The sequence below is a fragment of the Bemisia tabaci genome, chromosome 10, assembly GCF_918797505.1.
Source record: "Bemisia tabaci chromosome 10, PGI_BMITA_v3".
Taxonomy (NCBI): domain Eukaryota; kingdom Metazoa; phylum Arthropoda; class Insecta; order Hemiptera; family Aleyrodidae; genus Bemisia; species Bemisia tabaci.
Window position 1 is genome coordinate 19,087,928 of NC_092802.1, and position 576,716 is coordinate 19,664,643.

The 576,716-nt window shown below is 40.3% G+C and overlaps 15 protein-coding genes across 22 annotated transcripts; 7 read left to right on the forward strand and 8 right to left on the reverse strand.

Annotated features, from left to right (window-relative positions):
• Positions 1 to 37,270: 37,270 nt before the first annotated feature.
• LOC109033369 (uncharacterized) lies at positions 37,271 to 395,924 on the forward strand. Of its 2 annotated transcripts, none has more exons than XM_072305106.1 (52): positions 37,271 to 37,358; positions 51,781 to 51,852; positions 56,739 to 56,810; positions 96,226 to 96,383; positions 115,247 to 115,353; positions 127,693 to 127,810; positions 142,031 to 142,128; positions 161,293 to 161,681; positions 161,929 to 162,312; positions 162,678 to 163,125; positions 164,195 to 164,561; positions 203,418 to 203,640; positions 216,148 to 216,302; positions 217,148 to 217,253; positions 222,492 to 222,688; positions 226,887 to 227,215; positions 232,376 to 232,563; positions 242,560 to 242,668; positions 243,701 to 243,848; positions 245,195 to 245,444; positions 264,069 to 264,226; positions 265,109 to 265,205; positions 268,599 to 268,864; positions 271,647 to 271,983; positions 276,379 to 276,512; positions 277,975 to 278,211; positions 281,587 to 281,877; positions 285,626 to 285,769; positions 296,646 to 296,708; positions 333,653 to 333,820; positions 350,611 to 350,925; positions 362,242 to 362,391; positions 362,881 to 362,979; positions 366,810 to 366,996; positions 368,568 to 368,776; positions 369,918 to 370,063; positions 373,002 to 373,245; positions 374,201 to 374,352; positions 375,563 to 375,710; positions 377,459 to 377,697; positions 378,751 to 378,948; positions 379,734 to 379,884; positions 380,401 to 380,535; positions 381,283 to 381,452; positions 381,983 to 382,096; positions 383,219 to 383,349; positions 384,005 to 384,231; positions 384,860 to 385,087; positions 385,668 to 385,892; positions 386,316 to 386,652; positions 388,023 to 388,195; positions 388,875 to 395,924. In XM_072305106.1, the coding sequence occupies exons 4-52, from the start codon at positions 96,255 to 96,257 to the stop codon at positions 390,663 to 390,665; spliced, it is 11,409 nt and encodes a 3,802-aa protein (XP_072161207.1). In that variant the 5' UTR covers positions 37,271 to 37,358; positions 51,781 to 51,852; positions 56,739 to 56,810; positions 96,226 to 96,254; the 3' UTR covers positions 390,666 to 395,924. The 2 variants fall into 2 exon arrangements, with proteins under 2 accessions (XP_072161207.1, XP_072161208.1); XM_072305107.1 differs by having other exon boundaries at positions 271,647 to 271,869.
• LOC109033402 (uncharacterized) lies at positions 37,395 to 51,773 on the reverse strand. Of its 2 annotated transcripts, none has more exons than XM_072305109.1 (6): positions 50,932 to 51,773; positions 48,032 to 48,354; positions 43,480 to 44,069; positions 41,066 to 41,257; positions 39,552 to 39,572; positions 37,395 to 38,339 (listed from the first exon to the last, which is right to left on the reverse strand). In XM_072305109.1, exons 1-6 carry the CDS (start codon positions 51,058 to 51,060, stop codon positions 38,170 to 38,172), a joined length of 1,425 nt encoding a protein of 474 aa, XP_072161210.1. In that variant the 5' UTR covers positions 51,061 to 51,773; the 3' UTR covers positions 37,395 to 38,169. The 2 variants fall into 2 exon arrangements, with proteins under 2 accessions (XP_072161210.1, XP_018901544.2); XM_019045999.2 differs by having other exon boundaries at positions 37,396 to 38,339; positions 51,241 to 51,773.
• Positions 63,051 to 73,317, reverse strand: LOC140225621 (uncharacterized). The gene has a single exon (XM_072305151.1). The coding sequence runs from the start codon at positions 72,835 to 72,837 to the stop codon at positions 63,184 to 63,186; it is 9,654 nt and encodes a 3,217-aa protein (XP_072161252.1). The 5' UTR covers positions 72,838 to 73,317; the 3' UTR covers positions 63,051 to 63,183.
• LOC109033405 (uncharacterized) lies at positions 132,404 to 134,467 on the reverse strand. Of its 2 annotated transcripts, none has more exons than XM_072305110.1 (3): positions 133,903 to 134,467; positions 133,200 to 133,451; positions 132,404 to 132,755 (listed from the first exon to the last, which is right to left on the reverse strand). In XM_072305110.1, exons 2-3 carry the CDS (start codon positions 133,434 to 133,436, stop codon positions 132,543 to 132,545), a joined length of 450 nt encoding a protein of 149 aa, XP_072161211.1. In that variant the 5' UTR covers positions 133,437 to 133,451; positions 133,903 to 134,467; the 3' UTR covers positions 132,404 to 132,542. The 2 variants fall into 2 exon arrangements, with proteins under 2 accessions (XP_072161211.1, XP_018901547.2); XM_019046002.2 differs by having other exon boundaries at positions 133,898 to 134,465.
• Positions 178,676 to 200,376, reverse strand: LOC109033370 (uncharacterized). The gene is made up of 7 exons (XM_072305108.1): positions 199,797 to 200,376; positions 197,243 to 197,658; positions 195,479 to 195,990; positions 193,076 to 194,529; positions 191,905 to 192,131; positions 181,343 to 181,939; positions 178,676 to 180,230 (listed from the first exon to the last, which is right to left on the reverse strand). The coding sequence occupies exons 1-7, from the start codon at positions 199,981 to 199,983 to the stop codon at positions 180,000 to 180,002; spliced, it is 3,624 nt and encodes a 1,207-aa protein (XP_072161209.1). The 5' UTR covers positions 199,984 to 200,376; the 3' UTR covers positions 178,676 to 179,999.
• LOC109033372 (venom serine carboxypeptidase) lies at positions 305,118 to 308,435 on the forward strand. Its single transcript, XM_019045955.2, has 2 exons — positions 305,118 to 305,870; positions 307,646 to 308,435. Exons 1-2 carry the CDS (start codon positions 305,202 to 305,204, stop codon positions 308,375 to 308,377), a joined length of 1,401 nt encoding a protein of 466 aa, XP_018901500.2. The 5' UTR covers positions 305,118 to 305,201; the 3' UTR covers positions 308,378 to 308,435.
• Positions 395,925 to 397,097: 1,173 nt separating the features above from the next.
• LOC109033368 (ribosomal RNA processing protein 36 homolog) lies at positions 397,098 to 402,794 on the reverse strand. The gene is made up of 6 exons (XM_019045951.2): positions 402,536 to 402,794; positions 401,778 to 401,938; positions 400,983 to 401,100; positions 400,324 to 400,452; positions 399,291 to 399,408; positions 397,098 to 398,160 (listed from the first exon to the last, which is right to left on the reverse strand). The coding sequence occupies exons 2-6, from the start codon at positions 401,936 to 401,938 to the stop codon at positions 398,021 to 398,023; spliced, it is 666 nt and encodes a 221-aa protein (XP_018901496.1). The 5' UTR covers positions 402,536 to 402,794; the 3' UTR covers positions 397,098 to 398,020.
• A 2,208-nt stretch (positions 402,795 to 405,002) lies between these two features.
• On the forward strand, positions 405,003 to 437,003 carry LOC109033388 (uncharacterized). Of its 5 annotated transcripts, XM_019045983.2 has the most exons (5): positions 405,009 to 405,319; positions 406,990 to 407,122; positions 418,186 to 418,298; positions 418,963 to 421,669; positions 423,403 to 424,012. In XM_019045983.2, the coding sequence occupies exons 4-5, from the start codon at positions 419,039 to 419,041 to the stop codon at positions 423,406 to 423,408; spliced, it is 2,637 nt and encodes an 878-aa protein (XP_018901528.2). In that variant the 5' UTR covers positions 405,009 to 405,319; positions 406,990 to 407,122; positions 418,186 to 418,298; positions 418,963 to 419,038; the 3' UTR covers positions 423,409 to 424,012. The 5 variants fall into 5 exon arrangements, 3 of the variants coding, with proteins under 3 accessions (XP_072161213.1, XP_072161212.1, XP_018901528.2); XM_072305112.1 differs by lacking the exon at positions 423,403 to 424,012 and having other exon boundaries at positions 405,003 to 405,319; positions 418,960 to 423,396; XM_072305111.1 differs by lacking the exon at positions 423,403 to 424,012 and having other exon boundaries at positions 405,003 to 405,319; positions 418,963 to 423,396.
• Positions 411,617 to 416,265, forward strand: LOC140225613 (uncharacterized). The gene is made up of 2 exons (XM_072305116.1): positions 411,617 to 412,087; positions 414,583 to 416,265. Exons 1-2 carry the CDS (start codon positions 412,033 to 412,035, stop codon positions 414,990 to 414,992), a joined length of 465 nt encoding a protein of 154 aa, XP_072161217.1. The 5' UTR covers positions 411,617 to 412,032; the 3' UTR covers positions 414,993 to 416,265.
• Positions 427,570 to 438,266, reverse strand: BBS4 (Bardet-Biedl syndrome 4). Its single transcript, XM_072305114.1, has 6 exons — positions 438,179 to 438,266; positions 436,931 to 437,167; positions 433,978 to 434,195; positions 431,166 to 431,578; positions 429,261 to 429,432; positions 427,570 to 428,165 (listed from the first exon to the last, which is right to left on the reverse strand). Exons 2-6 carry the CDS (start codon positions 437,086 to 437,088, stop codon positions 427,780 to 427,782), a joined length of 1,347 nt encoding a protein of 448 aa, XP_072161215.1. The 5' UTR covers positions 437,089 to 437,167; positions 438,179 to 438,266; the 3' UTR covers positions 427,570 to 427,779.
• Positions 438,267 to 441,948: 3,682 nt separating this feature from the next.
• On the reverse strand, positions 441,949 to 484,158 carry LOC109033390 (phospholipase A1). The gene is made up of 8 exons (XM_072305115.1): positions 483,915 to 484,158; positions 479,000 to 479,107; positions 474,091 to 474,232; positions 470,603 to 470,754; positions 468,755 to 469,000; positions 463,629 to 463,808; positions 450,721 to 450,910; positions 441,949 to 444,652 (listed from the first exon to the last, which is right to left on the reverse strand). Exons 2-8 carry the CDS (start codon positions 479,040 to 479,042, stop codon positions 444,502 to 444,504), a joined length of 1,104 nt encoding a protein of 367 aa, XP_072161216.1. The 5' UTR covers positions 479,043 to 479,107; positions 483,915 to 484,158; the 3' UTR covers positions 441,949 to 444,501.
• On the forward strand, positions 450,911 to 461,180 carry LOC109033387 (uncharacterized). The gene is made up of 2 exons (XM_072305113.1): positions 450,911 to 450,929; positions 456,602 to 461,180. The coding sequence occupies exon 2, from the start codon at positions 456,624 to 456,626 to the stop codon at positions 459,576 to 459,578; it is 2,955 nt and encodes a 984-aa protein (XP_072161214.1). The 5' UTR covers positions 450,911 to 450,929; positions 456,602 to 456,623; the 3' UTR covers positions 459,579 to 461,180.
• Positions 484,159 to 485,949: 1,791 nt separating the features above from the next.
• LOC140225685 (E3 ubiquitin-protein ligase NEURL3-like) lies at positions 485,950 to 494,035 on the reverse strand. The gene is made up of 3 exons (XM_072305331.1): positions 493,999 to 494,035; positions 490,670 to 490,747; positions 485,950 to 487,604 (listed from the first exon to the last, which is right to left on the reverse strand). Exons 1-3 carry the CDS (start codon positions 494,033 to 494,035, stop codon positions 487,405 to 487,407), a joined length of 315 nt encoding a protein of 104 aa, XP_072161432.1. The 3' UTR covers positions 485,950 to 487,404.
• A 39,906-nt stretch (positions 494,036 to 533,941) lies between these two features.
• On the forward strand, positions 533,942 to 537,970 carry LOC109035998 (uncharacterized protein K02A2.6). Its single transcript, XM_072305333.1, has 3 exons — positions 533,942 to 534,207; positions 534,883 to 536,898; positions 537,242 to 537,970. The coding sequence occupies exons 1-3, from the start codon at positions 534,175 to 534,177 to the stop codon at positions 537,968 to 537,970; spliced, it is 2,778 nt and encodes a 925-aa protein (XP_072161434.1). The 5' UTR covers positions 533,942 to 534,174.
• Positions 537,971 to 558,813: 20,843 nt separating this feature from the next.
• Positions 558,814 to 571,188, forward strand: LOC109036917 (uncharacterized). Its single transcript, XM_019051337.2, has 3 exons — positions 558,814 to 559,090; positions 564,613 to 565,116; positions 569,497 to 571,188. Exons 1-3 carry the CDS (start codon positions 558,839 to 558,841, stop codon positions 570,181 to 570,183), a joined length of 1,443 nt encoding a protein of 480 aa, XP_018906882.2. The 5' UTR covers positions 558,814 to 558,838; the 3' UTR covers positions 570,184 to 571,188.
• Positions 571,189 to 576,716: the final 5,528 nt, after the last annotated feature.

A 576,716-nucleotide genomic window follows, 5' to 3' on the forward strand; every position in this document is an offset into this window, starting at 1 on the left:
TCATTCACTAGTTTTCTGAAAATGCCATATTTCCACACTGCAAAGACCAATACGGTTAGGTTTAGAGTGCGATTTGAGTCGAGTAGATTATGTTAGTTTTTTTTAGGAGTGGGAAATATGCATTTATGCACCTAAAATGTTGATATTTTTGTCATGAGATGTTATCAGTAGGTTTAGCTGAATAAATCGTGTTTTACGTGAAATTCTGATAATAATACATTTTTCGTAACATGTAAATCCGCACCTTTCGTAGTGGTGCATTGTATTCGTAATTGGACTTCATTTTGCAATTAGGAACTACAATTTTTGTTTCATTCGTAATGAGCGCCCATGTGCGCAGAGGAACTAATGGTACGTGCGTTGTTTTTAAACCGAGCCGGAAATTGTAGTTCCTTATTTCAAATTGTAGTTCAATTGTCAATCTTCAAGCCTCGCAACCGGCCCATTCGAATGGAGTCAAGCTAAACAGTCATATTCTCGTTGCGGTGTTTCAAAATCTCATTTCCTTTTCAATTTTTTTGGAAGGAAACCAACCAACTTCCTCGCTGGAAAATTGATGAACTTTTTCTTGCTCATAGGAAAGTGATACCCGCAAAATTTAAAAAAAAAAATGTCGGCTGGTCTCCTTCCTAAAAATTCAAATAGGAGATGAGATTTTTAAACTTCACATTGTAGATATATAATTGTTTTGTTTAATTTTATCGATTTAGCTGCGGCATCAGAGTATCTATTGATCAACTTCAACTTCTTCTTGATGTATCTTCTTCCATCAACTTGGTGTTGCGAATGAATTTATCGTTTACTCCTCCATTGCATCCATCCGCTTCCACTAATCCACGGAAAAAAAGTGAGAGAGGTTATCCCCTAAAATTGTGATACTACCCCAATTTGTTGGGTGATATGGACATTTCTAATTAATTTTGGTAGTATCGCAACTCAAATTGCGGTAGTACCGCAACATTCGGGTTAGTAACCTAATTTATCGGGATGCTACCACAATCAATCGGGGTATTACTACAATCAATTGGGGTATTACCACAATTAATTGGAAATTTACATATCATCCAACAGTTGGGACTTATTCCCTACCTCTTTTTTTCCGTGTAGGATCCCTTCGTATCCCTCTAGTCTCCTTCGTTTATAGCTCTGTCTATCAATTTCAATAATCAGCCTATGGGTTGGTTACAGCGGGCTGTTTGTTGTGTGTCCAAAACGCAACCACGAAAGCATGCAGAAGATAGCACTTACGGCTGTCTTGCCTCACAATAGCCTAGCATGCAAATGAAAAATTACCTTTTTATGTAATTGAGATAAAATCAGTTGATCTCTAATCGTCCAAACGATTTGTAGGAGTCTTTCGGACGATTAGTGGCAATTTGACAAGGAACCGAGGCTTCTCTCGGTCAAATCTTCTGGTCAGAAGCTTTTGAGCCCAGTTTCTCAAAACTTCATTTTTGCACTTAACGGCCCTCTTCTTTATCACGGCAGTATAGGTGCTCTAGAGTACCTGTATAGCGAGAGTATGGACAGATGTGAAACTCCGAAAATCCATCAGGCCTTCACCGATGCCTCCGCGACTGAGGTTAGGGCCCAGAAATGCAGCCAACCTATGAATTTCAACTATCCAGAGCGATTTATTAATACAATTGTTACGAACCATTGTTTATAAAGCACGTATTTGACTTATTTTTTGCATATATTTACTCATTTTTGCGGAAGAACGCTTATTTATATACAACCTTAGCCATCTTGGTTAGAATTGGAATCTGCAGACCGGCAGTGAAATTTTGTGCGTTAGAAGTTGGTTAGAAGGGTGGCTGCACTTTTGGGCCCTAAGCCCTCCATGAAGCGCTCTGTCCATACTCTCGCTGCACAGTTACTCTAAGGTGCTCTACCTTGGACGTGATGCTACCGTCTAAAGTTTTTCTCCGTTGAAACGGCAACACCCGCGGCCACCGGTCGAAGGATGTCTCTGCGTAGGAATACGTAATTCGCTTCGTATCTAATGCTCCGACTAATAAACAGAGCCGTATCCGGCAAAATTGGAACCGGTGCCGTGCCCTGGGGAGAAGAGAATAGCGGCCCGCGGATAAGACGGGGAAAAAACCGGCGCAGCGGAATCGCCAGCCCCGCCAATCTGAGTAAGGGGGTCGAATGAGGGGACGGGGGGGGGGGGGGGCTTGGAAAAGTCACGGCAGCGCTTGACCCCAGGCCCCGTGTTGCCGACAGTCACCGCGAAAAATTCCGCGAGACGTCAGACGTCCGCGGATAATCAGCGAGTTGATTATTGAAATTGATAGACAAAGCAATAGACAAAGCAACAGACAGAGAAGACAAAGAAAAAACGGAGCGATCCTATTTGCGGAAGCGGGTGGTTAGACAAGGGCCAGTGTTCGAAACTCACCTTTGAGTTTTAGGAGCTAAATGGCGCATCGGGCCCAATTTTTAGGCGCCATCGAAGATTTTTAGGGGTCAAAATGACGTTTTGCCTATATATTACGGTGCATTTGGTGAAAAGTTAGATGCAAGATGTTTTCGCAACATAACTAGTAAGTAGCTGTAACTGGGGGAAGACAAGAGCGCAAAGGATGAAATCGTGAAGAACAGAAAAAGCTTTCACTTGTAGTGTTGAAAATTTCGAATAATCACCTGATATGAAAATTCAGATTTTTAGGGGCCACGTTGGCGCAGAGCCTTCATTTTTTAAACGCCATGGCCGATTTTTTAGGCGCATTTGGCGCGTTGGTGCCTGTGAGTTTCGAACACTGACAAAAGCGGTAAGTAATAGACTAACTAACAGCAACTCACAAGAGATCCTATAGTTAGTCCATCATTTCCCCCTTGTCTGTAAAAACTACCGGTTTCAACCAATGGATCGCTCCATACTCCCCATGTCTTTTTTGTCTATCGCTTTGTCTATCAATTTCAATAATCGGCCCGCTGAGCTTCATGCGGAAATGGAGATACGCCCTTACAACGAAGGAGCGAGGATTTATTCGTCCGTCTCGCGACGGAATATCGGCAACCTGGAGCGCATAAATGTGAATTGACCGAAATTGCGTGGCTGTCGGCGCTATTGGAGCGAGCGATCCCCCGTGGGGACCCCGGAGGGTGGGGCGGAGTGGATAGGACGAATAAGTCGAAAGGGGTTGAGGGAGGCTGCGGAGCCGGGCTCGGATGGCGGCCAGGTCGGCATAAATCATGATCCCCACCGAGGCACAACGCTAATACAGCAGTTTCCCGAGCGTAGGCAAATGACTCGGTAGACTCGCAGAAGAAAGCCCTGCGGGCTGATTTTTAAGATCGGTAGACAAAGCTATAGACAAAGAAGACAAAGAGAAAACTGAACTATCCTATTTGCGGAAGCGGGTGGTTAGACAAGGGCGGTAACTAATAGACTAACTAACAGCAACTCACAAGAGATCCTATAGTTGGACGTATTTCTACCAAACAGACCTATGTGCAGGTGAAAATTATAGGGTGTGCTCTAGAAAGCTGCATAAGAAGCAATGTAAAAGTGGGCGTGATTCCTTTTGAAGAATTGGAAAAGCGGGATTTTACATTCTATCAAATAGACATATGTGCCAACTGAATGCGAGATTCATGAGCCGCGGGCATGGCAAGATAGCATTGTGGACAGGGCTCACGAGTTAAAGCGCCCCGACGACGATTACCCCCTCGCGCGTGTGCTCGATCATTTCCGCTGACGTCACTGGCGCTTTATTATTCCCATTCACTCGTACGGCCAGAGAACTAACGAGCACACCCCATATTTCTCCCCCCACATAGGTCTGTTTGGTAGAAATACGTCCAGTTAGTCCATCGTTTCCCGCTTGTCTGTAAAAACTACCCGTTTCAACCAAAAGTATCGCTCTATTTCCCCTTTGCATACTTTTTCTATTGATTTATCTATCGATTTCAATAATCAGCCACTACTGGGTTGATAGTTGAAATTGATGGTGAAAACGATAGAAAAAAGACATAGGGAGTATGGAATGATCGCATTGGTTGAAATGGGTGGTACCTATTAGATTGAGGGAGAAAATGACAGACTAACCGTCAGGTCTACTTTGCCGTGATAGCGAAGACAGCAGTAGGTGGCAAATTTTCGTAATCGGGGTTCTGTCTTATCTATTATGAACGAAATCCCTGAACTAGGTAAAACCGCAAAATTCATCTTAACTGTCGAAAGATTCGAGTGTCGACACAATTCAAGGGAAACACCATTACTGCCGTGATAGCGATGAGAGCAGTAAGTGTCAAAGAGCTTGATGCAAAAACGGCTTTTTTCGCCCCCCTCTGGAATTTCTTCAGACTTTGTCTATTGATTACTCATACTTGAGCGCATCTTTTCCCAAATTTTCAGACCCCCAAAAAATTTTGGGGGGGAGCTAGGGGGGTTGGAAGTCAAAACCTGTGAACCTCGATATCTCTCAAACGAAGAAAGATATCGAGGTCCGGTTTGGACGAAAAATCGTCTAAAATTGCATACTTTAAGATTCTAAAGGTCGAAATCCCGATATCGCATTTTTAAGTCAACATATGTGCTTTTTTCCAGTTTTTAGGTCTAGATAATTTCTTTTAAACGAAAAATTTACAAAGATCTCAATTTTTTATTTGAACCAAAACCAGTTTCTTAAATTGTTCGTCTTTTTCCGCATCCAACGAGTGGTCCATTAAGCTGGGGAACCAAACGGTTCCGGAGTTATGATCGATTGAAGTTTCCGCTCAACGCGCGCCGACCGATTTTCGCGCGCAAAAAAGTCGGATTTGACTGTTATTAAATCAGATTGACTGTTCAAACTGAGCGAAATGCATTATTAGGGACTCTTGAGGGTCGCTGAGTTCAGAAATTACAGATACTTCCAAAAAATTCACGTTTTTAAAATTACAGCTCTGTAGCGCTATTTTAGAGGCCCACTGAGCGCCGACCGGCCGCTCAGTGGTCCTGTACGGAGCTGTAATTTTAAAAACGTGAATTTTTTGGAAGTATCTGTAATTTCTGAACTCAGCGACCCTCAAGAGTCCCTAATAATGCATTTCGCTCAGTTTGAACAGTCAATCTGATTTAATAACAGTCAAATCCGACTTTTTTGCGCGCGAAAATCGGTCGGCGCGCGTTGAGCGGAAACTTCAATCGATCATAACTCCGGAACCGTTTGGTTCCCCAGCTTAATGGACCACTCGTTGGATGCGGAAAAAGACGAACAATTTAAGAAACTGGTTTTGGTTCAAATAAAAAATTGAGATCTTTGTAAATTTTTCGTTTAAAAGAAATTATCTAGACCTAAAAACTGGAAAAAAGCACATATGTTGACTTAAAAATGCGATATCGGGATTTCGACCTTTAGAATCTTAAAGTATGCAATTTTAGACGATTTTTCGTCCAAACCGGACCTCGATATCTTTCTTTGTTTGAGAGATATCGAGGTTCACAGGTTTTGACTTCCAACCCCCCTAGCTCCCCCCCAAAATTTTTTGGGGGTCTGAAAATTTGGGAAAAGAAGCGCTCAAGTATGAGTAATCAATAGACAAAGTCTGAAGAAATTCCAGAGGGGGGCGAAAAAAGCCGTTTTTGCATCAAGCTCTTTTCGAAATCGAGTTTCCTTCAAAATCTGTTTGAACTCTTCTAGGTGAAATCACTGAAATTGCTAAAACAGCGAAATTTGTCTTAATTGTATCAAAACGTAACATATGAGAAAGCCGTAAGTGCGCTAGGATTTACGTAGTTTCAGGCAAAACAGCAGTGAATGACAATATACCTCCAGAGAACTAATGAAAACAGTGCCTTCAAGTAAAGTGCCACCCTCTTCTGCCAATTTCTAACCTGAAAATTTGTTTGTGTGTCCAAAACTCAACCACGAAAGCATGCAGGGGATATCACTTACAGCTGTCTTGCCTAACAATAGCCTAGCATGACAATGAAAAATAACCTTTTTATGCACTTAAAATAAAATCAGAAATTTCCGTGAAATATTTCATGAAATTTTACGGACTGTGAAAAATTTCATATTTTTCAGGGATTAGAGTACGCAACCCGCACTCAAATACACAAAAATAAACGACAGACACAATATTTACATTTTGCGAAACATGAGAATGAACTCGTATTTTCCAATATTTTTTATACATTTCTGAAATTTCATGAAATATTTCACGCGAAATTTCAAAATTTTATTTTCCATGAAAAATTGCAACAAGGGAAACATACGTATTGGGGTCTTTGCACGTAAATTTGTTATTGCTTTAGCTGAGTGATTAAAGAGCTGGTTTTGCAGTTCGTTTTTTCCTTACGGAGATTGTGAAGCTAGGAGCGTATTTTAGACTTTCCCAATGCGCTCATTGTGATTTTCGTATCATTCCTTTTCCCGTTCTAGCTAAACTTCGCAACAGGCTCATTATTCAAGTTCTGCCGCGTTTTTGTCACGATGTCTCTGCTCTACGACTTGGCACCTACGGCCACTCGGCAATATCCAATATCCCACTAAATCATGATTAGTTTGTTGAGGCTTTGCAAAGTTTGCGCAGCGTTGTTGCAGTGATTCACCACGGCTTGTATCGGGCAATGACCACTTAAGATAAACTACTCGTAAAACAATGCAGTTCGTTCGATACGGGTTCACAAGATAATACACCAACCCCTTGATAGTCGGAGCAATGCAGAATATATTCGATCGATAAATCCTTATCTTAGAAATGATATGTATTGATCGAGATACAATTTTACGTCATAAGCGGATCCAAACACTTCGATTGTGGATGGTGAAAGGGGGGCCTTCTCCGAGAAAATATTCGAAATTTTAAAGCATTTAAAATGCAGTTTCAGCCAATTTTGCCATAAATAATCACTGAATTTTAGCGACTTTCGTTCTTCTTTCATCCGTCCTTCATCCTTTCTTTCTTCCCTCTTTCGTTCTCCTTTAATGCGGCGAACAGGGGGGAGGGGCCAGTGTACGTCCCCTACGCCTTTTCTTCGATTCGCCTATCTGCGTTTTATATTTTGATGAAGAGAGGTTTACTGCGACCTTTAACGTAAGGTCACGCAGAGGGCAATTTTTATGCAATTCTAGCACTGCCGTGCTGGGTAAAAATTGCGTATGGAAATTCATTCATTGCCAGATATCTCTATATTTTTGAAAAATTCGAGATTTTTTCATTTGATCTGTGAGATTTTTTTGGCGAGTTTTTCCGTGTATCTAAAAATCACAAGATTATTTTGGCAATGTTTTACAGTCTATCTACAAATTACAAGCAAAAATATGTATAACAAAACTATTTTTCCATACATAGTGTAAATAATGTCAATCTGGAAAAAAAGTGACCCGAACAAAACAGAATTTTTTTGAATTTGCCGATATGAGGATCTCCTCTTAAAGTGGGAAGATACACGCTTAAGTCAAGAAGGTCGCGATATGCGGCTGGACTCGATATGCGCCAACATCTTCTTGATATAAGCATCTCTTCTCTTTATACAAGAATTTTTTCGTCTTGATTTGAGCATTTTTCTATTTGATTAATGAGATAATATTTGCAGATAATTCAAGAATATTTTTGGCGAAGCAGTTATTTTTCTCCGTTTGATGGTTTTTGAAAAATCAGTGTCGTCGCACAAGAGAGGAGATGAAATCTAGAAAAAGCAATCTTTAGTTTTAAAACATTTGTACGTTGATCTTTTAGCGTCAAATACGTCCAATTTTGAGCATTCAGTTGCGCGTACACTACTTTGCAGCACAGTAAAAGCACAAAATATAAAATTAAAAATTAAAAAGTTTTGAAAATCATTAAATTTGACACAGAACCACCTTAATATTTACAAAACACTCATTATATTTTCCTTTACTTAATACATATTTTTTTTTCGTCAATTTAAATAAGAATAATCCATGCAGAGTGGTCAAACATTTCAAAATCATGAGTTGAAAAACGAATACTCCGCGAGTTTAGAGCCAAACACAGAGCGGAGCGGCGAGCGGGCGTGCTGCCAGCGCGGCATGTGCACTGGCGCCTACAAACCTAACAGGGATACTTCACGCATTGCGTAATGCGTGAAGTATCCCAGTTAGGTTTGTAGGCGCCAATGAGCGTGTCGCGCTGATTGTTCTCGTCCTCCGCGCGTCGCGGAGTGCCACGGCGCTTCGAGCAATTATTTCGCAACAAAGTTGTTGCACAGTATAATACGAAATTGAAGGCACTCCAACGTTCAAGGATGACAGGTAGCCTTCAAGTGTACGGAGCTATCCTCGCAAAAGAAATCAAGATGCTTCAGTACAAAAAAAGAGCGGTAGTTCAAAATCTCACCAAGTCCTAGCATTCGTAATTAATAATATTTAGTATGTTTTTTATATTTTATTATTGAAAAAAGTGACTCCATTTAGGCAGAGACATTCTTGAGTATCGCGTCAAGGAGATTTTATTTTGAATTTTGAATCAAGAATAAAACAACTGAATGAAAGCGGGTTTCTGCTTAATATAAGTTACTTTTCTTTTTATATAAGCACCCTTTCTTCTTCAAACAAGCATTATTTTCGTGATTGTTTCATAAGGAAATCTTCGCAGCGGTAAATTTGAGCCTATTTCTGCTTGAATCAAGTCACTTTTTTCTGTAATGAAGTTGTAAACTCATGCTAAACGTTATTGAATACAGATACTAGGACTTAGTAAGTTTTTCGACTACCGCTCTCTTTTTGTCGTCGTCACTTGAATTAATTTGCGAAGGAACTTCGTGCTTTTGAAAGATGCCATCGATCATGGTCATTGATTACGTTGGGGTACTTTCAACCTCGTATCATACTGTAAAACACCTCCGGAGCGAAATAGTAGCTCGAAGCGCCGCGCCACGCCGACGCCGTCGCGAAGTTATAGTAGACATGAAAAATCTAAGAGTCTTTAGCTGCGGCAAATCAAGAGGTTGATCCGGCGTAACAAGATGGGATTTTTCTTTAAAGACAATTAAGTCCTCTTGCACCAAAGAGGTTTAGAGAGTTTAAGTGAATTTTCCCCCATGGAACTAACGCCCCTCCCCATTTTTAACCAAAAATCTCAATTATATATTTTTCTCCGTCTGCCCAAACGAACAACCAAACAAAAAAACAAGGAAACCCTCATTCTTCCATGACATTTTATATTTTTATCCAAAAACGTCGTGAGCAATTGTCCTTTGTATTTACATGTGGACTAATTAACTTTGCTTGGGTCTCAATTGGTAGGTGAACCAAAACTCCCCTGCCGAAAAACCACGTGGACGTAAACTACTAGAAAAGAAAAGGTGCGCGGACAAAAAGTCGATGACGAAATGTCCTAAAACCAGCTTGGGAGATGATTTCAGAGAAAACCAATGGCACCATCTTGTTTCTCGCAAACTTTTACATAAGAATCATTGGTCAAATCGCAAATCCCTCACACATGCAACATCTCCATTCACGGACGCTCTCAATAACTCACTATGAGCAGTTTTCCATTTTAAAAAAAATAAAATACGAGAGGAAGTCTGCAACGTCGCAAACCGAGATACGCGGTCTGGTGGTCTCACCATCGATATAAGGGTTAATCCTAGTTAAATCCGTCCACATGCACGGATTGCAAAGTCACAGGTTCCTTTGTTTCCGACGCCGTTTCGACTGTTGTGTGACGACGGGAAGGGTAATTCTCTAATGAAGGGGCTAAACGACTCCAGTCGCACCTAATGAGAGCTCGAGACAACTCCCCCCCCCCCCCCCGGCCATCCTCCGCGCTTCACGCCGCAACCCCGGCCGCGTTTCCGCTTACACCGACCGGAAGCCCCCCCCCCCCTCCCCGCCTGTCCGGACGGATCACTGACTTCGGTTGACTCCGTTTTCTCCCGCAGGAAAGAGCTTTCCCGGTTTGACGGTTTACGACCCGGATGAACGGCGGAGCGTCGCGCGTCGTGAGTTGCTGCAACTCTTTCTCTGTTGATTCTTTGCTTACCGTGTTCATCATGGAATCGAGTCGTCGATCTCCGAATTGAGATGCTAAGACAAAGAAGGACAAGAAAAAGTAGAATTCTTTGCTTACCGTGTTCATCCTGGAATCGAGTCGTTGATCTCTGAACTGAGATGCAAAGACAAAGGGGGACAAGAAAAAGTAGAAGGAGAAGAAGAAAAAACCATGTGAAGGAAATTATTCTGTTCCTTTTCCCACCGACTCTCCTTTTGCTCCAAGGGTGAGGCTTGCATGATCTATTATCGATTGATCTGCCGTTTAAACCTATATGAAGAAGAATCGATTATTAAGGTGTTCGTTGCGAACACCCTCTTCATCGATCCTTTTCCATTGGTTTAAATGACAGATCAATCCGATTTATCGGATATCACGCCAGGCCACTGTTTTTCTGCTTCTCTTTCTACTTCTTCTCCTCCTTTTTCTGTCTTCTTATTGTACTATTATTTTTATCGTCTCCGTATCACCTCTTTTGCCTCTTTTACTTTTTTCTCTTTCTTCCTCTTCTTCCTTTTATCCTTCCTATTTTATACAACCAGCCTGCGTAATGTATTGAGAAGAAATGAAGGCATTTTAAAGATCGATTCAAAGTCTTGATCTGGTTAGGAACTTAGTTCTTTTTAAGATAACATAACCCTCTATATTTTACACTGTTCGAAAAACTATATCATCGTGTTAATTGTATTGCTAATTTGACCTCAACAACAGACTGTCATCATATTTTGTATCAGTAACTGAAATTGTATCTTCTAACGCGAGGTTTTTTGTCTTTTCTGTTACAGGTAAGCCGACACATCAAGGAGATTTCAGTGAGTTTCCTATTATCTAACTGCGTCAAATGAAACACGCTTATTTGGACCGCGTTCAGTAACAAGGAACCAAGCCACATTAGAGCTCTCGCCATTCAAATAGGCAATTTAATTTTTCACTAAGACAACGATTGTACAGAACGTCACAGAATGTTTGTTTGGATTCCTTTGAGAATGTTAAGGAATTTGCTTCGATCATACATTCAAGTCGTTTTTACAGCGCGCCCGGGCGCTCTGCGAATAGAAACCTAATCGCCATTCTTGTCTGTCGATCCAGAGGTCAGCTGGTAAATCACATCCTTTACTTTCACCTTGAATGCCACCTATCAACGATTTTCCTAGACGACCCCTACGTCTCCTCTCTGGAAGAACCCAATCTAATAACAATTTCCTGTTAAAGAATAAAATCGCAACGGAAATGTTTAAACGTCACATGGTGCTCGTGATACTTTGGCCAAAAGGTGACAAAATGAGTCTACGTCTAAAAATTTCCCGAAGTTCTCTTCCTTGCACGCTTCCACATGCAAGCTTGATCCAAGTCGACCTTTGTCTCCGGGATGACTCGAGGATGAAGTTTCGACTATCATAGGCAATCTCCTAAGCTCATCTCGACGCGAAGACGAGTAGGGGAGTCTTCACCGGCTCGCGTGACTCGGAGACGACAATGTTGAAAGGGGGACCGTCACATTGCGTCACACATGCTCAACGGCCACGAGACGGGTGACGGCTGACGGGACGCCTGAAGCCTCGGTTCCACAGGCGGCGCGCGACGGTAAGATACCCGCGCGCATGGGCGAAACTAGGAATTTTTTGTGGGGGGGCACAGAAGGATGAGTGACTTGGGCTAAGGGGGGCTGGGGGGACTCTCCCAGCTGCAGAGGGAGTTCGGGGGGCCTCCGCCGGAAAATTTTTGAAAATTGGAACGTCTTGGGAGCAATTTAAAGCCATTCTCAATGACAAATTAAATGGAATTAAATATTACAGATGACAGAAATTTTGCCGACTTGTTTTTTAAAAATATCATATCTGACCGTGGGTTTCAATTGAATATATCTTCGTTTAACTCTCGTGAAAACAAGTATTGCGCTGAAATGCGGGAAAAACCATAACCGGATACAGTCAAACTGCATTCCATGCTCCTTACTCGGAGGAAGCTGCTCTCTTTGCAAGTAATTTTCAATTTTCTGACATCTTTGATCGATTACATTAGGATTAAGCTCATATTTATTACATTCCATACGCCATTTACCTCAAAATTAATTAGTAGCTTGGGTCCGTGACATTTTTGGAAGGGGCCGAGTAGCATTGTGGGGGGGCCGGGCCCCCCGGTTCCCCCTATTTCCGTCCATGCCCGCGCGACTGGGTGTTATGATTTTCAAGCTACTGCTTGTGACTAGAGTCTCTTTATACTGAGAGTAAAGACAATGCGAATCCATTTATGATTGGCAAGCTACTGCTTGTCACTAGAGCCCCTCTCTACTGAAAGTAAAGACAATGCGAATCCATGTATGATCCATTCTGTTCTGATAAGCATCATATCATGTTGTGGTATGTCCAAAAATTTGACCCCAAAATTGTTTTGGTATGGCCTTAAAAATGCGTCCCGGGTGAAAATCGCAAACCGGGAGTTAAGACTGCCGTGCTAAGGGAAAACGCCGTATGAACATTCGAGAATTGCCAAATTTCCCTCGATAAAATTTTTATTATTGAGGAAATCTACATATATGAATATTTTTCCTTGATATTTCCGGGATATTTTCGGTTGAAATTGCGAAGGAAATTATCTTCAATATTAGAAGAAAAATATTCATAAATCTAGCAGGAAATTTGTGTTTTATCAAAGGAAGTTGGGCGACGCATGAAGGCTCTTACGGCGTTTTTTCTTAACACGGCAGCTGAGTACGTGGTCACCAGTGGCATGGCGTGAATTGCGATATATCGATTGATATGTAATTTAAACCTATGGTAAAGAATCGATTATTAAGGTGTTCGCAGCGAACACCCTGTTTATCGATCCTTTTCCATAGGTTTAAATGGCAGATCATTCGATACATCGCAAAGCACGCCACGCCACTGGTGGTCACCGGGGGCGATTAGACATGATCAAGGTTGATAGTCAGAGGTGCAGTCACATCCGAATCAAATGAGCATAAACGCGCCGATTTAACTTCGTGAAATCTGTTCTCAGCGTCGAAGCCAATCAGCGTTTAGTTTGATCGAATCAAATCAAGTCTGTTCAGCATAAACGGAGCCTGGTAAGGCAACTGCAACACCTGTAGTAACGGATCAGTTGAGATTCGTTGCGACCGAGAGCGCGGCTCTGCCTGTGGAACCGTGGCTTGATGTGATGCATCGTGACTTAGCCGCCATGATAGACGTCACGTCCAAAGACGACGATCTTGAGAGGCGCCCCTGTTGCCACGTTGAACTCGTGGCAGGCTGCTCCGTCGTTGCAAAAATGGGTTCGTCGGAAACTCTTTTCAAGAGGGGATAGAAGGCCCTTTCTTGTGTAAAAGAATCACAATAAACGAATCGAGCAGAAGCGGATCCAGCAATTTGGCAACACCGGATTTCCTCCATTTAAATCTATGCTAAATGATCGATTTTTTTCGGAGCACCTGGCCCCTCCAAGAATCGATACATTTTCATAGGTTTAAATGGGGAGAAGGCAATGTTGCCAATCTGCTGGATCCGCCAATGGCATCGCGAAGATCCGACATGATGCTCTTGCATGTGTGGGGGATTTGCGATTTAAGGTGATTCGATGGATGATATTTCTTGTGTTAGAACGACATATAGACGTATTAATGCTAAATGGAACTATAAGTAAGTGGAAAGATGGGGTGTGCTGGTTAGTGCTCGGGCCATAAGAATGAATGGGGATTTTAAAGCGCCAGTGACGTCAGCGGCAACGAAGCCGCGACCGCTCGCAGGGGCGCTTTAACTCATGAGCCCTGTCCACAAGGCTCTTGTCACATGTCCACGGCTCACGAGTTAGCACTCGGTTCCTTTTGATTCAATGTCAAATCCCGCTTGATCATTTTCTCAAGAGGAACTATATCCACTTTTACACTGTTCCTTATGCAGTTCCCACGAGCACACCCCATCTTTCCACTTGCTTATAGTTCCTCTTAGTATAAATACGTCCATATGATGTATTCCATCGATTAGTTCCATTTTTCCAGCTACTTGTTATTTTTCTCGAATTTTGAGATCGCGATTCGGTTGTCAGGAGACAAATGAATTAACTTACCAATCTTGACAAAAAAAATTCAACGCAATAAAGGCGTGGTTTTTCCAGAGGGAAAATATCGCATTCGATACCGATATCGAAATTGCACTTGAATGCGATATTTTTCCTCTTAAAAAACCACGCCTTTATTACGTTGAATTTGTGTGTCAAAATTGGTAAGTGAATTCTTCAGTCTCCTGACAACAGAAGTGCGATCTCAAAATTCGAGAAAAATGACGAATAGCTGAAAAGATGTAACCAATTGACGCGATCGATCGCATGCCGTTTTAACACAAAATATGACGTCCACCAAATCACCTTAAGTATTATTCCTTGCGTAAAATTTTGCGGGAAACACGATGATGCCACTAGTTATCTTTAAAACGAACTCTAAAGCTCAAAAAAAGCTCTCAAAGTCGAGGTCTTGATTCAGGGTCTGTACGTTCCACGCTATCCTTAACTTCTATATCAAGTCAAACGTTATAACAAAGAAAATTAGCAAATACATTATAACAGGGTTGATACATTGTTTGGGGACTTCAAAACTGAAAACACGCAACCCTGCTAATGCATTCTCTCTCTATCGATGCGATGCACAGAGAGTATGACTAGATATCGAGGTGGATTCTGACGTACTATGAGATATTCCCTCCATTACGGCTACAACTTTGAGAGATTTTTTTTTGAGTTTTGGAATTTTTCCAGAGGAGATCGATAGTGCTTTCTAGAAAATTTAACAAAGGAATTATCACTTAAATCGCAAATTCCTGACGCATGCAAGAGATCTTTTCACTTCACATACATGACCTTTTGCTTTTAATTGGAAAAGTGCGACATAGGAGGGCGGTCATTGTGAGTTTTGCGTGCAGTCGTAAAAAGCTAAGGCAACTCATCAGTAACAGATGTCTCGTCGAGAGTTTTGAGCTATCTTGAGTTAAGACTAACTGTTAATTTTGCCCCAGCACAAGTTGGTGTGTGTAAGAACAAATTGGTGGTCGGCTCTCGGAAACGAAAAGGCCGCTGCAAACAAATATATTTAAATTTTTCAGACAACAACGTCTGATGACTCGTCAAACAGGAGTATGCTGATGTAAAATTTGTTAAAACACACTTAAATAACCGGAGCTCTGCCTAAAATTATTCTCTAGTTCAAAAAAGAGTCTCTAGAATACGTCCAAAGTGTATTCTCTGAACAAGGTGGGCATTATCTTTTCCAACACCTTCATATTTTAAGACACTTCCGGCATATCCGTAACGTAAAGAGTTAAATAAGCGTCAATAAACCTCGTTTTTTCTATTCAATATTCTGGATATACTAGGTAAGTAAATACGTGTTGATTTATTGCGTATTTTTGGAGCCAAAATCCAGAACAATCCCTTCTTAAACAAGTCAAATGATTCTTGGAAATCTCAAACGCGCCGGAACGGCGGGAAAATGATGACAGTTAAGTACTGCGGTACTCAAATCACCATATCTCCTCTCATTCTCGACTGATGCTCGTCAAAATAAAACTTATTTTAATAGGGAACTGTTGCTCATTTACTCCAGAAACATGAATGAGATTCCATCATTTGATTCTAAAGATTAAGTTTCGTTCTTCCTATTGCTTTTATACATATGTATACCAGAAGTATGTACAGAGTCATTTGATGTAAATCGTAGAGACTCTTGCTCGCTCCTGATTGGTGCTGAATGACATGATTTGGTTCGGCGCGAAACTGAAGCGTTTTAAATTTCCAGAAAATTTGCGCTTTGGAACTGCGCATTTCTCGGGTTCAGAGCTATTTTTCCGCTATTTTAATGTGTTTATCGTGTTCTTAGTCAATGCGCCATTAAACGAAAAACGGTTAAAAAATGTAATGGCAAGTCAAAATGGGCCAGTTGCGCTGGTCACGGGATCGTGTTTTGATGATTAACTCTTGTAGATTAGTTACAAATACTTCTGATTCATCAAAACAGCAACTTTCTACGTGCAATATCAACCGAGATATCGCTTTTCGAAAAATTCGGTTTACGGCGTCATCCACCGCGGTAGTGACACCCTTGGTTTCTTCCACTTTGATTTCATCAGTCGGTGTGAGTGTGTGACGCACATTTGCACTGGTTACTCAACGTGAAACGCGGATGAAAGCAAAGTGAATGAAACCAAGGGTGTCATTACCGCGGTTGATGACGTCGTAAACCGAATTTATCAAAGCGCGGTATCTCGGTTAATACTGAGCGTAGAAAGTTGTTGCTTGGACAGAATGCGCTGATATACGTTCCACCCCGACTGACTGACTGACTGACTGACTGCACTGCTTTTGGCGCAATGCGAGAAGTATCCATGCAGTCTTGTAGGCGCTAAGATGTGGCTCACGCCAATCTCTCTGTTAGACACAATGCGTGTAGTATTTCCACAGTCTTGCACAGAATGCGCTAATGTACGTTCCACGCCGACTGACTGCACTGCTTTTGGCGCAATGCGAGAAGTATCCATGCAGTCTTGTAGGCGCTAAGATGCGGCTCATACCGATCGCACTGTTTGGCGCAAAGCGTGAAGTATTCTCACAGTCTTGCAGGCGCTGATATCATTCATTCGAGAATCAAGATTCACGTTGAGTAGCCAGTGCAAATCACAAGATGGATTAGACCAAGGGTGTCACCACCGCGGTGGTTGACGTTATAGACAGAATTTTTCAAAGTACAAGATCTCGGTTGATACTGAGCGTAGAAAGTTGCTGCTCGGACAGATCTGACTTTTTTTAGCCAATCAACATGAATTACGCGTCATAATACGATTCTATGACCAGCGCAACCGACCGATTGACCCATTACCCCATGGTTCAGTGACCCATTCTCCGAAGATCGATGTGGCAATTCTCCTCTCCTGCCCTACCTGGAGACACTACAGCGGAGACCCCGAGGTGCAGAGGAGAGGATCGAGAGTCGGCTTTCGAGAGGAGGAAGTCAATAAATCGGGCTCTCGGAGGAATAGCCGAAGCGGGCGCGGGGTACGGGGCCAGGGAACGGGCGCACAGTAGATCGAGTCAATCAGAGAGGTCGGACATAAAATTTTCGACTAGAACTGATAATTCTGATGTTTATTTCGTCATATTATAAATTTTAAGGGGTATTTCAAGAAGAAATTTTCACGAGAGAACCAATGGAACCACTTTCAGAATCTCAAAGTTTGGTATAAAATGAGTTACACTGAAAAAAAATTCTCGGCATTTTTACCACGGTCCGTTGGTACCTTTACCATCTCACTTTTTTTACCAATTATTGGTAATTTTACCAAGACAGACTGGTAAGCTTACCTAAAAACCGGTATTGTTACTGTTTTTTTCAGGTACGAATACCACTTTTATTGGTTATCAATTCCCGGTAACTTTGCCATTTTATCTCGGTAATTCTACCACAGTCGATAAAAAAATATTGGCGTTTTTACCAAGGTCCAGTCAAATTACCGAGAAAGTTCAATAATTTTACCGATATTTCTCGGTAAAATTACCAATTCCATAAATGGTAATTTTACCAAGAAAAAACTGGGATCAAATATAACCCTGAATTCTTGGTGATTTTACCCTTTTCTTAGTAAATACACCGAGATTTTTTTTTCAGTGTATGAGCTATGGAAGTTTCCGGATTTTGTCCGAATTGTCCTATTGACTCGATCCGTTGTGCGACGCAGGGCCGGGACCGGGAGGGATTGGCCGGGGAGATGGATGTGACCGGTGCATGCAACACATTAATCAAAGGATCCTACCGAGCCTCAAAACCACCCGCTCCGCTAAATACCTTCTCTGCTCCCATTATTCCCTGTCCGCGTTGCCGGGCCGCAGTCGGGTCTTTTGCCAACTTTTCCTCTCGCCAAAGGAAATGTTGCTTCTCGTCGGGGATGGTTGAAAAACATCGAGAACCAGCGAAATCAACAGGCGCGTGGCAGATTTTTGCTAGAGTCCCTTTATACTGAGAGTCAAGACAATGTGAATCCATTTCTGATTGGTTACCGTATTTTAGGCCTTCACAGTGTCACAAACGGGAATGAAGATTACAATTTCGTCGATTGCAAAGATTATAATCTGGAATGGACCAGGGAATCATGGGTTCGGCAAGGAACAAACGGAATGAGAGAAGAAACGGAGAAAGGAATTTGAGAATGGGCCGATCAAATATTACGAAAAACGTTCAATTTCTGTAATCTTTATTCCCGTTTGTGACTCCATGAGGAGGGCTTGTCTTGACTCTCAGTATAAAGGGACTCTAATTTTTGCCAGGGCGATAATAAATCGGAGGGGTCAACAACATCCTAGAATCCACGATCGAACAAATAGGCGCCTACAAACCTAGGGGGATACTTCAAGCATTGCTCAATGCGTGAAGTACCCCTTTAGGTTTGCAGGTGCAAATGCGCGTTTTGCACAAGCCGGCCGCCCACAGAGCCACAAGCAACTATTTCACAACAGAGGTGTTGCATAGTATCATAGGAAACTGAAGGCGCTCCAACTTATTAAGAATGACTGGCATCCTTTCAGAGTACAGAGCTTTCCTCGCAAAATAAATCAAGATACGACGGCAAAGACAAAAGTACATGGGCAGCCCAAAAGAAATGGAAAAAGCAATATGTTATCACTGCAGTCTTTCATCGCCATGTATCGCCGTGCTGGTCTCATTTGATTTTAATTTCGTTTTTATTTTTGTACTTTTAACGGTCTTTAATGGTACTTTGTACGGTCGTTAATGATGTAGTGAGACACCGAAACGTTCCGTGTATTTTTATATATCTTAGCCTTGATTCCACGATCTGAAGATCGCCGTTTCTGCGGAAAGCCGTCGAAATCGTTTTCCCTTAGGAGTACATCGAAATGGGTCAGCTGCACCGGCCACAGAATCGTGTTTTGATGCTTGATACTTGTAGATCAATAAGATGATTCGCACGCAAAAATCTTGACAGCCGTTTTCATGAAAGAAAATGAATTACTCAATTTTTTACTAGTTGATGTGGCTTAAGTTCTTCTCTGCCTAGCGCGGTCCGAATGTGTTTCACGAAACGTAGAGCACGCTTCGCGCAAAGGAAATAACTGATATCAACTCTGAACGAAGATAATAGCGCTTTTATTTAGGATCGGACACGAAAAATTGGAATTTCCTGCACATGAGAAAAGCAAGAGTCAACTAGAGTACCTATATTGAGAGAGTATGGCCACTGGGCCCCATGGAGAGGCTTAGGACCCAAAAATGGCGGTGCTTTGTTTTGGTTTTTGTGGATGGGAGGGGGGTCATTGCCAACTTTTGACGGTTATCACCAACCGCACTTGCTGCCAACCTTACTACATATAAGATAATTTTTTCTAAACATTGCACACGATTAGCCTTAAAAATATGTAAAGATGTCGCAATAGTGCATTTGAGTAAATTTCTCGTTACGATGAGCAAAGAAAACTACATTTTGAGTCATTTTGCATTACATTAATTTATGGCGTCCGCCATTTTTGGGTCCTAAGGGCTCCATTCAGCCTAAGATGGCTAAGCCAATCAGAGGTGGTAACCCCAGTGGCCATACTCTCTCAATATAGGTATGTACTCTAGAGTCTACTCGACTCAAATCGCGCACTACGCGTGTGGTTCCGGGAGCGCAGCAGCGCAGTCGGCCAGGGTGTGCAAGTATCCGAAGTACGGAGGCTGGATTCCGGGGTCCCTGGAGGAAGTCCTCATGAAGAAAGAGCACTTCTTCGTTTCGCCCCACGGATGACACCAAGCCGCGAAAGCCCCACCACCATTGCTGACGCCGCAACGCCCACGCCAGTTCTTGGGGATCGACCTGAATTTTCCGAGCGCTTTGACGCACTTCTCGTTCCCTTTCCTTAAGTTCGTGTCACAGCAGTCGTCACGTACCGTCTCCATCAGCGAGTTTTTTACATCATTGTATTGGCGAATCTAAAATCGAAACGAAAAAACCGGTAAGGAAAAACCACATTCAAATACATCTGTAAACACTTTACGTCAAACGACGCCGTCATAAAATTTTTTTAAGTGTTTACAGCGATGCGTAGTGTGAATAAATACTAACTGCTCAGCCGATAGGAGCGTTTTTATTTCAACCTGCAGTCCGATTGTTGAAATTTTGTTTTTGTCGGGTCGTCATAGATGACAAAAGTTAAAAGGCGGAGCGTCATTGGTCGACCATACTGACGTGCTAAGGAAAAACGCCGTATATGAACCGCCGCCGCCGCCGCCATTAATTTAATCATTTTACTATATTTGGTTTAATTTGGCTTTAATTAAATGTTGAAATCATTTTACTTAAAATCTAAATTTAAATTTCTACATCTTTATATATTATTCGAGAGTTGCCAAATCTCCTTGGATAAAACGTGTAGTTTTGACGACATTCAAGCACATTTTTCTTTGAAATTCTCAGATGTTTTGTTATTTGGACGTATTTCTATCAAACGGACCTAAGCGCCATAGGGTGAGGAATGTAGGGGGGGGGGGGGGCTTGGATTGTCGGGGGAATCGGGCGTCCGGCTTATTCCGTCCTATACTCGCAATGCTTTTCCATGGCGCTCAGGTCCGTTTGACAGAACGCGCTATCCGGGATTCTAAATTCCTCAAAAGGAACTCAAATTGGCGCTTAGTTCCGTTTGATAGAAATACGTCCGTTTGTTTGATGATTGTTAGCTTAAATTGCGGACAAAATTATCTAAAATTTTCAGAAAATAATATTCTCACTTTCCTCAAATAATTTCGGTTTTTATCGGAGGAAAGGCACAGAGGTACTCTAGATTGAGTGCCATACCGTCATTTTAGGATTTCCATCTCCCGCCTTCGTTATCATCTTCTGAAATTTTTCGATCGCACGCAAAGCACGAGCCCGCTTATTCTTGTCTTGGAGTTCCTGTGGGGGAATGATGAACAGAATGGAAGGGGGCTCCCGTGGGAGCGACGGCGAGGCATGACCAAGGGTACGGGAAGAAGTCGAAGGTCCCGCTGCCCACGAGCTGCTAGCTTCCCCGAAGTTTCGCGAGCTGCTAGCTTCCCCGAAGTTCCGTGAGCTGCTAGCTTCCCCGAAGTTCCGTGAGCTGCTAGCTTCCCCGAGGGTTTGCGATCCGCTCCGCCGTATGGGGTTCCAGGAGTTTGCTAAACTTGCCGCCTCTGACCTCGTGTGGCTGAGTACTGGGTTCAACCAGGAGTTGGAAAGCCCGAAAGGCATGCTGGACCACCTCGGAGGGGACCTGCTACGGCGGCGACCCGGCGATTGCGGACCCTCGATCTCGATTAGAATCGTCAGGCAAACCACTGAAAAATAACCGTCGGACACACAGTAAGAAAAAGCTACACATTATTCTGCCGTGATAGCGAAGAGAGCAGTAAGGGTCACACCGAAAAAGAAGTGTAGTTGATTTAACAATCTGGATGTAAAAAAAGTGTGCGAGAACTCACAAAATGCTGAATTACCCTCTACAGCAGTTAGTATTACATCTTGACATTGCTAAAGTAACTGCTGTTGCTGTTAATCCAGCATTTTGAAAGTTCTCGGACACTTTTTTCACATCCAGATTGTTAAATCAACTTTGCTTTTTTTTCGGTGCAAATTTTCGGAATCGAGTTTCCTTCAAAATTTGTCTAATCTCTTTTAGCTGAAATCACTGAAAGAGCTAAAACGGCAAAATTCATCATAGTTTCATAAAACGAGACAAATGAGAGAGTCATGATTGCGCAAAAAATGACGAAGTTTCAGGCAAGACAGCAGTAAGTGACAATATTCCTCCAGAGAACTAATGAAAACAGTGCTTTCAAGTAAAGTGCCGCCCTCTTCTGCCGATTTCTAACCTGAAAATGTGTTCGTTGTGTGTCCAAAACGCAACCACAAAAGCATGCAGTTGATAGCACTTACGGCACTTACGGCAATAGCCTATCATGAAAATGAAAAATGCCCTTCTTATGTAATTGAAATAAAATCGGTCGATTTTTAATCAGCCAAACGATTCAACTCCGTAATGATGTGTTTTCAATATTTCTGTAGACTTTACCTATTTGTCCAGCAGATTTTTGGCTGAAACTGTGTAACCCGAATATGCAAAAATTTGTAAGTAAAGTGTTTCATCTGCTCAAAACCCACCGAAGAGGCTACCTCAATGTAATCTTCCAAAAGATAAAGGGTGTCATAGAAAACCACCCTAAACGACTAAATACACTCCGAACACTTTTAATGAGCAAAAAAGCTCTTCAAAACAGTTACCAATTTAAAATTGATTGGTCACCTTAACGTTATTCATTTTCCCACTTTCAAACTGGGCGCAAAATCAACCTGAATTTTAATTTGAAATTAACAAATTTTACCCCTAAAATGAACGCGACTGCAGTGTTTTTCGACCGAAGCTTTTATGCGCGTTTCATTTTATGTTGAATTCGACGATGGGCTACAATTTGACAACACTTTTTTTGGTGACTCTTCAAAAGAAGCTAAGGGAGTTACTGAAGCTACCGACACATAACTGAAGTTATAAATGGATATATAAACATATTTGTACAGATTTTTATCTAAGACCGATAAGATTCCAGAGAACTATCCACAACTTTGAAAAAACAGTACCTAAAAACAATAACTTCACCGCGTTTTGATGCATCATTACCTCGAACGAATCCGTTGGAGCCTGTCAGATGGACTGATGGAGCTCGAAACCCGAAAAGGTTTATGTACGAAGTATAGAAGAATCACATGTAGAGGTGCAAAAAGTTGAGGTCGCTGTCCTTGAACGGGTTTGAACAAATAATGATGATAAAAAAAAAAAAAATGAACAATAGGAGGGTTCGACAACTGGGAAGAGTGCCATACGTTGCCCCTAAAGTAAGTCGACTGGCGCAGTAATGTAGTTCTAATGTGAGTGCACTAATGTGAGTTCTTGGTAATCTCTATAATCATAGTTCCTTTGACGTAAGTGCGTATCTCAATTTCTACGTCAGCTCTATCCTCCGTATGACAAAGGCGTGGCGTGAATTGCGATGTATCGATTGTAATGCCATTTAAACCTATGGTGAAGAATCAATTATTAAGGTGGTCACTGCGAGCACCCTGTTTATCGATCCTTTTCCATAGGTTTAAATGGCATAACAATCGATATATCGCAATTCACGCCGCGCCATTGCCGTATGACCTCATGCTTTCCGGGACTCATGTGGAGATTTGGATTCGCCCTAACGTTCGAAGACTGGCGAATTATGTGAAAAAAACAATCGAAAAAGGAATCCTTCTGGCGTAAAAATATTCTCGAAACGTACTTTTATCGCTTTAAATTGACGAAAAAACTCTGAAAGATTTGTTTTGAAGACATAAATCACCCTTTCTGGTCATTTCATGCTAAAAGCTATTATTTCCAAAAATTAAATTTGCTCATCAACTCTATAAACTTCAACCAAGATTATTGAGATAGCCGTGGTAGCTTCGGCTCACATTCTAAATAACTTAAACTGGCCTTTCTTCAAAACAGTGTTCATCATTACGTTGTTTCGGGCAAAAACTTAAAAAATGTCCAGAAATTAAATTTGCTCGTAGATACGATGAACAATCAAGAGAATATCACTAAAAGAATCTTGGACTCATGCTACACACTCTCAGTAACATTGATTGGCATTTCTTCAAAACTGAGCTATCCTTTTTAGGTCATTCCTTGTACTACCTACTTATTTTGAGTAAGTTGGGCATGATTTTCAAAACCGATTATAACTCACTACTCACACTCTCAGGAACAATAAACAACTTCAATGACGTTCATCTGAATTCTTTTTCTGCCGGGGCATGCATGCCCCCCTAGCCGTCCATAGGCAAAAGCCGCTATTATACTTTGCCGTACCACGCAGATAATCACACAACCGTCACGTAGCCCTTGCATTTTCCCATTTTACGAGTACGTGACGTAACTTAAATTCGGTCCTCAAGAGCTTGTCCTCTACTTTGCTTGGTTTTGAAATGGTAGCATTGTTCTAAGTTCTCTTTTGGAAACTCCGCATTTCAACAACAAGTCTCCAGTGTTGACGAATCTCTTAAAAAATGCGACTAGCCCAGTAAATATAACATGTATTTAGCCGCTCTTGATGTTAACCCGCGCGGTTTGCGTTCATTCTCCGGATCTCACTTAAACCTCGTCACTAAGCTGCTTATCCAGACTTTCCTATCGGGAGGGGGGGGGGGGGGGGGCTCACCCAAGAAATTTTCAAAATCTTAAAACACTGAGTTGCAGAGTGAGTCATCGTCGTTCATGAATACTCGCGAAATCTAAGCGTCCTTCCTTCCTTCCTTCTTCCTTTTCCCCCTTTTTCTTTCTCTTTTTCCAGGAAAAAGTGGGGGGGGGGCGCACCACCTACGCCCCTCATAGATCCAGCAAATTCAAAGTAGCAAATTCGAACCGTGAGCTGTTTTGAAATGACTGAAAATTTTGAACAAATGTCTGTAATTCTTTGAACATTTGCACCAAGTACCAGCAATATCCTAAAAGATCTTTTGGATATAGACTTTAAATTGGAGGAATACAGAATAGGGAAGAGGGCACACATCTCTGCGAGATCATACCGTGAGCTCACTATGTAGGACTGTAGATTTTGATAAAATGCCTCAAATTCTCTGAACATTGGCATCAAGCACCACCAGTATCATTCCTTTTTTCAACACGTCATCAACGAATATTTTCTGTCGGGAACGTTCCAGGAAAGCAGTGCCTTGCACAATAGAACGGGTTTTTCCGCACTTTAAATCCATTTTGTTTTTGTCCGGAGAATGAGGTAGGTAAGTGCCAGTGCAATTTTGAAACAAGATTACCAACGCAAGTGTGTTGAAGAGCGCGTAATCGCAAGGTTTACATTTCAATCATGTAAGTCTGCAATCATGTAACTCGATTTTTGATCTAATCTTTGACTTCTTCGTTGACGTAGGTCGGTGCGCCGATTTTTATCATCAATTTTCTCGTGAATGGTGTAGTTTATGGAAAAAAGTCATTCTTTATTAAGTGTTTGAAATTACGTCATGTGTTGATTTAAGCAAAACAATCGGACGTTATGGTCCATTTTTCATCCTCCAAATTCCGGATTTTGCTAAAGTAACTATGCCAACCTACGTCACGGGGTAAACAATCCTAAAGATGCAAACACCTTCTTTTTTTCGCTATGCTGCAAGTGAATTATTTCCTTTCCCCTATCTCTTTATCTCGACACGTCACCAAGACATTGACGGCCATCTTGATGGCACAATGACCCAACCAATGGGCAATCAGAAAGAGGTTTGTGGCATCTTCAAGACACTTATGTTGGATAATAATTTGAAAACTGGTTAGTTCTGAAGTTTAAAAATTGTAGATGAAAGTTAACAAGATGAGAAAAAATTAGGCAATAAAAATGCAATTTGGCAGATTCTGATTTGAGTCGTCCAGTTGTGTCTATAAAGCTTGATGGCACTGTGAAAATTGTCCTCTATAATACTGCACTGCTAAGGAAAAACGCCGTATGAGCCTTCTGGCGTTTCCACATTTCGTCCAATACAATACGAGTTTTCAAGTAAAATGTTGAATATTTAATCTCATATTTTTCAGACAATTTTGTACACAATTTAGCCTAAAATATCTATAAATTTCAAGGAAACATATGCATTACATACCTCAAAAATGCATGTTTCATCTGAGGAAATTTGGCAATTCTTGAATGTTCATACGGCGATTTCCAGAATATCAGGAAATTAGAGTAACTCGTAACGCACAACGATCGAGGCGCGAAGCGCCTCTCGGGGTTGGACCTCGAGGCGGTCAGCGAGCGCAGCCACCTTTGATAGTTTAAATACACCAGTATAACTGAGTAGCTTTCTCTAAGGAGCAAGGAGACCCTCATCGCGGGGGACCTGGGACAAGATACCAATCAGAACGTCTCTCATCGAACTTTCTGTAACCCTCCGTGATCGAAAGAACATAACGACACTGTAAGATGTGCTTTGTCACCCAATATGCTCCTCGCTTTTCAGGGCTCACGAGAAAATGCACCGACGTTACTTTCGTCCTAAAGCTCAAAGGCTCTGGGTTTGCCCGGAGCTTTTGAACTTTCGCGCCCGCATTTTCAACTTCGCCCCAGGGTCAACAAACGCCGGAGGACGGTCCAATCACTCCCAACTTCGGAGCCCCCCACCCCGCGCGCTCCTATAAAAAACCTGGAAAAAGGATTATCGCAAGTTATTATCAGAAAGCACCGGATGAACTCATTTTGCACGCATTTATGCTCAAAGGAACTATGTGCATAGGGATTGTGTGTGACATAGTTCTTTTCAGCATTAATACGCGTCCTTTTGAGCCACGTTGCGTGGCGCTAACGACGTATTTACGCGCGCAAGGAAGCGTTAGAGTAAACAGTCACATCGTAGTAACTTCCTTTTCTCGTCAAAGCAGTGGGGGGGGGGGGGGTCCTCACTCAAAGTTGACGTATTTACACTGAAAAAAAGTATGGTTGCGCAAATTGTGTTCTACGTAATTTGGTTAAGAAACATGTATACCAGAATGCTTAACTTCGTACCTTGTCTAGTAGTCCATTCTAGACATCATGCGGCCATAACTCATCTTTGAGACGACAAATTAGGGGCACGAGGAAAGCTCGTCAACGAACAAGGACCCGGAGACGAGAGTAGACGAACTTTACTGCCGTGCTTAGTAAAACCGCCGTATGAGCCTCCAAGCGTAGCCAAATTTCTTCTGATATAATAGGAGTTTTCGAGAAAACCTGACGGTATTTTTCCTTCGATTTTTCAGAGAATTTAATTCGCAATTTTATTTTCAGTATCCGTAAAATTTCAGAGAGAGATATTTATAAATTTCCTAAAATATAATTTTTTTTAAGGGAAAGTTGGCAACATCCGGATGCTCATACGGTGTTTTTCATTTCAATAGAAACAACTCGAGAAGTCGCGGGAATCAAAGTTGCTATCAAAACAGTTTCATCCAGTCGCAGTTTTACTATTCAAGTGTCCGCGGTCCTACGCTTGAGAACCCCCCGTTTCCTTTGAAGGGCCAATCAACGCTCACGAGAACTCGAATCGCTGCAGAATAGTTTTGCCGCGATAACGAAGAGCCGCATAAGTGCAATGCTGGCCTAATGCGCACTTACGCGATTTTTACCCGATGGGAGTATGGGGCGGAAGTTGAACCTGCTGGCGTAGTCATTTTATTACTTTTGACGAAGTGAATTGCGAGCCGACTGACGAGACCCTGTTGCCAGGCTGCCAAGTTTCAGTCGCGTAAAAGTCCGTGCGACTGAAAAATTCCCTAGAACGCCTATAGGAATATACTGTTAAAATGTCCTCTTTTAATTTCTATAGTAAGAATGCCATTACGGGAATTCCTTAATCTGTATTAGAAATTCGATAAGGAAATTAGGAACAGGAACATTTTACTCCGTGTGAATGAAGTGGAGATCTCAAATTGTGGTACTACCCCAATTTGTTGGATGATACTTTCAAATAATTGTGGAAGTACCGCAACATTTGGCTTAGTAACCTAATTCATTGGGGTAGCATAATTAATTGGGGTACGACCACAATTTATTAGAATGTCTATATCATCCAACAGCACCGTGCTCTTTTTTTCTGTGTTAGTTGTCCATTCTGACAGGTTTATATAGTATTTACAATTGTGTTATCATTTTGTGAATAATATCTCAGATTTATCATCATATTATGAATAAAATTTAAAATTCATTATCATGTTTTTGCTAATATTTCCATTAAGAAAGAAGAAAAAAACTAATCATAAATACTGTGAACAAATTATCCAAATGAAATATGGAATAGTGTTCCCTGTTTCTTCCTTACCTACTAAAATCTAGAAATTGCAAATTCTCTAGGAGCCAGCATACACTGGAAAAAAACACATTGGGTCTAGAGTCCAGACTCTTGAAAACATCGACAAGAAAAAGGACTCTTGATTCAATCAGATTTAAGCTTAAATCAAAAGGAAATCCGCTCAAATTAAGAAGCTTGGTTCTTGATTTAAGCTTAAATCTGATTGAATCAAGAGTATCTTTTCTTGTCGATGTTTTTAAGAGTCTGGACTCTAGATCCAATGTGATTTTTTTTTCCAGTGCACTCAAACGCGTAATGTAATAAACACGTAAGCTCCCTAAAATTGGATTGATGGGAGTCACTAAAACTCAGCTCTTGAAAGAAGGCGAAACCCAGTTCCCTACGACTCAGAGTTGATCGAGTCAGATGGAGAGGTCGGACATTAAATTGTTGACTAATGCTGGGAAGTTGAATGTTTATTCCGTCGCATTTTAAATTTCAAGGGGTGCTTCAAGAAGAAAATTTCCGGGAAAACCAATGGAATGACTTTTAGAATCTCAAAGTTTTGTATAAACGGAGTACAAAGCGTTTAAAGTTTCCAAATTTCGTCCGACCTTCCTTATTGACCCGATCCTCTGTGCGGCTTCTCTCTTCAATCACCGAAAAATCCAAGAAGTTCACTCTCCAACGCAAGACCCTAACCTAACCGCGGTTTGCTAGAGTACCTATATTGAGAGAGTATGGCCACTGGGGTTACCACCTCTGATTGGCTCAGCCATCTTAGGCTAAATGGAGCCCTTAGGACCCAAAAATGGCGGACGCCATAAATTAATGTAATGCAGAATGACTCAAAATGTAGTTTTCTTTGCTTATCGTAACGAGAAATTTACTCAAGTGCACTATTGCGACATCCTTACATAATTTTAAGGCTAATCGTGTGCAATTTTTGAGAAAAATTATCTTAGATGTAGTAAGGTTGGCAGCCTGTCACGGTTCGTTTCAGAGGAAGGTAAATGAAATTGTGTTGCCCACTCAAAATTCCTTCGGGATCTTAAAGTAGGATGCTACACAGTCATTTAAGCCTAAAATGAAAATATTCTGTCGAGCTCTTCGAAAATAAAATCGATTTTTGTGTTTTTGGCGCTAAAATGGCCTTCAAAGACGATCGATGATTCAATTCCGATGGGTTGTGCATATGTAAAATGGTACATGTGTGATGGGCTCTACGTATTTTTGGACCAGGAATCGATTGAGCAGGGTCCTGAATCGGTCCGAAGCCTCATTGACTGAAAAATGGGCCTTTTTTGGATTTTAGGGGTGTTTTGGGCCCATTTCCCCCCAATTTTGGCGTGAAAAAACCTGTGCCATCATGGGTAATGATCATCAGGTCATGTTGGGCGGACCATCGAATGCACTTGGTCCCGAGACACTCCGGGGCTTCCGGAGTGATACAGGGTTTTCGAGATACAGGGGATCAAAGTCCCCGATTTTCACTCAATTCTGCAGGTATTTTAATGTTCAATTCCGACTAAATTGATCTCTGATTTAGATATCGAAGCGCATTTTGCGGTGGTTGATTCAGCTAGTGAGGGTTTGTGAAATATGTAGAAAAATCCACCACACGTAGCTGAATCAACCACCGCAAAATGCGCTTCGATATCTAAATCAGAGATCAATTTATAGTCGGAATTGAACATTAAAATACCTGCAGAATTGAGTGAAAATCGGGGACTTTGATCCCCTGTATCTCGAAAACCCTGTATCACTCCGGGCTCGGAAGCACCCGGAGTGTCTCGAGACCAAGTGCATTCGATGGTCCGCCCAACATGACCTGATGATCATTACCCATGACGCCACAGGTTTTCTCACGCCAAAATTGGGGGGAAATGGGCCCAAAACACCCCTAAAATCCAAAAAAGGCCCATTTTTCAGTCAATGAAGCTTCGGACCGATTCAGGACCCTGCTCAATCGATTCCTGGTCCAAAAATACGTAGAGTCCATCACACATGTACCATTTTACATATGCACAACCCATCGGAATTGAATCATCGATCGTCTTTGAAGGCCATTTTAGCGCCAAAAACACAAAAATTGATTTTATTTTCGAAGAGCTCGACAGAATATTTTCATTTTAGGCTTAAATGACTGTGTATGCATCCTACTTCAAGATCCCGAAGGAATTTTGAGTGGGCAACACAATTTCATTTACCTCCCTCTGAAACGAACCGTGCTGTGCGGTTGGTGATAACCGTCAAAAGTTGGCAATGACCACCCTCCCATCCACAAAAACCAAAACAAAGCACCGCCATTTTTGGGTCCTAAGCCTCTCCATGGGGCCCAGTGGCCATACTCTCTCAATATAGCTACTCTACGGTTTGCCAGCTCCATAGAGGTCTTTCAGAGATAGCTCGTAGGATATGCAAGTGACTTTTGCGATTGTCGGTAAAAAATATGAACACGCGGTTTCAAACACGAAGGCGTAACCGCTCTTAGAGATGAACCCTCCTGCAAGTCGATCGTTGAACCCGTATCGCACGTAATTGATCGATTAAGAACATTGCTAAGATAGGGATGTATCGATTAATGCCATTCGATAACGATTCAGCAACGGACATGCTGCTTGTATAACTCCGTGGTTCCGCGGGAACGGAGTTAGGCGGTTTAGGCGGTGAAATTCGAGCAACCCTTAAAGGGAACTCCGAAGCAGGACCCGTCGCACCCACGAACCCACGTGCTGACAAGTCTTTGAAGTCGCGACTGAAACGCAGGGGCGCAGCATCAAAAGCCGCTTTTTCCGTTTGCTACCGTGTTTAGAATCAAAATAGTAAGTGCAACCTGTGTTGAGCTCCCCAGCGCATTAGAGAGCATGTTAAATGTGGCTCAAGTTCTAAATGGAGTTACTATAGGAAGAGTATAGACTAAGCCGCCATTTCCGTTCATTGCTGTGTCGAGGGAGAGAACAGTAACTCCATCCCGGATTGAGCCGCAAAACGCATACGAGCATGTTCTAAACTTGTTTCAAGTTATAAATGGAGTTATTGTTCTTTTCTGCAGTACGAATATACATCAACGGGCCAGATGTGTGTATGTGTGTGGGGGAGGGGGGATTCCACAAACACGGTTCTGGATTTTCGTGCGGGAAAGAAGCAGAGGAGCACAAACATCCGAACCATAAATCCTGCGTCGGAAGGCTGAACCGCAGCGGCTTAGCGTGCTTTGCGATACATCGATTGACCTGCCATTTAAAGGCATGGGAGAGGATCGATTAACGGGGTGTTCGCAACGAACAGCTTAATAATCGATTTTTTACCATAGCTTCAAATGGAGGAAACATCGATAATCGATCATTCATCCCTCGCCACTGCTGAAACCGACTCGATTGTCTGCTCAGCAGAAGAAAGCCGACTTTCACCCAACTCTTTTTTTTCCCAGATTAGGGAGATTGACTCCCTTCCGAGGTCCCAAAGTTCACGCTAGCAGTTCAATTTTCTACACGAATACGTCTTTACGATCCACGGGTGTGTTACTTGCGTAGCCCTTGAACCATAGCTATGAAACTAAGACAACCAGAACTAACCCAATATTGAAATAGAGCGAGGGTAAGGACGGGCGTCGGGCGTTGATGACGGTGCAGAGAAACAACTATTCGTGCTTGACGGATGTCCGTGTTGCGTCTGCAAAATTGAAGGCGCTATGGCGTGAGGCGTGAAGTCCCAATATTACGTTCTATGCTGCTAATGATATTTCCCTCGGATTGTGTTGACTCTTGATGTTTTCGCCCAACTCATTTTATTCCTAGATTAAAGAGACGTAGACGTTATGGCACCTGTCCAAATAAAAAAAAAAGTGTGCTTAAATTGCCTTCGAAAAATACAATGAATTATAAGCAGTTCAATTTTCTACACGAATACGTCTTTACGATCCTCGGGTGTGTTACCTCCTCACGTAGCCCTTCAGGCATCGCTATTAAAGTAAGATGAACAGAACCAGCACAGAATAGAAAGAGAGGGAGGGAAAGGACTTGCATTGATGACGGCGCAGAGATACAACTATTCGTGCTTGACGGATGTCCGTTTTGCGTCTGTGAAATTGAAGGCGCGATGGCGTGAGGCGTGAACTTGAAATGTTCTACTATCCCTACTGCCAATCAGGTATCGCTTAGCTTCGTCAGAAAATTTAAAAAAAACAAGGTCAGGATATGTCTGTCCTATATTTTCCTGTCTGTGCATTCGATTTTTCTCTTTTTAGTTCAATTTTATGTCTGGTTCTTTTTTTTGGATGTATTTGTAGACCAATGACCGATATTTATTCCCTCCTCATACATATCGCGGGCCTCGTGTTTTTAGCAAGCCTCGGGTCAGAAACTACGTGTGTGCCATTCCGTTCCAAATACGTGCTTTCGCATGGATGAGCCAAATATTTGAGTTATGCACACTGCAAAAAGTAGTCAACTGGATGATTGATTAAAGATTGACGTCTTTGACTGGTCGTGATTGAAGTTTTACCAAACACCAATGAAAAAACGTGAAGTAGATTTACCTTTCTGCATGTTAAAGAGTGTGCGAGAACTTATTGAATGCTGAACAACCCGCTACAGCTGTTACTCCAGCAAAGCCAATATGTAAAACTGAGTGCTGTGGCGGGTATAATCAGCATACAGTTTTTTCACATCCGGAATGTTAAATCAACTTTATTTTTTTTTCGTTTACCGGCCGTTTAATTCTGAAGCAAATTGAATAGCTAATCCCTCGCTCAAGAGTAAATTTCCAAGATTTTAAACATACTCTGCGAGAATTCTTAATAAGGAACATGTTTCGCAATATTTAAATGTGTATCTTGTCTGGTGGCCCATTGACTCGGTTTCAAGTAGCAGCTTTTCTGCATTCAGCGACGACGGTAATTCGAACCCCCCTCCCCCTCTCAGCCATCGCACTCGGCGTTTAAAAAGTTAACCCGCCCTCTCACCTTCATCCCCTCGCCATCGCGATTGCATTTAAACGAGATGCGAAAAACCCGTCTCCGAAAAAAATAAACGGAACTCGAATAAACACCCGCTTCGAGACGCGGAGCATTGCGGTGTTGCCGGAAGATTCCCAAAAAGAGTTTGTCCGGTTAGTTCTGTTAACCGGGCGAGTTTTTTCGATGAATTGCAACGCTGTTTGCTCTTTAGCGCGGGCTCTCTCGATCGGATAAAATTGAGGAGTTACTCTGGCGTGAATGCACCGTGTAATTACTGTAGTCTGTCGAGTGGCTGAGATTCTCAGAAGTGATTCTTGCACGTTGGCAACTCTGTTTTTCCACCATTAAAATGCACGTAAAACAATCGACTCTTGCCGAGGCAGACTGTCATGCTCAAAGTCGAGTGTTCAACATAAAAAATGGGTGAAACCCAAGGTAAGAAGCACCATTGGCCCGGTAGCCGAAAGATTCAATGGCCGCTAGAATCAAACTCGAAGGGTTGGTTGTCAGTGTCCCTGCAAGTTGGCAACATTTTCCTCCCTCCATTCAAATCTCTTTAAACGAATTGACTTTTACCGAGGCAAGCTACCCCTCTAAGACTCGGTTATTATTTATAATAAGTAGTGAAACAGAGAAAAGCAGTTTAGCCGAATTTTACCAACTTTCAAGAATTGCCACGGGTATACAGCCATGAGGCAATTTTACTCGCGTCTTGCTGATGAGTGCAATACACGTGATATCCGTCAAAAGTTGGTAGCAACCTTCTCCTCATTCGGCGTTATTACCACGCTCTATAGTGCCCTTATGAAGAAAATGTGGAAACCGTATGAGGCAATGGAGTCATTTCAGAATCCAAAAATAGCGGCGACTTCGTTCTGTAGGAACCTCGTTCAAAACAGACTGCCTCTCCTATTGAACCGATTTTTAATGGACTTACCGATGCAAGCGATTCTACGGATTTCGTATAAAAAATTTGATAATTTTAGAGCTTCGCACGATTTTTCGCATTTAGCAGTTTGCAGTTGTCACGCGGACTGGATCAGCTTGATAGCAAATCATTTTTGAGGACACGCATCATGGCGCTGAAAAAAACCTTACATGGATACATTTTTACGCCGCACAGTAGACCAAGTCAATTAGAGAGGTCGGACATGAAATGTTTGACTAAAACTGCAAATTTTGCAGTCGGTTTCACCACAATTTAAACTTAGAGGGGTGTTGCTGGAAGAAAATTTCACGAGGAAACCTACTAAACCACTTTTAGAGCCTCAAAAATTTGTATAAACGAAGTTATAAGCGTTTAAATTTTCCAAATTTGGTCCGATCTCTCCTATTGACTCAATCCAAATCGCGCTGGACCGAGTCAATGCAACATCTGCAGTCCGGTTCAATGAAAGCAACATTATTTAGAGTGGGCTTGAATAGAGTTGTTGAAAGATCAAGGGATTGACTCAGAAATAAGTTTTCAGCTTTAAGAGCTCAAAACCACTTTTTTGACCAAAAAGAGCTGCTTATATGTAAATAAAATTTTCTCTATCGGCTTGAAGCCAATGACGTCAAATGCGATATTTTTTCATTCGAAACCGGGTCTTTTTTTAACGACTTTGAAAGTCTTATCCTGAGCTGATAGATTGCACAAAATATAGACAAATTCGGGCATTCTCATTTTATTTTTTCCACAAATGAATTTAAGAAACAAAATGTTCATTATTCTTATTTTAATAGAGCAAAACAAAAGTTCAGTTCATTTTATCTGACAACGCAATGTGAAGTGATTTTAATGTCATATCGACACATTTTTTAAAGTACGATGATGGCTCAGTAATTAAAATCATCCTTTTCCCCATTGAACTTTCCTTGCAAAAAGCATCACTTTTTTGCTATGACAAGCAGATCTGCCACGAGAGACACCAAAAGCACAATAAATTACTCGATATGAGGGGCCAGTTATAGGGGCACCAATCTCCTGTTACTTTTACTCATGTGATTTTAGAGAGATTTCAATTTTTTTTTCAACATCATTTTAACCCTTAGATGTCCAAGACTTAATTTATACGCATAGTCAAAGTCGGGTCAAATGTTTCCGTATTTAAAGACATGAATTTTGATAGTTTTTAAAGTATTATATTTGTTAAAACTATGCTGTTGAAGTTAAGGAATAATTTATTTTTTAAATTTTCACCTTTTTACTAACACTCTGGCACTTCCTCACAACCCCACGGGTTACCAACACAAACAATACAAATGGAACCAACGCAGCATGAAAAAAGAGATAGGGAAAGGAAGCGCGATTATAACGGCGCAGAGATACAACTATTCGTGCTTGACGGATGTCCATGATGCATCTGAAAAATTGAAGGCGTTATGGCGCGAGGCGTGAACTTGTATTGCTCCGCTTTATACTGTCAATGAGGTATCGTTCATATTCGGGAGAAAAGTTTAAAAGCAAGGCCCGACTTCGTGTCTCCACTCGATTTTAAGCGCTCAGCCGATAGGCAGCGCTTTTTGATCTCGACTTGCCCCTGAGTACTAGTATACTAGTGCTAATGCGTTTAAATGGCGCACCAGCTCATCGATGTGTAGGCTTGGGGGGGGGGGGGTCCATTTTTAAAATAAATAAAGCTGTGAAAACTGTATTTTATGCTTTTAACGTAATGCGCAGGTAGTTTCGATCGTCTGTCCATAAGAAAATTTCTTAGCGGTAGAGTAATTCTTATCGAAATTGATCGTTGAACTCAAATGAAGCCTTAAAAAAACGCGCCTGATGAGCTCAACGGTGAGTTCATTTTCGGGAAACAAAAATACGCATTTACGGTTTCCTTGGTAACCTTTGTTTGCTATCAGCTGATGTTTTATTTCCATTTCCCAGCCAAGTCGACGGAGTTTATACGTCCTTCCTTCATTAAATACATTTAATAACACCTGAGCGCTCCTAATACGACAGTATTAGAACTTTCCCGCTTGTTTTCTTCTTTTTCGATTTCATGTTCGATTCTTTTTTATAGGATGTACTTGTATAAAACTCGTATATGTACTGGCCCATTCATACAGACCGCGGCCACTTGTTTTATTCAACTATCGGATCAACTTGCCCGGGTCGGGCATCTAAGGGCTCTCGTAAAAATTACACGCCTTGGAAAATTTGTCCAATGACCATAGACGTAGCGACCAATTTCATATCTCCATCGATATCGACACACATATTTAGACGTAAAAATTTATCTACCTTTTGCCGGGAACTTGTCTGAAATTGTTCGTCTGTTTTACGAACATATTTTTTAACTTCCCTCGTTCTTTTCATTTTTTCTTACTCCTTGTTTGTTTCTTTCTCTCTCCTCTTTTGAAAATATTCTTTATGTCTGTGTTCTAAATTTTGCTCTTCCGTCTTGAACTTTCAAAATTCCAAATTAAATTATATAGGGAAAATTTGATTTTACTCATTGGTATTTGAAAGATTATCCTTACAACCAGCTTAGTCTTCCTTACGGACTTGCTGAGGAAAAGTGCCGTATGAACATTCGAGAGTTGCCAAATATCCTCCGATATAATGTTATTTTTTGAGGCGAGTTTTGAATATACGTTCAAATAATTTTTAGATACTGTAGATTTAATTGAAATTGTGTGAAAAATTGGGAGAAAATTATTCACAAGTTTTGGAACACATTCGCATTGTATCGAAGGAAATTTGGCAATGCCTGGAGATTCATTCGACGTTTATTCTCAGTAAGGCAGCACACCTCCGTCACTCTTTGACGGAGGGCGGGGAGGAACTCTAAATTTGATGTCTGCGTGAATGGCAATTTACCTTCAAGGCGCTTGAAAAAACAAGCATCCAAACGCTTCAACAACAAAAAGAAAGAACACTCAGAATATCTTGAAAGTATATTCGTAAATATTTTCCAACGTCTGACAGATGCCTCAATCAGTTCTTCCGACCGGTTTTTCGCTTCCGAGTTGACGGTGTCAATTTTGTTACCGATTTTTCCGAGGGCGAGTGTTTTCTTAAAACATTTTCGTCGTTATTTCAACTAGCGACTCGTCCATCGGAGCGTGTAATCATCGGTGGAGAAGTGTGAATAATCGATTATTGATTTTTTCCGATTTGAAACTATAGAAAATAATCGATTAGGAGGGTGTCAGTTGCGAACACCCTGATAATCGATTCTTTTCCATGGTTTAAATGGGCTGAGTTTAACAGGAAGAAAACCAAGCCACATCGGCTATTGCCAAATTTAACTAGGCAATTAAATTTTTTACGAGAGAATTTTTGTGCGGATTCCTTAAACATTTTTAGGGAATTTGCTTCAAATTTTGAAGAATTTTCACTGAAATTTGCACAAAAATCCGCACAACCGTTTTCATGCAAAAAATTAAATTGCTCAATTAAATTTGGCAATAGCTGATGTGGTTTGGTTCCTTTCTGTTCAACGCGGTCCAAATGGTAGATGAATCAATTCATTGCTATGCACGCAACGCCGTATTTTTTAATACGTTTTTCTATACTAAATACTTACTTGCACCTTTTTGTTTGATTTCAGGCGTTGCTCTCTAAATGTCGAATGTCACGATGGTTGTATTGAGTGTGATTTTCCGCATGAATCTAGTTCTAAGTAAGTTGTTTTGTTTTGCATATTTGTCGGAAATAGAAATATATTTGAGGTGTTGCAAGATCCAGGAATTACCTTGAAAGGAGGTTTTGCCACAGTAAATTTTAAGGAGCAACGTGTTTTCGAGCTTAATTGATTAGCACGAAACTATTTTATAAGAAGCGTAAAATTGGAGTTATGAAAAGAGCGTATCTCATTGGCCTGAAGGTTACAACGTGATGTGAGATAAAGACCCCTGGTTTCCTTAAATCCAGTGCAACCATGGCAGCCGGAGGGTCAATTTTTTTGACGTCACGAAATCTGTTGGCCTGATATTTTTCCGTTTGAAACAGAATTTGATTTCTAGCGGTTTTGAAAGTCGTTTTTTTCATGAAGAACGGATAAATGCAAGCATTTCATTTTTATCTCCTTTCCAAAAATTAATCTATAAAAAGTGCAACAGCTCCATTGGATAATGAAAATTCTTCGGGTTTATCCACCTGCTTGAGAAACTAATCGTCGGTTTTTCCTGGTCCGTTGAAACGGGGTTTGAGTTTTAGCGCTTTTAAAAGTCGTTTCCTTGGCTAAAATTTCATCCAATGAAGAACGGATAAATGCAAGCATTCTCATTTTTATTTAATTTCCAAAAATTAATCTAAAAAGGTGCAACAGCTCCATTGGACTATACATTTTGCAAAAATGAAAATTCCTTTGGCTTATCCATCTGCTTGAGAAACTAATCGGCGATTTTTTTCTGGTCCGTTCGTTTATTGAATCATTCTTTGGTTTTGCTCAGTTTAACCACACAACCGTAATAATAAATTCATAATTTTGGTTATAGGTCAACCTCCGGATGTTTATCCCTTATATGCTTATTCCTCGCACTTATGGTTTTGTAGGGTTTCCTGCAAACAAAGCAGTTTGTTTCTCCAGTGTGAGTTGGTTTGTGTGCAGAGAGCTTCTTCGTATTCTTAAAATCCACTCCGCACACATCACATACGTAACCTTCGAAAAAACAAAAAAAAATTCATGGTTAAAAAATAAAAATTACCATATACAAACATTGAAGATAATACGGGGAACATGACTTTTAAATGTAAATATGCGTTGAATAATTTTTTGTTTATTTTTTCATTATTTTTTTTTCTTTTAAACTGTTTTTCAAATAATTTGTGGTCCCCATAAACCTAAATATTTTTCCGTCTGATTGCTGTTGATTTAAAGTTTCTGGCTCTGCACTGCTGTGCTAAGGAAGAACGCCGTATGAGCCTTCAGGCGTTGCCAAGATTCCTTCGATAAAAACCGAATTTACTGGAAAAATTGTGAATATTTTTATCCAACATTTTCAGACAATTTTGTACGCAATTCACTCTAAAATATCTGAACATTTCAAAGAAAAATGTGCATACATTTCTTCAAAAATACATGTTTTATCGAAGGAAATTTGGCAACTCTCGAATGTTCATACGGCGTTCTTCCTTAGCACGGCAGTGTAGTACAAAGAATGTAAGGAGGAAACAAACGATTGAAAAAAATTAAATCGTAAGCGAGAAGAAGTATGCGAGATTGTTTATTTATACGCTTGGTTTGCTTATACGTCATTTCCCGGGCAAACCTGGTCGCCAGCAACAAGGAAAACTGTCCGCGAACGCAGGAAAGAAAGAACATGTTACGGAATAAGCGAATTGCGCGCTATGGAGACTGGGTTCCAGACTTTTTTATGGGCCTTATTGTGATTTTCGTGTGCTTTTACCCTATGAAAGCCTATAAAAAGAGACGTACTTAACCTAAAACAGAGTTTTAACATGAATAAACAAATTATCTCGCAAAATTTCCCGAATGACTTCAATCGTTCTGAAGCTTTTGCTTCCTCCTTATTTTTTTGTGTTGCAAAAACAATATAAATCAACAAAAATGAGACGTAAGGAAAATTTGTTACAATTCGCGCGATTTTTGAGTAGTAAGTCATCCTCCACTTATTCTCTTGGCTTCCAAATTCTCAAAGATTAATGCAGAGTGAAATCTGTTTCGGTTGGCCGCTAGGCCAAACTGGCCCTCTGGTTCATAATTCAATAAATTTATTAATGATATCTTTAAGATGAAAAACTAAATTAAATTACACCAATTACACTGATAGAATGACTCTGATAAGATCCTTATCTTAAAATACTTAAGATTGTAAACTACTCTATTTTTACTTTGTTTATTTACACTTACTTTTGGGTCCCGTCTCAAACTCTGCAAAACAAAAGAAAAATTAAACATTAGCAAATAACACGTCTGCTAGCCGAAAAGAAAAGAGAAACCATAAGCAGAAAAGTTGTGGTTTTGCAATCAATTCTTGTGCTGACCCTCACCAGTTAAGAAATGCACCGAGTTTAGCAGGAACGCAAGGCACATTTCAGGAATAGATGTGGAACATTAAAAACATCAAAATGCGGAGAAAAAATATTTTGATCGAGAAAATAGCCATTACACGCTTTTTTCCTCGGATCAAGTTTGAAGGGACTCGATTTGTCTCTATTAAACTCGTTCCAAATGGTCTAAAGGCTTTATAGATACATCTAATACTAAAAATTTGAAAAGGAGCTTTTATTTTTATGTTACAAGCCCTCTTAATCAAAGGCATTCGTAACATTTCTCAATTTCCAGAAAAAGAGTCGATGACATACACGGAAAATTTCCCCTAAAACACGGAGATTTTTCGTTCCCTACGCCGAAAAATAATTCTAATGGGATCGCTAGACAAAAAGCGCATTAAATCATCATGACGTATATTTTCCCGGTAGGAGTATAGTTATAAGAACACCATTTGTGCTTACTATCATTTAAAATGTGGGGAAATTCTTTTGAACTAACAATAAAAGCACTTAACGTTTTCAAATATGCCCGACTTGAAAATTACTGAACAACCTCATCAGACGCTAATGCAACTCATCCTTGAAATCAGTACGTATCGCCGCACCAGACGAAAGTTCGTGGAATTATGATGATCTACGTCAATTTCAACCTCATTGACGGGTTGAAGGTTATAGTTCACGAATGATCATTATCATATGACCTTCTACAGAAAAGAGGCTTTTATGCAGAGACAAAAACAATTGTTACATTGGCACCAGTGCTCGCCGCAGTCATTCACGAGCACTTTAACACAAAAAACTTTCATGAAAAACCAAAAAATTGGCGTTAGTTGGTTTGAAGTTGCAGTCAAAAAATCCTAATTCTAGAGAAAGCGATCGAAGTTTTTTGGTAATTTCGGCGAGTAAATCTTTTGGCTCAAGGATTGCTGAAAGGTTAGTTCCTTCTGGTGTTTTAAATGAGACTTATTCATTGAGTTTCATGCTCTTGATTATTCTCATTTTTTCTATACTTTTTCAACAAGATTGGCAAGGTTGCAAACCTAACCCGAGGTTTGGACAAACTTGGGAAACTTTAAAAGCTCATAACTCCGTTTAAACACAATTTTGAGATTCTGAAAGTGGTTCCGTTGGTTCCCTTGTACAATTTTCTGCCAGGAGCACCCTTTAAAATTTCAAATGTGATGAAATAAACATCATAATTTTCAGTTTTAGTAAAAAATTTTATGTCCGACCTCCCTGATTGACTCGATCCACCGTGCGGCGTTCGAATTTACTAAGGGGCGTTAATCGTGTATTTCTGTGGCACCGCAGGAAACAAGTGCGAAAAAAAGTTGGATACTTCAAAACCAATTGAAAATGAAATGAACTCACGGACTTTATGCACGGATTTCAAATGAACTTTGAGAGCCTGCGTCGTGCTGCAGACAACACCGCACGGGCATGTTGTCCTTCCTTGGCGCATCGCTTCATGCATTGACACGTGTTGCCTTAAAGAGTTCGCATGTTTAAAATATCCTCCGCACTCGGGACACTGAAGCTTCGTTTGGCCTTGTGCTTCAACTCCTATAATTACGGATAATATTTACCGATTACTAAACTCAACAAGATTAATCGCTTCAAAATAATGGATAATTACACGAGATAAGAATGGACCACTAGACAAAGTACGAATTTCAGCATTCTGATACATGTTTCTCAACCAAAATTTCACTTAAAATACGACGCGCACAACGAAAATCACCGAAATCAACTCCTTATGAAGATATTCAATGATTCTTGATGTGTGAATTCAAACCACCCGCTCATGAAAACTCAATGCTCTACGTGATTCACATCGCGCGCTAGACGTTATCATGACAGTCCCTACGATATAAAAATCTGGCAACCTCAATCTTGACACTTTGGCTCAGCTATAGCAAATTGCTTATAGTTTGAACACCACATGGTGGGAAATGAACATTGCTCGATCGAGAAGCTTGCTGAAAGCGTTGTATTGCGCGATTTGACTCACGTAAAGCTTTGAGTTTCTCGTGAGCGGGCAGTTCGAATTCCTCGTAACCAATGTGGAATTAAAACGATAATAACTTCATAAGGAGTTGGTTTCAGTAAATTTTGTTGCGCGAATCGTGTTTTACGTAAAATTCTGGTTAAGAAACATGTATAAGATTGTTTAAATTCGTACTTTGTCAAGTGGTCCATTGGACCACGTTTAACAGAAAGGATCCAAGTCACTTCAGCTATTGCCAAATATAACTAGGCAATTTCATTTTTCACAAGAGAACGTTTGTGCGAATTCCCTTGCGGATTTCAAGGGAATTGTCTCGTACTGTCAGTAAATTCACTGAAATTTGCACAAAAAACCACACAACCGTTTTCATGTAAAAAAATGAAATTGCCAAATTGAATTTGAAAATGCCTGGTGTGGCTTGGTTCCTTTTTGCCTATTCCGGCCTAATTACAGAATTATGCAACGTGCTACCTTGCCTAAGTCTCATTCAAAACATGTCGAAAACATGTCGAAGGAATCGAGGATTTCGGAAACAATCCAATGAATTTACTCGAGAGTTAGTATCTGGAAGTATTTTAGCACGAAAGAAACGACTGTGATGTTATATTTTGTTTCGAAAAAGAAAAAAGTTTTTCCAAGATGGCGACCGGTTGAAGCACAAAATTACCGAAAGATATTTATTTATTTTTTTAAAAAAAATCTAATGCCAAATTGGGTTTTCCCGTGGCATAAAACCCTGAGATTTCAGGCAAATCTTTTGACAAAGAACTGATGCCAATTTTTGGCAATTTTGAAACGGTGTGAGATAAAGACTCAATAGATTTGTGCGAAAATTTTTCTTTTTAACATTCTTTCGACCGAGGTATTATAAAAGGGGTATTTCCATTCGGAAACAAAAAAACTGGAGCCCACCCCCAAAGGAGGCTCTCAGACAATTTAAGGGGGTCCGAAAAGTAGCTGCTTTTGACCTTTGAGAACATACCCCGAGTTTCAAATCTCTATCTCAAATAGGACAACTTTTAGGCGGGGAGGAAGGCAGTGGCAAGGCGTTAATGGTAGATTATCGATATTTTCCCACTAGAAACTGTGGTAAAGAATCGATTATCAAAGCGTTTGTCTCGAAAACCATGTTTCTCAGTCATTTTTCAAGATTTTAAATGACAGATCAATCGATTCATCACAAAGTAAGCCACACTGAAAAAAAATTCTCGGCGTTTTTACCAAGGTCCGTTGGTACCTTTACCATCTCACTTTTTTACCAATTATTGGTAATTTTACCAAGACAGACTGGTAAGCTTACTTAAGAACCGGTATTTTAACTGTTTTTCTCCAGGTAAGAATACCACTTTTATTGGTAATCAATTCCAGGTAACTATGCCATTTTATCTCGGTAATTTTACCACAGTCGTCAAAAAATATTGGCGGTTTTACCGGGGATCAGTAAAATTACCGAGAAAGTCAATAATTTTACCGAGATTTCTCAGTAAAATTACCAATTCCATAAATGGTAATTTTACCAAGAAAAGACTGGGATCAAATAGAACCCTGAATTCTTGGTAATTTTACCCTTTTCTTAGTAAATACAACGAGATTTTTTTTCAGTGCACGCCTTTGCTGAAGCAATAGCGAAGAGAGCAGTAAGTGCATGCTTAGAAGAATCCCGAGACACATAAAAACACGTGCTAACCATGGCTCATACAGAAAGGCACTTAGTACTCTTTTTGCCATCACGGCAGTTTGGTGGAAGGTTCTTTTGAATCACCCTATGTATACGCACCCGCCACATCAGCTACACCTGCGGCGGCGCCAGTTCCATCTCCACCAGCGGGACCCGGATTTAAGGCTCCGCCTGGGGGGCTCGAGCAGTAGAACGATAGATCCGCTTCCTCCAAATCCTCCACACGGAAAGAAGGATCTACAACGAGTCCAGACTGCGGAGTGGATTGAGGGTACGGAGCATATCGTGGACTTCCAGGAAGCGAATCCGCAACACCGTAGGCAGACACATCAAACGTGGGATCCATAGCGAGTCCAGGCATGGAGCCCGGAGGATCCGTCGGATAAAATGGACTTCCAGGAAGAGAAAAGCCCATTGGAAATGGAGAAACCGTAGGGAATGGAGAGTCTGTATGAAATGGAGAGCCGTGTGGAGAGCCCCTAAAAGGTGGAGAGCCCCTAGTAGGTGGGGAGCCTCTAGTAGGTGGAGAGCCTCTAGTAGGTGGAGAACCTCCGGCATATGAAGATCCTCCGGTGCGGGGTGGACCTCTACCTCCAGTATTACGCCTCTTTGTTGGTTCTGAGGCGGGCTCTTTACCCTTCCCGCGCGATCTCCTCCCAGAGCTGGGCGAGGAAGGTGCGGAGGGTGGTCTGTTGGTCAAAAAATTACGTTTTTCTGGTCACGTTGCGATGTGTTCATAGAGTACATAGAGTCGTAATGTAAATGGGAGAGCTGGTGCCATGATGTGGTCGACGAGTTCCGAGTCCGGTGTGCGCCGAGCTTCGGCCACTTTTTCGATAGATTTTCGATCCGAAATGGCGATGCGGAATACGTAGTAATTCTTATGGATTACATTTTGCAATGAGGAACCACTATCTCTGGTTCTCCCATAAAAGCACATATCTACATAGGGAACCAATGGCATGTATGTTATTCCTAAAATGGGCCAGAAATAGTGGTTCCTTATTGCAAAATGTATTCCTTATATTCTTTGTTTACATCGGATGGCCGAGTCCCCGTGTATCGAAAACAGTCGATTAGGTATCGAAAAAGTGACCCGGCGTGATACATAGGAGTCTCGGAATTCGACCTGGATAGTGCCTAAAAGTGACGCCAACTCTCCCACTTGCATTTCGACTCTGTGCACTTTGTAGATGTGTCGAAGGCTATAGTTTGTTTCACGTAAGCTGATACTTTTTATTCGGCATTAAAATCCGTAAATGGCAACGCATCAGTCCCGAACGCGGTGACCTGACCGCTCGCCGGCCACCCTCTTTTGTTCAGCGACGAGAGGCCGGCAACCCGTCCATTGTGAGGGTAGGAACAATGGGCACCCTTCATCCCTCCTTAATGAGCCCTAGTACCCGGACCCAATTTTCTTTCTCGTTGAAAAATTAAACTTTTAGCGTGAAAATTCAGGTCCAGCGGGAAATTTTGATGAAAATGAACTAAAATTTCATCCGATTATCTTAATTTTTACCCGATATACGGCATTTGTGGTTGACCGCGATTTGGGAACCCTTCATCCCTCCTTAATGAGCCCAAGTGCCGTATATCGGGTAAAAATTAAGATAATCGGATGAAATTTTAGTTCATTTTCATCAAAATTTCCCGCTGGACCTGAATTTTCACGCTAAAAGTTTAATTTTTCAACGAGAAAGAAAATTGGGTCCGGGTACTAGGGCTCATTAAGGAGGGATGAAGGGTGCCCATTGTTCCTACCCTCACAATGGACGGGTTGCCGGCCTCTCGTCGCTGAACAAAAGAGGGTGGCCGGCGAGCGGTCAGGTCACCGCGTTCGGGACTGATGCGTTGCCATTTACGGATTTTAATGCCGAATAAAAAGTATCAGCTTACGTGAAACAGACTATAGTATCAGGTACATACAATGCTAAAAGCACCAGCAAATATTCAAACTTATAGAATCGTTGCCAAGTTTTGCATTTTCTCATTTTATTTTTTTAAAGAGAGATATCTAGATTTTGCAGCATTTTTAAAGAAAAATTTAGCAAAAACTTATTTTTCTTTAGTCTTTGAACTACTGACTATTCTCGATTTGATTTTCTCTTGTCAAGTTTTTGAATAATTTGCATTTTATGAAGGAAGAAGAAATCATGTGATGGATGTTCACTCTGAGTTAAAAAGTATGGTACATATCATGGAATGATCGAACATTCCACAGAATTGTTATTTGCTCGCTTGATTAATTTTCTGTTCTAATAGGAGTATAGAAAATATCAGACTCGCGATTTACGATAAAATGATTGACAAGGTTTCTTCGTAATCATTCAGCAGACTGCTTCATTTGACCATGAATCATGCGGCAGATGCATGATGCGGTAAAATTTTGGGCGCTTCTGGGTACCAGATGCGCCCTTTCCAACCGTTCGACTCCCCCGATGTAACATGTACTATACTACATGCCCTTTTGCCTTATGGGTAATGACGCCATTCTGGTACACCCGGGAAAATTTGATTTTTTTCTGCATCTGGTATTCGTAAAAGTTTTCGTGAAATGTTTTGCTTTAAAGCATAACAATCTCGCACGGACGTATTACCTGGTTAAAGTATTTTAGGGCCTCCTTATGCTTTAAATACTTATATCCGAGGCAGTACTTTCAGATCGATTTGAAAATATTACGAACAGTCACGTGATCTCTTCATTTTAGTGACGTATTACTGTGCTACTTTGTGATTGGTTCATTTTCTTGGCGCAGCATCGACACGTCAGCTGTTTGCGGCATTGAGCGGAAGGTTTAAGGTTATGTCATGGACCAAGAGAATGAATAAGGACCCCCAACTCCAATTAGCGGAGACATTAGCGCTGCCTGCGTTCACGCCGTGAATATGGGTCCAGCCAGCGCCGATGTCACCGCCGGCCGGCCGGTCCCTCTCTTCCCCGCGACCCGCGCTTCCCCGCCCCACTGCTGAACTCCTCTTCACGCGGCCCCGCTCCCCCGCGACCTGCGCGCCCTACCTCGCGGCGTCGCGACGCCGCGCCGCTGTCCGCTAGATCGCGTTGACGCACCAGCTTTAGAGGTTCCGCCGCTCTTTCCCGTCGTCTGATTTACAGTGCATCCTTTATGTTTCCATACACCACCAACTTAAATTCATCACAAAGTGCTTGTGGAATGCTTCAGATCTGCGCGGTCGATCTGATGTTTTGAAGGGTATTGCGGTTAAAGAATCCCTCAATTAAACACCAGATTCGTCAGTCTTCGGGTACATAATTTGGTGGTAATATGCTTTGTCCAAGAAGCGCCCTTCAACGCTTGGGCGTTGGAACTGCTTGTTTTCAGTTTTGCTCAGATTTCTAGATATTTTCAATTTAAATTGGGGAGGTTCTCTGTTGCCATACTACGAGACTATATGTAAGTGTAGCAATAAGCATACCACAGTCCAAAACCTTGCCTCTGTGCGATGTTGCATGATGGGACCATTGAGACAATTTGTTGCGTGACGCTTTGAGCCGGACAGTGGATCAAGTCAATAGGAGATTTTGGACACAAGTTGGAAACTTTAAACGCTCATAACGCCGTTTAAACAAAATTTTGAGGTTCTAAAAGTGGTTTCATTGGTTTTTTCGTGAAATTCTCTTCTATAAGCACTCCTTAAAATTTAAAATGTGACGAAATACACATTAAAATTTGCAGTTTTAGCCATAAATTTCATGTTTGACCTCTCTGATTGACTCGATCCTCTATTGAGCCGTACCCAAGTAGCAATTCTGAATGGAAAAATCGCTCTATATTGCGATTTTATCGGCGATAAAATCGCTAGGATCGTCAACATCTGAGCGATTATCCTCGATCTTGTTGCAGTGAAATCGCGATTTTATCGCCCGACAATTTATCGTGATATCTTCGAAATAAAAATTGCGATAAATGGCGATTTAATTAAGATTTTATCGACGCAAATTGATCGCGATTTTATCAAACCAAAAATTGCGATGTGTAGCGGTTTAATCGCCTTATATCGCAATTTTTAATGCGATAATATCTCGATATATTGCCGAGTGGCGCGGCGTGGCGTGCTTTGCGATCGATCGATGTTTCCCCATTTGAAGCTGTGGTACACGGAGAAAAAAACTTCGTGCATGAGACGTGAAGTTTAGGTCATAATGTATATCTGAAGTTTTCGGATTGAGCATCCGAACACTTACGGTCCAGTTGCTGAGGTTTGGATCACACATCTGAAACTCCAATTCTTACATCTGAAGTACTTCGGTTTTCACATCCGAAAAACTTCGGTTCTCACATCTGAAGTACTTCAGATGTAAGAAATGAAGTCTCAGATGTGTGATCCGAACCTCGACAGCTAGACCTAAAGTGTTCAGATGTTCAATCTGAAAAATTCAGAGATCCATTTGACCTAAACTTCGGGTCCCACGCACGAGGTTTTTTCCGTGTACAAAATCAATTTTTAAGGTGCTCGCTGCGAACACCTCGTTTATTGATACTTTTTCAAAGGTTTAATTGGCCGATCAATCGATATATCGCAAAGCACGCCACGCCACTGATATTGCCACCGATATAATCGCGATAACCAACCGATAAAATCGTTATTTATCGCGATCACTAGTACTTGGGTAGTCGAAGTAACAGACACCTACCTGTCTGCCTGACCCAAGGTTTGGAGGCCTGGTGCACAATCGAGCACTGTCTTGGGTGTTTGTATTGGATCCAAAAACGCACATGAAGCAGGCGTCTTGACGGTGCATTGGTATAGGGGGTAGCCGGGAACATAGCGGCACTTGGCTTCGAACCATCCGTGGCAGATGTTTAGGCCGAACTGGTCCAGAGCCTTGAAGACCTCATCGCAAGTCTGCGCTGCAGCTGCCTTCAGCGCCCAATCCGTTTCAGCCGTTATGTAATTGCATTGTTGAGTCGCGGCTTGAAGTGCAGTGATCATTTGGTTCCAGCCTCTTGATTCCATCTAAATATCAGTGATAAAAGGGAAATGAGACGTCATCACCCTCCGGTCAAAGTATCACAAGCGCCATACGACGTTTAAAAATTTCCGCCGCCATTTTATTTTTTAGAGAGAAATGGTTGGTTGAGTCTAGGGTATCTACATAGGGAGAGTATGGACAAGTCAAAAATTTTGAGGTTAGGTGATGAAGCATCTAGACCCCAAAAAGGTGGGCAGTCTATGAATTAAAATTCACCAGAGTGATTTATAATCACAATTGATAGGAACTGTCGTTGGTAAAGCACGTATGCATAAACTTACTCATTTTAGCGGGAGAATGCTTACTTATGAATTTTCTTGTCCATTTTCGTTTGATAGATTGACAGTGATATTTTTCGTTTTTAAAGGTTACCTAACCTTTTGGGCCCTAAGAGCTACATGTTTCGAGTTGTCCATACTCTCCCTATGTAGGTACTCTAGGTGAGTCTGTTTGAAACTTTCACTGAATTTTATCTGCAGCACAAAGAAAATTCGGTGATAATTTCGGACAGCTTCGTTGAACAATTTCTCTTTAAAAAATAAAATGGGGAAATTTTTAAACGTCGCTTGGCGCCTGTGATACTTTGGCCGGAAGGCGACGACGTATCGATGGTGAACCTGCAGGAATGCATACTCCTGTTTTCGACATTGCAGGCTACTTGACATTATCTATTTTTGACAAAGAAAAATTTTGAAATTTTAAGCGCTCAACCGATAGGAAACGCTTTTGATCTCAACCTGAGAATTCTAGAATACTGTAAAAATGCGCTCTAATGGCGTGGTAGCTCAACAACAAGATGGCGGAGAAAGATCCCAACATATTTTGAAAAGATCAATCTGCGATACCTTTATTTAATGCTTGTAATGGCAAAGTGCGGATAAAGATAATCGATTTTCTACGGTTTATTTTTTTAGCGGTAGGTTAGTTCTCTCAAAACTGATAGTTGAAATCTTGGTGAGCGAGTTCTTTTATCTGAACGGTGCTCATTTTTTTGGGGGAACTTAAAAACTCGACTACCGAGTAAACAGCCGATCCCTTCTCTGATACGAACGCACGAACGGTTTATAGAGATTTCTCGCTTGTTCTTCTCCCTATTGGAAGGATTCTTTAAAACGTACACGGAAAAAAAATTGCTGATATAACAATTCAATTGCTAAAAACAGTGAGTGCAATGTTTCAACTTAGATTTTACGACAAAAATATGCTACTTTAACCACCCACGTGGTTAAATTAGTTTACAATGTGGTTAAAGTAGCATTTTTGTGTTGTAAAATCTAAGTTGAAACATTGCACTCACTGTTTTTAGCAATTGAATTGTTGAATCAGCAATTTCTTCTCCTTGTATAAGATATGATGTTGATTTGGTCTCCTTTAAAGAAATAAAGAGAAGTGGGGATTTTGAAACGCCCCACCTCAGGTACACTCTACACATCCTTGCAGTTTCACAGTTGTCGATATGTTGCATCTTGCAAAGTATCAGGATGCGCACATCAGCACATCAAATACTGAAGGGAGCAAAGTATCTAAATGTGCAGTTATCTCAAGATGCTCGATGGATTTTGGGAGGGCATGGTCAAGGAAATAAGGATAGAAACACTGTAGGAAGGAAGGTTGTTACGCCCCAAAAAAAAGGAAAAAAGAAAAAAAAAAGAAGGATATATCGAAAGGGAACAAGAGGAGAATTTACAACGCCACACTGGAAAAAAAACACATTGGATATAGAGTTCAGACTCTGGAAATCATTGACAAGAAACAATACTCTTGATTCAATCAGATTTAAGCTTAAATCAAAAGGAAATCCGATGAAATTAAGAGGTTGGGTTTTTGATTTAAGCTTAAATCTGATCGAATCAAGAGTATTTTTCTTGTCGATGTTTTTAAGTGTCTGGACTCTAAATTCAATGTGTTTTTTTTCCAGTGCAAAGTGAGAAGTATTTCACCTGTAGATGCGAAGTTTAGGATGACCGAAGGAACAGACACAAGATATGCTAAGAGCAACAGAGATAGATGTTTGGAGGAGGTCAGTGGGAATTTCTAAAGCACTGGGAAAAAAATATGGCAAATACCATAAGTATAATCATTGCAAGGGATACACTTTCAGCAGAAAGATAATATTTTAGTTCTTTGTACGGCTTGAGATTGCATTATAATCTGGAACCGGGCAGAGTGACGCTATATTCTGAAAGTGTTGAGTCCCGAATAATATTGAAAGTCAAATTCTTAGATATCTCCGTAAATTTTTATCATTCAATAGTATGTTGCTCGATCTGCAAAATATAAACCCCCCTTTCTTTAATTTTGGTAATTATCATCTATACATTTAATTTTATACGGCGCCAACATTTTCTTTTGATACTGCTCAAATAAATCAAATCAGTTCTTCAATTTTAAATCTCTTTACACTATGGTCCCCTGTTTGTTTCACGGTCTGTTCTTTAGGATTGCACAGCAAACAAGAGAGGATCGTTATTTTTTGGGAATCGTCTTGTATTTTAGACAAGGAGGATTTACTTATGTCTTTCTGTTTTACTATCATATCAATTTCAAAACTTTGAACTTACCGCTTCCCCATGATGAGAGAGGATCAACGAAGCCAAAACAAATAAACTGTAGCGCGAGAAATCACATTTTTGGGGCTTTATTCCTAAGACAAATTCCTTTCTAGCATACCGATTATGAGTTCTTGTCATCTTAGGGAGAGAACCTTAGTAAACGCGCACTGGGAGGCCAGCAAATATCGCCTCGGTATGAGAATAGTCACAATGTTTGACGCATTGGACTACGGAGATCTCGCTCAAAAATGTATTTTTGGGTGATGGCGTTTTTTGAGCGACTAAAAAACAGTTGTTTTTCACCACCTCTATGCTCACCTTTCCCTCCTCTGTCTGGCTCGAATTTAGCTTGACTGATGCATTTCTACCATTTTCCTTCTTCCCCTCTCTGCATTGATGTAACGTTTTCAATAATGTAGAGGAAAATGAAAAAAAACCGATGTCATCCAAAGCATGAGGGTCTCACTCTGTAAAAAAAAAAAAAAAAAAAAAAAAAAAAAAAAAAAAAAAAATTGAGTGCCTCCTCTACGCTATGAATTTATAAAGTCGAGACAGTCTACAGGATAATGGATTTAACCAGAATCACCCTAACTTGTTGCCTAATTTATCTGACATTTCATTTTTTAAAAAAAAATACTGAGCAATCCTGAAATATGATTGTTTGTGAGTATATTTTTGAATTTAAACATTTTGATAACTTTACGAAGTATATAATGTTGGGCTGTCGGATGTTCTTACTGCGAAAAACAGACAGATTGCTAAATAAGAGGGAAAACGACAAACAGGAAAATGAGGGGGGGGAGGAATTTAGCTGGAGAGGAGCTGAAATCTTACTTATAAATTTTTATTTGATTTCAGGTGTTGCATTCTGAAAGCTGAGTTGCATGATGGTTAGAATGAGCGCAGCTGTCCTTGTGAATCCAGTTATACGTAAGTCATTTTGAATTTACGAATGTCATAACAGGGTGTGTACAAGTCCGGAATTTCCGGAAAGTCTGGAAATAGTACCGAATTTTTAAGGGAGGTCCGGAAACACTGAAAAAGTGCGGAAATTCCGCGAAAGGTCCGGAGTTTTTTTTTCATTTTTTGGTTATTTTTGTCCCAATTTGAGCGAGCAATTCAAATTTTTCTAATTTCGTCAAATGGAGGTACTGACAAAGCGCGGAATTTTTCTGTTTAGAAGTTACTGAATTTCTTGGGAATATACTGAAAAAGTACTGATTTCTGGCCAGCCTATTTTAGTAGACATCCGGCATAATCTAGGCAACCGAGGCTCACTATGAAAAACAAAAAATTGACAAATAGAGCTGCAGAGAACGTCGGCGTTTTTTAATGGAGATGTTGCATAAGTGAGGAATTTGCGATTTGACCGTTGATTTTTACGTAAAAGTTCGCGAGAAATACGATGGTGCCGCTGGTTTTCTCTGAAATCAACTCCCAAGCTCAAAAAAAGCTCTCAAGTTGAGGCCAAAGTGGAGGGGATATCCCACGCTACCCTGAGCACTTCTACATCAAAATAAACTCTCCATGCAAAGAAAGGGAGCAAAATCCATTCGCAGTGATGCCGTGTTTTCAGTTTTAGAGTCCCCAAATAAAGTGCCTGTCAATGTATTTGCTCCCTATCTTCGCATGAAGAGTTTGCCTTGATGTAGAGGTGGACTCTCAGGATAACGTGGGATATCCCCTCCATTTTGGCCTCTACTCGAGAGCTTTTTTTGAGCTTCGGAATTGATTTCAGAGAAAACCAGTGGCACCATCGTCTTTTTCGCAAACTTTTACAAAAGAATCAATAGTCAAATCGCAAATTCCTCACACATGCAACATCTCCATTCCGTGTCCAACTTTTCCACGCTCTATTGTGCGGCGGAAAGCACCACATCGCGCGATATAATCGCCAGGCCACGACGCGTGCAAAACGTCACTCCTTCGACATAAGAGAGCAACTATATATTTAAGGACGACCCTTTGTTCCCTGTAAACTTAATGCGTTTTGTGGCTCATGAGGGGACGGGGGTTCGCCTTTGCGCCGGGAAAGCGATGAAAAGCGGCGACGGAGGATGGAATTGTGAAGAAGGGATAGCGTGGGATATCCCCTCCATTTTGGCCTCAACTTGAGAGCTTTTTTTGAGCATGGAAGTTGATTTCAAAGAAAACCAGTGGCACCATCGTGTTTTTCGCGAACTTTTACGTAAGAATCAACAGTCAAATCGCAAATACCTCACACATGCAACATCTCCATTACTAAAACTTAAAAATTTAATTGATTTTTCACCCCTCAATCATTACATCTCTCTTGTTTCGGACTCAGATTTAGCTTGAAAGTTAAAACGGAGATTCGTGATACATAGCGCAGCACGTCACGCCACTGAAAGCCTCGCCGTTACGTGCTCTTTGTTAACTTTCGAGGTATTTTTGCGGCATGTTCAAATTAGAATCCCTCTCATTTTTCGGCGCTTCGAGAAATCACCACGCGTTGCACTGTCATCCAAAGCAGAGCCGCAGCAGCACAATATTAGATGCTCTTCATTTTTGCCCAACAAAATTTTCAATTTCGAATAAAAAAACAACGACTTTATTCTTTATTTGTACAGTGAAACTCCCAAACCGCGTATCTCGTTTACGGTGTTTAAAAATCTCTGCTCTAATATTTTTTTTTGAATATTTATTAGCACGTCTTTGGAAAAACGTTTTGCACTTTTAGCTTAAGAACATGAAACTTATATATCTTAGAGATAGCTAACTACTAATGATAAATGAGTGAAGGGTGAAGAAGATGAGAACATATGTAAGAAGAACTTAATGTAATCTTAAAAATATAGCTAACTATCTACAAAGACAACAGTCTCATTACTTAAGATTAGACAAATACTTAAGATTAGACATGATTAGTACTATGTACATACAAAAGAAAAGTTAAATTAAACTGTGTGCATACAGAAAATGTCTTTCAATTCGCTCGTGAAAGTTACTATTCCTTATTGTGATGGATGACTAAATTAGACATCGATAAAATCAGAGATCAGGTCAAAAGGATTGCGCCTTTTGAGCTTGCGAAGTGTGTTCGAGTTATCGAATTATCGAGGAGGGAAATGGCCACGACATTAGGATGAAAACCCAAGCGGTGTTCGTAATTTTCCGTCAGTTCCCGAATGTGATTCTTCACTGACACGATGCTTAAGTCCTTGTGGATATCAGAGTTTCTGATATACCACTCGGCATTAACCATCTGTCTCAGAGTCACATTCTGGAACGTCTGGATCCGTTTGATGTTACTGTCTGCAGTACATCCCCAGAAAATGCAATCTCTGCTCTAATTTTTTTGTCATGGGAACGGAGTTCCCCATGATATTAGAATCGTTCCGTTGCTTTCGCTATGGGATTCCCTATACCTCTGCGACCTTGAGCGTTTCGCCCAGTCTCCGATTTTTGGTTGATTTTCCGATGTATCAAAAACCGTTGTATTTTTTAGCCAATCATGTCTCTACGTCAAGTTGTGTTGATTGCTAAAATTCGCTTTCAGCGAGTTTTTTTCCACCTTGAGATGTCGTGTCTGACTGGTAAATCTGCGCAGAACCACGAAGTTCCGATTTTGGGCAAATTCTTTTTTTTGGGAGGTTCTGATTGGTTATTTTTCGCCATCAGTTTTCTGTTCGTTGGTGCAAAAGATCGCCTACCTCGTTGCTCTTGAGAAGCCGCCATTATCCCACCTCAAATTTTACAAATAGAAATAAAGAAATTATAACTATTGTGCAAGGTGGAAAATTGTTCTGGAGGACCCGTTACGGATATATAAGCCAAAATCAGAACTCGATTGATGGATTTAATCCATGAATACAGAAATATTGCCTCAGTTTACTGCCGCGATAGCAAATGCATGGTGAGATGAACCTTGTGACACATGAAAGCATAGGCAAACAATGTCTCACAGAGAAATGCGCTTAATGATTCTCTCATATCCCAAAAGCGTCAACTGCGTCAAGGTCTCTTGTGATAAGTCCCGCACATTGCCCGAGTCTTTTGTATGCTATTTTTACTCCGCAACACGCAGACTGGTTATAGCCTAGTTGACTAATCCGCCTTAGATTTTTGAGTACGTGCGAGCAAGAGGCGATCGGGAGTTCGATACCCGATGATGGGTGTTACTTTTTAATGGTTGTATTGAATGTTTTAGACTAATCATCAAAAAATAATTAATACTAGATGATAAATGTACGAACATTTTCTCGTGAGTTAATATGTTAAACAAAAATACTGGAATATACCTCCTTCATATAATCAGCCACATGTTCCCCCAAATTAATGACGTTATTTTCTTTTTTCAATAAAGTTAATTTGCATTCAACGTTCGTAAGTTAAGCAAAAAGTACCTATTGATACAAATAGAAAGACATGAAAATAGTATGTCTAACATATCAGTTGTTTTTTTTTTATTTATTTTTTGTTTTTTTTGTTTTTTCAATAAAACAAATTGACTGGGACTAGAATCATTGTATTTCTGAAGACAAAAGCTAAGTTTTTTGATGCAGAAATTTTATATAATCAGGGAGATGTTGACCCAAATATTGATGTATATTTTCTCTGTTCGCCCAAATTAATGATGGTATTTTCTTTTTTCAATAAAACTAATTTACATTCCACGTTCTTAAAGCAATATTTTCTCCAAAATTCAGCAAAAAATAACAATTTATACCTACGCAAAAAGTAAATAGATAAATAAATAAATAAATAAAGCAATGACATGAAAGTAGTATAGGTAGTACACATCTAACATTTCAGTTACCTACATCTATTTGAATGAAAAAAATGGCAACTTAGGAAGCACATAGGTCACTTATGATGCGTATTCGGGCATATGCGTAGAGTAAAAATATCATACTTTACGCCAAAAAAACGAAACTGAAAGTTAAATGCGTTAACTTCCGAAAACCATACATAATCCAACGAAAATAAATAATTGGTAAATAACAGTTTTCTTGTATGCAAAGAAAAAAAATTAAAAATGTTAAAAAAGAGATGTCGACACAAAATTACATAGCCCCTTCAATTCTGAAGATACTAAAAACGAACTGTACCTTAACATTTTCATATCCCAGAAGCAAAAGTTCCCATGACGAATATTGCTATCGCTAGCGATTGCAAAAACCAACTTGTTTTTTTTTTGACGGGTGAACGAATGTGCATCTCTAGTTGAAATTTTCATAGAATTTTCCTCACGCAAATAAGAAAAGTCAAGGCAGTTTTTTAAAATAGCCGTTGAGTAGTTTTCCACGTAATACATAAAATCCGACTGGAAGACTGCAATGTTGCAAACCGAGATTCGTGGTTTGGGAACATCACCGTCGATTTGTAACTATTTTTCATGCAAACCTCACGCACATAGTTCCTCCAGCGTAAATTCATCCATTATTTCAGAATACTTGTGGCATGCCTTTGAGGAGTTTGTTCACTTCGCTTTTTTAGTAGGTTTAATTTTCGAGGTGGCTTTTGGAAAAACTACCGAAGCCCCAGGGAAAAAAAAATTAAAAAATAAAATGGACAGTTAGTACTTCTAGATATTCATAAGTATTCATTTGCCTAAAATCTGGAGGAAACTGTCAGCTTGTTGATCGCAAAGTATTCAAAAGATGTTAACGAATTTTCTTTTGAAATTATGAAGGAATTATTCAATATGTGGCCCGTCGAATGTTTGTAATGAGGATAAAAAGCGTAGAATAATCCAGATCATTGTTAGATTAGAAGGAAAACGATAAAACGAAAAAAAAGGATTAACGTTCTTTAAAAAGAGACTAAAGTCTTAAAATTTTATTTGATTTCAGATGTTACATTCTGAAAGCCGGATTACATGATGGTTGGATTGAACGTTGCTGTCCGTGTGAATCCAGTCATAGGTAAGTTGTTTTAAATGCACAAAAGTTGTTGATCCCAAAAACATGGTAAAAAAAAAAAAAAAAAAAAAAAAAAAAAAAAAAAAAAAAAAAAAAAAACCCTTTAATGTGGTTCTTGAGATTCAAATTTTCCTCCTTTTTTCGTTGCATATTTTTCGGGTATTTTTGCACGACGAATTCAGAAAATATTCTCGAGGGGGTTATGGAAAAGCAAAATATCCTAGAAGAATTTGATTGTTTAGTTTGAGCATTAAAAAACGAGAGAAAAATTTGTTTTAATGTATGATCCAGGAACCTTTTTTCTTTTTTTATAGATAAATTGATTAGACATTTTAATAAAACAAAAATATTGTAGAAAACCAGGCATACAAATTTTGTTTAAGTTTGAACTGAATCCGTACCGGTGCTGAACACCAAAAAAACGGCAAAACACGCAAGATTAAAAAAGTAAAAATATACGTATTTGTGTTAAAGTTTACTGAAATGCATTGTTAAAATCGTGCAAAAGAAAAATACGACATTTATACGAAAGAAAAAAAAAGAGAGATTTCCTAACTCGGATATGCTAGCGGTATCTTAAGAACTTTTTCTTTGATATTTAAGAATTGTTAAAAAAAAAATTTACCAGCCAATGAACGTGTCCGAGAGATAATGGGCGTTGAGGGGACGATTTTGCACGATATCATGACCAAGCAATTGGTATGGTATGGGCATGTGCAGAGAATGGCTGATACCAGGTTGCCGAAGAAGGTGTTGGAGTGGGTCCCCCCAGGTAGGCGACGGAGAGGGCGTCCAGCCAAACGGTGGGTAGAGGGCACCCATGAAGAGATGGAGAGATGCCAGCTTCCGGAGGATCTCTACCATGACAGATTCCTGTGGAGAATAGGCGTCGCAGAGCGCCCAAGCGCGCCGTAAAAGCGGCTCATACATACATACATACATACACCCAAGCCAATGCTACTAAGTATCTGCTTCTAATTTGAACCTATGTGTATGACATGAGTCAAGAAGGAACAGCCGGCCTCTCTTTTACTCCATCGGATTTCTGAGTTTTGATGAAAGCAGGTTGGGCTTAAGAGTGAGTGGTAAAGTTTTGTGTCGCGCTACCGGGACTTGTCACGAAGTTTTCTCTTTGAAATTAAGGTTTTTTTTTAGCTTTTTTTAGCTTTTTTAAAAGCTATTATTGACAGCCACTGCCAAATTAAGGCGAGACAAATCCTAAACGATGGTAAGCTGCGGTTTTAAAAACTGAAACGTTACAAAAAATCAGCGTCGCGAATTGGAGTACACTGAAAAAAAAAAAAACATATTGGATGTAGAGTCCAGACTCTTAAAAACATCGACAAGAAAAAATACGCTTGATTCAATCAGATTTAAGCTTAAATCAATAACCAAGCCTCTTAATTTGAGCGGATTTCCTTTTGATTTAAGCTTAAATCCGATTGAATCAAGAGTCCTTTTTCTTGTCAATGTTTTCAAGAGTCTGTACTCCAGATCCAATGTGTTTTTTTTTCAGTGAGGTATGAGAAATTTGGTAGTTTCATCAACGATTCACGAACTGTTGCAACAACAGAAATTGCACTGCGTGCCTGTTAAGAATCCCGCTATGCGCTGCGCGTGCCCACTCTCGTTATCCCGCTATGCGCCGCGCGTGCCCACTGCGCCCCGGGGATTCCCGGATCCGCGCTTACTATTTTCGCCGCTAGAGCGCGCTCCCCGTAGACCTGCCGTTGCGGTCCATTCAAAGGCCGCTTAAAGGGCACTAACCGAAACCTTTGCCCCTTTGACGTGGTAAACACATAATTCATGGACGTCTAACCCGTCTTACCGGGATTTCCAGCTGAAAGGCTCAAATTGAGCCTTTTGGCAGCGCTCCGTGCGCGGCCGCCCCGTCAATGGGGCCCGCACCCGTTTCACCTGGGCTCTGCCCACTTCTTTCATTCATCACTCTCGATTTCATTGTATCAAGTCACTTCTTCGAACCTCCTGAGTTCATTGTCTCAGGTTCTTCCTACGTCTACAAGTAAGTACGATTAAGTATACGGAGCTGCTAAGCATTTCGGCGCTCCTTTCCTTCTTCGGCGCTACGTTCTTACGGCGCTAAGACCTCTTCAACAGGGTTGCCACGTCTTTCGGTACTCTGCGTCTCTTCTTCGGCGCTACGTTCTTACGGCGCTAAGACTTCTTCAACAGGGTTGCCACGTCTTTCGGTACTCTGCTTCTCTTCTTCGGTGCTACGTTCTTACGGCGCTAAGACTTCTGCAACAGGGTTGCCACGTCTTTCGGTACTCTGCTTCTCTTCTTATGCGCTACGTCCTATACGGCGCTAAGACTTCTTCAACAGGGTTGCCACGTTTTTCGGCACTCTGCTTCGGTGCTAAGCTTTACGGTGCCACGAACTCTTCTTCAAGGGCGATCCTCAATCTCCCGCCCCTTCGTTCTCTCTCTTCTTCACACTCCTTTAACTTCTCTCAACAAATCTTTCTCACTCTACATTTCTTCTTCTTTCTCTTCCTAAGTTATTCTTGTTGCCCTGCCTTTAAGGTGGCTGCCTGCGAGACTATCCTCGGGATGACTTCTTTTCTTCTTCTCTTTCCTATCCTACTTCTCTAGGTTCTCTAACACTAAATGGTCCCTCGGGCCGGATTCACTGTGCATCCGGTGAGATTGTGACACTGGCACTAAGGTGTTACTTTCCATTTTTTCTTTCATTCTTTTACAAATCTTTCAAACAAAATAAATAAAGTGTTTTTCTCAATCAATAAAATAGTTGACTTTTGCTAAGTTTGGTCATCGTTATTCCATCGGCAATATGGTGAAAACACGAAAAAATCGCCAACAATGCTTCAGCGACGATAATACAAGGGAAACCCCCGTTATTCCAAATGCCCCTTCAAACAAGGGGAAGGCAACTGCTCTTGCAGCAAAGCGAGACGCTGTTGTCAATTACGTGAAATCAGTTCTTAAAACCTTCGAAACTAAACTCTCCAGTGAAAACTTTCATCGGTACGAGAGTTTTTACGAGGATCTGGGCACACAGTGGAGTAAATTTGAAGAAGTTCAGGAACAAATTTTCATCTTGAATTCTACTCTGCCGGAAGTCTCACAGATAGAAACAAACGTCAGTCAAATGGAGTTCATCGAGCTGTTTCACCACACCAAAGAGACGTATCTGTCTCACAAACCCAGTCCAGTTGAAGGTCTGAACAGCTCCGGTTTATCCGAAATCTCAATGCAAACTTCAAAACGCGTTCAGCTACCCAAGCTGGTTCTGCCAAAATTCTCAGGCAAACTTGAGGACTGGCGGTCATTCCACAGTCTTTTCACTGTCTCCATTCATGAAGCCGCGGATCTTGCAGCCGTTCAAAAATTCCAATATCTCTTGACCGCTCTTAGCGGGGAGGCTCTAGATCTAGTGAAAGGACTCGCAATCACAGAAGCCAATTACACTGTAGCTTGGAATTTGTTAAGCCAAAGGTACCAATGCGAAAGAAGGCACATCTATCATCACTTTTGGGGATTGCTTGAGCTCCCAGAACTGACAAAAGTGGAGCAAATCCCACAACTCCTAACAAAATTTCGAGAGCATACGCAGGCCCTCGAAGGCCTCGAGCAGCATCTAAAGGATTATTCATCCCTTTTGACCGCCGTCATCGTCCAAAAAATGAATAAATATTTCAAAAGGCGTTTCGACGACTTCAGAGGCGCTGATACAAAATACCCAGAGCTTGAGGAGCTAGTTCAATTCCTGGAAAAGGAATGCCTTCAAGTTGACGAATCACACTCGTCCGGGTCAACTCAACCAAAACGAACTCATGCGCTCATTGCTACCAATGAGCCTTCAAGGCCGCAAAAGGCCCTACATTCAAGAAACCCATCACCGTCACAAACAAGTGACAAGAGGAATGAAGCCCTCCAACCAAAACGGGCATGCATCCTGTGCAAGCAGTTCCATTTTCTGCCCTATTGCGAGCTATACTTACAAAAAACTCCACAAGAGCGTAGAGAACTCATAAACAAAAACAATCTCTGCCAAAATTGCTTAAGACCTCATCCTACAGAAAAGTGTATTTCACAACACTCTTGCCGGGTTTGCTCCAAGAGGCACCATACAACGACTTGCACGCAATCCAAAACTTCGGAACAACCTCAGCCTACACCAAAGGTAATGATGTCTTCAGATCATGGCAAAGACCAAACTCACAAATCTGAAGTCCTCCTAGCCACTTTTTTGGCGCAAATAGAAGCTCCTTCGGGGCGAACCAAAATCATTCGTGGTATCATAGAAAACTACAAAAACCCTCAAAAACATTTTCGGGCAAAAAATCCGGTCGAGGAAATTGACGTGTCACTTCCTTTTAATTAAGTATAAGATAGGCAAAAACCTTTGATGAATTTCCAAAGTCCACTTAGAATAATCTATCAAAAATGTCCCAAAACTTACTCGAAAGGAAAAAAATAAAATGAAAAATACAAAAACAAACACAAAAAACCTTGCCAAAAACAAACAAAAAACCGATTTTGAGATAAATCCCTCGAATGAACTTGAAATCACAAAATCGGTCGAGGATGTCAACTGAAATTTTTTCCCCTTCAATTATGAGCTCCGCAACAAGCGTGACTCGCTTGAACCTTTTCATACACGAGCCGCACGAATTCAGCTCTTCTTCTCTCCTCTCCTTCCGTCCATGGACAGAGGTCCAAAATGTTTCGGATTTACTGACGCGACCGGCTGCGGCTCGATGCTCTCAGTGAATCGGTGCCTTCTTATCCCTGAAGTCGGCTTCAAGTCGGTTGCATGCAGTCGACCCATTTTTCCATAACCACATGTTAGACTTTTTCGAAACATGATTCACCTGAAACATGGATTTTTTTTAAGGGAGCTTACCATTTGCTTTGGACGGTACGTAGGTTGAAAGTAATGATTGTTCTTATACTCTATCAGTTAAGTATAGGATACATCTGTACCACTGGATGGCATTTCAACGGTCACGTTGGGTCCGGAGAAGTGAGGGGATTTCTGAATCGCCAAATTATTAGTGGAATAGTTATAGTGGAGAGGAGTTGAGTCCCCTTACGGAATGAATCCCACTTAAGTCGACAGGTTGTACGTGTTTCCCTCTGACTTTTGTGTCATCTTAGTAATCCACCCATGTTTACGCATCAAGCCGCAGCCGGTCGCGTCAGTAAATCCGAAACATTTTGGACCTCTGTCCATGGACGGAAGGAGAGGAGAGAAGAAGAGCTGAATTCGTGCGGCTCGTGTATGAAAAGGTTCAAGCGAGTCACGCTTGTTGCGGAGCTCATAATTGAAGGGGAAAAAATTTCAGTTGACATCCTCGACCGATTTTGTGATTTCAAGTTCATTCGAGGGATTTATCTCAAAATCGGTTTTTTGTTTGTTTTTGGCAAGGTTTTTTGTGTTTGTTTTTGTATTTTTCATTTTATTTTTTTCCTTTCGAGTAAGTTTTGGGACATTTTTGATAGATTATTCTAAGTGGACTTTGGAAATTCATCAAAGGTTTTTGCCTATCTTATACTTAATTAAAAGGAAGTGACACGTCAATTTCCTCGACCGGATTTTTTGCCCGAAAATGTTTTTGAGGGTTTTTGTAGTTTATATCAGGTAGTTTTTGGGTGGATAAAGGTTTGGCTATACGAAGAGCTAGCAAAACCTAAGTATTCGGTGAAATAGACCATTTTTTACCCGGAGTTTTATTGAATTTCTTAAAGCGACCTCCTCATCTCCCCTTATAGTCGCTCCTATCCTCGCCAATCAATTTTAGACACAACATTTATACAGATGATTTCCTTTGTCCGTTTTTTATTAGTGGTACAATTTTTTTTCTTGTAACCTTTGCTATGAGACCTTGTAAAAAAGGAGCTTCATTGAAAGATGTCGGGCGAAAGTAACAATTCTCGTCTTGCAGCTACTTTCCACACTTTCTTCTTTAGTCACTACTTTGATGTGTATGTAAGTTTCAGTGTCATAAAAAAATATAAAGCAACCTCCTCATCTCCCCTTATAGTTGCTCCTATCCTCACCGACTACCATTGGACGAAGCAGTTTATGGATACTTCTTTTTGTCCATTTTAAGAACTAACAGTGAAAGTTTTCTTGAACTTTCTTAGAAAAAAGGCAAATGAAAGCAGCTTTCGGTCTGTTTGCGGCTGCTTTCCAGAATTGGTTTCTATTTTCTTTTGCCAGTCCTCTCTCCGTAACTGCGACTTTATACTATGGTAATAGAGAGGAAGTCTGTGTTAAACGGATTAGTATGTAATTGGGTTGATAAGACTATAGGGATGCAATCTTTCGGTTTTTTCCCAACATTCAATTACTCCGATGCTACAAACTTTTCTTTCTCATACTTCTCCCTCACGGTTGGAGCTTGGTGTAAATCAAGAGATACGCTGAAGAGCAGCCTTGATTGCTACACCAATCGTAGGGTCTTATGCTCTCATCGTCCGCTTCAACGTACTGTCCAGCGGTCTGAATTACAGTTGTGTAGTGTCCAGACACGATACTCGAACCATGGTGACGGACATTTGCGTGTAATTCGTACCGATCTGCCCCGAGGGTAAGATTTTTTGTCGCAAGCTCTGTCACTTGGAATCTATCATTTTTCACGAAAATACCTTCCTGAATTTCAGTTGTGCGGAGAATTTGAATGGCCAACACATTGCCGGGGTTTCGTACGACTGTGCGGCTAAAACATTTGCCCGAGCATCTTTGGCCATCCGCTGATATTTTCTCACAGCGGATGTCATCGTTCGGAGACCAAGCGCTTAGGGCGGAGTAGAGTCCCTGAATATTACTTTGCAATCCTCGTATTGGCATGGAAAGGATGTATTGGGTGGACTCGATAGGTCTGACAGTGCTGCAATCTGCACATTTCAGCTCTAATACCTCTGTGAACTTAGTACTATCCATCAACGCAGCGTTATGGAGAATCAAGTAATCCATGAATTCCCTCGCACATTGCTGCTGAGCGAGCATGAACTTTTCATCCGTTTCGATACGAACGGTATAAGCAGAAAGCAATCCTCTTCGATAGGTATGATAAAGATTTGCAAGGTCTCTCAACGCACTGCGGCTGGGATAGTTTATCAGAGCAGACCTCAGAGGTTCTAAACTTAACAGAGCTTGTAATGTTGCATTAGCGTAACAGGACACTTTACTCCCATTTTCTGGCATGTTTTGAAATCTTGGGAAAGTAGACAAGTCCGATTTCTGGGCGAGGGGAGGAGGAGCATGGGACCTCTTCGGTGCATCCGAAAGGGGACCGGCAGTGGTTGCGTTCGGAGCGACATTTTTACTCCTGGACTCTGTTGAGGCGATTGTAGCGTCCAACTTCAGTCGCTTTCGAGCTGTTTTGTCAGATCTTGTCTGCGGTGGAATTTCCCCACCTCGTTTGGCGACAGCAGAGGGCGCTGGGGGAACAGTCTTGTCCGTAGCATCCTTCACCGGAGCAGGTTTTTTCTGCCTCGGACCTATATTGGATGGGTCCACTCTGCGGTAAAAGAGGAGCTGAGCATCGACAGACCCTTTCGGCCATCTTCCTACAGCGACGTTACAATCGTCGGCTGATATGAATTTTCTGCCAGACACGACAAGAGCATCGCAGTGGCCTGTTTCGAAATTCGGGCCGTGATGGAATAATGCTCCATGCAACCTGTAGCGATGACCACCGACTGTGATAGTGGTCGTCTGAAGCGCCGGTGATCGAAATTTGGTGTTTTTCACAAGCCTTCCGTCAGGTTTCTTTTCCCACAGTGGCATCTCTACGAAGAGTACATCTTGCAGTTTCTGCAACTCCGAGCACTGAACCTCGCTGTTTCTCTTGCAAGTAGAGCATGTTGAGTTTGGAATGGGGGACCAAGAGAGAATATTTTCTAATAAGTCCGTGACCTTGTTCTTGTTCTGTCCCGTAGGTGGTAATCGCAGAATGTACTCGTCCAAAATGTCGACGCTCTTGGTGTCGCAGGTCTTGCATTTTTTCTGGATTATCAAAGCGAATTTGCACATCCCTTGCAAGGTTTCACTCCTCTCGATCAAGGCGTGCAAGAAGAGGGAAGGATTTTGCTCCTGTTTCTCGACAAACCGATGCCCCAATTCTTGGCGGATACCTTCGGAGGAAAGTGAAACTTTTTGTTTAAATTGAAATTGCTTGGCGACAGCTCGCAAAGAGGTCATTCCACTTGAGCTCCGCAATGAATTTCGTACAGGCTCGTAGCTGAGTAAGCATTGTAGATTAGCGTTTGCAAAGCTCGAAACACCATCGCTGTTTACGAAGGCTGGCCAATGAGTGGCGGACGCTCCCTTTTTGGGAGTGGGAGAGTTACCGTAAATGTTTGGGGCCTTCGCATTTTTGGGTGCCCATTGATTATCCGGAAGGTGTTTATTTCTGTGCGTAGAGTACTGCATGACCAGATGTTTTAAGTGAGGAGTCATCTGTCGGAGTCTATTGTACTCAGCGATAGCCGCCTTGTGGGCTTTGATTTTCTCTGGATCGAAGTTGATCAAATGTAAGCCTTCCAGGGTTCTGACCCTGGACAAGGCAACGTAAGATTGTCCGGCGCAGAAGATACGATTTCCAATGTCTGCGATGACCGTATCCATGGACATAGCCTGGCTTTTATGGATCGTTCCTGCGTAAGAGAGTCTTAGAGGAAATTGTTTTCTATGAACGAATATGCCTGGCTGTAGTTCAAACTTCCCCACTTCGGGCTCCCGCATTTCCAGGGAATCTTGTTCCGTCCGCAAGGTTACAGCTCTGGGGCGCTTGTTCGAATCGACAACTATATTCTGTGCGGCTCCCGTTGTACCATTCACGAAGCCTGTGGGAACATCCATGTTTTTTGTCAGCATGACTTTGGCGTTCTCTTTGATGACGATCAGTTTTTCTAAACCAGCTGTTCGGGTGGCATCTTCCTCCAACTTTTGAAGCTTGGCGAGCGCTCTGTTCTTGTCCGTCAGTTTGCACTCGATCGAGTCTTCAGCGACGAAATGTATCTCTTCTCCCGGTAACTTCGAGAGTGCCTTTCGGTTTAAAACGTTGCACATTGCCTTTTCGGGCATGAGACATAGTCCCTCTTTTTCTTTACTAAGAACAAAAGATGCCAGTTCATCCGCTCTCTCATCGGGATCGGAACTCTTGAAGGAAAACAAGCGACTGCGAAGAGTCTCTTGATTTTCAGCGGTACAAATACCGAGACGTGCGTTGTCCAACAGTTGGCAGAATTCTGGGTTACTTTGTTGCCGCATGTTGATCAGGAGCTCGTCGTAGTCTTTGAAATATTCCGTCCACAAGTTGATGTTGACGCCACCGGAGAAGTGCTTCTTAAACTCTCGATCGGTCATTTTCTGGAAAATGAACCGCCCCTTCACCGGGCTCAGCTGAAGCAAGTCTCCTACGGCTAGTATATTTATGCCGCCGAAGGGAGCTTTTTCGTGACAGTCGTAAATCTCGGACAGTCTCAGGTGTATCATCATGAAATTCATACTCGAGACCATGGAAATTTCATCGATGACTATGAGAACTACGCCCTCCAGTTCTGCTCTCAATATCTCCAGAACATGATCGGAGAGGCGAGTGTATTTCAAGCTGTCGCCGTGCTCTACAGGCAGTTGAAGCAGCCTGTGGACTGTGACTCCTTTGATTTCGGATGCAGCTGCACCAGTAGGTGCCGTCAACGCAATTTTTCTCTTCAATTCCTGCTTGACCCACTGGGTGAGAGCTTTTATCAAATAGGACTTTCCAGTCCCTCCAACACCGGAGACGAATTTCCTCATCGGGTCCTTCGCCTCGTAGTCGTCAGGATTTTTCTCGTGACTCGTGACGTATCGAGACAATCTTCCTTTTATATTCTCGTAGACTCTACGCTGATCAGGGTTCAGCTGCGATTCCAGCCATGACAAATCGTGTTCGGGCTGTAAATTTGCAGCATCATGGAAGTCTTGCATTGCCCGTTGCGCTTCCACGCGTCTGAATTCCTGTGCCTCAGGACCTAGCAAGTTGTCGTCCGGCAGTTCTGGATTCTCTTCTCCGAACTCTCTACATTTGGCCTCTATGAGTTCGGTTACTGCATCATGGGCAGCGATGATTTCGGAGACCTTTTCATGGTATTTCATTGCCTCCTGAAGGGTGTGTTTTTCAGCGTCGAACGCCTCCGTATAGGTGTCGCACTGACCTTTCAACGCACCGATTCTTAGCCACGGTTTGAATAGCAACAGTAAACTGTAAAAATACTGTTCTGGCTTTTGTTTCGGGTCGCATCTGTAGTGCTGGATGATGTGCGGTCGCTTCCTTTTGCGCACATATTTCTGCCCGTAAGGATAGAAGGTAGGGAGTGGTTCTCTGATCGGTCGACTCTTAACGATGTCCCAATATTTCGCATAATCGTACAAACAGACGTCGTTCATTTCGCACGGTCTGTTCGGATAGTGGGTGTCGATTATACTAGGACAGAACACGTCAACATCGTTAGGATCCATCTTTTCTATCTCTTTTTTCGGCTTCACCCTCCTGCTGCGAAGGATACTGGTATCGACCCATTTGAAAGTCGTATCGGGGTCTGTTCCGTAAAGCGGTATACTCATTAAAGTATCAGCAGCCTCGAAGGCCCCGCACTCGCGGTTCGCCAGAGATCTGAGCCCGTAATTCCACAGACTTCTGTTCACATCTTCGACGCTGGCAATGGAGTCGAAAACGTCCGTCATGTGACTAGTCTCGGCTTTGGTCTGGTACTTGGAGATGTACTTGCCAATTATGGCGGCTTTGTCACCGACGTACTGTAAGTCCATATTGCCCGCCCAAACGAGCATAGTGGCAGGGTTATAATCATTGATACGTTCTGTTCCCTCCGCACGAGGCAAATCGTACAGTCTTGAATTCTTGACTAAATTTCTCCTACCAGCTATAGCGGTAGGTGCATCGCGCAGTTCGAAAGTAGACCGAGCGGCGCGAGGGAAATCAAAGCGGCACACTCTTTTAACACCGTTTTTATAAGTCTTTTTCCGCTTGCAGTAATCGTTACAACGGTGTTGCTGGTATTTAGTGACCTTGGCATGTAACGTTGGGAAAGTCTTTTTGTCCGGAATTTCACAAGTAATGTGATCCTGGATGAACTTGGCTACCTCTTCGCTGGAGGACTTGCCCAGCACCGGTGCATCTTTCACCCAAAGGAGGGTATGCCAATGTGGAGCTCCTCTGGTTTGATATTCTCTGCGCCAAACAAAGTGTTCGATGACGCCCAGAGGTCCTCCACCGGGCTGTGCCAAAAAAGCTAGCATAGCCGATAACTTCTGATGATAATACCTACAGACAGAAATTGCATCACCTGCGATGAGAGCTGCTGTCTGTTTGGTGTTTTTTTCATCTCCGTCCAGTTCTTTCAAGTACGCCTCGAGATCTTTGTCATCGTAGTCTGCCGGTGCCAAAGTGAGGAAGAAAGTGGGCGGCCCATACGTCTCGATCATTGATAAAATTTCACTGTAGGGCTTTTTCCAGTATTCTTCCGTGTTCCGTACTCTACTGAAAACACTCGTCAGGTCCTTACTGAATTCTCCTGCCTCCATTTTCTTCAGAAACTCCGAGGCGGTCATATTACCGTGAACCACATTCAGAACCTGATAAATGCCAGCCGCCAACTCTCGCATGGTGGCTTGATTCAACAGGTAGAAGAGGTATTGCACGTTTTTCCTGAACTGAGGTTGCCGATGGAACATTTTCGCATGAACGAAATTCGTAAAGTCGACTTGGACCTCTCTGTCCGCTTGGAAATAGTTTTTCCCATCGGGGAACAAATCAGGAAAACACATCGCATCCAGCTTGGCACTTCTCGAATCAACGCTGGGCTCCTGAATTTTTAACATTTGGTACAAATCTTTGGCGCGATGATTTTCTCTCTTACCGTAAATGGGAAAAATAGTATAAGGAGCATAAAACTCATCCTCTTTGTCCCGCTGGGTAAGCATGGCAGCTATGTTCTGTAACGGTGGCAGCGAATCATTCGGGCGGTGACCAGGTCGGAGAGGTCTTTCTGGACCTGTTTCCTCGGCTTCGGCTCCGACAGGCTCATCACCATCGATTTGGCCTTGCCCAGCGTCAAGGGAGACGTTCGATTCTTCAAGAAAACGAGCAGGCTCATTGTTGACTTCTTGATCGGCATCCGCGTCCGGACAAGAAGTGTCTGCCTGCAAGAGAGGTTCTTCTCTGGCACGTTCGTGATTCAGAGAGTCACTACTCTGCGGAGAATCATGATGTTGCGGTGCATCGGTGGAATTATTTATTAAGTCCTCATCAACATTCAAATCCGCATCAAGGACATCTTCCGCGTTGATTCCTGTTAAGTCGTGAACAGCTCTTTGATTGACAGACTCATCTGATAGATTCCTTGCTCCATGCTGAATGCTTTGCGGCTCGTCATCAGAGATCTCTGTGTCGAGACTAGCTTCCGACGGTGCAGGTTGTGCCTCATCGGATTCCGAATCGGGCTCGTCCGGATCAGAATCCGCATCAGGTTCGTCCGAAGCAGAGTCTGGATCAGGCTCGTCCGGATCACATTCGGCATCAGGCTCGTCCGGATCAGATTCTGCGGTTGAGCGATCTCTTCCCGTAGTACTTTTCGGAGCCGTTTCTGTGTCTGGGACGTAACGCAATAGCTCCTCAGCCGATTTAGGAATTTCGACTTTCTGGTACAGCGGATTATTCTTCTTCAGCCACTGTAAAGCCTTCAAGACGTTAGTGACGTTCACCACGGACTCCCAGACTTTTCTGTTTTTGGTGGGAAGACCTCTCACTAGAATGAACAACTCCTGGTTAGGCAAAGTTGTTTGCCCTGACTCTAAAACTCTTTTAAGAGTAAGTTCTAAGGGCAGCGGCAAATGGAAAGTCCTCCCCACAACCTTGGAGGTCAAGTGGGCCGACGGTATTTTTCGGTTCATTACCGTCCCCGCTTTGACCACAACTTGGAAGGCTTTAACCAGTTGAATGAACATTTTCTCGAAGCTGTTCAAACATCCGATTTCTAGTGGAATCGGAGGAACTTCCATTTGATTGATGGATGCGATCGGAGGTATGGTGTTGTTTTTTATTTTCTTGTGACAGTAGTCACAGATCCAATCGCAACACGCATCTGTTAGTTGCGCGTATGCGAAAATCTCCAGCCACGTCTGATTCTCGATCGGCTTTATCTTCTCGACGGACTTTAAACTTCGCAGATGCATGAGCCTCTCGCAGCACAAGCAGTAGTTTCGCGGGAGGTCTTCCATTAATTTCTTATGGGCTTTAAAGCTTTTTTGGAACTTAGCTTGGATTTCATCTTCGGAAACGAATTTTTGTCCGCCCACTTCGAACTCTCCGCCTTTTAACTTCGCTGCTTCTGCCACAGCGGCCAACTCGGATACGTTTCCGTTATATAATGCAAAATCAAGGTCGTCAATCTTATGCAAGAGTCGTTTTAGGGTTTGCAACTGACGAAGTAATGATCTTACACGAGGGTAATGAGGCCCCAGGTTCTGCAACACGACGAACGGAGCTCCTTTACCGTCATCGAGTCTGCAGGATAGCGTATGGCCTGATTTAATAGGGCTCTCAACGCACACTCTATTGGAGCAATCATTCATACTCACGATAAAAAGGACTATTGCCTTTAAAACTACAGACTGAGATAGTTCGGAAAGAATTTTCTTCACTTTATTTGTCGCATCTGCCTCGTTCACTTTACAGACATCACTTTCGCAAGGCCACTTATGAGATTTCCGAGCACTTTCCCAGTATCGAAAGACATTTTGAACAACGCCTTCGTTATCGAGGATGAGGGGACCACGAGCTGAAGGGATGGTCTTGTAAGAGAGCTCATTAAAATAACTCTCAGTGAACGAGGTATGTTGTTTGGGGCCCAAAATGGCGGCACAACAATCGTCTTCTTTCGAGAGATTTCTGGCGATGGTGAGTCGAGTATCGCATTCAGACACCAACTCTTTATGAACACTTTTGAACTGAGCGAGCAACCTTTTACGATGGATCATACACCATTTAACCAAGGTCTCGGCTTCCATCGCTGCGCTTACTTGAGAGCCTTTTAAACGAGAAGAGATATTTTTTTCTATCATACCCTCGGGAGATTGGAGTATGAAGACATTCCTTCTTAATTTACCTCTGGAGTAAACTTTGAAACTTTTGAAAGTTTTATTGAAGATCGGTTGGTCAATGCTGGCTTTCGGTACATTTCTCCGGAACGTAGAGGGCCTCGAAAGTCGGGCTGCTAGCCTTGAAGGATGATTCCTCTTTGAAACCGAAAGTGGCTGCCCACCGCCCCTGTCCATCGAACAAGTCTGGACGGGCCCTGGTCGAGGTGCAGAGGAGTCAGGATTCTCAATATTCTTTTCCACCTCCTCTTGAGCGGTGGTATTTCCTACTCTTATCGGTGGAAAGTTATTTTGATTCGGAAGATCATCTTCAGGCGCTGGAGCTGCATTTTTACGCATGGATGCACCGTTACCTTTAGATGAAACTTTTCCTTTTTTCTTTCTACCAAGAGAGGATGATTTCTGCTTGGAACCACGCTTTTTTTTATTCTTATCGTCGTTGTAGCGTCTGAGAAGCTCTGCACTGGAAAATGCTTCAGATACATTCTTTTCAACTTCCTTGAGAATCGACGAGTACTGCTTATCGTACAATCGTTTATTTGTAACTTTCCAGAAATGCAATTTTTTTCGCTTTCTTTTTGTTGGCACTGGAGAAGCAACTCCAAAAGTGTGAGATTCATTTTGAGCTACAGTTTCAGATTCACTTTCTGAAGTGGAAAGTGAATGTTCTGCAGCATATGACTCGATGAACTCTTGTGCGCTGAGGTCTTGGCTGAGAGCGACAGCCTCAACCCCAGAATCCATAGATAAGTCCGTACCGGAAAGTTGGACTACTAAATCATTTTCATGCTGATTTAGTAGGTCACAGCTTTCGGAATTGGACAACCTAGGTTTTTTCTTCTGGGGAGATGCTACGGTGACGCAATCAAAGAGTTCATGGCTGGAAGTAACAGCCTCATCTTCAGAATGCATTGATATTTCTGGGCTGGAAAGTTCGACAAGAAAATCATTTTCTTGGTGACTTAGTTCATCGTACCTATCGGTATTTGTTAACCTAGGTCTCTTTTCCGGAGGAGATGATACAACCGAGTCTTCTTCGTTACCATCGGCAGGCACAGAAAGAGAGTCTGCTGAGGGAACGGCTCGGACTCGAATACCCCGATATTCTCCTCCTATCCGCGTTCTTATTTTCTTCATGAATTGACAGATAGGAGTAAGAGGCTCTAAACTAAGGTGCTCTTGACCACTCTCCGTATGAGGAGATGCATGGGGTACATTGACAATGTCACACATGGTGGAAGCACGAGGAGCCTGGGGTTGAACATAAGACCCAGAAATTGGATGACTGCTCAACTGATCCTGGTGGCGAACAGACGCAAAATCAGGAGAACAGTTGTAGTTGAGGTTTTGACTGACCTGAGTTTCTGAATAGATCAATGGAGGGGAATCTCTCGGCTCCCCAGCAAGAGAGTGACTATGAGTCAACTCAAAGAGATGAGGCGTGGCCTTCTCACTCAAAATTGAATCATGACAAGTACGGTCATTATTAACGTTAGTTTCATGTCCAAAATGGAGTGGTATTTCGTGAGGACGCAAACCATTATCTGATATGTTGTCATCTGCGATTTCTGGCGGAAGGCTGACATATCCAAATTTAGCACCAGAGGCTCCTTCCAAATCGCAGGATGGTGAATCATCTTCCCGTTCAGGCTGATTTTCGCCTTCGGAAGGATCACATTTTGAAAGGGCCTTTCGTAGTTTATCATAGGCTTTTTTTCTCAATGACTTCTTCGTCTTTTTATCAACTAAAAATAAAGTCGATAGAGGTTTGTTTCGATAGTTGCGATCGTCAGAAACTGTAGGAAGGACAACATCTGATTGCTTAGTAGCATGCTGCGCTTTCCGTTTAGCTTTCGCCTGTTGAGCTTTGCTCGGCATTGCAGTTTTACCTTGCTCCTGGATTTTCTAGAAATTGACTGATGACCAGGGAGTCAACGGAACTTAGTGAACAACTCAACAATCTATGCGATTGAAGGCAATTTGCATAAAGAGTGAAACTCAACTTATGCGATGAGAGATAATGCGTATAAAGAGCGAACTCAACTTATACGATTGGAAATTATTTGCACAAAGAGTGAAACTCAACTTATGCGATGAGAGATAATGCGTATAAAGAGCGAACTCAACTTATACGATTGGAAATTATTTGCATAAAGAGTGAAACTCAACTTATGCGATGAGAGATAATGCGTATAAAGAGCGAACTCTACTTATACGATTTGAAATGATTTGCATAAAGAGTGAAACTCAACTTATGCAATGAGAGATAATGCGTATAAAGAGCGAACTCAACTTATACGATTTCAAAATATTTGCATAAAGAGCGAACTCAACTTATGCAATAAGAACTGGTGAGTGTAAGGAGCAAGAAACTCAAATTACACAAGTGCAGATAATTTGCATAAAGAGTGAAACTCTTCTTATGCGAAAAGAAATTCTACGTATAAAGAGTGCAATACTCAACTTATACGATTTCAAAATATTTGCATAAAGAGCGAACTCAACTTATGCGATAAGAACTGGTGAGTGTAAGGAGCAAGAAACTCAAATTACACAAGTGCAGATATTTTGCATAAAGAGTGAAACTCTTCTTATGCGAAAAGAAATTCTACGTATAAAGAGTGCAAGACTCAACTTATACGATTTCAAAATATTTGCATAAAGAGCGAACTCAACTTATGCGATAAGAACTGGTGAGTGTAAGGAGCAAGAAACTCAAATTACACAAGTGCAGATATTTTGCATAAAGAGTGAAACTCTTCTTATGCGAAAAGAAATTCTACGTATAAAGAGTGCAGTACTCAACTTATACGATTTCAAAATATTTGCATAGAGAGTGAAACTCAGCTTATGCGATGAGAGATAATGTGTATAAAGAGCGAACTCAACTTATACGATTAGAAATTATTTGCATACAGAGTGTGAAACTCCACTTACGCAACAAGAGATATTGGGTATAAAGAGCAAGAGACTCAGCTTACACGATCAGAAATTGTTGGCGTGTAGAGTGTACTCTTCCTTTCATGCAAAAATATGTAATGTAATGAATAAAGCAAAATATTTTACCTAAAAAACACAAACAATGAATGAATAAAGTAAGAAATGGCACAGTGACACAGAGTGCACTTAGTTTTCACTTGAATGAGACCGATGTCTCAATTTAAAAGAGAACAGTATCGCAGCAAAAACTAAGAAAATCGTAGAAAATGCACCAAAACAAAGCTTTCAAGAAGAATTTATTTAAACATAGAAGTAGAAATTCGTCAAAATTTGCCTTCTTATTTTTGATCAACAACGTGGTAAGAAAGGCGTTGGATCTGAGATTAAGTTCTGGGTTCTGGATTCTGGAGGTTAGGTTGTGTTTATTTTGCTCTTGTTGGTTTGTTACTATACATTCCCTCTCTCGTTCCGTTTGTTTCTTGTCGTACCCCTCGTTCCACGGTTCATTTTCAGTATCCCGCTTTAACCAAAATGCAAGAGCCAATCAAAAATTGATTCTACAAGGCGAAACTCTAGGTATGAAACGACTCTGGTGTTCATTGGTTGAAATAGTTTGAGAAGGAAAGGAACTGCGTCACAAAGAATGTGGTCACCACCACCACAATCGAGTCCTAATTTTTACTGAACTTCAGACAGTGGGAAACGCACACAGAACTGTTGTAAAATTAAATGATGGATTTAATTTATAATAGTGGAAATATCTTGATTTTTTTATGCAAAGGATTGACGCCGAATCACGGATCGGTTGGGAACAATTGAACCTATGAGTCGCTGCGTTGCGGCTAGTGTCTTTTGCTAGTGACAAAAATTATGTTGGTAAACCCTGAAATGTGCCAACAACTGCTGACTTGACCTACTTGATATCTAATCTTTTGTGTTCTTAATTCAGTAAATAAGTCTGGAGATCCAAGTATCGGCATGAGTTCATGAGAAAAAAAGGATCATCTGAATGAGAGAGGCCAAAGCGGTACTTACGGACACCATACCAGGGTTCGTAGGCCCACCTTCGCACTGAAACGGCAATCTCCATCTCTTGATCGGAGGATATACCGAACTTAGTTGGTACTACTGGAGAGGCATTTATGATTACATTGATACCATGGGGTCCGATTGTATTCAGCCTTGATTGACACAATTGCACTTATTCCAATGGAACTAGGTAGGAACTGGCACCTACGTATCTTACTACTGTAGTCCTCTTAACAGATAAGCAATTTATTCAGTTACGCTTTTGAACAGAGGAAGAATGGACGCACCCATTTCACACAGTAATCGATGCAAGAAAATGAAGCCTTCATTGTATTTTCATCATCAACTTATGAAATTATGAGAATAGAACAAGTACGTACCTTTCATTAAAGACCTTGCTACTATTGTTGGTTGGGCAAAATGATGTTTCTAACAACTCCTGACGCAAAATCAAAGAGACTCAGAAGAAACCAATTTGAGCAAATGCTCACAGTCAAAGATCTTTGATTGTGTGACATTAAGTTGATCTATTATTGAATCGTTCCGAAAAGAGATGGAATTGTGCCTCACATACTAAGGTACGCAAGCCCTGCGTAACAAGAACGGTAGAAGAGATAGGAGGATTCCAAGATAAATAAGAAAACATATTCTTAATTTCAAAAACATACACTTCAGAAACGCATAATCACTCCATAGCACATAGGTTGATAGTAAGATATAGAGAAAATACATTTTGGTCGAAGTTCAGTGACAGTCGCATGTGAAGGCCGAGGCTCATATTTCAGTAATTTTTAGACTTTAATCATGAGCATGCATTCTGTGATGTAAATGCTGCTTCCTTTTTAAAGTTTGGCACAATTTCGGTATAATTTCGTTAACGTAATTTACCTGAATTACATCTATCGCTTAGGTCAGGTACTGACATAAACATGACGACATAACCTCACTTAAAAATTTGTCACATATCGTTCAATAAAATAAAGTTATCACTTGAACATTGAAACTAGGGTAATAGTATATCGGGCTCCAGTAGAACACGTGAGGCATAATAATATGAGTATGTAAATATAGTAGTTAGCATCTACAAAGAATTAAACTCTTATCTAACTTAGGTAAATCTATTCACAACTAGTTAGAGGCTGGTAGGGGAATTTCGTTCCCGAAACTCGGACGGACCTGAACAGAATGAACCAATGGCATTGAACCACTACCGGTTTTTCTCTAAATTCAAAAGGTTACAGCTAAAATTGTGAAAGATATTAGCCGATGCTGAATTATCCGTGCGATGAAGCCCTATTAAATGTGGTAGAAATGAAATCCTCATATCCTCAACCTTGATCCTTTGTAGGTTTCACTGGAATCGGCCAACGTATAAGCGAGAAATCTGCTGTGAAAGGTGGTCTTGACGGGGAGGTCGGCAGTCAGTTTAGTCGTTTTTACGTAATTTCTCTTCTAAAACATTTGGAATGTTAAAATAAAGTCAAAAGCGGCACACACGGTAACATGGCGATTCTTTAGGTACCCACTTTTATGGGTCTAAGGTTTACCGTTATCGCGGAGTTTGAGTGACTTTCTCAGGACCTTGGATTCTTGAAATTCAAATTTCCCGGCAAAGTGAAAAGTAAAATTTTCGTCGTTTTGGGTCCTTAAGTGCTTATAACTTTTTGAAAACTCAATGGATCTTAATGAAACTCTTACACTTTGTAGTCCTCATTGAGATGCGTCCGTAGACACCAAGATCGTAGGAATCCGTGCCGTCGTTTGGGCTGCAGTCGAATGGGAACCGAATCAATTTTCAGATTAAGGGAGTTGCCTGTGACTAAGAGTGTCGGCCACCCGTTTGTTATCGGGACTTTAGTAGGACGTCATTTTCCTCGACCGGGGGTGGCTACCGCCACTCTTGATATGGGCGCTCAACGCTCCATGATCACCACAAGAACCGCAAAATATCTGAAGCTCAAGTGCACAACTTCTTCAGCAGTCATCAACGCCGTCTCAGAAACTCCTGTCAAACTCAAAGGCACTACTGAGATTGCCCTAAAAACGGCTGAGAAGGAGTTGGTCATTCAAAACTGTTCAGTCGAAGTGTTGAACAGCATCACAGCCCCGTTGCCCACACAACGGGTATCACAAGAGGTGCATACAAAGGTTCGAGATTTCAAACTAGCGGATCCACAATTTGATTTGCCTGGAGAAATCGACATGCTGTGTGGAGCCGACCTCCTACCATATCTACGCCTCGGAGCACCCGTGGTCTTAGGTGCAAACATGCCAATGGCCATACCGACCATTTTTGGCACGGCCTTGATGGGCCCCACGGCGGTGCAAGCACAGCATTTGCACTGTGCACACTGCAATACACTGTTAAACACGGAAGCACCTGTGATACACAAAGTATTTCACATTCAAGCTGATCGACCGAAAATTTTCGTCGCAAACCGTGAAAACAAATTCAAGTTGTCGCACTCCAACGTTATTAAGAGTGTCTTCAAATCAAAGGGAAACCTCGCTCTACCTCAATTTCGGACCCAAAATGCGTCCCCTCGAATCAAATCAGCGGCAAGCTCCTCCGTTACCCCCAAACAAAGCGAACGTTCTTCGCCTAACAAAAACCTTACCCCTCAACGACATTGGCCCAAACGGATCTCTCCGTCATCGGATGGCTCCTGGTCGTCATCCACCCGCGTTAACGTGCAAAAATCAAAATTCAAATTCAAGCGATTACCATCTCGTAATCCACCACGTTCTTACGATGATCCAATCAACTCATTCTCCTCCCGCAAGACGAGAAAAATCATCAGAGCTTTGGGATGGCGATCTCCTACCGGTGTCCGCTCTTGCGACCACACCCTGGGGTCAAATATAGTTGAACACGGGGGTTCAAAGCGGGGAGTGTGTTAAGAATCCCGCTATGCGCTGCGCGTGCCCACTCTCGTTATCCCGCTATGCGCCGCGCGTGCCCACTGCGCCCCGGGGATTCCCGGATCCGCGCTTACTATTTTCGCCGCTAGAGCGCGCTCCCCGTAGACCTGCCGTTGCGGTCCATTCAAAGGCCGCTTAAAGGGCACTAACCGAAACCTTTGCCCCTTTGACGTGGTAAACACATAATTCATGGACGTCTAACCCGTCTTACCGGGATTTCCAGCTGAAAGGCTCAAATTGAGCCTTTTGGCAGCGCTCCGTGCGCGGCCGCCCCGTCAATGGGGCCCGCACCCGTTTCACCTGGGCTCTGCCCACTTCTTTCATTCATCACTCTCGATTTCATTGTATCAAGTCACTTCTTCGAACCTCCTGAGTTCATTGTCTCAGGTTCTTCCTACGTCTACAAGTAAGTACGAGTAAGTATACGGAGCTGCTAAGCATTTCGGCGCTCCTTTCCTTCTTCGGCGCTACGTTCTTACGGCGCTAAGACCTCTTCAACAGGGTTGCCACGTCTTTCGGTACTCTGCGTCTCTTCTTCGGCGCTACGTTCTTACGGCGCTAAGACTTCTTCAACAGGGTTGCCACGTCTTTCGGTACTCTGCTTCTCTTCTTCGGTGCTACGTTCTTACGGCGCTAAGACTTCTGCAACAGGGTTGCCACGTCTTTCGGTACTCTGCTTCTCTTCTTATGCGCTACGTCCTATACGGCGCTAAGACTTCTTCAACAGGGTTGCCACGTTTTTCGGCACTCTGCTTCGGTGCTAAGCTTTACGGTGCCACGAACTCTTCTTCAAGGGCGATCCTCAATCTCACGCCCCTTCGTTCTCTCTCTCTCTTCTTCACATTCCTTTAACTTCTCTCAACAAATCTTTCTCACTCTACATTTCTTCTTCTTTCTCTTCCTAAGTTATTCTTGTTGCCCTGCCTTTAAGGTGGCTGCCTGCGAGACTATCCTCGGGATGACTTCTTTTCTTCTTCTCTTTCCTATCCTACTTCTCTAGGTTCTCTAACAGTGCCGTTGCAGTGTAGCCATCGATGTGCAACGAACTCCTTTGAACACCCCAGAGCATCACGAAATCGTTGCCAGATCCACATGAAAATCACTTGAAAAATGGCTTACCAACCCGCGGAAGCGTTAGATCAGGCAACGGCGCTCGAAGGGTACGTAATTAGCCGCTGAGTTTCTGGGTCACGTTAACATCATGTTTGCCGTATTAATTGGAGTAACCACTTTCCACGGCCGGGAGAAGGATATGCCCTTATCCGGGAAGGAAAGAGGCTCTCCATCTACCCGTCATTGTTGTCAAGGTGGCTCCGAACAAAATTTTTCCCCAGTTTTGCAATTTTTGTCATTAAAACTCCCCTGCAAGAAAGGATGTTCCATTTACCTAAATCATTTTCCTTTTCGAAATTCGAAAAACAATGGGTCAGTTGCGTTGATCTCAGAAACGTGTTTTTAAAGCTCGTCCCTTGTAGATCAGCTAAAAATAATAAGATCTGTCCAAAAAGCAACTTTCTACATTCATTAATAACCGAGATACTGCACTTTCACTGAAAAAATAAGTATGGTAACGGCTACTATAGGTCTACTTGATTTTCTATGCAATGACACTAATCAGTGAAAACGACCAGAATTATGGTAGTATTCACCAGAATTCAGGTGATTCTTACCACAATATATGGTAAATGCTACCACACAATCTGGTGTTAATTACCATACTCGGAACGCTGTGTCAGAGTATGGTAAAATCTACTATATTTTTTTTTCAGTAATTTAAAAAATTCGGTTCTTGGCGTCATCTACCGTGGTGACACCCCTGGATTCGTCAGAATTTCGTTTCACGTTAAGTGACCACTTCAATTTTTTTTTTTTTTTTGGAAGGAATTTTATTTAAATATAACGTAACTACTACAGGTATTTCCTTGTATCTATCTACATGGTTTAAAACTAAAACTAAACGAATCGCATTAAATTTGCATGGTACGTTAGGTAATACGCTGATTATCTAAAAAAATGGAAACTGTCAAATGCTCCGCCTTCTTTTCTAGAGATATTAAAACATAAAGGTTTTTAGTTTAACCGTCCAGTTCAGATGTGATACATGAAATATTGATTAAATACCGCCGCACTGAAGCAATGTTACTTTCCAAGCGCTGAATTGGTATACTGGCACAATCATACTCAAATGGCGACCCTATATATCGGAATATGTCTGCCTTGATTAAGAAAAAATATTGCTTTTTCCATCTCTCTGATAGCTGGAAAACAGTACCGCATAGCTGACAATTTTTCCGAAAATGAGTTAGCAAGTTTGCCGCATTTCACAGTATAAAATACGCATACTGACTTTTTAATGTTTTCAATGGACCACTAGACAAGGTACGAATTTCAGCATTCTGATATATGTTTCTTTACTAAAATTTCACGTAGAATACGAAACGCACAACGAAAATTACCGAAATCAACTCCTTCCAAAGATATTTAATGATTCTTGATGCGTGGATTCAAACCACCCACTCATTAAAACTCAATGCTCTACGTGATTCACATCGCGCGCTAAACGTTTATCATGACAGTCTCTGCGATATAAAAATCTGGCAACCTCAATCTTGACGCTTTGGCTCAGCTGTAGCAAATTGCTTATAGTTTGAACAACAAATGGTGGAAAATGAACATTACTCGATTGAGAAGCTTGTTGAAACCGTTGTAGTGCGCGATTTGACTCACGTAGAGCTTTGAGTTTCTTGTGAGCGGGCAGTTCAAATTCCTTGTAACCAATGTGAAATAAAAACGTTAATATCTTCGTTTGGAGTTTGTTTCATTAGTTTTCGTTGTGCGCATTGTGTTTTATGTGAAATTCTGGCTAAGAAACATGTATCAGAATGCTTAAATTCGTACCATGTCTAGTGGTCCATTCCGTATGAAAGCGCTGTCATTACATACACTGGAAAAAAAACACATTGGACCTAGAGTCCAGATTCTTGAAAACATTGACAAGAAAAAATACTCTCGATCCAATCGGATTTTTGCTTGAATTGAAACGAAATCCGCTTAAATTAAGAGGATTGGTTCTTGATTTAAGCTGGATTCTGATTAAATCAAGAGTACTTTTTCTTGTCGATGTGTTTAAGAGTCTGGAGTCTACATCGAATGTGTTTTTTTTTCCAGTGCAGGTCACAAATCCCAAAATTACGGAAACGGTGAAGTTTTTCGTCCTGTGAAATCGTCAGATTGCAGGCAGGCGATTTTTAGCCATCATTTTGTTCCTCAAAACAAGTTTGCAACAGCATGGTTCGTGGAAAGAGGACAGAATGACGTCACGCAATGTTCGGCCGATCGAAAGTGTGATTGAAAGATCCGATTCGGAACGACCGAAATAAAATTAAATCGACCGTAATATTTATTATTCGCCAGTTTCAGGAACTTTTCGAGCCGGCCGGAAACAAGTTTAGTCGGGTATTTAATTGTTTGACAGTGCGTTGCGTTAGGATGGGGCTAATGAGCACAGCTGCACAAATACAGAACTTTCGCAGCAACTTCAAAAGTTCAAAAACGACCGAATTTTCGTTTACGCCTTGATTCCGAGTGAGGGCTTATTAAATCCTATCTTAGAGCGCGGTGCAGTTGGGGCGTGATTCCCGCCGCACAGTGGAACGAGTCAGCGGGTAAGGTCGGACAAAATCTGGAAACTTTAAGGGCGTATAACTTCGTTCGTACAAAACTTTGAGATTTTAAAAGTGGTTCCATTGGTTTCTTCGTGAAATTTTATTCCAGAAGCATACCTTTTAAAATTTAGATGGAGATGATGCATGTGTGAGGAATTTGCGATTTGACTGTTGATTCTTACGTAAAAGTTCGCGAGAAACACGACGGTGCCACTGGTTTTCTCTGAAATCAACTCCCAAGCTCAAAAAATGCTCTCAAGTTTAGGCCAAAATGGAGGGGATATCCCACGCTACCCTGAGAGTCCACCTCTACATCAAGACGAACTTTCCATGCAAAGATAGGGAGCAAATACATTGACAGGGCTGCCACTTTATTTGGGGACTCCAAAACTGAAAACACGGCAACCCTGCTAATGTATTCGTTCCCTATCTTTGCATAAAGAGCTTGTCTTGATGTAGAGGTGGACTCTCGGGACAGCGTGGGATATCCCCTCCATTTTGGCCTCAACTTGAGAGCTTTTTTTGAGCTTGGGAGTTGATTTCAGAGAAAACCAGTGGCACCATCGTGTTTCTCCCGAACTTGTACGTAAGAATCAACAGTCAAATTTCCAAATTCCTCACATATGCAACATCTCCATTGTGACGAATTAAACATCAAAATTTGAAGGTTTACATATAGTAAACATTTTCATGACCGACCTCTCTGATGGTCTCAATCCACTGTGCAGCGGAGTTCTCTGCTTCGAGAAAAAAAGTTCAGTCATTATTTGAGCCCCGGCACGGTGGCTCATTATGTCGTTCCTATGACGTAAGAACGTCCTTTTCTCGGTATAACTCTATGCTCTCTGGGATTTATACGGAAATCGAGACAGAAAGCAACAGAAACACAGAAAGCTCTTGTTTTCTGTTCTTTCGACAGAAGAGCGAAGATTTTTAGTTGCAAGAAAACGAGCTAGACTAATACCTACTACTCAATCCTAGTCGTCATCAAGTCATCATGCTACTAACTCAACTGACAACTAAAAAAAGCCGGGTTTTTTCCCCCAATTTTTTTATTTTGGTTTTGCAGCAGAAAAAAAGACGTAAGTGTTAGTCTAATCTTCCTGCCTTCCAGGACCCTCTAAAAATTTGCCCTCTTTTACACTAGATATCGACGGTGAAACTACCAGACCACGTATCTCGTTTGCGGTTTTTAAAAATCTCCGCTCTCATTTTATTTTTTTTAAAGAAGAACGATTCAATATTATTACTTGAAATTTTCACAGAATTTTTTTCGCACTGAGAGGAGAAATTACAAAGGTTTTCAAGAATCAGCATTGAGAAGTTTCCTCTTTAAAAAATAAAGTATGACAGGAAGTTTGCGACGCCGCAAACCAAGATACGTGGTTTGGTAGTTTCACCGTCGATAGGGGTCTCACAATGCGGGTCACTGGACAACGTATGAATTACAGCACAACGCTAAGTATTTTCTCTTCAAAAGTTCACGATATTTCAAAGACCGGTGATATGACACATCCCGGATTTTAATGATTGGTTTAGTTATTAATCTTAATCTATCATACGTAACATTATGTTACCGTGATCATCAATAATGTTACCAAATTCCACGGTTCTACTATAGTGGAATCCCGCGGGACATTACTACCGTGGTAAACGTAAAATAACAGTGTTTTTTTTCTCGATGCTAATGTCAACGGACTGTTTTAAATTCCCATTACGAGGACATTCCCATCAAAATTTTCCGCTTTAATGCCGCGAGATCATTTTTTCTAGGAAATATATTGTCTCGTCTGGGAGTTTACTGCCGTGCCAAGTGGAAAATTACCGCGAAAGCATCCGAATGTTGACAAATTTCCTCTCGGAAAATATTCATGTGTGAAATAAGTTATGAGTGTTCTTCCTTTAAATTTTCAAACGCTTTGGATCAAATTACGAACAAAATTCTCGAGCAACTACGTGGAAGACATACTTTTACTACTTTTCAAAAAAAAAAAATCGTTATATTTGTCAAAGGAAAATTGCCAACATCTAAAGGGCCGTCTGGTTTCAGGACATTCCGTCTACGATTTTCTGTCCCTGCACCTGTTTTGTCCGATGGTTTACGTCCTTGCATAAAATGAGTAACAATGACTTGGTCTAAGCGTTATACTTTAGTCCGTGTGTAAAATTATATTGACATATCGAAATGACCAAATTGAGAGAGAAGGAGATGTTGTTATGCTAACTCATTTTTTAAATGAAACTTTACTTTCTTCTTTTGATTCAATTTTTTCAAACTGTCTTCGGTGAATCCCTGGTTTTATTTCCACCCTTAAACTTTTCTATGTAAAATATTCCTTCAATATACCTTTTTTTCTCTTTTTTTGATGAAAATATTACTTCATTTTGAAACATTCACTTTTTTAAAACGTGGCAAATATTTGTTAAACCTTATCCAAGCGATGACATCGACTTAATCTCAATGAGCTGTAGTTGTGTTAAAAGAGACTATAACGAAAATGAATGAAAGAGGGGAAAAACCAAGAAGAACGCAATCTTTGGTTTTAACCCATTTGTACAGCGATCTTTTAGAGTCAAATACGTCCAAGTCTGAGCGTTTGGTTGCGTGTGCGCCACGCTGCAACACAGTAGAGGCACAAAATGTAAAAAAAAAAATTAAAATGGAAATCCCTAAATTTGCCTCGGAACCATCTTAATATTTACAATACTTTCAATATATTTTCCTTTGAGACATTTCTTTTCTTTCATTAATATAAATGAGAATAATCGATGTGGAGTGTGCAAACATTTCAAAATCGTGAGTTGAAAACCGCTGACGCCGCGAGTTCAAATAATAGAGCCAAACACGAAACGCGCGCGGAGTATACTGCCAGCACGACGCGACATGCGCATAGGCGCCTACAAATCTAACAGGGATACCTCACCCATTACGCAATGCGTGAAGTATCCCTGTTAGGTTTGTAGGCGCTTGTGCGCAAGTCACGCTGGTCGCCCGTCGCCCGCCGCGCAGCGGCAGCGCACCGCGGCGCTTCTAGCAACTATTTCTAAACAGAGGTGTTGCACAGTGTCATACGAAATAGAAGGCGCTCCAACATATTAAGAATGGCAGGCATCCTTTAAAAGTACGGAGCTGTCCTCGCAGAATAAATTAAGATACCACAGCACAAAAAGAGGGCGGTATTCCAAAAACCCACCAAGTCCTAGAACATAATTTTTGACTTACAATAGAGAAAAAAGTGACTCGATGTAGGTAGAAACGTTCTTGAGTATGCCGTCAAGAAGATTTTATTAGAATCAAGAACCAAATTGCTTAATAGAAGCGGGTTTCTGCTTGATGTAAATGACTTTTATTTTTATAAAAGCATCTTTTCTTCTGTACACAATTCATTTCTGCACTTCTGTATCATTTTTTTTTTTTTTTCCTATTCACGAGGAAATCTTCTCGGCAGTAAATTTGAGCATATTTCTTTTTAATTCAAGTCACTTTTTCCGCTAATGAAGTTCAAAAATCATGCCAAACGTCATTGAATATAGATACCAGAACTTAGTAAGTTTTTCTACTACCAATCCCTCCTTGTCGTCGTAACTCGATTTAATTTACTAGGGAACTTTGTGCTTTTGAATGATGTCATCAATCCTGATACGTTGGGGTACTTTCAATCTCGTATGATATTGTGTAACACCTCCGTGGAGAAATAGTAACTCGAAGCACGACGGTACGCCGGTGCCGTCGCAAAGTTATCGTACACAGGAAAAATCTAAGAGCCTTTAGCTGAGGCAAATCAAAAGGTTTATCCCGTTCAGGAATAACAAAATTGGATTTTCTTGAGATTTAATTAAGTCCTGTCGCATCAAAAAGATGTAAAGAGTTTTAGTGAATGTAGCCTCATAGAATTGACGCAAAAAAAACAAGAAAAAGGAACAAACCCTTGAAGTATGTAGTAAGGTTGAAGTATAAGTACGCAGATGAAAATGGAAAATCCACGGACGAAAATCTGGATCCTGACGATCCTTGTAGGACTGCTGAGTAAGGTAATAAATACTTTTTTCAATCTTTGTTCACTTATTATTTTTAAAATATGCTCATATTTTTCCCGACGTTGCCACATACTACAGAAAATTATTTGTGCGAAAATGATTTTTTGCGGAAACCATAATCGGAAAAATTACCACAAATGTACTTTGTGCGGAAAAGATAGTCTCTGAATGTTCCTCCGTGGGGGTGCTTAAGGGGAAGGGGCTCACACTGCGTTTATCCTTAGCACACTGGAAAGATAAACCACATTGGATCTAGAGTCCAGACTCTTGAAAACTTTGACAAGAAAAAATACTCTTGATTCAATCAGATTTTTGCTTAAATCAAGAACCAAGCCTCTTAAAATGAGCGGATTTCCTTTTGATTTAACCCTAGTCTGCCTGAGTGGGGTCAGATTGACCCCACGGGAGTTTCAACTCTTTGCCATTTCTCGTGGTATGCACGAAATTTTTTGTCCTTCACAGATAGCTCTACAAAAACATCTAGGAACACGATTTTGAAGGAAAAACAAAAAAAGAAAAAAAAATGTGCGTGAGAGATCAAAAAATTCACGAGTAGCCCTAGAAAGCCTGAGCTGGGTCAGATATCCTTATAACATATATTTTACCATTCAGCATCACAAAAGCTTACTTTGAAGGTGTATTCATTTTTCTCTTTTTAATTTTTTTCAGAAACTTATAAAACAAGCAAAATTTTTCAGATTTTTTTCGTTTTCAGTATTCAGTAGCCCTATGATTTTTTTTTTCTCATGCTGAGAACAACATGGCAACATGTGTATGATAATATGGTTGCATACCCTGCGCCGTGTTTTTTTAAAACTTAGATATGCTTTATGGTTAAGGCCTGTAAGGTTAGTGCACTGATATTAACTAAAAACATGAAAAAAACACAGCTAACTAATTGATTTTCAGCTGGGGTCAAATTGACCCCGCTCAGGCTTTCTCGTTGGTTCAGAGGCTCAGGCAGACTAGGGTTAAGCAAAAATCTGATTAAATCAAGAGTATTTTTTCTTGTCGATGTTTTTAAGAGTCTAGACTCTAGATCCAATGTGTTTTTTTTTTCCAGTGCACAGTAGTTTAGCCGCGTAGCGGCCAGAGGTCGTGCTTCCCAGCATATTAACGATTCGGTCTCCTCGTAAAATCCATTATCGCGGCCGTTTGGATTTGACCCTGCGTGACGGTTCATTTGCGGCAAATCTGGCACACCCGTGAACCGGAGCCCGGAAGGACGCGCTAACTCTCTAAATAGGGTATTTAACGATTCTGCAGCTACAAATTCACCTCCGGTGAAACAAAGCTCATTTTTTTTCGCCACGGTCCGACCTCGCATCCTGGTCCCGGATCCCAGCGGAAGTTTATTTTTCAATCGTAACCCGGATCGTCAGCCAGCGCTGCTTCACGCCCTGATGCCGTATCGTGCATATAGGGGGTGCGCCCTTCACCCGCCACGCAACCCAACTTCCACACTGAAAAAAAGTCACGGGTTGTATAGACATGTCGCAGGCAAATAGTGAAATCAGGCATTTTGTCAAATGCCTAGGCAGATAGTTAAATTTTGACGGTCTATAAAATTTTGTGAATTTATGGCGAGGAGCTTGTGAGTTTTCAATACTTTTTCTTACAGGATTATTACTCAATTTTACTCAAATCTTACTCAAATTTTTTCTGTGAATTTTTTCTTACAGGAGAAATCAATTATTTTGTCTGAAATTAGGGAAAGAAGCAGAATTACAATCCAAGTTGGAATATTTGACTATTTGCCTAGGCATTTCACAAAATGCCTGATTTTACTATTTGTCTTTGACAGACATACCACCCGTTCCGGGCTCAGAGGCTGGAAGTTACGGGTGCTGGAGCCGTAGTTTCGATTGCTCCGGGTGTTACGCCCGGAATTGCCGGCCACTGAGCCCAGAACGTGGACGGCATGCCTATATAACCCGTATGTACCTATGGCTTCCACCGTTTTTTTTTTTTTTTTTTTTTTTTTTTTTTTTTTTTTTTTTTTTTTTTGTGAAGGAGGGTGAGGGTGTGTGTGTGTGCAGAGGGCGCTTCCCCGATCAGCGTAAGTTAATTTAAATAAAGCGGGCTCATCCAGGAATCAACTTTTATATCGATAGCCGCTTAAATCATGAAACTGGTCGGGTGGATCTTTTAGATAAGAACAAAACCTCCGAAAACTTGAGCGTTTACCTTGTTTAATTCAGAGAATTTTCAACTTTATCTCTTGTACAACAAAACAGCGTGCGTCACCACTTCCACTTGCGTCGTATGCAAGTGGACCTTTTTTTCTGCTGATATAATTTAATTTTAAAAGAACCTCGTCAGAAAATTCCAGTCATTGTCTAAAGTTGGCTGAAGGTGCAATAGACACGAAGCGAAAAAAATTCCAGTCCATAATATGCCGTCCATTGGAACACGTCAATGAGAGAAATGGAGCATGTAAATGGAAACTTAGAGAATCTATAGCTTTAATACAATACGACGAAGTTTTTAAGATGTTTGCATTGATTTTTTCTTAAAATTTTCTGGAAATAGTAGCTCGCAGAATTTAAAAAAGGACAAAATAAACGATCAAATTTGCAGTTCTATTACAACAAATGCACATCCGAACTCGCTCAACTGTATATGCCGCTCCATGAAATAAAAAATAAGTTTTATAACTATTTGGCAACATTTTACTGCGTAGTTTGCCACAATAATATTTCAACGATTCAACGGTGGATATCTGCAAATTATTATCTAAACGGGAGCTTTTTTCCATTTTTCACGATTAGTGAGATATTTAACGCTCTCAGATGGATTCGCCTTGGGCGAGGAACCCACTTTATCTCACTTGTTCCGCCCAAGTTATTGTTTTTTGCCCCCGTTATTCTAATTATTTCGCAACCTGTTGTTTGTTTTTTTTTTTTTATTTTTAGTATTTCGTTGTTGTTTTTCCGTTCTACCGTTTGGAAAAGTTCCAGTGCCAACACCGGATAGATATTCCCTCTCTACTGGGACCGAATTCGTTAACATTTCAGAGGGATCTAGCAAGCTGTCAACATTGTTTTCTCTCCATTTGAGCTTACGGTGAAGAATCGATGTTCGTTGGAACATCCGGTCCCTTTAAAAAATGATTCGGAACCAAAGGTTTGAATGGAGAGAATGTTTTGAAACGCAGTGAGCGAAAGGAAAGAATGATACATTTAACCGCATTCCCAGTTGATTTTGGTACCAGCTAAGAGATATACGTTGGTCAACCATTTTCCTAATAGAATCATTGATTTGTCTATCCCTTGACAGACAAATACCGGTATGACAGTATTGGACAGTATACCGGTCCTCCCCGGTTCGGTGAGTGACACTGGCTACTTCAATTTTCTCCCTGTCGTGATTTCGTGATTTTATGGTCAAAAAATGGTAAAATTGGGGAGAGGAACGGGCCCACGGTTGCTAAGCATGCGTTGCTAGGCACCTTTGTTTGCGATGTATATCGCCATACATGCGATAATCGACCCTAACTCACTATCTATCGATATATAGATATCGATTTGCCTCATGTATTTGTTGTGTTTGATTGTGTTTCATGATGTGTTTGATGTTTTTGACGTGTTTGTTGTGTTTGATTGTGTTTGGTATGTTTGATGTGTTTGATGGGCTTTTTGTGTTTGTCGTGTTCATTGTGTGTTGTGTGTCACAACAAACACATCAAACGCATCATGAAACACAATCAAACACAACAAACTCGCACAACAGACTCGCATTGTCTTTACTCTCAGTAAAAAGGGACTCTACTCCAAGCTCCTCGAATATTCAATTTTTATTCTCTACATATTTAATATTTTACCCGCGGGAATTCGAGGACACCCGAACGTTCACATGACGTCTACCGTAGAACGGCACCGCACCTCAGAGCTCCCGAAAGTTCTCGCGCTTTTCAGCAGGAGCGCGATAAGATATTAGGGACGCGGACTAATCCGCACTGCAAGATTTCAGTTAAATCCGCTCCGAATATCCCCGAACTCGCGTCTCCCTAGCATGCACACGCCGCGCCAAAGACAACAGTTTCCGATGCGCTCCCAAGTTGAGCGCTCATAACTTCAAAGACCAGTAAAGTAAGTAACCCTTCTTCACAATTCCATCCTCCGTCGCCGCTTTTCATCGCTTTCCCGGCGCAAAGGCGAACCCCCGTCCCCGCATGAGCCACAAAACGCATTAAGTTTACAGGGAACAAAGGGTCGTCCTAAAATATAGTTTCTCTCTTATGTCGAAGGAGTGACGTTTTGCACGCGTCGTGGCCTGGCGATTATATCGCGCGGTGTGGTGCTTTCCGCCGCACAATAGAACGCGGAAAAGTCGGACACGGAATTTCTGACTGAAACTTTAAAGTTCAATCCTTATATTGTCACATTTTAAACTTAGAGGGTGTTTTCCGCGGAAAAATTTACGAGAATCAGTTAATACACCTTCAATAGCCCATTTTTTTATATTAACAAAAATACATGGAGAAAAAAATCTCGTGCGTGGGACCCGAAGTTTAGGTCATATGAATCTCTGAAGTTTTCGGATTGAGCATCTGAACGCACTTTAGGTATAGCTATCGAGGTTCGGATCACACATCTGAAACTTCGGTTCTTACATCTGAAGTACTACAGTTTCCACATCAGAAAAACTTCGGTTCTCACATCCGAAAAGCTTCGGTTCTCAAATCTGAAGTACTTCAGATGTAAGAACTGAAGTTTCAGATGTGTGATCCGAACCTCAGCAGCTAGACCTAAAGTGTTCAGATGCTCAATCCGAAAACTTCAGAGATCCATGTGACCTAAACTTCGGGTCCCACGCACGAAGTTTTTTTCTTCGTGTACAAGCTTCAAGAGTCATTGGAAAAGTGGCTGTAAAATTATTTACTAAAACTTCAAATGTTAATGTTTACGTTGTCACATTTCTTAACTTAAAGGGTGTTCTCAAAAGTAAGTGATATCAGGAGTTCAACTGAAACACCTTTAATTTTCTCGGGGTTTTTTTGGTATTAACGTACATACAAGTATCGAGAGTCAGCGAGAGAGGGTGGGTATGAAATTTTTGACTGAAACTTCCGATGCTTTTGTTTATTTTGTTACATTTTAAATTTAATGGTGTCTCCATCCGATAATTTTACGAGGTTCGTAATTACGATGATATTTTTATGATTATTAATTTGGTTGATTTACTTGAAGTTTTTTATAAGCCACGCATATGTAATGATGTGATGAATTTTAGTATTTTGTGTATACTTTTGACCTCCTTGACCTCTTCAATCACTTTTGACCCTTTCCACTGTGTGACGGGCACCACCAAGGCAGGTAATTGGAAAGTGAGAACGGGGGAGCTTCGCGGGAGTTCCCGGGGGAGGGGGAGGGGGAGGGTAAGGGGGTTTGGGGGAAATAAATTGTAATATGCGCGAGAGCGACGCTCCCGAATTCGCCCGGTTAAAACCTCCTGACAGGCCCGCCTAGCGATGACAATGTCGTCTCGCGAGCGTTAAATCCCGACTTGGCGAATTTTAAGTTTTCACGCGTTGCCAGTTTGGCTTCGCCGAAGTTTTCACGGTGCCATATGGGACTACTTTCGTTTGTATGAAGCACCAATGTTTTTCGTCAAAGTTACCGGAGCAATGAAGTTTTTGTTCGTACAAATCTGCGAAAGAACAGTATTTTCCCAGAGACAAGAGACCCTCCACTGGCCTCCTAGTGACAGGTGGAAGATTTTAATTTCGGGGTTTCAACAGTTCCTCGTGGACAATTATAAGGAAGCAACAGTCATCACCCTAATTTTGGCTGTTGACCTACCTACATGGTGGATGATGAGTTTCGGATGACGTCATGAGCCAAACAGGTTTCCCAATCTTCGGCCATTTTCGGCTTGTTTGCTAAACAAAACTGCCAACACGTTGTTAAACATCAACCACGTAGGTAAGTCAACAGTAGAATGCTGAAGTCCCGAAAGTAAAAGCTACCACCATTGCCGAGATACCAATGGAGGGTCTTTTGTCTCTGTTACCGGAACAGTGAAGTTTTTTGTCGTACAAATCTGCGAAAGAACAGCATTTCCCTTGCCGTCTATCCCAAGTATACCCTTTCATTTTCTACCAAGTTTTAACCAAAAAAAGTGTCAATCGGCGGTCAAAAACGTGAATTTCAAGTAGGTATTATTCATGTAGGAAACAACGTGCCCAGCTGCTTTGTCTAATGTGGAATAATGAATAAGGTCAAAGGTAAAATTTTTTGATTTTTATCCAAGCTTTAGAAATCTAAAGGTCATAAACTGCGTTTAACGATTAAGTTATACGAATGCATTTTTAGGAATTTCGGGTTATAAGATTTTAGAGTCTTTTTTGGCAACCATAAACACACGATCAAGTTCTGAAGCAAAGGATTGATGACAAAATTGATTATATTATTGTATTCTGTGTTACTCTGTCGTTTGTTCTGTGTTGACTCCGTCCTTAACACATGCTTCGAAAATCCCAGCATCTCTTCTACACAGTAAGAAAAGTAACCAAAATCTTGTGTTAACAAGGGAGATACAACCCCTGGTAAAAATTGGCAGTAGAATATGTGTTCCAAAATACCACAGACCTACGGCCGGCTGTAAGATTTCCAATAGCTCCTATAGCCGGCTACACAATTTCTTATAGCCTTTTAAAGCCAATGGCGATTAAGCAACTCACAGCCAGGCGATAAAGTGTATGCTAAACGTCACTAATTACGGATGCTAGGACTTAGTGAGTTTTTGGACCACTGCTTTCTTTTTGGGCCGTAGTCTCTTGATTTATTTTGCGAGGAAAGCTCCGTACTTTTGATGGCTGCCTGCCATTCCTAATATATTAAAGCGCCTTCAGTTTCGTATGATACTGTGCAATACCTCTGGTGTGAAATAGTTGCATCAAGCACCGTGGCACGCTGCGGTGCGCCAGGCGGGCAGCCAGCGCTAAACGCGCATTGACGCCTACAAACCTAACAGGGATAATTCACGCGTTGCGCAATGCGTGAAGTATCCCTGTTAGGTTTGTAGGCGCCTGTGCGTCGCCGCTCCGCTTTGTGTTAGGCTCTAATATTTAATCTGGCGGAGTCAGCGTTATTCAACTCATGATTTTGAAATGTTTGCACATCCTGCATGGAGTATTCTCGTTTTAATTGATGAAAAAAAAAAAAAATACGTATTAAAGGAAAATATAATGTGTGTTTTGTAAATATTAAGGTTGTTCCGTATCAAAATTAATGATTTCCAAAGCACACGAATTTCTACACAATTTCTTATATCCTTTTATAACCGATGGCGAAAAAGCAACAGCCAGGCGATAAAGTGTAAAGCCCGGCTATAGGAACTATAGCCCGGCTGCATAATTTTTTATCGCTTCGTATAGCCCGGCCGTATGATTTTCTCCGCATTCTACAGCCAGTTATATGATTTTCTGTGGTCTTCTTTAGCTGGCTATAAGAATTCCTATGGGTGGATTTCTGTAGATTTTCATTTTGCTGTCGCCGGATGATTTCGAGGCGGTAATCTACGGAATATGTCTAACTTATTTTTTTTTACACTTCGGTAGGTCTTGGCCATCTTAAAAAATTGTTAAATCTACTTTAAATGCCGAAGCATACTTTCGGGAATTTTTTTAATAGTGCAAATGTCAACTCCGGCTAATGTCGCCAGGCTAAATTCGAACACAAGAACTGTTCTGCTGACTTTTTGGCGGAGTCCTGCACAATTTTGATGCTTTATTTAAATTGTTGAATAGATGGGGTCTACTGAAAAATTGTTAGAAAACTATTTAAAAGTCAGGGGAACGTGCACCATACATAGAAAGTTGTGTCGCTAGCTTTGGTGTCAACTCCGGCGGAGCTATTTTCGCGCATTCCGGAGCAAATAGCTGATAGTGCGCGCGCAGGGTAGCCATCGTGATTGTGTTTTTTCAAGAGTTGGAGGTCCCGGGCTATCGGAAACACTGCTTTGATAAACATAAGTAAACCTTTTCTGCATCAAATATTTGGATTTCTAAAAATGGTAATTTGAAACTGTCAACTCCATTTATGTTAAAATTTCATACTGGGGAAGTGGCGCCAGTGATATAATTCAGTATATGATGTACCTGCACGATCGAACCTCAAAACAATCGGTTTTGTTTGTATTCTGCATCGTGGACACTTTCTTTCCCGCGAAAAACACTCAAATGTCAACTCCGGCCGCGTCAACTCCGACCTTGTCAACTCCGGCCCAATGACGTTTAACGTTATTAAGCTGAACTTTATTCGACATTCGTGTAATATTTTTGTTCAATTGTTTGTTCCAGTTCATTAGATTTCAGTCTTTAGTTAAATATTCGTTATTTTTTCAAAAAACTTTGTCTTATAATTTCACCTATGTCAACTCCGGCCCAATGACGTTTAACATTGTAAAACATAGCTCTTATTTGACATTCGTGTAATATTTTTGTTCAATTGTTTGTCCCAGTTCATTAGAGTTCAGTCTTTAGTAAAATATTTGTTATTTTTTCAAATAACTTTATTTTGTAATTTCATTTCTGTCAACTCCGACCTTATCGATTCCGGCCCAATGGCGTTTAACGTTGTAAAACTGAGCTTTATTTGACATTCGTGTAATATTTTTGTTCAATTGTTTGTTCCAGTTCATTAGATTTCAGTCTTTAGTTAAACATTCGTTATTTTTTCAAATAACTTTGTTTTGTAATTTCGTCTATGTCAACTCCGACCTTGTCGACTCCGGCCCAATGACGTTTAACGTTGTAAAACTGAGCTTTATTTGACATTCGTGTAATATTTTTGTTCAATTGTTTGTTCCAGTTCATTAGATTTTAGTCTTTAGTTAAATATTCGTTATTTTTTCAAATAACTTCGTTTTGTAATTTCATCTATGTCAACTCCGTACTACCTGTCAACTCCGGCCATCGGTGAAAAAACGACTGTAAAGACTATTTTTTTAAGAATCAAATCGGTTTTATGAGAAGATTAGTTTAATTAAGGGTATCATTGAGAGTTTTAATGCATTTTCAGTATCTTCGATTGGTTTTTTTTCTTAGGAGGATTAAAATAAAAGTGTGTTTTTCAGAATATTAAGCCTTTTCCGTACTGAAATTCCAAAAATGACCATTTGTAAGTCATTTTAAAGTATTATCCTCATCATTTTTTTATTCACTTGACTTCTCTTACTTGAAAAAGCAATAAAAAACCTTAAGTTGAAGGAAAGAAGCCTTGCAAGTACTAAATACAGGATGTGAAATGAGACTGGCTGGAGTTGACAAAGTAGACTTTTTTCGTTCACTTACTAGCAAAAAAAAAAAAATTGGCCCTACAGAAGTTGACCCCTCCACTTAAATATGATTCTACATAGTATACTACTTCTAAAAAATGCTTTGTGGATTACCTACTGTAAAATTTTTTTTGAAGGAAAAAAAATTCCCAAAATGAAAATCTACAGAAATCCACCCCTATGGTATTTTGAAACGCAGCTCTTATCGCCAATTTTTACACACGAAGCATCACAAGCTGTTGGTTGATTTTTTGTCTGGTTTTCCTTGTGTCAAATCTACCAAATCTTCGGATTAAGGTGACCAAATCTTTGTATTGAAAATCTTCGTCCTCCTTCAAAAATTAGTCGCCAGCCGCCAGGAAGGAACCTGGATATATCGGTGGTAATCCAATGTCTAAGGCACTCTCAAGTCGTGATCTCTAAAAATGAGGTGGGCGGGAGAGTACATAAGTTCAGCAGCAGGACACTCTCTTCACGATCCTGTGTCTCCTGTGTCCTGTGTCTGCTGCATTGACCGAAAGCAACGGTATGGGTCAATTCACGCAAAAAAATTGTATTGAGCAACCAAGTCCGTTGGCTTGATCTGACACGAAAAAAGTAACACATTTAACACAGAGTATCACCAAACACAGGCATTTTCATCTGTGCATGTCGGAAATTAACGTTGGCTGCGAAAATGGACCATCGCAATCACCAGGGTGGCAAAATTTCACAAAAAATAAAATTTTGAAATTTCACGTGAAATGTTTCATTTTTACGCAGAAAATTATGAAATATATTGAAAAATACCGGTTCCTTTCCATGTTTCGCAAAGTGAGAACACTTTGTCTTTCTCCTATTTTTGTGTGTTTGGTTGCGGTTTGCATCGCGAAAAAAATAAAATTGTTAATTTCACAATTCAATTGCTAAAAAAAGTGACTGCAATGTTTCAATGTAGATTTCACAACACAAAAATGCTAATTTTACCACCGCCGCGGTTAAATTAGCTTACGATAGTGGTTAATGTAGCAGTTTTTTGTTGTAAAATCTACATTGAAACATTGCAGTCACTTTTTTTAGCAATTGAATTGTTAAATCGGCAATTTAATTTTTGTCGTGTACTCTAGTCCCTAAAAAATAGAAAATATTTCAGTCTCGTGAAATTTCATGAAATATTTTACTGTAATGTCCAATATTTCATTTCTCTCTTACGTTTCACGCCACCCTGGCAACCACCAGAGGATTTCAAGAGCGTTGAGAAAATGTATCATGCGAGAAACTTGTTATCCTGTGGAATGAACCTGAGTTACGGCAACGGCAGACCCGGGTTATGAGTGAACTTATATTAGGGAAGTTTTGAGGGATGGCCTGTACAATGACGATGACGTGTGGTCTGGTTTTGTGCCGGCAGGAAGAGCATGGCGCTAGGATGCTGAAGGAATGAGAAATATCTCGTTGCGATCCGGCACTGTGAGTAATCTGCAGTCATCGCCCATCAGCACCGAGGTTCGTTATCCGTTCGGCGTTCAGAATGATTTCGGCCAGGTCGTCATCCCGACCAGACTCAAGGTGAGCCACACATACCACCATTTCTAATTAGTCATGAGTTTTAATAACTTGCCCTACCTATCAACAATTGAATCACTAAGAACGAAAACACACCAACTCGGTATCTCGAAAATACTTAAGTTTCATTAAAGACATTCAGTTTTCATGAAGGTCATCGATGCTAGCGCATCTGTTCCAACTTGGACCTTTGAAGTGTCCTTGACTACTTGTGTTTTGGCACCAAACATCTTTGCCTTTAACTAACTCCTTCACTTACTGTGCAATTTTGTGTGTTTCTTGATTATTTTCATTTTTTTGCGTTGGTGTGTTTTTGTCCTCACTGATTCAATTAAGATCCAAAATTTTCCCTCCACTTTCTGATCTCCACACCATCCTTTCAAAGTTTTTACATGAAATCCCTCTCTTTTTCAAACGAAGTGGACGTATTTCTGTCAAATGGAACTAAGCGCCAATTTGACTTCCTTTTGAGGAATTTAGAATTCCGGATAGCGCGTTCTGTCAAACGGAACTAAGCGCCATGGAAAAGCATTGAGAGCATAGGACGGAATGATCCCGGCGCCCGGTTCCGCCGCCAATCCAAGCCCCCCTCTAATTTTCTCACCCTATGGCGCTTAGGTCCGTTTGACAGAAATACGTCCGATTAATCTCCAAATGTAATGTATTCTTCGTTTGTCCTTTCTTTTAATTTTGTGCACTACCCTTTTGTGACCCCTTCTTTTCAAATTTTTAAATTCTGTATTACACTATTTTGATCTCTCATTCTCTAAAGTGTTAATAGCTCAAATGTTAAAAGCACCAAATAAACGTATCTACCAACCAACCATACATTTTTTTGAGCATTCAATCGCGAATCTCATGTCTTAAGGTTGTAGTGGGATAGTTGCGCTGGTCACGGAATCGTGTTTTGATGCTTGATTCTTGTAGTTTAGCTAAAAGAATAAGGTCTGACCAAACAGCAACTTTCTACGTTGAATATTAAACAAGATATCGCGCTTCGAAAAATTCGATTCATGACGTCATCCACAGCGGTAGTGACACCCTTGCTTTCTTCCACCTTTCTTTCATCCGAGTTCCATGTTGGGCATCCAGCGCAAATGTGCGTAACAACGAAACGACTGAACGCAAAGTCTTGTAGGCGCTAATATGCTTTTCACGCCAACCGACCGACTGCACTGCTTTTGGCGCGATGCGAGAAGTATTCATACAGTCTTGTAGGCGCTAATATGCGGCTCGCGCCAAATGCAGTGTTAGGCGCAATGCGAGAAGTATTCATACAGCCTTGCAGGCGCTAATCTGCGCTCAACGCCGGCCGCAATGTGTTTGGCGCGATTATTCGAACACGCGTTAGAATACTCGCGGCTTCGAATGATGAGGCTTGAAAGGCCTAGAGTCCCTTTAAACTGAGAGTCAAGACAAGTCGGCTCATGGATGTCACAAACGGGAATAAAGATTACAGAAATTGAACGTTCTTCGTAATCTTTGATCGGCCCATTCTCAAATTCCTTTCTCCGTTCCTCCTCTCATTCCGTTTGTTCCTTGCCGAACCCGTAATTCCCTGGTCCATTCCAGATTATAATCTTTGAAATCGGTAAAAATGTAATCTTTATTCCCGTTTGTGACACTGTGGAGGCCTAAAATACGGGAACCAATCAGAAATGGATTAAAATTGTCTTGACTCTCAGTATAAAGGGACTCTAGAAAGGCCTTGCTTTCATCCGAGTTTCACGTTGAACAACAACAAGTGCAAATGTGCGTCACGCTGACTAACGAAAGCAAGGTGGAAGAGACCAAGGGTGTTACTACCGCGGTGGATGACGGCAAAACCCGACTTTTCTTGGAGCGATATCTCGGTTAATACTGAACGTAAAAGGGTGCAGTTTGGACGGATCTTATTACTTTTAGCTTATATACAATAATCAAATATCAGATATCAGAAAGTTCCGGGAAGAATTCAGAGAATCTCAAAAGCTCCGAAATTTGGTTATAGTTCAGGGCAAAATGGGAGCACTGAAAATCACCATCATGCCCGTACTCTCTCAATATAGGTACTCTATTACTGGCCAATTGTCAGCCGCAACTTTCAGACAACTTTTCCTTTCAGACACCCTTTTATACTCCCTAAGAACCACCCTCCAGAACTTCGCACTCCGGATCGATGAAGCCGACCACCGGAAGCACTTCGTGGGCGACTAATCTTTGACCTATAAACTTTTTGTTTTCCAACATGACAGGAAGACAGTCGACTCCGAAAGACGAACGCACTTGTTTTGCATTCGTCCTCCCCGTTGAATTTTGCTCAATGTTTTATGAGTTGGCAGCACTCGGCATTATTCATACGCCCTTTGCGGAGGTGACTTTGTTGACACATCACTCATAACGGAGTCTCAGCGAACGTACCTGTTTTCCGCCGAATGGTCAATCGTGACCGCCTTTAGCGCACTTGACAAAACGGCGTAACTCTCCGTCACGTAAGCCGGCGAGAGCGTGGAGGTACATGGACGACGCGGCTCAGCTAAATATGGAGATACGTTATTTTGTAGTCAGGATGTAGGCTGTACAAACAAGGCACCTGCAAACGGATTATCGACTACTGGGGCGAGTAAATACTGACCCGGTCAACCTGGTTTCAGGTACTGCTTCAGGAAATTGTGCCAATGCTTGCGCTATTCGTTTGAATGTAACACATGGTGAAGCTTTCGTGTTTGTACGAACGCGTAGCTCCTTAGTTTGGTAAGACATTGGAACAGAATTTCTTACAAGAATGTGGCTCTTAACCGGATTGCATTTTGCAAAAAAGAACCAGGAGCATTGCAATATTGCTAAGATTCGTCGTTTTCCTCACGAAAGAACGTAACTACATTTCAATGTTGCCAAATTTCCTTTCGTAAATTGCATTTTAACCAGAAAAGTATTGGGCATTTCTAACTGAAAATTTCACTGATTTTTCTTCCGATTTCATGCAAAAACAAGACAAATTTGGATATAAATTGCACACTTATATTTTTGTAAAATAAATTAATTGTTGGAGTCAATTTGGCAACCTTGGATTGGAGTTACGTTCCTTCGTGTGGGAGACGACGGATTGTGCAACTTCTTTTGTCTTGGAAGAAAAACCTGATTACCCATTAACAGTTTCTATTTTACTCGCTAAAAACAGTAAATTTAAGACAAAGTTACAATATAAATTTCACATTTTTTCATGGTTTCAGTAATTTTTTTGCAAAGGATGAAAATGCACAATCTTAGCATCATCGCAATTCTTCTGGTTCCTTTTTGCAAAACGCAATCCAACTTGCATAAATTCTAAACGTGTTACAGTGGCGAGGCGTGAATAGTCGATGATCGATGTCTCTTCATTTGAAGCTATGGTAAATTATCGAATATTAAGGTGTTCGTTGCGAACACCCTGTTTTTTCGATCTTTTTCCTTAGGTTTAAATGACAGCATCAATCGACAAAACACTCCACGTCACGCCACTCACGTGTTCCTTGTGAAGTAAGAGGGAATGACTCGGTGGAAGGTTAATTTGAAGAATGGAAATTTAACATTTAGGGAGCTTCATCAGATTTTGCAAATATCGTGTAACTATTTCTCTCATTCAACAGGAATCTTGGGAACTTAGAACAATGATTCTTGTATTGAAATTAAGACCAATATGTAGACAAAATTTCCCATAAAAAGTCTTAAAAGCGAGGGCTTTTATGTTATTTTATAGTGAGAAGCATCATGCAGAATTTTAGTGACACTTATGATAGTGCGGATGTGCACACATGCATGCAACACTTACAAATGCTTGGATGCAACAAATAACATCTGCGTTGCGTATCCGGAATAATGAAGGCGCTTTTCAATAGAAACGCGTGGATGCAACAAGGATCATCTGCGTTGCATATTCGGAAAATTAAAGGCGCTTTTCAGCAGAAATGTGTGGATGCAACAAGGAACATCCGCGTTGCATATGCGGAAAAATGAAGGCGACTCAGCTTTTAAACGGAACCGAGATTGAAAAAGGTCACTTAGCTAACGCTACGTGGCTCAAAAGCACTGCCGTGAAAGCAAGCTTTTAATATGGCCATGCCCCGCGAGCACCCGGTCGGGAGCGGAGCCGTGAAACAGCTGTCAAAGAAAACAGATACTTTTCATAATAGCCATTGATGGGTAAATAAAGCAGAATCCTGCTTTAATCCAATTACTCGTAAATGCAACCCGCCCGCCCCCGGATGTCCCGCACTCGGACCGCGGTGCCACGTTGCCGAATTTTGCAGTAATGCACACAAGACTGGACACATGCTTGTTGAAAATTCGGAGATTTAGCACCGCTGCCCGTGACTGGGGCTGAATTGGCGATAAATCTGATTACGGCGAGGTATTCGTGGCTGTGTTCGATTTCATTTCATTTTCGTCGTCAGCAGTGTCCTCTCTCCGAAACGACTGACCGCGGGTTTTTTGACAAAGGAACTTCATTCGACCCCTTTAATTTAATGGTAAAAGTCGGGAAACAGGTATTTCAAACGTAAAGTTTCAAAATATCCAAAATTCTAGCTCGACTAACCACAAAGATACTGGTGTATTGCATTTCGCTTCTGATGTTTGAAGGGGGTTAATCGGTACTTCTCTCAGAATACTTATTCGGTCTGAACAAAGGCAAAGAGCCCAAAACGGAAATAGTTGAAAGAAAACAAGGAAACAGTGGAAACAGGGCTGAAATACATAAAAATACACGGGTAACATAACTTAAAACAATCAGGATTAATACATTACTGCAGCCATCTATACCTTTAGTGGGATGAGATGAGGGAGTGCCAACTCCCTGATGACCTGTGGGAGGACCGAGTTTTGTGGCAGTTTAGGCGTCGCGGAGCGCCGGAGAGCGCTGTGAGAGCGACTCTTGTGTATGATAACAAATTTCAATAAATCTTTTCTCAAATAGTAAGAGGAGGAAGGAAAAGAAGTAGAAGAAGAATGACGGTCACTAAGGAAACATTTCGTTGCTCCTCTAACGTAAGTCGTATCTCTTACCCCACTTGAGCCGCAGGACACAAGGAGTTATATGGGAAACAGGGTTCACGTGGAAATCAAGATACGCCCAAATGGACGACAATTTAGCTAGTTCGATCCTAATCGGTGAGCTTTGGTTTCTCGGAGGTCTTGGGTGGTTTGTTAATTTAAAATATCACCTCCACTTTGAGTCGCACACGCAACCGCTCCCACACAGAGAGCTCCTCAATTTGGAGCCACCCGCAGAGGTGCAACTGATTGCAACTGTGAATTTTGGCGGTGTATTTTATGGAGCCCAACTTTGTTCAGATTATCTTGTCGTTTATTCGTACGATCAAAGCTTTTGTGTTGTTGCCGACTGAACCGTCAACCACACGCGATTTACCCGCATTTCTGACTCGGCGATGGGAACAGTTTGACCGGGAAACTCTGACCAACTTTTGCACCGCACAAAGCGGAACTTTCGTGAATGGACCACTAGACAAGGTACGAATTTAAGCATCCTGATACATGTTTTTTAACCAAAATTTCACGTAGAACACAATACGCACAACAAAAATTACCGAAATCAACTCCTTACAAAGATTTTTAATGATTCCTGATGCGTGAATTCAAACCACCCGCTCAATAAAACTCAATGCTCTACGTGATTCACATCGCGCGTTGAATATTATCGTGACAGTCTCTGCGATATGAAAATCTGGCAACGACTATTTTGACGCTTTGGCTCAGCTATAGCAAATTGCTTATCATTTGAACAACACATGGTGGGAAATGAACAGTGCTCGATTAAGAGGCTTGCTGAAAATATTGTAGTGCGCGCGCGATTTGACTCACGTAGAGCTTTGAGTTTCTTGTCAGCGGGCGGTTCAAAATCTGCGTAACCAATGTGAAATAAAACGGTTAATATCTTCGTCAGGAGTTAGTTTCAGTAATTTCCGTTGAGCAAATCGTGTTCTACGTGAAATTCTGATTAAGAAATATGTATCAGAATGCTTGAATTCTTGCCTTGTCTAGTGGTCCATTGGAAAGCTTCTATGATATTTTTGAGTTAGTGGAGTTCATAATGGGCTCAGAAAAATCCCGAAAAGCTGCAGAGAGAGAGAGAAATTTCAACACAAATGTTTCCTCGATACGAGAAGATCCACTGACACGTGGATTTATTTTGTTATGTAAAACAATTCCAACTGATCAATAATTTTTCACTCTGTTTCATCGATAGACTGTTGACATTTTACTGAAATTATAGCCGTGTTTTTTCAACCAATTCCTTCGGATCTTGTGAATAAACCTGTTTTTTTACGGCACATTCTGCATTCTCGCGCGAAGAGAAATTTCAACACAAAAGTTTTGTTAATACGGGAAGTAAAACACAAAATAACCGTAGCCTTCGGTTGTCAATTTCAAGAGAAAATGCCAGCTAATTTTCTTGGAGAAATTTAATAGAAGAAGAGTGGTAAATACCAACGTCGCAATCGGAGGAACGCATTTTCCCATGCCTGTCTTTCCACTGTTTTCTGCGCTAAATACACCGCGAACTGTGCCAAAATCAACACAAAATTTGTGTTAGTTTGTTTTTCACCTCTTAAATTGAACAAAAGTAACACAAGAACAAGAACATTTTTGTCACCGTAGAGGACTAATAGATCAGACTACAGATCTTAGGGAATTGTTTGAAAAACAAATAAGTTTGTGTTATAGTCCTTTCAAAGAGGAAAAACAAATTTCTGAATTTTTACTTTCGTATGCATAAAATTACATCGCGTTTCCTGCACTGAGTTTTTCCCGTTTGATTTCGAGATCCGGCTATCAAACGCCCTTTCCAAGCAGGAGAATATGAGAAACGCAAACGAGGTTAAGCCCATTCGAGGTTGGAGAGTCTTTTTGGCGAATGAAAAGCTAGGCAGGCTGCAACGATATGACTAGTGGTGCCTGGTGCGTCTTCGGCAAAACCGCTGCGCCGTGTTATTGAGGAGAGCAGCACTGCCGTGCTAAGGAAAAACCCCGCTAAAGCAATTGAATGTTGTCATATTTTCGTTAAGAAAATATTTATTTTTGAAGAAAGTTTTGAGTGTTTTTCTTTTAAACTCCAAACAATTCAGATCATATCAGGAACCAAATTATTTGAAAAATTGGAAGAAAAATATTTACAAATTTTCCCAAAACTTAGCGATTTGTCAAAGGAAAATCGGGAACGTCAAAAGGCTCATACGACGTTATTCCTTAACGGTAGCGTAAGTGCAAACATGAAGTTTTGTGAAAATGCAGCCGGGAGCGTCCGTTTGATAACTCATACGATACATCCAATGAATCCTCCATTCTTCGTAAATTTGTCAAAAATGATCAATTAAACTCTTAAGATTGATTGGATGATCAAGAATTGACAAATTAACGCATGTGCTATCTGTATGATTACGTGGTTACGTCCCGGTCCAAACGGTTCGTTGACCTTTTTTGGTTGGCAAAAAAAGCCAGAAAATTTTAGATACGGCTGTAAGTCAGAGGAGTTACGAAATTAATGGAGATGTTGCATGTGTAAGGAATTTGCGATTTGAATGTTGATTATTATGTAAAAGCTCGCAGGAAACACGATGGCACCATTGGTTATCTCTGAACTCAACTCCCAAGCTCAAAAAAAGCCCTCAAGTTGAGGCCAAAATGGAGGAGATATCCCACGCTATCCTGAGAGTTCACCTCTTCATCAAGACAAACTCTCCATGCAAAGATAAAGAGCAAATACATTGACAGGGCTGCCACCTTATTTGAGGACTCTAAAACTGAAATCACGGCAACCCTGTCAATACATGTGCTCCCTATTTTTGCATGGAGAGTTTGTTTTGATGTAGAGGTGGACTCTCAAGATAGCGTGGGATATCCCCTCCAGTTTGGCCTCAACTTGAGAGCTTTTTCTGAGCTTGGGAGTTGATTTCAGTGGAAAACAGTGGCACCGTCGTGTTTTTCGCGAACTGATACATAAGAATCAACAGTCAAATCGCAAATTCCTCACTTATGCAACATCTCCATTTTGAAGAAAAATCCATTTCGAAACTTTAGGCTTTACTGCTCTTTCCAGTAACACTGCAGCTCAGAGTTTCATCCGTCAGTATGGCAACGATGGACGTTCGAAACAAAATATCTATTCAAGCTGTCAAACGCGGCTGGCGCTCCGCACCCAGAACATCCCCATATTTTCACGATTTTGAACGAGGGGTGCAGATGAACGGTTGCCTAACCTGGCAGGTGTTCGTTTTGTACTTAAGATTTATCTTCGATTTTCCCGCGGCCTAGTTTCTTTCCGATTTCTTTTAGCAAAGAAAGGAGAAGATAGACTGCTATGCAGCCTCGGTGTAATTTGAGCCAAATTTAAGAATAAAGGCTCAAACATTAAGAAGTCTAAAAAAATAGGAAAAAACTAAGTTAAACTACTGAGAAAAATCAGAAGAGAAAAACACTGAAATATGTGATGTAACAAGGTGGTAAAATGGTGGGGGGGTGTTCACAATATTTTACGGGAAAAGCAAAGCCAAAAAGCTCAAAAAATGTCAATCGAAGTAAAAATTTGCGCTCTTATGAGTATCAGTATAAGACTGCAGGGGAGAATGAAAAAAATAAGTTAGGAGTCGTTTTTAGCTTTAACAGCTGCTTTTTGTCTATTGTCCAAAATTCATAAACAAATTTGAGTTCTTGAAAAGCTCAGTTTGTAGGAAAATCTTCTTAAAATGTTAAACTGCTACGTTTGAGACACGGAACCGCCTGATTCCTTTGCAATTATACGTATTATACGACACTTATTTGAACTAATCGACTGGCAAATTATTCTTCAGGACACTTGAGATGGTTCTCGGCCCAAATTTCAAAAACCGATCATCTGATCCAACCGGACAGTACTCGTTCTACTGAAAATGTTGCCTTCTTGATTTTATCCCCATTTCCTCGTGAACTGTCACCAATGAACTTGAACGAAAGTTGAGTGTAAAGCAATTCTCAGATTAGGGGCAAATATTTTGACAGGACGTCATAGTTCAAGAGATAGCGGTAATTTTGCTTGCCATTGCAGCCGCTTGACTGAGCCTTGGAGTAGTTTTACGCAAGGTGATACAATTTCATAAAATTCAAAATCCTGAACTTTCATCTGGAATATTTCCAGAACTTTTAAAAAGCATGAAATAGCATAAAAAACGTATATTATGAAAAAGCATGTTTCCAAGTATCAATTATTTACCTTGCTAAACAATTAGAACGAAGCTGCCAGTATTGATTGCAGGCATCAGTTTACTAATTATTGGACTTATTTATGCTAAAATGAACGACATCGATGGCTAAAGTGCGACACCACATATCTCGGTCTTCCCGTGTTTCAAAATCACCGTTCTAAGTTTACTAGGGGCTTATGGGGCTGCTTCGCAGCCCCTTATTTTTCCTGTACACTTTTCACTTTCACATGTTTTTTTTTTTTTTTTTTATTTATTTTCATTTAATTTTCTGTTTTGTCTTTGAATCGGGTCTAATTATTTTTTTGAGAGAATAAATATAACAAATGTTTTCAAAAATTGTAATTTTATTTAGTAAACTTTAAACTAAAATTTTGTTTTAATCTTCATACAAAATTATTTTTTCGGTTTTACATTTGTTTTCAAACTAATTTTAAAGAAGATCTTTTTTTATTTTTTAAATACTTTGCTTTTTTTTCGATTAAATTGTTGATTCTTCTTTTGCCATTTCTGTCCTGCTTTTCTTCCTATATTTCCTACAACTTTGCTCTTCTTCTTTCCTCCTTTTGTCTTTTCTTTTTTTGCTTCTTCTTTTTCTTCTTCAGTAGCTGTTCCTTCTGGTTCTTCTTCTTTTTCTGCTCCTGTTTTAACTTCATCTAATTTTTCCGCTTTTTCTTCTTCGTTTTTTCCATGTTCAGTCTGCATTCTGGTTCCGGTAATAAACTTACCTATATATGGATCCTTGAACTTTAAAGCAATAAGGTCCATCACCCGGAATATCAATTCGATTTGCAGAGAAAGAGGCAAAAGCAACAGCACTATTATAATTTCTGATATGCTTTATGAAATTTGGAGAATATAAAAATAATGATTTCAAATCGGTATTTGTCCGAATACTCGGTAAAGAAATTAAGCCATTTTGGCAGCAGTTATTAAAATGACCATTGGACATTTCACCCTGAAAATGGCGAGCATCACAATGATGACAAATTATATTCATTGAACCGACTGAAAATTTGGTAACAAAATTTTCATCAAAGTTCTGATCATCAATTTTATACTTCCGAAATGAAGAAATGAAACTTTGATTTTCTATACTAATAACAGAGTTAAGTTCTTGCTTCACTAAACGAACATGCAAAGAATTCTGGAAAACGCGACCACGTTTTGGAGGACGACCGCCTCGGTCATTGAAAATTTCACTCATAACAACTGTTAAATTTAAAATTAAAATTAGTAAAAATTATTATTATTTTAACAAAATCTTAACTGAAAAGTTCAATTTTTAAATTAAAAAAAATAAATCAGAAGAAAAAGGATGAAATGAAAATGGAAATTAATAATAAACATATTTATACACATTGAAAAGAAACAGCGTGAAAAGTTCTGATCGGAAATGAGAAAAAAAACGTGGAGGTTATTGACTTAAGGAGGAAAAATTGGCAATAGGAAAAAGATGGAACCAATCATGAAAAACCGTAAAAAAAAAAAAAAAAAAAAAAAAAAAAAAAAAAAAAACGCGGGAAAAGAAAAATGTAAGTTGATGGCAGTTGAGTGTTGGAAGTAACCTCACTTAATGATGATTGTTGAATGAAAACAGCTGATAAAAAGGCAGCAAACGGTAAAGTAAGATGCGTAGCAACAAAACTTTTCCGAAAAACAAAAAAAAAAAAAAAAAACCCACTTCCCCTCATCCAATTTATGAGTTTTTAGGGATTTAAAAATCGGGGACGAACCCCAGAAAATAATTTATAGTTTTCCCGAAGCATTGAGAACAACACCTTTCAAATGAACCAACGCCCCTCGCAATTAGTACAGTGGTTGATTCACAATTTCATTCTATTTTTCAAATTAAATATTAAGATTTTTCAATCTGTTCTTTCATTTGACATTTCTGTCTTAAAGAAACATGCACCGATGGCTGTGACGTCATTTCTTCATCTTCGATATGATTAGACTTGTGCTCCTTTAAGAACCTCATGATTCATTATGTCATTACCTCGCAGTAACATAATCACTTTTCTCATTACAACGATAATTCATGAATCTAGAGAATAATCTAAGGCTCTAAAAGCTCCAAGATAGAATCTTTGCTCCTTTAGTACTCATAGTGGATCCCAGGTCCCACTTATGTACTCTTCCAGCCGTAATTTTGATCTTTCTTTTGCGACACTAATTATTTCGGTGTTGGTGAAAATGCAGAATTGTAATCGGTACCAAAGCGGACCAGAACTATGTTTTACCATAAAAGTAAAGTCGAGACAGCGACCCAAAAATTAGGTGGGATCCGGAATATTCAGCGGGCCGTTAAGTATTACGTACGGCATAATGAGTGGCTGTCTAACACATTCTCCCTTGAAGACACCCATGAGTACCCTCGCACCCCCGCATCCCCCCCTCCCACGTTCGTCAATCATCTTTTGGCGAATTTCATTCGATTTTTTTTCAACGAGTAGCTCATCACCATCGTCTGACGAAAAGTTTCGTTGACCTCCTGACTGTATTTTTGCCTATTGAGTGCCCATATGGGGAGAGTACGGACATGTAGATAATTTTGGAGGTTAGGTCATGGAGCTCTTAGGGCCCTAAAGGGCAGCCAATCTATGAACCAAAATTGTCCAGAATGATTTATTATCACAATTTTTACGGCAAGCAAGCATTTTACTTAGCATTTGCATAAATTTACCCATTTTTGCGGACGACACCCACTTATTAGCAGTCTCCGTCTGTTTCGTCTGATATTGGAATTTGGAGATTCTCACCGGCGTTTTTAAGTGTTTTTCGTAGTAAATAAACTTGTGTACCTTGGGACAATGTTCTTACAGAATTCTTTCGCAAATGCTACCCAGTACTTGACCTGAAAATTTGAAATGCATGAGTAAAACAGTTTTTATTTTATGTATTGTTAAGCTCCAAAAAACGAGGGAAAATCTTGATGGATTTACGGCGTTCTTGCTTAGCACGGCAGATATCGTCTCCGGTGCCGAGCAAGGGAACTCCGGCAACACTGCTTGAGAAAGCGCTTTTATTGCATTTTTTATAAGCTACCTCCGCCTTTTTTTACCGCGGCAAAAAGAGTGATTCAGGGACCCCCTCCTCCCCCCTCCCGCCCACGCTGCAAGAAAGAAACACGGGAAGAATAAAGTGTTGTCTCAGAGCCGCGGCGGCGTGGCATTTCACGGACCCCAAATGTGCTCTCGTTTTCAGGAATGCGGTTAATGCGTTTCCGAATTGAATATTTGGGCGAGGTAGATCCTCGCTCTTCAAAACCGCGTAACTATTGCGGGGTTCACCGAGCAGGTTCGTTGTTTTTACTCGTGGGGTCCGTTTTGGAGGCTTTTTTGTGCACCCGACACACTTCGCTCATAGTGATGATTAAGTCGCCTGTTTTTCCGTCCCGAAAGGTCCTCAGATTCAGTTTTCTTCCCTTTTCCCTTTTCCTCGAAACGGCGCGGTGTGAGACTAATGTCGTTGGCCGCTTCACTTTTACGCTGCTGTGCTAGGGAAAAACGCCGTATAAACCTTCAGGCGTTGCCAAATTTCTTTACATAAAAAACGAATTTTCAAGAAAATATGTAAGTATTTTTCATCCAAATTTTGGAACAATTTTGAACGCAATTTTATCTAAATTATTTGGAAATTTAAAGGAAAAATATGACCAACTCTCCTTAAAAATACGTGTTTTATCCGAGGAAATTTGGCAACTTTTGAATGTTCATGCGGCGTTTTTCCTTAGCACGGCAGTATGCTACACGTGATTTGTGCGGGTTGGAGTGGATTGAGCTTGCCAGGAGATTAAAGCTACTTTTTGATTTTTATTCCGAGATTCGGGCGCATTTTAGGACCTTTTCGACGAAACTGCGCGTACCGAGGGCAACGGTCGCACCGTGGATGGAGTCAAAAAGATAAGTCGGACTGAATCGTCGTTGCCCGAACGAGGGAACGTAACTCCATTCCAAAGTTGCAGAATTGACTCAAACAATCGAATTTTTCACAAAAAAGTACCTGTGTGATTTTCGTTCAAAATTTGTCAGATTTTTGCATGAGCTCAGATGAGAAATCAGTGAAATTTTTAGTGTGAGATCCCTAATATTCTACACTTAAAATTGCAATTTTGAGGGAAATTCTGGCAACATTGAAATGCAGTTACGTTCTTTCGTGAGGGAATCGACGAAATCTGGCAACTTTGGAAGCTTATATTATCATCATATGAAGCAAGATAGTTGAGGAGAGGCTTCATTGGTTTTTTCATGAAATTTCGTATCAGTAACGTCCCTTGAAATTAAATTTGTGACGAAATACACATCAAACTTTGAAATTTTAGCCGACAGTTTGGTGTCCGACCTCTTCATTTAGCTCGTTGTGCAACGTTTTTTTTTTCTTTTTTTACAAGCATGCAATATCACGCACATCGTGAACTTCTCTGCCAAAATATTCAGAATAAAAGAAAGAAAAATTGAGGCAAAATACAGAACAGACGAGAGACTATAGAATGACACGAAGTGGAAGTAATCACAAGATTGGTATAGAGAGAGGTACACAAACTCCCCTTCGTGAAATGAGGTCAGCAATTCAAAGGACCAAACGGATTAATCTCACAAGCGAATTTAGTTAGCGATCCGGTAGCCTTATCAACTGTAGAAAATCGCACGTACAAGCAGGCAAATACGCTCTGCAAAACGAGCCAGGAAACAATTACCTATCTTCAATCATTAATGAACACTGTTCGGACACCCTGTAAAGGGGTCGAATTCTGTCGTGGAAATCAACTTATCCCTTTTATCCGTTTCCAAGAATTGATTCGCCCTTTTATCGCTCTCCTATTGATTACGGCTTATTTCTGAAACTATAAGTGGGTTGGATTTAGGAGAAAAAAGTCGAGGAGCTTTGACGCGCTTCTAGGAATTTCCTCGAGTCTTGCCTTGAAAAGGCCGAATAACAACCTTCTTTTCGTGACTCCTGAGTTGTCTTACTCTGCTACGATCAGTGGCGTGGCGTGCTTTGCGATATATCTATTGATCTGCCATTTAAACCTACGGAAAAGGATCGATAAACAGGGTGTTCGCAGCGAACACCTTAATAATCGATTCTTTGCCATAGGTTTAAATGACATAACAATCGGTATATCGCAAAGCACGGCACGCCACTGGTCTTACTCTGCTCCGATTGCCTTTAAAGAACGTTGGGTTTTTCCGTTCATTGAACCAGAATTCCGCGAATGGTAACAATAGGCTTCCACGAAAGGGCTCTGTCCCGAAATTCCGTCATTCTTATCAGTGAAAATTACACCCGGAGTAAAAAATAAAAAGTGGGCTACTTCCAAACGCTATCCTGTTTTCCTACTACTTTTTTTGACGATGTACTACGGGACAATGTCCATTCGAATCTTGAGTGAAATTCGACTTAACCTTTGGTAATAGATCCTCACAAAGGATTTCAGTGCTCCGTTACCACAAAAATGCAAAGCACGAGAGAAATTGTTTTGAAATGATGACAAACTTTAAGGAAGGTAGGTATGGTTGATATAAACGGTGATTTAACCATACTGAGTACATTGTTCATTAAGTACTAACCTTCAAATTTATGAAACCTGCAATATATGCTCTTCTTTATTATGTACTTTTTGCAATGGTAAAATAATCATTGCAATTCCTCTCCAGGGTGTACTTCTGAAGTGAAACTGTTATATTTAACACGTATACCGTAAAAATAATGGTTTTCGTAAGGCTAAGATGAATGAGTCCTTAGACCTCCCTTAATTACAACGTAAACTAAATCGGGCCTTCCTAAGAAAAATGAGCTAATTAAGTAACGAATAGTCGTTACTGAATAGTCGTTAGTGAAGACTACCCAAATTTCCATAATTATTTTCTTCTAAATATATTTCTCCAAAGAAATGAAGGAAACGAGAATACTATGTTGAATTGTATACGCAAGTTTCGTAAAAATTGCGCTTTTTATGATACGAGTAATTCTAAAAAATAACATGATCACAATGTTAACCGCACAAAGTTTTGCAGTGGAAGGGCCAGCTGTTTAAGGTAAGTCAATGGACGCCATATTTTGTGTGAAAACGACATGAGATTTATCGCATCGATTAGTTTCAGATTTCAGCTACGTAGCATTTTTCAGTGGCGAGGTGTGAATGATCGATTTTCGATATTTCCCTATTAGAAGCTATGGGAAAGAATCGATGATTAAGGTGTTTTTTGCGAACACTCTTTTCATTGATTCCTTTTCATAGGTTTGATAGGTTTCATAAGTTTAAATGGCGAGTGAATCGATTTATCGCAAAGCACGCCACGCCATTGTCCTTTTTATCGAATTATATGAGAACGCATTTCTAATGTCTTGAAACTAAAGAATTCACCTACCATTGACAGAGAAATTCAACGGAAGAAAGGCAAGGTTTTTTTGGAGGAAAAATATCGCATTTGAGTGCAGTTTCGAAATCAGTATCGAATGCGCTGTCTCGTCTCTTGGAAAAAGCCAGCCGTACGTTGAATTTGTTTGTCAAATTTGGCAATTGAATTTTTCAGTTTCGTGACAACAGAAATGCGATCTCAAAATTGGATGGAAATGGCAAGTACACTGGAAAAAAAAAACACATTGGATCTAGAGTCCAGACTCTTGAAAACATTGACAAGAAAAAGGACTCTTGATTCAAGCAGATTTAAGCTTAAATCAAAAGTACAACGGTTTGGTTCTTGATTTAAGCTTAAATCTGATTGAATCAATAGTATTTTTTCTTGTCGATGTTTTTAAGAGTCTGGACTCTAGATCCAATGTGTTTTTTTTTCCAGTGTAGCTGAAAACATAGAACTAATCGATGCGATATATCGCATGTCGTTCTGACTAAAAATATGGCGTCCATCAAATCAACTCACGGAACGACTATGAACACGGTTCCACCGTCAGAAACGAACCATCTCCAAGTTTCTTCTTTTTAATTATTCCGATGCAGGAAATTCCGTAAGGAGTGGCTGAGGATGGTAAGGAGGCAGAACTCGTCAAGTATGGGGGATGTTAGCAGCACCCCTCCACGGACGAGTCACCCTCGCTGCTCTGCCCGACTCATTACAGTAGGAACCACCCCTACAAGATGACACGCCCGGAAGAGCATCAAACATCCCCTAGAATTTTACAGCTCGTTAGCGGGAAAAGACGACAAAGTAACGTTGAAGAGAGACCCCGATGTATAATAAGGTGGCTAATTGGCAAGACACCTGGAAGTTCGGCCCTGGGGGTTACCGCGAAAAAGGGAGGGGCGTGAGGAGATAAGAGTCACGAGGGAACTTTCAAAGAAACAACGCATCGTCAAAAGAAGTGCTTCGCGGCAGCGGTTCTCAACCTGTGATCTAAACTGAGAGCAAAAATTGTAATGATTCCCCAGCAGATCGATTAATCTGTAACTTCTGGGTTGTAGGACATGTCGACGGTGTAAGTTGGCAATCACATAACTCGGTGTTTCCTACGATTCGTCAGGAAACGTCAGCCATGTTGAATATTGTATAGCATCCTAGTGCGCATGGAATGGATGGAACGACGAACGACTCCTCTTACAAAATGTTCACATATGGACTGCATTTTACAATTTGGAACTATAAATTCTGGCTCCTCTGAAAAGACACGTATGTGCATAGGGAAACTAATGACACATACGTTGTTTTCAAACCGGGCTAGAATTTATAGTTCTAAATTGCAAAATGTAGTCCATATGCCGTAGTATCGTTTTTAAAGCGGGAAGCTTCGAAGAAGGCATTTTTCTTACGCAGATTGTGTTGTTAGAAGTGCATTTTAGACTTTTTCGATACCCTAATCATGACTGTTGAGCCGTAAGTTCTGTTAGATACATCTCTTCTTTTTCTTTTGGCTGAAGTTTGACATAGGTCGAGGCCCATTGCTGTAAAATTAGCTGAAGAGCCACCTTGATTCGGGGAAAGAAACACAAACGCACGACCGATTTATGATTTCACAACAAAACGGTATCAAACCATGTCCTGAATTCGTAAGAAAAATCCTTTAGGAACCACTGCTTCAGGACTTCAGCATTTTTTTACATTTATTCTTTACAAAACTCCCTTTGAAGATTGATTCCGCTCTGGCTAATGACTTCAAAATTAGCCTTATGACCAACTGACGCCGTTCTCAGCTATGAACTTGCTGTCCTTGAAGCCTTGGTGACATATTACTGCACGATCTCTCACCATCCCCCATCAGCTGACGCTCTCTGTGAACGTACCAGCACTTGAGTTGTGCGGGTGCCAACGACCTCTCCGAAGTTAATGATATGGTGTCGAGAAAGTGCCCTCAGGCTGATTGTCAGAAACTACTGAAAAGGGATTTTCGTTCCTTTTCCGGCCCTTATCTCGTGAAAAATGCGTTGACAATGTTCTAAGGAAAGGCTCTCTTTATGCAAAGATCAGCAGGGTAACTTCCCGTTTTTGATAGGAACAACATTTTCTCATAGCTAATGTCATACGATCAAACCGCCTTATCAATGTATTTAGGTCAGGTGTTGTGATTGGCTTATTTGCCGACTTGGACTAATCACTCCATTTGATCTTGTTATATTGATATCATGGTTTGATCGTGTGACATAACTTATTCATTTGCCCGACAAAATCAACGTATGTCGCATTGGTCAGCTATTAAAATAGCTTTTCAGTATAATGGGTCAGTTGCGCTGGTCACAGAATCATGTTCTTTGGTTGTGTTCTTGATCCTTGCAGATCAGCTAAAAGTAATAAGATTTGTCCAAACGGCAACTTTCTACGTTCAATACTAACCGAGTTATGATACGGAAAAACAATTCTGGTGAATACTCATGTTTCAAAATGCTTAAGATCGCACTTTGTTTAATGATCCATTCAGTCCGAATACGCGAACATAGAGAACTTTTCTAACTTGTCTCGGAAAAAATATTTTATCGCGAGAAACGCTGAGGCAACGTTGGAATGCTCATGCGGCGTCGAACTATGACATGGGCTTTTTAAGCCCCATTATTCGATGCCGCGATTATTCTAACGCGAGTTCGAATAATCACGCCAAATACAAAGCGGCCGGGGTTGAACGCATATTAGCGCCTGCAAGACTGTGGGAATACTTCGCGCATTGCGCCAAACACTGCGATCAGCGTGACCCGTATACAGCCCGTATATTAGCCCCTACAAGACTGCATGAATACTTCTCGCATTGCGCCAAAAGCCGTGCATCCGGCGCAGTTCTACTGTGCTAAGTAAGAACGCCGTATGAACATTCAAAAGTTGCCAAATTTCTCGAATAAAATATTTATTTGCAAGAAAAGTTTTTCATAATTTACCTTGACATTTTCAGACACCTTAGAATAAATCGCGAACAGAATTGTCTGAAAATTTTGAAAAATAAATATTCACCATTTTCCCAGTAAATTTGACTTTTATCGAAAAAATATGGTACAAAACACGATTCTGTGTCCGCAGCGCAACTGACCCATTAGTCTCTTCCCGCTTAAATCTCCCCCCTCCTTTTCTTCATACGGTGCCTCTAAAATTTTCGCAAGAAGTTCCTGTTATAAGTAACTGTATAAACAATCCTTTTACATGTATGTCAGCGATGATTAATATTTTCCTTTTTTCGTAGTTTTTTATCATTTTCGTATGTTTTTTGTTTCAGGATGAGTCGTTGAATTCGAACCAGCGTTCACCAAGTTCAAAAACAATTCCACACGTTGGACCATTTGCTTCTTACCCGTCTTCCCATTCCAGTAGCTCTCTTCAAAGGTAAGGACTTGGCAAGTGGATTAATTTTGTTTTGTAAAATAATTCCATAAGATTGATGATTTTTCCCTCCGTTTCATCGATTGACGGTTGACATTTTACTTAAATGACAACCGTGATTTTTCAACCAAATCCATCGGATCTTGTGAAAAAACCTGTTTTTTACGGCCCACACTGCATTCGCGCACGAAGAGAAATGTCCACACAGAAGTTTGGTTAATACGGGAAGTGAAACACAAACGAATCGTAGCCTTTGGTTGAAAATTTCAAGAGAAAATTCCAGCTAGTTTTCTTGAAGAAATTTAATAAAAATAAATGGTGAATACCAACGTTGCGATGGGAAGAATGCATTTTCTCAGTCTCTCCATTGTTATTTGCGCTTAATTCACCGCAAACTGTACCAAAATCGACACAAAATTTGTGTTAGTCGGTTTTTCACTTCGTATATAAACTAAAATTAACACATAAACACAAATACTTTGTGCAACGAAAAATGTCGTGTGAACATCAGAATATTGCCAAATTTTCCCTGGTGAAATACGAATTTTTAAGGAATATTATCTATCTGTTTCCTTAAAATTTTCAGACTCGTCAGGTTGTGACACTGTATTATTATTTCTGTTTGTGACACTGCGAAGGCCTAAAAAAAGGACTCAATCAGAAACGGATTCGCATTGTCTTTACTCTCAATATTATTAAGGAACTCTACAACGGTTTAACTAACCCGTTGAAAATGTATTACTAGAGAAAATTGGCAACGTCCAGAGTCTCATAAGGCGTTCTTCTCCACTAGTTCGGTACTACAGCAGCACGGTTTTTGGCCGGGAGACGCTAAGCGCGGCCGAATTCCAAGATCCCTTCTCTAAGTCCATCAATCATTGGGATTTTGACACAGAAACATAATCACCATTTAGTCGAGCGGGTGAAGAGCCACCCCACCTCCCTCCTTCGCGCCATCCACGCACCTATCACAATGCCTCCTCCGCTCCCGGCCAATCTGAAGTCTTCCAAGGAGCTCTTCTTTCGTCTGCCGCATTTCACCCTCCAGCGTTCCCAGATTTCGCCGGTGGAACGAATCGAAACACGAGAAAATGGGCGAATTTTCGCGAGTGGATTCGGTCGACTTTTTCAACCGGATCGACTGGGTTGCAAACCAAAGGAGAAAAACGCTCAGATGCAGTCAAGAACTGAACTTAGCTGCCAGATGAATTCTGACGTGCGTTTTGCATCCATCAATTTTTCAACCCATCTCGAGAGGTGGTTCGAGCTAGAGTCCCTCTATACTGAGAGTGAAGACAATGCGAATCACTTCCTGGTTGGTTCCCGTATTTTAGGCCTTCACAGTGGCACAAACGGGAATGAAGATTTCATTTTCACCGGTAGTAGATGAAATATCATAATGCATTACAATCAAAACAAGAACGATCGAACAAGAGTGAAAAGGTTAAAGGCAAAGAAGTGCGTAGTTATTGGTGCTGCCATCTACTGGTTGAGTTTTTATAATCTGTTCAGCTGATCAGATCTTGTTGATGCTTTGATAATAACTGATAATAAATTGATTAGCTTTTTTCTATTTATAACCATGCACTTTTTTGCTTTTAACCTTTTCACTTGTGCGATTGTTTAATTGTACCTGTTTAAATTGTAATGCATTGTGATATTTCATCTACTACCGGTGTTTTACTGCGTACTTTTGTGATTTAGTGCTGAGGATGAACTCGATGTCCGAGATGTACATCCACTGAAACAAAAAACAACTAGCATGAGAAGGCAAGACTTTCTTCTTTAATTTAAAAATTAACTCGAATAAGTAACCAAAAAAACGGGAATTTTCATTCTGCTGGTTTTTTTGCCGTTATTGTGGTCCCTTGCCGCAGTGGCCGTAACAAGTTAATATTTCTCAAATAATCCGACAACAGGGCAGGTCTGCATCTGAGGCGTCCCAGAGGATCGTCGTCAAATTTTCGGGACTCCATCGCCCGACTATAATGTCCCTTTCAGGCGCCGCCTTTAAGTCGGGGTCGGGTCGTGTCCCAGAACCTTTGTCACCGATTGTCACCCGACGGGGCTCCGGAGGGATTTTCCGCTGCTCATGAAGTCGGAAAAGCTCCGCGGAAGGAAACGAGAACCGGAACGAAAATGGATTTCGAACCTGTCACGCATGGAGGAAAGTCGGACGCGAAAATCGGTGTCCTTTAAGTATGGAGAGGAATCCCCAGTAGGAGGATTATTTCGGGATCAATATGAAGAGCATATATTCAGGATGTTTAGCAAAGCTGAGTCACCGAACATACTCGGAAGCATTAGGGAAAATCTGGACAAACTTTATGAAATTCGCAAAAAAGTTGAACTAGATGTTTCAGTACACTGTTAAAAATCCCGGCGCGAAATTCACGCTTACTCAGTTGCGATTTTGACCACCTGTTGCTCTGAGTGCATGGATCCCGCGCGAAATAGGCTCGGCGCGAATTTCGCGCTCTGGCGAGAGTGAAAATCTGACAGACAAACGTAACGGTTTGTTATGCACACTTAATAAAAAAAAAGATCTTGGATAATGAAAAGTCTTGGATTTCAGAAAACAAAAAAAAAAACCAATAAAAATTTCGAAAAAGTCCTAAACATGCTCTTCAGTTTTTCAACGAATCTGCTTTAAATGTGTTGAGAGAAAGCCTTCGTATTTTTTTTTGCTACGTAAATCCTAAGTTTCAATTATTTCGTCTTGCTTCACTCAAGTAGAAGTAAATTTAAAGCATGAGGCGCGGCATACAACTATATCAACTTCACGGATGAGCGTGAAGTATCCCAGGAATTGAAGGCGTTTCATAAGAGACAGTCACAAGACACGGAGACAGTTACAGTTTAATGCAAAGAAATTACACGATATTATTCGCTATCCTGTAAACTCTTCCAAGAAAGATCCCTCTTAAAAGTTATGGTGCAAGTTGATACACAAAGTTGATGCAATTAAAATAGAGAGTTTATGCAAGTTTCCCATCCTAGCAGACCGGAGCTTCAGGGGTAATTTTTTATAGAGGAGGTATGTTTGGGGGTTTTTGCTAGTATTCTAACAAAAAGGGACTCCTTTGGATTATTTTACGGTACGAGGAGTATATCAATTGGATTACATTTTGCAATAAGGAACCACCATCTCTGGCTCTCCCATAAAAGCACATATCTGCGCAGGGAAACCAATTGCATGTATGTTGTTTCTAAAATGGGCGAGAGATAGTGGCTCCTTATCGCAAAATGTGATCCAGTTCAAGGTTGCGAGTATGGATCGCATTTAGCAAAAAGGAACCAGCGTGATTACGGTGTTTTCAAAGTCGAGAAAATTCTTTTTTTCCTTTTAAAAATACTAAATATACATACAGTATTAAAATTTACTCAATTATGCCCCTTTAAAATTAACAATTTTTTGGTGGGATGCAAAAACAATTCGCTCTTTTGGGAGATTTTTTAGATAAAAATGAAGAAGCAAAATTTCAATAACACCGTAATTGAGGCGCAGGATGCAAAAAGGGCACTTCTCGGTTGAAGTGTTTCAGAGACTCCTCTAATATTTAATGCATTGCAAGGAAAGTGAATGCATCCATTTCACTAAAAATTTTACTGAATATTCCTTATGATTCTACAATTTTTTATGGAAAGAATTCTGGAAAAATTGTTCATTAAATTTTTCTCCATGGTATTAATTAGCATTGTATTAATTTGCCCGTATGGGGGACTGTTGTCACAGGTTTAGCAATCCTGCGGACCCCAGCTGGTAGCCCCTGCCTCAAAGGGGGCAGTGGAGATGGTCACCGGCCTCTGGGCGTATGAACCACCTGCTAGAAGGGCAGACAGGGCTCTGAGCTGAAGTGAAAGCAACCTGTCTAGGAGAGGCAACTCCGAAATCAAACCCTGGTCCTCCAGGTTGGGGGTTGAGTCATCGGGCTAACTCCCCGGTACTTGTAAAAAGTTTTACTGTTAAACGACCTAACAATACAAGCCTCGGTACCACTAGAACTAAACGGACACGTCGACAAAAATTGAGAAAACGGACAATGGTATTTGGGACGTGGAATGTCCAAGGCATTTCAAATAAGTTACCGGAAGTGATATCGGAGATTCAGAAACTTGGAGTGGATGTCGCTGTTCTTACTGAGACCAAGAAAAAAGGGCACGGGTCAGAGAATTACGGTGACTATGATCTATTCTACAGCGGCGTAGCCAAAGATCAGCGTGCTCAGCAAGGAGTAGCAATACTTTTGCGGAGAAGCCTACGTAAGTTCGTGGGCACTTGGGAGGCCGTCAACCAGCGCATTATCAAAATGAACCTTAACCTGTACGGACATAAGATCACGCTGCTCGGAGTATACGGTGTAAATGATGATGCCACTGTCGCATGTAAGGACCAATTCTTCGAAGATCTGAATGATGAAATACTGAACGTTGGTGCTGGCAGGGAAGCCATTCTTATGGGTGATTTGAACAGCAGAACGGGACGACGAGTAAACTGTAAAGTTGTTGGACCGTTTGGGGAGGATGCTGTTAATGATAACGGTGATCGGCTCATCTCAATTTGTTCTCAAACTGAGATGAAAATTTTGAATGGCTTTTTTCAACACAAAGACATCCATAAGTATACCTGGGTCCAGCCAACGCGAGGATTGAAATCCATCATCGATTATGTAATTGTAAAGCACACTACTAAGTTGAAATTGCAGCAAGTTAGAGTGTGCAGGGGACTCTCTTGCGGCAGTGATCATCATTTCCTCCGAGCAGATATAGCGTTTCCCGTTAAAGGGATTAAAGATAAAGAGCCAATGCCTGAGCAACAGCAGAGTCAGGGAACGCAAAATCATGAAGTATGGTATAACATCGAAAGTTTGGAGCACCCTAGTGTCAAGGCTCTGTATCGGAAACGCTTAGATGAGAAGCTGGGGGATGGACTCTCGGGTACCACGGAAGAGCAGTATCAGTTCATCAAAGATTGTATCCACTCTGCAGCGAAAGAAGCCCTAGGTGTTCACAAAACCAGTAATAAATACCAGCATCCTTACTGGTGGGATGAAGAAATTGAAGACGAGATAAATCTTAAGAGGCAAAAACACCTTATATTTCTGTCGTCTAAAAAGACTGAAGATAAAGTTGCTTACAGGAAAGCTCAGTCTAAAGTTAGGAGCCTCATAACACGGAAGAAGAATGAAGCTTGGGAAAGCAACTGTTCTAGAATTAACACCTACCTAGGGGGGAGAAAAAGTGCTGAGAGCTGGAAGTTAATTAAAGGTTTACGTAGAGACATGAAGCGCGACATCGTTTCTCCGATATCACTTAAAAAACTGGAGGATCATTTTAAAGATCTTTTGACGGAAAGGCGCCCAGAGTTTCGAGACAACAGCACGGACAACGGAAGAATGAACAACTTGGAGATCCACACTTGTGACATAATTAAAGCGGTTAAAGAGCTAATTAATGACAAAGCACCGGGTCCTGGTGGGATTCCTGTCGAGTTGGTCAAGTACGGGACTGCCAAGCTCTTTGAGTGCCTCAGAAAACTGATGCAACAATGCATCAGGGGTGACGAGGTACCAAGGGAGTGGAAGGAGTCTTGGATCAAGGCCATCTACAAAAAGAAGGGAAGGAAGGACGACTGTAACAACTACCGGGGGCTCTCAGTGACCGGGACAATAAGCAAAGTGTACGGGAAGATACTGAAAGCGAAGATCGAGGACGAATGGCAGGATCACGAAGCAGAGGAGCAGGCTGGTTTTAGAGCTGGCAGGTCTACGATAGATCACCTCTTTGTTATTGTCCAGGTCATTGAGAAGAAAATGGCCGTAGCTCAGGAACTGCATTTAATTTTTGTGGATCTCCAGAAGGCGTATGACAGCGTGCCGTTGGTGAAACTTTGGGAGGCCTTGGAAAAATCGAATTTTAACGGGGGGTTGATTGACGCTGTTAAGCGATTTTATAAAGGGAGTTTTACCAAAGTTAAGTGCCATGGGGGGTTGTCAGCGGGATTTTATGTGACTAAGGGTTTAAAACAGGGATGTTGTTTGTCGCCAACATTATTTAAAATTTATCTCGAGTGCGTGCTAAAAGAATGGAAAAAGAAATGCTCTGGTATGGGTGTCCCCTTGGGTGATCTCGAAACTCTGTTTACTCTGTGCTTTGCTGATGACCAGGTGGTGGTTGCTCAAGATCAAGATGACGCGGAATACATGATGCGCAAGCTAGTAGAAGAGTATCGGAAGTGGGGTCTGGAAGTCAGCATATCCAAATCTGAGAAGATGACTTTTGGCGGTGATCAGCAAAGCATTGAGTTGGAGGATGGGCAGCAGATCAAAGGCTGCGAGCACTTTAAGTACTTGGGAGTGCGGTTGACCCAGGATGGAAGGACGGATCAAGCTATCAGGGAAAGGAACACCTTAGCAAGGAAGGCTATAGCGATGTTAAATGGAATCCTCTGGGATCAGCGGATTTCCAAAGATAACAAGAGGAGGATATACAACGCTGTAGTCAAAAGTATATTAACATACGGATGTGAAGTTTGGCAGCTGAAGAAACGGACACAGGATATGCTAAGAGCAACGGAGATGGATTTCTGGAGAAGGTCAGCAGGAATTTCTAGGAGAGATCGGGTCCGTAATGATAGAGTGCGTCAGATAATGGAAGTCGAAAATGACATCGTGTTCGACGTCATGACCAAACAACTTGTTTGGTATGGTCATGTCAATAGGATGACGGAAGAGAGGCTGCCAAAAAAGATGCTTGATTGGGTTCCTCCTGGGAGGAGACGTAGGGGACGCCCAGTGAGAGGTTGGCGACAGGGGGTGTTAAATGAGATAAGAGATTGTCAACTCCCTGATGACCTGTGGGAAGACCGAGCTTTGTGGCGATTAGGCGTCGCACAGCGCCAAAGAGCGCTATAAAAGCGACTCATATATATATATATATATATATATATATATTAATTAGCAACAGAGAGTCTGAGACACCGCAATCGAGAAATGCCCTTTTCGCATCTAGTGCCTCAATTGCGCTGGTTCATTTTTGCTGAATGCGATCCATATATGGACCGCGCGTTTAACAGAAAGGAACCAAATCACATCAGCTATTGCCAATTTTAACAGGGCAATTTAATTTTTTACGAGAAAACGTTTGTGCGGATCCCTTTCAAAATGTTAAGGAATTTGCTTCGTACCATGGAGAAAATTCACTGAAATTTACACGAAAATCCGCACAACTGTTTTCATGTAAAAATTAAATTAGCCGATTAAATTTGGCAATATCTTATGTGGCTTGGTTCCTTTCTGTTTATCGCGGTCCATACACTGAAAAAAAATATCGGTGTATTTACTAAGAAAAGGGTAAAAGTACCAAGAATTCAGGGTTCTATTTGATCCCAGTTTTTTCTTGGTAAAATTACCATTTGTGGAATTGGTAATTTTACCGAGAAATCTCGGTAAAATTATTGAATTTTCTCGGTAATTTTACTGGACCTTGGTAATAACTCCAATATTTTTTATTGACAGTGGTAGAATTACCGAGATAAAATGGCAAAGTTACCGGGAATCGATTACCAATGAAAGTGGTATTCTTATGTGGAAAAAAAGAGTAAAAATACCGGTTTTTAGGTAAGCTTACCAGTCTGTCTTGGTAAAATTACCAATAATTGGTAAAAAAGTGAGATGGTAAAGGTACCAACGGACCTTGATAAAAACGCCGAGAATTTGTTTTCAGTGCGCAATCGAGAAGTGCCCTTTTCGCATCTAGTGCCTGAATTGCGCTGGTTCCTTTTTGCTAAATGCGCTACATATATCGTCTCTGTTCCGCTGTAGAGGGCGGCAACCCAGCAGGGATGTTTAGCGCTCCGTTTGTTTTTATTATGTGCCCGCGTCAAAGGCGAGCGTGTAACTGTCACAATTTTAAACGCCTACGGCCGGCTGCTTTTCACCACCGGTTGATTTATTGTTCCGTAACATGCATGCGCCCGTTTGCCGCTGCCCCCAGACGGAAGCACGTAACTGCATTGTGAGGTGAGCCTCGACCTCCGCATAACTCCTTGATTTCTGGGGATCATCTTTAAATGTACTTGCGCCCTCACCTCGAGCCTTGCGTCCGGATGTGAGACTTGTTCTCACTCGCGCGAAAATATTTTTATGACTGGCATTAAGCATGGTGAGAGTCAGTGGCGAGGCGTGAATGATCGATAATCGATATTTCCCCATTTGAAGCTATGGTAAAGAATCGATTATTAAGGTGTTCACCGCGAACACCGTGTTAATAGGTCCTTTTACATAGGTTTGAATGAGAGATCGATCGATACATCGCAAAGCACGCCACGCCACTAGTAAGAGTAGATTGTCCAGCGCGTCAGTGATGATCGGATCGACGACGGTTATTGGCTAATTTAAACTGTTTACAACGTCCAATGGCGAGACGTAAATATCTATTATCGATGTTTGTCTATTTGAAACTATGGTGAAAGATAGATTATTAAGGCGTTAGTTGCGAATGATCTGTCTATCGATTTCCTTTTCCATAGGTTCAAATCGCAGATCATTGTGGCAGCAGCAAAGTACGCCACGCCACTGAAAATATCGGAGTTATTGTTGCAGTGAATAGAGTGTTGGAGTTGCAAATTTCAGCCTGAGCCAAAAGACGAGTTGTTCTTCCTAGAAAATAGCTCAAAAATTACTATGAGCGTATTTGGAAAGTTCGAAAAGGAAGAGTGGTGATTCCAACGTGGAAGAGTCGCCACTTTCTCCCGCAGTGGTGATTCTTGAAAGTTGGCAACATTGTTTTCCCCCCATTCGAATGTATGTTAGGGCCTGGATACACGCTCAAATTTCCGATCAAAATGATGGCAAAAATGGCGGTCGAGAGTTATCTAAATTGTTATCTAAAATTAATCAACACAGCGTGTTGATTGAAATAAGCATGGAATAAGCACGGTTGTGTGGAAATCAGATGTCGGATGAGACCCACAGTTCCATCATCTACCATCAAATTTTTGCAGGCCCCAAAAAATTGATGGTAGATGGTGCGCACCAGTCACCATTTGATCGGAAATTGCTTGAAATTTGAGCATGTATCCATATCCAGACCTTAAAACAATCGATTCTTAGCCTCACCTGCAATCGATATTTTCAATGAATTCAAATGGAAGAAAAACAGTCGTGCCAACGTGCTAGAATCACCTTTCGCTCTCGGAGAGTACATTCTTGATGGCGAGGAACATCGAGGCGGACCTCCCATCGGGAACTGGTAGCTGGAACTAAATTAACATAATCAATAATGCAAAAAGTGCTTTATCGATTGAGGCCATTTGACAGAAAGAACGAGTTGCAATAATCAACCCGCCGACTTTAAAATCGTCAGGGTTTCCGTCGGTGGAGCTGGGAGAGTGGCAGGCAGGAAATTAGCGTTTCGGTGGCAGCGTTATTTTGTATCGGTGGAAGTGCAAGTGCGCGTAAAGAGAGTGCCTATAAACGCGAATGTGGTGGTCGTGATGGCAGCTTTCCGCTTTATTGATTCCTAAACCGTGTCACAATGAAATCAATGGTCACCACGGGAGAGTGCCTCAGCTCTACTGTCCTGCGAGCTGATTGTGAAATTGTTCGACAAAGCGATAGACAAAGAAGGCACAGGGAGCATCGGGCAGGGCAGCAGGGAACGCTCGGTTCATGTGATTGAACTTAATTTTCTATATAGAGAAGAGTGGCGAGGCGTGAATGATCGATTATGGGTGTTTTCGCATTTGAAGCTATGATAAAGAATGATTTAGCTAATGATTATCGATGCTTTTCATGGGTTTAAATGGCAGGTCAATGTATCACAAATCACACCACACTTCGCTACATAGAAAATCAAGTTCGATCGTACGAAACGAACGTTCGGTGTCCCGGACACATCAAACCATTCGGTTTTTCGCACCGAAATTTTGTTCTGTTAAATCGAACATTCAGTTAGTGCGAGATCGAACTTACTTTTCCAGTTCGGTTCAATCTAAAAGTTCGATCTCAGGAATCAGTTTGACGAATTGAAAGTTTGCGTCTGACAAACTGAGTGGTCAAATCTACATGAGACACCGAATTTTGCGGCTCCGATAATTAAACTCTTCCTCTTTCAGCATGCCCACTCAAAATATAAGGAAGCTTAAATTTGATAAATATACCGATTGAAATTGGATCTCTTCAGCTGGGAAATTCTACTCTTTTTCTCGGTAAGGCCTCCGGGCCGATTATTAAAATTAATAGATAGAGTTAGTTAATTAGTTAGTATGCGATTAACAAAGAAGACAAAAGGTATATGAATGGTTCCTAATGGTGGAAGCTGGTGATTGCAATGGACAAAGGAGGTGGGTAATAGGCTGACTAACGGAAACCCACTTATGAATTGATTTGACGAATTGAAAGTTTTGAGTACCCTAGATCGATACTTTTCCATAGGTTTAAATGACAGATCAATCGATGTATCGGAAAGCACGCCACGCCGACCTGAAAATCAATCGAAATTTAGGAAACACGGCAACCTGGCGTCACGGAGATGCACGACCTGAGAATCCAATTAAGCAAGCGTCACTTTTCGCCGTAAGAGCGGGAGCCAGAGGCCCAGCCCCCATCCACCCCTCCACCCGCCGCCCGTGCCGCCTAAAAATCTCGTTTTTAGCATCGGCGGTTTCTCGTTCGGGTCGGAGGGCTCGAGGCGGGAAGCACCCGCGGGCCGCGTCTTAACCGGAATTAATTGCTCGCGCCTTAAAATACTGTTTAGGCAACCTGCACCGCTTTCTTATTGCTCACCTGCCAGAACGGGATTAATGTGTTGCGGATTGCCGCCCTGCCAAATTTAGGAGGAGCATCTATTCGAAAATGAGTTTCCATCTGCTGCGCGCTGGGGCTTGTGGGATAGGCAAACACTACAAGGCCAAATTTCGTTCAGAATCAATACAAATCAAAGTATAACGGAGAATGGGTCAGTTGCGCTAGACTAAAAATCGTGTTTTGATGCTTGATTCGTGCAGATCAGCTAAAAATGATGAAAGCCGTCGAAGCAGCATTTTTCTACGTTCAATGTCAACTACGCCTTATATTTACGCGCTTCGAAAAATTCGGTTTGTGATGTTATACACCGCGGTAGTGACACCCTTGGTTTCTTCCGCCTTGCTTTCATCCGAGTTACACGTTGAGTAACCGGTGCAGATGTGTTTTTCCCTGACTGACCAAAACGATGTGGAAGAGACCAAGGATGTCGATACAGCGGTGGATGTCGTCATAAATCGAACTTTCCAAAGCACAATATCTGGATTAACACTCAACGTAGAAAGTTGTTATTTGGACTGATCTTATTATATTTAGCGAATCGTCTGCAATAATCAAATATTAAAAAATAATTCTGTAACCAGCGTAACTGACCCATTTGCAGATGCCTGAAATTTGCTGAATTTCATGATTAACTAAGAGAACTAAACACGAAAATGCTGTTGGTTTCTATATTGAACAATCGGAGGAAATATGACAAAATAACCTTACGACTTAAAACCCATGTGTTTAAATAGGAAATTCCGCTAGATGACGTCACAAAGCGGTACATTTTCTCACATTTAAATCTGCTTCTCTACAATTTCCCACCAGAATAAATTCAAGAAAAATACTGTGAACTTGGCTCATCAAGCACTCTCAGATACAGCAACGACATTTTGTCGGGCAAATTCTCCATTGCAATATAGTCAAATTTTACTCGAAAATTAAGTCAATTTTGATTCGATTTCCTTTTAGACAAGATAGAGAAATGGTGCTGGGTCCACCCGATTTTGCGGGGAAATCAAAGTCAAAAATTTCAGTTATAGTCAAAAAATATTTGAAGCTCTAATCAGTAAAGTGCCAGTACAATACTTTTGATTCGATTGAAATTTTCGGAAGTTTTTGCGTTTGTTTTCCTCGCGACATGGTGTGGACCCAGCACCATTTCTTTAGCTTGTTACATATGTTTCGGGCCATTTTTTAGCGTTTTTCCTCGTTCACTGGTAAAAAAAAAACCTCTTGGACCAATGCCGCGGTGCATTGACTTAAGAGTGCAGTTTCTTGTCGCCGGATTGAAGAGTCTTGAACTCTTGTTTCAAGCGGATTTTGCATTGATTCAAGCGGATTTTGCATTGGAACAAGAGTCCAGACTCTTAAATCCGGCGACAAGAAACTGCACTCTTGAACCAAGAGGTTTTTTTTACCAGTGTTATTTATTTGATATGGTAACATATTATTATTATCTTTAACATGGTAGAATGTGTTACAAGAACGAATCATTTTCAATAATAATAATTCTCCGAGTAATATTCGTCTTTTCTCGTGTGTTGAGCAGCCTAGAATCGTCTGTCGGACTCGCGGAGAATATCGGCGTCGAGTTAGAGACTGCCATCCGCACAAATGACACCGCCAGAGTCAAACGCTTCCTCAACTTACACCATGACAAGTTTCAGGTGAGTTCCATTATAATCATTTTTCCATCGGCCTTTTCGTTCAACATCCTTTTTGCCCTCTTTCGTTGACCCTATGCACAGTTTAATGTCTATTAGTTTAACACCGGCATTTTTCATTTCACCAATTGGCCTGAGTTCAAGTTTCAAGAAAGCGTGGTTAAACATGCTGAAAGTTGATACAATGGGATCGCTACACACATCAGATACGGATCACTGAATAGTCAATGAAAATAATTAATAATGCAGTTATCAATTCACAAAAAACCTTCTTAACCACTGTAAGGAACATCGGAAGTTTTCGCACGGGCCGATTTGGTTCCTTTTAGCCTGTACACCGAAAAAAAGTTTGATAGAATTTACCATTCCTTCACGCCGTATTTCACACAACGCGAAGGAATGGTAAATTCGACCAATCCTCACGTCGATTCTGCCAGAGGAATGGTTACCTGTACGTACCTGTAACGTTTACCTTTCTTCTGGTAGAATTGACCCTGAATTGAAGCTGTGTGAAATACAGGGTGAAAGAATTCTACCAATTCTACCAATCTTTTTTTCAGTGTACGCCCATATGGATTGCATTTTGCAAAAAGGAACCAAGAAGATTCCAATGTTGCTAAGATTGTGCAACTTACAATCTTTGTAATAAAATCACTGCCATTATGCAAAAAGTTAAATTTACGATGGTAATTTTCGTCTTGAATTTATAGTTTATTGGGGGTAAAGATAAATTTTAATTAGATGGTCAGTCTATAGTTGTAGGTTCAAAAGTTGCACAATCTTAGCAACATTGGAATTCTTGTGGTTCCTTTTTCCAAAAGGCAATAATGCATATTATCTCTCTGATTAGTAGTCATACGATCAGAGTCTATCAGACTAGGATTGAGGTGTATTTGAAGTAGCTGCTAATCGTCAGAAAGGAGTATTTAGCTCCTCGTTTCTCCGTGACTTAATGGATGATGTCTCCGGACTTATTTAGTACCCGAGAAGCCCGGACGAGTATTGAATCCCCGCGATCTCAGAAAATGGAGTCAATATCAATAAATTCGTATAAATTTAATCCTCCCGCGAGATCATGAGATGAGACGCGTCTTGATGGGAGACGGCTCTGCCTCGGTGAATAACTCTAATACGATACAGTGCCATATCCAATATAATATATCACTTCCCGGTTCGTGCCTTTTCAAGCCCTCTTCATGCAGATGTAACGGCATTGCCAGATCGAGCGAATATTTCGCAAAACAAGCTCACTGGAAAAAAAAGTAGCTTGGATCCATAGTGATCCGATATTAAATCCCTAGCGGGGAAGAAGAAAAATCCCTAGATTCGCGAAAAATCCCTAAATCCCCAGATTTGCTCAAAAAATCCCTAGATTTTGCAAAAAACCGCCATTTTTAACGCAGAAACATGACGTTATTCGATGTATCGATTTGCAGTATTTAAAGCTGATTGGCTCGTTTGAATTCTGCCGCTCTCTGAAAGCAGTGCTAAACCAGACCAATAAAATGAAAGAATATTAGTTGAGTTTTCATTATAGGTTCATAAATTGAACTATTATTGGAGGAGTTGTGACAAACTTATCTAATCTATTAAAATGCATTTGTTTGGATGGGCATTTCCTTCAGATGACGTCATTATAGGCTGTGAATCTTTTCTTTCTTAACTCTATTTTTATACTTTTTCCCAGATCAAAAAAATATCATAAAAAATACTGATAAATCTGCTCTTTCAGCCTTCTCAGATGAATAACAAATTTGCGTGCAAATTCTCCATGCGCCCGAAGAGGGTCTCGGAAAAAACTACTCTTAGCTTTATTCTCAAAAAAGTATCCATTGAAAATTTACCAGTTTTTTCAATACACATAGTTATTGACTACGTTCGATGCTTTTAGCGTGTTCGTAGACATGACCATCAAACCAGGCAACCGCGTTCAGCTCTGCGCGTAATAGGTTGTAGCGTTAGTTGAGCTCAGACCTGCCAGTTTTCCCTGAATTTGCAGAGTTTTGAATTTAGAGCAACGACAAATCGGCACATTTTCGCGAAAATTGGGTTTCATCAGTGAGTGACATGACACACACTCGGCAAATTCTAAGCTGTATTGACAGAAATGCAGCTGGGAGAGGCTCATACGGACGTATTGCCGCCAAACGGAAGTATCTGAATTTAGACGTGAACCCTGTTATGCATGTATTCGTATGGGTCTCAGGGCTCAGGTCTTAATGCACGAAGTTCCGCTAGGCAGAAATACGTCCATATTCTCTCTGAGCCAAAGCCTCCTTAAGATCCGCCCATCGTATAAGGCAACCTCGTAACGCAGCCTATGGTGTGGCGTGCATTGCAATAAATCGATTGATCTGTCATTTAAACCTATTGAAAAGAATCGATAGGCACGGTTTACGCAACGAGCGCCTCAATAATTGATTCCTTGCCATAGCTTCAAATGGGAAACTATCGATAATCGATCTTTTACGCCTCATCTCTGAACGCAGCCGTTGTACTCAAGAGAGCAGTGATGACCAAATTTTCAAAATCTAAAACTTCAAAATTCGAATAAGTGTGTGTAAATCAACCGACTGATTCACTAGGACAGCATAATTCGCACTATTGCAGACCGTGGGCATGCAACTATTTTAACTTCAGGGATACGCGTGAAGTATCTCAGGAAAAGCAGGAGTTTTAGGAGGGACAGTTTTCCGACGAGTACTTGCAGCAACGTGATAGGAATCGCTCTCCTGAAAAATATGCCTCTTGGGGTAGTTTGTAAGATAATTGATTAGTTAACAAAATTAAAAGTCCTGAGTACGAGAATAACACCGATTTTATGGTAGCATCTCCTTGAGATTGTCGCATGAACAAAATATTAAGGAAAAAACTGTATGTTTCCTCAAGATGATACCAAGGCCTCTGCTTCAGAGCCTCAGCAGCGTCGCACCACGTTTAATTTTTACGTTTCTGCACGAGAAAGAAATATCGTATGTTTTTAATTCAAGTTAAACAAGTAACGTCAATGAAGAATGAAAGCCATGGGAGACCAACATTTGATTCCTTGAAATAATGGCCGGTCGCAAAATGGAATTCAGAGCAGCCTTGCGCGCCGTCGAGCGCTCCACTGAATCTTTCAGTCTAATACGGGCAAAATTTCGAAGAGAGCCGTTTGTTACGAACAAAAAGAGTAGCGGAGATTTCAGGTCGGATCTCCGTGAGAAAAGAATATTCCGAGATGAATTCTTTTGCCTGAGGATTCCTGGCTATAAAAGATATTTCGAGTCTTTTGCCTGGCAAGCCGCATCTTTTCAGTAACGCATTCCATGGATGCGAAGGTTTCTGAATTTCAGCCTCCTTTGTTGTCTCGTTGTAATAAAAAATATGAGATGTGAGTTTCATGATAATTGAACTATTTAAACAAACTGTTAAGCGCTCTGCTGGTGGGGAGCGCTTTTAGATTTCAACCTGCCTTTTGAATTCTAGTATTTTAGTGAAATGCGTTCAAATGGCACACCAGCTATACAACCAGATAGCGGCGAGAGGCCCAACATACTTAGAATAAGTTAATCTGCGATACCTTTGCTTCTGGTGTCAAAACACGGAGGACGATAATAGTTTTTTTTTTTTTTTTTTTTTTTTTTTTTTTTTTTATAATTTATTCCGCGATTCTTCTAAAAGCCGCCGTGTTAGAAAATGCCGTATGGTTCTCAGATGGTTCCCTCTCTCCGGCTATCAAGAGGTTAAAAATGCATCCCCCAAGAATTGATTTCATCGAAGCCCTAGTACATAGTGACTCTATTGTACTCTATGGTATTGATACAGCCCTTAGGCTCCTAAGTCTCGCGACACAATCTTTGCGCCCAATCGGACGAGAAGTGTGCCGCATTTCAACCAGTCAGAATATTCAAGAGTCACACCACTGATAGACACAAAACAAAGTTTGCATGCTAGTAAATGTTCAGAGCTTTTTAAAAAAAGAAAAGGAAGCCTTTTCCATCCCACCGAACAAGGATTCCAGCCCCAGAAGCGACATAGAGGTCAGCTATGTGGCCTGCGGTTTTCTACCACTGCTGTCCTGGTATTCCTGCCGGCTTTTTGGCGGTTTTACTTTCGGAGTGTCACCCAAAAGGATATTCTTCTCTCCGTGTTTTAAATTTAAGAGAATAGATACATGTAAATAAACTTAAAAAAAAAAAAAAAAAAAAAAAAAAAAAAAAAAAAAAAACCTCGTCAAACCACTCCGGGTCTCTCTCGCGTTTCACCTCGAAATAGGACTATAACTACATCCAATAAAACACTCACCTCAGCCTGATCCCTGCGTTAGGGAAACTTGATCCGCAGACTTCATGAGTTCTACCATGATAAGCGTCACGTACAACATGCTAAATTTTATATTCTTCCATTTCTGTTCTTCCAAAAAAAAAAAAAAAGAGAGAGAGAGACAAGGAAAAATAGCTTCTGTCCTGTCTTTGATATTTTTCAGTCATTGGTCGGTCATCGTAATTCTTATCAATTAAGATTAGCCCGCTATTGATAATCTCTATGATAAAGGTGTCTCGCTGTCGTGTGTTCCTCCAAACGCGGAGGGTATGACTTGAAACTAAAAAAATATACGGTAAAATTCTATCTCTTTCTAAAATATAAACAATTATACATATTCTTCCTGTAAAAATGCGAATTGAAAATTAGAGATACAACAAGAATTTTGTACCTTTTGTGGGCAAGAGATCTTTTTGACATTAAACGGCTTTCAATTTCCTATTTCAACCGGACTCATCGCTTTAACTGCGCCTACAGTTGCCGTTACGCAAACATAATCCGTTTGAAGTGCATCCATCAATTTTTTTAACTCATCATCCTGTAAGAGGTCTGGTGGAAGTGATTTCTCTTTTTTCTTAATTTCGAGTTCATTCGAATCCATTTGTCGTATTTGGCCTCTGAGTTTCTCAACGAGTCTCGTAAACTGCAACATGAGAAGGCAAGCGATGAAAACAAAAGCCTAATCCAGAGGTTGCGTTAGAGCAATAAAACATAACCTCAAGGTGAGATCATGTGTCGAATATTTAGTGTGTTAGGTCATTACGAATTTGACGTTTATAAATCATAAATCAATTTATAACCTCTTAAACTTGAAAAACGTCAATTGTGAGAAATTATGCAGATTCGGAAAATTTCTGCTGATAAAAACTAGATTCTCTCACGAGGCCGTGTATTTTTTTCTGCTAATTTTTCGTAGATTTTGATTTGCGATTCAGTGTAAAGAGTTTAATTTCAATAAATTTTCAATTTTCACAAAATCCAATAAAGAAAAAATGTATAACTTTTTTCAAATATAAATATTATACCGGAGAAAATGGAACATTAAAAAAATTAAAAATTAAAAAGCACCTTGAAAAAAAGCACTCACTTCAACCTGATTGGCAACTCCCAAGGTCCAAAGCATACCCTCCAGCGTTTTTCGAATTTCGATGATAATTTCATCTTGGGACGCCATTAGATTCAACAGTTCTTTTACGTTTAAATCCGCCATCAGTCTTGACTTCGAGAAGACAGCTTGTATTGCCTCGAGCCGTTCAGTCTCAGCTTTTTTCATTTCATCTATGTCATTTTTAAAAAATTCCAGAGCTTCATTTGGGGCCTTCATTTCGACGGAAAATGCCTACGAGTGAACATCAATTTAAAAGTTGGAAGGTCCAATTGAAAATGTTATAAAAAAAATTGAATGATCAAGAATCATTGTCTCACACCTAGCAAGTGGAGCACCCCATTAAAAATATGTGTGATGCGAAATCAAATATTTAGACAAATAATTTTTCAATGCCAAAAAAACCAAACTTTTGAATAAAAATTATCAAAACTTTTTGAAAACTACAACAAATTAATATTACATTTCGGAATATTTATCCTTCCTAAATATAAGCGTTTTATAGGATTGAAGGTACTTGAACTTACTATTCCAGAGCAATTTTAGTTCAAAAAAATATTTTCCATCAGTTCAGCCTAAGCCAAACTAATATATATATATTTTAGGGCAGGTTGTGCCAGTTCAGCTATGAGGGAAAGTAATTTGGGACTATTAGAAATAATTCATTAGATGATTCTTACTTCACCTGGGATGTAAATTAACACAAAGATTGTAAGAAGTGACGCTGAGAGTTCCCATAGTGAAACCATTATATCTCCACACTTGAAAAGACTCTGGACTGTTTGTGTGTCTTCTGATTTTGTAGTACTACTATGGCACATTCTACATTGTGTTGCACTCACGTGTAAAACAGTGTAACACTACACTTTGTTTCTTAAGTTAAACAAATTAATCGGCATCAATACTTGAGGTCTAAAAGTGCCAAGTTCCAATCGCGTCTTGTTAATATTTGTCCGCTTTACACACGTAACAGTAAAAAGAAAACGAGGTGCCCAACTATGATTTTTATTTACGGAAAGACCTACACTTTGTGATTTGCAAAAATCGTGACGGATATGGGAAACTAAGGATCACGAATTTTTGTGTGTGGGGATTTTTAATAATTAAATATTCCAATTTTTACAGGAGAGCGTTATGCTTGTCTACTTTTTTCCTTCATTTTCTTTTTTTCTCCGTCAAAGATCATGCAGTCCGACGCAATTTAATTCTCAGTTCCTATTTGGATGTTCGTTAGTTGTTTAATGGTATTATCACACCAAAGTGATCTGTTGTTGATATGCCTTTCAATAACCGATGCTTAGTCGCCTGGTCAATGACGTCACATTTTCTTCACAGCTTATGCTAACATTCTCGGTCACAATGTATGATGGAATGTATAACGTCGTTATTACTGGAGCTACATAGATTTACCGATATGGAACTGAATTCTGACGGAACCTTTCGATATGACGATTGAGCTTCATCTCATACGCCAATTTTTTTAGTCGAGGTAACCAAACTTTTCAGTCACAGAGCTGAAATTTGGCTCCAGGAATAATTTTCTTCATCAGAGTATGGACCCGATGAACTCGGGTTATCCAAAACAAAGTTCAATTCTTCTGACCGGAAGTTCGGCTAACTGGATAAAAAACTTTGGTTTCCCCTTGAATCGAAGTTTTTCCTCGTGGTATTTAACACTTCTCGTATATATGAAACGGGCGGGGCTTTGAATCTTCGCGATCGAGTTACACGATCATGCAGTATTACCTCCGAATCCTTCGATATACGAGCCTCGTTCAAAAGGTAAGGAACTAATAAAGGAACGACCATCAAAACAACCCTTAAGCACTCCCCGAAGGAAGACCGTGAAAAATGAAAGCTACACCAATTTGGCAAACCCCAACGGGGAACATTTACCCCAGCCCCCCCTCCTCCACCACCACAACCACCGGCTCACAGTGGATCGAGTCAATTAGAGAGGTCGGACATGAAATTTTTGACTCAAACTGCAAATTTTTATGTTTATTTCGACTTTTAAATTTAAGGGGTGCTGATGAACAAAAATTTCACGAGGAAACCAATGGAACCACTTTTAGAATCACAAAGTTTTGTATAAACGGAGTTATAATGGAGATGTTGCATGTGTGAGGAATTTGCAATTTGACTACTGATTCTTATGTAAAAGTTCACGAGAAAGACGATGGTGCCACTGGTTTTCTCTGAAATTAACTCCCAAGCTCAAAAAAAGCTCTCAAGTTGAGGCCAAAATGGAGGGGATATCCCACGCTATCCTGATAGTCCATTTCTACATCAAGACAAACCCTCCATGCAAAGATAAGGAGTAAATATATTAGCAGGGTTGCCGTGTTTTCAATTGTGGAGTCCCCAAATTAAGTGGCAGCCCTGCTAATGAATTTACTCCCTAACTTTGCATGGAGAGTTTGTCTTAATGTAGAGGTGGACTCTCAGGACAGCATGGGATATCCCCTTCATTTTGGCCTCAACTTGAGAGCTTTTTTTGAGCTTGGGAGTTAATTTCAGAGAAAACCAGTGGCACCATTGTATTTTTTGCAAACTTTTACACATAAATCAGTAGTCAAATCGCAAATTCCTCACACATGCAACATCTCCATCCTTCAAAGTTTCCAAATTTTGTCCGACCTCTCCCATTGACTCGACCCACTGTGCGGCTGCCCCGTTTTCATACGACCGCTTTGCGACCGAGGTAAATGTCAAACAGAAATGAATGCTGGGCCTGAAAATATTACAATGAGCTGTCCCCACCCACGCCCCCCCCCCCGCCCTCCGCCCAGAGGGCTGCTGTTCCCTTGTTGCGCCCCCATCGCGTCGAATTTCAAAAGGACTCAAGTGCAATTGGATCCGAGCGCTGCTTGCGCGCTTTTGCCGAAGACGAGCGTCCGCTTTATCAAAGTTCACGTTTATTCCGACTCGTCGCTATCACTCGTTTTTGTATCGCATCGTGTTGTTATTGTTTTCGTTTTGGCTTTTGTTTCGCTCCCGTGTTTTCTTTTTTCTTGTAGCTCTCCTGTCCGCGCTTTTGTCTGGCGGAGCGGGGCTTTTGTCCGTTTTCGCGCCGATTGGCGTGTTCGCCGGCTGCTCGAAAAACCGCATAACTCGTATTGGTCTTTTATCGGCAGATGCGCTGTTTTGTAGCGAAAGCGATGCCCGCGTTCCCGACTCAGTTTTGCGTGGGCTGGGTGCGTTTATGAGCGTCCATTGACTCCACTGCAAGGGTAGTTTTATTTTCATGTTTTTCATACGTTTATTTCTTCCCTTCCCCCTCTGAAACAGCATAAACGGGTAAAAAAAATAGTAGTAGGGAATAGACTATCTGGCAACGTATGATCTCTAAAAAATCAATAGCTGGTTCACGAAATAAGTATATACGGTAAACATTATCCGAGTAGTATGGTAAGTATAACTACAGGTCTGCCTGATTTCCGATTCAGGTAGCCTTTTGAGTATACGCAAAATCATTGTAGGGCACTCCCAAAGCAAAATATAAAAAATTAGAAAAAATGAAAATATTTTGAAGTGGAAATATAGAAACTTAAAAATAAAATAAAATTCATAATAATCAATTTTAGAGATTGTAACAAAACTAGGAAAACGAATAAGACTAAGTCCGCTTATTTTAGTAAAACTAGTCGCCAGCGTAAGCATAAAGCATAAAACTTAAATAAAATTTATAAGTTCTATTAAAACGCAACTGGTATGTCGATCGTTCATATTCGAAATAATAAGGCATCACTCTCATGTGATGTTGTGAAAAATATGAAATTTTGTTTAAATTTTGCTATAGCCCCTCTACGTAATAGATTTAGCTCACTCAATTCAAATAACTATTGTTACATCTTATACGTAAAAAGTTCTTTGATTCTAAAATAAGCTCCTTTGCTGCAAGTTTTGACGTGACGGAGCAGCCAGATATTCAATTTTAATAAAAGACTTAAAACTTGAACAAAGCGAATTCCGAGTGCTTTCTCCCTCTTTGATAAACCCGACTGACGAAATTAAATCTTCAGCTTTCTCATAATGTAGCGTTTCCCCGTTCGAGTTTTTCATTCAGCCGGAGCCTCTACCCTGGAGATAATATTTCCTTGTTGTCGCTCACTGGAATAGGTTTCAATGGAGATAATTCATGACTGAATTTTTAAATCAGACATATTTATGCTAAAAAGAACCGTGTACGCACAAACAAAAAATCAAAAAAGGTCACACTGGGAAAAAAATACATTGGATCTAGAGTCCAGACTCTTAAAAACATCGACAAGAAAAAATACTCTTGATTCAATCGGATTTTTGCTTAAATCAAGAACCAAGCCTCTTGATTTGAGCGGATTTCCTTTTGATTTAAGCAAAAATCTGATTGAATCGAGAGTATTTTTTCTTGTCAATGTTTTCAAGAGTCTGGACTCTAGATCCAATGTGCTTTTTTTTTTCGAGTGAGCACTCAAATTCCATGCAACGCAGCACCTTTTGATTTAGTTCTTCAGTGAATATTTGTAGTTCCTTTCCATAGATCTTCACAGAGGATTACAATGATTCGGGCGTGTTTAAAGTACTAGGAACCAGTGACGAGGCGCTAATGATCGATTATCGATGTGTTCCCATTTGAAGCTATGGTAAAAAATCGGTTATTAAGGTGTTCATATCGAACACCCTGTTAATCAATCCTTTTCCATAGGTTTAAATGGCAGATCAATCGATAGATTGCAAAGCACGCCACGCCGCGCCACTGCCAGGACCTAAGGACCTATGTGCGAAGGTCTCACAATAGATTTTCAAAGATTTTTCAAAGAAATCTACGGAAACGATCTTGAGTAAAAAATTAAATTGCCCAGTTAAATTGGGCAATAGCTGATATGGCTTGTTTCCTCTCTACTTAACGCGGTACACCTGAGCCATCCGCTTTTCTCATTGGCACTCCCAAAACTTTTCTTTCTACACTTCGAATTTTAAACTGGAGAAAATATACGATTAGTTGAATTCAAAGCTACCTCATACCCGTTAATTTCTCATAATGTGACCTGGTGCGTTACTGTTGAACTCAGTCAGAGGCGGATCCAGCAATTTGACAACACCAAGTTTTCTCCATTTAAATACTATACTAAATGGATCATATTTAACAAAACGTAACCACCACCATTTCAGTGTTTTCAAAAGCGTGTGGAACCTCAAGAACCTTCAGGCACTGCCAAATTTTCTTTGATAAAACTCGAATTCCTTGGTAAACCAATGAATATTTTTCGTCCAATTTTTCGGAGAATTTTGTTATTATTTTGATCTAAAGTCCTTAATGGAAACTTTGACATTATCCTGATGCTCATACGGCGTGGCGCAGCGTTCTTCCTTATTATGGCAATATGGTAACTTCTGCTCAGGCGCTCTGAGCAACTATACTAACTCTCCGGAGCGTATATTGCCTATCCAAAAATTTGAAGGCGTTTTTACTGTGCAGTGAGGCAACTGGAGGCGCAAGAAGGCCAATGAAAACGGCGTATATTTTTTTGCTTGAATTTCATATTTTATACATGTATTGCTGGACTCTTTACAACTGTTCCTCTTTTCTTGCGTGACATCGACCATGTTTCTCTTACGAGTGAAAAGATGAGCTCAAAATTTTGTGAATAGGAGAAATCATCTTGCAATTTTGATAAATACCTCGTCCCTCCCGATTTAGTGGGTGTTGATAGTTAATTATACTGCCGTGCTAAAGTAAAGCGCTGTATGAACCTTCAGGCACTGCCAAATTACCTTTGATAGAACACGAATATCCTGGTAAAGTTATGAATATTTTTCGTCCAATTTTTCAGAGAGTTTTGTTAGTATTTTGATCTAAAGTTCCTGAAAATTTCAAGGGAAAATATTCATAACCTCCCTCAATAATAAACAATGTATTGAAATAAATTCGGCAACTCTCGAATGCTCATACGACGTTCTTCCTTAGCACGGCAGAATTTCGCTGGTTTCTTTTTGCTAAATGCGATCCAAATAATCGATTCTTGTCGGAGCACCTGGCTCCTCCAACAAAGGCGGATCCAGAAATTAGGCAACACCTGATTTCCTCCATTTAAACCAATGCTAAATAATCGATTCTTGCCGGAGCGCCTTGCCCCTCTAAGAATCGATTATTTAGCATAGGTTCAAATGGAAGAAAGACAATGTTGCTGATTTGCTGGATCTGCCAATGTCCTCCAAGAATCGATACATTTCCATAGGTTTAAACGGAGGCAATCCGGTGTTGCCGAATTGCTGGATCCACCAACGAACTCAGTCCCAATGCGGTTATTGCTGAAAAGAGGCTCGTCGGAAGGGGGCGAGCACATTCCGTCAATTAACGACGGAAGTTGGGCCGACGGCGTCACCGTGACGGCAGCGGTTGGAAGTCATGAGCCGCCAGACCGGGACGTCGGGGAGGGGAGGGAGGGTGGGCCATTGAATGTTAATTTGATGAACTAATAATGAGCGGGGCACCAGTCGGGCAATTATTCCCCGGATAATTGAATTTCTTGCGCCGATAATCGGGGTCGCCCGCCCCCGAGATGGGCGCTGTTGCCGCCCTTTGCGATATATCGATCGATACCCCACTCAAACCTATAAAAAAGATCGATTATTAGGGTGTTCGCAGCGAACACCTTATCAATCGATTATTTACCATAGCTTCAAATGGCGATATATCGATAATCGATCATTCACGCCACGCCACTGGCCGCCACCGGATTTTCTTATTCGTCGTGAGCGTTACAATGCCGTGCTAATGAAAAACGCCGTATGAACCTGCGTTAGTTGCCAAATTTCCTTAGATTAAACAAAAATTTTCAGGAAAATTTCTGAATATTTTCTGCCAAACTGTACGGATACACTGAAAACAAATTCTCGATGTTTTTACCACGGTCCGTTGGTGCCTTTACCGTCTCACTTTTTTTTACCAATTATTGGTAATTTTACCGAGACAGACTGGTAAGCTTACCTAAAAACCGGTATTTTTCCTGTTTTTTTCAGGTGAGAATACCACTTTTATTGGTAATCAATTCCCGGTAACTTTGCCATTTTATCTGGGTAATTCTACCACAGTCGATCAAAAATATTGGCGTTTTTACCAAGGTCCAGTAAAATTACCGAGAAAGTTCGATGATTTTACCGAGATTTCTCGGTAAAATTACCAATTCCATAAATGGTAATTTTACCAAGAGAAAACTGGGATCAAATAGAACCCTGAATTCTTGGTAATTTTGCCCTTTTCTTAGTAAATACACCGAGATTTTTTTTCAGTGTGAGCGTTACAATGCCGTGCTAATGAAAAACGCCGTATGAACCTGCGCCAGTTGCCAAATTTCCCTAGATTAAATAAAAATTTTCAGAAAAATTTCTGAATATTTTCTGTCAAACTTTTCGGAGAATTTTCTTTGTAATTAGATCTAAATTATCTGCAAATTTCAAGATAAAATATTCATAACATTCCTCGAAAATAAACATTTCATTGGAGGAAATTTGGCAATTTTGAATGTTCATATGACGTTCTTCCTTAGCACGGCGGTATAGAGGACTCCTAATGTTTCGATTAGACAACACATCGTTATTCGACGTAGTTCGGCAAAAGTTGCTCTTAGAAAAATAATACCTGCATAGACTGAGGGCTGAAAAAATTAATAATTAAAATCAATTATTTTTTTAGCCCGGTAGTCAAAGTTGCTAACTTATATTGATTGGTTAGTTATAAATTTAATTTTCAGTAATTTTACTTTGTCTTACTCCCTTCAAGAATAGCGGGCTATTTGTGCGTGGTTTATCTTATGTTGAATTAAATATTTGTATTTAATTATCTTGTTAATCCTATTTTATAAATTATGACAATCTATTCTCATGGCTGGTTAGAAGCTTTCAAATTGTCGTGTCCGTGGAGTAGTCATCGGAAAATAATGAAACGAGGTATCCCGAAAAACTAAAATCACCGGCGACTAACGGCGCGACGCAGCGTTCTTCCTTATTATGGCAATATTGTAACTTCTGCTCAGGCGCTCTGAGCAACTATACAAACTCTCCGGAGCGTATATTGCCTATCCAAAAATTTGAAGGCGGTTTTCCTGTGCAGTAAGGCAACTGGAGGCGCAAGAAGGCTATTAAAAATGTCGTATATTTTTTTGCTTGAATTTTATATTTTATACATATAATGCTGGACTTTTTACAACTGTCCTTCTTTTCTTGCGTGACATCGACCATGTTTCTCTTATGAGAGAATTGATGAGCTCAAAATTTTGTGAATAGGAGAAATCATTTTGCGATTTTGATAATTACCTCGTCCTTCCCGATGTAGTAGGAATTAGGTGATGTTAGTTACTTATACTTCCGTGCTAAAGGAAAGCGCTGTATAAACCTTTAGGCGTTGCCAAATTACCTTTGATAAAACACGAAAATCCTGGTAAAGTTATGAATATTTTCCTTTCGATTTTTCAGATATTTTTTTATGCAATTTCACCTTTAGTTCCTGAAAATTTCAAGGGAAAATATTTATAACTTTTCTTGGAAACAAACACTTTATCGAAGGAAATATGGCAACTCTCGAATGTTCATACGGCGTTTTTCCTTAGCACGGCAGTATCGTTAATGGACTTCTCGAGGCTATGTACCTAATCCTCAGGTGCTTTTAGTGGATAAATTTTTTGTATCATCCTGTTAAATTTACAAGAATGTAAATGACATGAATATGAATGGAAGCAACAACATGTATAATCATGGACTGCAGTTTGTAAAAGATCGTAACTATATGTTGAAATTATTATTTTTATCACCAATCGTGTTTGTTGTTACAGGTGAACTTGCATAGCAGTCTTTTGGACAAATCCTCATCGGACACCCAAAGCCAAGATGTGGAGATACTACTCCGCAAATCGGAGACCTTGCTTGACAGGTAAGGCAACAATTTTTCTTTAGTTGTTACTTCACTTACAGTTGCCCTTGGTGCTCTTTGAACTTCCTCAGAAAATTTCGAGACGTAAACTCGACTAAATGCCGTGTTTTCAGTTTTGGAGTCCCCAAATAAAGTGGCAGCCCTGCTAATGTATTTGCTCCCAATTTTTGCATGGAGAGTTTGTCTTGATATAGACGTGGACTCTCAGGATAGCGTGGGACATCCCCTCCATTTTGGCCTCAACTTGAGAGCTTTTTTTGAGCTTGGGAGTTGATTTCAGAGAAAACCAGTGGCACCATCGTGTTTCTCGCGAACTTTTACACAAGAATCAACAGTCAAATCGCAAATTCCTCACACATACAATATCTCCATTCTCCATATTCGAACTTATGGTAACGAATCGATTATTAAGTTGTTCGTTTCGAACACCCTGTTTATCGATCCCTCTCTGTAGGTTTAAACGGCAGATCAATCGATATATTGCGACCCCCCCCCCTCTATGGAGCATCACCTAATTAAGGGAAAGTACACTATAGGGAAGATAGGAATGTGCGGTTTTCAAATATATTGTCTTTGAGCCACACCATCATACTCGTAGGACCTGTGTAGGCATTCGTATGACCATATGACCAGTTCGCATCTACAGTCCCTTTATAGAGGGAGTTGAGACAGCGCGGCTTATGGATGCCACAAACGGGAATAAAAATTACTCAAATCGGACGTTTTTTACCCAATTTCAACGTTTCGGCAACTTTTGAAGACAAATGAGGGGCTCGGAAGACAATGCGCATAAGTGCAGTTTCTGAAAAAATTGAGATATTCATGATTTCAAGTAAAACTAATCATAATGCATTTTCTAGGAAAAACTCACTCCCAAATTCCAAATTTTACGCATCTGAAAGTCAGTTCGAACTTTCTTCCCGCCATGAGAACCTATGTAATTTCGAAATCTCAAACACCTATTTCTCGAAACAGCAATAATTTTACTTATGCGCTTTGTCCTCCAAGCTAGAGTTCCCTTATTGAGAGAGTCGAGACAACACGGCTCAATTGTGAATGTCACAAATGGAAATAAAGATTACACAAAGCGGACGTTTTTTGTAATCTTTGATCAATCCAACCTCGCATTCCTGTCTCCGTTCCCTCTCTCATTCCATATGTTCCTTGCCTTACTCCCAAAACCTCGGTCAATTCTAGTTTATAGTCTTTGCAATTGGTGAAAACCGAAAACGTAATCTTAATTCCCGTTTGTGACACTGTGGAGGCCTAAAATAAGGGAACCAATCAGAAATGGATTCTCATTGTCTTTACTCTCAGTATAAAGGGACTCTAGCTCCCCTGCCATTTTAAAATTTCGCACGGAGCCCTGATTGCGGCGAATTTTATATTCATCAATCTCTCTGGCACGCGTTGTTCCCCCTTCGTGGTTCCTCAACCGGGAAGCGGAGCTTGAAAGTTTGAAAAACCCGCGCCAACAATGACCGGAGAAGCACGTTAATAAAATCAGCGTGCGAGTCCTCAATAGACCCGAGATCGCGGCCAGTGAATGGGGCCATTCATAATGCACGCTCCATTAGAGGACCTTAAACGAACTCGCCATAAGTTATTCACCATCATCGAGCCATCGTCAGTCCGTTTCAGCGGGGATTGTTGCAAAATTTCGTGAGGTGTGCGCTTTTTCACCGTGTCGCGTTTTACAGGGTGATTCAGAATTACGCCTCGCAGAGTTACGCCACGGGGCGGTTCAAGCATTACATAACGCACTTGAGGGGGAAGGGGGTTTGAGTAAGCGTTACGGTGTCCTAAAAGGTGCGGTGGCGTTTGCGGACGTGGCGTTTGCGGATTCTAAGAATCGGGTGGCGTTTGCGGATTCTCATATTTTGACGGTGGCGATTGCGGACAGGCGGAACAGGGCCGGTGGACTTTGCGGACCAGAGAATTTCGGCGGTGGCGATTGCGGACGGAGGGGTAGGCACCTACATATGCTGCCCCCACCCCTGCGCTGTATATTAAAGAGAAAAATTACCGGAGAGGCTCTGGATTCCTTTTCGTGGATGTAGAATGAAAAAAATATTAGTATTAAACATTAGTATTATATTAGTATAAAAACATATGAGCAGTAAACATACAGTAAATTTTTAAAAAAAGGCACATCAGAAATCGCAAGAAACTCAAAAATCGTCAGTTTCATTCCATCTTTAGGATGAAAAACATGTTGTAAATTCTAATTCAAAATTACTGAAAGTTAAAAAATTACATACGAAAAATGGACTGAAACTGACGATTTTTGAGTTTCTTGCGATTTCTGATATGCCTTTTTTTAAAAATTTACTGTATGTTTACTGCTCATATGTTTTTATACTAATATAATACTAATGTTTAATACTAATATGTTTTTCATTCTACATCCACGAAAAGGAATCCAGAGCCTCTCCAGTAATTTTTCTCTTTAATATACAGCGCAGGGGTGGGGGGCAGCATATGTAGGTGCCTACCCCTCCGTCCGCAATCGCCACCGCCGAAATTCTCTGGTCCGCAAAGGCCACCGGCCCTGTTCCGCCTGTCCGCAATCGCCACCGTCAAAATATGAGAATCCGCAAACGCCACCCGATTCTTAGAATCCGCAAACGCCACGTCCGCAAACGCCACCGCACCTCCTAAAAGGAGGAGGAGGGAGTCAAGCTTAGCGTTACGTAACAAATCCGAGCCGGGGGGGAAAACCTCTGAAAAAAAACGTGCGAAAAATTGAAAATTCCTGCTGAGGATTGCTGCAAAATTTCGCGAGGTATACGCTTTTCAACGGTGTTGCGTTTTACAGGACGATTTAGAATTACGCTCAGGGACCGTTTAGTATTACGTAACGCACTTTGGGGATATGGAGGTTTGAGCCAGCGTTACGGTCTCCTAAAAGGGGGAGGAGGGAGTCAAGCTTAGCGTTACATAACAAACCCGAGCCGGGGAGAAAATAAAACTCTGGAAAAAACATACATAAAATTGAAAACCATTGATATTTTTTAAGCGTTTTCTTTATTTTTTTTTAAAAAAAAATTGAGGGAGGGGGGAGAGGGAGAGGGTCCGGCGGTTCAATGACATTTCGATACCGATTTTTTGTCAGCACACCTAGTTCTTCTAGTAGCTTATGTCCACGCGTTTTTTTTCGGCAGGGGAGTTCGTGCCGTAGTACCTTGATTTATTTTGCGAGGAAAGCTCCGTACTCTTGAAGGATACCTATCATTCTTAAAATATTGGAGCGCCTCCAATTTCGTTTGATACTGTGCAACACCTCTGTTGTGAAATAGTTGCTTGAAGCGCCGTGGTACGCTGCGGCGCGGCGTAGCGGGCGGCTGGCGAACTCCCTACGCGCATCGAAGCCTACAAACCTATGGGGATACTTCAAGCACTGCGCAATGCGTGAAGTGTTCCCTTAGGTTTGAAGGCGTTAGTGCGCGTTTCGTGCCGGTAGCACGCCGCTCCGCTCTGTGTTCGGTTCTAATATTTAAAATCGCGGAGTCGGCGTTTTTCAGCTCATGATTTTGAAATTTTTGCACATTCTGCATGGATTTTCCTCATTTAAATTGATGGGGGAAAAAATTTATTGAAGGAAAATATAAAATTTGTTTTGTAAATATGAAGGTGGCTCCGTGTCCAATTTAATGATCCCCAAAGTACTTTAATTATTTATTTTATCTTTTGGTTTTTTCCCCTCTTACATTTATTTTTGTATAGTCTCTTTCAACACAACTCTTATTTTACGCGTGGACGTAAACTACTGGAAAAAGCAGGCACGCGGACAAGAAATCGTTGACGGAATGTCCTGAAACCGGGTCCGGTCAGCAATACGTAATTCTAAAGGGAGGGATAGGGCTGCGTTACGGGAGCGCTACAAGGAAGAGGAGGGGTCGAAAAATTGGAAAAAGTGCGTTACGTAATACTTGAGCCGAACCTTAAGGAAACCAGGAGTCAATATATCGATGGTCAAAATGCGAAACCACATATCCCTCTTGGTGGCGTGGCAGACTTCCTGGCTGCCAGGCTGGCACATACTTTATTTTTTCACTAATTGTCAAAAAACTTGTCAACGTAATTTTTTGAAAGCTTCCTTCTTTTTTTTCTGTGTAAATTCAAGCTATAAAGTCGACATTACTTCTTCTCAAAAAACTGAAATAGGAGCATACATTTGAAAACACCGTAATGGAGATACCTACTTCGCACCTTAGCCATCGATATAAAAGTGTGCATTTAGAAAAGGATTGAGAGTTTGGAAGCCACCCACAAATACCATTCCCTTTCCCCGAAGGAATGTAATTCCTTTTATGTCGCGAAGGGGTTGAGACATTCTCCCACCTTGTTTTAGGTGCATTTGGAACATGCATTACGTGACTGGGAGAGAAAATGTTCCGGAATGGGCGTCCCTCTGCATGAGTCAGGGACTGTTTGCAACTTATGCTTCGCTGACGTTCAAGTAATTATCGTTCAAAATTAAGAGGATGCTGAAAACATGAATCGAAAGTTGGCGACTGAGTTTCGAGAAAGGAGCCTTGAGGTTTCTGTGCCAGTGTGTCTACTATCAGTAAACACGGGGAAATATCGGAAAATTCGATGCTATTAGAAAAATTCCAGGAAATTAAAAAACGGCCATGGATTAGGAAATTCTGAGAGCTTCAAACATTTTTCAAAAATGCGATTCAAAGCAGCAATAAGTTGATTTCTTAAATCGAACGAGTGTCAATTTGTTCTCGGAAAAAGCAGAAAATTTCGTCTAAATTATCAGGAAAATCCAAAATTACATTTTGTGTGCGCAAAACCGGAAAGTTATGACCGTGGGCGTGCATAGAAGAGGCGTAGCAGAGCATAGAATGAGAGGATAGCCTCTAGATTGAGAACTGCCAATCGTACGAGTACCCAGGAGTTTTCATGTCACATGTTGAAAGAGTGCAGCAGCGGTTAAGGGCTGTAGATCACCGTGGAGCGCTCTAAAGCGACAAATTTGAATGTACAGAATTGAAATATTGGTGGCAATACTCTCTCTATATACTGCCGTGCTAAGGAAAAACGCCGTATGAACATTCGAGAGTTGCCAAATTTCTCAGGATAAAACATTTATTTTAAACGAAATTTATGAACAATTTTTTTGAATTTTCACATATCAGATTACATTGCGATCAAAATAGTCTGAAAAATTGGAAGAAGAATATTTACAACGTTCCCAATAAATTCGTTTTTCATAGAATTACAGTTTGGAACACCTCAAGGTTCGTACGGCGTTTTTCCTTGGCGCGACAGTATAGGTGCTCCATTTGTACCGCGTTTTTTCCTGCGATTCCGAAGATTTTCTTGGCTACCAAAATAGCACTGCAATTCCACGTTACGCCCCCAAACGATATTACCATTACTGCAAGACTATGCGCAGAACGTGCCGGTAACTGCTGAGTACTCCTTAAGACGGAGCGCAATAAAGCCCCCGAACCCCCCCCCCATCACGGGGCGATCAACAACCCCTCCGACCTCTTCACCTGCAACACTCACAATGATTTACTCCTGGTAGTTACGACGCGACGTGTGTCGTTCCGAATGTATCCACGCGACGGACCAATACCTCGCTGCGTTGCCAAATGAGTTATATTTTTGAATGAATAATATAAGCAACTTAAGGTGATTCGATGGACGCCATATTTCGTGTCAGAATGGCATGCGGTACATCGCATCAATTGGCTCCATTTTTTCAGCTACTCGTCATTTTTCTCCAAATTTGCGATCGCAATTCTGTTGTCAGGAGACTAACGCACTCACTTACCAATTTTAACAAAGAAATTCAACGTAATAAAGGCGTGGTTTTTTCAGAGAGAAAACATCACATTTGATACTGATATCGAAATTGCACTCTTTGTCTCTTAAAAAACCACGCCTTTATTACGTTAAATTTCTTTGTTAAAATTGGTAAGTGAGTGTTGTAGTCTCCTAACAACAGAATTGCGATCTCAAAATAGGAGAAAAATGACGGGTAGCTGAAAAAATGGAACCAATTGACACGATATATTGCATGCCATTCTGACACAAAATATGACGTCCATCGAATCACCTTAAAATGGGACTGGAGCCGTAAAAATTAAGAAAGCTTAAGGTGATTCGTCGGACGACATTTTTTGTGTCAGAGCGACGTGCGACGTATCGCATCGATTCGTTCCATAATTTCAGCTCCTTGTCATTTTTTCCGAATTTTGAGATCGCACTTCTGTTGCCGTGAGACTGAAAAATTCATGTGCCAAATTTGAGAAAGAAATTCAACGTAATAAAAGTCACTGATATCGAAATTGCACTCGAATGCGATGATTAGATTTCAATTACATAAAAGAGTATTTTTCATTAAATGTTAGGCTAGTGTTAGGCAAGACAGCCGTAAGTGACATCCTCTACATGTTTATGTGACACACAAACACATTTTCAGGTTAGAAATTGGCAGAGGAGGGCGGCTAATTACTTGAAACAATTGTTTCAATCGGCCCTCCGGGGAGTAATGTCACATACAGCTGTTTTGCCTAAAATTACGTCATTTCTTGCGCACTTACGGCTTTCTCATGTGTCTCGTTATCATACAATTAAAATTATTTTGCTGTTGGAATCCCGTGTGCGTTACTACCATGATTACTGTAGAATACTCGTGTTTTTTCTCGATGTGGCAACGTCCCGGCAATGGGTTAACAAGAAGCAATACGTTATCCTATCCGGTGTCTTTCGTTTCCGTGTATTCCTCAACTTCTGGCAATCGAATGGGGTTCCGCAATGGGGATTTCCATCGGGAAACGTGATTTAATTTTTATTTTCTTATCTCCTCGCAAAGGTTTACGGAATGTTCGCGCTCGCCCCGTTTCCTCAGCGCACTCAGAGCTCCAAAGCACAATTTCGGGAGTTTTTATTCGTTTTCCATCACTTGTTTATGATTCCTGACTTAGAACATTCCGGCATTTCATATGTAGCAAACGGATAAATAAGGATATTGCATCAGCCGCTAGATTGTTATCTCTATTTGTATGCGATTCGGAACATGCAACTATTTTAACTTTCCGGATGTGCGTGAAGTATCGTGCAGAGTGAAGGCGCTTAAGAGATTTGACGCGTCGGGTGCAGGAAGGACATTTCTTGGTTGCGGTGTTTCAAAATCTGAAGTGCTAATTTTTATTTCAGAAAGGAAAGTATTGGGTGAATGTTCGGAATTTTTACGTTTTCAGTACTGTGAAATCCTAATGAATATTCCGTAAAAGTTACAGCAAATTACTTGCTTTTGTTTTAATCATAATGGATGCAGGTAACATAATGAGGTTAACAGAGATTTTAAGGTACGGTAACTAAGATATGCCACTTCTGCATCCAGTGCATCATTCACACTGAAGAAGTATTATCAAGAAAATACTAATCGTACTAATTTTTATCGAGGAATAGTTTTTTCTTCTTTCCTCTTTCCGATCTTTCGGAAATCGGAGCTACTTGATCGTCACCCAAAAACTACTTGAGCTCACTCTAAATGAAGAACCTCCCATCTCAAGCAAGTTTCCGTCGTACTTGAACAGTTTTGGTTCGAAAACTTCCAAGAAAGCACCCTAATCAAGTAAGCTCATATCTCCATCACGCGTCTGTGAGAGGTCTGTGCTTTTGGTCTAAAAAAACTGCTAAAGGGCCGTTCAACTGTTACGTAACGTACTTTTTCCGATTTTTTTAACCTCCCTACCACCCTTGTAACGCGACCGTAACGCAGCCCTACACCTCAGTCTTTTGAATTTCGCAACGCTGGCCTGGTCCCTGACCCCCACCCCCGCCCCCGAATTGCCAAAAAATCCATCCAGGATGGGCAGGATTTTCAATATTTTTCGAAGTTCGTTTTCTCACCCCTCGGCTCGGATTTGTTACGTAACACTTGGCTTGACACCCCCTCCTCCTTGTAACGCACCGTAACGCTGGCTAAAACCCTCCTTCCCTTTGTAACGCACTGTAACGCTGGCTCAAACCCTCCTCCCCTTTGTAACGCACCGTAACGCTGGCTAAAACTCCCGTCCCCTTTGTAACGCACCGTAACGCTGGCTAAAACTCCCGTTCCATTCGTAACGCACCGTAACGCTGGCTCAAACACCTCTTAACCCCATACGTACGTTACGTAATACTGGAACAGCCCCTAAAACCTACCCTAAGCAATAAACCGCGTAAAGCATCACATGTTATCGTTGAAGATCCGCGTTTTTTGGTTAAACTGCGCTCGAAATAATGAAAAGCGGACCTGAGCTCGGGCCGCCGTCATCGCCCCCCCCGATGAAATATTCATTCCTTCGCGAATGGAATTCGCCGGCTCACTCGGCCCGCTCGGAGACAATTTTTCCGGCCTCTTTCCCTCTTTTTTTTCTGCATTTCAGAAATTGCTCCATCAGTGGAGGGCGGGAGGGGGTGTTTTCGTTTGTGGCAGATGAATGCGCTGCCTCTCGGCGACCTACACTTTACGTTTGTTGCGGCGTTGTCACGCTCGCGCATGTAGGGTTGTTCGAGCGCTGTTTATTTGATTGATCTCGAGATGAAGACTCTTGAGATTTTGAATATTCTTTATGATCTTGACAAAAGTCACAGACAGTATTTTTCAGAAACCTCGTTTTGCTAGATTCCTTTTATACTGAGAGTCAAGACAATGTGAATCCATTTCTGATTGGTTCCCGTATTTTAGGCCTTCACAGTGACATAAATGAGAATAAAGATTATATTTTCACCGATTGCAAAGATTATAATCTGGAATGGACCAGGGAATTACGGGTTCGGCAAGGAACAAACGGAATGAGAGAAGGAACGGAGAAAGGAATTTGAGAATGGGCCGATCAAAGTTACGAAAAAAGTTCAATTTGTGTAATCTTTATTCCCGTTTGTGACTCCATGAGAGGGTGTCGTCTTGACTCTCAGTATAAAGGGACTCTACGTTTTGCTATCATCCGCATTGTAAAGGTCAATTTGGGAAGTCAGCGCTCAGATTCTCCTCATGATGACGCAGCTGAGCAATAATTGGTTTAGCCATCCTGACCTAAGAGTCCGATTAAGTATTACGTAACGCGTTTAGAGAAAGAGAGGTTAAGCCAGCGTTACGGTGCGTTACAAGGAGGGATCAGGGTCAAGACCAGCGTTGTGTTAAATTCGAGCTGAGGCTAAAAATTTGCAAAAAAAAAATTGAAAATTCCGCCCTTCCCAAATGAATCTTTAATTGGCGCGTGACCCGACATTGTGGTGGGAGGGAAGGGGTCAGGCCAGCTTACGTAATTCAAAAGGGGATGTAATGCTGTGTTAGGTTAGTTTAAAAGGGGGAGGGGGGGGGTAAAAATCGGAAAAAGTGCGTTAAGTAATACTTAAATGGCCCCTAATTCGCAAAAACTCGCCTAGCAAAGTGCTAACCCCGACAATCATCAGTCATATTAAGGCTTTCAAATGTACATTACACTGGAAAAAAAAAACACATTGGATCTAGAGTCCAGACTCTTAAAAACATCGACAAGAAAAAGTACTCTTGATTCAATCAGAATCTAGCTTAAATCAAGAACGAAGCCCCTTAATTTAGGCGGATTTCGTTTTGATTCAAGCAAAAATCCGATTGAATGAAGAGTGTTTTTTCTTGTCAATGTTTTCAAGAGTCTGGACTCCAGATCCAATGTGTTTTTTTTCCAGCGTAGAGAACAAGCTTCAGATGTGTTTACAGGCCTCTTGTATCATCTTTATCATGCTAATACCTGCATAGACTGATTTTGCAACTACGTCATAGCTCCATCTATTCGAGAGTTCAATTGTACAAAAAACATGACCTCAATGAAAAAAATTATCAACCCTCCAATTGTCTGTTTTAACTTTTCCTCGCGTGTAGTATAACTTGGCATTTTCGCTTCGCAGCTCCAATGCTCCACCATCTACTGTTCCTGTTAGATGCGACTGCAGAAGTCACGGCCGAAGGCAGTGACGTGAAAGGGGAGGGGGGGCTGGGGGTGTAGGGTGGAAGGGCGCGCTTGTTCCGCGGATCATTAGGGACGTCACAGCGTCAAGCTATAATTAGAAACTGTCTCGGCGGATCCTCAAGCAGAATGCATCCAAAAACATACCCGCGTTGAACTGCAAAAGCACGTATCTATGTGTGCAAATACTCAACATTTCTCGCAAATATTCCTCATTTTTCCTCGCTGTGTGAAAAATACTCTGCAAATATATAAAGTCAGAATCTCACGCTGGATATTGGCAGCTGAACGTAGCTGAATGTGGGAGTCGTTGGTCCGTTGTTGAGTACGCTCTGAATTTTTCCCTCGACGCACACGCACAGATATGAAGGCCTTGACAAGGATCGGGAGTGACTCAGCATTTATAAGTTTTTTTTTAAAAACACAAACATTTTTTAAAGAACTGACTCATTTGCGTAAGATTGTTTTAAAAGGTGGGACGCGCTTTGGGACCTTCGATCTCACCCTCAGTCGTGAAACGTGTTCCACCTTCTAAAAAAATCAGACTCAATTGAGGCAGTGTTATCAGTTTTTTTTTTTTTTTTTTTTTTTTTTTTTTTTTTTTAACATTCGAGACTTTGTAGCACTCTAGTGGTGTTCGTAGTATTTATCAATTTCTCCGGAATATTCGAATAAGTTAAATGTAAATGTGGATGAAAAAGACTTAAAATAACAAAATTCAACTGTTTAGCAACGAAATTCAGCTCCCATATTCAGCTGCCAAATTCAGCGCGTGATTTCGGCAGTAAACAATTATGTTGCCTCGTATTTTTTTATAAAATGGAAAGGGAGTGAGGAAGAGAAGAGCAACCGGTTAATGATATAATTAGCGTGATACACTGGTCTCATGATTTTATATTACTGAGTGTGATAAGCCGCGGGTAAATGAAACAAGGGTATGCTCTTTCCCAATTCATAACACAAAATCGACGGAGCGCTTGCAATTAGTCGCATTTTAGTTTTGTTTCATTTTTAGTGGGAAGTTTGAAATAGGTTGTCAATTCTAGAGTACTCACTTTTCATTACTGTCCTATTTTCCTCAAAAACCAACCCTACCAAGCGTTTTGTCAATATTGGGTGGTCGGTATATTTATCGGGAGAAGCCACTGATTTTCGTAAAATTCAAATGATCATTAATGACACTATCAACTAACTATTCGAGTGGTAAAAAATCAATGATTTCTATCCTCAAACATAATGAAAAGAACTTAATAATTTCATGTGAGAAAAGGCAGCCGCACTCACAATTTTCTACATGTTTGTCTGGTTACGTTATCAACAGATAATGAACACATTTAAAAGTTGGACTTCGGCAGAAAAAGGTACCATTTTGCACGAGGCAGCAGCAAATACAAGATTCTCGCGGCATTTTATGGACCTTTTTAATGTTTTGTCGTAAGTTCATGTCTCCGCACTTACTGCTCTCCAACAATGAATTCTTGTATTCTGCAAGAAGAGAACATTATTTCCGTTTTGATGGAATCATTCGTACGCCGCATTAAAATTAAATTCCTAGAATTTTTGAGGAAATGTAATTTCAGATGGTTGTTACAGCTCTCTTCGGTAACACGGCAATTCAAAATATAACGGCTGCGCTGTTATTGCGAAATTTGTAAAATATAATCTCTCTGAGTACACCAAATGGTCCTTCGTTGATAAATAGCGCAACAAAGAGTCTCCTCCCCAGACCGCAAAATGCGTTGGTTGCACAGCTGAAGTTTATAGGTTAGCGAGAAAGAATATGGTCGGGGTGAATAACCATGGAAGTTGTTTTCTCAAAAAGGAGGAATGAAAGAGCGCATATAAAAGGGACGTATTTCTGCCAAACGAAACTATGCGCAATAAGACATGAACCCTCTTATGCATATATTCTTATGGATCTCAGGGCCCATGTCTCAGTGCACATACTTCTGTTCGGCAGAAATACATCCGAATATGACCGTCCATGTCCCAAGGACACCAAGATTTAAAATTGACGAAAAGTTTGACAGATTTCAAAATATACTTGAAACAGTGCATGTTTGATAGGATATCGTTTTAAATTCTCTGGAAAATTCACCAAAATATGCTTACAAGTTTTTCCAATATCGTGCATTTTACCAAAGAAAATTTGGTAAAATCTAAGAGCCCATAATGCCGTTTTAAGGGAGAACGCCGTACGAACATTCGAGAGTTGCCAAATTTCCGCGAATAAAACATACATTTTTGAAGAAAGTTATGCATATTTCTCCTCGAAATTTTCAGACTCTTTAGATAAAATTACGAACAAAATCCTCATGAAAATTGGAGAAAAAATATTCACAAATTTTTCTGAAAACTCGTGATTTGCCGATAGAAATTTGTCAACGCCTGAAGGTTCATACGGCGTTTTCCCTTGACACGGCAGCATACGCTGTTCTTCCTGAGCACGGCGGAACAGGTGCCCGGGCAGGCTCAATATATCGTCGCTCCTCTGGCGTAAGGGCGCATTTCAATTTGAACGTGAGCCCTGATCTCCATATAACTCAATGCTTTCCGGGGCCCATGTGGAAATCGAGATACGCCCTTACGTCAGAGGAGCGACTATATGGCGGGACAAAGAGGAGACAACGAGCGCGGCGCAATGTCGGGAGTAGCTTTAAATATTAAAAGGGGATTTAGCGGCGAATTTTCTCATTGAATAATTTACGCACGTCCCTTGATCCCTGTCCCCTGTCTAATTAACCGCGCTCTAACAAATGAACAGTCACTCCATCCCCCGCCAAAGATCCCAACTTCATACTTCGTTCGTCCAGTCACTCACCCACACCCGCGCCCATGCCGCCGCGATAAGGAAAAACGCCGTATGAACAGTCGAGTGTTGCCAAATTTCCTTCAATAAAATGTTTATATCTCATCCTATTCCACACACCTATTTCCAAAGAAGGATTTAAATCTTTAATATAAATATTAAATTTACTGTATTTTCTGCCGCATCAGAAACTAAAGTTAAACATAGCTTTCAATTACAGAAAAATTAACTCCGGTAATCCTAATTTTAATTATTATGACTATAGTTGAAACTGAAAATAAAAAAGTAACTAAAAAAAATAATAAAATCAAGCAAATAGTAAGATATATGTGATTTATAAAAAAGTTGAACTTACTGAAGAAAAAATATGTATAAAACACATAGTAATGATTATAAAAACAACAGAAAAGGGAATAGTATTAAAAGAGATAAAAGCTATTATAAAAAAATGTCCTTAAAATTTTCAGGGACTTCAGGTGAAATTGCGAACAATATTCTGCGAAAAATTGAGAGGGAAATATTCATAAGTTTACCAGGAAATTCGTGTTTTATCAAAAGAAAATTTGGCAACGCCTGAAGACTCATACGGCGTTTTTCCTTAGCAAGGCGGCATTCACGTCTCTGAAATCCGAGAAGCATTGCTCGCAGTCTATTCTCCCGCTTTCATAAAATTAATGACCACTTTTTAAACGCTCGTAATTTGATTATAACTTACCCGTAATCTTTATTCAAGCGGGTTCTTCCTTAGGAAGGCTTAATCGTTGTTTCTTGCTATACGAAAGAACGCAACTACGTTTCAATTTTGCAAAATTTTCTTTCGCAAATTGTATTATTACAAGAGTTCCAACCGAAAATTTCTCTAATTTGTCATCTGATTGCTGGCAAAGGCCGGAACATCGAAAAACGTAACATCCTGAAACTTTTTGTGACCTAACTGTAGAGAATGGAGGCTGTGCATACACAATTAAAAGCCAGAAAGCTGATTATTTAGTTTCCCAATCAAACAAACTTAAACATGAAAGGAAATGAGACAGCGTTGATGTGTGGCTGATTTTGGTTAAATCCGTCCTGTTACCCGCAATATTTTACTTGGAGTATATAGGTCAAAATGTGCCACTATGACCGAACTTAAATGGCCAGCGCGAACTACGCATTAGCGCCTACAAGACTGCAGGAATACTTCAAGCATTGCGCGTACACGCGCAATGCGTGAAGTATCACCGTAGTCTTGTGTCAAGTTTTATGCGCAATGCGTGAAGTATCCTTGCAGTCTCGTAGGCGCCAGTACGCGATCCGCGCCGGCCGCGCCGTGTTTCGGTCTAATCTTAAAACCCACGGAGTCCGCGTTTTGCAACTCATGATTTCGGAATGTCTGCACCTTTTGTATGGATTATCGTCGTTTTAATGAGTCACTAAACCATGAACGAATTTTGAGTTGCTAAAATTTTTCCGAAAGTAAACGTCGCGTAGAACACGATGTGCACATCATAGACGCAAAAAGGTAATTTAAAACCGAGAAATAAACCGTTGAAATTGCTCAACTTTTCCGCAAATTTAAAATGCCCCTGTTTCATGTTGAACTGAATAATGTCACCCGGCACTAATCAGAAGCAAGCAAAGGTTTTTTCGACTTCCTTCGAATGTCTCTCTAGTATTCATAAATGAAAACTAGAGTCGAATCTCATTCATGCTTTCTGTAGTTAACAAGCAACAATTCCACACTGAAACACGTTTTATTTCAACCAAAATCAGTGGAAATTAAGAGGAAATAGCGATTTGACTGTCGCAGTACATCATCTCCGTCATTTTTCTACACTGGAAAAAAATGGCTTCAATCTAAACCGGACTCTTGAAAACATTGACAAGAAGAAATACTCTCGATTCAATCGGATTTTCGCTTGAATCAGAAGGAAATCCGCCTAAATCAAGAGGCTTTGCTCTCGATTTAAGAAAAAAATCCGATTGAATCATTAGTATTTTTTCTTTTCAGGGTTTTCAAGAGTTTGGACTCTAGATCCAAGCGAATTTTTTTTTCCAGTGTACCATTCCGGTGCGTTTGAAATCCCTCCAAGTTTTTGAACTTTTTAAAGGAGCGGGTTTGTCCAGGAAACACGAACGTTCGGCATTAAAATCCAATCAGTGGCGTAGCGTGCTTTGCGATACATCGATTGTTATGCCATATAAACCTGTGGAAAAGGATCGATAAACAGGGTGTTCGCAGCGAACACCTTAATAATCGATTCTTCTTCTAATCGATTCTTCACCGTGAGTTAAAATGGCATAACAATCGATACATCGCAATTCACGCCACGCCACTGATTGGATTTTAATGCTGAACGTTCGTCTTTCCTGGACAAACCGGCACCTTTTAAAATTTCAAAAACTTGAAGGAATTTCAAACGCACCGGAATGGTACACTGGAAAAAAAAAATTCGCTTGGATCTAGAGTCCAAACTCTTGAAAACACTGAAAAGAAAATTGACTCCTGATTCAATCGGATTTTTTTGCTAGATCGAGAGCCAAGCCTCTTGATTCAGGTTCAGGATGAGCCAAGCCTCCTCTCACGAATCCAAAAACTCGCCACCGAGTCCAATGCGGAAAGTTTGAGGACAAACAAAGCCTTTCATTTTTCGGCGTCTTGAATGAAAACCTCCGCGAGAAATAGATATCATGCCGGATGAAAATGAGGCAGCGTCGCGAGCCATTCAAAGCAAACATTTGTCCCCGGCGCCAAATTACCCCAATTCACGCCTTAATTGCCCCCTCTCGGGGCGGGATTGTTCCTCTATCCGTGTCATTTGCCTTCCGACAATCTGTTGGTGGGGATCTGTGGTTGTGGGTGGATATCATCGGGTCCCTCGAGCTTTTTTCAAAAGTAAATACACCCGAGTTTCACCGCATACGGCTTTATATTTGTTTTAACTGTCTTAGCGGATCCACCGGGGCTCCGTCTTGTCTAATATGCAGATGCCTACTCCGCCGTGCTAAGGAAAAACGCCGTATGAACATTCGAGAGTTGCCAAATTCCCTCCAATAAAATGTGTATTTAAAAGGAAATTAATGAATATTTTTCCCTGAAATCTTCAGGAACTTTAGGTGAAATTGCGAACAAAATAATCTGAAGAATTGGAAGAGAAATTATCATAACTTTTCTCGAAAATTTGCGTTTAATCAAAGGAAATTTGGCAATGCTTAAAGGTTCATTCGGCGTTTTTCCTTAGCACGGCAGTACTGGGGCCTTTTTAGTCCTTAAAATTTGAAGTGGTGTAAGATCAGTGTCACAAATTTCTACCAATGCAAGCTCCGGCTCAGTTTAGAAGTCTTATTGCGTGATGAGTGTGGCATTGAGTGTCTCTGGAAGTTCCAACTCTTTCTAGTATTGGCTCTAGAATGATGAATTGCAGTGGCGTGGCGTGGCGTGAATTGCAATATATCGATTGTTATGCCATTTAAACCTATGGTGAAGAATCGATTATTAAGGTTTTCGCTGCGAACACCCTGTTCATCGATCCTTTTCCATGGGTTTAAATGACGGATCAATCGATATATCGCAAAGCTTGCCACGCAGGCCACGCCACTGATGATTTGGATAAAAAAAAATATCTACGGTGAAATTACGAGACCAGGACCACGTATCTCGTTCGCGGTGTTTGAGCATCTCTGCTCCCATTTTAATTTTTCGAAGAAGAACAAATCAGTATAGTTTCTTGAAATTTGTATAGAGTTTTCTTCGCACAGAGAGGAAAAAATACGATAATTTTCAAGAACTTTTCCATTTAAAAATAAAGCATGACCGGAAGTCTACAACGTCGCTACGTGGTCGATAAATTCTTTTATTTTGAAATTTCCTCTTTATGCCCATCAATTTTCCCATCAATTCAAGAACCCCGCATCAAGTTTGTGGAGCACCTTTGATAATAGTTGAGAAAATCTGGCATGATCCGTACACCAAAGACTCCCAGTCTTTTTATAATCATAAATCTCAACGTTTCCTGGTTTAGTAAGTATACGTACATAAACCGACAGAAAATTATTTACCTCAGAGCCAATATGAGAACAAATTGTTGGCATAAAACTTTCAGAATTCAGAGAGGTAACAAAAAGTAAGCCGCAGTGAGAAGAATGAATATGGATTACTTCCATTCTAAACCGAAAGTAATTTGGACGTATTTATGCTAAAAGAAACTATGTTCCACGAAAATCTTATGCACATACTTCCTTTCAGCATAAATACGTCCATTTGGTCGTAGAAATCAATGCTACCATAAACTATCAATTTTAAAAGTCCATGCTGCGTGTTTTGGAAAAACACCCGATGAAGAATTTCATGCTGCAAATGCAAAATGTCAACACTTTAATTTTAGCGCTGAAAAGTTATTTTGAACTAAAAAGAGAGAGTGCGGACATGCACAAATATGGAGCTGTTAGGGCTCAAAAAGGGCAACCAACCTTCAAACAATAAAAATTCCGATGCAAATCTTCTGATTCGCGGAAGGTGCCACAGACAAGTATGCGCCCGCCTTCAATTGGACGGGTATACGATACCACCATCACGGCGTGCGTATAGTGATATCGTCATTTCCCGTAAGATTAGAGAAGGACCTTGAAGGCGCTTTGAATGCTCAATCGTTCATCGATTTGTATCAATGCTTAAACTTGGAAATCACGTTATTCAATTGAGCTGTTTCAAAATTCTCGCCTGTATTTCATCTTTTGCAAAGAAAAACGAATTAACTTATCATTAAGACGTATTTTGTTTGCCGCAACAATTGTTTCCTGCTGCCGATTTTGTGTTATTTGCGTCACTTTTTCACAACCAATGAGAGCAAAGCAGCTAGAAGTGAGGTTAGAAACCTCGTAACAATTCTGCAACCTGCTCCGGAGCACGTTCCAAGTGTTTCGCATCAAAATGTTACGACAGCGTTGCCATGTTGTGCAAAAAAAATCCAATTAAATAAGCCACGCCCCCTCATTTCCGGTAACACTCAAACAAAATACGAATGTTACACACTGATGCAAAACAGTTTCGATTGTTACGCCAAACAAAATACGTCTTTAGATTTGTTGTTGTCTCAAACCAGTACACGCGACTTCTATGATTTTTCAACTTCTACATATATAAAAATCAAGCTCTGCCTTTTTGAAACCTGCAAATTTTTTTTTCGTATTTTTAAATTTTTGTGGCGGTAAACCTTCGTAATCCCTTGCAATGTATCAATTTTCAAAGTTGCACGGTTTAATTCTACTCCAGTTCCATTGTATTGTCCTTTTTATGACGCTTTATCCAGGATCTTCTTAAACTTCCCTTAATCACAGAATAGACCATACAAAGCCTCGGGCATCTTGAGGAAAGGATATGTTTTAAGGAACACTATGCAGTCGTGCTCAGGGAGCACCCTGTATGAACATTCGAGAGTCGCCAAATTTCCTCCAGTAAAATGTTTATCTTTGAGAAGATCTATGAATATTTTTTCTTCAAATTTTCAGATGATATGGATCTAATTATGAAGAAAATTCTCTTCTATTTTCCATATTTACCTCCATGAAAAACGAGTGGTGAGTACCCACGTCGCGATCAGAGGAATATAATTCATTTGCCCATGCAGTCTCTCCATCGTTTTCTGCGCTACATGCACAGCAAACTGTACTAAAATCAACGCATTTGTGTTGGTCAGTGTTTTACTTCCTATATTAACCAAAAGTAACATACATACATGAAGCCACTTCTACAGCGCAGCCTCGCGCTCTGCGACGCCAAATCGCCATTGCCCCCTATCCTCCCCCAGACCATCAGGCAATTGGCACCTCCTAATATCCTCCTACACTCCCTGTCCCCAACCTTTCACAGGACGTCCACGCCGTCGCCTTCCGGGAGGAACCCAACCAAAAACTTGCTTGGGCAACCGATCGTCTGCCATCCTTCGCACATGTCCATACCAGACCAACTGCTTGGACCTGATATCGTGCACGATGTCATTCTCCACATTCATTATCTCGCGCACTTTTACATTGCGGATACGCTCTCTTCTTGAGATGCCAGCAGACCTCCGCCAAAAGTCCATCTCAGTTGCCCTAAGCATGTCTCCAGTCCTTTGAAGAAACAGTCCTTTGCAGAAAAGGACTGAAGACATTTTCCACACTTACTTCCATAAAAAAACAAGTGGTGTATATTCAACGTCGCGATCAGAGGAATGCATTGGAGCCCATGCAGTCTCTCCATCGTTTTCTGCGCTAAATTCACCGCAAACTGTACTAAAATCAACGCAAAATTTGTGTTGGTTTGTGTTTAACTTCCTTTATTAACCAAAAGTAACATACGAGCATATTTTTATTAGTGCACATGCACAAGTATCTGAAAAATTCCTCTAAAAGCTAACCTCCCTTGTGTTTCAGATTGGAGCCGGCGGCCCGCGAGGACGTCTCCGGCTCGCGGAGTTCCCTAAGTTCGAGCTCGGTGCAGGAGGCCCCGGTGATCTTCAGCAATGCGCTCCACGTGGCCGTGGAGCACGGCGCGGTGGAGGTGGTGCGGCTCCTGCTCAAGTACGGCCTCGAGCCGAACCAGGGCGGGTGCCTCGTCGAGACTCCGCCCAGTCGCCGCTCCTCCTCCAACGCCTCCGCCCTCTCGCCCGAGCCCGGCGCCACCTCCTCCCGCCCGGCCACGCCCCGCCCGAGGCACCGCCCCTCGCGCCGACGCCACGCCCCCGAGAAGAGACCCGCCGACTCGCCCGCCCACGGGGGCCTCGAGTCCAACCAAGGCTCGCTCAGGCACAGCAAGAAGAAAAGTAAGCCTTGTATTTCCTACAACGAGCTTTAATTTTATTATTAATTAAATCAAAAAAAGTATGAAAAAATCGCAAACTCAGCTCTTTTTAAACACTCTTACAGTAAACTTTTCTTTGCAATTTCTCCAATATATTTGCTCTCATGATTAATATTATATTACAGAAGAAGCAATAATATTTTTTGTGCGAATTATCCATTATCGTCTCTCTCATCATTATTATTATATCCATCATTTTTCTTTTTCAGGCGGGACGCCAGGAACTCCGGAGCGCACCCCGGAGAGGCGGAACAAGCTAAGGACGCACCCAATCGCGAAGAAGCTCTACAGCAACGTCCTGCGCAAGTATGACGGCTCGCCCTCGAGCTCCAGCGAAACCATGTCCATACGTCACGACGAGGCGGATCCGCCCCCCTGTGCCAGCCCCGACCTGAGCGTATCCCTCTCCGTCCCGACCACGCCCTACTCGCAGCATCGCAAGGCGGACCCAGCCCCCGCCCCCACCCCCACCCCTGTGCCTCCCGCGTCAACGCCCCTCGCCCTGCCCACGGCTCCGCCCTCCGCCCACACTGTAAATATTGTCAAGTATGCGGAGGAGGCATCGCGGCAGGAAGGCAAACAGCCCGTCAAACGTAAGTCCACATATAGTTTCCCATTTTAATCTCCTGCACAGGAAATCGAATTCCGGTAAATCCCCCCCCCCCCCCAACAGCTCTTTACGATGAGTGACCTTCTCAATTATTTCAGCCCTTTTTATTTTATTAATTTTTTTGAATTTAGGCCCTGTGAACCTAATCTAACCTAACCTAACCTGACCTAACTTAATCCAACCCAACCTAATCTAACCTAACCCAACCCAACCTAACCTAACCCAACTGTGCATTAAGTGGGGGTCTCTCTCCACCCCCTATCTTTTTTGTTCATTTCTTAATAAATCTTTCTGAAATTCAAAAGAAAAAGTCCTTTCGGCTGACTCCATCTCCGACTTCTGTTGCAGAGAACCAGCTGTCGAGCCCGACAACTTCCTCGAAATCGACGAAAGTCGCGGACCAAAAACCGGGCGACAAGGGCTCCCTGACGCGGCGGACGCTGAAGATCCTGCCGCGGCAGCGGTTCTTCTCGCTGGAGCGGAACACCAACTACATCAACAAGGACCGGCCCGGGAGCGGGAGCGGTTCGCCGGGCGCCTTCAAGCGCTCCCCGTTCCGCTCCAAGTCGGACCGGAGCTCCACGTACAACTCGCCGACGCTCGCGCCGCGGACCCCCGAGCGGAACATCATCTCCGAGCTCCGCCGCAGCTCCGAGATCTTCCGCAGCATCCTCATGAACCTCTCGACCAAGGAGCCCGAATCCCACGCTGATCGGGATTCCCGCAGCTCCAAGTCGTCCCTGTCCGAGCCCAGCGTCAACATCACCGAGCTCTTGGAGTCGCACGAACAGAAGAGGTCAGTATTTTTCTCGAGATTTTTTAGATTTGATAGCAATAAACCAACGAGCGGGTTGATTGTTGAAAATGATAGACAAAGCTATAGACAAAAAAGATCTAGGGAGTATGAAGCGATCCTATTGGCTGATATGGGTACTTGTTATAGACTATGGGAGAAAGTGATAGACTTAACTAGCATCCTCATAAACCTCTCGACCTGAGCCCAGTGCCATAACACCGAGCTCTTGGAGTCGCACGAGTCCTGTCTCGTGTGTCTCGTGAGTCTCGTGTGTTTCGTGTGACTCGTGTGATTACGTTTCATTTAGCCACAGCTCATTTAGCCACGTGGCAAAATGCAACAAAAAATGTTGCATCTTGCCACAGATTTTAGGTGCTATGTGGCTAAACGAAACAAGAAAAATTAGTGTGGCAAACGTTGCAAAGTGCAACAAATTATGTTGCAGTTAGCGACATGGCCAAATGATAAAACCAGGTATCTGCATTGCAGCGTTACCGGACCTAATCGAAACGAACTTGACCTAACCTAACCTAACCTAACCTAACCTAACCTCTCCTATCCTAACCTAACCTAACCTAACCTAACCTAACCTTACCTAACCTAACCTAACCTAACCTAACCTAACCTTACCTAATGACCTAATCTAAGAAAGGAGAGCTGGATGCATGTAGTCAATAATTCCTTCGGATATTTTCCTATTAGTAGATTTTCATGTATTTCAGCGTAAAGTAGAATCAGTATTGCATTGGTCACTAGTGGAGGATGGTAAAATTATTTTAAAAAAAAAAAATTGTTTTCAATCAAAGACTGTGGCTAACTGCAACAATTTTTGTTGCATTTAGCCACACTAATTTTTCTTGTTTCATTTAGCCACACAGCACCCAGAGTTTGTGGCAATTTGCAACAATTTTTGTTGCAGTTCACCACGTGGCTAAATGAGCCGTGGCTAAATAAACAGATACCGTCTCGAGTGTCTCGTGTGTCTTGTGTCTTTCGTGTATTTCATGTGTTTCATGTGTTTTATGTGTTTCATGTGTCTCATGTGTTCAATATGTTTCATGTGTTTCAGGTTGACAACGTACCAGAAAGAGCGGGCGAAATCTTCAGCCTCCTCCTCGCCGTCGACCTCTCGGTCCTCCTCCTGTTCGCTGACGACCTCCTACTCCTCCAACACCCACCTCTCGGCCGGCCACTCCCGCTCCGACTCGGACATCCTCCCCTTCCCGCCGGAGGGCTCCCCCCTCGGGGGAGCGACCCCCGCCGAGCCCTTCCTCAAGCTCAACTCGGCCCTGCCGGCGGACAAAGTGGCCCACATGGCCGAGCTCTACACCCGCCAGTACCTCTTCACCCTCCCCGCCTTATTCCTCGCCGTCGTCAAGGGCAACGCCACGCTCGTCTACCTCCTCCTCAAGTACGGCGCATCCGTCAATTTTCAGGTAGGTCCGCTTCTCTCACGCTCCTCTGTGCTTGCTTTGAAGTAGACGCATTTAGTGTGACGTCGCATCTCGGAAAAGTTTCAATATCTCGAAAGTCGAAACGTGCCCCAACAAACGACCATAACCTCTAAAGTGAATAATTAGAAGAGATTACTCGGCACGGTGTCTACAAGTTCGGAACATCCGGAAAGTCCGGAAATAGTACTGATTTTTTAAGGGCGGTCCGAGAGTACTGAAAAAGTGCGGGAATTCCTCAAGAAGGTCCGGAATTTTTTTATTTCTCGTCATTTTTGTCGCAATTTGAACGAGAAATTTAAATTTTTGAAATTTTTCGAATTTCGTTAATTGGAGGCACTGAAAAAGTCCTGAATTTTTTTTTTGTTGAGAAGGTGCTGAATTTCTTCAAAGAGCACTGAAAAAGTACTGTAAAAGTTCTGATTTTTGGCCAGGCTGTTTTAATAGACACCCTGCTCGGGAATCCGCGGGAAACAGGCAGGAGGCAGGGGAAACCATGTGAACTGGGTTTGCGTGCAACCTAGCTCCTTTCGGCATAAAAACGTACATTTGGCTGATGCGTCCTCCACAGGCCCAAAAATTGCACGCAATGGTCATTCCTACTTAATTTAACCGAACTCGGTCAGTTGTCGGTCAATGGAAAATTTGATTTGTGTATGGTATTAAGTATTCAAGAAGAACTTAATAGAAAATCGGTCAGAATCTCCTCTTTGTGAACTCTACAGCCATCAGTATGAATCTTCAAGAAAATACGTTAGTAGATGATTTCCCGGAATTTTAACAGTGTAGTTAGCCACCAGTGATCATGCTTGCCGAAAGAAAGATGTGAGGAACGTACATTTACAAATAATCTCACAAACTAACATCAATATTCCTCGTGCATGATGTCAGTTGTATTTAAGAATTTAATTTCCGCACACTCAGAAAAAGACTTTTGCTGGGAAATATTGCAACTGTGCTAATTTTACACGCTTGTTACTTTACGACTGGAACTATAACTGAAGTTGCGACGGTCCGTAAGTTTAGCACACTTGTGCCAATTTTTTTATCGCTTTGGCGGATTAATTTGTAGGCTGGTTTCGAATAAAATGTTTTACGCGGTGTCGTAAACCCAAGAATGTTTTGAAATGTACAATGAAATAAACTTTAAGAGTGCTCGTGTCAGCTTGGATTCTAAGTCCATAAGAATAAGCTGTGCCAACGTGCTGGATTGTGAAAGTTCATCAAAGTTCTAAGTTGTATGAAGGTCAACCCCTGGTGGATGCCGGAAGTTGGCAACATTGCTTTTGTCCCCCCTTTAAATCTATGAAAATGAATCGATTTTTGGAGAGGCCAGTCGTTCCGTCAAGAATCGATTATTCAATACAGGTGTAAATTTAAGGATGCCAGTGTTGCTAACGTGCTGGATTCACCTCTGGGTCAACTTCCTTCAGTCATCAGCTTTCAACAACTTCCAAGAAAATTAAAAACAAAAATACGCCTTTAGGTCTTTTTTGGGGACAGGTTAATTAGTACATCGTACGTGCTTTTTATAGACCAAAAAGTGTTATATTCATAGCTTAAAAACTGGCGAAAACCTCAGGTCAGGCAAATTTACAGGTAACCATTCCTCTAGCAGAATTGCCTTAGAATTCACGGTGCGTGAAATACAGCGGGACGGAATGGTAAACTCTACCTGTCTTTTTTCTCGCTGTAGAATGATTTGTGCTTGGGAATTCTCAAGAAACGACTTAAAATCCATAAAACATCAATTGATTGATAAACTATTGAATCCTTCTCCTAGGTGCTGAAGATTCCCTTTAAAAAACTTTGTTCGCGATTTAATCTAAAATATCTGAAAATGTTAAGGAAAACTGCCCAAAACTTTCCTTAAAAGTACATATTTTATTCGAGGAAACTTGAAAACTCTCGAAATTTCATACGTTGTTCTTCCTCACCACGGTAGAGCACGTGCGAGTAGGGGAATCGTGCGCCATGAGAACGATTCACCAGGAGAACAGAAAAGCGGATATTTTTATGAGAGTTTGACATTTCCTGAAAGGTTTATTCTCGGAAGCCATCGACATGCGGGATTTTGACTCGCAGGCCTTTCCGAGAAAAATGGCAGTGGCGTGGCGTGCTTCGCGATATATCGATTGTTAAGCCAATTAAACATATGATAAAGAATCGATTATTATGGTGCTCGCTGCGAACACCCTGTTTATCGATCCTTTTCCATAGGTTTAAATGGCATAACAATCGATGTATCGCCAAGCACGCCACGCCACTGAAAAATGGAGCGAGGCAGGTACACTGTATGACACAACCATTGTGCACTTCCGTATTTACAGCGGCGGGCGGTATTAATGCAACGTGCTGAATACGTAGCTTACGGGATTATTTTAGATTTTCCCGGAATTTTCACGCGACCCTGTTTCGAGAGCTCTTCCATGATGCTACGTTGTCGTCGGAGTTTCTTGTCAATTATTTAAACGTCGAGGGAGTATCAAATGGACGTAATCTGCCAAACGGAACTGCGTGCATCATGACGTGAGCCCTGTTATGCGTGTACTCTTAAGGGTCTCGGGACTCATGTCTTAATGCACATAGTCCCGTTTGACAGAAATACGTTCAAATGAAACTTGTGCTCTCTGGAAAAAATAAAAACAAGCAGTGAACTCCAACACAATGTGTTGATAAGGCGCGTCATTAACTCGCACATATCAACCCCTTTAGTTTTCATTTACAGAGATTTCAAAAAAGGCAAGCAGCACAACAAGAGAATTCACGATCCAACACTGCAAGGTCAACGACGCACCTTGACGAGACCGTGTATTGTGAATCTAGAAAGCTATTCGAACAAATTTAAGTTTTTTGATCCGCCTCAAGCAAAATCTTATCAGATTCTTGAGGAAAAGTGCTACGGAAAAATTTAAGCGAAGAAAGGAAAAATTCTGTCGAATTCCTAGAAGATAAAGTCGATTTAAAGGTATTTTGGGGCTAAAATACCCAAATCACCGGTATTATAAATCCCGTTATATTATTGAAAAGAAATTGACTCGATATAAATGCAATTGTATTAAATATGTCTTGATTTTGTTATTTTAAACGTCTTTTCATGCAAAGAAGCTCAACCATGTCCATGCTTTATTCATTCATGAATTGAAAGTAAGCAATCCACATCCCGAAAATCTACCGATTTGCCGTAAAAAATCGCAGAAACTTGATATACCAGGTCGATGTACCCACTCTTTGAATTTACCAATCAATTTAGTGAGTGCACGTAGGTATGTGAAAGTCAAAATGCTATAGTCATTTTGGGTGCATTCATTTTTCATGAAACAATTGTAAGTAATTTCAATCCCGAAAAACCATAAATTTTCCGTATAAAATCGAAAAAATCAAAATATGTCGACTCCCTGACGTGAAAATTGAATTCTACGTGTGAAAATACTTATGTATCGATATGCTGAACAGAATGCCCGCCTCTCCTCGTAATGTACAAACCGTTCCTATACTCATCTTAAAATTGTTCTCAGAGCTTTGTGTTATTATCAGCTTCCATTTAAACCCCGGTTTGATGGCCGAATCGGCTGCCCAAAAAGCAAGCCATTTTTGAAGGGCTCTATGAGAAATTCGTGATATTATCAGCTCTCAGGAAATCACCTCATGGGTAAAATTGCTGATATAAATCGAGTGCTTAAAATAATCGTATTCAAGAAACTAAGGCATTAAACTATGGAGTCAATTTCGTTTTAATAATATAACGGGATTTACTTGTCTTCAGGTCAAAACTCATACAAGGAAGCCCCTTGCAAGAGGCTAATTTTTTGTAATTTCACTCAATTTTTTCTCCTTTTTATAATTGAATTGCTTGTCACATTCTGAGGTCAATCATATTAAATTGTAATTTATACATTTCCTTTTTCCCCCCTTCATTTTATTTTTTGTTTGGAGAAGTTTTGTTGATTTCTTCGGATTTCGAATACTGTAACTTCTCTTCTATTTGGCCGATTTTTATGAATGAGACCTCTTTTAATTCGTGTTTTAACGGAGAGTAAGGAAAAAATTGCTAAAAACTCGCGAAACAATTTTTTTTGAAAATTGGACGAATCCTAGCGTGACGGTGAAATGGTTAATGAAGCGTAAGTAATTTGGCGAGGGGCTGAGGATCCCGGCATCGCTTGGCAACCGTCATTAGCTATTGTTCGTCGAGACGCCGACGCAGTGAGCAGGAGCGTGGGAAAGAGAGGGGTAAGTGGATTCCTGTATGAGCCACGTTTAGCTAATGGTCTATTGAGTCTCGAGGCTCATCACAGATTGCACTTACACAGATTGCACTATCAGAGCACGGGTACCAACTTTTGGAAATTATAACCGAGGTTACAGATCTGTCAAAGCAACGTTTTGAACAAAACGGAGGAGTTAAATTCTCATTTCGAGAGTGCCGACCTGCTCAGCCATCCTCGAATCAATTCGCTTGATTCTGCTTATATATGCATAATTTAAATCAGCGCGTCGCATTCTTAGGCTTTTTTTGAAAAAACCAAGTAACGTAGACTCTTGGTATTCACTGCACATAAACTAATGAGCCCCAGAATGAGAAACAACTTTAAATCATAATTATTGATGGATAAATAAACTTTTTACACGCTTTGGAAAATCTCAGAAGTTCGCGGTAGTCACTTTTCGGTAAGGAACTAAGGGACTCGGTTATTGTATCGAGCAGGGTTCGAAACGATCGCAAAGGCGGTATACTACGTATACGCGCCAATAAAGTCGACAAAACGCAGTCTCTGTGAGAGCGGGCGGTTAACGATGCACCGATTACAACTGTGTCAATTTTACGAGAACAAGACTCATCCGCTGGCTTTTTGTCTCTAATCAATTCACGAGCTTATGAAAAAACGTTGGGACCGCAATACTGGCGCATTACGTGATTAAAAGGCTTATATTTGTCGGGACTTTTTTATCAGCCGTTGTTCACCATGTAAAATTGTATGAATCACATGATGATTCCCCTGGTTTTATTTGAAATCCATTTCCAGAGCTTGGAAAGTTGAGAGCGTAATGATGTAGCATTACGTCTGAATTAGAGATTTCTCATCTGAAGTAAATGAAAATACAAAATGACTCGAAATGTAGTTGTATTTGCATATCGCGGCGAGAACTTTACTCGAATGCACTACTACGACGCATCCTCCAAAAAATGACACAAATCGTCCTAAACATCGGAATTTGCAAATTTTCAGCGGCGGCGCGGTATAACCAGGAATAAAAAAAACTGAAGCGTTGCTTGGTTTTTCGTATGTTTTCATCGGTTCAACATGACTTGTAAAATTAGTCGTATAAAATACGCCTTTTAATGATCTAACCATAGCTCCCTCTCTCTTACTATTTTGGGAAAAAAGTCCCCGATTTTCTTGAAAAAACACCCCTAAAAGTCCTCGATTTTGGTTTTTTAAAACTGGCATACACCCTGATATACGGCGTTTTCCCTTACAATGGCAGTACAGTGCACTGCAAAAAAAACACATTGGATCTAGAGTCCAGACTCTTGAAAACATCGACAAGAAAAACTACTCTTGATTTGATCAGATTTAAGCTTAAAGCAAGAACCAAGCCTCTTAATTTGAGCGGATTTCCTTTTGATTTAAGCTTAAATCTGATTGAATCAAGAGTATCCTTTTTCTTGTCAATGTTTTCAAGAGTCTGGACTCTAGATCCAATGTGGTTTTTTTTTTCCAGTGAACGCTCTGACTATAGCTCCCTCTCTCTTACTATTTCGGGAAAAAAGTCCCCGATTTTCTTGAAAAAACGCCCATAAAAGTCCCCCAAAAGTCCCCAATTTTAGTTTTTTTTAGAACTGGCAGACACCTTGATACGGTGTTCTTCCTTAGGACAGCAGTACAGTCCTGGCAACAATGAAATGCTCTTGGCTCCTTTCTGCAAAATGTAATCCAAGGAACTCTACCTAGAGGCGGCTCGCGGAAGCTCTGAAATGATTCGACCTAAATGCCCGGCCCGAAATGCCCGTCTCGGAGAGGTCACTATCTCCGCTGACCGCAACAATGAAGCAAGATCTCATAAGTCATATCATCCCGGTCGAGAGCTCATAAATGTTGACTAACCGCACCGTAACCCCGCCGCGAGACGCCCGCGCGCTCCGTCTGAGCGCTGCAACGGCCGTAAAACCTTGCAGGCCAAACTCATTTAGATAAAACTCCCCCGCAACCCGCGCGGCTCACTGAATAAAACAGCGCCCGGAGACATATGCAACGTGCCGGCAATTGCTACCCATCCTCGGCGGATCGCCGGACAGGTGTCGAATTCGGCGCGTTGATCCGCGAGGGACGGCCGGAGACTTGGCAGCGCTGCGTGTCTCTAAAGGGTGTCGCCCGTGTTGGTTGGCTCGTTAAACGCCGGAAGTGACGTCACGTCGTAAAAGCCGCGAGTATTACGGCGTTGTCGAGTTTCCTCTCGGATTTGCGTGGCTTGCGGGATTACACTGGGAAAAAAACACATTGGATCTAGAGTCCAGACTCTTAAAAACATCGAAAAGAAAAAATACTCTTGATCCAATCAGATTTAAGCTTAAATCAAGAACCAAGCCTCTTGATTTGAGTGGATTTCCTTTTGATTTAAGCGTAAATCTGATTGAATCAAGAGTCGTTTTTCTTGTCAATGTTTTCAAGAGTCTGGACTCTAGATCCAATGTGTTTTTTTTTTCCAGTGTACTGCCGTGCCAGGGAAAAACGCCGTATGAACCACCGTCAGTCGCCAAATTTTCTTCAATCAAATGGACCGCGTTAATCAGAAAGGAACCAAGCCACATCAGCTATTGCCAAATATAATTTTGCAATTTAATTTTTGACATGTAAACGGTTGTGCGGATTTTTGTGCAAATTTCAGTGAATTTCCCCCATTGTGCGAAGCAAACACCTTGAACATTTCAAAGAAATCCGCATAAACGTTCTCTTGCAAAAAATTAAAGTTCCCACTTAAATTTGGCAACAGCGGAGGTGGCTTGGTTCCTTTCTGTTAAACGCGGTCCAAATACAAGTTTGCAGGAAGCTTGTGAATATTTTCCGTTTAATTTTTTAGACAATTTTCTTCGTAATTAGATCTGTATAATCGTAGAGAAAATATTCATAACCTTTCTCAAAATAAGCATTTTATCAAAGGAAATTTGGCAACTCTTGAATGTTCATACAGCTTTTTGCTTAAGCGCAGCAACATGGTCGTCTTTCAAACATTTCTTTGTCCCAAGAAGCCCGAGGCTCCGTAAGATTTCTTCTGTGATGAAGGAAAGCTTAAGAGGATCCAGAATATAGCATCATGAAAAAAACAACATGGAAGGGACCTGAGTAGAATTAAACTATACATCTTTGAAAATTGATCCTTTGTAAGGGATTACGAATATTTGCTTCCACAGAAAATTGAAAATACGAAAGAAGAAAATGCGCAGGTTTTAAAAAGCTTGAGCTTGGTTTGTATATACGTAGAAAATTGAAAATCATAGAAATTGCGTGTATTCCTTAAAGACAACAAGTCTAATGAAAAGGTAAATCATTTTCCTTGTAAAAGATGAAATATGGGCGAAAATTTTGAAACAGCTCAATTGAATAACGTGAATTCCAAGTTTAAACTTGATAAAAATCGATGAGCAATCGAGCACTCAAAGCGCCTTCAAAGTAGTGCTATAATCTTACGGGAATTGGTGATACAACTGTGCATACGTCGTGGTAGTATTATCGTATAATCAACCAATTGAAGGTGAACTATTGATCAGCGTTAATATCATGATTCATAAGAGACAGCTCAAGGGGGCGTTCTTATTGTGCACCATGTGGTGTTAATTTTTTTATATAAAATTGTAAAAATTAGATTCGTATTAAAAAATACCTCCGGCTACATAGTCTCACGAAAATCGACTAAATAGGAGCCGACTTAGCATTTTAGGCCACGGCCGCCATCTTGGATTTTAAAATTTTGAAAATCTGACCGAAAATTCGAGTTTCCCGTTGAAAAATTTCTCCGGATACCGAGTTTCACGAACATCAATCAAACAGGAGCCGACTTAGGCTCACCGTTGCGTTGCGAACGCAACGGAAGTTAAAACGCCTCCAATTGAATGCGTATGCAACACCGCACATCCATCGGGTACGAATAGTTGTATGCAGCGCCTTAGAAAAAGTCGCATCCTCACTTTACAGTGATGGCGCGTTGTTGAGCGGTTGGGCCTGCATATTTATGGTTGACTGACGTTGTTTCTCTACTTATTTTGGTTGGTTAAAAAGTTGAAACGTCAATGATCCTCTAAATTTTATGGTTCATTAACATTTGTCACGAAAAAAATCCGCACATTTAGGGTCACTGTTGCGTTGCGAGCGCAACGGAAGTTAAAACGCCTCCAATACGATTCGTATTAAAAAATATCTCCGGATGCCGAGTCTCACGAAAATCGAGTGAATAGGAACCGACTTAGCATTTTAGGCCACGGCCGCCATCTTGGATTTTGAAATTTTAAAATTTTGAAAATCTGATCAAAAATTTGAGTTTCCCGTTGAAAAATATCTCCGGATACCGAGTTTCACGAAAATTGAGCGAACAGGAGCAGACTTAGCATTTTAGGCCACGGCCGCCATCTTGGATTTTGAAATTTTGAAAATCTGACCGGAAATTTGAGTTTCCCGTTAAAAAATACATCCGGATACCGAGTTTCACGAAAATCGATCAAACAGGAGCCGACTTAGCATTTTAGGCCACGGCCGCCATCTTGGATTTTGAAATTTTGAAAATCTGACCAAAAATTCGAGTTTCCCGTTGAAAAATATCCTCGGATACCGAATTTCACGAACATCGATCAAACAGGAGCCGACTTAGGCTCACCGTTGCGTTGCGAACGCAACGGAAGTTAAAACGCCTCCAATTGAATGCGTATGCAACACCGCACATCCATCGAGTACGAATAGTTGTATGCAGCGCCTTAGAAGAAGTCGCATCCTCACGTTACAGTGAGAGCGCGTTGTTGAGCGGTGGAGCCTGCATATGTATGGTTGATTGACGTTGTTTCTCTACTTATTTTGGTTGGTTAAAAGGTGAAACGTTAATGATCCTCTAAATTTTAAAAAAATCTAGAGTATAGAGTAACGACGTTTTTGGTTTGGACTGACTTGACAGTATTGTTTTCTTACTTAATATTAATTCAACATAACTAAAATAACTTAATAAATTGTTTTATTTGTAATTATAATCTTCTCGAGGGGTAGATTTTCAAACTTCTCGTTGAGGAAATCATATGTTAAGTAACATTTGAAGAGCGCACAGGAAAAAAAAAACACATTGTATCTAGAGTCGCTTCAATTAAGAAGCTTGGTTCTTGATTTAAGCTAGATTCTGATGGAATCAAGATTATTTTTTCTTGTCGATGTTTTTAAGAGTTTGGACTGTAGATCCAATGGTTTTTTTTTTTTTTTTTTTTTTTTTTTTTTTTTTTTTTTTTCCAGTGCGAACAAGTAACGGCGGTTTTCAATTTGTATCTTGTCCAATGGTCTATCATTTTAGTTTCGTCCAAAAAAGCCATAATAACAGTTTGATTATGAATGGGCGGTAAAATCCCAAACTACCTGGCAGATTATTGAAATCGATGGACAAAGGAATTGACAAGGAAGTCGAAAGGAGGATTGAGCGATCCTCTCGGTTGAAACAGGTTGTTATTGTAAAGGGATAATGGTGGACCTACAGTGGGGTACCTCGTGAGATGCTGTTAGTCTGTTACTTTCCACCTTCGTCCATCGCAACTTGCAACCACCCGCTTCTACCAATACGACCGCTCCATTTTCTCTTTGTCTTCCTCATTGACCAAAGCATTTGTATATCAATTTCCATAATCAACCCGCGCGTATCTCGTTTGCAGTGTTTTAAAATATTCGCAACCATCTTATTGTTTCGAAAAAAAAAAAAAAAAATTCGCGCCACTCCTTGAAGTGTTCCCAGAATTTTCTTCACATGAAATCACGGGAATATTAAATAATTGACTTTTCCATTTTCAGCTTTCCATTTAAAAAATGAACAACGACAGGAAGTCTGCAACGTCGGAAACCAAGACACGTGGTTTGGTGGTTTCATCGTCACACAGTGAATCGAGTCAATAAGAGAGGTTGGACAAAATGTGGAAAATTTAAGCGCATTTCAAGCAAATTTCAAAGTTTACAAAAAGAGTTGTTACTTTTTGAAAAAATTGCCACATCAGTTAATGACTGCTTCTTTGCATTTATTTATGTGTGTGCTGCATCGCTCCACAGTGATTTATTTTTACAATTGTTACAACCCATTGTTTGCAAAGTACGTAATTGAATTTTCGCATAAATTTACTCATTTTTCCGGAAGCACGCTTATTTATAAACATTTTTGGCCATCTTGGTTTGATATTAGATTCTGATTATCGGCATTGACTTTTTTGTTTTAGAAGGTTGGCTGCTCTTTTAGGCCCTAAAAGCTCCTTATCTTGCCGTGTCCGTGCTCACTCTAAGCTAGAGTCCCTTTATACTGAGAGTTAAGACAACCCCCCCTTATGGAGTCACAAACGGGAATAAAGATTACACAAATTGAGAGTTTTTCGCAATCTTTGATCGGCTCATTCTCAAATTCCTTTCTCCGTTCCTTCTCTCATTCTGTTTGTTCCTTGCCGAACACGTTATCCCCCGGTCAATTCTAGATTATAATCTTTGCAATCGGTAAACATGTAATCTGTATTCCCGTTTGTAACACTTTGGAGGCCTAAAATAAGGGAACCAATCAGATTTGGATTCACATTGTCTTAACTCTCAGTATAAAGGGACCTAAAGCCTAAGGAGGTGCACTGCTGTCGTGCGATATAAATCGATGTGTAAACGAAACCTCACAGCGCCTTCAAAGTTCCACTCTAATCCTACGGGAAATGACGATACCACTATACGCACGTCGTGATGGTGTTATCGTATAACCGACCAATTGAAGGCGGACGCCAACTTGCCTGTCACGCCCTCCGCCGTGAGCCGCCTTCTCTGTTTCCCTTTGAATAATGTAGGAAACATTACTTTAATAGAGATTACCTCGATTTGAGCAATTTCACCGCCCCCGACGGTGGCGACGCGCCAGTTCGCGTTAAATCGCTTTCCGCGGGCGGTGAGGGGGGGGGGGTGAGATATTCGGGGCATTGAATCTCATTCTGAGGGGGCTCCTGGTCGTGGGTTTAAGACGACATTTGGACGTATTTCTATCAAACGAAACTATGTGTATTATGACATGAGCCCTGTTACTTACATATTCTTATGGTCTCAGGGCTCATGTCTTAATGCACTCAGTTCCATTTGGAGGAAATACGTCCATTTGGTGAGCTTGTGTGCAAGACGAACATATTTTACAGGCCGTGGTGCCGGCTTGGGATTAATCTTGAAGTTTTTACCAAGGGACCGTTCAAGTATTACGAAACGCACTTAGGAGGGATAGGGGGGTCGAGCTATCGTTACGGTGCGTTACAAGGGCGAGGGGTGGTCAAGCCCAGTGTTTCGTAACAAATCCGTGTATTCCGAGGCGGTGGCGGGGGGAGGGGGGGTTGGGACTTTGAAAAACCGTGGAAAAAGTTGAAAATTCCAGATTTCTAAAATTTGCCAGAAATAGTATAGTTGGATCGCATTTTGCAAAAAGGAACCAGCGTAATTACAGTGTTGTAAGAATGTAAACAACTAAAAACATCCCTCAGAACAGCAAAAATTGTTTGCTTCCAATAAAAAAATCGTTCCTTTTAAAGAAAAATATTGCGTGAATTCCATTACTGTACATATATTGAGTATTTTTTAAGAAGGAAGAAGAAGTTGCACGATTTTGAAAACACTGTAATCGCGCTGGTTCCTATTTGCTAAATGCGATCCAGTTCATATACTGTTCCTATACTTAACCAAAGCGTAGCGGTTCCACTCTGCAAAATGCAGTCAAAACGTCAATAGGATCGAGTTTTATAAAGATAAACCTCTTATTTTAGAAATGACATATCTGGTAGTGAGTGTCCTTAACCCAAAGGTGCTTCAGTACGTGTCCATTAATTTGGTTTCTCTCGACTACACTCGGTTCGAACGGGGCTCAACCTGGCAGCGGCAGCGCGCGTATGCGTTGGTCGGCGGATTTGTTGCTGATCCTTTCGCTCATTTTGACGTATTTATGCCAAAAGGAGCTATGTGCATTAAGACATGAGCCCTGAGACCCATAAGAATACATGCATAACAGAGCTCTCGTCATAACACACATAGTTCCGTTTGATAAAAATACGTTCATTCTTCGTTTCTTCTGTGAGTTTTTCCCCTATGCGCGGTGCTTTGGTTGCCATTAGAACTAAGCTTCGACCACATCAAACGTACACGGCGCATATAACAATTTCAGGCGAATTTATACACACGTTCGGGCGCGCGCGTCAACGGGTGCCTTTTAAGTTGATCTCCCGAAAAATTTGTGTAAAAAAGAAGGAATATAACCGCAAGAGCTTGTGTTAAACCCTAGTCCAGGGCGAGCAGCAGGCTGATTATTAAAATTAATAGACAAAACTATAAGTAAAGGAGCCGAGGGAAAATTGATTCTATTGGTTCAAACCGTCGGTCGGTATTGACATAAAGGGGGAAAATGATGGACTAGCTGCGTTAAGGAAAAAGGAGATATTCGCGTTTCGGGTATCTTGGGGTTCTTTGAATACGTAGGTCGGTAAGGGACGATTTTTATCATCGATTTTCTTGGAAATTTCTAGTTTGTGGAAATAAGTCATTCTATATACAGTGTTTGAAATTACATTGTGCGTTGATTGGAGCAAAAAATCGGACGTCATGGCCTGTTATTCATACTTAAAAGTTCGGATTTTGCTGGACTATCGATGCTATGTTGTACCAACCTACACTACGAGTTGAAAAATCCTCAAGATGCAGAACACCGTCTTTTTTTCTCTATGGACTAGCTGTGAAGGGTCTCTTGAGGGTTGCTGTTAGTTAGTCCATCGCTCACTTATTCCTTTGTCCATTGCAGACACTCGCTACCACCAACAGTTTTTCATTCAAATTTTGTGAAAGTTCGAACCTTTCCATTTCCATTTCTCACTTCCATTTTCCACTTCCCATTTCTGAGCACGATCATATTGTTTCAACTTAAGTGTTGATAAAAATCAATTTCCCTCCACAAAATTCTTCTGTCTTGACGAAGATTCATAAAAATCCTTTTTAAAACGAGTAGGTGGGGTGAAAAATGTTCATGGGAAAAGAGTGATGTAAAACCCTGCGAACCTGTTTCATCGAGAAGATTTTTCCTCTATCACCGAAGTTGGGTTCTCTTTTGCTGAACGTTGTCCGTTTGATAAGCGGTCAAGCGTTAAATTTGCAAAAAAAAAGCTGCCCCTTTGATAATGTTACCCCGAGCGTCATCTTTTTCAAACCAGCCGGCAGCCAGCTTTTGTCATCAATGGCCAACCGTCTGCCATGCATTTTGCTGAAGTATCAGCTTAATTTTAAATTTTAGACAGTTACTGCATAAAACTTTCGGTTACCTGTCTCTGATCTCACTCTCTTTGTCTCTGTAATTTTGAGCCACCCTGTAGCGCGTGATATTCGACGATCCAAAAACAACGCGACTAGCGTCGCCCGCTCTTTATATTCAAGAGCGCCCCCCCCCCCCCCCCGTCACCACAACCCCTCGTTACCCCCCTCGGGGCTAACCCCTCCACCCTCATGAAGCGTGTCAATCTTCTTGGAGTTTGTGTTGGCGCGCCGCGCCATCAAGAAACATGGTCTAAACGATCGTCGTCTGGGCGCGAGTTTGAGAATTTGTCACGAATACAAATGCACCGCGCGCTAGCCGATCTACCTTTCTCGAAATTGGACCCACTTGAATCAAAAAGAACTATCGCCATCGTTACTGGAGCTCTGAGATCCATGAATACATGTATAATATAACCTGCGTCAGAATCGAGATCCTTCTTTTTCATTTGATATATCCTAAAGGACTGCATTTTGCTAATCAATTGAAGGGTGGTTTCACGATAACTGGAATAGTTTTGTCGCCGTAATAGACAACACATTTTTCGGTCATGCTCGTCTAATTTTGAGCGTTTGGTTGCAAATACACCACGCTGCAGCACAGTAAATGCACAAAATATAAAAGAAAAATTAAAAAGCTTTGGAAATCATTAAATTAGACACGGAACCACCTTAATATTTTCAAAACACACGTCATATTTTCCTTTAATATGTATTTTTTTTTCATCAATTTAAATGAGACTAATCCGTGCAGAGCGTGCAAATATTTCAAAATCATGACTTGAAAAACGCTAACTCCGCGAGTTTACACGTTTGAGCCTAACACAGAGCAATATGCGCACTGGCACCTACAAACCTAAAGGGATACTTCACGCGTTGCGCAATGCGTGAAGTATCCCTGTTAGGTTTGAAGGCGCCTCTGCGCGTGCCACGCTGGTCGCCCGCCGCGTAGCGGAGTGCTACGGCGTTTCAAGCAACTATTTTGCGACATAGGTGTTGCACAGTAGGCGCTCCAACGTATCAAGAATGACAAGCTTCCTTTAAGGGTACAGAGTTTTCCTTGCAAAATAAACCGAGATACTACGTTACAAAAAGAGAGTGGTAATCTAAAAAACTCACTTAGTCCTGGCATCCGTTTTTAATAACGTGGACCTCACAACCATAACATTACATCAAACTGCAGAAAAGCAGGTATGAGTTTACAAAGATGCATTTTTTAAAACATTTGAAATAACTTCAAAGAAACAAACCTGAGTGAAAAGCGCAAATCAAAAGGCGGAACGATTTGCGAAAATCACTTGGATCGTACTTTCGGAGTTTTTTGAGAAGCTCTTCGTCACACGATAAAACAGTGTTATCAATACATTAAGGTCATATGTGCTGTGATCGGTAATAAGCCAATCTCAACACCAGACATTGATATATTAATAGCACCGTTTGAACGTGTGGCATTAGCTGAAGTATTCCTTGACCAAATTTAGTGCACAATTACCTAGCATGCTGTACAGCGAGAAAAAAGATTGGTAGAATTTACCATTCTGTCACGCTGTATTTCACACAGCGTGAATTCTAAGTCAATTCTGCCAGAAAAAATGGTAGACGTTACTTAATACTGGTACAGGTAACCACTCCTCTAGCAAAATTGACTGAGAATTTACGCTCTGTGAAATAAAGCCTGCGACAGAATGGTAAATTCTACCAATTCTTTTTTCTCGCTGTAGAATGATTTGTGCTTGAGATTTCTCATGAAATGACTTAAAATGTAGAAAATATAAATTGATTGCCAGACTATTAAATCCTTCTCCTAGGCGCTGAAGATTCCCCTTAAAAAGCGAAATTGACGATTAACAAGAAAATTGCTTTACAAATGTGTGATTTAAAGATTTAGAGCTTAAATTATATCCAAAAGATCACGAGAACCAGTGGCAGAACTCTCATCCAGCATTTTTCTCGCTATCTTGCTAGACTTTTCGGAGCTAACTTCGAAGGAGCCGAGAAGCACTTGGCACTGGTTGTCTTCGAAAAGCTTGTCGGGCACTCTTTGAACGGCCTTTACAGCTCGACTTCTGGATACTTCCAATTCCTCCAGCAAATGTTTTAGTTGCGCGGCTATGTTCTGCGCCTGCAACAAATTTCAATTTACATTTTATAAGCACCGGTCTCATAACGTAGATAAAACGCTCATAGAAATTATGTGGACGAACCCGTGGAGAATCTTTCACTGGTAAAAAAAAAAACCTCCTGGACCAATGCCGCGGTGTATGGACTTGAGAGTGCAGTTTCTTGTCGCCGGATTTAAGAGTCTTGAACTCTTGTTTCAAGCGGATTTTGCATTGATTCAAGTAGATTTTGCATCGAAATAAGAGTCCAGACTCTTAAATCCGGCGACAAGAAACTGCACTCTTGAACCAAGAGGTTTTTTTTTACCAGTGAATTGTTCTTAGCAAAATGGAAGTCACAACACCGGTGTCCATTGAGTTAAAATCATCGCTTCAAGCGCGAGGAATGCTAATTTGCCTGCCACTTTTGGATATGCAACACGGGCGTTCGCGGAGTTTAAACATTTGCATTCAGGCGTTGATACTTTGAAGCAGTCTCTGCAACCAGAAGTGGACGGAATTGACTAGAATCAGCCAAGGGCGGTTTTGAAAGTTGGTTCCGCTCTTTTTTCTCCACTTAAATCCTTTAAAAATATCAATTTTAGGTAAGGCAAGCTGTCTCACCACATGTTGATGTTAAACTTAATAAAACTGCAAAATATGTAACTTGAAAACCTGATACTGTAAGCAAAATTTTGTTCAAAATTTACTCAAGTAGAGCGTGAAAGAACCTCTAAAACTATAAGCTGGCATTTTTTTGTAAAAAATTACGAGAAGAGTTTCTTATCTTGGATAACTTAACTGAACTTTTATGAGTTTTCTTAGTGATATTCACGAGGATTTTATTGTATTTCAGCAGAAAATGTTAATAGGGCAGTGGCGTAAGATGTAACGCGCAAATAACGTGCAAAATAACCGCAAAAGGTAAGCGGCAATCGCGTTCCCTTCTTTCCGTAAGGTCTAGAAACGAAGAGAGACCTTCCACTGTCATTTTTGCGACAGGTGGAAACATAACTTTCGGGGTCACACCATTATGGAAAATTATGAGGGAGCACCAGTAGGGTGGTCCAAATTTGGCAATGTCGGACTTTTTTTGGTCTTATCCTCTAGAACTGGTATGATGAATTAGTCTAACCTTCTCTCTCTCCTGCGCGACCTGGCCAATATCAGCCCTGACGAGCCACGTGACATCCTTGAAGAGCTTGCGCATTTCCACCAATCCGGCATCGAACTGGGAGAGCGTGTCCAAATACTCTTGCATCGCCGGATCAGATTGAAATTCCCTTCTGTCTCGGGCTTGCCGGAGCAGGTTTTGCCGCACCTCTTCCAGACATTTGAACTCCTCGATGAGGACCTCCAGGCTGAGAGCGATGCTCCCTCCTTCGCCCTTAATGCAGTCATTGGCGGAGTCCACAATCTGACCTTGGATGGAGTCCTCGTACTGACCTTGGATGGAGTCCTCGATCTGACCTTGAATGGAGTCCTCGATCTGACCTTGAATGGAGTCGTCAATCTGTCCTTGGGCGGAGTTTTTGATCTGACCTTGGGCGGAGTCCCCGTTCTTACCTTGGACAGAGTTCTCTATCTGACCCTGGACAGAGGAACAGAGGGAATGGCTGGAGACAGGGGCGGGATCCTGGAAGGACGCGAGGTCCCCGACAGAGGCCGTCCTGGACCCACCCGCTCTGCCCTGGATGGCGCGGTGGATGGTCTGATGGTTTGCATCTTGCGCCTGCAAGAGAGGAAATTGGCGGGGTCATGTGAAGCGGATGGGAGGCACATTACACGGAAAAAAATGGTTCAGTATTCATGATTCATGACAAGAGAGGTATACCCACCCAGATTGGTGGTTGCCCTGTGAGGGTAGGGCTGGTAAAACCCAAGGTAGGTGTAATTTAGGTATGCTTAGAGTAGGTAGCGATAAAGTAAAAATAAAAAAAAAAACACCACAGTAAACGGAGGTTAAATGGATCGCGTTAAACAGAAAGGAACCAAGCCACATCAGCTATTGCCACATTTAATAGGGCAATTTAATTTTTCACATGAAAATGGCTGTGCAGATTTTCGTGCAAATTTCAGTGAATTTTCTCCATAATACAAAGGAAATTCCTCAAAATTTACAAAGGAATCTGCAAAGACGTTCTCTCGTAAAAAATAAAATCTCCCTGTTTAATTTGGCAATAGTTGATGTGGCTTGGTTCCTCTCTGTTTAACGCAGTGCAAATGACACATTGAAATCAATTTTGAGATACGTTCAGGAAATTACCATAGCTAGTTTCACACACATTTCCTCCCTATTCCGTCACAAGGTATCATTAATTTTTTTGAAAAAAAAGGTTGATAGCCATGAAAATTCTTCCGTCTTAAAATACAACAACGTATTGTCACTCATCTGACGCCTGGACGTATCTCGTATCAACAAGAGCCGCGGAAAGCATAGAGTTGTACGGAAAACAAGGTGCACGTGAAAATTGAGATACACCCTTACACGCCAGAGAGTTAACGACATTAAGGCGAATGTTTAAAGACTTTTTCAAGTAAAGTTGACAGCGCGGTCTTTAAAAGCTGTCGAACAAATTCTTCCGCAGCCATTTTTCATCAACTTCTAAACTGTATCAAAAGATGCGGAACAGAACTTCCTCTTTTAATTCGAAAGTTTCCTCCGTTTTCCAAAATTGATACCAGCTTTCCGCGGCCAACTTGGAGCTTTTGCGTGCTAGTTATTTATGCGGCGTCAGGTAGCGCGCCTCGATCCGGCTTCAGTCGCAAACTTTTAACTGTAAAATTAAAAAATTATACTTTTGAAGTGAAGTCGTCTAAACTAATCGATGGATGCCGATCCCTCTCTTACTTTGTTTGCCTCAATGTGCAGGAGAAATATTTTCCTAAACCTTTAAGACAATTTCTTTTTCTTAAAATACAGCAGTTCACAGGTTGACATGCCTTATTTGGTGGAGCAATTTACTTGAGTTAGGTTCTAACCCAAGAATACAACTATTTCAACTTTGGTGTGTTGCAAAGTATCACACGCATTTGAAGGCGGTTTATATTGGTCCGACAGCGACCTACTAAGGATAGTATGATCTTGCTGTGTTGACGTTGAGTGATTTTTGGAATGCATATGCCGAATGGAAAACAATGAATAATTTTAATATATTAGTGTTATGAAGATTCTAAGAAAAAAAAAAAAAAAAAAAAAAAAAAAAAAAAAAAAAAACTTGGACAAATGTTCAAAGTCTGACTTTTTTGACTTTATGACTTTTTTATAAGTTTTATTTCTATGTAAAGGATAGTCTCCTTATACCAAATTTTACAAACATCGATCAAAGAGGAGCCAGTATCGTTTTTGCCAAATCCGCCGTCATTCAAAATCGCGAATTTCGCATAAAATCCCCTATACTTTACACGATATGAACTACAACAATTTTCAATAGTGCACAATGTTAGAGGAACTCATCAGCTTTGAATCAAGACAAACATTCTGAAAATGGGTCAATTTTTAATGAAACACAAAATAATGATCCTTACAAACCAGGCTCCAAAGAAAAGTTCCAAATGACATAGTCTTGTTCAAACAACGATCGTGGTGATCAAGACACTAACGGCCATCTTAATCACACAGTAGTAGAATGTATTGTGACGTCATCAAGGCATACAGACAATATAATATCAAAAGAGTCTTACCTAGAACGTGCAGAAATCGCAAGTAAAGTTTCAAAGAGTGTGCCCGGTGTTGTCTAAACCGAAAGGAAAATAGCCCAATAACAATACGTTCAAAACATTCAACAAAAGAAGTATGTACAACTTAAATATAGATCCACAAATCACTAACATTCCTGTGACATACAAGAAGGTGGAGGGTAGCATTAATCATTGCCGTCATTGAACAAGATACAGCATACAGCGGGGCCAATATCCGTTAACGGGCATGCTTAACAAGTTTCATAATAGAGGGAAAACTTGCTCAAAAGCTTGAATATTCAAGTGGCACAATTATCCTACAAATCTTTCAGAAACGTTTACCAAAAAATACAGTCATTAGAAAAAGTCTTCCATCGGCTGTAAGAACTTTCAAATTAATCAGTCATCAGTGAAGCGCAAATAAAGCATACGTACTTTTTCGAAACTAATCCTGTAAGCGATGCGTCATCAAAAAATGTTCCCCGATGCGTTTCTGGTCTCAACTACAGTTTGTTTATGAATTCTCCCAAAAGAGGGGAAAATACCATGACCAGACCAATGAAAAATTACCGCTCTTTCATTAATTTACATTTACTGATGATTAATTATTGACCTGGAAATCGGAATCGGCAATTTAGAGGCAGGCCGAGAGATACACGGATTGAAAAAATGGAAAGATGATCTGTTTGATTTGTTTTTCAGGCATTCGAATTCCTGGTTTTAATGAGGTCGTATTTGATACTTCAAAAAACCGTTTAACTGTTTTTTTCCTCTCTACTTGCCAAATGTCTGTGAAAAGTCAGTCAGTTTTTTCGTCTGATACCTTGCCATCCGCCATTAACCAATGTCATTGAATCGTACTTTAACATAATTTTGAAGCATGTTGTCATAAATTAATAGATATAGAAATAGTTCAGAGAAATGGTTACGAGAAAAATAGTCAGAGCTTTATAAATGGATATGTGAGGAGGGATTTGTTTACATTAGCAGCCTTAAGAGGGGACTTAAAAGGATTTATATACGGGTCAAATTTGAGCTAAGTTGCAATATACGGACCCTGTTGCAACGTTGAGGATAATGCGTGAATAGAATTATATTGGGCAAAACCACACTAAAATCACGGTGGACAAATAAAGAAGTCTGAAATGCTTTATTTAGCAGGCATTGAGTAATTGGTGTGGTAATATGGTCTTTTCAGTAATTTTTTTCTCTTGCGTTCTGTCGAAGGGTTGCCTCCTTATCGTGGTTCATTGGCAGCTAAACCACTCTATGAGCTTCATTTTGCACGAAAATGTAAGGAAAAATGAAGAAAATGTAAGGAAAAATGACGAAAATGTAAAGGAAAATGACGGAAATGGCAGGCATGGCAGGAATGGTATTTTCAAGTCACCTTTTTCTCCTCACAAGAACAGGTTTGACGTTTCGAACAACAAATTTTGCCTGAAACTATTCCAAATCATGTCCTTTTAAGCATCTGACATATCTTCAACCGTCAGGGGATTTCACCGGAATGTGCCAGGGAAATGGCCGGGAATTTAATTTTCTAAATTTCATGGCAAACCCTCTATCTGCATACAGAAACTAATGGCATATTTTTTGGTTCTGAACTGGAGCCAAAATTTATAGTTCCTTATTGCAAAATGTAGTCCACTTAACCTTTTTTTTTTTTGCCCGTTTCTCGTCTTTCCAACAGACTCATCTAACCATGCAGGATTTGGTCGACTAATGGATTTTTGATTCTTATAGCCCAATGTGACAACACCGTGACCCTTACGCGTCGCCTTTACGTTAATGTCATTCCCGTTATTCTGTTAAACAGAGTTTTACGACGTAAAGTAGCAAGTGCAATGAATTATTCCGCTCGAATTGTTCACTTTAAAATTTATGGATGCTGTCTATCGTTTTAAAACTTCCCCAACTTTTCAGCGCTCATTACGCTCTCCCCCAAGTCCGGATCACAAACACTCACGCATCATAAATCGTGTTGATTGTCAACTTTTTATGCAATTTACAGAGTGGCTCGGGGCTCTTCGGCAAGTTGACACCCTTTCCTTTAGGGATCGCAGCTTTCTGTCGTTTTAAAGTTAACACGTTTGACGCTGCAGTCGTTCAATCCACGGTATGGTTAGAGTCCCTTTATAGAGAGAGTTGAGACAACGGGGCTTATGGATGTCACGCATGAGAATAAAGATTACACAAATCAGACGTTTGCTGTAATATTTGATCAACCCATTCCCGAATTCCTGTCTCCGTTCCCTCTCTCATTCCATTTGTTCCTTGTCATTCCCCCAATGCCCCGGTCCATTCCAGTTTATAACCTTTGCAATTGATGAAAATGCAATTTTTATTCCCGTCTGTGACAGCCTAAAATACGGGAAACAATCCGGAATGGATTCGCATTGTCTTTATTCTCAGTATAAAGGGCCTCTAGGTATGGTCTGCTACTGCGCAGCGTAAATTTCCTTCAATTCGTCGAATAGACAATGTGACCGCACAGGAGTAGTTATAGATGCATCATCGGAAATGCACCATTGCTCGATTTGCTGACCGATTTACTGAGTCCGTTTTTGGAAAATCGGCTATATCCCATCACAGCCGCGCTCAGAGAAAAGATTTGTTTAGGTCTTCAGACATTACTAAATTTTGTTTGATGAAACGTATTTTTTTATTAAAAACTCATGCATATTCTTCCGCCATTTGCACATAAAATTGTATTCGCAATTTGAAAATGGCAATGTCACTCATATTTTTCTCAAAATTAAAAATCTCATAGAGAACATTTTACAACACTCGAATGTGTCTTCGCAATTTTTTTCTCGGCACACCGTAGTAATGAAACAAAGTTGGTACTTTGATTTTTTTAAAGAGATCCATGGACCTTAACGTGTTTTATTTTCTAACGTACTTTACAACTTAACTTTATTTTTCTCTCCTTTTCTTAATCTTAAAACTTCAAATGGAATATCATGCATTAAGTGAAGGTTTAAAATGCATTTTTTTAAAGCAAATTAGGAACACTTAATTCCCTGCCTTATTCTCTCAGTCCACGATATAACGATTTCCACGGAGATGCAATCTGCCGGAGGAGCTCTGGCAGGATCGCTATTAGTGGCGGTTGGGTGTCGCAAAGCGCACAGAAGCGCTATAAGAGCGACTTGTTAGTAGTAGTAGGAACACTTCATTTTTTCCGTCCCGATAGTTTCTAGTCGTTTGTTGGGCATTGGCGAGAAAACAAATCGAAAATTAATCCTTCTTTGGGCCTAATACATTGATTGACGCCTCTTCTATAAAGTTTTAAAGTTTTCCCGTCTTCGCATTCGACGGCGTGGAGCCATTGCAATATGATTAGGCCCAAAGAAGGATTAACCTCAAAGACGCTTCACCACTAAGCGAAAATACGCCTCTCAGACTTGCACGTTCGAACACGATTCTGTGACAGGCGCAACTAACTTATTTCGTCCTTCGGAATTCCCGCGTGAGAGGTTCCCAGAATAACACATGAGTGGTGGGCTTTTATTTGTTCATTCTCGAAAGTTGGTTAGGGAGTTGGAGCAGCACATTACGCTGCCCTCCTGACACGAGGGCGTAATTGTACTCTGCAATGAGCCCTACTGTCCATAAGAATTAATGCTTGTCAGGGCTCATGGCAATGTGTGGTTAAGCCCTTGTGCCGCTTTGAGGCGAATGACGATTAGAAAGGTGCATCATGCTGTCTTCGCTTCTCCCGAAGCGGCGCTAGAAACTCATATACTGCCGAGCTACGTAAAAGCGCCGTATAAGCGTCCGAATGTTGCCAAATAGTCTCTCAGAACATTTTTATTTTTGAAGATAGTTAAGAATTATTTTCCTTGAGACTTTTCAGACTTTTTGGATCAAATTACGAACGAAATCCGATGAAAAATCGGATGAGAAATTTTTACAAATTTTCCTGGAAATTCGTGATTTGTTGAAGGAAATTTGGCAACGACTTGAGGTCTACACGATGTTTTTCCTTAGCACGGCAGCATAGCGCACAGCGCCCAGCGGTGACACCGTCCGTTCTCATTCGCCGCACGTACAAACATTAAGTTGGGTATAGGTCAGCTCAACCACCCGCCAACTCAAACACGGAAAACTGCAGAGTGGCAAAAGTTTCGCGGAGGCTCTGTTTGTGTCAGTGCTTTTGAGGTCTGATCAGAAAGTTACCAGGGAGCTTCCCCGCTTTGACCAGAATTCACTTGAATCCCATGGAGGCTATTCTTAAAACACCTATCGCTCTGGGAGGGAGGGGTTCTAGGGTGCAGTTGCGTGGCGTGAATGATCGATTACGACGATATTTCCCCATTTGAAGCTGTGGTGAAGAATCGAGTATTAGGATGTTCATTACAAACACCCTAATAATCGATACTTTTTCATAGGGTTAAATGAAAGATCAATCGATATATCGCAAAGCACGACACGCTACTGCTAGGATGCGTCACGTGCACTGATAAAAATATTTGTGTTACTTTTGGTTAACATAGGAAGTAAAACACGAGCCAACACTTTGTATTGATTTTGGTACAGTTTGCGGTGAATTTAGCGCAGGAAACAATTGAAGAGACTGGGTAAATGCATTCCTCCGATTGCGACTTTGGTATTCACCACTCGTTTTTTATTAAATTAACTTTCTTCAAAAAGAAAAATTTTACTCGCAGTTTGGCAGCTTTCAAATACTTCCTCCACAACATATTACCGCAACACGGCGGTGCACAGTTCTGAAGCGGTTGTTCTCTCTGGGAGGATGACGCCATTAAGTTTATTCGATGTCACACGAATTTAGAGCGAGTTAGGTTAACATTATACCGATGAATCGTTTTTACTTCGTCGAATATATTCAGCTCTTTCATATCTGTATGAAACGGGTCTTCAAGATAGGTTTGAAATGGACAGTTTCAATCAGGATCAGTGAAAGTGCATTTTAACGTTGCATGATCTTGTTTCATTTCACTGAATTAAAAAATATAAAAAAAAACAAAAATAAAACAATACTCTAATACACAAACGGCCTGTTAATGTCCTATGAGGTTGCTCTAGATTCTAGCAGAGCACCTGCACCTTTTCATTACAAAGGAAGAGGAATACCCGGGTAAGGTTTTATTTTCTCAGTTTTATTTCAGATATCTTATGGAAAATACGTAAAAAATATTTTTGTGAACTGAGACAACAATTGTTTTTGATTAATAAAAAAAATCATATAAAGATAAAAGGGATATTTTTGATTTACTTAAATATCTTCAGAGATTTTTTTTTGTATGTAAGTATTAATTAGGTTTTTAGTAGCGGTAGTAGAATACAAAATGTATCAGGCTCATGTATCTTGGGTAAAGAGTTCAAACTCTCACAAAAATTGACATGAAAAAATACATATGACTCAATCGAATTTTTCCAAAAATCAAAATGAGATTTGCTTAAATTAAGAGGCTTGTCTCTCGATTCAAGCCAAAACCGAGTTGAATCAAGAATATTTTCTCTTCCCTGAAGAAAAGTTCCGGGTAATATATATATATATACATATTAGCCATTCCGAGCTCAAAGGCTGAAAGGTCCGGGTGCCGGAGCCGTAGCTTTGATTGCTCCAGGTGCTGCGTCCGGAACTTTCGGCATCTGAGCCTGGAACGCGGACGGTATGTCTGCATAGCCCGTAAGAACGGCTTCCATGGCCGAAGTTTTTTTCCAGTCTTGTTAAAGTGTTGAAAAGTCTGGTGTCTGCACTGGAAAAAAAAACATTGGATCTAGAGTCCAGACTCTCAAAAACATTGACAAGAAAAAATACCCTTGATTCAATCGGATTTTTGCTTACATCGAGAACCAATAATCCTCTTAATTTGAGCGGATTACCTTTTGTTTTAAGCAAGAATCTGATTGAACCAAGAGTATTATTTCTTGTCAATGTTTTCAAGAGTCTGGACTCTGGATCCAATGTGGTTTTTTTTCCAGTGTTGATTCGAGAGACTTTTTCCCAGTTTTTATTCAAAATATTCTCCAAATTTCACGGGCGTTCCGAAGCGTTTCCAAGTCACCATCAACGCAAACTCTGTTTGAATTTTCCTAAAAAGTGGCAACCCCGCGGCCCGGCGCTCATTTAAAGCGCGCAAAAAACAATGAAAGCCATCCGCTACACGGCCCATCGTCGAATTAAACCGTCATCGACTCTTCACTTCCTGCCCGATGCTCACATCCCCGGCGCCATACTCCCCAGTCACTCCCGTTCGCCCTCGGATTCGAACATTCCGCTTCCCTCCACCCCTCCCCCTCCGCCGCGACAATTCGTTCTACCCTGCTTATTTTTTACCGCCCTTTCTACTCAAATCCCATCGACTCCTTGATCGCATCGATGGACTCGACCGAATGGAATCAGTGCCGATTTTCCAGGAGAAGATTCCGAACCGATGTTGCCGATAAGTGCGCAAAAAAACCTTTTTTGGGTGTATTTTAAGAAAATGTATTCGATCTACTGTAGAGTCCCTTTATACTGAGAGTCAAGACAATGTGAATCCATTTCTGATTGGTTCCCGTATTTTAGGCCTTCACAGTGTCACAAACAGGAATAAAGATTGCACCGAGTTCACCGATTGCAAAGATTATAATCTGGAATGGACCAGGGAATTACGGGTTGGGCAAGGAACAAACGGAATGAGAGAAGGAACGGAGAAAGGGATTAGAGAATAGGCCGATCAAAGATTACGGAAAACTTTCAATTTGTGTAATCTTTACTCCCGTTTGTGGCTCCATTAGGGGGGGGGGGGGTTGTCTTGACGCTTAGGATAAAAGGGACTGTAATCTACTGTAGGTCTTTTTCAGATTTTGAAGAGTCGAATTTAATATTTTGTAATTAGAGCCAAGTTCAAATTAATTTACATCCACGATGAGGTAGACTTCCTTTTTGTTGTACTAGATCTATGGTGAAACTATTAAAGCACGAATCTCGTTTCCCGTGTCTACAAATCTCCGCTCCCATTTTATTTTTTTAAAAGAGAACAAATCAATATCATTCCTTGAAGTTTTCTCAGAGCTTTCCTCGGAACTCCAGGACAGTAATTGTCTACGTTCAATATCAACTGAGATATCGCTCTTTGAGAAATTCAGTTTATGACGTCATCCGTCGCGGTGGTGACACCCTGGTTTTTTTCTACCCTGCTTTCATCAAAGTTTAGTGTCGAGTTACCGGTGGCAATATTAGCGCCTGCAAGACTGTAGGAATACTTCACGCACTACGCCAAACAGTGCGGTCTGCCTGGACCGCATACTACCGCCTACAAGACTGCATGAATACTTCTCGCATTGCGCCAAAAGCAGCGCAGTTGGTTAGTTGGAGTGAAACACATATTAGCGCCTACAAGACTTCGAGTTCAGTCGGCGTCATGCATGTTTGCACTGGTTAAACGTGAAACTTGAACAATGAAAGCAAGGTGAAAGAAACCAAGGGTCTGACTACCGCGGTGGATCACGTCATAAACCGAAATTTTCAAAGCACGAGATCTTGATTAATATTGAACGTAGGAAGTTGCTGATTGGACGGATCCTATTATTTTTAGCAAATTATTATTCTACAAGAATCAAACATCAAAACACGATTCTGTGACCAGCACAACTGACCCATTGTGACTAATTCGAGAAAAATGGAAGATTTTTTCAACACGATTTTCCGCTCGAACGCTACAAAGTCCATTTCCTCGAAGTTTTCTTCGGACCGCGTTAAGCAGAAAGGAATCAAGTGACATCAGCTATCGCCAAATTCAATCGGGCAATTATATTTTTTACATGAAAACAGCTATGCGGATTTTGGTGCAAATTTCAGTGAATTTCCTGCATAGTACGGAGCAAATTCTTTGCAATTTTGAAAGGTATCCGCACAAATATTCTCTCGTAAAAAATTGAATCGCCCTGTTAAAATTTGGCAGTAACTAATTTGCCTTGGTTCCTCTCTGTTGAACGTGGTCCAGTTTTGTTCTTACTGCTTCCTTCGGGTTATCGAGAAAAACTAGAGGACCTTACCTTTTCCTCCAGCATCCGGGTTCGTTGCTCGAGATTGCTGAGTCGCATTTGGACGGCCTCAGTGTATGCCTTGAATCCTTTGAGCTGTTGCAACCACGAGGACGACAATGTCACCTGGTTATTTTCCATCGTGTCCAATTTGACCGATATCTGCTTCAAATTCTCGTCTACGTCGCAATCGGACGCAAAGTGGACGCTCCGCTGCCGCCGAACCGTGGACTTCTCTCCTGAAAATATGCCCAGAATGCGGTGGCGGTTCTCTAAAGTTGGCAACACTTTTTATCCTCCTTTTAAATTGTCGCTCGGCTGACAAAAATACGAAACTACACATTGAAATGAACTCGCAAAATCATTCTGTTCCATGTAAGAGATCGTATTCGAGAATGGTTCGATGTATCGTTCAGTTTAAACAATACAACATAATTTCAAACAAAAATTTCAGAATTTAAGCTGAAATAGCTGAAAATGAGAAAATTCCTAACAATTTCACTCCTCGTTGCCATTTTGTACTCATACATACATGAATCGCTTTTTTAGCGCTCTCTGGCGCTCTGTGCCACAAAAAAAAAAAAATCGCCACAAAACTTGGTTTTCCCACAATCCATCAGGGAGTAGTGGAGGACTCATAAGTATCGAAAACCTATCACAAAAAACCCGTTCCCTCGGATTACTCAATAGAGAATTTGCAGGTGTCTGAATTTTTTTTTAAATTTCCTGTTTAAAATGATACTACCAAGAAAAATGAGCAAGAGGATATCCTTGATTTTTAAATTAGACAAATAACGGAGAAAATATGACAAAATAACCTAATCTGCTAAAATACATGTGTTCAAATGGAAAATGCCGCCAAATGACGTCACAAGGCGGCAAATTATTTCACTTTTAAATCACTTTCTCTATAATTTCCCATGTCACAGAAAAATTATGAAAAATACTGCGAACTTGGCTCATCAGGCACTTTCAGATGAAGCAATAAAACTTTTGTGTGCAAATTCTCCATTGACTTTTGAGGCTGTGTTTACATTCTGAACCAATCGATCTCGATACAATTTTACGTGCTTGATGTATCAAATACGATTCATCTACTCACCTGGTACTTTTAATATTATAAATAAAAAACTCAAGGTTCAGTGACCCATGCATTTCAGGAGTTCCAAAGTCCCGCGCATACCTGAGTCGTCGAGTAAGTGTTCATGTTTTTTCTCCATGGCCGCGATTTTGGCGGCGATCTCGTCAAGTTGGCGGTAAGTGCGGGCCTGCTTAGCCATCCAGTCTCTCTCGGTGCACCAATCGTCACCAGCGGAACCAATGGAACCAACAGAGCCAACGGAATGGACCTCCGAGCAATCTGGGCCCTCTTGTATGTCCTCACTCGCCACTTTGGAAGAAGCTTTCTTCAGCTTGCTCAAGGTCTCGATGGCCTCATTCGTCAGGTCCTCGCAGATCTCCATCTTTGACCTGGTCTCCTGCGGTTGATCTTCGTTGGACACGTGTCCTCCAGCGGGTCCAGTATGTGGTACTCCAGATAGATTATCAGCACAGCAGTTTTGACCGTCACTACAAACCGGTTGTGGGGTCCGCAATCCCAGGTAAAACGATTCTGAGGGCCCCACTACTGAGAACTCCATATCTGCGTAAGACGCCTGCACAGTACCGATTTCTTGCGGGAGCATTCCTGAGCAATTTGGCGTTGGGGGCCCCATTTCTGTGGGAACCGGTTGACAGAGCCCCATTCCTCCGTAATCCAGTTGCGAGGGCCCCAATCCTGATGGATTCGGTGTCGAGGTGGGTCCTATTTCTGTATAAAACGATCGCGAGGGCCTCATTCCTAGGCCACAACTGGAGCCACCGCGAATGAGATTTGGGTCAGGTTCTTTCTGGAATTGAAATGTCTCGCAGGGGTCCGTTTTAGTCTTTCTGTGTCGCGCGGAGGCGGAATCGCCCTCTTTGCCGGGTCGGTCCACATTGCTTGTGAACTGATTCCGGTTTGCCACCATTGCACTATTAGAGGTTTTCCTAGGTCCAGTGGGAAGCTCCGAGTAACTGCGATCAACATATACTCTCGGAGTAAAGCCTTCGTTTTGCAAAGGGAACCCATTCGTGTTTGGATTTCGGCTCTCTCTATGACGGTGACCGATTCTGGTGGAGGTCAGTAGGGGCTCAAAACATCTTTGTTGAGAGTCAGGTTCTGTTTCGTAGCCTTCTGTTGGTATCGGTGGTCCCGAACTATAGGTCCCTGTATTCTCTCTTACTTGGTGCTTTCCTTGGTTCCGGCTGACGTCATCAGAAGTGCTCCAAGATCGTCGGCGTTGATCTGAATACGCACGATCAATGTCAGCCTCTGGTTCATGGGTTTCACCTCTTACCTGTGACTCATCCACCCGTGGGCTTTGGGTCCCAGGAGAAAAGCCCGATCTTAAGGGCCTTATTCCGTCTTGGTAGTGGTTGTCCGCCATTCGAGAACTGTTCTTTCCAGTTTCCTTATTTCCTATATCAGCGTCACGGTGTGGTGGCTTTGTCGTTTCGCTTCTGGCTTTGAATTCTCTACAAACTGAACCGTATTCAGCTCTCGTCGACCAATTTTCAGCACCGCGTTGATCTGTGCAGCGTGGCTGTGAGTGAATCCTGCAGAGATGAAATGGTAACAGAGAACAGTTTATTTGAGAGACTTCATCGCGCTGATATCTTCCCTTTAAGTAGTGTGAGCGTTACTTTCGCAAGTCATCACATATTTTCTCTTTAAAATCCTACATAGAAAACAATTTACACCACGGGAACTTTTTAAATAAATTCCTGAACGATTTATTATCAAGTTTTTGAAACACTGATCAAAAGAAAACTTGATTATGCAAATGACGTCATTTGTACTTTTGTCATTTCACCGATGTTAATGGGAAACACTTATATCTTGTTCACGAGTTGATTTTCCGACTTCCAGTTGTGTGTTGATTATTCCTGGTGGAATGGGGATGTTGCATGTGTGAGGAATTTGCGATTTGACTGTTGATTCTTACGTAAAAGTTCGCGAGAAACACGATTGTGCCACTGGTTGTCTCTGACATCATCTCCCAAGCTCAAAAAAAGCTCTCAAGTTGAGGCCAAAATGGAGGGGATATCCCACGCTATCCTGAGAGTCCACCTCTACATCAAGACAAACTCTCCATGCAAAGATAGGGAGCGAATACATTAGCAGGGTTGCCGTGTTTTCAGTTTTTGAGTCCCCAAACAAAGTGGCAGCCCTGAGTCAATGTATTTGCTCCCTATCTTTGCATGGAGAGTTTGTCTTGATGCAGAGGTGGACTCTCAGGATAGCGTGGGATACCTCCTCTATTTTGGCCTCAACTTGAGAGTTGTTTTTGAGCTTGGGAGTTGATTTCAGAGAAAACCAGTGGCACCCTCGTGTTTTTCGCAAACTTTTACATAAGAATCAACAGTCAAATCGCAAATTCCTCACACATGCAACATCTCCATTTCCAAGAGAAAATGCGTAGTGTTGTGCTATAATTCGTGCCTTGTCTGGAGGCCCATTAATATCTATAAATTTTAGACAAATTTAAAAAACTACGGGACTAACCTAGGCTGGCTTGCCCTTGATCCCTCACATGGACAGGTAGTCTGCAACGGATCAAACCTGTTCACTCCTGCGATTTGCATGGGGCAATTTGGTCGAAACTCGACATTTTCCAAAGGACGACCCGGTGTTTGAGCTCCTAGGTAACACTGCTGAGAGACCCCTGGGTAGTTCAGTTGTGGGCCAACAAAGTGACATTGCTGCGTGACCCCAAGATGACATTGTTGTGGTATCCCAAGGTAATTTTGTCGTGGGACCCCTGGATAAATTTGCTGTTGATCCACATGGTGAGGTAGTGTTGAGGCCCAATGCCCTTGCATTGAGCAGCCTGCTGGCGGCTGGTTAGTTGATCTAAATGCCGGTCTATGACAAATACGCGGTTCTTGCGTGGCAAAGCTAGATAAATGATTCCAGGTGTCGTTAGGGTCATCACACGGAAATGTTTCGTACGGCTCCCGAGAAGAAGGTTGTGATATAATGCCCTGTCGGATAGGAAATTGCCCGGATGCTTGCTGCTGTGTAGAAAAATATATTGAATGTTTATTATCAATCATGTTAGAAATTGTATAAATAGCATGCAGCCCGAACATATGACACGATAAAAACAATTAAAAAGAGGAAAACAAGGCGACAACAGCAAATAAACACAGGGCGTTTCGGCTAGGGTCACAAGCCGAAACGGCCTGCCTTGATTTGCTGTTGTCGCCTTGTTTCCCACTTTTAAAATTGTTCTTATCGTGTCAATCGTGTGTAGATGCGTGCGCCTAATGTTTATAACGTCTCTGGTCATGAGAAGTTTTCTTGAAACTTTGACATAATGCTCTAAAAATTCTAGAAAAATTTTAGCTAAAAATTTATAATTTCTGATCGAATTTTTCGTTAAACTGAGCGATTTGAGTGTGCACCTTAATTTAGAGTCCTACTGCCTGCTACCAAGCAAATACAAGTTTTCTTAATACTTAAATGCACAAGCCAGGTCAAATTGACCCGAGACTTGCTAAAAACACAAGCCCCGCTGTTTGTATGCGGCCTGAACTTACAAGTTTTAGATATACTTCTACAATACACCCTTAAAAAAATAATCGGACATGAAATTGAAAATAAAGAGAAGAAAAATTAGTGTCACAAATCGTAATCTGGCCTCGTTTTTTTATAATTTTCTCCCGAATCAGAGAGACACCCTTAGAGTCAAAAGGGAAGCATTGCGAGTTTCCTTCTCGCACCGTTGCGCCTTCAATTTTGCAGATGCAACACGGACATCCTCGAAGGACGAATAGTTGTATCTTTGCGCCGTCATGAACGCGCGTCCTTTCCTTTACTATAATTTTATATTGTGTTGCTTTTGTAAATCTTATTTGTAGTAGTGCTTCAACATATTGAGGTATTAAGGTAATTTTTCTTATATCATTGTACTACAAAAAATCGGATACCTACATTCGTATTGATTTTTTAAAACAAATTTTTATCTATATTTTACATTTTCCTGATAATTAGGTTGAAGGAAGGAGAAACTTTGAATTAATATTCATAAAATTCCTATGGTACCTTTTTTTTGGAATATCACTGTATTTTAGGCGGCGAATGTTCATATTTTTAGCGTGATGGTTTTACTTTATATTACAATTTTTTGGTGGGATTTTTCAAATACCGTCAAAATCAATTAATTTAAACACGTGTTCGTTTGACCCGACTCGGGATTTTGCGTATATAGTAAGTCTTGGACATCCGAGGGCTAAACATAAAAATTCTAAAGAAGCCTCTACAAACCTGATTCATTTGAATTGGAATCCCTTCATCCTCCATGAAGTCGTAATTTCTCCTGTTCTGAATATCTTCGCTTTCCCGAATTGTCACCCTTTTTCCACTCGTTTTTCCGTACCCGCCCGGTTGTTTGTTGCTTATAGTATTATACCTCGTCAAGCTAGCGTTATATCCCGACCTCTCGTTACTCGCTCGTCTCGACTCCTGACCCGCGAGGCTAGCACTGCGGCTAGCGTGACTCCTTTTTCGGCCAGCAGGACTAGTGCTGTGACTTTGTCTAGCTTGCCTCATTCCGTGTCTTGTTCGGCTAGGGCTGCGGTTAGGAATTTGGCTAGGGGTATGGCTAGTGTTGCTTGTGCCTTGGCGTGTCTGGCTCAGCTGTCGGCCATGCCCTGAGCGCAGCCGATCCATGGACTGATTCTCTACGAACAAATGAAAATTAGGTGATTCAGGATTCGGTACATATGAATCCATTGTTTTCAAAAAGGAACAAGTCCATTTTTGCATGAGCCCTCACGGAAAAAACGGTATCATACTGAGCACTAACTGTTTAGATCAAATGGAACCAGCTAGTATGGCAGTAGCGCTGAGCCCGAAAACTTTAGAATCCAGCCTTACAGACTGTAGGTCTCAGCAGTACTGCCATATCAGCTAGCTCCATTTGATCTAAAAAGTTAGTGCTCAGCACTATATCGTTTTTTCCGTGTTGGTTTATATGAAAGGAATACTAATAGTTATACTAACTAAGACGCATCGAAGAATTGACCTGCACGGAAAAAACAAGACTAGTGTTGAGCACTACTGGCCGTTTAGTGAGGAGTAGTTTAGGGCTGGCGTCTAAGCGCTGTACAGCTCAACACCGGAAGGCAGTACAGGTGGGTACTGAACATGAGTAGTGCTAATCAGATGCCGCGAGACGTAGTTGCGCTTAACAGGTGTAAATTCACCCACGAAACGTCGGAGTCCTCATAGCCTGGTGGTAACGCGCTGGTCTTCCACCGGCGCAAACCGAGTTCGATCCCAGGCAGAGGCGTTTCATATTTTACGCTCGCTCCAAAGGCACTTTAGGGCTTGACACTACTTCTACCTTAGTGACCCAGCCTCGAGCTGTTTAGTGCCCAGCACTCCTCTGACTTGGTGGCTCCATTTGACCTAACCCTCGTTAGTGTCCAGCACTAACATGTAGGTCCCAACCCTAAGCTCGTTTTTTCCGTGTGCCCCCTTTTGAAAACAACCGATTCATATATGCGTGAATTTTTAAGATCAAAATAATACTTTCTTGAGTTTTTTTCTGAAACCGCCCACCTTAAGAGCGACAGCCTTAAAAGTCTAAAAATATCTGTATCCGATAGTAACTTCAAGCGTTTCATTATGAAAAAGAGCTAAACTTATTTTGTGAGAGGCGTCAACCTTTCTATAGGCTGAAATCTCATTCTATACGCAATCCCCCCCCCATCTCGAAAAAAAGAACTTCTCAAAAAGTGTATTTTACTCAATTTGAGATGAAATCTAAGTTAAGCGCCGAAAATTATAGAGCGTGAGTCGGTTTTCATTGAATGTGATCCATTAACTCTTTTACAATGCCAGGAAATTTATTCATTTCCCCCAAACACAATAGGATTTGGATGCACATTCTTTTTGTGACCCAATCGTATTTTTATCCCTACGAATGTCGTTTGAGAATGATTCTCAAGACAAATGTGCACGGGTTTTGGCCTTTTTTTTTGGGCTGGAAATTCAAAATCTATCAAAACGTTGGACTGAACTGATGCGATGTGGGGATCATATTCGATAGTGGTTCGATGTATCGTTTGGTTTAAATCAATAGAATATAACCTCAAACAAAAATTTTAGGATCTAACTTGGAAAAGCTGAAAAAGAGAAAATTTCCAACAATTTCACTTTTCATTACCACGTAGAAGTCATAAGAATCAAAATTCAGGTGGCAAAACCCCGTTCCTATATATAGATTACTCGATTGACTATTGAGGTTATTTTTTCATGTTGCACCAATCGATATCGATAGAATCTGCGACCGACCTGTTTGATGTATCGAATATGATCCGACCACGCTGAGAAATAGATCTGTATTCGATACATCAAACGGGTGAGATTGTATCGATATCGATTGGTTCAAAACATAAACATAGCCTCAAAAGTCAATTGAGTAATAACAGGTCGCAGGTTTTTTGTGATAGATTTTTTATTCCTATGAGTACTTGTAGGCCAAGAGCAGTGAAATTGCTACGAAATTTCTCATTTTCAGCTTTTCTGACAAATATCCTACAGTTTTGGTTTGAGGTTATGTTCTATTGTTTTGAACCAAACGATACATCGAACCACTATCGAATTCAATCCATTAGGGCCAATCACATAAGAGCTCATTGAAAAGTGTTAATAAAAATGATTAACCGATCAGAGAGAGGCTCGGATAAAGTAATACTCTTGTCGTTTGAATCGAAATTTTATTTTTGGTCTTAAGATTAATCAGAGAAACCAATCTCGCCGTTTTGACAACAACTCTACAGTACAGAGAGCGAATTTAATCTCGTGACGTTACCTGATCTACAGACGGAGCAGTTATAATCTTCGTCGGGCCGAAGCCCCGCGCTTCGGATATCCGTTTCCGGGGCAACCTCAGCACACTCGAAATGCGCGAAACTCCCGCATCTCCGACACTGCAAATCCACCTCCAAATCCACGGGGTAACCGCACCCCTCGCAGGCCGGTCGCCACCCCTCCATCATCCAGCTTCAACCCTCACGTACCGCGGGCACTTTTAAATTCAACAAAACCGGTTTCATACGATTTCAAGGACCTTTGCGTGATTTTATGGAACGTAAACATAAATATAACCTCACTTTTTCCTGGATTTTTTCATAAATTATACGACGAATTAATGAAAGTGGTGATGATTGCGAAGATAAAGGGGTTGTTCAGGTTTTAAAATGGAGAATCGTGAATGTTACGAGGGATTTTGAAATCATAAAAGGGTGTAGATAATGTACAAAAATTTACGCGATAGCTTTTCGGGTGATATCCTTCTTGAACTGGAATTTAGACTTTGACTGCTCAATTTCCTATAAATATCGAGTTATATCCAATTTAATTCAATAGGTTTATTCATTGATCTTATTTACTGAAAATCATGAGCATTACCCACCAATACGATTGCAATGGAGGATTGAGATGTTCGCACCACATTCTGTATCTGTTTATTTTAGAAACAACACACGTGCCTTACCTTTCCCTATGTATACAGATACTATCATGGGTGACCCAGGAAAGTGCATTACATGATCGTCACCGGTACGATCGCAATGGAGGATTGAGATGGTCGGACCACATTTTGTATTTGTTAATTTTAAAAACAACACGCGTGCATTAACTTTCCCTATGAATACAGGTGCTTCCATGGGTGACCCAGAAAAGTGCATTACTACTTGCAAAATGAATTTCAGTCATTTTGCATTGTAATCACTCCGTGGCTGAATATATTTGAAATTCTGCCTTAATGAAGAAAGATACTTCAGTAACGGTAACCAAAAGATGGTGGTTTAGTGTAACTATACTGCACCATAAGTACTTTAAGAATGAATGGAGTCGGATATTTTAAATAATTTTGAGGATTGAAGCCTGTCATTTTACTAAATGTAAATTTTCCCGGAAGTTTTGAGAATGCAGTTGTACAAGACCAACTTCGCGTAACATGTTTAGTTGTAAGGCCATAATATTTCACCTAACTGGTGTAAATTTAAGCATTCAGTATTACGTCCCCTCATCAAATCTCGCGTGAGGATAATGGACCACTAGACAAGGTTCGAATTCAAGCAATCTGATACTAGTTTCTTAATTAGAATTTCACGTAGAGCACGATTCGCGCAACGAAAATTACTGAAATCAACTCCATACGAAGATATAAACGCTTTTATTTCACATTGGTTACGAGGAATTTAAACTGCCCGCTCACAAGAAACTCAAAGCTCTACGTGAGTCAAATCGCGCACCACAATGGTTTCAGCAAGCTTCTCAATCGAGCAATGTTCATTTCCCATCATGTGTTTTTCAAACTATAAGCAATTTGCTACAGCTGAGCCAAAGCGTCAAGATCGAGGTAGCCAGATTTTTATATCGCAGAGACTGTCATGATAACGTTTAGCGCGCGATGTGAATCACGTAGAGCATTGAGTTTTCATAAGCGCGGGTGGTTTGAATTCACGCATCAAGAATCATTAAATATCTTCGTAAGGAGTTGATTTCGGTCATTTTCCTTGTGCGTATCGTGCTCTACGTAAAATTTTGGTTAAGAAACATGTATCAGAATGCTAAGATTCGTACCTTGTCTAGTGGTCCATTAGTGGTGCATTGTGCAATTTTTTAATCCAGGTGATCAGTAACTATTAAGTACTCTAAGATTATTGCATGGAAGAGGAACCGAGACTTTTTCAAAACAGCCTTAATTTAGATGGTTGATAACTCGCTTATCGCTTAAATTTAGAACCTGTGAAATGTCCCAGCGAGAAAATAGTGTTGCGGAAACACTGTGTAATTTGAGCGCAGAAAGGATATAAGAACAGGGTTGAGAGCTACCGAGGTAAAATTTACGAAAATTAAGGGGTTTCGATTAAAACTCGTTCGCTGCTCTCGCTCTTGTTCTCGGAAGGACAGAGTGCTTGATATATGTACTTTCATCGCTCATGATCAGTATTGAATGTATTAGGTTTACCCACATCTTGTATTGGTAGGAACTCGACTAGCGGTGTGGTGTTCGGTCTGAGATTTTTGGATGCTTTTAAAACGCCTTCACTTCTCAGAATACTTCACGCACATCCGCGAAGTCAAAATATTTGTATCCTCAGCCGTGTTCCTGAGATAATTCGTTTTTCTAAATGAAATCTTTGTGCTGGTTATTAATTTTACTAGGGGTTACGCCCTCCCACTGCTTCTCTCGTACTCATAAAGTAAATCAGTTTCTACACCGAATAATGTTTTCACTATTCATAGCTGTTCGTTAAGGGTATTTTTTCCTCGAGGAAGCCATGTATTATTTGAATGAGATTACACTGGTCAACGCGGGTCAATTTTCCTAGAATGGGTCAACTGATCACGAGCAGATTTATAGCGCTGATTCTGAAAAATACCCTCATTTCTCTTGGCCAGCTCAATTTTCCCCGGAAAAAAAATCGAAATTTCCCCTTAAAAAACGAGCTTTTTCAGGTCAAAATCAATTTCCCCAAAGTTTTTACTTCAGTTTTACTCCAGGTATCAGAAAATTGTCCTTTTCATCATGCTATATTTAAAACCTCCATTAAAATTCCGCACTCACGATGTAAATCATATAGGGTCTTCGGGTTTTGGTGGTTCGGTAGTGTTAGAGACCCGAACTAATTTTTGATCTGTTCATTCAGTGAATTTTCACTCTCTCCATGCACTGAAAAAACAAAAAGTTACGGTCTATGTAAACATACCGTCCGTTCCGGACTCAGAGGCCGAAAGTTCCGGATGATGGAGCCGTAACTTCGACTGCTCCTGGTGCTGCACCCGGAACTTTCGGCCTCTGAGCCCGGAACGCGGACGGTATGTCTGTATAGCCCGTAAGTAGAGTCCCTTTATACACAGAGTTACGACGTCTCACTAACTTGTGGTTGGGCTCTGTTAGGGCTAGGTTGGGCTGAAAGTGGCCAAAAAAAAAATCCAATTCTGATTGGTTCTCGCTCATGGAGTCACAAACGAGTGCACCAAGATGGCGGTACCTCGAATGTAAACAAAAGTAATGAAAATATAACTAAATTGTGATTTATCAAGAGTGAATTGTTATTTTCATCACACCAAATTGAAAATAGATTAAGAAATTATCCATTTATCAATCTAATTTTATTTTATTGCAATTTTTTTGGTTAGGTTTCGATCAGTTTTGTTGATGTTGTTGTTTTTGGATGACAGACATCGTAGGATTCCTTATCCTTATCCCTTAATATCGTTCGTTTGAGTGCACCCTTTTGTGCCTCCATGGCCAGCCCAAGCCGGCCGCTAGCCAGCTGATAATCGAGATGTCTTCACTCTGTGTATAAAGGGACTCTACCAGTAAGTACAGCTTCCACGACCGGAGTTCTTTTTTGGTGTGAATGTTCTCAACGTGCCTTTGAATGATCTTATAAAAAGATGTTTCGTCATGTTGCAGGATAACTACGGGAACACGGCGCTGCACCTGGCCGTGTGCCAGCAATGCATCCCGTGGGAATGCGTGTTGGATCTGGTGGAGCACGGGGCCCAAGTCTCCGTGCGGAACAAGCAGGGAGTCCGCCCGGTGGACCTGGCTCCGGAGCCCGTCCTCACCCACCTCCAGTGCCGCATCCTCGACACCTGTTGGAGCTACCTCTCCACCCCCGAGGACCCACCTCCACGTAAGTTTTCATTCCACATTAAATGGAGATGTTGCATGTGTGAGGAATTTGCGATTTGACTGTTGATTTTTATGTAAAAATTCGCGAGAAACACGATGGTGCCACTGGTTTTCTCTGAAATCATCTCCCAAGCTCAAAAAAAGCTCTCAAATTGAGGCCAAAATGGAGGAGATATCCCACGCTATCCTGAGAGTCTACCTCTACATCAAGACAAACTCTCCATGCAAAGATAGGGAGCAAGTACATTGACCGGGCTGCCACTTTATTTGAGGACTCCACAACTGAAAACATGGCAACCCTGCTAATGTATTTGCTCCCTATCTTTGCATGGAGAGTTTGTCTTGATGTAGAGGTGGGCTCTCAGGATAGCGTGGAATATCCCCTCCATTTTGGCCTGAACGCTACGTATTTTCTCTTGGAAATGGAGACGTTGCATGTGTGAGGAATTAGCGATTTGACTGTTGATTCTTATGTAAAAGTTCGCGAGAAACACGATGGTGCCACTGGTTTTCTCTGAAATCAACTCCCAAGCTCAAAAAAAAGCTCTCAAGTTGAGGCCAAAATGAAGGAGATATCCCACCCTACCTTGAGAGTAGAGGTGCTACACCAAGAAAAACAATACAAGCAAAATACCAAGCAAGTACAATAGCAGTGTTGCCGTGTTTTTAATTTTTGAGTCCCCAAATAATTTAGCAGCCCTGTCAATGTATTTGCTCCCTATCTTTGCAAGGAGTGTTTGTCTTGATGTAGTGGTGGACTCAGGACTCTCAGGATAGCATAGGATATCCCCTCCATTTTGGCCTCAACTTGAGAGCTTTTTCTGAGCTTGGGAGTTGATTTCAGAGAAAACCAGTGGCACCATGGTGCCACTGGTTCTTCTTCTTTTACTTCTACTTTTTCATCGTCCTCTTCTTCTTTTCCTTCTTTTTCTTTTACTACCTCCTCCTCCTCTTTGTCTTCCTCTTCCTCTTCTACTTTCTCTTCTTCTTTTTCTTCCTCTTCTACATCTTCCTCTTCTACATCTTCTTCTTCTGCTTTCTGTTCTTATTTTTCTTTCTCTTTTACTTCTTCTTCTTCTACGCTCTGTTCTTCTTTTTCTTCCTCTAACTCTATGAATTCTGAAAACTCCTCTACTTCTTCTTCTCCTATTTCTTCTACTTCCTCTACTTTCTCTTTTTCCTTTTCTTCTACTTCTTCTTCGTCCTCTTCTTCTTTTCCTTCTGCTTCCTCTACCTCCTCCTCCTCTTTGTCTTCCTCTTCTTCTACTTTCTGTTCATCTTCTTCTTCTACTTTCTATTCTTCTTCTTCTTCCTCTTCTACTTCTTATTCCTCTGCTTCTGTTCTTCTTTTTCTTCTTCTTCTGCTATCTGTTCTTCTTTTTCGTCCTCTAAACTCTATGAATTCTGAAGAACTCCTCATCTTCGGGAACCACAACATAAAACTCCCCCGGGGCCCGTTGGCGGTGGGGGAACCTGAGCGTGTCACGACTGAGCATACAGCGCCTGGATGAGCCGGCTCGGCTCTACTCGCCGAATTGCCAGCCCGCGGGGCTCGCTGTTTGCGAAAAGATATGAATCTCCCCCAAACAATCGGCCGAGCAAACATCCGGGCGGCCCGAATCCGAACGCCGACAAGTCGGCCCCGGCTGTTTGTTCAGGGATCTGTTCCCGATAGCAGCTCCTGTACATCTTTGTTTACGCCCCGAGAGCGACGCCAAATAAATTAATTGTTGGGCTTTAATACACGGGATAATCTCGGATTGGGTAAGTCGATTTTCGAGATCGGTCCTTTTGTTGCGACGGATTGCTTTTGGAGATTGATAGAATCCATGAATGGTTGGTTGGGGGTTCCTCTTCTCTCTCTTCTTCTGCTTTCTCTACTTCTTCTTGATCCACTGAGCCCTCCTCTTCGATTGGATCGCATTTAGCAAAAGAGAACCAGCACGATTAGATCGTTGTAGAAATTCTTTCTAAGTATGTAAAGAAAAAAAAAAAAAAAAAAAAAAAAAAAAAAAAAAAACCTCTTAGAATAGCAATTATTTTTTGCTTCCCATCAAAAAATCGTTGATTTTGTTGCACGTTTTTGAAAACACTGTAATCGCGGCGCAATTATTGCGCTGGTTTGTTTTTGCTTAATGCGATCCAATTGTTTCCTCTTCTGTCTTTTTCTCTTTTTGAAGTGTATTTCCCAAAGGAAATGTTGAAACTTTGTCAACAATATGGAATTTTCCCTTATATATCTGGAAGTTTTTGCAGTGTAACGTCATTGAGAGAAACCCCTTGAAATTGAAAATTTTTAATTTTTGGCTTAAAGAAAACATTGCCAGGTTCCACAGAAAAACGTCTCTACTTTTTCCAGACTATTCCAGGGTTGGGCAATATTCCTCAACATCATCAGGTTTTCTCTGACCTTAACTCTACGTAAAGAACAATTTCCACGAACCTCTTCAGAGAGATTAAACAGTATTACTTCGAAAAGACATCATTTCAAGGGAATGCAGGAACCACTATCTAGACAAACGAAATATATTGACAATTTCGAAAATGTTAAGGTTCTTCAGCAAAATTTCCAGCATTCCTCAACATCATCAGGTTTTCTCTGACTTTAACTCTATGTAAAAGAACTATTTCTACGAACCTCTTCAGAAAGATTAACTTTGGAAAGACATCTTTTCAAGGGAATGCAAGGACTAGCCACTACTATCTAGACAAACGAAATATATAGAAAATTTCGAAAATGTTAAGGTTCTCCAGCAAAATTTCCAGGAACTTGCCTCCAAGTAAAAAATAAATCAGGGGATTCCGACTCTAACTGTCCGTGACCACCCTGAGCAAAGGCTCAGGGTCAGGACTTCTCACAGCGACGAAAAACCCCACGGCAAATTACACCGGAAAGGGTGGGGGACGGGGGGCTCCAGTTCCAAGAAAAGCGGGGGCTCGGTGGCACCCTTCGGTATTGCGATATATCGATTGTTATGCCATTTAAACCTATGGTAAAGAATCGATTATTAAGGTGTTCGCTGCGAACACCCTGTTAATCGATCCTTTTCCATAGGTTTAAATGGCATAACAATCGATAGATCGCAATTCACGCCACGCCACTGTTCGGGAGCCCGTCCAGGGGCCCAGCTTAAAAGGCTTTTAACGACATTAGGAGGCCCATTATGCACTCAGATTCTCGCCGGCTTAAACGAGCTTAGCGTCGCTTGTTCCGTTTCACTGTTCTACTTCCCCCCGCTCTCCTTCGCACCGTACCAGCCGTGTCACTACCACCTCGCCGACACTCCCCCCCCCCCCGGGGGCGCACGGTATTTAATTAAAAATGTTTCGGCTCCTGTTGTGTCACTCGCATCCAGCGTTTGTACATTTCTGGACCATTTCGCTAATTTTCCCTCGAAGGTAGAACACCTAACACGGGACAAAAATAAATTGTTGATTCAACAATTTTGTTGGTAAAAAAAGTGCCCGACATGATTCAATCCAGATTTTGCTTTTAAAAATGCTAATTTAACCACCAAATGTACATTTGAAACACGTCGGACATATTTTTAAAAATTTAATTGTTGTATCAGCAATCTCTTACTTTCCGTGTATCGAGAGAGAATGGGCACCGGAGTATTCTCGGTTAGTAGTTAGAGTATACGTGGTTTTGGGTTATCATCATCATCTATATTATACAGCTACAAGCAAAATCTTGGAAGCACTATTTCTGACGAACTGCCGGACCGATAAGGATGATCTTTACATGTGTGTCATCTGTAGTAGATGTAGATGTGCAAAAAATTATGAAACCCCGAACTTTTAATGTTGTAAAGCTTTTAAAGCTCATGTCACTTAAGTCCAATGTCAATAGCGTGAAAGATATGTCGTTTCCGCTAGAAACGTCAAGGCGTGGGATTCTACCTGAATGACTCGAATAAACAATAAAACAATGGAAAAGCTCGTGAAGGGCTCCTCATTCGAAGAGTTGAGGAACGGTGCATCGCTCAGGGTTCAAGGTCCAAGGTATAAGGTTTAACTCAATTTTTCCTGCATTCTTCCGGCTTCGATTTGTGGCATTGGTCAATTTACTTGATTGCTGAAATTCTATTAATATTTACAGCAGATATAAAGTGAGAAGGCAGGCGCTGCGTCGCGTCTGGACGGACCAAATATTATTAACTCTTAACGGTCGAAATCCGATTTTTTTTAAAATTAAGTATTTAAAAATAATATAATAAATGAAAATTTCTCCAGTAAGTGGACTGTGAAATTATGTACATCCAGCTATTCCTCATCATTTACAAATCTGAGTGTTACGTCAAAAATTTTGAAATCGATGCAGCTCGAACACAAAATGGTGTATTAAAATGGAAGAACATTTTTGCCTATACATATGCGTATACGGCCCGCGAGGCGCCCTCCCGGAGGTTGGGCCGCGTAGCGGTCAGGGGGCAGGGCCCCCTAGTTTTACTATATAGTCCCTTCGATGACGCGATAGCGTAACCATTGCACAGTGGCTCGTATCAATGGGAGAGGTCGAACAAAATTTGGAAACCTCAAAGGCTTATAACTCCGTCCATACAAAACTTTGAAGTTTTAAAAGTGGCTCCATCGCGTTTCGCGTGAAATTTCCTTTTGAGAGTCACATAATTTTAAATGTGACAAATTCAACATCAAGATTTGCAGTTGTAGTTGAGAATTTCATGTCCGACTTCTCTGATTGACTCGAGCCACTGTGCATCGGTAATTTCCGCTCTTGTGCAAGCTTTATTCTGCGAATATCCACCAATTTCATGCCCAAAGCGACAAGGATGGCTATTCCGATTAAAACGTGCGGCCGACGATTCCTGGCTCGCGAGCCGTGCTTTTAGGTGGATATTTAGCGCCTGGTCACCGGGTAAATAGCGTTTCGGACGCACCTAAAATGATACCGCTAAGTTAATATACACCGGAGGGTTCATTACGACAACAGCGTTAGCGCCGTCTTTATTGTCGCTCTTTTAACAGCATTCTGTCTTTGCGGAAGGGGCGGCACGTATGGTTATATTGTGATTAGGGGAAGCTTTGTAATAGCGGTCGTGTGGTCATTAAGGAAGGCCCAAATTCATAGCCGCTCCTTGAGCTGTTCATTTTCTTAAGACGCCCTATATGGTTCACAGTGTGATAAAGGGAGGCCTAAGGAGATCCTTGCCGTAGAATCATGATAAGAAAAATTTTACGTTATCTCAAATTAAGTTCAACTGAATAACTTCGAAAATAGATTACTGCAAGGAATTACTGATGATGAGGGATGCAACAAAGCAAGAGACAAAATCAGGCAACATTTGATAGTCAGGCCGATTTTGATTGGGATGACATTTTGCAAGCAGGAACCAAGATCATTCCAATGTCGCTAAGATTGTGCAACTATTTTTACCTTGCTAATATTAACTGATCGTCAAAACAAGTTGTATCTTTACTCTCAATAAACTATGAATTTAAGACAAAAATTATCAATGTAAAGAGCGATGCCAAAAACGACCATTTTTTGGCACAATTTGGGTCTGCGGGGATTTTTCTGAAAAGGGACCCAAACGATACCTCATGATACCTTAAAACTAAACTAAACTACACCAAAACCTAAGGCTGATTTTAGTTGATCCGTACACTCTATCAAAAAGATTTCAAAAAATTTCAGCAGAAATTGAAAAAAAAGGACCCTATTGCACTATCTATCACACAAGAAGCTACATTTCCTCGGAGAATATTTATCTCCTCGACAGACAACCTCACCCTCCGAGATTTCCCCGTTTCTCAACCCGTTATAGTTCTCGTCGAATGGAAATATACTTTAAATTAACGCCCCGACAATCGGAGGGATTTTCTCCTTGACTGTTCGCACCATTTATCAATCCGCCCCTTTTACAACAGGATTACACCAATCTAGTCGGTTGGGATTTAACTTCGCAACACATTCCGAATAGTGACGAAAAAGTCTCCTGTTTGTAATACTGCACTCATATTTTGTAAACGGATGGATTGTTTTTAAAAGCAAGTTTCAGGAATGTCTTAATAGCACAGCACACTGGAAAGAAAACACATTGGATCTAGAATCCAGACTCATGAAAACATTGACAAGAAAAAATACTCTTGATTCAATCGGATTTTTGCTTGAATCGAAACAAAATCCGCTTATATTAAGAGGCTTGGTTCTTGATTTAAGCAAAAATCCTATTGAATGAAGAGTACTTTTTCTTGTCGATGTTTTTAAGAGTCCTGACTCTAGATCCAATGTGTGTTTTTTTTTTTTTTTTTTTTTCTTCTTCTTTTTTTTCCTTCCAGTACACACATCTACCGTCTACGCGATTCTTGAAAGTTGGCAACGCTGTTTTTCCTACATTTGAATGTATGTAAAACAATCGATTCTTGATGAGGCGGATTGCCTCACCTACATGCAATATTTTTATTGGATATAAGTGGAGGAATAACACTGTTACCAACTTGCAAAATAGCCACTGTCATGCTTGAAAGAGGTTTCCAAATTAATACCCTGGTAAAAATTGGCAGTAGAATCTGTGTTCCAAAATACTATAGACCTACAGCCGGCTATAAGATTTCCAATAGCTTCTATAGCCGGCAACATAATTTCTTATAGCCTTTTATAGCCGATGGCGACTAAGCAACAGTCTGGCGATAAAGTGTATGCTAAACGTTACTAATTAAGGATGCTAGGACTTAGTGAGTTTTTGGACTAACGCTCTCTTTTTAGGCCGTAGTATCTTGATTTATTTTGCGAGGAAACCTCCGTACTTTTGAAGGATGCCTGCCATTCCTAATATGTTGGAGCGCCTTCAATTTCGTATGATACTGTGCAATACCTCTGGTGTGAAATAGTTGCTTCAAGCGCCGTGGTACGCTGCGGCGAGGCGCGGCGGGCGGGCAGCCAGCGCGTAACGGCGTAACGCGCATTGGCGCCTACAAACCTAACAGGAATACTTCACGCATTGCGCAATGCGTGAAGTATCCCTGTTAGGTTTGTAGGCGCCAGTGCGCCGCCGCTCCGCTTTGTGTTAGGCTCTCGTGGAGTCAGCGTTTTTCAACTCATGACTTTGAAATGTTTACACACTCTGTATGGATTATTCTCATTTTAATTGGTGAAAAAAAATATGTAGTAGAGGAAAATATAATGTGCGTTTTGTAAATATTAAGGTGATTCCGTACAAACTTAAGGATTTACAAAGCACACGAATTTCTACACAATTTCTTATAGTCTTTTACAGCCGATGGCGAAAAAGCAACAGCCAGGCAATAAAGTGTAAAGCCCGGCGATAGGAACCATATCCCGGCTGTATAATTTTTTATCGCTTCGTGTAGCCCGGCCGTATGATTTTTTCCACTTTCTACAGCCAGCTATATGATTTTCTATCGCCTTCTTCAGTCGGCTATAAGAACTCCTATGGTTTTTTGAAACGCAGCTTCTATCGCCAATTTTTACCAGGGTATCTAAAACGATAAAATGGTTCACAGATTTTTATTCTTTAAGTAGAGAAAATTTAAATATTTTATACGAATTTGAAACGTTTTCAAAGATAAGTTATGGTGACGTACATGCGTTTGAAACTAACTTGTTTTAAAGTGATTTTTGCATATTAAGTTTCATGAAAATATTTTTGAAATACAATGAAACTAATTATTAAATACTTTTTTATACCATTCACTACAGTTTTACTCGTACATTATTAATATTAATTTTTCCGAACAAACCATGTGTGTTCTGGTATACATATCATGTTTTTCTAATCTCTAACTACACATGAAATGCGATTTAACAGTTATGAATTACGAAGTTAAACACATCAGATGATAGGGAATATGCAATTCAATGTAATCGATACAGGGAAGAAAAACTGATAGAATAAGCGCTGTTACAAAATTAAGAATTCAACGAAGGAAAGTTTCCAGACAGGTTATGACTGCAAGGGAAGATAAACAAATAACTGAAAGCTGCAAACTTAAATCGATAGAGGGTACCTTTTTTCAGGCAGTATGCGTGTGTATTTTCAAGGCCTTTAGTATCTAAGTTTATCAGTAATGAATAATTTTTTCAGTATCTAATTTTAAGGTACAAATGATATCAATTGATAGAAAGAAGGGGTGTCTGTGTAACTGTAACAAGCAGTTCCAACGCCCAAGCGTTGGAGGGCGCTTCTTTGACAAAGCATATTACTACCAACTTATGTAACCGAAGACTGATGAAGACGGAATTTAAAGTGGGATTCTTTAACCGCAAAACCCTTTAAAACTTCAGAGCGACCGCGAAGATCTGAAACTTTCCACAAGCACTTTGCGATGAATTTAAGTTGGTGGTGAATGAAAACATAAAGGATGGACTGTAAATCAGATGACGGGAAAGAGCGGCGGAACCTCTAAAGCTGGTGCGTCAACGCGATCTAGCGGACAGCGGCGTCGCGACGCCGCGAGGTAGGGCGCGCAGGTCGCGGGGGAGCGGGGCCGCGTGAAGAGGAGTTCAGCAGTGGGGTGGGGAAGCGCGGGTCGCGGTGAAGAGAGGGACCGGCCGGCCGGCGGTGACATCGGCCATGGATGAAAATATAGGCAGCGCTAATGTCTCCGCTAACTGGAGTTGGGGGTCCTTATTCATTCTCTTGGTCCATGACATAACCTTAAACCTTCCGTTCAATGCCGCAAACAGCTGACGTGTCGATGCTGCGCCAAGAAAATGAACCAATCACAAAGTAGCACAGTAATACGTCACTAAAATGAAGAGATCACGTGACTGTTCGTAATATTTTCAAATCGATCTGAAAGTACTGCCTCGGATATAAGTATTTAAAGCATAAGGAGGCCCTAAAATACTTTAACCAGGTAATACGTCCGTGCGAGATTGTTATGCTTAAAAGCAAAACATTTCACGAAAACTTTTACGAATACCAGATGCAGAAAAAAATCCAATTTTCCCGGGTGTACCAGAATGGCGTCATTACCCATAAGGCAAAAGGGCATGTAGTATAGTACATGTTACATCGGGAGAGTCGAACGGTTGGAAAGGGCGCATCTGGTACCCAGAAGCGCCCAAAATTCTCTCGGGTTGTAAAATATACACTCTCAAAACATGAAATCAAAATGTCGATCATTTTTCTATCGATACAATATAAAATGAGAGGAAATAAGGCAACTTGATTTGATGCAGTCATGCTGAATCCGGTTAATTCCGTCCATTCCATGAGCAGCAAGGCCCGTGCTTGTGCGCACTTGTGCGATCAGGAAGACTCGAGCTACTTACCAACCCACTTTCAAACTCTTTCAAGAGGCAGTCAACCAAAAATCCTCACATTTCCTGGTTGTCCGGGTCGAATTGCCGACGAGGAAAGTTGCCAGAGTGCGGGATAAAATAGATGTTTTTACTTCCTAACAGCATGCGTCCAAGGTTCATTTTGGAGCATTAGATACGTGCGTTTCTTGTGACCGGGCAATTCATATTTCTCGTTACCGACGTAAAACAAAAACGTCAATATTTTAGTTACACCGGAGAAAAAAACTAATTGGATCTAGAGTCCAGACTCTTAAAAACATCGACAAGAAAAAATACTCTTGATTCAATCAGATTTAAGCTTAAATCAAGAACCAAGCCTCTTAATTTGAGAGGATTTTCTTTTAATTTAAGCTTAAATCTGATTGAATCAAGAGTCTTTTTTCTTGTCAATGTTTTCATGAGTCTGGACTCTAGATCCAATTTGTTTTTTTTTTCCAGTGTAGGAGTTGACTTCATTAATTTTCGATGCAAGAATCCTGTTCTATGTGAAATTCTGCATGCTTGAGAAGCATATATCAGAATGTTTTAATTCGTACCTTATTTCCTAGTAGCCCATTTGGCACTAGAAGTTCTACCTCGTCCGTATAAACACTGATGTTCACAGAAAAACCAATGGTACATGCGTTGTCTCTAAACCAAACCAGAAATCGCAGTTCCTGACCGCAAAATGTATTCCATTTGGCAGGCGCGCCCACGAGATGAAACCCGGAAGGAGTGCGGCGAGAACTCAGTTGTTAAAACTGTCAGGAGCTCAAGTTGGTTGTTGCCCGGAATTCCTGAAAAATACAGCGAACAAAAAAGGGGCGGGCGCCCCCGGCGCTCCCCCCGGCCCCTTTCCCGGGCTTAGGGGCATTAGCGTCGCCCGCACGGCAAGAACTTTGACGGGTCCGTAGTCCGTACCGGTGGAAGTTTCGCGGGGTTAAATCGCGGGGCAGGCAGTGACCCGCCTCAAAGTGCATTTTGTCTTACTAAGCCCCTGTCACGAAGTTGATGGCCGGCACTCAAAGGCTACGTGAGTTGCTTCGATAAAGGCGGGCCGGGCGCGACACCTTTGTTTCTTATTGCGCCGTCATGTTCGTCTCGGATTCGCGATATGCGGGGATCTACGTGTTTATTACGCGGGGGCACGTAGAGGGAGACCGCTGTTCCCAGAAATATTTCGACTATAAACTGCGGAAAGATCCCCCGCAGTAGGTTATGATGCTCGGTTGTTTCTCGTGTAGCTTCGAGTGCGATAAAATTGGTCCGTGGACAAAGTAAGAGCTTGAAAAAAATGTGATACATCATACATTCACATGCGTCCCCTCTAATATGTAGAGTCCCTTTATGCTGAGAGTAGAGTACCTGTATAGCGAGAGTATGGAAAGATCGCTTCATGGAGGTCTTAGGGCCCAAAAGTGCAGCCATCCTTCTAAGCAACTTCTAACACACAAAATTTCACCGCCAATCCACAGAGTCTGCAAATTCCAATTCTAACCCAGATGGCCAAGAATTTACAAAAATGAGCGTTCTTCCGCAAAAATGAGTAAATTTATGCAAAAACTGAGTCAAATACGTGCTTCAGAAACAACAGTTTGTAACAATAGTGTTGGTAAATCGTTCTGGATAATTGAAATTCATAGGTTGGCTGCATTTCTGGGCCCTAACTTTATTCGCAGAAGCATCGGCGAAGGCCTGATGAATTTTCGGAGTTTCACATCTGTCCATACTCTCGCTATATCGTGCAGGTACTCTAGCTGAGAGTAAAGACAATACGAATACGTTTCTGATCGGTTCCCGTATTTTAGGCCTCCACAGTGTCACAAACGGGAATGGACTGGGAAATTAGGAACACGGCAAGGAACGAACGGAATGAAAGAGGGAGCGCAGGTAATAATACGGGGAGGAGTTGATCAAAGATTTCGAAAAACATTCAATTTGTGTAATCTCTATTCCTGTTTGTGACATCCGTGATGGCGTTGTCTCGACTGTCCCTATAGAGGGACTCTGCTACGATGCATACGGGCGCTCTGTGACACCCAATTCTTCTTCTTCAATTTCTGCTTATTTAAAAAAGCGTAACTTTGTCATGGACAGAATTTCCAAATTTTGTATGACCTCTCCTGTTGACTCGACCCACTGTGCGGCGGTAACCCGGTCCATGAATTCGACGTTTAGACCCGAATCAAGGTCGACCGCAGGGTTTCCGGGGACGGTGCCCCCGCGGGAAACGAGCCGTCCAAATTGCCCCCTTTCACGCCCCCGACCCTCTTCCCGGCGCTGCGCGGGTGGTTAATTCATTTACGGCTGTTGAATTTCCATCGGAACTCGATCGTTTTTAGCGTCGGCCGTGTCAGGAGTCATGGTTTTTGTATGCAGGTCGGCGCTCCTCTGCTTGCACTTCTTTGGCTCCCTTGCCCAGTTGAACTAAATTTTGCAACGTGGAACTACAATGTCTGACTCAGTTTAGAAACGACGTTCATACCGTTGGTACCTTGTGCACATGAGTGTTTTTACGGATGGGCCAGAGATTTTAATTCCTAATTACAAAATTTGGTCTGGTTGTGATCCGAAGATTTTTTTTTTTGGGGGGGGGGGGGTGCAACATGGAACTAATATTGCCGACTCAGTTTAGATACGACGTTCATACCATTAGTACCTTATGCACATAAGTGTTTTTACGGATGGGCCAGAAATTTTAGTTCCTACTTGTAAAATGTGGTCGGGTTGTGATCCGAAGCTTTTTTTTTAGGGGGGGGGGGGGGGTTCAGAGTTTGAAGACAGAACCATCCACAGGAGAGCGTTCCATGAGCCAGAATAGGCCTTTTTATTTCCATAGATCTATTTCTCGAAAAGCACACCAAATGCGAACACATGCTGCAATTCTAAACTACAATCTCTGACTCATCCATTAAAACACTTATTTGCTCAGGGCAATTAATTGTATTTAGATGCGGTGTTTCTAAACTGAGCCACGAATTGTAGTTCCTGATTTCAAAACGTAGTCTAATTGGAGCTTCGGCTCCAAAGAATTCCCCTGAGAAAATAATCCAGACTGTGAGTTTGACGATCAAGACGTACCCTCTCTAGTTATGTTCAATTTGTTGAATATTTGGTGGATGGATGCCTCAATTTCTGGTGATGAGTCTCTGAAAATCGTATTTTTTGTAAGGTAAAATAATTAAAATATGGAACACTGGTATATTTATATTTCTTGTTTTCTTTTTCTTTTTCCAGCGCCAAACCATTGGAGTGGAACGAATGCTCACTCGCAGCGGATATTAAAGAAATTCCGCGGTAATCGAACTGAGTCCGTCGAAGAAACCAGTTGTGCCTCCATCGACCCATATTCGGCCGGCTCGGTCAGTCCTGACCCAATCACAAACAACAAGGTAAGAGCACTATTGATTCTCAAATTTAGAAACAACGCCTTGATACCACTATACCTGCTTCAGCGATGCCTATATTGCATATTCGAAATCATGAAGGGGTTTTGATTTTCGACTGTCCGCAATAGAGACAAAAGAAAATAGGCGGAAGCTTTTACTTTCGCGGATCTAGCACTTTCTTATGGACAATTAAGGAGCAACAGGATCTTATCTCTTGGGTGGATGAGCTTAGGGTGACGTCATGAGCCAAACAAGCTTCCCAAACTTCGGTTTGTTTGTGAGTCAAAATTCTCAACACGTTGTTAACAACCCACCTAATAGGTTGGTCAACAATTAAATGTTAAAGACCCGGAAGTAAAGGCTTCCACCATTCCCGAGAACCATTTGTAAGGTCTCTTGTCTCTGGTCTACCTTCCCAAGAGGATAGACTGTTTCCATGGCTTAAATAAAACTTGAGTCTCATATAAATCAAATGAAACTAATCACAGATTGTTGCATTTATGAATCTTCGCTGCCATTTCATTTGTCGAGGAATAATGAAAGCATATTTTCGGTTGAAACTGTCGCAAAATTTTCTGTCATGCAAGAATGATAACAAATCAGAAGCAATTCAAGAAATCTCATTACTAAGACAAATTTTATTAGCAGCTCTTTATAGATGAGCAACCGACTTGGCGCATTGAAATTCTCAGTGAAACCTTGAAGAGTACGCGGATTGGCAAAAAAAACTGCATTTGACTCACTGCACTCTCTGTTCAGCACGGCTGTCGTATGCACCCGTAATTTATAACCTCAGCGTAATGTATTGGGTTCACTTTGTTAATTAAAGTAATTACTTGACTTTCCAGGAATCGGGAGAAAGTTCCAAAGCAAGACTGAATCGCAGGAAAAAAGCGAAATCAATTCTTAAGGACACTCTAGAAGAAAGCAGCACAGTTACCTCTAAACAACAAAGTGAGTCGAATTAATTCTATTCAACCTTCAAAATGTCATGCATTTTCAAAATTTTTCTCCGATATGCTTTTGTAATGGCTGTACGGCAAAGTACACACTAAAAAAAGTAACCAAAATCTTGTGTTTGTGTAAGAAGTAAAACACAAATGAACACAAGCTGGTTTGATTTTTTTGGTGTTAGTTTTCCCTTGCGTAAAATTGACCAAATTTTGGTGTTGAAAATCTACGCACCCTCGTTATATATTAGGCACCAGCCTCTAGAATCGAACCTAGGACACATCGGTGGCAGTCCAGTCCGCTAACCACTTAGAAGTTGCGAATTTTGAGTATTAGAAGGAAAACAAGAGCACATAAGTTTCTCATCTCTAAAAACTTTCTTCATGCCCCGATGTTTCAGAGTAACTTACGGTTTGGGTCAATTTAACACACAATTGTGTTAAGCAACAAAGTCCTTTGAGTTGATCTAACGCAAACAAGTAACGCAAAGTTGCACAGAGTTACACTAAACGCGTGAATTTTTAACTGAGTTTGGATTGGTTAGGAACTGTAGTTCCTAATTCTACTGTGCTAAGTAAAAACGTCGTAGAATCATTCGAATGTTGCCAAATTTCCTATCAGAAAATAATTATTTTTGACGAAAGTCATGAATGTCTTTCCTTGTAATTTTTAGACTTTGTAGATCAAATTACAAGTGATATCCTCTGAAAAATCGGAGGAGAAATATTCACAAATTTCCTGAGAATTCGTGATTTGTGAGAGGAAATTTGGCAACGCCTGATGGTTCTTACGGCGTTCTTCCTTAGCACGGCAGCATTGCAAAATGTAGTCCACGTCCTCCCTAAATCCGACAACATCGGTAGCGCAACTGGCGGTGACTTCATTAACTTTCCTCAGAGTATCAAGTTAGAACACAAGGGGTAGAAATCCCACACCCTCCAGCCCCCTTCCGCGGCGGGAAAGGTGACACAACTAATGATCGGAAAACGAATTCCACCCCTTCCGCCCTACGCCTCATTGGGTTTCCGTCCGCTCCGAAACCACTGCTCCCGCTGATTTAATTTCGCGCCAGTGGCGTGGCGTGCTTTGCGATATATCGATTGTTACGCCATTTATACCTATAGTAAAGAATCGATTATTAAGGTGTTCGCTGCGAACACCCTGTTTATTGATCCTTTTCCATAGGTTTAAATGGTTTATCAATCGATATATCGCAAAGCACGCCACGCCACTGTTTCGCGCGTACGGGTTTCAAGTAGATTACTGCCCAGGAGTCAAGGACGCTTTTCAGCTTACGTTAACGTTTTACGACCGTCACAGTATGCTGCTTCAAGGGAGCAGTAGTGTGGCGTGCTTTGCGATATATCGATTGATCTGACATTTGAACCTATGGAAAAATATCGATAAACAGAGTGTTCCAACGAGCACCGCAATAATCGATTCGTAACCACAGCTTAAAATGGGTAAATATCGATATAATCGATGATTCACGCCGCGCCACTACAGGGGAGATGAAATTTTTCAAAAGCCTGAGCTGGAATCGTCAGCAGTGATAACGGGAGAGGCAGGGGTAACTCCCGGGAATTCGAAAATGGATCGTATTCGATAGTGGTTCGATATATCGTTTGGTTCAAAACAATAGAACATAACCTTAAACAAAGATTTTAGGATTTTAGTTCGAAAAGATGAGAATGAAAAAATTCCTAACGATTTCACTTTTGATTTTCATTTTGTAATCATAAGAATCAAAAATCTATCACAAAAAATGGAGAGTACGTTGAACATATCAAAATTATCCAAAATAAACTCGTAAGTGAAAATAGAGGTGAATTTTCTTCTTTTCTGCAATATATTCTTGGTGCGATCCATATTTGGACGTAGGTATTTCTGCTAAACGGAACCAAGCGCCAATTTGAGTTTCTTTTGAGGATTTTAGAATCCTCGAATAGTGGGTTCTGTTCAGCGGAGCTGAGAGTCATCGAAAAACATTCTGTCGCGCGCTAAGGTAGAGCACCGCATGAGCGTTCTGACGTTGCCAGATTTCCTTCGATAAAATATGTATTTTCAGGGAATTGTGTGCGCATTTTCTTTTGACTTTTTCAGATCTAGATTAAGTCAGACCAGATCTAAGTTATTTGAAAATTTCAAGAGAAAATGTCCATATCTCTCCTCAAAAATAAACATTTTATCGGAGACAATGTGGCAACTCTGAAATGTTCATACGGCGTTTTCCCTAAGCACGGCAGCATTGTGACCATAGACCTAAACGAGCACCGCGTGCCCATATCAAGGTTTATATCATAAAACTATAAACACCTCAAGAACAAGTATTCCCGTAAGTGAGCCTTTTTTGTTGGCCAAATTAATAATGATAATTCTTTCATTTTAAATCAATTGAGGTTTAAAGTTTTGTCACGGGCAATATCGGGCGTAACGTACGTGAGGTAACTTGTAACACACCGGTTCACAGGTTGACATGCCTCGTTTGCCGGAGCAGTTGACTCGAGTTAGGTTCCAACCTAAGAATACAACTATATCAACTTTGGTGTGTTGCACAGTATCACCCACAATTGAAGGCGTTTTATATCGGTCCGATCGTGACTTACTGCGGAGAGTAGGATCTTGCTGAGTTGACTTGGAGTTGAACTACATACGCCAAACACCCCCCACCCCACTAGCCTTCCCCAGCCCCCAGCCCTCCCTCCCCTCCCCTCCCAGCCCCCTCCCCTCCCAGCCCCCTCCCCCTCCAGCCCCCCTCCCCTCCCCCACCCTCAGAATCCCTAAAACATCGATGGCTAACGAACAATATCGCCTATCTGTATACAACGATTTTGCAGAACGGCGAGGAAACATCGTCATTTTTGTAGTTTTAAAGTTGGATTTGCAATTTTTCATACATTGCAGCGTCATTGAGTGCTCCCCTACAGAATTTGAAATAAAACTGAAATCATCAGCTCTTATACTTTATACTGTAGAATGGAACAAAGTTGCTATCTCATTTTTGCCAAATTTTCAGTTAGGTGGTGTTGTTCGTTAGCCCTCGATACATTGTTGCGCAGTATGTGCTCATCGCTCGTGATTTTCGAGTCCTCTTGCAAAAATATGCGAGAGACCCATTCTGCCGTTCTACGGAAAAACGCCGTATGAACCTTCAGGCGTTGCCAAATATCCTTTGATAAAACACGGATTTCCTGGTAAACATATATGAATATTATTCTTCCAATTTTGCATGTAATTTTGCTTGCGATTTCACCTAACGTTCCTGAAAATTTCAAGGGAGAATATTCATAACTTTGCCTCAAAAATAAACATTTTATCGAAGGAAATTTTGCAAATCTCGAATGTTCATACGGCGCACAGTTGATCGAGTGAATAGGAGAGGTCGGACAAAATATAGCAACTTTAAACGCTTTAAACTCAGTTTATACAAAACTTTGAGGTTCTTAAAATGGTTCCATTGGTTTCCTCGTGGTATTCTCTGCCAAAACACCCCTTGAAATTTAAAATGTGACCAAACAAACATCAAAATTCGCAGATTTTGTCAAAAATTTCGTGTCCGACCTCTCTAATTGACTCGATCCACTGTGTGGCGTTCTTCCCTAGCACGGCAGAATTGGAGTCATTTTATACTAAGAGTCAAGACAATGTGAATCCATTTTTGATTAGTTCCCGTATTTTAGGCCTCCTCAGTGTCATAAACGGGAATAAAAATTAAATTTTCTCCGGTTGCAAAGATTACAATCTATAATAGACCGGAGAATAACGGGATCGACAAGGAACAAACCGAATGAGAGAAGGAACGGAGAAAGGAATTTGAGAATGAGCCGATCAAAGATTACAAAAAACTGTAAATTTGTGTTATCTTTATTCCCGTTTGTGACTCCATGAGGGAATGTTGTCTTGACTCTTAGTATAAAGGGACTCAAGGCAGAATTGACTTTTGCCCCGCACGTTCATGTTGGTTGGATAGGTCACGCGGGGTCCCCAAGACATTCCGTCTTCGACAACTTACCTCCGCTCGACTGGGAGCGATCGCTCTACACCGGGAATGTCAGCAGGGATTCCTTCGTAAATTGTTTACACAGACGGAGAATTAAGAGACGGGGGGACTGGCGGGCCGGAGGGGGGCGACGAGGGAGATTGAAATCAATTACCGTTATATCCGAGCGTTTCAGCGCAGCATCCCCGAGCGCGGTGCACCGGATTAATTGAAGTCCGATCGTTTTCGAGTGACTTTCGAGAGGGACCGGGATATCCGCGACCGTTCGTGTGATGACGACACAGGGTGTAGTCGTAGAGGGTCAAGGGAGAAGGATGTGGAATATCCGGAATGTTTCGTCATGTGCCGAAACGAAAATTGAATCAGTGAGTTCGAAAACACACCAACTCGGGGAAAACAACTAGTTATACGTGTATTGCATTTATAATCAGATAGCTAGTAGCATTAATTAGTAAAAAAAAAAAATTAAATACTGAATCTTGGAACAATAAAGTATTTACTCTGATTTTATCCTATCTCAAAAATGCTGAAATCTGAAGCGTTTCAGAACCATCGGGTTCAATCATCATCGTCAATATGGGTGGGGAAAAAAGAAGAAAAATAGTAAAATCTCGTAATGGTAATTGAATCAGTGAGTTCAAAAACACACCAACTCGAAAAAAAATTGTTCAGGAAACACCTAAAACTGCTCAGCAGGTGAAGAAGTTAGTTTGAGAAAAACCTTTTTGGTTCCAAAATACGAGTACTTAGAGACTTTGTAAAGCACCAAGTTGAAATCGATACACCATGTCTGATGACAGAGAATTAAGCGCTTAAAAATTTCCGAGTTGGTGTGTTTTCGTTCTCACCGACTTTCAGATACTGATTTTTCATAGTCTGCCCAGAAAAATGTATATTTTTTGACCTGAACAACGCTTGAATATTTATATAACTCGTTGGTACAAGGTAAACTGAACCGAAAAAAGAAAACCCCAAGATCGGATGGTCACCTGTTTCCCTTGAAGTGGCCAAAACTTGGTATTTCCAATGAAATACTTCGATTTTTCTCTTTTCCCGTCGCTGTTTCGAGCACTTCCGATTGCAATTTCGAAATTTCCTTTTGCGTGCAGATGCTTTTATCCATAAGTGTCACTAAACCGTAAAAAAGCGAAAATTGAAAAACCCAAGTTGGTGTGTTTTCGAACTCACTGATTCAAATGAGGTTAGTTTAAATGTGACCCTATTTTGGTGCCTGATTGCAGACAAATCGTTCACGTTCGAATTGAAGGTGGAGCGTGGGTTCACGTTGCTGCTCCAGATGTCCAACAACCCGGAGGCGCTGGGGTTCATCCTCCGCGGGCTGCTCAGCTACATGTCCACCATCCTCAGGCTCCTCCAGAGGCAGAACGGCGCCGAACTCCACCGCTTCATGGCGGCTCTCGTCCATAACTTGCTCAAGGTAAGCCACACCGCAGTTGCCAGATAGTGCTGAAAATTTGCACTATCCCTCATTTAAATATGAGTAAAATATCTATATTTAATGGACCACTAGGCAAGGTACAAATTTCAGCATTCTGATACATGTTTCTGAATCAAAATTTCACGTAAAACGCGATGCGCACACCAAAAATTACCGAAATCAACTCCTCACAAAGATATTTAATGATTCCTTATGCGTGAATTCAAACCACCCGCTCATAAAAACTCAATGCTCTACGTGATTCTCATCGCGCGCTAAACGTTATCATGACAGTCACTGCGATATAAAAATCTGGCAACCTCAGTCTTGACGCTTTGGCTCAGCTATAGCAAATTGCTAATAGTTTGAAAACACATGGTGGGAAATGAACTTTGTCCGATCGAGAAGCTCGCTGAAACCGTTGTAGTGCGCGATTTGACTCACGTAGAGCTTTGAGTATCTTGTGAGCGGGCAGTTCAAATTCCTCGTAACCAATGTGAGATAAAAACGTTAATATCTTCGTTAGGAATTGGTTTCAGTAATTTTGTTGTGTGAAGCGTGTTTTACGTGAAATTCTGGCTAAGAAACATGTATCAGATTGCTTAAATTCGTACCTTGTCTAGTGGTCCATTGCACAATCTGGCAACTTTGAATCACAGTCAAAACAGCACGGAGGAAAAGAACCTCGGCGCTCTGAACTTGTAAGTTCAGCAAGTGCATATGCTTGTAAGCATCTCCTAGAATCCCCTCAAATGAAATCAGTCTGCACTAGGGATGACCTAATTTTAGTAAATGACGTTGCAACTAATGTTGCTAATTATTGGAGCTCTCAGATCTAATTTTTATCTAATATTTTGACATATTTTATTACTAGTATGTTGTAAGTCTGTTACTCCGGACACGGGAGAAGAAGAAGCATGTGCTTTGGGGCCGATCATGAAATACGTAACGCTTAGGGAGGGGGCAGAAATAAAAACAGGGAAATGTCAGGAACCTTATAGAAGTCAGGGAAAACCTGGAAATGTACGGAAATACAACGAAAATGTCAGAGAAAAATCGTTAAGTAATTTTTAATTGCTTTCTCGAATGGGTTTGACATTTCGAAGAATAAATTTTGCCTGAAAACTATTTCTGATCATGTCTTTTTATCAATCTGACATTTGTTCAATTGTCAGGGAACTCCTCCAAAATGTGTCTGGGAAATGCCACGGAATGTAACTGTCTAAATTCTGTGGCAACTCTGAAAGAATCGTTGCTCTCACAATGCTTTCAATTGTGGGCTCCAGGTCCTATGTCCTCTTTTAGTCGGTGTTACGATGTTGCTTTTGTGGTAAAATATTTTGATCCCTGTAACAGTGCCGTTAGGGTCAGCATTCCTTTATAATTTTTATAACAAATGTAACATTAAAACTACAAGCGGAAAAAAAGTTAGGGCCCAGAATCTACCATGAGGGCTGTAAGAGTGACTCCTTCTTTTTTCTCTATAACGGGTGTTTAAGCCTGCGTTGCAGAAAGTCGCTAAATTTTCAACATTGCGCGGGGTCGAACAAATTCATGGACCATGAGTTCATGAAGATATTCTCGCCACTCGAGAGAAAGGTGAATGGAGGAGGTGAATGGAGAGATAGAGCGAAATAGAAGCTCTTAAGCTGACCATTCTGGACGTGACAGCTGGCTTCCTAGATTCTCCAAGATGCCAAACAGTGTCGCAGATCGCTCCAAGAAAATCTCCTATTTTTCTCGAAAAACTCTGTAGGGTGCGGGAAAATATTGACGAATTGGCGGCAATCGGCTCTTCAGAGAGCTCCGTGCAAGAAATTGGGTGCGGAAATGCAGAAGGAGGTATTACTGTCAAGAAAACGCACCATCCAACCGCGTTCGAACGCAGGTCAGCCTGGGAAAATTTACGAGGGGTACAAAAACGAGGGTTTTTTTCTCAACTATTCAATTTCCGTTGTAAATTGAATCAAACGCTCCAGGATTGACAGGAATCTTTCCAAAATTAAATTTCTTATAGACCGTTTCGCATCTTTGTTCATAGCGCGCTTTTAAAAGCATGAATTATTGATGAAATTTTTCCCTACGGCTGTTATTAACGACTCGGAAATCCATTTCTGTTTGAAATTTGTGAAGGAAAAAATTATGGGTCCAATAAAGTCTGTTGCCCACACCCTCTTTTATTAAAAGATTTCCTTAGATGATCTCTCAATGATTTTACTTCCTGAAATGTATTCTACTCAGTCGATTTATTTCCTGGCTTCTGCGTCAATCTCATGCTTCATTTCCTCTGCTTAATTTTGTTCAAACTCGTCGCTTTTTCAACGGTAGCTCGTGAAATTGAAGTTGAAATTATATTTAACACAGGAATCAAAGGTTCTGCTTTTCCTCCCTCCTGTCCAATATATTATTATTCTTTCTAGTCTCCCATAAACTTTTGAACATTCATCCTCGTATCTAAACGGATTAAACCAAAAGTATCCTTACTGCAAAAAATAATAAGGTCTGCGAAAACAGCAGCTTTCCACGTGACGCCCTTCGAAAACCGCACAATTTTATACGCAATTTAATCTAAAATATCTGAAAATTTCAAGGAAACTTATGCACGAATGTGTCTCAAAAATACATGTTTTATGAAGGGAAATTTGGTAACTCTCGAAACTTCATACGGCGCACAATGGAACGAGTCAATCGGAGAAGTCGGACACAATTTGGAAACTTTAAAGGATCGTAACTCTATTATTACAAAACGAGGAGGTCTTAAAAATGGCCCTATTGGTTTTTTCGTAAAATTTACTTTTGACAGCGCCCTTCAAATTTTAAAAGTTCACGAAATCAGGGCCGGAATTTACCTACTTGCCGCCTGTGGGCCGCCTGTATTTTGCCGCCCCCTATTCTCATTCGTTTTGAAACATCAATAAAAACCATCAAGTGAACGTGCAGCGGGGAGGGGTGCATAAGACGCGTTTACTCGTGTTGGAAACATTTTTTGCCAAGCCCTGTCAACATTACCAGCAAAAGTTCACGGAACTTTGCGCGAAAGTTAAGTTCCGTGAACCCCTCTCTATGTGAACAAGGCCTTCCATATATGAGAAATGAACGAAAAAATTATGAAAGAACAAACTGACCGCATTGTGTTTGACGCAATGCGTAAAGCATTCCTGCGGTCAAATAGGCGCTGTGCGTTTCATACCGATCGCTTCTGAACGCACTGTGTTTGACGCAATGCGTGAAGTATTCATGCAATCTTGTAGGCGCTATGTGCTTCACGCCGACCGCTGCTGACCGCACTGTGTTTGACGCTATGCGTGAAGTATTCACGAAGTCTTGTAGGCGCTATGCGTTTCATGCCGCGCCGCTCCGTTCCAGGTTAAATTGTGTGTTTGGTTTCTCTCTTTACTCGGAAGGTGTTGTCTCTTGTATCACCGAAAGACGACAAAATTAGAAATTACTTTACTTTTACCCTCGGGAAATGAGAGATTCTGTCGCCTTTTCTCGTTTGTTATTTATTCTCTGAATCCGATTTTTTTCTCTCTTTTTTTGATACCTACATTAAAAAAAGTTCAAAATTTGCCGCCCCCTAAATTCGCCGCCATGAGCCGCGGCCCACGAGACCATCCCCTTAATCCGGCCCTGCACGAAATAAGCATCTACATTTGTGATTTCAGTAAAAATTTCGTGTCCGACCTCTCTAATTGACTCGATCCACTGTGCGGCGTTCTTCCTTAGTACGGGAGCATTGCACTAAAAAAAAAACCTCTGTGTATTTACTAAGAAAAGGGTAAAATTACTAAGAATTCAGGGTTCTATTTGATCCCAGTTTTTTCTTGGTAAAATTACCATTTATGGAATTGGTAATTTTACCGGGAAATCTCGGTAAAATTATTGACTTTCTCGGTAATTTTACATGATCCCGGTAAAAACGCCAATATTTTTTATCGACTGCGGTAGAAATACCGAGATAAAATGGCAAAGTTACCGGGAATTGATTACCTATAAAAGTGGTATTCTTACCTGGAAAAAACAGTAAAAATGCCGGTTTTCAGGTAAGCTTACCAGTCTGTCTTGGTTAAATTGCCAATAATTGGTAAAAAAAGAGAGATGGTAAAGGTACCGACGGACCTCGGTAAAAACGCCGAGAATTTTTTTTCAGTGTGGTGATTATAAATTTAGTTTGACATTGTTATTCTGGATGTTACAGACGGCGGTGGCGATGCAAGATCTGCCGGAGGAGCCGCGGGCGCCCGAGCTGAGCCTGGACGTCGGCGAGGCGACCTCCTCCGGGCCGCGGACGGCGGAGGCGGAGGAGGCGGAAGAGGCGGAGGGCTCGCGGGGCTGGAGGCGGAAGGAGCTGGCGGCGGCGTTGTGCCTCGTGCTCCGCGTGTGCTTGTCGCTCATCCAGGGGGCCCACGACCTCCAGTACACGGCCATGATCACCATCAACAAGGTCCTCGACGTCTGCATCGTCCACTCCCTCACCCACGTCAAGGTCCGCACCGCTTCGGCCCTTCTCCACCCCTGCCTAGAGACGTGAGTATATTTGCATATCTTCATCTTCTTCTTCCTCCCCTGCATCTTATTCTGGTCCGCCTCCTTCATCTTCTCGTTCTTGTACTCCTCCCCCTCGGCTATGGAATTGCTCTTTCCTGAGTTAAAGAAATCTCTGAGAGGCACACGGTTTGATTCCATAGCCTTGATCAAAACCGCTGTTTAAAAATTCTTCAAAATCCTCCGTCAAGAAGACTTCGAAAAGACGATCCTCGTGAAGTGGGCAGAACGGCTGAAGCTTTGCGTTCAAATAGGTGAAAAATACTTCGAGAAACATCCGAATGTTGAGTCAGCCGTGTCATCCGATGAAAAAACTTAAAGTTCGTCAATTTTCGTAAGATTTTGTAAGTTTTTTCACTAAAAACACTCAATTAAACTTTTTTTTCTTGATAAACATATTTGTAGCTAAAAATCCTGGAGGCGGTCACGCTACTACATGTCATTTTCAAAACCTTGTATCTCTGTCATTTTTTAAGCCAGAGAATTGTTCTTGGTCTTGTTTTAGTGGTAATTACGTCTTCTTTAAGCACACCCAAACCGCAAATCGAAAGCGGCTTTCATTCGCTCACGACCCGGAAATGTGAAAAACTTTTTGAACACCCTATGTATGTACCGAAAAATAGATAGGTAACAAAATAACCACCATAACCTTACTCACCCTCAAAACTCGTGATAGGTCAAAGGAAACTTGGCGACGTCCAAAGGCCCATACGGCGTTATTCCTTATCACGGCAGTATAAGGGTTGCTTCGTGATACCGGAAGATCCTTGCTCTATTTGCCAACAAGGAGTCAGCGGGCGCCTCCACTCGAAAATCCATTACGGGGGTCAAACTACCCCGATAACTGGAGCTCCCTCCCGCGAGCCGCCCGCTTGGCGGGGACTGGAAGTTTTGACAGGAACATGAGAATTAGGGGGCGCCCGGATATCGCTTCCGCTGTTTTAAACGCTTTGAGCTCAGGTGCTAATTCGCCTCGTCATCCGACCGCCAGCCCCCCTCCCCCCCGGCCCCCCTCCGGCCGCCCCTCGCCCCGGTGATTTCCCGCCCAGGGTCACGGGGTTCATTATCCCGAGTTTATCGGTCCTTTGTTTGAGATTAATCTATAGCGGGAGTGAACAAACATCGAAGTATCAAAAAATATTGATAAAATACCGTTTGCATTTTTAGTTTTTAGAATAAATAGATCGGAGGGTATGGATTTGATCGATATAAATGGATCGAAAAACAGGGGCGGATCCAGGGGGGCGATGGCGGGATCGCTCCCCCCCCCCCCCCCCTATGGAAAAGGATCGATAAACAGGGTGTTCGCAACGAATATCTTAATAATCGATTCTTTATCATAGCTTCAAATGAAGAAACATCGATAATCGATCATTCGCGCTTCGCCATTGCATTGCATTCTCTTCGAAACGAGACGTTATTCGGAGCGCGTACTTCCAGTCAGCATAACTCGCCGCCGTTAACGGTAGGCAATCCGCAACACAGGCTCTCACACGAGAGGAATCGGCTCGACGAAACAAATAGAAATGAAACACCTGTAGATTTGTAAACTCGGAGCGGGAGCGCTCAAATTGCGACTTTAAGATACGCGGTACTTGCGCGAGATTACCCGCCCGATTTCGCTTACGACAAATTGATATTAAATTCTCTCGCACATTTATACAACTTGTAAACAGATTTGCGAAAGCGCTTGACGAAAGCTCTCAGACCATTTGCGGCTTCCGTATCAAGTTTACATTTTAAGTTCGCATACTACCGTCCGCGCTTGTCGGATCTCACCAGTTTGCCTTGTTGCGGTTCTTCTAATTTGATGCGTTTCCGCCACGAGGATTACAATTAGTAAGAGAGGGAAAATTGCATTATTCCACGCTATAAACATTTTCACTTTTACCGAAAAATGATTTGAACCGCGATACTAATTCGCTGTTAATATTTAGTGTTTATGAAGGCAACTCCCGAACAATTGCTGACAAATAATTTTAATTCAAAAACTTTAATTTTTCTTAAACTTGATGCTCCTTCCCTCGTAAGACCCGACAAGGCACACCCTGGGAACCCCTCTCCTTCCACGTTGGATGCAACTTACCAGTGGCGAGGAGTGAATAATCGATTATCGATACTTCTCCAGTTGAAGCTATATGGTAAAAAATCGATTATCAAGGCGTTTGTTGCGAACACCCTGCTTATCGGTCCTTTTCCATAGGTTTCAATGGCAGATCAATCGATGTATCGCAAAGGCACGCCTCGCCGCTGTGTCTTACCCATCGCTCGAAGAGTCCTTCAGTGGATGTGCACTGGAAAAAAAAAAAAACATTAGATCTAGAGTCCAGACTCTTAAAAACATCGACAAGAAAAAATATTCTTGATTCAATCAGATTTAAGCTTAAATCAAGAACCAAGCATCTTAATTTGAGCGGATTTCCTTTTGATTTAAGCTTAAATCTGATTGAATCAAGAGTCGTTTTTCTTGACAATGTTTTCAAGAGTCTGGACTCTAGATCCAATGTGTTTTTTTTCCAGTGTGCAAATAATAATTTTAAGGGGAAAGAAAGGATGAAGCGGACCAACGGAGTAGCCAGAAGTTATTTATAAGGAAGAAAATCAATGACCAATGATTTCTTATGGAACCCCCCCCCCCCCAAAGAACAATCCTAAAACGTCAAAAATGGCTCTTTAAAAAGAAAATCGGGTGTGAATAGCGCAAAACCGCCATGAGCATTTGTTTAATTCCAGAGGGTGCATATTCCGTTCTAATTTCATTTTTGGCTCTAATTGAGCGGCAGAATCCCTCAAATTTAATAAACGTCCGAAAGCTTCCGTCTCCCATTATTCACCAAACCTCAAAGGGAATTTTTAAAAACGCATCACTGCAAAAGCAGCGTAACGGACGATACGTTGTTTAATTAAACTCCCTTTGTCGATGGATTCTCTCTGGTCGGCGACGTCCGACCGATCAAACTTTGAAACTTGACCCCCCCGCTATTTTAAACTCATCAAAAGCCTCGCGGTGGCGCGAGTTGGGGAAAGTTCGCGAGCGCCACCGCGCATTTTTAAATCGTTACATCTCGATCTTGTCCTTAAGTTTAGGTTTTTTTTTATTATATTTATATTCATTTATTTTTATTTTTTTCACCTCCCCGAGTTTGTGCTTCGACAGGAGCGCGGAATAAAGCCGCAGGAAAGTTGGCGCAGCCCGCAGCTTCGGACTTTTAATGAAGCGAGGAATCCTGTGATTACAGTTCATTTCAAAGTTTTTTTTTCCCCCAAGTTAATATAGTAGAAAGTAAAAAAAATGAAAAGTCGGCGGGAAGTTGGGCGCGATTTGTCAGGTCTCGCCGGAAAACCGGGCTTTTGCCGGAAATTACCGGAGTTTGTGAAGAAATTCGTCAACCGTGTTTGCCCTAATTAAATTCTCCTCATATTTGAGCTTTTTAATAAACAAATGTTGGCTTTCCAGCAGCGGTCAGATGAGCTTCGTATGCGTTTTTTTTTTCTTCTTTTTTTAAATTGCAGAACCTAGGACCCGTGGTCATCTTTCATGCCCACTCTGTAAAAGTATTTGATATTGACTATTATTAATGCGGGAACTAGATAAAATCCGACTGATATTGAGGAAATTTTCTCTATATTCACAGCGTCATAGCTTTCTTTCCAGCTGTATTGTTTGCACGTTGGCAACACTGCTTTTTCTCATTTTGAATCCCTTAAAAATATCGATTTTAGGTGAGGAGAGCTGCCTCATCGAGAATAGATTGTCTCACTTACATTTAAATTGAGGAAAAGCATTGATGCCAAATTTCAAGAATCGCCACTTCTTTCCAGTGATGTTCCTCATACCTTGAAAGTTTAATTCGTCACTATTAGTTCTCTGATCCCTTCAATTTTTATTCCTTGTCGCAGGTCGTTCTAGCGCCTTACTGGGCTACTTCTCATGACTTATGTGGCTATTGACTTGTGATAGTCCCTACATGATATTCGGCATTTTGAGACTTTCCTCGAGGACCCGCAAGACGGACCTTGGGGGGCACGAAGCACCCTTTGGGCAGTGCTGCCATTTTATTTTACCAAAGTTGCGGGGTTCCCAAAATGAAATCCGATTCCCCAAAGTTCCCAGAAAAATTCCGATTTTTCAAAAGCTCCGGAGAAAAAATCCGAAATACGCTCGGATTTACTTTGCGAAGATCGACTTTGATAAAATAATTATCAAATTTGATGAAGAAAAATCGATTAAACAAAAAAAAAACCCCAAATTCTGGGCAAATTTCAAATAAGGCTGTGAATTCCGCAAATTTCGGAGATTCCGGAAAAAGTTCCGAAATTTGGCCAGGGTGTCTACAATTCCGGAATTTCCGGAAAGTTTGGGAAAAGTACCGATTTTTTGAGGGCGATCCGGAAGTACTGAAAAGTTGCGGAAATTCTGCAAGAAGGTCCGGAATTTTCTTCATTTTTGTCGCATATTTGAGCGAGGAATTCAAAATTTTGAAATTTTCCGAATTTCGTCAAATGGAGGTACTGAACTAGTACTGAATTTTTCTGTTGAGAAGGTACTGAATTCCTTTGGAATGTACTGAAAAAGTACTGTAAAAGTACTGATTTTTGGCCAGCCTGTTCTAGTAGACGCCCTCTTGGCATTAATTCTTGGAAATTTCAGCACTGCCTCCGGGGGTTGAGCCACATTATGGTCAGAGGATGTGCCCCTAGTATTTTAATCAGTGTTCGAAACTCACACGCGCCAATGCGCCGAACGCGCCTAAGAAATCAGTCATGGTGCCTAAAAAATGAAGACTCTGCGCCAACGTGGCCCTTAAATATTGCCCCCCCCCCTCCCCCTGCCCCCAACAAAAAATCCTAATTTTTCTGTTTAGTGATTTTTCGAAATTTCTCCCAAGTTACAGCTACTTGTCCTGTGAATAAAACATCTTGCATCTAGCTTTTCACTGAATGCGCCGTGACATTTAGGTTAAAAGTCACTTTGGCCCCTAAAAAATCCTCAATGGCCCCCAAAAATCGAGCTTGATGAGCCACATGGCTCCTGAAACTCAGAGATGAGTTTCGAAAACTGATATTAATGTCTTTTTAAGAGGTACGATCTTAAAGCCAAAAGAGAAAGAAAGAGAATTGAATGTAATCGATTTGTTGCAGAACGAAACAAGCGACATCGCAGGACCTGCCGCGGAACAACAAGAACCACTTCACGTGCCTGAGCACGAAGGCTGTGAAAACCGGGGCCAAACGGCTCGGTTCCGTCTGGAAGTACGCCGCTGGGGAACACCACGGCACTCAGCATCCCTCGGGGGCCCCCTCCGAGGATCGAGAGGAAAGCGTCATCGGTGAGTTGGATACATTTTGAACCAGTTTACTCGAAGCATTAGCTATGTTTCCACCATCCAAATGGGACCCCTGGTAAAAATTGGCGATAAAAGCTGCGTTTCAAAATACCATAGGAATTCTTATAGCCGGCTAAAAAAGGCTACAGAAAATCATATAGCTGGCCGTAGAATGCGGAGAAAATCATACGGCCGGGCTATACAAAGCGATAAAAAATTACGCAGCTGGGCTATAGCTCCTATCGCCGGGCTTTACACTTTATCGCCTGGCTGTTGCTTTTTTGCCATCGATTATAAGAGGCTATAAGAAATTGTGTAGAAATTCGTGTGCTTTGGAAATCATTAAGTTTGATACGGAACCACCTTAATATTTACAAAACACACGTTATATTTTCCTTTAATACATATTTTTTTCATCAATTAAAACGAGAATAATCCAAACAGGACGTGCAAACATTTCAAAATCACGAGTTAAATAACGCTAACTCCGCCAGATTAAATATTAGAGCCTAACACAAAACGGAGCGACGACGCGTTGGCGCCTACAAACCTAACAGGGATACTTCACGCATTGCGCAACGCGTGAAGTATCCCTGTTAGGTTTTTAGGCGCCAATGCGCGTTTCGCGCTGGCTGCCTGCCTGCCGCGCCGCAGCGTGCCACGGCGCTTGAAGCAACTATTTCACACCAGAGGTATTGCACAGTGTCATACGAAACTGAAGACGCTCTAATATATTAGGAATGGCAGGCATCCATCAAAGTACGGAGCTTTCCTCGCAAAATAAATCAAGATACTACGGCCCAAAAAGAGAGCAGTGGTCCAAAAACTTACTAACAATAAGTCCTAGCACACAGCTAGTACACAGTAAAATTTGCACTTTTAGCCAAAATTTGCAATTTCATAACCGACCTTTCCCAAAAGCTCGTTCCGCCGTGCCGTGCGCGGCATCTAAACTTTATCCAATCGAAGTCGGCTCTCGCCTGCCGCAAAGTGCGAAAGCTCTTTAAGTGGTCTTTTGCGCTGTTGCCACATCTCCCGAGCCACGGAGGAGAGCATGTGTAAACGCTCGAATTTTCTGAATCGAGTTTCTTTCTTTTTTGACTAATCTAATTTCAATTAACTTTCGGCCCAGCTGAAATAAGAAAATTTGTCATGCGTACATTTTGTTATTTGCCACCAAAAGGTTTAAATATAGAATAAAATAACATCAAATCGAATAAGAGATAGCACAAAAGAAAACGGTAAAATTACAAGAGGTAAGTTATAACTAGATAACTACACTATACACTGATTTGACTGTCTATACACTCTCGGAAACAATTCGGCTTATAGCAATCCTTGGCGCAGTGTGACTCTCAATCGGCACTGTCCCATATCGACCCAAAACCCTTAATTTTATAAAAATAAACCCTCGTAGATTGAATTTTGTAACGTTTTAGCATAAAATGTCTGCATTATTTGAAACTTAAAAATTGACGAATAATACCTCTTCTAGCGTCATTTTGTTTTTAGTACATGGACTATATATTTCCGCGGTGTTGCGTATTAGTGAATGGACTTAATGTTCAGGCAGGAGCGTGAAAAAACATCTCAGTGAATGTTTTGAAGAATATTTTTTCTCTCTCTCCTTTTTCCCTTCTTTTCCCCTTTTCCCCTTTTTTCACTGATCTTTTTTGGCTTGTGAGGGGGGGGGGGAGCATGCCGCTGTGCTCCCCCTGGATCCGCTACAGTATTAGCCAACCCATGTCCCAAATTCATCACTGTTCGCTCCAAGACCTTCCAGTCCGCTGTTCATGAATCATACTTCGCTTGATGTTAATCCTTCTTTTTTCTCTGTGAAGATCCTGTCCTGCCTTGGAAAATGTGCCTAATTTGTGAAATACGGGAGTTATGAGAAAGCTCTAACTGAGAAAGAATTGGCATCCTTATCGTTAAGTTAGTTCGGAGATCAAAGCTTGTTTTTACCTACTGTTGAATGATGAATTTCCGGTGAGCTTTTTGTTGAGCAAGTTTTTGCATATAAGGAAGTTTAGAGTCCCTTTATACTGAGAGTCAAGACAATTCGGCTCATGGATGTCACAAACGGGAATAAAGATTACAGAAATTGAACGTTTTTCGTAATCTTTGATCGGCCCATTCTCAAATGCCTTCCTCCGTTCCTCCTCTAATTCCGTTTGTTCCTTGCTGAACCCGTAATTCCCTGGTCCATTCCAGATTATAATCTTTGCAATTGGTGAAAATGTAATCTTTATTCCCGTTTGTGACACTGTGGAGGCCTAAAATACGGGAACCAATCAGAAATGGATTCAAATTGTCTTGACTCTCGGTATAAAGGGACTCTAAGGAAGTTTTGCCAAACTAAAAAGAACAATTTAAAAAGCGGGTTCTAAGGCTAATTTTCACATAAATACCATCAAAACGTTTCGGTTGAAGACTCAGCTTTACTCAGTTAGATAAAAACAGTAAACAATTTTAAAAATCTAAAAACTTTTACTTGCCTTTACCTTTGAGACAAAAAAAATTGTTATGCTGTTGTTGTTTGCCAAACTGATTGCTCAACACTTTGGTCATCAACCATAGTGACGCGAATCTGAGATTTGGGTTCTAAGCGAAACTCTTACTCCTCAAAGAGGATAGGAGTATGTAGAAGTGCAAGATCTCTAAAGTATATTGTACTTGGGCTCCTCGTGAATTAAACTTTTTTGGGAGCCGAATTGGCACCCTCGATCTGAGCTTTCATGTTAGCGTCTGGAGAACCCGCTTCATTTCTCGTGTTTTTATCGGGCCTCTAATGAAAGTTGAACGGCGCTAACGTCTCCCACCGCCGCAGATTATATTTTTCCCGCCGAAATTTTGCGCGCTCCGTTTCACCCTGTCAGGTTTGCTCCGGTAAAATCGGTTCTTAGCGGACGTTTTAGAGCCTCGTGCAAGTACGGTGTGAAATCGGTGGTGCTGCAGCAGAGGGAAGTATATATAAACGTAAGATCAATCATGAATGTTGGTATAATGCATTTTGGCGCTTTTCGGTTGAAAAAGCTGGAAAAAGAGTGAAAGAATGGACGTATGTGGAATTTTAAAGCGCATTCAAAAAGTATGCACAGCTCTTACGATGACGTTTTAAGTGCTTTAAATGACAAACTAACAGACTGTAGAAGATTTAAATTTTATAAATATCACCGCCTTTACTTGCATTATATTTCGAACCAACCGGATAGTTGAGTCTCAACACTGGAGTACATTTATAGAAAGAGTAAGGACTTGTCGAAATCTGGAGCTCTTAAGACTCAAAAGGCCAGCCAACCCTCTAACACAAAAAATGTTACTGCCAATCTTCAGATTCCAATATAAACATGATTTAATCTATGCAAAAATTAAGTCAAATATATGCTCTACAAACGACGGGTCGTAAAAATTGTTATAATAAATCAATCTGAATAATTTGCATTCATGGGTTGCCTGCATTTTTGGGCCCTCAAAGCTCCGTGGCCTGTAGCCTCAAAATTACCGACATGTCCGTTTTCTCCCTAAATAGGTACTCTACTCAAGACTAGAGATATATTTATAAGGCCCCGCACTGCAATCTTTCTCACGGTGTAAAATTTGTTTTCGGAAGTCACCGCTCAGATATTCATGATGATGACTGATGCCTCGAGAGTTGAGTAATTGCTATTCTAAACCTAACATTCAAAAACTTGCCTACCGAAGGGCTCATCTCGACATCGTCAAGCATTATTAGGTATGCGTTTTATAATGTTTTGTTCAACAAGTCGCCCATCAATTATCAATAAGCGGGGCAAAAAAACAAAAAAGTTGACTTCCAAACTTAACTTTTGCCTCACCCACCTCTATTGTCTCTATAAAATAAATTTTCTCTGATATTATTGTCTTAACTCGCGTAATATTTTGAAGCAATTGCAACATCAAATCCGAAATTTCGTATTTCCGAGAACTTATCAATTTTCAAGGGCACAAGTAAACAGATTGTCTCTGATATTAGCATCTTGACTCACGTTATTTTTCGAAGTATAACCGGACCATCAAATCCGAAAAGGGAACCGAATTTTGTGTTTCCGGGAACTGATCAATTTTTCGTGGTACAAGAAAATAAAGTGTCTATGATTTTAGCGTCTTAACTCACATTATTTTTTGAAGCAACCGGACCATCAGATCTGAAAAGAGAACCGAATTTTGAGTTTCCGGGAATGGATCCATTTTTATGGCACGTGACGACCTACTTGGAGAGGAGAGCATTATTAGGTGCAATTGATTTATTGTTCAACAAGTGGCTCACCAATCATCAACAGGCGGAAAAACAACAAAAAATGTTGACTTCCATACTTAACTTTTGCCTCGCCCCCTTCGATCGTCTCATTAAAATGAATGGAGAAGTTGCATGTGTGAGGAATTTGCGATTTGACTTTTGATTCTTATGTAAAAGTTCGCGAGAAACACGATGTGGCCACTGGTTTTCTCAGAAATCAACTCCCAAGCTCAAAAACAGCTCTCAAGTTGAGGCTAAAATGGAGGGGATATCCCACGCTATCCTGAGAGTCCACCTCTACATCAAAACAAACTCTCTCCATGCAAAGATAGGGAGCAAATACATTGACAGGGCTGCCACTTTATTTGAGATTTTGGGGACCCCAAAACTGAAAACACGGCATCACTGCTAATGTATTTGCTCCCTGTATTTGCATGGAGAGTTTGTTTTGATGTAGAGGTGAACTCTCAGGGTAGCGTGGGATATCCCCTCCATTTTACACAAACTCTCCATGCAAATACAGGGAGCAAATACATTGACAGGGCTGCCACTTTATTTGAGATTTTGGGGACCCCAAAACTGAAAACACGGCATCACTGCTAATGTATTTGCTCCCTGTATTTGCATGGAGAGTTTGTTTTGATGTAGAGGTGAACTCTCAGGGTAGCGTGGGATATCCCCTCCATTTTGGCCTCAACTTGAGAGCTTTTTTTTAGCTTGGGAGTTGATTTCAGAGAAAACCAGTGGAACCATTGTGTTTCTCGCGAAATTTTACATAAGAATCATCAGTCAAATCGCAAATCTCTCACACATGCAACATCTCCATTGTCGCCGATATTAGCGTCTTAACTCGGTACTTTTTTGAAGGAACCACACCAAAAAATCCGAAAGGAGAACCGAATTTTGTGTTTCCGGGAACTGATCAAGTTTTCAGGGTAGAGCACATGATGTTTTAACTGTCTCCGATATCATCGTCTTAACTCAAAGTACTTTTTTGAAGCAACCAGACCACCAAATCCGAAAGGAGAACCGAATTTTGTGTTTCCGGGAACTGATCAAGTTTTCAGGGTAGAGCACATGATGTTTTAACTGTCTCCGATATCATCGTCTTAACTCAAAGTACTTTTTTGAAGCAACCAGACCACCAAATCCGAAAGGAGAACCGAATTTTGTGTTTCCGGGAACTGATCAAGTTTTCAGGGTAGAGCACATGATGTTTTAACTGTCTCCGATATCATCGTCTTAACTCGAAGTACTTTTTTGAAGCAACCAGACCACCAAATCCGAAAGGAGAACCGAATTTTGTGTTTGCGGGACCTGATCAATTTTTCAGGGCGCAAGGCGACCTATTTCGAGAGCGCGGTGGCGGGGAAATCCTCCTCGGGACTCGGGGCGGCGATGAGCCGAAAACTCATCAGGCGGAAAATGTCGGCGTCGTCGCGGATATGAGCACTTGTTTCCGGCTCATGAGCGCCTCTCGCTTTCATTGTAATACCGGGCTCCGACACCGGCGCCCATAAAAAATTGAAGGCCCGCGCCGCGACGCCGAGGAAGCGTCCTATACGACAGCTTACACTCAGCGTTGCCAGTCTTACACATACCATCTCTTTTATGCATTGCATTCAGCTAGACTGCCGTGCTAAGGAAGAACGCCGTACGAACATTCGAGGGTTGCCAAATTTCCTTCCATAAAACGTTCATTTTTTAGGAAAGTAATGCATTTTTTCTTCTAGTTTTTTAGGACATTTAGGTAAAATTGCGAACAAAATTATCTAAAAAATTGGGAGGAAAATATTCATAAGTTTACCAGGAAATTTGCCTTTTATCAAAGGAAAGAGCCATGCACAAAGTGGCCCATTTTTGGGCCCTCGAAATTGGGGTCGAAGTGAGGTTTTTTTTCATCCTTAGGGTGACCCTTTACACATACTAAAATTTCAGATTGAGTATACGCACCGTTTTCGAGTTATGGGGGGGCAAAGTCCCCGATTTTCACCCATTTTTGCAGGTGTTTTAATGTCGAACTCCGGCTGTTACGAGGTACCAGATCTAGATATTGAAGCGCGGTTTGCGGTGATTTGTTCTGCTATTCCTATAGTATTTTTCCACATCTTTCACAAAGCCCCAAATGGTTTTTCGGGGGACGGGGAGGGGGGCTTTATTCATACTATCATGACAGTTAGCGCATCTTACTGACTTTGCTTTGTTCTCTTCTCTCCACGCCGCGGTCACGATGGTATTTTCTGTTGGGGATTTTTCTTCTTCTTCACATTTTACCATTTTTCATGTCCTCCCCCTCTTTTCCCTTTTTTACTCCCTCCCCCGCAATCCAAACACTTCCTCTCAAGTGCCTCTTCCTGTAAGGCAGATATGACGGGGTCATAAATGGGGGATTCTTTTCCTTTCATTACGATTGATAAACTTTGACCCAACTTAATTCTCCCTTACAGGGCCCTCCTTACCCCTGTATTATCCCCCCCTGCCCGCTCCACTTTACTTGAAGTATTTTGCTCCCTCCGCAGCAGAAATGACGATTTTTCCTGTGAAGAATTGTTTCTTATTCATATTTTTCACGTTTCTCTTTCCACTTCTATGTTTGATTTATTCTTTCCTAGGTGCATTCTCTTCCACTTTCTCTTCGCATGACCATATTACTCCCACAAAAAAGTAGTAAAAAGTAGAAGAAAAGTGAAAAGTAAAGAGAACAAGGCAAAAGAGGGACAAACAAGAGGGGAAGGGGAAGAGGAAGAGGAGGGGGAATAATGGAGAAGAGTAGGAGGGTGGCTCCCATGTATTCAGTATTTCAGTACCTAGACATAAGTAAAACATTATTTGTCAGAAACATCGTCATTTCTGCTGCGGAGGGAGCAATATACTTCGGAGCGGAGCGCGGCGTGGAACGGGCAGGGAGGGAGGGGATAATACAGGGGTAAGGAGGGCCCTGTAAGGGAGAAGTAAGTTGGGTCAAAGTTTATCAATCGTAATGAAAGGAAAAGAATCCCCCATTTATGACCCCGTCATATCTGCCTTACAGGAAGAAGCACTTGAGAGGAAGTGTTTGGATTGCGGGGGAGGGAGTAAAAAAGGGAAAAGAGGGGGAGGACATGAAAAATGTTAAAATGTGAAGAAGAAGAAAAATCCCCAACAGAAAATACCATCGTGACCGCGGCGTGGAGAGAAGAGAACAAAGCAAAGTCAGTAAGATGCGCTAACTGTCATGATAGTATGAATAAAGCCCCCCTCCCCGTCCCCCGAAAAACCATTTGGGGCTTTGTGAAAGATGTGGAAAAATACTATAGGAATAGCAGAACAAATCACCGCAAACCGCGCTTCAATATCTAGATCTGGTACCTCGTAACAGCCGGAGTTCGACATTAAAACACCTGCAAAAATGGGTGAAAATCGGGGACTTTGCCCCCCCATAACTCGAAAACGGTGCGTATACTCAATCTGAAATTTTAGTATGTGTAAAGGGTCACCCTAAGGATGAAAAAAAACCTCACTTCGACCCCAATTTCGAGGGCCCAAAAATGGGCCGTTTTTGGCCCTTTTTGTGCATGGCTCTTTGGGAACGCCTGAAGGTTCATACGGCGTTTTTCCTTAGCACGGCAGTAACGCCCCTTTACACCCAGAGTTAAGACAACTCAATTCTGGTAACACTATAGACACCCCCAAGGAGAGTCCCTTTATACCGAGAGTCAAGACAATGTGAATCCATTTCTGATTGGTTCCCGTATTTTAGGCCTTCACAGTGTCACAAACGGGAATAAAGATTACATTTTGACCAATTGCATAGATTATAATCTGTAATAGACCGAGGAATTACGGGTCCGGCAAGGATCAAACGGAATGAGAGAAGGAACGGAGAAAGGAATTTGAGAATGGGCGGCAAATAATGTGATTTTTTCAAAAGTAGGTACCAAGAAAAATATCCTATTCAAAAAAAAAAAGAAAAAAAAGAAGAAAAAAATACAGACGAGAAAAGACGAAAAAATCTCTCGTTTCCTGAGGGTTAAAGTATAGTAATTTCTAATTTGTTCGTCTTTCGGTGATACAAGAGACATCACCTTTTTCAGTCAAGTTGAGCGAGAAACCAAACACGCAATTTGGCCTGGAGCGGCGCGGCGTAGAGAGCAATGATGACGAGAACTTGAGATGGAAAGGAGAAGCCCTCGGCAAGGCGGTCGGCATGTAACACATATTAGCGCCTACAAGACTCCATGAATACTTCACGCATTGCGTCAAAGGTAGTGCGGTCGGCAGCGGTTCGCGTGAAACTCATAGTGCCTACAAGATTGCATGGATACTTCACGCATTGCGTCAAAAACAGTGCGGTCAGCAGTGGTGGGCGTGAAATGCATAGCGCCTACAAGACTGGAGGAATACTTCACGCATTGCGCCAAACACAGTGTGGTTGGCGCGGTGGCGGAAATTAAAATCATTAAACCACATTCATGTTTATTCTTTCATGATTTTTTCGTTATTTTCTTAAAAATGAAACACAGAGATATTTTTGCGGAACTTAATTTTCGCGCAAAGTTCTGTGAGCTTCTGCTAGTGATGACTGGGCTTTCACAAAAACTGTGCCCATACGAGTATACGCGTCTTATGCACCCCTCCTCCTCCAGCACGTTCACTTGATGGTTTGTATCGATGCTTCAAAACGAATGAGAAGGGGCGGCAAAATGCAGGCGGCCAATGGGCGGCAAGTCGCAAGTATGTAAATCCGGCCCTGAATGCAATCCATATTATCTACGCTTAGAATGAACTAAATGAAGACAAGCTACGACTTTAAACAATCTCATACGTGTTATTCAACCAAAATTTCACGTATAACACGATTCATTTAACGAAAATGTGATTTTGTATGAAATATCTTCCAAAGATTTCTTTAATATCAATGTAAACCAAACGGGGGGACTATTTCAGGAGAGGAAACGTTCGAAGAGAGACAGTTCTAGAAACACTATTTACGTATGAACATTCGAATGCTGCAAAATTCCCCAAATAATCGAACATTACAAAACTATTGTATTCATTACTTTTGAAGAAACGTATGAGTATTTTCTTCGAGATTTTTAGATGCTCCACTGTATTGTGAATAAAAGTTCCTACAAAATTGGTAAAATAAAAAATCCGCAATTTGTTCTGAAAATTCGTATTTTATCGATGAAAAGTCAGCATCGTGTGGGAGCTACTAAAACGGCGTCCCCTCGTATCTCAACATAAATTCGTCCCGCAGCTTACCTGATTAATCAACATATCAGTCATGATCGGGTTATTCAGATCATGCAACTATTCTAACTTCACGGATGCGGGTGAAGTATCCTCCCGGAAATGAAGGCACTTGAAGGCTCCGTTCGTGTTTCGCACTCCGTGCTTGCCTTCAACATCTCCAGACTTTGCTGCCGTGCTAAAGAAAAACGCCGTATGAACCTTCAAGTGCTGCCAAATTGCCTTCGGTAATTCACGAATTTTCGGGAAAATTAGAAAACATATTTCCTGAAATTTTCAGATAATTTTGTTCGCAATTTCACCTAAAGTTCCTGAAAATGTCAAGAGAAAATATCCATAGCTTTCCTTAAAAATAAACATTTCATCGGAGGAAATTTGTCAACTCTCGAATGGTCTTACGGCGTTCTGCATTAACACGGCAGTACGGAGCCTCGTGCTCCTGAAACGTGCGTGAAATTTCACCGCGCTTTTTTTAATCATGCTTTTTATTTCCTCTCCTGTTTCAGACGTTCTGTCAAACGAGCACGCTCTGTCGGTGCTGAACATTCTTCATAATTCGCTGACGCTCTACAAGCGAGTGATCGGCAGCAAACAGCAGTGCACGCCCAGCCAAAGGTGAGTGAGCCTCCTCCCTCCCCCTCACCACTCACCCCCCCCCCCACCACTCCCCCCCCCCCCCCTGGTCGCATCTAATCTGCAATCCTCGATCATCCGATCCATCAAACGTGCAGCCCCGGACGCTGCTCTCCGATGCATACAATTATGATTGATCACGGGAGAAACCTCAAAAATCAATGTTTCAGCGCTCTAATATGCGGCCGAGGTTTGCTGGGTACAGTTGAAAAAAAAATCTACATGAAAAATAATTTTAAAAGAAATGAATCTAAAAAAAAAAAAAAAAAAAAAAAAAAACACGTGACGTAAAATGCAAGTTGAATATTTTAACATATTTCGTATTTTTAAGTCTCTTTAAAAGTTGGATAGCTTTATGCAAACGAATCGTGTTCAGTGGCAATTTTGCAAGGTGTCAACGCTGTTTTTCTTCAATTTAAATCCATAGATCGTTTTCGATAGTGGTTCGATGTATCGTTTGGTTCAAAACAATGGAACATAACCTCAAACAAAACTCTCAGGATTTCAGTCGGAAAAGCTGAAAATGAGAAAATTGCTAACTATTTCACCTTGCGATGCCATTCAGTACTCATAAGAATCAGAAATCTATCAGAAAATCCCCGTTTTCTCAGATTACTCGATTGGCTTTTGACGCTATGTTTACATGTTGAACTAATCGATATCGATACAATCTCACCTATTTGATGTATCAAAAACGATTTATCGAAAATATCGATTTCAGCTGAGGCAAGCTGCCCCACCAAAAATCGATTGCTTTACAAATATTTAAATGGAGGAAAAACAATGCTGCCAACTTTCATAAATCGCCACTGGTCGTAGCCATTATCTGACCTTTTTCAGAAGTGTCTAGTTATACAGTGGAAGAACGCGAGTGAATGTAAGCCATAGAATTTTTCAATGATTTTACCCGAGAGGACTTTCACAATTAAATATTGAAATTGTAATATCCTCAACGGTTATTTTTAGCAGGAGGTTTAGTTTTATTCCTAATGTGGTTCTGTTTCATTCTTTCAGATGGCGACACTGTAATTACCATTGTTTGCAACTGTTGTCCGCCCGAGCACTGCTCTTTATGGTCGGAAGCCTTACCGTACAAACGACCTTGGTTCAAGAACCTCAGCTCAAAATTCTTGCCTCTGCCTTGGACTCAACCAACGACCCTGTAAGAAAATTTTGAGTCAATTTAACTGTATGCTTTTTGGACTGGGTTTATTAAAAATCAACGAAATCATGTGATTAGGAAATGACAAAATTTGATTGATTTTAAGCTCAAAGGATACACCCAAATGAAAAAGGAATCGTTTCTCTTACCTAAACTCATGGTATATTTCAGGTCCCACCTACTTTTCAAGTCGCAGCTATATGGACCGCGTTTAACAGAAAGGAACCAAGCCACATCAGCTATTGCCAAATTTAATTCGGCAATTTAATTTAATGCATGAAAACGGTTGTGCGGATTTTTGTGCAAATTTCAGTGAATTTCCTCCGCAGCGAGAAGCAAATTCCTTAAAATTTTCAAAGGGATCCGCACAAACTTTCTCAAGTAAAAAAACTGAATAGCCCAGTTAAATTTGGCAATAACTGATGTGGCTTGGTTCCTTTCTGTAAAACGCGGTCCATATAATGTTACTTCATAGGTAACAATTATTCGGTCAATACGTACAGCATTGACATTAGGGTAGAAAAAAATGTTTTATCTTTCATTTTTGCCGGGATTACATCCAAGTATTTGAACTTTTTAGAAAGTGCCGTCCAAAATACGTCGCTCCTAACAAATAAATCATCAGATACCACTCATTTTCCCTGCCGAAAAATCATAGAATTCTCGTCGGATGTTAATCTATGTTTTATGTCACCTATCAGAGTTGTTTGCATTTTGGCTAAGGAAAACGTACAATTATAAGGGATTATTTCATGAATGATCTAAATTAATTTATTAGGTATTATCTGAACTCAATCTGCAAGCTGATCATTGAAATTGATGGACAAAGCTATATACAAAGGAAATACAAGGAAAATGGAGCGATTCTGTCTGTAGAAACTGGTTAATGAGTAGTTGTTATAGACTAAAGAGGAAAATGATGGTCTAACTGAACTATGGAGTGTCTCGTGAAAGTTGAGGTCATATGGATCTCTGAATTTTTTGCATCACGTACCTAAAAACTTGAGGTCCAGCTGCCGAAGTCCGGTTCAGACATCTGAAGTACTTCTGTATATACCGAAGGGTTCGGGTCACACATCTGAAGTATTCCGGTACATACCGCAGTGCCTCGATGTTTGACCCGAACTTCGGCAGCTGGACCTCAAGTCTTCGGATGCGTGATCAGAAAACTTCAGAGATCCATATGACCTCAACTTCGGGCCCCATGCACGAAGTTTTTTTCTCCGTGTAGGATCCCCCTATCTATAGTTTCTAGATCGTTGGTCCGATCAAGAAATAAAATGTGCTTATTGTCAATGATTTGATCTTGAACACAAGAGTGCTGATGCGCTTGTTGATTTGGACAGCAACTCCTGGTGCTGGTGCTGCAGATCGCCTCGACTCTGGCGATGGAGCCGGGGCACCACTGGCAGCTGACGGAGCAGGGGCTCCCGGACGTGCTGAGCCAGCTGCTCCTGCCCTCGGACGAGTGGTACTACACCAACCACAGCACCAAGTACGCCCGATACGTCAAGCACCACGCTGCACGTGCCTTAGTATATTTAGGATTTCAACACAGAGTCAATTTGCGCTTCTCCGTCTACGATATATTTCAGGGTGAGTCCTCTCTCTCCTCATTTTGTCACGTACCCGCGCCTGCTACAGGAATCGCGGTTTCATTAGAGTCCCTTTGTACTGAGAGTTAAGACAATGAGAATCCATTTCTGATTGGTTACCGTATTTCAGACCTCCACAGTGTCACAAACGAGGACGCAGATTAAAATTTCACCAGTTGAAAAGATTATAATCTGGAATGGACCAGGGAATTACCGGTTCGGCAAGAAACAAACGGAATGAGAGAAGGAATGGAGAGAGGAATTTGAGAATAAGCCGATCGAAGATCACGAAAAACTGTCAATTTAAGTAATCTTTATTCCCGTTTGTGACTCAATGAGGGGGAGGGGGTTGTGTTAACTCATAGTATGAAGGGACAGGGGCTAGGGTTCATGCTTTACTAACACGAATCTCGGCGAGAGTTTTCTGCAAAAGGATATTACTAAATCCGATACCACCATCTACAGATCCTCCTCTGAATATTGAATCTGGTATATACAATACTGCCGTGATAGCAAAGAGAGCAGGAAGTGTCAAATTTTCGAAATCGAGTTTCCTTCAAAATTCGGCCGATCTCTTTCAGATGAAATCCTTGAAATAGCTAAAACAGCAAAATTCATCTTAGCTGTATGAATACGAGACTTATTAGAAAACTGCAACTGCCCAAAAAATGACATAGTTTCAGGCAAAACAGCCGTAAGTCCTCCAGAGAGCCAAAAATTCCTCTTCCACATAAAAATGGCGGTGGATAGCGCTTCTGTTGACGTTAGTCTTTTTATTCTATATCAATGCCAAAGAAGCAGCCAAACTTTGAATTCAAATTATCCAATGCGATTCATCATCACAATTGCTATGACCCGTCGTTTGTGAAACAAGCATTTGACTTAGTTTTTACATAAAGGAACAAGGGGTTTAGGTCATTTTCCGGGAAAACACTCATTTGTGTTCATTTCTGGTCATCTTGGTTTGATATTGGAGTCTTGAGGGTGCCAGTAACATTTTTTGTGTTAGAGGATTGCAGGAGCTTTTAGGGCCCTTTTGGGCCCTAAAAGCTCCATCTTTCGAAAACTCTGTACTCTCCCTATATGAATACTCTAACCTGACCTTCAAGCCTCGCAAATACTTATAAGAAATGCCATAGAATTCAGATTATGAATCAATCTATCATAAAGTTACTCATTTTTGCTGGAGAACTCTCATTTTTGAACATTTTTGGTCATATTGGTTTGAAATCGCAATCCGAAGAATTACGGTAAAAAGGGTTGGCTGCCCTTCTGGGCCCTAAGAGCTCCATATTTCGACACGTCCGCACTCTCCCTATATCGGTACTTCACTAGAAAAAAAAGCACATTGGATCTGGAGTCCAGACTCTTGAAAACATTGACAAGAAAAAATACTCTTGATTCGATCGGATTTTTGCTTGAATCAAAACGAAATCCGCTGAAATTAAGAGGCTTGATTCCTGATTTAAGCTAGATTCTGATTGAATCAAGAGTCTTTTTTCTTATCGATGTTTTTAAGAGTCTAGACTCCAGATCCAATGTGTTTTTTTTCCAGTGTTCAGTGAAAATGTGCAACGTCGACATCGGACCGCGGCAATATTTTCATGATCGCAAATAGGAAGCGCATTTAGAAAAATGAATTATTCGAGGAGGGCGCGGATGCAAGGAGTCAGAACAGCGCGAACCCCGATTATGGGGAACCGACGGATGCACGGTGGTTTCGTCAAACAACGCCGTTTTCCTGCCCTCTCCCGTGGGAAACCGGGGAGCGGGGGTGCGCAGCCGCCAGATTTCGCGTCGTAATCCGCATGCTTTATGATGTGTTTTGCGGAGCGCCCGCGAAGTGGCAACGTCGGCCAGGATAAGAAAAGCGGAAACGGAAATGCGACCGCGAAGGCATCAGATTCCAGTGTGGATTTCACGGGTTGCGAGCCGGCGCAACCGTCGTTGTCGGCTGCGGGAGAATATTGCGGTTTTACGTCTCGTTTGTAGAGGCATGTAAAAAACGTCCGGTTCTGCTGTGTGCGGATCACGACAAACGTGATGCAAATATTTTTCGTGGAACAATTTTTTTAGTATACAGCTCATGAGCCCTGTCCACAAGACTCTTGTCACATGCCCATGGCTCATGAGTGCCGCATTCAGTTGTCACATGGAGAAAAAAATTCGTACGAGTGACCCGAAGTTTAGGTCATATGGATCTCTGAAGTTTTCAGATTGAGCATCTGAACACTTTAGGTCAGCTGTCGAGGTTTGGATCACACATCTGAAACTTTAGTTTCTACATCTGAAGTACTTCAGATGTGAGAACCGAAGTTTTTCGGATGTGAAAACCGAAGTACTTCAGATGTAAGAACTGAAGTTTCAGATGTGCGATTCGAACCTCAGCAGCTGGACCTTAAGTGTTCGGATGCTCAATCTGAAAACTTCAGAGATCCATATGACCTAAACTTCGGGTCCCACGCACAAGATTTTTTTCTCCGTGCACATAGTTCCATTTGACAAAATGTAAAATTCCGCTTTTCCATTTCTTTAAAGGGAAACGCGCCCACTTTAACATTATTCCTTATCCAGTTTTCTATGGAGCACACCCCCATCTTTCTCACTTGTTTTTAGTTTCGATTGGCAGGAAAACGTTCAGGACTGACGTGATAGCGAAGAAAGCAGTAGGGATCAAATTTTCGAAATCGAGTCTCCTTCAAAACTCGTCAAATCTCTTTGGATTAAGTTACTGAAATAGCTAAAACAGCAAAATTCATCCTATTTTCATGAAAACGAGACATATGAGAGCGCCGTTAGAGCACAAAAAATAACGTAGTTTCAGGCAAGACAGCAGTAAGTGACAAAATTCCTCCAGCGACCCAATGATCACAGTGCTTTCAGGTAAAGTGCCATCCTCTTCTGTCAATTTCTAACCTGAAAATGCCTTTGTTGTGTGTGCAAATCGCAACCACGAAAGCATGCAGAAGGTATCACTTACGGCTATTTTGCCTAACAATTACCTATCATGAAAATGAAAAATACCTTTTTATTTAAATGAAACAAAATCAGTCAATTTTTAATAATTTGCCTGTGTCACACTATCAAAGCGTTCCATCAAAACGTGTCAAAACGTCAAGGTCAGCGCTCTGCGCATGCCCGTTTCTGTTCAGGATGGTTCCTCGAGTGATTGGTATCAGAGCTCAGCAACTCTTCAAAAGCATGCGGGCCGTACGCTTTTAACGACATTTTGATGAGGGTGTTTTGATAGTGTGACAGAGGCAATCCAAATGATTTCTAGAAGTGTTTCGGACGATTAGTGGCAATTTGTCAGAGAACGGAGGGTTTTTTTTTTTTAAAAAAAAAAAATTCCGGTAAAAAGCTTCTGTGCCCGTTTTCTCAACACTTCACGTTTGCACTTACTGCTCTCTTCCCTATCATGGCAGAATAGTGGAAGCCCTAACCGGCATCTTAGCGAGCGGAGCGTCATGAGCACTCCTGAGGCGCGGATCGTATTCTACCGTGCTAAGGAAGAACGCCGTATGAACATTCTAGAGTTGCCAAATTGTCCCGGATAAAACCTTTATTTTTGAGGACAAACATGCGTATTTTCCGTTGAAATTTTCAGACATTTTAGATAAAATTGCAAACAAAATTGTCTTAAAGAATTGAAGCAAAATTTTGACGATTTTCCCAGTAAATTAGATTCTAATTGAAAGAAATATGGCAACGTCTGAATGCTCATACGGCGTTCTTCCTTAGCACGGCAGTATCGAGGCGGTGCCGTTCCCGGAAACTGCCTTTTCTTGTTATCGCGTTTCCGCCTGCTTCCTACGCCTAGCGAGTGACACGACGCAAACCGCACTACACCAGATATCTCTGCAGAAGAGAAGGGGTGTCGCTGGAGGAACCGAGGTGAGGGACGAGCCTTCGAGAAGAAATAGCGTAATTCCAATGAGCCTTCACAGCGGAGAACGCGGTTTCTGCCTGAAACGACCCCTTTTGAGACTATCTGGTGCTGTTGCCGTCATCACTCAATTTTATTTTTTTACCGTGCATGGAATAGTACAATAGTTAAATAATGCCAGTGAAATGCAATTTTAGAAGTAATTCATTTCACATTGTAATTAATTAAGTTCCTGGTAAAAGAAATTCATTCTAATTACACTATAAATTTAAAAACTTTTTTTTTTTTAAATTTAAAGCCACAAATGTATTTATAATCTTGAAAATTATACGTTTTAATAATAAAATTATATTAAGTCCACTCCTACCAAGATCGATAGCGTCCATTTTTTGAAATATTGAGAAAACTGCAAACAATTAGCGAAGTGCCCAGTCTCTCAATCGTGAAGTGCCATTGTTTCTAAAAACTGCAAATACTGGAGAGTAATTTCAGAATAAATCAATGTAAGTTGGTAAACATCGACTTTTAAAATGAAAACAATTAAATAATTCTATTAAGGTGATAAATGTTTAGTTAAAATTATCACCACATCAATCCGTCATTAAATTTAAATTGAGATCCACAAATGTAATCCTTAAGATAAGTAAGTAAATGAAAATATATCACTATTGAATATTCTGCTAGAATGACTTCTAAGATAATCTTCATTTCAAAGAATTCGACTATAAAGAAAATTGAACCGCTGAGTAATTTTCTTTTGCATTAGTATTAAAGTTAAGAGTGTATTTTTACCGGAAAGTTTTTAGGTAAGGCTGCATATTTCATCAATATCGATGTATTGAATGGATTTAAATGGAATATTATCAGTTTTGCCATCTTGTTGGAATCGCCACTGAAGTTACGAAAAAAATTTGTGGAACCGCGTCTACACTTCAAGTTTAGAAACAATCTCAAGTATACTAAATACCTTGAATTGATATGAACCATAAATTAATGATTTTAAGATAGAGGAGAATTACAGCCATTTCAAATTGGAGTACAAAAGTGTGTCTCATTTTGGTGGTTACACCGTGATTAAGATACATCCAGATACTGAGTGGGAGGAGGAAACGTTAGATGACTAATTTCATCCGAAAAATGACAACAGTGTATCATGATGCGCTTGGGTAGTGTGCGATTAATGCCTGTTCGCCTTCATATTTCTCGGTTTGTGGTTGCACGGAAACCTATTTCGGGGTTTGATTCCCTCTGTCTAAGCGTGGCAAGGGAGGCCAACCTTCCGCGGAATCGTTCAATTTTCCCCTGAGTGGCGATAGAAAACACGTGATTTTCATCTGGCAACACTGGAAGTTACCGCCAGATTTGTTTCCCTCGTTGAAATGCGGTTTGGATTTAAACATAGTTTACCCGAGCGATATTGCTTTGTGAGATCGTGTGATTTAGTCTATCGAAGCTAGTTTTGAATCAGAAACAAGGAAGAACTTTATGGACTCAGTAAATGTAAGACTTACTGCGGCATGATTCAATGTAGTTTTTATGGGTGCATCCGGTTCACTTTATGGCCACCTCGGTGCAGAAGCTATGTAAATAACATTTTTTAAACGCACAGCAACCAATGCTGCATTTGAAATATGTAGGTTCAAAAAGACACAGGGACGATTTTTGATGAAACTAAAATGGTAGCATCAATGATTGAACTTAATTAAACCGAAAAGCGATTGGATCGCATTCAGCAAAAAGCAACCAGCGCGATTACAGTGTTTCCAAAATCGTGCAAATTCTCATTTTCTTTCAAAAATACTTGATATATGTACAGTATTAAAATTCACACGATTACTGTCCTTTCAAATAAACAATTTTCCGGTGGGAAGCCAAAGCTATTTGCTATTCTGGGAGATTTCTTAGATAATTATGAAAAAATATCATTTTCACATCACTGTAATCACGCTGGTTTCTTTTTGCTGAATGCAATCCAATTGATATACGCCGGAGAATTGCTTGAAGAATTGCGTTAGTATCAGTAGAATACGCAAATGATGTCAGGAAGATTTCTACCGACGAATCAGTTAGAATCGAGTTAACCACTTCATCAGTTTTAGTAGGATATTCCCTTAAGCATTTTTCGAATCAAACTTAACCCTTACATGCCTAAGGCGTGTGGTGCTCACATAACCCTTGAGGTGCCACAAGAAATAAGGCAAACGGAAGCAGCATATGTGGAAAATGAGTAAGAGATTGGATGCGCGTCGATGACGGCGCAGAGATACAACTATTCGTACTTGATGGATGTCCGTGTTGTATCTGCAAAATTGAAGGCGCGATAGCGCGAGGCGTGAACTCTCAATGCTTCGCTCTTTATTACCAATGAGATGAGGTATGGAAGAGTTATTGAGGCTTAAATGCGTCTCCCCATGCATCCGTCCTATTTTCAGGCCTTTTTGACTTAGATCAGGCTCATTCCCTTTATGGGCATTCGACGGCCTATTCTGCCGTGATAGCAGAGAGAGCAGTAAGTGTCAAATTTTCGGAATCGAGCTTCCTTAAATATTCGTCCAATCCCTTTCAAAATGAAATCACTGAAATAGCTGAAACAGTATAATTCATTTTAATTTCATAAAAACAAGACTTATGAGAAAGCCGCGAAAGCGCAAAAAATGATGTAGTTCCAGACAAAACAGTCGTAAGTGACATTATTCCTCCAGTAATTCAATGTAAACGGTGCTTTGAAGTAAAATTTCGCCCACTTCTGCCAATTTCTAACCTGAAAATGTGTTTGATGTGTGTCCAAAACGGAACCACGTAAGCATGCAGGAGATAGCACTTACGGCTGTCTTATCTATGAAAATTAATAATGACCCTGTACTTGAAACCTATGTACTTGAAATAATATCGGTCGATTTTGAATCATTCAGACGATTTCAAAGAGTCTTTTGGATCATTAGTGGCAATTCAACGAAAAATGGAGGTTTCTTTCAATAAAATTTTCTGGTCAAACGCTTCGGACCCCTTTGTCTCGAAACTTCATTTTTGCAGTCACTGCGCTTCCTTCGTTATCAAGGCAGTATTGCCCCCTTTTTAGGTTGTTAATACACATGACGGAAACGTTCAACCGAATGTATGACAATGCGGCTTCAATATCCGCATTAAAATATGTCTATATCTTGCAAGACCTAGTGTCACTTAGGTAGTTTTAAATTGCCCTCCTTTCAGGATGTTAATTCACATGAATGAAACGTTCAACCGAATTTATGCCAAGGCGGTTGAAAGATCCGCATTAAATTATGTCCATAACTAGCAAGACCCAGTGTCACTTAGGTCGTTTTGCATTCCCCTCCTTTTAGGATGTTAATACACATGAATGAAACGTTCAACCGAATTTATGCCAAGGCGGCTCCAAGATCCGCATTAAATTATGTCTATATCTTGCAAGACCCAGTGTCACTTAGGTCGTTTTGAATTTTCCTCCTATCAGGATGTTAATACACCAGTGGCGTGGCGTGCTTTGCGATATATCGATTGACCTGTCATTATAACATACGGAAAAGGATCGATTAGCAGAGTGTTCGCAGCGAACACCTTAATAATCGATTCTTTATACCACGAATTCAAATGGGGAAATATCGATAATTGATCATTCACGCCACGCCACTGTAATACACATGACGGAAACGTTCAACCGAATTTATGCCAAGGCGGATCCAAGATCCGCATTAAATTATGTCTATATCTTACAAGACCCAGTGTCACTTAGGTCGTTTTGAATTACCTCTCTCTACATCTCCCGCATCGGAGTCAATCCACCGTCGTGCAACTCGACAACCTGACACGCCCGTCTCCGGGTCCAGGTGCAAATTGACTTGGAAATGGATGGGTATCACAAAATCTCCTCAGCCCGGAGGAGGGAGGATCAAGGGATAGAATCTCAGTTGTCACATTAAATCCGACGGAGCCAGTCATCCGGACTTCCGGTCCCCCCGATAGAGCGCGCCAGTGACGATTCAGACTTAGCAGTCGATTCTCGATTACCCTCTCGATTTTTTCCGTCGTTATTGAGTCGTCTCAATTTATTTGGCCTCCCTTCGACCCCGAGTGCCTCCCGTTACCCGGCGGCGGGTGTCGTCCCCCGATTTCGTGGCTATTCAGAGAGAGGTTCGCGGAAAATGAACCGCACAAAAAATGTGACCTCTCCGGGGCATCGCTGAAATGAGGACTGTGATTGGGTATTAGACAAGGTCTGAACTAGAAAGAAAGGTCACGTGTTTTCTCTTCGAAATCTTTCGTAGAGAACAATCACACAACGCAAAGTTTGGAAATCAATATCTGAAGGAGATATTAGGAAGTATTTTTAACACAGATTAAATGGAAGTTAGATTATGAAAATTTGTCTATATTTGTGTCATTTAACGTATGTTATTTGAAGCGCTGGGTGCAGAAAGGGCATTTCCTGGTTCACTGGAAAAAAACAGGTTGAATCTATCAGAGTCCCTTTATACTGAGAGTTAAGACAATGTGAATTCATTTCTGATTGGTTTACACAAGGTGCCATCATCCGGAAATGAGAAAGAGTAACAGCTCTTAAGGGATGGGGCAAAATTACCCGTCTCAAATTTCATTTTCCCTACTGCTCAGCGCCCTTCAGCTCCCTACTGCCGCACTGGAAAAAAAAAAAAAAACACATTGGATCTAGATTCCAAACTCTTATAAACATCGGCAAGAAAAAATACTCTTGATTCAATCGGATTTTTGCTAACATCAAGAACCAAGCCTCTTAACTTGAGCGGATTTCCTTTTGATTTAAGCTTAAATCTGATTGAATCAAGAGTATTTTTTCTTGTCAATGTTCTCAAGAGTCTGGACTCTAGATCCAATGTGTTTTTTTTTCCAGTGATTGGAAATCAATATCTGAAGGGGATATTAGGAAGTGCTTTTAACACAGATTAAATGGAAGTTAGATTATAAAAATGTGTCTATATTTGTGTCATTTAACCTATGTCGTTTGAGGCGCTGGCTGCAGAAAGGGTATTTCCTGGTTGCAGCGTTCTCAAATCTCCGCTAACGTTCCATCCATTATGATTGGAACAAATTTGTGTAATTTGTTGGAACTTTTATACGATATTATTCCTTCAAGAATCGCTATTGATTGTATTTGATTGATCAAATTGGACGGTTGATTTTCTCTTTCGGGCGTTTTCAGCTTGAAGTACCTAAGGTGTTACAACTCATTTTTGTTCGTAAAACAGACAGCTGAAAAGTACTTGCAGGCGTAATGGATGCGTGTTTTGCCTGACTTTTAAAGTGAAACGGGAATTTTACAGAATATATCTGATTTCTCGACGTTTGGTCTTCTCATGTATTTCATTCTAACAGTACAAGCAATCGTCGATCTTTGATTATTTTTTTTTACCGAGAAAAAAGAAGATTTTCGTGATTGAGTTTTGAGTCGTCTTAATCTACTTGGCTTTCTTCGACCCCTATTGCCCCGCGGCCCGGCGGGTATCTTCTTCCAATTTTGTGGCTATTAGGAGAGACATTCTCGGAAAATGATGCGAAGGAAAATTGTGAAATCGCGAGGCATTTGAGAAATGAGGACGGTAATTTATTGTCATCGGAGAAACTAAGGATTCAAACCGTCCTCTCACTAGTGGCTATTCATAACTTTTCTGCAGAGAAAACGAAAAGAAGAAAAGGGAAGCTATCAAGATGAAAAGAGAAAAGGGATGAAGGCCAAAAAATGCCTGTTCCTGGATCTCCAAGATGTTTCTATGTTTTGCAATTGACGTATATTTTTTGAAAGTATTTGGGTTTTGGCGATACCCTTATTTTCCGCGCAACAACATATACAAAGTATATGAATTTTCACTCTGAGCTGTTAAATGAAATCTGAAACGGAGCATTGAAATATGAGTCGGTTGCGCTGGTTACAGAATAAGCTTATTTAGATGCTTGATTCTTGTAGATCAGCTAAAATTTATAAGATCTGCCCGAACAGCAACTTTCTGCGTTCAATGCTAACCGACATATCGTGCCCGAAAAATTAAGTTTATGATGTCATCCACCGAGGTAGTGACACCCTTGGTTTCTTCCATTATGCTTTGATCGGAGTTTCACGTTGAACAGTCAGTGCAAATGTGCGTAACTTCGACTGAACTTGAAGTCTTGTAGGCGCGCTAGTATGCGTATCACGCCGACTGACCGACTGCTTTACTTTTGGCGCAATGCGAGAAGTATCCAGGCAGTCTTGTAGGCGCTAATATGCGGCTCAAGCCGACCGCACTGTTTGGCTCAATGTGTGAAGTATTCCCACAGTCTTGTAGGCGCTATTATGCGCTCAACGCCGGCCTCACCGTGTTTGGCGCGCATATTCAAACTCGCGTTAGAATAATTGTGACATCGTATGAGGCTTAAAAGGCCCTTATTGTGCTTCGACGCCGTATGAGCATTCCAACGTTACCTTGTTTCTCCCGATAAAGTATTTTTTTCCGAGAAAAGATAGAAATGTCTCTATGTTCGCTTAAAAATTAAGTTTTTAATGTTATCCACCGCGGTAGTGACACCCTTGGTTTCTGTCACCTTATTTTCAAGTTGCAAATGTGCGTTTCCCCAGCAAATGAATACAAAGTGGAAGAAACCAAAGCTATCACTTCCACAGTGGATGACATCATAAATCAAATTTTTTCTATGCGCGATAGCTCGGTAGAAATTTGCTGTTTGGACGGATCTTATTAATTTTAGAAAATCTACAAGATTAAAGCACCAGAGCACGATTTTGTGACCAGCGCAACTGACTTTTTATGGGCTTCCGTTTCGAGAACAGAAAATGTTAGTATCGCAAAAACTCGAATACACGAGCTGTGGATAATACATTATTACACATTGCTGACTGGACGTTAAAAATTTTGCAACAGTTGGATAAACACACGGTGTTTTTCCTTCGTACGGTGGAATACAATTTCAAAGACTCAACCATCGCAGTCAACAGCGGCCAAAGCACCGTGAACCTGCTGAACTGGGATCATACCGTAGCTTTACCTACGAATATTGTAACTGCATATTCACTTGAGCCCTGAAAACCAAAGCTTTGTACAGACAATAGGGCTCATCTCCACTGAAAAAAAAGTATGGTGACATTTACTATGAGTCTACTTGATTTTTTACACAGTGATACTATTTAGTGGAAATAACCAGAATTATAGTAGTATTCGCCAGAACTCTGGTGATTCTTACCATAGTATGGTAAATGCCACCATAGAGTCTGGTGTTTATTACCATATTCGTATCACTGTGTCAGAGATGGTAAAATCTACCGGCATATTTTTTTCAGTGTCTAAAATGGACGTATTTCTACCAAACAGACCTATGTGCAAGTGAGAAATGTGGGGTGTGCTCGTTAGTCTCTGGCCGTAAGAGTGAATGAGAATAATAAAGCGCCAGTGACGTCAACGGAGATGGAGGAACCACCGTCCACCGCCTTCCCGGCTCCGCTTCGTCTTTAACTCATGAGCCCTGTCCACAACGCTCTCTTGCCATGCCCGCGGCTCATGAGTTCCGCATTCAGTTGCACATAGGTCTGTTTGATAGAATGCAATATCCCGCTTTTCCAATTCTTCAAAAGGAATCACGCCCACTTTTACATTGCTTCTTATGCAGCTTCCAAGAGCACACCCCACATTTCTCACTTGCACATAGGTCTCTTTGGTAGAACTACGTCCAAATGTAACTACGCCCGTTCTCCGCACGAGCATCGAAACAACGGGCCGTAAATCCCTCCATCGCTTCGCCTCGAGAGGCCCGCGGCCATGGACGAGGGAAGGTGGGATTCAATTTCATAAATTGGCGATGGTCTTAAAAATGAAGTTAGGACAGCGGTCTAACCGCCCTGCAAAGCGCGACACAGAGGTCTCAGCAGCGGGGGTCAAGTGTTCTGCCGTGGTAAGGGAAAAACGTCGTATGAACTTGCATGCGTTGCCAAATTTTGTTTCATAAAACACGAATTTCTTGTTCAACTCGTGAACATTTTCTTTCCAATTTTTCAGATAATGGACTACTACACGGAAAAAAAAATTGCTGATTCAACAATTCAATTGCTAAAAAAAGTGAGTGCCATGTTTCAACGCAGATTTTACAACAAAAAAATGCTACTTTAACCACATTGTAAACTAATTTAACCTCGGGGATGGTTAAAGTAGCATTTTATTTTGTTGTAAAATCTGCGTTAAAACATTGCACTCACTGTTTTTAGCAATTGAATTGCTGAATCAGCAATTTTTTTTTCCGTGTAGACAAGGTACGAAGTTAAGCATTCTGATACACGTTTCTTAACCAAAATTTAGCGTAGAACATGATTCGTGCAGCGAAAATTACTGAAATTGACTCCAAACCAAGATACTTAATTTTTCTTGACGCGTGAATTCAAACCTCCCGCGCGCATGAAAACACAATGGTCTACATAAGTCAGATCGCAAACTAAACGTTTCCTTGGCAGTCTACGAAAATGTTGCAATTTCAAAATTGACGCTTTGGCTCAGCTAAAGCAAATTGTTTACACTCAGAACAATAATGGGTGGGAAAAGAACGATGTTTGTATGAGGAGCCTGACAAAACCGATGTAGCGCGTGATTTGACTCACGTAGAGTTTTGCGTTCCTTGAGATCGAGAAATTCAAATTTCCCGTAACCAATGTAAAATTAAAACGTTAAAATATTAGTTAGGAGTTGATTTCCGTATTTTTGATGCAAGAATCGTTTTCTACGTTGAATTTTAGTTAGTAAAACATTGCTTGAATTCGCACCTTGTCTAGTGGTCCATTTTGTTAGCAATTTCACCAAAAGCTTCTGAAAATTCGAAGGAAAAATATTCATGACTTCCCTCGAAAATAAGCATTTTAACGAAGAAAATTTGGCAACTCTCGAGTGTTCATACGGCGTTCTTTCTTAGCGCGGCAGTGGAGAGCTCTGAAAATGAAATTCGAGCCGGGTAATTTCGCCCCCTCCCCTTAGAGCTGTTACTCTTTCTCATTTCCGCTTGATGGCACCTTGTGTAGGGGTTGGAAATTGATACCTCACCGTCGACGGGCGTCGCTTCAACTATTCAGGAGAAACGCCGTTCTACGACAGGTAACAGAATGTGCAAAAAATATGGGGGGGGGGGGTTAAAAGAACGGGCACAAATTAACCGATTCCCAGAATCATGAGATTTTTTAGATTTACTCATCAAACATATTTCTCAGAAAAAAACAACTGAAGTGTAATTGTGGCGATATAGAATCGTTGTTTTGCCTGAGAAACAGTATTGGACGAAATTTAATCGATACATAGATGTTTATCTCTTCTATGGTGTAGATTGACCTCGGGAGATGAAAGTTTCGCCAATCGTACTTAACTTATATTTTTATAAAGAATCCCTCCACTCAAAAGTTAAATGAATAGACCGCACAGAGACTAAATAATTTACCGACCTTTACCACAACAGCAATTCCGCAGTTTAATACCTTTGAGGACCACGGATGATAACGGTGTCGATTTACTAAATCGAAGTAAGAGATGAACTTATCCGGAATCTTTGGTCACCAGTGGTTATCGCGAGTTGTTTCTCACTTCGGGGAACACTTCATTTTACTCGGAGACTTCTGTTTAGTACGTTCAATAACACATAACTGTACACCTCGGACGAGTCAATCGTCTCGCTTTCGAAGAAAAGAAAAGGGGAAAAAACAAGAATTCCCGCGAGAGAAAATTGTTCGCGAGTCCAACTCATCTCGTCGGAATCCCTCCGCAGGGACATAGTTGTCAAATTGTACACGACTGATAATAGTTTTTAATATGGATCGTATTCGATACGTCAAACAGATGAGATTGTATCGATATCGACTGGTTCAACATGTAAACATAGCCTCCAAAGTCACTTAAGAAATTTGAGGGAACGGGGTTTTTTTATAGATTTTTTATTCTCGTGAGTACCAAACGGCAATGAAAAGTGAAATTGTTTGGAATATTCCCATTTTTAGCTTTTCCAACTTAAATCCTACAGCTTTTCTTTGGGGTTATGCTCTACTGTTTTGACCAAACGATAAATCGAACCACTATCGAATACGATCCATCAGGAGATCTTATCTTTGGACTTCGTTTCGATTAGTATAGCGCTAAAACATGACACATTAAACTTGATTTTTTTTATTTATTTATTTTCTTTTTTATCAAAACTATGTTCTTGTCAGTTGCGAACATAAGGCAGTTGTCAATCAAGTTTTATTTGATTTCTTTGGGCGTTCACCCGCACGAGTAGGTATATTTCTGGATTGTTTTCCTAAGATGTATATCAATATCTTATAGTATATAGTCTTTCAGCTATTGAGAGTCTGTTTTCCTGAAGACTGTCACGTAAAACTCATTCGTACTCTGAGAAAACGTTTGTCGACGAAGCAGACGAATTTATCGTGCAGTGTATACGGCAAGAATTAGCGATCGTTAAATCGTCAAGTTTGGTTCGCCAACTTTACAGGACATTCTGCAAGCCCAAATTTGATGACTCTTGTGAAAATCGTTCCCTCAGTGTACGTTTTTTGCAGTGGCGGAGCGTGATAATCTATAATTCCCCACTTGAAGATATGGTAAAGAATCGATCATTAGGTGTTCGTTGCGAACGCCCTGTGTATCGACCCTTTTACATAGGTTTAAATGGCTGATCAATCTATGAATCTCAAAGCACACTACGCCACCGAGTTTCCGTCTCTCCATTCAGGAAGCAGATTTCCTCAGTCCTTAAAACCATGCCAGTTCTCCTTCAAATCGTAGATTCGGCCTAATAGCATCCTCGATGTTTGGAAAGTCTTTGCGGACGCCTTGTCCAAAGAATACCGATATCTTATAAGCCTTGAGAGATTCATTCTGCCCTGCTCAAAAGCCGCATTATAACCTTTAGACATTACAAAATCTCCCACAGTAAAAAAACGAATTTTCAGGAATGTTTATGAATATTTTTCTCCCAACCGTAACGATAAATTTTATCCACAATTTGATCTGAAGTATCTGAAAATCTTAACAATAAATGTTTTTTCGAGAGAAATCTGGCACGACAGAGTCGGGAAACATTTCGCAAAAAGAGCCTGATGCGGGAAAAGAATTTTCCGAGAGGGGTCAATTTCGTCAACCAGAAGGAATTTATCTAAAACGACGGAAATGAAAAGCAACAGCATTTCCAACCCGTATTTCCTTAATATCATAAACGCGTTTTCTTATAGCTTCATCAAGATGGTTATCTTTTCCACTTAATGAGTCCGATTTCATGCCTTTCATCACAGCTAATTCAAAGGAATCCGTCGGAAGAGGCAACTGGGGGAGTTGCAGGGATTATAAACATGACAAATGGCCCGATTTATCCGCATGGCACCGTTTGTCTCTCAAAACGGGAGCGAGGGAGAGCGGAGGGGGCACGATTGTTTGTCGAAAAGCTGAGAAGACTCAAAAGCGTAAAGCACGTCGAAATACAGGTACTTGTATCTTCAGCCCACCCCCTTCCCCCGACCGCCGGCCAGGGGAAGTTTCCCCACCCCCGCGTCTTCTGTGATGACAAGTGTTGCTCTGAGCTTACAATGTCGACTTTTCCCTTCACCCTTCCAGTGCTCTATCAGGGTTGCCGCCAATCTTAGAAAGTTCAATTTGAATGGAAATGAACTCCCAACAAACCTGCCCAAGTAGCAGTGATCGCGATAAACAGCAATTTTATCGGTTGGTTATCGCGATTTTATCGGTGGCAATATATCGAGATATTATCGTATCAAAAATCGCGATATATGGCGATTGAATTGCCACAAATCACAATTTTTGGTTCGATAAAATCGTGATCAATTTTCGTCGATAAAATCGAGATTAAATCGCCATTTATCTCGATATTTATTTCGAAAATATCGCAATAATTTTTCGGGCGATAAAAGCGCGATTCTATCGCGATAAGATCGAGGATAATCGCTCAGATGTTGATGATCCTGGCGATTTTATCGCCGATAAAATCGCAATATAGAGCGATTTTTCCGTTGAGAAATGCTACTTGGGTAGAGTCCTCTTTTAAAGAGAGTTGAGACAACATGGTTCATGGAAGTCACAAACGGGAATAAGAATAACACAAATCGGACGTTTTTTGTAATCGTTGATCAACCCGTTCCCGAATTCCTATTTCCGTTCCCTCTCTCATTCCATTTCTTCCTTGCCGTACCCCCTATTCCCCGGTCCATTCCAATTTAAAATCTTTGCAGTTGGTGGAGATGAAATCTTTATTCCCCTTTGTGACTTTGTGGAGGCCTAAAACACGGGAACCAATCAGAAATGGATTCGCATTGTCTTTTCTCTCAGTATAAAGGGACTCTAATCGAACCTCGCAAGTAAAACTAGTCTTAATGCATACTCAGAGAAAAATTCGCTCCGAAATTCCAATTTTTATGTATCAAAAAGTTAGTTTGAACTTTTTTTCGCTATGAGGATCCATGTAATTTCGAAACTTCAAAGACGTATCTCTCGAAATAGCAAAAACTGCACTTTTGCGCTTTTTTCTTTAAGCCCCTCGTCTGTGCTTTTACAGCTGATCTAGAAATAGTAGCTCCTTAGAAATATGTAGTCCAATTTTTGCTCGGGATATTTATTCGCACACTAAGGTATGGCAACCAGTGAGCGTCAATCTTATCTCAAGTCTGGCAACCCTGTTTCGAGTGTCGGGAGACATCTAGTTGTGTTCGTAACGCTGCACTTCTCTGCGCAATTTTATCCCACGGATGTTTTGTCTCCCTCTGGCAGCGCCTTTTCTTCGAGTCTCCGATGCATTCTCGCTCTAATTTGATTAATTTTCGAATCGAATTGTGCACGGCATCACGAGGGGTAGAAGGCGGTGAGAAGCTTTCGAGGGGAAGATAATTATCATCCGAACCTGCAATCCAACTTCAGGGTTGTGTGTTGCCGCTTCGGGCCTCGAAAGTTCGCGATTCCACGGGAAATGCAGGGGTCTTCGGCAACCCTCAAATAAAAGTTGGATTACATTTTGCAACGAGAAACCTCTATATTCAAAAAAGTATCTTTCGACGTAGGGAAACTAATTATACATAGGTTGTTCCTAAAATAAGCCGGAATTAGCAGTTTGAAATTATTTCAAAATGTGGTCCAGTCGAAAGTAGAAGTATAGTGTTTAACTGCCGTGTTACCGAATGAAGTAATAACTCCAGAATTTGAATTTTGAGAATGAGGACCAAGCATTTTTGAAAACTCTCTCAGTTCTTCGTAACAATGTCAGTAATCTTCCAAAAGACTGAAGACTCTGTCAAATTGTATATCGACGGTGTAAGTCGGCAATCAAATAACTCGGTTTGCGACGTCGCAGACTTTCTGTTATACTTTATTTTTTAAACGGAAAACTACTCAACGAAACTTCCAAGAACGATCGAACTTCGATTCTTCAAAACTGCCGAGATTTTTCTTCTCTGTGCGAAGATAATTCTAAGAAAACTTGAAGGAATGATGTCAATTTGTTCTCCCTTAAAAAAATAACAAAGAGTCGGAGATTTTCAGACACCGCAAACGAGTTATGTGATTGCCGACTTACACCGTCCATATATTCGACTGCATTAAAAGGGCCGTTTCATCTCATATTACAGAGGACTGCATCGAGTGAATTTTCTGCATGTTTCAGCCGTATGATTACGTGTCAATCGTGCAATAAAAATATATTAAGGCTAGAAATTGGCGGACATACGTATCATTACTCAAGGCAGCAATCAAGGCAGCTACTCCACAAAATATTATGGACTTACTGCTGTTTTGTCTGAAATCTCATCTTTTTAGTGACTCTGCAGCTTCCCCTTGAAATTCATGTTTTATTATTTTTTAACTATTTATTTATTTCATTTAGTCATCAATGACGAATTGTGCCTTATCAGCTAAATAAGCTCGTTAATTTAAATACAATGTTTCGAACCTCGAAAGAAATTCGATGTAGAAATTAATTTGGTAGTTACATGAGTAATTAACTCGTCGGGTGGCTTCCATCAAAGCAAATACGGAATAGCTTTTTAAATGCGATCAACGTGATCATACGATTTCAAAGCGCGTAAGTGGAGAAGTATTCACGAGTCTTGAAGGCGTTTTACCTCGGACCAAGCCACTGTGTATCGATAACGCATGGCTTCAACCGGAATCAGCCCACTTGCAATTGACTCAGCAAAATTTCATCCTATGCTCTGATTTCTTCACTTGTTATTATAGTAACTTTAGCTCAGTATAAGGCACAATTATTGATCGCATGATGCTCCCATGTTTCTGAATAAAAATATAATAAAACGTCAGGAAATTTGTCAATCTCTAATGCGGTTGGACTGATAACGGTCAAATCTATATACACACAATAATTACAAAACACGGGACGTCTCGACCATTTTCAACCGTCAAAAAAGAATTAGAAAATCTAAAAAAGAAAAACAGAAGCTAAAAACAATGTTACCGGTCTTCTAGCCGCCATGACCAGCGCCGGGTAACATTGTTTTTAGCTTTTATTTGTTTAGATTATTTAATTCTTTTTGACGGTTGATAATGACCTGGAGACCGGTCGAAACACTCCGTGATTTGTAATCGTTATCGTGTGTTTTTTCAGTCTCGTTCCCGCCTCTTCTCGTCCAATTTTATATAAAGTTTACTTGCAAATATGTTTTGATTTTATATTTATTCAGCCCAATTCATTGATTCATTAATTATTTTATTTTTTCAGAGGACGCTCCACCTCACACACCGTTAACCGAAGCGGCCGAGGACAGTTACATTACACTGACCTCGGCGCCCACCTACGTCATTTCTCACCCCAAAACGAAAACTATACTCGGTCTTTCACTCGAAAATGCGATCATACATGCCTTAAAATCCGTAGAGGTAAAATTTTTCGTGTATTTCAAACATCAATCTTTTCAGACTGCAATTGAATCTTATCGTGCCAATACAGCTTTTCTCCATTCTTCCAGCTTATAATTATTTTATGTTAATAATATTTTTGAAGAGTTGGCACAACACTGAAAAAAAAAAACACATAGGATCTAGAGTCCAGACTCTTGAAAACATTGACAAGAAAAAGGACTCTTGATTCAATCAGATTTAAGCTTGAATCTAAAGGAAATCCGCTCAAATTAAGAGGCTTGGTTCTTGATTTAAGCTTAAATCTGATTGAATCAAGAGTCCTTTTTCTTGTCAATGTTTTCAAGAGTCTGGACTCTAGATCCAATGTGTTTTTTTTCCAGCGAACCATGAAAGTGATGCAAGGGCTCATTTCGGGATAAAGATAACTCTAAAAGTAGTATTAATTAGTCTTTCGTGGTTGCATCCAATCCTGAAAAGTATCATCAAGTATAAAAAAAACTCAAGACTGGAAAAATGGACGCCAGCGGTGTTCGCGACACTATTCAATACCAAAAGACTCTATAGACTCTAACCCATAACTTGCAACGTGTTCGCATTTGAATAGTAAAATGTGCATTAATATTCATTTTAATTTTTTTATGGTTTCAAAAACTCGAACCAAAAACACGCTTTTTTCAGAGAACCGTAGCGTCAAAGATGGATTTTGAATGAAATCGTGCTCAACAAACATTGTCAACCTAACAAAATTCATGGAATTTCAAGCTCTTTTTACTCATCAGACAATAAATCAATTAATTATTTGAAAATATTAGCAATATTGCATGGTTTAGTGTTCAAAAATTTTACCAACAAAGGTAAAAGAAAGAAACTAGAATTATTTTAATTTATTCTTTTTTACAGGCTATTTTAGGTCAGAATAAAGGCATTATTGCCGGAAGTGAACCTTACATGGCATGTTGGATGCTCAGTGGTACCTCTTATCGACATATCAATAAAAGTAAGTATTCCGTGCTAAAAGCCAAAGGCTATAGAATGCCATTATTTATTTTACTACGTGACGCAGCAACCCAATCAGGAAGTAGAATTGAAGGCACCCCTTTGTCAGAAAAAACTGAGTCTGAGGTCAGTAAAATAATTTCAGAGACGTCGTCTCATTAAAAATTTTGGAAGTCAACGCTCAGACTCGCCCAACGACTGGCGAAGAAAGAGTTGAGCAGTCGCCCTCGACATTCACCAGTCATCATTTTGGGAATTTTATCATAATTTTCTCATGTTTTAAAGTTTATTTCCGGACCCACCATCGTGTGATTCGGTTTTCCTCTAAAATTTTGAAGTCATTACATGTTGCAGAGTTCTTTAGTTCATATACCTTTTCTAGAGGGCCATTGATCGAGAGACTATTTAATATTTCCCCAAATTTCCGAAGAATCATCTCAAATTATATTGTCCCCGGCCAAATTCTCGTAGAATAGTAAAATGACTTTTCAGCCGATCATACACTTCAATAAAGCGCATAGGTTTGCACGAGAGTCGAGCTATGAGGATTTGCGACAACGGAAAGGAAAGATGGAAAGCAGTGGCGTGGCATGCTTTGCGATCTATCGATATTTCCCCATTTGAAGCTGTGGTAAATAATCGATTCTTAAGGTGTTCGCTGCGAACACCCTATTTATCGATACATTTCCATAGGTTCAAATGACCGATCAATCGATATATCGCAAAGCACGCCACGCCACTGGGAAAAACCGAAACGAAAATGCATCGCGAGAGTCCACCATATGTCCGGAGCGTCCCTCGTAAATCTGCAACCTAAGTTAAATTGATGTAAAGCTCTTAGCAGATTTGCATGCATTTTTATGATACTTTGTCATCCTTTTACGGGCCCGGGGGGAAGGGTCTGGACGTGATTGAATGGATCGTGTTCGATAAATCGAACAGGTGAGACTGTATCGATATCGATTCGTGCGCGACATGTTAACGTAGCCTCAAAAGTCAATTGAGAAATCTGAGGGAGCGGGGTTTCTGTGATGGAATTGATAAAGAAAAGTGAAATTGTTTCTCATTTTCAGCTTTTCTAACCTAAATTTTTTTTATGTTTTATTGTTTTGAATCAAACGATACATCGAATACTATCGAATACGACCCATACCCACACTCGCAGGGATGATATCCTCTCCGTGTGGTCATTCCTACGCAATGCTACCTTTCCGTTCGAGGGACTTCTCGAATGTATGAAACTTTTAAACGTTACGGCGTTTAAGTGCTATTGCTTGCACCGAAATGATCGTAAAAGCTGAAAAGCTTTATAAAATTTAACAATCTTTCACGAGAGCTCTGGGCTTGATTCCGGCTCCAGGTCACGTAGCGGGTCGAATTACAGTCGCCCTCATGCCGGAGTCGCTTTTTACGAGTCTTTGGAACTTAATTTCGATTCAATCACTTCGGGTCCGTAATAAGGGCCCCCGTTTTAGATCCAGATTGAAAAGCTTTTTTTGAATGTAATGCATGAAATTGTTCTCAAAACTAAGTAAATACGGCTTTCTGCGTTGACATTATTTGAAGGGTACACTGGGAAAAAAACACATTGGATCTAGATTCTAAACTCTTAAAAATATCGACAAGAAAAAATACTCTTCACGGAAAAAAATGAGTTAGGGTTGAGGACTAGTTTCTGCCCTTCAACACTACCGCGCGGTACCTGATTTCGCAGTCGTAAGCCAAGGTAGTGCTGAAGCCTACCTCGCGCTTGCGTTCCACGCTAGATGACCCGTGACGTTCAGAAACAGATCTGGCAGCGCGTAGGCACAGAAACAGAAGGCTCCAAGGATAGATCCGGCAGGGCTGAAGCCTACTTGATGCAAAGTTGCCAAAATGTGCGAAAAAATCTGATTACACCCGTAGAGCATAATTTCATCGCGCACAATATAGTTTTTTCAATTATTTTTATTTTTTTTTTTTATTTTTTATTTTTTTAAATTTTTCTTACAGTTTATTTGGCTTTTCTTCCTGTTTTTTTTTTTTTTGGAAGCCAAAGCTAGCTATAGACACGAGTTTTTACAAAGAAATTATTTGATTGTCAACGGGCATCAGGGGGACGTTTAGAACATTCATGCTCCATAGCTCCGGCTTTCAAATTTTCAGGGATTAAGGTCGAGTAGAATCTGTTTCTGCAGATCCACTCGTCAGTTCGGTGAAAATTTGTCGCCACCACCGGGATTCGAACTCGGGATCTATGGGTCTGGAGTCAGACGCGCTAACCACTAGGCCAACCTGGCCAGCTTGCTTACGTCAAGGAAAATCTGAGTTTTTGGGTGTTGATTCTTTCCTCATAGTATTAAACTATTACTTTAAATAAAGCGCCGGACTGGGCAACGCGACGCGGGGCAGCCATGTTTTCTTTCCTCGTCCGAGACGAATACGATGACGTAGTCGAGCAGTCCACGGCGCATACGCATCCCGGACATTCTAGCCTTCCGCAAGAGAAATTCTACTTGTGGAAACAAGCTTGCCGTGTGTGTTGCAGTCAAGCGGCGGGTAGGCGCTACGGACAGCGAGAGGTAGCGTTGACGAATACATGTTCTGTTCCTCAGGACTACCGACCCTAAAACTACCCATAGGTAGTGCCGAACCCTAACCTGATTTTTTTCCGTGTTGATTCAATCAGATTTAAGCTTAAATCAAGAACCAAGCCTCTTAATTTGAGCGGATTTCCTTTTGATTTAAGCTTAAATCTGATTGAATCAAGAGCCCTTTTTCTTGTCAATGTTTTCAAGAGTCTGGACTCTAGATCCAATGTGTTTTTTTTCCAGTGTAGGAATTCTATACCTGGTACACTGCCAAAAAAAGGATCACCAGACACATTTTTGACATCCTAGGTGCTGAAACAGCATACCATTTTTTTCAGTGTAAATTGCCTTGTTAAATTTGGCAATCGTTGATGTATCTTGGTTCCTTTCTTTTAATTATAGTCCATTTTGTGTTTCACTTCCCGAATTAACCAACATTCTGTGTTGCAATTTCTCTCCATGCATTTCGTCCGTATACTCGAGGTATTTTCATCTGTGTGGTTTTTTTACGTTTTCCTTAAAGATATCATAGTCTACTCTAGAGTCCCCTTAAACTGAAAGTCAAGACAATGTGAATTCATCTCTGATTGGTTCCCGTATTTTAGGCCTCCACAATGTCACAAACGGGAATAAAGATTACATTTTCACCGATTGCAAAGATTATAATCTGAAATGGACCAGGGAATCACGGGTTCGACAAGGAACAGAGAGAGATTACACCTCTTTATACTGAGAGTCGAGACAATCTCGACTCTCAGTATAAAGAGGCTCTAGTCTACTCGGAACCGGTAACTGATTGTTTTCCCTCTTGCCTTTATCCTCAGGTGTGATGGCGTCGCGGCGGGCGTCGGCGTGCGACGCGGGTAGCGTGGAGTTCGCGGCGCTGTGGCTGGCCTTCTTCCCGTGCGTGCTCCACCCGGTCATCATGCTCCGGCTCTTCCTCCACCGGGTCCTCACCACCCTCCCGTGCCTCCCCCGCTGGAAGTCCTGCGCCTCCCGCTCCTCCTTTGCCTCGGACGCCCCCAAGAGCCCCCGCTCACGCGCCTCCTCCACCGACACGGACGCCAGCACGCTCAGGAAACGAAGAAAAGTAAGTATTCACGCCAGAGCCGTACAGTGGATCCAGCCAATAGGCGAGGTCGGACAAAATTCGAAATCTTTAAGAGCTTTTAACTCCGTTTATACCAAATGTTGAGGTTCTTATGGTAGCTCCAATGGTTTCCTCGTGAAATTTTCTTTTAGAAACACCCTTTAAAATTTAAAATCTGACGAAATAAACATCGAAAATTGCAGTTTCAGTTACAAATTATGAGTCCGACCCATCTAAGTGACTCGATCCACTGTGAGACGAAGAAAAATAAGTATTCACGCCAGAGGTCAGCAATTCTGCCGTGATAAGGAGAAACGCCGTATGGACACCCGAGAGTTGCCAAATTTCCCCTCCTAAAATATTAATTTTTAACACGAATAATGAATATTTTCCCTTGAAATTTTCTGATACCTCAGATAAAGTTGCGAAGAAAATTCCCTGGAAAAGTGGACGGGAAACTTTCGCGAGTATCCCGGAAAATTTGTATTTTTACCAATATTTTACCAAAAGACATTTGGCAACGCATGAAGGCCCATACGGCGTTCTTCCTTGGCACGGTAGTATTGCAGATGTCCTATCTTACCCCTTTTTTTGAATGGAGAAATACTGAACGTCATTACTTAAAAAAATCACTGAATTTTCATCCCTACGTGAAGAAGGTATTCCTGAAAATGGACCACTAGACAAGGTACGAATTTAAGCATTCTGATACATGTATCTTAACCAGAATTTCACGTAGAACACGATTCGCGCAACGGAAATTACTGAGACCAACTCCTAACGAAGCTATTAACATTTTTAGTTCACATTGGTTACGAGGAATTTGAACTGCCCGCTCTCAAGAAACTCAAAGCTCTACGTGAGTCAAATCGCGCACTACAACGGTTTCAGCAATCTTCTCAACCGAGCAATGTTCATTTCCCACCATGTGTTTTTCAAACTATAAGTAATTTGCTACTTCTGAGCCAAAGCAGTGTCAAGTTTGAGGTTGCCAGATGTTTTCATCGCAGAGATGTTCATGATAACGTTTGCGAGCGATGTGAATCACGTAGAGCATTGAGTTTTCATGAGCGGGTGGTTTGAATTTACGCACCAAGAATCGTTAATAACTTTGGAGGGAGTTGATTTCGGTAATATTCGTTGTGCGCATCGTGTTCTACGTGAAATTTTGGTGAAGAAACTTGTATCAGAATGCTGAAATTCGTACCTTGTCTAGTGGTCCATTTCAAACAATAGCGTCGGTTCCGTCTCATTCAATAAATTAAAATGGGAGCGGGGATTTTGGAACGCCGCGAAACGATTTAACGCGAACTGGCGCGTTGCTACCGTCGCGGGCGGTGAAATTGCTCAAATCGAGGTAATCTCTATTAAAGTAATGTTTCCTACATTATTCAAAGGGAAACAGAGAGAGCGGAACACGGCGGAAGGCGTGACAGGCAAGTTGGTGTCCGCCTTCAATTGGTCGGTTATACGCTAACACCATCACGACGTGCGTATAGTGGTATCGTCATTTCTCGTAAGATTAGAGTGGAAGCTTGAAGGCGCTTTGAGGTTTCGTTCGCTCATCGATTCAAATCGCACGATGAGTGCGTCTCCTTGAGCTTAGCGCACATGTATGACTACGGACACGTTATATAAGGAGCTTTAAGGACCCTAAAAAGCAGCAAACCTTTTAACGCAAAAAATGTCCCTGCCAATCTTCAGATTCCAATATCAAACCAAGATGACCGAAAATGTTCGTAAATGAGCGTTCCTCCATCTGCCGCAAAAATGAGTGAATTTATATCAAAACTAAGTCACATACGTGCTTTAAAGACTACGGGTGTAACAATGCGTCGTTTCCCCCACAAAAAAACGTAACTGCATTTTAATACTGCAAAATTTAACCGCGCAAATTCTGTTTTTACTAAGAGAATCATGGGCATGTTTACTTGAAAATTAAACTGATTTGGGGGAGGGGGCGTAGCTTCGACTAGGGCCATTTTTGGGAAAATACTTTTTACCACAAAATAGTCTTATTTTGGCCCATGGAACACGCTCCTGCAGTCCGGCCGTTTAACCCTGGCTCACCCTGTAGAGCGATCCTATTGATTGAAATGGGTGGTTCTAATGACTAAGGGGGTTAATGATGGACTAAATTTAGGGTCTCTCGTGGGTTGCCGTTAGTTCGTCTATTACGTACTTTCTTTATCCATTGCAACCACCCGCTTCTACCAATAATATCCCTTCAAATCCCTTTTGTCATCTTTGTCTATACTGCCGTGCTAAGGAAGAACGCCGTATGAACATTCGAGAGTTGCCAAATTTCCTTCAGCAAAATGTTTATTTTTAAGGAAAGTTATGAATATTTTTCCTTGAAATTTTCAGGAACTGTAGGTGAAATCGCAATCAGCATTATATGACAAATTGGAAGAAAAATATTTATAACTTTACCAGGAAATTAGTGTTTTAGAAATGAAAATTTGGCAACGCTTGGAGGTTCATACGGCGTTTTTCCTTAGCATGGCAGTATAGCTTTATCTATCAAGTTCAACAGTCAGCTCGCTGATGATTCAATCAGATTCGGCTCCCCTAACTCATTTCTGTATTCTCTATTCCCCAGGTGAACCTGACGTTCTTGGCCCTTCACTTCTCATCCATTCTCTTTTACATATTGTCTTTTCTCTTCGTCTTTAGATACTGCTCCCTTAACTCATTTCTGTATTCTCTATTACATATTGTCTTTTCTCTTCGTCTTTAGATACTGCTCCCTTAACTCATTTCTGTATCCTCTATTCCCCAGGTGAACCTGACGCTGAACTGCGGGGGCTGGACGTCGGACTCGACCGAGGACCCTCCTCCCGGACCGGGGACGGCGAAGCGCGGGGCGCCCTCGATGGCCCACTCCCTCCTGGAGCGGGCGTCGGTGTCGTCGGCCTGCGGCCTGGCCCTGGAGCCGCTCCACTCGGCCGCCTCGAAGGAGTCCCTCCGGAGCGACAGCAGCGAGGGGAAGCGGAGCTCCGCCGGTAACGTCCTCTCCCTCGCCGCCCAAGACAGTCAGGAGAGGGCCGCGATTCAGAGGTCCAAACAGAGATCCCTGTCCGTTGACAGCGATACGGTCATACCATCTCCGGTCAAGCGTAAGTACGCCCACCGGAACGCGGACCCCCGACCCGTCCTCGCTTGACCTGCAACTCAAGAGACCCCGTTCATACTGATAGGAAGGTTTCCACAGTCACGGAATACCGGGAAATGTCGGGGGATTTTAGAAAGTCAGGAAAAACCTGGAAATGCCAGGGAAAGTGAGGAAAATGTTAGAGTACCTATATAGCGAGAGTATGGACAGATCGCTTGATCTGCAACTCAAGAGACCCTTTTCATACTGATAGAAAGGTTGCCACAGTCAGGGAATACCGGGAAATGTCAGGGGATTTTAAAAAGTCAGGAAAAACCTGGAAATGCTAGGAATAGTGAGGAAAATGTTAGAGTACCTAATTAGCGAGAGTATGAACAGATCGCTTGACCTTCAACTCAAGAGACCCGTTTCATACTGATAGAAAGGTTGCCACAGTCAGGGAATACCGAAAAATGTCAGGGGATTTTAAAAAGTCAGGGAAAACCTGGAAATGCCAGGGAAAGTGAGGGAAATGTAGAAAATGTAAGAAAAAGAGACAAAAATGTCAGGGGAAAATCGTCGAGTCGCCTTTATTTGCTTTCTCGGGTGAGTTTGACGTTTCGAACAACAAATACCCGTAAACCGTTTCTAACTATGGCTTTTTAACACCCTGACAATTGTTCAATTGTAAGGGAATTTCACCAAAATTTGTCAGGGAATACCGGAAAATGTCAGGGAATTTTAAAAAGTCAGGGAAAACCGGGAAATGCCAGGGAAAGTGAGGAAAATGTGAAAATGTATGGAAAAGAGACGAAAATGTCAGGGGAAAATCGTCGAGTCGCCTTTATATGCTTTCTCGGGTGAGTTTAATTGACGATTCGAACAACAAATGCCCGAAAACCGTTTCTAACTATGGTTTTTTAACACCCTGAAAATTGTTCAATTGTAAGGGAATTTCACCTGTGTCAGGGAAATCAGGGAAGTGTCAGGGAAATCAGGGAACTGTCGGGGAAATTAATTTTCCAAATTCTGTGGCAACCCTGCGGAGGGTTTAGTTTAGGAGAAGACCACGCCAGAATATATCTTTGAGACCCCCATTCGTGATATCTCCCCTTCAGCGTGAGAGTTTCACTTGCACGGTGTCTACCGTCATCAAAAGCTGGAAAACCGGAAAATATCAGGAAAACTGGTCATGGGTCTGTAAATTTCGAGTTCGTGAAGCATTTTTCAACCTTGTGCAGTGAGTTAATTCTAAAGTGAAAAGTTTTATATTCAATTCATTAAATCCGTGAAATCAAAATAATTTCAATGTGTTCGCACGAAAACATTGGGAAATTTCATTTCAAATATCAGGAAAAAGCATGTAAATATCAGGAAAATTCTGAACAAAATTTTAGTTGACACCCTAGTTTGGAAGTTATTGCTCAGTTTCCCCCAGAGATGAACGATGACAGGAGAATTGAGCAATTTGTTTAGCAAATCCAATCAAATTTTAAAAATCTTGCCTAGGGAATTGCGCACTCCGATCTCCATCGGGCCTTATTTGGCAAATCATATCCTGAACAAGTTGGTCCCTCACTGGGGGAAAAATAGCGTCCATATTTGACTATAACTTTCGCTAAACTTGGTCAAATTGCTTAAGATTATTATTTTGGGGGTCTCCAAGTGTATTCATTTGGGCCATTCATACACTGCTTCTTTTTTAACTCCCTCTCGCGTGAATCATTCCACATGCAAAATTTTAGAGATATGAGATATAATGGATTGCTTATCGTCCCATTGAGACGAGGATGAGATCCACCTTAGAATAACCTTCCCCTCTTGAGATCTACCTCAAATTAAAGAAAAAATCTATTCTTTATTTTAATGCATGTTAGTAGATCGTCGAGCAGAAAAGTCAAGAAATTTTGGTTATTTTTGCCCGAAAAACCTACCGAGAATGCGAGGGATTCGTTTTCCGTTTTGGCTGCTTGCCTTCGAATGGCTTCTCAACCTTACCGTTTAAACATCATCCCTGTTTTGACTAATACTTTTACCCTGCTTAACCCTCCCTGCTTCGGATTTGTTTAAATCACTACGGTAACTCTTGATTTACTCATCTGAGTTGTTACTTTCTTTCGCTTGTTCCCCCGTATCTCCCCTGAATGCCCGTCCTTTTTCTATGACATTTCGTCAGCAGTTGTTGGAGATGGTAGACCGGCTTTCATCGCATCTTTACCCTGCGTCTTAGCTCTCTCCCTCTGTCTTAGTTTAGAGTAATTTTAGAATTTTATTTTAGTCCCGCTTTTGAATCTTCCAACTGTTTAAAGCATGGATTTTGAACCTGAACGTTGACCTTCTCGGTAATGTAGCATTGGGTTCATGGTTTTGGACTTTATGCTCACCCTCTTAATACTTGGTTGCTCATCACGTCCAAGATTTTGGATTCCGTGCTCTTGTCAAGAATGAATACCTTTTTTTGAAAAATTAAAGTAAGCATAGCGTCCAAAATCGCGAGGTGCAGATATTCTCTGACATTAGACGAGCATGGAGTCCAAAAAATGTTCAAAGCAATTTGGTGAGGTAGGTAAAGACGGAAACAATGTGTTTTTGTAGAAAATTGGTTAAGTTTGGTTAGGATAACTTAGCTCAGATTAAAAAGAAATATGCGATTTTCACTACGAAGGAGAATGGATAAGCATTAAAACTGAGGGATATCTCCCTGTCATTGGACTCCATGCTCAAGCGAAGAAGTGGAAAGTTCAGCGATGAGCACTCAGTCCAAGATCTCGGACAAGATGAGCAAGCAGTTACATAAAAAATTATCATGGAGTCCAATATGTTGGACCCGAGGCTACATTATCATATTTTCGACGATATTAAATGGACTTTATTTTGCGAAAAGGAGCCCTTTTTCGTGGCTCGTCCGTTAAAGCTCCTTTCGGCGTAGAGGAACTAACGGAATATGCGTTTTTCTCTTATAATAAGCCAGATACTATGGTTCCTTATCAATAAAGTCAGCCCAATTATCAATTCAAAATAAGATTCATCCAAATGCCATGCTTCTACATCCACTATGAACAGCGATGTCGTCTCTCGAAAAAACATCCGATGACGGTGACGGTGATGACGTCACCCACGGCGATAGTGCATGCCGTGGTTTCTCCCGCCTCTGTTTTATCGATCCATCGTACGCACATTGATGTTTTTAGAAACATTCGCTGAATTTGTGCATCGTTATTAAGTGCAAGGTAGCCGAGACCATGGCGTCTACTCTTTTCACTTTTTTAGAAGATGACGGTATCGAATGTGATTTTCAGGGGGCGATTTTTGCTTTGATAGTGGGAGAGAAAACTTGGCGTTTAGATGTCTTACCTAATGATCTAAAAACTGCATATTTCTAAACATAATGGACCGCCAGACAAGGTACGAATTTCAGCACTCTGATACATGTTTTGTAACGAAAATTTTACGTAAAACACGATACGCACAACGAAAATTATTCAAATCAACTCCTTACGAAGATATTTAATGATTCTTGATGTGAGAATTCAAACCACCCGCTCATGAAAACTCAATGCTCTGCGTGATTCACATCGCGCGCTAAACGTTATCATGACAGTCTGTTGCTATATAAAAATCTGGCAACCTCAATCTTGACGCTTTGGCTCATCTATTGCAAATTGCTTATAGTTTGAAAAACCCATGGTGGGAATGAACATTGCTCGATTGAGAGGCTTGCTGAGACCGTTGTAGTGCGCGATTTGACTCACGTAGAGCTTTAAGTTTCTTGTGAGCGGGCAGTTCAAAACCCGCGTAACCAATGTGAACTAAAAAGTTTAATATCTTTGTTAGAAGTTGGTTTCAGTAATTTCCGTTGCGCGAATCGTGCTCTACGTAAAATTCTCGTCAGGAAAAATGTATTAGAATGCTTGAATTTGTGCCTTGTCTAGTGGTCCATTATGTGACCTGATTGACTAGCCCATCAAGAGATTGTAAAATTTATGAAAAAACTGACAATTTGCGATTAGGTTTCTTAGAGAGTTTGAAAAAACCATGAGAATCCTTGTCAGCTGCAAAACTGAAATTTTTGAAAGTACGGAACTTGAATTCCTTGAAGCTTTCAGTATATTGCAAATGAAAATCTGGAAATTTTTAAGTGAGTGAGTTAAATCTGATCCTACATACTTTTAATATGTTACCATGATCGTGTGGAGCTTACGCATCCACGGGTTTACATTAATTTCAACAAAATGTTTCCTTTACCGAGCTTAATAATTCTGAACATTTAAACAGTATTGCTCTCTAATGTTAGCCAAGTGAAAGAGTACTTATTACATTGATTTTTTGAATGCTTGAAGATACATCTTTATCATTCCATCTCAGGTCAATGAACTTTGCTCCGTTAGATACAAATAATATTTTGTGACGATTGTTACAGACTCACTACCTGGATTTGTACCGTTGCCTTCAATTAGTGTTCATTTACATCATAAGCCTAGGAGATCTTCATTTCGATTCTCAAGTCTTCGACATAGTAATAAACAAAGGTCTAAATCACATGCTAATATTAAGGTTAGTTCCTTCATCCAACCAACGATTTGTTTTTTTTTTTTTTTATCGCTTTATCGCTTTCAGAGTTCTCAGTTAGAGTTCATATGTAAAAGAGGTTAGTGCAAGATAATGAATTGTTTTCAAAGCGGAAATATCAGATGAATGGAAATTAAGAAAGTCATTCTTCAATATGTTGAAATATGTTTTTCATTTAAGTTTTTCTCAAACCATGATCAAATCTGTAGTCAAAATGTTATTCTAATCTTGAAGAAACTCTGGTCAAACTTAGATACGTAAATCTTTAAGTGGATTGTAAAAAAAAATTGACATGATTTTCTTCAAATGATAATGTTTTATTTTTTTTTTTTTAAATTAAGATACCTATTGTGAATAAAATTCGATTAAATGTGGAATAATCTAAGTGATAGATGCATGTGCAACAGGAGCTAAAACCTCCACAATCGAGTGGACTTAGGACAATGGTGTGAAGGTTCGATCATATTAAATATTAAACCATGGTAGAAATTCAATAAATTGCAAATTATTTTGATATATTCGTCGTACTGTGGTACTTGAGATGAAGATTTTCTTCTTCTTGATCGTTAAAATTGATAGACAAAGAGACATAAAGAGTATGAAGAGATCCTATTGGTGGAAGCGGGTAGTTGCAATAGACAGACTAACTAACGGCAACCCACAAGAGACCCTATTGTTAGTCCATTATTTACCCCCTTAGTCTATAAGAACCACCCATTTTAATCAATAGGATCGCTCTATACTATTTATGCCTTCTTTGTCCATCGCTTTGTCTATCAATTTCAACAGTCAGCCCGCAGAGGAAATGATCTGTTGAGGGGACGGGTATGAAAACGCCCTTCAGCAGCTGATTGTTGAAATAGATCGACAAAACTATGGACAAAGAAGACAAAAGGTATATGGAGGGATCCTAATGGTGGAAATGGGTGATTGCAACGGATGAAAGAGTTAGGTAATAGACTGACTAACAGCAACCCACGAGAGACCCCACACTTAGTTCATCATATAACCTTTTCGTCTATAAAAACCATAAATTTCAACCAATAGGATTGTCTTTCAACAATCAACCCGCAGGGCATTGGCCATAATAATCTAAGTTGAAAGCCATTCCAGTGCTTCTGCTCCCATTTCCCCGTACAAGTTCCAAATTCCGGAACTTTTGAGATTTTCCCGGATCTTTTGAAATTCCCGAATTGTTCCGGATCTTTCGCAGTTTCCGGGACTTTCTCGGAACATTTGAAAAATCTTTATGGAGTCCCTGAGCTTTTGACGGTCATGGTGTGGGAGAAGTTTGAACAAAAAAGTTCCGAATTCCGGAACTTTTGACGGTCATGAAATGGGAGCACTGGCCATTATCGTATGAGATAGGATTAAAATGAATAAATTTGATAAGATTGAAGGTCTAAGCTATGATTCGGATGAAATTTCCCGTTGGTTGATTTTGCAGGTGCTGCACAATCAAGAGACGGCCGGGAAGGAGACGCCGGAGCAGGAGATCCTGGCGTTCCAGAAGCAGCTGCAGAATCTTCCGGACTTCGACTCGCCGGAACACCCGACGCGGGGCATCATCCAGGACCCCATCGCCGCCGCCGCCGAGTTCCTCGCCAACCGCGGGCTCCGACCTCGCTCCCGCTCCATGCCGCGCGTCTCCTACGAGAGCTCCAGGTTCCTCACCCTCCCCGAGGTGCGTTCTCCCGTCATAGCATAAAGAGCAGTACTGCCGTGCTTAGAGTCCCTTTATACCCAGAGTTAAGACAACTCGATTATCAGCTGACTGGCAGCCGGCCTTGGCTGGCCATGGAGGCCGAAACGAGTGCACCCAAACGAACGATATTGAGGGATAAGGATCAGGAATCCTGCGATGTTTGTCACACAAAAACAACAACATCAACAAATTGATCAATTAAAAAGAAAGTGAGATTGGTTTGTGAATAATTTCATCTATTTTCATTTTGGACCGATGGAAATAACAATTTACTCTTAATAAACCACAATTAATTAATTTCATTTTTATTGTTCACATTCGAGGTACCGCCATCTTGATGCACTCGTTTTGGCCTCCATGAGCGAGAACCAGTCAGAATTGGATTTTTTTTAGGCCACTTTCAGCCCTACCAAAAAAGAGTTGTCTTAACTGTGGGTATAAAGGGACTCTAGTCATAGCATAAAGAGCAGTACTGCCGTGCTGAGGAAGAACGCCGTATGAACCTTCAGGCGTTGCCGGATTTCCTTTCATAAAACGCGGATTTTCTGGTAAAGTTATGAATATTTTCCTCCGAATTTTTCAGATAATTTTGCTCGCGATTCCACCTAAAGATTCTGAAAATTTAAAGGAATAATACTCATAGCTTTCCCCAAAAACAATCGTTTTATCGAAGTAAATTCGGCAACTCTCGAGTGTTCATACGGCGTTTTTCCTTGGCACGGGAGAGTAGTTGTCTAATTTTCGAAATCGTATCACGTATTTGACTTAGTTTCTGCATAAATTCACTCATTTTTCCGGAAGGACGCTCCAGGACATTCCTAGGACATTTCTAAAACGAGACGTATGAGAAAACCGTACGAGTGCAAAAAATGACGTAGTTTCAGGCAAAACAGCCGTAAGTGACATTATTCCGCTGCACGGAAAAAAATGGTTACGTAGTGAGAGTCTATACCGATTGGAAAATCCAAGGTATATGGCTTTCACGACCAGAGCAGAGATGTGCCTTAAGCATGTCGGGTATGGAAAAGCATGTGTATGAACTTGCCATTCATACGGTATGGACGCTGGCTGGGTCCATCGGTATAGACGCTGGATCTATACGGTATAGACGCTGGGTCTATACGGTGTATAGACGCTGGGTCGCTGGATCCATACGGTATGGACTCAGGGTACATATCTGCACTTAGCATGAATCACTGCATCAATTTTACCCAGCCATTCTTCAAAGTTGATATCTCTTCTCTGTTTCTCCGGTTCCTTTCAAATCTAATGCATTGTGCGACTGCCCGTTGACGCGGGGCGCATATTAGCGCCTACAAGACTGCGGAGATACTTCACGCATTGCGCAAAAAACAGTGCGGTCGCTGTACGGCACGAAATTCATACGAGCGCCTACAAGATAGCGGGAATACTTTACACGTTGCGCCAAACACGCCGGTGTAAGTCGGCAATCTCATAACTCGGTTTGCGACGTTACAGACTTCCTGTCATACTTTAGTTTTTAAAAGGAAAACTATTCAACGGCAATTCTTTAAGTCTGCCGTGATTTTTCTTCCCTGTGCGCAGAAAAGTCTGCAAAAACTTCAAGGAATGATGTCACTTTGTTCTCCTTCAAAAAAATAACATAGACGCGGAGATTTTCAGACACCGCGAACGAGTTATGTGATTGCCAACTTACACCGTCGATATACTCTTCGTATGTAATATTTGTTCATACTAAAATGGACTCTATCTCTATTCAAAGGTCGGCATCAAATTGTTCACAGTCTGCATGTGGCCCCGACCCCTGCAAGAAGCCCCTTGCAGTTTACTACAAAATCCGTCTTAATCGATGAGGACTTTTTTTCAGCTACTACGGCACCCACGACGCCGCCGCACGGTGGAGCGGGTCAAAAAGAGAGGTCGGACAAAATTTGGAAAATTTAAAAGCTCATAACTCCGTTTATACAAAGTTCTGAGGTTCTAAAAGAGACTCCACTGGTTTCCTAGTGAAACTTGCTTCTAGAAGCACTCTTCAACATTTAAAATGTGACAAAATAAACAAGAACATTCGCAGTTTTAGTCAACAATTTCATGTTCAACCTCTCTGATTGACTCACCGAAAAAAGTGAAGTTAATTTAACATTCTGGATGTAACAAAAGTAAGCAAGCACTTATAAAATGCCGAATGGGCCTGTTGCAAACTTTTGCTAGAGCAAATATAAGAGTTGTTTCCTACAGATGATGCCTCAAGAATCACGATGGGCGCATCGGCAAAGTCTGAAATGCACTCATAACTTCACAATCTGCGTAAGAAATTTGCGTTTTTTTGAGCTTCCCGCTTCAAAAACGATACTACGGCACAGGTGAACATTTTGTTAGAGGAGTCGTTCCATCGTCGGCAATGTTCATCATGGCCGACGCTTCCGCAGTTCCGCGCGTAATTCGAGGTGAGTTCAGGGTCAATCAAGGCGGGCGAGGAAAATATGAACGTAAACACGCCGATTGTTATCTGGTCTAATGCTGCTCAGGTGTTAGCTCGTCTCATCATACGTGTTTTGGCGAATTGGCGTCGGCCATGATGAATATTGCCGACGATGGAACGCCTCCTCTAACAAAATGTTCACCTGTGCCGTAGTATCGTTTTTGAAGCGGGAAGCTCAAAAAACCGCAAATTTCTTACGCAGATTGTGAAGTTATGAGTGCATTTCAGACTTTGCCAATGCGCTCATCGTGATTTTTGAGGCATTATCTATAAGAAACAAATCTTAGTTTTGATATAGCAAAAGTTTGCAACAGGCCCATTACCTGCCACGGCAGTTACTTTAGCAATACCAAGATGTGAAACTAACTGCTCTGGAGGATACCTCGGCATTTTATAAGTCATCGCACCAGGGTGGCATGAAACGTAAGAAAGAAATGATAGATTGGAAATTTCAGTGAAATATTTCATAAAATTTCACGAGACTGTGAAATATTTAATGAAATTTCACGAGCCTGTGAAATATTTCATGAAATTTCACGAGCCTGTGAAATATTTCATTTTTTTCAGGGGCTAGAGTATGCAACCCGCACTTAAACACACAAAAATGGAAGAAAGTCCCAATTTTAAATTTTGCGAAACATGGAAAGGAACCGGTACTTTTCAATATCTTTCACGCATTTCTGAAATTTCATGAAATATTTCACGTGAAATTTCAAGATTTCATTTTTCATGAAATTTTGCCACCCTGCATCGCACATATTTTTTACATCCAGAATGTTCCAAATCAACTTCACTTCTTTTCGGTGCCCGATCCACTGTGCGGCCTCTTAAGGAAGCCCCCCGCAATTTACCACAAAATCTGTCCTAATCGATAAGGACTTTTTTTTCAGGTACCGTGGCCTTCGCTGGGGAACTCGATCTACCTGCCGCGCGGGCGTTCGGCGGGGGCGCTGGGGGGCCCGCTGGACCACGGGGAGCTGGTGCACAGCATGGCGACGACGCCGGCCGAGGAGAAGAAGTTCCCGGCGGTGACGGTGCCCGTAGCAGCCACGGGGCCCGGCCCCAACAGCCGCCGCAGCTCCCTCTCCCCCTCCGACCGCATCGCCCGCCGCAGGGACAGCCCCGCCTGCATCGCCCTCGAGATCCCTGTCTGGCACCGATCCATATTCACCTTCATCGAGGTACGTATGGTTGGTTGGTAGACACGTTTATTTGGTGCTTCTAACAATTAAGCCATTAACACCTTAGAGGAGAGATCAAAATAAGGTACAGAATTTAAGCATTTAAAAAGTAGGGGTCACAAAAGGTAGTGCAAAATTAAAAGTTAGGACAAGGAAATAGTACACTAAATTTGGAGATTAATTTGTTCGAAAAAGAGGGATTTCATGAAAATAATTTGAAAGGATGGTATGGAGATCAGAAAGTGGAGGGAAAACTAAGATGGAAAAAATGTTTCCAATACAGTGGCGTTTGGCAACATTGTTTTCCTCCATTTAATTCTGTTGAAAATATCGATTTCAGGAGAGGCAGGCTTCTTCAACAAGAATCGATTGTTTTACTTACACTGAACATGGTCGCCACAGTAAGGGATTCTAGAGATAATCGCGAAATGTTGGAGAATTTTGAAAAGTCGGGGATAACCTGGAAATGTCAGGGGAAATTGTTGAATCACCTTTAATCGGCTATAATATCAATTTCAGGAGAGGCAAGCTGCCTCACCAAGAATCGATTGTTTTACTTACACTTAACAGGGTTGCCACGGTCAGGGATTATAGGGATAACAGGGAAATGTCGGAGAGTTTTGAAAATTCAGGGATAACCTGGAAATGTCAGGGAAAATTGTTGAATCACCTTCAAGCGGCTATAATATCAATTTCAGGAGAGGCAAGTTGCCTCAACAAGAATCGATTGTTCTACATACACTTAACAGGGTTGCCACAGGCAGGAAATATGGGAAAAACCGGGAAATTTTAGACTTAGTTAGATTTCTCTTCAGACTTAGCAAGGGTAGCCAAAACGCCTTCAAGTCTGTGTGTATGCAATCTGATCGTCTCGAGAGCATGAGTTATTGCATGAAGGCGTTCGAATTTTACCTTTGCTCGACGACAGCAGAAAGTACAGTTCGGAATACTGTAGAATTAACTGCTATTCTTTTTAACGATGTCAATTTTTGCGGACCTATTGATTTTTCACAACTTTCGTCCTCTTACAAATAAGATGCATTTTGCTTTTGTTGCTGACTCAGCTAATTTATTCAAATAAGATTGGTCGAATTTGAAAGGAAACTTGACTTTAAAAATTCGGACGTTACTGCTAGCTTCTTTAATACGGTAAAATAGGTATTTTGCTTATGAGATATATGGCCAACTAAGTTGACTATTTGGAGGTAAATTCCAGAGACAAAGAAACACCTCCACTGGTATCTCACGAACATTGGATACAGTGACAGAATTCCATGACTTTTTAAATCGTGAAATTCTTTTTGAAAAACAAATCCCGGATTTTTTCACGAAACAGCCTGTAGAGTCAACATATCCTTGTTTTGACCGCATAGCAATTCCCTCTTTCGTCTTAGTTCCTACACCGGAAAAAAAGTGCATGCAGTTGATTTAACATTCTGAATCCAAAAAAAAGGTGTGCGAGAACTTCTAAAATGCTGAATTACCCGCTCTATAGTGGTTACTTTAACAATGCCAAAATGTAAAAGTAACTGCTGTGGCGGATGATTTAGCATTTTATGAGTTCTCGCACACTTTTTTACATCCAGAATGTTAAATCAACTTCACTTTTTTCCGGTGATAAATTCGCCAAAAAATGACCACGGCATCGGTGGTCTGCTCAGAGTAACGTCCGAAAATATTTTCAGTTCCGACGCCGGACTCAAAACGCGTTATTTTCAAACACACTGCGTAGTGTGACGACCACGCTGATCGTCGAACCCGCATTATGCAACGTCTGCAGTTTTGTTTACGCTACGCGGTCTTAGTCTCGCGTTGCAAAACTCGGAAAATTTTCGGCTGTTTTCACCAGTGTGTGCGGTTCGGTGTCAGCCGTCAAGTTATCCGTGATTTTCCTCGATTTTGAAGTGTCCGAGTGTGCCCCTTTGTTTGCGAATTCGCGGCAAGCCGAGTAGGTATGTTTTGGATTAAAGCGTTCAATTTTAGGGAATGGACCACGAAACAGTGCAAACATTTAATTTCCGTCAAAAATTCCGGGACCCGGAACTTTTTTGTTCCAATTTATTCAACTTCATAACCGTCAATGGTTCCGGGATTCTTTTCAGATTTTTCCGAAAATTCCGGAAAATACACAAGATCCGGAAAATTGCGGGGATTTAAATAATCCCGGGAAGAATTCAGGAAAATCTCAAAAGTTCCGAAAGTCGGTACTTGTGCCGAAATATGGGAGCACTGTTGACACACTTACTTACAATTGGACGTATTTCTATCAAACGGAACTATGTGCATTAAGACATGAGCCCTGAGACCCATAAGAATATATGCATTACAGGGCTCACGTCGCAATGCACATAGTTCCGTTTGATAGAAATGCGTCCAATTGTTTACTAGGTGTCGCGGGCAATTAGTTAAATCAGGCATCTCATCAAATGCACAGGCCGGCAATCAAATTTTAAGTGCCGTGCTAAAGAGAATATTTTTTAACAATGTGTGTTTTCAGTCGTGCTATCTTATCTAGGCATCCTGTCTCACATTATGTAAATCACGTTAAGCAGAAAGGAACCAAGTCACATTATAGCTATTGATAAATTTAATTTTCTTCATGAAAACGGCTGTGCGAATTCTGTTGCAAATTTCAGTAAGTTTTCCGCAAAATACAAAGTAAATTCTGTAAAATTTTCAAAAAAATCACCACAAAGGCTCTGTCGTAAAAAAATAGATCGCTCAGTCTTTGGCAGTAGTTGATGTGGCTTAGTTCTTTTTTGCTAAACGCGGTCAATTTTTAGCTTCTTTAGATATCTCCCCACCCTCCTGTGAGCTTAAGAACATTGAGATAAACAAATATGAAGTGAAAATGAAATTGCCTCTTCATGTTCAATGGGAACAAGTACATTTTTTGGACTAATTTTTCAGAAATAATTGCGTCTGTACTCAGTCGCTCAAATTCTTGGTGGTCCAGTTTTTTCCATATTTCGGGGGGACCTCTAAATGCGGGAGGGTTACTTACAATAGTGAGAATCATACAGTGATGACGTACATTTGTATCACCACGTAATATGGAACTGCTATTTCTAACTCCTGTGTGAAAGCACCAATCCTCGTAGGGAAGCTAATGGAACAAAAGTTGTTTTTTTTTTACGTAATGCAGTCCACCCCCACCTTCCTCCCCCCAAACTTAGTGTTATCGCTATCTGTGACTGCCCAGTGGAAAAAATACCTTGGTCAACAAAAATACAATTTTTAACAGAGCAATTTTTCCTGAGTTGCATTGAAGTGCCAAATTTTGTGTCTTGACAGAAAGATATCCTTAAAGTATTCAGTCCGTTAAGACGCATTCGAACCCAGTAATTTTGTATCTAGAACCTGATAAATTAGGATTTTTCAAACATTTTTAGACATATATTTTTTTTAAAAGTTGGAATATCAAACGGTTTCACCTCCAGCTTGATTCAACATTTTGTCCCAAAATGTTCGTATAAGACATTCCTGTAGGGTTCTGGTATCAACAACTCAATGTTAAGTGTTTTAAAATGAGGTTCTTTCTCCTTTGAGCTGTTTCTTTTAAATTTTTTAATTTTCCTCCCCACGAAAATCAGTTGACAAATGATTCCTCGCAGTTTTCCCTCCTCCAAAATCGGTTCTTTCTCTTTCAAACTGCGAAATTTTAAAACACCTTTGAATCGGTGCGTTTCTATACGTACTATAAATTGAGGATGAAGAACGTTAACGTGTTACGTGTTTCTGATGTCAGGAATGGCTGCAAATGTCGCAAGTGGAGATGGAGCATTTCACACTTTTGGCCCGGGAGTTGCGGGACTTCCTCAACAAGATCTCAACTTGTGGATCCTCCTATTCCCAATGGTGTGCAGAGCTTCGTCAGCAATTTCCCGCCCTGGTAAGTCAGATTTCTCACTCTTTTTATGGCGAGGGACCGAGTTTACCAGCGGGCTGATTATTGAAATTGATACACAAAGCAATAGACAAAGAAGATAAAAAGGATATGGAGGGCTCCTATTGGTGTAAGCGGGTGGTTGCAATGGACAAAGGACGCAGGTAAAAGACTAACTAAAGGCAACTCACGAGAGACCCGATAGTTAGTCCATCATGTACCCCCTTAGTCTATAAAAACCACCCATTTCAACCAATAGAATCGCTCTGTACTCATTATGCCCTCTGTGTCTATAGCTTTGTCTATACATTTCAATAATCGACCCGCAGAAAGGAGCCAAGTCACATATTATAGAACGAATCCAGGGTTTCGACCATTTCGCTGAGTGTGCAAAGGTCAGAACTTTTGCGCAAAAATCAGTAGCGTGGTGTGCATTGCGATAAATCGATTAATCTGCCATTTAAATCTATGGAAAAGGATCGATTTACAGGTCGTTCCTAACGAGCACCTTAATAATCGATTCTTTACCATAGCTTTTTGTAGAAATTTCGATAATCGATCATTCACGCCTCGCCACTGGCAAAAATCGGTCTCTTTGCTTTCAGCTGGAAGACATCAGTCAACTTGTTTATTTACGAATTTCTTGGAGTCTGTATGTTTTGAATCATACATTTTGAAAACAATTCTCAGTCGTCGTGCATGAGTTCAACTGTCGTTTGTCATTTGGCCACTTTTCTATCTTAGTTGCACTGTCACAGTAAAATATAGTTTTTTAACGTAATACCATGAGAATCAATCTGTAAAGAAGCAACGAAGTGGCGCGCTTTGCGATGTATCGATCTGTACGCCACTCAAACCTATGAAAAAAGATCGATCATTAGGGTGTTCGCAGCGAACACCTTAGTAATCTATCCTTTACCATAGCTTCAAATGGCGAGATATCGATAATAGATCATTCACGCCACGCCACTGTAAAGAAGACCGCTCGAAAAGAAAAGAATTAGACGATCGGTACTTAAGATTGTCCACCCTGGTAAAAATTGGCAGTAGAATCTGTGTTCCAAAATACCATGGACCTACAGCCGGCTGTAAGATCTCCAATAGCTTCTATAGCCGGCTACACAATTTCTTATAGCCTTTTATAGCCGATGGCGATTAAGCAACAGCCAGGCGATAAAGTGTATGCTAAACGTTACTAATTACGGATGCGAGGACTTAGTAAGTTTTCGCACTACTGCTCTCTTTTTGGGCCGTAGTATCTTGATTTATTTGCGAGGAAAGCTCCGTACTTTTGATGGATGCCTGCCATTCCTAATATATTAGAGCGTCTTCAGTTTCGTATGATACTGTGCAATACCTCTGGTGTGAAATAGTTGCTTCAAGCGCCGTGGCACGCTGCGGTGCGGCAGGCGGGCAGCCAGCGCGAAACGCGCATTGGCGCCTACAAACCTAACAGGGATACTTCACGCGTTGCGCAATGCGTGAAGTATCCCTGTTAGGTTTGTAGGCGCCAGTGCGTCGCCGCTCCGCTTTGTGGTAGGCTCTAATATTTAATCTGGCGGAGTCAGCGTTATTCAACTCATGATTTTGACATGTTTGCACATCTTGTATGGATTATTCTCATTTTAATTGATGAAAGAAAATATGTATTAAAGGAAAATATAATGTGTGTTTTGTAAATATTAAGGTGGTTCCGTATCAAACTTAATGATTTCCAAAGCACACGAATTTCTACACAATTTCTTTTAGCCTTTTATAATCGATGGCGATAAAGTGTAAAGCCCGGCGATAGAAACTATAGCCCGGCTGCATAATTTTGTATAGCTTCGTATAGCCCGGCCGTATGATTTTCTCCGCATTCTGCATGTTCCTAGAAGCAGTTGTCTGATCCCAAAGGTCGTAACGATGGCAATAGTGTGCCAAAAATCTTTGACCAAAAATTATGATTAAATAAATTAGTCAATTTTTGCACATTCATTCGCACTTTGGCTACATACACACCTTTCAAGTTCTAAGCTAATGAAAGACTTGTTAATTTTTATCTAAAAATGTATTTCACCTATCTAAAAATGAGCGTACTCAAGCACGCATGACGCGCAATACTTTAATGTATTTTTTTCTTTTGACATTTTATGAATCGCGATTGAAAGCTTCAATAATCGTTACGAAACTTTGAACCAAACGATTGATTTTTTTTAAAAAAAAATTATTTAGAAATCTGGCGTCTTAACGCGAGGCAGCGTGAACCCCCACGACCCACATCTCCGTCGCGCCAAAACAAATCCGAAACTCGCAACGAGTCATCGCCATTTCTGTTGGAGTGACGTAAACCGTCCAAAGTTAATCAAAATAAGTTTGCGTGCATCTTTGCTCGAACTCGAATCGTGTTATAAGGAAGTGTTATTCCCGCGTTTTATCCCGGAGAGTAATTCGACTTCCATAACTCCGTTCAACTTTGATTCAGAGAGGTGTATTAAGGTTCCTTGCGGACGTATTAACGTTTGATTTACGCGTTTTGGGAAGGAGTTTCTTCTCGTAAGTGCAATTTGTAAGGACTGTGAGCTCGATCAGTCAAAGCTCGAGAAACAAGTTGAACGCTGCGCTGCAAGGAAGCTTTAAGTCGACTTTAAAAACCGCATGAATCATCTCCCACCTTTGGGTAAAGTTAAGCAGAGAGGGACCGACTCTTAGGACAGTGAAGGTTACAGGTTTACAGCAGGATGTTACATTAATTATTGTACAAATGATCTTTTCGCGGAGGAAGGAACGTAAGTCTATTCCAAGGTTGTCAAACTGACTTAAACGATTAATTTTACTAAAACGCACCCGTGCAATTCTCATCCAAAATCTTTCTAATTTTTGGATGAAATCTCAAGGAAAATCAGTGATATTTTCAGTTATGTTACCAATCATTTCCATTGGCGGATCCAGCAAATTGGCAAAATTTATTCTTCTCCATTTAAACCTATGGAAATGTATCGATTCTTGGAAGGGCCAGGTGCTCTGATAAGAATCGATTATTTAACACAGGTTTAAATAGAGGGAATCCGGTGTTGCCAAATTGCTGGATCCACCGCTGGATCATTTCCATTCAATAAGAGCTTCAATAATATCATTAAATCCTTCAAAGTGTACATCATTAAGACTCAAGTAGTCACTTTAACTGAGAAAAACATTCATAACACTGCGGAAGCACAAATCTTGCAAAACGAAGTTACTAGAGCCTGGTCCTGAACGCAGCGTAAATATAACCGATTTGATAGCTCATTTCCCCGACATTAATCCTATCTCAAGGATCGCTGAAGGCTAGCAATTCGCCCTGAAATTTACGGACCGTTGACTCCAAATGCCTTCATCGGCGCCTTTGATCCTCGTCCTCGTCTTGAAGCCCTTTACAAGTTCCCAAGTTTTCGAAACTCCGTGTTTCTGTTTACGGACAGGAGCATTCCGTTTAGCATCGAGGATGAGGGTGAACCAGACTCAATCCCAGGATTCTGAACTCTTGGGAACATTTACAGGACGTTGCAGCGTGTTGCATTGCCGTGCTGCGGAATAACGCCCCATGAGCATACAAATGCTGCCAAATTCCCTTCAACGAAACATTTATTTGGACCGAGTTTATCAGACAGGAACCAACCCGAATTTTCAAAAAAATTGAGTGAAGAGTGTTTTTCAGTTTCACTAACCGTGTATTTTCTCCCGCCAAAAATTGAAAGTCTAAAAACAGAACTTTTTTTGTGAAAAGAGGGGTTGAAGTTTATTTTTTATATTGAGCCTTGTGCAGGAATAAAACTTCAAATCTCTTTTTCTCAGTTTCAACTTGATGTGAGTTGGTTCCTGTTGAACTCGGTCCAAATATTTATTTGTCAGTGATATTAAGAATACATGCATAAGAGTCGCTCTCACAGCGCTCTCTGGCACTCTGCGATGCCTAGGCGCCCCCAAACTCGGTCCTCCCAAAAGTCATCAGGGAGTTGGCTTTCCCTCATCTCATCCAAAACCCCCTGTCGCCACCCTTTCAATGGGCGTCTCCTTCGCCTCCTCCCAGGAGGAACACAATCAAGCATCTTTTTTGACGGCCTCTCTTCCGTCGTCCTATTGACATGACCTGGAGTATGGACGGACGTATGGGAAGAGGAGGGTAATGGTTCAAGACTTCGATTTTTAGCGTGACAAAATTTGACTCCTCCTGAAACCTTCCAGCAAAGCAACTCAAGACTTAGGTATTGATCCCACTGCTTTGACGTATATTTTATAAATAATTGATAAATATTTTAGCTTGAGGAAAACACTCATAACTGCAAACTTTTCGAAGTGACCTTGCTAGCAATAATCATTAATGCAAGTCGTTCAATGAATATTCTAGCTAATGTCTCTTGAGAATTGGGTCAATATTCAGGGAAAATTCTTAGGACCCTTAAGAACAAACTAGGTAAAGACATTCAATCTTCACTTCACCTTGACCCTGTGCCGAGGCCTCCTGAGTCCCGGCAGATTTTTTTTCTTCTTCTTTTTTTTAAAATTAAGGTTCGAAATGCAATACGCTCGATTGCTTTTTCATTTCTCGCAAAACGTTGCAAGTTCACTTAGATGTTTTTCCCTGCTCATAGATGTTAGTCGATCGGTACAAATATCTGAAAGTTCAATCGAATTAGGAGCAAATTTGTTTCGTATTCAGATAAACATGCATTAAACCTTTCGTCAAACTGTAAACTTCGTAAACTTTACATATTGTGACTCGCTTAAATTGTTTCATCTACCATGTTCTACAAACATTACATCGTTATTTGGACCCTTCTGACTCAAGGCATTTACATAGTGTTTCCATCTACTCAAACGCATCAAGATTCTTTAACTTCGTTGGCTTTCAAAGTGTGCCGAAATACGGTTCTCCAGTCGAAGCTAACACTTTTTTACATAGTGGATTTAAATTCCAGTCCATCTGTCCCACCATTAATCCACCTCTTACACAATTTTTCGGTCCACACAATTCTGATAAATCGGCCAAGAGGACTGACTGAGTTGACAGTCTCGAGTCACCGTAAAAATGCAATATTTTTCCTGAATAACGTAGGTGAGCTCATGAATTTAGTCTTGCACTCCGCTCCAAACTTTGAGAGATTCGAAACCGCGACTGATCGAAAAAAGTCAACCCCGGGGGAAGTTCTGAATATGTCGTTGCACGCGGACAGCTCTAAATTCGATAGATGGCATTCCGCGCGCAAGTTACCGCGGTACTGTTTTCAAGTCGATGACTCGTTGCTGGAAACCCATACAAATGAAACTTGTGACGAAAGGGTAAGAATGACGTCAGATGAACTTGAAGACATTGCGACATTGTCAAAATCAACTTTCGACCTGACTCGCCGTTTATACCGCAATAAAATTTGGAACGCCAACAATCACCTGATTTTCATGCTCCAGGAGTCAAAATCGGTGAATCTGAATACAAGGCACGGCATGCAATCTCGGAGAATTCGCATGTTGGAAAAGAAAAATTCTACCGAGGTGTATGATGCAGACACAGTCAATTTTAGCTTGAAATTTTTCTGGCGTTTCTTCAGGGGTATAAAAACCGTTATTTGCGACTTTCGAGGCTGCAAAAAGTTCGATCCCTTCAGGAATAGTATCATATTTTACGATGGGAAGGAGGGAGAGGCTTATTTCGAGTTTTCTTGGAGGGACATGCATAACAAATCGGTCAAGTTTCTTTTATCTATGATCGGTGGCAAGGACGGAATCGAAAATGGAGTCCTTTGGAGCCATTGGGAAACGTTTTTCGTCGAAGTGCTCAACCGTCTTAAAAAGTCCCTGAATTGTCACTTTGATCCGCAGATGATTCATCTGCTACCTGCCGTAGCAAATCCAAACCTTCAAGATAATTTAGAAATAAATGTAGGTCAAAAGTACGGAGTGGCAATACACGTGATAAATTTCGCCAAAGTTTTAAAGGGGACCAATCCGTCTGATTTCGATTTCTCTGTTTGTTTCGATACCACCGCTCTTTCAGTCCTAACCCCACCCAGCAAACTCGTGCCGCAATATTTTTTGCTCTTTAGGGTTTTTACACCAGTTGTGTGGATTTTCATCATCATGACAACAATCGCTTTCGTATTAATGCAATACATCTTCCAGTATTCTCAACGAGGACAATTTCGACAGCTCTACTCTGAGACAACAACAACAACAGTGTTTGGTTTAACGTGCCGGTTCCTACACTTCTGTGCCTACCCGGCACGGGGAGTCTACTCCTCGTGACGAGAGGATTCGGGGTCGGGGTCACCCCACACGTCCTCGGCGCGCCGTAGGGGATTGGGCTTGCCCCCTACGGTACCGATGCGCTCGGTTTGCGTCCGACTCCGGTGTTGCCACCGGGGGGAGATGTCGGCTTCCGATCTCCTCTGCTTGGTTTTTGCAGTTTGCTGAAGGCTCCCTGCTCCGCACCAGCTGGCGGTCGGTGTCATCCAAACACCTGACACTTTAGGCTGCCTATGCCATTTGCAAGGATCCCTCGTTTCCGAGGCTCCAAGGTAGTTTTACGTCCTCCGACGTCGGGACTGAGTCCCTGGCCTTGAGCGAAAATGGCCTAGTACCACCGGTAGGGGCGAGAGTCTTTAGTCGACTCTTACCCCTACCCCGAGCTAACCCGCCTTCACTCGGAACCACACAGAATCCAATCCCGTAGAGGCCCCAGGTAAACCTGGTGGGCGAAGACCTCTCCCTGTGTACCAGGATTCATGCCAACCACTTGGCAAGGGCCTCAACAGCCACGGCTCTTGGTCGGCCGGATCTACTCTGAGACAGAGATCAGCTCTTACGAGGGGTCTTCATCGATCCTAACGGTTTTCTCCTACTTTTTTTGTGGAAGCCCTCCAAGGTTACTCCTGGGTCGCTTTCACACGGGGAAGATCCTATTTTTAATTATCAGCTTCGCAGCGATTATTATTTCAACAATTTTTTCAAGTAATATGACAAAGCTTTTCACCAAAGGAGTTCGATACCCAGAAATCGATTCCATCGACGATCTGGCCGAGGCTGATATATTCATCCAAGCTTCGGATGTCGAGGCCACTTCAAATTTCCTCAAACAGAGCAAGCTTTTCGAGAAGCTAGCCACCAAATTAACGAGTAGCTTAAATTCGGTCAATAAAGTCAACTACTTAGATAGAGATATAATGTGGAGTTATTTGTGTAACTTAAGATTAAACTTATAACGAATTCCACTGAAATTTATGATAATATGCAGAAACTTGAAGAGGACGCCCAGGCGATTTTGAAAACGGATGCGTTGTTCATGAGTGTTCCTCAATCCATAGTCTCAAAGGAAAGTGTTACTGTACAGGCTTACCCCTGGAATAAAGCATACACGTACCATTTAGTCAGGGAGAATCTGATTACGTATCCCGTTTCATTTGTATTCTTGAAAAACTCGTTTTTATTCGATGAGGCCAACAATATGATACTCAGATTTGTAGAAGCGGGGCACTTTCTGCCGAGCATAAGATTGCTCATAAATGAACAGTTCAATGTGAGTGAATCCTCTGGAGGTAATGAGGACGAACCCACACCTCACAGCTTGAAAGATTTGCAAACATCCTTCATTACTCTGCTCCTGGGGTGGTTTATAGGTTTTCTCGCTTTTGCAACCGAACTCTCGATTGACTTTTGTAAAGATACCAAAATCTTTAAGTATTTCTTGCTCAAACTTAGTTTGTATCGGAGGAAAATAAAGCAGTTGTTTGCTGTATGAATAACTGGAAGTCGTCTGAGAAAACCTTAAAAGATTGCTGCAGAATGTGCGCAGTTCTCACCAAATGATTTAGTGAAACCTCTTAATTATTTGAGCTTTACGAACTTCATTACTTCCTATCCTCCCTATCAATTCCGTGACTTTTTTTTTTAAACAAATTTTCTCTGATTCTTCTTTAGCTTCATCCTTTTGCTGACTTACTATGCATCACATTTCTGTATCAGATCGCACGTCATAAAGGAATAGGTCAACTTCTCATTAAAATGAACTTGACTTTCTTTATTTCCTCCTTGAAAGTTAATTTATTCTTGCAAAGGCGCTGTAAGTTATTTAGTTGTAAAATAATATCAAATTAAGGATTATTTTAACCTCTCATTAACAAGCTTACCTGGATTTCTCATAAAAAGTTAATTTCTTTTTGCTATAATCTATATTATAGTTTTGTTGTAAATAAATAATATATGTAGTTGAGTCTATTTTTTTCTGTGGTTGAATCTCTTTTATCATACTTTCTGCAATTCACCCCCCCCCCCCATGTACCCTTGTATTCTGCTTAAAGAGGATCACCTTAGGTGTAGAGACGATGTTTAGAGAATAAGTTCAATCAGAAAAAACGCTTTATCTGGTTTGATTTTTTAGTTTTGGAATATTTTAGGTATGTATTTCTGATTTGAATTGAAGTAAGATCCCTGAATTTGTTAATTGATTAACTAAAAAATAAGTGAGGTTTTCTTTCGGGCACATTTCATATTTGTTTTTTTTCTTAAAAAAAAGAAAAATTGTTTAGAAGAACTTGTTCTGTCATAAATATAGTATAGCATTGAAATCCGTGTGTTCGAAGCCTTGAGCTTAATTCGATGTCGGCTTGAACAATTGTGCCATCGCTCACAAGATGCACAATAAACTGAGTACACTTTAGAAAATAAAATCGTCAAAAAATCACGTTCATAACATCAGAAATGCCTCAATCCTCTTTTAAACGCTTAATTTGCGTAGTCAATACAGCTATTCTCAAATGTATTGCATTCGCCGGTATAGTTTTCCCAGTCGCCGGTGATCAGAATAAAGATATTTCCAAAGTGCTGAACGCGATTTTTCCTATCAAAACTGTTCTTAGTTTGATGGATTTCTTGTGTGCCTTAGACTCTCTTTGAGGCCGGTACCATTTTTCTCCGCGTAGACTGCAATTTTTGAAGAGGAGGGAGGGGGTGGGATGGTGTTGCAGTTTCAAAGATAAAAAATACTTGGATTTTAGTTTGGGGTAAATGATTTAAACCCCTCCTTCTCTTGCTTGACTACGCCTTAGGGCAATAATGCTCGCTATTCCACAAAAAATGACGTTCCCCTGGTAAAAATTGGCGATAAGAACTGCGTTTCAAAATACCATAGGAATTCTTATAGCCGGCTAAAGAAGGCTACAGAAAATCATATAGCTGGCTGTAGAATGCGGGGAATATCATACGGCCGGGCTACACGAAGCGATAAAAAATTATGCAGACGGGCTAAAGTTCCTATCTCCGGGCTTTACACTTTATCGCCTGGCTGTTGCTTCTTCGCCATCGATTATAAAAGACTATAAGAAATTGTGTAGAAATTCGTGTGCTTTGGAAATCATTAAGTTTGATACGGAACCACCTTAATATTTACAATACACACATTATATTTTCCTTTAATACATATTTTTTTCATCAATTAAAATGAGTATAAGCCATACAGGATTTGCAAACATGTCAAAATCATGAGTTGAATAATGCTGACTCCGCCAGATTAAATATTAGGGCCTAACACAAAGCGGAGCGGCGACGCCCTGGCGCCTACAAACCTAACAGGGATACTTCACGCATTGCGCAACGCGTGAAGTATCCCTGTTAGGTTTGTAGGCGCCAATGCGCGTTTCGCGCTGGCTGCCAGCCTGCCGCACCGCAGCGTGCCACGGAGCTTGAAGCAACTATTTCACACCAGAGCTATTGCATAGTATCATACAAAATTGAAGGCGCTCTAATATATTAGGAATGGCAGGCATCCATCAAAAGTACGAAGCTTTCCTCGCAAATTAAATCAAGATACTACGGCCCAAAAGGAGAGCAGTGGTCCAAAAACTCACTAAGTCCTAGCATCCGTAATTAGTGACGTTTAGCATACCTTTTATCGCCAGGCTGTTGTTTAATCGCCATAGGCTATAAAAGGCTATAAGAAATTGTGTTGCCGGCTATAAAAGCTATTGGAAATCTTACAGCCGGCTGTAGGTCTATGGTATTTTGGAACACAGATTCTACTGCCAATTTTTACCAGGGTCTCTGGGTCAAGGAAAAGGGGTATCTAGACCCTTTGCACTTTTCTCGCTCTGGCTTTCAGCTTATATTTAGATGTTTTGGCGTACGGCTCGTTCCATTAAGAAACGGCACATTGGTAATGGGACTGCTGCGATCTTCAGCCAGAGCAGAAACAAGAGATGTTTCGTACAGAAAATGGCTCAAAAATCACGATGAGTGCATTGCAGAAATCTGAATCACAATCCTAACTTCACAATCTGCCTATGAAATATGCGTTTTTTAAGCTTCCCATACTTCAAAAACGAAACTCCGCCACAAGTGAACATTTCGTTAAAGGAGTCGTTCCATACAACCCTTGCGCACTAGGAATAGGATGCTACGCAATTCAACATGGCCGACGCTCCTGCACGCAAATCGTGAGGAAGGACCATGGTCCTTATCAACGCAAGGGAAATGTAAATATGAATACACGAGTCGATAAAATCCCTCCTCAGAACATGTTTTTTGGTGAGTTGGCGTCAGCAATATTGAACATTCCGTAGCACCCTACAGAGCAAGCATTGCATGGTACTCTTCTTGCGAAACGTTCACCAAAGCCGTAGTATCGTTCTTCAAGTGGGAAGCTTGAAGAACGCCTATTTTCGACGCAGACTGTCAAGTTAAGTTAGTATTTTGGTCTCTCGCGATGCTACTCGTGATTTTGAGCCATTTTATTTAATAAGCAACCCATCTTTTTGCTCTAGAGCTGAACATTTGCAGCAGGCCCATTTACATCCTTTCGGAAAGATATTATCCTAATAAATCATTTATCATAAAAATCATAACCATTCGATAATCATTTATTTCTTTTCTCCTACAGAATCGAGATCCTGACGTGAGGAATGCGGATGATCTAGATGAGACTGACAAGGAATACTATCAGGTAAGACATCACAATACATTACATTTTCGAATACCTTGAAAAAAAGATTGGTAAAATTTACCATTCCTTCACCCTGTATTTCGCACAACGTCAATTGAGAGTCAATTCTGCCAGTAAAAAGATGAGCGTTACTATATCTACCGGCACAGGTATCCATTCCTCTGACAGAATCGACTTGAAGATGGTAGATTTACCATTACCTCCACGCTGTGTGAAATACAGCGTGAAGGGTAAATTCAACCAATCTTCTTTTTTTCTGTGTGCGTATTTCCCGGTGGGTGTATTGCCTATCCAGCGAAACTGAAGGCGAATTTCGCACTGTGCCTCCAGAGCCATTATTTGAAGCGCGATACATTTGAGTACCTCAAACTTTGCGCAACTTTACATATGAATAACTCCTCTTTCAGCTGTATTGAAAATTTTCGACAGCCCTCTGCCTCCGGCTCCTCAATTTCGGCCACGTGGATGAAAATTGCTACGTGCGCGTCGGAGGAAAAACATTATCTCAAGCGAGCGTTGCACCTTGCAGACAGCTCGTACTCGTTTAATGTTTGGCCAGTTTTATTGTTTGCTCTGCTACGTTGGTCCGTGTTTACATTTTCGGACCGAATATCCAAGTTATACCGTGTTCGGCAAGAACATCTTAACTTCAATAGGGTTTATATTCGAATCGTGTGATTCTTACTTAAGATTTCAATGCTGCAGCGCATTGAGTTTTCCTAGAGCAAATCCTCTCCTTTTGCGCACTTCGAGCATCGACAGTGGAGATCATTCAAGTTGGCGACACTGTTTCTTTCATCCATTGAAATCCATTGTGAATAATCGATTGTAGATGAGGGAGTATACTTACGATGAATGCCGATTGTTTTTCATACATTTAAATGGACGAGGGCAGTGTTGCCAATTCTGCCGTTCTGAGTAAAACGCCGAATGAGCATTTGAATGTTGCCAAATTTCCTCCCAGCAAATATTGAATTTTAAAAGAAAGGTATGAATATTTTTCCTTGAAATTTTCAGACTTTTTGGATCAAATTACAAACAAAATCCTCAGAAAAATTGGAGGAGATATGTTCGAAAGTCTCCTGAAAATTCGTGATTTGCCGAAGGAAATGTGGCAACGCCTGATGGCTCATATACGGTGTCCTTACTTAGCATGACATAACTTCGAAGAATACTCTGTGAGAATTGCAGGGTATTCTTACATTTTCTGCAGCTTTGAGGTCGACACTTCTTCCCACTGACGATTTACCTCGGGAAAAAGATCTTTGAAAGCATCGGTAATTTCAGCAGAGAGAGTCTAAAACTTTTCATTGCAGAACCTTCATGGAAAAAAGGTATCACGTTCCTCCCAAAATACTAATTAGGAATGAATGGATGTTTGAATATGACATTAAAGAACACCATTCTTTAAATTTAATTTGTATCAGTCGAACTTAATGACGCTTAACTTGCAGTAAAAGTTTTTAAAAGTTCTTTGTACCCATCAAATTCTTCGTGCGTAATTCAGAGAGAGTGGCAGTCAGAGAAGGAAGTTCTCTTCAAAAGAAACGAAATTAAATCATCTTCTTTGTCTTTGTGAAAGTGTCTTTCCTGTCTCGTAACCGTTAATTTATTCATTTATTTTTATTGCCTTGAGAGATTTCATCCGAACGTCGGTAGAAAGAAAGGGCTGTTAACAAATCTGCCTTTTTTTATTCGGTGGGATCTCTCTGTAAAAGAGTTTGTTTCCAGTGAAAGAGCCCGCAGGTTGTAAAATTAACAGCGGGAGCTTGTAAATAAATATTAGAGTTAACCTGTAATTAATTAACATCCTGATTGTTATTTGTAAGTATAGAACCTTCCTTGGGAATGTTGTCTTATTCTCTCGGAATAAGACACTGAAAAAAAATTCTCGGCGTTTTTACCAAGTCCGTTGTACCTTTACATCTCACTTTTTACCATTATGGTATTTACAAGACAGACTGTAGCTACCTAAAACCAGATTTTACTGTTTTTTTTTTCAGGTAAGATACCACTTTTATTGTAATCATTCCATGTAATTTGCCATTTACTCGGTAATTCTACACAGTCGGTAAAATATTGGCGTTTTACAAGGTCCAGGAAATTACGGAGAAAGTTCAATAATTTTACCGATTTCTGTAAAATTACCATTCCATAATGGTAATTTTACCAAGAAAAACTGAATCGATAGAACCCTGAATTCTTGGTAATTTTACCCTTTTCTTAGTAAATACACCGAGATTTTTTTTTCAGTGTATACAGCATTAATTAACCGACATGTTTTCGCCTTAATTGGCATGATTCTGGATTTCACAATCTTCGACGTGATTCCATGATACCTAGAATTCGTAACTAAAATTTGGAAAAGTGGCAAACGTGCTTGAAAATTCACAGGTTTTGTTCGCTATCCATAAGTTTTCCTCTGTTGTGATGTAAATTTTACTTCTGTTTGAGCTTTCCTGATGCTTGTGTTGGACAGCATCCGTTTCCACTTCGTCTCGAATCCGCTCGCTCGCAGTTGCTTGATCTTTCGGCACGTTCTCTGCGAGTCTGTGCGCGTTATTGTCACTAAGACTAGATAGTTCTAATTTATACTTTTTTCACTCTTGAAGTTGTAATTATTTAGGTTTTTCAATTCGGGGAAAGAGATGTACTTTCAAAAGATTCATTCTAACATCTGCTTTCACGTATCTAGAGATTAAAATGTTATCAATTCTAACGACATCAAAAATAGAAAGCATCGCTTTTTTGTTTGATCTAATCGCGCAGAGACGATTGTGGGTAGTTTTTGAATGGATGTTCAGAAACCTGAAAGGTTTAACAAAATCAGAATTTCGTGAGAGTTTCTTTTCGCGGAAGAGCGAAAACGACTCCTCTTTTTTCTGAATCATGGTGTGCGTTTGTGGAAGTGCTTTTGAAAATCTTAAATAAGAATTTTTTCGATGTATGTGCGTGGTTTAGGAAGAAAATGATTGTTCAATCAATAACAAAATATACGTGTCTAAACGAAATGATAAGATATCAGATGTAACAAAACCAAGAAACCTAACATTTCAAAACTTTTAATGGACTCTATTTTAAAAATAACAGAGTTTTGACAGAAATATTCCTGTATTGGCTTTGAAATCGCGTGAAAAATTAATTTTCACACCTTCTTTCTTAACGCGTGTTTGTCAGTAATCGCGTTTCAATGGCATGTCTGACGATTTTGCTCGTGGTTGAGCCCAAACTTAGTTGTATATGACACCCAAGCGTCAAAATTTTTCCGAGAGTGTTACGCGTATAAACAACTGCATTGGCCCGACTGTCGGCTGAACAGCTTGAGGCGTAAGATAAGTGACCCGCTGAAACAGCTGAAGGCGGCGATGGCTTCTCCAAAGTGGCTCCTACCAGGTGAGATATTTCTGCGCTTTAGCGCGTATGAAATTTGAATTTCCGAAAGGTGATGGGTCGTTTGGTCCGAAGAGTAATACATAAAAATAAAAGTTTCAGAGCCTATAACATTTTTCATCCACTTAAACGGCCAATTTTAAATTGAAAGGAAGGCCAACCTCGCGTGAATGTAAAGATAACCTACATCGGCTCTTCACCATCGGCGACGCACTGGAGGAAGGGAGGAAAGGCGTGTCCCAAAATTTACTAGGCTTTACCCGAAAAAAGTTTAAAGATTTTAGTAAATATTCGGGACGAAAATATTTTTTAATTCCATTTCAATCAATTTTTTGGAAAGAACGATTGGAAACTGATTTTGTGACGACTCAATTTTTCAATTTTTTTTTAAAGCGTGCCAGTAGGGCTCGCTTTTTGAAATCACTCGGATGTACCATAGTACAGCACACCGATCAACCAATGCTATTCAACGGGCCGTCCAAATATTTTTTTCCTCGGACCCGTTTTCTTGTCTTTGAATCATTATACTGTCAAGCCCTGATGGTCTCTTACCAAAAAACCGAATGAACTGCTAATTGGGAACCCTTGAGAACATTTTCCTGTCAAAACCGTATTATTTCATTTGACAAAAACCTCATAGAAGCTTTCTTACGCTCGGAGGACTCAACTCTAGAACCTTCTTTCCCGCCAAAACTGTTTAGCCAATGAGCGTCTTGCACTGCAAGTGCAATCTGTGATGAGCCTCGTGACTCTTTATACCATGTACTAACCGTGGCCCCTGCAGAAATCCACTCAAACCATTGCAGTTATCTCCCGATATAGCTTTGGATGTCAGGTTTCGAGCAAGGCAATAAAAGACGGCGAGGAGAGGGTCGCCTCGTCGAACCTATTATCTTCCACGCCCGATTAACCATTCACCGTGACGCCAGGATCCACCAAAGAGCCTCCCAAAAAAGAGGCTGATTTTGGCCCCTTTTTAGGTATTCGATTCGACCATCGGACCAAGGTTTAAATGGAAGCTTATAGTAACAGAAAACTCAGGAAAAAATTTCAAGATGAGTATAGGAACCGTTTTCGAGTTACGGGGGGGCAAAGGGGTCACAATCTGGCCTAATTTTTTGCTGTTTTCTTGTAGAATTGATGTATCGGCGGGGTTCTTATCGTTGTTTACGCATGTGTAGCACATGGATTCCTACTTGTTTTTACACGTAGAATCGATTTTTAACGTTGCCGAATCGATATATTGATCAGTTAAATCGATTTTGAACGATTTTTTAAGGAAAGTCGATGCCATTTCAGGATTGAAATTGTTTATTTTCGATTCATGAATGAATAAATGCACCTGAAATGACTGAAGCACATGTAACCCTATGTATTTTGACGCGGAGAATTGATTTATAACATTGACGAGTCGATTTATCTACAGTTTGTATCGAATTTTTGCGACTTTTTACGGAAAATCGATGACTTAGCGGAATTAAAATCGAGTTTGCTCCATCCGAGATCGGAGATATGTACCCAACATGATTGGAGCACATCGACTCTTACGTATTTTTATACGTGGAATCGATATATAACCTCGATAAGTCAATATATCGATCAATTGTATTGAATTGATGCGATTTTTTGCGGAAAATCGATGGTTTATCGGGATTGAGATCGGTGTCTCTCCGTCCAAGATCGGAGAAATGTACCCTTCATGATTGGAGCACATCAATTCTTACGTAATTCTGCACGTAGAATCAATTTTAAACGTCGATGCGTCGATATATCGATCTGACATACACAACTCTTGCGATTTTTTACGGATATTCGATGGTTCTTTTGGATTGGCATTGGAAAGATCTAACAGACATGACTGGAGCACATCGATTCGTGTGTGATTATTCTCGCAAAATCAATTTTTGAAGTCCACGAGTCGATTTATTGACTGATCATAATGACTTCATGTGATTGGAACCAAATCCATTGACATACCAGAGTGAATGAGTGAATGAATGACTTCACTTAAAATGATTTAAGGAGATACATACACGCATCTACCTTTTTATGGAACAGTATGAGAATTCCGGATCAGCATATTTGAAGGAAGATTAACTGTCCCTCGAGTTGGCCGAGTATGACCGCAATCGATGAATCGACTCGCCAACCTTAAAAATGATTCTACGTGTAAAAGTACGTGGACACGGCGTGCTCCGACCATGTTAGGTGCATATCTCCACCCTCGGACTGTAAGTAACCAATTTCATTCCTGATCAAAAAATCGATTTTCCATAAAAATCACAAGAAGTCAATACGTCGACTGGACGATTTTCCATAAAAATCACAAGAAGTCAATACGTCGACTGGACGTATTGACTTCTTGTGATTTTTATGGAAAATCGATTTTTTGATCAGGAATGAAATTGGTTACTTACAGTCCGAGGGTGGAGATATGCACCTAACATGGTCGGAGCACGCCGTGTCCACGTACTTTTACACGTAGAATCATTTTTAAGGTTGGCGAGTCGATTCATCGATTGCGGTCATACTCGGCCAACTCGAGGGACAGTTAATCTTCCTTCAAATATGCTGATCCGGAATTCTCATACTGTTCCATAAAAAGGTAGATGCGTGTATGTATCTCCTTAAATCATTTTAAGTGAAGTCATTCATTCACTCATTCACTCTGGTATGTCAATGGATTTGGTTCCAATCACATGAAGTCATTATGATCAGTCAATAAATCGACTCGTGGACTTCAAAAATTGATTTTGCGAGAATAATCACACACGAATCGATGTGCTCCAGTCATGTCTGTTAGATCTTTCCAATGCCAATCCAAAAGAACCATCGAATATCCGTAAAAAATCGCAAGAGTTGTGTATGTCAGATCGATATATCGACGCATCGACGTTTAAAATTGATTCTACGTGCAGAATTACGTAAGAATTGATGTGCTCCAATCATGAAGGGTACATTTCTCCGATCTTGGACGGAGAGACACCGATCTCAATCCCGATAAACCATCGATTTTCCGCAAAAAATCGCATCAATTCAATACAATTGATCGATATATTGACTTATCGAGGTTATATATCGATTCCACGTATAAAAATACGTAAGAGTCGATGTGCTCCAATCATGTTGGGTACATATCTCCGATCTCGGATGGAGCAAACTCGATTTTAATTCCGCTAAGTCATCGATTTTCCGTAAAAAGTCGCAAAAATTCGATACAAACTGTAGATAAATCGACTCGTCAATGTTATAAATCAATTCTCCGCGTCAAAATACATAGGGTTACATGTGCTTCAGTCATTTCAGGTGCATTTATTCATTCATGAATCGAAAATAAACAATTTCAATCCTGAAATGGCATCGACTTTCCTTAAAAAATCGTTCAAAATCGATTTAACTGATCAATATATCGATTCGGCAACGTTAAAAATCGATTCTACGTGTAAAAACAAGTAGGAATCCATGTGCTACACATGCGTAAACAACGATAAGAACCCCGCCGATACATCAATTCTACAAGAAAACAGCAAAAAATTAGGCCAGATTGTGACCCCTTTGCCCCCCCGTAACTCGAAAACGGTTCCTATACTCATCTTGAAATTTTTTCCTGAGTTTTCTGTTACTATAAGCTTCCATTTAAACCTTGGTCCGATGGTCGAATCGAATACCTAAAAAGGGGCCAAATTTTGGGAGGCTCTTTTCACAAAAATTGTTTTCCGTCTATTTAGCGAGTTTTTCCTTACTTTCCGTTAAAGTACAAATAAAAAGAGACCTCATTTGTAAAAATCGGCCGAATAGGAGAGAAGTTACAGTTCGAAATCCAAAGAGATTAACTCAACGCGATTTCGATGCACGGCAGTTCGCCCAAATCACGGTCGTGCGAAATGCCGCATATCAGCTTAAAATCAAGATAATTGGACGGAATCTCTAAAATCAATTTACATTCAACGTTCATGAATCAATATTTTCTCCCAAATTTAGCAAAAAGTACCAATTGATGCAAATAACAAAGACGTGAAAATAGTAGGTATGTGTCCAACATTTTAGTTATTCGGCACGCTTTTCCAACATATTCATGTTGGATTTTTCTGCTTGTTTTTTTTGAGAAGGCCCGTCTGGACCTATTTTGCAGCAAGAGAAGTCCCTGGACCTTCTTTTGGAGTAGAAGGAGTCCCCCATGCCTCCCTCAGTTGGATAATTCTCTAGTCCCTCAGACCTCTCTTGTTAAAGTGCCCCTCCCGCCTCCTATCCACCCCCCTAAAAGAAAAAAAATTCCAGTTTCGTTAATCCCCTTAAGACGCAAGTAGGAATTAACTATATTTCAACGTTGCATAATGTCTACGTGTTAATTTGTTGAAAAAAAAATTGTCGCCATTTTTAACTGTAAAAATTCTTCCGATTCTTTGCAAAAATGAGAATACAGTCGTATATGTATACGACATACATGTCATAGAAAAATGAAATAATTTTACAACCTTTCAATGCAGTAATTTTCCTCCGTCTGGGGAACTATGGAGTGTTCCTCTCATTTCGCGACATTTTTTAACCGCTCAATTATTTATAATGAATCATCCACTAATTCAAATTGAATTAGATTATCGTGTATATTTGTAAACCCTATTGTCTTGCCTCATGCATGTCTAAACAAATGAGTACTTATTCAACTTATCTCACCGATAGAATCCCAGTCAGATTCTGAGTGCCGACAACTTCAACTCAAGGGTTTTTCATAAATTATCTTTTTTCAATCAACTACCTCTGGACCCCTCAACAACTAAATTGTTGAACGAATTACAAACAAACTCAAGAACACGTCTCAGTATTGAACTGTCCGTTCCAGGAAAATAACCTGCATTTTAAAGATAAAGTCCACCCATTATATGTATAGCAGTTATATTCGATAAAGGAATGATTAGGAAGATAGGTGAATCTGCGACCATAAATACAAAATTCAAGCTCGTTTTGATTCAGTGATTATAGCGACCGGGACCCGTTATTTCAAACGTTGCAAAAATATAATATAAAACAGCCGGAAAATCATTTTTCCAAGAAACGTACTATTTTTATTTCAATCCGCCGTGTTGAGAAAAGTGCGTTTTTATCATGGCTCGTTTTAATTTTGTTTTTTTGATAACACTCTCGCTGACGACTTCCATTTCCGCATTCATCGACCACTACGGTTACAAAAAGATAAAATCCTCCATTCCATCAGGACTAACGGCGGACGACGCACTCTTCCTGACACCCTACATCAAGAAAGGCCAAATCGCGGAAGCACAAAAATTGGCCCAAGCCCCACCGCTGATGAAAAACGTTGAAAGCTTCGCCGGATATTTAACGGTAAACGAGACCTACAGCTCGAATCTCTTCTTCTGGCTATTCAAGAGCCAACTTGGCGACTGGCTGAAGCAACCGACGATCCTATGGCTACAGGGCGGTCCAGGCGTCAGTTCTCTTTTCGGTCTCTTCTCGGAGATCGGACCGTTTTCCGTCACGGATTCTCTGAGATTGAAAAGGCGGGAGTACTCTTGGAACCGGAAATGCAATCTGTTGTTCTTCGATCAACCTGTTGGAACCGGATACAGCTTTACGAAGACTTACTACGGTTTTGCGAAAAATGAGACCGACGTGGCGAGGGACCTATACACAGCTTTGGTTCAACTGTTCACGCTTTTTCCGAGTCTGCAGAGGAACAAGTTCTTCATCGCGGGAGAGTCCTATGCCGGGAAGTACATCCCTGCGATCGGGCACAAGATCTACCATGAGAACAAGGTATTCATTCTCAGTGCCATTATATTTAAAATTATTCTGATTACATTTTGCAATTAGGAACTACAATTTCTGGCTCCATCTTGAAATATTGTATGGACCATTAGTTTACTGGTAAAAAAAAAACATATTGGATCTAGAGTCCAGACTCTTAAAAGCATCGACAAGAAAAAAAACTCTTGATTCAATCGGATTTTTGCTTAAATAAAGAACCAAGCCTCTTAATTTGAGCGGATTTCCTTTTGATTTGAGCAAAAATCTGATTGAATCAAGAGTATTTTTTCTTGTCAATGTTTTTAAGAGTCTGGACTCTAGATCCGATGTGTTTTTTTTCCAGTGTTTAACCATACAAATAAGCGTTTTTACAAATGAGCCAGAAATTTTAGTTCTGAATTGCAAATTGTAGTTCATTGACTCTATTTGGACTCAGAATCAGCCTAACTACATTCCATGCTTCCTAAGTTCTTCTCAGGGGTTCTTTTTCCATAGAGACTCAAAAAGCATAGCGCCTGGAAGTTTGTGAAAGATTAGAAACAATTTTTTCAGAAAATATCGAGCGAGAACGAAAAAATGAAACATGAGAAGGAATAGGGTGACGGTTAATGTAGTTAGGTGATTCTGGTTAGGTCCGTTTATATGTAATATCTCTCTGGGGTTCATGAAAAAAGGAATCAACCAAAATAATACCAACACGAGGAGTTTTTGCAATTGATTTGATTGTACTTTTAAAAGCTTCAATGAAGAGGAGCAAATACATCAAGGATAAATACTCGATTTTTATATTTTCATAGCAAAAAATTGACCTTCTTAAAACCTCTATTTGATTCTTTATTATCAACTACTTAACAGATATTTTTTTCCCTTTCCCTATAACCTCCTAGATTTTTAAGATTGATCGACCGATTCATTTTGAGTTTAGATTTTACTTTTGCTTCGGTGTTTTGATTGTTGAATGAAGAAAATTTAGTTTCGCTCTGAGTTTGGCTCTAGTTTTTTGAAAAAGCATTGGAAGGAACATAGAAGGATAACCGAGTTCTGCGGAGAATAAAGCGCTCTCGCTTCATTGCTTTTACACAGTGCTCTTACAATAGTCAAAATAGATTTCACATTCCATCCACTTACCCATCATTGTAACTAAGGCTAGACATTTTGGTAGGGCCTGGAATAAACTATGAGTCTCGTAAAAGCAACAAAACTCTTTTCCTCGCGTTCTACCAGGGCTTCTTTTAGCCTTTGAAAAGAGGTTTTTCGTTAAATTTAGAGCAGAAATATCGTATTTTATACACGGAGAAAAAAATCTTCGCGCGTATGGGACCCGAAGTTGAGGTCATATGGATCTCTGAAGTTTTTGGATCACGTATTGAAAAACTTGAGGTCGAGCTGCAGAAGTTCGGGTCAGACATCTGAAGTACTTCAATATAAACCGAAGGAATCGGGTCACACATCTGATGATCACAGGAACTTCGGGTCCCCATACGCGCGAAGATTTTTTTCTCCGTGTATAAAATACGATATTTCTGCTCTAAATTTAATTTATGCCGGTGCATACCGAAGTGCATCGATGTCCGATCGGAACTTCGGCAGCGCGACCTCAAGTTCTCGGATGCGTGATCTGAAAACTTCAGAGATCCATATGACCTCAACTTCGGGTCCCATGCACGAAGTTTTTTTCTGCGTGTACTGTGCGTTTAATTATAGAAGCAAATCTTGAATCAAAAGTCAAGCGTTTTAGGCAAAACGTCATGCAACCAACCCCACTTACTTCCCGGCTTTTCCAGGTCCCAGGCGCCGCGCTCAAAATCAACCTGGGAGGACTAATGATCGGCAACGGTCTGACCGACCCCGAGAACATGCTCTACTACAGCGACTTCCTCTACAAAATCGGTCTGGTAGACGATAAAACGCGGGCCAAACTCAAAGAGTACGAGAACTACGCTCGCAAGGATATCAAGGACGAAGAATATCGCGACGCTCTGGACTGGCTCAATTTCGAGTTCAACCACATCCTCGGAACCACCGGTTTCATGTACCCTTACGATTTCACCAACGATAAAATCGGGATCGACGATCGGGTCATCAAATTCGTGCAGAAGAAGAAAGTCAGGAAAGCCATCCATGTCGGGAGCTACGAATTCAACGACTTTTACATGCCGTACAACTACTTGATGAATGACATGATGCAGTCGGTTAGGCCTTGGGTCGAGGAGCTACTCACGGCGGAGGAGTTTCCAATTATGTTCTACAGTGGTCAACTGGATATTATCGTCGCTTACCCCCTGAGCGTCGCGTTTTATGATAAGTTAGAGTGGCCTCGTACTAGCGAGTATCGTGAGGCTAAACGATGTCAGTTTAGGGTGGGGGTTGACGTCGCTGGGTATTTCAAGACTGCCGGGACGTTTACGGAAGTCATGGTGAGGAATACGGGTCACATGGTGCCTCTCACGCAACCTCGATGGGCGTTCGAGCTTATGGATAGGTTTATCACGAACAGTTCTTATTTTAAATGCTGAGTATTTATTCATATGTATGTTTTTTCAATAAACACAAACTCGATTGGTGTGGAATTAACATGCAGCTAGTGGTTTTCTTTCCTCAAAAGTGACCACAATTTTAGTTGGGGGTGGATAAAAAATTTGTCATGCAACTAGACTGCCATGCTGAGGATAGACCCCGTATGAACCTAAAGACGTTGCCAAATTTCCTTTGATAAACTACAAATTTACAGAGAAATTTGTGATTATTTTTCCTCCAATTTTTCAGATAATTTCTATCAATCCCCATTCATTCTTATGTCCCTCAACTATCGAACACACCCCATCTTTCCACATACACATAGTTCCATTTAGCATAAATACGTTTAGTTTGCTGGTAGACGGTATTGTTTCTCAGCTATCGATATCTAAATATATGTTTATTCCGTGTGCAACGGACAAATTAATAGCGCCAAAAATTTATTCCACGGATTTACGGCCGGCAGCGGAATCGACGTCGCAGCCGCCCTTGAGCAGGAACTTAACACCGGTGACCCTAGATGCAGCTCCCGAATTTGAGTTGTAAAACCACCACAAGGTGAGCGTGTGGTGGTAGTTAAAGCATTCAAAATAGCGCAATATCGGCTATGCAAAACACCTCACACTTCAGATAATCTTACGCCGCGTCGTACGGCTCTGGCCACCACCTCCGTTCTATCGTTCGGCTCATTGTCAGTTGCAAGACAGCTGAGATGACAATTATCAGTGGCGAGGCGTGAGTGATCGACTATCGATATTTCCCCATTTGCAGCTATGATGAAAGATCGCTTATCAAAGTGCACTGGAAAAAAAACACATTGGATCTAGAGTTCAGACTCTTGAAAACACTGACAAGAAAAAATATTCTTGATTCAATCGGATTTTTGCTTGAATCAAAAGGAAATCCGCTCATATTAAGAGGCTTGGTTCTTGATTTAAGCTAGATTCTGATTGAATCAAGAGTATTTTTTCTTGTCGATGTTTTTAAGAGTCTGGACTCTAGATCCAATGTATTTTTTTTCCAGTGTGTTTGTTGCAAACACCCACCGGAAAAAAAAACTCTGGCCGTAGAAGTCGTACTCACGAGCTGTATAGATATACCTTGCGCGTTCCAGACTCAGGGGCTGAAAGTTCCGGGCGTAGCTGTAGCACCCGGAGCAGACGAAGCCACGGCTCCACCACCCGGAACTTTTGGCCTCTGAGCCCGGAACGGATAGCGTGTTCATGTAGTCCGAAAATTGTATTTCAGTGCCCTGTTTATCGATCCTTTTCCATAGGTTTAAATGGCAGATCAATCGATATATCGCAAAGCACGCCACGCCGCCGGGTTCGTCTTTCCTGCGTGACCTTACTGGACTACATTTTGCAATGAGAAACTACTATCTTTAGCTTCGAAAACCTTCATTAATATCGGCCGTAGAAACTTAGCGTTGGAACAGATTTCACTATGTTTTACTAATCAACAAGCTGAAACCACCAAAAGACGATTCTGTGTAAGCGCAACTGATTCTTTACAGGGTGATATTCTAATGGTGTGTGTTCTTCGTATTGTTTGCTACGTAAAATTGTTAAGAAGTGACACGATGAAAGTAAATGCTGAGATTTAGAGCTTGCTTAGTGGCCCACGCGGTAAGACCTAAGAGTAAATTCGATAAGAAATTCAACTCTTGCTTGTTTTGACCATAAACGCCTTGTTGGGACATTCTGGTCCGCTCGTAAAATCCGTGTGATGCTCGCATTAAACACAGATAAATCGCTTAAATTGAAAAATTCCGCGAATTCAATCAACCGACAAACGACCTATTTTCGACATATGTCGCTACACATTTTTTAGTTAAATCTTTCCCATTGGGTTTTTTTCCCTCTTCCTCTTTCATACGCGGACGAATATAACTTGCTCCAGTGGCGAGGCGTGAATGATCGATATCGATTATCAATATCTTCCCATTTGAAGGTATGGTAAAAAATCGATTAGTAAGATTTTCGTTGGGAACACCCTGTTTATCTATCCTTTCCCATTGGTATAAATGTTGGTTCAATCGATATATCACAAAGCACGCCACGCCACTGCTATTTGTTTGGTCGGCGGAGTTCAAATCTAAAAGCGCTCCAATGGACATGTAACAAACCTCTGTATTGTATCTTGTGTCTCTTGGTCCATATTGCAAATCTCAGAATCAGGTGGAAACTCTACCAACCAATAGAACCCGAATCTGACCAGCGGCGCTGGCATGGCGTGGCGTGCTTTGCGATATAATGATTGAGCTGTCATATAAACCCATCGAAAAGAATCGATAAACAGGGTGTTGCAACGAAAACCTTAATGATCGATTCTTTACCATAGCTTCAAATGAGGATTTATCGATAGTCCATCAATCACGCCACGCCACTGACGCAGACGTAACGTAACAGATCAGTTAGCACGCATTACAGACATTTTAGGCCGTTGAAACGCACAGTCTTGAATGACAAAAGTTGTAGGGCCACCGGACTTGTATGTTGTTATAAAACCAATCTAACCTAACCTGACCTAACAGAACGATATTTTGGCCGAAACAGCCTGACTTCTTCTAACCTAATTTAACCTAACCTAACCTAGCAACCTAACCTGACCTCTCGGACTTCTTTTTTGGCCAATAAATGCCGTTTTCTGTCAAGATTTTGGTTGCGAGGTCACGAAGAATGGCCCCACAACCATAGGGGGGCTCCACAACCTGGAGTAGAAGCGTGTGGAGGCCCCATAACCATACTGCCGTGCTAAGAAAAAACACCATATAAGCCTTCAGACGTTGCCAAGTTTCCTTCGATAAACCAAAATTACTGGGGAATTCGGAAATATTTTTTTTCAAAATTTTCAGAGAATTTTGTACGCAATTCAATCTGAAATATCTGAAAATTGCAAGGAAAAATGTGTATGAATGTTAACAAAATTGCATGTTTTGTCGAGGCAAATTTGGCAACCCTCGAATGTTCATACGGCGTTTTTCCTTAGCACGGCAACGTAGATCATACAATCCCAGAGCTGACTGACTGGCTGCGGCCACACGCGGCACAAGGCGGCCATCTGGCCGTCAGTGTCCAAGTTAGCCTGCCTGGTCAGCTGGCAGACGGACACATGACACTGGGCAGTTGTAGCGCAGTGGTGGATGCCTTTGGCCGCATTGTCTCATTCACACTCGCCGATGTAATTAGCAGTACGAGAGGTATGCCATTAATTCCGCAGCGTCACGCTTTGCCGTGCTAAGGAAAAACGCCATATGAACCCTCAGACGTTGCCTTATTTCCGTTGATAAGAAGCATATTTAGTGGGAATATCTTGAATAATTTCCCTCGCGTTTTTCAGACAATTTTGTTCGCAATTTATTCTGAACTCCATGAAAATTTCAAGGGAAAATATGCGCAAATTTTCTCACAAATACAGGTTTTACCCGGGGAAATCTGGCAACATTCGAATGTGCATACGGCGTTCTTCCTTAACGCGGCGGCGCTCCACTCTGAGATCGGTCCGCGGCCTTCGGTCCGATCTCGGCGAGCTGCAGGCGCCACACTAAAGAAGAACGTTTTTTGAACCCTTAGACGTTGCCAAATTTTCGTTCATGAAACACGCGTTTACCGGGAAAATTGTGTGTTGTGCTTGTTTTCAATTTTGTATAGGCTTTCCGTCGCAATTCGTTTTAAAACATCTGATAACAGCGAGAAAAATTTACATATTCTCCCTCAGAATTAAATATTTTATCGGAGAGAAATTTGGCAGCATTCGAATGGATGTACGGCGTTTTGATTTAGCATTGCGGCACATGTATTAGACTCGATTGTCGATAAACCAAATAAAACAGTTCGCTTAGGGATAATGGTGGACTCTCATTGACTGATGATTGACTGCGGGCCGATTATTGAAATTGATGGGCAAATCTATAGACACAGAAGACAAAATGGCTCCTATTGGTGGAAACGAGTGGTTGCAATGGACAAAAGAGGTTGGTAATAGACTAACTAACGGCAACCCACCAGAGACCCTATACTTGGATCATCATTTTCTTTCTTAGTCTACAGGAACCGCCCATTTTAACTGATAGGATCGCTCCATACTGCCTACGTCTTCTTTGTTTATCGCTTTGTCTATCAATTTCAATTATCAGTTGCTGAGCACAGAATAATATCCGTTGAACACTCGGAAAGAAAACCTAAGTTTTAGGACAGACCTCAGATCTTATGGAGCTGGAATCACTCAGTCTACAAAACTGAAGTCTTCTGCAATTATTGCAAGTATTCAATATGGCTGCCAAAACTTGTGTGTTGTGTGCCAAAAATAGGGAAATTCCTAACAATTTCACTGTTCATTGCCATTTATTTATACTCATACGAATCGAAAATCTATCTCAAGATACCTGTTCTCTCAGATTCCTCAACTGACGTCTGAGGTTATGATTACATGTCAGAGACAAGAGACCCTCCACTGGCCTCCTGGCAACGGGTGGAAGCTTTTATTTTCGGGGATTCAACTCTTCCTTATGGACAAATGGACCGAGTTTAACAGAAAGGAACCAAGCCACATCAGCTATTGCCAAATTTAACTGTGCAATTTAATTTTTTACGAGAGAACTTTTGTGCAGATTCCTTTGAAATTTTTAAGAAATTTGCTTCAAACTATAGAGAATTTTCACTGAAATTTGCACGAAAATCCGCACAACCGTTTTCATGAAAAAAATTATCTTGCCCGATTAAATTTGGCAATAGCTGATGTGGCTTGGTTCCTTTCTGTTTAACGCGGTCCAATTTATCTCCTTTAAAATTTTTCCTGGTTTGTGATAAAAAAAAACAATGTTCACTCTCTGTCCTTGGAAGTTACCAGCTAAGTTCGACGTTTTCTGGACTATTGAAGGTGACAGCATTCCAACTTGAACAATTTCCACTTGTAAGTTATAACAAGACATAATAAGGATTGCAAATTCTTTACAATCCTGTGATCCTAGGATTGCAAGCTCGCGGTGCGGTGTGCACTGTTCGGAAATGGTATGTACCGGGATACGATCGACACCAAGAAAATACGACTTTTCAAGGACTTGAGCGCGCACCGCGGTATAGGCGCAATGCATGAAGTATCCTGCTGACTTGTAAGGCGCTACCAGTCGCTGCGCAGACCCGGGCTGTCTTTGCAATGCATGAAGTATCCTGCGGTCTTATAAGGCTCTACTATGCGTTCTGCGCCAGCCTCGCGCCGGCCGCTCTGTGTTTGACACGATCATTCAAACTTGCGGAATGAATTGCCCTGTCAAAATTTGGCAGCAACAAATGTGGCTTGGCTCCTTTCTGTTAAACGCGATCCAATTATAAGAGAGCAACAGTCATCGCCCTAATTTTGGTTGTTGACCTACCAACATGGTAGATGAGCTTCGGGTGAAGTCATGAGCCAAACAAGTTTCCCAAACAGTCATTTTCGGCTTTTTTGCAAAACGAAACTGCCAACACGTTGTTGAACATCAAGCATGTAGGTAAGTCAACAATAGAATGCTGAAATTCCGAAAGTAAAAGCTTCTACCGCGGCCATGATACAAGTGGAGGGTCTCTTGTCTCCGTTACACGTTGAATCCATCGATATCGATACAATCTTACCTGTTTGACGTATCGAATACGATCCATATTTCTGTGTTTGATTTATCGACGATGACAAGTGATCTGATGGTGCCGGGGCAGCCCTGAGTGTCACTGCGACATGTCATTGACGTGTGGAGACCTTAAGAGCTCATAAACAACGTTGCGTTAGCGGACCTGTTGGCTGGTGGCCGGCCAACGAGGTGCAACGATGCAAGCGTGGACCAAAGTAGTTAGTCATCCTGTTTGTTGACTGTTATGACTGATTGTGACGTAGGCGTGCTGCCGATCTGGACCTGGCTTAGTTGTCAAGTTTTCGCGCCACTAGCCTTTGTGGTTATTCAAACCAGTTCTACCAATATTGAGAGCTAAAAAAAAAAAAAAAAAAAAAAAAAAAAAAAAAAAAAAAAAGAAGCTTAGGACTCAAGACGTATGATTTGTAGGAACATACCAGAGATAGGAGAACTGCGGTGAAGGAAATAAGAAGAAGAAGATGGAGAACGGCAAAAAGAAAAGTACACTGGAAAAAAACACATCGGATCTAGAGTCCAGACTCTTGAAAACATTGATAAGAAAAAATACTCTTGATTCAATCGGATTTTTGCTTGAATCAAAACGAAATCCGCTTAAATTAAGAGGCTTGGTTCTTGATTTAAGCTAGATTTTGATTAAATCAAGAGTATTTTTTCTTGTCAATGTTTTAAAGAGTCTGGACTCTAGATCCAATATTTTTTTTTTTTTTTTTTCAGTGATGAAGAATAAAAAGCAACATATGAAAAGAAGGAATAGAAATTTTTCTTTTCCCTGTTTCTCATCTTTTTTTTCTCACTATCCGTATCTTTCTTTCTCTTATTTTCCGCCAAAATTTCCTGTTGGAACATTGCTCAGTTTTCCGATAAGAAATAAAACTTGAGAAAAAGTAGGCATTCCCTGATTTAGTCACCCAGTGTATGTATAAGTTGCTTTTACGGCGCGCTGGGACGCTCTGTGACGCCTACCCCCTACCCGCCACAGGAATCTGTCATGGTAGAGGTCCTCCGGAGTCTGGCATCTCTCCATCTCTTCATTTAGTCAGTCTATTTTTGATTGAATATATCTAATTCTTCCCGAAAAACTAACGATTCTCTCTATTCAGTTCTCAAGCGGTAAACGTTCGATTACCACTTTGATACAAACGCCATGATGCATCTATTCGTGCTTTTCGGATGCTAGTGTTGCATAGCCACAAAGTTGAAGGCGTTTTCTCTTTCATCTCTGGTTTTCTCACTTGTAATACAGGATAACTCGCACGGACGCCCTGCTGTCGCCTAACAGAGCTTCCATTTCATGTTTCAAGCTTCATAAGGGAGATGAAATATAAATTTTGAAGGGTGGAAGAAAGACGGTCCGACCAGTTCAAACCATGGATTTTTGGTTTCGATAGTATATAACACTTTCTACTGGTAAATTAGACACTCTCATGAGCGAAAACTCCGGATGCACCCGGATTTATCCCAAATCAGCCGAAAAATTAAAAAATTTTCAAAAATAACCCAAAACAGCAGAAAAGAGCCAATATAGTAGAAAATACCCGAAACCAGCTGAAAAAAAATTGTATGTATATTTTTGAAAAACAAAATTTTCAAAAACCTTCATCTTGGCAACTGTAATCAGAAGTGAAGGACGAGGAGGAGATGATTGGAGGGAATGGGAATGGAATAGAAGGGTTGCAAAAGCGCAGTGAGAATCATAAGAGAGAGTGCATAAGACGACAAAAACCACGATAAAAAAAATATTTGAAATAAACTAAAAATTTCAAAACGGTGCAACTCGTCAGCTGTAATCAGGAGTAAAGGGAGGAGAGGATTTGAGAGGGAGGAAAGGGGTGAAAAAAGGTGGTGGGAATCAAAACACTCGGAAAGGATGGAAATCGAAATGACCTAACCAAAAATGGCCCAAAAATAAATGAGTCTGATCTAAAGTAACTCAGAAAGCATAAATGTGGCATCCCGAGCTGTCGGATGTGAGAAAAAGAGGTTTCGGTGCGCGAGGCAAGCGGCGCCCAGTGGATGGAGTCAATCCGAGAGGTCGGACATGAAATTTTTGACTAAAACCAATAATTTTTATGTTTATTTCATCACATTTTAGATATTAAGGGGTGCTCGTAGAAGCAAATTTTACGAGGAAACAAATGGAGCCACTTTTAGAGCCTCTATACTTTGTGTAAAACGGAGTTATAAGCGTTTAAAGTTTCCAAGTTTTGTCCAACTTCTCCTATCGACTCAAGCCATTGTGCGGAGTCGTCGTGGGTTCCGCGCCGCGTTGTACGACACCGGTTTCTCACTGGCACTGAGCGCGGTCGCCCGGCGCGGCGCGGACAGGTCGACCGGTCCATTACGGGCTTAGCCCCCCCCCCCCCCCCCACAACCCCCCTCCGCCCCCACCCTGTCTCGATCGCGAGGCCTTTACTCGCGTATCCTCCGCACTTGCCGCACGTCAATCCGTTTCCGCTGAATCCGTCCGTAATAAAGCTGAGAATCGGGGAGGATGATGGGCCCGACACCAAGGTGGCAAAATTTCATGAAATATAAAATCTTGAAATTTCAGGGATTTTTGAAAGATATTGAAAAATATCGGTTTCTTTTCATGTTTCGTAAAATGTAAAAACTGTGACTTTCTACTGTTTGTGTGTGTTTGAGTGCGGGTTGCATACTCAAGCCCCTGAAAAATATGAAATATTTCACTAAAAAGTCCAATCTTTCATTTCTTCCTCACGTTTCATGCCACCCTGCTCAACACTCAGGTGCGTAGGGAAGTGAAGAAGAAGATTTTTACAGAAACTCGGAAATGACTTGATTTAGGCCAAAATACTTTTTTTGGTTCCAAGAAGAGTGCCTCTTGAATCGAGAGGAAAATTTGGACTTCATTTTGCATCAGGGACTATAATTTCTGGCTCATTAGTAATAACACGTATGTACATAAGAAATTTAATGGTATACACGTTTTTTTCTAAATTGATCTAGTCTGTAGGGCCCGACGGAGGGTGGACCGCGTAGCAGCCAGGAAGGGCCCCCGGTTATTTCAATTTGTGGCATTCTTATTTGGTGTCGAAATCTTAAAGTATCATATCACGGTCAGCGAGGATTTACTCGGTAAATGCACGCAGTGCTGCAAGTCGATCTGAGAGGGGAACGAAATAAAAACGCCTTCATTTTGTGGATGTGTAACCCGCACATCCATTGAGCACGATTAGTTGTATTCAAGCGTTGTGACTATATTCGCGTCACAAGACCGCCATCTTCCTTGTCCTATTTCATAATTTTTTTCTATTAACAAGCATCTTGCTCTCTTCTAATCATGACCAAAAGTCAAAAGGAATGTCGTAAGGATATTTCTTGGAACCTCTTTAATCACACGTTCGGGAAGACATATATACTCGAAAGGCTTTTTTAAAAGAGCAAGAGAACCTTGGAGCAATTCCTAAAATTTTATTTGGCCTGAAAAACGTGTCGTATTGTCGTTTGTAGAAGAAGAACGACGCAAGAACGACACAAAAACAACGCAAGAACGACGATTGTTTCTCCACTCTGTTCTTTTTTCTGTGTATACAGACCTCAAACAAATTCTGGTTAAAACTGAATTATTTCTGACATGACGTAGTAGCAGTTCAGTGCGGTTGAATGACTCGGGTGTGTTTGTCTTTTTTTAACCCGGCGATGGGACGTCTTGTCGATAAGATTTCAATACTCTATTGCCCCATTCGCCAAACTTAACCGAGATAGTGATATTCGAGGAGCCCCACGCAAATATTATACCGTGAAACTGTGCGCTTTTTTAAACAAATATTTTCTATATACAGCCTCATTTTTTGCAAGTTACCATTCTAACCGCTAAACGGTATCGGTCAGAGTTGATCAAAAGTTAAAGTTGATCGAAATTCCCCCTTTAAAAGTTCATTAGGAGTGGTAGTTACTCGTCTTACCTCGCCCAAAAATGGTACCCCGCTGACTTAAAAATTTACAAAAACATTGAAAAGAAATTGAATCGTCGGAGTCATAAAAATCATAAAAACTAGCAAAGTCAGAAAAACATTATAATCATCAAAGCCATAAAAATTGTAAGCATCGTCTAAGATGTAAAACCTGGAAAAATTAAAAAAAAACCGTGAAAAACATCAAAACCGCAAAAGCTGTAAACGCTTTTAAAAACCTCAAAATTTTAAAATCATCAAACCATCACTGGGTAAAAAACCACATTGGATCTAGAGTCCAGACTCTTAAAAACATTGACAAGAAAAAATCTTGATTCAATCAGATTTTTGCTTAAATCGAGAACCAAGCCTCTTAATTTGAACGGATTTCCTTTTGATTTAAGCTTATATCTGCTTAAATCAAGAGTCCTTTTTCTTGTCAATTTTTTCAAGAGTCTGGGCTCTAGATTCAATGTGTTTTTTTCCCAGTGATCACTATCATACGAACCAGGAAAGTCATAAAACCATAATAACCGCGAAATTGCCAAAAGCTCACCCTAACGGCCTTTCCGTCCTCAGCAAATGCAATCTGGCAGCGCGACAACCTCGGAACCACTTCGCATCGCACCGTTGCCGCCCGGCTTAAAAAAATCGAAATTATACCTATCTCTTAACAGTAAAATTAACATATATCACCGCGATTCGGCGCCGCGGCGCCAGTCATTCATACCTGCGTGCCCGAGTCACGACGCGTTTCGATTCCAATTTTCGAGTCAGTTTATCGCGATGGGATCTCCCGCGTTGCCCGCGCTCCCGCTTACGCCCTGAGGGGCTCCCCCCCCCCCCCCGCGTTGCCGCCGCCAAGGGTGCGCCAGTGAGCGTGCGTAAATGTGTCAGTGTGTGAGTTTTCCGGAATCGCCGTAATCGTGACGGTGGTGACAGTGCGAAAAATTTGCGGGAAAAAAAACCTCGAATCGGTGCGACCAAAAACGCAACCGAATATTGAAATCGAAATCGAAATCTGTGGGGTGTGATCCTCTCTGCGAGCTTTGGGAAGTTCGGTTTGGTGCCTTCCTGAGTTTTAAATGGAGCAACCGGTTGGATCCTAGATGGTCCCCGAAAATGGCATAAATAATTTTTGAACGCCTGCCAATTTAGGGATATTTTCTAATCCTCGAAGCTAGCTTTTCTCTTTTTACTCAGTTTTAAGAGCAAAATTAGTGGATTAAATCTCTTTTGATGGTTATATTTGAAGCAATCAAATTGTATATCGAGGTACTTTAACGATATTTTTGAATTAAGTAGTGCCCGCTACATGAGTGCTCTTTCCGCGATTGTTAATTTTTTTAACTTCATTAAGTCTCACCTTACGTCGCGTCAAGCATCGAAGATTACGTCAGCCTAGGCATTTGACAAAGTAAATTTCAAAGTTCTGAGGCGGAATTTTTAAATCTACTTCTGGATTCCTATTCAATCGCAAGGGTCACTTTGGCCCTTCACTGTGTTACAAATTGTGTGTTCGTAGAATCATGAATTTATCACCTGGAAGTGAATCGACAGCTACTTTCTCATCATAATGGAAGAATCAAGAAATGCGTGTGTCAATATTTACCAACGTATCAAAGTATTGCTAAACGAAGGAAAAGTGCATTCGGAAATTATGTCACCATCTGATTTAGTCTTAAAACCCACCTAAAAGTAATCGATCCTTGCATTTTAACTTTTTAATTGGAATAAGTAAAACTCGCTAATCACGATGACTCGACAAGAAAATCACTCACTGTAAAGATTTTTTAACAGTGAGACAAATATTACAATTTTGACGACCATTTTTTCAAGCCGTAAAAAGCCATGGTTTCGAATTATTAACGAATTCAAGTGTGATTCCAAAAAGTGATTTTTGCCAAACAAAATATCTGTGATTCTAGGATTTGTTTTTGTCCAAATCCCCGCCTCAATCGTCATAAGCTTCAGTTTCCGTTTCAATGAAATTCGAGGAGGAAAAAGTGCTTCAGAACGTCGCCAAATTTCTTTCCCATCGTGAAGATTTTTTCTCCGTGACATAAAAGGAATAAAACGAATGACCATCCGTTGAAGCGTAACCTGTTTTTATTTTAAGCGTCGGTGTGAGGGTTCATTCAGCTTCCAGCGTCTGAAATCAGATCGGCTGGAAACTTCCTTGCAGAATCAAATACATCTCAAATCACTCGCAAGCCGAGTCAGTGGTCTTCAAGTTGTGTTTTCATCAATAACAAATTGGAATTTTCGGCCGGAAGAAAGAAACGGAACCAAAAAAAAACGCATCAAGTTGCCCTACGTTTAAAATTTGCCTTGGCAGTTCTCGACAATTTACTGCAGTTTGAAAGGAAATTCGATGGAATCTTTTCACTCAAGAAATAAAAAATGCAACGTGTTTAATCCTTTAATTGGCCATTATGAAGCAGTTAAAGTCTTCATCATTGCCGCTGAAGGTATAATAAGGTCAGCTGTCGCCAGATTTCCTCTCTGCTACGGATAATATTCCGGCAGCATTATAAAAGACGATTTATAAATCGAAAAACAGACTGACATGAAGTTCCGTAAATAATACAGTACACACTTCTCCACAACTGATCGATAATTGTATCGAAATCTGGAGAAAAGCCAATTTAATGTATCGATGAAGGGAAATCAGTGCAAAAAACAAAACGAACAATCGATGAACAAAATTACAGTTTTCATATCAACTTGAAATGAAACTCTACGAATGAAGTGTTGTAAATACTTAGAAAAACGCTACAACTAATCGACATCAAAATGATAGAACATTTAATACGGAATTGTTAAAAATATTGATGTTTGAAACAACTTTATGATGGATGTATCTTCTTTTTTCGAAAAGTAAAGTTCCGAATTTCCTTTATCACGATTGTTCATCAATAGTCCTCGTGATTCTCTAAGATGGTCAAACTGAAATGACCTCTCCGAAGGTCAACGGTAAATACGTCTCCGTGTGTTCGATTTACGAGACCAAAGGCTCCGGGAAGGACAAGAAAAACACTTCGACCCTCTTCGTGGATCCGGCTCTGCCTCCGCCGGAAAAGGAACCCAAGCGGCGAAACTTTGTTTCCGCTTTCCTGACCAGCTTCGCGTTTCCGCTTCAACGGAAATACGAGCGCAAAGATGGCGGCCCGGTCGACCCAGAGGGCACCCACAAGGGCTCCTCCAAAGGGGTCAAAGGCCAAGCGACTCGCCGGCCAAGCGTCGCTCCTGAGGACGGTGTCTTCCGCAATGCCGTTGAGATCGAGGTCACCGGAAGTGAAATCGTCGGAATTTCCCCAACCGGATATGATGTTTCTGGGACCGGAAGTGACGTTTCTGGGACCGGAAACGACGTCGAGGAATGTCGAAAACGATCAGTCTGCACGGCTCCCAGCCTGTGCGTCGAGGAAGTGTGCTATTGGCCTGGGAACTTCGCCAGTGCGGTCTTGGAAAGGTACAACCCTTCGAATGTTGTCTTTAGCGCTAGTGATGTGACCGGAAGTAGCGGCACCGGAAATGATGTCGAGACGCAACCGGAAATCGAAGAAGGGGATTCTACCGTTGAGGAGGTTCCTACTTGTACGTGTGTTCGATGTGAAGCGGACAAGAAAAGCCCGGATGAAGATGTGAAAGCAGACGTCAGGAGAGGTTCTAAAGTCTTTGACTCAAAGTTCTGGACCAAATTTGTGAGTGATACGTTGAATGCAACCAGTGCGATCAGCGGGAAAGTTAAGAAACCGGAAACACTCGACGGCGATCATGAGCATAGGACTTTCGGGTCCTTCGAGGAAACTTTGGACTTTTTTAGAAGTCAAGCTTTCGGCGGTCATGGTGAAAGGCGAATATCCGGCGCTAAGCACCAGAGAGAGAACCCAGTTCCTAGCAGTGCGTCATCGGAATGCACCGAAGGCCTCAGCAACGAGCGCCGTTTCAGGCACACCCGGAAGAGAAAATCAGGAGCCAATGAGCCTGATCTCGATCTCACGCTGCGTAAAACGAGAAATGCACTTTGCTTGAATTGCACTTCCGGAGGGTCCCGTTTCAACCGGAAATCGTCACAACAAGCTGGTGTCGACGAACCGGAAACGCCTAGTTATCAACCGAGTACCGGAAATGAATCCTGCTTATCAGAGGCAGAGAATTCCACAACCGAATCAAGGGGCTTCCGTTTCCGCCGGAAAACCTCCGATGAGGGTACTGCGAGCGAACCGGAAACACTCGCAAGAGTCGATTTCCGGTGCGAACCGGAAGTGGGAAAACAAAGACTTGTACATCAACTGCGTCTCGCGCTCCGGCAACTTCACCTACTCCCGGAGGATCTCCCTCGAACCGGAAGTCGAGTCGCAGCCGCTGACTTCCTGCGGGGGCAAAAAGGGGGACAAGACTTACTTCAGCGAACTGGTGATGCCTTACCCCCAAGTGGTGCCCCCGGAGCCGCCCCCGCCCAAACCGCCCGAAAAGATCGCGAAGCTCATCCGCGAGAACTTCAAGAACTTCTACTACTTCTACCAGCTCAGCTTGAACCACCTCCGGAAGCAGGAGAAACCCGCGAAGAGGGATCGTCAGAGGAGCCGGACGCTTTCCGGAAGTGCGTTCCCCGGAAACGCGTCCTTCGGGAGTGAGGATAGGTATTTCCGGTCGCGGGCGGCCTCGACTTCCGGCCGGACTTCGTTCCCCTCCTCCGTGCAGTATCGGAGGAAAGTGGTCTTGAAGTCGTACGCGCACCTTTTGGATGAAGTTCCTTCGCCTAGAGACTCGACGGCTAGGTCTTCAACTTCCTCGCTAGCTGTAAGTTTTCATTTTTCCTAGCCTTTCTTAGAGTACACAAAAGAAAAGGATACTACTTTAACATTCTGGATGTAAAAAAGTGCCACAGCAATTGAATCAGTGAGAACGAAAACACACCGACTCGAAAAAATGAAAATAATCAAGACACAAGCAAAACTAGACAGTAGTTAAAAAAGTTAGCACAAGAAAAAGATTTTTGGTACCGAAAGACAAGACTTAAGGATACTTTAAAGGTTCAAGATGGAACAGATGTGTTAACTTCAATGACCTTTTTGAAAACTGACTCTCATACATGAAAATTGAGCATTTTTGAGATACCGAGTTGGTGTGTTTTCGTTCTCACTGATTCAATTAGCGTTACATCTTGACATTGCTGAAGTAGACGCTGTAGCGGTTAATTCAGCGTTTTGTGAGGCAGCACACTTTTTTAATCCAGACTGCTAAATCAGCATCCTTTTTTTCCGGTGTATATCGTCACCAGCCGGTCAAAGTATCGCAAGTGCCGTGCGAAGTTTCAAAATTTCCGCCGCCACTTTATTTTTTACAGAGATATTGTTGGTTGAATCTGTTTGAAAATTTGACAGAATTTTATCGGCAGCGCGAAGGAAATTATGTGAAATTTTCGGACAGCTTCGTTGAACAAAATCTCTGTAAAAAGATAAAATGGCGGCGGACAATTTTAAACGTCACATGCCGCTTGTGATGTTTTGGCCGGAAGGTGACAATATGCGTTTCACGGCAACTGACCGACTGCACTGCGTTTGGCGTAATGCGAGAAGTATTCATGCAGTCTTGTAGGCGCTAATACGCGGTACCCGCCGACCGCACTACTTGGCGCAATGTGTGAAGTATTCCTACTGTCTTGTAGGCGCTAATATGCGTTTAACGCATTTTTTTTTCGGACAGCTTTGTTGAAAAATGTCGTTGAAAAAACATTTAATGGTGACGGAAATTTTCAAACGTCGCATGGCGCTTGTGATAGTTTGGCCGAAAGGTGACGATGCACCCATAGCTTCTTGAATTAACCAATCAGATACGTTTAAATGCGTTTTTTTTTCAAAATCCAATAACTGGTTGCTCTGGAGAATTTGTCATCTCAAGAACGGAGGAACGTATTCCAACGGAACTCAATCCCAAGGTTTCAAAATGCACTCAGTCAGTAATGAATTTTAGTTGTTTTCTCGAACGAATATGATCTTTCAATATGAATCCGTTCAAAAATTGTTTGAGTTTTTCCTAGGATTAGAATAAAAGCTGGTGACATTTTCAGGCACAAATGCTCGTGCTTAACAGTTTCCTGAAGAATTTGCAACTTGCATTGCAAGTGGAAATTTTGCAACGTTGAAATGAAGTTACGTTACTTTGTTGTGGGAACAACGCGAACTTTTTGTATTATGAATACAATTTTATCCTATACATATATCCATTCTGACGTGAGCCCTAAGATTCATAAGAATACACGTACGGGAGAGCTCATGTCACAATGCATATAGATTTTTTTCATTTAATTGCGTCAATTTTAAACTGCGCCGCAAATGTAAGCCTGAGAGAACATTAGAAGTGCATTTCGTCCTGTGTTAGTTGCGCAAATACATGTGTGTATGTCTAATAGTTTTAGAGCAAACATCGTTTCGATGCGTAATTTTACAAAGAATATTCTAGGTATCGTTTGCTGTTTTCGTTGAGATAAGATAGCTCCACCTTACTCACGCCATAATGGAGCTCAGCCTACTAAATTAGAATCGGCTAACCGGCAGAATTCCATAATTTTTCTAAGAATTGATGAAACAGGGATAGCGTGACAATGAGTCAGTCACTTCCATGGGATTAGGGGCTTAGTTCTAGGATGCATTTTTTCAGGCATATTGTTGCTCCGCATTTTCTAACAAAGTTCTTTTTATTTTCTACAGTTTTTCAATAAATATGACCTGACAATCATGGACGGGCCCCTACCCTCCCAGTTTAGTGTTTCTCTTAGTCAAAATTCCTCGTATTAATGAGTTCTCAAATTGATTTATGATTCATCTGTGACATTGAACTGACACCAATAGTATTTGAAAAAAATATACCACCAAACTACTACTACTATAAAGTATTCATTAAAAGTATTTTGGAAAGAACTGAAGACATGCTTAGGGCAACTGAGATGGACTTTTGGCGGAGGTCTGCTGGTATCTCAAGAAGAGAGCGTATCCGCAATGTAAAAGTACGCGAGATCATGGGTGTGGAGAAGGACATCGTGCACGATATCAGGTCCAAGCAGTTGGTCTGGTATGGACATGTGCGAAGGATGGCAGACGACCGGTTGCCCAAGCAGGTCTTCGATTGGGTTCCTCCCGGAAGGCGACGGCGTGGACGTCCTGTGAAAGGTTGGCGACAAGGGGTGGAGGAGGAGATCAGAAGGTGCCAATTGCCTGATGATCTCTGGGAGGATAGGGGGCAATGGCGATTGGGCGTCGCAGAGCGCGAGGCGGCGCTATAAAAGCGACTTTATGTATGTGTATTTTGGACCCGTGGCCGGGTTCCCTTAAATTGGAAAGTCAGTGGCGTGGCGTGCTTTTGCGATACATCGATTGATCTTCCATTTAAACATATGGAAAAGGATCGATAAACAGGGTGCTCGCAACGAAAACCTTAATGTTCGATTCTATACCATAGCTACAAATAGGGAAATATCGATAATCGATCATCGATCATTCACGCCTCGCCACTGGAAACGGTACAATCCATCCCCTTGTTAATTCTGAATCGTAGAAAACAACCCAAGACACTTTATATATCCTTGCTGTGATGCAAAATGAGATGAGACAAGGGAGAAACATTTTCGCCACTTTTCTAGAATTTATGCATGTAAATTTTAGGCTAAAGCTCTCCAAGTTTGGCATCAGTGTAGTTTCAAAATGCGTCTCATGAAGCTGAAGTTTTAATTTATTTCTGTATTTTTAGGTGTTTTTCTTACTTTGAAAAATACGTTGTAAAAATGAATGAAATAATGTAGTCAAACAATATTGGCAGTGTTATCATTGTTACGTAGGGTGAGCTGATATTGGGTCAGTTGTGCTCGTCACAGAATCGTGTTTTGATTCTTGATTCTTGTAGATCAGCGAAAAATAAAAAGATTTGTCCGAACCATACTCTCTACGTTTAATATTAACCGAGATATCGCCCTTTGAGAAGTCAGGTTTTTGATGTCATTCATCGCTGCAGTGACACCCTTGGTTTCCTACTCTTTTGTTCGATCAGTGATGCAGAGGGTGCAATGCAAAACTTCAGCGACGTTAAACGTAAACAAACTGAGGTGAACTGACTGACCGCCCAATCTCTCCGCGGCGACTTCGTTATCTCCTGACAAGAAGATCTGTAGAGTGCAAATCCGTCTGTTTCTTGAGTTTGTTTACGTTTAAACGTCGTTGAAGTTTCGCGTTGTACCCTCTATCGAACAAAAAAGGAAGAAACCAAAGATGTCACCGGTGGATGAAGTAAAAAATCTGACCGACTGCACCGATTTTGGCGCAATGCGAGAAGTATTCATACAGACTTGTAGGCGCTAATGTGCGGTCCACGCCGACCGCACAGTTTGGCGCAATGCGTGAAGTATTCTCACAGTCTCGCAGGCGCTAATATCATTCATCCGAGTTACGCGTTGAGTAACCAGTGCAAAATGTGCGTCACTAATGAAAACATAAGTGTCACCACCGCGGCGGATGACGTCAAAAACCTGACTTTTCAAAGGGCGATATCCCGGTTAATATTGAATGTAGCAAGTTGCAGTTTGGACAGATCTTATTATTTTTTCGCCAATCTACAAGAATCAAGCATCAAAACACAATTCTGTGACCAGCGCAACTGACCCATTGACAATTTGGAAAATACTTTCCATTGTATTTCTTGAATTTCGGAAATTCATGAAATAATGCATCCTGCACGTAGTGTCACATTTGTGCCTCTTTTCAACGATCCGAAATGCAATAATTTCGACTTTCAGACGCACACTGAAAAAAAATTCTCGGTGTTTTTACCAGGGTCCGTTGGTACCTTCACCATCTCACTTTTTTTACCAATTATTGGTAATTTTACCAAGACAGACTGGTAAGCTTACCTAAAAACCGGTATTTTTACTGTTTTTTTCAGGTAAGAATACCACTTTTATTGGTAATCGATTCCCGGTAACTTTGCCATTTTATCTCGGTAATTCTACCACAGTCGATAAAAAATATTGGCGTTTTTACCAAGGTCCAGTAAAATTACCGAGAAAGTTCAATAATTTTACCGAGATTTCTCTGTAAAATTACCACTTCCATAAATGCTAATTTTACCAAGAAAAAACTGGGATCAAATAGAACCCTGAATTCTTGGTAATTTTACCCTTTTCTTAGTAAATACACCGAGATTTTTTTTTCAGTGCACGTGCTGTGACGTAACATGCTCAGAGGGTTGCGTTTACCCGAGCGAAGCTCCCATTCGACGGCGTGACTCATTTTTCGCGCAGACTCTGACCAAATCGCGATTAGAGCCACGCCAGCCCCACGTTGCCAATCCGTCCGAAAACCAAATCAAATTCCGCCGTGAATTTTTTCATGCCGAGCCCCACGTGGCAGCGTCCACATGGTGGAGGATCGTTGGCGACCTTTCGTCCCGTTTTGGCGCAAGATTTGAGACAAGCGTCAATCAATCAGAATCCGCGAGCGGAGTCAGTCGGCGGGCCGCGCCAGTAAATCAGCCGACAATTCAACAATCAGCAATTAAACGGCGGCGGCTCGGTGGCACACATTTCCAAATCCGTCCCGTTTCGCGCCCGGCCGGTCGGCCACCCTCCCGCGGGAGTCCCTGAGCTCGCAATATTATGACAATACACTCTGTAAACATGTCAAAGGCTGAAGCAGGTGCTTCATGAACAACTAGACAGTCTTTACTGAAGTATCTTTTTAGAAAGAGCATGGGCATCACTGGAAAAAAACACATTGGATCTAGAGTCCAGACTCTTAAAAACATCGACAAGAAAAAATACTCTTGATTCAATCGGATTTTTGCTTCAATCAAGAACCAAGCCTCTTAATTTGAGCGCATTTCCTTTTGATTCAAGCAATAATCCGATTGAAACAAGAGTATTTTTTCTTGTCAATGTTTTCAAGAGTCTGGACTCTAGATCCAATGTGTTTTTTTCCAGTGCGGACAACTAGACAGTCTTCACTGAAGTGTCTTTGTAGAGAGAGCATGGACACTGGGTCCTGCAGGCCGATCGTTGAAATTGATAGACAAAGCCATAGACAAAGAAGACACAAAGGATATGGAGAGGGAGGGATCCCATTGGTGAAAGCGAAAGCTTGCAATGGACAAATCGAGTAGGTAATAGACTAACTAATGGCAACCAACAAGAGACCCTATAATTAGTCCACCATTCACCCCCTTAGTCCATGAGAACCACCCATTTCAATCGATAGGATCGCTCCATACTCCCTATGCCTTCTTTGTCGATAGTTTTGTCTATCAATTTCAAAAATCGGCCCGCTGGTGCTTTATAATTTCCATTCATACTTACGGCCCTCGACTAACGAGCACACAAACGCTGGAGCAGGTGCTTCATGGACAACTGGAAAGTCTTCACTGGAGTATCTTAGTAGAAAGAATATGGATATTGGATCCTGCAGGCCGATTGTTGAAATTGATAGATAAAGCTATAGACAAAGAAGACGAAAGGGATATGGAAGGGAAGGGATCCCATTGGTGAAAGCGAGTGCTTGCAATGGACAAATCGAGTAGGTAATAGACTAACTAATGGCAACTCACGAGAGACTTTATAATTAATCCATCATTCACCCCCTTAGTCTAAAGAACCATCCATTTCTATCAATAAGATCGCTCCATCGCTCCATACTCCCTGTGTCCTCTTTGTCTATAGCTTTTCCTAACAGTCTCAACAATCAGCCCACTGTGAGATCAGAAACAATTTTCAGAGACGCTCCTCCCCTAGTGCTATTTTGCCAACAGGGCAGAACTAACGGAAATAGTTCAGAATGGTGGCCGATGCAAAGAAGCTCTCATTTGGACTACATTTTGCAATTTCGGAACCATAAATTCTAGCCCGGTTTAAAAACAACGTATGTGCCATTCGTTTCCCTATGCACATAAGTGTTTTTCCAGAAGAGCCAGAATTTATAGTTCCAAATTGCAAAATGCAGTCCATTTAGGGGTAGCAACAATGGGAATCAAGAAGACTTTCGGAACTCAACGCTCAGACTTGCCTAATGACTAATCAACTAGGAGTATATGTTGGGATTGTGATACTTCTTCTAGATTTGGCACTCCACGCAAACGCATCCTTTTCTGCACCCCCACGACGGATCAGCTCTTTAACCATGATAGAAAACCATCAACATTTCGTTGTCGACTCTCGGTTCAAATCTTTGGCAACGAGGCTCTCGAAGCGATAGTGTTGGGCGTTTTTAGTGTCGGAGCCGAATCGAAGTTTAGCCACCTCAAGGCTGATTCGAAGAGGATTGAGTCTGAATTTGGTCGGGCTTTGAGCAGGGCGCGAGGGAATAAAAAGCGTTGACACATTCCTTGAAGACATGACACGCTGGGAATGTGACACCGTGTGTCCGCTGGTCGCCGCGTCGTGGCCACTCCACTAATTAACCGATCAAATCCTACGTATTAATGTTTGGACGAGCAAAAGATTTAGTGGCTGCGTCATTTCTCCGATGGATCGTATTGGATAGTGGTTCGATGCATCGTTTCGTTCACAACAATAGAACATAACCTCAAACCAAAATTTTAGGATATTATTGTCAGAATAGCTGAAGATGAGATAATTCCTAACAATTTCACTTTTCATTGCCATTGGTACTCAAAAGAATATAAAATCTATCACAAAAGGCCCGTTCCCTCAGATCTCTAAATTGACTTTTGAGGCTATGTTTACTTGTTGAACTAATCAAGACAAGCCTCTTAATTTAAGCGGATTTCGTCTTGATTCAAGCAAAAATCCGATTGAATCAAAAGTATTTTTTCTTGTCAATGTTTTCAAGAGTCTGGACTCTAGATCCAAGGTGTTTTTTTTTCCAATGGATCAAGAAAAATTTCACTATTTATAGGTTGAGAGGGGTCAGGAACATCATCAAGTGCTGTAATACGCACATATTCTTTCAGCATGTATGGAGGGTTCGGAAAGCAGACTTTTCCAATATCAGGGAGTTGTGTTTATGTGAACAAGAAACGTAGCGTTTCAGACGCATCTAATTTTGATGAATGAGCTCCTAAGGCAGTCCCTCCGCTTCTGTGGAAGTTCGCCGTTGGTCTTCCATTCATCAATTCCAATGCATCTTTGCCAGATCCAAGAAATGGATCTGATTTTTTATTTTCATCAGAAATCGTATGATTTCCCGTGCGAGCTTGCTACTCCCGTAATATCTTGTCGTGACCTCCCGTGGCACACTATTAATCAAGACGATAGAACAGCTGTATCCGTTCGATTTCAATGCAGTATGTCAGATAAATTCACTTTACGCGTGTTCGGTTCGTAAAAAATGCATTTCATGATAAAAGTATCGCTGAAATTGATGCAAAACGCGACTGTACCTTTAGCGCAATGCGAGAAGTATTCATGCAGTCTTGTAGGCGCTAATATGGGCTTGACGTCGACCGCACCGTTTGGCGCAATGCGTGAAGTATTTCTAAAGTCTTGAAGGCGCTAATACGTAGATTTCTTGTTAATTGGCGTCAAAACATTCTGTCGGATTTTTTTTTTTTTTTGGGGGGGGGGGTAGTCAAACAACTAGCAAAATTAGAGGTTATTAATGACATCGTCAGTTCTTTGATTGGCCAGTGGTTCATTGCGGTTCATCGATTGTTCCTCCTTTTTTTGGTATAACTTGATTGTGTAACGAAAGTGTTTCGACGCTTTTCTCCCTGTTATTCTCCGAAAAACTAAAAAATGATTAAATGATTTAAAATTTTTAGCGTATGATATCCTATCCCCCAAATTAGTTTTGGAAACCCTACGTTCATCACTAGAATTGACTGTGCGGGATTTTTTCTAAGCTTTTATAATGCATTTCTTTCTTTTGTCATTATTGTTCAGTCGATTCTCCTTATGCTCAAAAATTAAAATCCGCGGATAATACTACTTTTACCGGATTCTCATCGTTAAAACGAATCTTTATGTGACATAACTAGTTTTACTGAGGCATAATTAGACTTTGAGCAGGGTGTACATTTTTACTAGTTTTGCCGGAAAACGAATTTTATCACTAATTCCGTACGCTGAAAGCCATATCAGGCAATTTATCAAATGGCCAGGCAAAATAGTCAAATCTTTAAAGGTTTTTGGATTTATGCAGGTTTTATGTCGATCTGTGAATTTTTTAACACTTTAACTAAAAGAGAGACAAATTGGCATAATACCTAATATTCCTTAAATTTGATTGTTTTTTCAACTCTCCTCCAAATTGATTACCGTCCAACTTTTAAATAATCTCTAATGAGAAACTTTTGAGATAACTGCTTACTCTAATAAATTTGCTAAATATCGAAAATTTTTCAAATATTTCACGCGTTTTTCTTTTCTTCTTTTTACGGCATTTGGAACATTTTTCATAAAAAATCAGAAAATTCCCAGAATTTCTTTCGAAGATCAAATATACTGTCTATATTTTTCCTGGCACTAGGCAAAATGCTTGATTTGACTACTAGCCTAACACATTCATCCCTTTAATTTATCTGCCAATTTAATCCAGATTTGTTAAAAGAGCGCTAAAATTCTCGCCGATTTAATACAAAAATAGAGCTACTTTACATCTTATTTTACAAAAAAAATGCAAAACCGCGCACCAAGTGGCAACGCCGCACATCATAATCACCGAAATAAGTCGACCGGAAAATATGGACCATCACTCTGCCAAGAGAAGCAGACGCTTAAATGAAGCTTAAAGTCAGAATAAAAGCGATTTCCTCCTCTCTCTAAACGAAAAAAAAACAATCGGGCAGTTTTCCAAGATCTCCCGGAGGGTATGCAACATGTGATACTTCGATGCACCCGTTTTGCGTGCGCTCCACCACGTGGCTTTGTCGTCGAGCATTCTTGACCGGAAACGACGGATATCCCATCTGAAGAGCATTGCATATGCGTGATTTTCACTCGAAGGGATTCCGTTGCGGTCAATTGGGCCGGCGAGGTGACGATTCGTAAAAACAGCCTATATCACGTTCGAACCGCGTTGGATGTATGCGATTTTTATCGGAAGGGTTTCAATATCGCGGTTAATCGGGTGGGAAATCCGTCGCGGCAACGATTTCCGCTTCCGGTGGCTCAGATGAGGCGTCGATGGAAATTGGTCAAAGAGTGCGCGGTCAAGCGGGCGCGCTTTCCAACACTCTAGAGGGTCAAAGGGTGAAAGTGTATTATCCACGGTTGAGAGTGACGGCCATCGCTAAAGTCTATTGTAAGCTTGAAATTCCTTTGAGCGTAGTGGCTGAAACTGACCGCTCCGGTAGTGTGATATTTCTCCTTGCTGGAGGTTTTTGTGCTTTTTATAGGTACACTGGAAAACAAAACACATTCGATCTAGAGTCCAGACTCTTGAAAACATTGACAAGAAAAGAATACTCTTGATTCAATCAGATTTTTGCTTAAATCAAAAGGAAATCCGCTCAAATTGAGAGGCTGGGTTCTTGATTTAAGCAAAAATCTGATTGAATCAAGAGTATTTTTCTTGTCGATGTTTTTAAGAGTCTGGATTCCAGATCCAATGTGTTTTTTTTCCAGTGTATTTTTCAAACTTTTGCTGGAACGAAAGAAACGTTGCTTCTAAAATGACAAAAACCGCGTCGGGAAGCATGTAACTTACTCCAAATATGCATCGAATTCAGTGGCGTGGCGTGCTTTGCGATCCATCGATATTTCCCCATTTGAAGCTGTGGTAAATAATCGATTATTAAGGTGTTCGCTGCGAACACCCTGTTCATCGATACTTTTCCATAGGTTTAAATAACCGATCAATCGATATATTGCAAAGCACTGATCAAATTCTGTCTAAAACGTTTTCAATTATTTGGCACGCCACTCCAAAAAGTACATAACTGCAAAAACATTTGCTACAAATGAGTCATCCTGATCTCGAGTTTAAAAAATAAAGTATGACAGGAAGTCTGCGACGCGCCACGTCGCAAACCGAGTTATGTGATTCTCGACCTACAACGTCGATATGCGTTTCACGCTGACCGGCGAGCGGCGACTGTACTGCGTTCGGCGAAATGCGTGAAGTATTCATGCAGTCTTGTAGGCGCTCGTATGAATCCCGTGGCGACCAACGACCGCACTGTGTTTTGCGCAATGCGTGAAGTATCTCCGCAATCTTGTAGGCGCTAATATGCGCCCCGTGCCAACGGGCAGTCGCACTATGCATTAGATTTCAAAGAAACCGTAGAAACAGAGGAGATGTGTTAGTTTGAAGAATGGCTGGGTAAAATCGATGAAATGATTCATGCTAAGTGCAGACAATGCTGTTCCTTCGAATAAAAAGTCAATATATTATGACCTCTCATGTGCTGGTCACACGTTCAAATTTCCATCAATTTCCGATCAAATGGTGACTGGTGCGCACCATCTACCATCAAATTTCTGCGGCCTGCAAAAATTTGATGGTAGATGATGGAGCTATGGGGCTCATCCTTCATCTGATTTCCACACAACCGTGCTTATTTCATGCTTATTTCAATCAACACGCTGTTCTAATTAATTTTACTCATCAATCTAGATAACTTTCGACCGCCATCTTGGTCATCATTTTGATCGGAATTTGACGGAAATTTGAGCATGTAACCAGGCCATCACCTAAGCCTAGGCAAAAGCTCTTTTTACTTTTAATCCTAACTAACACGACTTTGGAAAATTTATCAGTGACGTTGTTTTTGCTTGTCTGTTCCAGCTGCTTCAGCACGTTGTCGGGGGCGAACTCCCGTGCAGCAAGGAGGAAGCAGCAGCCTTAGCGGGGATCCAACTTCGTATCGAGGAGTCCTGGGGCCCCCCCGCCGTCCACATTCCCATATCCCCCGATGATCCCTCGGGCACCCTCAAACCCATCGCCGAAGACAAGGTAAGACAATTGCATCGCAAAAGAGTATGTGTAATGGGCCAGTTGCGCTAGAGTCCCTTTATACTGAGAGTTAAGACAACCCTCCCTCATGGAGTCACAAACGGGAATAAAGATTACAGAAATTGAAAGTTTTTTGTAATCTATGATCGGCCCATTCTCAAATTCCTTTCTCCGTTCCTTCTCTCATTTCGTTGGTTCCTTGCCGAACCAGTAATTCCCTGGTCCATTCCAGATGATAATCTTTGCAATCGGTGAAAATGTAGTCTTTACTCCCGTTTGTGACACTGTGGAGGCCTAAAATACGGGAACCCATCAGAAATGGATTCACATTGTCTTGACTCTCAGTACGAAGGGGTCAGTGGCGTGGCGTGCTTTGCAATATATCGATCGTTATGCCTTTAAACCTATGGAAAAGGATCGATTAACAGGGTGTTCGCAGCGAACACCTAAATAATCGATTCTTTACCATAGGTTTAAATGGTATAACAATCGATATATCGCAATTCACGCCACGCCACTGGAAGGGGCTCTAGAATCTCGTAGATTAGCTAAAAATAATAAGATCTGTCTGAACAGCAACTTTCTACGTTCAATACTAGTCGCAATATCGCCCTTATAAAGTAGTTTTTTTCTCCTTTTTCTCGACCTAATTTCTGTTTCGATATTTTTATTACTTTTCTCAATTCAATCGTCCTTACTCTTTCCCTCTCTGTGCCGCATATTTAATCGCAAATCTGGCAATTTATATCCTTCACAAATGCATCAGAACATCATAAAAAACGACGGAAAACTTGCGAGATGACAGGTCAATCAAATTTGTCCTCAGGGGGCGCTAATAAATCAAACTTGCTTGCCGCGCGTATCGCTGCATTCACTTTTTTATAATTTATGCTCAGGGGATCCAGCCCCCTCCCCCCCCCCCCCTCGTTGGTTCGTGCCGATCTTTCGGATAAATTATTTGGACTGCATTATGCGATTAGGAACTACAATGGAGATGTTGCATGTGTGAGGGATTTGCGATTAGACTGTTGTTTCTTATGTAAAAGTTCGCGAGAACACTATGGTGACACTGGTTTTCTCTGAAATCAACTCCCAAGCTCAGAAAAAGCTCTCAAGTTGAGGCCAAAATGGAGGGGATATCCCACGCTATCCTGAGAGTCCACCTCTACATCAGAACAAACTCTCCATGCAAAGATAGGGAGCAAATGCCGTGTTTTCAGTTTTAGAGTCCCCAAATGAAGTGGCAGCCCTGTCAATGTATTTGCTCCCTATCTTTGCATGGAGAGTTTGTCCTGATGTAGAGGTGGACATAGCGTGGGATATCCCCTCTATTTTGGCCTCAACTTGAGAGCTTTTTTTGAGCTTGGGAGTTGATTTCAGAGAAAACCAGTCGCACCATCATGTTTCTTGCGAACTTTTACATAAGAATCAACAATCAAATCGCAAATTCCTCACACATGTAACATCTCCATTCCTGTCTCAATTTAGAAACAATGTATGGACCATTAGTTTTCTGACGCACATACGTGTTTTACAGATGAGCAAGAAATTTTAGTTCCGAATTGGATAATGTAGTCCATTTTTAATATACTTGTGTTCAACACTGCGCCTGCTGGATACGACTGGGACGTTTTTAGTGCGTCGTCGTGAGCAAAATTATGCCCGCCTGCCCTTTCAAATCTGCAAAATTAAAATCGTTGCGCCGGAAAGACGGAAAAAAAGAGACTTTCCGGTTTTGAAATAGAGATCTCACGAAAATTCCCCAAACTTCGAGAAAAATGAGAGTATCAAAGTATTAGTGCTTCATATCTGAACTCTGAATGGTAGCCATCACCAATCATCGTGGCATGTTTAAGATCAAGTGATAATTTGACCAAAGTTGCGGTAAGGTTATCCTTTAATGGTAAGAACACCCCTATTCACTGAAAAAAACGTTCGATCCTAAGTACCGAAGTTCGGTGTACCATATCATCCCAACTAGTTCGGTTCTTCGAACTGAATTTTTGGGTTTTCAAACCGAAACCGTTTTTGGTTCATGTAACCGAACTCGTGTGATAAAGTGAACTGACGAGCTAAGTTTGGTCATATGTACTGAACTTTCGGTTACGCGAACCGAAGATTCAGTTTGACAAACCGAATGTTTGGGATGCTATGAAACACTGGACATTCGGTTCACAAGGCTGAATTTTTTTTTTTTGGTCTGGTTACACGATCAAATTCTCGTCAAATTCCGATCAAAATGATGACCAAGATGGCGGTCGAGAGTTATCTAGATTGGTGAGTAAAATTAATTAAAACAGCGTGTTGATTGAAATAAGCATGAAATAAGCACGGTTGTGTGGAAATCAGATGAAGGATGAGCCCCACGGTTCCATCATCTACTATCAAATTTTTGCAGGCCGCAGAAATTTGACGGTAGATGGTGCGCATCAGTCACCATTTGATCGGAATTTGACGGGAATTTAATCGTGTAACCAGGCCATTTTGGTGCACTCATAGTTTTCAATCATGCATTACCAACTTGCGTACAGCTTGAGTTTAGAATATATTTTTTGCAGCTTGAAGTCGAATTTAGAGGTTAGGTCTCTCTACTTGCGATCGACCGTAAATCAACGAGATTTTGACCTAATTTTGTTACTTGAAGCGGTCGGATCGTTCGAGCGCACAGTTCTTTGAACCGAAGCGCGTCTACCAAAATAATCGGTTTCTATAACTGATATTTATTGTGTTTTTTTTGTTTGTTTGTTCTTTGTCTCTGTTTATCCACATTGCAACTTAAATGTCCGGCAAGTGGAAACTGGAGACCAAGTGAGGATCCGCCAATATGAGGATGAAAGCGCGTAATCGGTTCTGTCGGGAGCCGTGCGCTCGTGGTCCGACCTTGCTCTGATAACAACAGCAGCCGCGACCGACGCGGACCTCCTGAAGCCACGCTCTCACAAACAGCGCGCGACGTCACCTTGTCCGCGTCCACAATCCTTGTCCACAATCGACGCGTTCAGAGTCCCTGAAACTAAGTCCCTTTTAACTGAGGGTTAGGACAAAAGGAATTCATCTTTAATAGGTTGTAGAGTACCTACGCTGGTAAAAAAAAAAAAAAAAAAAAAAAAAAAAAAAAAAAAAAAAAAAAACACACACATTGGATCTAGAGTCCAGACTCTTGAAAACATTGACAAGAAAAAATATTTTTGATTCAATCGGATTTTTGCTTGAATCAAAACGAAATCCGCTTAAATTAAGAGGCTTGGTTCTTGATTTAAGCTAGATTCTGATTGAATCAAGAGAACATTTTCTTGTCGATGTTTTTAAGAGTCTGGACTCTAGATCCAATGTGTTTTTTTTCCAGTGTGTATAGCGAGAGTATAGATAGATGTGAAACTCCGAAAATCCATCAGGCCTTCACCGATGCCTCCGCGAATAAAGTTAGGGTTCAGAAATGCAGCCAACCAATGAATTTCAATTATCCGGAGCGATTTACTAACACAATCGTTAGGAACCCTCGTTTATGAAGCACGTATTTGACTTAGTTTTTGCATAAAATTACTCGTTTGCGGAAGAACGCTCATTTATGTACATTCTTGGTCATTTTGGTTAGAATTGGAATCTGCAGACTCTGCAGACTCTGCAGACTGACAGTGAAATTTTGTGTGTTAGAAATTGGTTAGAGGAATGGCTGCACTTTTGGGGGCAGATTGTGAAGTCAGGAGTGTATTTTAGACTTTCCCGATGCGCTCATCGTAATTTTTGAGCTATTTGCTAGGAGATGTACTCCTCTCTTTTGGTCTAACTGTGGTTTGCAACAGGTCCATTAGGGTTGCAACTGGTCGCGCGGCAGCCAACTCCTCGTCGCGCGCTGCCTGTGGAACCGCGGCTTAACCGGCCGTGGACCATGGAACGCGAATGCTCTACAACCGTCGCCGACCGCGAGCAAGCGCCACCGTGCACCGAGCTGTCCAGCCTCACAATGTTGCCAGATTGAGCTTTTATTTTGCCATCGTCTCTGAATCATTGTTTTGTAGAGAGTTTTAGATGTTTACAGAGGTATTTAGAGGTTTTTAGAGATGTTTAGAGCACTGGAAAAAAACACATTGGATCTAGAGTCCAGACACTTAAAAACATCGACAAGAAAAATACTCTTGATTCAATCAGATTTAAGCTTAAATCAAGAACCAAGCCTCTTCATTTGAGCGGATTTCCTTTTGATTTAAGCTTAAATCTGATTGAATCAAGAGTCCTTTCTCTTGTCAATGTTTTCAAGAGTCTAGACTCTAGATCCAATGTGTTTTTTTTTTTCCAGTGAGGTGTTCAGAGGTTTCTAGAGTTGTTTAGAGGTTTCTAGAGGTGTCTGCCCTTAAAGACAGGGTTGCCATGGTCAGGGAATACCGGAAAATGTCAGAGATTTTTCAAAAGTCGGTTAAAACCTGGAAATTTCAGTGAAAATGACGAAAGTGTCAGGGAAAAATGGTTAATTCACCTTTATGTGCTTCTTGAATGGGTCGGACGATTCGAACATCAGATTTTTTGTGGAAACTATTTCAAATTGCGTATTTTAAATCGTCTGGCATGTCCACAAGTGTCAGGGAATTTTATCAAAATGTCTTTGAAAAATCTGATAAATGTCAGGGAATTTCATTATGTAAATTCTGTGGCAACGCCGACCGTAATAAGTTACTAAGAATCATGTACGAATTTAGACTCGCAAATACATTTTTCAAATGTTAATGGCGCTGTAGAACGCAATGCACACATTCAAACCGCGAAAAAGCAACTCGGAAACCGAGAAACACGCCGCGTTGTGCGGACAGTGCAACTTTGAAAATCTTATTTCTCTGTTATACACAACTTTGAGGCTTTGAAAGTGGTTTCGTTGTGAAATTTTCTTCTTATGGCACCACTCTAAATTTAAAATGTGACAGAGTAGAAATCGAAATCTGCAATTTTAGTCAACAATTTCATATCCGACCTCCCTGATCGACTCGATCCTGTGTGCGTCATTACAAAAGCGATACACGGGGGGAGCTCACTGGTAAAAAAAAAGCTCTTGGTTCAAGAGTGCAGTTTCTTGTCGCCGGATTTAAGAGTCTGGACTCTTGTTTCAATGCAAAATCCGCTTGAAACAAGAGTTTAAGACTCTAAAATCCGGCGACAAGAAACTGCACTCTTAAGTCAATGCAATGTGGCATTGGTCCAAGAGGTTTTTTTTACCAGTGGGGTGGGGGGGCAAACATGCCGAAAATATACGTTATACGTAGTTCATGAACACTTCCTAACTGTCGAAATGGATCCCTGGACAGGGTTAGAACTTACCCACAACAGCACATATTGTACATGTGCCTATGCACGTTATTTCTACAGCGTGCGATCGAAATACTTTTCTTTTCGCGTAAACCCCCCCCCCCCCTCATTCCCCTTTCAATTTACGTGGCATCAATGTCCATAATTAAAAATTCCCGGGCGGCATTTAGTCACAATACGGTTGCAACGCGGTTGGAAACAGCGTAAGCAGCTCTGGCCGAGGTTCAGAATAGATTTAGTACCGTTCTGCGAAGCGCGGCCCACAGGGTTGTCATGTTCGATTTTGTCTCTACGTAAAGCGGCGATTAATCGTCACGTATTTTTGGGAGAATCGGCAACCTCCGGATGCAACACATGTTGCGGCTTATGAAAAGCTCTGGAAACGACGCTCCGAAACTTCCGAATTCCACGGAACTGCCGTGAAGAGGGTAAGCGGATTTTCGCCATCGGATATGATCCGTTTTTAACCCTAATCTACCCCCCAAACCCCCCCCCCCCAACCCCCAAAAACCTCCCGAACCTCAAACCTTCAAACCCCCTTTCCTTTTTTCAACGAAAACTCCCAGGCCGGGCCCTGGCTCATATACGAATCATATTGATTTGCTCTAATTTTAAAACCGCATCTGAAATCAATTGGACGTATTTCTGTTAAACGGAACTAAGCGCCAAATGGAGTTGTTGCATGTGTGAGGAATTTGCGATTTCACCATCTATTATTATGTAAACACGCGAGAAACACGATAGTGCCACTGGTTTTCCCTGAAATCAACTCCCAAGCTCAAAAAGAGCTCTCAAATTTGAGGCAAAATATAAAGTGGCAACCCTGCTAATGTACGAGTATTTGCTGCCTATCTTTGCATGGAGAGTTTGTCTTGATGTAGAGGAGGTGGACTCTCAGGATAACGTCGGATATCCCCTCCATTTTGCCTCAACTTTTAGAGCTTTTTATGAGTTTAGGAATTGATTTCAGGGAAAACCAGTGGCACTATCGTGTTTCTCGCGAACTTTTACTTAAGAATCAATAATCAAATCGCAAATTCCTCGCACATGCAACATCTCCATTGAGTTCCTTTTGAGGATTTTAGAATCCCGGATAGCGCGTTCTGTCAAGCGGAACTATGCGCCATGGAAATGCATTGCGAGTATAGGACGGGACGAGCAGCGCGTTCTGCAACACCCGCCAATCCAAGCCCCCCCTCTCTCTTCCTCCCCCAATGGCGCTTAGTTCCGTTTGATAGAAATAAATCCAATTCGGCTAAAATTTTCTGCAATTATCCGTATTCCGAAAATTTCGGCAGCTTGATCCGAGATTCTTGGTCCAGGTTGACTGATTAGGCTGTCATGCTAAGGAAAAACGCCGTATGATTCATCAAGCGTTGCCAAATTTCCTTCGTCAAGGTAGTATTGTGCTAGACATTACTTTAATCGCAGCCTGTCGCGATGACTCTGTTATTTCAAAATTTACATTTTCTGCGAACTATGGCAACTTTTCCTCAGAGTGAATGTAAGTAAGTAAAAACAAATATACCGTATCGCTCCAATCGCTGAGAGAGCAACACACTCTCTTGGAATGCGTTGTTTCATAGGAATCGAGTAAAAGACCTCAATTAAACAGTACGCAACCGATGATTTTACGATTGATTATCCTATAAAATCGGTAAATATTGATTCCTAATGCCTCATAGTTTCAGTGACGTAGTTAAACGTTTATTTTGACGTGAATGCGTCACGACTCACGTCACCGCCTAAATTACCACCATGTGACCGGCGAAATAAAGGTTTTTCTCGCGCTAAACGGTCATTCTGCAGGAACGTGCTCTGTAAGTCAAAATGAGACTACTTTTCCTTTAAAAACTTTTCCCCAAGGACGTTCACAGTGGAACCTCCGCCTCCGCCCCCTCCCACAATTTTTTACACAGTTTTTGTTTTTTCTGACTTTTGGGAAGAGTTAAATGGCAGAACTAATGAAAAATGGGCACCTGCCTCTATCTTTACCTCTAAATTCATTCATTGCCTCCGGTATACTGAAATCTCAAATTCTGGGGGGGGGGGGGAGGATTCCGAGTTTTCGGATTTTACGGAGTAAAGAACTCCATCCCTCTCCTTATCGTAATTTTGGTTGTATTCATCAGCGGGGCAAATCTATCAAAATGTGTATACTTTCCGACGATGGAAGTAAAAAAAACTGTCAAGGTTGCGACGTCTCTAAATCCCCGCTGGTTTTTTTCTTCTTTTTTTTCTGATCGTTACGAATGGGCGATTCATATCAGAATTTTCCTGGAATATTCCGCACAGAATTGGACGTATTTATGCTAAAAGGAACTATGTGCCTAGGATTTGCGTGGAACATAGTTCCTTTTCGCATAAATGTGTCTCATTCTAAGAAATTTGAAAGAGCTTAAATGTATAACCTGCATCCTTTCTTTGAAAAAAAAATGTGACAAAACCTGCAAGTTCACAATAGCACCTGTTTTTTTCCGACTTTTGCCATAGTTTGGTGAGGTAACATTTGTACGTTACAGCCTTTATTTTTGCGCAGTACTATCTAAATTTAACTACCAACATCTGGACTCCCGTGCTTAAATCAATATTTTTAGAATTTAAATGGAGACGACGAGCTGCAAATTTTCGATGTTTGGTTCAATTCCACGCATTGTTCTGCAGCGAAATTGACGTCAGATGTGGTTGAAATTTACTACAGCCCTCCATTCTAAAAACGAATATCTGTTTATATTTGTTTCGATTATAATTTCAATTATTCTATCCTTAGTTCTTCCTTTGACAGAGATAAAATGAAACGCTTTATTTAATTTCAATTAAGGACCCAGCTCAAACGTCAAAAAAGGCGTTGTTACCTCTTCGCCCAATGACCGGCGAAGACTAAATGCGGTACACTAATGTGTAAGGGCCAAACGCATATGGGGAATATGGGCGTCTCCGATCAGTCTCAAGCAAGAATTAATGACCCCAATTGTTTTGAGATTCGTTTTGAAGTTTACAGTTGCGGACTGGATTGCCAAAAATGGACTGTGCAATCAATTTAACAAACCTACACGGAGCAGACCTGGTCAAGTTGAAAGATTTTGACAAGTTAACTCGTGCTCCAGAATTATTTAACATCATATTTTTACAATGCATACGGCATTAGGTTGCCTTAATGATAAAAGCCTTTCGGAGCGATTTAAAGTCGAATGATTTTGAAAAACTTATTCGGAAATAAAATCTGAGAGGAGGAATTTGTAAAACAACTTTAATTGCACGGAAAAAATGGTTTCGTGGTCATGCTTTGTATGGTAGGTCAAATGGCATCACCTATAAATGGACTACATTTTGCAATTAAGAACTATAAATTTCGGCCCGGTTTAAAAACAACGTATGTGCCATTAGTTTTCCTGTGCACATAAGTGTTTTTTCAGAGGGGTTAGAATTTATAGCTCCAAATTACAAAATGCAGTCCAAATTGTCGATTTGTATCAGTTCGGTCCAGATTAGTGTCTAGTCCACTCAAAGTCTGGGCGATTCCATTTTAGAACTTATGCCGAGATTACAATATTTCCTACCGTGTAGGTGACAGTGGCGATCAATTATCGATTTTTTCCCATTTGAAGCTATGGGATATGGTCGATTATTAAGGTGTTCACCTCAAGGTTAAGGTGGACACCCAGTCTATCGATTCATTTCCATAGGTTTAAATATAGCAGCTCAGTCGATAGATCGTAAAGCCCCTGGTAAAAATTGGCAGGAGAATCTGTGTTCCAAAATACCATAGACCTACAGCCGGCTGTAAGATTTCCAATAGCTTTTATAGCCGGCAACACAATTTCTTATAGCCTTTTATAGCCGATGGCGATTAATCAACAGCCTGGCGATAAAGTGTATGCTAAACCTTACTAATTACGGATGCTAGGACTTAGTGAGTTTTTGGACTACCGCTCTCTTTTTGGGCCGCATTATCTTGATTTAATTTAGCGAGGAAAGCTCCGTACTACGATGGATGCCTGCCATTCCTAATATGTTGGAGCGCCTTCAATTTCGTATGATACTGTGCAATACCTCTGGTGTGAAATAGTTGCTTCAAGCGCCGCGGTACGCTGCGGCTCGGCGGGCGGGCAGCAAGCGCTAAACGCGCATTGGCGCCTTCAAACCTAACAGAGATACTTTAAGCATTGCGCAATGCGTGAAGTATTCCTGTTAGGTTTGTAGGCGTCAGTGCGCCGCCGCTCCGCTTTGTGTTAGGCTCTAATATTTAATCTCGCGGAGTCAGCGTTTTTCAACTCATGACTTTGAATGTTTGCACACTCTGTATGGATTTTCCTTATTTTAATTGATGAAAAAAAATATGTAGTAAAGGAAAATATAATGTGCGTTTTGTAAATATTAAGGTGATGCCGTACAAACTTAAGGATTTCCAAAGCACACGAATTTCTACACAATTTCTTATAGCCTTTTATAGCCGATGGCGAAAAAGCAACAGCCAGGCGATAAAGTGTAAAGTCCGGCGATAGGAACTATAGCCCGGCTGTATAATTTTGTATCGCCTCGTGTAGCCCGGCCATATGATGTTTTCCACTTTCTACAGCCAGCTATATGATTTTCTATCGCCCTCTTCAGTCGGCTATAAGAACTCCTATGGTATTTTGAAATGCACACGGAAAAAAATTAAATGTTGATTTAGCATTTATATTGTTAAAAACATGTCCGACATGTTTCAAATGCTGAGTTTACATTTGGAGAAATGCTAACTTAACCTCGCCCACTGTGAAACGAACAAATTAAAATGTTGTGTTAGCATTTTTGTATTGTAAAATCAGCATTTGAAACTTGACGGGCTTTTTTTAACAATTTAAATGCTAAATCAGCATTGCAATTTTTTTCCGTGCAGCTCCTATCGCCAATTATTACCAGGGGCAGGTTAAAGATTGGTATCTGTTTGCAGATTTTTTATCTCCACGAGACACACAACAAAAAAAAAAAAAAAAAAAAAAAAAAAAAAAAAAAAAAAAACTCTCTATTCACGCACTCTAGCACTAGTTTCCTCTAAAATAAAAAAAACTAGCATTCTAGTTTGAGTGGCATGGCGTCTAGCAACAGCGCCCGGCACTAAACGCGGCGCGTCGGGGCTTTCGCAGAAGCCCTGCGAGCAGATTTCATGAATGGCGGGATTTATTCGCGGAGCTTTGATCGTACTTCGCATTGTATTCGGCCGCGGCCACTCGGCGCCCGTCGTGACCGGCCAAGGCTCACACGCGGCTCAGTCTCGCCCAAACCGCACGCAACTTCTCGCACGCGGTTCTCGGTCCCGAAAACTCCGGATATCCCGAAAAAAGTGCGGAAAAAAGTGCCTGTTCCCTGTTCTCGCGAAACTCGCCGAAACAAACCATACCTGACTGATGAGATTCCGGAACCGTGCACTGGTAAAAAATATCTCTTGGACCAATGCCGCGGTGCATTGACTTAAGAGTGCAGTTTCTTGTCGCCGGATTTAAGAGTCTTGAACTCTTGTTTCAAGCGGATTTTGCATTGACTCAATTCAAAGTCCGCTTGAAACAAGAGTCCAGACTCTTAATCCAGCGACAAGAAACTGCACTCTTGAACCAGGTTTTTGGAGGTTTTTTTACCAGTGAGTTCAATGGAGATGTTGCATGTGTGAGGAATTTGCGATTTGACTATAGATTCTTAGGTAAAAGTTCGCGTAAATCACGATGACGCCACTGGTTTTCTCTAAAATTAACTCCCAAGCTCAAAAGCTCTAAAGTTGAGGCCAAAATTGAGGGGATATCATATCCCACGCTATCCTGAAAGTCCACCTCTACATCAAGACCGACTCTCCATGCAAAGATAGGGAGCCAATACATTAGCAGTGATGCCGTGTTTTCAGTTTTAGAGTCCCCAAATAAAGTGGCAGCTCTGTCGATGTATTTGCTCCCTATCTTTGCATGGAGAGTTTGTATTGGTGTAGAGGGGAACTCTCAGGATAGCGTGGGATATCCCCTCCATTTTGGCCTCAAATTGAGAGCTTTTTTTGAGCTTGGAAGATGATTTTAGAGAAAACCAGTGGCACCATCGTGTTTCTCGCGAACTTTTACATAAAAACCAGTAGTCAAATCGCGAATTCTTCACACATGCAACATCGTTTCCTTTTTCCAGCCCTCACGGCTGTTTCGTCTGAAGCAACTTCAATTTTTGCGCACTTACGGTTTTCTCACATGTCTCGCTTTCATACAAACAAGACGAATTGTGCTATTTTAGCCATTTCAGTGATCATATTTAAATGAGATTAGACAGATTTTGAAAGAAACCCGATTTCGAAAATTGGAAAATAAGTTCGGCTCTCTTCGCTATCACGGCAGAAGTGCTTTCTCTCGCGAAATCCGGAGGGAAGAATGCATCTGTAGAGGGCGCTGAGAATGCTCAAGAGTGCCGGTCCCCGACCACGCGGTGAGCCGGGGGTGAGCGATTTTTAATTGGATTTTTGCATGTGTGTATGCGTCGCAAACAATTAGTCAAATCAGGCATTTTATCAAATGCAGATTGTTTTTGGCAGTTTACGAAATTTCGTGAATTTTTTTCAATATATCAAGGGAAAATAACGCATCAAATCTACAAGCTCTCCTTGTTTTCCCCTTCTTCAAATGTCTCCCACGCATTTAAATGTTAAAAATTTAAAAATTCTGTGTTTTCCGACACGCGGAAAAATTCAAGACGAATGTTTGTTCAGGAGCTATAAATAGTTTGTTATACTATTGTAAAGGTGTAAATTTGCATGAAGGATTCTTTCTTACCCCATCATTTAAATATGTTATCAACAATTAGAATATGAATCAGAATTTTAATCTTGATTTGTCACAAACTTTTCTGATATTCCATGGCAACTTAATGAGACCAAAATGAAAGACGCAGAAACATTAATTGGGATTGATCCCGCAAATAATTCCTCTCGACTCCAAAATTTTCCGAACTCGTTTGGCGCAGGCTCCCCCTGATTCGATGCGTTCGCAACCACTCGTTAATTAGTTGCTGATGATGCAAGTACATTTCCAGGAAACGCAAAATACGCACCCTCATTTAATGAAATAACGCCGCATTTAATGAAAACACTAAATCAAACGTTGCCAGAGAAACTGCAGCTGCCACGACTGAATTTCGAGAACTTTGCTTCGCAGAGTTGATTGGACTGCGTTTTGCAACAGGGAACTACTATTTCCGGCTCATTTTAGAAACATCACTGGAAAAAATTAACTTGGATCTAGAGTCCAGACTCCAAATAACATTGAAAAGAAAAAATACTCTTGATTCAATCCGATTTTTTTCTTGAATCGAAGAGCCGAGCTTCTTGATTTGGGCGGATTTCCTTTTGATTCAAGCAAAAAGTCTGATTGAATCAAGAGTATTTTTTCTTGTCAATATTTCTACGAGTCAGGAATCTAGATCTAGGCGATTTTTTTTCCAGCGATTGTGCATAGATGCACATAAGTGATTTTATGAATAAGCTAAAAATACTTGTTACTTGCTGCAAAATGCAGTCCCAATACGAGAATTTTCCAAAATGCACGACTGTCTCAATCTTCGAAACCGAAAAGATCATTGGGGCTCTTCATAAAATACGTAATGCTGATTAGTAATTGGATTTTTTTCATCCATTCATACTCTCACTTGTGACGCGCCCGTAGTGCAAGTGGCGTGGCGTGTCTTGCGATATATCGATTGACTTGCCATGTAAACCTATAGATAAGGATCGGTAAACAGAGTGTACGCAACGGACACCTGTAATCGATTCTTTACGAGCTTCAAATGGGGAAATATCGATAATCGATCATTCACGCTTCGCAACTGGTCTATACCTTTCTTTCCTGACAAAATGCGGAACCTCCCCATGGTTTCCCCTCTCTAAAAATTTGATGAATCTTTGACGAACTTCAGCTTTTCCCATTTTATTATTTAATTTACGAGATATCTAATAGAAATACAAATAGAAACGAAAGAAGGAATAGGAAGTAAGATGAGGATTTCAAATATTTTTTATTTCTAAAATTTAAAGAATAAAAGAGGTGTACCTAATCAAGCGAAAGAAAAAATTGAAAAGTAAAAACACGAAATTAAATAAAATTAAAATACTTCTTAGAAAAAGAAATCATCCTTAAAGTGTTTCACAAAAATCTCTTTACGCGGTCCTGGACCCCCTCTCCACAATCCCTCTGTCACGCAGGTTCAACCCCCCTAGAGTGTTATCATCTAATAGAAATACAAATAGAAACGAAAGAAGGAATAGGATGTAAGATGAGGATTTTCAATGGTTTTTATTTCTAAAATTCAAAGAATAAAAGGGGTAAAATCAAGCGAAAGAAAAAATTAAAGAATAAAAACACAAAATTAAATCAAAATAAAATACTTCTTGGAAAAAGAAATCATCTTTAAAGTGCTTTACAAAAATCTCTTTACGCGGTCCTGGACCCCTCCCTTCAATCCCTCCGTCACGCAGGTTCAACCCCCCTAGAGTGTTATCATCTATTAGAAATACAAATAGAAACGAAAGAAGGAATAGGATGTAAGATGAGGATTTCAAATGTTTTTTAATTCTAAAATTTAAAGATTAAAAGGAGTAAAATCAAGCGAAAGAAAAAATTATAGAATAAAAACACAAAATTAAATCGAATTAAAATACTTCTTGGAAAAAGAAATCATCTCTAAAGTGTTTTAGAAAAATCTCTTTACGCGGTCCTGGACCCCTCCCTACAATCCCTCCGTTACGCAAGATCAACGCCCTAGAGTGTTACGTATTTTAAAAACGGCTCCCTATTGGATCATCGCTCCGTATCACCGAAGTTTATCCCCTTTTGTATCATTCAATCTCTGTGTTTAGACTTTAATTGCCGGATAATCCAATCGCCCGAATACATAAATAAATGCATAAATCTGACAATACGAGGCCGATCAGGACTGTTGCGCCGACATCGATGAGGAAAATCCGATTAGTTTGTCATCGCCTTATTACGAGTGTTGATATGTTGCGTATGCCGCCGGGCCATGGAAGAACGCCGTATGAGCATTTAGACATTGCCAAATTTCCTTTGACAAATCACGAATTTTCGGGGATATTTGTAAATATTTTTCTTTCAATTTTTCAGAGAATTTCGCTCGTAATTGGATGCGAAATGTCTGAAAATTTCCAGAAAAAATATTCACAATTTTCTTCCAAAAAGAATATTTTCTGAGATGAAATTTGGCAACATTCAAATGCCCATGCGGCGTTTTTCCTGAGCGCGGCAGTATGGCATTCGCGAGCCGCGTTCGACTAATCCGAAAGCGCGCGTGTAGCTTTTGACCAGTGCGAGTGTTGGAATGATCGTCGCGGTGAACACATGTGCAACCGCGAGACACACGAGGGTCGAGGGTGAGTGTGTGTGTGCCGGTTTTCAAGTGTGCGTGTTTCTCCGGCATGAATTTCAGCAATGATTAAGGTAGGATTAATGAGTCACCTCTTAAAACTAGCCTGGTGCAGCGATTGACTCGCATTCGGATGAAACCACTCATCTCTAGTGGAGGAACATGTGCAGATATGTTGATTTTAAATGGACGTATTTCTGTCAAACGGAACTATGTGCATTGATACATAAGCCCTGAGACCCATAAGAATGCATGCACAACAGGGCTCACGTCATAATAGACATGGGTCCGTTTGGCAGAAATAAGTCCAAATGATCCTTTTCGGGAGTCGGAATGTGGCTATGCAGAAAGATCTTACGAAGGGCGAATTTCCAATTCACGGTGCCTTCCGGTGTGATTCGGTGATGCATAATAATGCTCGTGGACCAGCTGCACGTGTCGCAGGATTGTGTTTTGATGGTTGGATCCACACGGATAATTTACAATGTCAATAATCATTAGATTTCTGGTTTAAAGTGTATATCATCGAATTCGTTGCGTCCCCCTATCAAAAGAACGTAACTGAATTGCATAATTCCAAAATTTCCATATGTTTATTGTGTCTGTATACTGGAAAAAAAACACATTGGATCTAGAGTCCAGACTCTTGAAAACATTGACAAGAAAAAGGACTCTTGGTTCAATCAGATTTAAACTTAAATCAAAAGGAGATCCGCTCCAATTAGAGGCTTGGTTTTTGATTGAGGCAAAAATCCGATTGAATCAAGAGTATTTTTTCCTGTCGATGTTTTTAAGAGTCTGGACTCTAGCTCCAATGTGTTTTTTCTTTTTTCCAGTGTACCACGTAACTATGTTGGATGCCTCTGACTGAAAATTTCGACGACGCGCCAAAACAGCGAAATTTTGGGCAAAAGTCCGGTCCTTCTCCTCTAAAATTTGAATTATTTGGGTCAGTTTTGCAACGTCGAAATGGATTTACGTTCCTAAACGTGGGAAACGGTGGTATGATCCCCGGTTTATTCGTAACTAGTAATAGATTTCTCGGGACTCACATTCTGGGGGCGATTTTGATTTCCCGAGAAACACTCTCCAGGAGCCATGGGAACAAGTCATGCGCGGTTTTAATTTAATTTTCTCACCACAAAGGACGTTAGCTGTTCTTTGTCTGTGTATTTTTGTCAGAATTCTCATTATGTTAGAATTCCTAAATTTAACTTAAAACTTGGGAATTTTGTTTTGGAACTTCAGAACGTCACATCTCCCTCAATGTTCGAGCTTTCAGGGTCTCTGCATTGAAATTATCAGATTTTCTTCCTCTAAGCTGTGATACGAATAACTCGATTTTGAATCATTGGAAGTTACGGCATAAGCGGATCCAAGGAAGGGGGGGCGTACATCCCTCCCCCGTTTGCTTGAAAAAATAGAAACGGAATGAACGATAGAAATAAGGAACGGAGGAAAGAAGAAGAAAGGACGCGTATATTTGGTAAATATTCATGACTAAATTGACTCAAACTGCATGTTAGATGCATTTAAATTTCGATAATTATCTAAGCTCACCGTACTCCCTTACACCCTTCCCGTTCAAAATGTCTGGATTCGCCCCAAGATAAGGTCCCTCTTCATAAATCCCACACATCATCCACAAAAAAAAATTACGGGATTTATAGACTTATTGTCCGCATTCCGGGCTCAGAAGTGAAAGTTCCGGGTTCTGAAGCCGTCGCTTCGATTACTCCGGGTGCCACGCCCGGAACATTCGGCCTCCGTAAGTACGACTTCCACGGCCGCACTGAAAAAAAAAACACATTGGATCTAGAGTCCAGACTCTTAAAACTATCGACAGTAAAAAATACTCTTGATTCAATCGGATTTTTGCTTAAATCAAGAACCAAGCCTCTTACTTTGAGCGGATTTCCTTTTGATTTAAGTAAAAATCTGATTGAATCAAGAGTATTTTTTCTTGTCAATGTTTTCAAGAGTCTGGACTCTAGATCCAATGTGTTTTTTTTTTCCAGTGCGGAGTTTTTACCCCAGTGTATTACATTTTTCTTTTCGTCCACCGATCTTTTCCCACTTGGCTCTAACCCTCGGACACGGATTTGTTGCAGGAATCCTTCCTGTTAGAGGTGCCGACGTTCGGTCCGGACAGCTTCTCGCGGCCGATCTCGCTGCTGGTGGAGTACCCGGAGCGGGAGGAGGATGTCCTCAGCGGCTCGACGATCAAGGTGCCGACGCCGGCGGGGGCGGGGGCGGTGGGCGCCAAGCCGAGCGCCTCCCCGCAGATCCGCGCCCTCTCCAACAGCCTCTTCAAGACCTGCTACTCCGGCAGCAACAACCAGCAGCCCCTCCTCCCCTCCGCCCGCCTCGAGGACTGCCTCCCGCCCTGCTACCACGGCGCCAAGACCATGGCCAAGCTCATCAAGGTAGGCAACCACCATGGACTTTCCGTCGCCAGGGACCGTCCCTAAATGGGCCAGTTGCGCTGGTAACTGGACTATGTCGACTCATTATTAACCATAAGCAGTTTGATCAATCTGCAAGCTCGTGAGCTGTCCTGCATTGCGAGCAGCGACCCTCCACTGGCCTCTTGGCGACAGGTGGAAGCTTTTATTTTAGGGGATTCAAGACTTTCTTATGGACAATTTGACGTATTTCTGTCAAACGGAAATAAGCGCCATATAGGGGGAGGAAGGTAAAAGGGGTCTTAGATTGGCGGCGGAACCGGGCGTCGGGCTCATTCCGTCCTATACTCGCAATGCTTTTCCATGGCGCTTAGTTCCGTTTGACAGAACGCGCTATCCGGCAATAAAATCCTCAAAAGGAACTCAAATTGGCGCTTAGTTCCGTTTGACAGAAATACGTCCAATTATAAGGGAGCAACAGTCATCACTCTATATGATGGATGATCAGCTTCGGGTGACGTCATGAGCCGAACAAGTTTCCCGAACTGCGACTTGTTTTGGCTTGTTTGCAAAACGAAACTGCCAACACGTTGTTAAACATCAACCGTGTAGGTAAGTGAACAGTTAATTGTTGAAGTCCCGAAAGTATAAGCTTCCACAATAGCCAAGATTCGAATGGAGCGTCTCTTGTCTCTGATTGCGAGGGACAGGACAATCAAAACGCGTTCAATTTATAGGCTATGCAATACAGACGTCCACGGTGTACGAATAGATGCATCAAGGCGTTATGAACAAAGTTTCGGTCCAGTAAGTTTATCGCTTGAGTGTTGTAGAGCAGCATTGAACATCAGACCATGTAAAATTCCCTCGTGGTTCCTTCGGGGTTCTCGTAATTAATTCGGATTTCCCAAAATTCGGATAAGAAAATCTGATATTTTCAAAAGTTCCGGGGGAAAATGCCGAAATATGCCCGGATCCAGCTACGAAGATCAACTCCAATCAAATAATCGGGGAAACTGAGGATTAAAACACCAATATTTCGAGAATATCCCAAAAATAGCTGAAACTTACGGGAATTTCGAATATTCCGAGTAAAGTTCCCAGGAATTGCAAGAGTTCCGAAATTCGGAATCAATTCCGGTAAATGGCAGCACTGAAACTTACTGAACCGCTACTTTGTTCAAAACGCCTTAATGCATCTATTCGTACTCCGTGGATGTCTGTATTGCATAGCTTGTAAATTGAAGGCGTTTTGACTTTCCTATCCCTTGCAATGCACTTTCCGTTACACGGAATGCCGTATCCGGTAGGATAGCTCACGATCTTGCTGATTGATCATACTGCTTATGGTTAGCAATGTGTAGACATAGTCGTCGACAAAATTTTTGATTTGTTTTGTTGGTCTTTGACATTTAGACAAAATGGGTCCGTTTCACAAATCACAAGATCACGGTTTCATGTATCACAAAATTGCATTTTCATGTTTTTCGCTTACAAATTAGAAAGAAATGATAAGATTTTTCCTGACGCCTATTTTCTAAGGCAGATATTGACGGAGAGTTTGCCTTTCGAAAAATACGATTGTGACGTCATCCATCGCAGTTACGCACACGATAATTTCTTCCCCCTTTAAATCATCAATCGATACACATATTTGCTTGGAAGCTCCATTTCAAACTCGTATGAAATTAAGGAAGAAAATATGGCATGCACCACCGGTAATGGTAATTCCAACAGGTTGACAACACTGTAAGTACTCCATTTAAATTTATTAAATGTATCGATTGTTTGCGAGGCTGGCTGGTCTCACCTTTAAAATTGATTGTTCATCATTTTAAATGGAAAAAAGTGTTACCTTTTTGCAAGAACCACCACTGATCACCGCGGTGGATGACGTCATAGGTCATGTTTGTAACGACCAAAATTTTCTTCGTCATTATATACCGGGGAACTTGGTGTTTGTGTAGATCTTACTTCATAGTTTGTTGATCTATAATCTAAAGTAATCGAAACGCCTTCTTTACCAACTCAACCGATCATGAAATAGAAAGGAACCAAACTTTTTCTTTTTCTTTTTCAATTTTTTTATAAAAAATAAGTTCGGAATAGTTCGTGCCTCCCATATTTTTGTGCTCGGAGTTTCGAGTAACGTGAGCCCTATCCGACGCTCAATCGAGGTCATCTCAAAACAAGAAAGGTCAGGAACGCTTTTATTCTTCTTCGGCTCTGGTTCCTCTGAAATTATTATTGACACAGTGAACCGCTGACCTTTCAACCTGCCTGGTTCCTCGCATAAACGAGAATTTGAAATCCTGATTTACTGTGAAAGAAGCACATAGCGCTAGTATAAGCTTTACGAAGATATGCTGTTTTCTCTCAACGTAACTGATCGCAAAATCGCATTTCAAAGTCGAAGGTGACTTAGATCCACGCGGATTGTGAGCAACCACTTCGCCCGAAGATCTGTTTTCAATGGCGCGACCCGGGCATTGTGAGGCCTGTCCCATTGTCACCCTCCTGGAATCGCTTTGCGTTTCTCCGACTCGCGGGCAAAAGCCACCACTTGTTGAATACAATCAGATGCGGTCGGACACTTGTTGCGAAAGGTCAGGCAATCAGACAGGGAATCAGTAGCACGGGTCTCGAAGAAGAAGCTTTTCTGAGAAAATAGTTCTGTCATATTTATACGTGTTATTTTTAACCTTTTTTCGCTTGTATTTCTTACTTTGCACTGGAAAAAAAAACACATTGGATCTAGAGTCCAGACTCTTGAAAAAATTGACAAGAAAAAATACTCTTGATTCAATCAGATTTAAGCTTAAATCAAAAGGAAATCCGCTCAAATTAAGAGGCTCGGTTCTTGATTTAAGCTTAAATCTGATTGAATCGAGAGTATTTTTTCTTGTCGATGTTTTTAAGAGTCTGGGCTCTAAATCCAATGTGTTGCTTTTTCTGAAGCCGTCGTTTCCCAGGCGAAGAAACGTAGCTCCATTCCAAGGTTGCACAATTTACTGAAACGATTCAATTTTTTACGAAAATATCACCGTGAAATATATTCCTAAAATTTGTCTGATTTTTGCATGAAGTCTGGGGAGAAATCAGTGGAATTTCCGGTTAGAAATATACCAAATAAACATTAAAATTTGCAGTTTTTGTCAAAAATGTTATGCCCGACCTCTCTAATTGACTCGATCCACTATGCGGCGATGAACGGGCCGAGTTCAATAAAAAAAGGCCCAAGTCACATCGAGTTCGTGGCAATTCTTGCACGTTAGCAACATTGTTTTTTTCTCCACTTGAATACATATTAAACAATCTACTCTAGATGCGACAACCTGTCTCGATATGGAGACAGGCTTAGAAAATAATTAAAATTTAGGTACTCAGGAAGCTTAAATATGTTCTACTATATGCCAACTTTTACGAGAAAATTAAAGTGTTATGCTTCTTACCTTTTTACTGAAATAAAATCAAAGCAAAAATGAAATTAGACAACGTCGTAACTAAACAACCCGAGATGCGTTTCAGCTGAGTCTGGTATGAGCCATTCATTAACCTTTTCCACAACTGCAACAATAACCGTCATTTTTTAATCAGTCGTAATTTTGAAAATTAACTCCAACAACTTAAAATTATCCGGGTCAATTGCCATCCACTGCAAATCCCTCTTATATTTGACCATAAGTTTTGATTCTATTTCCTTTCGTCTTTAGCAAAACCAGACTGTACTCCCAACCACGAACAACCTCCTACTAGACAAAGACCGATCAAATTCAAACGCAATAACGTAAATGCACTTACTATAAAACCGCCATTCTTGTCTCAAAGGCTTCCGGACCCGCCCCTCCTTCCCCCTCGAACCACCCCATTGCGCACTCTCCCCCACCCCCCTTCTATTTATCTTTGCACTCCGTTCGCACTTTTCGATGACAGCAAGTTTCTGAGTCGGACAAACATTGATGTAGCCAAATTGTATCGAAAAAAGTCTACTTTTTTGTTCAAGAGTGGTTCTTTGCAATACTGGAAAAAAAACATTGGATCTAGAGTCCAGACTTTTGAAAACATTGACAAGATAAAATACTCTTGATTCAATAGGATTTTTGCTTGAATCAAAACGAAATCCGCTGAAATTAAGAGGCTTAGTTTTTTATTTAAGCTAGATTCTGATTGAATCAAGGAGTACTTTTTCTTGTCGATGTTTTTAAGAGTCTGGACTCTAGATCCAACGTGTTTTTCTTCCAGTGACGTCTCGAATTTTATGCAAAATTCAGCGAAATACACGATTCGGCCGAAAGTTCTGTCCAAAGGAACTTCCCCCTTGGAGAGTGAGTCCACCTCTATTAAAATCTGCGAATATAGATCGGGCTGCATATCGTCACTTCCAGATAATAGGATGTAATTATATTCCAAAGTTGCAAAATATCCACTCGCAGATTGTTTTCTCATGAGGTTACTTTTGCACGATTTTAATGGAAAATGTAACCTTACATCCCTTTGATCATCATTAAACTTTGGACACCGCGAAGTCGTATTTTTGTGCAAATTCCATTCGTCGAATTAGTATCATATTCCTCATAAGGAGGCTGATTCCGTTATACGGCGTTGTTCCTCCCTCACAGCCTCAATTTTACAAGTTCTTGTAATTTTGGAAGATGATTAACTAAACCAATAGCTTCATTGAGTTTTACTGTTTTGCGGAATATTTCATGAAGGACTATTTTAATAAATGAAAAAAATTAATAAAGAAAGGAGGATTATTCACTGGGATTTAAAATCCTCTACGCATCCTCTCTCTTGCTCATTGCGGTGTTTTATTTTTTATTTTTTACGCAACGCGGCATCACTGTGAGCGATCCTGGCGGTCGGGTCCAAAGCAGCGTAAACTTTGCCTGAATGCACTTACGGGGTGCCTTTTGATGATGATGCCCGGCCTGTGCCTGCCTCGCCTTTGTATAGGCAACCCTCGACACAGCGATCTGTTGCCGGCTTGGTTTTGTATTTTCCTAGAAACGGACCCCAGGTTAAATCCAAGAAATCATTCTCCTGCATGCCAGTCTGAAAAATAGAAAGTGAGCCTGGTTCATTGCAATTTTTCCGGATTTTTGAGGAATATTTAATTTCCCCTTTTGATTTACCTTTTTTTTAAAAAGTTCAGACGCGACCGTTAAAAAGCTTCACGCAATTAATATATTTTAATTTTCTGATTTATACAGACTTGTGCTCTCTTTGATGGAGATTTAATATTTCCCCCACCTGTTTTATCCGTTAAGTGAACACATCTGTTAATCTTAGGCTTTTTGGAGGAAGATTTGAGATAGTCCAACGATCAATAGATGATTTCTAGATTTCAGGACTCTACTTGAGAATTTCCAAGCATCACTACATTTTGCAATTCAGAACTACAATTTATGTTTGGGTTTAGAGACAACGTATGTGCCATCAGTTGCCCTATGCACATAAGTTTTTTACCGATACGCGAAAAACCGTTTCTCAGAATTGCAAAATGATATCCATTGATATCCATTGATCCAATGATATGCAAATTTTAATGTTTATTTTGTCACGAGTTCAATATCAAGGGAAGTTCCTGAAAGGGAATTTCACAAAAAAACCAATGAAACCACCCTTAAACTTTTCTGTTTCATATTTTCGAAAATATAAGCTTTAAAAGTTTCCAGATTTTGTTCGAATTTTCCTATCGACCCGGTCCAGTGTGCGGCACTTCAGCTAGGCCCGCACATCTTGTCATATTTTAAAATCTTACCTCCGCACGGTCTGGCAACATGGCGCGTGGCTTTTGCATATGCGTGCGCGCGGCCTTTTCGCGGGCTCTCGCGTGCCTTTATAAAAGTGCCCTGCATCCAGGGAAAACTCGCAGTATTTCCCATCTTGACCGCGACAGATTAGCACTTCCTGCGGGCCACGTGTAAGTCCTCCATTTTTCACCCTCCACCCCCCCCCCCGCCCCTCGCGGCCGCAGTTTTAATGAATTTCCGACCGCCGTTCGTGGAAAAAACCCGTCTTCTTCCTCCTCTGGGGTGTGAATTTCAATTAGTCCGCGAATGAAATTTCAATGAAAGAAAGGACGGACGCGCGTTCGGTAATAGCTTTTGCATACGATTGAAGTCTCCTCGTGGGTTAATATGTTTAGCCGGAATAAAATTGAAGTGAACTTGTTGGTGGGTTTAATGTAAGGTTTAAAGTCGGTTCTCAGATTCGATCGAAAATGTAAGTGTTAGTGGTATGTTTAGTGGAGAGCGTGGTCACGTGATAGGTAACGTAGTTTGTATACTCTTATATTATTTTGTTAATCGAAACATTGCAGTCAATGTAATTTCTCTCGAAAAACGAGTTAAAGAATATTTTTTCATCGGCCAACGAGTGACAGTCACATTTTTTCATTCATCTTAAAGTGTCACTCAATTTTTCGTTTCATTTTTTAATAAATTACAGCCATGAGCTTAATTTTTTAAAAAAATATAATAGAACTTTTTTCACAACAAAATTAAACACGAGTTGAAAGGTATTTTTTCACTGACCAATGAATGACAACCACATTTTTTCATTCATCTTAAAGTGTCACTCAATGTTTTGCTTCATTTTTCAATAAATTTCAGTCGTGACTTTAATTTTTTATTTAACTACAACAGATTTTCTCTTTTAACAAAATTGAGTAAATTTAATTTTTCGGGGTGATCTCTTAAATTGTGCAATTCAAGCCACTTTTTCCATTGTTTAAAAAAATCATGGTACATATTTATTATTTTTTTAAAAACTCAAATCAATTTCTTCCATTTCTCTAAAAATGTCAGTAAATTTGTCCTCCACCCAAAGTTTTTCTTTGTTCTGTTTTTGTTTTGTTTTTATTTGTGTATAATTTCATTTTCTTATTTTCCCTGAAACCATGAGTTTTTCAATGGGTACTTTCATTTGCCTCGAAATCAAAATCAATTTTAAAAAGTTTACTGCATGTCTATCTCCTATAAACCGGCAGTCAAATTTTAATTTCTCCGCACACGATCCGACCCCAGCAGTAAAAGAGACGTAAAAAATTAAAAAAGCTCAGACTAAATGTGCACTATAATTCGCAGAAGCAGCCAAACCGCGAAACGAGTGCCCTCAATTGTAAGATATTTAGCACAAACCACTCGCGTACAACTACCCGTACACAACTGTGATATCTGCTTACTCTCTTCATTTGAGGTGCCAACGAAAAATCTCCGATAATTTTACACTTATAAATTCAATCGTTGTAAAAAATGTGTTTATGCCTATTTTAATACATGGAGAGGAATTAAATGTTAAACGACAGAAATCACACTTATGGAAGATTGAAACAAGTAATGTAATGTGAGACACATATGTACACATTTTATTGAAGGAAATTTGGCAATTCTCGAATATTTATACGGCGTTCTTCTTTAGCATGGTAGAATACGGCCCTTAGTTCTTTCATTAATGATCCGACATCGTGTCCGCTCAGTCAGTACGTGGACTAGACGTAATAAATACCGTTGAAAGAAAAAAAATCACGATTAGAAAAAGCATAGAAACGAGGAGAGGCCCTCGTTGAAAAGCCTGAAAGCTACTGATTAGGAAAAGTTCACTCTCGTCTGGGTGTCTAATAGACACGTTTTCGGACTGTCCGGGGGCATTGGCTGAAGCGAACATGCTGATAAAGAACTCGTGGTCCTCAACTTGAGCTTGGACTCCGGGTGTGGTTAATAGCAGTGGCGTGGCGTGCTATGTGATACATCGATTGATCGGCCATTTAAACCTATGGGAAAGGATCGATAAACAGGGTGTTCGCAGCGAACACCTTACTAATCGATTCCTTACCATAGGTTTAAATGGCCGATCAATCGATACATCGCAATTCAAGCCACGCCATTGGATAGTTCCTCCTCACAGGTGGAATGTTGTATATTTAGTCGACTCTTTTGGTTTATATCATATGCGGCCAAATGAGCATTTTATGCCTCGGTTTCTGACTGGACAAAGAAAATGGCTCGTGCAGACCGTGGAAAATACTTTTGAGTATTTCCTTGGTAGCATTGTTTGTTAAATTTAGGCACAGAGAAACGTAAAAAATGTTTTAAAATGTACGAGTCGGGGAACTCTCACTGGAAAAAAAGTCGCTTGGATCTAGAGTCCAGACTCTTGAAAACAATGACAAGAAAAAATACTCTTGATTCCATTGGAATTTTGCTCAAATCGAGAACCAATCCTCTTCATTTAAGCGGATTTCTTTTTGATCTAAGCAAAAATCCGATGGAATCAAGAGTACTTTTTCTTGTCATTGTTTTCAAGAGTCTGAACTCTAGATCCACGCGACTTTTTCCAGTGTTTTTGTTCCGTTTTAAGCAAAATTTACTTAAAATTTACGTTTAAAAACCCGTTTAAAATTTGACATAAAAGTGTGTTAAATTTCATTAAGTTCATATTGACAAAATACGCATGACAAAAAAATGTAAACATTTTCTTGACATTTTTCAAAATACGGTATAAAAAATTTGTAAAGGTATGAAATGGTATTTTTACATGAAGAACAAAACAAAATGGGTTTCCTGACTCGGATATTTTAACAACTTCTTTTTTAAAAGTGTTCCGCTTTAGAATTAACGAGTTCTTTAAATGTTTTTTTTTACGGCAATGTTTCCAGGGTTGGCTCCTCGGGCCGTTCTTTTTATACTTGAGGATACTTAAATTCTAAAGAATAAACAACATATATGACTGTCCTCCAAGAAAAATTATTTGGACCACTAAAACTCAAAGTTAAGATAGGATATTAGAGAAAAGAGAAGAATTTCACACTCAGCATTTTGGGACAAAAAATGTTTGAGAATGAAATGCTTGAAATGTTGTCTGAACGGCATCATATTCCGAAACGGATTTGGATCGCTTTTCTTTTGGAAGTCCTTAGCTTACGTCAGAAAACGGGAGAAGGTTGTAAAATAATGTATTTGTTTTCGGGAAATATACCAAAAGAGTATTGCTTATTTAGGAAAAAAATGTAACGTTATTTTTTTAATACAAGGCAACCCAGTAGACTGGTTAAAAATTGTGAGATGGAAAATGAAACTGCAAGCATATTGCTTTGTTTGCTGAAGCAGGTACATAAGTAAAGATTTAATTAAAAAGCTCTGTTGTCATTTATCTACCTTTTTTTTCATTGAGGTCTGAATTCTCGACTGCGGAAAGAGAAATTGAGTTAGGATCCACCGGCGAGATTTTTTTAAAATTATAGCATTGGCAAACCAATGAAAAGTTTCTTTTAAAATTTTATAGCATCATGCCTCTCTGTACCTATCTATCTATTTACCCATACTGAATCAACATTGTTTCATTTTGTTCGGAAGTCCCTTCGTAGATGAGGGAAAGATAAGCGACATGAAATGTTGCTGCGCTGATTCTGGCTGAATGCGGCTTTCAATTAATCAGTGTATAATTGTAAATTGTAAATTTCAATGTACAATTGTAATATAACTGTTAATTCAGACTCATCAAATGTCTGGGCTGATATTAACAAATGTTCGTATGTTTCGACAAAGAGCTGTCAAATTGTCATTAATCTGATCTGAATCATTACACAACGTGCTATCCTCATATTTTCTTTTTCGAAATGTTCATCACACAATTATTTACAACCATCAAAATTGTGAAAACTTTGTTTTTTTAACGAATGCTGCGGCTTTTGAGATAAATGTTCGCCGGAAATGATTTCAGTGACCCTAGAATGATGCATTTTTTTACACATGATTCCTATCTATAAAACAAATAATTATTTTGTGCACAAGGGAGGATTTGAAGGTGTCTGAAATTGTGTGAATTTCGTGGTTAAGAAGAAACTACTATTCGAACTGAGCATGAAAATGTCCTTGGTTTCTAAAATGTAGGATTATTGGAGGAAATATGACCAAATTACCTAATCTGCAAAAATACAAGTGTTTAAATAGGAAATGCCGCCTTATGACGTCACAAAGCGGCTTATATATTCTCCCTTTCATATCGATTTCTCTACGATTTCCCAGTTGAGAAAAAAAATATGAAAAACACTGCAAACGCAACTCATTAAGCACTCTCAGGTACAGAAATACAATTTTTATGTGCAAATTCTCCATTAGCATATGAATTAGAATTTCAATCCAAGTGAGATTTCACTCAGGGATTTGATAAAATGCCTGATTTTACTGTAACCTACAACACGTCCAATTTTCAATTGAGCAAAAATTGAATTTCGATAATTCTGATATTTGAAGTTCGGTTCGGCAAGGTAGAGCAAGCGAGCGGCATAGTATCTACAAATTGGCTCGCATCAGAGGCCTCTACAAAATTGCCACCGTTCTCCGGGCAACGTTTGGTCAAAATTGAGTTGAAATCCACCCTCAACCCTCTCCTGCCCGGATTGGCATTTACGTCGAGACAAAAGGTATTCAAACGTCAGAAGCCATCTAGCTTTGTCGGCGGCCGGCCGCTGCACTTTTGCTGCGCCGCACAGTGGATCGATTCAATTAGAGAGGTCGGGCATGACATTTTTGACTAAAACTGCTAATTTGAATGTTTATTTCGTCAAATTTTAAATTTTGACGGGCGATTCCTGAAGAAAATTTTACGAGGAAATCAATGGGACCAAGTTTAAGGCCTCAAAATGTTGTGAAAACGGAGTTATGAGCTTTTAAAGTTTCCAAATTTTGTCCGACCTCTCGCATTTACTCGATCCACCGTGCGTCGCCCAGTGAAACGAGCTTTTAAAACTAGGGAAAGAAAAGGAGAGATTTATGTCGAGTTCACTCGATTGCATCAATCACCAGTTGGCCCATTTCTTACCACGTAAATTTATGTTGAATGGTGCTGTTCTCTGATGAAAAAAATGCAAATTTTGATGTTTATCTACTCCTAATACTAATGAATTTCAAAGGGGATCCGTCGAAGAACATTTTACGAAATAAAAAGTAGAACTACTCTCAAACGTCTACTTTTTGTATTAATGAAGATGCAGGCTTTTACATCATGTCCAGCAGTGGCGATATTGCAAGTTGGCAACACTGATTTTCATTCATTTAAATCAGTTAAAAATATCGATTTTACGTAAGGTAATGCCACAACAAGAATCGATCGTATCGATTGAAAAAAAATGTTGCACGTCTTTTGCTTGTTTCATTGCGCTTTAAGATGGGTCATTAAAAATTGTGCAGTCCGTACAACAAAGGTATGCGTGTAACTTTTCTATCATCTTTTCCCTGTACAATACATGTATTCAAGTAATGTACTCTTTACAACTTTAAGAGACGCTGAATGTCTTAAAATTATACTAACTAACTTTAAATTCTGTTTCAGGAGCAAAAGAGGAAGTTATTTCACACGTCCGTCTACGAATCTGAGCTTCAACTTAAAAAGCTCTACATTCAAACCTGCAAGCGGCTCCCTGCGTTCGGCTGTAAAATCTATCAAGTGAAAGAACTTTTGAGAGGAAAGACAAAGAAAAAAGTTAGTATCTCATAAATACTGGAATCAGCTCGTAGCGACTAAAATTGGATTGGAATTTACAATTTTGAAACTAATGTCTTCTTGGAAACGAGTAACATTTGTAACTAATTTAATGTAATTTTTGTGTAACTAATCGTAAATTGTTTGTTAGAGCCTAATTTATAACTTTGTAGAATTTTAGGTACTTAGTGGAATTCGTAAACTTTTTAATAATTTTGTCTCAAACGTATGACCTAGGGATTTGATTTGAGCTTTAAATTAAAATTTTTGTGGTCATATTCTTACTTCTTTCATGTCACGATGTTTGTAGCATTATTTTGTCTGAGTAGTCATAAGAACAACTCTTTATTTAGAATTTTGATACACTAAGGGTACCCCTTTCCGCAAATATTTCGCGAATCTATCAGATACACGTAGTTTAACTTCATAAACAAAATTTCGCTCTGGAACTTTCCGCTGAAGATGTGTGCCTTTTTTTTTGTATTCCAGACAGCCAGACTTCTGGGGCTTGGACCCGAACGCATCGTCCTACTAGATAATAAAACTAAAATACTAGTCAAATCTCAAAACACAGCTGATCTCTTACAGGTAATTGTCCCTATATGTTATCGACCATCTCTGTAATGTTAAGGAAAAAAGTTGGAAACGCGGAGATCGGCAGATCTCTCCGCCAAGCCGAAACTGTAAAAACGTGTGCAACACAACTGAAAAAAAGCCTGGAATGAGATTTATATAAAACGCCTTCAAACTCCTGTGCAGCAACCACAGCCCACAGCAACAAGGGGGCAGTAAGCCGTGCCTTAAGTCGGTCGACCCTAAATATATAAACCCAAATTATTAAGAACTGCCGATTTTTCCGCACCAAAATAATAAACCCCAAATTACCTTCTTACACGAGCGGCGTTTAGCAAAAAGAAAACAAGAGACACGTTTTTGAAAAAACTGAGTTTAGAATAGTTTTCAACTTGTCTTGAGGTTTTTTTTTACCTCAAACAAAGAACTTGATTCAAAATGGGTATTTTTGGCTTAGGTATAACATTATACCTAACTGATCTCTTTGCACGGTTTTAAAAGTTGAAAAATCTATCCATTTGGACCTGATTTGGACGTATTTCTGCCAAACAGGACTATGTGCGAGTGAGAAAGATGGAGTGTGTTCTAGAAAGCTGCATAAGAAGCAACATTAAAGTGGGCGTGATTCCTTTTGGAGAAATAGAAAAGCGGTATTTTACATTCTCTCAAACGACCCAACTTAATGGGACAACACTGTAGTGGGGCCGATAAGTGGAAAATATCATAAGAATCGTGCACTTCTGGAAGAAAGCATGAAAATTTCAGGGATTCATCTCTACCCTGTAGACATTCGATTCAGACATAGACCCCAAAAATCTGAGCCCCCTGGGGGGGCAGGGGGGCCCCCAAATTTTGAATTTTGAATAACTACTGAACGGCTAATGTTAGCGTAATTTTTTTTAAACAGGACGATAGGAAATTTTATCAGGAACAAAAATGGTTCCTATGAATTTTTCTGTGAGATCGATATTTAAGGCGTGAAACGGGAATAACCGTCGGGGGACGGGGAGCCGGCCGTTCTGAGGCAGATCTGCGCTGTTTGCCCGGGACGCGCGCGGCGGCGAAGTACGGTGTTACCGACGAAACAGCCGCTTGTCTTGGTTTAATCTCAACGATGCGCAGTTTTAAAAATAATAATGCATTTACCGTACTGCCTAAATACTTTTCCTCAGTAATATAAGCTCTACTTTTTATTAGTAATACATAAAAACAAGCAAAAGCGAAATACTCCAATGTGAGAGCGCCGAGTCAATAGGAGGGATCGGTCATCGCGCATCACGCGTCTTGTTTTCTCTGAATGCAGAGCTTTTCCGACCTCATTACAGAGTAAATTACCCTTTCCTCACGTAAGTTTTGTACAGGATTACACTTTTTTTAAGATATTAGAGCGAAATAACAAGTTTTAATACGATTTTGACCCACTTTTTCATGACTATTGGAAATGGCGGATCCTTCGTAACTTATTTTTAGCTTATTTTTCATGTTACTTTCGGCGAATAAGACAATGAGCTGCTTACATAACCATGAATTTTCCAAAACTTGGTAGAGACATTAATTGAAGAGTGAGAAGGGAGGAGAGGGGGGCTCCACAGTCCCTTCGCCACTATAAGGTTACCAGATTTCCTTCAAAATGAAGGAAATATCGTTTTTCGTTCATGTTCATTGGTTTCTCGCCATTGGATAGGTACTGATTCATACGGAACATTCCGACAATGTTCTTTTCTCCTCTTTTTCCCTCCAGCCAGTCAATAGAAGTTTTCATTTTCATGAACTCCCCATTTTTTCAGTTATTCAACAAATATGCATATTTCAAAAAAAATAGAACAATACATTAAATAAATGATAAAAAAGAAGCTATCTGAATACTATCGCCTCTTTTTATCGAGTCATCCTTGAAGATATTATTGGTACTTACCACGACACATAGAAAATGGAATGAGCAGTAAAAAAAATCCATGTATATTATCTTACATTTTGTTGTATGGAATTTAGAGTGGAGTTGGTAACATTTGTATTGAAAAAAATATTAATATAGGAGGAAATTTATTTATCATGCAGGTTCTGATTCTTTAAAGAACCTCTGAGAAGGACCAGGCCTCAGGAAGAAATTCATTGCATTTCTTCTTTTTCAACCCGCAAATCTCGTACCGATTTTTGATTTGTATGGAGCTCATGGAAGAGTTCTAGGTAAGTATGTCGGAGACAATTTTCAAGAAACGGGACTTGCAAAATATGCAATGCACAAAACGTACACCTTAAACTTTATCGTACATTATAACACTGATCGAATTAGCTTTAGAGATTATCAAAAGGTTAATTTATCGTCAAAATATAAAAAATCAGTCAAAATCAGTAATCAGTAATCAGTTGCAAAATTACCGAGATTGCGGAATATCGTACCTATGATGCGCTGACATAAGAGCAGGATAGGTTCCCAGTACTTAGGCGCGACTTCCTATCACTCAAATGGACCGTTTTGACAGATTAGCGGATACGGCGGCTATTATTACTTATTACTTAATAATAATATTCTTTGTACTGTACAAGAAGCAGTCCAACAAAGGTTTTTTGGGGGTCATTCATCCCTATCAAGCTTTCTCAAGATTCTTTTGCCGTTTTTTTGGAGCAAGTTTTGAAGGTGGTTTTGGTCCTCTTAAAAAAATGCCTATACGTAGCAATGATGTACCAAAATGTTCCTGAAAGAGAGGAGAATAAGCATGTTTTTATGTATGCTCATTGTTTACAAAATTAGGCTCCCTGTCTTAAGTAAGCATATTTAGATACCATCCTGATGTCGCAGCACCGAGAGAAAGAGAAAGAAAAACACTTTAAAATCATTTTTCAGGTCATCGTGGTACACAAATAAGATTTGTGACTTTTAGCCCCCCCCCCCCTTTCCCGAGACAACTGTGCCTCAGATTTTATTCCGTTCAACTGATGTCTGATGCAGTTATCTCGGATGCTGTAATAAAACTTGACAAACCCATACAACAAAACAATTCGGAACTCCAGCACTTAACCCCTTCTCTTTCTGTTGCCGTGCGCTCGCTTGTATACATATATTACCTGCATAAGTTAAGCCCTATTTTAAGGCTTTATAGGTAGTACGATATATTCACAATACTTTTAAAACTGCGCATCGTTGAGATTAAACCAAGACAAGCGGCTGTTTCGTCGGTAACACCGTACTGCGCCGCCGCGCGCGTCCCGGGCAAACAGCGCAGCGCGCGGATCTGCCTCAGAACGGCCGGCTCCCCGTCCCCCGATGGTTTTTCCCGTTTCACGCCTTAAATATCGATCCCACAGAAAAATTCATAGAACCATTTTTGTTCCTGATAAAATTTCCTATCGTCCTGTTTAAAAAAAATTACGCTAACATTAGCCGTTCAGTAGTTATTCAAAATTCAAAATTTGGGGGCCCCCCTGCCCCCCCAGGGGGCTCAGATTTTTGGGGTCTATGTCTGAATCGAATGTCTATAGGGTAGAGATGAATCCCTGAAATTTTCATGCTTTCTTCCAGAAGTGCACGATTGTTATGCTTATCGGCCCCACTACTGGAGAGGGTTCTTGAGTTAAAGACTTCCACACGGAAGCCGCCTGCGGGCCGATTATTGAAATTTATAGACAAAGAAGACAAAAGGAGTATGGAGTGATCCTATTGGTTAAAATTCATGGTTTCTATAGACAAAGGGAAAAATTATGGACTAACTTTAGGGTCTCTCGTTGCCGTTAGTTAGTCTATTACCCACCTCCTTTGTCTATATATATACGCCCATTTATTTGTGAGACCCACTTGACTTGGGTTTATTATAAAATTTGTACTAATGTTTATTTGTTTGTTTCAGTGGCGGACTGGCGGCGGACGATCCCACGACGGACTCCAGCTGGAGTTCCGGGCCACCCGGTGGTCACTGGTGGTGCCTTCCGTGGCCGAGTTGCGGGACCTCGGCCTCGCTCTTTGGCACATCCTTCAGGATCTCGACTCGGACTTCCTCGAGAAGTACACCATCCTCAAGCGCCGAACCCAGCAAGGTACGCATCCAACCGCCCTCACAATTTTCTCCTCCATCTCATTCCCTCAGTTTGACGAGAAAAATTAATTCTAATTCAATGCGTCAGTTGCTCTGGTAACAGAATCGTGCGTTTGGCGTAATGCGAGAAGTATTCATGCAGTCTTGTAGGCGCTAATACGCGGTACCCGCCGACTGCACTGCTTGGCGCAATGTGTGAAGTATTCCTACTGTCATGTAGGCGCTAATATGCGTTTAACGTTGGCCGCACTGTGTTCGGCGCGAATATTTGAACTCGCGATAGGCTAATCGATACGATTAACTCAAAAATTATGGGACAAGTTTACATTTGGTCAATATTTAGGAGCTCCGAACTTGATTATAAATGTTCATTTTTTGTCAAAGTTTGTTCTTCAATCCTTCCGAGTCACATTTCCTGATTTTTGCGGTTATCAATTCTAATCAATTCTAAGGAAGAACGCTGTATGAACATTCGAGAGTCGCCAAATTTCCTTCACTAAAGTGTCTATTTTTGAGGAAATTTATGAATATTTTCCCGTGAAATTTTCAGGAACCTCGGGTGAGATTCAGAACAAAAGTATCTGAAAAATTGGAAGGAAAACATTCATAAATTCACGGGGAAAGTCGTGTTTGGCAAAGGTTTGGCAACGCCTGAAGGTTCATACGGCGTTTTTCCTTGGCACGGCAGAACAGGAGATAGTCCCCAAAATAACCCGATTTATTTGGATTAACTCATGGGGGCCCAGGAAGAGGGCCTCAGATGGCCTTTTTGGGGTTGGACCGCGTAACAGCCACGCTGCCGTGCCAAGGAAGAACGCCGTATGAACTTTCGGGAGTTGCCAATTTTTTTCCGATAATATGTTTATTTTTGAGGAAAGTTATGAATATTTTTCCGTGACATTTTCAGAAAATTTAGATCAAATTGCAAACAAAATTATCGGAGAAATTGACCGTAAAATAATCAGAAGTTTTTCCATGAATTAGCGATTTGGCAAAGGAAATTTGGCAACGCCTGAAGGTTCATACGGCGTTTTTCCTTAGCACGGCAGCACGGACGTGCCCCCTAGTATTATATTTTACGGCTGGAGGCAGTGCTCCCATGACCGTCAAAAGTTCGTCAAAAGTTCAAGGAATGTTCCGGAAAAAGCAAAAGATCCGGAATATTTCTGAGATCTCAAAAGTTCTGGGGAAAATCCAGGAAAATCTTGAAACTTCCGTAATCTGGAAGCACTGGAAAAAAACACATTGGATCTAGAGTCCAGACTCTTGAAAACATTGACAAGAAAAAATACTCTTGATTCAATCGGATTTTTGCTTGAATCAAAACGAAATCCGCTTAAATTAAGAGGCTTGGTTCTTGACTTAAGCTACATTCTGATTGAATCAAGAGTACTTTTTCTTGTCGATGTTTTTAAGAGGCTGGACTCTAGATCCAATGTGTTTTTTCCAGTGAGTAGTTCCGGGAAATGAAAGCACTGGCTAGAGGATATCTTTGAGAGTGTAATTTGCAGATTTTTTGTGAGATTGGCTAGGTGTGGCGTAATGGTGAGTGTTTTTGGTGTGGTGTTCTAGAGGTAGTGCACAGCGATGAACTGGAGGCGGTGACGAAGCTGCTGCACTTTCCGGAGGAGGTGGCGCTCATGCTCACGGAGACGGAGCTGCGGCTCTTCAACCACGTGCCCCCGATCGACTACCTCCGCCAGGTCACCCTCAGCCTCGGCCACCAGTTCAACACCGTCAACCAGACCTCCGTCCGCTCCCTCGTCAACCGATTCAACGAGGTAACAACCCCTAATCTAGTCTCCTATCGTCACAGTTCAACGCACTCTCCTCGAAATGACTCGTAGGATACAAATAGGCGAAGAATATGTATACTTTGCCGTGATAGTGAAGAGAGCCGTAAGTGCAAGAATGAAGTTTTGAGAAAATGGGCTTAGAAGCTTCCGAGTCGAATATTTTATTAAAAGAAGCCTCCGTTCTTTGTCGAATCGCAATCAATCATTCGATAGACTCTTAGAAATCATTTGGGGGATTAAAACTCGACCGATTTTATTTTAAAGTACATGAAAAAGGTGAAATTCAGTTTCATGTTAGGTTAGTATTTGGCAAGACAGCCGTAAGTGCTATCTTCTGCGTGCTTTTGTGGTAGCGTGTTGGACACACAACACACACATTTTCAGGTTAGAAATCGGCAGATGAGGGCGGCATTCCTCTTGAAAGCACTGTCTTCATTGGCTCTCATGCACTTACGACTGTCTTGAAAAAAACTATGTCATTTTTTGTGCATTTACGGCTTTTTCATACGTCTCGTTTTCATTAAATTAGGATGAATTTTGCTGTTTTAGCTGTCTCAGTAATTTCATCTAAAAGAGCTTAGACGAATTTTGAAGAAAACTCGATTTCGAAAATTTTGCGCTGACGGCTCTCTTCGCTAGCACGGCAGACAGTTCAACGTACTCTCCTCGAAATGACTCGTAGGAATACGCGTAAGAAAAATCGCCAATTTTAAACGCCCCAGTTTCGCGCCAAACCGAATGATGTCATCCGGCACCAATCATATTGCACGATTAAAGGACCATAATAAGGTCTCGTATTTTCGGTTATGACGCTCTCTTTCGGAACTTAATAACTGGCGAAAACATGTACCTCTCGAGGAACATTTTCCTTTCCTTTTTTACGTTTTTTTCACGTATATAAAAAAAGCAAAAAAGAAAAACTGAGTATTCAATGGATAAAAAAGAAAAGTGGGAAAAAGGAAAAAATTCAAAACGATTTGATCCCCAGAGCTCTCACTCTCACAAATAAACACTCCTTAATCAGTCATAAGGCCTCGGTTAGAAGATGCTTCGACGGGCAAAAGCAAAAAAGGTTTGGGTTCAGCCTAACTTTTTAAAGTGACGAAGTCATTTTTCTTTCCTCCAGGTGAGCTCATGGGTGACACACCTTATCATCACACAACCAACCCACGAGGACCGGAAGGCCGTATTGTCGTGTATAATGAGGGTGGCTTTAACCTGCTGGAACACTGGCAACTTCAATACGGCCATGGAAATCGTCGCTGGCCTCAAGTAAGTCGCCTATACTTTACGTAAAATCTTCCTCGTTTTTTTTAAATTTGTTTACTGTTTCCTCTTCTTTATTAAATTATCGCCTATCTTGGGGTCACCTGAACCTGCTATTCTCTTTTTGTTCTGTATTACCTACTCATTCTGTAATTTCTCTGTAAACCGACTCTACTCCAGAAACGTCGTTTTCCTGTCTTGAAAGTATTTCTCGTTTATTCTTTACTCTTTGCTCAATATTGTACATCTCTCTCTTGTAATCTCTTTGTATTCAAAAAAGAAAAAGGTCACGATTAAAAAATAAAAAAACAAATTGTCGCTTACGAAATTACCAATTTTTTTTTAAAAAAAAATCATCATTTAATTATTAAGAACATTGTAGTGGTAATCAACTGTGTAAATCGACGGTGTAAGTCGGCAATCACATAACTCGGTTAGCGACGTCGCAGACTTCCTATCATACTTTATTTTTTAAACGGAAAACTACTCAACGGGAATTCTTTAAAACTGCCGTGATTTTTCTTCTATGTGCGGAGAAATTTCTGCAAAAACTTCAAGGGATGATGTCAATTTGTTCTCCTTTAAAAAAGTACCATGGAGGCGGAGATTTTCAGACACCGCAAATGAGATATGTGATTGCGGACCTACGCCGTCGAAATAGTTCTCTAAGGTGCTGTCTTTGTCAGCCAACCCCCGGTTATGCAGCTGAACATTCATAGAAATTATTATTATGTTGATTTGCCGTGAAGGCATGGAAACGGTCAGAATTCTGGTGATGCACTGAAGCACTCGTTTGTCTTTACTGCCATACCAGGGGATATGATCCGGGATTTTTCAACGCACCAGCCTTTCCTCAACTCTCCACTCGAATCTTCAGAAAAAAAAGAACGATTTCAAAGGCAGGGGTTTCATTCGGCCTCCAGCCTAATTGAGATGTTGTAGGCCGGCGGAAACTACTTGCTTTTGTCATCAATATTCTTCGCTACATGCAACCGGAGCGTCTATCGACGGAAGTGTCCATCTTGTATGCGTCCATCCACAGTTTGACGATCTCCTGTAGAAAACATATATTCATTAAATATAAATGCCGATTTACACCTATTAACGTGTTATTTCTTTGCATTTCTGTGTGCACTTTAAAAAAAAAAATATATATTTATGGTCTCTCTTACTCACACATAAAAAACCCTAGGCTTTACAGCTTGTTTTCAAGTAAAAAATGTTGAGACTCTAAGAATTAATGTTGATCGTTTAGAAGAAAAGTGTAGGTTATCGATAGAGGAGCAAAGTCAGTTGTCAAGTATAGTGTAGGTCATATTATCTTTGTAAACATATTTTTTGGTGAAATGAAACTTTTGTAAAAATGTTCAGTTTTCAACACCTGAAAAAGCATGGATTTCACAAAAAATGAGAAACTACCCATGTATTGTGATGTGGGGTCTCTTATCTTGTCCGGTATTCTGTCGTCATATATGCATGTAGGTAATCTGTTGATGTTATACTATTGTTATATTCCGCTTAACAATTTTCAATTGCAATATTGTTTTTTCAGAACATATTATGTATCTAATTCTGATGTTAAAGTTGCCAAGAGTTAGATCCGCCCTTTGAAAATTTTACAATTCGTTCGTAAAATCCAATGACCTATTTTCAAAAGATGTGTTGCAGTTCGCTAGGCGTTTTGCCAGTTCCCAACATATCGTTTTAACATTTTATTTGGATTTTGTAGATGAAGTGCTTCATCCTGGAATTAAAATTTACTTTAATTTTATGAACAACGCTATTTACGTCTCATTACTATATGAAAAATCAATTTGTAGTTTAATTTAAAACACAGCTGTACCTCGAATTAGAAGAGCAGATTTTCTGACACATGAATTTTATTATTTTGTTTGTTTGTTTTTTAAGACTAATAATCACCAGTTTTCTCGAATTTTATTTTTTATCGTTCTTGTCTGTGCAAAACTTGTTTTATGTGTAAAATTTTTAGATTGTAAATTACATCTATCTTCGTCTACAAAAATATAACGCATACATTGTGAAACATAGCAGTAAAGACCCTTGGTTTTGAAACATCACTAATGTACCTGGCATGTCTGAATTTAGCTTAACCTAGTTTACCCAAAATTTCAATCAGGAACTTTCAAGAGTTTTTATGTGAGATAATGCGTATTTTAAGGAAAAATATTCATAACTCTTCAAAAATAGATATTTTCTGAGAGGAAATTTGGCAACGTCTGAAGGCTCATGCGACGTTCTTTCTTAGGACGGCAGTTATACACGTTAGCAGCGCACACTTTAAAGAACCACGGGGAATTTTCCGATATCCCTCAGGTACTTCTCTGTTCCCCATCCCATTTCTGGTATTTGACTTCCCAAGAAACTTTTGACCCCTGTATATTCCGCCGTGCTAAAGAAAAACGCCGTATGAACCTTCAGGCGTTGCCAAATTTCCTTTGATAAAACACAAAATTCCTGGTAAACTGAAGAATATCTTTCTTCCAATTGTTCAGATAATTTTGTCCGCAATTTCACCAAACGTTCCTGAAAATTTCAAGACAAGTTGTCCATAACTTTTTCCATAAATAAGTATATTCTGAGAGGAAATTTGGCAACTCTCGAATATTCATACGGCGCTCTTTCCTAGCATGACAGCATTGAGCTGCATAGTGGATCGAGTTAATCAGAGAGGTCGGACATGAAATTTTTGACTAAAACTGCAAATTATGATGTTTATTGCCCCACATTTTAAATTTTAAGGGGTGCTTCAAGAAGAAAATTTCACGAGGAGACCAATGAAACCACTTTTAGAACCTCAAAAATTTGTATAAACGGAGTTATAAGCTTTTAAAGTTTCCAAATTTTGCCCGACCTATCCTATTGACTCGAGCCACCGTAAGCCGCGTGTATTTCCCCTCGTTTATGGTAATACTTATTTTTGCAGATCGGACAAACTGAGGCCGTTCTGGTTGTCGGTGAGTGACAAGGGATCGCCGCCAGTTCTAGAGTTCCTATCAACAAGCCTGCTCTCGGTGGAGTATGAGCGCGCCCTAAACCGGGCGTTGGCCATCCCTGAATGCAAAGTCATCCCTTATTTCGGGGCTTTCCTCAAAGAACTGCGAGAGGCCCTCGCCTCCACACCCAGTCTCATCGCCTTGGCACCCGACGGGGACCAGACGCGACTAGAGGTAATCCTCACTTCAAGCGACTAAAATTTAGTGAGGATAGAAACTAATTTTATACAGGAGGAATCCTGGTGTTGGGTTCGTCTACAGCTGCATGCCTTTTTTGCGACCTTGGAGTTTTATCTGGTAACATTGCATGGTGTCATCGCTCACGGTGTCAACAAACAGAAAAATATCTTCCTTATAAGTAAAATTAAAAAAACTAAGTGTACAGGAGAGGTTTGGGTCACATATAGTTAGATTAGGTTCGTTTAGGCCAGGACATGTACGGTTGGATTGGATAGGTAAGGTGATTAGGTTAGGTTAGGTTAGGTTACGTTAGGTTAGGTTAATAACACGAAAAAAACAAGACTTGAAATTTGAAATGTGTAATAGAGGGAACTTTTAAGTTTCGTCGACGTCGTGATCGTTGACACCGTGATCATCTTTCATAAGAGTCAGAATTTTTTATTTTTGGATGTTCATGCTGCCAACAAAAACTTAGAAAAACTGTTTGTTGACACTGTAATCGTTGACAACATGCTAAGTAATCTTTTATTTAAATATAAAGAGAGACCCTTGATTGGTATCGTGACAATGGTGAAAGTTTTTCCTCTCAGGACTCCAGAATCCAACTATTTAGGGGATGATCACCCCCTAGCCACTGAGCTACTCCGTATCTGATCACAGTTGGGGAATAATTGGAAAATACGGGGGGAAAAGGGGCCGTGGGGAAACCGAAAAAAGAGAAAAGTAGAGAGCAAAATAACTTGAAAAGGAAAAAAATTCGTTTATGAAAATGGCTAATTTTACCTGCCAACGTAATTTTTGGCATAATAATTTTTGATATCGTAGGATTTTACTTTAGTATTTTTTTCAATAAAAAATGAACTAAAATTAAATTAATTACTTCACTATTTTGTTTTAGAACGTTGAATGACCATTCTAATATTTTTTATTTGTTTCTTCCTCAAAACAGTTTATCTCCGATTATAACGGCGAAGACCACTTCTTTTCTCGTATCGGTCCAGGCGGCCTCATCAATCTGGACAAAGTGTACAAAATCCAAGCCACCATGGACCGAATCGCAGCCTTTCATCAGCACTTTCACGACAGTGAGTTGGAGCGAAGGTAAGAGATCATTCAAAGTGTGGTTTCAAGATCTCAGAAATTAAGTAATTCATATTATTGAGTCTTGAAGAGGACGTCAAGTAAATGTTTTATCAGCTCAGGAAGTAGAAAAAGAATCATGCTAGAAAATGAACGTGTTTGAATGAATTAGTGATCAGTTAAAAACTAGGGGGCTACGCCCCCTGGCCGCTACGCGGCCCAACCCCCTGAAGGCGCTCCGCGCCATCAATGGGCCGCTTCGCGGCCCTATTTTTACCCTCCTATCAGTGTTAGTTTTATTTTTCCCCTAAAAAATACGATATGAGGTATACTTTAATTTTAAACTTTACTTAAAATTACTTTAAAATTAAAAGGACGCGTTTTGGAATGACTGCTTGATGAAATATTGCAGTAAAACAATGAACAATGATAGTCAGGTAATAATTAAGATTTCATAAGTCGGGGATCGAACCCACACTGTGATCAAGGCGGACGCATTTGACGTCTTTAGACGACTCGGCCACCGCTCGACATGAAGTCGCAGGTGCGAATCTTGTGTAGATAAGTGTAGAGCTGATGCGCAGGCTACCCAGCTACTGCGCAACCTCCTCGACCATTGCGCATCCTCCCGCGCATAGCGGTAGCAGTACCGGAGCATTCTGTAAACTCACTCACTTTTATAACGTGATTTTAAAAAAACCTGGGTCCTTTTTCCAAAATCTGATTGCAGCGGGCTCATCTAGGGCCTATTACCTGTCGATTTACGCAAAAATCATGGAAATCGGCCCGGTAGAACGCTCAAACGAACTATGACAAAAAGTATAAATTTACATTGTTTAAATGGGAGAATTCGCAACTTTACCACGTAATATAAAAAAACCTGGGCCATATTTTGAAAATCTGAAAAGAGTTGGCTTATCTAGAGGCAATTGCCCGTCGATAGCCGCAAAAATCATGAAAATCGGCCCGGTAGAACGCTGGAACTAAGCGTTACCAGTTTCGCAAAATTAGGAGGTCTTGGAGCTTATAATATAGATGGTATCACTTGTGGAATTTCTCTGTGTAACTACGTCCAGCTTTGAAAAAGAAAAGAAAAAATAAAAGAAAAAAAGAGAAAAAAATGAAAATTTTTTGAGAAATAATTTAGAGTAAGCCGTATTGTTTGCATTTCTCTGTTTAAAAAAAAAAAAAAAAAAAAATTCGACCATATCTACTTTTAATCTATTTACAGCGGGAGACCTCTCAAAAGTGATACACTGCCACATGGGATTGAAGATCCAATGGCGGAAACGGACAACTATTGGCCAGTTCAGCCACTAAACAATGATCACGGAGTCAGTTTCATCCCCACCATCACTTTAAATCATCATGTTCTGCAGGTAAGTCAGTGTTAATCACATCATTTTGGGTGATGATCTATAAAGATGATAGTCCCCCATCGAAAATCATGCTGAAGTCACTTTGAAGGTTTTTCAATGCAGTGGACGGCGAGTCGCGCGTGTTCGGACTGAGCGCAAATTCGAATTTCGCGAACTGTAGAGTCTCTAATATCATAGATCAGGACTGCTGAAGGTTACCTCCTCTTCTCACCATTTGCGCGGGAAACTGTTTTGATTATTACCTGTCTAACCTCAAAATCCACCTCAATGATCTCGGGATGATAGTCCTTCATATTCAAAGACATAAAGACGGAGGGCTAAAAGCAAAAAATGAAGCTTCTAGAGCTTCTTTTCAATCACTTCTACTATTGGCTAGAGGATTGGCGGCGAAATCGGGACAAGTTTCAATTCAAATATAGGGCGGGAACTGAATAAAATAATTGCGGAAACAAAGTATTTTAGGTTGATTTTTGCCCAAATTCAGGTACAAACTCATATTTTTTTAACTCTAGGTTAGTTTCCGTCCGTCGTCGACCGATTAATTTCATTTGGGAGTAACGTTGATCTAGAACTGTAACGGCCTGTTTGAACCTGCAGAACCACCATGAGCAGAAGAAAAAACCAACTTTATCTGAGATTACTGCCTGTTACCGAGCAAAAGTAGGTGTATTATGTTAGGACGCAGACCGAACTTTCTTAGTATATTCGTTTTAGGAATTTAAAATACGTTTCGAAGAAGAAATATGCAAAAATCAAGAGGACAAGTTCAAATCAAATTTCCGTTTGCCGCCATGGATTCCCGCGCTCATTTACACACTCACACAAGCGCGCAGCGCCGAACCTAGCTTCACTTTTTCCCCGTGCTTTTAGATACGAGCGCTCCGTCTTTATGTCTTTGTTCATATTACGCGAAAGTCTGTTCACTTTGAAACTTCTTAAATGCAGTGCACGGTGCGACGCGTGTGTTTTAAAAAGAGCGCAAATTCGAATTTCGCGCTTCCACCTTAAGTCTCTTAAGTCACAAATGCAAGAGCCAATCGGAGATCAGGATTGCTGAAGGTTACGCCCACCTCTGACTATTTGCGCGGGAAACTGTTTCTTGTTTACGTCTAACCTCAAAATACACCTGCTGTGCCTTTTCCCTAATCTCCATTATGTTCCATTGTAAGCTGGAGAATGATTACAATCAGAATGTCATTAGTTGTTCCTGCAATAAGTTTCTCATTCGTATCTTGTGACTTCGCAGACATGTCTTTTGCTAAGTGTTCTTCCACTGGCTGTGTTAAATCATTGTCACTGAAATCGTGTGGCAAGTTATGCTTCGTCCCTCTTTTTTCTTTCCTCTCCACAATCACTACCTTTGCACTGTATAGGTGCATAGATATCCTGGAGACAAGGTACGTGGGCCTTCCTTCGATGTATTTTGACTGGTTATAAATTGTGTTCACCGTCTGGTACACTAATAATTAATCAGAATTGTCTGTCTCTTCACCGAAGAGTGATGAAACGTTTTACAATTTTGGAGTAGAGACCTTACCTACTTGTGTATACTCCTATGGCTCTCCAGGTACCCATTCTTAATTACATTCTGAACAGTCTAATTATATGTGTTTGAGGTTTGATTCAAGCTTTGTCTCAAAATTTCATCTTATATCATCCTTGTTGGAGATTTGTGCACGCTCAACGCCCCTTGAGGGCTCCCTATTTTTATCTGCAGTCTTTCCTAATAGCCTTTTCAAACCTCACAGATCCTCCACCATGGAACAACAATGGTTCACTGGGAGTCTGAGGGAAGCCGGAGTGCTCTGGTGTATGTCCGTGTGGAAAGGAGTTGCGTGACATTAACTTGGAATAAGCCAGCATGGAGCGGATTCAAAACTGGAACAAACTCAGAGTTTTCGTTGTTTGTAAATCCAGAGGAAATGGTGTCGCCTGGACTTGCATGTAAATGGGCTGGAGATATTGTCAGTTTAGGCCTCGAAGAAGGGTGAGTTGTCAACACATAATAACTTTTGGATTAAAAATCCTTTTTTATTGATTGAATCTCTCAGTTACGAAACAATGCACTTTGGAAAACTGAAATTTTTCAGGAGACAATAGAAACTGTGTAATAGCTAGAAAAGGATTGTTTCATGCCAAAAAATGAATAATGTAATAAACCTGATCGGGGGGTCGTTTTTGAACTGAGAAATTCAATTTTAAACAGACTAAGAAATTTCTCTGAATTGATCGCTTCTCACTTAGGTAAGTAATAATGTCAACCATGAAATCTGTCAATTGTGCTTTGTCTGATCTTATTCTGAAGAGATGGAAGTGAAATTTTCAGTGATAACTGAAAAGGCTGGTATCTCTTTTTTAGAGTGCCGAATGAGTAGAGCACCTTTAAAGGTAGAGCAGGTATTGCCATCTGGCCCCTTCACTTTCCCTTGGAGGCTGTAGGACCTAAAAATGGCTGCGACATTGGGTTGGAGGGGAGTTATTGCCTACCTTTGACAGTCACTTGCAGTCATTCGTCCCACAAAATTGAACGCAACGGCAAAGCCGATTTATTTGGAGTTATCTTTACTTCCAAGTCTTCAAATTTTATGTTATCCGTTGCTTTCTAGTAGGACCATTCAAAAGATTGATGATTCTTTCTTTTGTGTTGAAGACTTCTGAAATGAGGAACAAAGTTGTCCATGCATCATACTTTTGGCTCTCAATGTAGATGGTCAGAGAATTGGAGTACACAAAAAAAAGAAAATGTCCACTTTTAAAGCGGTTTTTTACCTAAAAAATGTTTTACTCAGTTTGTCTCAGAAAATCTAAAAATGTTTTTAAAAACCTTGAATGCCCTCGAATTTACTGTTAATCACCCCTAAAATTTGTCTAAAAAGTCTTAAAAATCATTCAATTTTTGAAACTTTTATCATGAGCCCTTTTACTCATGATATCATGAGTTAATTATTAGATTGATATTGCACTATCTCCCTAAATTAATCCAGTGACCTTATACACAAAGAATTAATATGTATCTTTGTTCTAATTGGTCCTTCCACAGTTTTCTTGATCTCTCTTCTGTAAAAGAGATAAGTTATGGCGGCCGAGAAAGGGACCGCGACCCAGACCTGGCCTCAGCTTTGAAACGATTCGGACTAGAGAAGTACACTAACCTTGAATGCTGCCTGACACTAGTCTATGGCACAAACCTGAGTGATAACAGAGTTTTGTTCCTACTTTTACCTCCTCGACTCTGCAGGTTAGTAGCACTTTTCACACTCACATTTACGTAGCAAGCATTCCTTTTGCACCAGATCAGAGCCAAAACCTCACAAGAAAATTTAAAATAAACGTATCAAGAACTCCCTCGTAAGGTCAAAATTAATGTGTCAGACACATTTCTGGCTCTAACTAAGCGGCAGAGCAACTGATACTTGTGCCTGCCTCTGCTCTCTAAGCTCTATTGCTTTCCTAACTGTCACAAACAACAACAACACAAACAACTGTGAATTTAGTCATGCTACTCTAAGAGAATGTGTTAACAATTTAGCTGAATACATTTTCGCAAATCCCTATTCACCCAGATTTCAATTATTAAAGATACATCGACGGTGTAAGTCGGCAATCACATAACTCGTTTGCGGTGTCTGAAAATCTCCGCCTCTATGTTTTTTTTTAAAAGAGAACAAATTGACATCATTCCTTGAAGTTTATGCAGAATTTTCTTTGCACAGAGAAGAAAAATCACAGAAGTTTTAAAGAATTGCCGTTGAGTAATTTTCCCTTTAAAAAATAACGTATGACGGGAAGTCTGCGACGTCGCAAACCGAGTTATGTGATTGCCGACTTGCACTGTCGACATGAGTTATTTTCTTGTTTTCAAATAGTCAGCCTTTGCTGAATTAAACATAACAATTGAGATACCCATTTTTCGTGAAATTTCATGATGTGAAATTTTAGAATGGACTAGCATACGGAAGGTTGTAATCTCAAGGTACCCGCTCTCTTTGAATTTTCTAAACTTTTCCCAAAACTTTTCTTCAGGTTGTGGTATCATGGACTGTCTTGCATAGTGCGGTGCATCAAAGCTCAATCCAACTACATTGACCGACGACTAATCTGGCTTAAAGAACAGTACCTCCAACTTTACTTCGAACGAGCATGCACAGGACCGTTAACAGCAGATGCCATTAAGGTAAGTAAGCCAAGAGTGTATAAGTTCTGAGGAATATGTACTTTAAAACATTACTAGCACTAGCATATTGTTATGAAATTTTGAATTTTCCAGCAACTACCATCCAGTTGCAAAACCATTGATCCTAAGATAATATTGTTAAATTATGAGACAGGTATGAAATTTTCTCAACAAGTCTGAGAACATGCATTGAGAATTCCTGCCATTATGGCCTCAGTTTTAAGAGATTCCCTTGAGCCCAGGAGTTTGTTTCAGAGATAACCAATGATATCATTGTCTTTCTCGCAAAATTTTGCATAAAATTATGTACTTTCATTGAAAATTTCTGATGCATGCAAGTTCGTTTTTCTTGTCATGGGCATTAGGCACTAAATCCTTGGATTAACTGGCATATTATCCTTTTTCAGTTCTTGAAGTTGTATAGAACACAAGTATATGTGAAACAAAACCCCACTTGAAACAGTGAAACTAAATTTCTTTGATATTCTCTCTAATATTGTTGGTGTCAATTTTCAGATTTTTGGTGGTCGAGACTGGTCTGTAGCTGCAAACATCGCAAATGCCTCACCCCAAGAAAGTGGGGGTTTTAAAAGAGGTGCCTCAATAAAGTTTCGGAAAAAAAGGTCTATTGGAAACATTCAAGCTCTTAAGGTGTGTCCCTCCGTTACCAAAACATTCGCTAAAACTAGCCATGGCTAAAGTCGCAAAATGTATATCTCAGATTGCAACGTCATAATTTTCTGCACTTGTTTTATTCTATCAAAAGAAAACTAATCAACAGTTTCAATTGAAATTTGGTGTAAATTTTTGAAATTCAGTCAAAAGAAATCGCAATAAAGCATTTTTATCAGTATTCCTTGAAGAAAATAAAACTTAATCGGAGATTTTTAAACATTATAATTGAGATACCCATTTTTTGTAGTTAGCCATCGATATATGAAATAACTAATCTTAAGTAATGCAAGTTATGAAATTACTATGAAAGGTTAGTATAATCTCAAGTGGAAAAAACTGAAGTAGGTACCTAGCAGTGGAGTTCTTGCACAATAATACTTATGACTCTTAACCCTCTATGACATAGCTCTATGGCATAGCATCACGAATTCATAACAATGTATTTTTTGGGTTTTTAAAAATTGAATCTTTCCTCTGTGACATGATTTTGTAAATTTCTATTAGTCTTTTCTTTTTTGGAATACCTGATTCCCAAAAATTTCAAATTTTGAAAAAAAAATTAGTGCTCTATATTTTTTATGCAAGCTACAAAATAGATCCGTTTCCACCGGAATCTGAAATCCAAACTCAATTCATGCCACATCGAGAGTTAAACAAATTAGTCAAGCCTACTATGGTATAGATCAACTTTTAAATGAATTTATTACTGTATTTGGTTTTTAGATGGACTTTGTAAGCAAACCGGCAGATATTTGTGAGATGACAACACAAAGATGGCCGCACACAACATCAGGTGCTCTCTCATTATCAAGATCTCATTCAATTGGCAGCGACACAGACACATACACATCAAACGACCCACAAGATAAAGTCAGCCCCTCTCACCCTCAGAAGTAAGACACTTTCCAGCTGAAAACATACCTTAGTTTTGTTTTCTTCCATCTATGCGCTCTGATTATATGCTCTAGCATTCAATTTAAAAGTTTTCAAGATAATTTCAACATTCTAAATTTTAGGGGCGCAGCAAATTTTTGAGTTTGCATTTGATAAAATTTCTATAAATTGATGACTATTTCTTTATAAATGTAGGTAATGCTAGTCTCAGAATTGTATTTTGATGGTTTCAGCTCATAGATTAGCAAAAATCAATTAGATCTTTTATGACATTGACTTGTGCGGAGAAAGGAACTGTTAAATAAGTATGTCATCCTGTGAAAAAGCATAAACGCGATCAGAACATGTTAAAGTGAATAAAATTAAAAAAATTGTGTTCTGAAGGAACGTGTGTTGGAGCACAGTAGGCTCAATTCTCAGCCATCAGTAAAATTTTAGCAAACACTTATTAGTGTTATGTCATTGTTGTTATGAGCAGGAACTGGTATCTACACTCTTGTTTTTAATTTTTCTCTCTACTTTATTTCAGGGACAAAACAAAAACAGATTTTGCTCGACAAATGAAACATTTCCATCACGGCTCTATCACTCATGAATCTCAGCTTAAATTCACAGATTTTGTGACGCTCTTTCAATCTTTCAGGTAAGCAAAGGATAATTTTTCTTGTACTAGCACTAAACAAGGTACCGATTTAAGCATTCTGATATATAATACCTCTTCAAAGCACATGGAACACAATTTGAACCACAACAATTACTGAAATTAATTCCTAACCAAGATATTAACGTTTCATTTAGCATTGGTATCGAAAAATTGAAATTTCCTGCTCGTAGGTAAGACCAGAGTCAACAAGAATCGAATCATGCACTATAACAGTTTTGACAGGCTTCTCAAGAAGCAGTGATCCCTCTCCACCCTGTGTTGTTATGAGTGTAAACAATGCACAATAACTAAACCAAAACACTGATTTTAAGGATGTCATATTTTCATTCTGCAGAGACTGTCATGGTATTCAGCGTGAGATTTAACTCAAGTAGAATATGGTTTTTATATAAGTGGAAAGTTAGAATTTATGCATCAAAGAACGTTAGTATCTTTGTTAGGAGTTACTTTCAGTCATTTTTTCTGTGCAAATCGTGTATTACGTAAAATTCTGACAAGAAAGTATAAATTACATTGCTTAAATTTGCGTCTTGTCAAATGGTACATTAGATGACGAGTAACTGTATTAGGTACATAAAAGGTTACAAGTGACCCCAGCGGGGATGACACCTTTCCAAGGGGTAACTCTCATGACTATTGTTGGTGCCAATCTGAAATATTAATTTTTTAATGCAGTTTAGGATCAAGATTTTAGTGCAATGTAGAATTAGTAACTTCATAACTGAAAAAATTAAACACTAAGAAGTGGCCTGAACTGTATGTAACAAGGTGGAGAAATGGTGCTGGGTCCACACCATTTCGCGGGGAGACAAAGCCAAGAAATACCAAAAATTAAAATTAGAGTCAAAAATAAATTTTTAGAACTCTAATGCGCACCAGTAGGAAACTAAGGGAGGAGAGTGTTCAGCTCAGGCAGTTTGCAATGGAATATTAAAAATAATGGAATATTAAAATTTTTTTTTACTCTAATTTTAATTTTTGGTATTTCTTGGCTTTGTTTCCCCGCGAAATGGTGTGGACCCAGCACCATTTCTCCACCTTGTAACTTTATAACTTTAATATAAATATGTAACGATTTTTTAATTTTTTTTCTCTGCACAGTGTCCAGACGCGAAAGGACATCAGAGACCTTTTTGAGCAACTGGCGGTCTCTTGCAGGAGTTTATCAGATAGCTCTTTAAACAATAATTCCGCAGCGATGGAACCAGTGAATAACAAGCTTCAGAAGATTGGTAAGTTTCCACCTTGGTAATTCTGGGAAACTGATGAATAAAAAATCAATCCTCTATACTTTAAATCTGTTTCAAATGTTTTCGATTCTCAAGGGCTGTTCATAAAATTCTTAAAACTAAATTTTGGATTTTTTGACCCTCCTTTCCAGCTCCTACTCTGATGAGTCAAAAATTATCGTTATAACTTGGATGTAGAAAATAGACAGGTTCCGAGTCTTGTGCCTGCACAAAAAAATCCTCGCCATCATAACTGATGGTTTCAATGACTCTTCCCTTCTTTTAAATTTTAAACACTCCTTATTTCCTTCAAATACTCAAGAAAAAACAAAAGCAGGACGAATATAAATCAAAAGGATTTAAAAAAATAATTTTTATTCAAGGTTTCTCTTAACTAACTCAGCGCCGCGTTTTGCGTAATTTTAATCTCGAGTTAGATAAATTAGATTAATGAAACCTACAATTATAGAAGAGATTGCGATATATACCGTTGTTATTAGCATTTGTTTTATTTAATTTGTAATCCTTTTAATTGGAAGTTAAAAGTACTTTTATATACTAATAAAACTAAGAAGTAGCTTTGTTTATATCAAACAATTAATTATATCCCTCATCATAAGTAATGGGGATGTCAATGTTTTTTCGTTCTTTTTCTTAGGTCTCCTGACAAGAAACAGCTCTGTCGATTTGATGGAGTATCGCAACACCTCAACCCTCCGAAGGAAGCAGATTTTTGATGCTATTGCCGCATCCAGTATTGTCCTAAATTGTGCTGGTGTGGATACATCAAAATCTCAAGTTATCACGCTCAACAACTTTACAAAATTTCTGGAAACCCAGCAAATGGAGCAACGCTCTGAGGCGGAAATTAGAGAGATCATTCAGGTTCGTTAGTCCACAAGATGGGATATTTTCTCAATCTAAAACATCTAGATTTTTTTATTATCAAAACTTTTATCACTACTCAATTTCAGTCGTTTAGAATACTGTTAATTTCCATCAGTGCAATTAATACAATATAATATCCCAATTTAAACTCATTAAAATAGAGGATTACACAGTCTAGGAAAATTCTAAAAACTTGAAAATCCTATGTGTTTTGCTTTATGAAGATGAAATTGAGGAAATAGACATTGAGGAAAACTGGAAAATCACTGGGAGCTCAATTTAAGAAATGAATAAGACAGGAAGTCTGCAATGTGGCAAACCATTGTACGTGGTTTGAGAGTTTCCTCGTCAATATGAGGCTTTTTTATCCTTTACATAAAATAAGTACTGCACATCCCTATCTGATCGTGATGATCTAAAAATGAACACTAGATTCAAAAATTTTAGCTGTAGATTAAAAGGGACTAAATGGGAGGTCAGACATATTAAGAAATATTTTCACAGCAATAAATTTAAGCTAATTTAAGAAAAACATTAAGTTAATTTCTTTTTTCTTTTTGAGATAAGTATCAATTTGTCCTGTCCCCTCCCCGTTTCTTTATTTGTATCGACTTTTGTTGTATAGAGGCATGAACCGGACGCTGGCCTGCGCTCTCAAAATTGTCTCTCATTTGAAGGCTTCGCTCGCTATCTGATGGACAAGGAGAACTATGCATTTGCTAGTGAGAAAATCTATCCCGATGATGGAGAAATGGATATGCCTTTATCGAGGTATTTCATCGCTTCCTCTCACAACACGTATCTCACTGGACACCAGCTCAAAGGAGAGTCATCTGTTGATCTATATAGTCAGGTAAGATAAAAACTCTCTAGAGTCAAAATTCCAGATTACCCAAATTTTTTTTGTGATACTTGTTTTTTTTTACAAATACATACGTTTAAGTCGCTTTACAGCACTCCCTCGCGCTCTACGACTCCTAACCTCCACTGCTCTCTTTCAAACCACAAATCTTGGGGCTTTGAGCACCTTACCATTTCCACTTCAATCCCCTCCCTCCAACCTTTCATTTTGCGCCCTCTGCGTCTTCTCCCAGGAGGAACCTAATCAAGGACCTTCTTCGGCAACCTGTCTCCTACCATTCTCTGGACATGACCATACCAAATAAGTTGTTTTGTCATTATGTCATGCACGATGGTCTGCTTGGCATCCATGAGCTCCCGTACTGTCTCATTCCTGACGCGATCCTTTCTGGAAATACCAGCGGATCTACGCCAGGAGTCCATCTCTGTTGCCTCTAAAACCTCCCGGGTCTGCTGTTTCATCGGCCATTTTTTACAAATTAACTTTAAAATAAAGTGGCTCAGAGATTGTTCATACCTCTTGCTTGTACACTGCATAATAATATTCAAACAATTTTGTCGTCCTTGTTTAGGTACTTTTAACAGGTTGCAGATGTGTTGAGCTGGATTGTTACGATGGCGATGATGGTTCTCCGATTATCTACCATGGCCATACATTCACCACCAAAATACCATTTAGGTCTGTTGTCGAAGCAATCAACCGTAGCGCTTTCATTACCTCACCGTACCCTGTGATATTATCAATTGAAAACCACTGTTCTCTTCAGCAGCAAACCCGAATGGCTAATATCTTCCAGGTAAATATCTTAGAAATTAATTTCAAATTTCTGCGGAAGGTATGCAGAAGTCCTCAGATTCTGATAAAATATTCACAAAGCCTCCTATAGACTTTAATATTTCTGTACTGTGCACAATCTTAGACACTGCTTTCAGAACTTCAAGAAATCCTCAATGAATCATCCAACATTAACCAAAACTGTGCAAATAGGAACTTTCTTAGAAACGCAGCAGATATTTAATCATTTGCAAAAATAAGGAAGGCTAATTTAAAACAGCAACTATTTGTTGATAGCATAATAATTTTTGGGAATTGGGATAAGCACCAATAGTATTAGTGTGACCTTCCCCTCATAAAGAGAAAGAAGAAGGAAAAAAATAACATAGACTTTTTAAAACATCATGGAATAAAAAACTGATAAATTGGGAATTTCATTTTTCAGAACGTCTTTGGGGAAAAACTAGTGACAAAGTTCATCTTTGAGGCTGACTTCAGTGATGAGCCACAGCTTCCATCACCAGCGCAGCTCCAGTATCGCATTTTGATCAAGAACAAAAAGCTCATATCAGAGGTCGGCACCTGGCCCATCATGCGAGCGTCACGCGTCAAAGGCCGGCCGCATCACCTTCCCGGAGCAGGGCGGGCCAACTCGATGATCTCCAATGCCAGCGGGTCTGTCAATGATGACTACAGTGATGATGACGACGATGATGATGATGATGACGATGACGATGATGATGACGATGATGATGATGACGACGATGATGATACTCTAGATAGTAAGGGACCATCTTTCGTAATCTATCCACTTCAGTTTGTATGTCATGAGAGGTTATCATAATTGCACTCTGCTGTTAAATGCAAATCTTTGACTTAGTTTTGTAGTCAGATTCTCTAAGCATTTCTCTTGTTTCTGTCGGAAATTATAGATAATTTGGGCAAATATTTAATGTACGATCGAAAATTATTTATTTATATATTGTTCATCATTACTTTTATTCACTTAGAAACATTTACATAGAACTCAAAAACTCTTCACTTTGACTTCGTTTGGTAGTCAGATTTTCTCAACGTTTCTCTTGTTTCTGCTGGAAATTATAGATAAGTTTAGTAAATAATTAACGCACGATTGAAAACACTCATTTATAATTTATTCTTCGATAAATTAAATTTTTAACTCACATTTTCATTGACAAACCGGAACAGCTTGTAGCTGATAAGCAAAGGTTCTCTTTCAGCAAACTGTTGCCAGCAAATTTGATATATTCATGAAAAAAAACTTTATTTTTGAAGAAAATTTGTGATTTGGAGGTGTGAACCTAAAATTTCTATACCCAAAAAATCCTCAATCAAGTAGGTATGATTAAACTTAAAGGAGATCCCCAAACTCAAGAAAAATTTCAAAGCAGCGCTAATGGGCCTCTAGATAAAGTGTGAATTTAAGCACTACGGAAAATCTCCCCAAAATTTTGCAAGAAAAACAAATTACACAATGCAAAGTTTGGAACTCAGCTCCTGGACAAGGTATAATTGTACACTATTAATATTGATAAAATGACCAAAATAAAAATGATGTCTCTTGTATGATTTAGCTTTCATTTTATGTCGAAAAATAATCTCGTTCACGTGTAGATTTATTATTTTCCCATTATGTGATTAATTTTGTGCCCATAAATTTGAAGAGAAAAGATTTTGCTTTTTTTCAGTCCAGAAAAATTGCCAATTTTCATCCTGTATAGCATCTTATATTTTCAAATTTCAAATGCCGGTTAATAGAGACAGTTTAGCAGTACCACCAGGGTAGGTTGAACCACCAGCCGAAGAAGTTGAGATCTAGTGTTCTGTTTGTTAAAACTTTTAATGCTACTTGATGCTAAAGCAAAATATTTTGTCCTAAACCTTGACGAAGGAAGCTTAATACTGCTAAAGTGAAATAATGAAACTTGGAAAAACTGGTTTTTTATTTTTATTTTTATTTTTAAGGTTTCGCATGTACTGTATATTTGTATTATAATGAAATGACCTTAACAATCATAAGGCCAATCAGCTTACTTTCCTTGGGTTTCGTTGGAAATTACTTTTTTCTCTCTTTCTTTATTTTCTGTTCTGTCACTACCATTTCTCACAATCAGTTTTGCCTATGTTTCAGCCGTGCCAGTCCGAGCAGATTCAATATCAAGCCATGATAGTGCACCCTCGAAACTTATAACAAAATCTTCAAATACTCAACTCTCTGATTTGGAGGCAGAATCAGCCTTGAAAAACAAGAAGAAAAGAAGCCAAATCGCCAAAGAACTCTCTGATATTGTCAACTACATCCAAGTAAGTCTCGAATCGGAAAATATGTATTCTGATCTCTGAAAGTCGAATTTTTGGTTGCTGAATAGAAGCTATTCTTCTAAGAAAGTCTCGCTCAAAATTTGAAATTTTTCCAGAGGGGGAAAAGAGGAAGAAAAGACAGAGTTCAAAATTTTTAAAAAGTTGTTTACACCTTGAAACTACTTCGACTTGATTGAAAAGATGAAAAGATCAAAGGTGGCTTTCAGAAGTTAAAATTGCCAAGGCTATGAAGACAACTAAGTTAAAGATATTTGCAGACAGTATTTTTTTCTTCTCTTTTTTCCTTTTTTCCCCAAAAAAGATGATTTTGACAAAAACTTGAGTTCGGTGCCCATAAAACCAAGATATTTAGACAAAATATGAATTCAAGCATTTTCATCCTTTCATCTTACTCAGCATGCTCAACTCAAACTATTCTGTTATTGGGATAATTCGAACAATTTCCCAACTGATTTCATATGAGATTAATCCAATTATAATTTTAATTACTGTATTAGTATATGTTTGTAAAATATGATTTAGGATTAACTACAAGTGTTCAAAGTTACTGATTTTTGCATCCCTAAATACTAATTCTAGATGAGGCAAGGTTAGATAAAATTGTCATTAGTTCTTTCTAGGAAATTCAAGATAAAAATAGCTTTTGTTTTTTATTTGACAGGCAATCAAATTTCGAGGACTGAATCACATAAGCCCTAACACTTCCATGCGTGTCAAACGAACTCCTGGTCTCAAGAAAAGTAGCCCGGAGCCTTACGCCCATGTCAAACAACGTGTCAACACACATCATCCTATCTACCAGTGTTTTTCTCTCAATGAAAGCTCAGCAAAGAAACTCTGCCGGAAACAACCACACGCCCTCCTCGCCCACACAGAAACTCAGCTTGTGCGAACCTACCCCGCTGGAATGCGCATCGATTCCTCCAATTTCAACCCGCTCATTTTCTGGGCTTTTGGTATCCAGATGGTGGCACTCAACTACCAAACAGAGGACGCGTCTCTCCACCTCAACAGCGCCATGTTCGAGCAAAATGGACGTTGCGGCTACGTTCCGAAACCAGCTGTGATGTGGGATCGCTCGCACATGATGTACCGGCGCTTTAATCCATGGGAAAAGGAGTTCGATGGGCTTCATGCTTGTTACTTGATTTTAAATATAATATCGGGCCAATACGTCTGTCCATCCAACCTCACAGCAAACGTATTGGTTGAAATTGAAATAATCGGGATAGAGGTTGACTGCAGCAAGCAGAAAACTAAAGTTATCCAGCGCAATGCATTGAACCCCATCTGGAATGATTCGTTTTTTTTCCAGATCAACTTCCGTGACTTAGCTTTTTTAAAACTCAGTGTGTTGGATGCTAGTACCAACCACTTGTTGTCTCAAAGAATAGTACCGATCAAACATTTGCGACCGGGGTATCGTCATGTACGTTTGCGCAACAATCAAAACAACCCTCTCCCTGTATCAACACTTTTTGTGTTTTCACGATTGGAGGAAGAGAGTCTGGAAGGCGTTGATGGTAGTATGACTATTTCAGATGATAAGTCTCGTGACAAACAAGAACCGCAACATGATGTACGACCACTGGGTACAAAACGGCGCATGTTCTTCCTGATGGTTTATGGAGTTGTACCTGAGGAGCCGTATACGATTTTAAAAATTACTCAAGAGTCAACTACGCAAGAGGTGGTACTGCAGGCGCTCCAGAAAACTGGCCAAGGTGCAGAACGTGTGAATGATTATGTCTTAGTTGAGGAAGTTGCACGTAGCTGGGAGCGTAAAGACCGCGATGTACCTACTGCTCAAAGAGTTCTTGACCCAGAAGAGTGTCCCCTTCAAGCGCAGGGTCAGTGGCAAGGTGAAGGACGTTTCATCTTGAAAAAGCTCGGAGACGATCCGAGTAGCCGGGCTTGGTTGTCTTCTATCCGCAGCACTCGTGCTCGTCAAGCCAGAACCTGGGAAGAGGCTGATAATTTCCTTGTGTGCGTCTATAATGTATCACCAGAAATCCCATATGCAATTCTCAAAGCTCCCCTAAGTGCATGTGCACAAGATGTTCTCGCGCAGGCGTTGGTGAAAGCTCGCCGAATGGAAAACCCAAACAAGTTCATTCTAGTAGAAGAGCTGGAATGGGGTGGGAATAGGCAGTACCGCGTTTTACCTGATGATGAAAATGTGTACAAAACTCAGTCTCATTGGCAGACAATCGGACGATTCATGCTGCGGGAACGCCAAGAAATCGGGCGCAGGCAGAAACTGAATAAAGATTGGATCAAACTCCCGGTGAGTGAGGCGCTGAGTGACCCGACAACCAAACCAAGGCTGGCCACAGTTGGTTTTCACCGTGATGTCCATTCAGAAGGTGAAACTCTGAGTGATGATGACAGGACGGCTGTGTCTAGGCTGAAAAAGATATCACTAAAAAAATTGAAGATGTGGAAGTCGTGATACCTCACTTATAAAATTTCTTGGATATTGGCTTCTCACTTTAAGGTCCTTTTGAATCAATCATTGTTCTTAATAGTATTACATTGTTGAAATATTTTGGTGTCTAGGCATCTGTGAGGAATTCTTCTTGAGTGATATCCTTAAATCGGCCCCTAATGGCCTTGGACCTGATCAATGGATCCTGATTAATATGATATCTCTGAAAATTTTACTTTCATGAAGAATTCATTTTTGTTTGAAAAGAATCCTCTAAAATTGTAAGATCATGAATTTTGTCCTCTATTGGAGCAATTTATTTTTGAATGCCATATCTTCATGCCCATTCGTTGGATTTTTCCAGCAAGTAAGTCAACAGTAGAGTTTGATGAATATCATTATAGAAAAACCCACCTAAAAAATTACTATCTGTAAAACAATGTTATTGATTCATGATTGGAAACGGTCAGTATGGCTGAAATGTGTTCTCTTTTTTTTCCCATCTCCGAAAATAACTGAACATGAAAATTACAGGGATCTGCCAACAAAAATAATAAGATTATGTACGTCAGATTCAAAAGAGAGATCCATAAATTTGTAATTCCTAACAATGGAATTCCAAAATAATTCAAATTTGTGAAAATGCTCTCGTGATTTTTTGCTCTGAAATGCAGATGTTAGCTCAACAATCAAATCTGTTGCTCTCAAACAGAGAGGGCTGAAAAAATATTCATACGTAATACCTTTTCATTTTAAGAAGAGCTGTGAAAGGCATATTAAACTTACTTTCAGCTTTAGCCCTGTGCCCTAATATCTTTCACCTACAACATGGGTTGTGTTTCGTCCTGCGTCCAGCAGGCAGTTAAATTAATCGTTACCTACTTTTTTACCTGCAATATTAAAAATTCTAATCGCTGATCACCTGTGTTTTGTTTTAATTTGACTTAAACTGTTTTCCCCCTTCAACCATTTGGTTCTAATTGTAAATATTGCATCTGCACAGTGGAAATATCCTAGGTACCTGAGTACCTTAACTATTGATTATTAATTGATTAATTGTAGTTAATTAATTTTGTATATGTCAGTTTCTTATTACTTTTCTCGTTTTGTTGTCTGTTTAATTTTCTACACTATTGTGATGCATCCTTCTTGTAAATTAATGATTTATTTATTACTAGCTCTAAGTTTGTAACCGCCTGTCAGGTTATATGAGGTTTCCTAGAATCTGCTCTACAGCTTGACAATGTCAAGATATCCTTTTTTGTTTTTAATGACGTTTCATATCACTTTGCAAATTCATAAGTACCTAGAGCTTCCTTTCCGAAACTAGTCAAGAGGAGGTTTTTAGTCGTCTTCTTTACATATCTGGCTTGTAAGTCATGTCTAAGTTTTGACCGAAGTAAAATCTCTTATTCACATTTTGTAAAGCTCAAAATCAGAGAAATGTTTGTATATATTTATTGTATAAGAGATTAATTTTTGCACTAAAGTTAAATTTTTATTTTATCGCTTAGAATCAAATACATTATAGTATCGAGTAGATTTTCAACAGCTGAAACGACCAGTATGAATGATAGTCAAAGCATACAATCTAACGTTCCTAAGTGGGATGAACCAAACAGTCATGAAGTCAAGATACTTTGAATATTTACAGTGGGGATTCCTCCAAGTTGGCAACACTATTTTTCTGCTGTTTAAATTATAAGTGAAACAATTTAACGTAAAATCATCTATCTGCATGAAAAAACTAATGGCATATGTATACTGTTTCTGTAAGGAGCCATAAATTAAGCCATAAGTCATAAGCCATAAGTCTGGACGCACGCCCAATGGCACACCTTCTTCGTTTTTCTTGAGACTTGGATCTTGGCGCTTAGGCCCTTTAGAAAAGTATCCGTTCAATTGGTTTCTACCACAAGAAATGTATCGCATTTAAACTTTCTGCTGCTTGTCAGCAATAAGATCCTAAAACTCGTCCATGGGAATGACTGCCCAATGTGGATTAGTCTAGCCTGAAATCCATATTTTTAATGAATTCAAATGATGGTTCAAAAGTATTGCCAAGTCGGAGGAATCGCCACTGGGTGATTGAATGTTACAGATTTGGCGTAAACTCGTACTGAGAATCATTCATAAGCCAACTTCCTTTCAGAAAAAGAACCTCGTATAACTGGATGCAGTAATATCATGTGACATGTGTTATTTTTACACTTTTGAAAAGTATCATTTAGTATTAAGACTCCTTTCTATAGGTTGTACATTTTTCCAGAATCATTTCGCTTTTGTTGGGGAGTAAGTAAGAGATCTGTTTTCATAATCTAATCCAGTAACCCAGCCACTATCGGGACTCACTCCATTAAAATGGGCCCATTTAATGGGCCCGTTTTAAAACCCGGGTTTTAAAACGCAGGAGTACGAAAAAGAAAATAAAAAACTTCTTGGCAAACTCGAGTATTGGGCTAAAATGAAATTTGATTTTAGTTCACATGTTTTCCTGGCTCCTTAATAAAAAAAATAAATTAAATCCACTCTGCTCATCCTCCAGTTTGTTTGTCAGTGTTAATAAGGCAGTGACAAGGAATTTTTGCAAGGTTGTAGCACAGTTTTTCTCTGGTAAAATTTTGTGAAAAAACCAAAAAATTCATCCAAAAGTTCACAAAATTATTTTTGGTGGAGACAGAGCCAATGAGATCCGATCAATCTATAGCTGACAGATGAGTTGACGTAGTAAGGCGATACAAACGAGTTCTACCAATCAATACACTTAGTTTTCTCGGTCTGACTGTGTCATCCTAGCCCGCCAAAAATAACGTTTCAAACCGGTTCAATTTTTGGTATCTTAAAAATGTGGTTTCTTCGCCATTTAGGACTAAACAATTTCTAAAGAATTCCACTAAGCCTAGTCCACTGTGCACTTCTAGAAAATGTCTTTAAAATATGCATACCTATGACCCGTTTTTTAAATGTTCTGAAACTGTTTTCTCTGTTGTTAGTAACTGTTTGCAATTTTCAAACTTTCCTCTGGAATGATACCAGCATTTTGTGGCTGTGCAAAGTAAGAACAAGAGCTACCAATTAAATGAGTTCCAATATCATCATTACTCTCTGAATTTTAAGATAAGAAAACACTTATATCGCACTGTTGCTCGTTTTAAGTGAAAGCGCTGTCACAATTGAAATGAGGTTTTAGGTATACAGTGTACTTGGAACCCATATAGTCTGCAACTGGAATACGATTTTGCAATAAATTGTGAGGTTTTTCCTGCATTTTACTGGAATTTGGATTATCTCGAATCATTTTTGGTTAATTTCTTTTTGTTATTGTTATCAATTTATTGTTGAGCGGTGTGAGTCAACGATCGGAGATGAATGCTTTTTGATTATGACTTAGAATGACCAATCACTTTACTATTTTCCATGGTTATTTTCTCGTTGATTGTTCTTATAATGAAACCTGTACAGCAATTATTCTTGTGAATTCTTTTCTCAAGTTACCCAAGATTTTGCCTGTTACCTAATCATTAAAATTTTGAAACACTCTGTACCAATTGAGACCTGAAGCTTACTGAATTCCTATCAAAGCACAAATTCATTATTTGAATTTTATTTTTATCCTCGGGATAAATATCTCCCTTACGTGTTCGTAAATGCCTTTCAGTGGTGTCTTGAGAAATCCTGCTGCTATTTAAAAAACTATTATATTTCACCCTCAGCTATGTTTTACAATTTTCTTCCATATTTCATTTCTCTTGGGGATTAATATCATCTAGCATTATTAAAAAGGACTGTTCCTAGGCAAGGTGATTTGGATGTCGAATGAGTCAAAATCGAGTAATATATTAGTGATATTGAACAGGAGAATAACTGACGCTATTGTAGACTGTATTCATAGTCATCCCTTTAATAGCTCCTTTCCATAGGAGGCCTCATTCGGTTTATATTGTAATTAAGGAGGGTTCAAGGCAGCTTTTATCAGAGATCATAAAAGATACATTTTTTACAAATCTGGAGTAGCATTTGAGAGTGAAAATTCAATAGGGCCATTGCAAGAGATAACAATGATTTGCCAGCGCAAAAAATAAATAATTCAAAAGAAAAAATTCTACGATTTTGACAAACTGTAAGATACATACGAACCTACCTTCAAAGTTTCAAAACTGGGGTTTTTTTCCTTTGCATTTTTAATTTTGTACAGAAGCACATCATTGTCATCTCTTGTAATGGTCTATTTCCGAAGTTATATTCTTAGATTTTACTTGGGATTTGTTAACATTGTACTTTTTAAGATGTTGCTTTAAACCTCCCTCGATCACGATGTAAACTATATGGGGCTTTCTCAGGAAAGAAGCTATGTTAGGGACGACAATGAATACGGCTCACACTAGCACAAAATGAGGACCAAAACTTTTAAATTGTTTTCACGTTTGCAAATTTAAAAGAAAAAAGTTGTTTTGAGAAGAAGTAAATGAACAAAACAACTGTCGCTTATCTCTGAAAATACTAAAAAAAAAAATTCCGACAGAAAGGCAAGTACGGATTTTTTTTTTCTCCCATGAAATTTGTCCTGAAAAAACGATAAATTAAAAAATTGTCTCCCCTTTCGGTGGCACCTTTTTAAAAGAATTGTCACTTTTCCAAGGATTTTGATAATTTGTACATTCACACGGAAAAAAATTAAATTGCTGATTCAACAATTCTATTGCTAAAAACAGTGAGTGCAATGCTTCAATGCAGATTTTACAACAAAAAAATGCTACTTTAACCACCCCCGTGGTTAAATTAGTTTACAATGTGGTTAAAGTAGCATTTTTTTCTTGTAAAATCTGCGTTGAAACATTGCACTCACTGTTTTTAGCAATTGAATTGTTGAATCAGCAATTTTTTTTTTCGTGCAGTAGAAAGAATTTCTGGCAACATTTCAAGCAACAATTGCTCACTTCTCTCTGAAAACTGGAATATGAGAGAGAATTTTAAGAAATATCATAGCTGCTCCGGGATTCAAGATTCTTAAACGTTCTTCTTTCTTTTCGGCAAGTCTCAGCGAAATAAACAGGGGAAGAAATGATTTAAAGGGAAATCATGGGACACCACTGTTGCCTTCTTTCCTGTGCTAAACTTTGTCTGTAATATCAACAAGGTCATACCTTCTTTGTACAAATGTTTCATCCCTCTCATTTTTAAAGCCTTTTTCGTTTGTTAGGTTTTTATTCATTCATTTCTTTGTTTTTATTGATTACAACAAAGTTTTAAAAAATAAAGACCAGAGATTTTTGTAAATCCACATATTCAAACTGTATTTTCTTAACGTCCTCAAACCTCCTCCTTTTATAGATAAATGGACCGCGTTAAACAGAAAGGAACCAAGCCACATCAGTTATTGCCAAATTTAATTTTTTACATGAAAACGGTTGTGTGGATTTTCGTACAAATTTCAGTGAAAATTCTCCGTGGTGCGGAGCGAATTCCTTAAAATTTTCCAAGAAATCCGAACAACCGTTCTTTCGTAAAAAATTTAATTGCCCAGTTAAACTTGGCAATCGCTGATGTAGCTTGGTTCCTTTCTGTTAAACTCGGTCCAAATGATGCACCCGAGGACAAAAATTGAAAATTAAGAGAAAGTTATTTCCGCATCAAGAGATAAATTCAGAATCATTTGCTGCAAAACAACACTAGAAAGTTCTAAAGGGATTTCTTAAGGGCAAATCAAAATTCGAGAACGGACAAATGTGATTTCAAGGAAATTCAGTCAAAGTTTTGAAACAAATTTACCTAAAGAATTTCGCTTCTTTTTCATTAAAATTGATTCCTGCTTTTGTAATGACCTTAATATTGTATAATGAACTCTAATACACCTTTACATTTGATATGATAAAAGCACAGCCTCGTTATAACGTGCAAGCACAAGTTGAAAAAAGCTCATCGAGTTGAGATTGAGTCTTTGCATTGATAGCGGTTTTGAACTCCTTCACTTGCCTATAAAATCGGTGAGAATATAGATTATGACCTAAAATTTTAACAAAATGTTCTTGATATGGCTAGTAATCGATTGGCATGAAAGACAAAAAATCAATAATTTTTTTTTGCTCTTCTGTCAATTTCGAAACTCAACCCGAGTCCCCTTTTCCTCGGGTGCATCATGTATAAATTGACAAAGAGTTGTCTCCTCAATCAATTTCTTCAGCATAAAAATCGTCAGGCTGAATGAAGGGACATTTTTTTATTAGTTTTCTAGGCTTTACCAGCTTCATAAATGACAGACACAAAAAATGCCTCCCTCCTCAGTCTTGTCTCTGGGTGCTCCTGAGACAAAATTGAAAAAGGTCAACCTTCGACCTTCAAATGAAAGCTTCATAAAGAATTCTAAAAAAGTTGAGAAATATTTCCTGTTCTCAGTAAACTGAGTTAAGTAAAAATCCAGGAAAACAGCTGGAAAAAAAGTTCACAGAATAACGAGTGTTTTAGATGATAACAAAACAGAATTATATTGATAGTTGTGAGATAAGACACATTTTCAGAGAGATTGACATTTTTGAAAGTTAGTTTGTAGCTCAATATACAATTAACACTTGTAGTTTTCATCAGAAGTAGTCGATTCAGGAGTCTCACTCATGAAAATACAGAAATCAACACGAAAAATTGGCCGTTGAGCATAGGTCTATAGGGATATTTATCCAAGATATTATCAATCCAAATCCTATACACTATATCCCAGAGCCATTTCGCGGGGAAACAAAGCCAAGAAATACCAAAAATTAAAATTAGAGTCAAAAATAAATTTTTGGAACTCTAATTTTTCTCTCTCTCTTGTTATTTTTGACTCTAGTTTTAATTTTTGGTATTTCTTGGCTTTGTTTCCCCTCGAAATGGTTTGGACCCAGCACCATTTCTCCACCTTGTTACATACAGTTTCGGGGCACTTCTTAGTGTTTAATTTTTTCATCTATATCCCAGATATATTTCATTACTCTGATAAAAAATATAAAAAAATAAATTAACTGTCTTTCCTGCTACTCCCTGATTAAAAGGCATTAATTGTAGGGGAGCTGTAGTTGAAAAGTTCCGGGTAAAGACCTAGTTTCCTGGTTTTCTTGGCCTTAATATAGGCACTACACTTAACTCTCTTTAGCCAATTCTGCGATTTCTCTGAGATAAGTGAGAGGAAGGTGCTTTCAAGGATATTCAAAACAGATCTAAGTTTCGGATCCATAAACCACAGAACGGTGGAAAAATTCTCCAGCCTTTCTCTGGACTAGAGAATACAAGTGATTATCCTAATTCACAAGGCGAAAATCAGGCAAAATTCTGCAACTTTACAAGTCAAAAGTGGCGTTGCGACCTGGCAAAATAACTACCAGCAGCTCACAGGAGGGATTCGAGACCTATTCCGGGAGATCATGCTCAAAATACCTCCGCTGTTTGTGAATTTGCTTCTTTCGTTTCTTCTCAAGGTATTTTGGTAGCTTTCCGTCCTTTTTCAACTGCTCGTACTGATCAACGAGAGCTGATATTTTCTTCTCACCTGGAAAAAGAGAACGATGATTTACACTTTTGACCAACCATCCCTGTAGCATTTTACTGGAACTTTTTAACAGAGGTAAGACTTTCATACAAAACTGAACCGAGTAAAAACTCACTTGTGACGACTTTTTACAAGTTAACAATCCGAACAATGAAAGGCCGCCTTCTCGAAATGTATCTACTGTAAAAATTAGTGAAAGTTGTCACAAGTGAGTTTTTACTTGGTTAGTTTTTAAACTAAATTGAGATAATTGTGCGGATTTTTTTTTTTTCAATTCGAGTGAAATCAAGGGTAAAATTGTGCTGCTTGTCTTCCATTCATTTAAACTACATAAAAAGTCATAGTATTAAAACAAGTTATAACATGTATTTGTCTCCTATTTTGATTTTTCTCTTGTGAAACTTGTTGAACTGAAGGCAACTCAGAAACAGAAATGCAAAAGCTAGAATAAGGGTCTCCTGGTGTAGACGACACTCGTTTTGAGAGTGTTGGATGAAATTTTGTTAAACTCAGTCCAGATAATGTTATAGAAAAATGCAGATGATATTAAGTTAAAATTAAAAATGCAGAGAATAGGCTAATTGAATCCAAAATTGGCTAATTTACCTTTGCTAAAATGTAATCTCACTTCATTTATGACATTGGGCAATTCCATTTTGCACATATTTTCTTTAAAATACAAGGAATCAGAACAATCGGGCTTCATGAAAAAGCCCATGAATTGCCATCTCCTGCTTGAAGGAAAGCATCTCTATTCTTCACTGCGTTGTTTCAGTATTTCTTACTAAAAGCTTGAAGAAGAATAGTCATATGAACTTTCCTCGAGTTTTCTAGTGATTTTTCAATAGCCTTGTGAGAAAAAATTATAAAATTTATGATCTACTTTTTGCAACAGTTCTCCCATAAAAAAATAAAATGTTCATGGGCACACTAAAACAGTGCAGACAAAATATGTTCCTTAGTGCAGGAGACGACAAAATAAGTCTCAAGGCCCTCTTGCAGGTAAATCCTCATTGAAAAATAAAAAAATTGAGTCCACCGGTGAATTTTGTAGGGCACATAAAAAGAAAAGAGGAAAATCACTAATGTGAATGATAAGCTCATTTGAGTGGGCACCATTGTTGACTTACGTTTACTCTTGAAATGAGGGATCTTTCCTTCTTTCAGGCGTTCGATGTTCTGGGCTCTTTCAGTCCTCTCCTTTTCTCTCCTTGCGTTCACTTTCTGTTTTTCTCTGATTTGATTTTCCTACAAGAAAAAATTACAACATAGAAAACGAAACTAAAAGCGGAAAGTTTGAGCAACTCGAATAGACCAACCACAGCTGATAGGATATTACCGCAAAACCCCAGGTTAAAAAAAAAAAAGAGTAAGCACTATAAGTAATACAGAAAGCAAATACAAACTGGAAATAATGTACAACTTTAAGACGCAGATTAAGAGTGATATTGTGAAGCTTTTAAATTAATCTTTGCACTTGTGTGGCTTTGACATTCTCCCTCAGTTGTGACAACCTAAAACTATCATATGGACCATATCGGCGGAGAACTGCAGAGATGTGTTTCTTGTGGTGTTTAAAAGTTTCATTTCTACTCTATTTTCAAGAAAGAGACCAAACTAAAGCCATGGCTAGAATATTTACAGAATATTCTTCGTGCAGAGACAAAAAATCGAGGAAGTTTTCAAAAAACAACGTCTTGCAAGTTTTCAATTAGAAAACCAAGTATGATAGGAAGCTGAGACACATGTTTTCGCACTTACAGCATTAAGGTATGCTATAAAGGACAAAATTAGCAAACAAGGGCTAAGTTTTTAGAGAGAACTTATAAGCTGCCTAGTAGAAAGCTCAAAATTTTCTGAGTTGAGTGCAACTATACACTGCTCACTGACAGAAAAATAATCTAAGCCACCGGCAACTTGAATACTGGGGATATAATTTATTGGAAATAAATTTCCGATTATTTGCACCCTGAACTTTCCCACTGGGTTAGGTCAACTAGGATCCCTTTTTCCACGAATGCCAAAAATTATTTTAAAAACTGAGTGTGCCAAACTTAGAAAAAGATCCAATATCTGTCAACCATGAACGGATTACAACAAAAATTTTAGGTCATTAAAAAAATATCTTATTGATGAAGGAATGTGTTGATCAAACGTTCTTACCATTCGGGTAATCAAAAACTTTATCTTCTCTTTACTCTCAGGATCGTCTTCTTCTTTGAACTGTCGTTTCAGTGTAGCCAATTCTTTCTTTTTGATTTCTCCTATAAATTCATAATTTTGCTTGAATGCCTGAAAGCAAGGTACAAGAAAATTATTCAATATTCTATGGATTATTTTTCTGGCGAAAGTTCCTCAAACTAAAAAGAGGGACAGGTCCTATACAACTGAGGTAAGTAAGCAAAATTTTCAGCAGTCAGTCGTTTCTTCATTTTTTACATTCATGTTACTTACGTTATTAGTTATTGATTTTTGATGCAGTACTAACAATATTAGAACACTGTTAGGCTCAGCAATAGTGTTAATTGTTGTCTTATTCTATTGCAAATGAGGACCTTTCTGACCAAATGGCATACACCCATGCCGATGTAACTGAGATTATACAACTTTTTTTTTCTTTTTTAACGAGCATTGGAAATCATCTGAATCAAAAATATCTTTGCCAAAACATTCAGAAAAATCGAGAAAAATTGCAGAGCAGAGCATTCCCTGCCAGCTGAACAAGTAATTGGTACATATATACACATATTTTCGTTACTTCATCCCCCTGTATATTAAAGTTTAAAGGTGCTGAAGATTTCAAAACTGCATATCACTCTTACCTCTTCGTTCAAAGGACCATATAAGTTATCAAATCTGGGATCCGTGAATTTCTTCCTCTTCAAAGGAACAATTTCGCGGAACTTTGATACCGGCTTTTTTGATGACATTTCTTGAGGTCTGAAATTGAAAAAATAACTTTGATTTCTCGTCATTAAGTAAAATTACTTCATTATGAAGCTGAGCTCCAGATTTGGTGGGTACTAACTCTGCAAAGACATCCTGAAAGTATGAAAAGTCCCTCCATTTTTTCTCCCTTAAAATTACAGTCTTGTTTTTTGCAATTAAAGAAAATTATACAGCCATTTTTTAAATATTTTAAAGAATAGGCCACTGCAAAATTCATACACCCGAAACTAGTAACAAACGTAACTCATTAGAATGCGGCCAGATGGGTAGGTTGAGTGCTAGAACACTTAACTAATACGGTTTCTGCCGATGAAACAGGCTCTTAAAAGGAAAACGGTTGTCAAACTATGATGGTTTTTGCAAAAGTAGGGATCAGTTTGCTCTCAATTTGAGGAAAACAACCTTCAATGGTTGGCAGGTTTGATACACTAGAATGATGTAATATTGAAAAGTGGAACTGATTAATGTCTCCGACTGAATACCAGCTGTTAATTTATTGCCCCATAGGTAAAATCTTTTGGCACTTTAATTACCCCACCGCAATTTAGCCGTTTCAGCAGCCGTCTTTCTAACAAGTAGTCGACTAAGTACTTTTGTTGTAAAAATTAAGGGGGGGGGGGGGGGGGGTTGCATACTTTTGGACAACAGTTGATAGAAATTAGGCCTACCTATTTTTCTTCTTGTGAGGTGCTTCATCGCTTTCTCTTGGTTTCTTGTGTTCTGGCTGCACACCTAGGACTTTCTTGTTGAAAGCTTTTGATCCTATTTTTTCCTTGATTTTTAGAAGGTCCTCGAGTTTGATATCCTTGCACTCATCTACCAATGCCATCTGCAAGAAATAAATTGATTAGCAGAGCTCTTGAATATACATTCCAGTCATTTAAAAGTCTGTTCTGAGAGAGCTCGACCGTCTCATAACACTGCGGAGAGCAAAGTAAAATATTAAAACATGATTCTGTGACAAGCACAACCGACCCAATAAGTTAATGGATGATAGACGATACACAAGATGTCCTACTTTTATGGTTGACTTTCATAAGGATGGGAAAATGAAGACAGCAGAAATTTTGTCTCTCTTTGAAAGCTGATTAACACACTTGACGTGAGCTCTTATCTAATAAGGGGCAAAAGCAGCTTGATTGCCAATGGCTAAAACATGCATTGTATGGTGCCTGTGAGGATTTCATCAAATAACCTGGTTGGGTTTTAGAGTGGAAATGAACTAAATTGTGAAGCATCCTACGGCTGAGGATCTACTGAAACAAGGCTCCAGGTACATTCAGAATTTTCAAGAGCTTGTGCTCGATACTTGGGGTTGAGATCACCAAGAATTCAACTTCTCAACATTTTTTAATGTGCAAAAGGTATTGGACACCCCATAAAGATAAAGCTGCAAAAATGGAATTAAGTATTATTTTTGATTTACCTTTCGAGTGCATGCGGGTGTTCCGAAATATGTGTGCAGACTTTACTGAGATGAGACTTCACTTGGGAGTGCCCACTTAAAAAATTAAACAATATGAATTACATGAAGTCAACTCTTGACATGAGCACAAGCAATTATCAGAACAAAATTCAAACTAATTTTATTATTAAAATTCGTTTCCTTGATGTTTTGATGGGACACGCATGGACACAATAGAATGAATTGTTATTGTTTATATTTGAGGTTAGCTTAGTTGCCAAGATCGTCAGTGGCGATTGAGCGTTTTTGCAGGCAAAGACCCCCTCCGAATGAGCAGGCGATCACAGAGCGGGAGTAGCTGGTGGAGCGTGCATGAAGCTCGCTCGGACTCCATGATTATACTCTGTTGCTCTCTCCTCTCCTCTACTCTTTGCACATCACATAATGGCGCCAAGCACAAATTTCACTCTCGGAGAAAAATTAAACTGCTCAGCTCAGGGAATTGACCTTTTTGATCGGGATTAAATTTCTAAAAGAGTTCAAACCAAGTACTAACCAGGGCAATTCTCAAAATTCTTTGGCAAGACATTTTTCTGATATAATTTAAGGATTACCTAAGGAGGGAAAATCTTTAGCATATCTGGAGAAATCACAAGCTTGTGTGGGGGCCCCGCAGCGTTCTGAGGCATTGAAATCAAATTCTAAACGTACCTACTTACATTTTGAATTTTGATGGAAAATGAGGGGGGGGGGGGGGCTTCAATTTTATATCTGAGCCATGGGGATGCCAGATGATGAGGGATGAGTTTGAGGGTTTTTGCGCTCAGCAGAGATGTTTTCAGGAGCATTGGGGGAACTAGTTAGGAGGAGGGGGGGGGGGAATATTACCCTCTCCTGACTTCAAGAAATATGAGGGCTTTTGCTAAGTTAGCTGTGTTGCTATAGACTTTCATTGTGGAATTTGTAATTCTACCAAAAATATTTCCATGTGAAGATGAACCATCAAGCTAAAAATTTAACTCAGCATTCGCACAAATTTATAAATTTTTTTTTTGTGGCACAATGGTACAACTTCTGGGAAACATCCTGTTAAAGGTAACGAGGCACTTAGCATATTTCTTGAAAAATTTGCTAAAAAAATATCTTTGCACATTTCTGCTTTTGATAACTTATACCTACAAAAGTACATAACGATCCAAAAAGTGGTGAATTTTACCAGTCAGGCATCAAGGGGTGAAATATGGGAGCATAAATATAGCATTAGGTACCTAAGATGACATTTGAATCAGTGAGTTCGAAAATACACCAACTCGGAAAAAAAATTTTCAGGAAACACCTAAAACTTCGCAGCGGGCGAAGAAGTTAGTTTAAGAAAAACTTTTTTGGTGCCAAAGGACGCAAGAAGTACTCTAGAGACTTTAACGCACCAAGTTTCAGATACTGATTTTTCATAGTCTGCCCTGAAAAATTTATATTTTTTGACCTGAATAACGCTTGAATATTTATATAACTTGTTGGAACAAGGTATACTGAACCGAAAAAATAAAACCGCATCGGATAGTCGCCCGTTTCCCTTGATCGGCCAAAAATTGGTATTTCCAATGAAATTCTTCGATTCTTCCCTTTTCCCGTCGCCGTTTCGAGCACTTCCGATTGCAACTTCGAAATATCCTTTTGCGTGCAGATGCTTCTACTTATCCATAAGTGTTACTAAACCGTAAAAAAGTGAAAATCGAAAAAAACCCAAGTTGGAGTGTTTCCGAACTCACTGATTCATTTTACATTACTTATTGGAAACATGATTATGTGGATGGATAAGGTGGGGAGACGGCAGACGATAGGATGGGTTAGAGTAGGTATTGGTTAGAGAGTGCTCGAACTGCTCTGAGTTCCCGTCGCGCCACGCAGCCATCTTGCCTGCTCATTCCGAGGGGGTCTTTGCCTGCAAAAAGTAAACATCCGTCAGTGGCACTCAGCAATTTTTACTAATTTTTACAACCTATTTTTTTCAATTATTCCTCCATTCGAACAAAAGGAATCTTAACCGCAAATTCTGAACCAGACGCTTTGATTGGTCCAGAGCGTTTCATTCCATTTATTCCGAGTTGAACCAAAATAAGCGGGAATTTCAAATAAAGCAATGTTGTCAGTTTTACAAATTCCGGATATCCTGTTTGCCCAATCGTTTCCGTTTCCGGTAAAACAGTGTTGTCAGTTTTACCCTACGAATTTTTGTAAATTTGTCAACATTGTTTTACCGGAAACGGAAATCATGTAGTAAACAGGATATCCGGAATTATTTGAAATTCCCGCTTATTTCGGTTCAACTCGGAATCAACCTCGGAATAAATGGAATGAACCGCTCTGGACCAATCAAAACGTCTGGTTCAGAATTTGCGGTTAAGATTCCTTCTGTTCGAAAAGTGGAATAAATGGGAAAATGTAGCGATTTGAACCGATTTGGATGAGTTTTTGTCAGTTTTTGTAAGATCATGACATACCGCGTGTCCATATTCTATTTTCGGAATTTCTTCTAAAACGCATGTACATGAATGGGTTTTCAAATTTTAATTCTGAGAATAGTATAACTTCAAATACAACTGAGTATTTGGTGAACGTAAATAACCAATAATTTATACGACTAGTTGACAACGTCAACATGGTGACGTCATGAATCATATGTTCATGTAAACAAAAACAAAAACGCATTTGTTCGAACACGAATCGCACGAAAATTCGTTCCAAAGAAAACTGCCGGCTGCTGAATCAAAATTTATCATTTCACACCTCTGAAATTCTTAAAATGTAAGTAATTCTCAAAGGACAACGTATTTATTATTCCATTTATGCTCCTCTCTCCTCCTTTTTTCTCGACAGTTTTTTTTTATTTTTCTAAAGCAGTAGGTTATCACTGCGTGTCTTATGATCTCAAGATAACAGACGGGAATGCTATCATTGTTTCCAGATAAAAGATTACATCAAGTTTTGATATGAACTGATCCAGCGAGTACGTCATCTAATACATTAACAAACTCTTGGACCAAAACAGAACAATCCAACATAATGTTTCATGAGTTAATTGTGTTCCTTCATCAGTCATTGACCAGTCATAAATCAATTGAAGATTCATACGATAACTTTTGATTGTAAGGAACACTCAGATGCATTTTACCACCATGTTGCAAAGGGCGCGAAATGGCGTAAATCACAACTTAGGTTCTGAGTTTGTTTACGTTTGAACCAATTATATCGATTGATGCAGCTACTAAATCAGTCTAAGTATTACTAGAATATTCTCGGGGGAAATCTTGGTCATTGACAGTTTCAACATCCTAAGGAATCCCTTTTAACTCTCCTAATCCTAGTCTGGTGCTATGCTAGGTTCAGCACCAACACAAGGTGGTTTCACGGTAATGGAAATAGCTTTTTCTGGCTACAAGGAACAACTAAGGGCAAACCATCGAAAACAATGGTGACATATCAGAAGAAATGCCGCTTCAAGATCGGTCCATTAGTAGTTATCGATAAACTTATCCGCATCATGAGAATTTAAAGATTGAAAAGGACCCTGCTTACCTACTCTAAATGGGAAGGTGCATCATGATTATTTTTTAATTTTTTTTATTGCATTCAATTCATCTCAAGATGGTAATCAAAAGTCTTTATTGCGCCAACTTTCTACGATGCACTGTTTTTGCACAATACGCCCAGAATGCTTAAATTATTCGGTGATAAAAAGTCTGAGAGATTCCTCATTTCAGCCCTTGAGTGAACGGTCGGCTGTGTGTCATCAAGGAAATCAGGGGAACTCAAGCACCGAGCGGTAGTCTTATCTCGGATTCTGCCTTTTTGCTTGACCATCCAAATCAGATTCGTGAGGAGCGTAAGAACAGGAAAGTCAGAGAAAAACAGTGAATGTCAAACAGACGAGAGTGGGAGGAAGATAGCCCCAGAGTAGGCAGGAATAAATATGAAGACAGACACTTGCTATTCACATCAGACCTGTTGTTGAATGCCTTGCTCTTTCTGAATCTTCATCCCTGAAAAATTGAAGCGTTCCGGGCGCACAGTGCGAAAATGGGGAATCGTAGAGGTCGACGCAATTATCACTTTTGATCAGCATCTTGAGATGAATTGAATGCAGTAAAAAATTTAAAAATCGATCGTGGTGCACTTTCCCATAAGGAGTGTGCAGTGTCCTTTTCGTTTAGTCACACATCGCCAACTTCAATTTTGAATTAAAAAAGTAACACTTAGCAGTAAACTAAGTAGTAAAGACCTTTAATTTTAACAGCTGTTAAAATTAATCAAAATCATGTTAGCATGATTTTGAGAGGACCTCTAATGCCTACAAAAATGTCCGTATTGAAGTAAAAAAAATTTTTTCAAGCTAGAAAATTCATCAGGAAAGTGTGTTACAATCCCTGATAATATGAATCCGCAGTGATGCTTAATGCTTTTTTTTTTTTTGCCAGATTGAGTCGAAAGATTTGGAAGTGCTGTGAAGTTGTAGGCAAGATCTTTTCGAGTACCTTCTTCCTCTGTCACCAGTCTACTCACTTACACGTGGAACGATGCGGCTAAGATCAAGGACAATAAAAAATAGAGGTAAATATCTGCATGTCTCTCATATCATTGACTATACCCTACAAAATCTTTAGACATTCTTGCTGCAAAGTTTTTCCCTGTTTTACCAGGCTAAAATTTAAGTATCATTCAACATGTGATGGGTAGTTACTTTCTTTCTCTGTACCTCATTGCTGTTTTTTTTCTTGCTTTCTTTCTTTTCTTTTTCAAATTTTCTATTTTTATGGGTGTAAATGTACCTGACTAACACAGCAGGTCAAAGTGTGCCAGAAAAGCACAGTAAGTATCTTAGATGCTGATGTTGCTGAGCGCAAGTCAGAGAGCAAAATGGAATCTTTCTCATTCATGCAGAAGTTATGGCCCCGGTAACTCAGCAGCAGAAGTCTTTATTGACTTATGCCAGGTTTACTAACTGGGCAGCTTATTGTCTCAAAAGTTTCCCTGCAGCCCAAGTAGCATTTTGCAATGTAAAAGTTGCAACAAGTTGAAACAATGTTGGTATTAGTTGCAATAAAGTTGTAACTTTCGGTCAACTTTTGGTCGATTAGTGCCGATTTTCGGTGATCTGATCAGAAAACAAAGTTGCAACCTGCTGAGATTGCAAAATTGCTGAACCAAAGTTGTTTAAAATATAAAGATAGGCAACCAGCAATACTTTGAAGTTGAAACATATTTCAACTTAATTGCAACTAGTTCCAGCAAGCTAGCTCCTTTGAGGGAGAGAGTAGACAATCTGCACATAAATCTGTTAGTTGCAAGAATCAAACTATTTTGTTGCAAGTTTTTGCAACCTCTGCTACTTGGGAGATGTTGCGTCCCAAAAGTTGTACCTTGAGGTGGAAAGGAATTTGTGAAATACATAACTGTACAGCAGTGTGAATGGTTTGATTTTCATCATTTGGTGCAAATGACATCCAAGAATTCTAAAAATGAACCCTTTGGCTATAGATCAAAGTTCAAGGACAAATGTATTACATTTTGCAATTTGGACCTATAGATTCGAGCCCGGTTTTAAAACAACGTATGTGCCATTGGTTTCCCTATGCACATACGTGTTTTTCCAGAAGAGCCAGAATTCATAGTTCCAAATTGCAAAATGTGGTCCAAATAAAAGAAAATTCAAGTTAACAACTGTTGAAGTTTGCTGACTCTGTTGCCAGTTGTACAAATCATTCCTTTCAAATGCTTAAAATATTAATAGTAAAGCAAATTATGTCTCAAAATGAGGACTTAAGTGCAAACTGCATGCAAGCCCTCAACTTTACTTTCAACTTTGTAGTGTTCTTGAGATTATAGGAAAGTGTTTTTATGAAGTGTTAAAACTTAAAGCTTGCATTTCTAAATCGAAATCCGCTTTTCTGCTCCACCAAACAGTTCAAGGTTTCATCTTACGGCACATTTTGCCCTGCCACAGAGAGGAAGAGAACCACTAACCATATTTGTGGAGGGTATTTTTTTTTTTTTTTTTTTTTTTTTTGGACTTTTTGACTTTTTGCCCTGTAACAGTGCTTTGGCCTTAGTGCATGGGCACAAACAGCCACTGACAAGCTGTGGAGGGTATACCAATATCTTCTGTCAAGTGTGATCTGTGGCGCTCCCGCAGCTTCAGATTCTGGAGATTTATACAGCTTCAAAGAGGGGATTTGAGGAGCTACCACTGCACTACAAACTTACCTGCAGAATATTAGTATAGTATATAGTAGTATATGAGTCGGAATCAGTAGCTCCTAATTTCCGAATGAAGTCCATGTAAATGTCATACGAGAGACTCTAAATTTTTTTAGGAAAACGTAAGCGTCCCTTTTTAGCTCTAGGGTGTCCCTCAAACCTTCTCTCATAGAGGTGCCCGGGAGGTGAGGCTCACAAGGGGAGGCTACCGATTGTCCACCTCAGATCGGGTTCAAATTTGGCAGAGAGGTAGAATAGGTTAATATAAGAAACCGTGTTTTTTTTTAGGTGCCAATGCCCAGCCGTTTTTGAGTTATGAATTTTTGAAGTTGCCGTTTTTTTCGTGTCAGCGACGCGCTCAAGTCGAGCCTACTGTGCGGGCATCTTTTAATGCGATCCGAGTGTCCAGACGTTCAGGTGAGACAGTTGCCCAAACGGTAGCGCGCTCGCGTACGGTGCTGCAGGTTCGGGGTTCGATGCTACCTCCGTCAATAACAATTTTGCAATTGATTATTTTGTTTTTTAATCGCTTCATCACAACAAATTGTAAGTCACTTTGTAGACGTTATGATTCTAATTAAATTTTATGTATTTTTTATTTTTTTAATGAGTGTGTAACAAAAAAGGAAAAAAATATAATCAGCACCACAACGTCTACAAGGTGACTTACAATTTGCTGTGATGAAGCGATTAAAAAACAAAATAATCAATTGCAAGAATATATTGCACGGCGGTAGTATCGAACCCTGAACCTGCAGCACCGTAGGCGAGCGCGCTACCGCTTCGGCAACTGACTCACTTGACCGTCGGGACACTCGGATCGCATTAAAAGATGCGCGCACAGTAGGCTCGACTTGAGCGCGTCGCTGACACGAAAAAACGGCAACTTCAAAAATTCATAACTCAAAAACGGCTGGGCATTGGCACCTAAAAAAAAATACGGTTTCTTATATTAACCTATTCTACCTCTCTGCCAAATTTGAACCCGATCTGAGGTGGACAATCGGTAGCCTCCCCTTGTCAGCCATACTGCTGTCGTGTTACGGAAGAGAGCCGTAAGTGCATTTCTGTGGTGAGCCACGGTTAACACATCGTCTTACGTATCTCGAGGCTCATCCCGGAAGTATTTCGACGGTGTAAGTCCGCAACCACGTATCTCGGTTTGCGACGTCGTCGTAGACTTCCTGGAGGGTGTCTACAAGTCCGGAAATAGTACTGATTTTTTTAAGGGTGGTCCGGAAGTACTGAGATTGTGCGGAATTTAGCGAGAGGGTCCGGAATTTTTGTCATTTTTGTCGCAATTCGAGCGAGAAATTCAAATTTTTTTGACGTTTCTGGGTCTGGTTTTTATAAGTTTTCTTCCGAACCAAAGCGACAAATCATTGGTTGGCAGCATAGAGCGGAGCATCGCGAGCTCACGTCTCGCGCCGTAGCGCCTTCAATTTTTCAGATGCAACACGGACATCCATCAAGTACGAATAGTTGTATCCCTGCGCCGTCATCAACGCGCGACTTTCCCTTGCTCTGTTCCCATGCTGTGTTGGTTCCGTCCGTCTTATTTGTAGTGGTGCTTCAAGGGCTACGTTAGCAAAACAGCCGAAGATAGGAGAGATGTAATCGGACATTTTTTTTTTTACCTTTTCTCTCGAATCCAAGCGATATCTCATTGACGTCTTCTGGCGGCATTTCCCATTTAAACAAATGTATTTTAGCAAATTAGACTATTTTGTCATATCTTCTTCAATAATTGTTCAATCAATGAACTATAAGGGTATCCTCGTGTTACTATAAGGGGTGTGTGTCACTCAGTAGTTTCCAATTAAACACGAAATTCTGCAAATTTCATACATCTGCAAATTCTATATTGTAAGTAACACGGTGTCGGGACTACCTTTCCACGTTCTGGCAGTTGACAACGTCCCAGCGGCACATCTTAATTTACTACACTTAAACTTATAATTGAATTTACAATTCAACCCTTTTATCAGGCACCTTATTTATTCATTAAGATTACCAAGTTAATCAATTCTAAAATTGCATTTGAGTGTTATTATTCGACTATTAATAAGATATTTTTTTTCTTTTTTTTCTTACTCTTCAACCCGCAAAAAAATTAAATCTGCGAGATTGAAAACCCACCGACTCAGAATCTTAAAAGTGCCCAAATTTTATTGAAGATGCCCAATTTTCATGATAGCCATTGAAGATGGCGTATCTGTGTCACTTCAGCCTTTAAACTGCGACTCATGGCAAGATGTCTTATGACACCAGCAAGCTTTTTTTTCCGACCAAATTTTTCACCCAATTTCCCCTAAATTTGCCTCCACATTATCTCAGTAAGGTCAAAATCAGTTCAACATTACGTTCGGCAAGTCCCCAAATTTCAGGAAAAGTTAATAAAACGCAATTTAAACGGTCAAATTTAATTACCTTAAATTGCGTTTTTTTAACTTTTCCTGAAAGGGGACTTGCCGAACGTAATGTTGAACTGATTTTGACCTTACTGAAATAATGTGGAGGCAAATTTAGGGGAAATTGGCTTATTTTGCGGGAAAATTGAATGACCTTTGAATTGACGTATTTGGGGGTCCGGGACCCCCCCTTAAAATTAGTTCGAAGTGATTTCTGCAATTTTTACAAAAAAGCGAACACAATTTAGTAAATTTTCTCGTTTTATTTTTTTCTTTCCGATAATTTGAACCGGAGTTGTAATTTTTTGAAAATAGGTCAAATTTGACCTTTGACCCTATCAAAACTCGGTCAAAAATTAAGATATTGATCTGCGGTTTGCGCCAAAATTCTGAGTATACACTGAGCAGTTTTTTGTGGCTCTTGAAAATCTTCATTTTTCGGAGTTGTTATGTTTTCATTCTCTTATGATTCGATTAAAATATCGTTCAGTCTGTTGAAATGCCGCACTACGCAATACGATAAATCAAGTTTTTTTCTACAAAATTTACTGACCATTGATAAAAAAGAGAGATTGTATCCACGTTTTTTTAAATATATATGGCATATTTAACAATCAGAACCGGGAGGTTATATTTTGAATTGAGTGTCGCTTTTACCACCGAACTTCGCTATGTTCTGTTAATACCTGACGGTGAAATTTCTGGGTTGTGATTTCGCAAACTTTCTCGAATGCTACCAAAGGGAGTGGAAAATGTAGGTACTCGTCTATTTTTAAATTTCCAGTTCTTTAATACTTATATGTTTGTTCTTGGTGTGTTAGATTTTTTGAATTTTTATGTGTTCTCTCTACTATGTTCCTTTTGGTGTGGCAACGGGCATCACGAGGCTTCTCAGAAGCAGACAAAGGTAATTTTTAATAAGTATCAATTGAAATTTCCTACGCATGACCCAACTTTTTCTGGTTTTAACTATTGTGTAAATCGTATTTAATTGGTTAATAAGAGGTCAAGTTCAGTTCTACTAGCAAGACCTAGAAACTCAGAATAATACGCGTTCGAAAATCAGAAAGAATAGTGATTGAAATACTAGAAATATTAGCTTTAATTTCATTTTATTCATCAGTAAAAATCAGTGGCATGGTGTGCTTTGTGATGTATCGATCGATCTACCATTTAAACCTTTGGAAAAGGATCGATAAACAGGGTGTTCGCAACGAACACTTTAATGATCGATTCTTTACCATAACTTCAAATGGGAAATTATCGATAATCGATCATTCGCGCCTCACCACTGGTCAAAATAACTTTTTTCTCCTCAGATGTCACTTTTCCCTTCACTAAAAACCCTTGAAGTACATGTTACATATTGACGCGAAACTTACAAACCACGTATCACTATTTGCGACGTTGTAGACTTCCTTTCTTACTTTATTTTTTGAATGAAAAACTACTCAACGGTGATGCTTTAAAACTGCCGTGAATTTTCTTCTCTGCGCGAAGAATATTCTGTGGAAACTTCAAGGAATCTGCTGTGATAACGAAAAGAGCAGTAAGTGTCAAATTTTCGAAATCGTGTTTCCTTCAAAATTTGTCTCAACTCTTTTAGGTAAAATCACTGAAATTGCTAAAAAAAAAAGCGAATTTCATCTTAACTGTATCAAAACGAGACATGAGAGAGCCGTAAATGCTCAAAAAATGACGTAGTTTTAGGCAAGACAGCAAGTGACAATATTCTTCCAGAGAGCCAAAGAAAACAGTGCTTTCAAGTTAAGTGCCGCCCTCTTGTGCCGATTTCTAACCCAAAAATGCGTTTTTTGTGTGTCCAAAACGCAGCCACGAAATCATGCAGGAAATAACACTTACGGCTGTCTTGCCTGACACTAGCCTAATATGAAAATTAATAATACCCTCTTATGTAATTGAGTCTTTCGGATGATTAATGGCAATTTGACAAAGAAAATAAATCATGGCTTCTTTCAATAAAATTTTTCGGTCAGGCGCTTCTGAGCCAGTTTTCCCAAGACTTAATTTTTGCACTTACCGCTCTCTTCGCAATCACGGCAGGAATGTTGCCGATTTTTATGCATAGAAAAAAATAAAGTAGGAGCGGAAATTGTAACACTTTGCAAACGAAGTACATGGTTTGGGAGTTGCATTGTCGATGTAGGCCAAGCAACGTGAGTAAATCATTCGAAATGTCGGTACTCTGGTAAAAATTGGCAGTAGAATCTGTGTTCCAAAATACCATAGACCTACAGCCGGCTGTAAGATTTCCAATAGCTTCTATAGCCGGCTACACAAGTTCTAATACCCCTTTATAGCCGATGGCGATCAAGCAACAGCCAGGCGATAAAGTGTATGCTAAACGTTACTAATTACGGACTTAGTGAGTTTTTGGAATACTGCTCTCTTTTTGGGCCGTAGTATCTTGATTTATTTTGAGAGGTAAGCTCCGTACTTTTGATGGATGCCTGCCATTACTAATATATTAGAGCGCCTTCAGTTTCGTATGATACTGTGCAATACCTCTGGTGTGAAAAAGTTACCTCAAGCGCTGTGGCAGGCGGGCAGCCAGCGCGAAACACGCATTGGCGCCTACAAACCTAACAGGGATACTTCACGCGTTGCGCAATGCGTGAAGTATCCCTGTTAGGTTTGTAGGCGCCAGTGCGTCGCCGCTCCGCTTTGTGTTAGGCTCTAATATTTAATCTGGCGGAGTCAGCGTTATTCAACTCATGACTTTAAAATGTTTGCACATCCTGTATGGATTATTCTCATTTTAATTGATGAAAAAAAATATGTATTGAAGGAAAATATAATGTGTGTTTTGTAAATATTAAGGTGGTTCCGTATCAAACTTAATGATTTCCAAAGCACACGAATTTCTACACAATTTCTTATAGCCTTTTATAATCGATGGCGAAAAAGCAACAGCCAGGCGATAAAGTGTAAAGCCCGGCGATAGGAACTATATCCCGGCTGCATAATTTTTTATCGCTTCGTATAGCCCGGCCATATGATTTTCTCCGCATTCTACAGCCAGCTATATGATTTTCTGTAGCCTTCTTTAGCCGGCTATAAGAATTCCTATGGTATTTTGAAACGCAGCTCTTATCGCCAATTTTTACCAGGGTATGTCTCAATCTGAAAATACTTTGTACCTCCGAGTGGCATAAAACCCTAATTTTTAGGACCAATTTTTCGATTTAGCTTCCATGAATATTTTATAGCTTCTTCCAAACTAGACTCAAAATATGTGAACATTTTTGTAACCCAGCTCTGATCTAGACCATTTAATTTTCGGGCCATGACCTATTTCCACTCACTTCACACTCATACATCAGTTATAACCATAACTTATTTGATTTAAATTATTTTTATTTTATTATTATTTTTTCTCAGTTTGCAATTGCGAGAAACAACAGGCATCGCGCAAGGTTAATGCACGGGGTAAAAGGGTAAAAAAGGTTAAGTCATCAAATCGATCTTTAAAGAAGCCGGAACCAAAGGAAGAGCCCGTAGACACCAACAACAACAATCCAGTGTCAAGTTCAGCAACCAGTTCCGCGTCAATCGAAAACCAGCCGGGTCCATCGGCCGAGCATCAGCAGCCACCAAAAAGCAAGGAAGATGCCGGATGCCCGAAGTCTCTTGCTTATGCGGATGCCGATCCACTCTATATCATACCGATGTTGATACCATCACCCGATAGTCCACCTCCACAGAAGAGGAAGACGCCAGCAGAAAAATACGCAGCAATGGCCGAAGCTTTGCAAGGTTTCTTGGACGGCAAACGAGCCCACCCTTGGTAAACTTCACTCCGTAACGAAGGGGTAGAAACAGGAAGCGTTTCATAAAGGAAACATTCGCTAATAGTGTGTTAAATGTACCGTGCTAGGCAGAAAAAACCAATCCACATTTGCTATTGCCTTTATTCGGGCAATTTAAGGTTTTACATGAAAACGGTCATGCGAATTTTTGTGCAAATTTCAGTGAATTTTTTGGCATAGTACGTAGTAAATTCCTTGAAATTTTCAGAGGAATTCGCGCAAACTTTCTCTTGTATAACATTAAATTGCCCAGTTAAATTTGTCAATAGCTTTTAAGGCTTGGTTTGTTTCTGCTAAACGCGGTCCAAATTGTAATGGCAGTCGGAATTTTCCCCTTAATTTTGTTGTTAACAACTATTTGGATACCAAGCTTCCTCTTAAATACAGAACTTGTGATATTTTTATTTTATTTTAATTGTAAAAGTTGGCTTCGTCCGCTCATGTTCGTCATCTACCAGTTAAATTTTCTGGAAAAGTATTTCTTTTAATTTTGTTGTTGTTTAAATTCAAATTTTATCATTGTTGTACTTTTTAATGATTTTAACATGTTGTTAGTTAAGTTACCATCTTTTTATGATCCTTGATAGTGTTTTCAGCTTTTATTTTGTTCATAAACCACCATTTTATAAATGTATTCTGAGCGAATGTCCCTCTTGGTGAAGAGAGAATACATTTTCAAGATTTTAGTCCTACCCTCATCACTGTTTTATCCCATACATAATTAAGTCTTGTGTTTTGCTTGTCATATTCTGGAGGCGACATCAATTGCTGTTGCTATTCACATCTTTCATTATTTTTAAATATGTTCTTTTTTATAAGGTTTTTTTTCTTTTTAAAGAATACCATGTATGGTATTCTCTGCCAGTTAGAGGTCAGAGCCATTAAAAACAAATTTCAAAGACTCTCAGTAATTCTCTCAGAAATATGAAAAGAAAAAGAAACTTGTTATATGTTTTTAGCTAGTTGGGGCCAAAATGCAAGTAAATAAAGTCGTATAATTCTGAATAATACATGTTTAATTTATGCACATGTATTGCAAGTCTTTTAGAAAGTGTTTATTTCTTTGCTCAATCCTCCATTAGACTTCATTTTGCAATTTGGAACTAAAATTTCTTGCTCTGTTTACAAACAACGTGTGTACCATTAATTCCTCCATGTATGTAAGTATTTTTACAAGTGAGCCAGAAATTGTATTTCCTAATTGCAAAATGAAGTCTAATCCACCCTTTTCATTCGAACCATTAAATTTAATGTACTTATCAATAATAATTAATTTTTCTTATAAAAGAATGAGTTTTAATCTTAATCAATATATTTCAAAATTTTAATTTTTAAAAAGCTCTCGCCTTCTGAAAATTTACCTAATGCTACTTCAAGTTGGCTTCTTAAAAACTTGAAAATTTCTATTTTCAATTGTCTTGAGAGGAATACAAATACTGGTAACAAATTAAGTATCACGTTTTGATTCTGGATAGAGAGATTGTCTTTTATCGCGATTCGAATGGCTGAATAAAAGTATTCCCAAGTTTTTTTTTTTTTTTTTTTTTTTTTTTTTTTTTTTTTTTTTTTTTTTTTTTTACTTAATGTAAAGTGTTTCATATTTCACCATGAGTAAATGCCGTTGCTCTTGCTCTGGTGTAAATGCATATCTCGATTCCCGCACGAGGCCCGGAAACCATGAATTTATATGTAAAACTAGGGGACGCGCCCCCTGGCTGCTCCACGGACCAAACCCTGGAAGCGCCTGGCGCTTCTAAGCGGCGCTCCTTGCCGCAGTGCCACAGTGCATTTCAGAGGAAATGCCAGGAAGTGCCACAGAGGAATGAAAACGATATGAAGAAACGTAGAAGACAACAATCGCGTGATAATTATTATATGTTTATCATTTTTATCAGACTGCAAACGTGATACAGGGTGTCCCAGAGCACCCGCACCAGGCCTTATTCTCGGTTGATTTAGGTCGGACGAAGACGGGGTCCGCGGGATTGAATAAGGATCGACCCCAAGAAATTCGAATTTCATAGTCTCAAAACTCTCCCAGCTCCCCTTTCCCGGGGAGGGAGGGGATAAAGGGGGATCACGATCTTAAAAGTCGGGGTTCTCGATTGAATTTCGATTCGATTTCATTAGAATTGAAAAGTACAGAAAATTTCACGTGAAAACGACCCCTACAAGTTCAAAATTGGACCACTTTACGCCCAAAAATGATCCCTTAAAGAGGGGGACAGCGGCTCCCTCCATAATTTCCCTTTGGTCAAAAATTGACGCAGATTCTCCGGATAAATGTGCTTGACCAGGTAATCGACCCCAAGGAATCCGATTTTTATGGCCCCAAAGCCCCGGCCTATTCTCTCTTGGGGGGTAAATGGAGAAGGCAAAAAGTCAAAAGTCGGGGGAAATTGTGCCCTCTATTTTATCCCCTAAGGGAGGCTAGGGGGGCTACAACCAAAATAAATGTAAAAATAAAATGATACACCTATGTGTTCCTATGAAGAATCCATGCGGGCCATGTCGTTCATGTATTCATATGGGTCTCGGAGCCGAGGCTCATGGATTTAGCGTTATAGCGTATGATCTTCAGACATTTGAATTTAATAACTTGCTGTCTTATAACGCTCTGATGCATTGTTTCAAAACGAGTGCTATCAAGATGGTCCATGCACCTTCCTCCTCGACGCCAATGAAATACGCTCAATCAGAGCGCAATGACTTGAAACCTTCCGACTCATCGTTTAAGAGACACCAATCATTCCTTGACCCTTAGTATACCTCCTTGCTTACGTATCAAAGAGGTTAATACCTCTTAAAAATTAATAAAGTTTATTTTTACATTTTAAAGATACAAAATAAGCTGGTATCTGCAATCGTAAAACGATTACTGTAACTGTCATGGGAACTCTCCTCCAAGATTTTTTTTTGCCTTCTTTAAGTTTTGCAGGCCCAACTGCAAAGCGATTGGGGCACGTACTCCGTACTCCTCATTTAGTTTGATGTTGCCTAACTTTCTAATGAGACTGACAATATTGCGAGATTACTGTAGGCTGTTTTTTCTCTCTCTCTCGCTCTCTCCCTCTCCTTCTCGTTTATTTGCGTATTTTATTTTTTTACGCAGCTCTGTTTGGTCCATACTTTTATCATTTCATTAATAAGTTTTTTTTGTGCTTGTTATTGGCAGATCGTTGACGAATTCTTAACTGCGGGAACAACCATCTCAATTAGTACTGATAAAAACGCCACCAGACTACCATCCTAGAAAGCATTAATCTTCTGTCCATCGTCTCTCTAAAGGTTTGTTTTCAAGCACTCGCCCATATTTTTCATGTTTCAGTATCAGCATTTCACATTCGATGTAACAACCTACTGTTTCCACTTTTTTTTTCCTTTATTTCTTTATCCAGCAGAAAATTATAGTGATTCCAAAAAGTATTACAATGAATCGTCTGAAAAATATGAAATTTCAAACGAGAGTGAATAATTTTGGGCTTAAATTTTGCCAACTATCTACACTTCCGTCAGTTTCCTTGCAAAAATATTCTTTTCCAAATATATATTTCTCTTCAATACAACTAAATCCTCTAAAGTATGTTGAGGCATGCACATACAACTTTTGAATGGTGATTTTGACGACAGAAGGAGGAGTAGTTGAAATAAAGAGAGTAAAAACTCTAGTATGCAGAGAAAAGACGCTGGGAAGGACGCTAGTTCGTCAAGATCATCAACCAAAAGTATATGGTATTTCTGGTTCTAATATCAGTAATGCTTGAGTCATTACTATCAATCGCCCGAAGTTTCTTGCAAGTAGACTGACTTATTCATCTACGAAGGAATTGCTGTTTTCCTTTAAGTGCGGTGTTTGAGTCAAGAATAATAATAATAATTTGATGGGTGGTCAAACATCCCCTTCCACCAGCCCTTAATTAATCCTCTTTAAAACCCTCTTTTCCCTCAGTAGATGTTTTAGTTGACTCTGACTCTCCCTACAAACGCAATTACTTTCATCTCCGGGAGAAAAGGCCAAAATCAAAACGATGAGGAGTCTCTCGTCGTCAGAAGAATGTATATTTAGAAAGGGAAGGCCAAATAGACGGAACCTACGAGATGAAAATCGCTCTGCATTTTCTACCAGGACCGTTTCCAGGCCTGACAAACGCCCAAAAGAAGTTGAAACTCTGTATTTAGAATCTCCGAAAGATTGCCGGAGGTCATTGAAGACCAGTAAAAAACGGAACGGGAAATCGGAGGAGTCGAACATCAATCAGCGGCAAAATCTCGATAAGTCTGAGGAGGTGAGCCCCTCGGCGAAAAGCTCTTACGGGCCTACTTTCATGGCAACTGAATCCTCCGTAGAATGTCCCCCTCCAAATTTTTCTACTGCCTCCCAGAAATTGTCCTCGGAAACCCTGAAGGCTTACGCGACCGCACTTGGCATCAAGACCGATCAAGTAGCATGCGAAGATAATCGCAGTGTCGGCGGCACAAACCCTCAAAAACTGTCCGCAGAGACTATGCTGGCTTATCAAACCGCATTGGGAATGAAAGCCGATCAAACAAATGAGGGTGGTCAGAATCTATTCGAAACGAGTACTCCGAAACTATCCACTAAGGCTTTTCGTGCTTATTCTAAAACGCTTGACATATGCGCCGATCTGGAAGATGAAAAATATCACGACATAGGGTACAGACTTGTTCAAACAAACGACGAGTGTAAAATAGGAAACCAAATGGAAAGTCGAGGTTTGAAAATTTTCGGCGTCTCCGATCGGAAACGGTCGACGGATTGTTTCGATCACTGCAGAGATCACGGGACCGCCGTCGAGAAAATCGGCGGTAAATTGGTGGCAACACCGAGTTCCAGTGATCTAGAGGATACTTTGAGAGGTTTGAATCTAGATGAAATGAACGAAGAGCAGCTGAGGAAGCTCTATGATTACGAAACGTCTTCTAGCCGGAATTTCAGTAGTTGCGAAGTTGAAAGTGCTCATACGTGTGAAATTGGAAGAAAATTCAAAGCCAAGCCCGGCTCGAACCCAGCTCGTAAACCAATTAGTAGCTGGCACGGTTCAGTAGATCATGGATCTAATAGGCATCGGAGCCCTTGTACAGTAACGGTGAAAAGCAATATTAACTCTGACTTTGGTCGGAGTATTTCGGGGGTAGGTGCCCATCCGAGAACCACTCCGAAGAGTTGTGGGCGCGAAGTGAAAGATTATGGAGACCATATATCGCGCCGACCGAAAATTGAATCTAGGAGTTTTGATAGAGGTCGGGAACGATTCGCTCCAGAAGTAAAACGCTTCGGAGCGTGCGATCAAGAAACAATAAGACCAGTAGTTCAAGTTTATGAACGCTTTGGTCCGAGCAAAGCAAACGGCATGCAGGCACGGTGGGAGGTAGATTCTAGTTGCCCGAGTAGTACGTGGAAGAGACTACCCCCAGAAACCGCCTGTCATCAACGTTGTCCTCAAAGTATGATTGGATCGGAAGTAAAAAGTTTGGGAAGTATCAATCGTGCAGGATTTGAGCCGGTGCCAAGCTGTCATCGGTCAAATCGAAAAAGACCAGAATTAGGAATGGTCGTGAATCGCTGTGATCAAAGATCTTTCGAAACAGGGAATCCTAAATTACTTCAGACGCGTCCTGATTCAGCAGTTACAAAACATACCAATTTCAACCAAAAACTATTTAGTCCTGAGATGGTGTCAAGGTACGTTGATGAAAAAATCTTGCCGAAGCGGTGCGATCAAGAAAGGTTCCACCCGGAAAAATTGTCAAAGAATTTTGATCAAAAATTTTCGGATCCGAAAATGAGGCCTCGTCATTCTAATTGCGACCAGTTCACTACAAAAATTACCGAACCTAAACATCTTAGTGGAAAACAGTTGGAAGCGCCAAATAATGGCTCAAAACATGAGTATCGCAGACTATCAGAATTGAACTTGTCTTGTCACCCGAGGCTAACTCCACTGGGATTAGAGAGTTCGCAACGTTTGAGCCTCACAAGTCCTCTTGACAACAAGGCTAGTATGCAGTTCTGCCAGATGCTGGCAAAATCCTTACCAGATGCCAAAATCATCCCGTTTAACAAACTCTCCGAAATTTTACCAGAAGCCGAGCTCGCCAAGGTCAACGAGAAAATCAATAGCAACATCGATGCCAAGCAAGTGTCACCCTGTCTTTTTGATGATACACAGCTCCAAATCGACCGCATCAAACAGCAAGTCCTGCGGAAAGCAAAAGAATGTCTTCCAAATGCAACATTCTCCAAAATAAACCAATTTCTATTGAGCAGCAAGAGCGAGTCCGAACCAGAATTAATACGTACGTCAATGTCACCCAGTGAGAGTAAGGATGCTATATCTTCTAGCAATGAGCTCCAGACGTCAGGTCGGGCGTCGTCTTTTTACCAAAGCGAAGCTTCACCATCTCGAACGAGTCCGAAGCAGAGTCGAAAGCTTAAGAAGTGCAGTTCGTATTACAACTACATGTATCCTGTTGGAAACCAGAGACGCCGCAGCGGAAAAACGACAAAACGCACCAGCGAGATCAAACCCAAAGCCCAGACGAAGGAGGAAAGTAAAACATCTGCGGAGAGACGACCCACAAATTCAAAAGCCAAGCGACAAACGGCACGCTCCTCATCTAGTGAAGATACTTCAAAGGTATGCAATAGTGAGGTGTTCATTAAATCGCTTTCCAACTCGTGTAAAAATAGACTTTTCTCCGGTCGTGAAAGCGATGCTAGTTTGGAGGCAAGCATTAGCTCTGACGACGGAGAGCTAATTTTTATGGAGTATGACAGCTTAGATTTTAATGATTACCTTGAGAGTTCCGAACATGATTACCATTTTGCAACCAAAGATCTTGACGATCTAAAAAATGTTGGCTACCAGAAGGGAGACAAAGTTAGTTTTCAGAATGTAAGTCATGTTGACAAAAAGCTCATAGAAAATCCACTCCAGGGCTGCGACTCAGATAATCTTGGCTTCTTACATGTAAGCGACAGATCACCTCATTTTAAGAATCAATTAAACTTAAATTTATTAAATCATCACGAGCGGTCATCTCGCATTGTAAGCCATTATGACTCATACAACTTCGCTGCAGAGATATATGAGTCCTCCGCAGTTGACACTACACAAAATGATCAGAATCTTTGCCAAAACCATGAAGATAGCGCCATTACGTGTGATGGTGTATTTAACAGAGCTGATAACGGCATTTTTGGCATGAATAAAAATAGATTCATCGATTCCGGGTCTGAAATATTTATTCCAGACTCGGGTCCCATGACCTTCTGTCAACGTTGTACAGGAAGCAATCAGCTTAAAAATAACCTGCCATTTCACGAAAATAGGAATTTTCCTGTGACCAGATATTCATTGAATTGCGTCAAAGAAGAAAAAAACTGCAGTTTAAAATCTTCTCATATTTCGTCAAACCAGTGCCAAACTGACTGTGAAAATTTCGACTCCGAAAATTTCAGTAGCTCGAGTTTTTGTGGTAGTGCCGTTTCGAGCGAAAACGTAGCGCTATTTAGCGATGAGGATTTTTTTGCCGAATCAAACAATTTGGAGTGTTCAAAGGAATGTACAAATTTTAGCAGTCTTGATGATGGGTGTAATTTTGAGTCCATAAAACGTCATAATACTTCTTCAATTGGAGTAAACAGCCCTGAGATAAAAAGAGAATATGAAATTAATTTTTATCAGTCTGAAGAACAAAGTGATCACTGGCGTGGCTTGTACGATCCCACCGAAATCTATGCTACAAATTGTAGTTACACCTACCATTCTCCTCTGACTGAACATGTTTTTGATTCAGACCTATCGCAAGCAGTGAATAGGAACTCTCTGAAAGGAGGATCAATTTTGAGGACTGGCAGCCAGATTTTCGATTCAAAGTACATTATCCTCACGGAACCAGGGTATCATTCTCCCACTGACCAAAGAACTGATTTGCGAGCAAAACCTCAAAATTATGAGCCACGATCTAGAAATATTGAAACGCGCTTCAATATTGCGCCCAAAGTTCCTGGCTCTAGTTTATCAGGGAATAGGAAAAATCCTTTAAAAATACGAAAAAAAATTTGCCTCATACCGAAATATTATCCCAAGGAATGGGAACTATCTGATTAATGGATCTGCTTATAGAAAAATCAAGCTGAAACACGAAACTTTAAGAAGATACGCAAAATATTTACAAGCTCGTAAAAGTCCGTTGAAAATTGCTGTACAAGTAACTGTGAATGCTAACAAGGGTTCTGGGGCGAATTGTAATTCGTTAACTTGCTTGGACACTCTAAAACTCTCGCAAGAGTCACAGGAGAGGAATAGAAATCAGAATATCATTATGAATCACTTTCCTTATTTTCATATTTTGGTTCTTGTTCCAGGGATAACTCATGTTCCCCAAATCTGTGCCCCTTCCTCCTCAAATCATGTGAATTATAATTTTAATACCGCCCGCCATCTAGTGCTGTCTTCAAAAGATGTTTGTCCATCAACTGCTGAGGAACGTTGCAAGATCTCGGACCCCGTGGAAAATCAAATCTCGCAAAATTTTCGTAGAACAACGATATTAAGAAGTGACGCTTCTCATTTTGATGTTACACAATGCAACCATATTATAAATATTATTCGAGCTTTTCGATCAAGTGATAGAGACTTTAACGAGATTACAGCGGGGGAATGTTTGATGAGTGACTTTATAAGTGGCCATGATTTTATCGCAGGACAAGATTTGATGTTGATCTGCTTAACTTTGAACAATGAGGCAAGTTTTGTTGGAAATACTTACTTTATGAGTAATGGAAATTTCAATTCTAGCACGACAAGAAGAAGGCGTAATGATTGTAAACCAATTACGATGCCTGTTCAAATTTTTATCATCGAAAGCAACCGTTATTGTAACAATGAAAAAACACGCTATCGTGAACCAGATTCTATGTCAGCTTTGGATGTAATTCTTTTAAATTCCGACTTAGAAATTTATACTTTTTCTGAGTCTCCGATCATTATTGAACTTTTATACTTCCTGAATTTGGAAATAGACCAAACCGAAGTGCCTTTGTTGGCCGGACACTTTTTAAAACTTGAAAACTACGTTCTTTTTCTCAATGCCAGATTTAAGTCAAACCCTTCGACAGTGTTTGATGTAGAAGAACCTTTTTTGTTTTCAGACCAGCCAATGGATAAATACAATGCTGCACATTCATCCACCCACCCCCGGAAATCAACGGTCACTCTGCAATTTTCTTTCCGTCCTGAATTCAAGAAAACTAAGATATTGCCATTTTTAAGCGTGATAAGCGTTAGAAATAAAACCGACGGGTGGAAAATGTTATTTTGTCAAAGTAAAAAAGTCGCTTTAACTGACCCTGTTGCAGGGCATCATTTTTTAGTCCCGGCTTTTATCATACAAACGCAAGAGCCAAGCCTTTTCTTTTGCTTTGCAACTTTGGATGTTGATTTGAAGAACGAGTATTTGCCAAATGGTGTGAGGTTAATTTGCTTGAAAATGCAAGCGTTTTGCGCATCGGCTCAAGACTTGAACCCGTTTAGCTCACTCCTGCCCACGACGTTATATAAATGGACAACGGGCTCTACTGACCTGCCAATCAATCTGTCCCTGTGGTGTTTATCCTCTGAGGTCTCTCGGGTCTTAAGATCCCTCATCAGAGCGTCCAACCCAACTTATCTTGAACTGAAAAGATTTTTACATCACGAATTTTCTCCAAGCCCAATTATTCTGCCCACCGCAAGTAGCGCGCCACAGTACAAAGCACAGGAAAGAGATAACACAATCTTACCCGCACTCTCTGCATGTGTATTTCCAGATCTATCAATAGCTGAAAACTGCTTCAACAACAAACAGCTCGCTAAATTACCAATGTGTAATTCATCAACTTTATGCCCAATGCCAATTAAGCACTACTCAAAAAGCTCGAAACACACGTCTCAATCAGAATCAGTCGAAAACATACGGAAATCCTTTTTCACCTCACGTGACGAACAGTACGAGCAGTCTCTACTTTTAACTTCCAAGTCTATTGCATCATCTCTCAGTGCGCCTTCTGATCATAAACTGTCACTAAGATTCGAACTGTTCGGACTGCTTAAGAATCTGCCGATAACGTACTCCATTCGGCCATATCTTCTTAACATTCCCTCTGAAGATTCGGAGTTAATACTGTTAACTGTTGAACTGTTTACAGGTCAGCTCTTCTTTACTTTCTTTCCAAACTCGAGCGATTTGCGCAATTTACATTTCGTTGGTCTTCAAAATGTTACCGACCCAGTCTTATTTCAAGTAATATATTTTTATATTTCGGTTCAATGTGAAATGTTCGATTTTCAAGGCTCAATGCAGGTTCAAACACTGAATTACCAAACTTTTTCTCTTCAAAATCCTCGTGAAGAGCGCCCAGCAAGGTCAAAAGTTTCATCACAGTCCTATATGTCTATATTACAATTAGAAATTGCATCAACCTTCGCATGCAAATCAGAAGATCATCTTGTCCACACATCAATGCCTTGTAACTCAGACTCTGCTAACGTCTTCCGTATAGTTTTCGTTTCCATCCCCCCGAGATACCATCTCCCTAAATCGCCAAAGGTTATTCCTGACCACAGCCCATTCGGTCCCGAAGTCAGACGTGAAATTTTCCCTCACCAAATACGCGCAAACTGCAAAAGATCCTGTCTCCGAACACAAAGTCAAGTTCCACCATGTTTTCGTGTAAATATCGAACCGGAAATGGGCTTATTTGATTTCTTTCGAAAAGGATACGTCAGCTTCTTCTGAGTGCATGCATGATGAATATTTTCATCCCCTGGGCTTTCTCAGCAAGTGGTTCTTTGAATATCATTCTCAACGAGGAATCAGAGAATCTCCTTCCTCCTCCAGAAAATCGCGAAGCAACCTACAACTAGTAGAAACGACCACGCAAACTGATTTTCGACAGATCGATAGTATGACGCAAACCGATCTGTCTTGTGAGTCCCCGGAGCTTGTACAAATTCTACCCTGGAGCGATGATTTTCACCTGAGCACGTGAAATTTTAACAATTATTCCGTTCTATTTTTTTTAAAAAAAAAAAAAAAAACATTTATCAGACGTACATTATTTTATGTACTATATTCGTAATCATATTTTTACTTGTGCCTTTCCTATCGTTAAACTAATATACCCCATACCTATCCTCTTCAACCATATTTCTTCATTTCTTCTGGTCTCTTCCCACTTTAGGATGTATTTGTTTCTATTTCTGCAACAAGATTCAGGAATTGCATTTATACTATTGTATAATGTATCTCCCAAGTGAAATAAAATGAAACAGAAAAAGGGGGAAAATCCTATAAAAGAAATTGAGATGAGACGCATAGTGGCATCATATAAAATATAAATTTTATTTTTAAGTTACATTCGGTTTGGAATTAACTTAGTCATGCTGTATCAAAATCAGTGGTGCCTCTTAAGCAAGTCTTTGAAGATTGCAGGTGTAGATGCTCATCTGCGCCGATTCTCTGCTTCAATTGGGCATCTACACGTCTTCCTATGCAGCTCAGATTTCGGAGGCGGCATCTCTTTTCGCACTTGAGTGGGTTAAATTAATTAATCGCATTATCATATAATCTATGATTTAAAACGAATCAATTATTACAGTTTCCATTGTTTTTTTTATGTGCGTTCTCATCTCTGCCGCTTAAGTCTTTTTAAGAATGATCGAATCCGTCAGTTGCACGTAGTTCCAATTAGCATAAATACGTCCAATTTCAATAATCAGCCTGCTGTCTCCCGACTGAACAATTTCGCCAACAAGTTGTATGATCTACGTTCCGTCCTTCTCAGCCTGCAGTCTGATTGTTGAAATTTTGTGTTTGTCGGGTGGAAATGGATGACATAGGTTAAATGGCGAAGTGTGATTTGTCGGCTATGTCTTATCGTGCTTTGTCGTGCTTTGTCGGACGACAAACTAAAGGCACCTCTTGAGTATCCGACAGTATGTCATCAATTCCACCCGACGAAGCACGACAAAGCAACGATAAGACATAGCCGACCAATCACGCTTCGCCATTTAACCTATGTCATCCATTTCCACCTGACAAACACAAAATCTCAACAATCAGGCTGCAGGATATCGTAGGTGGTTGTGGTACTCTGCCGTGATAGCGAAGAGAGCCGTGGGTGCAAATTTTCAAAATCGAGTTTTCTTCAAATTCGTCTAAACTCTTTTAGATAAAATTACTGAGACAGCTAAACAGCAAAATTCATCCTAATTTAATGAAACGAGACGTATGAAAAGCCGTAAATGCACAAAAATGACATAGTTTTTCTCAAGACAGCCGTAGCGTAGGTGCATGAGAGCCAATGAAAACAGTGCTTTCAAGCGGAATTCCGCCCTCTCTGCCGATTTCTAACCTGAAAATGTGTTTGTTGTGTGTCCAACACGCTACCACAAAGCACGCAGAAGATAGCACTTGGCTGTTTTGCCAAATACTGACTTAACATGAACTGAATTTTACCTTTTCATGTACTTAAAATAAAATCGGTCGAGTATTAATCCCCCAAATGATTTCTAAGAGTCTATCGAATGATTGGTTGCGATTTGACAAAGAGCGGAGGCTTCTTTTAATAAAATGTTCCACTCAGAAGCTTCTAGGCCCATTTTCTCAAATTTCATTTTTGCACTTACGGCTCTCTTCGCTATCACGGCAGTACTGCGAGGCAACTCCTTCCCTGTCTCCACTGCGGTTCTCTAGCGAACGTCTACACTTCGTCCTCCTCCGCCCGTATCTGAGAGATGTCCTCGGGGCGTTCGGGCTGGGCGTCGAAGGCGGCGCGGAGGAGTTGCTCCAGCTGGGGGTCGCGGGCGGCGGCGACCATGGCCAGCTCGGCCTGGGCGCGGGCCGCCTCCTCCTGGCCGATCCGCTTGAGGAAGACGGCGAAGTTGGCGCGGAGCTCGGGGGCGTCGCTGTCGCCGCGGAGGCGGAGCGCCTGCTCGAAGGCTCTCCGGGCGCTCGTGTCGTCGGCCAGACTGTGGAGCGCCAGTGCCAGGAGGAGCAGCGTGGGCACGTGCAGAGGGTTCCGCTTCATCGAGGCCGACGCGAAGTGGAAGGCCGATACGAACTGGTGGGTGTGCATGTGCACCAGACCTGGAACCGGAAATGGACAGGTGTGATATTTTAGGTACGGCCAAAGTGGGAATCACGTATCCTCCATTACGGTGCACTGGAAAAAAAAAAAAAAAACACATTGGATCTAGAGTCCAGACTCTTAAAAACATCGACAAGAAAAAATACTCTTGATTCAATCAGATTTAAGCTTAAATCAAGAACCAAGCCTCTTAATTTGAGCGGATTTCCTTTTGATTTAAGCTTACGTCTGATTGAATCAAGAGTCATTTTTCTTGTCAATGTTTTCAAGAGTCTGGACTCTAGATCCAATGTGTTTTTTTTTTTTTTTTCCAGTGTGTTTCAAAATGTCCACTCCAATTTTATTATTTCGAGGAGAAACCGGTCGACTACAGAAGATACCTACATAAGGATCCAGGGTGTCGATTAGAGCAGGATGACCAAAAATCAGTACTTTTGCAGTACTTTTTCAGTACATTCCCAAGAAATTCAGTGACTCCTCGATAGAAAAATTCAGTACTATTTCAGTGCCTCCAATTATTGACGAATTTAAACAAATTTCGAAAATTTGAATTTCGCTCCAATTGAGACAAAAATCACAAAAAATTAGAAAAATCCCGGACCTTCTTGCGGAATTTCCGCCTTTTTTCAGTACTTCTGGACCGCCCTTAAAAAATCAGTACTATTTCCGGACTTTCCGGAAATTTCTGACTTGTGGATACCCTGTACTGATTAAGAAATTAATTGACCAACTTTTCAAAGAGAAAGTTAAGTATGATGGGAAGTCTGCGACGTCGCAAATAGAGGTACGAGGTTTTGCTCGTTGGTCATCGATATGGTGAATTTCGATGAGGGATTTAGAGACATGGTATCGGGTACTCTTTTTGTTCCTAAATAGATAGCAGTTTTGTATGAGTGGCAGTCCTAGTTTCATCCTTGGGTAAAGGATCTAACTGTTGAGAATTCAAAATTAAGTAAATGACGCTATTGCAGAGACTGGTGTTTTACGTAAGTTTTTGAGCAAAAACGCTCAAAAAGTTAAAACCAAGTAGTATCGCATTTTTAAATTCAACGATGAACCAAATCACGCGTAGCTCTCTACAACCGTTCACTTACCTAAATTGTAGAGTGCTTTCCAGTCGAGTGGTGCCAGATAAATAGCCCGCTTCAAGCAGCTAATTGCTGCCACAAACTTCTTTTTAGCGAAAAAGCACATGCCGATGTTGTTCCAGAGAAACGAAGACTCAGGTAGTCTTTGAGCGCACAGTTTGTACTTTGTCAACGCTACCTGGAAACACAACAAGCATGGTTTACGAGATGACCTCGTACCAGTGGCGTGGCGTACTTTTCGATATATCGATTGATTTTCCATTTAAACCTATGGGAAAGGATCGATAGACAGGGTGTTCGCAGCGAACACCATAATAATCGATTCTTTACCATAGCTTCAAATGGAGATATAATCGATGATCGATCATTCACGCCACGCCATTGCCTCTTGTTTTTACTTCCCTCCCGAATGTGAGTGATACCTCATTGGCAGTATAGAGCGGATCATTGCGAGTTCACGCCTCTCGCCAAAACGCCTTCAATTTTGAAGACGCAACACGGACATCCATCAAGTACGAATAGTTGTATCTCTGCGCCGTCATTAACGCGCGTCCATTCCCTTGCTCTATCTCGATCATTCATACCTCGCCTCTGGCTCGCACCTGCGTTTAAAAAAGTCCGGAAGTGTAAGATTTACTTGCAGTTATGGAACCCAAAAATATCCCTTCAAGTCTTAAATTTTCTTGCTCACTGCATAATGAGATAAAGAAAAAGAAAGTATATTTTCCAAAGATTAAATGGTAAATATTAGCCTGAAGCTTGTATACTAAGCCGAATTGTGCCAAATTATAAGCTTCAAAATGCTCTTGGAAACGGTCATTCTTCTTTACAATTTTTAGGAAAACCTGCTTGGGATCCCTTTTTTTGTTTCAAGGAACCTCAGAATCACCTAGGGGAGTTGGAGTCTGAAAAATTATTTAGTCGCGCTCGTGAATCTCTGCCTTCGATGCAGTTATAGTTTATACGACGGTTTGTGAAACCGTTGGAACCTGGAAGTCGGAATCCAATGGAGCTTTTGCATGTGTCAGGACTTTGTGAATTAAGTACCGATCCCTAATGTAAAATTTGGCGAGAAATACGATAGTGGCACCGGTGTTCTCTGAAACGAACTCCAAAGCTCAAAGAAATTTTGAGCTTTGAAGTTTTTCCAAAAGTGCTTTTCCTGGGTCCTGGTGCTTCCAACGATTTTTTTCTCCAACTTTGGGGGATCGTGGCCCCCAAGGGAAAGCGTTTTTCGAAAAAAAAAGTCATACCAAAAAACGTCTTTTTTGACCCAAAGAATCGACTCCTTCAATATTCTTACTTAATCCTGGCACACCCTGTATATCCGAGGTGTCGGAACTCTCGCCAAGGAAGAACTGGAGCCTCATACCTCAGGCTCGTCGTTGCGCTGGAACTCTGCGCCAAGGCCGTGCAGCGTTTTTGGAAAACAAGTTTTGCCCTAAAAACGTCTTTTTGTCCTCGATTCCTTCAATATTCGCACTTAATCTTGGGACACCCAGTATATCCGAGATGTCTGAACTCTCTCCAAGGAAGAACTGGAGCCTCATACCTCAGGCTCGTCGTTGCGCTGGAACTCTGCGCCAAGGGCGAGCAGCGTTTTTGGAAAAAAGTTTTACTCTAAAAACGTCTTTTTGTCCTCGATTCCTTCAATATTCGCACTTAATCTTGGGACACCCTGTATATCCGAGGTGTCTGAACTCTCTCCAAGGAAGAACTGGAGCCTCATACCTCAGGCTCGTCGTTGCGCTGGAACTCTGCGCCAAGGCCGTGCAGCGTTTTTGGAAAAAAAGTTTTGCCCTAAAAACGTCTTTTTGTCCTCGATTCCTTCAATATTCGCACTTAATCTTGGGACACCCTGTATATCCGAGATGTCTGAACTCTCTCCAAGGAAGAACTGGAGTTTCTTACCTCAGGCTCGTCGTTGCGCTGGAACTCCGCGCCGAGGGCGAGGAGCGCGGCGGGGTGGGCGGGGTCGTGGCAGAGGGCGGTGCCCCAGGCGTCGAAGGCCTGCTGGGTCTCGGCCATCTCGAAGTGGAGCTGCCCGAGCTCGACGGCCGTCTCCGGGTTCGACGGGAAGAGGGCGCAGGCGGTGCGGTAGGCGGCGATCGCCCGGCCCGGCTCGGAGCGGGCGTGGAGCCGCGCCAGCGCCCGGTGCGACTCCTCGGTGCGCCCCAGCTCCACGGCTCGGGTGAGCGCCTCGGCCGCCTCCTCGAGGCGCCCCAGCTGGACGTAGCAGAGCCCCAGGCCGTGCAGGAGGCTCCAGTCCGGCGGCCCGAGCTTCAGCGCCGAGCCGTACTCCGCTAGAGCTTGTTCTGGACGCCCTGCCAATAGGACACAGATCGTCAGTTGTGCCCGGAGACAAGAGACCAAGAAAATTCGTGATTTGCCTAAGGAAATTTGGCAATACCCGAAGGCTCATATCGACGTTGAAACTACCAAACCACGTATCTCATTTGCGGTGTTTAAAAATCTACGCTCACATTTTATTTTTTTGAAATAGACCAAATCAATGTCATTCCTTGAAATTTTCACGGAATTTCCTCCGCACAAAGAGGAAAAATCACAGAAATTTTCAAGACTGGACGTTAAGTAGTTTTTCATTTAAAAAATAAAGTATGACAGGAAGTCTGCGACGTCGCAAACCGAGATACGTGGTTTGGTAGTTTCACCGTCGATATGGCGTTTTTCTTAGAGTACCTGTATAGCGAGAGTATGGACAGATCGCTTCATGGAGGGCTTAGGGCCCAAAAGTGCAGCCACCCTTCTAACCAACTTCTAACGCACAAAATTTCACTGCCAGTCTGCAGGTTCCAATTCTAACCAAGATGGCCAAGAATGTACAGAAATGAGCGTTCTTCCGCAAAATTGAGTAAATTTATGCAAAAACTGAGTCAAACACGTGCTTAATAAACGACGGTTCGTAACAATAGTATTAGTAAATCGTACTGGATAATTGAAATTCATAGGTTGGCTGCATTTCTGGACCCTAACTTTATTCGCAGAAGCATCGGTGAAGGCCTGATGGATTTCCGGAGTTTCACATCTGTCCATACTCTCGCTATACAGGTACTCTAGTTTTTGTTAGCACGGCAGCATTGCCCCCGCGGACTTAAGCGTCCAGCCCACCTTCAAACTAGGGGTTCAAAGAGGCTCATCGATTGAACTGTTGACTGTTGCCTTTCAAAGATCATCGACCCGACGGTCTTTGAAGGTAATCGATGTGTTCGGGATACATCACAGATCAGATCTTGAAATTTTCAAGGAATTCCTCTCAGAAATGGCTGAGAAATAGAAGAATTGGTGCCAGTTTGAGAGCCCCAGTTTGAAAGTGGGCTGGACGCTTTAGTAGTAGACGCATTTAGTGGTGAAGTCACGGAGCGATATTATTGGTTCGATATCTCGAAAGTCGAAATGTGCCCCAACAAACAAACACAATCTCGAATGCTAAAACTATAGCCTAAAACTAAAATATTAATCCGTGAGACCGTAAAATTATGAAAGCTAGTCATTTTCCAAAACGTTTGAGTCCACATTCACAAGAATTAATAATAAAATAAGCTCGGGACATAGTACTTAGTCTTCGAACGACGTTGTGTTCGTTTGTCGGGGCTTATTTCGACTTTCGAGGTATTGAAACTACATCGAGATGTGACGTCACACTAAATGTGTGTATTGGTACCCATTGAGCCCATTATATGTATGTATATCGATGGCCAAGGAACGATACCACTTGTATCTACAAACTGACTATTTTGCAGGACGAAGAGAAAAATTGAATACTTTTGTAATTTTGAGGTTAGAAATGCAAAAATCTTGCAGCAAGCTTTAGACCAGAGACTAGAGACCCTCCGATGGCCTCTTGGCGATAGGTGGAAGCTTTTACTTTCGGTGTTTCAACAATTCCTTATGGACAATTATGAGGGAGCAACAGTCATTACCCTAATTTCGTCCGTTGACCTACCTACATGGTGGATGATGAGGTTCGGGTGACGTTATGAGCCAAACAAGTTTCCCAAACTTCGGCCATTTTCGGCTTGTTTGCAAAACGAAACTGCCATCACGTTGTTTAACATCAACCATGTAGGTAAGTCAACAGTAGAATGCTGAGGTCCCGTAAGTAAAAGCTTCCACCATTGCCAAGATACCAGTGAAGGGTCTCTTGTCTTTGGTTGTGCCGGTCATACTATGCCGTGATAGCGAAGAGAACAGTAAGTATCAAATTTTCGAATGATTTTAACTTTGAAATTTTCGGAAAGAGTTAAATTTTTGAAAATTTGAGTGCTTTGAGTTAATGAACTACTCTAAGCTTTGGTATAGATATCTCATTTATATTTATTTATTTTCCTCTGTGCCTTTTTTTCCAAAGCCATCGATGGCTGTTGTTGTTTCCTATCTCTCTCGTGTTCTGTTTTTTTTTTTTTTTTTTTTTTTTTTTTTTTTTTTTTTTTTTTTTAACTTGACGCCTCGCTTTTTCCTTTATTTATATTCCTCCCCTTTTTATTGTTTCCGTTTTTTATATTGGTGTTCCTTTTTTTTATAATTTTCCTTTTTTTAAATTTTTTTTTTTCATATATTTTTTCCTGTTTTATATTCTTCCCCCTTATTCCATGTTTTCCCCCTCCTTTTTTTCATATTTTCCCCCTGTTTTATGTTTTTTTTTCCCTCTTAGAAATGGTACGGGCCATTTCCGACATGAAGTGTTCAATTAACGTTCCATTACCGAGAAGAAAGTGCGAGCGCGCCACTTGTTTCACGTTGTCAACGTTGCTCGGGTCAAGCTGACGGCACTTGTTGAAAAAATCGAGGGACTCCTGGATCCGTCCCTCGATGCGAAGGATAAGACCCATGACGTAGTTGGCATACTCGTTGTGGCCCTGGGATTTAGCCAGCTCCGTGTGAGCCAGCCGTTTGCACGTCTCGTGTTCGCCCCGCACGTACCTGCGAACATTCATCCACTCTTTAAAACAATGTCAGAATTATTAGTTTAATGGAGATGTTGCATGTGTGAGAGATTTGCGATTTGACTATCGATTCATATGTAAAAGTTCGTGAGAAACACGATGGTGCCACTGGTTTTCTCTGAAATTGACTCCCAAGCTCAAAAAAGCTCTCAAGTTGAGGCCAAAATGGAAGGGATATCCCACGCTATCCTGAGAGTCCACCTCTACATCAAGACAAACTCTCCATGCAAAGATAGGGAGCAAATACGTCAGCAGGGATGCCGTGCTTTCAGTTTAAGAGTCTCTAAATAAGGTGGCAGCCCTGTCAATGTATTTGCTTTTTATCTTTGCACGGAGAGTTTGTCTTGATGTAGAGGTGGACTGTCAGGGTAGGGTGGGATATCCCCTCTATTTTGGCCTCAAATTGAGAGCTTTTTTTGAGCATGGGAGTTGAATTTAGAGAAAACCGGTGGCACCATCGTCTATCTCGCGAACTTTTACATAAGAATCAATTTTCAAATCGCAAATCCCTCACACATGCAACATCTCCATTGTGCAGAGAATTCTCTGTAAATATAACAAACAAGAGATTACAAGTCTCTCAGGATATTCGTATTTAATTTGAGGAAATTTGGCATCACTGGAGCGTTCAGACGGTCATTTTCCTTAACGCTGCAGTATTGATATCCAAGCATAGGGCAAGACAATTATTTCGGTAATTACGCCTTGATGCAACTATTCGTACTCTATGGACATCCGTGTTGCATATCAAAAAAGGCCCTCCGGTCATTCCAGCCAATGACGGAGTGCTGGCTGCCCCACGCTGTCACAAAATATAGTCTACGTATTTTTTGTTATAACGCGGTTGCGAGAGCTGAACTATTTTTTTCGCCCAGCTGACTTTTCATCTGCGGAGGGTCCTGAACGAGAGTCCTAATCCCCCCCCCCCCCCCAAAATTCAACTCCCTCCTTCCCCCCATTAAACCCACAATATCGAAAAATGATAGGAAACGACTATTTTCTCACGGGTTTTGGTCGATATCTCGGAACCTGTTGCTATGTTATTAGATGATGATTCCGCTTGGTATTCAAATTTAAAGATGTGAGCACCAAGCCTACATTTATAATCGTCAGTAATTTGAGACTGGTAAGGAGCTAAGACTTTCATGATATCTATGATATTATCTATGATATTCTCCATGATATTCTCATGATACCACATCACATACCTATGCCAGATTTCGAATCGTTACGCCCGCGCGATACTCGATGCTTGATCCTCGAGTTTAAATATGCGAGCATAAAACGTATAAAATCATCAATGGCCTTAATGTTTGAGACCAGTGAAAAAATAAGAATTTCCTTCATTTTTGCGTGATACCAAATCACATACCTATTCTGGAGTCCGAATAGTTACGCGCTTGATTTCCGCACTTCACAATGCGAGCTTAATAATACCTACATTTTGTAAACGTCAGTAATTGGGCAGATGTGAAAGGTCGGATTATCCTTCATTTCTGCGTGATACTACATCACGTACCTACTTGAGACTATATTTCATCAACATTCATTTCAATTGTAAGAACTGCAAACATTTGCGATTCTGTATTTTCAAAACGAGCCTAGGAGTCAAGCTAAAACTTCTACTATAGTCTTATCAAGAGATTTTGTCAAAAACGGAATTGATGACTTCCAAGGAAACACCCAGAGTCGTCAAAATATTTTACCTAACAACAAAACAAAACTGCACAAGAAAAATTTGGAAGAAATTCGGAAGCGCTTGGTGAGACTAGAAAAATTTTTGAACGACACATTTCCTGTGTTGTTTTGCCGAATCCGCCAAAAAACAAACAGGCACTAGGTAGTGCCGCTTTGGTTCTACTTAGAAGTCAGTAGAAAAGCGTGAATGACCGATTATCGATTCTCCCCCATTGGAAGCTATGGTAAAAAATCGATCATTAAGGTGTTCGTTGCGAACACCCTGTTTATCGATTCTTTTCCAAAGGTTTAAATGTCAGATCAATCGATATATCGCAAAGCACACCACGCCACTGATTTTTACTGATGAATAAAATGAAATTGAAGCTAATATTTCCAGTATTCCATTCCCCTTTCTTTCTGATTTACGAACACGTATTATTCCAAGTTTCTAGGTCTTGCTAGTAAAACTGAAATTGACCTCTTATTAACCAATTAAATACGATTTACACAATTGTTAAAACCAGAACAAGTTGGGTCATGCGTAGGAAATTTCAATTGATACTTATTGAAAATTACCTTTGTCTGCTTCTGAGAAGCCTCGTGATGCCCGTTGCCACACCAAGTATGGTAGAGAGAACACATAAAAGTTCAAAAAATCTAGTTAGTTCTACTTAGAAGTCAGTAGCAAAGCGTGACCGAACGATTATCGATTCTCCCCCATTGGAAGCAATGGTAAAGAATCGATCATTAAGGTGTTCGTTGCGAACACCCTGTTTATCGATCCTTTTCCATAGGTTTAAATGGCAGATCAATCGATGTATCGCAAGGCATGCCACGCCATTCTTAGGAGTGGCAACCATGATGCTGGCTTTTGATATTTTTCATCACCATGGTCCCTTCACCAGGGCTGCGCTTGCACTTATTTTATAGTCTAAATTGTGAAGAATGTCGTGACCGAAATTTGACATTTTCTTCCAGCGCACGCCTCGTTTGATGTAGAATTATCACTCCCTCTAAATTATGATCACTCACTTGAGGTGCAGCAGCCAATTGTTTGTTTCCAATGGTTCAAATTCACCATGTACGGACAGTCCACGGGCCCCCGTCGACGTAGGAGTCTCTGGCTCTCGAGGTCTCGAAGATGTCTGGGGTCGGCCTGCGTAGTGGTTTGCCACCACATCACCACTCATTGTTCAATCTCGTCCAAACTTTTCATGAAGAAAATACGATTCCGCTTGCACGTAATGAAGCACCCGTTCTGCCGTGTCGCTGAAAAAAGTAGTAAAGACCGTATTCTTAAAACTGAGTGCATTTCAAAATTTTACTATTCAAGCCTTAGAAATTATTTTGATTTCGCTGAAGTAGCAAATTATACGCATTTTTTTTCTCGTAAGTTCACACACTGTTTTGTGTCGCCAGAAATGACGGTGATATTGAATTATTTCCTATTTACTGTATTCTAACTTTTCGATTGCTAAATTATCTAGAATTATAGAATGTAAATGAACAAAAATTATCTAAAAAATCGGAAGGAAAATATCCATAAGTTTACCAGGAAATTCGTGTTTTATCAAAGGAAATTTAGCAACGCCTGAAGGTCTTGAAACATTCGAGGAGATAAGTTATGGTAATATTGGATGCATTTTTATAGTGGGACCGCGTTGAGCAGAAAGGAACCAAGCCACATCAGTTGTTGCCGAATTTAATTGGGTAATTTAATTTTTCATATGGAAATGGTTGTGTGGATTTTTGAGCAAATATCAGTGAATTTTCTGCATAGTACGAAGTGAATCCCTTAAAATTTTCAAAGGGATTCGCACCAACGTTCACTTGTAAAAAATTGAATTGCCCAGTTAAATTTGGCAGTAGCTGATGTGGTTTGAGTCATTTCTGCTAAACGTGGTCCAATATGTGTTGAAGTCATTTCTTAATCAATTCAACAAAATTTTCAAAAAGTGTCATGAAGGAAGATTTAGAAAATATGAAACAATAATTATTAATTATTTTGCCACACTTTACAAATATTTCAAAAATGAGCCCCTCCAAAACATTCTGTAAGTTTTTCATTTCTTAAATTTAAAACTTAACATAAAATTACATCTTCAATGTTTGGAAAGAATTCACATAAACTAATACATATTTTTTTTTGTGTGTGTATCGCACGAGATATTCTTAAAATTTCCGCCCTAGCTGTTTAGCTACAATCTCCTATAACCTGTTTTAATTATATCCAAAAAAATCTGTTTCTCAAGCATTCAAGTAAAAGTCTTTTAAACAAACTTGTTCTTTGGTGTCTTCGGGTCCCGGATTAGCGCTAGGTGAATATTAACAACAACTGACGCGGACAGCCGGTATCCACGCAGTCAAATGATCGGAGGGGTAGCGTCGCACCTCGTTCCCATGACAACGCTTTGTTTACATTCTCGCTGTGTCTGCGAAATTGCATATATTGTCTGATGTATCGGCAACTTCATTCTCGCAATTTTCGACTTATCGATTTTCGATGGTTTCAAGCACAATAATAGAGGAACTCTGAGAAGTTCTTTCCGTTGTTTATTACAATTTGTCATCAACAAATCATTAATCAGTCAATGACTCACCCATGACGAGAGATTTCTACCGTGAGGAACACCCAGACACCTAGTCCGATAGATTTTTTTTCAGTCTTGGCGGGAAGTTTGAAACCGGGTGCCAATTCCGCAGTACGCTTGGCTGATACGCTGGTGTGTCAGCCGACAATTCCAGCCTAAGGGCTGATTGTCGAAAGTGATAGACAAAGCTATAGACAAAGAAGACACAGGGAGTTTGAAGTAATCCTTTTGGTTAAAATGTGTGGTTCCTATAGACTAGGGAAGAAAATGATGGACTAACTGCCGGATATCTCTCGTGGGTTGCCGTTAGTTAGTCTATTACCTACCTCCTTTGTCCATTGCAACCATCCGCTCCCACCAATAGGATCACTCCATATCCTTTTTGCTTCTTTGTCTATAGCTTTGTATATCGATTTCAATCAGCTGGTTGACTCGCCCTCCCGGCCAAGAGTGCGTTACTTATAGTTATTATATTTGATCTCACTATTTATTAAATTAAGTCACTCTTTTTACGTGTGTAAACTTAGGCTTTCTTGCACAGGAGACTGTCACGCTCCTAGTTCCATCTTAAATTTCCTTATAGAGTCGTTAAAAAAATAAAAATAATAACAGGTGGGAAAGCTCCAATACGTTTGTATCAGAGAAGCGCCTAGCTGTTTCATTTGTAGGCGGGTTTTTAAGTTCCTCGAAAAAGATGAGTACCGTTGAGATGAAAGAACTCGCTCACCAAAATTTCAACTATCGATTTTGAGAAAACCGCACTACTGCTAAAAAAAATAAATTATGTAAAAACAATTATCATCCTCCGTGCTTTGACATCAGATGCATTAAGTAGAGGCATCACAGATCAATCTATTCTAAATATGTTCGACCTCTCGCCGCCATCTTGGTGTTGAACAGGTGCTCCATTTGAACGCATTGCCACTATAGTATACTAAAATTCTAGAGGTAGGTTGAAATAAAAAAACCGCTCTCCATTAGCTGTGCGCTAGGGAAAAAAAATAAATAAATAAATAAATAAATAAATAAATAATCCGCAATATTTGACTCTTATTAGCCCGATTTTCGTCAATTTCGCGGGCACGTCACAATGAGTCAGATCAAGTCGCGGATTGAATTCTCTACAAATTTTCAAGAAAAATATTCAAGAGTCTTCTCGAAGAATTACATATTATTAAAAAGAATTGGCAACATTGGAAGGCTCATGCGGTGTTCTTCCTCAGCAAGGTAGAATAAGAGTAATTGCGAAATACGCATCTTTGATCGCACAATCTGTCAGCCTCGGTTCGATTCTCTTACCAGGATCGGCACTGCTACGTAACGTGCTGCCGTGTTACGAGAGAGAACCGTAAGTACATTTCTGTATGAGCCATGGTTAGCGCATGCTCTTACGTGTCTCGAGGCCCATCCCAGAATACACTTAGGCTCTTTTCCGTAACACGGCAGAGTATGTTCGGCCCAGGGTGAAAGTGAATTGCGTCACCGTAATATTTTGTCGTCCTTTCCTGTCGTGTCGTACCGCCGCACAGTGGATCGAGTCCATAGGAGAGGTCGGACAAAATTTGGAAACTTTAAACGCTTATAACTCCGTTTAAATAAAACTTTGAGATTTTAAAAGAGGTCTCATTGGTTTCCTCGTGAAATTTTCTTTCGCAACCATCCCTTGAAATTGAAAATGTGACGAAATAAACATCAAAATTTGCAGTTTTAGTAAAAAATTTCATGTCCGACCTTTTTCATTGACTCGATCCACTGTGCGCCGGGTGAATCCGCAGCCTCCGCGCAGGCCGCGGTCTTTGGACCGCCCGTGCTTTGCGATAGATCGATTTATCTTTCATTAAACCCCATGATAAAGGATCGATTATCAGAGCATACCATAATGATCGATTCTTCGGCATGGTTTCAAATGGAAAAATATCGGTACTCGATGATGTATACGCATTGCTGCTAGTTGCCGAGGTAACTTGACCTTCACACCTTCGCTCTAATCAATCTCGAGTTACGAAGCACCTGTGGTGTCGAACCCCAGGAAACTCGGAAGTAAAGGTCAACGCGCATATGCTGTTCTCCTATTGTAGCACCCAAAATCAACGGAACGCTCAGTTGTGTTGCTTGGTGTTTATAGAAGTCTTGTTTAGCGCAATTGTTTATAGAAGCCTTGTTCAGCAGTCTTGTTTAGCAGTCTTGTTTATAGAAGTTTGAAACAAGTTTTCGACTCGGTCATATTACTCAGTTTTTAAGGAGGCTTTGCAAACGTTGAAAAGTCAGGAAGTTTTGCCCAACCCTGAAAATTCAGTGAATGTCGCTCCTGAACCTTAAAATGCTCTCTTCCAATCAAAATGTGTACCATTATTTTCTGTTGCACTTACACACTATTTTAGCGAAATTTAGACCATCTGCTTTTGAGTTATTGAATTATTTATGAATGTAAATGAAAAGAGAATTCTCGCTAAAAGAAACATTCTGTGAGAAGCATTTTTATTTAAAAAAAAAAAAATAAAAACCAAACAAAAAAAATTGAAGATTCAAGGAATCCTATGTTATAAAACCCGAAAATTCAAGACGTTTTGCCATTTAAGAAAACTTGCCACCTTGTATTATTAGATTCCGATATTGGTCCACTCACATTTCTTGGCATACCAACACTAGTAAAATTGAAACATCATCTTGATGTCCAAATGATCATCAGAGGTATGGAACTGATCTCCAACGACCCAACGATCATTACAACTGTGTTATTGAATTGTGATGGTGGCCAGACATTTTACCCAATTTTGTTTGATCCAAATTTTTCACTGTCCCCTTATAAAGTTAGTCCAATAGTTTTTTTTTGTGTGCAATGCTCTATGAACCAATATTTTACTTACAATTAGTCCAGTTATAAGCAATGGTATAACTGCTGAGATTTTGCGAAATGATAAGATGTAACCCTTAGATGCCCAAGCCGGATCAAATATAGAGCGGAGCATCGCGAGCTCACGTCTCGCGCCGTAGCGCCTTCAATTTTTCAGATGCAATACGGACATCCATCAAGCACGAATAGTTGTATCCCTGCGCCGTCATCAACGCGCGACCTTTCCCTTGCTCTGTTCCCATGTTGTGTTGGTTCCGTCTGTCTTATTTGTAGTGGTGCTTCAGAGGCTACGTTAGCAAAACAGCCGAAGATAGGAGAGATGTAATCGAGCTCTTTTTTAACCTTTTCTCTCGAATCCAAGTGATACTTCATTGACGGCATAGAGCGGAGCATTGCGAGTTCGCGCATCGCGCCTTCAATTTTGCAGATACAACACGGACATCCATCGAAGCACGAATAGTTGTATCTCTGCGCCGTTATCAAAGCGAGTCCTTCTCTTACTCTATTTCCATGTTGTGTCGGTTCCGTTTGTTTTATTTGTAGCGGAGCTTTAAGGACGACGCACAATGGATCGAGTCAATGGGAGAGGTCGGACAAAATTTGGAAACTTTAAACGCCTAACTCCGTTTATACAAAACTTTAAGGTTTTATTAAGAGAGCTTTCATTGGTTTTCTCGTAAAATGTTCTTCTAGCATCAATCCTTAAAGTTTAAAAAGTAACGAATTCAATATCAAAATTTACAGTTTTAGTCAAAAATTTTATGTCCGACCTCTCCAATTGACTCGACCACGTGCGACGTGAGCAACACAGCCAAAGTATGACTTGGATTGAATTAAGTGGCCAAATTAGGTGTCGGGTGAAAAAATTGGGTTGAGTGTCCAGCTACCTGTTATAATTTTGACATGATATTCTTTCTTCGAACCTAAACGCGTAGAGATAAGAATGACAAAAAATAAAACAGCTTTACACAGTGAAAACCTATTTTTCTTATATGTTTTGTGCGTGCTCTTCCTTGGCAGGGCGGCTCAGCGGCAGAGCACCATTCCCTCGTTTCGCTTACCTTGAATGCGCACCTTGTCATCACGTAGAGAGAAATTGCAACCCAAAAATTTGGTTAATACGGGAAATAAAACACAAAATAATCCTAGCCTTCGGCTGAAAATTTCAAGAGAAAATGCCAGCTAGTTTTCTTTAGGAAATGTAATAAAAAACGAGTGGTGAGTACCAACGTTGCAATTGAAAGAATGCATTTTTCCAGTCTCTCCATTGTTTTCTGAGCTAAATTCTCCAAAAACTGTACCACAATACAAAAATAACCCTCACGCGGGTTAAGCAAAATGACCTTGATGCGACCAATTGTATTACATTTTGCAATAAGGAACCACTATTTCCGGCCCATTTCAGAAACAACTTACATGCCATTGGTTTCCCTATGCAGATATGTGCTTTTATGGGAGAGTCAGAGATGGTGGTTCCTTTTTGCAAAATTTAATCCGATTCTTAGTTATCTCTCATCTCTCTCAGCCGTTGCAGATATCTCTCTCCCACCATAAACTCTCTACTCTCTCTCCCTGTCTCCCTCTCCCCCTCTCTCTTGCACTTACAGGCATCCCATAAGAGAACTTGGGATGCGGTTTTAGCCTATTATTAACCTTGCAAAGCTCATGTTTGGTTTTAAACATTCCAGACATATGCTGCCAGAACTTATGAGTTTTAGAATTTAATACATGTGTCGTAATTTTCAAATAATCACGGGTTCTGGGGCCAGATTTTGGAAGCAGGACGTGGTGAATTATTTCGGAACTACAGCTGAAGATTCACCTGAACTGCTGGATTTGACTGATTTGAGAGGCATCGCATGCTAACAGCCGACGGCCAGAGTAAGACAATGAGGCTACTAGCTTAAATGAGATGACTTTATTTGAATACTTACTGAAAAATTAATGTTACATGAAATCAATTTTTTTAAAAACTTTATTTCTCATACATAAATACTAAAAACTCTTAATTTCGTTTAAATTTTCGAGATCACAAAACGCTCCTTTTTTTCATCTACCCCTCGGATTTGAAAAATTGCAATTCAAAGTCGTTGAACCAATTAATGAAAATGAAACAGAAGGGGTAATCGGTAAACATAATTTGTAAAATAGATGTTCAATCGGATTTTTGAACGGCAATCCAATGAAAAAAGATGTCAATCATCCTAATGGCTCCTGTTAGGCGCTTAAAATCCTCTCTCTATAGCGTATTAGGAGCCACGCCAGTTATTGTATAGATCATTTTTAAGCTGAACAAAAAAAAAAAAATCCAAGCGCTACAACTTTGCCAATTATAAGTAAGCCTTCTGATTTAGTTCATATTTTCTACGAGTAAATGTAGGCCTCTGAGTAATTGCACTGAGAGTAGCCCAACTTAGGTAACTCATTCCCACTGAATGTTCAATAAACTTGGGAATATTCGTAAAATCCATTATATCCATGTTTTAAATATGATGAGTCAAGTCTAATTATTCAAGTTGGTGCTTCGCAATAGAAATGCGCTCGGAATCTGAACGAGGTTTCTATTTATTTGCCAGTTGACCTCATCAGAACTACATTTTGTACCTCCTAAAATAACAAAAGAGAGCGTCCTAAATGTGCAGAACTCCTTCCAGATGCGTTTGTAACATTGGGAAACGTTACCCTTGGGAAACATGTAGACAATTGTTAATCTTTATAATTGTATTCTATCTCTCACCAAGTCGTTATTCGTATCAAACGAAATGTACCTTCAACATTTTGTGCATTTTATTCGAACAAAAACTCATGAACGCAACTAAAAATATGTCAGTTGTCTTCTCGTGGGTTATCGGTTATCTACTTCATTTTACAAATCAAGTCAGGTTTTTTGAAATCTACACTTTTCTTCTCTCAAATAATCGCAATTAAACTTGAAATTAATTCAACTGAAGCTGATGCTGATCCTTTGTGTGCGTCCAAATCCTTGAAATGACCCAGTAATATTGTTTGGATTTTCTTGAAATTCTCGCTCTAGCACGTAATCGTTTGTACTTCCAGCTTTTGGTTTTTACAATTGGTACCCGGAGGCAAATTGATTGTGCAAGCACGACTAAAATTTCTGACTGTGAATGATCCAATCTTTATCTTGTCGCTGGCTTTCAGTGTCGGGGTTGGTCAGATGCAGCCGTGTCCAGAGGGAAGGCCGGTTCAGGTTGATAAGGTTGGCAGCAGTGAGGGCTCCCTCTCCCACCGGGCTCACGTTGGCAGTACGGTGCCTCCGCGTCATTCACGCAGTAAGTGCCTGAAACGCTGCCAACATAAGAAAACGAACTTTTTATTCTCAGACTTTCTCGCAAAAATTTCCCCAGAGGCCCCTCTAAGTTCAGAAGGGGAACACAGCGGAAAGGATAGAAATAGGATAACGGGGAAAACGGATGTTCTTGCCTAGATACTGTATTTATACGTGGTCAAAGACACATTGAGACTTTCCTCTGGTATCCTGGCACAAGTCAAGGTAGATTTACACAGGTATGGACAGAACTTAACAACTGGCCTCTGATTGGCTCTCCAGCGGCCCCTTAACGTCAGCCATTTTGAATGTTTTGATTATTTTGATTTATTATGTTCGGTTTATCGTTTGTCAAAATTTTGTGGGATTTTTTGCACAATTTTGATAATGCGATATTAATTTTAACGTTTAAACGCACAAACGTTTGAATGTTAATTTGATTGTAATTTAATTAAAAAACGGGCCCCTTAACCTACGTCACGTAGTCATGTGACACGTACTGAGGCTCATGGGAAATTTTCAACTTTTCCATACCTGTGTAAATCTACCTTGGGCACAAGTGGACCTTTTTACTCTCAGAGATGCAAGATTTTTCCTGCAGACAAGAACGGTAATCTTCAGTGGCGTGGCGTGCTTTGCGATATACCTATCGATTGACTTCCTATTTAAACCTATGGAAAAGGATCGATAAGCAGGGTATTCGCAACGAACACACAGCTTTCTTTACCATACACTGTTAAAAAAAACGGAGTGAGACTCAGCACAAGCGCGAGTAAGAACGGGCCCTCACTTCGCCGGACCGAGGAGTCACTCCGACGGAGAATCGGCTGGACGGATTTTGGGTGCCGTACGTATAGAAATCACTCCGACGCCGGACGGATTCGCGGGAGCCGCAAATTTAGGGGTTCGCAGCTAGGGGATGGTGGAAAGGGGTTAATTGTGGAAATAATTTTTGAAACCATGAAAAATAAAAATAATTTAACCATTGGTACGTGATTTAACCGATTTTGAAGGTTAGAAATTTTCTACCTACCTTGGGAATTGAACCCGGGACCTACCTAACACTAACCGACGACCCTACCGATTGAGCTATAGCGAACGATGTAAGAAAGTGACGCAAAAACGGTATTTAACGTCGATTTGAACGGGCCGCTAAGATATTATCAATCTACCTGGATTTGTCCGTGTATTTAGTTTACTTTAATATATTTTTTAACTATATTTTATCGTTTTACTTTGTTTTATTTCCTTGTTGTCTCTATTTTTTTCACTCTATTTTATTTTTTCAAGCACTTCATTTTTTTCTCTTTAATTATTTACTTCTCATTCCTTTACTTTGTTTTATATTTACTGTGATTTCTTTTAATACTTCATCATAATTTTTGGACTTCACTTTACTCTTAAAATTCATTCTATTCTTTAACATCATTTAGTTGTTTCCCTTATTTTATTTTTTTCTTCATCTCCTTGCTCCCCCTAATTATTTACTTCAATTTAGTCCTTGACTTCATTTTATCATATATTTGATTTACTTTATTTTATTTCTTTTCTATTGTCTCTGTTATACCATAATTTCGACTATTCTATTATTTCCACTATTCTATTATTTTTTCTATTTTTTTCTCTTTAAATTTTTCATTTTCATTCTGAGAGTGGTAGGCTTAAAGGGGAGAAGAGACAGTACCTATATAGCGCTAGTGCGAGGGAGAGAAGGTGCGCGTGACTCCGGGCCGTACTGCAGCTCCGGTGCGGAGTGCTTTGACTACACATGCAGCCCGTCTCAGCACCTACGCGCTGAACCGCACTCCCGTGTTCATTCTCACTCCGGATTTTCCGTCGGACGGAATCAACGATTTTTAACAGTGTAGCTTCAAATATCGAAATATCGATAATCGATCACTCACGCCTTGCCAATGGTCATCTTATATTTGCTAGGTGTAAACTGTTTATATAGGCATGGTTTGCCCAATTCAGTAATGACTGGATGACTTTCCTGCCGCACAATGGATCGAGTCAATGGGAGAGTTCGGACAAAATTTGGAAACTTTAAACGCTTAAAACTCCGTTCATACAAAACTTTGAGGTTTTAAAAGTGTTTCCATTGGTTTTCCTCGTGAAATTTTCTTTCAGAAACACCCCTTGAGGTTTAAAATGTGACGAATCAAATATCATTTGCAGTTTTGGTCAAAAATTTTAAGTCCGACCTCCGTAACTGACTCGATCCACTGAGCGTTGTCTTCACTTTGGACGGCGCACAGTGGATCGAGTCAATTGGAGAGCTCGGACATAAAATTTTTAACCAAAACTGCAAATTTTGATTTTTGATTCGTCACATTTTAAACCTCAATTGGTGTTTCTGAAAGAAAATTTCACGAGGAAACCAATGGAAACACTTTTAAAACCTGAAAGTTTAGTATGGACGGAGTTAAAATCGTTTAAAGTTTCCAAATTTTGTCCGACCTCTGATATTGACTCGATCGACTGTGCGCCGTGCCTCCATTCGACATTTTTTCAGACAAGATGATGTTAAATGGGACAACTAACAAGTGTCCATCCTTCACTTTTTAAAGTCGATCCAGAGGATACCATTTGGAGGTCAAAATGAAAAATGAATTTTTGTGCCGATTGGATTTTTCCTATTGAGAGAGATGTATGTTTGGAAGAAGAAGACGAAATTTTGAATGGAGTCACGGCGTTTCTTTCTGTGGACAGCAGGGTACCCTAGGCTCTTGCCCAATACCCTTTTTCGCGAAATTCGCGCTATGGTGGGAGTGAAAATCTAACAGGCAATGGAGATGTTGCATGTGTGAGGAATTTGCGATTTGACTGTTGATTTTTATGTAAAAGTTCGCGAGAAACACGATGGTGCCACTGGTTTTCTCTGAAATCAACTCCCAAGCTCAAAAAAGCTCTCGAGTTGAGGCCAAAATGGAGGGATATCCCACGCTATCTTGAGAGTCCTCGCCTACATCAAAACAAACTCTCCATGCAAAGATAAGGAGCAAATACGTTAGCAGGGATGCCGTGCTTTCAGTTTTGGAGTCCCCAAACAAGGTGGCAGCCCTGTTAATGTATTTGCTCCCCATCTTTGCATGGAGAGTTTGTCTTGATGTAGCGGTGGACTCTCAGGATAGCGTGGGATATCCCCTCCATTTTGGCCTCAACTTGAGAGCTTTTTTTGAGCTTGGGAGTTGATTTCAGAAAAAACCAGTAGCGCCATCGTGTTTCTCGCAAACTTTTACACAAGAATCAACACTTTTACACAAGAATCAACAGTCAAATCGCAAATTCCTCACACATGCAACATCTCCATTGTAAAACGGAACTGTCGCAGCATGGATTTGAAGTAGGGTCGCGGCGCGGCGGTGAGAGGCGAGTGAGCTACCACTTGGCAATTCGACACTCGTGTCAGGTGTACCTCAATACACGCTACTAATTGAGGGAGCTCTAGAATTGGATTGCATTGAGCAAAAAGGAACCAGCGCGATTACAGTGTTTTTTTAATCGCGCAACTTTTCCTCCTCTTTTGAACATTCTTAATATACGAGGTCTGTTAGATTAGAAACCGGATTTTGGTCATAACTAGCCCACAATGCGTCCGAATTAGGTTTTCTTGAGCTATCCTGATAGCTGGAAATATACTTAAGAACGCTACGTTCACAGATTTTGTTTATTTTGATTAGTGTTTATTCTGTGTCATCTTGAATACGAGTAAGTCAGGTGCGTTTTGCGATTTTCATCATGCGATCACTGATAGAGCACAGATTAAACATTAAATTTTGTTTTAAACTCGGTATACCTTGTACCGAAACTTTTGGTATATGCTAAGTAAAGTTTACCATGATCATTGTATGAGATGTTCCCACTGTTTTGAATGCGTTAAACTATTCAAAACTGGTCAGGAGTTCGTCAAAGATGAGGAGCATGGGAATCGACCCTCAACGGCAACTGACATTTGTCACGTGGAAGAAGTGCGGGCAAAAGTGCTTGAAAATGGTCGTTTCGAGCTTGTTGAACAGAGTAATATTTCTAAAGGCTCTGTACATACAATTTTGATAGAATATGTAGACATGCATCGAGTTTCAGGTACACTTGCCCCTTGATTGTTGTCCGTTGAACGAAAATCCAACCAAATGTCAATTTCCCTTTAGCTGCTTGAACGTTCTAACAATGATCCTACATTTTTGGATAGGATAATTTTCGGTGACAATACTTTAGTGTACGGCTACGATATGGAGACGAAACTCCAATCGTCCTTGTGGGTTGAAAAATGTAGTGCAAGACCGAAAAAAGAGAGACAAGTTCGGTCAAACATAAAAATCGCAAAACACCCTTGAGGTTGCCTTACTTCAAGCCACATACCAACGAAGCTAATTAGGATTTTTCAAATTTGTGAACGTAGCGTTCTTAAATATATTTTCAGCTATCAGAAAAGCTCAAGAAAACGTAATTTGGACGCATTGTGGGCTAGTTATGACCAAAATCCGGTTTCTAATCTAACAGACCTCGTATGTACGCAGTATTCTGCCGAGCTAAGGAAAAACGCTGTATGAACATTCGGGAGTTGCCAAATTTTCTTCGATAAAATGATTATTTTTTAGGAAAGCTAGGAATATTTTGCTTTTAAATTTTTAGGAACTTTAGGTAAAATTGCGAACAAAATTATCCGAAAAATTGGAGGAAAAATATTTACAAATTTTCCTGAAAATTCGTGATTTTCCTGAAAATTCGTGATTTTCCGAGGGAAATTTGGCAACGCCTGAAGGTTTATACGGCGTTCTTCTTTAGCACGGCAGTATTAAAATGTACACAATTACTTTCCTTTAAAATGAAAACAATTTTGGTGGGAAAACCATGACTATTTGCTATTCTGGGAGATTTTTTAGATAGTTATGAAGAGGCAACATTTTTACAACACTGTTGTCGCGCTGGTTCCTTTCTGCAATGCGATCCACTTCGTGCGTCGTTGGTGATATTTACGCTCTGATCCATTCACTCATTCACTCAGAGTAAATCATTTGATTTTAAGCAGTGAGCCCCGTTATTCTCACCATTTCGGGAAAAAAGTCCTCGATTTTCGTGAACAAACATCCCTAAAAGTCCCCGATGGACCACTAGACAAGGTACGAATTTCAGCATTCCGATACATGTTTCTTCACCAAAATTTCACGTAAAACACGATGCGCACAACAAAAATTACCGAAATCAACTCCTTCCCAAGATATTTAATGATTCTTGGTGCGTGAATTCAAACCACCCGCTCAGGCAAACTCAATGCTCTACGTGATTCACATCGCGCGCTAAACGTTATCATGGCAGTCTCTGCGATATAAAAATCTGGCAACCACAGTCTTGACACTTTGGCTCAGCTGCAGCAAATTGCTTATAGTGTGAACAACACATGGTGGGAAATGAACACTGCTCGATTAAGAAGCTTGCTGAAACCGTTGTAGTGCGCGATTTGATTCACGTAGAGCTTTGAGTTTCTTGTGAGCGGGCAGTTCGAATTCCTCGTAACCAATGTGTAATAAAAGCGTTAATATCATCGTTAATAGTTGGTTTCAGTAATTTTTGCTGTGTAAATCGTGTTTTACGTGAAATTCTGGTTCAGAAACATGTATTAGCTTGCTTAAATTCGTACCTTGTCTATAGTCCATTGATGGACAAGGCTACAGACAAAGGAGATAGAAGGGAACTAATGCTATTGGTGGTAGCGGGTGGTTGCAATGGGCAAAGATGGTAGGTAATAGACTGACAAACGGCAACCCACTAGAGTATAGTTTTCTTTAGTTAGTCCATCAATTACCTTCTTAAAGTTTATGAGAGCCACCCATTTAAACCAATTGGATCGCTTCGGACTCCCTGTGTCTTCTATTTGTCCATCGCTTTGACCATCAATTACAAAGATCAGCCCGCAGGCTTAGAATGGACCACTAGACCACTAGTAATTTTCGTTGTGCGAATCGTGTTGTACGTAAAATTCTGGCTAAGAAACGTGTATCAGAATGCTTAAATTCGTACCTTGTCTAGTGGTCCATTTTGGTTTTTTATAACTGGTATACACCCTGATGAAGAACTTTCTTTGTACCTGTCGGGTGTATGTTGGCCGAGAGGAACAGACAGAGGACCGGCGGCTCTTTGCATCCAGCTCGGTCGTTTTCTTCCGGTGACGTCACTCAAGCATCTTCTAGCACAGGGCACGCCCCACTTTGCCGTCTGCACGTCCAAGCTCTCAGCCATGTAGCACACACTCCGCGCATGACTGCACAAGGCTTGATCTGTGAATGTTTCGCAAATGCAAGTGAAGCTTTAGTTTTTCACCGTAAACAAATTGCTCGGTTACCTTTGCACGTACATCAAAACCTCCTACCGTTCTTAAAGAAAGGAGCCCTTTCCGAATTGCAAGAGTACTGGACTCAATTTGCCCACACTGGTAAAAAAAAAACACCTCTCGGTTCAAGAGTGCAGTTTCTTGTCGCCGGATTTAAGAGTCTGGACTCTTGTTTCAATGCAAAATCCGCTTGAATCAATGCAAAATCCGCTTGAATCGATGCAAAATCCGCTTGAAACAAGAGTTCAATACTCTTAAATCCGGCGACAAGAAACTGCACTCTCAAGTCAATGCACCGCGGCATTGGTCCAAGAGATTTTTCTTACCAGTGCAGCTGAAGGGCCAAAGATAACGCAATATTCAAGATACTGTTTCTCTCTGTATTTAAGTTCCTGCTTCCATACGTTTTCTGTAAAGAAAAATTATTAATTTTATTCAGTCATAATCTTTAAGTTTAATTGTTGCGAGGACTCAAACGTCTTATCCCTCGATTAATTTCTTGTTTTTTGTTCCTCAACTTGAAATACTCGTAGTAACACAAGTAACAATTTTCTTGGAACATATTGCCACTTATGTCTCCAAAAAAGTACATATATGTAAAAGGTCAAGCTAGAATACATTTGCAGGAAATGAATACGGTTATTGTTGGAGTATGTGATTAACTTTGCTTTGAACATTGACTCGCAGAAAAAATAAAGCATTAGACATTCGGCAATGAACTGCCTGAATTCTGTAATTTCAATCGTTTCCGCTAAAACTACTCGCCGGTCCCATCCAAATCCGCCAGCTCACCAGATCAGACAACCAACAAGTTTCATCGATGACTTAACCATAAAAACTAAATACTTTATTATGACAGTCTCAAGACAGTTTGACTTGAAGCTCATATCAATGCTTATCATTAGATATGGCTAATAATCTATGCTCATAATGCACATATTCATGCATTTAATTATTTTTTATTATTATTATTATTTTTTTTTTTAAGAATTCATACATTAATTTGACTACATTTAGAAATTAGAAAACAAAGGTTGAGCTATTAGCCGACTTTCCAAATATATGTATTTTCTTTGAAGACCAAAGTGTTGGTCGAAACGTTTTTGTGTCCGCCATTTTAAGGTAAAATTGCATATATATATTAACATCCTCTTGCACAGTGTTTTTTTATTAAATCATGACCTGCGTCGCAATCATTGCATTTATTTGTGAAGTTGGCTAATAGCTCAACCTTTGTTTTCGCATTATGAGTAGCCGAAACCCGGATAATCTTGTTTTAGAAATTAGGAGCCACAGTTTTTGGCTCATCCCTAAAAACTCTTGTGCGTAGGAACGCTAATGGTACATAGGCTGTCCCAAAACAATTGGCACTAAGGCTGCCATTCGGAAACTACAATAGTTATCGACATGCGGTTTCAGGGAGATGATAGCACATACTCTTAGCTCTTAAACGAGCCTAAGTTGAGCTAGTTTGGTTAAAAACTCAACGAGTTACATCAATTTTCCCGAGACGTGTGAGAAATACCCCTACGGGATTTTTCGATAATTTTTCATTCCGTTAACTTTGCCTCCGCAAGTTGTGCGATTGGTTCTGACGTTATGAATCAACTTTCCACTTGTTTGGATGCAAGTTTGAACTTTTCAGCAAGTGTTTCCATCACAGCCGAGAAGTTCTTTTCTGTTTGCTAAGTCAGTTTAGTGAAATTGTACGGCCTGATAATGCGTTTTTTTTGTGTTTCGTCATGAGTTCACCCAAGGAGTTGAGGCAAGAGCAACGATACACAATTCGATATTGCGTTCGTCGTAAATTATCTGCTTCTAAAACTGTGAATGAAATGACAGTGGCTCAGAAGTGTTTCAGAAGCAGATAATTCACGACGAACGCAATATCGAATTGTGTATCGTTGCTCTTGCCTCAACTCCTTGGGTGAACTCATGACGAAACACAAAAAAAAAACGCATTATCAGGCCGTACAATTTCACTAAACTGACTTTGCAAACAGAAAAGAATTTCTCGGCTGTGATGGAAACACTTGCTGAAAAGTTCAAACTTGCATCCAAACAAGTGGAAACTTGATTCATAACGTCAGAACCAATCGCACAACTTGCGGAGGCAAAGTTAACGGAATGAAAAATTATCGAAAAATCCCGTAGGGGTATTTCTCACACGTCTCGGGAAAATTGATGTAACTCGTTGAGTTTTTAACCAAACTAGCTCAACTTAGGCTCGTTTAAGAGCTAAGCGTATGTGCTATCATCTTAATATCTAATTTGAAAAATAGAATGAAATTGTGAATCAACCACTGTACTAATTGCGAGGGGCGTTGGTTCATTTGAAAGGTGTTGTTCTCAATGCTTCGGGAAAACTATAAATTATTTTCTGGGGTTCGTCCCCGATTTTTAAATCCCTAAAAACTCATAAATTGGATGAGGGGAAGTGGGGGTTTTTTGTTTTTTGTTTTTTGTTTTTCGGAAAAGTTTTGTTGCTACGCATCTTACTTTACTGTTTGCTGTCTTTTTATCAGCTGTTTTCATTCAACGATCATCATTAAGTGAGGTTACTTCCAACACTCAACTGCCATCAACTTACATTTTTCTTTTCCCGCGTTTTTTTTTTTTTACGGTTTTTCGGTTACGGTTCCATCTTTTTCCTATTGCCAATTTTTCCTCATTAAGTCAATAACCTCCAAGTTTTTTTTCTCATTTCCGATCAGAACTTTTCACGCTGTTTCTTTTCAATGTGTATAAATATGTTTATTATTAATTTCCATTTTCATTTCATCCTTTTTCTTCTGATTTATTTTTTTTTTAATTTAAAAATTGAACTTTTCAGTTATGATTTTGTTAAAATAATAATAATTTTTACTAATTCTAATTTTAAATTTAACAGTTGGTATGAGTGAAATTTTCAATGACCGAGGCGGTCGTCCTCCAAAACGTGGTCGCGTTTTCCAGAATTCTTCGCATGTTCGTTTAGTGAAGCAAGAACTTAACTCTGTTATTAGTATAGAAAATCAAAGTTTCATTCTATTTTTCAAATTAGATATTTCCAGACAGACTTTAGATATTTTTAGACATTTTCCAGATTGACATAATCCTGTGGAACGAAGCTACCAATGAAATTGAACACGAAGACTTGGGAAAAACCATTTTTATCAAACAAGTTAAGCTAGGAACATACATGGGTAATAAACAACTGACTTATTTGTGGAATAGTAAGATAACGAAACAAGAAAAAGATAACATACAAGCAAATGCGGAAACCAGAAAGCAGACTGAACATGGAAAAAACGAAGAAGAAAAAGCGGAAAAATTAGATGAAGTTAAAACAGGAGCAGAAAAAGAAGAAGAACCAGAAGGAACAGCTACTGAAGAAGAAAAAGAAGAAGCAAAAAAAGAAAAGACAAAAGGAGGAAAGAAGAAGAGCAAAGTTGTAGGAAATATAGGAAGAAAAGCAGGACAGAAATGGCAAAAGAAGAATCAACAATTTAATCGAAAAAAAAGCAAAGTATTTAAAAAATAAAACAAGCAGTTCCAACGCCCAAGCGTTGGAGGGCGCTTCTTTGTCAAAGCATATTACTACCAACTTATGTACCCGAAGACTGACGAAGATGGAATTTAAAGTGGGATTCTTTAACCGCAAAACCCTTCAAAACTTCAGATCGACCGCGAAGATCTGAAACTTTCCACAAGCACTTTGTGATGAATTTGAGTTGGTGGTGAATGGAAACATAAAGGATTCACTGTAAATCAGACGACGGGAAAGAGCGGCGGAACCTCTAAAGCTGGTGCGTCAACGCGATCTAGCGGACAGCGGCGTCGCGACGCCGCGAGGTAGGGCGCGCAGGTCGCGGGGGAGCGGGGCCCGGCCGCGTGAAGAGGAGTTCAGCAGTGGGGAGGGGAAGCGCGGGTCGCGGGGAAGAGAGGGACCGGCCGGCCGGCGGTGACATCGGCCATGGATGAAAATATAGGCAGCGCTAATGTCTCCGCTAACTGGAGTTGGGGGTCCTTATTCATTCTCTTGGTCCATGACATAACCTTAAACCTTCCGCTCAATGCCGCAAACAGCTGACGTGTCGATGCTGCGCCAAGAAAATGAACCAATCACAAAGTAGCACAGTAATACGTCACTAAAATGAAGAGATCACGTGACTGTTCGTAATATTTTCAAATCGATCTGAAAGTACTGCCTCGGATATAAGTATTTAAAGCATAAGGAGGCCCTAAAATACTTTAACCAGGTAATACGTCCGTGCGAGATTGTTATGCTTAAAAGCAAAACATTTCACGAAAACTTTTACGAATACCAGATGCAGAAAAAAATCCAATTTTCCCGGGTGTACCAGAATGGCGTCATTACCCATAAGGCAAAAGGGCATGTAGTATAGTACATGTTACATCGGGGGAGTCGAACGGTTGGAAAGGGCGCATCTGGTACCCAGAAGCGCCCAAAAAGATCTTCTTTAAAATTAGTTTGAAAACAAATATAAAACCTAAAAAATAATTTTGTATGAAGATTAAAACAAAATTTTAGTTTAAAGTTTACTAAATAAAATTACAATTTTTGAAAACATTTGTTATATTTATTCTCTCAAAGAAATAATTAGACCCGATTCAAAGACAAAACAGAAAATTAAATGAAAATAAATAAAAAAAAAAAAAAAAACATGTGAAAGTGAAAAGTGTACAGGAAAAATAAGGGGCTGCGAAGCAGCCCCATAAGCCCCTAGTCTCCTTGAAATCGCAAGTCGATATCTATTGTAGTTTCCGAATGGCAGCCTTAGTGCCAGTTGTTTTGGGACAGCCTATGTACATACTTCGCCTCTTAATTGAACTAGAAATTATAGTTCCTAGATGCCAAATGTTGTTCAATTCATCGTGAGGAAAAAATCTTGCATCCTAATCAAATTACCAAAGTGTAAACGAAATTTCGCAATAAGAATGGACCTTACGAAATTATTTTGATGGGTAAGGCTATTATACATGATGTGCGTTATCTTACATTGACTTTTGAACTTGAAACTTCTCAATCGTGCATGATAAAAGTACACGGTGTCTACTAGTCTGAAATTTCCGGAAGTAGTGCTGATTTTTCAAAGGCGGTCCGGAAGTACTGAAATAGTGCGGAAATTCCCCTAGAAGTTCCGGAATTTTTTCCTTTTTACCACGCGTATTTTTTAATAACGTTTAGAAAGTATGCTATCCCCTGCGCCTTGAATCTTGGAGTAGTATTTGCCTTTAAGATCGCGATTGTGCAATCAGTTAATTCTCCCATCTCCAGTGAAATTTTGTGTCTGCGTCATTTTTGTCGCAATTCTAGCGAGGATTCCAAATTTTCGTAATTTTTTGTATCCTTTCAAATAGAGGCACTTGAAATGTACTAAATTTTTTTGTTGAAGAGGTACTGAATTTCTTGGGAATATACTGAAAAATCACTGATCTTTAGCCAGTATGTTCAATTAAACACCATTCAAAGGAAAGTGTATACTTTGCAATAATTGATCAAATCCTTCCGCGGTAAAAGTACTGCTAAAACGGCGAATGGTGTCGTAGGTATAGTTTAAGAACGACATTGAAGAAACATGATTAAGTGGATCCTTTTAATTCCAACAACCTTCCTATCATTTTTTTGTTTCAGCTGAATTATAGCCCGACCAATCATGTCCGAATCCGATCCCTTACCAATTTTGCTCTTCATTGTGAGCGCTGAGGAGATCAAGGACACCGAAGACTCTTATTGCGCCTGTTCTGAAAGCAGTACTCAGTCCAAGCAACATTACGCTTTGGTGGCTGTTGGCGCTCGGTCAGTCATCTTGCAAGAATTGAGGAAGCTCAATATCATAGTCCTTGAGGTATCCAGCTTATCGGATTCGTTCAATGATAAAATCCTCCAGGGCACGGATGTCGAAGTTCTCAAAATCCTCCTAGCAGCTCAGCCGCGAACTGGCAATTGGAAAATATATACAGTTGAAGAAACCAAGTCTACTGTGTCCCGAATCTTTACCGGAGATAACAACACGCTCTCAATAATCGACGAAGCACAGCTCAGGAGCCATAGTTTTCTATGGACGAAACACTATGTAGCGACAATGGTTTTTGACGTCGCCGTTTCAGCCAACAATTGCACGCTTCTGCGAAAGCTTTTGGCGTTAGGCATCGACATTAACGCAGTAAGATACGGTCCTAACGGAGGAACACTACTACACGCAGCCGCAAGATTTGGGAACCACGATGCCATGGAGTTGCTTTTGTTACAACATAGCGACTTTGACCCAAAGGATTTGGTATCGGTCATTGTTGAGGCTAGTGCATTGGGTCATAAGAAAGTAGTTGAGGTCCTTTGTCAGTTTGGAGCTCGAGGAGATATGAAAAACGAGTCTGGTAACACGGCATTGCACGAAGCAGCAAAATTGATAGATTGCGAGCTCCTTGAAATTCTCATTCGTAACAGTGATGACATAAACGTTCTGGCTAATGGCCAGACGCCTTTAGTTATTGCAATTGTAGCATATCTTGTACGTGGCATACTGTGTCTGAGGAATGCCTTGTACCGGTCTGGAATAGGAATGTCTCTTTGGGAACCTTCAGCCGAGGTCATAAAGCTGTTTCATGTACCCGTATTCAACTTCCACATGTTTGACCCAAGATATTATGTGGAACCGTCAACTGAAGTCATTAAACTGTTGTTGGAACATGGAGCCGACCCGGACAAGGGGGCTCCAATTGTCTCTTTAGTGAAGTTGGGACAAGCAGAAATTGTGACGCTTATTTGTAAATTTGGAGTTCGAGTAAACATTAAGGATGAGTCTGGTTGCACGGCTTCACACGCAGCCGACCGGGACAAGGAGACTCCAATAATTGCCTCTTCAGTGAAGTCGGGACAAGCAGAAACTGTGACGCTTCTATGTAAATTTGGAGCTCGAGTAGACATTGAGGATGAGTCTGGTTGCACGGCTTTACACGCAGCCGTATTCTGGGGGAATACTGAGCTGCTTCCGATCTTAATGAGCCGTGTAAATTATTTGAAGGATGTCGCAACTTTATCCAAAGAAAGGACGTCTCTGGCAAACGCAGTGAATGATGAGCACCCGGGATCGATACCTGAATTCGTCAAGCTGATTTTGAAAAACGGGCCTGACCCGAAGAGTGGGGCTCCAATCATCTCGGCGGTGAAGATGCGAAATTTGGAAGCCGTGAAGCGTCTTTGTGCTTTCGGAGCACGAGGAGATGTGAAAGATGAGTCTGGTATCACGGCTCTACATGCAGCCGCTAGGCTCGGAGACCTTGATATTCTTAAGATTCTAATCAGTAACAGCGATGACCTAAACGTTTTGGTAAAGAGAACAATCGAAGGCTCTCCAAGGTATCAGACACCATTATCAGAAGCAATCGAAAATAATTATGCAGGGGAGGTGTTGAATAGTATCGTAAAACTGCTGCTAGATCATGGAGCCGATCCAAACATAGGGGGCCCGGTCGTCCGCGCAATGTTCAGTCAAAAGGAAGAAGTTGTAAGGCTTCTCTTAGCTTTTGGAGCTCGAGGAGATATAAAAGACTACACTGGTATGACTGCTTTACACTTAGCAGTACTGGAAGGATCCTTTGAACTGCTTAGGATCTTAATTAATAACAGTGATGACTTGAATGTAGTTGATGAAGTGGACGGCAGGACGCCATTATGGGTTGCAGTTGAGTGCGGGGGTTGCGGAGAAGCTTCAACCAAAGTCGTTAAGCTGCTATTAGAAAAAGGAGTCGACGTGGACCTTGGGAATCCACTCTGCATAGCAATTACCCGGATGGAGACAGAAGTTGTGAAACTTCTTTGTATCTTTGGAGCCCGAGTGGATTTACCCGAAGATTTCTCAATGGAAACGTTTCTCGATGATCATGAATTGTGTAGTACCATTATGTGTCATAACTTTAATTTTTTCACGAATTTTTTACAATGGCTCATTTCTAAAGGGGATCTCGTTTGGTATACTAGAAATACAGGTTTGAGCCAGATCTTAGAATATAACTTTAGAGATGTTATGCCTGCCGTTTGCTCGTCTTACAAAGGAGGTATAATCAAAGGCCATGGAATAACGACGGACTATTTACTCCGTTTTTTAACTAAAATATATGTATTCGATTTGAAAACCAGTCAATCCGTTCCAGAAATTTTACAAAATGTTCTGCGCTCGTTTTTCGGAGGGTCGATCTCCCCCGCTGTCGAGGGAGATGTTTATGGACGTACTTATTCTGAAAAATATGACCTCCAACCATTAATAGAAATGTGCCTCGCGGAAGTACGCGCATTGAAAGATGTACACGTGGGTGCTAGTACGTGGACGCTTCATGATGTTTTGACTAAGAATGTCGAGCAACTGGCAAGACTTGCCAGGGCCGATGACTTTCAGAAACCACTCGACCTCGAACTGGAATTTCCGCAGTACGGTAGGATTGTTGAGTATCAGCGGCAGAGAGGCTGCCAGAAAAGGCAGCTCCTTGACCAAGCCTTAACGGTTTCTGGCCGTATTTTTGGAGATTTACCAATCGAAGTCACCGAAAAAATCTTGGAAAAATTAAGTATCTTGGATTTGCCTGCGTTCGAGATAGCCTGTTCTTCTCTGTGATGTATCGCCCGTTGCGTTGATAATATCCCGCAATAGTCAAGGTTGCCGCAGTCAGCGAAAACCGGGAAATGCAAGGGAATTTTAAGAGGTCAGGTATAAAACCTGGAAATGGCAGGGAAAATGACGAAAATGTCAAAGAAAAATCGCTAAAAGTCGCCTTTATTTGCTTTTAGAGTGGATTTTACGTTTCAAACAACAAATGCCTAAAACCTATCCCTTATTATGTCTTTGTAGCCATTTGGCACATCTTCAATTTTCAGGGAATTTTACCAAAATTTATCAGGGAAAACAGGGAAATATCAGGGAATTTCATTTTTTAGATTCGGTGACAACGCTGACTAGTCCGCGCATACTTCCCCTAAGATCTCTCACCTTGTTTTTTTTCGTTCGTGAAACAATATTATTCTTTTCTTCAATCTTTTGTTGTTTAGTTTACCGTTGTATATTAGTTTTTACCTCCTGCGGGCTGATTGTTGAAATCGATAGAAAAAACGATAGACAAAGAAGACGTGGGGAGTATGGAGCGATCCTATTGGTTGAAATGAGTGGTCCCTGTACACGAAGGGAGAAATTAATGGACTAACTATAGGGTCTCTCGTGGGTTGCCGTTAGTTTAGTCTATATGTATTACCTACCTCCTTTGTCCATTGCATTCGCCAAGTTCCACCGATAGGATCCTTCCACACCTATTCCTTTCGTCCTCCGTTTCTATCGTTTTGTCTACCGATTTCAGCAATCAGACCACTGCGGACCGATTATTGAAACTGATAGACAAAGCTATAGACAAAAACGACAAAAGGGATTTGGAGGGATCCTATCGGTGGAAACGGGTTGTTGCAATGGACAAAGGAGGTAGGTAATCGACTAAGTAACGGCAACCCACGAGAAACCCGAGAGTTAGTCTATCATTTTCCCCCTTAGTCGATGAGAACTACCCATTTCAACCAATAGAATTGCTTTACACCCCCTATGTCATCTTTGTCTATCGCTTTGTCTATCAGTTTCAATAATCGCCCCGCTTTACCTTTGAAGTTTAACCACACTGATGAAACGATTTTCGACGGATTCATCTTCAGTTGTGTGATGCACAACGAGAACTGGCCATCCAATCTTCAAATGGGTTATTCAATCGTCGACTTTAGCGACCGAATTTCCAATTCTTTTCTCCATACTACTCTGGGCACCGTTTTATTAAAGCCTGGAATCGTCTACAATTTCTATCTCCCCCTTCCTCCCCCTTTCCTTCTTCCCCCTTCACTCTTTCTCTTTGATAAAGCCTTACTTTACAAATTGAGCTGTTTTCCTGGTAATAATGTATCTTCAACTTGAAGCATTTAAATGTATTGAATGTTTATCATGAGCCATATGGGATCAGTCTATAGAAAGGGACTTTCAAGCACATCATAATGCTATAGTTAACTTACGGGTGTACGTGTTTTAAACTCCCCTCTGTAGAAAAACCTGCTCTGCTTAATGGAATCCAAGTTATGCTGCTGTGCGGATCAATACGTGTCAGGAATGTGTATCCAAAATTAGTCTTTCACTCTCGTATTATTTTTTTTCTATATTAGTCTAAGTAAACTATTTTAGTATATTTTTTGAAGAAAAATATTGTATTTTTTTTACTTTTTGGTTCCAAAATTAAAAATTTAAATTTACTAAAACAATGCTCAAAAAGTCACTTTCCTTTTTCTGAACCTTAATTCGCAATGGCAAAATTCGAATTCTAAAATAATCGCAATTATCGTATTCGAAAAGTTTCGAATATTCGAATAATCGCATTCGAATTCGATATTCGTCCATCCCTAGTGGCTACTGCTTTTCGACTAAACAATGAGTTCTCCGTTTGGAACAAGTTGAAGATGCAGCGTTTTTGCTCTGAAAACCACGTTAGCAAGTCAGTTGCCTCGATCGTTGATCTGATGTTTCTGAGTTCGAGTTTCTGAACCCAGCAAAAGTTTTAAAAAAGATTCCACCCTAATGTCTATGTCCGATAAAAACGTATACAGCGCCATTATAAACAACGGTATGCCTCATGATTTCTCCATTAGCCACTTTATACTCACACTGAATATATTCTCCTCACATCTGTGGTGTGATAGGTACTGGGAAGATACCTGAATATTCTTCTTTTTTCGGATCTCTTCTAGAGATAGAGAGATATAGAGAGCTTTTATATGAGCCGAGGACATTTTATCGTACTGAATGTCATCCCGATTCATTAATATAACTAACCATTATTTCCACGGTTGAATACAGTTTTTTCTCTTTTAATAATGTTCGCTCCATTGTTATTACTGTGATATTATTATGCTATTGCAGTGTTCGCATTGAAGTTCTGAAAGTTTGGAGGTGAATTTGCAATCTGCAGTCTTGCATGCAATACACCTCTGAGAAAGGAAAGTTATTTAATTTTGAATTAAGATTTCTCTTGCGCTGTCCCCACAGTTTTTGACTGGCTGTTTAGACCAGATTCATTTGAATATACGTTTAAAGGCGTATAAGTAGGAGTTCAACTCACGTATATAAGTATTAAAAATATCACGTTAATTACTGAAGTCTCATGAAGCTTTAACAATTAACGCGAAATTTCTCAAAAACAGATGTCGAAAGATTTTGCTTTTTGCATCACGTTTTCCAAGTAACGTGCTTCTTCAGAGAAGCCTCTTCATGATTGATTGTAGGAACTCGACATTTAAGCGATTTTTTGTCGAATGTCAATTGACTGATATTCTTTCACGAAGACAACATAATTCCATTCCAAGGTTGCAAAATCCCACAATCTCTTTAATTTCCCACTCGAATGTGACCACTCGATTGTTGTTCAAAATTTGCCTTTTATTTCAAAATTATTTTTTCAAAATTTGTTTTTTAATCAGAATATAATCAAAGACAGTTTAAATTAGAAATGATAAATCATTTCATAGGAAAACTAAAATTAGCGGGGAGAAATGAAGCAGTATTGAAATGTAGTAACGTAATTTTGTCTGGAAAACGGCAAAGCTTCCGAACGTGCAAAATTCAACTAATAAACATTATCCCTTAGGTAACAGACGCAACTGAAATATTTACTCATTTAAAGACCTCGCAAAACCTTTCAATCAACTTGCGTGAATACCAGGGATTGACGATTATCGTCACGATTTCAATGGATTTTTTCAATAGAATCTTCTGCGAATCATTAGCCTCAACCCACATGCATACTTGCATAGGTACCTTGGAAACAGCATCCAACCATCCATTGGATACCTTGCGTCTGATCATTTAACTAACCTCAATACATTTTGGAGGGATGATTGTCCAAAAAATCAACGATAGCCTTGCCGTACTATCGATTGATTCGATTACAAATTCACATTGATTATCGACGTTGACTCGAATACTTTCAATTAATCGTGCATTCTTAGTGAATAAAATAGATTGTATTCGATACATCAAACAGAGGAGAAGGTACCGATATCGATCGGTTCAATATGTAAACATAGCGTCAAAAGTTAATTAAAAAATCTAAGGTAATGGGTCTTTTGTGATCGAATTTTTATTCTTTCGAGTATCGAATGGCAATAAAAAGTGAAATTGTTAGGAATTTCCTCATTTTCAGCTTTTCCAAATTGAATCTCACAAATTTTTGTTTGAAGTTATGTTCCATTGTTTTGAACCAAACGATGCATAATCCAACCATAGAGTACACAGAGTCGTAATGTAAGTGGGAGAGCTGGCGCCACTTTTAAGCATTTTCCATGTCCCGAATTCCGAGACTCCTGTGTGACGCCGGGTCACTTTTTCGATACATAGGTAATCGATTGTTTGCGATACACGGGTACCCGCCCATCCGATGACAACAACAACAACAACAACAAAGGAGATAGGAATTACTACGTATTCCACACCGCCATTTTGGATCGAAAATGTATCGAAAAAGCGACCCGAACTCGGCGCACACCGGGCTCGGAATTCGTCGAGCAGAATATGGCGCCAGCTCTCCCATTTACATTACGACTCTATATGTACTCTATGAATCGAACCATCATCGGATACGCCGTGACTTACTTGATGACTCTGCACAGAATGGCTGAAGGCGACCTCCATTGACGCAAAAGTCGATGGTGCCCAGCCGCCTGGGGTCGCCGTAGGTCGCCGTTGTGTGGATGACCTGCACTATTTCCGCGTCGCCCGGATCCAGCCGATTTTTCAGGTTGTTCCTGATCAGTGGGCGCGCAGGGTCCAATCCTGTAATACATATGAATTAATGGAATTTAAACAAGACGACGGTTCCAACGTTAAGACGTTGGAGAGCGTTCACCGTAGCACCTCGTCAATATGTAAAAGTGGTTTTGCGCGGGATGAAGAGAGCGCTGCCTCACTGGAAAACAAAACACATTGGATCTAGAGTTCAGATTCTTGAAAACATTTGCAAGAAAAAGGACTCTTGATTCAATCAGATTTAAGCTTAAATCAAAAGGAAATCCACTCAAATTAAGAGGCTGGGTTCTTGATTTGTGCTTAAATCTGATTGAATCAAGAGCATTTTTTCTTGTCTATGTTTTTAAGAGTCTGGACTCTAGATCCAATGTGTTTTTTTTTTCCAGTGCAAGACGCTGTTGAACTAAACGTGGAGCGTAACCTAAGAAACATGCATCTACATGCATAAGAAATGACTTGTCTTCATTGAGTAAAATATAGGGGTCATTAGTGAAGGGGTACTTTGTACCCAACAATTTTTTTAGATCTCCGACGACTAAAAATTTGAACGATCCTTGAAAGAGTCATTAAATAAAAGTACGTTGCAGAGTTTTAAAACGTAAAGATATTAATTTCTCAAAGACAAGCTACAGGCATTACATAAAGTGGACAAAATAGGAGAAAAAAGGTAGAAATGGTACATAAAAGAAATTGAGAAAATAGGTATTGCTTCCCGCCACGAAAAATGGCGCCGATTCCCATAGAGCAAAGCGGGCCTTTACCAATGGATACATTAGTAACATACCCGATACAAAACGACGGGAAAGAGCGTACACTACTAACGTGGTGAACGCTCAAAACGAAATATAATGCAGAATGTCACGTTGAGCAATCAGGAAATCCGCCAGTAGTTTTTCCGGAGTCTCAGAAGTAACTCTCGAAAGTTGTCAGAATTGTTTTCTCGCCATCTAAATTTATGATGTATAATCGATTCTATGCGAGGCAACCTACCTCGATAAAATAGATCGTTTTACACGCGCTTGTTACGCCTCGCTGGCACAAGTGCCCCTCTGCAAACGGAGCAAATTGAATCAGTGAGAACAAAAACCCACCAACTCGAAAAAATTAAAGTAATCAAAACACACGCAAAACTGCACAGTAGTTGAAGAACTTAGCAGAAGAAACAGATTTTTGGTGACGAAGGATGAGCACTTAAAGACACTTTAAAGGTCCAAGTTGAAACAGATGCGTTAACTTCAATGATCTTTATGAAAACTGACTCTCTTTAATGAAAATTGAGCATTTTTGAGTTACCGAGTTGGTTTGTTTTCGTTCTCACTGATTCAATTATTTACCACGTCCGCAGGCTGGTTAACCCTGTTCTGCCGTTAGAAGAACGCCGTACGAACATTTGAGAGTTGACAAATTTTCCTCGATAAGCATAATTTTTGACAGCATTTATGCACATTTTTCCTTGAAATTTTCAGTTATTTTAAATTAAATTTTCGTTCAAAATTGTCTGAAAATTTTGAGGGAAAATATTCACAATTTTTTCAGTGAATTCGGTTTTTATCGGAGGAAACTTGGCAACGTCTGAAGGCTCATACAGGGTTCTTGCTTATGGCAGTGCTGCTCAGTTTACGAACGGGGCAGCTAGAGTCCCTTTATACTGAGAGTCAAGACAACACCCCTCATGGAGTCACAAACGGGAATAAAGATTACAGAGATTGAACGTTTTTCGTAATCTTTGATCGGCCCATTCTCAAACTCCTTTCTCCGTTCCTTCTCTCATTCCGTTTGTTCCTTGCCGAACCCGTAATTCCCTGGTCCATTCCAGATTATAATCTTTGCAATCGGTGAAAATGTAATCTTTATTCCCGTTTGTGACACTGCGAAGGCCTAAAATACGGGAACCAATCAGAAATGGATTCACATTGTCTTGACTCTCAGTATAAAGGGACTCTATGGGCAGCTAGCTCGCGGACTGGCCGGTCAAAAGTCTGAAAATTACGCCAACGGGCCAATCGGCACTTTCAACTGCGATTCATGCGCCAACTGACAAGTGTCCTCGCTGAACTAATTCTGACAAATTTTTTCCTTAAATCTTTTACGGATCTTATAAGTATCCAAATAAAATTCAATAATATGTATAAAAATTTACAGGCTACGTGAATGAAGTTCAATTTCAATTTATTTGACGACTTTTTAAACGTAATTCACAAGTTTTCTTTTTTTAAAACCTGGTATCCCAGTAAACAAAACCGATCGACAGAAATTCGTTTTAAAGAGGGAGAGCAAGGTGAATCTAACGGAAGCAGGATGATTCTCAGCGAAAATAATCATCAAATTTCTTCCAGAAATTCTTTCCAAACTTGGAAATAAGAAAATCCATGAAAGCCTGAAATTTTTTTACCAGTTAGAGAGTGGTACTTCTTTGGTAGCAAAGGGATAAATATGCAGTACTTAGTTTCTCAACATAAGCACTCTGTTAATCGGGTGCCACAACTAACGACAACTGTCTACTCCCATTCATTTCTGAGGAGGTGAGAAAAGCAAAAGTGCCTTCAATTTTTAACATGCAACACGCACATCCGTGGAACACGAATAGTTGCATGAAAGCGCCGCGCCACAACCAACTCAGGTCGAGATATTTTGTTAGTCGAGATAATCACTGATTTGAATCGGTCATTCTAATGGAGACTGAAGCCCCAGAAATCACTATACACGAACAAGAAAATCAGTAAAACACGTTTTAATCGACCCGCTCTAAATTTCAAAGCTCTGAAATATTGAAATGATGAATTATTTAATCACATTATTGTAGAATCTACGATTTAAAGCGAGTGTAGTATTTCAGGTTTTAATGTTTTTTCCGTTTTTTTTAAAATTTTGTTGGCACTTAGTGTTTTAAAGGATGATTGATTCAATTATTGGCTTTAGATACTTTGGCCTCGTGTCACTGCCTGGCCAAACTTTCCGCGTAATAGGTATTCTGTCATCAGCGGGCCGATTATTTAAAGTGACAGACAAAGCGATAGACAAAGAAGACAGAGGGAGTATAGAGCGATCCTATCGGTTGACATGAATGGTTCTTATAGACAAAGGAAGAAACTGATTGACTAACTGTCAGGTTTCTCGTGGGTTGCCGTTAGTTAGTCCATTACCTACCTCCTATGTCCATTGCCCCACCTGCTTCCACCAATGGGATCCCTCCAAATCCCTTTTGTCGTCTTTGTCTATAGCTTTGTCTATCAGTTTCAATAATCGGCCCGCAGAGTGCTTTGCTTTAACTGACGCGTCTCGTCTATCTCTGAAGAAGTGAGAAAAGCGGAAGTGCCTTCAATTTTGAACATGCAACGTGCACAACCTTGGAACGAACGAATAAAATGCTTAATTTCGTAGCCTGTCTGGTGGTCCATTCTGAGCCAGTCTACCCGAGCAGGTGGTCCATTATTGAAATTGATAGACAAATCTATGGATAAAAAAGACAAAAGGGGTATATGAAAGGATCCAATTGGTGGAAACGGGTGGTTGCAATGGACAAATGAGGTATATAATAGACTAACTAATGGCAACCCACGAGAGACCCCATAGTTATAGTCCATTCTTTTCTCCCTGAGTCGGTCGGAACCAACCATTTCAATCAATAGGATCGCTCCATGCTCCGTATATGTATTCTTTGTCTATCAATTTCATAATCAGCCCGCTGCAGGCCGATTATTAGGTAAAATTGACAGACAAAGCTATAGCTACATAAGACCGAAGGAACATTTTCTCCTTTAGTCCATAGGAACCACCCATTTCAACCAATAAGATCGCTCATTACTCCTTATGTCTCCTTTGTATACAGTTCTGTCTATCAATTTTAAAATCAGCCCACTGCAGGCCGATTATTAGGTAAAATTGATAGACAAAGCTATAGCTACATAAGACCAACGGAACATTTCCTCCTTTAGTCCGTAGGAACCTCACATTTCAACCCATAAGATCGCTCAATACTCCCCGTGTCTTCTTTGTATACAATTCTGTCTATCAATTTCAAAAATCAGCCCGCGCTGGCACTTTCACCGTAGCTGTATGAAAATGCTTAAATTCGTAGCTTGTCTAGTGGTCCATTCTAAGCCTGCGGGCTGATCTTTGAAATTGATGGTCAAAGCGATGGACAAATAGAAGATACAGGGAGTCTGAAGCGATCCAATTAGTTTAAATAGGTGGTTCTCATAAACTTTAAGAAGGTAATTGATGGACTGACTAAAGGAAACAATACTCTAGTGGGTTGCCGTTTGTCAGTCTATTACCTACCTTCTTTGCCCATTGCAACCACCCGCTACCACCAATAGCTTTAGTTCCCTTCTATCTCCTTTGTCTGTAGCCTTGTCCATCAATGGACCACTAGACAAGGTACGAATTTAAGCAATCTGATACATGTTTATGAACCAGAATTTCACGTAAAACACGATTCACACAACGAAAATTATTGAAACCAACTCTTAACGAAGATGTAATAACGTTTTTATTACACATTGGTAACGAGTAATTTGAACTGCCCGCTCACAAGAAACTCAGAGCTCTACGTGAGTCAAATCGCGCACTACAACGGTTTCAGCAAGCCTCTCAATCAAGCAATGTTCATTTCCCACCATGTGTTGTTCACACTATAAGCAATTTGCTGCAGCTGAGGCAAAGCATCAAGATCGAGGTTGCCAGATTTTTATATCGCAGAGACAGTCATGATAACGTTTAGCGCGCGATGTGAATCACGTTGAGCATTGAGTTTTCCTGCGAGCGGATGGTTTGAATTCACGGATTAAGAATCATTAAATATCTTCGTAAGGTATTCATTTCGGTGATTTTCGTTATGTGCTCATCGTGTTTTACGTATAATTCTGGATAAGAAACATGTATCAGAATGCTGAAATTTGTACCTTGTCTAGTGGTCCATTTCAAAATTCAATCCGCAGGGGGAAAGGAACTGGGCTCGACATGGGACTCACCGACGATCCTGTGCATGAAGAAGTTGATGTAGTTGGCGGCGACCCCGCAGACGTGGGCCCCGAGGCTGTGCCCGACGCAGGTCGTCCGCCGGACAGGGACGCCGGAGTTGCGGAGGAAGCCCAGGAGCTGGGCTACGCACCGCGCCGCGGGCTTGATGTTGTGCACGGCCGCCGCGTAGCACGGGATCGCCGCCAGCGGACCCCAGTCCACCACGAACGTGTTGTAGCGCCGCGTCGTCAGGTAGGCTGCAACAAATCGTCAGGTGCTCTAATCACAGAATATATAGGCCCTATTATCAGCTCCTATTATTCCCCATTATCTTGAAAACGATGAGTTATAGCGAAAAAACGCTGGTGACATTTTCTGAATATTTTTCGACGTTGAATCTTGTGGTGCCGTCAAAAATCAATTTTTGTCGCTAGAAACATTAATTTTGGCCACTTTTAGATTCGGTGCCCCCTCTAAACCCCCCTCAAAATTAGCTTAACCTTTTTTTAAGGTCAAAAATGAAAAGAACGCTAAAAATTACTTCTAGGCACCAATTTCCACTGATATTGGTTGATAAACATTGCCGCAGTGTTAAAAAGACAATTTCTTTCCTCAAATTTTGGGGAGTCGTGGCGCCCAGGGAAAGCGTATTTGGAAAAAAATTTATACCACAAAAACGTCTTTTTTTGCCCCAAAGATCGACTCCTTCAGTATTCGGATTTAATCCTGAGACACCCTGTATACCAGAGACGAAAGACCCTCCACCTCCACTGGCCTCTTCGCGACAGGTGGAAGCTTTTACTCTCGGGGATTCAACAATCCCTTATGAACAATGGGCCTGTTGCAAACTTTTGCTAGAGGAAAAATAAGAGTTGTTACTCATGGAAAGTGTCTCAAAAATCACGATGAGCGCATCGGCAAAGTCTGAAATGCACTCCTCACTTCACAATGCACGTAAGAAATTTGCCTTTTTTGCGAGCTTCCCGCTTCAAAAACGATACCACGGCACGGGTGTACATTTCGCTAGAGGAGTCATTCCAGCCAACCCCTGCTCACAAGGATACCACGCAATATTCAGCATAGCCGACGCCAACCCTCCAAAACGCATGTGACGGGACGATGATTCTAACCACCTGATAACAATCGGCGTGTTTACATTCACATTTTTCTTACGTTGACAGATATCCGCCTTGATTGACCTCGTGCTCTCCTCAACTTGCGCGCGGAAGCGTTGGCCACGTTGAGCAAGGATTGAATGAAATGACTCCTCCAACGAAATTTTCACCTGTAGTACCGTGGTATCCTTTATGAAGCGGGAAGCTTTTTTGGGCCCTAAGAGCTACATGAATCGACTTGTCCACTCTCCCCATAAAGTTCCTGCCTTAGGTTGATAGATTTTCGTCGACGACTAATCTAAAAATAGTAGCTCTTCTGAGTGAATAGAAAGGCATTTTTAGTACTCTACTGTTTATTCACTGTACTTTCATTGTCTTCTTTTTCAAATTTCCTACGTAATTTAACAATTAGGCCTGTTTTACAGCTGTACATACAGGGTCTTATTTCACCTCTACACTATTGTATGTACAGTCTTATAATGTGTCTATTTACAGTTTTGTCTAATATTAAGTTATTAGTCAATCGTCTTGTAACCAGCTAACTGTATTGTTTTCAAGATAACTTCTGTTTTCTCATACGCTCATCCTCTTCACCCCTCACTCATTTTCTAAGATAGCTTTTACTAAGATATTTATGTTATATACTCTTAAGTTAATACTGCTAAATATGTATTAAGATGTGCTCAATAAATAATTAAAAAAAAAAGGTTGATAGATTAATTTCATATCGGTGAGTTCTCTTACCATCCCTTAAAACTCCAATGGGCAAATGATCCTGGATGCCTCCGTATCCATGGATTAGCACGACCGTGTCCTTGCCCGGGTCCCATCCACTGGAGTGAAGCCACATCGGTGAACTCAAGTCCACCCGATCCTCCCTCGGGGTGCCATTATCCCTAAAATATGAAACATAACGTTGGTAAAATCCATATAAAAACCCTTAAAAATATGGCCCAAGTAGACAATTCTACGAAAAGTGTCCACTTTCAGTCATGAACGTTTTATTTGTAAAACAAGTGATAACAAATCCCATAGTTCACCCATTACATTGGCTAATAAGTGTATGAAACGAACTCTGACGGTTAAAAATTGAAATAGCCTCCATACAAGCGGGGCTTGTCGATTTCCTTTGATATTTTTGCAGTGGTGAATGCATAGCTGAAGTGCGCTCCAGCTAGAATTGTATTTAGCGAATGGGTGGTTTTTATACGAGGATTAAAAATAAACAAGTGGTACGGAATATAACAAAAGAATATGAACTACTCAAAACGAAAATCCGGGTATCGGAATTTGGCTGTTTTGAAAACGCCTTCAAATGCGGCGTGATACCTTACGCATTCCGGAGAGTTCAAATAGTTGTATCATTGCGCCGTAAGAATGTGACGGAAGATTACAATTGAAAAAGTCTCCATACACGCTGGGCTTGTCTATTTTCTTTGAAATTTTTGCAGTTGTGAATGGACAGATAAAATGCGTTCCAGCTAGAAGTGTATTCAGCAAATGAGTAGTTTTTATAGGAGGATTGAACACAAACGAATGAAAGGAAATAAAACATAATAATAAGAACTTCGCAAAACGATAATTGGGGTATCGGAACTTGGCTGTCTTGAAAACGTCTTCAAATTCGACGTGATACCTCACGCATTCCGGAGAGTTAAAATAGTTGTATCGTTGCGCCTTAGAAATGCGACGGCAGATTAAAATTGAAATAGTCTTCATACACGCTAGTTTTGTCGATTTCCTTTGACATTTTAGTAGTCTTGAATGCATAGCTAAAGTGCGCTCCAGCCAGAAGTGTAATTAGCAAATGGGTGGTTTTTATACGAGGATTAAAAATAAACTAGTGGTACGGAATATAACAAAAGAATATGAACTACTCAAAACAATAATCCGGGTATCGGAACTTGGCTGTTTTGAAAACGCCTTCAAATGCGGTGTGATACCTCACGCATTCCGGAGAGTTAAAATAGTTGTATCATTGCGCCGTAAGAATGTGACGGAAGATCACAATTTAAATAGTCTCCATACACGCTGGGCTTGTCTATTTTCTTTGACATTTTTGCAGTGGTGAATTTACAGCTGAAGTGCGCTCCAGCTAGAATTGTATTTAGGAAATAGGTGGTTTTTATTGGAGGATTAAAAATAAAGGAAGGCTATAGCGATGTTAAATGGAATCCTCTGGGATCAGCGGATTTCCAATGATAAAAAGAGGAGGATATACAACGTTGTAATTAAAATTATATTAACAAATGGATGTGAAGTTTGGCAGCCGAAGAAAAGGACACAGGATATGCTAAGAGCAACGGAGATGGATTTCTGGAGATGGTCGGCAGGAATTTCTAGGAGAGATCGGGTCCGTAATGATAGAGTTTGTCAGATAATGGAAGTCGAAAATGACAAGTGTTCGACATTATGACCAAACAACTTGTCTGGTACGGTCATGTCAATAGGATGACGGAAGAGAGGCTGCAAAAAAAGATGCTTGATTGGGTTCCCCCTGGGAGGAGACGTAGGGGACGCCCAGTGGGAGGTTTGCGACAGGGGGTGTTAAACGAGATGAGGGAGTGTCAACTCCCTAATGACCTGTGGGAAGACCAAGCTTTGTGGCGATTAGGCGTCGTAAAGCGCCAAAAAGCGCTATAAGAGCGACTCATATGTATGCATTAAAAATAAACAAGTGGTACGGAATACAACAAAAGAATATGAACTACTCAAAACGATAATCCGGGTATCGGAACTTGGCTGTTTTGAAAACGCCTTCAAATGCGGCGTGATACCTCTCGCATTCCGGAGAGTTCAAATAATTGTATCATTGCGCCTTAGAAATGAGACGGCAGATTGCAATTGAAATAGCCTTCATACACGCAAGTCTTGTCGATTTCCTGTGACATTTTATAGTCCAGGCGCCTGGTAGCTAAAAATGAGGCTACCTGGAGTTTTGGGGACACAGCGATTTTTTTGCCTTCCAATATGTTTTTTGGGTCGCTGAATCCGAATCTGATAAAGTCTCGACGTCCCGACTGTCATAAGTGTTTTTGCTCGCCAAAACGGCCGCTAGGGACAGTCAAAATTGCTATAGAGGTTCCATTTCCGTAGTGAAGTGTTCGCATTAAAATATGATCGTACAGCAGTCTCTGCCGGAATTTAGAAGATTCTGGAAGGATTTATAAGGCGCAAATTTACTGCATTGAATCTTTTTGTGCGTCACGATCGTCACACTCTGTAATTTTTATCTTACAATATTCTGAAAAATATTTGTGCTCATATTATAGCCCTTGCCACTAATTGCACTTATACCGACTTTTAAGATTGTACTTTATTGCTGCTGAGTATACCCACCGTTTTTGTTTCAGTTTGTCACGGACATCAGAGTTACGACCGTCATACCGCTGTCTGATATTCTTCGTGTAAAAAGAAGAGAGGAACATGCCTGATAAATAAAGTTCCTCATATTAAATGATTAAGCCGCATATTGTACTCGACTAAGAAAGTCAACCTTCGGTCCAAAATAATCAACTTGAATTCTAAGTTTTCTGGATTTCAAATTGGACAGTTTTTGTAAAATTTCCCACATCGACGGCTTAAGTTCGCAATCATATGTCTCGTTTGTGGTGTCTGAAAATCTCCGCATGTTTCTTTCGCAATGTTTCTTTCTTTCTTTCTTTTTTTTTTTTTTTTTTTTTTTTTTTTTTTTTTTGAAGGAGAACAAATTTAAATCATTCCTTGAAGTTGTTGCAGAATTTTCTTCGCGCAGAGAAGAATAATCACGGCAGTTTTAAATAATTACCGTTTTGTAGTTTTCCGTTTAAAAAATAAAGTATGACAGGAAAACTGCGACATCGCAAACCGAGTTACATGATACCAGACCTACACTGTCGATGTGCGTTTCACGCTGACCGGCGACTGCAGTGTGTTTAGCGCAATGCGTAACGTATTCCTGCAGTCTTGTAGGCGCTCGTATGAATTTCGTGGCGACCAGCGACTGCACTGTGTTTTGCGCAATGCGTGAAGTATCTCCGAAGTCTTGTAGGCGCTAATATGCGTTCCGCGCCAACGGGCAGTCGCACTCTGCATTAGATTTCAAAGAAACCGTAGAAACATAGGAGAGCTATTAAGTTTGAAGAATGACTGGGTAAAATTGATGAAATGATTCATGCTAAGTGCAGACAAAAATATTAAACAGAAAAAACGAAGGCTTAATGGAATTTAATAGTGGCCTCTTTACGGTTTACCTTACGGTATACAAGGAGAAGTTGATTTCGGGGTCAGGACAAGCGTCCTCCACATCCCTCCTCCAAGAACAATTGTCTCTGCTTGCATTCATTGTGCCCTGGCCTAGAGTCAAGGCTCCGATGACTGCTTGTGCGTTTATACCTGAAAACAGGAAAGTTTAGCTTTTAGAACTTAATTATGAAGCATCTCATCTTTTCATGGGAGTTTGGGGTGGGGGGTTGGTTAGGGTACAGTAAAAATTACTTCGTTTCCTGCAGGACATTTGGTATCCCTAGGGGGCCGTTCAAATATTACGTAAGGAACTTAGGGGGAGCGGGTCCGAGCTTGTCTTACGGAGTCTTACGAAGGGGGGGAGGGGGGTTAAGCCGAGTCATACGTAAGCTTTTCTCTATAAAAAAAGACTGTTCGTTTAAGAAATAAAAAAACTTTATCGGCGTTGAGAGATGTGAAACCCTGCCATTTCGAAACAAGACTTGTTGATGCCGCAAAATTTTGCCACCGTCCTGCCGTGCTGGCGTCACTCAACCGATAGCGCACGCATTTCAATTATTTGGTTTTTTTTTGCCAATTTTCATCAAAATTCCTTTATAAAAGCCTTAAATTTATTCCAGCTATTTTACTAAGCTTCTCCGTTTTTCCTGAAAAATGGGGAGGGGGGTCCTGGCCAATCTTAATCAAAAGAAGAGGTCAGAGATTTCTTACGGGTGACTTACAGGGGGAGGGGGGGGGTCAAAAGGTTGACAAAAATGCCTTACGTAATACTTGAACGACCCCTATGGAAAGTAAAGAGCCCCGAAAAAATAACTGTATCCCATACGATGATACTACCCACCGCACCGCCACCTTTTCATCTAAATTTCGGATTCGAATTTCGCATCGAGGAAAGCGCTGAAAACACAACGGGCAACGCATTTCTGGGATGTCGTTTCGATATTCGAACACAATACGTATCTCATACTGGTATTTTGGCTACTGAGGTAGTAACAAAGTCATTAGTAACAGTAGTCACTGGGAAGAATCGGATGGATAATAGCGACTACGCCGTGCAGAGCTTGCATAATGTCGCAGTGTGAGACTACAGCAGATTTCAATGTCGTTGAAATGACTTAAGCGGCCCTCGCCTAAGATTTGGTGGAAGCTGGAGGGTAGGGTGAAGTTCGCTCCTTAAGCTGTTATACCTCCTCGTGGTACACTCTGGATTATTTAATGCGGCGCACAGTGGATCGAGTCAATAGGAGAGGTCGGACCAAATTTGGACACTTTAAAAGCTTATAACACCGTTTATAAAAAAATTTGAGGCGCTATAAGTGGTTCCACTGGTTTCCTCGTAAAATTTTCTTCTAGAGACAGCCTTAAAATTTAAAATGTGACGAAATAAACATGTAAATTTGCAGCTTTAGTCCAAAAATTCATGTCCGACCGCTTCCATTGACTCGATCCACTTTGCGGCGTGGGAATCAAAATCAGAAGCGCTCTAAATGAAACAAGCAAAGAGCTGCTTAAAAACAAATTTACTGGAAATTGTAGAAGAGAAGAGTTTTAAGATGATCATCCTAATTTTAATCAGCATGAGGATGTTGTAGTGCAGAAATGATATGCAGTTTTAAGTCAAATCTACCTGAAAGCATTCAACTTTACTCTCCGTGTCTCCCGAAACTATCTCCCAGGCGTTAGTTGCGCGTTGCGTTTTTGTCGATTTTTCGACAAAAATACGGAGTTTTTATTGAAAAAAGGCAGTTCTTAAGGTCATCGTAAGACTGGAATGCCTATATTTATGAGGGAGAGTATTGACATCTCCGATCTACTCCTTGGTTGGCTCATCAGCTTGAGGCTATCATAGAGCCCCGAAATTGCCTCAATTGAGATGTTGCATGTGTGAGGAAATAGCGGTTTGACTATTGATTCTCATGTATAAGTTCGCGCGAAACACGATGGTGCCACTATTTTTCTCTGGAATCAACTCCCAAGCTCAAAAAAAGCTCTCAAGTTGAGGCCAAAAAGGAGGCTTTTTATTAATCGTGTATCTCAGCCTTGGTTCCCGTTTTCCCCCCTTATTGTTTCTCCACTGTTATCACACTGAAAAAAAATTCTCGGCGTTTTTACCAAGGTCCGTTGGTACCTTTACCATCTCACTTTTTTTACGAATTATTGGTAATTTTACCAAGAGAGACTGGTAAGCTTACCTAAAAACCGGTATTTTTACTGTATTTTTTAGGTAAGAATTATTGTTTTGTTATTGTATTGTTTGTAATTATTATTGGTAATCAATTCCCGGTAACTTTGCCATTTTATCTCGGTAATTCTACCACAGTCGATAAAAAATATTGGCATTTTTACCAAGGTCCAGTAAAATTACCGAGAAAAATCAATAATTTTACCGAGATTTCTCGGTACAACTACCAATTCCATAAATGGTAATTTTACCAAGAAAAAACTGGGATCAAATAGAACCCTGAATTCTTGGTAATTTTATTCTTTTCTTCGTAAATACACCGAGATTTTCTTTTCAGTGCATTGTCTCGGGCTGCTCTTAAAAATGCGTATCTATGATAGCCTAAAACTGATGAACCAATCAGATAGCGGCAGAGAGATGGCAATACTCTCCCGTATGTAGGCATTCTAATCGGGAGACGAGAACTGTGATTCTTCGTAATGAGTCTACTCGGTCAGGAGCTCATCTCATTGGAGGCGATGCAGATGAGCAGCGTCGGTTGAATAACTAATCACCCTGGTCCCCGATTATGCTGGCACCGGGCACCCGTCGCGTCGCGTCGCCCAGACGGGGGCCGTCGCGACGCACGACGCGCGACGCTCCGTTCACGGTCTTATTTTTTCGGTCAAAGCCTCACCGCCGTCCACTGTTGCCGTAATATCCTACACATATGTATTTACCAGCAAAAGTACATTGATAATGGACGTATTTCTACCAAACAGACCTATGTGGAGGTGAGAAATATGGGGTGTGCTCGTTAGTTCTCTGGCCGTAAGAGTGAATGAGAATAATAAAGTGCCAGTGACGTCAGCGGCAATGATCGAGCGCACGCGCATGGATTCCCGCACTTATTTACACACTCACACAAACGTAGAACACTAGAGCTGCATCACCCCCCCCCCCCCCCCCGTTAGTAGATACTAGAGTCCCTTCATACTGAGAGTCAAAACAACACCCCCTCATGGAGTCACAAACGGGAATAAAGATTACAGAAATTGAACGTTTTTTGTAATCTTTGATCGGCCCATTCTCAAATTCCTTTCTCCATTCCTTCTCTCACTCCGCTTGTTCCTTGCCGAACCCGTAATTCCCTGGTCCATTCGAGATTATAATCTTTGCAATCGGTGAAAATTTAATCTTCATTCCCGTTTGTGACACTGTGAAGGCCTAAAATATGGGAACCAATCAGAAATGGATTGTCACATTGTCTTGACTCTCAGTACAAAGGGACTCTAGTAGATACGAGTGATCCGTCTTTATGTCTTTGATACCTAGTTCTGTTCGGCAAAAATACGTCCAAGTGACCCATCTGTCAACACAAACGGACGGCGTGTCGCATACGGTAAGGCACGGGGAGCATTTTAGAACGCACGTCACGTTTGCCCCAACCGAAGGAATTTACTAGACCCAAATGCGATCTAGACCCACAGTCCCCATTTTTATTTAACTGTTCTTTCCTTCGTTTGGTCGCTGTATCTCTTTTTTTTCTCCAGTATGATTTTGGCCGCCTTTCCTTAAGGTGATTCGATGGACGCCATATTTTGTGTCAGAACGGCATGCGATATATCGCATCAATTGGCTCAATTTTTTCAGCTACTCGTCATTTTTCTCCAATTTTGAGATCGCAATTCTGTTGTCAGGAGATTAAAGCATTCCACTTACCAATTTTAACAAAGAAATTCAACGTAATAAAGGCGTGGTTTTTTCAGAAAGAAAATATCGCATTCGAGTGCAGATTCGATATCAGTATCGAATGCGATGTTTCCTCTGTAAAAAAACCTCGCCTTTATTACGTTTAATTTCTTTGTTAAAATTGGTAAGTGAGTGCTTTAGTCTCCTGACAACGGAATTGTGATCTCAAAATTGGCGAAAAATGACGAGTAGCTGAGGAAATTGGACCAATTGATGCGATATATTGCATGCCGTTCTGACACAAAATGTGGCGTCCATCGAATCACCTTAAGCCACCAGTGCGTTGAAGCCGATGGCACGCGACCGTCGCACAGTGCATCGAGTCAATCGGAGAGGTCGGACATGAAATTTTTAACTAAATCTGCAAATTTTGATTTCAACTCCGTCACATTTTAAATTTTAAGGGACGGCTCTAGAAGAAACTTTAACGAAGAAACCATTGGAACCACTTTTAGAACCTCAAAATTTCGTATTAACAGAGTTATAAGCGTTTACAGTTTCCGAATTTTGCCCGACCTCTCCTATTGACTCGATCCAATGTGCGTCGCGCGGTTCATCGCAATTTTTGACTAAGTCTGTTAATTTTGATGGTTATTTCGTCACATTTTATATTTTAAGGGGTGCTACGAACAGAAAATTTCACGAGAAAATCAATGAATTCACTTTTAGAACCTCGAAGTTTTGTATGAACGGAGTATTAGCTTTTGAAGTTTCCAAATTTTGTTCGACCCCTCCTGTTCATTCAGTCCACTGTGAGTCGTTAATGAGACTGCAAAAATGCAACGCTTCAGACTTCATGTCATTATAATTCATTTGAAATTCTGAAATATTTATCTATGTTTGTTTATCAAAAATCCTCGTGGCCAACAATTTCCTCGTATATGAACTGCTCCCGTGAATATAATCCCGAGAAAATTCAATGAAAAATACCTAGATATATACATACTCCAACACATACCAACCTAACAATTCGAATACACTAAAAGGCATTGATCCATCCTTACCTTTAACGGCGAGTAGACAGGTCATTAAACAGGCGAACATCATGTGGTGGTAACTTTGATTAAAATAAGGGTGAATCTTGTTTATGGAAGTTGTTAGGTCACTTCAGCCTGGAACATAGCGAGGAACGTGCGAGTAATGTTCATTTTCGTTTATCATAGCTATTCAAATCATAATTAATATTATTTTCTAAGAAAATGTCTGTATCATTTTTTTCCATTTTTACTCACCATACTCTCTGTAGCAATGTTACCTATGATACATCCTGAAATTGAGCGATTACGTTCAGTCAGAACTTTACCGGGATTGTCACTGGTCTTTTGGAGGAGGAAGAGATCTACCGAGCAAAAGAAAAGGACGCTGTATGAGCTTTCAGACATTACCGAATCTCCTTCAATAAAATTCAAAGTTTCACGATATGTTTCTCCTCCGATTGTTTAGAGAATTTTATTCGCCATCAGACCCCAATTATCTAAAAATGTCAAGGAAAAATATTCATGACGCTCTTTATATTACAGAAAGTGTTTCCTGAAGGACATTCGGCAAGTCTCGAATGTTCTTACGGCGCTTTTCCTTAGCACGGCAGCTCTGCCGTGCTAAGGAAGAACTCCATATCAACATTCAAAAGTTGCCAAATTTCCTTTGACAAACTGTTTATTCTTCAGGAAAATTATAAATATTTTTCCTTGAAATTTTCAGGGGCTTTCGATCAGAGTACGAACAAAATCATCTGAGAAATTGGTAGACATACATTAAAAAATTTTCCTGAAAATTAGTGTTTTGCTAGAGGAAATTTGGCAACGCCTGCAGGCTCATACGGCGCTTTTCCTTAGCACAGCAGAAATGGAGATCCCCGGCTTCCAGCTACTTTACATTTTCAGAAAACTCTGAGTGATTTTCCCTCCAGAACAGTGGCGATTTCCGCAAGTTGGCAACCCTGTTTTTTCTCCGTTTGAATGCATGTTAACCAATCGATTCTAGGTGAGACAAGCTTTCTCACATAGAATCGATTTACTCAATGGACATAAATGGTATATTGACAATGTTGCCAACTTTCTAGAATCACAACTGCTCCTTGATAGGAAGCGGAATATTTTTATTTATACGAGAGTGAACTTTTCGATGACAACGCAGAATCAGCTCATTTGGCGAAGCTGCTTCTTTATATATTTTACGCCTTATATTTGTATCATTCGGGTTTTTTTGAGGCAAAATTGGCTCCGGAATAAAATGCATGTTTTATTTCACTCTGCAATTCTTGGTCAAAGACAACCAGGACGACCGCCCAAGAGAAGCATGGGCACAAAGCTGCCTTTCATCCCTGGAGTATTAAGTGATCTCTCTCATCTCCATCATCTATATTATACAGCTACAAGCAAAATCTTGGAAGCACTATTCCTGACGAACTGCCGGACCGATAATGATGCTCCTTACATGTATGTCATCTGTAGTAGATGTAGATGTGCAAAAAATTATGAAACCCCGAACTTTTAATGTTGTAGAGCTTTTAAAGCTCATGTCACTTAAGTCCAATGTTAAAAGCGTAAGAGATATGTCGTTTCCGCTAGAAACGTCAAGGTATGGGATTCTACCTGAGTGACTCGAATAAACATTAAAACAATGGAAAAGCTCGTGAAGGGCTCCTCATTCGAAGAGTTGAGGAACGGTGCATCGCTCAGGGTTCAAGGTTCAAGGTCCGAGGTATAAGGTTTAACTCAATTTTTCCTGCATTTTTCCGGCTTCGATTTGTGGCATCAGTCAATTTACTTGATTGCTGAATTTCTATTAATATTTACAGCAGATAAACAACAGATACAAAGTGAGAAGGCAGGCGCTGAGTCGCGTCGGGACGGACCAAATATTATTAACTCTTAACGGTCGAAATCCGATTTTTTTTAAATTAAGTATTTAAAAATAACATAATAAATGGAAATTTCTCCATTAAGTGGACTGTGAAATTATGTACATCCAGCTATTCCTCATCATTTACAAATCTGAGTATTACGTCAAAAATTTTGAAATCGATGCAGCTCGAACACAAAATGGTGTATTAAAATGGAAGAACATGTTTGCCTATACATATGCGTATAGGGCCCGCGAAGCGGGCCTGAGGGCGCGAGGCGCCCTCCCGGGGGTTGGGCCGCGTAGCGGTCAGGGGGCAGGGCCCCCTAGTATTTTACTAATTTTAGAGGCTAGACAAACAGAGTCACGGACCTAGTCAGAAATTAGAAGAAGAAGAAATTCTTATTAGCCTACGCTCATAGTCAGTTATTTCATTAGTAACCAATAAACGAAATATTTCAAATTTAATTCATTCAGAATAACGATTTCTAGGTTTAAGAGCACCTTTCCTTTAAAATTTGGTAAAATTGATAGAGGAGAGTTTTCACCTTCCAGTTCAGCTTGCAATCTCATTCATGATTGACACCCATCATACGTTTAAAAAATTATCCCCTCCTTTAACCAGCGGACGTCTTTTCTCGCCCTTACCTTTCCCCTCGAACGAGCCTATGTATTTTCTGACGCATTTTAATGAGAAAGTATGTCGTATATATCGTACGTTGAACCAACCAGTAAGTGCACTCAGCCTTGCAGTAATTAGGAGCAATCAATATAAACTGAGTTGAAATCCAGATGATAATTTGTTGAAACGTGGAATAATTGGATCAGTTCAGACTGTGAATGAATACGATTACGTGAGCTATGGATTCGATTAAGCCATCAAGTCTCGGTTACCCAAAGATTGCTCCACGTGAAAAAGAAAACGTCTGAACATCATTATTTTCTCCCACCATTGTGTAATAGTTTTAAGAATTCATTTAAGTGAAGAACCTGCATGCCCATAGGTGACTATTTATACACCTGCTCAAAGACTTGAACGCAACTTAAAGAAAAATAACCGATACGATCACAACGGCTCAGTAGTGTGGTAGTTTAGTAAAATGAGTATACGTAAGTAGATAACGTGCCGACTCGTATACTTTTTTCGAACGAAATGATTTTTGGGTTTTTTCGGAGATAGGTCTATTTTTCCGGCGATGTGTGTGTGCTCGAATACGTAATCTTTTGAGCTTGTTTTTCGTGGGTTAAATTCGGAAAAATTTCTGTTAGCTAAGTGGATTGTCAAGTTTTGAAGAACGTAAAAATTGAAAGTTATTGAACAGGCTCATTGGAAATTTTAGAGAGGTTATTAAGAATGCAACAATTAATAACTACCGAGCAAGCTTATCGAAATTTCCATAGATGCGGTAGTTTTGAACTGACCGAAATTTGCAGATGGTATAATTACAGGAAATTTAATTTATTTCTTTCTTTCTTAAAAAAATGTATAGATAAACAAATAAATAAATACATTAATAAAGGCTTAACCGAACCGTAAGAATTATCTGTCGTCTCCCGGACAATGGAATGTAACTCCATTTCCAAGGTTGCAAAAATGACTGAAACAATTCAATATTTTGCAAAGATGTACCTACCTGCGCAATTTTCATCCAAAATTTGTCTAATTTTTTCTTGAGATCAATGGAAAAATCACGTAACTTTTTAGTTAGAAATGCTCCAGATTCTTTGTTTTCCAGATAAGTACGTCCACATAACATACTGATTCTGAAAATAAAGACAATTTAATAGCCCTACCTACCATAATAAAATATACTTCTTAACTGAGATGCACCAGAGGCCTTTCGGGCAGAGCCTATCATCATAGTGTTGAAATTACATTATTAAAACAAAGTAATTACTATACACATGCTTCGACTAAAATATTGCAAAATCCAACAAGCAGTATCAAAATCTTAGTAAAACATAAGACAAAAAATAAATGAAATGAATCAACATCGTTAGAACAAAAATTGATAACAGCGATGACAGTGCAACAAGTGATAAAAAGGTAAAAACGCTGGTAAAAAAACCTCTTGGACCAATGCCGCATTGAATTGACTTAAGAGTGCAGTTTCTTGTTGCCGGATTTAAGAGTCTTGAACTCGTGTTTCAAGCGGATTTTGCATTGAAACAAGAGTCCAGACTCTTATAAATCCGGCGACAAGAAACTGCACTCTTGAACCAAGAGGTTTTTTTTACCAGTGTACGTTCTCACTTTTTGCACTAGTTATCGCTTGTTATCACTTATTATTTATCACTTGTTACACTGTCATTGCTGTTATCAATTTTTATTCTGACGATGTTGATTCATTTTATTTATTTTTTGACTTATGTTATACTATGCTTTCAATATTGCTCGTTGGATTTTGTATTATTTGTAATATTTTAGTCGAAGCATGTGTATGGTAATTTCATATGATACTTTTAATCATGTAATTTCATCACTAACGATGGGCTCTGCCCGAAAGGTCTCTGATGCAACTTAGATAAGAAATATATTTTATAATGCAAGGTAAGGCTAAAAATGTCTTAATTTTCATTATTTATTACACCTTGCTATTTGCAATGATTCACTGAAAAAAAAAAAAAAAAAAACTCGGTGTATTTACTAAGAAACGGGTAGAATTACCACGAATTCAGGGTTCTATTTGATCCCAGTTTTTTCTTGGTAAAATTACAATTTATGGAATTGGTGATTTTACCGCGAAATCTCGGTAAAATTATTGAACTTTCTCGGTAATTTTACTCGACCTTGGTAAAAACGCCAATATTTTTTATCGACTGTGGTAGAATTACCGAGATAAAATGGCAAAGTTACCGGGAATCGATTACCAATAAAAGTGGTATTTTTAAATGAAAAAAACAGTAAAAATACCGGTTTTTAGGTAAGTTTACCAGTCTGTCTTGGTAAAATAACCAATAATTGGTAAAAAAAAGTGAGATGGTAAAGGTACCAACGGACCTTGGTAAAAACGCCGAGAATTGTTTTTCAGAGTGCTGATATAAGTTATGGTAAAAGTCAAACAAATTACTCACCCTAAAGTCCAACGGCAACGGCTGGCCACTTACTTCGGCTCTTTAAACTTCATGAATCAATATCCAACAACCGCGGGTCCACCATCCGCGCGAATCCTCCGACCGGAGGACAAACAGCGTATCTCCTCCGAAATACCGGCCGCAACGCGCACTTTCACAAAGCCCCCTAACGAAGAACCACTCAAGCGCGCGCGGAAAGAGGAAGTCGGAAGACGAACGGACACGCGCCGGAGGAAGCGCCGGAATGCCTGAGCCCGGTGTCGTTGACGAGCGGTCTCAAAGTGCCCCCCCCCCCCCCCGGGGGGAGCACTCACGTGGTCACTGCGAACGCAGCTCAAGCTCTTAAAGCTCATTCACGTCCCAGACTGCGAGACGATTCATAAAGCACTGACGCTAAATGGATTTATTTATGCCAGAAGGAATTATGTCTCGCGCAAGTCCTATGCACATAATTCCTTTCTACGTCCAAATATGTAACGCTAAACATCCTATTATCGTAACTATTTACTTACACTGAAAAAATGGTATGCTGTTTTAGCACCTAGGATGTCAAAAATGTGTCGGGTGATCCCAGAGACAAGAGACCCTCCACTGGCCTCCTAGCGACCGGTGGAATGTTTTACTTTCGGGGTTTCAACAATTCCTTATGGACAATTATTAGGGAGCAACAGTCATCACCCTAGTTTCGGCCGTTGACTTACCTACATGGTCGATGATGAGCTTCGGATGACGTCATGAGCCAAACAACTTTCCCAAACGTCGGCCATTTTCGGCTTGTTTGCAAAACGAAACTGCCAACATATTGTAAAACATCAACCATGTAGGTAAGTCAACAGTAGAATGCTGAAGTCCCGGAAGTAAAAGCTTCCACCATGGCCAAGATACTAGTGGAGGGTCTCTTGTCTCTGGGTGATCCTAAGGTGCTACCTTGATTGCTCACGCAGTTAAATTTGCATTCATAGGATGTAAAGTTAACTGCGAGGGCAGTGAAGGGTGTATCTTGGGATCACCAGACACCTTTTGGACATACGTACGTATAAGTCGCTTTACAGCACTCCCTCGCGCTTTACGACTCCTAACCTCCACTGCTCTCTTTCAAACCACAAATCTTGGGGGATTGAGCACCTTAACATTTCCGCTTCAATCCCTTCCCTCCAACCGTTCATTGGGCGCCTTTTGGACATCCATGGTGCTAAAACAGCATATTATTTTTTTTCAGTGTACTTTTACAAGAGGGCTACGCCACCCGACCGCTTTGTGGTGAAACTGAATATACTGCCATGCTAAGGATAAACGCCGTATGAACATTCGAGAGTTGCCAAATTTCCTTCGATAAAATGCTTATTTTTAAGGAACGCTATTGGTGTTTTTCCTCGATATTTTCAGGAACCTTAGGTGAAATTGCAAATAAAATTATCTGAAAAATTGGAAGGAAAATATTCACAATTTCATCAGGGAATTTGTGTTTTATCAAAGGAAATTTGGCAACGCCTGAAGGTTCATACGACGTTTTTCCTTAGCACGGCAGAAGAGGGATGTACTCTTAATGTGCTATCTCTTCGTAGAGAAAGTATTGATCGTGAGGATTCTTTTTCCTACGTGAAACAAGAGTGCAGTGAAGCGCACATAGAATTTGAGTGATAAAAATGTAAGAGGCAAGATAGGAATATTATAAAAATTTAGGAAATCAAGTAATGTAATAAATAAGGCAGGAAGTTTCCAATAGGCAGAGGTTCTGCGAAAATTTAGGGCACATACGGAACGAAGACAACAAGAGAATCAGAGGTACCGACTCTGCACCACTGGATAAGTGGTTGCTGTAGACCAGGAAGGCATGTAAACAAAAAAGCTGTATACCTATTAAATATGACCACTAGTCGTATTAAAAAAATTAAAAACTCGGAGACTTTTGCTTGAGCTTTTAAAATGTAGCTTTTAAGTCTGAATTGCAGAGAAGTGCTTCTTCGATGTATGTATGAGAGTGTGAATGAGGTTTCAAAGGAGAAATGACAAAACGATGTAATTAAATGAGTAATATTATCCATCTAATTTCTTAAAACAGACTACAATTAAATACGAAATTTAAAAATATAGCATTAAAATAAAGTAAAAGTGGAAAACTGCAACGTCGCAAACGACTCTCCTCACCACAAAGAAAACTCATAAGAAGGCACTTTTAAGTGAGAAAAAGAGGAGAAAATTTAATAATAATAAACAGAAATAGATTACGAGAGTATGAGGGTAAATAGCAAAACAGGAGGAGAATATCAAAGAAGAGTGGGACTGTAGAAATATTTCCTCTTTGTATTACTAAACTTTCCTATTTGCATTGCTCGACTCGACTTTTACCGCAGTCGGAGTATTTCAACTACTTGTGTAGAACAATTATCACCTCTAGGTTTTTTGCTCTTTTACCCTTTCGGGTGGTCCCTTCAAAGTTTTGAGCGTTCCCAAAAGTTGTTTTCTTTGACCTAGCATACTCGCAAAATGTCAAGTCTCATTCTCAATTTGCTCAAAAGTAACGTCAAATTCAAAGCTGCTAAAATCTCTATATTCATAACTCCAAAATCACTGATGACCTAAAACTTTGCATGAATGAGATAGGATTTTTGTCTCATCCATTAAATAGAAAATTCGGATAGGCGGAAAAGCTAGAAAAACTACAATTACCAAAGGTAAAATTGTTCAAAAGGACTTTATAGTTTGATTATCTAAATCATAACATTTGATTAAAGATTCAAATGTCAAGTAAACCATTATGAACACAACAAACACCAAAATTAATAAAATAATCAAAAACGAAAAATCGTAATAAAAGAAATGTTATTTGTTCTATTGTAAAACTAGCACTATTTTGAAATCTTACATTACTCCACACCACACTCTTATTTCTAAAGAAGAATTGAAACCTTTTTTATGAATCTTAAATTCACTACAAAATATATATTCTTCTATATCTACCTTATTTATAATTTGTTTTATTAATATATTTTATAATCCATATAATGCATTCAAATATTCACTTAGTTAAATCTAGGTTTAACCGCAACTGCTGGCACCTAATTAGTTGGAATTCAAATAAATTCTTTTAGTAGATTGCTCTGGTTTTTAAATTCTAAATGTTAAACCTTCATATTAGTTAAATTTAAATTTATATACATTTAATACAATTACTAACTTTTAAACTAAACTAAAATGCATGTTTAAAAGTTATATAAAAATATCAATATCTATCAATTTATTTTATGGTGGTGCGGGACTCTGTGATCATCCTGTATGGATGAATAAATGATACGCGTTCTCTGAACCACGCTTAGGGCTTCGTGCCGGGATTTTTAACAGTGCATGCAGGAAACGAATTGAAATTCGCACAAAACTCCGCACAGCCTTTTTCGTGTAAGAAATTGAATTTCCCGATTAAATTTGGCAACTAATATGCCTAGGTTGCTTTCTCGTACTTAACGCGGTCCGTTTGGAAACGTAAATAGGATCAGGATTCGGGCGCTGGCAGTTGATCTGATGAAGTGTTTAAGCAAAATGTTTCGACATCGCCCTTGCAAATAGGGCATTTGAATGGCAGATCTTCGGTTGCCATCCCATCCAGCGTCTTGGTACACGTCATACACATTTCAACGTGACCGCACGGGTTCAGACGCGTGTTTTTCTCATTTCCAAAGCATACGCGACAGGCTGAAATAAAGAAATGAAAAACTCATATTTATCACAGGTTCACCACTGAAAAAAAATTCTCGGCGTTTTTACCAAGGTCCGTTGGTACCTTTACCATCTCCCCTTTTTTTTCACCATTTATTGGTAATTTTACCAAAACAGACTGGTATAAACTTACATAAAAACCGGTATTTTCACTGTTTTTTTTTTTTTTTCAGGTAAGAATACCAGTTTTAATGGTAATCAATTCCCGGTAACTTAGCCGTTTTATCTCGGTAATTCTACCACAGTCGATAAAAAATATTGGCGTTTTTACCAAGCTCCAGTAAAATTACCGCGAAAGTTCAATAATTTTACCGAGATTTCTCGGTAAAATTACCAATTTCATAAATGGTAATTTTACCAAGAAAAAACTGGGATCATATAGAACCCTGAATTCTTGGTAATTTTACCATTTTCTTAGTAAATACACCGAGATATTTCTTTCAGTGAAACATAGCCACCCTCAAAATGAGAGAACACTCAAAAGACCAACTTCAAATGAGGCCAACTTCTCATCAAGGTGATTCGACGGCTGCCATTTTTTGCACGACGTGCGATATATCGCATCAATTCGTCCCGTAACCCTAGCTACTTGTCATTTTTTTCGAATTTTGAGATCGCACTTCTGTCGTCATTAGACTGAATAATTCATGTACCAAATTTGACAAAGAAATTATAAAATAAATTACAGGGTTTTTTCAAAGGAAAAATATCGCATTCGATTGCAGTTTAGATATCAGTATGGAATGCGATATTTTTCCTCTAAAAAAAAAAAAAAAAAAAAAAAAAAAAAAACCTTGCCTTCATCACGTCGAATTTTTTTCAAATGGTGCATGAATTCTTTACTATCATGACAACAGAAGTGCGATCTCAAAATTAAAAATTAGTGACAAGTAGCTGAAATTATGGAACGAATTGATGCGATATATTTTACGTCGCTCCGACACAAAACATGGCAAACGTCGAATCACCTTAACGCCGTGTCTGTTCGCTTTCAAGTTCAGAGAAGGCAACACGAGCCTACCCTTACAGTCGAATATTGCGTCGTAAAAGAGTCATATGAGTCTAAAAACAATGAGTCATATCCGCTGAATCGTGTTTTGATGCTTGATTCTCGTAGATTAGCTAAGATTAATAAGATCTGTCCAAACAGCAACTTCCTATGTTCAGTATGAACCAAGATATTACGCTTTGAAAAATTCGGTGTATGATGTCATGCAGAGCAGTAGTGACACCCTTGGTCTCTTCCACCTTTCTTTCATCCGAGTGTCATGTTGGGCATCCAGCGCAAATGTGCGTGAAACGACTGAACGCAAAGTCTTGTAGGCGCTAATACGCTTTTCACGCCAACTGACCGACTGCACTGCTTTTGGCGCAATGCGAGAAGTATTCATTCAGTCTTGTAGGCGCTAATATGTGGCTCGCGCCAACTGCAGCGTTTGGCGCAATGCGAGAAGTATTCATACAGTCTTGCAGGCGCTAATCTGCGTTCAACGCAGGCCGCAATGTGTTTGGCGCGATATTTCGAACTCGCGTTAGAATACTCGCGGCTTCGAACAATAGCTCCTGCGAGTATAGGTAGTGAAATGAAAAATAAAAGTACAGTAATCAATACTGACCAGACAAAAGAACATGAATATTTAAAATTTATCCCAAGAACCCGCTTATAAAGTAACGATACAATTTACTGAACCCAAAATTGAAGATGCGCCTGCGATATGTAAAGAATAAATTAATAAATCGACTGGTAGACCTCTATGAGTTACTCTCGACGTCAGGGGAGGATAGACAGTCCACCCAGCACTAGCCCCTCACGGAGAAAAGTCGAACCGCGCTGAGCACCAGGCACCTCAGCTTTAGCGGCGGATAGGATGTTGATTTTGCTTTACCCTTCCAATCTGCACCCCGGCACTGCCGGCAACTATCCTCAGCACATTCCTCCTGTGCTTTTGCACGTACTTCCTCCACTCGGCGACATGTTTTCCTGCACTTCACCTCACCCGGTGGAAGCTAAAGCAAAGTAAGTGCTGAGCGCGGTTCTATTTCTCTCCGTGCCATCCTAACAAGCAGTGGCGTGGCGTGCTTTGCGATATCGTCACCTTCCAGGCAAAGTATCACAAGCGCCATTCGACGTTTAAAAATTTCCGCCGCCATTTTATTTCTTTACTGAGAAATTGTTGGTTGAATCTGTTTGGAAATGTCACTAAATTTTATCGGCAGCACAAAGAAAATTCAGTGAAATTTTCGGACAGCTTCGTTGAACAATTTCTCTGTAAAAAAATAAAATGGCGGCGGAAATTTTTAAACGTCGCATGGCGCTTGTGATACTTTGCCTGGAAGGTGACGATATATCGATTGATCGTTTATTTAAACCTATGGAAAAGGATCAATTAACAGGGTGTTCGCTCCGAATACCTTAACAATCGATTCTTTACCACGGACTCAAATGGGGAAATATTGATAATCGATCATTCACGCTATGCCACTGCTAACAAGCACACTAATTAATATAAAAATTAATGTAAAGAAAATATTTACCAATCATTAGTAAGAGAGAAGAAAAGATAGAAGAATATATACAGTAATCATTAGTAAGAGAGAAGAAGAGATGGAAATATATATAGTAATCATTAGTGAAGGATGTTTGGACGTATTTCTACCAAACAGACCTATGTGGAGGTGAGAAATATGGGGTGTGCTTGTTAGTTCTCTGGCCGTAAGAGTGAATGAGAATAATAAAGCGCCAGTGACGTCAGCGGTAACGAAGCCGCTCGCCTCCGCCGCCCCCGTCTATCCGCCTCCGCATAAACTCATGAGCCCTGTCCACAATGCTCTCTTGCCATGCCCGCGGCTCATGAGTTCCACATTCAGTTGGCACATAGGTCTGTTTGGTAGAATGTAAAATCCTGCTTTTCCAATTCTTCAAAAGGAATCACGCCCACTTTTACATTGTTTCTTATGCAGCTTCGACGAGCACACCCCATATTTCTCACCTCCTTATAGGTCTGTTTGATAGAAATACGTCCGTTTGATAGTGGACTTACCATTCACGTCATCAACACTGTCGACCGGTTTATCAGCAGGATCGCGTTGGATTTCGACCGGGTTTCTACCGGTTTCGGCTATTAAAACAAAGCAAGTTGTTACATTCCGATCTGAGAGTAAAACTATGGAAATTCCTAAAGCAAATTATGAAGAGGAGTAAAATTTCTGATTCTCACGGAAGACAGGATCGCATTTATCAGAAAAGGAACTATGCTGCCATGCTAAGGAAGAACGCCGTATGAGGCCGTAGACGTTGCCTAATTTCCTTCGATAAAAACCGAATTTACAGGGAAAATTGTGAATATTTTTTTCCAACATTTTCAGACAATTTCGTGCGCAATTTAATCTAATACATCTGAAATTTCAAAGAAATCTGTACAGAAATGTCGTCCAAAATACATGTTTTATCAAGGGAAATTTGGCAACTCTCGAATGTTCATACGGCGTTCTTCCTGAGCACGGCAGTATGCTGCTGTGAGGGGCATAGGTCTTTGGCGGTCAAGTTAGTGTTCCAGAAAGCGTCGAAGAGATACTGAAAAAAAAGAATGCTAATTTAACATTCTGGATGTAAAAAAGTGTGCGAGATTTTACAAAACGCTCAATTAACCGCCACAGCAGTTAATTTTACATCTCAACATTGCTAAAGTAACTGATGTACCGGTTCATTCAGCGCTTTGTGAGTTCTCGCACACTTTTTTATATCCAGAATGTTAAATCAGCATCCATTTATTTTCGGCGGTAGAGCTGTGCGTTTTATATCTCATAAATTTCACTAAAAAATTCCCAAAAAGGGTTTCCTAAACGATCATCATAACAATTGTTTGCAAGAGCTGTCTCCTGAATATATTCAAAAGTGTTTTTAACATTCGTTGCTTTAGTAAGGTTATTATTGTTGCTTCTGAAACAATGTTACGTCTCATACATATAAGCTCCAAGACCTCCCAAATTTGCATATTTGGTACAATTAATTTCGGCGTTCTACAGGGCCGATTCTTATGATTTTTGCGGCTATCGATAGGCAATAGAGATGTTGCATATGTGAGGAATTTGCGATTTGACTATATTGATTCTTACGTAAAAGTTTGCGAGAAACACGATGGTGACACTGGTTTTCTCTGAAATCAGCTCCCAAGCTCAAAAAAAGCTCTCACGTTGAGGCCAAAATGGAGGGGATATCCCACGCTATCCTGAGAGTCCACCTTTACATTAAGACAAACTCTCTGTGCAAAGATAGGGAGCAAATACATTGACAGGGCTGCCACTTTATTCGCAGGGTAGCCGTGTTTTCAGTTTTAGGGTACCCAAATAAAGTGGCAGCCCTGTCAATGTATTTGCTCCCTATCTTCGCATGAAGAGTTTGCCTTGATGTAGATGTGGGCTCTCAGGATAGCGTGGGATACCTATCCCCTCCATTTTGGCCTCAACGTGAGAGCTTTTTTTGAGCTTGGGAGTTGATTTCAGAGAAAACCAGTGGCACCATCGTGTTTCTTGCAAACTTTTACATATGAATCAATAATCAAATTGCAAATTCCGCACACATGCAACATCTCCATTGTCTCCAGATGAGCGTGCTATATTCAGATTTTGAAAAGATGACCCAGAATTTTTTGTATTACGTGGTATCATTGCGAATTCTCTCAAATTGAACAATCAAACAATGTAAATTTTTATTTTTTGTCACAGCTCGTTTGAGCGTTCTACTGGGCCGATTTCCATGATTTTTGCGGCAATTAACTAGTGATGGTCCTTAGATGAGCCTGTTGTAATCAGTTTGGAAATAATGCCCAGGTTTTTTATATGAGAGTAGACTAGTGAGCATAGAAAGGGGTGGGGCAAAATTTAAAATTCCCGCCAATGAAAAATGGCGGGAATTTCAAATTTGGTGGAAAATTAAACGAAGCGGAACATTTTGAATCTTGGTCTGTTAGTAGGGTAAGGCGAGTGAATCTAAAGTGGATTGCATTTCGCAAAAAGGAACCACTAGCATTGCAATGATGCTAAGATTGTGCAACTTCACCCTTTGCAATAAAATTGTGGAAATCGTGAAAAACTATGTTTAGATGGTAATTTTTGTCTTAAATTCACAGTTTTTAGCGAGTAAAATAGAAACTATTAATGGATAATCGGGTTTTTCCTCCAGAACAAAAGAAGTTGCACAATCTTAGCAACATTGCAATGCTAGTGGTTCCTTTTTGCAAAATGCAATCCAAGTATACTCCTTTGCTAGAGACTATCCAAAAGCGACGTAACGCTCAGTCCTGTTCGTTCCGTTTCGTTTCATTGTCAGTCTCGGCGTGAAGTTTGAAATAAAGGACGATTTTTTCATACGATTCTTATTGGTCTATTCGCTCCCGGCCAGAGGGAAATTAGACAAAGGAGAGTCCGGTATGAAAATCTTTTCATTTTTTTTTAAGTCGTTCTCTTGTCGAGAGGGACCTAAGAGAGCGCAGAGCACCCCCTGGGGGTTTGGCCGCGTAGCGGCCAGGGGGCATGGCCCATAATTTTGAATATTCCGCCTCCGTTCAGTGATTGTACGTTCTTATAATTATTTGCATGTTCAAAAACTTGCCAAGATATGTCAGAAATGATTGGAAACTCTCTGGCAATTCCCGAATGGACCGCAAGCCGTACTTTCCTATGGTTCGTCTATCCGTCCATTTTTGCTCCCGGTACGGCTCACCTGCAAGGAGAAAGTCTTCATTTTAACACCACTCCGTAATAATACACACCTTTTAGTTAATGATAAGCTAGACCTAGTGATTCAGACAACCCAACACCTAATTTTATTTTGATGGTGAAATTGCAGCAGTGCGTATCTCGATTTTTGACAGTTTTAAGTTAGCTGCATGAACGTTTTGCTGAAGATGTTTGCTATCTGCCATTAAGAGATCGAAATCGGAAAAGAAGCAGTGAACTCCAACACAATGTTTCAAAAGGTGCGTTGAAAGGTGTGTTGACTCGTGTAATCGTACATATCAACCTGATCAGCTTTCAATTCACAGAGATTTTAATATATCGACGGTGAAACTACCAAACCACGTATCTCGTTTGCAGTTTTTAAAAATCTACGCTCACATTTTATTTTTTTGAAGTAGACCAAATCAATATCATTCCTTGAAATTTTCACAGAATTTTCTCCGCACGAGAAGGAAAAATCGCAGAAATTTTCAAGACTGGACGTTAAGTAGTTTTTCATTTTAAAAATAAAGTATGACAGGAAGTCTGCGACGTCGCAAACCGAGATACGTGGTTTGGTAGTTTCACCGTCGATATGTGAGCAGCGCATGGTGGGAATTTACGATACAACGCTGCGAGGTCAACCACGCACCTGGACCAGATCGTGTATTGTGAACGCAGAAAGCCATTCGAACAATTTTAAAGTTTTTTTTTCTGCCTCAAACAAAAACTTATCGGATCCTTGAAAAACAATGGCTGCTGAATAATAAGCCAAAATAGGAAAAATTCTGTCGAACGCCTGGAAAATAAAGTTGATTCAAAGGTATTTTGGGGTTGTAATAGTTGTGTTTGTCGGGTAGACATGGATGAAATAGGTTAAAAGGCGGAGCGTGATTGGTCGGATAGAGTATGGACGACTTGAAGTATGTAGCTCTTAGTGCCCAAAAGGGCGACAACGTGAAAAACGAAAATCACTAGAAATGTGCCACTGCCAACCAATGCGTTTGAAAGATGAATCAATAGGGCCGACAGGGCTTTGTAAACAAGCGTTTTTAAGGATTAATACTTTGAAACTAAAACATGTATGCGAAATCAAAAGTTTATACGCTCTATTATGATTTTTGATCAGTGTACCTTCTCTTGGAGTTTGAATTAGTAACCCTGGTTAATCGAGCTCATAGGTTGGCTGCCTTTTTGGGTACTAAGAGCTACATGACCTGATCAAACCTAACATTCATATTTTCTAGTTGTCCATACTCTCCCTATGAGGGTACTCTAGATGTATCATCGCTGCTTCATCATGCCATTGCCAGGTGGAATGGACGACATACTGTCGGAAACACAAGAGGTCCCGTTGACTTGTCGTGAGTTCAACCCGACACAGGTGCAACAAAGCAGCGATAAGACTTAGCCGACCGATCACCCTCCGCCTTTTAAGGTGATTCGATGGATGTCATTAATGTGTCAGAACGGCATGCGATATATCGCATCAATTGGTTCCATTTTTTCAGCTACTCGTCATTTTTCTCCAATTTTGAGATCGCAATTCTGTTTTCAGGAGACTGAAGCACTCACTTACCAATTTTAACAAAGAAATTCAACGTAATAAAGGCGTGGTTTTTTTTTAGAGAGAAAACATCGCATTCGATACTGATATCGAAACTGCACTCGAATGTGATATTTACCCTCTAAAAAAACCACGCCTTTATTGCGTTGAATTTCTTTGTTAAAATTGGTAAGTGAGTGCTTAAGTCTCCTGACAACATAATTGCAATCTCAAAATTGGAGAAAAATAACGAGTAGCTGAAAAAATGGAACCAATCGATGCGATATATCGCACGCCGTTCTGACATAAAATATGGCGTCCATCGAATCACCTTAACCTACGTCATCTACGTCTACCCGACAAACACAAAATTTCAACAATCAGGCTGCCGGAAATGTTGAATCTCCATGAGGTACAATTTCTACCCGTCATCAAGAAGTCGATGTTGAGGATACTCGTTGAAGATTAGTAAGTCCAACTCTGCTCTGCTGCCGGCCAGGTTGGCCTAGTGGTCAGCGCGTCTGACTCTAGGTCAATAGGTCCCGGGTTCGAATCCCGGTGGTGGCGTCTAATTTTCACGGAATTGACGAGTAGATCTGCTGAAACAGATTCTCCTCGGCCCTAATCCCTGAAAATTAGAAAAGCCTGGAGCATGGAGCCTGATGTCTACGGACACTAAACATTGTCTAAAGTTGGCTGAAGGTGCTATAGACACGAAGCCATTAAACCAGCAGAAAAAAAAAAAAAAAAAAAAAAAAAAAAAAAAAAAAAAAAAAAAAACTCTGCTCTGCTAAAGGAGGACGCTGATAAACATTCGAGAGTTGCCGAATTTCCTTCGATAAAATGCTCATTTTTGAGGAAAGTCATGCAAATTCTTCCTTGAAATATTCAGGAACTTTAGGCCTTGTCTCTACGAGCCGTTTCACGAGATTTGTCCCAGGGAAAATTCCCACTTACGAAGTTGGGAAAATATTGAGTTTTTCCCAGTACCAAGTATGGTACTTGTATCCCTAGGACCCACTGAGAGAAGAAGAAGAAGTGAAAACGAATTGTGCGATATTTTATTCATTACTACATTGTTCATGTTTGTTTAGTTGAAATAATGTGTCTAATTGTCAATTGAGTGCAATTATTATTTTAATCTCGGTTAAATACTCGACTTTAACTAATTTATCTTCCCGCACAAACTAGTCGCAGGACTGTATGAGCCCCGTCCCGTGGAGACGGTAACTGGGAAAAATCCCAGAAGTTTCATTCCTGCGATTCGAACTTGGGACAAATCCCATGAAGACGTCCCGTGGAGACAAGGCCTCAGGTAAAATAGCGAGCAAAAGTATCTGAAAAATTGGGAAGAGAATTTTCGGAAGTTTACCGGGAAATTCGGGTTTTATCAAAGGAAATTTGGCAACGCCGGGAGGTTCACAAGACAATGTGAATTCATTTCTGATTGGTTCCCGTATTTTAGGCCTTCGCAGTGTCACAAACGGGAATAAAGATTACATTTTCACCGATTGCAAAGATTATAATCTGGAATGGACCAGGGAATTACGGGTTCGGCAAGGAACAAACGGAATGAGAGAAGGAACGGAGAGAGGAAGTTTAGAATGGTCCGATCAAAGATTACAAAGAACGTTCAATTTCTGTAATCTTTATTCCCGTTTGTGACTCCATGAGGGGTGTTGTCTTGACTCTCAGTATAAAGGGACTCTAAGCTTACCTAGTCGGGGTAGTCGGCGTCTCTTCATCTTCACGCTGATAAGCACCGGCGGGCTATCTCCTTGAAAATGGCCGAAGACGTTCATCACTGCAAGCAGCAAAGATTCGTTTGATGGTCGCCCCTCCTCGACCCTGACCACTATCGCACCTTGGCCCACTTGTTCTATAAATAGCGCTACAGGCGGAAGATTCTCGGTTAACGTTACCGTTAGTGCGACTCGTTGCATTTGTAAGAAGATTCTGTCCGAGGGAAAGGCTCCAAGCGCGGTCCGCTCTCCTCTTACTTCTCTTCGACCTATATTATTGCACAATGAGAAAAGAAATTAAACAAGCGGGAAAGTTCTAATACTGTCGTATTAGAAAAGCGCTCAGGTGTTAGTAAATGTATTTAATGAAGAAAGGACGTATAAACTCTGTCGACTTGGCTGGGAAATGGAAATAAAACATCAGTTGATAGCAAACAAAGGTTACCAAGGAAACCGTAAACGCGTATTTTTGTTTCCCGAAAATGAGCTCACCGTTGAGCTCATCAGGCGCGTTTTTTGTAGGCTTCATTTGAGTTCAACGATCAATTTCGATAATAATTACTCTACCGCTAAGAAATTGTCTTATAGACAAACGATCGAAACTACCTGCGCATTACGTTAAAAGCATAAAATACAGTTTTCACAGCTTTATTTATTTTAAAAATGGACCCCCCCCCCCCCAAAAAAAAAAGCGTACACATCGATGAGCTGGTGCGCCATTTAAACGCATTAGCACTAGTATACTAGTGCTCAGAGGCAAGTCGAAATCAAAAAGCGCTGCCTATCGGCTGAGCGCTTAATACGAGGGTCATCCACACTGTTAAAAATCCCGGCGCGAAATTCACGCTTACTCAGTTGCTATTTTGACCACCTGTTGCTCTGAGTGCATGGATCCGGCGCGAAATAAGCTCGGCGCGAATTTCGCGCTCTGGCCGGAGTGAAAATCTGACAGGCAAACGAAAAACGGAACTGCCGCAGCATGAATTCGAACTCGAGTCGCGGCAGTGATAGACGAGTGCGCTGCCACTCTGCCATTCGGCGCTCGTACCAGGATGCCCTGAATTCACGCTACTTGAGGTACCTCAACTAATTCGTCCGTCGTTGGTGATATTTACGCTCTGATCTATTCACTCAGAGTGCGGCGCGAAATTCGCGCTGGATTTTTTTTTTTTTTTTTTTTTTTTTTTTTTTTTTTTTTTTTTTTTTTTTTTTTTTTTCACGCCGGCTATTCACTCAGAGTAAATCCTTCATTTTTAACAGTGCAGGAAGTAAGAATCCATAAATTTTTCTCGATGACTATTCTGCCGTGCTAAGGGAAAACGCCGTATGAACCCTCAGACGTTGCCATATTTCCTTTGATAAAAATCAAATTTAGTGGGAAAATCTTGAATAATTTACCTCACATTTTTCAGACAATTTTTTTCGCAATTTAATCTGAAATGTATGAAAATTTCAAGGGAAAATGTGCGCAACTTTTCTAAAAAATACAGGTTGCACCCAGAGAAATCTGGCAACTTTCGAATGTTCATACGGCGCTCTTCCTTAGTAGGAAAAACAACTTAATCGGCCCGAAACACTGTGAGACTCAGAGTGTCTATCTTTTAATTTCCTTGTTTTGCCGGTTGAAAATGCGGGTGTGATCCCTGCGAAACATCCCGGGTTTCTTATTTTATTTATATGTTTCTTTTTATTATTTGCGGCCTTAGTCCCGTTTTAAGTTGTCTCTTCCTTAGCAGGGCAGTATTTAGGGTAGAAATAACCAATTTGACGGTGTAAGTCGGCAATCACATAACTCTGTTTGCGATGTCGCGTCGCAGACTCCCTGTCATACTTCATTTTTTAAACGGAAAACTACTCAACGACAATTCTTTGAGATTGCCGTGAAATTTTTTACCGTGGTATGGCATACATACCGTAGTATGGCATACATACCGTAGTATGGCACGAGATACCTTAGTGTGGTTCACAGACCGAGAATCATTAGTCCATTGACGAAAATTAGTGGTGTTCCATAATATGAACCACTAATTGGTTTATAAAGCTTAAGATTTTTCTCCTTGTAGTAAATGAATGATTTTCAGTTTGAAAATATGGATATCGAGATTTTCCAGCAGGTTTCGAAAATCTCAGGGTATAACTCCAAAAAGACTAAAAAATCATTCGTAGCTCTCCCGACTTTCACTGCTAGTCGCAATCCCGTCCTAGATTTCCAGTATGAGTTAAAATGCGACCTCAGAAGCATAGAATGACAACTTGAACTACAAAAATTGGTGACTGGAATCTACAATGAACTTGACCAACTCACCTGAAAGCGCACCTGAAGCTGCACGTGATAATTGACTGATTGGTTCAACCGCCCTTCTAAGGCTTCGTTGGAGGCTCTTTCTGGTCTCGCTGGCCCTGTAAATTTTTCGGTTCCATTAATAATCGTCATTGAATGGGTCACTAAACCTTGTTTATTTTATTGAATATTCTGAAAGTACAATGTGAGTAGATAACGAGGTTGATTTTTCTGCATTTTTATGGAGCCGAAATCGCGGAGAAACCCGCTTTTGAAGAATCTAAAAACTGCAAGACATTTCAAACGCACCCGAATGGCGGGAAACTGACGGTGTTGATGTACTGCGGTAGGCATATCGCAGTCTCCTCTCATTTTTCCTCTGATGTTTGTTAAAATAAAACGTATTTCGATGTGGAATTGTTACTTGTTTATTACAGCTAACATATGAATGAAATTCAAGTCTTGAATTCAAAAGATATAATATCGACTTTAGTATTGTTTTCATATACGAAGAGTAGATAGACACTTGACGGAAGTCGTGGAAACCCGTGCCCGCTTCTGATTGGTGCCGAGTGACATCATTCGGCGCGGCGCGAAACCGGGGCGTTTTAAATTTGCGTATGAGTTGAGCGATTTGAACTGCGCATTTCTCGGTTATTGAATTACTTGTTCGCGTTTTTAATGTGTGCATCGTGTTCTACGCGTCCTTCAGAAAACCATATTCGCAAGCAAAATTCGTTCATGGTTTAGTGACCCATTCAAGTCGGTGTTCGGAATATAGTCGAGGCTATCTTCAACTGAGGAGAACCGAATGGGTCAGTTTTGCTGGTCACAGAATCGTATTTTGATGCTTGATTCTTGTCAAGCATCAAAAAAAGACGCAGGGGTTAAGTCCCAACTGTTGGATGATATGAACATTCTCAATTAATAAAATTGTGGTAGTATCCCGATAAATTAGGCTACTAACCCAAATCTTGCGGCACTACCCCAAGTTGAGTTGCGGTGCTACCAAAATTAATTGGAAACGTCCATATCATCCAACAAATTTGGTTAGTAGAACTATTTTAGGGGATAACCCCTGACACTTTTTTTTCGTGGTAGATTTGCTAAAAATAATACGATCCATCCAAACAGCATCTCTCGACCACGTTCAATATTAACCAACAACAGTTAAAGATTGTCTGATGAGAAGATTTTTGAAGTGCGAATCCGTCTGTTTCTTGAGTTTGTTTACGTTTATGTCGCGTTGAAGTTTCGCGTTGCGCCCTCTGCATCAGCGATCAAACAAAAGAGGGAGAAAGCAAGGGTGCCACTACTGCAGTACTTGGATGACGTCAAAAACCTGACTTTTCAAAGCGCGATCGCTCTGTTAATATTGAACGTAGAGAGTTGCTGTTTGGACTGATCTTATTTTTTCTAGTTAATCTGCAAGAATCAAGCGTCAAATCAGCAGGTTTTGTGACCAGCGTAACTGACCCATTGAACCAAGGGGCGATATGGTCTCCTCGTTAAGAATGAGTGACGAAATTATGTGAAGTCTCTACTTGAGAAAATGATCACTTTATAAACGACAAACGAAAGGAGATACATGAGACGAGTAAAATGGACCACTAGACAAGGTACGAATTTCAGCATTCTGATACATGTTTCCTAACCGAAATTTCACGTAGAACACGATACGCACAACGAAAATTACCAAAATTAACTCCTTACGAAGATATTTAATGATTCTTGATGCGTGAATTGAAACCACCCGCTCATGAAAACTCAATGCTCTACGTGATTCACATCGCGCGCTAAACGTTATCATGACAGTCTCTGCGATATAAAAATCTGGCAACCTCAATCTTGACGCATTGGCTCAGCTGTAGCAAATTGCTTATAGTTTGAAAGATACATGGCGGGAAATGAACATTGCTCGATTAAGAAGCTTGCTGAAACCATTGTAGTGCGCGATTTGACTCACGTAGGGCTTTGAGTTTCTTGTGAGCGGGCAGTTCAAATTCCTCGTAACTGATGTGAAATAAAAACGTTAATATCTTCGCTAAGTGTTGGTTTCAGTAACTTTTGTTGCGCGAATCGTGTTCTACGTGAAATTTTGGACCAGAAACATGTATTAGAATGCTTAAATTCGTACCCTGTCTAGTGGTCCATTCCGGTATGTTGAACGATGTATTCCTATTTTTCTGGTGGGCGGCAGAGACGAGGCGTTAATGATCGACTATCGATATTTACGTATTTGTAGCTATGGTAAAGAATCGATTATTAAGGTTTTCGTTGCGAACACCTTGTTTATCGATTCTTTACAATGGGTTTAAATGTCAGATGTGTATGTACATATCAGCCGCTTTTACGGCGCGCTAGGGCGATCTGCGACACAAAGCCGCTTTCTGCTGACTTCAACTGGTCAAGGGCATAGAGAAAAAATGGAAGGTGATAGAAAGATAACTTTAGCGGCCTTGTGACATTTTTGGGTTCAGCTTTCCTCTTAAATACCTCCGAAACTGTGAATCTATTCAGATAACCTCGCACTACTAAATGACTAAATGTACTCAAGTTTTAAAAGTCTATCGTAAATATTACCAAAAATCGCTTAGTACCAAACGTCAAAAATGATCAACGACTCTCGGGTCAACCTAGTCACATTATTCGCTACAAATCTCTAACTAATAATCACCATTTCTTCTTCATCGAGGGTCCGAGGGTGAGATGTGTTTAAAATATTGTCAAGAATATCGATATTTCAAATTATAAATGTCCAATTCTGCTATCTATATTGCCCTTTTTCGAAATGAGGTTATTTTATATTGTTGGTAGGTTGATAACAAATGATAAAAAGAGTACATACAGTTTGATGTTTGGTACCCACCAACCAACTATTTGATCCTAGTATGCGATTCACCCATCAGACACATAGTATATGAATTACCTTGTATGTGATTTATACTAACTCGTTTTTTATTTCTTTGTTCGTAAAATTATAATGTAGCTCAATTTTCTTTAAATTTATGTATACATATTCTTTTTTTGATTCTCTTTTCAAGAGATCTCTATGATCATTCTGTCCTTTCAAGGATGGACACATTTTCCTATAAAATTTGGCATCAAGTGACGTCTCTTGGTTCTCTCTCTTGAAGTGCTGTTAGTATTCACATTTTTCGGGTCTTTGGCAAAAAAAAAACACATATCAGTGAAAGCCCCCCCCCCCCTCCACAAGACGCTCCCGTGACGCAGGTTATGATCCTCTAATGCGTAAGACCCGAATGCAGTGTCAGAAACTCACCTTTGAGTTTCAGGAGCATTGTGGCCCATCAAGCTCGATTTTTAGGGGCCAGTCAAGATTTTTTAGGGGCCAGATTGATTTTTTGCCTACATATCACGACGCATTTGGTGAAAAGTTAGACTCAAGATGTTGTAGGTGCAGAAATAGTAGCTGTGACTTGAGGAGGAGAAAAGCTCCAAAAATCACCAAACAGAAAAATTAGGATTTTTTTTTTTTTTTGGGGGGGGGGGGGATTTTTAGGGGCCACGATGAGCCTTCATTTTTTAGGCGTCATGGCCGATTTTTCGGGCGTATTTGGCGCGTTGGCGCGTTGGCGCCTGTGAGTTTCGAACACTGCCCGAATGGTACTCGTATACCACTCCCCTCCACCTAGACCGTAACGGCGTAACGTGTGTTCGAATAATTCCTGATATAATAATAAATAAATAGTCACTAGATTACGGGACTACTCCGTCGTAACAGGGAAAAACGTCGTGAGGATACTTGTATGTTGTTGAAGTTTTCTCAACAAAGTACATACAATCCCGGAAAAATTGGTAGCAGACTCCAAATCGAAATTCTCAGACCCTCTAAAAATAAATTAATAAAAAGAAGATTTCTTACAACTATTATGCTGCCATTTTTTGTTACTTTTACATACATATAGGTTACATTCAGCCCTGGATAGATGATCGAATTCCGAACCAATTCCGATTAAAGTAGACATGCTGATGACTGGTGGTCACCATCTACCATCAAATTTTGACGGGCCGCACTTAGTTTGTCCAAAGTAAGATCAGCACGGAGTGCCACCATTCAGCATTTCCTGCCACAGGAAACATTTCTGCCAAGTTTTCATTTTAAAATGAAGCAAATCAATGAGTTTAAGACTGATGACTCCCGACACTTTGATGCTACTTTGATCGGAATTGGTTCGGGAAGTCGATCGTCTATCCAGGGCTTTCAGTTAAGCCATGCATGAAGATAGATGCATGAGGTGAAACACAAACCAACACAACTTTGGTGTTGATTTTGGTGCAGATCACGGTGAATTTAGCGTGGAAAACAATGGAGAGACCGGGAAAAAGCATTCCTCCGATTGCGACGCTCGTATTTACCACTCATTTTTTATAAAATTTCTTTAAGGAAACCAGCAGGCGTTTTCTCTTGAAATTATCAACCGAAGGCTACAGTTATTTTGTGTTTTACTTCCCGTATAACACAATATTTGTGTTGAAATTTCTCTCCTGTGCACCTCTCAGAGTCAATATCTATTTCGAATAGGAATGAGCTGATTTCGGATTTCTTGGCATCTGTGTGGAGTACCTTTCTTCGTAATATCTGAGTTTGATGGAATAATTTCAAAATTTTGACCTCAACTTATAAAGTCAGAATCCCCCAGTCATCTTCCTCTGCGGTCTAGGGGGCTTAAAATGTGGGGGGTAAAATGTTGAGTAATTGTTGTTGCGATTCGCTATTCATCCTCGAGTTAGTCCCTTACTTTATTTTTTGAATCATTCACCTTCTCTACATAGAAATGAGATTGCCCCTACTTTATCCGATCTAAAATAACTGACAAAAAAAAGCCTGGCACAAGTGCTCTGGGAAACCCTGTAAAGACCTAATTAAAATGAGAGAGGGGGAAAAGAAGGGGATTGAAAAAATGCATTTCATGTTAAAACTGTCATGCAGGTATGACGCGAAATTTTTATTTTGCTAACAGCCGATATGACATTTTGATATGCGAAGTACGGAATATTTCATCGTAACGGCCTGAATTTCATCGCAAAATGTTCAAGTGCCTGTACGTGATCTAGACACATGTGTTCGCGGAAAAATACTGTTCCATGACGCACGACTTTTTTAGGAGCTGTATTTACTCTGAGAGACACTCTCATTCACTATTTTCCATTCGCAATCCACGTTGCTGTATCGTTTTTAAAGCGGGAAGCTGAAAAAAAAACCGCAAATTTCCTAGGCAGATTGCGAAGTTAGGGGTGTACTTCAGACTTACGCAATGCACATATCGTGATTTTAAAGCCATATTCTATACCATGTAACAAGCATTGAAATTGTTTCAGCTGAAGTTTGCAATAGACCCATTGAGAAAAAAACCTCCATTTTCAAAGTCAGGACCCATTTTTGGCCCCCAAAGTGAGCCAGGTGCACAGTAGATCGAGTCAATAGGAGAGGTCGGACAAAATTTGGAGACTCTGAAAGCTTATAAATCCGTTTATACAAAACTCTGCGAGTTTCTCAAAGTGGTTCCATCGGTTTCCTCGTAAAATTTTCTTCTAAAAACACCACTTAATAGTTAAAATTTGACGAGATAAACATCAAAACTTGCAGCTTTAGTAAAACATGTCATGTCCGACCTTTCTGATCGACTCGATAATGTACTGTGAGGCGGGTAGTCGAGTGGATTCCCGGATGGTAAAAATCGTATTCATTGGGGTCAATTCCCTGTTCGTCCCCGCGATCCACGACATCGTTCACCCTAAAATAACCCTGATAAATCCGGCACGGGCGGTCAAGGACACCTCGTGCATGATCCTCAAGAGGTCACTCAGTGCTTCGATGAAGTTGGTCATCACTGGAAAAGAAGTAGCTTGAAACAAATCAAAATCAGCTTGAAGCAAGCTGGAAAAAATCTTGAATTTGCCGCCAAGAAACGTATAGCTTGAAATAAGCATGGCCGTGCTGCTTGAAATTAGCCACCCGGCGGAATCTTAATTATTTTTCGTTTAATGCTCGGATCCAATACTAAATACTGAAAGTTCTATTCATTTTTCATGAAATTCCGTAACGTAGGGATAAAACATTACTGATTCTTCGACATGGATCATGTTGAAGTCGTCGTGCATTGCCGCGGTTTTTGTTCTCGGTTTGCAGCACTGTTAAAATGCGCGGCTTTTAGAGATCTCCTGCAGCACTGTTAAAATGCGCGGCTTTTAGAGATCTCCTGGAATGACTTGAGAATGTGGGAATGTATAACTTAATGTCCGTGTCGAAAATGAAGGCGGAGTGGTTACAATCCAATGGAAACTTAATTCAAAAAGTTGGCTGCAAACTTAATTTAAGTCTAATTTTTTCAGCTATTTCCAAGATTCGCGTCATGCTTGAAACCCGGATTCTTGAATCGAGTATACAGTATCTTGAATCAAGAAACAACTTCTTAGAATTAGCAGCCATGGTGGCTTGATGTAAGACTCAGGAGGTTTGACTCAAGATTTTTGTGCTGCATAAATCAAGCTAGCAGGTGATCCAAGCTATAAGGTAGCTGCAATTAAGAATCTCGAATCTTGAATTTAGCAATAAATTGCTTGTTTCAAGATAAAAATTCTTGAATCAATCTGATTTTTTTTCAAGATTCCAAGACGGCTTGACCGTAGCAGACTTTTTTTTCCAGTGAGATCTCTGGAGGTTATTTTAATATCGCAGGGTAGAGTACCTTTATAGGTAGAGTATGGACAACTCGAAAATTCGGAGGTTAGGTTTGATCAGGTCATGTAGCTCTTGGGGCCCAAAAGGGCAGCCAACCTATGAACTCGAATTATCCAGTGGTACTAATTCTCACGTTTCAACTATTCACACTGATCAAAAATTATAAAAGCACGTATAAAACTTTGATTTCGCTGACATTTTCTCAGTTTCAAAGTTTTAATCCTTAAAGACGCTTGTTTGTAATGCGCTGTCAGCCATATTGAGTGATCTTCCAAATGCATGGGTTGGCAGCGGCACTTTTCTAGTGACATTCGTTTTTCACGTTTTCGCCTTTTTGGGCCCTAGAAGCTACATAAGTCGAATTGTCCATACTCTCCCCATAAATGTACTCTATCGCAGGGCAAACATATCAGAGGTGTGGAGCAGCTCTAAAGATATGGTGGATACTTCGTCGAAGAGGCACAAAAACTGGAAACCAGCTACTGTCAACTTTCTGGTGAATTTCATCCCTGGTAAAAATTGGCGATAGGAGCTGCGTTTCAAAATACCATAGGAGTTCTTATAGCCGACTAAAGAGGGCTATTGAAAATCATATAGCTGACTGTAGAAAGCGGAGGAAATCATATAGCCGGGCTATACGAAGCTATAAAAAAGTATACAGTCGGGTTATAGTTCCTATCGCCGGGCTTTACACTTTATCGCCATTGCCTATAAAAGGCTAACAGAAATTGTGTAGAAATTCGTGTGCTTTAGAAATCATTACTTAAGCTTGATACGGAACTACCTTAATATTTACAAAACACATATTACATTTCCCTTTAAAACATATTTTCTTTTCATCAATTAAAATGAGAATAGTCCATACAGAGTGTGCAAACATTTCAAAATCATGAGTTGAAAAACGCTGACTCCGCGAGATTAAATATTAGAGCCTAACACAAAGCGGAACGGCTACGCACTGGCGCCTACAAACCTAACAGGGATACTTCACGCATTGCGCAATGCGTGAAGTATCCCTGTTAGGTTTGTAGGCGCCGATGCGCGTTTCGCGCTCTCCGCCCGCCCGCCGCACCGCAGCGTGCGACGACGTCTGAAGCAACTATTTCACACCAGAGGTATTCCACAGTATCATAAGAAATCGAAGGCGCTCCAACATACTAAGAATGACAGGCATCCTTCAAAAGTACGGAGCTTTCCCCACAAAATAAATCAAGATACTACGGCACAAAAAGAGAGTGGTAGTCCAAAAACTAACTAAGACCTAGTATCCGTAATTAGTAACGTTTAGCATAAACTTTATCGTCTGGCTGTTGCTTAATCGCCATCAGCTGTAAAAGGCTATAAGAAATTGTACAGCCGGCTATAGAAGCTATTGGAAATCTTACAGCCGGCTTTAGGTCTATAGTATTTTGGAACACACCTTCTACTGTCAATTTTTACCAGGGATATCCCTCTCACCGGCATGTATCCCAAAGGATAGAAATAAAATGTCAAATGTAAGATGTAATATTAAGTATCATAAAGAGAGCGGTGTCATCGCCTACTGAAAAAAAATCTCGGTGTATTTAACAAGAAAAGGGTAAAATTACCAAGAATTCAGGGTTCGATCCCAGTTTTTTCTTGGTAAAATTACCATTTAAGAAATTGGTAATTTTATCGAGAATCTCGGTAAAATTAATGAACTTTCTCGGTAATTTTACTGGACCTTGGTAAAAACGCCAATACTTTTTATCGACTATAGTAAAATTACCGGGATAAAATGGCAAAGTTACCGGGAACTGATTACCAATAAAAGTGGTATTCTTACCTGAAAAAACAGTAAAAATACCGGTTTGTAGGTAAGCTTACCAGTCTGTCTTGGTACAATTATCAAAAATTGGTAAAAAAAAGTGAGATGTAAAGGTACTAACGGACCTTGGTAAAAACGCCGAGAATTTTTTTCAGTGAGGAAGACAATTCTTCATCGATAGCCGCAAAAAGCATAGATATCGGCCCGGTAGATTTTTAAAACAAATCGTGGCAAAATTGAGAATTTACACCGTTGAAATGGAGAACTCACAGCTATATCACGTGGTATTGAAATAACATTTGGGTTAAATTTCCAGAACCTGAAGAAAGCGGGTTCATCGAGGGACTATCACCTGTTAATAGCCGAAAAATTCGCGGAAATCGGTAAAGTTCAACGACAGAATGAACTGTGACAAACAAATAATAAATCAGAGTCAGAGTAACTTACAGTAATGATATGCCGTTTTTCTCTCGGCTCACATATTTTGCGGCAAGGTCGTTCAATCTGCTTGAAAATTGAAACATTTTTAGATGTCATAAGTATTGACTCTCATGAAATCTCAAAAGTATATACCTAGTCCCTCTATCACATCTAGATATTGATGGTGAAACGAAACATTTTGTCGATTTAAGATCTGCAGCTCCTGACTGAGAACATTCTGGACTTTTCAGTAGATTAAAGCACAGATTGAAAAAATTTATGGCCAAAATTCACTCAGTATACTGTTTTTATCTTACTTTTTTGTAGAAATGGATGGAATGGAGGAAAACCTGTGGGTAAAAAATACTGCGGAGGCTTGAAATTAATGATCCACCTTATATTTTTTTTTTATTTTGTTATTTGAGGTTTTTAATCCATTTGAGGATTCTGCAACCTTGAATAAGCATTGGATTAGGGTTAATACACATCCATGCTCTAGGCTCTCAAATTTTTAAGGGATTAAGGCCAAGTGGAGTTTGATCCTGTTGAATCACTCGTCAGTACCTACCTTAAAAGTTGTCACCACCAGGGTTTGAACCCGGGACCTATTGGTCCAGTGTCAGAAGCACTAATCGCTAGGCCAACCTGGCCGGCTACTTAATATATTGTTTTGTTTTTCAATAGCCAAAGAGGCATTGATACATGAAAGGACGAGGGGTATAATACGACCGATCAAATGTCTGATTTAATTTTCTTCAAATCACAAATTTCTTAAAGAAAATCTGTGTAATGTATGACCCAGCCACACATACATGTTCACATTTCGAAAAGAAAAATTTCCCTCTTCATGGTAGTTCCGAACAGGGCCAACGATATGAGTAAAACAGTTTTTATTAAACTGTAGACTTGGAAAGCGCCTGTAATCGCTGTGAATGCAAAACGTATTACTAGGAAGCAAGAATAGAATGACCCAGGCCGCCAGGCGTTAAAGTTACCTGCATTTCAAGCATTAAGCAGATTCGATGGCTGCCATATTTTGTGTCAGAACGACATGCTGTGTATAGCAACGCTGAGTTCCATGTTTTCAGCTACGTGTCATTTTTATCTGAATTTGAGATCGCATTCCTGTTGCCACGAGACTAAATAATTCGCTAACCTTCACAAACCAATTGAACGTATCGAAGGCAGGGGGTTTTTTTGAAGGAGAATTATCGCATTCGATACATACATTCGAGTCGCTTTACAGCGCGCCCGGGCGCTCTGCGACACCTAATCGCCACCCTTGCCTATCGATCCAGAGGTCATCTGGTAAATGGCATCTTGTGATTTCATCTTGAATGCCACCTATCCACGATTTTGCTGGACGTCCCCTACGTCTTCTCCCAGGAGGAACCCAATTTAGTACCTTCCTAGGCAACCTATCATCTGCCATTCGTTGAACATGACCATACCAGACAAGCTGTTTGGTCATAATTTCATGCGCGATGTTCTGCTCGGTGTTCATGATCTCACGGACTCTTTCGTTTCTTACGTGATCTCTCCTCGAGATTCCAGCTGATCCTCGCCAGAAATCCATCTCAGTTGCCTCATTCGCATTCGATACTCATACTAAATCTACACTCAAATGTAATATTTTCCTCTAAAATATCCTGCAAATACCTACTACTTTGAATTTGTTTATCAAATTTGGCAAGTGCATTCCTTAGTCTCGTGACAGCGCCTTGAACTCAAAAAATATATGAGTTGCTGTTTTCTCCGCAACCTCAGCCCTAATGAAGCGTACAAAGTGGCTCAGTTTTTTAGACTCACACACTGCTTTGCTAAGGAAAAACGTCGTATGAACCTTCACGTGTTGCCAAGGGTCTTTAGATAGCGTACGAATTTTCAAACAAATATGTGAATATTTTTCCTACAAATTTTCATACAATTGTGTACGCAATTTAATCGTAATTATCTGAAAATTTCAGGGGGAAATATGCATAACATTCCTAAAAATTACATATTTTATGCGTGGAAAATTTGGCAACTCTCGAATGTTCATACACCACGGCAGCATATTCCACAGGCTAATCCTGAGGTTTGTTCGATGCATGCTCTGTGGCCACTAAGACAGGTGCGCATTTTCGTGCCGGCGAATTTCAATTCCAGGATTTTATTACGGTTCCACGACAAAAATGTCCGGAATCCACTCCTTAGCGCGCAATCTGAGTAATTTGCAACGCGGGTTTTCAGATTTCCCCCATTTCAAATCTTCCTATATAAAAATCTGGCAACTTCGATCTTGACGCTTTGGCTCAGCTATAGCTAATTGCTTATAGTTTGAACAACACATGGTGGGAAATAAACATTGTTCGACTGAGAAGCTTGCTGAGACCGTTGTAGTGCGCGATTTGACTCACGTAGAGCTTTGAGTTTCTTGTGAGCGGGCAGTTCAAATCCTCGGAACCAATGTGAAATAAAAACGTAAGTATCTTCGTTAGGAGTTGGTTTCAGTAATTTTTGTTGCGCAAATCGTGTTCTACGTAAACTTCTGGTTGTGAAACATGCATTAGAATGCTTAAATTCGTGCTTTGTCTAGTGGTCTATTGCTCGAACGTCGGCCAGACTCTGAACGGCTACCATTGGCTAGGGAAGATAAGTAGCTGGCCCCAAAAAAGTAAGGTACCACTCGGCAACAAAGCGATGCTGCACACATTTTCCTCAGGAACGATTGAACACTGCTTTATGACTACTGCAATCCCGATTTCATAAATATTGGCCGTTAATGGCCCTACAGTGCTTTTTCGACGCTTCGAGTAATGAACCTTTCTTTAAGCCCAGAGCCAGCCGCGCACTGTGGTTTTTTTATGAAGCACTTTTTAATGAAGAAGCAGTGGAAAGCTCTACAGCATTAGTCACGTTTTTACAAGGTGGAAAAACAAATTAAGCGCTACGTGCGGCATGTGAGAATTACAGATTTAAAAAAAAAAACAAGCAGTGAACTCCAACACAATGTGTTGATAAGGCGCGTAATTAACTCGCACATATCAACCCCTTTAGTTTTCATTTACAGAGATTTCAAAAAAGGCAAGCAGCATAACAAGAGAATTCACGATCCAACACTGCAAGGTCAACGACGCACCTTGACGAGACCGTGTATTGTGAATCTAGAAAGCTATTCGAACAAATTTAAGTTTTTTGATCTGCCTCAAGCAAAATCTTATCAGATTCTTGAAGAAAAGTGCTACGGAAAAATTTAAGCGAAGAAAGGAAAAATTCTGTCGAACTCCTAGAAGATAAAGTCGATTTAAAGGTATTTTGGGGCTAAAATACCCAAATCACCGGTATTATAAATCCCGTTATATTATTGAAAAGAAATTGACTCTATATAAATGCAATTGTAATAAATATGTCTTGATTTTGTTATTTTAAACGTCTTTTCATGCAAAGAAGCTCAACCATGTTCATGCTTTATTCATTCATGAATTGAAAGTAAGCAATCCACATCCCGAAAATCTACCGATTTGCCGTAAAAAATCGCAGAAACTTGATATACCAGGTCGATGTACCCACTCTTTGAATTTACCAATCAATTTAGTGAGTGCACGTGTGTGAAAGTCAAAATGCTATAGTCATTTTGGGTGCATTCATTTTTCATGAAAAAATTGTAAGTAATTTCAATCCCGAAAAACCATAAATTTTCCGTATAAAATCGAAAAAAATCAAAATATGTCGACTCCCTGACGTGAAAATTAAATTCTACGTGTGAAAATACTTATGTATCGATATGCTGAACAGAATGCCCGCCTCTCCTCGTAATTTACAAACCGTTCCTATACTCATCTCAAAATTTTTCTCAGAGCTTTGTGTTATTATCAGCTTCCATTTAAACCCCGGTTTGATGGCCGAATCGGCTGCCCAAAAAGCAAGCCATTTTTGAAGGGTTCTATGAGAAATTCGTGATATTATCAGCTCTCAGGAAATCACCCCATGGGTAAAATTGCTGGTATAAATTTTCGAGTGCTTAAAATAATCGTATTCAAGAAACTAAGGCATTAAACTATGGAGTCAATTTCGTTTTAATAATATAACGGGATTTACTTGTCTTCAGGTCAAAACTCATACAAGGAAGCCCCTTGCAAGAGGCTAATTTTTTGTAATTTCACTCAATTTTTTCTCCTTTTTATAATTGAATGGGCCTGTTGCATGCAAGAGATACAGCCGTGCGAATAGACTTTTTAAAGGTTAAATGACACGAAAATTACGATGGTCACATTAAAAAAGTCTGAAATACACTCCTTACTGCGCAATTTGTGTTGTTAGGAACGCGCTTTTTCAAATTTCCCGCGTCTGGGGGCAGTTTTCTAACGGAAAGAATTAACGGCAACTCGCGGCTATTTCCGGTCAACTAAAACTGACAACATAACCTAAAAATCGGAGCTCGTGACATCGTGAAATGAAATGTAGAAGGATTGCGTTGGATATTTAAAAATTGATCGATTTGGTTACCGCATAAAGCGTATATGGACCACTATAGGAGATCACGTTGGGTTTGTAAACAAACTGAAGGAAAAAATAACAACAACAACAACGACTCGGCATCTTCCGGAAATCACCGAGCCCGCCGTTTGCTCGTTTCCGGTGATTAGAAAACTGCCCCCAGACGCGGGAAATTTGAAAAAGCGCGTTCCTAACAACGCAAATTGCGCAGTAAGGAGTGAATTTCAGACTTTTTTAATGTGACCATCGTAATTTTCGTGTCATTTAACCGCTTAAAAGTCTATTCGCGCGGCTGTATCTCTTGCATGCAACAGGCCCATTGCTTGTCACATTCTGAGGTCAATCATATTAAATTGTAATTTATACATTTCTTTTTTTCCCACTTCATTTTATTTTTTGTTTGGAGAAGTTTTGTTGATTTCTTCGGATTTCGAATACTGTAACTTCTCTTCTATTTGGCCGATTTTTATGAATGAGACCTCTTTTAATTCGTGTTTTAACGGAGAGGAAGGAAAAAATTGCTAAAAACTCGCGAAACAATTTTTTTGGAAAATTGGACGAATCCTAGCGTAACGGTGAAATGGTTAATGAAGCGTAAGTAATTGGGCGAGGGGCTGAGGATCCCGGCCTCGCTTGGCGACCGTCATTAGCTATTGTTCGTCGAGACGCCGACGCAGTGATCAGGAGCGTGGGGGAAGAGAGGGGTAAGTGGATTCCTGTATGAGCCACGTTTAGCTAATGGTCTAATGAGTCTCGAGGCTCATCACAGATTGCACTTACACAGATTGCACTATCAGAGCACGGGTACCAACTTTTGAAAAGTATAACAGAGGTGTGGAGATCTGTCAAAGCAACGTTTTGAACAAAACGGAGGAGTTAAATTCTCATTCCGAGAGTGCCGACCTGCTCAGCCATCCTCGAATCAGTTCGCTTGATTCTGCTTATATATGCATATTTTAAATCAGCGCGTCGTACTCTTAGGCTTTTTTTTAAGAAAACCAAGTAACGTAGACTCTTGGTATTCACTGCACATAAACTAGAGAGCCCCAGAATGAGAAACAACTTTAAATCATAATTATTGACGGATAAATAAACTTTTTACACGCTTTGGAAAATCTCAGAAGTTCGCGGTAGTCACTTTTCGGTAAGGAACTGAGGTACTCGGTTATTGTATCGAGCAGGGTTCGAAACGATCGCAAAGGCGGTATACTACGTATACGCGCCAATACTCCTAAAAAATTATTTTAACATGCTGTACGACGTTGCACTTCAGCTCATTGACTACATATTCTCTTGGTTACATAGCTTAAAGTGATGAAACTCCAAGCTTTGAGCTGGTGTAAAGTTCCAGCATTTTCCTTTTTTCAGTTTTGTTGTTGTTGTTGTTGTTGTTGTTGGGGGGATCCAACGTAGACTAATGATCTATTTTGAGATGAGTCGATAATACGTCTTCCGCTGGGTCGCGTCTGTTCACAATGTGAACTTCACATCGGCCCATCTTTGGAGCTCCACAATAGCCTAAAATTGATGAACCAATCAGAGAGCGGCACAGAGTTGGCAATACTCTCCCGTATGTAGGTACTCTAGTGGATATGACCTAAAACGCTATCTCGGTGCCTCCAAAATTATCCAACCCTGCAAGCGAGATGTACATATACTTATGTTCTATTGTTCCTGTCTGTTGAAAAATCCATTTACTTATTGCTAATATGAATCTTGACACGGCCGTGCTCCTGGACTTTTTTGGGTTAAACCTGCTTTTATATTAGCTTGGCGTTATTCGGCGGTGCGGTACCTTCAGATAAAACGTTATTCGGCGGTAAGGTACCTTCAAATAAAACGTTATTCGGCGGTACGGTACCTTCAGATAAAACGTTATTCGGCGGTACGGTACCTTCAAATAAAACGTTATTCGGCGGTACGGTACCTTCAAATAAAACGTTATTCGGCGGCACCGTATCCAAATTAAGTCCTAAACTGCATTCGATCATCTCAAGGCTTGAGTCGATGAAATTTAGAATTGAGTTGGATAAAGGCGGGAAAATTAAAAATCCTCCATCACCTTTAATTAATGCAAAGCTAAATCTGCGCAGCTTGGAGAGAATTAACGCTATCTGTTTTGCGTTTCCCGCTTCATTTCTTTGAGTCTGGTTCTGACAGGTGGTTTCTACGAAGCTTTAAATTGTGTGCCCTTTGTTCGCAGTGACAATGAGTCGGATGCAAACTTTTTTGGAGCAATAAAAAGAATTGCTGCTAGGCACCAGAAAGCGGCTCAGAATAACCGGGAATCTACTCCTAACTTCACAATCTGCCTGGAAATTTGCGTACTTTCCAATTTTCTCTCTCTTCAAAAAGCGCACACTCACCGAATCCATCAGTGAAAGTCCGTAATATCAAGTTGCTGCCCTTTTTGCGCCGCTATTTTGGAGTCATACAGACTGTCAAAAATCCAATGAAAGATTCATTCTTTTTCATGCCAAAATACCCCCGGCCAAGTTTTATGTAAACCCATCTTTAAGTAGCCTGAATATCCAAATTCCGCTCTAGAACGCCATTTTAAATTTGACTCAATGCCCTTAAAAAAACTTAGAAAATCTGCGTATCATGCCAAACCGTCCGTTAAATCGGATATGTCAAGTTTCCGTCGTTTTGAACTTTGACCGGCCGCCATTTTGTAAAAATCAACATTTTGACCTCCGGTTTACGCTGAAATTTTTCTTGTTTAATTATAGTTTAAATATGGTGTCACATAAAGCGAGAGGATTGCGATTTGAAAAAAGTTCCTCTTTGCTCTCCTTACAGAAGGGATCGCCCCTAAAAGTTGGTGGATAAATTTTGCGATTTATCCGTTTTGAAAAGTTTCCACAGATTTTAGCTCCTAAGCAGGCAACAATTATTTCAAATATATGTATGTCCTAACCAGAAATTTTTTCACTAATCTTAGCTATAAGTTTCATCTCTTCGTAATAATAGTTGTTGCATGATGAATAATTCTAGCAAAATATTGCATATTGTAATCCTGGGGTCAAACAGTTGATTCTTGCGTTATAGGACTTGTGAAATGAATCATGATCAACGAAATTTAAACTAAACGTAGAATTCTATATTCATGTATATTTCTTCCAATAAAATTGATGTTACCAGCATCAAGTGGTTGGGTTGGCGTCCTGGAGCAGTGTAATAAATGTAGTATATTCAATTTTTAGGCGGGAGGTCCGAGAACTTAAAATCGCTACTCAGAAGAATGACACGTCAATATTCTAGCACAAGTAAATATTTAAAACTATCACTTCGGTAAGCGCAATTCGTGTAATTTTTTAAGAGACTCCGAATAACTTCATTTTATGAAAAAGAATTGCAATCAATTTCATTTCATGCCATGGAATTTCTTTGGAGCAGAATATTCATTCAACATATCGTATGCAATTAAGTGTTTTAAATTTTTTCCTGCTTCAAAATATTAACGAACCCTTTGTCAAAGTAACAGATTTTGGGGAGAAGGATGAAAAAGAGAGTCTCGTCGTTTTTTAGGCATTTTCCATGTGAGAAATGGTTTGCGGAACTTAGCCGAAAAAAAGTTCGTGAAACCATCAGATGCGTATCTTTTTTCGCCCCTTTTCTATTTGTGCGGACGGAATAAGCGCAACTTTTCGACTCTCCCTATGATACGATTTATCTTCAACTTCCAAATTTCGGAGAAGTGGGTGCAATCAGTCAAAGGATCTACGAGAGGGCCGAAAGCGTTGGAGATAACACTAAAGTTATCGTCAAAGCTCTTGCAAAAATAATGTCCTCTCAAGTGTGCACCCTTCCTCCTTCTGACTCATTCATTGCAACAGTATATCATAAACTGATTTAGTGACTACGTCATTTGATATGATATCGAAATCTTGGCTCAAACCAAATAAAATTAGCATAGCCTCATGTGCGAATTCTTCATGAGTTAATTGCGTTAATTTATTAAAATTTAGTCATGGATCTTGACCGGTCATAAATTAATCAAAGACTCATTAAATACGGGAATTTTCGATTGTAAGTGACACTTGGGCGCAGTTTACGACCATGGTGCAAAGTGCCCAAATAAGCGCGAAATGGCGCGAATAAGAAACAAGGTTCTGTGTTACTTAACATTTAAGTCAAGGGTTCGACATTATACTGAATGACGCAGCCGTTTAAATCAGTATATGGAGGGAAAAGAAAGCCTTTTCCCATCTGATTGTGAGCCTAAAAATAGAGACCTCTCTTACACCCAAAAAATACTACAAATTAGTTTCTTCCACGTAGGACAATTCTTCAAGTCTAAGCTCTCTATCTTCTACTGTTCAACAGTCGATGAGATTCGGAGGACTTTTGGGGCACCGTGTATAGTGCCGAATTGGTGATGTGTGCACTCTTCGCAGAACAAGAAGTAATAGAGCAGGCTCAAGGTTATTATGAAAAAATGTATCGCCTATTCAACTTCTATTTTCATTTTCTGAATGTAACCTCGGTATTCAAAAAGTCTCTTACTGCCATGTTGCTGCTGTGAGAGTTTTTGATCTACATCATCAGTTTATTTCATTGGTTTTTTGTTAGTCAAGGGCAATATTATAGGTGCAAATCAAATAAAATTTACATTTCCCTAGATTTTTTAAATTTTTTTCAGGCCTTGATTGTACTTTGAAAAAAATAAATATGCTTTACATGGCGGTATTTAACGATTCTGCAGGATCACATCGATGGTGACACTACCAAACCGCGTATCTCTTTTGCGGTCTTTAAAAACCTCCGCTCCAATTTGATTTTTTTTTTTTTTTTTTTTTGAGAGAGTATAAATCAGTATCATTCCTTGAGGTTTTCATAGAGTTTTCTTTGGGACAGGGAACGTCAACATCAGATTGGTAGATTTTTACGATGTTAATGATGCTTCATATCGACGGTGTAAGTCGGCAATCACATAATAACTCGGTCGCGACGTCGCAGATTTCCTGTCATACTTTATTTTTTAAACGGGAAACTACTCAACGGTAATTATTTAAAACTGCACTGATTTTTCTTCACTGTGCGAAGAAATTTCTGCAAAAACTTCAAGAAATGATGCAAATTTGTTCTCCTTTAATAATATAACATAGAGGCGGAGATTAGACATCACAAACGAGGTATGTGATTTCGGAATTACGCCGTCGATTTGATGTCAATATCGGCGAAATAATGTTTAATGTTTTCTTTGATCACACTTTTGTGTACTTATATATGTTCCTCATCATTTTATTTGGGATCAGTCGCGTTAAAATTTTGAGTCTTCGTAGTATTACATGGTGATTCAAAAGGGCTGCACCCTCTATACAACCCCTAAGCTTCCGGCCCTTTTTTCAGGGTGGTCCCTTCAAAATCAAGGAGTACCCCAAAGGTTGTTTTCTTTGACCTAGAGGCATTCACGAAATTTCAAGTATCCATCTAAATTTTCTTAAAAGTTAGAGGGGTGATGACTCATGCTGGTTGCACGAGGCTTTTAAAGATCACCCCATTTGAGAAAACTTCAATGGTTTTAATTATTTTCGAGGAGAAAAAATCGCTGCATCGTCATCAAGCAATAAGGAAGAGCGGAAAGTAAATACCATTCAGCGTACTTTTACTAAAAGCTTTTCCACGATGACGTCTGAAATTTTCCATCTACTGAAAGCTACAACTATAAGAGTGCAAAACTGCGTGCCTCGAATGTGGAGTTTCCAAACCTCCGTCCCTACTTCACTATTTCAAAAGAGAACCTCGATTTTTACAAATTAATTTTTTGAAACGTGAGGAAAATCGACGAATTTTTTAAAAAAAATGACGTTTAATAGTTTTTTTTTTTGTAGCAAAAAACAATGGCACGAAGGCTGCCACGCCGCAAACCACGTTACGCATTTCAATAGTCTCACCATGGATATTGTGCCTCCCTCATAGCCCTCTTCTATTAAGCGCTCAGCCGATAGGCAGCGCTTTTTGATTTCGACTTGCCTCTGAGCACTAGTATACTAGTGCTAATGCGTTTAAATGGCGCACCAGCTCATCGATGTGTACGCTTTTTGGGGGGGTCCATTTTTAAAATAAATAAAGCTGTGAAAGCTGTGTGTGTATTTTATGCTTTTAACGTAATGCGCAGGTAGTTTCGATCGTTTGTCTATAAGAAAATTTCTTAGCGGTAGAGTATTTCTTATCGAAATTGATCGTTGAACTCAAATGAAGCCTGAAAAAAACGCGCCTGATGAGCTCAACGGTGAGCTCATTTTCGGGAAACAAAAATACGCGTTTACGGTTTCCTTGGTAACCTTTGTTTGCTACCAGCTGATGTTTTATTTCCATTTCCCAGCCAAGTCGACGGAGTTTATACGTCCTTTCTTCATTAAATACATTGACTAACACCTGAGCGCTTTTCTAATACGACAGTATTACAACTTTCCCGCTTGTTTTTCTCCCTTTCCCTCCCTCATCAGCCCACTCGTCGGTATGTTCAGAGTACGGAAAGAGGGGAGGTTTTTACTGGTAAAAAAAATCATATATACCTAAAGACAATATGCAGATCCAGGGAGGACGCAGGGAGCGGACCTCCCTCCTCCCTCCCGTTTGCTAAAAAAGGGGATGAATAAGAGAAAGAAGAAAGAGAAAACGAAGGAAAGAACAGAAGAAAGAAGAAGGAATGACGCTCGTGTTTGGTAATTTATTCATGGAGAAAACGAGTAAAACTGCTAATAGATGCTTTAGAATTTCGGAAACATTTTGGGTACACCCTTCTCCGTTTGAAGGATCTGGATCCACTCATGATAAAGACCCGTGATTTTGTTGTACGGCCCTTTTAAGGAATGTAGATGACGGTCAATGATTGTAAGTCGCATCTTCGCGAGCAAACGTGAATTGAAAAACGTAGTAGACACGTTTCGTCTGTTAATGCTAGACCTTAAAACAAGCGGGAAAGTTTTAATACTGTCGTATTAGAAAAGCGCTCTGGTGTTAGTAAATGTATTTAATGAAGCAAGGACGTATAAACTCCGTCGACTTGGCAGGGAAATGGAAATAAAACATCAGCTGGTAGCAAACAAAGGTTACCAAGGAAACCGTAAACGCGTATTTTTGTTTCCCGAAAATGAGCTCACCGTTGAGCTCATCAGGCGCGTTTTTTTCAGGCTTCATTTGAGTTCAACGATCAATTTCGATAAGAATTACTCTACCGCTAAGAAATTTCCTTATAGACAAACGATCGAAACTACCTGCGCATTACGTTAAACGCATAAAATACAGGTTTCACAGCTTTATTTATTTTAAAAATGGACCCCCCCCCCCCCAAAAAAAGCCTTCTTAATGTGAATGGTCTATAAGCAATCAGACCATTTCAGGGAGATGCAAATTTTTTTCGATGTTTACGAATAATATTCGGCAAAGCCGCGGGGGCAGGCTCAATGATAAAGGAACCTATAAAACTCCTCGTGGTAAAGGCATGTATACTTAATAAAAAAGAAATGTTTTTGAACTTTGCAATATGGACTTGACAGGAGCATCCTCCAAAAATAAAAAAATCTCGATTTTTTCAGAATAAAGGCAATACGGTCGTTTACATACATGATGCGTGTTCCAACTTTTTGTTGAGAAGGGCGGCTTTAAATGAAAAAAAAAAAGTGCTCGAGAGAAAAATTTGATTGCTCAACTACAAATCCCATTGAAAAAGCACTTGTATGATGTGGGTGGGAGTTGCTCTTTGTATGCCTCTACAGTGAGAGGGAAAAACTCGGAAATTCCGGGGAGTTTTTCTGAAGTATGACTATGAACTCGAGTTTTGTTTTCGCCTGTAATGGGCTTTTTCAGCGTAAATCTTTTATTTTTGAGAAGTTCAAATAACTTTTAATCTACAACTATTCTCCTATTTATGGTTTTTTGTTTCTTTTTTTTTTGACTCAGAAATACCAAGGTTCAAAGTCGAGCATTTTGAGCTTTGACTTTACCACTCATTGCGGCTAAAGCCAACACATGAGACGCGGCGCACAGTGGATCGAGTCAGTGGGAGAGGTCGGCCGAAATTTGGAAACTTTAAAAGCTTATAAGTTCATTTATACAAGACTTTAATTGAGATTTTAAAAGCGATTTCATACGTTTTCTCGTGAAATTCTCTCCTAAAAGCTCCCCATTGAAGCTCAAAAAGGCTTTGAAAGTTGAGGCTGCAATGAAGGGAATATCCCACGCTGTTCTGAGAGTTCACCTCCATATCAAGTCAAACTATCCCTGAAAAAGTAGGGAGCAAATACAGTAACAGGGCTACCTTTTTGTTTGGGGACTTCAAAACTGAAAACACCTCCTTATTTTTGAGAGCTTTTTCCGAGCTTTGGAGCTCTTCTCAGAAAAAACCAGTGCCCTAGTAGCATGATTCACTTTCCCCTTCCTAACAAACGTATAAGGAATTAATACCGGTTATATAATCACCATTTTAACTAAAGTTTATATATCGTGTATATAAGTTTTATATAAAATGCCCATGAAAATAATTATTCATATTTTCAGAAGATAACGTTTATATAAAATTTATATAATTGAGGAAGGGTTTTTATAAATTTTCTTTATACGCATAGTATCCTTTTGCTTAATTTGCTTATTATAACTGTTATATAAATGACCTGAATGACTTTAACGTAAACCTATCTCATTTTCATGAATGATGATGATGATCTCATTTCAATGAACACCCTCGACTCTCAGACTGCGTGGGATAGGTATTATTAGAGGTACTAATGGCTCCGAGACGAGTTAAAAGGGGATATCTCGGCACACAATCCGAGGAGCCCTGTTACCTCAGTTGGTAGCGTGTCTGGCTCATAACCCTGCCCAGTTAGACAGCAATATTTTAAAAATATTGAAATTTAATATATTTTTAAAATGTTTTTCATGTATTTTTAAAATATTTTCAAAAGTACTTTTGAAATACAATCAATGAATAGTTTTAAAACATTTTAAAAATATATTAAAAATATAAAAAATTAAAATTTTTAAAATAATATTTTATAATATTTTTAAAGTATATCATAATTATTTTTGTTAATATTTTAAAAATATTATTAAATATTATTTTAAAAATTTTGATTTTTTTTAAAATGTTTAAATTAATATTATAAAAATTTAAAAGAAAAAAGGAAATGATAATAATAATAAATAAATAACATAAATACATCGACATAAATTCAAACTAGAAAAAGGCCCAAATAATTAAAACTGGAAAAAGACGCAATTATAAAGTTAAAAAATAGAGAGAGAGAGAGAGTTAAAAAAATGAGAGTTAAAAAAAATAGAGAGAGTTAGAAAAAATGATAGTTAAAAATCATGATAGTTAAAAAAAAGAGAGAGCTAAAAAAATGAGAGAGAGTTAAAAAAAATGAAAATGAAAAAATTACATCATGAAATAAAAAACAATAAATAAATAAATAATAAATAATAAAGTCTGGTAAAATATCATAAGAATCCGTCAATAAACAAAATATTACGGACTCAGAGGCCTGCGATAGTTAAGAGATTGAATTTAGGGGCCCATTCATATCAAGCCTGGCTGGTCTGGTGGTAAAGTACTGGACTTCGGATTGCAACTCCATCCCGAAGCGTGGGTTCTAATCCCGACTAGGACGGCGCGGATTTAAGGTAAGTCACAACTCTACGATGATCCACCACCTGGTAGTAACGCATATGAAAACTTGCACACTTCATAACTAGAGTGCGCTACCAGCCAGGAAGAATAATGAAAATTCATTTTATACACTCTTTGAATTTGGTTATATAACTTTTATACTAAGGGTTACATAATAAAATAAGTTTTTTAGTAAACTTTTAACTAAAAAACTTTACATCCATTACATAAACAATGAATATTCTTTAGCTTGTGGTTATTTACGGTTTATACTTTTAAAAACAAATTTTTTTATATAACTCTGCTACTAGGGTGACACCATCCTGTTTCTCGCGAAATATAAAGCAAATCTTAATACTTAAATCGCAAATCCCTCACTATGCGAGAGCTACATAATCTAACTGTTTTTCATGTCAAAAGGAGCTTTTCCAATGGATTACATTTTGCAACTAGGAAGTACAATTTCTGGCTTAGTTTAGAAAGAACGTATAGTTCTCAGGGCCGGATTAAGGGGGTAGACACGTAGGCCGCGGCCCATGGCGGCAAAATGTAGAGGGCGGCAAATTTTGCAATATTTTTGAATGTAAGTATCAAAAAAAAAGAGAGAAAAAAATCGGATTCAGAAAATAAATTACAAACGAAAAAAGGCGACAAAATCTCTCATTTTCTGAACGTAATAGGATGGTAATTTCTGATCGTGTCGTCTTTCGGTGATACAAGAGACAAGCACCTCTAATTAGTCGAGTTAAGAGAGAAACCGAACACGCAATTTGACCTGGGGCGGAGCGGCGCAGAGATCAGAGATGTCATCAGAGGCGTCATCAGAGATGACGAGGACTGAGATGAAAAGGAGAAGCCCTCGGTGCGGCGGTCGGGATGAAACGCATACCTAGCGCCTACAAGACCACATGAATACTTCATGCATTGCGTCCAACACACTGCGGTCAGCAACAGTCGGCTTGAAACGCATAGCGCCTACAAGACTGCCTGAATACTTCACGCATTGCGCCAAACACAGTGCGGTCGGCGCGGTGCGGCGGCGGATGTTAAAATTATTAACCACATTTATGTTTGTTCTTTCATAATTTTTTCGTTCGTTTTTTATAAATGGAAGGCCTTGTCCAAACAGGGATGGGTTTATGGAGCTTAACTTTCGCGCAAAGTTCCGTGAACTTTAGTTAGTGTTGACAGGGCTTTCACAAAAAATGTGCCCAACACGAGTAAACGCGTCTCATACACCCCTCCCCCACCGGGACGTTCACTCGATGGTTTTTTTATAGATCATATTCCATAGATCAAACAGGTGAGATTATGTTGATATCAATTGGTTCAGTATGTAAACACAGCCTTAAAAGTCAATTTAGAAATCTGAGGTAATGGGTCTTTTGCGATCGAATTAATATTTTCTCAAGCAATAAATGGCAATGAAAAGTGAAATTGTTAGGAATTTTCTCATTTTCAATTTTTATCCAAATTACATCCTAATATTTTTGTTTGAGGTTATGTTCTGTTATTTTGAACCGAACGATACATCGAACAGCTATCGAATACGATCTATTGATGTTTGAAAACGAATGAGAAGGGGGTGGAATAATGCAGGCGGCCTATGGGCGGCAAGTTGGTAAATCCGGCCCTGATAGTCCTAATAATGCACAGACGTGAATATACGAATGAGCCAGAAATTGTAGTTACTTATTGCAAAATTTAGTCCCAGTATCTTACGCGCTCTCTCTTGGTGATCTTATAAAATTAGCACCTCGCTTAAAGAAAACTGATCCAAATAATGACTGGATACACCACAAAAGTTCTTGAGGGTATCAAAAAGTAGTGATTGAAGTGATCTACACACAGAGCGATCCACATCCACAAGTTTTGCACCATAAGCACCAGTCATCTTAGAATCATATGAGTACTCCTAGGTCGAATAATACAACTTCTAGGACCTCCCAAAAAGTTTAGGAACCGCCTGAAAATGGGAAAAGCGTGACTTTTGGATCACCTTGTATTATAGAATATGAATTTCCAGGCCCAAATTTCCAGCATAGGCGGAATAGGCACGCCATGAATGGCGCGCAATTCCTACAAAGTTTCATTTTGTTCCCTCCTGGACAAGAGACCCCAGAAATTCGTTCACGCGAATTTTCAAACTGTCGTTTTTAAGCACTTGCACGAAGCTCGGAATCATGGAGTTCCGTTGATTTTGAATATTTAATCGAGAATTTCGAGGTTTTTGGCATCTGACGCAAGTTCTGGCGCAAATTTCGACGTAATTAGCACGGAAAATTCTGGAAAATTCGCGGAAATACGATCTTTTTTGTGCTCGGAGCCGCCGATCATTCTAGTGGGCGGGATGCGGGAGACACCGTGATTCTCCGGTTTCTGTCGTCGACCAATCATAAATGTATGCTTCATGACGCGGTAAACCCATTGGCCCTGCCAGCCACGTTATTCAAATTTGCCCCAAATCACCTCAAGAATTTTAGAATTTTCGGCGAGAATTTTTTTATTTTCGGTGAACATTTTAGGATAATCCGTTCAAATTTTGGGATTTTCAGCGAGACTACAGGAATTCGAGGGATGCGGTAAAATTTAAGCACGAATTCGGCAGTTTTTAGCAAGAATTTTGGGATTTTTTACCGAAATTTTGGTCATTATAAATCACGAGAAAATAGGGTCTCTATTCCAGACCTAAGTTTTACAATTTTATCCGAAGATACTCGGTTCTTTTCCCTCCTTTCCCTTCTCGTCCCATCCAGTGTGTCCCAAAATAGTGCCGTGGCGTACTTTGCGATACATCGATTGATCTGCCATTTGAGCCTATGGAAAAGGATCGATAAACAGGGTGCTCACAACGACACCCCAATATTCGATTATTTACTGCCATGCTCCAAATGAAAAAAAAATCGATAATCGATCATTCTCGCCTCGCCACTGCCCCAAAAATGCCCCAGATTGCGATGGAGGGGTTTCAAATTTTATCGAAAGGGGTCCCGCGGACTCCTCATTTCCAAAAAATTTCACCATCGAACCCTTTTCTACACTGAGAGGCGGAGAGGGCTTTTGTAGGGAAAGGAGTCGCTGCACAGACTAAGCAAATGGCAGATAAGACAGAACAATAAAACGAGAAAGTAAACATGGTAGATGAAGGCATGATAAGCAAATGGGTTTGAAAGTGCTAAATCCGATACCGACCATCATTTTAATTCAGAGTGCATCTTTTCATCGTCCCAAAAAAATCATGTTTCTTCTTCAGTCTCCTTTTCTCTAAATCCATCACTCATATGTACTCTCGTGACTTTTTTTTATATAATTTTCCAACAACTTTCACTTCAAAACGCAATACCTACGAACATAATTTATACGCATATCGTTGAAAAGTGCTAGATAGGCACCCAGCAAAAAAAATTAATTTGCGGCTTTTAGGCTGCTCGTGAGTGATGCAGAGATTTTTTCTAATTTCCGCAACCAGTGTTGCAAAATCAAATTGAATTCGATTTAATTATTAATATCTACTTCGCCAAATGTTCAATTCCAAGAAAATTAAAGTGGATCTGTTGCAACTTTTACCGGAGCAAAAAGTATAGGTTCCCTTTTACGAATAATGGCTCAAAAATCACGATGATATCGGGAAAGTCTGAAATTCATTTCAAGCTTCACATAATTTTTTTTCTTTTTTTTTTTTACTGGAGTCTGGCAAGGAATTTCTTAGTGTATATTTTTCTTTGTACCTCGAGTGATTTTTGCAAGGAAGTAAATAGTCGAAAATAGTTCTTCCAAGGGCTAAAAACAAGTATTCTACACTATTTTCTTGCAAGTTGTGAGATATATTAGCTTATTCAACTTCGGAGGACCTGTTTTGAGGTTGATGAAAAACTGTTAAAGGCTATCATTTTGCTGCGCACACCGCCTCAAAACTAACTGCGCCGCAACTCACCCTACCCCCATCTCTGGTTTAAAAGTGAAGTTTTCTCGTTCAAAATAGGCTTCTGAGTGTCTCCCCAAAAGATATTAGGTTTGAAATCATTTGGACGCATTTTATAGTCAAAAACGCATTTCCGCGGATCGGCCTATTTTTTCGCTGTTTCAACTAATTTAATTTAGTCCAAAAGTTTAATCACTTGTGGGGGTAGTATAGACTTCAACTTTGATGCTGATACATCAAAATAATCTTTTGGGGACAAAAAGGAATAGGGGAAAGCCCGGGGAGCAAAGTTTTGAGATGGTCGCGTCGAAACGTAACACCCTACAGCCAGATCTTACGACCCTAGACTTTAGACTAGGGACCCTAGCGCCCTAGCGCGCCCATTAAGTACTCTGTTTAAGAAAGCACATTTTTCCGTTTTTCGTTGAGAAAAAGTAAAAAATCAACAAGTAATCAAGTGCTTTTAAAAAGTGGTGGTCTGCTTCTATTTAAGGAGCTTGTTCACTTGACAGCGATCGTTTCATGAAATTCGGTGACTCTTTGTTAATGACTTTCCTCGCTCAAAAATCAGAATTTTAGTCCAAAATTGCAATTTATGTAAATATAAAAAATCCTTCTTGGGAAATATTGTTGGAGAACCTATCATCATTAATAATTTATCGTATCTTACAGAATCGGTTTCGGCGGAGTTTTAGCCATTCGATATTACTGGTCAAATCTATGGAAATATATCGATTCTTAGAGGGGCCAGGTGCTCCGACGAGAATCAATTATTTAACATAGGTATAAATTGAGTAAATCCGGTGTTGCCAAATTGCTGAATCCGCCTCTGCCTTAGAATTGACCTTATTTAATCGTTCCGTGACCCAGGATGAGCCAGCTCTATTTTATCACCGAAAAAATCATAATTTCCCTTCAAATCAGCCTCGGCGACGCGCTACCGGCCGAACATTTCTGGTCTTCAATGTCTCATACTTTTAAATATTATGATAATTTGTCATTTTAATTGCATAGAAGTTTGAAATCATAACTTTTTTTTACTTATGGTCTCGGTTTCCAATCGTTTTGCCGTATTTCAATTGCAACTAATGATAACACGGCTAAACCTGTTATCGTGTGATCGTATTTTTTTACTGCATTGCGAAATCAACCATTAAATGTGCTTGTCTGCACTGTTAGAAAAAGTAATCATAATTCTGTGTTTACGTGGTAGAAAAACGCGAATAATATATACTCTCGGTTAGTTCCACTTGAGTAGCTATTCCTTTGGATAAACAGACCAAATGGACGCATTTATGCTAAAAGCACTGAAAAAAAAAAAGGGTCAGATTTTAGCCGAACTGGTCAGTTCAGCGGCGATTAGGCTAATAGGCAAACTGTTTGAAGTAGTAAACAAAATCTTTGAGCTCCTAGCATAACCAAGTTTATATACTATCTAAACCTCATTTTAGATTCATCACAAACCCAAAAGTTTATGTTGTATCTAAACCACTTCTAGGTAGTAGCTGAACTAGTTCGGCTATAATCCAAACTGCTGGCCATATACCGTCACAAACTGTTTAGGCAGGTGCAGTGACGAATCACGTGCGTTTAAAAAAGTCCGTTACTTTTTCAGTCTCAGTTGAAATGCTAATGGCGTCGCGAGTCGGTCGTATCGAGTCGGTTGACGAATTAAAAGTAATAAAAATTAATTATCTCAAGTGCTGTGCTATTTCAAATTCACCGCTCATTCGGAATCGTCAGTGGCGCTCTCTGAAGGCAGTAGAACTTAATTCTCAGTCTCAGTGCTGTTGAGTTGATGTCAACAGAAACTGATATCACCATCCCGGTGGGTGAGTCAAGGTATTATGTTACTAATTCTTTAATCATTAAACGAAACACATCCGAAAACATCATTACTGTTCTATTAATCTTTCGAGTAAACCAGTATTCCTTTGTCCAAGAGTGTAGATGTTTAACGAATCTGTTCGTTCGAGCGGCGTGCTGCGTGACAAGAATTCGCGTTCGAAACCGGAGGACTTTAGTCTGCCAGTGATTCTTATCATCAGTTTGTTAAATCAAGAAACATCAGCATTATCCAAATCATCGTTTGATCGCTCGATATCGGTGCTATTGTTTGAATACATGGGATAGTAACAGTGTGTACATATCTACGAGTCGCTCCTAATTAGAATCAGGACCTCATGTATGTATCAAAGCTCAATATTTTGGTTTCTTTCACCCAAGTAGCATGGATTGCAATTTCATTGCAATGGATTGTGAGTTGATTGCAATTTTTGCTTGTTGCCTATACGTTCATTTGAAGGCGCTTAAAAAGTTGCAATTTTATTGCAATAAGTTTGCAAGAAATGTAGATTATGCTTGTTGCCTAACCTTCTTTTTCAAGGCACTATAAAGACTGCAATTTCGGTGCAATCATGTTGTAACAAATTCACGCCATGTGCCTGGCATCCAATTCTCTAGTTGTTTTAAAGTTTTTTCGACTTAAATGTCTCACCTAACCCATATAGCCCAACATATTTTGAAAATATTGTCACCTTTATCAAAATATTTTCATGGCAATATTGTAATTAAAATATTTTCAAAATATTTTTAAAACATTTTAAAGGAATATTTTGAAAATGTTTACAAAAAATATTTTTAAAATAATTCAAAAATATTGCCTGTAAACATGCATGTTAAAAATATTCCTTAAGAAAGTTTTGAAAATATTTTAAAAATATTTTTTGAAAATATTTTTAAGTTCTCAAGTTAGTATGTGGTGTAATTTACACCGGTGTAAATTTAGTGTGAGTACCTATTACGTGATATCGAAAAAAAAAATCAGACAAAAAAAATATGAAAAAAATAAATAACACGAAAAAAAATAAATAATAGGCAAAAGAAAGAAGCCTGAGAAAAACGGCGTTAATCAAATCTATGATGAATGTTGAGCCACGCACTGACGCAATGCATGCGATAACAGCCTTAACAGGCGTGATTTCAACCCAGCTCATCATCAGCTCCCTGTAGCTCAGTGGAAGAGTGCTCCGCTATGACATTCGCGGGTCGGGTTCAAGCCCACTCAAGGGCGTCCGGTATTTTATGCTGCTAAACGTCGTAGGACATTAGGTAAGCATGGGTTCGAATTATTATAATTTCCCCGGAAAATTTAGGGGTTGAAATTTAAAGGTCGTCAATATTGAAATTTCTTTGCAAAAAAAAAAATTGCAACTTTTTTACAATGAGGGGGTCAGATGTTGTAAAATAATTGCAATTTTCTTGCAAGAAAGTTGAAATCATCTGGAAATTTTATTTCATTTAAATTGCAATTTTTTCGTTGCAAAATGCTACTTGGGCAGCGGCACATAGATTTTAAGGTGACAATTTTTTCTCAGGTAACTCATCTGTAATATTTTTAACTTCGTATAACAACTGAGAAATCAATTCACATCTCCGCTCAGCGCCAGAACACAAGTGTTTATTTTTCATTAAAGCTAACCTCAAAATATATTTTCATTCTTTATCCGCCTTGGTTTTTCATAACAGTCACTGCGGATCCAATATATCCATGAAATGAACTGTATTTTGTAGGAAGGTACCAAGTCGCATCAAAATCAAATTCAGGCAAAGAGGTTCGAAGTTTTACCACTTCATATGACTCAACCAGAGATTAGTTCTGGAGGAATTCTTTCGAAGGCTGCCCTGAAATCATTTTATTTCAACTCATTTCTCCATCTTCTCTAGAATATTGATCCATCAAACCTGCTTAGTTCAACATTATAGTTTCTAGCTCTTTACTGCAATTAAATTGCGGAACTATAATTTGACAGTTAGCAGAATATCCTTCAATGTACTCACACTTCCAACCTGCAGAACTTACTTCGCAGATAACTGAACAACAATGATTCGTCCGTCCGGAGGAGAAGTTCGTAAGTACTTAAGTACATATACACCTACTAGCAACTTTACATATCTAGCCCCATTTTCAGTTGCAATATTAATAATATGTTTCATTTTCATGGAACCGGTTATGACTCCAGGTTTGTCTTCCTATAAGCTGTGTTTTTCTGTGCCCATTATTCAGGAGTCAAGAGTAGAGGATTAGAAGTCTGGAGAAGAACCGATCCATTTAATGCTACATCATTAGAATGTCCAAAATTTTAATTTCCAGAGAATTATGTGGTGATGAAAAGCCAGAGCCCTGTTATCCTCTGATTTCTTGTATTTTAATGATTTGAGTTTACTTAGGTATCAGATTTGTAATGGGTGGGTAGTGTACCTATTTGATCGATTGATGATAAAAAAATTGATGGATGCTTGTCCTACTTTCAATTTAAATTCACAAGTACCTGTTAAATGAATTCATAACGGAAATCAATAATTTCAGTGATATTATTTTGATGCTGTCTACATACACTGGGTTCTTATTCCGTGCCAGGATTGTTATCATTTACCAAAAAATACCTTGAAACTGAGCAAAATATTTTTTCTGGTATGACCTTTTGGAACTGCATAATAAGGGAATAATGTGTGTTCAGAATTTGACTAGGCATTCTATCCACTTTCCCTCCCTTGTAGCTAATCTTTTTTATTTAAGACCTTCATCATTTTTTCCTATTTTAGAGAGAGTAAGGAAATGCTGATTATAACAAAATTTGATGAACAATTACTTTCATCCCTGTTGAATAAAAACAAGTAAAACGAAGCACCTACCTAAAAAAATAAAATAAAGTAAAAAATAAAATACCTAAAGTAAATTCATAATATAAGTAAAGTAAATTAATAATATTAAGTAAATAAATAAAATAAAGGAAATTAATAAAATAAAGTAAATACATAAAATACCTGAAGTCTAAAGAAAATCAACTAAAAAAACAAAATTAAATAAAGCAAATGACGTAAAATAATATAATCAAGTGAAAAAATAAAATGAAGTAAAATAATGCATTAAAATAAAAATCGAACAAAAGCTATGTAAATTGGTCGAGATATCCTGGCTGCCCTCTCAATTGGAAGCTAAATGCGGGTTTTTCGTCCCCGTAATTACGCTTCTCGGCATGGCTCAGTAGGTAGGATCCTCGTCTTCGGTTAGGTAAGTCCCCGGTTCAAATCCCGACGTAGGCCAAAAAAATTCTACACGTATATATCGAGAAAAGTTACTCCAAATATCTCGTGGACCTTATTTTTCGCGGTTTTAGACATTATTTCCGTAAATAATCCATTTTGGGGGGCTCTTTTCAACGGTCCCCTAGCTACAAACCCCAAAATTTGCTGCCGATGCTTCAATTTAGCGATCCAAACCAGGTTTAGATTTTTGCCGAACTAGTTTAGATATTAGCTAAACTTCCGAGTCAGCGTAGAACCCAAAATCGGGTTTGCCTACTATCCAAAATAACTAGCTGCGGGGCGATTATTGAAATGATATCGACTGTATGTCAGCGCTTTGTCGTGTCGCGCCATCGACTAAGCCATTGCTTAGTCGATGGCGCGACACGACAAAGCGCTGACATACAGTCGATATCATTTCAATAATCGCCCCGCTGGGGCCATATCAGCTATCCGGAGTTGGTGTTGTACACCGATATTCCGGCAAAAATCCAAACCCTTTTTTTTCAGTGAGGAACTATGTTGCACGCAAACCCTCTGCACTTAGTTCCTTTTAGCATAAATACGTCCAAATATCTTGATTATAGATCAATCAAATCATTTGTTTAAGAAACTCGCAAGTGGCAACACGGGGGAAAAATTTGAGTCTGAAGCACAAGCTAGGCTGAGGGCTGATTATTGACGTTGATATATAGACAAACGTCTAGTCTTTAGAGATAGATAAATAACTATACCTAAAAATGTGATGTACTGATTTGTTTATCTCTGTGTGGAGATAAACAAATCAGTACATCACGTTTTTTTTTTTTTTTTTTTTTTTTTTTTTTTTTTTTTTTTCTTCATGAAATGGTTTGAAGCTGACAGTTAGAACTTTCAACAGAGGAACAAAATTCAGAATACGCGTGTGCATGTTCATTTGGAGTGGAAAAATGTTGACTCCATCCGTTTCCCAAGGTCAAAACCGGTGGATTTTTCTCTGCAACCCTTTGTGCCAAGAGGGAACTTGGAAGCACGGAAAGTTTTTTTTTCCACAAAATTGAGTTGCCAGATTTGACTGCGAATTCAGATAATTCTGAACTCTAGGATTCGGTAAATCGCTTTTCGACTCGTTTCGTGGTCCGCACGTTTTCTCTCGTCCTACGTGTTAGTGTACCAGGCATTGCCCTCGCGGATAAAGGTGCTGCAGTATGGATATGTTTATTTTCGTGATCGAATATTTCTTCTTTGCGCTGTAACTGAAATCTGCAAAAATGCTCACCCAGGTTCCGGTGTTTCGCACAAACCTCCGCTCCTATTTTATTTTCTAAAAGGAGACCAAATCAATTTGAAGTTTAAAGGTTTCACAGAATATTCTTTGTAAAGAGAAGAAAACATCACTGAGATTCTCAAAAAAGGACTTTTAGTAGTTTTCCGTGTAGGACACACTGAAAAAAAAAATATCGGTGTACTTACTAAGAAAAGGGTAAAATTATCAAGAATTCAGGGTTCTATTTGATCCCAGTTTTTTCTTGGTAAAATTATCATTTATGAAATTAATACCGAGAAATCTCGGTAAAATTATTGAACTTTCTCGGTAATTTTACTAGAGCTTGGTAAAAACGCCAATATTTTTTATCGACTGTGGTAGAATTACCGAGATAAAACGGCAAAGTTACCGGGAATTGATTACCATTAAAAGTGGTATTCTTACCTGAAAAAAAGGTGAAAATACCGGTTTTTATGTAAGTTTACCAATCTGTCTTGGTAAAATTACCAATAATTGGTAAAAAAAGGTGAGATGGTAAAGGTACCAACGGACCTTGGTAAAAACGCCGAGAATTTATTTTCAGTGCAGGAAGTCTGCAACGCCGCAACCCGAGATAGGCAATTCTGAAGTTTCACCATCGATATGTTCTGCCTTCCTAAGGAAAAACGCCGTATAAACATTTGAGGATTGCCAAATTTCCTTCAGTAAAATGTTTATTTTTGAGCAAAGTTATAAATATTTTTCCTTGAAATTTTCAGGATCTTTAGGTAAAATTGCGAAAGAAATTATCTGAATTATTGGGCAGAAAATATTCGTAAATTTACCAGGAAATTCGCGTATTATCATAGAAAATTTGGCAACGCCTGAGGGTTCATACGGCGTTTTTTCCTAGTACGGCAGTGTTGCTCTGTAGCGTTTCCTGGCGCTCTACAATACCTAACAAACCACCATTTTGGGCGCTTCTGGGTACCAGATGCGCCCTTTCCAGCCGTTCGACTCCCCCGATGTAACATGTACTATACTACATACCGTTTTGCCTTATGGGTAATGACGCCATTCTGGTACACCCGGGAAAATGTGATTTTCTTCTGCATCTGGTATTCGTAAAAGTTTTCGTGAAATGTTTTGCTTTTAAGCATAACAATCTCGCACGGACGTATTACCTGGTTAAACTATTTTGGGGCTTCGTTATGCTTAAATGCCTCATATTCGAGGTTGTAGTTTCAGATTGATTCGAAAAAATCACGAACAGTCACGTGATCTCTTCATTTTAGTGACGTATTACTGTGCTATTTTGTGATTGGTTCATTTTCTCGGCGCAGCATCGTCAAGCGTCAGCTGTTTGCGGCTCTGGGTTGAAGGTTTAAGGTTATGTCGGAGAGAATAGAAGGTTAGAGGCCCGACTCAATGCTAGGTAATTGAAACAGATGCGCTCGCAGCGCGCTCGCTGGCAACGTACGCAACTACTATTTTCTATTGTTTTCCAGAGACTAGCGGCGGCTATGTTGCTGCCGGACCACCTTCACGTAGGCAATTTGTTATACATCGTCCGTCCGCAATACTCTCGCTTGGCCGTATGAAAACGTTCCTCGCATGCGCAGTGTTAAAGAAGCGCCCTCCAACGCTTTGGCGTTGGCACTGCTTGTTTCCATATCGAACCACAACGCCTTGCGAATCCGATACTTTATCATTTCTGATTCAATTTCAGCCCTCTGTTCTCTCATTTGGTGCCCATTGAGTCTCCTCCTAAGATGAATCAAAGCAAGAATAACCATTGTGGTATCCGTCAAGTTGGTAGTATGTATTGCTAGGGAGATTTGCCCTAGTAGGTCGTGAAGCCTGGTTGGGCACTTGTTAGCTTATCAATAAAATGTGATCTTCTTCTTAGACCAGTGTCTCCCTTTTTCACCTTTCCCTTCAAAGGCATCTTCTGCGATATTATAATGGCGACGAGTACGGGATCCGAAGCACGAAGAACTTTCACGAAACCATGAAACGCTGCGCCATTTGTATCACGTTCCAGGTGACCAATTTTTTTTCACCGCTCCCGTCACGGCGCTGCGCTGCTGATAAGGTTAGGCCACTCACTTGTTGCACGCTGAAACGGATTTTCGAATTTCGATCAAATCTACACGTCTCTTGGTAATCTCAATTTCATTACTATTTCTTCACTGAAATGCCTGACGATACTAATGGTTCCACAGGGTCAGAATCGCCCTCCATCCATGATCAAATTTCTCTGTTAACAAATCTCGTTACACAGCTCACGAAACTCCAGCTATCTCAACAGGCTGGATCCTCAAATCGGCCTCCCCGATTCACCTTTGAATCCTATAATCTGAATTCACCTGAATTACTAGATGACTATTTGGATCGGTTTAAACTTCAGTTAGGTCAGTGTAAAGTACCTCAGGAAGAATGGGCAGCCAATCTGCGTATTCACATGGGGGCAGAGCTCAACTCCACTCTCAGAGACCTTGCTTACCCCTCTAAGGTAGATTCACTCTCCTTTGATGTAATTTGTTCTATGCTCATCGATCATTTTGTTAAGAAAAAGAACAAATATACTGAAGCCATCAATTTTCGCAAAGTTTTCCAGAAAGATGGAGAGAAGGTCCATGAATTTGCGGCTCGCCTCAAAGCGGCAGCAAGATTCTGTAAATTCGATGATTTTTTAAATTATTCTCTAATTGTTCAGTTCATCCATGGAGTGCTCGATGATGACATCCGTGACGAGATTATCACTAAACAGCCAGATCAGTTCGAAGAAGCTCTCAAGATCGCTCAAGCCCTTGAAGCATCACAGGAGGCTTCCTCTCATCTGAAACCAAATCAGCCAGCAACCGTTCACAAGTTCTACGATAGCAAACCAAAGGTCAAGAAGAAGCAATCATCAAATTTCCGTTCTAAATCTCAACACCGCTCAAATCAAGGTAACAAGCCAAACTTCTCTAGTGATAAGCAGTCTTCGACTCAGCCAAATCAAAGGAAGTTCATCAATGTCTCTTGTCGCTCTTGCAATGTTGAGCATGAAAGAAGGAATTGTAGGTACAGACGCTCTAGGTGTAATTACTGTAAACATGTTGGTCATTTGCTTGAAGTATGTGGTAAAAAACCCACCAATAACATTAATTTTCAGGAGACGGAGTATCCTGATACAGGTATTTCGTACTTTGGAGCGTCCATACATAAGGTTTCTTCCACAGATGAATCCATCCTTAACGCTCCACCACCCCCAACTTTTTTGGAAGTCAAAATTAATGACCAACTCATCAAAATGGAATTAGACACCGGTGGTGCTTGTTCCGTCATCAATGTCTACAACTTCAAAAAACTGCTTCCAAACACTCTTTTACATCCTACTACTAGGCCATTTTTTAGTTTCACCAAGGAACCTTTTAAGTGTCTGGGGTACGCTAAAGTTAAAGTACAATTTAAAAACAAAACCAAGTTTTTGAATTTATTTGTTGTAGATTTTCCATGCGACAGTATTTTTGGTCGTGAATGGATCGTTCACTTTGCAGAATTCTTGTCCTTTGATAAACTTTACAGCGTAAAGCAAGTTCAAACAAGTAACCCCCACTTAACACCCAATGTTCAACATCGATTGCAAATACTCTTACAGAAACATCATCAAATTTTTGATGAAACTGCTGGGACATTAGAAGGTCCTCCTGAAAAATGGCACTTAGACAAAGATGCAAAACCAGTCTTCGCACGGGCTCGCCCACTTCCCTACACTATGCGTGAGGCTTACGCTCAAAATATTGAGAAAAAGTTACTATCTGGCCACTATAAAAAAGTCACACATTCCAGATGGGCTTCTCCAACTCATGTAGTAGTGAAAAATGGGAAACTAAGAATTACCGGCGACTATAAATCAACCGTCAATCCACAGCTGATAGCAGATGAATATCCGATTCCCAAAGTAGAAGAAGTTTTTCATGGAATGAAGGATGCCAAAGTTTTTTGTAAATTAGATGTAACTGATGCCTTTATGCATCTCGTTTGTGATGATGAATCGTGTGAATTGATGACCCTGAATACTCCTACTCATGGTCTGATTAGGCCCACCAGGGCACAATATGGGTTAACACCCGTCCCTGCTGTATGGCAGCGTAGGCTCCATTCGCATCTTCAAGACATTGAAGGCGCAACAAATTTTTTTGATGATATTTTGCTCTATGCCAGTTCTGTAGAAGAAATGTTTCTCATTTTAGCCAAGGTTCTGGATCGCCTAGAAAAGATTGGTATCAAACTCAACCGACCCAAATGCCAGTTCTTCCTAGATTCTGTTGAATTTCTGGGCCATAGGATCGATCAGCATGGACTCCACAAACTGGACAAACATGTTAATGCTATAGTAAACGCCGAAAAACCTCAAAACGCTGATGAACTCCGAACATTTCTGGGTAAAGTAACCTACTACCATTCTTTCATACCAGACCTCTCCACAATCACTCATCCTCTCAGAGAAATACTGAAACATAAAATTTTCAGTTGGACTCAAGAAGGCCTTGCTGCTTTCAACAAACTGAAGGGAATTTTGATCTCTGACCAAGTATTGACTCCATATGATCCAAAACTGCCGATTACATTAGCAGTCGATGCCAGTCCCTTCGCTTTAGGCGCAGTTTTATCACACTCCCTACCGGATGAAACGGAGAGACCCATTTCATATGCGAGTAAAGCTTTAAACAACGTGGAGAAAACGGTACCCGCAGGTTGATAGAGAAGCTCTTGCTATTGTGTGGGGAGTAAAAAGGTTTTTTGAATACTTGTATGGTCGAAAATTCACCTTGTATACTGACAATAAACCTGTGTCTCATATCTTCGCACCAAATGCTCTCCTTCCAAAATTTACTTTATCTCGCTGTGCAAACTATGCATCCTACCTGTCCAACTTTAATTACGACATCAAATTCAGGCGTTCAACTCAAAATTGCAATGCTGATTATTTGTCTCGTATCCACAGCTTCAGCGTACCTTCCTCATCTTTCGACGATTTTGATATTTTTATTCTCAACCAAATTGAGCTACTTCCTGTAACGTCACAGCTAATTGCAGCAGAAACAAGGAAAGATCCACAACTTTCACCGATTTTGCTAGCAATCCAACAAGGGAAGGACTTAACCTCACTTGGCTACACCGGACGGCAAGCAGAATATACGCAGGCTTGTGATTGCCTTTTATGGGGTCACCGTTTAGTAATTCCAGCTAAATTGCAAAAAAGAATATTAGAAGAACTGCATCTTGCGCACTCTGGCATTACAAAAATGAAAAGCCTTGCCAGATCAATTGTGTACTGGCCAAACATTGATCAACATATTGAGCAACTCGCTAAAACCTGTGAGGCGTGTCTCAGTCACAGCAAAGCTCCTCCAAAATTCTCGCATCCATGGGAATACCCAACAGCTCCTTGGGAGAGAATTCACATAGACTACGCAGGTCCAATTTGTGGCAAATACTTGCTCATCGTAGTGGACGCTTACTCCAAATGGTTACAAGTTTTCCCTTCTCAGTCCATGACTAGTGAAGCAACCTGTAAGCTACTCTCAAACACATTCTCCCTGTTCGGTGCTCCTGTCACAGTCGTCTCGGACAACGGTCCTGCTTTTGTCTCCAACCATTTTCAACAATTCCTAAAATCACAAGGAATCCTATTTCACAAAAAAATAGCGCCATACCATCCGGCAACCAACGGACAAGCAGAGCGAGCGGTACAAACCGTCAAGAATTCTTTAAAATACATGGCGGCAACAATCCACACCTCCAAGACTCCTTGAACACCATTGTCCAACGATATAATAGAACACCTCATCAAGCAACGGGACAACCGCCCTCCTTACTCTTCATCGGCAGAACAACCCGAACTCGGCTTGATGCTATGCATCCGAATCTCAAAATCATGGTTAATCAACGACAAGACAACAGCTTTCCAAAGAAGCTCCGTTCCTTCAGAATAAATCAAGAGGTTATGTTTCGGTCATACAATAGTCCGAAACCCTGGCTGCGAGGTGTGATTTCTGCAAAACTCGGTGCCTTGCACTACCTGGTCAAATACAAAAACCAAGAACACAAGCGTCACATTGACCAACTACTGTCTTGCGGAATCACTCTTGACCACCCTTCACCGTCTAATTGCAACACTGATGTTCCCAATGCTGCTGATGCAACGACCAGAAAACGGGTAAAATTCTTTCCTGTATCCAACGCAACCTCTAGCCCTCAACCGGAGTCAACTTTTATTCAAACCTCACCACTTGTTCTTTCTGATAGGTCAAACTCAACTCCTTGTACAACTTCACATGATGAAATTTCAAACTCAGCTATTCAAGCTTCTCCGAAGAACTCAGCTATTCAATCTTCTCCGAAGAACTCATCTATTCAATCTTCTCCGAATAACTCAGCTATTCAATCTTCTCCGAAGAACTCATCCATTCAATCTTCTCCGAAGAACTCATCTATTGAATCTTCCCCGAAGAACTCATCTATTCAATCTTCTTCGAGGAACTTATCAATTCAATCTTCTCCGGGAAATTTATCTACTCAACCACAGTCTACTTCTAACCAACCTTCGCAAAAAGGCTCACCGACCCAGTCAACTTCAGATTCTAGCTCTTCACCCGATGTTTCACCACAACATCTCAAGTCACCGATTAGTCAACATGCAGAATCCTCTAGTCAATCTATCAACGTTACTCCTAAAAATGTACCTATATCAAAACCCAACAAAGGTCGAGGCAGAGGTGTTTCTAAAGCCACCAAAAAACAATTTTCAGTTAAACCTGGTGTTTCGACTTTTGGTCGCATTGTTAAACCTAAGGAACCATACTCTCCAGAGTAACAAATTGAATTATTGCTCTTTCTCTGTAACACTGTTAAATAATTTTCAGATTTTTATTTTTCTGTTCCATTAGAAAAAATTTATTAACATAAATTTTTTTTCTTCGCACTCTTGCGGAGATTGTGGTATCCGTCAAGTTGGTAGTATGTATTGCTAGGGAGATTTGCCCTAGTAGGTCGTGAAGCCTGGTTGGGCACTTGTTAGCTTATCAATAAAATGTGATCTTCTTCTTAGACCAGTGTCTCCCTTTTTCACCTTTCCCTTCAAAGGCATCTTCTGCGATATTATAACCATTGTTCATTTTTGTCCTGCTATTCTCTGAAAAACACGTTTTTCTGTCACAATGTCATGCACGGTGGTCTGTTTGGCATCCATGATTCTCGGGATTTGAAATTTTCGCGCGAAAGAAGAAGCGGAGATCGGAAATTTTCGAAATCACGCGTGCGCTCTACCGCAGGGTTGCAATTTTTCATAAAATATGAAATTTTGAAATTTCATGTGAATTATTTCAGAAAATTTCAGAAAAACATGAGGGATATTGAAAAAATTTTTCGAAATTACATGCAAAATTAAATGAAAGGCGAATGAGTTTTGCTTTGTGGTGTTCTTTAATGCGTGGTGCATACCCAGCTCCTGAAAATATGTATCGTATTTCTCATAAGTTTGTGAAATTAAACGAAGCATTTCACGGAAATTTCCAATATCATTTATTATCCGTTTCACTTGTGCAACCCTGCTCTGGCATTTCATCGTGAATGTCACGTCGCGTCGTGTCAGCGTGCAGTGTGCGCGTTCAAAATTGAAATTCGGAGAAAATGGGCTTTCCCTCGTCGTCTGAACGACTCTCGAAAACTCGTCTGCGTGATTTAAATTCCTCGGATGTAGTTTTAAAAAAAAAAATGGTTTTCATAAAAATGGCCTCTCGCATTAGGCGAATGTTGTAGGTAATACGGCCGCAGGTGCTGTCTTCTGCATGCTCTCATCGTGTGTTCTGTTTGGAATCACACGCAGCAAACAAATTGTAAGACCAATCACTGGAAAAAAAACACATTTGATCTAGAGTCCAGACCCTTGAAAATATTGACAAGAAAATCTCAAGTCCTTGTCATCATTGCCCTCTGCGCCGCGCCGCGCTGTCTCTTGTATCACCGAAACACGGCAAAATAGAGATTACTACACTCTCAGGAAATGAGAGATTTTGTTGCCTTGTCTCGTTTGTACTTTTTTTCTGAATCCGATTTTTTGGGCGCTTCTGGGTACCAGATGCGCCCTTTCCAACCGTTCGACTCTCCCGATGTAACATGTACTATACTACATGCCCTTTTGCCTTATGGGTAATGACGCCATTCTGGTACACCCGGGAAAATTGGATTTTTTTCTGCATCTGGTATTCGTAAAAGTTTTCGTGAAATGTTTTGCTTTTAAGCATAACAATCTCGCACGGACGTATTACCTGGTTAAAGTATTTTAGGGCCTCCTTATGCTTTAAATACTTATATCCGAGGCAGTACTTTCAGATCGATTTGAAAATATTACGAACAGTCACGTGATCTCTTCATTTTAGTGACGTATTACTGTGCTACTTTGTGATTGGTTCATTTTCTTGGCGCAGCATCGACACGTCAGCTGTTTGCGGCATTGAACGGAAGGTTTAAGGTTATGTCATGGACCAAGAGAATGAATAAGGACCCCCAACTCCAGTTAGCGGAGACATTAGCGCTGCCTATATTTTCATCCATGGCCGATGTCACCGCCGGCCGGCCGGTCCCTCTCTTCACCGCGACCCGCGCTTCCCCACCCCACTGCTGAACTCCTCTTCACGCGGCCCCGCTCCCCCGCGACCTGCGCGCCCTACCTCGCGGCGTCGCGACGCCGCTGTCCGCTAGATCGCGTTGACGCACCAGCTTTAGAGGTTCCGCCGCTCTTTCCCGTCATCTGATTTACAGTCCATCCTTTATGTTTTCATTCACCACCAACTTAAATTCATCGCAAAGTGCTTGTGGAAAGTTTCAGATCTTCGCGGTCGCTCTGAAGTTTTAAAGGGTTTTGCGGTTAAAGAATCCCACTTTAAATTCCGTCTTCATCAGTCTTCGGTTACATAAGTTGGTAGTAATATGCTTTGTCAAAGAAGCGCCCTCCAACGCTTGGGCGTTGGAACTGCTTGTTTATACCTACACTGGAAAAAAACACATTGGATCTAGAGTCCAGACTCTTGAAAACATCGACAAGAAAAAACACTCTTGATTCAATCAGATTTTTGCTTGAATCAAAAGGAAATCCCCTCAAATCAAGAGGCTTGGTTCTTGATTTAGGCAAAAATCCGATTGAATCAAGAGTACTTTTTCTTGTCGATGTTTTTAAAAGTCTGGACTCTAGATCCAATGTGTTTTTTTTCCAGTGATGCAATTACACATCGTTTTTCGCCCCTTGTACCCCCTTGACGTCATACGAAATAGAGTACACTGAAAAAATGAGAAGAAGAAGAAGAAAAAACAAGTTCCTGGCTGTATATAGACGTACCGTCCGTTCCAGGCTCAGAAACCGAAACCTCTGGGAGATGGAGCCGTAGCTTTGTGTTCCCCAGGTGCTACGTCCGAATGTTTCGGCCTCTGAGCCCGGAACGCAGACGGCATGTCTATATAGCCGTGGAAGCCGTGGAAACTCCAGCCGTGGAAGCACGGCTTCCACGGCTGGAGTTTTTTGTTTTTCAGTGTACAATTTGGGTGCCCTTTACAAGTCATTACGCTCTAAAATGGCGGCTTAACTCAAGATGCAATCACAAATTATGCCGGACTAGAGTTATACTCTTCGCGGATGTTTTGTCTCAGACAATGTCACTTTTAGCGCTCTCAGAGGTTTCTCGTAGGTCTCACTTGAATACAAATGAGAAGAAGTTTGCTATTTTACCGAAATAGAGAATTTTCAGCTGTCTGAATTTGATGAATTTCGTGTTAAGTGGAAACCACTGAGTAAACTGAGCACGAGAATACCCTTGGTTCACAAGGTACACTATACACTGTCAAAAATGAATGATTTAATCTGAGTGAAAAGCCGGCGTGAAAAAAAAAATTCCAGCGCGAATTTCGCGCCGTACTCTAAGTGAATAGATCAGAGCGTAAATATCACCAACGCCGGACGAATTAGTTGAGGCACCTCAAGTAGCGTGAATTCAGGGCTACCTGATACGAGCGTCGAAGGTTTCAGGACATTAAGTCAACGCTATTTTGTCCGCGCCCCTGTTTTGTCTTGTAGTTCACGTCCACACGAGGCAACAAAGACTTGGTCCAATGTTAGTCCATATGTAAAATTATGCTGAAAATATCGAAATGAGAAAATTGAGAGAGAAGGAGGTGTCGTTATGATAACTCATTTTTTAAAGGAAATATTACTTTCTTCCTTTGATTCATCCTTTCAAATTGGCATCAGTAAATATTTGGTTTTAAATATATCCTTGAAATTTTCGATGTAAAATATACTTTATTGTATATCGACGGTGCAAGTCGGCAATCACATAACTCGTTTGCGGTGTCTGAAAATCTCCGCAACTATATTATTTTTTTAAAGGAGAACAAATGGACATGATTCCTTGCAGTTTTTGCAGAATTTTCCTCGCACATAGAAGAAAAATCACGGCAGTTTTAAGGAATTACCGTTGAGTAGTTTTCCGTTTAAAGAATAAAGTATGACAGGAAGTCTGCGACGTCGCAAATCGAGTTATGTGATTGCCGACTTTCACCGTCGATATACCATTGTTGTAATGCAAATATTACTTCATTTTAAAAACATTTACGTATTTAAAACATGGCAAATATTTGTGAAACATTTTCCAAGCGACGGCATCAATATTAATCTAAATGGACCGTAGTTGTGTGGAAAGAAACCATACAAAAATGGATAAGAGAGGGGAAAAAACCAAGAAGCACGCAATCTTTGCTTTTAACCCGTTTGTACATTGATTTTTTAGAGTCAAATACATCCAATTTTGAGCGTTTGGTTGCGCGTGCACCACGCTATAGCGCAGTAAAAGCACTAAATATAAAAGAAAAGATATAAATGCTTGGGAGATCATTAAATTTGACACGGAACCACCTTGATATTTACAAAACACACATTGTATTTTATTTTGATAAATATACATTTAAGTGAGAATAATTCATGCAGAATGTACAAACATTTCAAAATCATGAGTTGAAAACCGCTGACTTCGCGAGTGAAAATATTAGAGCCAAATAAAGAGTGGAGCGTCGCGCGGCGTGCTGTTAGCGCGACACGCGCACTGGCGCCTACAAACCTAACAGGAATACTTCACGCATTGCGCAATGCGTGAAGTATCCTTGTTAGGTTCGAAGGCGCCAATGCAAGTGTCGCGCTGGTCGCCCTTGTCGCCCTTGTCGGCCGCGCCACGCCGCGCCTTGACGCGGCGTTTCAAGCAACTATTTCGCAACGGAGGTGTTGCACAGTATCATACAAAATTGAAGGTCCTCCAGCGTATCAAGAAAGACAGAAAAAAAAGAGCGATAGTTCAAAAACTCACCAAGTTCTAGCATCCGTATATAATACCCTTTTCTTCGTAAATACACCGAGATTTTACTTTCAGTGAAACATAGCCACCCTCAAAATGAGAGAACACTCAAAAGACCAACTTCGAATGAGGCCAACTTCTCATCAAGGTGATTCGACGGCTGCCATTTTTTGCACGACGTGCGATATATCGCATCAATTCGTCCCAATTTTTCAGCTACTCGTCATTTTTCTCCAATTTTGAGATCGCAATTCTGTTGTCAGAAGACTAAAGCACTCACTTACCAATTTTAACAAAGAAATTCAACGGAATAAAGGCGTGGTTTCTTTTAGAGAGAAAATATTGCACTCGAGTGCAGTTTCGATATAAGTATCGAGTGCGATGTTTTCTCTCTTAAAAAAACCACGCCTTTATTAGATTGAATTTCTTTGTTAAAATTGGTGAGTGCTTTAGTCTCTTGACAACAGAATTGCGATCTCAAAATTGAAGAAAAATGACGAGTAGCTGAAAAATTGGAACCAATCGATGCGATATATCGCACGTCGTTCTGACACAAAATATGGCGTCCATCGAGTCACCTTAAACATTTGCATGCAAATTCTCCATTGGTAGTTTCGTCGAAATTAGTTCAGACGGATTTGGAAGTAAACTCGGTTTCGAAAATGTACGAGGGGCGTTCAATAAGTAAGTATCCCCCCTCTCTAAAATCCATAAGAATGGACCAATTTTAAAAAACTTGGGCTCAAAATCTTCCTTAGGATATTTTGAGTTCAACAAAACAAACCGCAACAAAATCGGACCATGTGCGGCCGAACGCGAGCCGTTTGAACGCGCCGAGGTGCTCGACGCTCCCGCCGAATCTGCGAGGATTTGAAGTCCGCTACAGGAGAAGAGCTTCTCTGCCAAAGCCTCAGTCGTTCATCACTGACGAAAAATCAAAGAAAATTTTGTAGAATAAGGGGTTTACCTCACGTCTCCACATAACCAGCTCGATCCAAGCAAGTCTGATACTGAGACTAAGACTAAGAGAACAGCTTTTGGATGCCTCGTGCGTGGAAGTCTTTCAGCTGACCGCGGATGAAAGAGTGGACGGCTTGTTTGACCTCTTCTACTGATTCAAAATTAACTCCTCCGAGTTCAGATTTCAGATACGATAATAAATGGCAAACCAGACCACCATTTATTATCGTATCTGAAATCTGAACTCGGAGGAGTTAATTTTGAATCAGTAGAAGAGGTCAAACGGCTTGTTTGACCTCTTTCATCCGCGGTCAGCTGAAAGACTTCCACGCACGAGGCATCCAAAAGCTGTTCTCTTAGTCTTAGTCTCAGTATCAGACTTGCTTGGATCGAGCTGGTTATGTGGAGACGTGAGGTAAACCCCTTATTCTACAAAATTTTCTTTGATTTTTCGTCAGTGATGAACGACTGAGGCTTTGGCAGAGAAGCTCTTCTCCTGTAGCGGACTTCAAATCCTCGCAGATTCGGCGGGAGCGTCGAGCACCTCGGCGCGTTCAAACGGCTCGCGTTCGGCCGCACATGGTCCGATTTTGTTGCGGTTTGTTTTGTTGAACTCAAAATATCCTAAGGAAGATTTTGAGCCCAAGTTTTTTAAAATTGGTCCATTCTTATGGATTTTAGAGAGGGGGGATACTTACTTATTGAACGCCCCTCGTATGATTTCAGGTAACATGGCAGCACTATCATATCTTACTCTATAATATAAAATCACAAGAGTATAACAAGTATCGCGGAACCCATGAGGTGCGAAGCGCTTCGGGAGGTTCGTGCGCGAAGCGGTTAGGGGGTATGCCCCCTAGTACATCAAATACCTAGTTATACATGATGAGAAGTTGCTCACGCACGCTTAGCGTTTTCGTGGTAATCCGTTTTCAAAGGAGACAAAAAAAAATAGTTCCATGAACGTACTTACTCTTTTTCATATGTATTTTCAGGCTTGCGCGATTCCTAAAAATCGCATAAAGCCGGCGTTCGTCGCACTTGCGTGTCGTATGCTCCTATCGTTACGTAGTTAGGGTGATTCGATGGACGCCATATTTTATGTCAGAACGGCATGCGATATATCGCATCTATTGCTTCCATTTTTTCAGCTACTCATCATTTTTCTCCAATTTTTAGATCGCAATTCTGTTGTCAAGAGACTAAAACACTCACTTACCAATTTTAACATATAAATTCAACGTAATAAAGGCGTGGTTTTTTAGAGAGAAAACATCGCATTCGATACTGATATCAAAACTGCCTTCGAATGCTATATTTTCTCTCTAAAAAAACCACGCCTTTATTACGTTGAATTTCTTTGTTAAAAGTGGTTAGTGAGTAGTGCTTTAGTCTCCTGACAACAGAATTGCGATCTCAAAATTGGAGAAAAATGACGAGTAGCTGGAAAAATTGGACGTATTTCTACCAAACAGACCTATGTGGAGGTGAGAAATATGGGGTGTGCTCTAGAAATCTGTATAAGAAACAATGTAAAAGTGGGCGTGGTTCCTTTTGAAGAATTGGAAAAGCGGGATATTGCATTCTATCAAACAGACCTATGTGCCAACTGAATGCGGGATTCATGAGCCGCGGGCATGGCAAAAGAGCGTTGTGAACAGGGCTCATGAGTTAAAGCGCCCAGACGAAGATCGCGCTCGTCGCTCCCCAGCTCGATCGTTGCCGCTAACGTCACTGGCGCTTTATTATTCTCATTCACTCTTACGCAAAGAGAACTAACGAGCGTACCCCATATTTCTCACCTGCACATAGGTCTGTTTGGTAGAAATACGTCCAAATGGAACCAATTGATGCGATATATCGCATGCCGTTCTGACACAAAATATGGCGTCCATCGAATCACCTTAAAAGTAGTCAGAAGACATAATAAGAATGTTTATGGTATAGGGACATTAATTCGATAAATGACACTACACTGAAAAAAAAAAAGATACGAGCTACATAGATATACCGTCCGTTCCGGGCTCAGAGGCAGAAAGTTCGGGGTGCTGGAGGTGTAGCTTCGATTACTCCGGGTACTACGCCCGGAACTTTTGGCCACTAAGCCCGGAACGCGGACGGTATGTCTGTATAGCCCGTAAGTACGGTTCCCACTGCCGGAGTTCTCTTTTCCAGTGTACCATCATAATACCTGGATAGTTTTGAAATGGTGTATTAAACCCTTTTAAAACAAGAAATAAAATTAAGTAATAATAAAATGTAAAAAAAAAACCTTTTAAGGTCTAGGTTTTTCCGTCATTTTTTCTTTCTCTCGCTTTTTTGTTTCTTGGTTGACCAGGGGGTTGATGCCACCCAAACCTTTTGTGCCTGTGCTAATTTTCTTGCGTTTGTTTTCTTTGAATTACTCGCCTATTTGAGCTTTTTTTGTTCTTTGTCTTATACTTTACTATGCAATTTAAATTGATCAAATTAATGCGTAACGCATAAAGCTTGAGGCACGAAGTGCTTTGGGGGGTTGGACTAACAAAACGACGACATTACCTCCTTACGAAACGCTGGTGAGGATAGTCAAAACTGAGTTTTTGTTATGGCTATCTCAGTCAAATTCTCTTTACTGCCACAAAAGTTTACACTATTTGTTGAAATTGAGTTTTGAATGTTAACGATTTATCTATTTGACATCAAACTTGAAGTTCGAATCGGTTTGAGATGGTCACTTTTGATGAGTTTCATTAAGTTGCTGTTGAAGTTGATACGTATGCTCGAAAATAAATCTATAGCACGGTTTCTGAATCTTAAATTTACGCATGCGTCAATTTCTCCGGAGGAATATAGATGATCTTGTTTTACAAACCTTTGGTTTATACTCAAGGCGTTTGCTGCCATATAAATATTAATAAATCAAAGATAATTCTTCGTATCTGTAGGCCAAAGTCAAAAATTACAGAAAACTGTTATTCATTAGGTAAGTCAGTTTTTTATCAATAAGTTTTTACCGTCAAAATACAATATTTTACTTTCGCTCTCAATCAAAATCATAATTGTTTTTCTTTATTTTTACGTGCTGAAAACTTTTGGTGTGTAATCTTCTTTTTAATGATTTGGTTTTTTTGAAAAATGATACTCACACGAATATTTTAGAAATTTCTGACGAAAAACTCTGTATTACCCTGACAAGAATCAAGCATACGCATTGAAAAATAAGTCTGTATTTTTGTCATTCTACGAGTGAGTTTAGAATCATGAGTGTCAAACCACACGCTTTTAAATGAGTTCGCCGAAAAAAGGGGAAGTAAACCTTTGAAAACTTCATGTAACTGGAATTTACGAAGGAAAAATAAGAAAAATAATCGAATTCAAGAGAAAGTCATGGTCATACATGCAGATCCTCTTTTGGTCGAATCGCAATTTTCCCAGAATTTTCAGGCAGTTCTAGAATTTTTTGTTCAGTGTTTTTCCATAATATATTTCGTTGCCAAATATAGGGGGACATGAAAGAGTTTTTCACAGGCACGAATTTTACCACGAGCGCACACTCTCTAGAGAAAAGCTCTCAACAGCCGAGCGGCATCCAAATTTTACGGCTTTCCCACATTTTAATTCCGCAAAAAATGTAAACAGGTACCAACACGTGCTTTCATTAGGGAGGGGGATATTCTTTGTTGGCCGAACTTTCACCTCGCCTCCTACCACGCAAGCACAAAATCCAAAACCCTCGGCCCGATTTTTTACACTTTCTTTTATTTTTCCTTTTTGCTCTATAATAATAATAAAAACGATATTTTTTGTAGGGGAAAAACTTGTGTATATATGGTTATTTTATAAAAGGCACAAAACCTGGTCACATAATGACCCGTGGAGTGTGTTTCAATGTTCCATGTTGGCTATACCTTTCATCACATCGACTGCAAAACTCAAAATCAAAGAAAACGAAACCGCACCACTGCTCATGTAAATACATCACGGCATGCGTAATGTACAATGGCAGTATTTCATGGAGTTTGGTGAAAAAAATTCATATCGTTTAGCTTCCAATTCCAGACTTTGGTAACGTCACTTCAGAGAACGTAGATTTTGAGATTTCCCAAGGTTAAGCAGTCAGACTGTAGGGGAGCGTTTAAACAATGGGTCAAATGTATGTTTTTCCCTCTATAAGACTTTTTCAATCGTCCTCTCAGTCAAAGCTACGGCCTTCTTTAAAAAGAGACCTCATTCATAGTAATCGGCTGAATAGAAGAGAATTTACAGTTCGAAATCCGAGGAAAAAATAAGAAATGTAAATTACAATTCAATTCAATTAACCTCAGAATTTTACAAACAACTCAATTATGTTACGAACCAAAAATTGGGGCAAAATTACAAAACAAATCGTCTTTTGCAAGGCATCCTTGTATGAATTTTGACCTGAAGACAAGGGTTGAATAGCAGTATAATACCCCGTACAATACGTACATGGTGTCCCTGAACGAGTTTAAATTGTTTTATCTACCGCAATCGAAAAGTCTTCAGACTCTTGAACTGCAAAGTCTCTTGAGTCAGTTAAGCAAAAAATAAATTTCGTCGAGATCCTGGAAAATAAAGGCCATTTAAAAGTATTTTGGGGCCAACTCGATAGGGTACCACCTGAGAAAAGGCGTCGGGGACGTCCCATAAAAGATGACGGCAGGGCGTCAAAGAAGAGAGGTTGCGTTGTTAGTTGCCTGATAACCTATGATAAGATAGGCACATGTGGCGCTTGATGGGTGTTGCGAAACGGCCGAAAGCGTTTTAAGAGAGACTTTTATGTATGTATGTACATACGGTGCTTCTAAACTGAGACAGAATTTATACACCGAGAAGAAAGGATGCCGACTTAACATACGGGGTGTAAAAAAGTGTGCTGCAACTCACAAAATGCTGAGTTAACCGCCACAGTATTAGCTTCACATCTTACAGTATCCACTGTGGCGGTTAACTCAGCGTTTTGTGAGTTGCCGAACACTTTTTAACATCCAGAATCTTAAGGTGATACATCAAGCTCAAGTGACGTGATCGAACTGGTATGCGATATATCGCATCGATTAGGTAAAGAATCTCGGCCGATTTTGAATTTTTAGCGAAAAAAAGGAGGGTAGCCCCTGCGCATGAGCCTAAAGAATCATTCTAAACCCAAAAATCAGCAAAATTCAGAGAAATGAAAGCAGAATAGTGTTTGGAAAAAAACCTCGCATTCGATACAGAAATCGATGGCTGAACCGAATGCGAGGTTTTTTTCCAAACACTATTCTGTTTTCATTTCTCTGAATTTTGCTGATTTTTGGGTGCAGAATGATTCTTTAGGCCTATCGTCCTTTTTTTTTGCTAAAAATTCAAAATCTGCCGAGATTTTTGACCTAAGCGATGCGATATATCGCACTTTACTTCGACCACGTCGTTTGAGCTTGACGAATCACCTTAAGTTAGCATCCTTCTTTTTCGGTAAGATCCCAATTGCAAAATTGAAGCCAACCAAAGAGCTCAAAACTTACTCTTCCAGATACTCTAGAACGCCCTGCGCTGAAAACCTGAATTTCGAACTTCAGACCCCACTTGAAAATAAAATCGAGCATGTGCGTCTGTTTTTTATGAGTTCTTTGTCAACGGATGTTGCACGCAATGCGAAACTGTATTTCCAGAATTTTTTCGTTTCGCGTTCGTTTTTATCCATTTCATTTTATTTCTTTCATTTTTTTTTTTTTTTTTTTTTTTTTTTTTTTTTTTTTTTGCAACGAAAAGGGTAAACGCAAAATCAAAGTTGCGAAACATCATGATACACTTCGAGAGTGCGGATTGAAAACAGTCTCTCAGTTGGCTGCAGCCTCTCCTACCGAGCAGGGTTCGATCACAGGGATCAATTTTTTTCTGGAGATTGAGAGCGTGCCGAGTGCCTGTTTAAAGTTTTAAGTATCGAACTTTAATGTACTGCGTTACCGTCCGATTTTCGAAAAGGTTAGTCCACATATTCTCTGAACACGAACCTCGGACGAGTTTGTTGTTCGGTATAGTTGGTCAAAATTGCCCAAAAGAAATACCCATTCAAAGTTAGGATTTAGAAAAATCTGCATTACGTTTAATGTCCATTTTAGGCGTGTTTTTTTTTCACTTCTAGATTTTGCGTACTTTTTTTTCGCAAATTTTTTACAACCTGCGTTTTTTTGAACCTTCGTCGTTTTCAATTTTCAATTTTACGGCGACGAGAAAAATTTCGTCGTAGCAACCGATGTTTTTTTATATTTCCAATAACCTGAAATTTCATTAATTCCTTTCTTGAGTTTCAAAATATTATGTTATGCGCATATGAAAAGTGCCACGCATGCACACCTGAAAGGAAAAACTCAGAGTCATCTCTTCCACACGTATTTCTTTTTATATTTCCTGAGGATCCTTAAGGTGATTCGATGGACGCCATATTTTGTGTTAGAACAACTTGCGATATATCGCATAGATTGGCTCTATTTTTGCAGCTACTAATCATTTTTCTCCAATTTTGAGATAGGAATTCTGTTGTCAGGAGACTAAAGCACTCACTCACCAATTTTAACAAATAAATTCAACGTAATAAAGGCGTGGTTTTCTTAGAGAGAAAACGGAGTTAAACGGAAATAGTTAAAACGGAATGCTACCCCGCAAACCACACTAACATACATTATAAGGTGATTCGATGGACGCCATATTTTGTGTCAGAACGGCATGCGATATATCGCATCAATTGGTTCCATTCTTTCAGCTATTCGTCATTTTTCTCCAATTTTGAGATCGCAAGTCTGTTGTCAGGAGACTAAAGCACTCACTCACCAATTTTAACAAATAAATTCAACGTAATAAAGGCGTGGTTTTCTTAGAGAGAAAACATTGCATTCGATACTGATATCGAAACTGCACTCGAATGTGATATTTTCTCTCTAAAAAAACCACGCCTTTATTACGTTGAATTTCTTCGTTAAAATTGATGAGTGAGTGCTTTAGTCTCCTGACAACAGACTTGCGATCTCAAAATTGGAGAAAAATGACAAGTAGCTAAAAAAATGGAACCAATTGATGCGATATATCGCATGCCGTTCTGACACAAAATATGGCGTCCATCGAATCACATTAGATAAAAATTTGAGAAGTCTAAAATTCGCATTTCTCCAAAAGCTCTACTGAGAATAGCTTCGTCAAAAATTAATAGTCCACTCTTCAATTTCTTACACTCTACAGATAGGTTTTTTATGCTCTTTAATTTAAAGAAATAAGTAAAACTCGATATCCGGAACTATTCAATAGTTACGCCCAAAAGTACATTTTTCTTAAACCCCTTGACCCCCGGAGGCTAAATTTGAAACTCCGCCTTTTAAAACTTCCCCAAATGTTTTCTACAAAAGGTGAAGGAATGGCAAGATTTTGTTCCGGGCAGTGCCCCCACTGCCCCCATTTCCCGGAATTAGTGCTAAATTTCGGAACTTTTGAGATTTTTCTGAATTTTCCCAGGAACTTTTGAAATTCCCAAAATAATCCGGAACTTTTACATTTTCCCAGAAACTTTTGAAAAATTTAAAAAGAACCCCGGAACTTTTAACGTCCACGGAGTGGGAGAAATCGGAACAAAATTGTTCCGAATCCCGGAACTTTTGACGGAAATGAAATGGGAGCTCTTGTTCCGGGCTCAATTCTAATGGGGGCATCGTATGCCTCTTACCCCCCATTCGTTACATAATCAGGGAAGAAAATCTACGAGGGTCATCCAAAAAGTAAGGTTCCCTACCTTGTATCTTCCGAACGAAAAGGGATAAATTAAATCGGTAAAATTGTACATATCATACATACTCTAAGCTTTAAAACAAGCTCAAGTTTTTGAATATCGGTTGAGGAATTCGCGAGAAAACTCAATTTTACTGAGATGACCTCCTGTCGCCGCGTGCCCACCTTCGAGGTGAGGATGCGCGGAGAGTCGCTTACTTCAGGCTCGGCTAATCGCCTCTAAACATCAAATCAAAAATGAATTTGAAAGATTTCATTAATTAGGCCTTACCTTACTTTTTGAGATAGTCTCCGCATCTTTTTTGACATTTCTGGTATCATTACAGCAGCTTTTTCATGCCTTCCGCGTGGAGGGTCTCGTCTTGGCTCCAAAACCAGTCATTGTCAGCGCTCTGCACCTCTAAATCGGTTGGATATCGCTTTCCACAGTGGGAGTTTTTCATCTCAGGAATAGACGAAAGTCACCTGAGGCTAAATAAAGAGAGTACGGAGGAATGGGGAAAAATTTTACCACGAAAAGCAACTGATTTAGAGGTGAAGAGCGCTGACAATGACTGGTTTTGGAGCCAAGACGAGACCCTCCACGCGGAAGGCATGAAAAAGCTGCTGTAATGATACCAGAAATGTCAAAAAAGATGCGGAGACTATCTCAAAAAGTAAGGTAAGGCCTAATTAATGAAATATTTTGAATTCATTTATGATTTGATGTTTAGAGGCGATAAGCCGAGTCTGAAGTAAGGCGACTCTCCGCGCATCCTGACCTCGGAGGTGGGCACGCGGCGACAGGAGGTCGTCTCAGTAAAATTGAGTTTTCTTGCGAATTCCTCAACCGATTTTCAAAAACTTGAGCTTGTTTTAAAGCTTAGAGTATGTATGATATGTACAATTTTACCGATTTAATTTATCCCTTTTCGTTCTTAAGATACAAGGTAGGGAACCTTACTTTTTGGATGACCCTCGTATTATCTTGCGAATCTAATTATTTTTTGCTGATATGCGCATTATTTTGAAAAGAGAACACGTAGAAACTACGAAGGTGATTCGATGTACGTCATACTTTGTGTCAGAACGGCATGCGATATATCGCATCAATTGGTTCCATTCTTTCAGCTATTCGTCATTTTTCTCCAATTTTGAGATCGCAAGTCTGTTGTCAGGAGACTAAAGCACTCACTCATCAATTTTAACGAAGAAATTCAACGTAATAAAGGCGTGGTTTTTTTCACAGAGAAAATATCGCATTCGAGTGCAGTTTCGATATCAGTATCGAATTCGATGTTTTCTCTCTAAAAAAAAACCACGCCTTTATTACGCTGAATTTCTTCGTTAAAATTGATGAGTGAGTGCTTTAGTCTCCTGACAACAGACTTGCGATCTCAAAATTGGAGAAAAATGACGAATAGCTGAAAGAATGGAACCAATTGATGCGATATATCGCATGCCGTTCTGACACAAAATATGGCGTCCATCGAATCACCTTATAATGTATGTTAGTGTGGTTTGCGGGGTAGCATTCCGTTTTAACTGTCAGTCAGGTGCCACTGGAAAATATTGTTTCTCTTTCTGAAAGGCACAGCCGAGTACTGCGTTTTTTATTTTTTAATTTTTTTAATGTTTTATCCAACTGAGGAACGCTAAGTTTTCAGCCGAAATGTTTTCGTTATATTCGTGAAAATTAGCCATGTTATCCGCTGTGTAAATTGTTTTATTATTGTATATCTTGTCACGGGCTGCGAAGCATCCATCATATCTCATTACACTTGGAGGGTACATAGTACGAGTATTTTATTAACGTTTCACCTGCAAACTGACAATGAACCCATAGATTCGCTGAAAATAATGTATATATATCTATATATTTTGAGGGCTTGGTGAGGTTCAAGGTAGATGAGAACTTGCCTTGCAATTCGCAAGATCCGTAATATTATTTCTATGATATATTTCTTTCTTTTTCTGGTTGCAAAGTAATGTCTTTTCTTGCAGAGAGCTTTTTGCAAAAATATACGTTGGGTCATACACGAGGCTTGTAAAAATAATACTCTTCATAGTGCTTAAACTACGACCACCGTTACCTCCCTTAATCTCCATGCAAACCATGCAGTTCCTCTCAAAGGAAAAAAAATGTGTATGAACCTTTAGGACCTAATCTTAGGATACTAACCTAATCCTAATCTACCTCTAGGACTAGGTAGAATGGAGATTCGGCGTTCTAGACTTTTGCGGCAGAGTAGAAATTTGTACTTTTGACCTTTTTTAAGGTTTTGAGGATGATTTTGGCCAAATATAGCGGGATATATTATTCATAGAATGCTCTGTGCTGTACTGTATCGCTGTGTTGTATACGTAGGTAAGTTTAATGGCCCAAGCAGTGTTCGAAACTCACAGGCGCCAACGCGCCAAATGCGCCTAAAAAGTGAAGACTATGCGCCAACGTGGCCCCTAAAAATTGCCCCCTCCCCCCATAAAATAATCCTAATTTTTCTGTTTGATGATTTTTCGAAACTTCTCCCAAGTTCCAGCTACTTGTTCTGTAACTAAAATATCTTGCGTGGAACGTTTCACCGAATGCGCCGTGATATTTAGGCAAAATGTCAATGTGGCCCCTAAAATATCTTCAATAGCCCCTGAAAATCGAGCTTGATGAGCCACACGGCTCCTGAAACTCATAGATGAGTTTCGAACACTGGGCCTAAGTCAGCAGATGTAGAGCAAAGTCCACCAGAGGGTGAGAAGAGGTAGCCTAATAGGTGATTGGGCTATGCCCAGAAAATGCTAATTGAAGCCTTATTTTTATGTAAACTGTACCAATTGATGCAACGGGCCTGTTGCATGCAAGAGATACAGCCGTGCGAATAGACTTTTTAAAGGTTAAATGACACGACAATTACGATGGTCACATTAAAAAAGTTTGAAATACACTCCTTACTGCGCAATTTGCGTTGTTAGAAACACGCTTTTTCAAATTTCCCGCGTCTGGGGACAGTTTTCTAATCACCGGAAACGAGCAAACGGCGGGCTCGGTGATTTCCGGAAGATGCCGAGTCGTTGTTGTTGTTAATTCTTTTTTCCTTCAGTTTGTTTACAAACCCAACGTGATTTCTCATAGTGGTCCACATACGCTTTACGCAGTAACAAAATTAATCAACTTTTAAAAATCCAACGCAATCCTTCTACATTTCATTTCACGATATCACGATCTCCAATTTTCAGGTTATGTTGTCAGTTTTAGTTGACCGGAAATATAGCCGCGAGTTGCCGTTACTTGTTTCCGTTAGAAAACTGCCCCTAGACGCGGGAAATTTAAAAAAGCGCGTTCCTAACAACACAAATTGCGCAGTAAGGAGTGTATTTCAGACTTTTAATGTGACCATCGTAATTTTCGTGTCATTTAACCTTTAAAAAGCCTATTCGTACGGCTGTATCTCTTGCATGCAACAGGCCCATTGATCGATATGATGTCCCTTGGGACTCCACCATCGTGGTCACAGGCGATTCTCGACCCCTCTGCATTAGCAGCGCTACTCAAGTAGAATTTTTCAACGGAAAAATCGCAATATTTCGATATTAAGTTGCGATTTTTCGGTGATGAATCAGCTAGGATCATTAACATCCGAGCGATTATCCTCAATCTTGTTCCGATTCAGCTCCATGAAGTCTCGCAATTTTTGTCCGATATTATTGCGATAAATCGACGTTGATAAAATCGGGTTACATTCTCCGATCACATCGCAACTTATCGCGGTCACTGCTACTTGAGTATTGGGTCTCCAGTGGGAGTGAATCGCGCAAACGCAGCGTTAATTGGACTGCAATTTGCAATTCGGAACTATAGATTCTGGCTCATCTGAAAAAACACTTATGTGCATAGGGAAACCAATGGCACATACGTTGTTTTTAAACCGGGCCAGAATCTATAGTTCCAACTTGCAAAATGCAGTCCAATTTTGACACTCGCATGAAACCGCTCAACGATACATGGACTGCATTTCGCGAAAAGGAACCAACAGCATTCCAATGTTGCAAGGATTGCGCAACTCACAGTATTGGCGATACCATTACTGAAATCATGCAAAAAATTAAATTTACAAAGGTAATTTTTTTCATGAATTTATAGTATATTGAGAGTATAGATAAAACTTGTTTGGATGATCAGTTTATATTTGCAAGGTAAACAAAGTTACACAATCCTAGCGACGTTGGAATGCTCTTGGTGTTTTTGCAAAACGCAATCCACATAAGGGCGCGATACGCGGCTGCTGGACATATGGCCACACGGCCAGCCGCCGCAAAAACTTCCCACGTGATTGATTTTACACTGGAAAAAAAAAAAAAAAATTGGATCTAGAGTCCAGACTCTTAAAAACATCGAAAAGAAAAAATGCTCTTGATTCAATCAGATTTAAGCTTAAATCAAGAACCAAGCCTCTTGATTTGAGCGGATCTCCTTTTGACTAAGCTTAAATCTGCTCGAATCAAGAGTCCTTTTTCTTGTCAATGATTTCAAGAGTCTGGACTCTAGATCCAATGTGTTCTTTACGTTCAAAATTTGAAAATTTGAATTTTAAAGTTTTCGCGGTTAAGGAAGCTCCAACCACTGGGTTGGAGCTTCCTAGTCATATTACTCGATATCAGCTGATAGCAAACAAAGGTTACCAAGGAAACCGTAAACGTCTAATGCCGTCTGCCCACGTAGCAAATGGGAGGCGAAAATGGAAGTCATCAGTGCATCGTTGAGTGTTGACGCCCGATCCCATTTTCAGACATGTTCACACGTTTTGCTTGCAAAGAAAAAAGGCGGCAAATCAATTTTTATTATTGGACCAATGAGTGTTCTCCAATTTGAGTTTGTAAACATCGTGGTTTCTAGGTTAGGTTTTTGGCTGTGTGATAAATGATATTATGCCGTCTTTGATTTTGTTAAAATGACTCGATATATGTTATTTGATAAACGATTGGAGTTTTGATAAAGTAAGTTGATTTGAATTAAAAATTGTGTCCTTAAAAAATGGATGATGAGGTGATTTGGTTAACATGGGCATTTGTGGTACTTGCGGCGTATTGGGAGTTTGTATGGAAACGACGTGGCAGTAGTCCACACTTTTTACAAGAAACTATTTTGTACAAAGTTCTGTACAAATTTTACACTATTTATACAGTAATATAATACAAAAAAATTATGTACTTTATCACAACTCACATAGCTTCAAAACAAGATAGAAAATGATGGATGCTCAGCCCCGACACATCGATGATCGCGAAATTTGCGCGGGCCCGCGCAATTTTCACGTTCAACACTCACCGATGCACTGATGACTTCCATTTTCGCCTCCCATTTGCTACGTGGGCAGACGGCACACAACTACCGTGGCCATCGGGGCGATTATTGAAATGACATCGACTCTATGTCGCCGCTTACGACAAGACATATAGCCCTATCTTAACCGTGTAATATATCGCAATTCGATATTCAAAACCATTACCTACAATTTCAGATATAAAAATGCAAATTTTTTGCAGCCTCGCTAAACGACTTATCAACCATGCATTCCAAAGTTTCTTATCACAGGGCTGTGAAAATATACAATCTAATAAATACAAAATAACCAAATATCTAAAAAGACAAAATTTCAGTTACAGTCAGTTTCAGTCTTATTGTTGCACAAACTAGTTATTTGACAAAAAAAGAAGATGATCACTCAATTGAAAGAAATTGGCGCCCAATCACAACGACAAGTTAAAAAAAATACTGTGGGAGAAATTTTTTAGGATGCGGACCTCCAAAGAGCCTTCAAAATTAAAAGTATACAACAAGTGATAGTGCCATGCATTCTGCATATCAAGGGCCAATACACATTTATACACCGGCTACGTAAATCTGCTAAGTTACAAAACATGAATCGACAGTTGTCGGATTGTACATCAGTGACAAAATGTGTCTAGGCCCTCATTCTTGACTACAACTACTGTCGCCAGAGCCGCTCTCCGACGCGAATGTTTTTTCCAGTGAGCCTGAGATTTCTATTTTTCCCCTGTAATCCTCCTGGAAGTTTGAATTTGAACATATCGATCGTAACCCGAGCGCGTCACGCAAAGCTGATGATCCAACTTACGGATGAACGTATTGTTGTGTGCCCCAACATGCCTATCTATCTATACCTATCTTTCATCATCACTTACATTCTTACATCTATACCCCATATCCGTTCTCAGGACATTCCACACATTCGCATGCTTTCTCTTCATACTTACGTCATATCACCGGACTCAGCACTTTCTATCTCATTATTCCGCGCGGGGTCCAAGCTAATCACCCTCAACCCTTGCTCTTCGATATGTCTTTTGATAAGCTGGTCTAGTCTTCGGCAGAAGATAGACAGCTCAGTTTTAGAGTTCGATATTGTACCTCTTGGAGGCCGGGCCTCGGCCGGCTTCTCTTTTCATTACAGTTCATTCACCACTACATTCATTTTGTGTTGTGTTTTTCCACCCTTACACCCACGATATGTACGTTTTAGAGAACGTTACAGTATGAATACGGCCCTAATACACGGATTCGTTTGTTACCAGATGAAGTTTGTCGCAGTGCTGACGGCGGCTGTGTGGCTCAGCCTTCACGCTCGAGTTGACAGCGTATTCTACATCGAGATCGCGGGAGATAAGGAGCCAGAACAGGCAAACCCGAACGAATCGGCTTTGCAAACACAACAGGAACAGGGAGACAACGATGGAGGAGGATCATGTCGAAGTCTCAGAGCACCCGGTCAAAAGCCACTAAAAGGCGGAATGTATATGTGTGAACACGTGAGCAAAACTGCAGAGGTACGTTAGTACGTTAATACGGTACGTTAGGAGTTCGTTATGTTACTTCTGTGCAGGACCTCGAGCTTTCTTGTCCATGTGTGTACTCATGAGTTTAATGTCAAGAACTATCCAACTAACTATCCTTTTGCCGGCCAGGTTGGCCCAGTGGTCAGCGCGTCTAACTCTAGGTCAATGGGTCCCGGGTTTGAATCCCGATGGTGGCGTCTAATTTTCGCGGAATTGACGAGTAGATCCGCTGAAACAGTCTCCTCGGCCCTAATCTCTGAATATTGGAAAAAAAAAACCTGGAGCATGGAGATTCCACGATGTCTACGGACAATAAACATAGTCTAAAGATGGCTGAAGGTGCTGGACACGAAGCCATTAAACCAGCAGGGAAAAGAAGGGGAAAAAATATCCTCTTGACGCTGAACCGTCTTATTACCTGTGGACCGTCAAGCTTCGTCTGCTCTTAATTTTAATTTGCATTGAACATTTTTCAAGCGCTGAGCCGATGGGCAGGCGCTTCTTGTTCTCGTTTTTCCTCTGGAGTTCTTCTATAGAAGAGCACTCGAGCAATTAAACGGCTCGCCATCTCAACAAAACATGGCCGACGAGATTCTTAGAATTTTCTTTTTACTAGCTTATAATACCCCCTCAAACGTTGTTATATATAAATTAGCGGATGAAATAAATAACATTCCCAAAGTTTTTTTTGCTGGGATGTTCGTATTATGTCTGAAAATCCACGTATTAAGTTCTTTTTATCCGAACTTTCTGCCACCGGAGATGACTTTTTCTGAACCTGTTAAAATTCCCCTCCAAATGACACAGCTATTGCGTTACTGTCAGAGATGGAAAGTGAAATTTCATGAGGCTCGAATAAATTTCACAAAAGTTGAAATTTATTAATTTATTTTTTTAGAATTATTGATTAACCCCTTGTAGGTTTGAAAGCGTTTCACATGGTCTTTCTATTGATGCTGCAGTAATATGCTCAGTGGCGTGGCGTGAATTGCGATTTATCGATTGTTACGTCATTTAAACCAATGGTAGAGAATCGATTATTAAGGTGTTCGCTGCGAACACCCTGTTTATCGATCCTTTCCCATAGGTTTAAATGGCATAACAATCGATATATCGCAATTCACGCCACGCCACTGAATATGCTACTCTACTGAAGGTGCCAGACACAAGAAGGGGGCAAAGAGGGGAGTTTAGAGAGAAAAACCCTAACCTGATCTCTAAACTAAACGAAAAAATTTGCAACGCGCGAACGTTTTAGGCTTGGGGTAAAAAAATTCAAAATTTAGAATCACTGTTTCCGAGCGTTTCTTAGCCCCCTGAATGTATCCCCAAAAGTTTCGATAAATTTCATGCGTGAAATTTCACTCGAGGAAATTTCATGAAATTTTCCATCTCTGGTTACTGTTGCCGTAGTATCCCCTGCAATAGAAATTGAACTGCTGAGCGCTTCTCTGTACCTACGTATTGGAGCTTTCCCCTTGTTTTTCCGTTGATGGAAGAAAACGCACCTCCGCGCCCGCGAGCCGCGGACCGAACAGGTAGGACAAACCGGGATTGTAAATACCATGGAAGTGGTCTTTGTCGAAGGAAGCACTCTAGAAATTACGTCGTATTACGTTATTTGCGTTTAAAACTCTATCTAGTTGTCCAGATTCGAAATTAAGTTATTGGGCAGCCTCTCCCGAGCTCGGATTTTTCCTTTTTTTTTATGAAAAGACCCAATACAAATCTAGGAATTGATAGAAACCCCCTATTATACCGCTCAACGAGGGTTCTGTCCTTCAAATTAAACCAATTTTTTTTATTCCTAGGAGCTTAAGAAGTCCAAAAATGCCCATATTAACTTCAGGAAAATTGTCAGGTGCTCAGGACGCCGCCATTTTGAATTTTTCAAAATTGAGAAATCCCACGATTAGATTTTTGCAAATATCTCATCAACGGTTCATCACACAAAGAAAAAACAACAAAAGCAGCAGAAAGAACATAAAATCTCCTACCGAAATCACTCTCCCCTGTTTTTTCTAGCTTAATGGTCGTAAAATCGACGTTTTTTTCAAAAATTAGCGAAAAAAGGAACATTTTTGCTGACTTTCGGAGAAACTTTGCTTCATATCCCCTGCCACAATTATCTGAGAAAAAAACTGATATGCTCATTGAAAAGAGCGTAAAATTTACATCAAGCAAACATATGTCAATAGTTCCTAAACTTGATTTTATCCAGTGAAACAACAGTTAATTAACTCCGCACTTAAATTGAGATTTTGACGACCATCTCCTTTAAAATGAAGAAAATAAAGAAGAAAAAAACCTAAAAACGTGTGGCCAAAACTTTGTGTAACAAGGTGGTAAAATAGTGCCAGGCCTACACTATTAAGGAAGGGGGAACAAAGCCAAAAAGTTCAAAAATGTTCAATCAGAGCCAAAAATTTTGAGCTCTAATGAGGATTAGTACAAAACTAATGGGAGAGAGCGTTCCAGTCAGGCAGTTTGCATTGGAATATTGAGTTGAGATCACCTCGAGAGATCTATAATTTTGGGTCTTTTTATACCTCATCAGTAGATCACACTCGTCGGTGAACTCAACTGGAAATCTTGTAAAATCCAAAATGGCATCAAAGCACATTAGTTCAAAATACAAGTTTTGTACTGCAAGACGGTAAGTTTCGTACTGGTAATCATCAGAGCTCAAAATTTTTGACCCTGATTGAAACTTTTGAAATTTTTGGCTTTTGATCTCACTGATGAGTGTGATCTACTGATGAGATATAAAAAGAACCAAAATTATAGATCTCTCGATGTGACCTCAACTCAATATTCCAATGCAAACTGCCTGACCTAAACACTCTCCCCCATCAGTTTTGTACTGATCCTCATTAGAGCTCAAAATTATCGGCTCTGATTGAACTTTTTTGAACTTTTTGGCTTTGTCCCCCCCCCCCCTAATAGTGTGGGCCCGGCACTATTTTACAACCTTGTTACACAGTTTTGATCATGGGCATTTTCGGACTTCTTTAGCACCTAGGAATAAAAAAAAAAATGGTTTGGTTCGAAGAACAAACCAACACCGGGAATTTGTTGTGCTGTGTGCTGTGTGTTGTGCACAGACCTTAGTATCAGAACCACAGAAGGAAAAGATAAAGCTTATGTGCGAAAGTTAAAATTTTTATAAAATGCATGCATACGAAAGTGTTAAAAGTGAACATTTGTATATAACCATTATATAAAAAAAAATCATAATTTTCGTGAGCTTTTCGCAAACATACTAAAAAATCTTCTAATTCACGAAATGCTCACGAAAATGATGACCATTTTTTCAATAAAATAGTTACATGAAAATGTTCACTTCTATCACTTTCGTGTTCATGCATAATATAAAAAAACTAAAAAATTCCTTATCTAGGTTTTATCATTTTTCATAGATTATGGTCAGGTCTGAACTTTGTTTTTTTTTATATAAGCGTCACGCGTTTTTTATATAAAACTACCATTTATATAAAAGAAATGTTTTTTCATACTTTTTTTGGAAAAACAAAAATTTGTTCTGCTACTAGGGGATGACGGAATGTAGGACATGGAACGGTCAAAGACTCTAAGTAAAATTGACAGAAGTGGTGTCATAGATATTATTAATTTTGTTGATTTGATTATAAAATGATTTGCATGTATGAAATTTAGGATAAACGTATGTTCATGGCCCATGTAATCATACATTAACAAGTTTTGGATTGGGTACCACCTAGGGAGAGGCGACGGGGACGTTCCTTGAAGAGATGAAGCACAGTGGATCGAGTCAATTAACGCGGTCGGACTAACAAATTTTGACTAAAACTGCAAATTTTGATGTTTATTTCGTCATATTTTACATTTTAAGAGGAGCTGTTGCGTACATTTAGCAACAATCAGAACTATTGAATAACTATTCAACTTCATAATAATAATTACCTTCATAATGATGCTAAGAACACGAGAACTTTATTTACTACGGTTTTTATAAAGCATATATAAGTCCAGAATGTTGTTGCCACCACGGAGACATAAATGGTTGAAGCTTAAAAGCTTTAACAAGCTCCCCCCCCCCCCTTGAGGTTGCCTCAACTTTCAATTTTAAAGTTCATTTAAATTTTAACATTTTTTTTTTAACTTGATAATTTGTAAATTTGACAATTTCATATAAAATTTTGATAAGTAATCTTTATAAAATGTAGACTATTTTAAAATTTAATTTTCCGTTTTTAAGTCTGGGAATGCGCTTAGCTCTGATATAGCGCGTATCAGTATGCCACTGGGCGCTTCTAAAATCACAGTGTGGCATAGGCCATCGGCGTTTTTGCACATTTTTTTAACTCTTGCCATTTGCCAGTATAAAGGCGGAGTATTTTTATCTTTTATTAACACTAATTCTCCAATCTCTGGTGTTTTTTGTTCCTTAAACCATTTATTGGATACTTGAAGGTTTTGTAAATATTCTGAACTCCATTTTTGCCAGAACTGTTTTGAAGCTTTGTTTATTTCATTCCATCTAATGTGTAAACTATCTTCTTTCCTTTTTTCCGAAATATGAACATCTGAGAGATTAATTAGAGGTCTTCCAACTAGGAAATGGCCTGGTGTTAGTGCTCCAAAATCTTCTGGATTATTGTCAGATAGAGGTACTAGAGGTCGGGAATTTAATATTGCTTCTATTTGAGTGGTGATTGTAATAAATTCTTCGAGGGAGAAGGTCGTTTCATATGCCATTTTTCTGAAGTGAAATTTAAACCTTTTTATTGCTGATTCCCACAAACCACCGTGATGAGGGCATAACGGAGGTGAGAAATTCCATTTGATTGAGCGATTTTGGATGTACATAGATAGGTCTTTATTTTCTACTATTTGCTGAAACGCTCTGCGTAGATGAGCGTCTGCTGATACGAACGTTTTTGCGTTATCTGAATATATTGAGTGCGGTATCCCTCTGCGAGAGACGAATCTTTTCAATGCAGCTAGAAAAGATTCAACGGTCAGTGACGACACTACTTCTACATGTATCGCCTTCGTTGAGTCCAGAAGCTTAAAAGCTTTAACAGGTGCTATTACAGACAATTTTACGAGTAAACGAATGAAACAACTTTTAGAGCTACAAAGTTCTGTATAAACGGAGTTATGAGCGTTTAAAGTCTCCAAATTTGTCCGACCTCTCCTTTTGAATCGATCCACTGTGTGGCGACAGGGCTTTGGCGAAGAGATGTCAAGGTGTAGTTGCTCTACAACCTCCAGGAAGATAGGCATTATGTGGCGTTTGGGAATCGCACAACGCCAGAGTTAAGCGAATATAAATAAATATTACTATATAATCATAATTTTTGGAACTTCTTGGCTTTGTTTTCCCCGCGAAATGGTGTGGACCTAGCACCATATCTCCACCTTGTTATATACATGTTTATATATGTACACATGTCTTCACATGTAAAAATATATGCAATCTTTTAGTATATCCGCTTACTAAATAATTTCGTGTTGTGCATTACTTCCAGATGAGGTGCGAGGAACCATCGCCAACGGTGAAGTCTGAGATAAACTACAATGCCAACTTCTTCGTCGTCAGCAGACCTCAAATCGTTGGTAGTTATACCCTTTATATCAACGGTGAGCAACTTAAATCACTCCCAGATATCATGATGGTTGGGTTTTCGGTAACTGGGTCTATGGATTATCCAATGTTTGCTCCAGACAGGACCTGCTATTCGAAGCAGGAAATCGTGAACGCCGATCCTTTTCGTAACTTCCTTCCGAGTGATGTCAACCAACGAAAGCATCTTACGGACTTCTTCTGCTGCACCAATCCAAAATCGTGCATTTTTAAAGATCCTATTAATGCCATCGACAACTACTTTCCGGTCATCCGAGATATCCTGCAAAAATGCATTGCTGAAGATAAAAAACCACCACCATCGAAAAGAGAATTGCAGAGCTGGAAATCTCAGAAAGGTTCAGAATCTCAGAAGCCGGCCTCAGCACCATCATCAAAGTTAGCGAAGGTGAGAAATAAACAAAAATTAGTTGTGCTTGTTTTTGTAAAAAGAGACAGAAGCCATTTAGAAAAAAAGCCATTGAAAATGGGAATGTCTCCTACTTGGAGTTAGGATACGAACGTCTTATACGGGTTGAGACCTTCAAAGGGCACTTTCCTAGAAGTTTCCGGTCCTTTTTGTTTTTTGACCCTATCGAAGAATGGGCGTTACTTAATATTTATAAAAGGGTAAAATGCCAATTTAAAAGAGTCTTTACTGAATATATGAGCGCAATGCAGCCGTGAGTAGTTTAAGCTAGAGTCCCTTTATACCCAGAGTTAAGACAACTCGATTATCAGCTGACTGGCAGCCGGCCTTGGCTGGCCATGGAGGCACAAACGAGTGCACCCAAACGAACGATATTGAGGGATAAGGATAAGGAATCCTGCTATGTCTGTCATCCCAAAACAACAACATCAACAAAATTGATCAATTATACCGAAAATGAGATTGGTTTGTGAATAATTTCTTAATCTGTTTTCATTTTGGACCAATGGAAATAACAATTTACTCTTGATAAACCACAATTAGGTAATATTTTCATTATTTTTGTTCACATTCGAGTCACCGCCATCTTGGTGCACTCGTTTGCGACTCCATGAGCGAGAACCAGTCAGAATTGGATTTTTTTTTAGGCCACTTTCAGCCCAACCAAAAGTGAGTCGTCGTAACTCTGGGTATAAAGGGACTCTAGTTTATGCAAAAAATGCTTAACAAACACCACGAGATAATGTGTAATTTTAAGTGTTCAATTATAAGTGTCCACTTCAAAATTTTTCGCAGATCACGGTTCGTTGCAACAAATTTTACTAAAAAGAACTATCCATTTTACATACTTATTTATTTTTAAGCGCGGTATGCATATATCGTGCTTCATTTAGTTGCCTGACTCCGCGGCTGATACTTGATGAATGCTCCATTGCATCTTGGGTTATTTTTAAAGCCTCCCCGTGGCGGGAACGTAGTTGTATTTTGTATTTTCTCATCGTGATAATTAATCGTGGAGACCGTTCAGAGTGCTGGTAACAATTTTTTTAATTAATGCCGAGAACAAAGGAATCTATTATGACCCTTTATGTCCTGTTAAAGCTCTTTGATATTTACGTAGCCACCAATTTGCTTAGAGCAGATCGCTGTTTGAAATTTCCTTATCGGTTACACGTGCAAGCTGCGAGGCCTTGTAACAGAGATTCCGATTGGCTGTCATTTCGGCAGGCAGTTAAGGACAAGATACACTAGCAAGTTACCAAGTGTCCAGCGATCCACCAATCATTGCTATGACCGTGAGACCCTAATCGTTGACTTCTCCGTCATCTTCTCCTCCTTCACGGCGACACATCATTCTTGCACCCCGTATCTCGGCTTTTATAGCAAAGATTTTTGTTAAACCGGTTACCAGAGAGTACATTTCGACGAGAAACTCGAATTTTCAGTCACTTTTTCAAAATTCGCAAATCCAAGATGGCGGATGTGGTCTAAAATGCTGTCTTAGCTCCTATTCCATCGATTTTCGTAAAACTTTGTACCAGGAGGTATTTTTCGACAAGCAATCCGAGTTTTTAGTCCAATCCTCGAAATTCTCAAATCCAAGATTGTGGATGAGGCTCAAATTGCTGTTTTCGCTTCTGAAATTGATCAATTCATTTTTGTTAAACTTGGTCCCGTTGTCTCAAGTAGCCTAAGAGTTGTGCTTAAAATCTCTCATTGGGTCAGATTAATGTTCAATTTTATTTGCAGCTGACCGCAAGTTAACCAAACGCAAGCTGTGACGACAGAGGTTGCTTTGAACTACGAAAAATATCGATAAATTTGAACCGATTTTTTTGAATTTTTTTGTCTATATCTTGCGTTTCCGTGATAGTAATGTTGAAGACAGGAGAAACTTTACACCATCGTCAATAAATTTTACTTAGCATCTATTATTTGGGATATCATTTCATTTTATGCGACGAATGTTTATATTTTTAGCTTGGCAGCTCATATTTGCATGGAAACGTTTTTGGCAGGATAAATATAACTCACAATTAATTTAAGGCGTTTCTATAATTCGTTCAGTGACTAAAAACCAGGATAGGTATGCCTGAATGTGACTATGCAGATATATGCTTACGGCACGGTCTTCCAACACCATGTGTTGGATTTACCTAGCTTGTTTAGGTTTGTTTGGATTCTACTCCTTTACTTCCTAAAAGTCTACAACTATCTACAGACACATAACGAATAAAATAGTTTATTCTTTTTATTTGGCGCTAGTTATGAAAACTTTTTTCATGCTCTCAAAGAAAACCAGAGTTTACGTAAATCTAATTGTAAACCATAACGATTTTAGTAGACTTCTTAATCAATTACCATATTAGGCCATAGTGTAAACAACGTGTAACGGCTAAACTGAAGCGCAGATATCGCGGTTGCCTTCTAATTGCATACCGCAGAGACTGTTACGGTGACATTCAGTGTGCGACTCAACTCCAGTAGAACTTCGTTTTTCCAGTAGAACCAGTAGAAATCCTTTTTTCTTGTGAGCGGAAAATTCGAAATTATGCCTCGAAGCTCGTTAATATGTTTGTTACGAAATATTTTCAATGATTCTCTTCGAATAAAAATAAAACGCGCGAATCGTATTATACGTTTATCACGTATGAGAAAATGTGTCACTCGCTAGCTCCGCGAATTCTTTACTCAGAAATTGGTCATTCGAGCACTATTCGTGTTTTGGAGACTCCCAAGAAAAATGGTAGTACTTATTATGAAAATGGGGGTTTGATACTAGATATTGTGCCACATTGTTCATAAACAAATAATTGAATTAGGGTGTGCGGGGTGGGCAGTATTGTAAGATTGTGCATTAAAATATGAATTGGATGGGGTAAGGGGGTTGGTGGTGTTACAATATTGTGCAGGGCAAATGTGGATCGATGTATAGAGCTGCAGAGTATTGCATATAGCCCCTTCTATCCAAGGATTATATCCACGTCTGGGGGTGATACCACACTCTGATTTTGATTTTTTTGTGTAAAATTGTGCATGAAAAATGTTGCCCCTTCAAGTCACGGGTAACACCGCTTTCCGGTCTAGGATTTTGCTCGTCAAATTGTGCCTTGAAAATACAGCTTAAAATCGGAGGGTGTGAAGAGAATGATATTAGAGCGCCCAGTGGTGAGGCGAGAATGATCGATATTTTTTGCCCGCTGTTTTTAGTGTTGCCGCAGAACGAGATACGCATTTCTGCACTTAAGCTCGAGATACGCGAAAAAATTTCTACGATTTTAGGTCACTTGCCGATTTTCTTCGATTATAATCTCTTGCTGGCGGATGGACGATATCTCGAACGACACGTTTAACCCTAGTCTGCCTGAGCCTCTGAACCAACGAGAAAGCCTGAGCGGGGTCAATTTGACCCCAGCTGAAAATCAATTAGTTAGCTATGTTTTTTTCATGTTTTTAGTTAATATCAGTGCACTAACCTTACAGGCCTTAACCATAAAGCATATCTAAGTTTTAAAAAACATGGCGCAGGGTATGCAACCATTTTATCATACACATGTTGCCATGTTGTTCTCAGCATGAGAAAAAAAATCATAGGGCTACTAAATACTGAAAACGAAAAAAGTCTGAAAAATTTTGCTTGTTTTATAAGTTTCTGGAAAAAATTAAAAAGAGAAAAATGAATAGGTACACCTTCAAAGTAAGCGTTTGTGATGCTAAATGGGAAAATATATGTTATAAGGATATCTGACCCCGCTCAGGCTTTCTAGGGGTACTCGTGAATTTGTTGATCTCTCATGCACCTTTTTTTTTCCTTCCTTCAAAATCGTGTTCCTAGATGTTTTTGTAGAGCTATTTGTGAAGGACAAAAAATTTCGTGCATACCACGAGAAATAGCAGAGTTGAAACTCCCGTGGGGTCAATCTGACCCCACTCAGGCAGACTAGGGTTAAGCAGCTAACTAAAAACTGTCAAAAATCGAGATACGTACTTCTGCACTTTCACCATCAATATAAGACTATGACACGCCTTATCAACACATTGTGTTGGAGTTCACTACTTGTCTTCCGTTTTGGTTTCGTCCGAGTTTCACGCCTACTGACCAGTGCAAATGTGTTTCTACCTCCTGACTGATCAGACCAAGGTGGAAGAAACCATGGATGTCAACTGCGGTAACGTCGTGAACCGAATTTTTCAAAGCGCGTTATCTCGGTTAATATTGATAGCAGAGAGTTGCTGTTTGAACAGATCTTATTATTTCTAGTTTTCTACACAAGAACAAAGCACAAAAACACGATTCTGGAACCAGCGCAACGGACCCATTAGGTTGCTGATCTTAATTGACGCCTCTTTGTTTTTCAGTCAAAGTCATATGTCACCGGCTTACTCAGTAGATGGAATGTAAGGAGAACCGGGAAACCAATGGGATCAATGAGGGGATTCTCAAATATTGGCAATGTCATAACACGACAGGGCTCAGGGAACTCGTACACATCGGATTCAGATTCGGAAAATGACAACACTTCTCCGAATAGATCAAGGTCGAACAGTCCGTCAAGATCTAATTCACAATCTAGGGGCTCGTCTCCGGGTCGGCAGCTGAAGGTGGAGGGAGATGATCCGAGCAGGAACTTGATGGAGCAATACGAGGCGGCAGAAAGAGATCTCGACGATGTCATGAAAATAATGCTCAACCGACTCATTGACCCGTGTGTACTCATGGATGAAATGAGAAGAGACAATGAGCGAAAAAAAGTTCTAAAGAAAACTTGCCAGACTTACTGCGAATTCTTGGGAGTCGCGACAGGTAGGCTGACGACGAGAGGTACCTTGAAATTGGCAATTGATTTTATCAAAGGTAGGCCGAAGCATTTGGTGACATGCAAGAAATTCGACCACGGGGAATGTGTCAAAAAGGAGAAAAGCAACAACTATTTTTGTAAATGTCACAAGAAAGATAAAAGGGGTCGATTGGATTCCGGGAGAAGGATGGTTCTTTGTGACAACCATCTCAGAAATTTCCTTACCCCCATATCGATGTGCAAGTAAAAAAAAAAAAATGTTTAAGGAGAGTGAAATTTCATGAATGCCCAAGAAATCTCGCCCAAGTTAGAAATTTTATTTCATCTTAGGCCGGCATTATTAATGTTTGAAGTATTCTCCATCATTTATTTTTAATTATCTTTTGATTTAGGGCTACGTAAATCAACGGCTTCAATTTCTCGTAGTTTCCCTACGTTTTTGAAGTATGAAGAAGAATGTTCTAAAGGTTTACAGGACCCATTTAGGCAGCCCATGTCCAATGTACGTTAATGATAAAATGCGTAGTAAACATCTTTAGAATTAAGATCTCCCTCATTCAAAGTCAGTTTTGAATTTATAATTTGTAGCAAATATAACTAAATAAACCATATAAAGTTAATAAGTACACGGAAAAAATAACTTCGTGCATGGGACCCGAAGTTGAGATCATGTGGATCTCTGAAGTTTTCGGATCACGCATCCATAAACTTGAGGTACAGCTGCCGAAGTTCGGGTCGGACAGCTGAAGTACTCAGGTATGTACCGGATAATTCAGATGTGTGACCCGAACCCTTCGGTATGTAGTTAAGTACTTCAGATGTCTGACCCGAACTTCGGCAGCTGGACTTCAAGTTTTCAGATGCGAGACCCGAAAACTTCAGAGATCCATATGACCTCAACTTCGAGTCCTCTCCACGAGGTTCTTTTCTCCGTGTATGAATTATGTTTTAATAATACAAAATTTGAAAAATGCCACTGAATGCAACTTTCAATAATTTGTGAACATTTGCTAAAATTTCATATGACTTCAGTGACATGTTTTATTTAAAGATTAGCTGACTCCCGTTTAGAATAGATGAAAACACCATCTATGTAAGCACAGTGAATACCTTACCAAGAAAAAATTTTTCTCTGCAGTCAAAGCTATAATTCGAAAAACACGTCATCTCCTTTCCCGTATTCTCAGGATTTTGTAGCTCGCATCCACTTTTTCGACTGATTTTTGAAGCAAATTTTTCAACATTTTGTGTTCCTGAGAAAACGGATCTGAATTGGGAATTTATTAAATTAAAAACAAAATTTGAATATTAAAATAAGGTTTCTTATACCGTAAAAGAAAGTTTCAGTACTTTTAAAATCATAGTAGGGAATAAAACTAAAATTAAGAATAAAATAAGTTTTCGTAGTATAATCAATATTATCAAAGCCAAACTTACGAAGAAGAAACCTATGGATCAATAAAAATATGAATGCTTATAAGATGTTAGGATCCAAAAATATAAAAATACGAAACTCTTATGGTTAATCTTTAAAAATGTAAGTAGTTGTTTGAATAAATAATTGAAAGTCACACAATAAATTAACCAATTAGCAACTTTTAGGTCTCAAAAGTAAAAAAAAAACCCACCAAATCAAATGCGTGAACCATTAAAAACTCAGCAAACACACCATAAAAATAACCTAAGATGTTTTCAGTAGACATTTTCTGCCTTTAAGTTATTGTCAATCTTCGGAAGCTGAGGATATTAATAATTATGAAAAGTAATTCGACTAAAAAATAGTAAGTCAATATTAATTTATCAGTAAAGCTTATGATTTTTTCATTAATTCAAATGCCACGGGAAAATATGCCACTCTATTTAATGTTTTCAACTGATCCACAGCTGCGGCTGAAAGTGTGGGTCGTGCATATATAAGGGTGTATAGAGTGTATCAGTGATCGTCTTCTGTAGTTAAGTGAAAACTTTTTTTCCACATAAATAAGTGATAAGACATATTCAATCGTCATTTTTTAAGTGAAACACACTAGAGGCAGACCCGGCAATTTGGCAACACCGGATTCCCCTCCACTTAAACCCACGTTAAATAATCGATTCTCGTTGGAACACCTGGCCCCTATAAGAATCGATACATTTCCATAGGTTTAAATGGAGAAAAAGCAATGTTGCCTTTTTGCTGGATCCGCTAATGAAACACACATGACGAAAGTTCTGAGAAAATACGAGCAAGCCTAGGTGATAAGAGCATAGTTGTCACTTTCTTTGCTGTTTGGTCTGCCTTCTGAAACCTGAATCATTCCAGTGGCGTGGTGTAAATTGCGATATATCGATTGTTATGCCATTTAAACCTATGGTAAAGAATCGATTATTAAGGCGTTCGCTGCGAACACCCTATTTATCGATCCTTTTCCATAGGTTTAAATGACAGATCATTCGATACATCGCAAAGCACGCCACCGCACTGAATCATTCGTGGCAGGAGCAAGGAAGACAGATTCCATGTCATTTTCTCCTCTTTGGTTTAATAATGGTTGAATCCTGATTTTTCGCAGCTTTTTCATAGCTGAGGAGATAGACGGAACATCAGTCACAACGGTGCCTATTTTTCATTTGTTATATTTTGTATACCTTAATTTTTTGAGGTTTGACACCATTCACTGTCGAAATTGCATGCACCATTATTTTTACCCACAACATTTCACTTCTAATTATATGGAAACAAAAAACATAACTTGTGTCTAATTTACAGCATTATATAGTAATTTACTTTGAAAAAGAAAGTTATAATGCGCCCCAGCTTATATGTTTTGTATTGCATGATAGCTCCGATGGTTTTAAAAAGATGAGATTAAAGATCACACTAAGTCCAAAGAAAAGCATACGGCAGGATAAAATAAAACAATGGGTAAAAAGCGGCAACAATATTAAACCATTAAAAACTCTGGACATTTTAAGCTGTCGTAGGCTCATTTCCAGCTACAAAAACCATCATACATACGAGTCATCAATACGAGTCGCTTTTACAGCGCTCTTTGGCGCTTTACGACGCCTAATCGCCACAAAGCTCGGTCTTCCCACAGGTCATCAGGGCACAAAAACCAACAAAACCAAAAACATCAAAATACAAAAACATACAACCAAAAACATACAAAAACCATCAAAATTTAAGAAAAATTGAGTGGTGTTTTGATCCCAGTTGCCGCTCAACCTCTGGATTTCAGTAGAAAAACAAAGGGAAAAAATATGAAACACGGTTAATTACACAATAAATAAATAAATAAAATAAAATAAAATAAAAACCGAGCGAGGTAACGCAGTCGTCACCCATGCACCAACAAAATTGAAAAGGTAGGTAGTCAACCCCTGCTCCTCTACATCTGCTCGCAAAATCTGTGCAAATGACAGACGACACTTCATGATGCCACTCTCTATCGCTGAAATACATACATACATCAAGCGCAGCCTCGCGCTCTGCGACGCCCAATCGCCATTGCCCCCTATCCTCCCAGAGATCATCAGGCAATTATTGACACTTCCTGCACTCCCTGTTGCCAACCCTTCTCAGGATTCGTCGCCTGCCGGGAGGCACCCAATCGGAAACCTGCTTGGGCAACCGATCGTCTGCCACCCTTCGCACATGTCCATACCAGACCAACTGCATGGGCCTGATATCGTGAACGATGTCATTCTCCACACCCATTCTCTCGCGCACTTTTAAATTGCGGATAGGCTCTCTCCTTGAGATGCCAGCAGACCTCCGCCAAAAGTCCATCTGAGTTGCCCTAAGCATGTCTTCAGTCCTATCGTCAGTGTCTATCGTTGAAATAAATTTGCAAAAGTTGGGGGCTGCATATCACTAATTTTATCAGCCATGAAAAGATGCCCCAATAAGTATACGCCTGTCAACTGTTTAATTTCGCGGGCAGATGTGTTGGAACAGGGGCAGGGGTTACCTACCCCTCCCTTTATTTTTGTTACATGCGCGAGACAAAATACAATTTGAACGTGAGCCGAATTCGTTGGGAGTAACGAAAAAAATATGCCCTATGCTGCCGTGCTACAAGGGAGAACGCCGCGCCGTATGAACATTCGAGAGTTGCCAAATTTCCCTTGATAAAACATGGATTTTTGACGACATTCCTGCACAGATTTCTTTGAAATTCTCTGATGTATCAGATAAAATTGCGTACAAAGTTGTCTGAAAATTTTGAAGGAAAATATTCACAATTTTCCCAATGAATTTGGTTTTTATCGAAGGAAACTTGGCAACGTCTGAAGGCTCATACGGCGTTTCTCCTTAGCAAGGCAGTACGCACATCTGCAAATCGAACGGTGCCGAACTTTGGAAAATTAACGAAAAGAATTACGAAGTCGCGACAAACGTAGATACTGCATGCCCATGTCGCTGATGTATATTACAATGTACCAGGATTACAATCTTTATTTTAAAAAAACTATATGGTTCATTTGGTGTGCATTTTATTATTGCGGCTTCATCAAGTTTACCAAATCACAACATTATTTTTTTCACCTCGGTATCCGTACTCAAAACATTGCAATTGATTTTTAATTACCGACAAAACAAGAACGGTAGAGCATAGCAGATTTATTTTCCTTTCTTCAAATTCAGCACTGTCTTTCACCAGAACATCAAATTCTCTTGTGTTTGGGGTTTGCTGCCGAAATGTTGTGAATGTTGCTCAGATAATTACCTACTCTGTTTTCTGCTTTTGAAAGCATCAATGACCTTGAGGTTTATTGTTTGCTGTGGTGTTGTCTGAATTTTTTCTCTCATCTTTGGCCATTCATATATATTACTTGATTTCCAGTATTTTATATCCTGTTGTTTTTAAACCAACCGTGGATTGCCGACTAGTTGGCCTAAACGTCTTGGTTTTTATCTTACACTCTTACCCTTTGTTCTCTCTTTTCGTTTGTATTTATTTATTTACTTTGTTTTCATTTAGATTAGTCATAGTTTTAACGTTGGGTAGCATAAGATTTTCTCTTCTTTTTTGCTTTCTTTTATTATTTATACTGACTGAAGTATGATAAAGTGTATTTTATTCTTTGTTTTTTGCCTGACTAACTGTCGCAATGTTTGAATAGTCTCGAAAATCTCAATAAAAAAAGTTTTCAAGTCCTACCTTGGCTTTACAAATTTAGAACTTTCCTGTTTACAATTAGTGTAATTAGTAAAGATGGGCCGCTAAAAAATTCTCCTCGGAATTTTTGCGAATAACGAAAATATTTTTCAAGGCAAAAATGACGAAAAGTCGTCCAAGTTGCAGCAAACGTTTTTTTAAATGTCTGAGGTCCCGAACAGTGTGCGTGTTTTGCGATGTATTTAGTGGTTTCAAAAAAATTGTGTAGCGGCTGATGAGAATGCTTTGCTTTAAACACAAAATGAAACCTTCACCCAAAATATGGCTGTATGGTGTAGCACTTTTTGAGATTCCGAAATTGTCTAAAATATTCGAGAATTCAATTCGCTAAAAATTGCAAGCTTTCGGAGACTTTAGATTTTCTCAACCTATGTCGCTCACTATGAGGAATTGCTACTGCCCGACGCGTTCTTCAGGATGTTTTTTTAGCCCCTAAAAAGCTCGACGAATAATTTTCATATCCTGAAGTCCTTCAGTTCGATTATAGATTTGAGCCAAAATCGCGTTTTTGAGCGATATAGAGAATGTACGCGTGCGGCTAAAAGTCTGAGAATTTGTCTTTGGACACAACTTTTAGCATAATTTCCCATGGCCATCACAGATTTTCTAAAAAAAAAAAAAAAAAAAATCCGAATTCTTTTTCTTATGCTTCAATGTAGCTACATTCACAAAGATCAGTCGTAGTCAAGGTAAGTCTTGTTTCCGCCGCACAGTGGATCGAGTCAATCAGAGGAGTTGGACATGAAATATTTGACAAAAACTGCGAATTTTGATGTTTCTTTCGTCAAATTTTAAAGTTCAGGGGGTACTCATTGAAGAAAATTTCACGAGAAAACGTAACCACTTTTAGAACCTCAACGTTTTGAACTAACGGAGTCAGAGGCGTTTAAAGTTTTTGAATTTTGTCCGAAATTTCCTGTTGACTCGATCCACTGTGCGCCGGTCTAAGTGGCACGTGAGGCACAAAAGTTATATAAAGATCTGATTTTGGCTCGTTTTTCGATGATTCGCACAGTTCCCCCCAAAAAGTTTTTACCCGCATACCCTCGTATTTTTCCCGCAGTCGCAGCCATGACAAATCGCACCCGATAAATATCTAAAAATTTGCCTAGGGAGTAAACTTATTTGGTAATTAATGTCATTAGCACAGATTGCTCTCAAAATGTATAGAGAACCCCTTTTTCGCGCCAATTTTGTCACATACTAATTTGTTCCAGCTTACTAGGTGGAAGGTTGCACGGTGAGTTGTTTATCAAATGCAAAGTATAAATTCCAATAGATATTGGAATGAGATGACGTCTTAGATAACGAGAGCCATTTTTTGAAAATACACGATGTCCATCTAGTGAGGTATCCTGCTAATATTTCGAGGTTCAAAAACGCTAGAAAAAACTAATTGAGGAGCTTGGAGGACAAGGCGTATAAGTGCAATTTTTGCTATCTCGAGAAATACGTGTTTGAAGTTTTGAAATTGCACGGATCCTGACGGCGGAAAGAAAACTTAAACTTACTTTTTGATGCTTAAAAATTGGAATTTGGGACCGAATTTTTCAGAGAATATACTGTAGGACTAATTTTACTCGAAGTTATTAAGAACCTATTTTATTCAAAAACT

Excerpts from the sequence above, each read along its gene's own strand:
- LOC109033370 (XM_072305108.1), bottom strand. The coding sequence starts at position 199,983 with ATGATGGAGGGGTGGCGACCGGCCTGCGAGGGGTGCGGTTACCCCGTG. Across the intron at positions 181,940-191,904 it reads CCCGGATGCTGGAGGAAAAG|GCGCAAGATGCAAACCATCA; the intron begins GTAAGGTCCTCT and ends CCTCTCTTGCAG. Across the intron at positions 180,231-181,342 it reads TCGCGCAGGAGAGAGAGAAG|GCGCAGAACATAGCCGCGCA; the intron begins GTTAGACTAATT and ends AATTTGTTGCAG.
- LOC109033387 (XM_072305113.1), top strand. The coding sequence starts at position 456,624 with ATGTCCGAATCCGATCCCTTACCAATTTTGCTCTTCATTGTGAGCGCT.
- LOC109033388 (XM_072305112.1), top strand. The coding sequence starts at position 419,039 with ATGAGGAGTCTCTCGTCGTCAGAAGAATGTATATTTAGAAAGGGAAGG.
- LOC109033390 (XM_072305115.1), bottom strand. The coding sequence starts at position 479,042 with ATGATGTTCGCCTGTTTAATGACCTGTCTACTCGCCGTTAAAG. Across the intron at positions 469,001-470,602 it reads CATTGGAGTTTTAAGGGATG|CCTACCTGACGACGCGGCGC; the intron begins GTAAGAGAACTC and ends GATTTGTTGCAG. Across the intron at positions 444,653-450,720 it reads GGCCAACATACACCCGACAG|CGTTTCAGGCACTTACTGCG; the intron begins GTACAAAGAAAG and ends TTATGTTGGCAG.
- LOC109035998 (XM_072305333.1), top strand. The coding sequence starts at position 534,175 with ATGAAACGCTGCGCCATTTGTATCACGTTCCAG. Across the intron at positions 534,208-534,882 it reads CCATTTGTATCACGTTCCAG|TTCATCCATGGAGTGCTCGA; the intron begins GTGACCAATTTT and ends CTAATTGTTCAG. Across the intron at positions 536,899-537,241 it reads TAAACAACGTGGAGAAAACG|CTAATTGCAGCAGAAACAAG; the intron begins GTACCCGCAGGT and ends GTAACGTCACAG.
- LOC109033372 (XM_019045955.2), top strand. The coding sequence starts at position 305,202 with ATGGCTCGTTTTAATTTTGTTTTTTTGATAACACTCTCGCTGACGACT. Across the intron at positions 305,871-307,645 it reads AGATCTACCATGAGAACAAG|GTCCCAGGCGCCGCGCTCAA; the intron begins GTATTCATTCTC and ends CGGCTTTTCCAG.
- LOC140225621 (XM_072305151.1), bottom strand. The coding sequence starts at position 72,837 with ATGCCGAGCAAAGCTCAACAGGCGAAAGCTAAACGGAAAGCGCAGCAT.
- LOC109036917 (XM_019051337.2), top strand. The coding sequence starts at position 558,839 with ATGAAGTTTGTCGCAGTGCTGACGGCGGCTGTGTGGCTCAGCCTTCAC. Across the intron at positions 559,091-564,612 it reads ACGTGAGCAAAACTGCAGAG|ATGAGGTGCGAGGAACCATC; the intron begins GTACGTTAGTAC and ends CATTACTTCCAG. Across the intron at positions 565,117-569,496 it reads CATCATCAAAGTTAGCGAAG|TCAAAGTCATATGTCACCGG; the intron begins GTGAGAAATAAA and ends TTTGTTTTTCAG.
- LOC109033405 (XM_019046002.2), bottom strand. The coding sequence starts at position 134,038 with ATGTGCCATAGTAGTACTACAAAATCAGAAGACACACAAACAGTCCAG. Across the intron at positions 133,452-133,897 it reads TAATTTACATCCCAGGTGAA|GCATTTTCCGTCGAAATGAA; the intron begins GTAAGAATCATC and ends GTTCACTCGTAG. Across the intron at positions 132,756-133,199 it reads GAGTTGCCAATCAGGTTGAA|TTTACGAGACTCGTTGAGAA; the intron begins GTGAGTGCTTTT and ends CTCATGTTGCAG.
- LOC109033402 (XM_072305109.1), bottom strand. The coding sequence starts at position 51,060 with ATGACAAGAACTCATAATCGGTATGCTAGAAAGGAATTTGTCTTAGGA. Across the intron at positions 44,070-48,031 it reads ACCTTGGGTCAGGCAGACAG|ACCACCCTCCGCACCTTCCT; the intron begins GTAGGTGTCTGT and ends TTTGACCAACAG. Across the intron at positions 38,340-39,551 it reads GTTTGAGACGGGACCCAAAA|GTTACGTATGTGATGTGTGC; the intron begins GTAAGTGTAAAT and ends GTTTTTTCGAAG.
- LOC140225685 (XM_072305331.1), bottom strand. The coding sequence starts at position 494,035 with ATGGCTTTCTGCGTTCACAATACACGATCTGGTCCAG. Across the intron at positions 490,748-493,998 it reads CAATACACGATCTGGTCCAG|CCGAAACCGGTAGAAACCCG; the intron begins GTGCGTGGTTGA and ends TTGTTTTAATAG. Across the intron at positions 487,605-490,669 it reads CAGTGTTGATGACGTGAATG|CCTGTCGCGTATGCTTTGGA; the intron begins GTAAGTCCACTA and ends TCTTTATTTCAG.
- LOC109033368 (XM_019045951.2), bottom strand. The coding sequence starts at position 401,938 with ATGGCATTGGTAGATGAGTGCAAGGATATCAAACTCGAGGACCTTCTA. Across the intron at positions 401,101-401,777 it reads CCTCACAAGAAGAAAAATAG|ACCTCAAGAAATGTCATCAA; the intron begins GTAGGCCTAATT and ends TTTCAATTTCAG. Across the intron at positions 400,453-400,982 it reads ATGGTCCTTTGAACGAAGAG|GCATTCAAGCAAAATTATGA; the intron begins GTAAGAGTGATA and ends CCTTGCTTTCAG.
- LOC140225613 (XM_072305116.1), top strand. The coding sequence starts at position 412,033 with ATGTTCCTTTTGGTGTGGCAACGGGCATCACGAGGCTTCTCAGAAGCA. Across the intron at positions 412,088-414,582 it reads CTTCTCAGAAGCAGACAAAG|TTTGCAATTGCGAGAAACAA; the intron begins GTAATTTTTAAT and ends ATTTTTTCTCAG.
- LOC109033369 (XM_072305106.1), top strand. The coding sequence starts at position 96,255 with ATGAGAAATATCTCGTTGCGATCCGGCACTGTGAGTAATCTGCAGTCA. Across the intron at positions 216,303-217,147 it reads ACCCAATCACAAACAACAAG|GAATCGGGAGAAAGTTCCAA; the intron begins GTAAGAGCACTA and ends TTGACTTTCCAG. Across the intron at positions 222,689-226,886 it reads TCGTCCATAACTTGCTCAAG|ACGGCGGTGGCGATGCAAGA; the intron begins GTAAGCCACACC and ends TGGATGTTACAG.
- BBS4 (XM_072305114.1), bottom strand. The coding sequence starts at position 437,088 with ATGAGTGGTGATGTGGTGGCAAACCACTACGCAGGCCGACCCCAGACA. Across the intron at positions 434,196-436,930 it reads AATTGGCTGCTGCACCTCAA|GTACGTGCGGGGCGAACACG; the intron begins GTGAGTGATCAT and ends GAATGTTCGCAG. Across the intron at positions 428,166-429,260 it reads GAAAGCACTCTACAATTTAG|GTCTGGTGCACATGCACACC; the intron begins GTAAGTGAACGG and ends TTCCGGTTCCAG.